General features: G+C 39.3%; 3 protein-coding genes, 1 long non-coding RNA gene, 1 other non-coding gene and 4 pseudogenes across 14 annotated transcripts in view; 6 read left to right on the forward strand and 3 right to left on the reverse strand.

Annotated features, from left to right (window-relative positions):
• Window positions 1-4,269: 4,269 nt before the first annotated feature.
• Window positions 4,270-5,044, forward strand: LOC108588741 (large ribosomal subunit protein uL30 pseudogene; annotated as a pseudogene).
• A 737-nt stretch (window positions 5,045-5,781) lies between these two features.
• Window positions 5,782-14,332, reverse strand: LOC144579790 (uncharacterized). Of its 2 annotated transcripts, none has more exons than XR_013528199.1 (4): window positions 13,891-14,332; window positions 8,305-8,454; window positions 7,890-8,011; window positions 5,782-6,365 (listed from the first exon to the last, which is right to left on the reverse strand). It is a non-coding gene; the product is annotated as an uncharacterized LOC144579790 (long non-coding RNA). The 2 variants fall into 2 exon arrangements; XR_013528200.1 differs by lacking the exon at window positions 13,891-14,332 and adding an exon at window positions 13,179-13,775.
• On the forward strand, window positions 10,046-11,754 carry LOC108588740 (large ribosomal subunit protein uL30 pseudogene; annotated as a pseudogene).
• On the forward strand, window positions 13,997-366,802 carry STK3 (serine/threonine kinase 3). Of its 7 annotated transcripts, none has more exons than XR_013528197.1 (13): window positions 13,997-14,159; window positions 65,219-65,299; window positions 72,249-72,377; window positions 85,557-85,671; window positions 114,909-115,073; window positions 115,581-115,748; window positions 214,826-214,963; window positions 229,878-230,003; window positions 268,029-268,221; window positions 286,396-286,478; window positions 288,901-289,076; window positions 335,552-335,777; window positions 365,439-366,802. XR_013528197.1 is itself a non-coding variant. In XM_035277381.3 (12 exons), the coding sequence occupies exons 1-12, from the start codon at window positions 14,134-14,136 to the stop codon at window positions 365,440-365,442; spliced, it is 1,404 nt and encodes a 467-aa protein (XP_035133272.1). In that variant the 5' UTR covers window positions 13,997-14,133; the 3' UTR covers window positions 365,443-366,802. The 7 variants fall into 7 exon arrangements, 4 of the variants coding, with proteins under 4 accessions (XP_035133272.1, XP_078209602.1, XP_002759408.1 ...); XR_013528198.1 differs by lacking the exon at window positions 335,552-335,777 and adding an exon at window positions 359,421-359,497; XR_008477026.2 differs by lacking the exon at window positions 286,396-286,478.
• LOC103788694 (ATP synthase peripheral stalk subunit F6, mitochondrial pseudogene) lies at window positions 190,539-190,897 on the reverse strand (annotated as a pseudogene).
• LOC118148668 (U6 spliceosomal RNA) lies at window positions 355,331-355,437 on the forward strand. Its single transcript, XR_004735588.1, has one exon. It is a non-coding gene; the product is annotated as a U6 spliceosomal RNA (small nuclear RNA).
• A 32,161-nt stretch (window positions 366,803-398,963) lies between the features above and the next one.
• KCNS2 (potassium voltage-gated channel modifier subfamily S member 2) lies at window positions 398,964-403,031 on the reverse strand. The gene is made up of 2 exons (XM_002759363.6): window positions 402,544-403,031; window positions 398,964-401,930 (listed from the first exon to the last, which is right to left on the reverse strand). The coding sequence occupies exon 2, from the start codon at window positions 401,886-401,888 to the stop codon at window positions 400,455-400,457; it is 1,434 nt and encodes a 477-aa protein (XP_002759409.1). The 5' UTR covers window positions 401,889-401,930; window positions 402,544-403,031; the 3' UTR covers window positions 398,964-400,454.
• Window positions 403,032-416,307: 13,276 nt separating this feature from the next.
• Window positions 416,308-418,263, forward strand: LOC100407034 (WASH complex subunit 3-like; annotated as a pseudogene).
• A 112,242-nt stretch (window positions 418,264-530,505) lies between these two features.
• NIPAL2 (NIPA like domain containing 2) overlaps window positions 530,506-576,716 on the forward strand; it is a 101,461-nt gene continuing 55,250 nt past the window's right edge. For all 3 annotated transcript variants that reach the window (XM_035277617.3, XM_035277619.3, XM_035277618.3), the window contains exons 1-3: window positions 530,506-530,710; window positions 567,607-567,675; window positions 569,332-569,503. In XM_035277617.3, the coding sequence (XP_035133508.2) occupies window positions 530,576-530,710; window positions 567,607-567,675; window positions 569,332-569,503 (376 nt within the window). In that variant the 5' untranslated portion in view covers window positions 530,506-530,575. The remainder of the gene's footprint in view (window positions 530,711-567,606; window positions 567,676-569,331; window positions 569,504-576,716) is intronic.

A 576,716-nucleotide genomic window follows, 5' to 3' on the forward strand; every position in this document is an offset into this window, starting at 1 on the left:
CCTTTTTTTTTCTTTTTTTTTTTTTTTGTACTTTTATTAGAGACATGGTTTCACCATGTAGACCAGGCTGGTCTCAAACTCTTGACCTCAAGTGATCCACCCACCTTAGCCTCCCAAAGTGCTGGGATTATAGATGTGAGCCACCACTCTCAGACTAATTGATTTATTTTTAGAGGCAGGGTCTTGCTCTGTTACCCAGGCTGGAGTGCAGTGGTACGATCATAGCTCACTGAAGCCTCAAACTCGTGGGCTCAAGTGATCCTTCTACATCAGCTTCCCAAGTAGGACTACAGGTGTGTGCCACTATGCCCAGTTGACTTTTACATTTTTTGGTAGAGATGGGGGTCCACACTACGTTGCCCAGGCTAGTCTTGAACTCCTGGCCTCAAGGGATCCTCCTGTCTGGGCCTCCCAAAGCTCTAGGATTATAGGTGTGAGTCACCGCACCTGGACAAGTTTCCTTATATTAATATAACTAAAGACTCATCATGATAGGGCTTCATCTCACAGTTATCAAATTCTTAGTGTTGATTCCTTTCTCTTTGTTAGCTCTGTGCCTGTGTTTAGTGTCTTAACCAATCATTGCTGTGCTTTGAGAGATCTTCAGCTTGTTCTGGAACTTAGGTTTGTACGTAAAGGAAATGTCTTTTCTCCTTACAACCGATGTATAAGGAGAGTGAATTTTATAAAATGGAAGTCATTTTGTTTTACTGAGCTCCAGCCTGTTATCAGCCTGAACTGTCATTATCAGCCTGAACTGTCAAAAGTGTCATTTAGTACTTTTCTGAATGACAGAACTTACTGATAGTTTATTCCTTACAGAATTGACTTTTTTTTTACTCTTTCTTGAATATATATTCTATATTTTCAACTAAGCAGTTCTGAGAGGGCAAGGACCATATTTTTTATATTTTTTCCTTCATAGGTCTTAGTTATTATGTTTATATAAAGTTAGTGTAGATACATGGTTCTTGAAGTGTGATCCAGGTATCTCTAGGGGTCCGCAAGATCAAAACTATTTAAAAACAATGTTTAGATAATATTTGCCGTTTTCAGTCTCACTGTTTCATGAGTGTATGATGGAGTTTTCTGGATGCTACATGGATGTGTAGTGATGTCATTGATCTGATGCCTAATGAAATGTATGCTCATGTATCTTGTATTAAAAATTTCTCCATTTTAATTTCTTAATATTGATAGATATAATCCACGTAAACAAAAGCTCTTTAAGGTTCTTCATAGTTTGAGTGTAAAATGGTACTGAGACAAAAAAGTTTGAGACGTGGTGGTGTAGATCATTGTGTGTTGAATTGAAGGTGAAATCAATCTGATCTTATCTAAATCATTTTTTTGAGTTTATAGTGGGGCCTGGGATTCTTTGCTGCTACTCTCTGTATCAGTCAAGGTCCAGTCTGATATGGAAACCACAAGAGATAGAGAACACAGTTATCTGAACAGGAAAAGTTTAATATAAAGAATTATTAACTATAACTGAGGACTGGAGTACCAAGGTATTGGCTAGTAAGAAGCAAAGCCACCTCTAAAGAATATAGGTGCTATTGTTTGAATGTCTGTTTTCCTCCAAAATTCGTATGTTGAAATCTTAACCCTGAAGGTGATGGCATTTGGAGGTGGGGAGTTTGGAAGTGATTAAGTCATGAAGTTTACCCTCATGAATGCAATTAGCACTCTTACAAAAGAGGTCTGAGGAAGATGTTTACCTCTTTTACTATGTGAAGACATGGGGGAAAATGGCTGTCTGTGAATCTGCCCTCACCAGACACTGAATCTGCCAGACCTTTGATCTTGGATGTCTTTGCCTCCAGAACTGTGAGAAATAAATTTCTCGTTTTTTTTTTTCTGAGATGGAGTCTTGCTCTGTTGCCCAGGCTGGAGTGTGGTGGCGCAATCTTGGCTCACTGCAACCTCCACTTCCTGGGTTCAAGTGATTCTCCTGACTCAGCCTCCCCAGTAGCTGGAATTACAGGCGCCCACCACTGTGCCCAGCTAATTTTTGTACCTTCGGTAGAGACTGAGTTTCACCATGTTGGCCAGGCTGATCTTGAACTCCTGACCTCAGGTGATCCGCCTGCCTCAGCCTTCCAAAGTGCTGGGATTTCAGATGTGAGTCACCGTGCCTGACAAATTTCTCTTGTTTATAAGACAACAGTTTATGGCATTTTGTTATAGCAGCCTGAATTAACCAAGACAACAGGAATAACAGCTACTCCCCACCGGGGCTGAGCTAGAGCACCCAAGGAAGAGGCCCCCCATGACTGAGATCCAGACCTTACAGAGAGGGCACAACTGTGTCTCACTGAATGGCAGAGAAGTTACTGCGGTGCCATGCTGGCAGAACTTGCTGGAATTCTTCCCTCTGGAACTTTCCAGAAATCTTTCTCTTAGGTTTCTGGGAAAGCTGTTCATGGTATAGTGTCTCACTGGGGGCACTCCGTAGCAAAACTGCCTGGGAGAGGGGTGGAGTGTGGTGGGAAGGAAACTGTTGGCCACTGGGTGCTGTTGCTGCTCTGCGCTACAGGAACCAAGTGCTGAAGAAGGTGCACGTGTTGCAGAAGCTAGACACTGTTGAAGTCGCCCATTTAGCAGGACCCAGAGAAGCAGCCCTGGTTGCCAACCAGGAAGGAAAACTTTATCTTTTGCAGTCTCTCCAGTGCTGTCTACCAACAAAGTTTAACATCTTGCCATCTTAAGTAAAGAAAAATTACTTAAAGGATCTAGCTCTATTTTAACAGAGCAAGCAATGATGAATCTAGAGTGGAGAAGGAACAAAATCACAGATTTAGCAAACTTACTTTCTCTTACAAGAGAAGAAAAAGAGCTCAGAGTAGTATCAGCTATGTGAGGTATGCAAAATATATCAGGCCCAGAGAATCAAAAGTATGGAACTTCAGTCATACCTCTTCCAACCCATGGCCAGGGGCAACTGTGTAAAAGCATTTTGTTCCTAATGCCTCACCCACTATCTTCACTATCTCCTTTGAGATGGAGACTTTGTTCCTGGACTTAGTGATTCAAAGAAAAATGAATAGCCAAGAAATAACATAAGCTATTGAGTGGGTGAGGCAGTGGATCACCTGAGGTCAGGAGTTCGAGACTAGCCTAGTCAACATGGTGAAACCGTGTCTCTACTAAAAATATAAAAATAATTAGCCAGCCATGGTGGTGCACGGCTGTAATCCCAGCTACTGAGGAGGCTGAGGCAGGAGAATAGCTCGAACCTGGGAGGCAGAGTTTGCAGTGAGCCGAGATCACGACATTGCACTCCAGCCTGGGCAACAAGAATTAAACTCCATGTCAAAAAAATATAGCTTATGTTATTTCAATGTAAATTTCTGGTAACAATTTAGGAATTGCCTCTTCTTTTTTCCTTATCCCCAACTTGTAACTGCTGTTTATCAGAAGGTCATTGGAAAGCTTTGGGTTGGAATAAACTCTATACTTAATTGTATTTTCTGAATCTCATCATTTAAGGTTGACACAATACATACTTTATGAATTACTGTGTCTCCTTAAATTCCTTATATCCTAACCATGAAGGTGATGGCATTTGGAGTTGGGGACTTTGGAGGTGATTAAGTCATGAGGGCTAACCTCATGAATGGAATTAGTATCCTTACAAAAGAGGTCTGAGGAAGTTGTTTACCTTTTCCACCACGTGAAGACACAAGGCTGGAAATGGCTGTCTATGAATCAGGGAGTGGGCCCTCACCAGACACTGAATCTGCCAGGCCCTTGATCTTGGACCTCCTAGCCTCTTTATGTTTTCTTCGTGTGGAAATCCATTCATTCATCCAGCAAACATTTATCCATTGATTATAATGTTCTGGGTACTTATGTGTAGCAGACATTGTAGGCTGTTGTCTAATTACAATTCCCCCATTTTTTCTTAATAATAGAATTCCAGTTTTGTTCTGTTGATGGAAAGGAAGAAGCTGAGACAAAATTAATATAAGTAGAGAGTTTATTTGGAAGATGGCAACCTGGGAGCACAGATTCAAGTTGCCATGAATATGCACTCCAGTTAGCAGCAGTTACAAGTGCAATTTTAAAGGGAAAGAAAAGGCAGATCCATTGCCAAGAATGTATACTAAAATAACATAAGCTATTGATCTGCAATACATTGTTCAACTGTAAAGTGTGGGTTATGGTGTCTGGTGCTACATTATTAGGTACACTTGTAGCGACTTGTGCCACTAGCAAGCAGTTTTAAGAGATGGATATGGACGTCCTCTTTTTCCGGCTGGAACCATGGAGGGTGTAGAAGAAAAGAAGAAGAAGGTTCCTGCTGTGCCAGAAACCCTTAAGAAAAAAGCGAAGGAATTTCATAGAGCTGAAGATCAAGCACCTGAGAAAGAAGTTTGCCCAAAAGATGCTTCGAAAGGCAAGGAGGAAGCTTATCTATGAAAAAGCGAAGCATTATCACAAGGAATATAGGCGGATGTACAGAACTGAAATTCGAATGGCAAGGATGGCAAGGAAAGCTGGCAACTTCCGTGTACCTGCAGAACCCAAACTGGCATTTGTCATCAGGATCAGAGGTATCAATGGTGTGAGCCCAAAGGTCTGAAAGGTGTTGCAGCTTCTCTGCCTTCCTCGAATCTTCAATGGAACCTCTGTGAAGCTCAACAAGGCTTCAATTAACATGCTGAGGATCGTAGAGCCATATATTGCATGGGGGTACCCAAATCTGAAGTCAGTAAATGAACTAATCTACAAACGTGGTTATGGCAAAATCAAAAAGAAGTGAATTGCTTTGACAGATAACGCTCTGATTGCTCGATCTCTTGGAAAATATGTCATCGTCTGCATGGAGGATCTGATTCATGAGATCTATACTGTTGGAAAAAGCTTCAAAGAAGCAAATAACTTCCCGTGGCCCTTTAAATGATCTTCTCCAGGAGGTGAAATGAAGAAAAAGACCACCCATTTTGTAGAAGGTGGAGATGCTGGCAACAGGGAGGATCAGATCAACAGGCTTATTAGAAGAATGAACTAAGGTGTCTCCCATGATTATTTTTCTAAGCTGGTCGTTAATAAAGAGTACCTGTTCTCAATTGGAAAAAAAAAAAAGAGATGGATACATAGCTCAACAGGTGGTTGCGGGGGAGTAGAACGTGATTGCTGTCTCACTGGGCCTGATAACTTTTAGACTCACATCCCTCTGATAAAGCTTTTTTCTTTTCTTAGTTCTTCTCTGCATGCTTCTTTTTGCCATAAGCTTCAGGGAAATCTGGTCCTAGCCTCAGCTCTAAGCCCACCTCCATGGGGTGAATCACAAATAGTCTTAACAGGTTTTGTGGTTAACCCCTTTTCTTTGTCAGAGATAACAAAACTAAAATCTAAGCCCCCCAACTGACTCATTGGACCCTTTGGCCAAGGGATTCCAAAGAAACCTGAAAAACTCGTTCAGGTCCTGACGGAAGTAGAGTTTAGACACAACCAGTGTTAACATTACAATAGTGATCCTCAGACTGATAGAACAGACTCTTTGTAGCAATGAGATACCAACTCCAAACTGCCTCTGGTCACATCGAATGACAAATAACAGACCCTAAAGGAAATCCAAGTGTTTTTACCCGCAAATATATTTCTTTGACATATTTCAGAATGGCCCTGCAAAGCTGTCGCTTGTGGGAAAAATTTACTTACTCTAGAGAATCCTCTTCCCTTTCCATATGTTTTCCTGATCCAGGAGAGATTTAACTGAGTCTGACACCTTTTCAGGTCTGCTAAGAGACATTTACCATCTATTCTCTTTGAAGTCAGCTACCTGGAGGCTCCACCTATGTAACAAGAACATTGGCTCCCATAAGCCTCCTTATCTTAACCACAAGACTTTCTTTCTGCTGACTTGAACTCTTTAGGCAAAGCTGAACCCTTTCAATCAACTGTCAATCAGGAAATCTTTGGATCCTCCTATGACCTGGAACTCTTCCCCCTCCCAACTTTGAGATGCCTTGTTTTTCCAGGCCAAAACAATATAAACCTTACATAAATTGATTTATGTTTTTGCCTGCAGTTTTTCTCTCTCTAAAGTGTGTAAAATCAAGCTGTAACCCAACCACCTCAGGCACATGTTCTCAAGACCTCCTGAGGTCATTGTCCTTACATTTGGCTCAGAATAAATCTCTTCAAATATTTTACACAGTTTGGCATTTTTTATTAACATGTCTGTGACACATTTCTAGCCAATAGGAAATGTAGGGAAGTCTGCAGAGGGGCTTCTGGAATAGACCTTTCCTACCATCTTATAAAAATTGTATTCAGAAATAAATAATTCTCTTCTGGTGCTGGCATTGTCATGTCTCCATGGAAGGTCTGGAACACTGGTGTCCATCTTGGCCCTGGGAAGGGTAGGAGATAGTTTGAGGAGACAACTAGGTCTGCTGTGCACAGCAGAGCAGTGAGAAATAAAAACGAAATCCTAGGCTCCGCAGTCAACTGAATGGATCGCCGTTGGCCGAGGGGACCACAGAGAAACCTTAAAAACTAGATTCCCAGCCATGACAGGATAGGAGGTCAGACATATCTCATTATACCTCTTCTCTTGCTAATTGTCATTAGACTTTCCTTCCTAAGAGTTAAACAGGAACTAGCCCTTTTGAAAGACTTGCTGGACTCTTTTTTTTGTGGTTTTGACAGTACAATTGACCAGCATTCCTTTCTGGTAAGTGACTACCATGGAGTGGTTCTGGCTGATTTACAGAGGACGTGTCTTCTGTTTCATATTTTAAAGTATACAGCTTAATTTTAAAGCATTAAAATGTCAAGTCTCCACCCCAAAGTGAACATGGGACATATGTAACATGCATGTTTGCATATTGTGCATGTGAGTGCCTCTCCTTTGTGAATATTCATAGCTCCTTCTATAACCTGTTGAATATGTATACTTAGCCAATTCATTCAGCCTAATTCCTCTCTCCTTCTTCCTTCTTTAAAGTGCCTACTTCCAGTTTCTGACAGAGGCTACGCTTCCCAGATCTCAGGATGGCCAGCCTGCGGGCTGCAGACTTTTACGAGAAATAAATGCTCCACTCCAAATCTGTGAACCTTGTGATTCTTAAGTTGACAACAAGAAATGGAAGTAAATTGAAGAATTATTCAAACCTAGAAACACCTCCTTCTAGGCTTCTTGTTTTAAAAATCATTTTGAGTTGTTACTTGTAGTTAATAGTTATGCTAGACTCCTGAGATGACAAATAGAAGAAGATACTGTCCTTATTCCCAAGAGGCTCACAGCATGGTCAGAGGAACAAGTTAAATAATAGTTTGAGATTGTTGATATGGCTCATGCCTGTAAGCCCAGTGCTTTGGGAGGCCAAGGTGGGCGAATCACCTGAGGTCAGGAGTTCGAGACCATCCTGGCCCACATGATGAAACTCCCGTCTCTCCTAAAAATACAAAAATTAGCTGGGCATGGTGGCACAGACCTGTAGTCCCAGCTACTGGGGAGGCTGAGGCAGGAGAATCGCTTGAACCCAGAAGATAGAGGTTGCAGTGAGCCGAGAACATGCCACTGCACTCCAGCCTGGCAACAGAGCCAAAAAAAAAAAAAAATTGTTATGACAAAGGAGGACAGAGGAAAACATTTCCAAATTTTCCTGCAAATAAAAACCTACAAAATATATTTGATTAGAGATTTCTCTCTCCTCCAAACTCTTCTTATTATAGCAGAAAAGATTAATTAACATTTGTTAATTAATATTATTTTACAAACAAATATAAAAATGAGACTCGGCATGGTGGCTCATGCCTATAATTCCAGCACTTTGGCAGGGTAAGGTGGGAGGATTGCTTGAGACCAGGAGTTCAAGACCAGCCTGGGTAACACAGTGAGATCCCTGTCACTACAAAACTAAAAAATTAACTTAGCTGGGCATGGTGGTGGATGCCTGTAGTCCTGGCTACTTGGGAGGCTAAGGCAGGAGGAATCCTTGAGCCTAGGAGTTCAAGATTGTAGTGGGCTTCGATTCTGCCAGTGTACTCCAGCCTAGGAGAGATACAAAGTTATAGTTTCAAAGAATAACTGCAACTAGTACAAGGAAAATTTTTTTTACCTTAATATTTTCCTATCTTAATATTTTAAACATGGTGGTGTATGTATTCAGTTACAAAGAATGTGCTTTTCGTTATTCAAAGGAACTGGATCTCGAGTTGCAGATTTCTCTCCCGTTTCTCTTAAAGCACTCAACTGAGAATTGTAATCAGTTGTTTGCTAGTATAATTAAAGTGTATATTTAATCTCGATTCCAAATGGAGCTATTGGAAGCAGAAACAGATTACCTTAATTTCACAGTTAAGTGAAGCTGGGTGACCCTTATCTGTATCTCAAATGTTCCTGCAGCTTTCATTGTTCATGAATGCTGCTGCCCCTAATTTGCAGTTTGAATGATGACTTCTATGCTTTCTTCTTGGAACCTTCAAGTTGGCTTTCTACAGACAAAGTAAAACAGAAGCTTGAGGCACTTTTTCTCTTCTTCTAATTCAGGAGAAAAAAAAATTCCTTTTATTCAATAACACACAACACACCAGGCACACTCCTGCTTCTGGATCTTAGCACTTATTGTTCCCTTGGCCTCACATTCTCACGTTCCCTTGACCTCACATTCATGCTATCTGCATGGCCCTGCCTCTACTTCCTTACTCTCTCATTGAGGCCTTCCTTTGCTCTCCTACCTGAATTCCAACCCTTCCCTCCACTTTATTTTTATTTATTTTTCTGAGATGAAGTTTGGCACTTGTTGCCCAGGCGGGCGTGCAATGGCACGATCTCGACTCACTGCAACCTCCGCCTCCCAGGTTCAAGTGATTCTCCTGCCTCAGCCTCCCAAGTAGCTGGGATTACAGGCATGCACTAGCATGCTCGGCTAATTTTTTGAATTTTTAATAGAGACGGGGCTTTTCCATGTTGGTCAGGCTGGTCTTGAACTCCCAACCTCGGGATATCTGCCCACCTCAGCCTCCCAAAGTGCTGGGAGGCGCCTGGCCTTTTTTTGTTTTTGAGGCAGTGTTTTGCTCTGTTGCCCAAGGCTGGGGTTCAGTGGCATGATCTTTGCTCACTACAACCTCTGACTCCTGGGTTCACACAATTCTCCTGCCTCAAACTCCTGAGTAGCTGGGATTATAGGCGATCACCACCACACCCAGATAATTTTTGTATTTTTTTAGTAGAGACAGGGTTTCACTATGTTGGTCAAGCTGGTCTCAAACTCCTGACCTCAAGTGATCCGCTCACCTCAGTCTCCCAAAGTGCTGGGATTACAGGCTTGAGCCACTGCATCTGGCCTCTTCCCCTTCACTTTATATTCCCTTTTCTCCATGTCACCGTTTTTCCTTATCAGTTTTCAATATCTAACATGCTCTATTAGGTACTTTTTAATCTTATTATGTTTTCTCATCCAGAATGTAAGCCCCACCCACTGAAGGCAGGGATTTTTGTTTATTTGTTTCTTTTCTTCACTGATGAATCTCCAGCACCTAGAACAGTGCCTGGCATATTTAGGTGATCAAGAAATATTGGTTGACTGATTTACAGTGGAATGAGGCCCAGCTTTGGAGTCATAAAGGCCTGGATCAGAATACAGACATTCTGCTTGTCCTAGGGTAACTTCTTTCACACCTTTGAACCTCAGTTTTCTCACCTATAAAATGGATATAACTACTTCACAAGGTAGTTTTAAGGGTTTAATGAGAAAATGGAGGAGTCATATGATATTTATTAGCCTTCTCCCTTTTCAAGTTGAAGAAAGACCTTAGAAATTTATTTTCTGATATTATCCCTCCTCCTTCCACACTTCTTTATGGGCATATCAGTCAGGATTCTAAGCCCTTTAGAAGGTACAATCAAATTAGGGTCAGTTGAAGAGAGTTTAATTTACAAAGCATCAGTTGAGGATTGAGGTTAGGGGAACATAGGACATAGAGAAGAACCCCAGGGAATACCAGAGCAGTCATGACACCTAGGCGCAAAGGGTCAAGGGGAAGAAGGGATAATTGGGTAGAGTAGTTTGCTTTGCAAAGAGCCATGATTCTCTGGAACACATCTAGCCCTAGGTGACATCACAGGAAGGGAACCAGGGCATCAAATAGTCTCACCCTCCTTTCTCTCTCAGATGATCTCTTGCTGGGCCTATCATCAGACCCAACCAAAAGCCAAGAGGCTTCTGCTCTCAGAGCCGAGACAGATGGAAAAGAATGGAGAATGATTCTGCAGGACTAAAGGGAAGCTATCCAACCCAATGCCCTTAGTATGTATCAGGCACTTGCTATGCAAGGTATCGAGAATAAAGATATGGCTCAACTTTCAATCAACTCATAGTTGAGTTGGGATGACAGTCTAATAAACACAACTTCAATACAGTGTGATAAGTTTCATACAAAAGCCAACACAGGGTGCTACGGACATATATAAGACAGGCATCTCTTTCACAACTTAAATGTGACAGGAAGTGGGTGATGGCACTGGTGGTTTGACCTGGGAAGTCTCCTTGGAAATTATGGTTGGTAAAAGAGATCATTTTATTTATTTATTTATCTTTTTTTTTTGAAACAGGGTCTTACTCTATTGCTCCAGCTGGAGTGCAGTGGCTTGATCATGGCTCACTGAAGTCTTGGCATCCTGGGCTCAGGCAATCCTCCTACCTTGGCCTTTCTAGTAGGTAGCACTAGTAGGGTGCATGCCACCATGCCCAGCTATTTTTTTTTTTTTTAGAGATGGGGTTTCACCATGTTTCTCAGGCTGATCTCGAACTCCTGGGCTCAAGCTATCTGCTTGCCTCGGATTTCCAGTGTTAGAGTTGAAGGTGTGAGCCACCTCGCCCAGCCTTCCTTAAAAGGTTTCTCTTATGAAATACAAAAATGGGAGTGAGCGGGCACAGTGGCTCATGTCTGTAATCCCAGCTTTGGGAGGTTGAATCAGGTGGATAGCCTGAGGTCAGGAGTTTGAGACCATGGAGGGTGTAGAAGAAAAGAAGAAGAAGGTTCCTGCTGTGCCAGAAACCCTTAAGAAAAAGTGAAGGAATTTTGCAGAGCTGAAGATCAAGCACCTGAGAAAGAAGTCTGCCCAAAAGATGGCTTCGAAAGGCAAGGAGGAAGCTTATCTATGAAAAAGCGAAGCATTATCACAAGGAATATAGGCGGACGTACAGAACTGAAATTCGAATGGCAAGGATGGCAAGGAAAGCTGGCAACTTCCATGTACCTGCAGAACCCAAACTGGCATTTGTCATCAGGATCAGAGGTATCAATGGTGTGAGCCCAAAGGTCTGAAAGGTGTTGCAGCTTCTCTGCCTTCCTCAAATCTTCAATGGAACCTCTGTGAAGCTCAACAAGGCTTCAATTAACATGCTGAGGATCGTAGAGCCATATATTGCATGGGGGTACCCAAATCTGAAGTCAGTAAATGAACTAATCTACAAACGTGGTTATGGCAAAATCAAAAAGAAGTGAATTGCTTTGACAGATAACGCTCTGATTGCTCGATCTCTTGGAAAATATGTCATCATCTGCATGGAGGATCTGATTCATGAGATCTATACTGTTGAAAAAGCTTCAAAGAAGCAAATAACTTCCCGTGGCCCTCTAAATGATCTTCTCTAGGAGGTGAAATGAAGAAAAAGACCACGCATTTTGTAGAAGGTGGAGATGCTGGCAACAGGGAGGATCAGATCAACAGGCTTATTAGAAGAATGAACTAAGGTGTCTCCCATGATTATTTTTCTAAGCTGGTCAGTTAATAAAGAGTACCTGCCGAGGCAGGTGGATCACAAGGTCAAGAGATCGAGACAATCCTGGTCAACATGGTGAAACCCCATCTCTACTAAAAAAAAAAAAAAAATACAAAAAATTAGCTGGGCGTGGTGGTGGGCACCTGTAATCCCAGCTACTAGGGAGGCTAAGGTGGAAGAATTGCTTGAACCATGGAGGCGGAGGTTGCAGTGAGCCGAGATTATGCCATTGGACTCCAGCCTGGGCAACAAGAACAAAACTCCATCTAAAAAAAAAGGGAGTATGGCATGGAAGTGAAGAAGTGAAGATGAGAGTAGGGGGTAGTGTGGGGTAATTTCAAAGCTTCTTCTCAGCTTTAACATTTTAAATATTTAGGTTTTTAAATTGTTATTGTCCTGTTACTTCTGAACAGTCAGACTGTGGATCTTTAATAAATGCAAACAAGTATAAAATTTTATAGCCAGGCATGGTAGTGCCAGTTTGGGAGGCAAAGGTGGGAAGATGGCTTCAGCCCAGGAGGCTGAGGCTGCAGTGAGGCATGATCACACCGCTGCATTCCGGCCTGGGTGACAGTGAGACCCTGTCTCAAAACAAAAACAAAAACAAAAACAACCTTTTCCTTGTTCTTAAAATTTGAGTTTCAAAATGGTCATAAAATAACTGGAATATAATGGTTTGAAAATAAATAGTGTAAGTTTATTACATAGTGAAACTTAATGCAAAAAGAGGACTAAACTAAATTTGTATTAGCTGCTAATAGACAAGCTTAATTTTGGCAAATATTCACATTATTCAACATTCCCTTCAAATTTGTTTCCTTTAACATTCTCTTCATATTTATTGTTCTAACTTCCAAGAAAACTCTATGACTCTACATCTTGACAATTCCTTCCGTTCCTTCCTTCCCTCCCTCCCTCCTTTCCTTTCTTTCTCATTCTCTTTCATTCCTTCCCTTCCTTCTTTCCTTCCTTCCTTCCTTCCTTCCTTCCTTCCTTCCTTCCTTTTCTCTTTCTTTCTTTTTCTTCCTTTCCCTCCTTTCTTCCCTTTCTTGACAGAATCTGCTCTGTCACCCAGGCTGGAGTGCAGGGGTGCCATCTCAGCTCACTGCAACCTCTGCCTCCAGGTTCAAGTGATTCTCTTGCCTCAGCCTCCCAAATAGCTGGGAGTACAGGTGCATCACCACACTCCGCTAATTTTTTTATTTTTAGTAGAGACAGGGTTTCACCATGTTGGCCAGGCTGGCCTTGAATTCCTGAGCTCAAGTAGTCCGCCCGACTCGGCTTCCCAAAGTGCTGGGATTACAGGCATGAGCCACGGCGCTGGGCCCATCTTGACAATTTCCGACAAAAACAAGCAAATTCATGTAGCAGCTATATATTGTTATATGAAAGGTATCTACATATGAAATTTAAAGTTAAAAGTATACTCACAGTATGGATGCATGCAGTGGTCAAATTACAATGGGATGAGGGCTACGGGGACCAGGTTGTGGGAGAGGACCAAAAATGGAAGGAAACATGCTTTTCTGGGCTATTCTTGGCACCATAATCTGTGACAGGCTTGCCACGTTACCCAGTTGGACAGCTGCAAGAATCCAGTGAACTGAGTTTGGTGCACCGAGAGCTCTCACTGCACTAATTATTTTCTCTGTAATTAGAGGTAATTATTGTGAAACTTAGCGAGGAGCTTGCCAAAATAAAAATGGAACAAGAATTTCCGGAAGTATCCCTAGTACTGTGGCCCACGCATGTCAAATGGCTGTCAATAATTAATAAACAGAACTAGAGAGGGAAGCGTGGGCAGTTAGAAAGTAATGCTTCAAACGGATTCACACGATGTTTGGATGTATCCTTGGGAAAGCCGAAGAAAGGAGTCAAATCTGATCAGGGCAAACCCTAGCGAGGGCAAGCCAGGGGCGGAGCCCTGGGCTAGCTCGGAGGGACTTGCCCTTCTCCGGCCTAGAGCGGCTCCGGCCTCGCCCCCTCGCTGTAGCAGAACCTCCTCCTTTTCCCGGTCTACGGGCTCTCGGGCCAGCCCCGCCTTCGTCCCCGGCCCCGCCCACCAGCCGCGGCTCCGGCCCCGCCCTCCACCCCAGACCGCGGCAGGCTCCGCCCCCCCGTTGCGGCTCCCGGCTCCGCCCACCTTCTCTGGGCAGCTGCCTGAGGCAGGCAGGCAGGCGGGCGGGCGGCCGGCTGCCGGGGGCGGGGCGGGAGGAGTCGTGCTCAGGAGCGGGAGGGAGATCCGCCGCGGAGTTACGGGAAAGTTGGTCCGAGTTCCCAGAGTTTCCCTCTGTGGTTCCCTAGGCTCGGCTGGCTGGTGCTCCGGCTCCTTTCCTCCTTTCGGCCTTCGCGGTCCACCGGGTCCCTCTCTCTGCCCCCGGCCGTCATGGAGCAGCCGCCGGCGCCTAAGAGGTAACGAATCGGGGAGCGGAAAGAAGGAGGGAAGCTGCGCCGGCGGCCGCGGGGCGGGGGCGGCTAGGCCAGGCCCTGCTGCGACCCTCTCCCCGCCAGCCTGGCCCGAGCCGGGCGCGCCGAGGTCGGGAGGCGGGTCTGAGTGCCCCTCCACGTCTGTCCACGGGGCGACTGGGGGCCTGAGGGGAGCGGGAATCGGAGCCTCCCCCGCGGCCTGGCGCGTGGAAAGTCGGGTGGGCAGCGCCGGGGTCCCGGCGGCCTGACCTCCCGGGCGGGTGGAGTGATGCCTCGTGGCAAGTTCACGAAGTCTGGGAGACCTAAAACCGGGGAATTATTGGTCTTCTTACAACCGCGTAGACTTTCTTGTCAAGTACTTCATATTGCTGCCTTTTTTGTTTTTTTGAGAAGGTGGTTTGCTTATGGCTAAGGAATTAAATATTAATAGCTACACAGTCTGTAAAACATTGTGGATGTGCTGCTCTGACAGGTGTTCCTCCTTCTACCCTCTCAAGTTCAAAAGTATTTATGGATGCAAGACAGTGGGAGGTTTAAATTAGACCCCCTCCCCCCAATATAGTTTTGTGTGTAAAAATAGTGCTGCTTTGGTATGGTATTTACTATTATTAATAGTTTATATTTAATCTTTGATACATATGTTGGAAATGTATGCATACAAGAGTGTATGTGTTCGAACTAATATTTGCAATGATCTTATGAAGCCAAATCTAGGTTGTCCATTGACAGAAGTTGGTAATATTCATTCCTCTCTCCCCAGGAATGACTTAACGAATTGTTTGATATTGCTAAAACATTTAACCTCAGTCTTTCATTTTTAACTTATAAAATAAGGATAGTAATCCCTCAGTGCTGTGGTGAAGATTAAAGAGTTCATATGCTTTGACAGCTAGAGGTCCTTAGATGAAACGTGTTGTGTTCAAGAACATGGGATAATTGGAAAGGTAGGAACTTTGGGAGCTACTGTGAATTGTGTGACTAGACATGTGAGCCTTGAGGCCTGGAAGCCAGCTGCTCAGGTGAAAAGACGGGATTTGTGAAGGGGTTTCCAAAAGCGAACTGCTGTCAGATATCTTGAGCAAGTCAATTGATAGATTCTTTTCTAGCATTTTGTAAGTTACCTACAGTCTACTCACTGGGCACCCTTTTAATAAAAGAGAAGAAAATTGGGCACTTTTTTCTTTTCTGGAAGAACTGGAAGGAGCACCTCTGAGAAAACACAATAGGCCAGTTTGAAAAACTCTTAATTGAAATGAAGGTCTCTATTGATTAGCTGTACTGTAAGTTATCAGAATTTCACTAAAAGGTGTAAGGGAATCCCTGCCCTTGTAGAGAGACATTAGAGAACCTGGAGGAGTCAGTGGCAGGTGTAGGTGGTAATTCCATGTTGATTTATACTTTTCAAAATGGTGGTTTTACATTTAACAGACTTATTTTTAGCTTATTCAGAGACTTATTTCGGAGTATTTTGAAGGCAAAAGGTGTGTGACATCAATCCCTCATATCTGCATGCCTATTAAGATTTTTTTCATAGCGTTTTCATATTCATAATATGTAATCTTCATGGCAACCCTATGGAGTAGGTTGGGTTATAGGCATTAATCCTAGTGTATAGATGAGGATGTTGAGAGAGGTTGCCACATGGAAGGCTGTAACAGGAATTACTGGCAGTTTTGCCCTTATTGGTCATTATCTCTTAATAATGAAATATAGCTACTCATTTTGAGGTCATCCTGTTTACCAGGAAAATTATATATACATTGTTTAAATCCTAAGAAATAGTAATCCTGGCTCTGCTGCTTATTATGCTACCTCTAAGTTCAATTTTTTCATCTGTAAAATGTATTGTGGGGATTAAATGAGGTGATATGTAAAGCACCTGGGACAGAGCAAAACCCTGTCTCAAAATAACAAAAACAAAACAAAAACAACGGAAGATAATGGGGTCTGATTTAATAAACATTTATGTATCACAGCTGAGTTTAAGAAATAAAATATGGGCCAGGTGCGGCGGCTCACACCTGTAATCCCAGCACTTCGGAAGGCCAAAGTGGGTGGATCACCTGGCGTTGTGAGTTTGAGACCAGCCTGACCAACATGGAGAAACCCTGTCTCTACTAAAAATACAAAATTAGCTGGGCGTGGTGGCACATGCCTGTAATCCCAGCTACTTAGGAGGCTAAGGCAGGAGAATCGCTTGAACCCAGGAGGCAGGGATTGCAGTGAGCCGAGATGATGCCATTGCACTCCAGCCTGGGCAACAAGCACCAAACTCTGTCTCAAAAAAGAAAAAAGAAATAAAATATGACCAATATATTTGAAGCCCCTACGTGTTCAAATATATTGGTCAGATTTTATGTTTTCCTTATTAAGTGAGGCTCAAAGTGGTTAAATAATGTGGGCAAGTGGAGAAGCTGCCAGAATTCTGCATCTGATGGGCTACAAAGGCTGTGCAGTCCCTCATTGTACACAGTGATGCCTCTTTTTGAAACTCTATTTCTTATCATTCCAGGATGTAGTGGTTATCTTTTTCTGTAATTTCCTGGTCGCTGTTGCTTGTTCTGTTCTTAATCCCTGTAAACGTGCCATTTTGCTTTTCTGCCTTGAATAACCCTTCCTTAGTGCTGACTTTTACATGGCCTTATCGATGTCGTTGATGTCCAGGTATGACCAGAAGAAGCTGCTGCTCAGTTGGCATTTTTAATTTTTTCAGGTAGGTCTTACTCTTTCTTTCATTTTTTTTTTTTTCTTTCTGGGATAAGAGTCTTGTTCGGTTGCCAGGCTGGAGTTCAGTGGCGTGATCTCAGCTCACTGTAACCTCCGCCTCCTGGGTTCAAGTTTTCCTGCCTCTGCCTCCTGAGGACTACAGGCATGTGCCACCACACCCAGCTAATTTTTGTATTTTTAGTTAAGAGGAGGTTTCACCATGTTGGCCAGGATGGTCTTGGTCTCTTGACCTCGTGATCCGCCTGCCTTGGCCTCTAAAAGTGCTGGGGTTACAGGTGTGAGCCACCGCACCCAGCGAGGTCTTACTCTTTGATTATCCCATCTAGTTTGTCAGCAAAGCCTATCAGATACTCTATTAAAAAGTTGGTGGATTCATTTTTTCTCTTTTCTTTCCCAAGAGTACTACCCCATAAAACCCATTCCATGGTTTTATGACCCTCACTTTTGAATTGCAGCAGTACCTTCTAGCTGGACACTTCAGTCCAGCATTTTTCAAAAATATTTTTGTGGGTAACCCCCAACATGGGCACTGAGGAAGAAGAGCTGTGCAGACCCCAGGCACAATTAGTGCTTGAAGTATAACTTACTGTTTACTTATATCTAGCTTATATATATAATCATATTTAGTTCCATATAATCTTATATCTAGCTTATATATATATATAACTTAGTTTTATATAACCTTTCTGTATAATGGATTGTAATCAGAGCTGTACCGACACATTTAGTGCTGATTTATATAATCTTTCTATATAATCACATAGTAGTTTGTAGTAGGAGGAATGCCTAGAGCAGTCACAGAGCGGAAGCAAGTAGATGGGAAAAACACAAGAACCAATGACCCAGGTGGTAGCGCCCCTGCCGGAAAGGGCATAGGCTACATGGTAGGTCAGGGCTTAGACGGCAGCACTCAATACCCGCTGCATGGCTGGCTTGGAGCAAGAGTTATTCTTCCTGAAAAGGAGTGCCAGTACCTTGCTTCCAGTTCTTGTGGAAGTAGGCCTCAGGCCTGAGATCCTGTGAACAACTGAGGAAGAAGAACCCCTCTGGTGTAATCGTGCCACGGCGGCTGTATACCCTGTCAGCTTTTTCTTGCTACTAGGCTGGCTCGCATCATCCACCTATAAATTATCTTAGAGAAGAGCACACTCTGTCAGCTCCGACTGCATTGGTTTACAGCACCCTTCTATAGGAATCCTTTGAAGTCTCCAGCCCCCAGATAAGAAGTGTTGCACACGGCACTTGTTGCATACCGCTCACCTCCTTGCCCCGTGACCTAATGGGGGTGGACCTTCTTTTTGTATATGACCCTCAACAGCTGCGCACGGCACAGCCCCCTACTGTGCACGGCCCACCTCTCTAACTCGGTGACCTAATGGGGTGGCCCCCTCGCTTGCTACTCACGTGATTATATATGCCCTATCATTAAGCCTATAGATGACCTCATGACCCTTCCCCCTGCCTTGTACCTAGTAAATGCAGATGCTTCTGGACGTTCCAGGCCTCGCCTGTCTCTGCTCACAGGTGGCTGGCTAGCCCCTGAGCCCAGCTGCTCTTTTCCAGTCCTGTGTCCTGTCTCTTTATTTCTTGGATCCAGCACCTCAGCACAGCAATAGGGGACACACCACAACCCTGTTTTGTTTTGTTTTGAGATGGTGTGGCTCAGTCTTGGCTCACTGCAACCCCCGCCTCCTGGGTTCAAGCGATTCTCGTACCTCAGGCTCTTGAGTAGCTGGGATTACAGGCGGGCGCCATCATGCCCAGCTCATTTTTGTTTTAGTAGAGACAGGGTTTCACCATGTTGGCTGGGTTGGTCTCCAACTTCTCACCTCAGGTGATCCACCTGCCTCAGCCACCCAGAATGCTGGGGTTACAGGTGTGAGCCACCGTGGTTGGCACCCACTGTTCTTTATTTAGGTTATAGGCTGCGGGTACTCCCAGCTTTGCCTTTGTTCACACTTTTCTTTTAGAAAAGTTTGTGTTACTTTTTGCCTAAAGAATAATCTATGTTTTAGTCTTCCTTCAAAGCCTGCCTCATAAAGTATAATATCTTTTCTGAGTACTTTCTAGTCTGAGATATTTCACTAAATTCCTAACATGATATCCATTTGATTATATACCATCTTTTTTTTTTTTTAATTACAAAATTTTAGACATCCAAAAGATGATAAGGGCCTGCTGCAGTGGTGCATGCCTTATAGTCTCAGCACTTCGTGTGGCTGAAGTGGGAGGATTGCTGAAGCCCAGCAGTGGGAGGTTTCAGCGAGCTATGATTGTGCCACTGTACTCCAGCCTGGGTGACAAAGTGAGACCCTGTCCCAAAGAAACAAAAATAAAAACAAAACCAAAAGAAAAAAAGGTGACAGGGCTAATTTGATAAATACTTAGGTATTACCACCCAGTTTAAGAAATGTTGATAAAAATATTACCAATACATTTGAAGCTACCATGTGTATTTCTTCTCAGTTACACTCCCTTCTCATCCCCTAAAGGGTAATCACTGCCATAAATTGGATATTTGTCCTTCCCATACATGTCTTTATACTTTTAGTATGATACATTTATATACATATGTGTGTATATGTATGTATATATGTATGTACACATATCAACACATAATGTTAGGCCTGGGTATTTGGCCTGGCTTTGTCACTGACTTTGAAATATGCTGCTTTGGATATCTGCTTCTCCTCTGGGAGTTGGAGATTCCAGTGTGTGGCCAGGTTCAAGAATCACGACTCAGAGACCTAGATGATTTTTAAGGCACCTCTCACCCTTCCACTCGTTGATTTGATCTCCTTGATGAGCTTTGTGTTAGACATGGGCAACAGATGTGGTCACCTATGTCACTGACTTGAGGAACCAGAGTAGCTTTTAGATTCCTTAGATTTTCTTATCTGTCACTGAGGTCTTCAGAAGTCCTTTTTTTTTTGAAATTGGGTATCACTTTGTTGCCCTGGCTGGAGTGCAGTGGCACAATCATGGCTCACTGCAGCCTTGACATCTCTGGGCTCAGGTGATCCTCCCACCTCAGCCTTCTGAGTAGCTGGGACCACAGGCATCCACTACCTCACCTAATTTTTTTTTTTTGATTTGTAGAGATGAGGTCTTGCCATGTTGTCCAAGCTGGCCAAAGTCATTACTAAAAGGATTTCCCTCTGGACAGGGAAATCCATTAAATCATAGATCCCCAACCTTTTTGGCACCAGGGACCAGTCTTGTGGGAAAAAATTTTTGCACAGATGGTTTAGTTGAGGGGGGAAATGGTTTCAGGATGAAACTTCTACCTCAGATTATCAGGCGTTACTTAGATTCTCATAAGGAGCATGCACAGAACAATAGGGTTTGTGCTCCTTTGAGAATCTAATGCTGCTACTGATCTGATGGAGGGCGGGGCCCAGAGCAAGAGCAGTAATGCTGGCCCCCCCACTGCTCACCTCCTGCTGTGCTGCCTGGTTCCTAACAGGCCACAGACCAGTACTGGTCCACTGTCCAGGGGTTGGAGACTCCTGTATTAAATGATTATTAATTATTAGCATTTTGGTTAGATTGAATTTATCAGATTTTTTGTATGGGAATTGCTAGCTGAGAGAAAAATGACCACAGAATAGTCCAGCTTTGATAGGTAGAAAGGGAAATGATAGAAGACATGGGCTCTTCACCAGGTGGAACCTTCATAGAAGGGAGGTCTCTATGATAGACAGCTGGGCAGCATGAGAACGCTGGTGTTTGAAGGGTAGGTAGTTAAATTTAAAGCACACGGTATCCCTGCTGGAGAGAGATACTTTACTAGGTAGGCTTGTTCCTCAAATAGGTTATAGTGTCAGTAGTTATTTAAAATGTGTAATTTGTTGATCTTGTTATAGTTGGAGGACAGGTCAGCATTGAACAATGAAAATACTAGAAGGATAGTAAGAGAGTAAGCTATTAAAGCATATTTACTCTCAAGACAGGTGAGGAGAGTTCTTTAAGCTATGGTTGGATTCTGTGGCAATTTTTTTTGTTAATGTGTGAAAGGGTAGTTTGGTGGAAATGAAGTTTAAGGTTGAGGTCAGACATCTGTTTGTGTGCCTTCACACAAACAGAAAGCAAGAAAACATTCATTTCATAAGGGCAAATGAGTGTTTGGATGAATTACCCATCAGAAGATAGATTATTATGGAATGAAAAAGCAAAGGTAAAGGGATGAGGCTATAGAGGAGTTAATTAGAAAGTATTCATGAATTCTTCAGCATGAAGAGCCCACATCATCTTGTAGCCATGTGTAGCCCTGATATTAGGCCAGGAGTTAGGAATGGAGAGAGACAGCAGGTAACTCTCAGTGCTCATGAATGGAATTGGGTGAGACAACGCAACACACCAGTTAAGTAGATAGGAATATCACGAAGATATTGCAGAGAAAAGAGGGGTGGACATTATGTTATATCTGTATTCCTAATTTATGTATTCTTGGAATGTTGGAAAATAAAATTCTTGTGTGTATATCATCTTGTGTGTATATCATAAAAGTAAAATTCTTGTACGTATATCATAATACACACATACATCTTCTGTGTATGTCGTCAGAGAGATTGACTAAGTAGAGAGCTGGAGTTGTCTTGGAGAAGATGAACTCGAAGAACTCTTAAAAAAACCCAGCAGCCTCAGGAGACAGGCCCTAGAGAAAATTTCCAATTTTAGAGGTAGGCAGGTGGGCAAAATGTTCCAAGTAGTTAGTCCAAGGGGAAAAGAACCAAGCAAACAGGAGCGTCACTGAATTAACAACTTGGTTCCTAAAGCATCTGCTGTCTTCCCTTTGGCTTTTCTTGGTTAGTTTAGGGTGTGATTAACTTCATTAGGATTGGTTTAGGCCCTGCTGCTGGCAACAGTCAGTTGGCTCTTCGTTTTTGGAGAGAGGGAATGTGACGTAAAATTTGCAATAGTTCCTGGTAAACAGACTTTCATTGCACATCAACTAGAGAAACTTAGTCTTTAGTTGACTCCAGGAAATGATTAATTTATAGGGATGAATAATTTAAAGGGCTGAATATGCTATACTATAGAATATACTAGTGCTAAAGAATTTGTTAGAAATGTAAAGGAAAGGGTAGCTATACATGAAACACAAGCTAGGTTGAAATATGCTTTTCTCAAGTAATTTATTAATTCCAGAAATACATATCAGTAAAGTTTTAATAACAAAATGTTTAAATTGAACATTTCTTTTTGAATTGTAAGGAAAAAAATAAGTGCTTAAAATTTATGAAGAATTTCAGTTTTTTTGGTTTCAAAGAAGTCTGTGTTGAACTAGAAGTACTAACACTTCAGGCCATCATATATTACTGGTTTTCAAAAGTAAAAAAAAAAATCATTGATAATGAGACTCAGTACAGACCTACACATTTAACATAAACGGGAGGTAGAGGTGGGAGGATTGCATGAGCCCAGGAGCTTGAGGCTGCAGTGAGCCGTGGTCTTGTGGTTGCATTCCATCCTGGGCAACAGAGCAAGACTGTCTCAAAATAAAAAAGTTCATTGTTTGCATATCATACTATGAATATCAACATGAAGTACATCATGGGAGTATATCTTGAAAAATGACTCAAAGCAAAATGAGAATTACAAAGTGTTGACATTAATGATAGTTAGTATTGGTAGTATTATTTTGAATTCTGAATTAGTTTATTGATTTATATAATACCAAGGCTCACGCCTGTAATCCCAGCACTTTGGGAGGCTGTGGCGGGCGGATCATGAGGTCAGGAATTCAAGACCAGCCTGGACAATATGGTGAAACCTCGCCTCTACGAAAAATGCAAAAATTAGGTGGGTGTGGTGGCGTGCACCTGTAGTCCCAGCTACTCAGGAGGCTGAGGCAGAAGAATCGCTTGAATCTGGGAGGTAGAGGTTGCAGTGGGCTGAGATCATGCCACTGAACTCCATTCCTGAGTGAGAGAGCAAGACTGTCTCAAAAAAAAAAAAGATTTATATAATACCAGACATCTTAGTAAAGAGGTGAATTTTTCAGATGTTTCAGCTATCTTGATACACACACATATACATTTATAATTCACAGCTAATTTTCTTGATCTTTCTTTATGGAAGCAAGCCACATAATCTCCTGTTCTCTGTGGTGTTGCTCTATTCTGTTTTTTTCTGAAAACTGATCACTACTCATGGCAAAATTGGCATTTGGCTTTGACTTCATTCATTTTCTCATTTATTCATACATTCAGTAATTAATTGACTGTTTTCCACATTCCAGATGCTCATTGGTGAATGAAACAAATGGGATCTTTGCCCTCATATAACATAGACTCTTGCTGGAGCTTGAGCTGTGAAAGATAGAAGTAGTTTGTAGAGAAAAACGGTGGAACTTGCTTAATAGGGCAGTTGGCAGAGTCTTCTCTGAGAAGGTGTTATTTAAGTTGTGACCTAACGTTGAGAAATTATCCACGTGAGTAGCTGGGGAAAAGTATTCCAGGCAGAGGAGAAAGCGACGAGAAGGCCTGGAGGTGGGAAAGAGCTTAGTGTGTGGAGGAATTGAAATGGATTGGAGAAGAGGACAGTGGCTAGAGATGAGGTCAGAGAGATGGGCACGGATTCAATGATGCAGGCCCTGGAAAGGAATTTGGATTGAAGTCAGCACTGTGTGTTGTCTTTGAAAGGTTTTAAGCAGTTTATGTTTTTAAAAGATCCTTTTGGTTGCTTTCGGTAGAGAAGATTGTAGAGGGTTAAGAATAAAAGCAGGGAAACAAGTTAGGAAGCTATTTGAATAGTTTGTGCTTTGCGATGGTGGAGTCAGTGAAGATAGAAGTAGACAGATTTGTGATATTTTGAAGTTGTAAATGAAGGACTTACTGATAGAGTAGATATGGGGAATGAGACCAAAAAAAAAAAAGAATCAATCCTGGCTCCTATGTTTTGGGTTGAAACAACTTGGGGAATGAAGAAAGACTGGGAGAAAAACAGGTTTGGATATCTGTAATCTCTTTCTTGGAATTTCGCAATCCCAAGAAAGTCAATCTGATTGGCCTAAAATGTGATGTTAAGAGGAAGTGGATAGGAGGAAATGATGGGCGCTGATTTCTGTGTGTTTTTTTTTTTTTTTTTGAGACAGAGTCTCACACTGTCGTCCAGGCTGGAGTGCAGTGGTGCAATCTCAGCTGTCACCTCCGTCTTCCAGGTTCAAGCAAGTCTCCTGTCTCAGCCTCTAGAGCAGCTGGGACTACAGGTGCATGCTACCATGCCCACCTAATTATTGTATTTGTTAGTACAGACAGGCTTTCACCATATTGACCAGGCTTGTCTTGAACTCCTGACCTCGTGATCCACCTGTCATGGCCTCCCGAAGTGCTGGGATTACAAGCGTGAGCTGCTATGCCTCACCTGATTTTTATTTATAACCCATTGTTTTCACTCGTTTAGAGTAGATAATAGAAAACATCTAGCCTTTTTTAGATGTTGAAATATGCAGGTGTGCTGGTAACCTATTTCTTTAAAAAAATCTTTTTATTGCAATCTGAAACATTTGTGCAAAACACATGTATGGTTTGGTGAATTATTATAAGGCAGACACCTTTGTAATCATCCATTGGTTTTTTTCTATACGTAATCACTATCCTGACTTGTACGGTAATAACGCAAGTGTGCACTGCTAGATACTCTAGGTTAGTCTTCATGATTAAGAAGTAGTAGGTTTTGGCTGGATGCGGTGGTTCATGCCTGTAATCCCAGCACTTTGGCAGGCCGAGGTGGGTGGGTCGCCTGAGTTCAGGACCAGCCTGACCAACATGGTGAGACCCCATCTCTACTAAAAATACAAAAATTATCTGGGTGTGATTGTCACCCAGATAATTGAAGCCCAAATTGTTTCATCTTTGGTTAGTGGGAGTCTCTTCAGGAGATAACATAACCCTAGTGGGTTTTGATCGTTTCCTTGTCTGCTGTGATATTTGGGCACCTGTAATCCCAGCTACTCGGGAGGCTGAGGCAGGAGAATCCCTTGAACCTAGGAGATGGAGGTTGCAGTGAGATGAGATCATGCCATCGCACTCCAGCCTGAGCAACAAGAGCAAAACTGTCTCAGAAAAAAAAGAAGTAGTAGGTTTTTTTTTTGGGAGACAGGTTCTTACTCTGTCACGTAGGCTGAAGTGCCATAGTGCAGTCTCAGTCGACTACAGCCTCACCCCCCCGGGCTCAAGGGATCCTCCTGCCTCAGCCTCCTGAGGAGCTGGGACTAAGGCACTGGGCGCCATGCCCAGCTAATTTGTGTATTTTTTGTAGAGATGGGGTCTTGCCATGTTCCCTAGGCTGGACTTGAACTCCTGGTCTTAAATGATCCTGCCTTGGCCTCCCAAAATGTTGGGATTATAGGCATGAGCCACAGCACCCGGCCCTAAAAGTAGTTTTTATATGTGTTGCCACTTTTAATCTTTAGGTTAGTCCTTCATCCTTTTCCTTTTCCTGTTGAAGAACCCACATTGTTTGAACAAGTTTCCTGGAGTCTGGATTTTGCTGATTGCTTAATCTAGGTCAGCTCAACATGTTCCTTTGTCCTCTGTATTTCCTGGATCCAGAGATGGAGCAGACTCAAATTCAATCCCTTAGGCATTGTTTTATATATACCTATGTGAGGTTTGGCAACACCATGGGAATATCTTAGTGTCTAATTGTCTTTCTTTTTTTGTGATGTTAGCAGCTGTTGATGGTTAGTGGGTATTATAAAATAATGAAATTCTAAATGCAGTATTTTGTTTTCATTTACTAATTGGAATTTTTTTTTTTTTTTTGAGACGGAGTCTTGCTCTATCTCCCAGGCTGGAGTGCAGTGGCACAATCTGGGCTCACTGCAACCTCTGCCATTCTTGCAATTCTCCTGTCTCTGCCTCCCGAGTAGCTGGGATTACAGGCACATGCTGCCACACCCGGCTAAGTTTTTATATTTTAGTAGAGACGGGGATTCACCATGTTATCCAGGTTGGTCTTGAACTTCTGATCTCAGGCAATTTGCCCGCCTTGGCCTTCCAAAGTACTGGGATTACAGGCGTGAGCCACCGTGCCTGGCCTGCAGTGTTTTTATAAAAAGTAACTTCCCCTCATCTTCTGTTTAGTTACCCAGTGGTATGGTTGATAAAGGAAAGACAGGATAAATGTTTGATTCTTTCATTTACCAGTTTTCAAGATAATGAATTAGTTCCCTGTTTTCCTCCAAAGGTGACCATTTTTTTTTCTTTCTTTTAAATACCATTATGAGAAGATGGATTTAAATGTATTTGATGGATTTAATCCATTGCAATTACTGTCATTGAAGCCCAAATTGTTTCATCTTTGGTTAGTGGGAGTCTCTTCAGGAGATAACATAACCCTAGTGGGTTTTGATCGTTTCCTTGTTGTCTGCTGTGATATTTGGGGCCTATCTTGTATATTTCTTCTCTCAGATCTGGAATCATCCATTTTTCCAAGAATTCTTGGTTTCTCTTACTGAGAAATGATGTTTTAAGATCTGAACCTGGACACTAATATCCTAATAATTAGTGTCCCGTTATTTTTAATAGCATTTTATTCATACATAGGATAACTGATTTTTTTTCTTTCAGACGGTGGGATATTCTGTCAAAAAATGTGATGGCACTGGTAGTTTTGAGCTCCCTTTCTGGATAGTATCTCCACTACACATTTATTTTCTAAGTTTGAGTCCAAAATTGGGCATATATAGATTAAAATTATGTGATATAGACTATTTAGAGCAGACTTTTATCTTTATGTTTTTCCTGTTTGCTCTGGTTCCTCTTTGACCCATTATAATCAGAATACCCAGTCTCACTTTTTTCTCACCACCAAATGTTTCAGATGACTTAGTGTCATTTTAAATGAAAAGGCTAGAAAATAAAATAATCCAAGACAAATAACACCACTGTTGATAAGAACAGATTTTAGGCTGAGTGCAGTGGCTCATGCACTAATCCCAGCACTTGGGAGGCCAAGGCAGGCAGATTGCTTGAGCCCAGGAGTTCGAGACCAGCCTGGGCAACATAGCAAAACCTAGTCTCTACAAAAAAATACAGAAATTAGCTAGGCATGGTGTTGCACACCTGTGGTCCCAGCCAGGAGGCTGAGGTGGAAGCATCACCTAAGCCCAGGACATGGAGGCTCCAGTGAGCCATGATCATGCCACCACACCCCAGCCTGGGCTACAGAGTGAGACCCTGTCTCAAACTAAACTAAACTTAAACTAAACTAAACTACAGATAAAAGAATTAGCCAGGTGTAGTGGTTCATACTTGTAGTCCCAGCTACATAGGAGGTTGAGGTAGAAGGATTGCCTGAGCCTGGGAGGTGTGGCTGCAGCATGCTGTGACTGTACTACTGCACTCCAGCTTGGGGGACCTGGTGAGACCCTGACTCTACAACAAACAAAAAATTAACTGGGTGTGCTGGCATATGCCTTTAGTCCCAGCGACTCGGGCGGTTGCGCTGCAATGAGCTGTAATTATACCACTGCATTCCAGCTTGGACTCCAGTTTGGGTGACAAAAAAAAAAAAGGCCAGGCTTGTGGCTCACTTTGGGAGGCTGAGGCAGGCGGATCACGTGAGGTTGGGAGTTTGAGACCAGCCTGACCAACATGGAGAAACCCTGTCTTACTAAAAATGCAAAAAAAATTTGCTGGGCTTGGTGGTGGGCGCCTATAGTCCTAGCTACTTGGGAGGCTGAGGTAGGAGAATTGCTTGAACACAGGAGGCAGAGGTTGCAGTGAGCCGAGATTGCGCCAGTGCACTCCAGCCTGGGCGACAGAGCAAGACACCATCTCAAAGAAAAAAAGAAAGAGAAATCAAATATTCTGTTGCATCTGTATGGTTAAGTATTTTGGAATATTTATAATGAACTGGATTAAAATTGTGTCAGCCTTATAGGTGTCCATATTTCTTATAAAATTGTTTTTAATTTTTATTTTAATAGGACATGAATATGTTAGAGCATTTTCAAATTTGTCTACATTTTCTGAATTTGTGATTTTTGAAGAATTAGTAGTTAAGAAAGTGAATGTAGTAACACATCTTAGGAGGGAGCATGTTGCAGTGTTTGTTAACTTTGTGCAGATTTGTTACAAGAAATGGAAAGGAATCATATCACTTTCTAGTTTATGGTAAGTGGAGAAAATTCTTCGATAATAAAAGTTAGAGTCCAAGGGTGAAGGAAGAAGAGAAAATTTCAGCTTCTTTTCTTTTAAAACTTCTTGCCAGAAAATTATAATTTTAGAGTACTTTTGGGCAGAGAGCCCAACTTAAGAGGAAATGGTATGATAGAGTTGAAAAACAAGACTTTCATTTAATTAAAAAAGCTCTTCTGTCTATTGTAGAGATTTATTTTCTTAGGTGGTTTCAGCTCTTTATGGTGCCAATAATTAATTAAACCCCTGTAAATTTAATACTGTTTTATAAAAGTAAATATACTATGAGATCATCAGATTACATCTATTTTGCTCTTAAAACAATGATACAAAGTGAAGCAATTAAGAGCTGGTGCTTTAGAGTCTGATAGATGTTGGTTCTAATGTCAGCTCTGCCATTTACTGAAATGCAGTGGTGGGTTAGTTACTTAGCTTTCTGTCTGAATATACTCGTAAAAGGGAAGTTATATACTACCTTCTCCTTGGGTTTTGTGAAGATTAAATGAAATATTGATTGTAAAGCATTTGTCTCTGCAGACAGTTTCCAAATTGTTTATAAAATGTGCCTGACATTGTCAGCATCTTTTGAAGAAACATAACTTTCTAAGTATAAAAAGACAATGTTCACTTCTGGTTCTAGTTGAATATTTAAAAAAAAAAATCAATTTTATGACTTCAGAGCTAAACATCTGCTAAATATTTATAAAATGTTGAGCTTTTAAAAGGCAAAAGGGAGCAGGATGGAAAAAAAAAAAACCAAAAACAACCAAATGGCCAGGCACGGTGGCTCATGCCTGTAACCAGCATCTTGTGAGGCAGAGGTGGGCGGATCACTTGAGGTCAGAAGTTCAAGACCAGCCTGGCCAACATGGTGAAACCCCGTCTCTACTAAAAATACAAAAATTAGCTGGGCGTGGTATCCTACGCCTGTAATCCCAACTACTTGGGAGGCTGAGAAAGGAGAATTGCTTGAACCTGGGAGGTGGAGGCTGCAGTGCCACTGCACTCCAGCCTGGGTGACAAACCAAAACTTCATCTCAAAAAAAAAAAAAACCACCTTTAATTTTACTAGTTTGAGGTAAAAATATATTTCCTGTGGTTGATGTAGAAAAGATATTTTGTTTTGTAGATTCAAGATCAGATTCCTCAATGTGTAATTTAGAAAATGCTCGTTCTTTCAGGCTAACTTTGAGACTTTCTGACATTGCTTAATAATGTTATGTTGAAGGGCCAAAGCGTGAGAACCTTTCATTTGTTTTAAAGATGTATGACTTTTTTTAAACAATATTTAAGATGAGACTGTTAGGGTAGAATAGTTTTCCTTAAATGGAACACTTAATTAATTTGCCTGTCATCCTTGTGTAAGAGCCATGCTAATATTGTCGGCACCATTAGTGTGACTTAATTTTAAATGAGATGTCGCATATGAGATGAAGGATTATGCCAGCACATAACAGTAACACTTCTGACTCATTAAATATATGCTATTAGTAGCGATACAGCTACCAGCAATGTGGTCATTAAAACTTATGCTTTAGTAATAGGGAAACCTGCCCGAAGAGAAAAAGAGACTGACAGTTACCGAGCTGAAATCATGTAGAAGACGCTTTATGAAGAAGGAATCTCTGTTCTCAGGATTGGAAGTTTTTTTCTCTTCTGTTGGATTAGCAATCTTGACAGTGCCTCTTCTCCATGATTAGTTTCTTAAGAGATCTAGAGGGTAGATACCAATTGTATTAGTCTGTTTTGTGTTGCTAGTATAAAGGAATGCCTGAGACTGGGTAATTTATAAAGAAAGGTTAACTTGGCTCATGGTTCTGCAGGTTGTACAGGCATGGCTCCAGCATCGGCTTAGTTTCTCTTGACACTTCAGGAGCTTTTACTCATTGCAGAAGGTATGGGGGACCAGGTGTAGCACATGGGAGGAGAGAGGGACCAAGAGAGAAGAGGAGATGCCAGACTCTTTAAACAGCCAGCTCTCTTGGGAACTAATAGAGCGAGACCTCAGTTACCACCAAGGGAACAACACCAAGCCATTCATGTAGGATCTGCCCCCATGACCCAGACACCTCCTACTAGGCTCCAACATTGGGAATCACATTTCAACATGAGATTCGGAGGGGACAAACAACCAAACTATATCACCAATTATTTTTGACTAGAGAGCTAGGATTGTATAGAAAGCCTTCCTTTGGGTTTCTCTTTAAAAGCTTTTAGCCAAAACAACCCAAATAAAAAGTGGGCAAGGAACTTGAATAAATATAAATTGGCCAATAAGCACATGAAAAGATACTTGGCATCACTAGTAATCAGGGAAATGCAAATCAAAACTACAATGAGATGCCACTTCATAGTCTTTAGGATGCCTATTACTAAAAAAAAAAACAACCTCAGAAACTTACAGGTGTTGGTGAGGATATGGAGCAATTGGAGCCCTTGTGCATTGCTGGTGGGAGAGTGAAATAGTGTACCCACTGTGGGAAACAGTATAGCAATTCCTCAAAAAATTATGAACATGGAATTACCATGTGATTCTGTAATTCCACTCTGGGTATATACCTGATAGGCTTTGGATCTGTGTCCTCACCCAAATCTTATGTCAAATTGTAATCTCCAGTGTAGGAGGTGGGACCTAGTGGGAGGTGATTAGATTATGAGGGCAGTTTCTCATGAATGGTTTAGCACCATTCCCCCAGTGCTGGTCTTGTGACAGAGTTCTCATGAAATCTGGTTGTTTATAAGTGTGTGGCACCACCCCATCTCTTTCTGTCTTCTTCCTGCTCCAGCCATGTGAAGTGCAGGTCCCCCTTTGCCTTCCACCATGATTGGAAGCTTCCCAAGGCTTCCCCAGAAGCAGAACAGAAGCTGCTATGCTTCCTGTGTAGCAGAACCATGAGCCAATTAAGCCTCTTTTCTTTGTGCATTACTCAGTCTTAGGTATTTCTTTAAAGCAGTGCCAGTATGGATGAATACAATTCCCAAAAGAATTGAAGCAGAGTCTGGAGATATTTGTGCACCTGTATTCATAGCAGCATTATTTACAACAGCCCAAAGGTCCATCAGCAGATAAATGGATAAACAAAACATGTTATATGCACACAATGGAATATTATTCAGCCTTAAAAAGGAATAAAATTCTGATGCATGTTACAACATGGATGAACCTTGAAAACATGCTAAGTGAAATAAAGTACACAAAAAGGACAAATTTATATAGTTCCACTAGAATAATCAAAGTCATAGAAACAGATAGAATGATGGTTACCAGGGACTATGGGAGAGTGGAGAATGGAAAGTTATTTAATGAGTTTATAGAGTTTTGGTTGGAGATGATAAAAAACTTTTTCTACACTTATAAGACTTCTGACACTCCACAGCTCCTAGTGCTCTGTCCTAGCATTTAATTCAATTTCGATACTAACTCCCTGGAGTTAGTGTCGGACACCACAGGTTAAGAACTGAGTTGTATAAGACTGCTACCACTTCAGATCTCAGTTGCAGGTCCCAGGCCTCTGGTACTTCTGACTTGGCTGCAAATCAGGTTTAATCATTGGCGACAGTGGTTCATAGAATGCAGGGAAACACTTTACTTACTATTACCAGTTTACTATAAAGGATATACAAATGAAAAGGCGCATAGGGTGAGGTCTGGAAGGGTCTCCAGTCTGCTGATGTCGCCCTGGAGTTGGGGTGTTATCACCCTCAGCATGTGGATGTGTTCACTGACCCAGAAGAAGTTCTCTGAGTCCCATCATACAGGGTTTTTATGGAGGCTTTACCCAGTAGGCACAATCGATTTAATTATTGGCTATTGGTGATTAGGTCAATCTCCAGTCCTTCTCTCCTCCCTGGAGGTGGGGCTGAAAGTTCTGATCATGTAGTCACATGATTGGTTTTTTGGGTGACCAGCTTCCCTACCCGCTGCTCCCCTGCAGTTTTGTAGGGACCTACCAAGAGTCATCTCATTAGCAGAAGCTCAAGTATGTTTGAAAGGGACTTACTATGAATAGCAAAAACAATCCTTTCACCTTTTTTTTTTTTTTTTTTTTTTTGAGACGGAGTTTCGCTCTTGTTACCCAGGCTGGAGTGCAATGGCGCGATCTCGGCTCTCACCGCAACCTCCGCCTCCTGGGTTCAGGCAATTCTCCTGCCTCAGCCTCCTGAGTAGCTGGGATTACAGGCACACGCCACCGTGCCCAGCTAATTTTTTGTAATTTTAAGTAGAGACGGGGTTTCACCATGTTGACCAGGTTGGTCTCGATCTGCCGACCTCGTGATCCACCCGCCTCGGCCTCCCAAAGTGCTGGGATTACAGGCTTGAGCCACCGCGCCCGGCCCACCTTTCACCTTATCATTCAGGAAATTCCAAGGGTTTTAGGGGCAGTGTTCCAGGAATTTATATTTCTTATTAGATCACCGTATTATAGATGATGAAAAAGTTTGGGAAATGGATAACAGTGATGGTTGCATAATAGTGTGAATGTACTTAAACACTGAATTGTATACGTGTTAAAATAGTAAATTTTATGTTGTGTATATTTTGTTACAATTAAAAAAAAGCCTTTAGCCAATCATAAACAGCTCTCTCCTTCCTTCTGAGCTTTTCCTGAGTCTCTTCAAAGGTGAAGAGACATCCTTACCAGAAGTTAGAACCTGTCCACAAACTTGCAAACTGTTGTTCCAAGGTTGGAAACAAAGAGGAGAAAAAGAGGACCAAATATAGTCCCTTTGTTTTTTTCTACTCTAAGGTCTTTGACTGACTAAGCGGTTTCTTGTGTTTTGGTGTTTGCAGACTTTTCAGAAACAGCTATAATTCTTGACTAGCTTCAGAGTTCCAGTCCTCTCACTTTACCCTTTCTTTCCTGTTCTACCCTCATGTTTTCATGTAATTTCACACAGATGTTTTCCTTTGCTTTGTAGAGAAGATTGAAATACACTGGCTGGTAGGAAGAGGTGCTACGTTATGTACTTTTATCTTAATTTCATTTGATTATTGTTCTACATAATTTTTGCTTCTGTCACAGAAGGACAATTTCTTGTCTTCTTCCTGTCATCTGATCTTTGAACATTTCCCTGGTCATAGCTCTTAGGACTTTATTCCTGTAATCACACTTTTCCCCCCCAGTTCAAAAATCTGTTTCTACAAGTATATTCTGTTTCAGCATTCCAACATGCTCAGACCTTGTTTATTAATGAAACTGCTTTTAGGTTGCAAATTAATCAGTCATTGTTTTGGCTAGACCAGAAACTTTTTCTCTGTTCTTAACATTTCTCCTATCTGCTTCTTGAAGCTTTCTCTTTTTCTGGCTTCTTGATTCTCCTGTTGGCCTCTGTTTCTCTGCCTGCTTTATGTTCAATTATGAACTGATCTTTGCAATTCATAAGCACTCAGTCTTATTCACTATTTCCAGTCTCCTAAATAACGTTTGATTACTGGCAGTGTACCGTGGCTCATGCCTGTAATCCCAGTACTTTGGGAGCCCGTGGCGGCTGGATCTCTTGAGGCCAGGAGTTTGAGACCAGCCTGGCCAACATGGTGAAACCCCCTCTCTACTAAAAAACACACAAAAAATTAGCCGGGTGTGATGGTGTGTGCCTATAATCCCAGCTACTTGGGAGGCTGAGGTATAAGAATTGTTTGAATCCAGGAGGCAGAGGTTGCAGTGAGCCGAGATCACACAACTGCACTCCAGCCTGGGCAACAGAGTGAGACTCTGTCTCCAAAAAAACAAAAAACAAAAATCCCAAATATTTGATTACTGTCTCCTTAAAGGCATTATGTTGAGAACTGAATCCTTACCTTCCACCTAGCCTTTACTAATTGGCATAATCACTTTTTCTAGTTCACATTTGGTGTGCAATTCTTTCTTCTGCTTGGTTTCCTATATTATTTGCTCTGTTACTTAGATCTTTTAAGACTCAAAGTAGAGAAGTACATAGATTATCCTCAGTAATATAAATTTATTGTGGGGATACTTGGGAAATGTGCATGGGGTGGCATGCTCCCTCTGAGCTCCAGTGTTTTCTAATACTGGGTTGTGTAACAGGCTCCATTAACACAGGGACTAACAGCTTAGAGTCATTTGGAATAATGACTTGAAGTCTCATGACCTTTGTCTTTGTTCGGTTATCATGTACACTTTACTGAAATCTAAGATTAATTGGGTCATTTTGCAACCATGAAATCTGGAGTATCCCCATTGGCCATTTCAGCTCTTGTAGGGATGCTTTTGGCCTTTGCATCAACTTCTAGCCTTATATGTGTATTTTTTATTGCTGTGATAGCAGAACTGATTTAAGTTGAAGCAGGTCATGGTTAGCCATAAGCGTTTATATAGGAAGATATTTTTCTTTTCTCCTAAAGACGCTGTTTAAGTTACAGGCATTTTGAGGTTCTGTTAGCTCTCTAGGAGTTAGCAAATTTTATATTAAATGTAAGTTATTTAAACGGTAGTGTGTGAGGTTCTGTGTTAGGTGTTTAATGGAAATAGGCTAATAAGACATGATCCATACCTTTGTGGAACCTGTATTCTAGCTCTAGTGATATTTTCATATAGTACATAATAATGAAAGGAATATTGACTCACTGTACTCAGTACTATAATAGAAGAAGGTGCCAAGTGCTGTGGGACTATAGTAGACAGTGGGACTAGTTCTTTGTGTATGTGTGTATGCTCGTGTGGATGGGCGGGAACCGTGGTAGAGGCTAGAAGGTTATTTCTGTAAACTTCCTACAGAAGGATAAGATTTTTTATTTTGTCTTTAAGGAAGTGGTTAATTTTGACAGGCAGAGAGAAGGGGAAGATCATGTTGTAAGAGAAAATGGTGATACAGAGGTAGGGCCTGTATTATCTCATCACAAAGAGATAGCTGCTAGTCCCTTCTCAAATCAGGTATGAAGGTCTTCTGCATTATCTTCATTCATTTTCCAACACAAAATTTGAGTGCCTTTCCCATTCCTGTGTTATACTGTTTATTTCTTTTGTAACATACAAGTGACTGCACAGTATCTGCTTTTTACATTACAGTTATTATGGGAGTTTTAAAATGTTATGTGAGTATTCAGGACCTTTAAGGAGTAGTTCACTCTGGCTAGGCTGTAGGAAACAGAAATGAGATGACTGAGAAGGTCTTAGGTTCTATAGTTAGTTATGATTTTTGTCTTGCATGTAGTGAGAAATGGTTTTTCTTTTGAAATATCTCTTAAATTCTTTCCTGTCATTCTCACTATTTTTTAGCTCAGATCTTTATCACCAGATTTTTGCAAGAAACAAAACTACCTCCTAGTTTTGCAGATTTCCAGTTTGCATATGTATTGTGAAATTTGGCCTATAGGACATTTAGAAGCTTAGGAAGAAGTCCCTGGAGGAAGAATATGTTGGTTTATCTTATATGGTCAGTAGTGTTCTGCCATTACCATAACCACCATATTTTAGCACTTCAGAGTTTTATTCCTCTGGTTCTCCCATACCACATTTTCCTAATAACATAAATGAAATTGTTATTGACTTAGACCAACTATTATGTAATATGGGACAGTGATTTGGAATTTAGGAAGCATAAAACAAGCTAAAAGTTCATCTGTTTAATATCTCTTAAGTGCATATATGGTATAGCACTGGGAGAAGAGAAACGACAGAATTCTATGCTCTAGAGGCTCCTAGTTTAGTGATTCTAATAGTGCCTTTCAAAGTAGAGATAAACTAGTTGAGTTGAAGATAAGAAATTCCTGGTAACACTTACAAAAGAATATCTACCTTAAAGGTGACTGTTGTGTTATACTTGATAGTAACTCATGGAAACGATAGCATCCACTTTGGTGTTTACTAGCATCCTAACAATGAGAGACACCAAATCATCTGGGACAGGTTGTATTTGGTTTGATTCTGTTTTGTCATTTATTATCTAAGTAACTGAGGAAGTCTTTTAAGTCTTAACATTTTCTTATCTAAAAACTGAAAATATAGTAACTACCATTGTAGAGATTAAATAAGAAAATGCTTGTTTGGCCAGGTGTGGTGGCTCACGCCTGTAATCCCAGCACTTTGGGAGGCTGAGGTGGGAGGATCACTTGAGGTCAGGAGTTTGAGACCAGCCTGACCAACATGTTGAAACCTCATCTCCATTAAAAATACAAAAATTAATCAGAGGTGGTGGCACACACCTGTAATCCCACTATCTGGGAGGCTGAGGCAGGAGGATTGCTTGAACCTGGAGGCAGATGTTGCAATGAGTTGAGATTGTGCCACTGCACGCCAGCCTGGGCAACAGAATAAGACTCTGTCTCAAAAAAAAAAAGCTTGTTAAGTGTCAGCACAATGCCAAAAAAGAACCTAATAAATGTCAGCTACCTTTATTATTATGTTTCATTTAGCTTTTATTCATCGATCTTTCCCACTGGATTGGGACCCTCTTGGTTATCAAGGGCTATAACTTAATTTTTTTTATTACCCTAGCAGATAACTTATTGTTTACAAATTCAATAAGTCTATATTGAATGAATATAGTGGACTAATTTTTTAAAACTGATTTTATAATTTTTATACCCATTTAAAGATTCATTTTAGAAGTATTACTTTCCTAAAGATAGTAAGGCTATGTTGTTGCTAAGCAGTTGCAGAATTCACTCACAAGGATAAGACTGATTAACATGTGATTGTTTTCACTATTTCTGATTGCTGTGGCTAATTTATTCATTTAAGTATAGAAGAGGTCTTTTCTTTTTTCAGTGTGTAAAATGATTTTATTGAATGCATTTCATGAAATAATTATTGAATCATGCAAATCAATTTTAATTTTGTTATGTGAGATACAATTTTTAAAGGTTTTCTCCCAATTACAGAAAAAAATGAATGTTTATTTGAGAAACCTTATGAAACAAAAGCATAGAGGAGAATCATACCCCAAGTGAAACCCTGTTGTCTGGAATTCTAAAACCTTTACACGGAACATTTGTTGTTCCTATTATGTCTCAGGTACCGTTTTTTTTTTTTTTTGTGCTGGGGATAAAGCAGTGAATGAAACAGTCTGTCATATTTTGACAGAAGTACACACATATGCACGCACGCGCGCGCGCGCACACACACACACACACACACACACTCCCACAATTAAAAAATGAAAACAGTTCAATTCTGTACATATTATTTTGTAACCTGCCTTTTGTTCTCTTAGAAATATATCATGAACTCTTTTTATATCAATGAGTTTTCTACAACATGATTCTTAGTGGCTACTTGGTATCTTATGGAATGAATCTTCCATAGTAATATTTTATGTTTAGACATTTAATTTCCTTCTAAATTTTGTTTTAAGTAATTTACGATGAATACCATTTTTTGTCTCTATTTCTAAGAACACTTTAATTAGATTTAATTCTTATTGTTTACTCTTTAAAAATCTTATTATGGAGAACTTTAAACATAGTTTAGCAAAGTAGAGAAAGTGAACCTCTATGTATTCATCAGCCAGTTTCAACAATTCCTGGCTAATCTTACATAATATATTCCCCTACATATACTGTACCCTTTATTATTTTGAAGTAATCTCAGATATATTCTTAACTTTTAGCATGCATCTCTAAATGATAAGAATATTAAAGAATTTATTACCGTATTAGCATTATCTGTGGTATAATTTGAAATGTAACTTATTTTTGAAATTATAAAATATTAGGAAGAATTTGGAGAAAATGGATATTAGTCTATACAGAATCTCCTCCTCCCTTCAAGATTTAGAAAACTTTGTATTGAGAACCAGGAAAAATTATTGACAAAGTTATTTTTTTCTTTTTTATTTATTTTAGAGACAGGGTCTTGCTGTGTAGTCCAGGCTGGAGTGCAGTGGCACAGTCATAGCTCACTTGCAACCTCATACTCCTGGGCTCAAGGGATTCTCCTGCCTCAGCCTCCACAGTAGCTAGGACTACAGGCACCCATTACTATGCCTGGCTAATTCTAAAATGTTTTGTAGAGATAGGATCTTGCTATGTTGTCCAGGCTAGTTTTGAATTCCTGGCCTCAATCAGTCCTTTCACCTTGGTGTCCTAAAGTGCTGGAATTGCAGGTATGAACCATTGTGACTGGCTGGAAATTCTTACATTGAATTGGAAACAACAAAAATGAGATAAAACAAGCTTACTGTTTCGAAGTGCTAGAGAATTTGGATGTCACTGAAAAAAATAATAATAAAAGACCTATCCTAATGTTTAAAAAGATTGCTTTTTGTCTTTTATTCAGTATATTTCCATTGTCAGTATAATAGGAGATTATGCTCTTCCCTACTTAATGAGATAGGCAAATGATTGATGTCTTAAGTCTGTGCTGCTATAACAAAATATCATAGACTGGGTAATTTATAAAGAAGAGAAATTTGGCCAGGCGCGGTGGTTCATGCCTGTAATCCCAGCACTTTGGGAGGCCCGGATGGGGGGATCACCTGAGGTAAGGAGATTGAGACCAGCCTGGCCAACATGGTGAAATCCCTTCTCTATTAAAATACAAAAATTAGCTGAATGTGGTGGTGGGCACCTGTAATTGCAGTTACAGGTGGCTGAGGCAGGAGGATTGCTTGAACCTGGGAGGCGGAGGTTGTAGTGAGCTGAGATTGCGCCATTGCACTCTAGCCTGGGAGACAAGAGCAAAACTCTGTCTCAAAAAAAAAAAAAAAAAGAAATTTATTTTCTCACATTTCTAGGGGCTGGGAAGTCCAAGATTAAGCTGCCAGCAGGCTTGGTTGTCCAATAACAGCTGCTCTGTGCCTCCGAGATAGTGCCTTGTTGGTATATCCTCTGGTAGAGAGGAATGATGTGTCTTTACATTGTAAAAGGACAAGGGTGAAATCTCTTTTATTAGGGCCTCAGGCTGGGTACGGTGGCTCACGTCTGTAATCCCAGCACTTTGGGAGGCCGAAGTGGGTGGATCATGAGGGTAGTTCAAGACCAGCCTGGCCAACATGATGAAACTCCATCTCTACTAAAAAAAATAAATAAATGAAAAATTAGCCAGACGTGGTGGCAGGTGCCTGTAGTCCCAGCTACTGGGGAGGCTGAGGCAGAGAACTGCTTGAACCTAGGAGGTGGAGGTTGCAGTGAGCTGAGATCAATGCCACTTCACTCCAGGCTGGGTGACAGAACACACAATCAACCAACCAATCAATCAGTCAATAGAACATTAAATAAATAAATAAACAAACAAAAAATATTAGGGCCTTAATCCCATTTCTGAGGTGAGGAGCCCTCATGATCTAATAATTACCTCTTAAAGGATGGACTTTTTTTTTTTTTTTTTTTTTAAGGGGTCTTGCTCTGTTGCCTAGGTTGGAGTGTGGTGGTGTGATCATAGCTCACTATAACCTCAACTTCTGAAAGTACCCCACATTTTAATACATGGCATTGACCATTTAGATTCAGCACCTGAATTCTGGAGGGGACATATCCAAAACATAGCAATAGGAAAACCAGATTGCATTTGCTACTTGCTTATTTTATTTTAATTTTTTTACTTAAAAAAATTTTTTTTATGTATGAGCATCACAAGGAGATACTTGGTTATTTTAAAAAGGTAATTGTAGAATATGTCTGCCTAAGAACATAAGAAATCCTTCCTCTCAAGTTCCAGGAGAGGTACTTTGTGGGTAACTTTTTCTCCGCAAAGTTCCCAAGCAATTAGAAGAGTGTATGCTCTAAAGGCACTCAGTCAAGAGTAACATTTTTGGGGGGCCTTTTATTAAAAACATTACCTTTATGATGAGATTCTGAGGTGTTAAGATTCACAATATGTTAAAGAGAGATGACACTGTGTACATTATGTTGTGTTTACTAAGTCAAGAAAATAGAAAATTGTGTTGTATGTGTATTTTATATTGACTTTTAATTATGAGATTTTTTTAACTGTAAGGATTTTAAAAGTAGACAGTATAAAAATTATTTAAAATTAATTGATAACTGAAAAGATCAGTTTTCATTTAAAACACCAGAAAGAGAGGAAATAAAGACAGAGTGACATAAAACATGAATTGTTTATCAAAATAAATCATGTGTTTTTACTTGACAAATGCTTCACTGATGGTGTTTTTGCCTAAGTTAAATTAGTAACATTCCAATTGTTCCACATATTGAGAAAATGAGATGTGTGGACTCATACAAAAATCTCATGTTTACTGGATTCATTTGGGGGATCTTTGACTTATTTATTTAAAGTGAGCCAGATTATGAGCTACTTTGAAGCAAACTTTTAACTCCTGGAGAATCATGTAGCCATTAGATTCCTTTGTTGGTTTAATGTCAATGAGATTTGTTAATGTAGTGCTGCTTCTATCACTATATCATGTGGATGGGTTTATCTTGAGTTACTTGTGCTTGCTTAGCCATGAAGGTGAAGTATCTTTGATTTCTAAGGCACAATTGTCAGTGTTTTAAAAAGATGGCTTCACTTTCTCTAGGAATATGCTCTTTAATGGTTTGCAGAATCTTTCTACTTTATTCCTATTCCCTACTCATCATTCCCCTCCCTCTTTTAAAATTTCTTTCTCTGCTTGGTGTATTTCATCAACTATTCTTTTTCTGATATCTTTAACTCCCTTATATCATTGTTCTGTGGCATCTGCCTGGAAAATGCTAACTCTGGACAAATTCTGCTGTTAAGAGTTCTGAGCAGCATTGAAGAAAATACACAAACTCTAAGATTGCCAGCTTGTCAATTTCTGTTAGAAAAACCGGCTGAAGTTTTAAAAGATAGGATCATAATATTTTTACATAATAAAATTCATATTCTCTAAGTGTGCAGTTTGATGGTTTCGACAAAATGTCTATAAGCCTGTAACTGCCACCCAAAAATCAAGATTTAGAACATTTCTACCACCTCAAAAAGTTGTGTTGTGTTCTTACACAGTCAGTTATCTCACTTTCTCTCAATTTTGGTGTTTACCTTTCCAAATGATACATAATGACATACCAGAAAGGCTTCTGGGATTTGATTCTGATTGCCTTGATCTAAGCTCAAGTTTGGGAGGATTGAGTTTAAAAATATTGTCTTCCAATCCTTGCACATGATATACTTGTCCTAAGGGAGAGAAGGAAGGAAAAGCCATCTGCTGATGGGGGAAGGATAGGAATATTTTTCATTCTGTCCCCAGGCAAAAGATCACTGTTTCTGATGGGCAAGTAGAAGTAAAAGCTGTCTGCCCTTCAGGAGGGCCAGGAAACCATCCCTTTGCAGCAACTGCTGATACAGAAGCTGCAGTAAGTTATCAGGAGATCTAGCTAAGATAACTGATGAGTGTAGCTTCTGTAAACAACAGATTTTCAATGTAGACAAAATAGCTTTCTAGTGGAAGATGATGTCACCTAGGACTGTCATAGCTAGGGAAAAGATGTCAATGGCTGGCTTCACAGCTTCAAAGTACAGGCTTTCTCATTTGGGACTAATGAGGATGGTGACTTTAAGTTGAAGCCAGTGCTCATTATTGTAAGGGTTATTGCCGACTTTAAAATGAGGCAACTGAGGCCAGTATGAGAAAATTAAATGCCAATCTATTCAGCTCCCCGGCGAGGTTCTATGGTCCGGGGAAAGGGGGCCAGAGAAGTCTCTCTGACTTCCTGGGGCAGGGGGGGTTTTATGGCTATGAGGAACGAGCAACAGCTGGGTGCTCTGATTGGTTCCACGGGAGAGGGATTGGGATGGGGCGGGCCGCCATTGGTTGGCAGGTTGTTGGGCAGGTTTTCCAGTGCAAGAGCCGGCCAGGGTCGCATTAGCTGGAGCCTTCCAGGGGAGCCATGCAGCAGAGCTAGGTGCCCAGTGCAGAGCCTGGTGCCGGGTGCAGAGTCAGGTGCTGAGTGCAGAGGTGGGTGTGTCCGGCTTCCTGGCGGGGCAACTGGCCTTACAATTATGAGTTCAGAAATCCTAGGGCTCTTAAGAAAGATGCCAAATCTACTTCATGCTCTGTAGTGGAATAACAAAGCCTGGATGACAGCACATCTGTTTATAGCATGTTTTACTGAATATTTAAAACCCACTGTTGAGACCTAATGCTCAGAAAAAAGTTTTCTTTGAAAATATTACTGCTGGCCAGGTGTGGTGGTGCACGCCTGTAATCCCAGCACTTTGGGAGGCTGAGGCAAGTGAATCACTTGAGCTTGGGAATTCACGACCAGCCTAGGAAATGTGGTGAAACCCTGTCTCTACAAAATAATACAAAAATTAACTATGCATGGTAGTACATGCCTGTGGTCTCAGCTACTTGAGAGGCTGAGGTAGGAGGATAGCTTGAGCCCATGAGATTGAGGCTACATTGAGCCAAGATAATGCCACTGCACTCCAGCCTGGGTGACAGAGGGAGCCTCTGTCTCAAAAGAAAGAAAAAAAGAAAATATTACTGCTCATTGATAGCAGTACACCTGGGTGCACCCAAGAGCTCGATGGAGATGTACGAGGAGATTAATAATGCTTTCATGCCTGCTAAACACAACGTCCATTCTGCAAACCCTGAATCAAGGAATAATTTCAACTTTTCAGTCTTCTTATTTATGAAAACCATTTAGTAAGCCTATAGGTACTAAAGATAATGACTCTTCTGATGGTTCTGAGCAAAGTAAATTGGAAACTTTTTGGAAGGGATTCACCATTCTTGATGTTAATGAACATTCATGATTCATGAGAGGAGGTCAAAATACCAACATTAATAGAAGTTTGGATGAAGTTGATTTCAGTTCTCAAGAATGGCTTTGATTCAGTGGAGAAAGTAACTGCAGATGTGGTGAAAATAGCAAGGGAATTAGAAGCAGAGCCTGAGGATGTGACAGTTTGATCTCACGATCAAACTTGAATGGATGAGGAGTTGCTTCTTATGAATGAATGAAGAAAGTAGTTTCTTGACATGGAATCTACTCCTGATAAAGATACTGTGGACAGTGTTGAAATTACAAGAAAGGATTTATTTTATTTTTATTTACTTTCATTTTATTTTTGGGATGGAGTCTCACTCTGTTACCTAGGCTGGAATGCAGTGGTGTGATCTTGGCTCACTGCAACCTCCACCTCCTGAGTGCAAGTGATTCTTGTGGCTCAGCTTCCCAAGTAGCTCAGATTATAGGTGCCCACCACCACACCTGGCTAATTTTTATACTTTTAGTAGAGATGGGATTTCACCGTGTTGGCCAGGCTGGTCTCAAACTCCCAACCTCAAGTGATCTGCCCGCCGTGGCCTCCCAAAAGTGCTGGAATTACAGGTGTGAGCCACTGCACCTGTCCTTATTTTTGTTTTTAAATAATTTCAACTTTTATTTTAGATTCAAGAGGTACATGTGTAGGTTTGTTACCTATATTGTATAATGCTGAGGTTTGGGGTATGGTTGATCCTGTGACTCAGGTACTGAGCATAGCACCCAATAGTTTTTCAGTCCTCTCCCTTGCCCCACACTTTTCTAGTAGTCCTCAGTTGTTATCTTTATGTCCACAAGCACCACTGTTTAGCTCCCACTTATAAGTGAGAACATGGGATATTTAGTTTTCTGTTCTTGGATTCATTCACTTAGGATAATGGCCTCCAGATATATCCAGGTTGCTTCACAGGACTTGAGTTCATCCTTTTCTAAGGCTATGTGGTATTCCATTGTGTATATTTACTACAATTTCTTTATCCAGTCCATTGTTGATGGGCACCTAAGTTGATTCCGTGTCTTTGCTATTGTGTATAGTGCTATGATGAACATATGAGTGCATGTGTCTTTTTGGTAGAAGTATTTATTTTCTTTTGCATGTATACCCAGTAGTGGGATTGCTGGGTTGGATGGTAGTTCTGTTTTTAGTTCTTTGAGAAATCTCAACTACTTTCCACATGGCTGAACTAATTTATATTCCCATGAACAGTGTGTAAGCATTCTCTTTTATCTGCAACTTTGTCCCAGTGTCTGTTGTTTTTTTGGCCCTTTTTTTTTTGAGACATGGTCTCATTTTCAGCGCCCAGGCAGGAGTGCAGTAGCAAGATTACAACTCACTGTATCCTTGACTTCCTGGGCTCAGGTGGTTCTCCTGCCTCAGCCTCTGGAGCAGCTGGAAGTATAGGTGCACTCCACCAAGCCTGGCTAATTTTTGTATTTTTAATAGAGATGGGGTTTCACCATGTTGCCCAGGCTGGTCTCGAACTTCTGGGCTCAAATGAGTCACCTCTCTTGGCTTCCCAAAGTCCTGGGGTTACAGGTGTGAGCCACCATACCTGGCCTACTTTTTGATAATTGTAATTCTGACTGGTACAAATGGTATATTATTGTGGTTTTGATTTGCATTTCTCTGATGATTAGTGATATTGAGCATTTTTCATATGTTTGGCCACTGGTATGTCTTCTCTTGATAAAAGTTTGTTCATACCTTTTGCCTGTTTTTTAAATGGGGTTATTTGGTTTTTACTTTTTGAATTAAGTTTCTTATAGATTCTAGCTATTAGACCTTTGTCAGCTGCATACTTTGCAAATATTTTCTCCTATTCTGTAGGTTGCCTGTTTACTCTGTTGATAGTTTCTTTTGCTGTGCAAAAGCAGCTCTTTAGGTTAATTAGGTCCCACTTGTCAGTTTTTTGGTTGCAGTTGCTTTGGAGGAGTTAGTAATAAATTCTTTTCCAAGGCCGATGTCCAGAATGGTGTTTCCTATGTTTTCTTCTGGGATTCCTACAGTTTGAGATCTTCTGTTTAAATCTTTAATCCATCTTGAGTTAATTTTGAAAGGTAGGGGTCCAGTTTCATTCTTTTGCATATGGCTAGCCAGCTATCCCAGCAGCATTTATTGAATTAAGGAGTCCTTTCCCTATTGCTTTTGTCAATTTTGTTGAAGATCAGATGGCTGTAGGTGTGCAGCTTTATTTCTGGATTCTCTATTGGTCTATGTGTTCCATTGGTCTATGTGTCTGTTTCGGTACCAGGACTATGATTTTTTTGGTTACAGTAGCCTTTCAGTATAGTTAGAAGTTGGGTAATGTGCTGTCTCTGACTTTGTTCCTTTGACTTAGGATTGCCTTGGCTATCCAGGCCCTTTTTTTTTTTTCATATAAATTTTGGAATAGTTTTTTCTAGTTTTGTCAAAAATGATATCGGTAGGAATAGTGTTGAATCTGTAGATTGCTTTGGGCAGTACGGCCATTTTAATGATATTGATTTTTCCACTTCATTAATGTGAAATGTTTTTCTATATGTTTGGGTCATCTCTGGTTTCTTTCAGCAGTGTTTTGTAATTCTGCTTGTAGAGATACTTCACCTCCTTGGTTAGATGTATTCCGAGGTATTTTATTTTATTTTTTTGTGGTCATTGTAAATGGGATTATGTTTTTGACTTGGCTCTCAGCCGGAACGTTATTGGTATATAGAAATGCTACCGATTTTTGTCCATTGATTTTATATCCTGAAACTTTACTGAAATGGTTTATCAGTTCCAGAAGCCTTTAGTGGCGTCTTTAAGGTTTTCTAGGTATAGAACTATATTGTCCCGAAGAGATATTGTTTGCTTTCTTTTTTTTCTATTTGGATGCCTTTTATTTCTTTCTGTTGCCTTATTGTTCTGGATAGGACTTTCAGTATTGTGTTGAATAGGAGTGGGCATCCTTTTCTTATTCCAGTTCTCAAGGGGAATGCTTCCATTTTTTGCCCATTTAGTATGATGTTGGCTGTGGGGTTGTCATAGATGGCTCTTATTGTTTTGAGGTATGTTCCTTTGATGTGTAGTTTGTTCAGAGCTTTTATCATGAAAGGATGTTGGATTTTATTGAAGGCTTTTTCCATGTCTATTCAGATGATCATATGATTTTTATTTTAAATTCTGTTTATGTGGTGAATCACATTTATTGATTTGTGTATGTTGAACCAACCTCCCATCCCAGGAGTGAAACTTACTTGACCATGTTGAATTAAGTTTTTGATGTGCTGCTGGATTTGATTTACTAGTATTTTATTGAGGATTTTTGTGTCCATGTTCATCAGGGATATTGGTTGTATAGTTTTCTTTTTTCTTTGTGTCTTTGCCAGGTTTTGGTATCAGGGTGATGCATCCTTCGAATGAATTGCCCGGAGTATCTCCTCGATTTCTGGAGGAGTTTCAGAAGGATTGATACCAGCCTTTCTTTGTACATCTGATAGAATTCAGCTGTAAATCTATGTGGTTCAGGGATTTTTTTGGTTGACAGGTTTTTTATTATTGATTCAATTTCAGAATTCAACATTGATGTCTGCTCAGGGTTTCTATTTCTTCCTGATTCAATCTTGGGAGATTGTAGGTTTCCAGGAATTTATCCATTTACTCTACGTTTTCCAGTTTGTGTAAATAGGAGTGTTCATAATTGTCCCTAAAGAACTATTATATTTCTTTGATATTTGTTGCTTGTCACCTTTGTCATTTCTGATTGTGCTTATTTGGATCTTTTCTCTTTTTCTTTTTTTTTTCTGTTATATCATTATTTAATATGCAAAGCAAATACGGTTACACAATACAGTTGCCATATACGCATTCCAATTCTGTGAGTAAACATAGTTCATTTGTCATTACAATAACAGAAAAATGACTAGGCTTAAAAACGCAAAATTCCTAGTGATTGAAATCCAACATATGAGAGGCAACAATATAAACAAAACCTGTTCTGTCATTTGTGTTAGTTCTAATACCTCAACTATGGAATTGAGCATTTTTTAAATAAAATTGGAACACTGCTCACTTCTCTCTGAAGATATAAGTACATTATTAACAAATGAGGTTACCACATGACAAACGTAGCTTTATATGCCGCAGGTTATTAATAAACTTTTGAAAATCTAATTTCATTCATGAGCACTCAAATTTTATTAGTATTCCTCAGTTGGATAAGAAATTGTACAAATCTATAAATTATAAACCCTGATTAAAATTTTCTCATGAGAGTTTCCATGGTTAACCATGCATTTCTTCTAACACTTGTTTTCTTGTTTTTTGTGTGTGTGTGTTAAGAAAATTATTTTATTGCATTTTAGGTTTTGGGGTACATGTGCAGAACATGCAAGATAGTTGCATGGGTACACACGTGGCAGTGTGATTTGCTGCCTTCCTCCCCTTCACCCTCATTTGGCATTTCTCCCCATGCTATCCCTTCCCAGCTCCCCACCCCCTGCTGTCCCTCCCCTATTCCCCCCAATAGACCCCAGTGTGTAGTGCTCCCCTCCCTGTGTCCATGTGTTCTCATTGTTCATCACCCACCTATGAGTGAGAACATGCGGTATTTCATTTTCTGTTCTTGTGTCAGTTTGCTGAGAATGATGTTCTCCAGATTCATCCATGTCCCTACAAAGGACACGAACTCATCGTTTTTGATTGCTGCATAATATTCCATGGCATATATGTGCCACATTTTCCCAGTCAAGTCTATCATCGATGGGCATTTGGGTTGGTTCCAGGTCTTTGCTATTGTAAACAGTGCTGCAATGAACATTCGTGTGTATGTGTCCTTATAGTAGAACGATTTATAGCCCTTTGGATATATACCCATAATGGGATTGCTGGGTCAAATGGAATTTCTATTTCTAGATTCTTGAGGAATTGCCACACTGTCTTCCACAATGGTTGAACTAATTAACACTCCCACCAGCAGTGTAAAAGTGTTCCTATTTCTCCACATCCTCTCCAGCATCTGTTGTCTCCAGATTTTTTAATGATCACCATTCTAACTGGCGTGAGATGGTATCTCAATGTGGTTTTGATTAGCATCTCTCTAATGACCAGTGATGATGAGCATTTTTTCATATGATTGTTGGCCTCATGTATGTCTTCTTTTGTAAAGTGTCTGTTCATATCCTTTGCCCATTTTTGAATGGGCTTGTTTGTTTTTTTCTTGTAAATCTGTTTAAGTTCTTTGTAAATTCTGGATATCAGCCCTTTGTCAGATGGGTAAACTGCAAATTTTTTCCCCATTCTGTTAGTTGCTGATCACTCTAATGACTCTTTCTTTTGCCGTGCAGAAGCTGTGGAGTTCGATTAGGTCCCATTTGTCCATTTTGGCTTTTGTTGCCGGAGTTCGATTAGGTCGCATTTGTCCATTTTGGCTTTTGTTGCCAATGCTTTTGGTGTTTTGGTCATGAAGTCCTTGCCTACTCCTATGTCCTGAATGGTTTTGCCTAGATTTTCTTCTAAGGTTTTCATGGTGCCAGGTCTTATGTTTAAGTCTTTAATCCATCTGGAGTTAATTTTAGTGTAAGGTGTCATGAAGGGGTCCAGTTTCTGCTTTCTGCACATGGCTAGCCAGTTTTCCCAACACCATTGATTAAACAGTTCCCTGTTTTATAACAAGGAACAATCAATCAATTGTTCCTTGTTAATTGATATGTAAAATCAATCCTTTCCCCATTGCTTGTTTTTGTCAGGTTTATCAAAGACTGTATGGTAGTAGATATGTTGTGTTGCCTCCGATGCCTCTGTACTGTTCCATTGGTCTATATCTCTGTTTTGGTATCAATACCATGCTGTTTTGATTACTGTAGCCTTGTAGTATAGTTTGAAGTCCAGTAGTGTGATGCCTCCTGCTGTGTTCTTTTTGCTTAGAATTGACTTGGTTATGTGGCTCTCTTTTGGTTCCATATGAAGTTTAAGGTGTTTTTTTTCCAGTTCTGTGAACAAGGTCATTGGTAGCTTGATGGGGATTGCGTTGTCTGTAAATTACTTTGGGCAGTATGGCCATTTTCATGATATTGATTCTTCCTAACCATGAACATGGAATGTTTCTTTATCTGTTTGTTGAGCAGTGGTTTGTAGTTCTCCTTGAAGAGGTCCTTTACGTTCCTTGTTTGTTGTATTCCTAGGTATTTTATTCTCTTCGTAGCAATTGTGAATGGCAGTTCATTCTTGATTTGGCTCTCTTTAAGTCTGTTATTGGTGTATAGGAATGCTTGTGATTTTTGCACATGGATTTTGTATTCTGAGACTGCTGAAGTTGCTTACCAGTTTCAGGAGTTTTTGGGCTGAGACGATGGGGTCTTCTAGATATACTATCATATCGTCTGCAAATAGAGACACTTTGGCTTCCTCCTTTCCTATTTTAATACCCTTTATTTCTTTGTCTTGCCTGATTGCTCTGGCTAGAACTTCCAGTGCTATATTGAATAGGAGTGGTGAAAGAGGGCATCCTTGTCTAGTGCCAGATTTCAAAGGGAATGCTTCCAGTTTTTGCCCATTCAGTATGATATTAGCTGTTGGTTTGTTGTAAATAGCTTTTATTATTTTGTGATACGTTCCTTCAATACCGAGTTTATTGAGGGTTTTTAGCATAAAGGGCTGTTGAATTTTGTCAAAGGTCTTCTCTGCATCAATTGAGATAATCATGTGGTTTTTGTTTTTGGTTCTGTTTATGTGGTGAATTACGTTTACAGACTTGCATATGTTGAATCAGCCTTGCATCCCCAGAATGAAGCCTACTTGATTATGGTGGATAAGCTTTTCGATGTGCTGCTGCAATCGGTTTGCCAGTATTTTATTGAAGATTTTTGCATCTATGTTCGTCATGGATATTGGCCTGAAGTTTTCTTTTCTTGTTGAGTCTCTGCCGGGTTTTGGTATCAGGATGATGTTGGTCTCATAAAATGATTTGGGAAGGATTCCCTCTTTTTGGATTATTTGGAATAGTTTCAGAAGGAATGGGACCAGCTCCTCTTTGTGTGTCTGATAGAATTCGGCTGTGAACCCATCTGGACCTGGGCTTTTTTTGTGTGGTAGGCTCTTAATTGCTGCCTCAACTTCAGACCTTGTTATTGGTCTATTCATAGTTTCAGCTTCCTCCTGGTTTAGGCATTGGAGGACACAAGTGTCCAGGAATTTATCCATTTCTTCCAGGTTTACTAGTTTATGTGCATAGAGTTGTTTGTAATATTCTCTGATGATGGTTTGAATTTCTGTGGAATCTGTGGTGATTTCCCCTTTATCATTTTTTATTGCATCTATTTGGTTGTTCTCTCTTTTCTTTTTTATCAGTCTGGCTAGTGGTCTATTTTGTTGATCTTTTCAAAAAACCAGCTCTTGGATTTATTGATTTTTTTGAAGGGTTTTTTGTGTCTCTAGCTCCTTTAGTTCTGCTCTGATCTTAGTTATTTCTTGTCTTCTGCTAGGTTTTGAGTTTTTTTGATCTTGCTCCTCTAGCTCTTTCAATTTTGACGATAGGGTGTCAATTTTGGATCTCTCCACTCTTCTCATGTGGGCACTTATTGCTATATATTTTCCTCTAGAGACTGCTTTAAATGTGTCCCAGAGATTCTGGTATGTTGTGTCTTCGTTCTCGTTGGTTTCGAAGAACTTCTTTATTTCTGCCTTCATTTCATTGTTTATCCAGTCAACATTCAAGAGCCAGTTGTTCAGTTTCCATGAAGCTGTGCGGTTCTGGGTTGGTTTCTGAATTCTGAGTTCTAACTTGATTGCACTGTGGTCTGAGAGACGGTTTGTTATGATTTCAGTTGTTTTGCATTTGCTGAGGAGTGATTTACTTCCAATTATGTGGTCAGTTTTAGAGTAGGTGTGATGTGGTGCTGAGAAGAATGTGTATTCTGTGGATTTGGGGTGGAGAGTTCTGTAAATGTCTATCAGGTTTGCTTGTTCCAGGTCTGAGTTCAAGTCCTGGATATCCTTGTTAATTTTCTGTCTGGTTGATTTGTCTAATATTGACAGTGGAGTGTTAAAGTCTCCCACTATTATTGTGTGGAAATCTAAGTCTCTTTGTAAGTCATTAAGAACTTTTCTTATATATCTGGGTGCTCCTGTATTGGGTCCATACATATTTAGGATTGTTAGCTCTTCTTGTTGCATCGATCATTTTACCATTATGTAATGTCCTTCTTTGTCTCTTTTGATGTTTGCTGCTTTAAAGTCTATTTTATCAGAGACGAGAATTGCAACTCCTGCTTTTTTTTACTTTCCATTTGCTTGGTAAATCTTCCTCCATCCCTTTATTTTGAGCCTTTGTGTATCCTTGCATGTGAGATGGGTTTCCTGGATACAGCACACCGATGGGTTTTGGCTTTTTATCCAATTTGCCAGTCTGTGTCTTTTGATTGGTGCATTTAGCCCATTTACATTTAGGGTTGATATTGTTATGTGTGAATTTGATACTGCCATTTTGATGCTAGCTGGTTGCTTTGCCTGTTAGTTGATGCAGAGTCTTCATTTTGTTGATGCTCTTTAGCATTTGGTATGTTTTTGGAATGGCTGGTACTGGTTGTTCCTTTCTATGTGTAGTGCCTCTTTCAGGAGCTCTTGTAAAGCAGGCCTGTTGTTGACAAACTCTCTGAGTACTTGCTTGTTCGCAAAGGATTTTATTTTTCCTTCACTTATGAAGCTCAGTTTGGCTGGATATGAAATTCTGGGTTGAAAGTTCTTTTCTTTAAGGATGTTGAATATTGGCCCCCACTCTCTTCTGGCTTGTAGGGTTTCTGCTGAGAGATCTGCTGTGAGTCTGATGAGCTTCCCTTTGTGGGTGACCCGACCTTTCTCTCTGGCTGCCCTTAGTATTTTCTCCTTCATTTCAACCCTGGTGAATCTAACGATTATGTGCCTTGGGGTTGCTCTTCTTGCGGAATATGTTTGTGGTGTTCTCTGTATTTCCTGGACTTGAATATTGGCCTGCCTTGCTAGGTTGGGGAAATTTTCCTGGATAATATTCTGAAGAGTGTTTTCCAGCTTGGATTTATTCTCTTAGTCACATTCAGGTACACCTATCAAACGTAGATTAGGTCTCTTCACATACTCCCACTTTTCTTGGAAACTTTGTTCATTCCTTTTTGCGCTTTTTTCTCTAATCTTGCCTTCTCATTTTATTTTATTGAGTTAATCTTCGACCTCTGATATCCTTTCTCCTGCTTGGTCAATTCGGCTGTTGAGACGTGCATGCTTCGTGAAGTTCTTGTGTTGTGTTTTTCAGTTCCATCAATTTACTCATATTCCTCTCTAAGTTGTCCATTCTTGTTATTTCCTCAAATCTTTTTTCAAGGTTCTTAGTTTCTTTGCATTGAGTTAGAATGTGTTCTTTTAGCTCACGGAAATTTCTCATTACCCACCTTCTGAAGTCTGATTCTGTCATTTTATCACACTCATTCTCCATCCAGCTTTTTTCCCTTTCTGGTGAGGGGTTGTGGCCCCTTGTAGGAGGCGAGGTGTTCTGGTTTCAGGTGTTTTCCTCCTTTTTGCGTTGGTTTCTTCTTATCTTTGTGGATTTATCCACCTGTCATCTGAGTAGTTGCTGACTTTACGATTGGGTGTCTGAGTGGACGTCCAGATTGTTGATGATGAAGTATTTATGTTTCTTAGTTTTCCTTATAACAGTCTAGGCCCTCGGCTGTAGGACTGCTGAGGTCCACTCCAGGCCCTGCTTGCCTGGGGAATACCTTTAGCAGCTGCGGGACAGTGAGGGTTGCTACCAGTTTCTTCTTCTGCTATCTTTGTCCCAGAATGATGCCTGCCAAATGTCAGTTTGATCAGTCCTTTGTGAGGTGACTCTTTGGATATACGGGGGTCAGGGAGCTGCTTGAGGAGATAGTCTGTACTTTATAGGAGCTCAAGTGCTGAGCTGTGAGCTCTGTTGTTCATTCAGGGCTGCTAGGCAGATACGTTTAAGTCTGCTGCAGCAGAACTCATAAAGCCCCTGTTTTTCCTCAGGTGCTCTGTCCCAGTGAGTTAGGGCTTTATTTATGAGTATCCGTTGCACTGTCCTGCCCAGCAAGGAGGCAGTCTAGTTACTGCCTGCTTGCATAGGCTATGCTGAGCTGCTCTGGGCTCTGCTCTGCTGTCGTGTGCTCTGCCCTGCTGCCATGTGTAATTTCCTGTAGTCCTTTTTATATGGGTATGGTTAGAACTGCTGTGGTGATGGTGGCCCGCCTCTGTAATGGCAGACTGTCTCTTTTATGGCGGGTTGCCTCGGCAACAGCAGGCTGCGTCAGCAATGGCAGAGTACCTCCATAGGGGTGGTGTGCGTTGGTAATGGTGGATGCCTCTCCCCCACCGAGCTGCACCGTCCTGGGTTCAGCTGTGATTGCCATGAAACTCTCAACCCTGAGCATTTCCAATTGCTGTTTTGTTTGTTTTTGTGGGGGTGGGACCCTCCGAGCCTGATCATCTGGCTCCCTGCCTCAGAGCCCTTTTTTTTTCTTAAGTTGAAGGGTTGACTCTCCCCCGGTGTTCCAGTTGCCTGCTGAAAGGGCGCTGGGATCTGTGTGATTTCCTGTGCAGCAACCCACTGCGCCGGCTGCAACAACGTCGCTGCCTGGGACTCTCCTGGCCTGGCTTTACTGTTTAAGTCCCGTTTAATCAGATAAATGTGCTAATCTGCCTTCCCAAATCTCAAATTGCCGGTTTAACAGGGCAACCAGACCAGTGTATTTTGTATGGAGTGCCGCTGTGCTGCGGTGCCAGCCGAAACAGCGGCTCCGGCCCAAACAGTGCGCCAGCCCAAATAGCTGCATGGTGGCCCGTGGGGCTCCTACACCTGTGATCTCCTGGTCTGTGGGCAATAAAGATCCATCTGGAAATGCGGCATCCACTCACCCTCTGTGCTTTCACTGGGAACTGCAATTCTGAGTTGCTCCTATAGCGCCATCTTCTCCTCTCCTCCTCTCTTTTTTCTTTTGTTAATCTAGGCTGCAATTTATCAGTCTTGTTTTTCCTCTTAGAAAACCAACTTTTTTTCATTGATCCTTTGTATGGTTTTTTTGGTCTTAATTTGATTTAGTTTTTCTTTGTTTTTAATTTCTTTTCTTCTGCTATCTTTGTGGTTAGTTTGTTCTTTGTTTCTAGTTCCTGTAGATGTAGTGATAGATTGATTTGAGATCTTTCTGATTTTTTGAGGTAGGTGTTTAGTGCTGTAAACTTGCCTCTTTATACTTATTTGCTGCTTCCCAGAGATTTTGTTACTCTGTTTTCATTTATTTCAAAGAATTTTTTTGATTTCTGCCTTAATTTCATTGTTTACCCAAAAGCCATTCATGAGTAAGCTGTTTAATTTCCATGTAATTGTGTGGTTTTGAGAGATCTTCATGGTATTGATTTTCATTTTTATGCCACTGTGGTCTGAGAGTATGGTTGGTATGATTTTGATTTTTTTGAATTCATTGAGATATGTTTTGTGGCTGAGCATATGGTTGATCTTGTAGTATCTTCCATGTGTAGATGAGAAGAGTATATGTTCAGTGGTTGATGGATGGAGTGGTCTGCAGATGTCTATTAGGTCCAATTCATCATGTGTCGAATTTAAGTCCAGGATTTCTTTGTTAGTTTTCTGCCTCAGTGATCAGGCTAATGCTGTCAATGGGCTGTTGAAGTTTCCCACTATTATGTATAGTTGTTTAAATCTTTTTCTAGGTCTAGAAGTATTTGTTTGTTTGTTTGTTTTGATACAAGGTCTCACTAGGATTGCCCAAACAGGAGTGCGTGGTGCAGTTTTGGCTGTGACCTCCTGGGTTCAGGTGATTCTCCCACCTTTCTGAGTAGCTAGGACTACAGGCTCATGCCACCACGCCTGGGTAATTTTTTGTATTTTTAGTAGACCTGGGTTTTCTCCATGTTGCCCAGGCTGATATCAAACTCCTGGACTCAAGTAGTTGGCTTGCAGCCTTCTGCAGGGTCTTATTTTTATTTTTAAAAAAAATTTTATTGGGAAACAGGTGGTGTTTGGTTATATAAATCAGTTCTTCAGCAGTGATTTGTGAGATTTTGGTGCACCCATTACCCAAGCAGTATACACTGTACCCAATTTGTGGTCCTTTATCTCTTACGCCTTTCCCACCCTTTCCCCCTGAGTCCCCAAAGTCCATTGTGGCATTCTTATGCCTTTACATCCCCATAGCTTAGTTCCCACATTTCAGTGAGAACATGTTTGTTTTTCTGAGTTATTTCACATACAATAATAGTCTCCAGTCTCCTCCAAGTTGCTGCAAATGCCATTAATTAATTCCTTTTTATGGCTTAATATTTCATTGTGTGCATATATACATACATATATATAATAAACACATATACAGTTTCTTTATCCAGTTGTTGATTGATGGGCATCTGGGTTGGTTCCACATTTTTGCAATTGTGAAGTGTGCTACTATAAACGTGTGTGCAGTTATCTTTTTCATATAATGACTTCTTTTTCTTCTGAGTAGATACCCAGGAGTAGGATTGCTAGATCAAATGGTAGCTCTACTTTTAATTCCTTTAAGGAATCTCCACACTGTTTTTCATAGTGGTTGTACTAATTATATTCCCACCAGCAGTGTAGAAGTGTTCCCTCCTCATCCATGCCAGCATCTGTTATTTTTTGATTATGGCCATTCTGCAGAAGTAAGGTGGTGTTGATGTTCGGTTTTGATTTGCATTTCTTGATCATTAGTGATGTTGAGCATTTTTTCATGTTTGTTGACCATTTGTGTGTATTGTTTCGAGAATTGTCTATTCATGTCCTTAGCCCATTTTTTGATGAGATTGTTTTTGTTCCTTGCTAATTTGTTTGTGTTGTTTATAGATTCTGAATATTAGTTCTTTGTCAGATGTATAGATTGTGAAGATTTTCTCCCACTCTGTGGGTTTTCTGTTCACTCTGCTAACTATTCCTTTTGTCTTACAAAATCTCTTTAATTAAGTCCCAGCTGTTTATCTTTGTTTTTACTGCATTTGCTTTTGGGCTCTTTGTCATGAAATCCTTGCCTCAGCCAATGTCTATAAGGGTTTTTCTAATGTTATCTTCCAGAATTTTTTAGTTTCAGGTCTTAGATTGCTAATAATTTATAGGTTTGGTTGCTTTACATAATCCTGTATTTCTTAAAGACTTTGTTTAATTTTAAAAGTTCTTTTTCTTCTATTTTTGTGTGATTGGGTTAGTTCAAAAGATCAGTCTTCATCTCTTTCTTCCTTTTTTCCTTTTGTTCATCTGTTTTGCAGTGATGTGATCACGGCTCATTGCAGCCTTGAATTTCCAGGCTCATGTGATTGATCCTTTCTCTCCAACCTCCCAAGTAGCTAGAACTACAGGTGCAAGCCACCATGCCCAGCTAATTTTTAGATTTCTTTGTAAAGACATAGTCTTTGTATGTTTCCCAGGATGGTCTCAAGTTCCTTGGCTCAAATAGTCTTCCTGCCTTAGCCTCCTAAAGCATTAGGATTACAGGCCATGCCTGGCCTGAAATTCTTTCTTTTGCTTGATCCAGTCTGTTGATAAAGCTTTCAGTTATATTTTGAAATTCCTTAAGTGACCCTTTCTTAATTCCAGAAGCTCTGATTGATTTCTTTTAAAGATGTTTACCTCTTCTTTTATTTCCTGGATTTCCTTTGAAGTTTCTTAGTATTGATTTCCAAACTTGTCTTGGATCTCTTTGAGCTTCCTTGCAACCCATGCTTTGAATTCTTTATCTGTCATTTCTGAGTTTCCTTTTTGGTTGGGAACCAAACCAAACCAGAGCTAGTGTGATCCTTTTGTGGTAGCACTACATTCAGATTTTTCATGGTACCAGAATTCTTGCACTGATATCTTCCCATTTGGAGACACTGGCACTGCTAATTTGTGTGATTATTTTCATAACGGTAGGATTTTTTCTGTCTTTCCTTATAATGTGTTTTCTTCTTCTCTTTTCCCCTATTCCTTAGGGGGCATGAATGGAAAGAATGCTGTGTAGAGTCTTTTGGCTTGTTTTTATAGTCCTATGCACTTCAGTTGGCAGGTTTTACATTGGGCTGTGTAGTTTGGCCTATAAGCCAGTAGAAGGCACTTATGGGTAAGAGCCAGATGTTGCTAATGTGACTGGGTATATATTTGATCCTTGTTTACTGACACCAGCTTTCTGTTCCCTCAGGCAGTGGGCTGATTTTTGGAGTGTACAGTGGTCTGAAGGGGCAGAGGGCAAGATGTGCAGGGCTGGACTGGGCAGGTTCACCTCCTGGTCCTCCAGTGGCAAGCACAAGTATCAATGCATAGGGAGAATCCAGTGGGTAGTCCTCAAGCACCCAGAGATGTGCCTGGGTATGGAGCTGGGAGACCTCCTTGGCTCTAAGTTCTCTGTACAGGGATGGGAAGCAATTTAAACTCCTAATCCAGAAGAGTAGATGCTTTTGATGACTGGACCTCTACCTGGGCATGAAGCAGGGAGGGCCTCCCTATAGCTGGATCTCTTCATAGGAAGAGTGGCGTGGCCCAAGATGTCAATTTGGGCAAATAGGTACTTTGAATATCTCGAGATCTTCTTGGGCAATGGAGTGGAAGGGCCCTGCTGTACCATAATTTATGTACAGAAGGATAGAGCAGTTTAGGCTGCTGATCCAGGTGAGGGGGTGCCCTGAATGTCTGGAGATCTAAGTGTGAAGCAGAGAGGGCCTCCCTACACTAGGATCTCTGCACAGGAAGGATGAGGCAGGTCAGGCTGCTGATGCTCTGAATGCCTGGAGATTTGCCTGGGCATGGAGCAGACACGGCCCCCCTGCATAGAATCTGCATAGAAAAAGTGGGCAACTCAATCTGCTAGTCCATGTGAGCAGGTGCATTAGATACCTGGATATCTGTCTCCATGTGGAGTGGATAGGGCCCCAATGTACCACAACCTATGCACAGGAAGGGTAAGGCAGCTCAGACTACAGATGCAGGTGAGGGGGTGCTCTGAATATCTCTAGATCTGCCTACATGTGGAGCAGAGAGGCTTCCACTGTGCCATGATCTATATCCATGAAGGGTGAGGTGGTTAAGCCTGCTTCTCCAGGCAAGCAGGTGCTCCAAATGCCTGGATTTTTGCCAGGGAGTAGAGCAGAGAGGGCCCTGCTGCACTATATTCTCAGGGGAACAGGCTGTGGCAACCAGCCGTGACATACACAGACCAGTTCCAGGTTGCCAAGCTTGTTCTGGCTCCAAGTCTGGTTGTCCAGGAGAAACTACAGGTTTAGCAACTCTCCTCTCCTCCTAGACCTGCAGTGGAGGAGAGCACAATCCCAGCACCTTCTGCAGAGGCACTAACTGCAGTCTGGCTGTGGAGACCCCTGTCCTGCTCCAGAGCCAGATACCTATGTGGCTATGCTGCTGGGTTTCCAAAGAATGGTTGATTTGTATGCACCCACATTTAAAATGGCGTCCTGCTCTCTTTCCTGGGTCTGGGAAAATGCCTGTAGCTTTTCCCAGTGTCTGTCCCTCACAGCATCTCTCCAAACCAGCTTGTCCCCAAGTTAGATCCAGGGCTTGGAAGAAACAAAATGCTGTTTATTGACCCAGGTTGCTCAGATCCCCAGTGGAAAAGTGAGTCACAGAAGGAGGCTTTCTGACTGTCTTGTATACGTGGGCTTCCCTCACTTTCATCAACTGGATGCCATCATAGTGACTGTTTGTGTGTCTGGGAAGGAAGAATTAATTGATGTGGCAAACTTCATTATTATTTTAAGAAATTTCTACAGCTACTCCAACCTTTTGCTACCACCACCCTGTTCAGGCAGCAGCTATTAACATAGAGGCAAGACTCTCCACCAGCAAAAAGATTTTGACTCATTGTAGGCTCAGATGATCATTAGCATTTTTAGCAATAAAGTGTTTAAAATTTTTATTTTTAATTTTTATGGGTATATAGTAGATGTATATATTGGGTGCATGAGATATTTTGGTACAGGCATATAATGCATAATAATCATCAGGGCATAGTGGATATCCTTCACCTCAAACATTATTTTTAAATTAAGTTATGTTCATTGTTTTTTCAGACATGCAATTGTGCACTTAATAGACTACAGTATAGTGTAAACCTTTATATGCCATGGGGGAAACAAACTTTTTGTGTTATTTGCTTTTTTGTGATATGTGGTTTATTGTTGTGGTCTGTAACTGAACCTGCAATATCTCTGAGATATGCGTATATGTCTTTCCTGTGACTACTTTTAGTATTCTTTCTCACAGATGTTCAGCAATTTGATGATAATATAATTTGGTGTTCTCTCTCTCTCTTTTCAAATTTGTTCAATTTGATGCATCTGTGTGGGTTTATGGTTTACATAAAATTTGGAAAATGTTTCTCCTTATTTCCCTCCTTCCTTTCCTTACTTTTTTCTTTACTTTCCATCCCATTTCTTTCTTTTTCCTATGGGACTCAGGCTTTTTGTTTCTTCTTTTATTTAAATAACATTTTTTCCTTTCCAAATGATTCATCTTTTATGTTACACTGTCTAATCTGCTTTTAATGTTATTAAACAAAAATCTTATTTCAGATGTTTTATTTTAGTTTTTGGCAGATGAAGACTTGTTTTATTTTAATGATTGATCTGTGTAATCACCAAGACGACTATGTACAGACAAGAAAAGGTGAGCTTTATTTCCTCGTCTCTTCCTCCTTGGACAGTCTTGATGTTCTTTTCTTCTTGGCCTGGCGGTGCTCTTCATGGTGATTGCATGCTTCCTTGATCTTAGACCAGCAGCCTTCTGCCTGGTCAGCCAGGAGCATCTTGTGGGCCTCATGTGCCTTCAGCAGGTAGATGTGTTCCATGAGAATCTGCCTGATTTGAACACACTCCCCTTCACCGTCAGGTACAGGCTGTGAGACATACGGTGATAAGTCTTTTTAGATTCACAGTATCTTTGAGCAGCTGGCACAGAATTCCTATTCTCCTCATCCAGCTTATCTTCTCTGGCATTTGAGCATTGGCTGTACCCTTTTTGCTTACCTATGCACATGTATCTGCCTTTCTGGCAGGCCAAGGTGTTTTTCTGGCAGTGAGCCCAGGAATGGACAGTCACAGGCTTATGGATAATCAGCCCATCTTTGATCAGCTTCTGGATCTGTTGACAGAAGTTGGCATGGCTGATTTCATTGGTTTCATTGGTGTCCAGCCAGACCTTCTTTTTGCTACAGGAGAGGACACTAGAGACAAGCCTCTTCTGAAGCCTTGAGCCTTGAAGTCTTCTGTTGCAATGAAAGCAAGTATTTTATTTTTTTACCTCTTAAATTTCCATTTATCTTTCCCCCATCTTCCATTTTCTTTAATATCTGTGAGTATGTGAAAGTATATTCATAAGAGCTTTTTTATAGGCTGCTTATCAATTTCACCACCTCTGTTGTTTCTGGGTCTGTTTTATTGACTAATTTTTCTCTTTATGAGTTATAGTTCCTGATTACTCATATGTCTAATAATTTTTGATGGATTTTTTTTGACATCGTTAATTTTACATTTGTGAGTATTGAATTTTGTTTCAGAAGTTAGAAACTCATTCTGGTAGGCAGTTAAGTAAGTTGTCTTGTGGTTTGGCTTGATGATTTTGAGGCTAGTTTTTAATCTTCTTTAGGGAGAATCTGGAATATCCTTTATCTTTTGGTAATATAATCTCCTTTCTAAAATAAGACTGTTCTGGGTTCTTTTCTGAATGACCTTTATATTTAGTGTGTTCTTTCAATTCTGGGCAGTGGGAAAGATTCCCTGCATTGTGATACCTCTGGGAATTTTGCTTTTTATTGCTCCCTGGTCATTTTTTTTTTCCCCCTCAGGAAACGTTTTGCTGGGTTTTCAAGAATGTTTAGTAAGCATTCACAGGTTGGCATTTCATGAAACCCTCTAGATAGATTGCTGAACCTTTTCTCTGCATAGCTCCCTTCTCTAGGTACTCTGTAATGCAATTTCCATTTACCTTGATTCTTCACCAAACTCTAATCTCTATTTCTTCAACTCAGCAAAATTGCTTGGTTCTTTGTGAGTTCTTCTTTTCTTGTGTTACAGTCTGTCATAGTCTCTAGATCTAAAGTCTGGGTGATGGCAGGGCCTATCTTGTTTCTTCTCCTTCTCTCAGGGACCTCAGTATATCTAGTTCTGGAATGCCTGATAGCCACCATCTGAAAATAGTTTGTTACATTTTGTTGAGTTTTGTAGCTATTTATAGCTGACAGATAATTCTGCACCCTGTCACCCCTGGTGGCTAAAAGCAGAAGTTCTGCAATGTATACTTAAACTTGAAGTTGCTTGAACTTTGGATATCTTTCAATGTAGCCAAATAGTACCTTCTTGTGCTTCATGACCTCATTTCTTAAATATTGGTGTTTCCTTGGTATGGGTTTTGTGTTTGGCTCTTGTTTTTTTCTTAGACATTTTCTTGATGGTTTTGTCTCTTCTGAAGGTTGTAAGCTATGTGCTGATGACACCAAAAATTATATTTGTAGTTCAGATCTCTTCTGAGTTTTGTCAATCCAGTTGCTTACCGGAAATCTACTTTTAGATGACTGAAATTGAGCCCATCTTGTTCCCCTTCAAACTGCTTTTTCCTGTGTTTCCTATCTTAGTAAATGGCATTAGCATCCACTCATTTGCAAAAACAAAATATTGACTTTTTTTTTGTATGGCGAACAGTCACATGGACGGCAAAATTAAAAACTTATAAGTGAAGTCAAAATACAAATGAAAATGTTTATAATCTTATAAAAAGGGCTAGTTTCTTTTGTATACAGATAAGAAAAAGACCAAAAACCCAGTGGAAAAATGAGCAAAGAACAAGGAGGTGATTTAGTTTCTTAATCATATGAAAAGATGCTCAACTTCACTCATAGTAATACAAGTTAAGTCTAAACTGTGCTAGTAAGTTTTCATCACAGATTGGCTAAAATCCAAATAATTCGATTAAATATCCGATTGGTGGAACTGTGGGAAAGAAGGGCTCTAATACATTACTTGTTGGAGAATAAATTGCTACAAACTCTATGGAGGACAACTTGCTGAAATCAGTATATGTGTATATATATTTATATAACATACGATTATAGTAGGTAAAATATACCATAATGTAACTAACAATTTTAATAATTACCATTATGGTTATTACAATAGTGATCTTATGTTAGTTATACTACATTATTAAAGTTATATTGATGTTTACATGATTACATATATACTTATTTGTCAGTATATGTATTTTTATATTTATGTATGTATGAATGTATCTGTATTCTCTTGATGTCAGTTTCATTTCTGGGAATTTATTCCACATATATATTAGCACATGTATTAATTGACTTATAAATAAGGTTACTCATTGCAGCCTTGTTTATTGTGTCAAAAGAGAAGGCGGATGTCCATAAGCAAAGGACTGGGCAAGTAAGATATGCTGTATTTCTGCAACCGAACAGGATTTAGCTGTAGAAAAGAATGATGATGCTTTGTACAGGTTGAGAATCCCTTATCTTAATTGCTTGGGACCAGAAGTTTTTCAGATTTCTGATACTTTTTTTTTTTTTTGTATTTTGGAATATTTGCATGTACATAATGAGATACCTTATTTCTTGGGTCTGGTACCCAAGGCCAAACATGAAATTTATTTTATATATACCTTACACACATAGCCTCTAGGTAATGTTACACAGTATTTTAAGTAATTTTCTGTATGAAACAAAGTTTGCGTACATTCAAACATCAGAAAGGTGTCACTATCTCAGCCACCCATGTGGACAGTCTGTGGGGTTGTTTGGAATCACCATCATTTCTGTCTCTGAATACCTGCTACTGATTAGCAATCATTTTCTTATACTTATTCATGCATAAGTACAGTTAAACTGTAAAAAATATGGCGTAACATTAACACAGTGGAAAAAAATACGTTCAGGGTAATTAAGCAGCACAGTAGCATTATCACAATACCTGTATCAGCTTTTAAACAGCAGCAGCAACAAACAGTGGCAAGTTTTTAGTTTTCACTTGTGATGCTGATTTTTGATTGAAAGGAACCATTTCTGCTATTTCTTTTTTCTTTTTTTGAGATACGGTCTAACTCTGCCACCTAGGCTGGAGTGTAGTGGCATGATTTCGGCTCACTACAACCTCCACCTCCTGGGTTCAAGTGGTTCTCCTGCCTCGGCCTCCCGAGTAGCTGAGACTATAGGCGCCTGCCACCACACCCAGCTAATTTTTGTATTTTTACTAGAGACAGGGGTTCACCATCTTGGCCAGGCTGGTCTCGAACACCTGACCTTGTGATCCGCCTGCCCCGAAAGTGCTGGGATTACAGGCGTGAGCCACTGGCTTTTTTTGTGTTTAACGGGGACAAGGTTTCGCTCTTTGCCCAGGCTGGTCTCGATCTCCTGAGCTCAAGTGATCTGCCTACCTCCACCTCCCAAAGAGCTGGAAATACAGGCGTGAGCCACCACGCCCAGCCCATTTCTGCTATTTTACCATTGGTCAATGAATGAACAACTGGAGACTCATTATCAATGTTAAAAACTTATTTGACATCCATTTTTTCCAACTTACTGACAGACTCTGAAGGCTTTTTTTTTTTTTGTATGTGTATGGAAGTCAAACATCTTTTTGTTTTTTATCTGACATACAGAATCCTTCAAAGTCACTGCCTTGTTCATCATCATTACTGAACATAGTTGAGCTAGAGGTTGTGCCAGGTGTGCACAACTGTATGTTTAGATACTGTGTTCCAGTCATTGACAGTAGCATATGCAGCATTCTAAATGCTAACCTGCTTTTGGGAAAACCTTCCGTGCTCATACCTCTGTTCACTGCTGCAAGAAGGCTGCTCAAGAAGATGTTTTTATATTTACTCTGTATTGTTCTAAGGATACCCTGGTCACATGGTTGAATTAATGAAGTCAAATTTGGGGGAAAGTATATGGAATAAACATTATTTTTAATGAGATTTTTCAGCTAGAGGATAAGCAGAACAGGTGTCAAGGAATAACAGAATCTTTCAGTCATCATCCAATCCAGCTTCCCTGCAGCATACCTAAGCCACTGGTATAAAATGTTTGTGAAACCAATCAGAAAAGATGTCCCTGGTGACCCATGCCTTTTTGTTAGTATAATGATGAACCCAGTCTTTCCCACAGAGCAGCTTTACATGTAGTTTGCCTTCTGCATTAGCACCTCCCAGCACAGTTACTCTGTCCCTGGCATTCTCATCTTGTAGGGGCTGTAGTCAGCATCTTTCTTGGGCACTAACACCAAAACTGTGATGTTTCATCAGCATTAGAGATGTGTTCTGGTGTCAGATTTTTGTCAGTGATGGCCTTGGCAAACTTATCAATGAATTTCTCTGCTTCTTCATGATCAGCAGTTGCTTTATCACCACAAATCTTTAAGGATTTAATGTTATGTCTTAAATTTCTGCAATTGGTCTGTTGAATATTCACAGTCCCTTCAATTGTCAGTTCATCATGATATATCTTTGCTTGTTCCACACTCATCATGCTATTAAGTAGTATGTTTTTTCTATGATGCTGACAGATTTACTCTTTCTGTACACATTTGAGTCTTCATTATAGTTTTCTGCAGTTTAAAAAAATTTTTTCATTAACTTCTGTTCATTGACACTTCTGCATAGAACTTCAACAATTTATCTTGTTTCTTCAGGTTGTTTATTCCAACACCATGGTCTTTTTAAGACATTTCCCCCACACTGCTGTCCAGTTTCTCCAGCAGCTTGACTTTTTGTGCTGGAGATAAGCATAAATGCTTCCTCTTTTTCTGTCACTTACTCAGATTTTCAACATTATCTTTATGCCACAAAACAGAGAATAAGCAAAAAAACCCACAGCAAGTAATGCACAGTCTTGGCTCTGTGTGGGACATCGTGGGAAACCTGCTGTCAGTGTATCTGGCCTGTACTTGTGCGGTTTTATTACTTCTGTGGATGTTTAGGTGGGAGAATCTGTGCATGCACGGAAAAGATATGTCAGAGCTGAAGGGGGCTGGGGAGGATCTTTTTTCCTTAAATTGTGTTATGTAATTACAGTTTGACTGTGACTCATTATATGAGGTCAGGTGTGGAATTTTCCATTGTGAGTATCATGTTGGTGCTCAAAAAGTTTCAGGTCTTGAAGGATTTTGGATTTCAGGTTTTCAGATTAGGGATGATTAACTTGTATGTAAACATCACTAACATAGTTTTGTCAAGTGAAAACAGTAGACAACATAACAATATTTATAAAGAAGGGTGTGTGTAAAATTCTTCTCATCTATTCAAAGGAGAGGAATTAAGAATATGTGTTCATATTTATTTGTATGAAGGTTTCACAAGAAACTAATAAAAGTGTTTATTTTTGGAGGTGTTGCTGGCACATGTTCCTTTCAAGCAGGAACAGGGCTTGAAAGGAGACTGTTTACTGTTTATGTTTTTATATCAGTTGAATCTTCTGAATATATTTTAAAAAATTAAAAATTTTGTAATAGGTCTTAAAGAAAATGTTTTCTTTCTTCTTTTTTAAATCAGTAAACTAAAAAAGCTGAGTGAAGACAGTTTGACTAAGCAGCCTGAAGAAGTTTTTGATGTATTAGAGAAGCTTGGAGAAGGGTAAGTATAAAAAATACGAAAGCATGTAAATATTTTTAGAACAATTTAAAAAATGTGTTAATCTTTCAACTAGAGTATATTTGTATGACTTGAATAGTATTTAATAGTAATTAAATCTGGCAGGTGATATTGAATTTTAAAGACTAATTTGTACTAAATCTGGTAATAATGTCTTTTTAGAGACGTAGGCCATATATGTAAAGGAAAAGCAAGAAATGTGCTGTGAAATGATTTTCAAGAGGCTTGTTCGTTCATCCCTTATGGCATTCTCATTAATAGGCTTTAAAGTTTTGACTTTGTTAGACAAGTGACCATAAGGCCATCCTTTTAGACCCTGGGGCTCATTTATTTTGGAAAAGGTAACTATGATATGACAAGAATAGTGAGGAAATCAGTATGCATAGACAGAAGAATAGCTGACATGGTTTCAAAATAATAGTAGAGAAACATGTCTCGGTTTGAGTGGAGAGAAAGATAGGGAACATTTAATGGAATGGCAAAATATAGGAGAATTTTCAAAATAATAGAAGTTACAAAACAGAATTAAAAGCAGCTTAGATCAGCAAGAACAAGGAAAAGGAAATAGAGAAAATAAAAAGGTAAAATAATAAGCTAAACATATGATGGAAGGAATAGACTCAAGTGTATTTTTCAGTAAATGGTAAATCTCTCATTAAAAGACAAACTGTTAGAGTAAATGAACATGCAAAACCTAGCAATATCCTGTTTATAGGAGATGCATGTAAAATAAATAATGGAAATCTAAGGCTATTTATTATTAATAGAGATGGGATCTTACTATGTTACCCAGGCTAGTCTCCAACTCCTGGCCTCAAGTGATCCTCCTTCCTCTGCCTTCCAAATTGTTAGAATTGTAGCTGTGGGCCACTGTGCATGGCCTATAAGGATATTTCTTTTAAAAAATATTATGTGAGAGATAAATATATAAATAAAACCAAAAGAAAGTAATATTGGCAATATTTATATTAAATACATTAAGGTTTAAAAGATTTCAACTAAATAAAGAGATATATTAGGTAGCGATATCAAAGACAATTTATAACAAAACATGTCAGACAACATAGGAGCTAAATTTATGACAGATGACCTATTAGTGATGTCAGGGGATCTAATAAAAGTATAATTGTATGGGAGATTTCAATGTATCTCTTTTAGAATTGGACAGATATAACAGAGAAAAGAGAAAGGACATAAAGGGATTCAATGTTATGGTGAATAAACTTGATTTTATAGAAACGTAAATATATGTGAAGTAAAAATATATCAAGTACCTATATGTCTGTATAACAATGCATATATATGGTCTTGCAGACCTTTTTTGGTGGATGTTCATGGACCATTGATAAAAGTTACAAATTCTAAAAAATAGAGATTTTTACATGTCACATTTTCTGATTGTATTAAGCTGTTCTTGTACTGTTATTAAAAAAATACCTGAGGCTGGTAATTTATAAAAAAAAATGTAATTGGTTCATGGTTCTGCAGACACTCCAAAAAGCACGGTGCCAGCATCTGCTTCTGGAAGGGCTTCAGGAAGGTTATAGTCATGGAAGAAGGCAAAGAGGGAGCAGATGTCTCACATGGTGAGAGCAAGAGCAAGATAGGGCAGAGGTGGCACACACTTTTATTTTTGTTATTTTTAATGATTTTGTTTTATTTTATTTTTTGAGGCGGAGTTTTGCTCTTGTTGCCCAGGCTGGAATGCAATGTTACGATCTCAGTTCACCGCAACCTCTGCTTCCTGGGTTCGAGTGATTCTTCTGCCTCAACCTCTTGAGTAGCTGGGATCACAGGTGCCTGCTGCCACGCCTAACTAATTTTCATATTTTTAGTAGAGATGAAGTTCCACAATGTTGGCCAGGCTGGTCTTGATTGCCTTACCTCAGGTGATGTGCCCACCTTGGCCTCCCAAAGTGTTGGGATTGCAGGCATGAGACACTGCACCTGGCCTGCCACACAGTTTTAAACAATCACATCTTGTGAGAACTGACTCTCAAGAATAGCACCAAGCCATGAGGGAACTACCCCATGACCCAGACATCTGCTAACAGGTTCCACCTCCAACATTGGGGATTACATTTCAACATGAGGTTGGAGAGGACAAATATACAAACCGTCTGACTGGTTAGACTCACTAAATTAGAAATAAGTAATTATAATATGACAAAATCCACACCAACTGGAGATTAGGAAGCATAATTTAAGGTAACCCGATGATTGAAGAGGATATTATCAATTATCTACAAAACAAGAAAAAGGAGAAAACATTGTGCCTATATCTATGGAATACAGCAGAACTAATTAAGAGAAAAGGTTTAAATTCTTTCATTACTAAAGAAGAAATGCAAAAAATAAACTTAGTGCTTATTTAAATAACTTAGAAAAATTATAAAACATACCAAAAGAAACTGAAGATTGAATTAAAGAAAAAACTGAAATTAATGAGATAGAAGAAATCAGAAGTGATAAATATGGGCCGGCACAGTGGCTTATGCCTGTAAATCCCAGCACTTTGGGAGGCTGGGGTGGGTGGACCACCTGAGGTCAGGAGTTTGAAACCAGCCTGATCAATATGGTGAAACCCAGTCTCTGCTAAAAACACAAAATTAGCTGGGCTTGGTGGCATGTGCCTGTGATTCCAGATACTCAGAAGGCTGAGACAGGGGAATTGCTTGAATCCGGGAGGTAGAGGTTCAGTGAGCTGAGATCGTGCCATTGCACTCCAGCTAGGTGACAGAGCAACACTCCATCTAAAAGAAAAAAAAAGAAATGATAAAAAAAAATATATATTTATATGCTTTTGAACAGATCAATAAAATAGTTAAACCTCTTAAAGAGCAAAAATATAGAAGATTTGGAATAAAAAGGAAGATTTGCCAGTGATAGAGAAATGATTAAATATTTTTTAATTATAAAGGTACCAACTCGTAGCATATTATTTACAGTAGCCAAAATGTGGAAACCAGCAAATGTCCATCTGCTATCCCAGATGAATAAACAAAATGTGATATGTCTGTACAGTGACCTTTTAGCTGTAAAAGGGAGTAAAGTATTGATGCATGTTACAGTGTAGTTGGACCTACAAAATATTATGCTAAGTGAAGGAAGCCAGATACAAAAGGTCACATATTGTATGATTTCATTTACATGAAGTATCTAGAATGGATAAATCTATAGAGGCAGAAAGCAGGTTCTATATGTTTTGGAACTAAATACAGGTAATTGTTACACAGCATCGTGAATGCACTAAATGCCACTGAATTGTATGCTTTAAAATGTTTAAAATAGTAAATTTTATGTTGTGTATATTTTACCTCCTCCCTTTTAGAAGGGTGCCAAGTATGTTTTATATAGTGTTTAAATGACATTTAATAGGTTTTTTTTTTTAAATGAAGACAGTGTAACTTTAATATCAAGACCTACATGTATAATACAATAAAACTGTAATTTAGCCTTTCTTTGTTACTCATTATGGTAACTGTTCCCACCTTGTGAGACAAGGTGGGACTCACCTGAGGGTGAATAGATGTTGCCACTTCTCTTGTCTTGGGATCCCATTATCTATTAAACTCAAGGAGCCAGTTTCACTGTTGGCAAATTTGTCATCTTTCTCCTGCACTAATAGAGCTTTCATCAGTGCTGATATCCTCTGGACCCTTTTCTTAAACATAGGGAGTGTGTAAGCATGACACATGTAATATGTATCCTTTCTAGTATCCCATTTCCTTGAGCCTTTGATCTTCTTCCTTCAGTGTATACTGAGGCTCACTTAGCATTTCACTTACTGTGGGCCACTTTCGAGTCCAGGTTTCAGTTAACTGCTGAGCAGCTGTTAGGGACTCCCCCAGCTGTTTGAGCTAACACACTGAGTCTGGAATTTCTGGTTTTGCATCCATATCAATAAATTTTTTCTCTCTAGAAATCTTAGAATTTGTTCTCACATGTATTCTTTAGGGTTCTGATAAAAATTGGCAAAGTCTTACAACTTTTTTAGTGTGAATAGTAGCTGCTGGGGTTACATTTTATACTTGTCTCCCTGGTGTCTGTGGGAGTTGAGTATAACTTTGGGTCTGGAAGCAATGAGAAGTGGTGGTGGAGCGGTTTGGAGGACCATTCCATTTTCCTGAAAAATGACTGCCTCAGGAGGTAGATAGAGTCTTTAGGTATTGTAAGGTTAATTTTCTCAGACAGGAGGGCAGAGTTGCTTTTGATAGCAAGGGAGGCTTGATAGGATTTGGGGGTTCAAGGTACTCAGATTAGTGAGACTCCGTCTAAATGTCCTAATACCAGTTCTCTAGGTACCTGTCTTTACTGTTATATGCCTTAACTTTAACATGATAGACTTGGTGGTGATGTGAATTCAACTTGCAGTGTACTTCAGCTTCCAGTAAGACTCTAGCTAGAGTTTGTTTTACAGAAATCTCAACTCTGTTTCTGTGAAAAATTAAGACATTCAGAAGTTTTCTGATTCTCTCAGTCTTGAGCAGGACATTTAAACCTTTAGCTTGTTATGTTTGTTCTGTAACTTTTCAAGTGCAGAGGCAGCAGCCCATTCTATAGTCCTTGTACTTTATTTTCACCAAGCATTGTATTGATACTGCTACTTGGTCTTTCAAAGCTTTGCTAAGTCTCCAGGCAACTAAGCGTGGTAATTTAAATAACTGTTTTGCCACTGAATGCCATAGACCAACGTACTCTATTTGTTACTTGTATTGAAGTCATTACTGTCTGCACATCTGTATTAGTCTGTTTTCACGCTGCTGATAAATACATACCTGAGACTGGGCAATTTTCAAAAGAGGTTTAATCAACTTACAGTTCCACATGGCTAGGGTGGCCTCATAATTATGGCAGAAGGCAAAGAAGAGCAGGTCACATTTTACATGGCTGGCAGCAGGCAAAGAGCTTGTGCTGGGAAACTCCCATTTTGACAACCATCAGATCTTGTGAGACCCATTCACTATCATGAGAACAGCATGAGACTCAGTCATTTTCACTGAGTCCTTACCACAACACATGGGAATTATGGTAGCTACAAGGTGAGATTTGGGTGGGGACACAGAGCCAGACCATATCAACATCTAAGAAAGAACGAATTCAAGATTCCCATCTTTAAGATTCTTTCCCTTGGAACCACTTCTACCAAAAACAGTACTGCTATCAGGATATAGTCAGGAAAAGAGAAGCTACTCTATATACTCTATCTGATATAAAGAGTTTAGTAAAAAAGGTTGGAGCTCAAATGAATTGTGGAGGGGCCAGGGATGCAAAGCTCATGAAAACTGTTGCTACAGATTGAAGGTTGAAGTCAGCATTGAAGATCTCAGCCTGAAGCAGTGAAGTGGGTGTTTCTCAAAAGCTCTCTGGAAATCTGCTGGAATCCTGTAGTCTTGAGAAAATCCCACCACGTACGTCAGTCTGTTACTGTGGTGGCTGTCAGAAGTGCAGCCGGAGGCCTCTGAGCACATTGTATCTGTCAGTGCGTCTGCTACAACTATATCTGGAGAAAAATAGTTTCTCCTTAACTTTTTGTATTCACACATGCATGTTCTTCTCACCGGCAGATTTTTATGAGGATCCATTGAGGGAAGCAGATTCTGGGAAATGGGGATTGCAGTTTCTCTTTCGTAGTGCTGAGGAGTCCTTAGAAAGGAGTGATGGTGTTGCCTACTTGACATGAGATGATTTAGCACTGAATTCTATGTTAGCTTTTGAAGGAAATGCACATGTACACATATCGCTTTTAACGGGAGTTACACACACATACACTCTCCAACACCCAGCCCAATTTGACTTTGGGTACCAAACCAAAGTAAGTTACTTCAGAGAGCCCAAAGAAACAGAGGAGAGGATAAAATGTAGTTTATTGAAGTAGCTGCTTTATCACTTATTTGTCTCTTTTTCACTTATTCTAAAAGATTATAAATTTGAAAGGGATTCTGCATAGATTCCTAATATTAGGAAACATTCCATGTCTTCCATTGGCTTGTTCTTCTTTCTCTTCTGTAGAAAAATATGGTGAGAAAAACATGATTTTTCAGGTCAGGATGTGTTTGAATTCTGGCCCTTCTGGTCTATTTCTCATCTTTTAATGACAATAATAGTGTTTTTCCTTATGATTGTGAGGGTTAAATTTCATCATGCAACTAGCATAGGACCTGGTTTATAGTAAGAACTCAGTACATAGTAGTGTTTAAGCTCGTTTCAGAGTTCATACTAAGATACAAATGGCTTCTCCCTTCTTTGTTTTTGCTTTTAAAAACACACGAATATTCAGGCGTCTAAGTTTCAGGAGACAGGTTTTAGGCAAGTGACTATCAGACCCTGTTCCTCATTTTATTTACCCGTGAGTGTGTAGTTTTTCCCTTGAAGAAAAGGTAGTGAAAAGAACATTTTTTAAGAGAGACCTTGGATCTGTAAATCAGGTACAAGCAGATGGCTGCAGATTGCCTGCTTCTCTAACTTTGTTTTAATGTGGTCCCCAGCTGGAGGCTTTAACTCGTAAGTACTCTGAACAGCTGTGATTTTTTGATATTCTGGGGGTCATTTTGCTTGAGATCAGCCTTTTCTCCTAATTTGAGGCTTTGGCTATTTTTAATATACATTTCATTCTTTTAATTTCCATTTATATCTTCTTAATGCTGCATTTGTTTGAGTTGACAAAACGTTAGTCTATTTGTTTTATTCATGAGAAAAATAGCAACTCATTATATATTAACTTAATGATTTTTAAGTCTGTAGTTGAAGCAATAAAGCTAAGATATAATTCATTAACTTTTAAAATTTTTACTTGTTTACTTTGATTTTTAAAAACCATTTAAGTAGTGTTTTAAATTAGAGAAGACTATCCACAGGAAACTCATAGTAGACTTGTAATCTTATAGTTATGACATTTGATAGGAAAAAATAATGTTTTGTTTTCTTTTAGGTCTTATGGAAGTGTATTTAAAGCAATACACAAGGAATCTGGTCAAGTTGTCGCAATTAAACAAGTACCTGTTGAATCAGATCTTCAGGAAATAATTAAAGAAATTTCCATAATGCAGCAATGTGACAGGTATGAAGAGATTTTATTTCTTTGTTTACCCTTGTTTTGATAAGTTTTGCTAATAACATTTAACAAAATTTATTCTTTGATCATTTGTTTAGTTTTCATTTCATTTCTTTTCTTTTTTTGAAATGTAATTTTGCTCTGGATCTCACTATGTTGCCCAGGCTGGAGGGCAGTGGTGCGATCTTGGCTTACCGCAACCTCCACCTCCCGGGTTCAAGCAATTCTCCTGCTTCAGCCTCTTGAGTAGCTGGAATTACAAGCATATGCCACCACACCTGCATAATTTTGTATTTTTAATAGAGGTGGGGTTTCTTCATGTTGGTGAGGCTGGTCTCCAACTTCTGACCTCAGTTGATTCATCTGCTTCAGCCTCCCAAAGTGCAGGGATTATAGGCATGAGCCACCACGCCAGGCTTAGTTTTCATTTCTGACTTCCCATTGGAAGTGAGATTAATCCTTTAAGGAAGGTGAGGATGGCTTTGTCAAGTGTCTTTAGGGGTTACAGCTCTTTGCAGCTTTTCTGCTTAAAATCAGGAATGAGGCTGGATGTGGTGGCTCATGCCAGTAATTTCAACCCTTAGGGAGGCCAGAGCATCGAGGGTAAAGGAGACCAGGAGTTCAAGGCCAACCTGGGCAACATAGTGAGATCCTTTCTCTACCGAAAAAGAAAAAATTAGGCAAGTGTGGTAGCTTGGACTTGTAGTCCTAGCTACCTGGGAAGCTGAGGTGGGGTGATTCAGGCCAGGAGTTCAAGGCTATGATTCCACCACCGCACTACATCTTGGGCATTTTTAGGACAAATTTATGAGTCAAAAGAAGTTTTTGATGTTAAAAGGGTCATTTAACAGTCTGTATTATATAATCACTTTTACTAATTAAGAAGTTATATTTTATGTAAATCTAATTTATTCTACAAACATTCACTGAGCACCCTCAGTTGACTGGGTACTGTGCTAAGATCTAGGAATGCCAAAAGAACTAAGATACTTTCTTCTTTTTGAGAGGCTGGTAGTGAGGTTGGGAAGACAAATGTATACATAAAAAGCTGTAATATAGCACACTAATTGTACAGACTCTTACATGGGTGATGTGAGAAGAAATCAGGGCATCTTCTTCAGCCTGTAGAGCCAGGAAATTTGGAATGCTGACAAAGAATTAATTTGGTAAAGAAATGGAGTGATAAGGGACAGTCAAGGGAATGAATAGGTAGAAAGGTAAAAACAGCTCATTGGGGTGTGCTCTTCTGACAAGATTTAGAATTATTGGAGTGGAAAGTATGGGACAGAGAATAGAATGAAATGAGGTTGGATAGTTAAATGGAGCTGATGGTGGGAAGAGTCTCATGCAATTTTTTTTTTTGAGACGGAGTTTCGCTCTTGTTATCCAGGCTGGAGTGCAATGGCGTGATCTCGGCTCACTGCAACCTCCGCCTCCTGGGTTCAGGCAATTCTCCTGCCTCAGCCTCCTGAGTAGCTGGGATTACAGGCACGCGCCACCGTGCCCAGCTAATTTTTTGTATTTTTAGTAGAGATGGGGTTTTACCATGTTGACCAGGATGGTCTTGATCTCTTGACCTCGTGATCCACCCGCCTCGGCCTCCCAAAGTGCTGGGATTACAGGCTTGAGCCACGGAGCTGGGCCGTGTCTCATGCAATGTTAAGTAGCCTAGGCTTTATTCTATCAGGGATGCAGAGTGTATAAGTAACGACTATGTTTAACCTAAAGTTACTTAACCACAGAGGGATTTCTTTTTCTCCCTTAACAAAAGGTCTGCAGCAACAAAGTAACAGCCATGTCTCAGACTTCTTTTCTTATACTTCCCCATCCTTAGCATATGGTTTGTCCTTATGCTTATTATCTCATGGCTATAACAGGGCTGTGTAGTCCCAGCTTTATGTCTGCATTCCAGGCAGGAGGAAGAATGGAAGAAGCAGAGAAGGGGATTTCCCAGAAACCTTCAGCTTCAGTCTTATTTGTCAGAATTTTCTCATGTGTTACTTAGAGGTGGTGACATAGGGTAGTCTGGATACATTGTTACCCCTCATCAATTCAGGGCCTTGTAATTAAGACATTTATGGAAAGCTTTCTCTCTCCTAACAGTACATAGGATCTATAGATTATAAGCTTTTTGGCTAACGAAGTGACTGAATAATCCTAGAGGAACTTTGCTGCTTTAATCTGTTCAATTTTGCTTTTCTTTAGAGTATGCTGTATATTTAAATTACATTACGTATTTTCCATAGCATGGGAAATTCAAGTGATTATAGAAAACAAAGGTACATTCCTCAGCTGTGGTTCCCACAATTTGATATAGAATAGGAGATGAGATAGCATAGTGCTTGGCTTTATACTTGCCTGATGCTTTATACTTGCCTGATGCTAGTATTATTTTGTTATTATGGTTAAAAATAGTTCAGGGAATAGCATTGTACTTTGAATATTGTCTAGGAAAGTCAGGGTCTCAAATATTACTATTACGTATCTCTTCCCTTAATCATTGTACATCTTGGAACCTGTCAACTCTTGCTCAGATTTCTGCACCAGTTTCTTATTTGTTCACTTCGTCTTTCATTTTTTTGCCTCCTTCAACCCATTATCTTTGTTGAAGCTAGAATGTTCTTTCTAAAATGCAAATCTAATCAAGCATTCCCCATTTAAAACCTGTGGCTCACCATTGCCTCCTTAGATCCAGTCTCTGAAAGTGGCGTACAGGGTCCTTCATGTTCCAGCTAGTGCTTACACCTCCAGTCTCTTACCTGAGTTTCTCTTTCAAGTGCCTGTTTACTTGTATTCTCTGTCATCTGAGTCTTAATTCCTTGAGTTTGGGGATTGTATTTCATTCATTGTCCTTGGATCCTGCCACATAATGGTTACTCAGATACTAATGAGTGCTTCTATTTAATAATTTCTGTTTGGGCAACTCAACTAGAATATCCAGAGGGAATTACACATTTAACATTCTAAAACCAGTTTTAAACATTCCAGACAAGCCTTTCAAATTCCTGCGTGTCAAAGGCATCATCATCATCTACTTAGTCTTTTAACAAGACTTAGAGTCATTTTTTATTCCTTTTTGTGATACTTCTGATGATACTGAGTCTTGTAGATTTTCCTTCTGAAATGTCATCACTATCTCTATTCTTCTCTTCATTCCTTAAGAAAAACAATCATCTATATTTTTTTATTAGCACCCGTTCAGTGCCTAGCACTATGCATTTTGATGAATGAATGAGTGGGTATGGTACGTATGAGGAGTATGAGGAAGAGCATTACAGATTGAAGAAACCCCAGGGAAATTAGGTACTTATTCTTGTTATGTACTTTAAGCTTTGAAAGGGAAAGAAAAGTAAAGAATACAGTGGGAAGGTAATGGGAATAGAATTCAAGAACTTTTGTAACCACTTTATAGCAGAAGGCCTTGCACATTCTGCTACAAAGTGGTATAAAAGTTCTAGAATTCTTTATTTGAGGTACTTCTCAAATATTTGTTGAACAAAATAAATGGCAAAGCAAATATTAGTGAAAAATGGTTTCTGCCTTTTAGATTTTGCTGTCAAATTTATATTGTAAGTATGAGTTGCAAAGGATCAAAAAATTAGTTGGTTAAAAGACCCTAAAATGCTAAAAGATAGGGCAAGTGAAAAATAAATTAGGGCTGTACATGGTGGCCCATGCCTGTAATCTTAGCACTTTAGGAGGCCGAGGCGGGCGCATCATCTGAGGTCAGGAGTTCGAGACCATCCTGGCCAACATGGTGAAACTCCGTCTCTACTAAAAATACAAAAATTAGCTGGACATGGTGGTGGGTGCTTGTAATTCCAGCTACTTGGGAGGCTGAGGGAGAAGAATCACTTGAACCTGGGAGGCAGAAGTTGCAGTGAGCTGACATCGTGCCACTGCTCTCCAGCCCAGGTGACAGAGTAAGACTTCGTCTTAAAAAAAAAAGGAAATAACAGGGACAAACTTGGGTTTTAGCTACCAATTGCTAGTATTAATGTAAACATGTTATTAAGAAATTAGCATAAAAATGATTGGAAGAAAACAGTATGAATTGAAAAATTCCCACATAATACACTGACATGTTGGTTAGGGAAAATGAGATGTGCAGTTCTGAAATTTAACTTTGTTCGTAATACATTCAGATATTTGGGAATTTGGTAAATTGTCTTGCTTTCTACACTCAATAAAAAGACCAAAGGGGGTGTTTTAATGTTTTATTTTGTTCATTTTAAGTGAATATTTAATAATGGACTGAATACTGCATGTTGGCATAAATGTTGAAGGGAGCCCATCTGCTTTGTTTATTGCTGAATGTTCAGTGCCCATTCAGTACCAGGTACAGAGTAGACATTTAATAAATAAATATTTATTTTTATTATACTTTAAGTTCTGAGATACATGTGCAGATCATGCAGGTTTGTTACATAGGTATACATGTGCCATGGTGGTTTGCGGAATTCATCCCCCCATCGTCTTCATTAGGTATTTCTCCTAATGTTATCCCTACCCAGTCCCCCAAACCTCTGCTATCCCTCCTCTAGCCCCCTCCCACCCCTGGACAGACCCTGGTGTGTGATGTTCCCCTCCCTGTGTCCCTGTGTTCTCATTGATCAGCACGCACTTATGAGTGAGAACATGCGATGTTTGGTTTTCTGTTCTTGTGTCAGTTTGCTGAGAATGATGGTTTCCAGCTTCATTCATGTCCCTGCAATGGACACGAACTCATCCTTTTTTATGACTGCATAGTATTCCATGGTGTATGTGTGCCACATTTTCTTTATCCAGGCTATCATTGATGGGCGTTTGGGTTGATTCCAAGTCTTTGCTATTGTAAATAGTGCTGCAGTAAACATATGTGTGCATGTGTCTTTATAATGGAATGATTTATAATCCTTTGGATATGTACCCAGTAATGGGATTGTTGGGTCAAGTGGTATTTCTGGTTCTAGATCTTTGAGGAATTGCCACACTGTCTTCCACAATGGTTGAACGAATTTACACCAACAGTGTAAAAGTGTTCCTATTTTTACACATCCTCTCCAGCATCTGTTGTCTCCTGATTTTTTTAATGTTCGCCATTCTAACTGGTGTGAGATTATCTCAGTGTATTTTTGATTTGCATTTCTCTAATGACCAGTGATGATGAGCTTTTTTTCATATGTTTGTTGGCTGTATGTCTTATTTTGAGAAGTGTCTGTTCATATCCTTTGCCCACTTTTTGATTTTTTTTCCTTGTAAATTTGTTTAAGTTCTTTGTAGATTCTGATTATTAGCCTTTTGTCAGATGGGTAGATTGCAAAATTTTTTTCCCATTCTGTTGGTTGCTGGCTCACTCTAATGATTAGTTTCTTTTGCTGTGCAGAAGCTCTTAAGTTTAATTAGATCCCATTTGTCTATTGTGGCTTTTGTTGGCATTGCTTTTGGTGTTTTAGTCATGAAGTCCTTGCCTGTGCCTTTGTCCTGAATGGTTTTGCCTAGGTTTTCTTCTAGGGTTTTTATGGTGTTAGGTCTTATGTTTAAATCTTTAATCCATCTGGAGTTAATTGTATAAGGTGTAAGGAAGGAATCCAGTTTCAGCTTTCTGCATATGGCTAGCCAGTTTTCTCAACACTACTTATTAAATAGGGAATCCTTTCCCCATTGCTTGTTTTTGACAGGTTTGTCAAAGATCAGAGGGTTGTAGATGTGTGGATAAATTGTAGACTATTAGTTCTAGGCTACACTTTTGTGGTCAGCTAGCTTAGTGTTTTTCCAACCATACTCTGCTCTAAGGAGGTACTTTTAGGGTTGTTTCCTTGCTGAAGAATGGTGTAGAATCAGAACCTCATTATTGCTTTTTTTTTTTTTTTAATATAGTGGACTCTTTTGAACTTTTTATTTGAGGAAAAGTCTTATAATGCTAAAGCATATTTAAAAACAATTTTGCAGGTATAGAAAATGACACCTAGAGCTTTTACGTGAATTGCCCAAGATCACAGTGCTAGTTAGTAACTGAGATGCAATAAGAACCAACATTTACCCTATTCCAGGGCCAGTGTTGAAGAAAGCAATGCCTGTAAAAAGATTCCAACAGTTCAAAGTGAAGCACTCTCAAGGCATGAGGCAACAGCTGGTTAGCAATACTATGTGCCAGGTAATATGGATACAAGGGAACCACAATTGACATAGCCCCTACCCTCCTGGTGCTTATATGCTGGAGAAAGAATTTTTCAAATCTAAATAAAGAGAAATACATTTTTATGACTCAGCACACATTTATCCTCTTTTTACTCATTTAACTAATATGTATTGAGTACCACCTACTCCTAAGTCTAGCCCTGTTATGTTCTCAGAAGAGATATAATAAAGAATGGGTCTCAGGCTTTAGAGAGATTTTCACTGAGCTGGAAGAGACAGTTGAATGGGTAGGCTGTTTTAATACACAGTGTGGTTAAGACCTGTGATGGGATAGATATGGGTAACTGTGTGGGTTGGAAGAGATACCTAACACCTCATGTTTGGGGATTCAGAGAAAGCTTTCCCAGGGAGGTCATACCTAAGCTGAGTCCTGATTAATGAGTTAGGTTTGCTGAGCAAAGGGAAGAGACAACTCTTATGGCAGAATAGAGCATTTCCTCCTGGCCTGTTCAGCGTGTCCCTGAGCACCCCCCGGCTTTCTTACCTGCAATTTGAACACTATTTCTGAGGAAGATTCCACATATGAGTAGAACATAATGGCATTGCATATGTCGGCAGAAGCCTGACCATGAAGGGCCTCAAAACAAATGTAATGATAATGGGCTTTGTTTGATATACAAGAAAAAAAAATCAGTGAAGAATTTTAAGTAGAGGAATAACATGATGTAATTTATACTTTTAAGGTTTCTGTGGCTGCTGAATGAAAGCTAGATTGTAGGGAAGCAAATGTAAATATAGGGAGACCAATTAAAAAGTGATGTTAGTCCATGCAGGAGATTGTATTAAGCATATCTTTTTATTTTCTGTATCCTTAATGCTTTGATATCTGGGACCTTGCTAAAACCGAGGCGACTGCCCTTCTCAGGGTTAGCTAATTCCTAGAGACAGCAAACTGCCTCCCGTGTGAGGATGTCTTTCATATGCACATCGACCTATCTAGACCCCAAACACCCCACCACCTCCATGGTCACACTCTAGGGTCAACTTTTTCCCTGCCCAGATTGCCTCAGGGCTAGGTACCAGACAACCAGAGAAAACCCTGCGCCCCAGAACCCACTTGAAATACTCAAAGTAGCCAATCCTAAACCTGTTTTACCCTGTCTGAACTGTTCTCTCCCACAGAAACCACATAAAGATTCTTGCCCACTTTCCCTCTCCTCACTTTCTCTGCCTCCTAACTAACCCTCCTAACTGTCCCTGTGGAGCCGCCTGTGACACAGCACACCTCCACCTCTTGGGAGCTGTATATATAGCAGTATATCTTTTCAATTGCAATAGTTTCCTGATCTGTTGGCCTCATGATATGTGAGTAATAATAAAATATACATTTTAAAAGATGTTGGTGCCTTGGATTAAAGTGAGTATAGTAGAAATACAAAACATTAGCCAGGTGTGGTGGCACACACCTGTAATCCCAGCTACACAGGAGGCTGAGGCAGGAGAATCGCTTGAACCCAGGAAGCAGAGGTTGTGGTGAACCAACTTGGTGAAACCCTATCTCTACTGAAATTACCAAAATTAGCTGAGTGTGGTGACACAGGCTTGTAATCCCAGCTACTTGACGGGTGAGGGACGAGAATTGTTTGAACTCAGGCAGACACTGCAGTGAGCCGAGATGGTGCCACTGAATTCTATCCTAGGTGGCAGAGTGAGACTCTATCTCCAAAAAAAAAAAAAAAAAAAAAAAAAAAAAAAAAAAAAATTTTTTTTCTGAAGGATATGCAGTCTATCCACTGGTGGAGTGAAGCTTAACTCTGAGTCTATATCAGAGTCACTGATAGAGCCTTCAAAAACCTACCAAATTAGAACCTCAAAGGAGTATGTGCTTGGGTCACAGGTGGCTCTGATGCACAGCCAGGTGTTAGAAACACTACTCCCTATAAAAGTTTCCACATAGGCTCAGTACCTCAAAGAAGTACATGTAAAGAAAGTATGTTATTGAAGTTCAACGTCTGTATTTAATTTCATTTGTTTGTAAACAAGCACTTTTCTTAAATGGTTCATTTATGAACTCCTAATACATACTTTCCATTCCCAAGACCTAGCAAAGCTAAATATACCTGGAAATTTAAGGTATGAGATAGAAAGTGATCAGAGATACGGGTACAAGGTAGACTTTGAAAGAACTTACATGTGATATGAAGCAGGTAGGACCTTTTCCTTTGGGTAATGGAGAGCTATTGGAGTATTTTTGTTTAACTAGAGGAGCAGAATGATCAGCTTATTTTACATCTGATTTAAAGTAAGGTACCTTGTCAACTGTATGTAGCACAGATTCGAAGTGGGGAGAAAACTGTGACAAAGAGACCAGTGGGAAGCAAGTCTGTGTAAGAGGTAATGGAGGGATAAAACAGGACTGAATTTAGGCCCTTTAGCTCTAACCACTCTGTTCTACCTTAGACTTCAAGACATAATCAATTTTTTTGTATTTTGTATTTCTTGCCTTTGTTTTTAATATAAAATTTAATTATAACAGAAAAATATTTTTTAAATGACTGCTATTTTTATTTATTTTTAACTTTTATTTTAAGTTCAGGGGTACATGTGCAGGTTTGTTACATAGGTAAACTTGTGTCATGGGGGTTTGTTGTGCAGATTATTTTATCACCCAGGTATTAAGTCTAGTACCCATTAGTTATTCTTCTGGATCCTCTCCCTCTTTCCACCCTCCACCTTCTGATATTCCCCAGTGTGTGTTGTTCGCTCTGTGTGTCCATGTGTTCTCATTGTTTAGCTCCCACTTATAAGTGAGAACATGTGGTATTTGGTTTTCTGTTCCTGTGTTAGTTTCCTAAGGACAGTGGCCTCCAGCTCCATCCATGTCTCTGCAAAGGACATGACTTTGTTCTATTTTATGGCTGCATGGTATTCCATGGTGTGTATGTACCACATTTTCATTATCCAGTCCATCATTCATGGGCATTTTGGTTGATTCCATGTCTTTGCTATTGTGAAGAGTGCTAGTTGCAGTGAATATAAGCATGCATGTGTCTTTATAATAGAACAATTTATATTCCTTTGGGTATATATCTAGTAATGGGATTGCTAGGTTGAATGGCATTTCTGTCTCTTGGTCTTTGAGGAACTGCCACACCGTCTTCCACAATGGTTGAACTAATTTACATTCTCACCAACAGTGTATAAGCATTTCTTTTTCTCCACAACCTCACCAGCATCTGTTATTTTTTTTTTTTTGACTTTTTAATAATATTCATTCTGACTGGTGTAACATGGTATTTCATTGTGATTTTGATTTGCATTTCTCTAATGACCAGTGATGTTGAGCTTTTCTTCATCCAGGGCTTGTTGGCCACATGTAGGTCTTCTTTTGAAAAGTGTCTGTTTATATCCTTTACCTACTTTTTAATGGGGTTGTTTTGTTTTTCTTGTAGATCTGTTTAAGTTCCTTATAGCTGCTGGATATTAGACCTTTGTTGGATGCATAGTTTATTCAAAAATTTTCTCTCATTCTGTAGGTTGTCTGTTTACTCTCTTGGTAGTCCCTCTCTCCCTCCCTCCCTCCCTCCCTCCCTTCCTTTCTTCCTTCCGAGTTTTGTTCTGTCACCAGGCCCCAGGCTGGAGTGCAGTGGAACAATCTTGGTTCACTGCAATCTCTGCCTCCTGGGTTCAAGCAATTCTCTTGCCTCAGCTCCCCAAGTAGCTGGGACTACAGGCGCATGCCACCATGCCCAGCTAATTTTTGTATTTTTAGTAGAGACGGAGTTTCGCCATGTTGGACAGGATGGTCTCGATCTCTTGACCTTATGATCCGCCCGCCTCAGCCTCCCAGAGTGCTGGGATTACAGGCGTGAGCCACTGTGTTCGGCCTCTCTTGATAGTTTCTTTTGCTGTACAGAAGCTCTTCAATTTTATTAGATCCCATTTGCCAATTTTTGCTTTTGTTGTTGCTTTTGGTATCTTTGTCATAAAATCTTTGCCCATGTGTATGTCCTGAATGGTATTGCCTAGGTTATCTTCCAGGGTTTTTATAGTTTGGGGTTTTACATTTAAGCCTTTAATCCATCTTGAGTTTAATTTTTATATGTGATATAAGGAAGGAGTCTAGTTTCAGTCTTCTGCATATGGCTAGCCAGTTATCACAGCATGATTTATTGAATAGGTAATCCTTTTTCCACTGTCTGTCATTGTCACAGATCACATATTTGTAGTATTGTGGTCTTATTTCTGGGTTCTTTATTCTGTTTCCTTAATATATGTGTCATTTTTTTTGGTATCATTTCCATGCTGTTTTGGTTACTGTGGCCCTGTAGTATAGTTTGAAGTCACGTAGTATGATGCCTACAGCTTTGTTCTTTTGCTTAGGATTGCCTTGGCTATTTGGGCTCTTTTTTTGGTTTCATGTGAATTTCAAAATAGTTTTTTCTAGTTCTGTGCAGAATCTCAAATGATAGTTTTAATAAGAATAGATAATTGAATCTATAAATTGCTTTGGGCGGTATGGCTATTTTAATGATATATGTGTGTATATGTGTAAATAGATACATATTTTTGAGATGGAGTCTTGCTCTGTTGCCCAGTGGCGCTATCTTGGCTCATTGCAACCTCTGCCTCCCAAGTTCAAGTGATTCTCCTGCCTCAGCCTCCCAAGTAACGGAGATTGCAGGTATGTGCCACCATGCCCAGCTAATTTTTGTAGTTAGTAGAGAAAGGGGTTTCACCATGTTTGCCAGGCTGGTCTCGAACTCCTGACTTCAAGTGATCCACCCGCCTCAGCCTCCCAAAGTGCTGGGTTTACAGACGTGAGCCACTGTGCCTGACCTCATTTTAATGATACTAATTCTTCCTATCACTGAGCATGGAATGTCTTCCCATTTCTTTATGTCATCTCTTATTTCTTTGAGCGGTATTTTATAGTTCTCTTTGTAGAGATCTTTTCCTCCCTAGTTTGCTGTCATCCATTGTTTTTTATTCTTTTGCAGCAGTTGTGAATGGGAGTTAGTTCCCGATTTGGCTCTTGGCTTTACTCTTGCTGGTGTATAGGAATGCTAGTGATTTTTGCACATTGCTTTTGTATTCTGAGACTTTACTGAAGTTGTTTATCAGCTTAAGAAGCTTTGGGGCTGAGGCTATGGGGTTTTCTAGATATAGGATCGTGTCATCTGCAAACAGGGATAGTTTGACTTCCTCTCTTCCTATTTGGGTGACCTTTATTTCCTTCTCTTGTCTGATTGCCCTTGCCAGGCCTTGCATTACTATGTTGAATAGGAGAGGTGAGAGAATGCATCTTTGTCTTGTGCTGGTTTTCAAGGGGAATGCTTCCAACTTATGCCCATTCAGTATGATGTTGGCTGTGGGGTTTTCATATATGGCTCTTACTATTTGAGGTATGTTCCTTCAATACCTAGTTCATTGAGAGTTTTTAACATGAATGGACATTTAATTTTATTGGAAGCCTTTTCTGGGTCTATTGAGATAATCATGTGGTTTTCATCTTTAGTTCTGTTTATGTGATGAATCACATTTATTGATTTGTGTATGTTTAACCAACCTTGCATCCCAAAGACAAAGCCTACTTGATTATGGTGGGTAAGGTTTTTTATATGCTGCTGGATTTGGTTTGCTAATGTTTTGTTAAGGACTTTTGCATTGGTGTTCATCAAGGATATTGGCCTAAAGTTTTCTTTTTTTGTTGTATCTCTGCCGGGTTTTGGTACCAGAATGATGCTGGCTTCATAGGATGAGTTAGGGAGCATTCCCTTTTCCTCAGTTTTTTGGGGTAGTTTCAGCAGGAATGGTATCAGCTCTTCTTTGTACATCTGCTAGAATTCAGCTGTGGATCCATCTGGTCCTGTTTTTTTTTTGTTGTTTTGTTTTGGATGGTAGGATATTTATTACTGCCTCAATGTCAGAGCATGGCTAAAATTTTAAAGGCTGTACTAAGAAGTCTTCCCTGGAAGTCTTCTCTTAACTTCCACAATTGGTAGAGTCTCTACATGTTCTTTTATCATACTTTCAATTTTTTTTTCCTATTTGTTTCTATGTCTTATTTGTCTTACATTAGTGCCCAGCAAAATAACTACTGTTTTTGATTGTAGCTACTACTAGATAGAAGTAGTTATTTGAACAAGTTGTCCTCTTACATGTCATACTTGGTTTTTTCCTATTTGTGTACCTTTGTTCATGGTCTTTCTCTTTTCTAGAATATTCTTACCCCCTTCTCTATCTACACTTTGGAGTTTAAACTTTTCTTTCATAATCTCATTCAAATCTCACTTCTTCCACAAAGTTCCCTTTGGATGACTCTAACGTTATTTCCTCATTTGAGCTCTTGTAGCATTTAAGTTGTGTTCTGTTTAGTTTCTGCTGTCTTATATTTTCTATCTTTATGTATTTTGTGAATATGGTATTCTGCCTTTTTGAGATAGGTAAGATTTCTCATATATCAATATATGTGGTTTATTCATAAGAAATATTACTGCTGATGGTCATTTACTCGTTTTTAAATATTCCTGAAGACAACTTGACTATAAACATAGTTTATTCTCCTCTGGAAGACATAAGACCTGAGTTTAGAAATTAAATTGCTAATATTTTAATTCTATAAATTAAAGCAGAAAAATTTATATTTTTTTCCTCTAGAATTTTCAAAAGCCAGAATGAAAGAAAATTTAAAATAATTCTTTTATGTAAAATCCTTTAGAAGACTTATATTTAAAATGCTTTAGTTAAAGGGAAAATTTTTCATTTATTCCTCATGTTAAGTAGTAGTAAGTTCTTTGCCAGAATGAAGTCTTATTTTCTTCAGAATCACTCAAAACATTTGGGCCTCTTCTGTTTTGTAATCCTATTAAATTTATCCATGAATTAAAGCCTAATTATGCATAGTTCGTGAACTCTAGATATTGAGTATTTGATGTACAACAGAAATTTACTTATTTAACTTATTGGAACATTATGAAATGTTGAAAATAGTTTGTGTTGGGATTAAGAAAAAAATTCTGTTGGGAATTAACTAAATTTAATTGTTTATGTATTTTCCTTTAGCCCATATGTTGTAAAGTACTATGGCAGTTATTTTAAGAATACAGACCTCTGGATTGTTATGGAGTACTGTGGTGCTGGCTCTGTCTCAGACATAATTAGATTACGAAACAAGACAGTAAGTATTTTAAAATTGTTTTGCTAATCTCATTTCTAAAGATCATATTTTAGCATCTGACTAGTTGATATTTTGTTAGAAAGAAAATAATAGCGAAAAAAGAAAAGATTTTAAGTGGTGTAAAGATATCTAGTAGGAGGTGTGAGAACCAGCCACATATCTTTCTGTGACAGATTTAGGAACTACATGATTATTTAATTTATTTATTAGAATAATTTCTGGTGTGTCACAGAGTACTTCTCTTCTTCATTTGGAACAGTGTATATGTGTTGTTTAACAATGTGAGTTTTATAAATTATGGCTAGAATTTTATTTAAAGTTTATGATATTCATAGTATTTACTTAAATTTTCTGTATTATAATTTATGGCTGGTAATATTTGAAGAAATTACTTGTTTTTGAATTTTTAAAAATAATCGAAAACATTTTTGTATTTTCGCAAATATTGGCAGGATGTGTGAAAGTGATAAATATATAAACATTTCTATAAATTCAGCTTAGTGAAATGTATTATTTCATGTAAGCCCTTTATGATTGTTTTAACTCTACAAGTAGAAGTGCTATTTACAGAATTGTTTACTTTAGGCTAGTAATGCCTCTAGTTTATTTGGACAGTTTGTATGGACCAAAGTGACCTTTTTTTCTTGAATCAGTGAAATAATTTGTAATTCTGTATTAGTAACACTATTATATATTGTCAGCCACGTTTCAGTAAAATACGTTCAGAAAAAATTGTTAACTGCTTCAGTCAATTTGTGGTTAACCAGAATCATTTTAAAGTTTGATTTCGGAAGTACATTGTAAGTTTAATTTACTATTTTCTCTAAATAGGATTTCTTTTAAGGGAAGTGAAACAGAAATTGAAATAATCCCTGTTTTGACAGACTAGATTAAGTGATCTGTGACATTCTAATTATATGTTTTAGAATTTCTATGATGCTCCACTAGCGTTTATGTAAATCAGATGACTCTTGAGTGGCGGAACAGTGCTTCTGTGGAAAATAATTGTATTCCATTTTGTGAAGTGTTTTAAAATTATTTCAGGGCTAAACTCAGTGCATTTGGTATTTAAAGTTATCAAGTAGGAATACGAAGTAAAAGCCTGTGAAGCCGAAAATTTTAAACCTCTCTGTTTTCTTGGTTTTAAGTGTTAATGTTACGGTTTTGAGTAGATGCGAAGTGTTTGATCCAAGTAGTTTAATTCTCGTTGCCAATAATTACAACTGTGAAGATATACTATGGTTTTTAAAGATAGGTATAGATGAGATCATTATCTTCAGGTATAGGTATAGATGAGATCAAACTCTTCATCAGTTGTCAAAGAGAAGATTTTACCCATTCATATTCTTTCTTATAAGACATAGTCCACTGAGCATGCCGGGGAGTTGTACACTTGGAATAGTGTAGTTGTTACTCTTACACAACAGGTACCCTGGGTTCAGGGGTGGCATGGTAAGAGTCTAATATCCAGATATGAAAAGGAACCCAGAACTGCACAAGAGATTGATCAGGAGCTGCAGGTTATCGTTTCTGAGTGTTGCCTTGATGACACTTCCTATTAAATCACAGGAATATTTGTATCTTTCTTTTCAAATGCAAGGACGTTTTTTCTTCATTTATTTATTATCTGTAAAGAGTACCATTATTGTTAAGGTTAGTAATACAAGGATATGTATTATCTCATTTAAAAAAATATCTTCACATTGTAAGCATTTGTTCACTGGAGAGATACTCTTGATTATCTGAATTTCAGACGCCTGACTATTTCTGATTGACTTGCTTTCAAAAATGTGACCAGTGTAACAGTGGTCTTTGATTAAACAGGGTAAAACTCACTCCAGTAATTGTTTTCATGGTCATAAAACAATCTTTTCCTAAGAATATGGCAATTTGTTTTTAAGAACTTGTATGGTCTTTTGTTTCTTGTGATACACTTTGTTTCTTTAAATTCTGTATACATTTTAAATAGCACAAGGAATTCTTGTGATTTTATATTGTTATTTTATATCACAGATGTTTATATTTACTCATCTATATATGCTTTTTATTGTTCTTTATTTCTTTCTGGATTTCTCGATTGCCTAAAGAATGTCCTTTAGTATTTCCTTATGTGTGGGCATGATGATGACAAGATCTGTTCTTTTTTTATTTTTTATTGGTGAAAATGTTATTTTACTTCTTGTTTTCCTTTTTCCTTTCTTGAAACAGGTTCTCACTCTTTTGCCCAGGCTGGAATGCAATGGTGTGATCACAATTCACTGCAACTTTGAACTCCTGGGCTCAAGGGATCTTCTAGTCTTAGCCTCCTGAGTAACTAGGACTTCAGGAGCATGTCCCCCTGGCTTGCTAATTAAAACGAATTTTTTTTTTTTGTAGAGATGGGGTCTAGCTATGTTGCCCAGGCTGGTCTTCAATTCCTGGTCCTAAGCAATTCTCCTGACTTGGCTTTCCATAGTGCTAGGAATACTGGTGTAAGCTACCATGCCTGACCCCTCACTTCATTTCTGAACAGTATATTTTTGGCTAAAGAATTCTAGGTTAGTGATTCCTTTTAGCCTTTTAAAGATCTTATTCCAGAAATCTTGTAGTATTTTATATCCCAGAACATAATTTATTTTTGTTTTTGAGGCAGGTTCTTGCTCTGTCACTCAGGTGTGAGTGCAGTGGTATGATCATGGCTCACTGTAGCTTTGACCTCCTGGGGTCAAGTGATTATCCACTTCAGCTTCCTGAGTAGCTGGGACCACAGTCATGCACTAACATGCCTGGCTAATTTTTAAAATTTTTTTGAAGAGACAGAGTCTCACTTTGTTGTCTAGGCTTATATCCTAGAACATATTAATTATAGTCTAATTTTGTCTGCTAACTTTTTAAATGTTACTCTCCTGTGGGTCTCTTTCTATTTTATATTGTTTCTCTTGTTTTTTATTGTTTTCGTCTATGCCTGGTTATCTTTGATAGTGTGCTAGACATTGCATAATATGTGATAGAGTTTATTTGAATTTCTGAATGATGATGTCTTTTACATAAGGTTTTTGTTTGTTTCTAACTGGTGGCTAGAACTAGCAATCCTGGATTATTTTAATTAGGGTTAGAGATCATTTGAATCTGGGCTTTAGTTCAGTTATGTGCTCTATAATGATGTTTCCATCAATGATGGACTGCATATAGAATGGTGGTCCCATAAGGTTATAGTATCGGAATTTCACTGTATCTTTTCTATGCTTGAACGTGTTTTGGTACACAAATATGTGTCATTGTGTTACTGCTGCCTACAGCATTCTGTACAGTAACATGCTACACAGGTTTGTAGCCTAGGAGCAAAAGGCTATGCCATCTAGGATTATGTAAATACATTCTGTGAAATTGCCTAATGATGTCTTTTTTGGAATATATCCATGTTGTCAAGTGACACATGACTGTACTTTTGACAGTTGATTCTCCTTTACATCTAGGATATGGTCCATTGATATTCTAGGGCTTCTCAGTTTCTTGGTAGGTTTTGATTTCCAGTGTTTAACCTTCTCGTCTTGTAAGTCAGTCAGAAGATCTGCTTTGCTTCTTAGCCTCTTGACTTCTGTTCCATAATTGATAGATGCCTCTTGAGGAAAAGCAGCCCTTATTCCTAGGCTCACCTCTTTCTTTTTTTCTTATATTTTGTTTTCAGACAAAAGGCACTGCTATTCTGTCTTCATTAGCTATCAGATAGACTTTTAAATGTATTTTTCCAGACATTTTAGTTCTTTCAATGGGAGAGTAGTCTGAATTATCTAGTTTATCATGACCAGAAATGGAACTCTTTCTAATAGCATAAGTTTTGTTATTAGCAGTTCTGTTCTGCTATGAGTAAACATATACAGAGCTGCCCCCAAAGGCCAAGCGAGCCGAGAGGCTGAAGAAAGAGGCTGACAAATCCAGTTTCCCATAAAGAAACATTTATTAGAGACTTACTAAGAGAAATAATGTTTTGGGTGGCCAAGAGGTGGTATATTCCCACATCCACCCTACCCTAAATATCCTTTATATAGCAAGCTCCTTTGGTAAAACATGTGCAGCTGGTTACACCTCAGACTTTCTTGCTACTGGTGACTACTGGAGAGGTTAGATAAACACCTTTATGAGGGGTTATCTATGCTCCAGGCGTTGTTTAAAGACCTTGCTCTGCTGGAGCCAAACTCCTGTCATTGTGGTGGTTTTACTTTGGAATGGTGTCACTCTTGACTTGCAACAGGCTGGTTTTTTTTATCTACCTCTTTAATCTAGCTGGAGTTTATTTCTGTATATGATATGAGACAGGGATATACAGCACTTTTATTTTTTTTTTCTGGTGTGAAAATCTAATTGTCCTAACACAATTTTCTATTCCTTTTTAACTGGCTTATACGCCTGTCCTACTAAGGTTTTATATATATTTGGTCTCTCTGTTCTAGCAGAGATTTATTTGTCTGCTTCTGCAACAGAAATATGTTTTTGATTGTATGGTGGCATGTTTGATATTTGGGATGCAATTCCCTTGTCTTTGTTTTCCTTGATCTCTCATATAAGTTTTATTTTTTAATTTATTTTATATTATATTTTATTTCTTTGAGACTGAATTTCGCTCTTGTTGCCCAGGCTGGAGTGCAATGGCATGATCTTGGCTCACTTCAACCTCCGCCGCCCAGGTTCAAGTGATTCTTCTGCCTCAGCCTCCTGAGTAGCTGGGATTACAAGTGTCTGCCACCACACCCAGCTAATTTTTATATTTTTAGTAGAGATGGGGTTTTGCCACCTTGGCCAGGCTGGTCTCGAACTCCTGACCTTCAGTTATTCTCCTGCCTCGGCCTCCCAAAGTGTTGAGATTACAGGCATGAGCCACCATGCCTGGCCTGATACACGTTTAGAATAAGTTGTCAAGCTCCACAAAAAGTTTTGCTGGGTTTGTGATTGGATTTAACTCATAAATTGTGTTGACTGATATTGTCTAGTCCATGATCATAGAATATCTTTGTGTTCAGTTCTTCTTTTATGTGTTTAAATGCATTTTTAAATCTCCTTGAAAATTGTACAGCCAGGCATGGTGGCTCACGCCAGTAATCCTGGCACTTTGGAAGGCTGAGGCAGGTGGATCACCTGAGGTCAGGAGTTTGAGACCAGCCTGACCAACATGATGAAACCTCATCTCTACTAAAAATAATAAACGATTAGCCGGGTGTGGTGGTGGGCGCCTATAATCCCAGCTACTTTGGAGGCTGAGGCAGGAGAATCACTTGAACCTGGGGGGCAGAGGTTGCAAAGAGCCAAGATTATAGCACTGCACTGCAGCCTGGGCGACAGACCAAAACTCCTTCTCAAAAAAAAAAAAAAAGGAAATTGTATACATTTTAAATTTGATTTGCTTCTAGGAGCTTTGTCATTTTTACTGCTAATATGAATGACCTTTTTTTGTTGTTATATTTTCTAGTCGGCTAATGGTAATATGAAGAATGCTATGTCTTATATATTTTTGTTATTCACCATAGCAGCTTTTGCCATTGGTATTCCTCTGACCCTGTTCCTTGATTTTACTAGTCATTTGCTTATTTATTTTCTAAACACGTACCTTTTTTTGTAATCCAGTTAATAAGATCCGGTTTGACATTTTGTATCATTCTTGCCTCGTGCCCCAGTTCTTTCTCTTAATCTCTTTTTCGGAGTTTTATCTTGTCTCTGAAACTCATGCTTTGTGTTTGGGGTCTGTTCCTTGGACTGAGTATTGTAGACACTGGTTTACTCATTTGCTTCCATGTCTTTTTACTCCTAGTCATTTGGGTATGTCTAGTAAAGCCCTTGAATTTGACTTTTTCTTATTACATTCACTTAAATGAATTCATGTATGATCTGTGCATGTAGAAATGTATTGACAACTTTAACCTTTATAAATCTAAAAACAGATGTAAAAACACGATCACTGAAAGTCTTGTTTTTGTGCTTATCTTTAAATTGTTAATAAAAACTATAAAATAGAGGTTGAGAACAAGGTTGGATTGGTGCTCAAGTGGACTCGGATGGATGTTGCTCTGACAGCATAATCTTGTTCTGAAGTGAGCTTAATTTATAGTTAATTTGATTATATATGTACTGCATATCTCAACCATATTAATAGCTTTCTCAGAGTAATGGATAGTTTAGATAACATTATTAGAAACTTTTGGATCTCGTCTGACTATGTATAATTTGCATATTCTATTTCTACATATTTATATATAGTGAGCTTCATTTATTCTAGAGAAGAAACAAAATTATGTGATGATCTACAGACTTAACAATGGATTCTAGACTTTTTATTTGTTTCAAGAGTAATAAGACTTGGAGAACCACCCATTTTATGTGTGTGTGTAATTATGCTTGTCTTTGAAAAGAAATCTTACTAGGGATAAAGTGTTTTTCGTTCTGAATTATTGACTGCTGTCTGTTTTTGATCAAATGTTTCCTTGAAAATCGAAAATTAAAGGCACAGGAAAGAGCACATCCAATTAAGTTATAGGACTTTTAGACAAAACATTTAAGTTCAGATTTTTTAGGCTGATATATAAACAAGAGTTTATATATTACCTCCTTCCTACCTGTACAGTTTCATAACTTGTCACTGTTTTATCAGGTACTTTCCGCTTCAGGGTTACAATAAGAACTGGCTCCTAGAATAGGAACTAGCTTCATATTTTGGTAATTGTATGTATGCCCTTGCCTCGTCCTCTGCCCTTCTTTTAGTGTTACCCCTACTGCCAGTCTTTGCCTAGCGAATTTGCATCCGTGAAGGCCCAGCTGAAAATGTTGCTGCTTATTTGAAAATGTGCTTATTTTGTCAGGTAGTTTGTTGTCTGTTTAGTAATTCATTGATTAATTGGGCCTTTATTGCATATTCATTCTTATATAAAGAAAGAGCGCATATTCCTTGTGGTTGTAACTGAGTCTGAGTAGTAAAGGGTAGAGATTTTGTTTATTTAAGTGCTGATGCTTACTTAACATGGGCCAGATCACAGAATTGGCACTTGAGCTGGTAATGAATTATGGTAATTAATGGTAGTGCTGCTAAAATTAGGAAAAAGGTCAAATTCTCCTGTATCACTAGTAGGTGATAAAAGGTTTCTCTGATTCCTCAGGTTACATTATGAGTAAAAATCACTATTAGGTTAGTATTCATTGAATCCTTTTGGTTTTTAAGTATTTGGGACTCTATAAAGTAGTATAATGTGATTTAAATTTCTCATTTCTGTGATCAGACTCACAAACACAGCTGAAATCCTGGTCTCATATACATTTAGTAACTGATTTTTTCACAGTATTTTAAACTATCTTTTAAGTTTGATGAAACTTCTTTGTAGATAGCCATGGTATCCTGTGCTTGGGAATTGCATTTAATTAGTCAGCTTTTAGTATTTGGGAGAAGAGGAGTTGTAGTTGCCTTTCCCCTGCTATAAACTGCTCAAGGGCAGCAGTTTTAACATATTTATTTTGAAATATTCCAAGTGCCTAGAATAGCTACTGGCACCTACAAGCCTTTGATAAATGTTGAGCTGAAACAGCCAATTTCTTGGCTTCTTATCCTGTGAATATAAAGTGACCCTACCTCTCTATTCAGTGTTATATTTTTGTGGATAAGTTATAATTTGCATGGCTACTATTTGGTATTAATAATGTGGATTGCTGAACAAATACGGTCATATATCAAAGACAAGCCATAAAAAGTATGCTTACTAGTAACCTTGGCATATGTGAAATACCAGGATATGTCTCATTAGTTTCCTGATTTTTACAAAAGTTATATATGTGTCTATGTTTAATTTTTTGCTTAACTTTAGAAATATGTATCTTAATAATTTTAACCATAGGCCTTCTGTGTCTCATGAAAAGGCTTATATTGTTGTTTGTGTAAGGTAATATAAGAATTATTTTTTTGAGGAGTTAAGTGTTTTCAAGTTTAAAAAGAATGAAAAGTTAAGTATATTTGTGGTAATAAATTTTGCAGGTTTCCTTCTGAGGAAATTTTTAGAAAACCAATTTATATTAAATGCCATTAAACATCTCAAAACATTTACTGCAGAGTAGAAATGCATAACTCTGTGAAATTGAAGCTCTTAAAAGACAGGTTAGATTTTTTGATTAGAGGCTTTCCAATGATCTTTATATAATTGTAAAGCTATGTCTTGACATATGGAAGAAATAGAGTCTGTGTCTTAGATGTTTATTGTATACTTAAAAACATTCTAAGAAAATGCCTGAGGTTATTCTCTCCCATTTAGGCCCATTTTTTTATTTGACTACTTGTTTTCATTCATCCTAATATAGTAGAAATGGCATAATCCAGGCTTTCAGCAATATGGGTTTTAGTTTTGGTTCTTCTACTAACTAGTTTTGTGGTCTGGAGCAAATCACTTAACTGACAAGGACTTCAGTGTCCTCTTCTGTTAAATAATAGGTAATAACTGCATAGTGCTTTACATTTTATTTGGCAGTTGATATGGTTTAGCTCTGTCCCCACCCAAATCTCATGTTGAATTGTAATCCCCAGAGTTTGGGGAGGGACCTGGAGGGAGGTGATTGGATCATGTGAGCGGATTTCCCCCTTGCTGTTCTTGTGATAGTGAGTTCTCATGAGAGTGTGCAGCACTTCCTCTTTCATCTTCTCTCACTCTCCACCATGTGAATTCAGTGCTTGCTTCTCTTTTGTCCTTCTGTCATCGTTGTAAATCTACTGAGACCTACCTGCCAGTGCTTCCTGTACAGCCTATGGAACTGGGAGTCAATTAAATCTCTTTTCTTTTAAATTACCCAATCTCAGGTAGTTCTTTATAGCAGTGTGAGAATGGATGGATACAGCAGTTTTATTTACCTTTTAGTTGAATGGAAAGGTTCAAAACACATTTATTGACTTAGGCCCAGTGCTCTTCCCTAGAGTTACAAATAACTAATAAATATTGCTGTTTGCATTCTTCACACACTAGATGAGGTAAAAGATACGTAAAAATCGAAATTCTGTTTTGGAAAGAGTTCGAGTTCTTTAGGAGGAAGAAGAAGATACACATAACCTAACAATTTAGAAAAAGTTGCATTGATGAGAGAATCCATTAGCACAGCGGTACCTTTTTGGCACCAAGGACTGGTTTTATGGAAGACAGTTTTTCCACGGATGGGGTGATGGTTTCAGGATGAAACTGTTATACCTCAGATCATCAGGCATTAGATTCTCATAAAGAGTGCACAGTCTAGATTCCTCGCGTGTGCATTTCACAATAGGGTTTATGCTCCTATGAGAATCTAATGCTGCTGCTGAGCGGACAGGAGGTGGAGCTTAGGCAGTAATGCTCATCCACCTGTCATTCACCTCTTGCTGTGCGGCCCAGTTCCTAACAGGCCATGGACCAGTACCCAGGGGTTGGGGACCCCTGCATTAGCAGATTATTGAAAGAGTAGGAATTATCGAATATAAGCTTCAAAAGGGCAGGGATTTTTCTTATTTTGTTCATTGTTTTATCTTCAGTTTCTAGGACAGGTGCTCAGTAAATATGTATTGAAAGAATGAATGAATAAACAAATGAGTCAGAGTAGAGAGGGCAAAGAACATCTTGGAAGAGGAAACAATGATATGCTCAAATTTTATTTCTATCTCTAAATATCTAAAGTTGTACCCCTAGGTTACCCAAAGGAGAATGTTTCCAGCATGTAGTCTAAATGAATTTACTTTTCTCGCCCTTAATCAATTGCTCAAAATCACTGCCACATTTTAGGCTGATGGATCTATGTTAGGATCATGTTATATAATTTTCTGTTTCCTGGAGTTTTTTCCATTTTTTTTTTTTTGTTACTTTGAGAGAAGCAGTATATGCATCTTTTATTGTTTTGCTATTATCTTTGAGCTTCTTACTCAGTATATCTGTTTCCTGGAATGTATGTGATTCTTCTTTGAGATTCTCCTGGTGCTTCCTGATTTCTTGTTGTAATGTGGACTCATTGCTTTGAGGTCTGCTTTATAGCTGTATCCTTGGAATTTTTTTTCACTTGACTCTTGGTTAGTGCCACCATTTAAGAAAAGTATATTTCCTGTTTTTACCTTTGTTTTATATTCTTCCTAAACTGTCTTCTTCAAGAAACAAAAATAAGAGGTCAATTATTATTTGAGCCTTTGCATATCTGAAAATGTCTTTATTTTGCTTTTATTCTTGGTCGATAGCCTCTGGAGAATTTTACAGTGAAAATAATTTTCTCAGAGCTTTGAGACTTTCCTCCATTTATCTTTTAACATCTAGTGTTGCTAATGGCTGTCAGAGTCTTAATTATTTTTAGTTTCCTTCCCCTTCTGGAAATTTTTGGACTTTTCTTTTTATCTTGACGTTTCTGATCTTTCACAAGAAAGTGCCTAGATGCAAGTCCTTTTTATTATAGTTATGCCCACCATTCAGTAGTTCCTGTTAATATATAAACACTTGTCTGTCTTCAGCTTTGGAAAATTTCTGTTTTCTTTATTGAAAGGTTGAATATCCTGAATTTGAATTTGTTTTTTTTTAAATGTTCTGTCTCTTTTTGTCTTTTGGAGGAGGCGGGGTGCTTTATTTTCTGACTCTTCTAACTGAACTTTTTATTTCAGCAGTTATATTTTAATTACAAGAACCCTTTTGATTATTCCTTTTCCATAACATATTGATGCTGACATGAATAGAAAAGCTTTTGAAATTGTTTTAAGAATAACAAGTTTTTTTTTTTAATGCTATTGTCTGTTTCCTGAATCATTTCTATTTCTTCTAGGGTTATTGATTTCCTTGTTTTATTTATTCTGGCCTTGCCCTTGGGGTTCAAAGCCTGATTAGGTCTCACTGTAAGCATCTGGACAATGCCTTTTGACTGACAGGCATAATATTAGGGTGAATAGGTTGGGAGCTGGCTTTTAAGGGAAAGGGTCTACAGTAAGTTTTTTATCGAATTTCTTTAGAGAGGAACTCTTTCCCTCTTTTTTTTGATCTGGGGATAAATGCCAGAATTCACGTAATCTGTGTGTACATGGGAGTAGGGGCAGACTGGGGACAAGGAGCTGATTTCTTGTTTCATTTTTTTCTTTCCAGCTTCCGTAAAAAGTTAACTCCTTTTCACTCTTGTTCTCCCTACCCAATGGTTCTAAGCTTGGAGTCCTTCTGGGGTTTACTTGGTAGATCACTTCTTTGTCAGATCTTGGCTGTGACCATCTCTATAGAAATGCTCCGAAATTTATTATACTCACCTGTGCCTTATATATACTTTATATCCTATCATACTCTTAGGAGTTTAAATTAGTACAACTGCTTTGAAGGGTCATTTGATAATCTCTTATTGTTGAATGTATGTACTCCAGGATCTATCCAGTAGTTTTCCTCCTCCTTCTGTACTTTTGAGACATCTCAGCACAATTTTATAGTGTGCCTGTGCAAGAATGTTGTCACAACAGAAAACTATTGATAGAAGCATATTTAAATGTCGATCAGCGTTAGTCCCTGGGTTAGAAGATGGCTATAGTTCTTTCAGTCTTCATACTTTGTAGCTCTTTGGTGAGGCCAATCTCTGAGAGTAGTATTCTGATTCAAGAGTATCCAGCATCCAGCTGTATAGATGAGAATTACATGAAAATACCACACAGGTGTTTTTTTTTGAGATGGAGTCTTGCTCTGTTGCTCAGGCTGGAGTGCAGTGGCACTATCTTGGCTGACTGAAATCTCCGCTTCCCAGGTTAAGCAGTTCTTACGCCTCAGCCTCCTGAGTAGCTGGGATTACAGGTGTGCACCACCATGCCTCGTCAATTTTTATATTTTTAGTAGAGATGGGGTTTCACCATGTTGGCTAGGCTGGTCTTCAACTCTTGACCTCAGGTGATCCATCCGCCTGCCTTGGCCTCCCAAAGTACTGGGATTACAGGCATAAGCCACCATACCCAGCCTGAAATACCACTTAGATTTTGTGTCTTAAAAGTTATATGAACATTAAGTTTAGTATATAAGTGACATTTTCACTATATATTTTTAGCCACAGTGAGATCTATTTCTGTAATATTGGGTGGGTGTGGGAACACAAACTAATGGAGAAGAAATTCCCGACTGAAGAGAGCAACTCTTAAATGATTTATATATTTTCTTGAAGGCTGGTGGTAGACTTATTTTTTAATGAAAATAATTCAGGAAGTCCAGTTTTCCTTTAGTTACTGGTGTAAAGGGCACATTAAGACTGTTCTTGGCAAATTCTCACTGATTGTTACAGTTTTAGAACAATGATTCTCAACTCCAGTGACAGACATTTGGTAGATATAATAACAGATGTATTTATTACTTTTATGTGCCAGTTACTTTTCTAAATATATTATGTATATTATGGCATTTAATCCTCATGAGGATTGAAGAACTCTATGAGGTAAGAACTATTATTGACCCATTTTCCGGATGAGAAATGGAACCATACAGAGGTTAAATAGATTATATGGAAAGAAAGGTTGGAATTATAGCTGACGGCTACAATTGAGCTGAGAACATAAAATCTGGAGCCATACTGCATGGGTTTGAATCCTGGCTCTGCTACATACTACCTCTGTGAACTTGGGCAAGTTTTTAAACTTCTCTTTGACTTAATTTCTTCATCTGATAAATGGGATAAGACCACCCTACTTCCTTGAGTTGTTCTGAAGATTACATGTATTTTAAATGCCAGAATAACACCTGACACATAAAAGGCCCTTATATATACATTTGCTTTTGACATTGTCATCCTCATCCTATCATCTTACTTACGTAGATAATAGTGTCTTTGCATTTTGAACATTATCTATCAGATGTATTTGGGTAGAATAATGCAGAGGACTATAGAACCAAGGATAGAATCTTAGTATTCACCATTGGTACTTTGAATTATTGTTGTTAATGAAGAAATTTTATAACATAGATCTCACATTTTTAGGTACAGTGTTAGTGTCTTTAATAAAATCAGGTGGTGGTGGCTGGGCTCAGGGGCTCACACCTGTAATCCCAGCACTTTGGGAGGCCGATGCGGGCAAATCACCTGGGATCAGGAGTTTGAGACCAGCCTGGCCAACGTGGAGAAACCCCCTCTCTACTAAAAATACAAAAATTAGCCTGGTGTGGTGGCATCCATCTGTAATCCCAGGTACTCGGGAGGCTGATGGATGAAAATCACTTGAAAGTAGGGGGCAGAGGTTGTGCTGAGCCTCGATCGTGTCACTGCACTCCAGCATGGACAACAGAGTGTGAGACTTCATCTCAATAAACAAATAAATAAATAAAATAACAAAATAAATAGAAGAATCAAGCAGTGGCTATTCAAAATATACTAGCATATTTTATCCAAGTGCCCCTAGAATCAGTACCTTGCATGTAATAGCTTTTATGGTAAACATTTGGTTTGTTATATTTTAAAAATATGTATATGTTCTGCCTTGATGTTAAGTGCTTCTTCAAACATTTTTTTTCTTGGCAAAGATATATCAAGTTCTCATTATTGATTATTAAGATTTATTTGGAGCTTAAAAGCTTGATATATTATTGTCAATAATAGACATCTTTTTGCTATGTGTGGATTTCTGTTCAATAAAGTGCTCTTTCGGGTTTCTGTTTGCCTTTTTGTTACTAGACTATTTCATCTTTGACTTTCCTAATCACTTTGTTGCATGTCCCTTCTTTGTGTAATAGATACGCTTCATACTGGATTTACAGCTCCATATATATTGAGTGCTTTTCTGTTGTGTTCTGATCTCTTTTTCAGGAATCTTTTCATGTGGGAAAGGATTTTAAAATGTGTATCCACTGACCATTTTCACTTTTGGTAGAGTATCAGTTCTCTTTCTCTGCAGATCAAGAGATTATAAGCAGCGTGTATATATATATATATATATATATTTACATATGGTGTAAGTAGTGAAAGCTTTCATTTTGAATCACTAGTTGTGCGGCTTTGTGATATATTATTAATCTTTTTTTTTCTTGCCAGACATATGCAATCCAGATTTCATGAAAGACAACCTCTGTCTGCCCTCTTGTATATAATAATGGTTAAAATATTCTAGTTATTTTTTCTAATGTATGTACTTTGTGTTGAACAGAGATTTGTGTTTTTCTGGACACATCCCATAACTTGTATTATTTATAACCTTGGATATTTTATATTTTCAACTCTTTTTTTTTTAGGTGGAATGAGATAGATTTGTGAGGGTAGAAGGGAGTTACTGAGTTGCTATGCTATTTTCCCCAGAGTATTTTCCTCATCCAGGATACCTGAGAGTCCCATGGAATGTATGTATTCTTTTTCCTAAGAGAGGAGAGTGGGTGGGAGAGCTTTTGGTTGTAAAGAAGTTGGAATATGAAGTTTGATGAATGATCAGATAAAATCTTAAGTCGGCTTAAGTATTACTTTTGAGATTTAAGTATTTCAGAGATTACTGCATATTCACCAAGTTTCTCTAAACCACTGATTTTTCTGTAAGGGGTTTTTGTAACTATTGTATGAGATGATAAGATGTATGTCATAAAAATGAATGGAAACTGAAATGGCTGAGAGTTTTGTAAAATGAGAAATCCAAATGCAAATTAATGCAATGACAAACATTTATTAGCTAGGGGAGGTGATAGTAGGAAATCAAAGGAGGCAGGAGACTTAAAAAAAAAAAACAGACCGTGCATGTTCCTTTTAAAAGACATGTTTATTCTACTTTTCTTGCCGCCAATTATTGTATCCCTTTTTGAGGTGGCAGAAAATAGAAAATAGATCAGACATCTAATGCTGTTACACATCTGGAATAACTCTAGCATTTCTGTAATTAGTTAGTGCTTTGTGCTTTATACAAACCTCTGTTCCAAGAACTTCTCCTGTTTGGTATTTACTTCAAGTTTACTGCATCAGTTTCAACTTCTGGTTATAAGTTACAGAAAACCCAGCCTAAGCCACCTTAAGCCAAACAGGGAATTTATTTGTTCACTTAACTCTCACTCATTGCAAAATTAGTTTTGTGCATGGCTTGATTCAGGGTGAAAGGAATCACTTGAATTCATGTTTTTGTTGTGTTACCTTTTTATTGGTCTCAAACTCACACAAGCTCTTCCCTCAGTTACAAGATGTCTGCCAGCAGTTCCCTGGGTTATACCTTTCTAGTTGAAACCCAGCAGAAAAGAGTGATAATCTTGTGCTTCTGAGTGGGTCATGTGCTTTTCTCTGAGCAAATCATTGTGGCCATTACAATGTGATTTAGTAACTGACTTAGATCTAGGTCATATGTTCAACCCAGATCTAGAGTAGACTTGACTACTAGAAATACATGGTCTGAGAATGAGGAAGTAGTGATTTCCTAAAGGGAAATCAGAATATTTTTTAGCAGGAGGAGGGTGAATGGGTGCTAGACTGGCAAAAAATAATGGATGTTTCTATATATTTACTAAACTTAAAAACAAAACACACAAGGAATAAAAGACAGTAATTTAAAAACTCCTCTAAAATAGCTCACAAAATGAATCTTAAATTGTGGAAGATATATCTGGTGACATTGAGTCAGAGCTTTTGGGTCCTCTTCTCTTTGTTCCTTCTGTCACAGTAAGGGACAGTAAGGTTGATGTTTCTCAAGGATCCTGTTCCTGCTAGGTCAGCAGTAAATGTTTGCTATGAGGATTTTCCTGGAAAGTACTCAGTGGAAAGACCCACGGTTCCCTTTAGACCACGATGGCTTGACCCTGGCATTATTTCTGGTCCCTGGCCCCTTCTTACAAGGATTTTCTCACTCTGAGCGGGTACTAATTATCAGTGCTATACTAGAATCTTAAGAGAATGAGTCCTTTTGTGTAGAAAGTGATACTTTTTGCTCCTTATTTGGGGTGTCACATGGAGTGAGAATGAGTTCCGAGTGTACTTTATACTTCCCTCTTAAAGTTCCAAGCCACAGCATTAACAGGATCATGAGTTGTGAGGTTAGACCGTTGAAATTTTCATAGCAATCATGTGCTGCCACATCTTAATCTCTGATTAAATACAACATACACATCATGCTCCATTACATCTTTTCTAAATCTTTTGATTGAATTATAAACACTTTATGATTTCTCCACATTATAATATAGTCTCCCAAATAGACTATCCCGTCTACCTTAACTAAGTAAATTAAGTTCACAAAGATATTTCCTTGGCTTCCCTTATTGGTAAGTTGCCCAGTTTTCACCTTTGTTGCCAGTCTTCTTGGCATTTCTTCCAGTTCTATTTCCCTTTCATCAGGCCCAGCTTCATACACTTTATTTTTATATTGTATATTTCTCTGCAGACAGACTGCTTGTTACTGCCAGATCTGCAGTGAGCCTTTCTTCCCTGTCAGAAGCCTGACCCCATAGCATGCTGTAACAGTGGTTATTTGGAGTGATGTGGTTTAATGGAAAGACCTTTGGATGTGGAGCAGGCAGACCAAGCTTCAGTGCTTGGGTTGTTACTTATTATCTCTGTAACCCTGGGTACGTTGTGTAACTCCTCTCAGCTTCAGTTTCCTAATCCTAAAATTGATCTAATATCATATTACTTGCCTTACCTACATCAGTGTTTTCTTGTGGGAGAAAAACATGGTAAGTGTCAGAGGATTCTGTAACCTGTAAAGTTCTGTACAAATGTAAATTGCTACTTTTTATTGTGAAGGAAAAACTTTAAAAAGTATCATTTAGTTTTTCTTTTTTTTCCCCTAGTATTTAGTTTTAAATTACAAGTGATTTAAGAATTGTATGATATTTCTTGAAATAGTGGATATTCTTCATCATTAGAAAAAATATTAAAAGATCATTGTGTCTTGTCTTAGTTTTGTTTAATCTTAGGAAATCAAGAAATATATATGTTAATTTTCCAGGAAACGGAAATTTAGTTCCTTGGATGGCACATTTCTAATTTTAACAATTTTATATGGAGATCTTTTAAAATTGCATTGCATAACTATCTGTATTTTTAACTAGAGTGTGTAAACTGCTCCTTTCCTTTTAGTTACATAAATTATAGAAAAAATATAACACGAGCACATTGTAAAAATTTCAGATAGTACAAAAGGGTACAAAAGGGGAAGTTAATGTCTTCACATCCACCCTTAATTTTACTTTCTTGAGGTTATGTCAGTTCATTTCTTGTGGATTGTTTTACACCAGGGATTCATACCATATGTGATGTTTTGTACCTTACCTTTTTTCTTTTTCAACTTCTGATATGTCTTAGATACCTTCCTATTCCAGTACATATAGGTCTTATGTGTGTGTAGCAGAATGTTATTTTTTTCAGTCTGCTGGATGAAAGGGACTTCTAACTTTTTAGTGTTTTACTGCTACAGGGATGTTTTACCCTACAAGGATGCAGACCCGTTACTGCTGTCCCTACTACTATCCCTAAACCCTCGTAGTGTTTTACCCTACAAGGGTGCAGGGAACTTCTGTACATATGTATTGGCATTTTTGTGTTGTGGTCATTGGATGCATTACATGAAATGGAATTACTGAGTCAAAGGACATGTTTATTTTTTATAGCCTGTTTTTTGGAGAACTGAGAGGATGCTAACTAAGCAATATATGATTCTTTAATGCGAAGGCACTTTCAGTTGTGGGAAAAGACTGTAGATAGTCTTTAAGACCTACCTAAATTAGGAAAGATGGATATTGCCGTTGGCACATTTTGGTTTCTCTGCATGCTCTGACCCTCTTCATCTTCTGAATAATTTTGCTTAAGGTGTTCACCATTAATTCCACCATGCAAGTCTCCCTTACAATTCTAAGCTAGGATATAGACCAGTTACTGCTATCCCTACTACTACTCCTATTATTTTTACAAATTATTTTATTATTAAATTCTCCACTTTTGTTTTGCTCCTTTTAGTCTCTGGCTGAGAGCCTACTGTTGGAGTTTTCTTCCTAAAAGTTCAGATGTGATCATGTCATCTTTCTACTTAAAAATATGTAGGTATATAAAACATTTTGGCACTAACCTGACTTCCCATTTTGCACTATTTTCCCATACACATTATGTTCAAACACAAATAACTATTCACTGGTAATGTACTTTTTGTATTTTTACGCTCAGTACCTTTACACATGCCTTATCTATCCTTCTCACTTTGGTCACCTGATATATTTTGTTCAGTCTTCTAGAGTCAGCTCAAAAGTCATCTCCTCTGTGAAGCCTTTCCTGAGTGGTAGAATGGTGAGGTAGATGGTTGAGGCTGGCAGCAACTGTATCATTCAAGGCCTTAAATGTTGTATTAGCCGGTTTGGATTTTAAGAGTACTGGTTCTGATGCATAATAAACTTTAAGAACTGCTGTCCTGGAGTGCTCCTATTGCTAATCCTGTTGTTGCAGACATCGATTAATATTGTAATTAATTGTTCTTGTTCCCTTCCCACAAAATTCTGAGTGTCATGAAGCAGGGATCATGCAACAGACTTTTAGTAAATTCCTGTTAGTGCCTACTTTCTACAGTTCTGTTTGGGTATTAAATGAAATGAAACCTGTGGAGTGGCTGACATAGTAAGACCTCAATAAATGCAAGTTATTGTTATCACCATTGTTAACACTGGAATAGATTAATCCTGACTTGAGGAATATAGGGTGATTTCTTGAAAGAGGCAAAGTTTGATCCAAGCCTTAAAAGCCTATATGAGGATAATATTGGTGAGTTTTGATCAATTTTTAAGACCTTATGCAACGTGCCTATGGAAGTAAAACTTAAAATATTTTTAAAAAGTATATATACTTACCTACCTGTTTATCGCATTTGAAAGAGGGAACTTTGTCTGATGTTTTGTATTCTTATATGTAATAGGTATTTAATGTAGAATTAATGTATCACTTTTTATATGTAAATAATCATTAGGTAGAGTTTAGCTAATATTGTGAAAGACTTATTATTAGAAAATTAAAATTTTTAATTTTTTATGACCTTAAAACCTTACTAGAATTCATTTTTACTGACATAAAAACATTAAGGCAGTATATGTATTTTAAAACCATTTGTGCATGTGCCCTTGAGACAAGTTGGTGGGTGCATTTTTATCAAAACCATATACATAGTGACATATTAAATGTATCATTTTATTATACTAATCATGTGACTATAGAAACAAAAGTAACCAAAGGGCTAAAGCCTATCAAAACCATCTTTTTGTTTTTGTATAATGAAATTCTTCTTAAATTTGCCAGTGAATTCATACCAATTGAAACCAGATGTAGACTTCCGTCTTTTAATGTATTAACTCAGCTATAAATGTCTTATTTCATCCCTGATTGCTGAATATTTCATTCACAGTTTATTATCTCTCTACCACCCTTCTTTAGAAAAATACAACAAAACAGACTATAAAATATGATTCAAAGGATTTAAAAATGACATTGCACCAATTGTGTAGTGACATAAATGAAATTAAATCTGTAATGTATTGAGGATAACTTAATTAAATCCATGAATGAAGTACTCTGTTGATAAAATTTTTTTTGTTCCCATTAATGGTGTCCACAAATTTTTTTTGTTTGCTTTAAGGGATTCTTAACGGATACCACTGAAGGAAGTGTTAGCTGTGATTTGAGAATGGATCTAAGGCTTTGCCGTCTTGGAACTGAATTCTTATATTACCTTCTTCCATATGAAGCAGATAGATCCTCTCTCTCATGTGTTTTATCCCCTTGGTGTTTTCAGTATAAATCTGACCATTTTGAAATGGTTGAGTTTGGACCTATCCAGTCTCTTGAAAAGTCTTACAGATATGAGAAAGGTGCTGCTTTAAATTTTATGTCATCATAGGAAGCAGTAGTTTTCTTTGTTGCCAGTAAAAATCGAGCTACTTTTGGTAATTGGCTCTGTTTATATGTAAATGAAATTTGTTAAAACAGCTAGAGTTTACATGAAAACAAAACTCCATCTGCCTAGGAAAATGACTGTCAACTTCTTTATTTTTTATTAACAAAATCATTAACATACGTCCAAATGACATGAAATAAGCATGATATAAACATACAGATCAGAACCTGCTATATGGTGTCTTCTAAATATACCTTCTTATTTCCTTCCACTCTCCTCCTTTTCCATTAGTGACATATAATACTTGTAGAGTGGCTTAAATCTTGATACAGATATTGCTCTTGTCCAAAGTTCATTTGGTACCATTGATATTTCAAAGAGACCAAGTAAACATTTATATTCCAAATTTGCTAAGATTTATCTGCGTTTTGGCACAGCAAGGCTAAAATTTGGCCTATCACTTTTTGTCATTTTTCTTATTGCAGTGGAAGGAAGAAAACTGGGCCTTACTTGGTTTCTGAGTGCCATTTTGTAACTGTTATATTTCTCTTCTTTAGTTCATTATTTGGGTTACTGTATTAGTAGTTTTTCCTTTCTATGGATAGTGAACTACCTTTTTTTATTTAGAGCTTGCTTTTAATGCACTTCCTCTATCTGTCCCTAATTAATTGCACTCCCTTTTGGTTATGTTTCACTTTGAAAGAGCTTTATATGATCATTTGTAAGTTTCTAAGTGTGTATTTCCTGCTATATTGGAGCCGCGTGATGTTAGGTTAGAGATATTTTAAAAAAATGAAATCTAGAGTAGGTGCTCAATAAATGATTTTCAGGGATGAATGTTATCTAGTGCTTCTTGGAAAATACTTCTGAATTCTTATGTTACTTTTACACAGTGACTTATACTCTGATTATATATGCTGTTATTCTCAGCAACGTTGTAACCCGTGGGGCAATTTTATATTTGATACTTTATTGTTTTAATTTGCTTTCTCTGAATTAGTGCAGTGTAATAGTTTCCATGTATGTTAATTAGATATCTCTCTCTTTTTAGTTTTGTGAATTGTATATTCATTTCTTTGGCCTATTTATTTATTGAGATTTTATTGTTTTTCTTCAGGTTTTATATGAGCTCTTTATAGTCTAAATAAATCTATACATTAATGTCTTGTTATGACTATTTTTTTCTTTTTAAAAATTTATTTAGTTTTTTTTAGAGACGAGACCTCGCTATGTTGCCCAAGCTGTAACTGAACCAACTCCTGGGCTATGTGATCCTCCCACCTCAGTCTCCTGAGTAGATGGGACTATAGGACTGTGCTACCATGCCTGGCTATTTTTCTGAGTTTTCTAAGGTTACTGTTTTTATGTAGACAAAACTAATATTCTCATAATTATTTCTTTGCTTTTTTGGATTAGAAATGATTCTTCCTGCTTAGTGATTTGAAACTTACTTTGATTTTCTTAGTATTTTTAAAATGTTGATCAGTGATTTTAAAGTCATTGATTTATATATTTGTTTTAGCAGAATTAAGCATCTGTTTTCAATAAAATGCTCATAAAGCCACCCATAATGTTCTCAGAGTTACTTTTCAGGCCAGGTGAGTGTGTTTACTTCCACCATTCATTAATAGGTATATTTGTTTTGTTTGGCTGGCATACCATTTAAAATAATTTGAATTTGAATGCTGAGCTGGGACGGGTACTCTGCCTGATAGTCAGGGATGATGGTTTTACTGCTTATTTATGCCTGGTATCTGTTCTTCCTGTTGTTGACCACGGTAGCTGTTCTGATTGGTTTTTATTGTGGTTGACAGCTGTTCTGATTAGACATTTGCTTTACTGACTGTCAGATATTTTGAATATCACCCTTGAAACAAGCCTCAACCCCCCCACCCCCCAATTTTTCTTATATTGAGAACAATTCATACATTTATGTTTGTGACATCTGGCAGTGGTGGGATGGAAGTACTGTTGACTGTAGAAGAAGTACGGGCTTTACCACTTAGTAGTTGTATGACATTCAGTAGTCCATTTAATTTCTCTGAATTTGTTTCCTCATCTGTTAAAAGGAATAATAATAAGTGTTTCTGCTTACTTACTTGAGTAGAGAAATTACAAAATGCTTTTTATAAACTGTAAAGAAATATAAAAATTTAAGACAACAGTATGCCTTTATGTTCTAGAAAATATTTCTCCACCTGTTTATTGTTGTTTAAAATGATTTTATTGAGGGATAGAAACCTTTCATTTCATAATTGAATTTAAAGTACAGATATTGCTGTTAAGCCTTAATACTAAATTGGATTGTTAAAATAAATTAAGTTCTATTCATCTACTAGTATGAATGACTGGACATGCACCATTTGTTCGTTGAGGAGGATGTGAAGTGGATGAGAAGACACTAACTCTCTGAAGTAGTGGGAAGGATTTATTACCAAAGGGAGGAAAGCATAATGAAAGAGAGGCTGTATAAACTCAGATCTACACTCTCCACCTTTAGCAGTTCAGAGCTAAATTCAGGTTATGCCCTCAGATATTCTTGTCTGCTTCATTAGGACTGGGATTATCAGTTTCCTAGTCAGTGTATACCCAGCACCTTGAACAGTATCAGCACAGTAGTAGAGCCAGCCAAGTAGATATTTGCTGAATGAGCACGTAGATTGATGCCCAAACGAGTGAGACTTTTATTTAGTTAAAATTGCATCTACGTGAAGATACTTTGATAACATAGAATCATAGAGTTGGAATGACCCTTTCAAGTCATCAAGTGAAGCCGAACAGTTCACAAATTAGTATGATACCTCTGGAAAACCCTCTTTTAGTCTTGCTTTGGATTTGTTCAGTGGCTTTATAGTACTGAAATTAGACAGATCCTAAGACCCTGAAGTATAGTCAGTCTCTTTCATTCTGAACATTCTTTAGTAGAGCAGTGAAATATAGGGTACAGGAGCAGAGATAACAAATCAGACTTAATAGAAAATGAGTGACTTATTGGTTGGAAATAGTGGAATGTTAAGAGATAAAAATTGAAGTCTAGGCAACTAAAAAGATCGGTACTGAAGTAACTAAACAAGACATAATTTTATGGGCTGATGCTGCTTTTGTTAACACCCCAAGCTCTTTAATCTTTTTTAATCTTTATTACAAAGAGTGGTGGATAAGGACAGAGGAGAAAACCTGGGTACACATGACAGCACCACCACCTTGCATACCATCCGTAGTGGTCCATTGTGGTGGTCCTAAACAACACTGCTACCTCCCACTCCCTCACATTTGGCTGCACACCACTAATTTAGAAAGATTGGGAACATCAGATGCTGGTATCTCCTTTCTTTTTGTATCGGCAAGTCTGTACCCATTCATTAATTATTTATCAAGTGCTATCTGTATGCCAGGCATAGTTCCAAGCATTGTGGATACATCAGTGAACAGTTCACAAAGTGTTCCTGTGGACCCTTTCTAGTGTAGTACTGTCCAAAAGAAACACAAGCTACATACAATTTTAAATTTTTGAATAGCCACATTAAAAAAAGTATAATTAACTTTCATAATGTATCAAACATTAATATATAGCATTAATAGTATATAATATGAAATACTGTATCTAATACCTATTATATTAAATACTTTTTATATGTTTGATATTAATATATTAATATTATAACATAATATGTAATAATTTAGTGGGTAATGTGCAAATTTTAACATGATAGCTTACATTCTCTCTTTTTACACTAAGCCTCGATCTATGATGTATATTTCACATTTTTGAGACTTGCTCTGTTGCCCAGGCTGGAGTGCAATGGCACACTCTCAGCTCACTACAACCTCCACCTGCCAGGTTCAAGGGATTGTCCTGCCTCAGCCTCTCGAGTAGCTGGGATTACAGGCACATGGTACCATGCCTGGCTAATTTTTGTGTGTTTTTAGTAGAGATGGGGTTTCACTATGTTGGTCAAGCTAGTCTTGAACTCCTGACCTCTGTGATCTGCCCTCCTTGGCCTCCCAAAGTGCTGGGATTACAGACGTGAGCCACGGTGCCCAACTGGTGTATATTTCACTTTTACGGCATATCTGAAATTATAATATTCACATTTCAAATGTTTAGGAACCATGCATGGTTAGTGGTTACTGTATTGGATGGTGTGGCTTTAGAGTATGGTGCTTGCTTTCCCTGCACTCTCAAGTCAGACCATCTAGTTTGAGTTAGAGAATAAATTCCTGTAAGTACCAGAATTTTCATATAATCCAGACTCCTTACTTGTGGCCAGTAAAGCCTTACATGATCTAGTCCTTGCCTGTCTCTCTCAGATCTCATCTAAAGCTGGTCTTCTCCTGGTGCATTAAACTTCAGACTTCTTTCTTCAACTCAGATATGGTGAGCTTTTTCTTGAATCAAGGCATTTTGCTCCCTCAGTTTTATTTTTATTGTGCCAGGATGCACATAAACAAAATTTCCCATCTTAGCCATTTTTAAATGTGCAGTTCAGTGGCATTAAATACATTTACAAGGTTGTATAAACATCCCCATTATCCATAAGTCTTTTCATCTTGTAAGACTGAAACTCTGTACCAATTAAGCACTAACTTTCCATTCCCTGCTACCTCAGTCTCTGACAGCCACTGTTCTATTGTCTATCTCTATGATTTTGGTTACTCTAAGTATTTCATATAAGCAGAATCATACATTAGTTGTCTTTTTTGTGACTGGCTTACTTCATTTAGCATAATGTACTCAAGGTTCAGCCATGTAGTAGCATATTTCAGAACTGCTTTCCTTTTTAAGGCTGAATGAAATTCCATTGTATGTTTCTACCACATTTTACTTACTCGTTTGTCTGTCAGTTGACATTTGGGTTCTTTCTACTTTTTAGCCATTGTGAATAATGCTGCTATGAACATGGTTATAAACCCGTGATGAGGTGAAACTTGTTTAAGAATACCTCTTTGAGACCCTGCATTTAGTTCTTTTGAGTATTTACCCAAAAGTAGAATTACTGGGTCAAAAGGTAATTCTGTGTTTAACTTTTAAAGGAATCTTAATACTGTTTTCCAAAAAGGCTGTACCATTTTCCATTCCCATTAGCAGTACACAAATGTTCCAATTTCTTTACTTCTTCGCCAACATTTGTTCTTTTCTGTCTTTTGATAATAGCCATCACAGTGGGTGTTTTGTAGTATCTCATTGTGTTTTTGATTTACATTTCTGTTATGATTAATGATGTTGAGAATCTTTTCATGTGCCTCTTGGCCATTTGTATATCTTTGGAAAAATGTCTGTACAATCCTTTACCCATTTTTTGAATTGGATTTTTTTATTGTTAAGTTTTAGGAGTTCTTTATATATTCTGTATATTAATATCTTAGGAGATACGTGATTTGTAAATATTTTCTCTCATTCTATGGGTTGTCTTTTTACTCTATTAATATTGTGTTTGGATGTGCAATTTTAAAAATTTTTTTATCAAGTCCAATTTGTTTTTTTTTTCTTGTGTTCTTTGTGCCTCTTTGGTCATATCTGAGAAATCATTGACAAATCCTATATCATGAGACCTTGGTCTTGTTTTATTTTTTTCCCAGGAATGGTATAGTTTTAGGTCTTATGTTTAGATGTTTGATCCCTTTTGAATTAATTTTTATATATGGTGTTAGGTAAGGGTTCAACTTAATCTTTAGCACATGAATATCCAGTTGTGCCAGCACCATTTGGTGAAAATACTACTTCCTATTGAATGTTCTTGATGCTCTTGTTGAAAATAATTTGATTATATATACAAGGGTTATTTCTGGGTTTTCTACTCTGTTCCATCCATCTGTATGTCTGTGTTTATGGCAGTACCACATTGTTTTGATTATTATAGCTTTGTAATAAGTTTTGAAATCAGGAACTATGAGACCTATAGCTTTGTTCTTCTATTTTCAATATTGTTTTGGCTGTTTGGGGCCCCTTGAGATTTCATATAAATTTTAGGATACGTTTTTCTATTTCTGCAATACCATCATTGGGATTTTGATAAGGATTGCATTGAATCTGTAGGTTGCTTTTGGTAGCATGGACATCTTAAACACATCAAATTTTCTTATCTATGAAGATATGATAGGTTTTTATTTATTAATATCTTAACTTTTTTTCAACAATGTTTTGTAGTTTTCATTGCACAGATATTTCACATCCTTGGTTAATTCCTATTTTATTCTTTTGATTCTATTGTAAATAGAATTTTTTTTTTGTAGTTTCCTTTTCAGATTGCTCATTGGTAATGTATAAAAATGTAACTGATTTTCTTGGGTTGATTTTGTATACTGCTACTTGTTGAATTTATTTATTAATTCTAATAGGTTTTTTTTGTGGAATCTTTAGAGTTTCTACATGTATTATCATATCATCTGTGAACAGAGATAATTTTACTTCTTTTTTTTCCAGTTTTGATGCCTTTATTTATTTTTCTTGCCTAATTGCACTGGTAGAACCTCCAGTACTATGTGGAACAGAAGTATTAGATTGGTGCAAAAGTAATTGTAGTTTTTGCCATTTTTTTAAAGTAATGACAAAAATTGCAATTACTTTTGCACCAACCTAATAGCATCCTTACATTATTTATTCCTGATCTTTGAGGAAAATTCAGTCATACATTTTGAGTATGACATTTACATTAGGTTTTTTGTGTGTGGCTTTTACTATGGTGAGATAGTTTTCTTCTATTCCTATTAGTTGTGTGTTTTTATTATGAAAAGATGTTAAATTTAGTCAAATGCTTTTTCTGTTATCATTTGAAATGATCATGTGGTTTCTTCTCCATTCTGTTAAGGTGGTGTATTACATTGTTTGATTTTGTATGGCAAATCATTCTTGCATTCCAGGAATACATTCCAGTTGGTCATGGTGTAACAACCTTTTAAGATCCTGTTGAAGTGGCGTGCTGTATTTGTTGAGGATTTTCATATCAATATTCATAAGGGATTTTGGTCTGTAATTGTTTTGTAGTGACTTTGTGTGGCTTTGGTATCAGATAATGCCTCTTAAAATGAGTTTGGAAGTGTTCTCTTTTCTTCAGTGTTTTAGAAAACTTGAGAAGTTGAATCAAGATATTTTAATCTTTTTTTTTTTAATAAAGATTTTTGTGGAATGTATGTTCCCAGATAGCCATTCACATGATTGGCTTCCTTATATCATTTAGACTTCAGTAAAATGTCTTTTGGGCCTTCTTGAATGTCAGTCTAAATTAGCTTCTCAGTCATTCTCTATCAGTAGTGCTCTATTATTGTCCTCATAGCAATTTTCACTGACATTTTCCTGTGTTATCCTGTTTTCTCCCAAATTATCCCTTTGCTTATAGATAGAATATAAGCATAATGAGGGCAATCCCTATCTTTTAGAGTTTTTATGGTTTGTTCTATTATATAAGCATGATTGATTAAGTTTTTGGACACTTGTACTTAGCTAAAGCTCTACCCACTGTCTCCCCACGGCCCTCCCATAATTCAGGGGTTGAGGTGAAATTTCCAAACTTCTAATCACTTGGTTGGTTTTTTTGGCAATCAGCTCCCATTCTGAAGCTACGCAGGCTCCTACCAAGAGTCACCTGCTCAGTATAAATTCTGGTATGGTTGAAAGGAGCTTATTATAAATGACAAAAGACTGTCCCTCTCACTCTTGTGAGAATGGTGAGAAAACAAAGATAAAATGTCTTGATTCAGCTTCTTACTCACTCAATCAATTCACAGGGTCTTAGGAGTTTTTGTGCCAAGAAACTGCAAAGACCAAATATTTCCTATTATTTCATAATATCACACTGCCTTACAAGATTGTTATAAGAATAAATGAGAGTGCATGTGAAACTCTTAGCACATTTTCTGGTACGGTTAGCAGTGGCTCTATTGCTCAATTGTTAAGAATATTTCCTTTCCCATCCCTTTCTTCCTTGGCCTTCTTTTTTTTTTTTTTTTTTTTTTTTGAGACGGAGTTTCGCTCTTGTTACCCAGGCCAGAGTGCAATGGCGTGACCTCGGCTCACCACAACCTCCGCCTCCTGGGTTCAGGCAATTCTCCTGCCTCAGCCTCCTGAGTAGCTGGGATTACAGGCGCCCGCCACCATGCCCAGCTAATTTTTTGGATTTTTAGTAGAGATGGGGTTTCACCATGTTGACCAGGATGGTCTGATCTCTTGACCTCGTGATCCACCCGCCTTGGCCTCCCAAAGTGCTGGGATTACAGGCGTGAGCCACCGCGCCCGGCCCGGCCTTCTCTACTCTCCCCCTTTTTCTCTTCTGATAGCCTTTGCTTGTGTTTCCACTTTCCTAATCTTTCTCTGACGTTTTTACTTTTGAGTTCTTAGTATTAGATCAGAAGTCCAGGACTTGGAAGGGTTAGGAGTGGCACTGGTATAGGAGCTTTTTGCAGAAGATTCATTGCAAGCCACCCTCCCTCATTTACTTTTCTTTATATAAAGCTGTTGGTTTCGTTTTCATGAAGAATCTGAAATATCTCAGGGGAAGTATGTGAATTTACTTTTTCAGAACAGAAATTAGCTGTGATAATGCCCCCTCCCGCCAGTGTTAGAAGATGTGAGAAATAGTGATTCCTTATATCAGTCTGATTCTTCGGATATGTCCTTTGCTTTAGGATTGATACTGATAATTCTTTTTTTTTTTTTTTTTTTTTTAGATGGAGTCTCACTCTGTCATCCAGGCTGGAGTTGTAGTGGTGCAATCTTGGCTCACCACAACCTCTGCCTTTCATGTTCAAGTGACTGTCCTGCCTCAGCCTCCTGAGTAGATGGGATTACAGATGCACATCATCATCCTGGCTGATTTTTGTATTTTTAGTTGAGATGAGGTTTCACCATGTTGTCCAGGCTGGTTTCGAACTCCTGACCTTAAGTGATCTGCCCGCCTTGGCCTCCTACACCCTGCCAATACTGACAATCTTAAAGAGAGAAATTTAATCATCCTTTAATGAGTAAAATGTTTAATAAGAGTAAGAAAGCATATTGTGGAAAGAAGAAGTTCTAGATTATTTATCCCTTTAGCGGTTTCCTGGAGGTTTAATGGTCATTAGAAAGAAGTACTTGTGGCTAGGCGTGGTGGGTCACACCTATTATCCCAGCACTTTGGGAGGCTGAGAAAGGAGAATTATTTGAAGCCAGGAGTTCAAGACCAGCCTAGGCAACATAACGAAGCCCACGTCTCTACAGAAATAAAAATAACTTAGCCTATTTGGGTGGCGTGTGCCTGTAGTTCTAGCTACTCGGGAAGCTGAGGTGGGAGTATGGCTTGAGCCCAGGAATATGAGGCTGTAGTGAGCTGTCATCACGCCAACTGTGCTGTAGCCTGGGCAACAGAGTGGGGTGTCTTACACACACACACACACACACACACACACGACATACTTGTTACTAGTGCTTTTTTGTAAGAGTTTATCTAACATGGCATTTTAATATGGTTTTAAAAATATTTCTTTCCAGTTAACAGAAGATGAAATTGCAACCATTCTTAAATCTACATTGAAAGGACTAGAATATCTGCACTTTATGAGAAAAATACACAGAGATATAAAAGCTGGAAATATTCTCCTCAATACAGAAGGACATGCAAAATTGGCAGATTTTGGAGTGGCTGGACAGCTAACAGTAAGTTAAATTTAATAATTTTCTAAACACTTGGCTAATTTGTTCAGCTTTGATTGTAACTAAACTTTGATAACTTTTTGAGGGGGAATGGAAAGAAATGTGTAACTTTTTTGTTTTTGTGGAGAAGGAACCCTAATCGAGCCAAATTCGAGTATTATTTAATTTATAATTTAGGATAATTGAATATGAAAATTTGTAATCAAAATGCTTTACTGTTCTAAAAGGGAAGCTAGTCAGCTCATTTGTGTAGCTTTCAGCATTATAGTATCTTTAAGGATTGTATTTAAGTGATGGTAGTAGAGATAAGTTACCTGTGGATTCTTGGTTGTTTTCAGAATTCAGAATTCCTAAGTATGTCATAACTGGTTGAAATTTTAGCAAAATATAGTCAATTTCTGATACAATATGTGGCATTGGAGGTTTTGACTTTTTCTTAAAGAATGTTTGGCATACAGATTTCCTTTGTGTTTTTGTAGTAGCATTTATGGCTACGTAACATTATTGCAGGATACGATGGCCAAACGCAATACTGTAATAGGAACTCCATTTTGGATGGCTCCTGAGGTGATTCAAGAAATAGGCTATAACTGTGTTGCTGACATCTGGTCCCTCGGCATTACTTCTATAGAAATGGCTGAAGGAAAACCTCCTTATGCTGATATACATCCAATGAGGGTAAGAAAATTATGATTTGCTAAAAATGTTAGCCTTATATAAGTGTTGCAGTTTTGTAATGTCAGTGTAAGTAAATATAAACTAAATACGTTTATTTAAATTTGTTCTTTTTAAAAATGCTAAAATTATCTCTTAAAGATTAGTAACTGATAATTTCTCTTCCTTCTGCATTCTAAATTGTGGGAAAAGAAGTGAAGGCTCTGTATATGTCTACAGTCACTGTTCTACCCCCAAAAATATACCTGTAAAGTTTTTGCTTGCTTTTCAGTAGAAGAAAGGGTTGGTAAATCCTCTTTGCTCTTCAGTTTATTGCTTCTCGATGTGATAGTGGAAGAGTTTGAAGTAATCTGTTCTTACCCACTCCGTAATGTATACCTGTCTCTCTCTCTCTCTATCTCTCTCTCTCTCTCTCTCTCTCTCTCTCTCTCTCTCTCTCTCTCTCTCAGTGTGTGTGTGTGTGTGTGTGTGTGTGTGTGTGTGTGTGTGTGGTTTTTTTTTTCTACCCTTTCTCTTTGGTCTGAGGATGATATTAAGCAATCCTAATTTCTAATATTGCTATGCACCTGTAAAGGAATTAGGCTTTTTTTTTTTTAATGAATCCTTATTCAGAAAATGGAATTCCTTTGTTGAACATCATTATATGTTTCTGTGATCGCTGCAGGAAAATTTTTGAGTTTGAAATATATATCTTACATATTCAAGTCCAATTGCCTATGTTTCAAGATTTGTGATGATATACTTTTTAGGTTTATTACTCTGTGAATCATATAGATAAGTTCATCATCATAGATAAGTACATTTATCTTTGTATACTTATTGCCCTCTAGTGGCTGCAGTTACCTCAATAAGGATATAGAAATGAAGGGAAGAGTGTATGTATGTGTAGAAAAGAGAAGATAGTGTCATGGTGGCTGGAGGAATTTGAAGTAAGTAGGAAGAAGAAGAATGCATTATTTTAGGCTATCTGAAGATGAATAAATTGGAATCACATCTGATATTATAATGCTATTGTGGGTTAAATTTTGATAATATAGGTAATAGTGTATTATATGGAAAACATTTAAAAATCTGTCTGTTGTATTGAAACATTTTTATTTTTTTATTTTATTTATTTTTATTTTTTTGCCAATCAGTTTGAGCTTATGAGGTTGCTCAGGTTAGCCTTGAACTGATGACCTCGCCTTCGCGAGCATTTTTAAAGAGAGTTTTTGTTTTCTCATTCTTTTGAGACAGGGTCTTACTCTGTCACCCTGCCTGTAGTGCAGTAGTGCGATCATGGCTCACTCTAGCCTCAACTTCCTGGGCTCAGGTGATCTTCCCACCTCAGCCTGCAGAGTAGCTGGGGATATAGGTATGCACTATCATGCCCAACTAATTTTCTGTTAGTAGAGACAAGTTGTCGCTACATTGCCCAGGCTATTTTCTGTTAGTAGAGACAAGTTGTCGCTACATTGCCCAGGCTAGTCTCCAACTCCTGGGCTCAAGCGATCCTCCCACTGTGGCTTCCCAAAGTGCTGGGATTACAGGAGTGTGCCCAGCATAGAATTCTTTGAGTAATATAATCGTATACAATATGTACCATCTTCCTTGTGTATGTAAATTCCTTTTGGTAAATGAAAGATAAAAATAGCATCAATTGTTTTAAAATAAAATGAAAAATAACAAGGTCAGCAAGAACAAAAACAGGAACACAGAGTCTTACTTCTTCTCTGATCATTAGTTATCTGTGGTTATTTTAGTTAGGATGTTTGTAGAGTGATCCTCAAAGTAGACAAGTTTGTGTTTCAGTCCGTGAGGGTTACTAAATTACCCAAGGCAACTTAGGTAGGTTCCAGAGCTGGGATTTAACCTAGGACTTCCATTATTACCATTCTGCTTCTTCCCTGTGTAAATCTTATTTTTCTATCCAAATAGTTCAATATGTTAAATTTGACCCTGTGCTACTTTCTCTAGCAGAGAGGAGAGAATTGTAATATGTGACCCCTTCCTTTAAGGATCTGATAATATTACCTGAGAGTTTGAATGAATACATAATACATTGTTAAAAATATACCTGATGATAGTGTTTCTCTTAGGAAAAAAAATATATATATATTGCAAATTTCCTCGGATGCCTTGCTTACTGTTTTTTTTTTTTTCAAACCAGTCTAAATCCTACCATTTTTTAAAGTCTCAACTCAGATTTTATTTCTGGATAGACCCATTCTTGACAGCTGTCGCCCAAGTAAATTTCTCTTTTTCCTCATAATTTGTATATAGGCAATTTTTGACAGTCCAGTTCTTTGGATAGTTAATCAAGTGTTGCCTTGTACATTTCCAAACATAATATAGTTTATCTCCTATTTGAATGATGGCATTATTTAACTTTTTTTGTGTTTGTGAGCTGCCTCACAAATTAGAGTATTGAACTGCAAGTATTGGGGGTTGTTAAGATCATGTAACAGATACAGTTCTATCATGGGCAACAAATACTGCCTTTTATTTGTCTTGAAATGACGGGTTCACTTGGTTCATTTTTGAGAAAATGTCTGTCAAATACCCATCTGTGTAACCTTAGTTTTCTGTCAGTTATTCTTCAAGTAAAATCGGTGTTCTTGAAAAGAGCCTTGTAGTTTATTTAGCTTGCAGCTCAGTCATGCAACTACTTTTTTTCAGATTATTATTGTTCTTTGGTATGTGGGGAAGTGCATTATGCATATTTTCCATTTTGTCATGTAGAATACTACAAAATATATATTCACGTGTGGAAATTTAATAAAGTTAATAACTTTTACTGTTTCTTCAAGGTTTACAGTAGTTTGGTGGGGGGCATAGTACGGGCGTGAAAAGAGCTGTTCAAGAGAGAAAAAAAATGTAGTGGGTCCAGCTAAAATTGGTAATTGAGAAATTGTAATGTAATTAATACTGGTTTATGGGCCTTCCTGTGGTAGCATACTCTGCTGCGCAGTAGAGTGCATTATGGCCTTGATATGCAGGGTTTGGGTTTTAATGAATTAGTGTTTTTAAAGGATGGGGCTACAGGGAATTTAAGGATGCTGCTGAGATACACTTCAGGTGGTTACTAACAGGGCACAGTCTGGAAAGAGAGAGAAATTCTGGAAAGAAAAGAGAATATAAGGAAATGGAGCAATCATGGAATAGTGTTCTCTCCATGCTTGCTGCATAGCAGTCATCTGGGGAGCCCTACCCTAAACAGATGACATCTGAATCTCAAGAGGTTAGAGAGGAGATAAAGTGGTTGTTAAGATATGAGAAAGCTGGTAGGATATCACAGTATGATAAGTAAGTGGAATGATTTTCTTTTTTAACCAATATTTTTTTTTGTACTGTAGTAACTTTGTGAAATTAATATTTTATTCTCCATTGGGTAGATTGGATGAAATGGATAAGATTATTTGTTAAGATGACATAACTTATCAGCGGCAGAACTGAGATATGAATTCAGTTTGATCTGTATTTTTGCCTAGACACCAAAGAAATATCCTCTGTGTTAATATGCCAACTCTATGCAAGTGGAGGAGTGGCTAAAAAATTAGACATTTTTAAACCATCTAATCACAATATTTACTAATTTAAAATCTGAACCCTCTAAGTTTTCCAGAGTAGCAGGAAATATGGACAGATTTTAATTTTTTATGTTTTGTTTTCCAGCCATTTTTTGGTAGCCATATAGATTAATGAGATAACCAATAATCTATAGAGTTGCCACAATGAGACGAAGATGTGATTGACAAGAAGACTCCACAGCTGATGAGGCAAAAAAACTGATGGTTCTTTTAATATAAGTAAATGATACAATTTACTACACATAGATGGCTATCTAGAACAAAGTTAGAGACAAAGTTAGGATGTGGTGGGTGATTTTTCTCAGCCTCCATATATCGGAGAGTACCTAGCCACTGGTGATATTGCCTGATTGGAGTGAGGATTCTATCCAGTCTTTCTGAAATGACTTGCAGCCATCCTCACAGAGTTCAAGCCCTTTCCAATATGCCTGCCCACTAGAGGTGTATAAGAGGAACACCCCAGAACAGTGGCGCTGCCTTCTAGGCTGAATGAACTGGGATTTGGTTTCCCAGTCATTTTCTCAGCCTTTTACTGTGTTCAGGCACCAGGCCTGCTTGTAAACTAGTCTTGCTTAGGCCAGCAAAAATTAAGGGCAAAAAGAGGTGCCTTGAGCTTGGATAATTTAGAATGGAGTTGCTTCTCTTTAATTGGCCACAAGTTAATATTGTGCTTTTTACTATAGGACATATATTTAGTGTCATAGCATGAGGGATATGAAGAACTTAAAAGATGGCACTAAATTAGGAAATGAAAGTGGTTAAATGGGAAATCTGCAGTTATTTGAGAATGGGTCCTTCAAAGGTGTTAAGTCTGAGGTCATTTGGTTTATATGTTTTGGTTTTTTAGTTTTCCAAGGATTGATATTTCTTTTATCATTCCTTGGCAGAATAAGGAATATTTGGAATATAACTGTTCAAGGAGGAATTTTCTAATAAAAAGATCTATTGAAAACATTGGATTTGTTTGATGGCAAGGAGTTAACCAAATTGTTAGTTTGATACAACTTTTCCCTCTACCCCAAGGAAACTTTCAGTATATGTAAACTGAGTCCTCACTGTGGCAGACAGTAATGATTATCTAGTACAGGGAAATGATGTACACATTTAAACATACAAAGCTTTTTAAATAGGAGAGGGATGAACATGTGCTTATAGATTTATATTTAGCTATTAGATTAAAATTAGTAAAGGCAAATGGGAGTAAGTCTGATCAGAATGTTAAGTGAAACAAATTTTTTAAAGTTAAAACTCAGTTTATTTTATAAAGTTTAATATGAAACAAACAAATTAATTTTGGTCAGTTAGATAAATAGAATAGTTCAAAAAATTTAGTTTTGAATTCCGTTAACCACATACTTTTGAGAAAATCAGTCTTCTTTCTCAGGCCTTTAGGAAGTTGTGTGTGTGTGTGTGTGTGTGTGTGTGTGTGTGTCTGTGTCTGTGTGTATTTTTTTTTTTTTGAGACGAAGTCACTTACCTGGGCTGGAGTGCAAATGGCACAGTCTTGGCTCAATACAACCTCTGCCTCCTGGTTTCAAGCGAGTCTCCTGTCTCAGCCTCCCAAGTAGCTGGGATTACAAGCCTGTGCCACCACACCCAGCTAATTTTTTGTATTCTTAGTAGAGATGGGGTTTCACCATGTTGGCCAGGCTGGTCTTGAATTTCTGACCTCAAGTGATCCTCCAGCCCTGGCCTCCCAAAGTGCTGGGATTACAAGCATGAGCCAGTGTGCTTGGCTTCAGCCCCCATCTCCGCTAAGTAGCTGGGAGTACAGGCACAAGCTACCATGCCTGGCCAAATTACATATATATATGTATATATTTGTTGTTGTTGTTGTTATTGTTGTTGTTTGTTTGTTTGTAGAGATGGGGTTTTGCCATGTTGTCCAGTCTGGTCTCGAACTCCTGAGTTTAAGCAATCTGTCTGCCTTGACCTCCCAAAGTGCTGGGATTACCATGTGTCCTCTTTTTTCTACCTCAAATTTCTCTCTGCCTTTCTCCTATAAGGGCACTTGCCATTGGATTTAGGCCCCTCTAAGATGATCCAGGATGATCTTTTGCTTTCAAGATTTTAACTTAATTATATCTGGATAAATTGTGTTTATTTCCTTCCAAATTATGTAACATTTAGAGGTTCCAGAGATTAGGATGTGGACATATCTTCTGAAGGTGGCCATTTTTCAACTCACTACACTCCCCATAATATATTCTCTTCTTTCAAATAGAGAAAGAAAATTTAAGGTTAATAATTGTGTATAATTTAAGATGAACAATTAGATGCTACAATTATAATTATATAATTTAAGATTAACAATTAAGATTAATGAGTAATATATAACATAAAATTTACCATTTTAACCATTTTAAAAGTACTCTATACAAGTCATTGCCATTAAGTACATTTACATTATTGTGCAATCATTACCACAGTTTCTAGAAATTTTTTTATCTCTAACTGAAACCCCGCACCCATGAAACAATAATTTCCCATATCCTCTTACCCCAGCACCTCGTAACCAGTATTTTACTTCCTGTCTCTGTGAGTTTGACTATTCTAAATACCTTATATAAGTAGAATCATCAATATTTGTTCTTTTGTGTGTGTTTATGTGTGTGTTTTATGTAGCCTAATGTTTTCAGTAATTTATACATGTTGTAGCATGTATCAGAATTTGCTTCCTTTTAAAGCCTGAATAATATTTCTGTGTATGTATATGCCACATTTTGTTTATTTATTCATTGCTGATAGACATTTGGGTTTCTTCCACCTTTTGGCTTTTGTGAATAATGCTACCCTGAACTGGATGCACAGTCATCAATTCAAGACTGTTTAATTTTTTTGAGGAGCCTCCATACTGTTTTCCATAGCTGCTGTACCATTTTACATTCCTAACACCAGTGTACAAGAATCCTAGCTAGCACTTGTTATTTTCTGTTGTTTTTCTTGGATAATGGCCATCAGAATGGGTATGAAGTGGCATCTCATTGTGGTTTTGATCTGCAGTTCTCTGATGACTAGTGATATTGAACATCTTTTCATATGCTTATTGTCCATTTGTGTATCTTTCGAGAACTGTCTATTCAATTCCTTTGCCCATTTTTAAGTTGGGTTTTTTGTTTAATCTGTCTCTAATAGTGAGTGACCTGCTTGTTTTTCATTGCTGGTAAAGGTCTTCTGCTCTTTTGACTTTTTACTGCCTGTTTATTGTCTTTCCAGTTGTCCCCATATCACTTTTTGTACCCCAATTATAAGATGCAGTCTATTATCTTCTTTTTAATCACTATCTCAAGAGATATTTGAATCAGAATGCTTTTCACTGTTTATATGCAAATGACTTGGTTGTCTACCAAGTACAGGATTATTTTTATTTAATCATATATATGTAATTTGCATTATGCAATAGATATGTTCTGAAGAAGTTGCATAAATATTTAATAATTGTAAATCAGCATTTCAAATTCTTTGGAAATTATTTTTAAAAAATATATTTTCACAGTTTATTTAAATTTCCATTTTTATTTTAGGTTTAGTGGGATACATGTGCAGGTATATTGCATGGTGCTGAGGTTTGGGCTTCCACTGATTCTGTCACCCAGGTAATGAACATAGTATCCAATAGGAAGTTTTTCAGCCCTTGTCCTCTCCACTCCTTCCTTCCTTTTAGGGTTCCTGGTGTCTGTTGTTTCCATCTTTATATCCATGTGAATTCAATATTTAGTTCCCACTTATAAGTGAAAACATGCAGTGTTTGGTTTTCTGTTTCTGTATAGTTTGCTTAGGATGATGGCCTCCAGCTGTATCCACATTGCTGCAAAGGACATGATCTCATTATTTTTTATGGCTGTGTCATATTCCATGGTATATATGTACCACATTTTCTTTATCCTGTTTACCGTGAATGGGCATTCTGTTTTGCGCCATCGGTCTATGTGTCTGTTTTTGTACCAGTACCTTGCTGTTTTGGTTACAGTAGCCATATAGTATAGTTTGAAGTCAGGTAAATTGATGCCTCTGGCTTTGTTCTTTTTGCTTAGAATTTCCTTGACTATTTTGGCTCTTTTTGGGTTCTGTATAAATTTTAGAATAGTTTTTTTCTAATTCTATCAAAAATGATGATGGTAATTTGATAGGAATAGCATTGAATCTGCAGATTGCTTTGGGCATTATGACCATTTTAACAATATTGATTCTTCTAACTTGGGAACGTGGAATGCTTTTCTATTTGTAAATGTCGTCTCTGATTTCTTTTAGTCATCTTTTGTAGTTCTCCTTGTGGAGAACTACTCCTCCTTGGTTAGATGTATTCCTAGGTGTTTTTGTTGTTGTTGTTTTTTTTTTTTTTTTTTTTTGTAGGTATTATAAATGTCACGCATTCTTGACTTGGCTCTCAGCTTGAATATTATTAGTATATAGAAATGCTACTGATTTTTGTACATTGACTTTTTATCCTGAGACTGCTGAAATCATTTATTAAGCCTAGGAGTCTTTTGACAGAATCTTTAGGATTGTCTAGTATACAAGTATATTGTCAGTGAAGAGAGATACTTTGACTTCTTTTTTTCCTATTTTAGTGTCTTTTATTTCTTTCTCTTGCCTTATTGCTCTGGCTAGGACTTCCAGTAACATATTGGATAGGAATGGTGAGAGTGGACATCTTTGTCTTGTTCCAGTTCTTAAGGGAATGCTTCTAGCTTTTGCCCATTCAGTATGATGTTGGCTGTGACTTTGTTATACATACTTCTTTTGTGTTATGTTCCTTTGATGCCAAGTTTGTTGTGGATTTTTATAATGAAGGGGTATAGCGTTTTATCAAAAGTCTTTTCTGTGTCTATTGAGATGATTATATGGTTTTTGTTTTTAATTCTCCTTATGTGGTAAATCATATTTACTGACTTGCATATGTTGAATCATCCTTGCATCCCAGGAATAAAGCCCACTTAATTGTGGTGAATTAATTTTTTGATGTGCTGCTAGATTTGGTTTGCTTGTGTGTTTTTTTTTTTTCTTGAGACGAGCTTACTTTGTCCCCCAGGCTGGGGTGCAGTGGTGCAGTCATGGCTCACTGCACCCTTGACCTCACAGGGTCAAATGATCTTTTCATCTCAGCCTCCTGAGTAGCTATGACTACAAACATGTGCCACTGTGCCTGGCTAATTAAAAAACTGTTTTTGTAGAGATGGGATCTCAATATATTGCTCAGGCTGGTGTTAAACTCCTGGACTCCAGTGATCCTTCTGCCTTGGCCTCCCAAAGTGCTGGGATTATGGACGTGAATGATTGCACCTAGCTCAGTGTGCTGGTATTTTGTTGAGGAATTTTGTGTCTATTTTCATCAGGGATATTGGTTTGTAATTTTCTTTTTTTGTTATGTCTTTGCCAAATTTAATATCAAGATGATACTGGTTTTGTGGAATGAGTTAGGGAGGGGCCTTCCTCTTTGATTTTTTGGTAATAGTTTCATTAGGATTGGTACTAGCTCTTCTTTGTATGACCGGTAGAATTCGGCTGTGATCCCTCTCGTCTGGGGCTTGTTTTAGTTGGTAGGTGTTTAATTTCTGATTCAATTTTTTTACTTATTGTTGGTCTGTTGAGGATTTCTGTTTCTTCCTGGTTCAATCTTGGAGGTAGTGTGTTTTCAGGAATTAATCCATTTTCTCTAGATTTTCTACTTTGTATGCACAGAAATGTTCATAGCAGTCTCTGAGCATCTGCTGTATTTCTGTGGGCTTGGTTGTGATGTTACCTTTGCTATTTCTGATTGTGCCTATTTGGATCGTCTTTCTCTTCTTTTTTAATCTTGCTAGCAGTCTATCAGTTTTATTTATCCTTTCAAAAAACCAACTTTTTGTTTCATTGCTCTTTTGTATGGTTATTGGGTCCCAATTTCATTTAGTTTTACTCTGACTTTACTATTTCTTTTCTTCTCATAGTTTTGGGTTTAATTTTTTCCTGTTTTTTAGTTCCTTTAGGTGTGAGGTAAGATTGTTAATTTGAGATTCATTTTCTTGACATAGGCATTTAATACTCTAAACTTTACTGTTAACATTGCTTTTGCTGTATCCCAGAGGTTTTGGTATATTGTGTCTGTTTTCATTTTTTTCAAAGAACTTTTGGATTTCTGCCTTAATTTTATTGTTTACCTGAAAGTCATTCAGGAGTACATTGTTTAGTTTTCATGTATTTATGTGGTTTTGAGAGTTCCTCTTGGTGTTGGTTTCTATTTTTATTCCATTGTGGTCTGAGAAGGTGCTTGGTATGATTTTGATTTTTTTTAAATTTATTGAGACTTGCTTTATGACTAAGCATGTGGTCAGTCTTTGCATATGTTCTATGTACATATGAGAAGAATGTGTATTCTGTGGTTGTTTGGTAGAGTATTCTGTAGATGTCTATCAGGTTCATAATATTGGTATGTGAGGTTTGGTCAGGTGTTAAATTTAAGTCCAGAAGTTCTTTGTTAGTTTGCTGCCTTGATGATCAGTCTAATGCTGTCAGTGGTGTGTTGAAGTCTTCCACTATTATTGTGTGTCTGTCAACATCTTTTTTTAGGTCTAAAAAGACCTAAAAATTGTTTTCATAAATCTCAGTGCTCCAATGTTGACTGCATATATATATTTAGGGTAGCTTGGTCTTCTTGTATAATTGAACCCTTTTAAAAAAATTATGTAATGCTCTGGTTTGTCCATTTTTAACTGTTGTTTGTTTAAAGTCTGTTTTATCTAATATAAGAGCTCTGCTCTTCTTTGTTTTCCATTTACCTGATCTTTCTCCATTCATTTACTATGAGTCTATGCTATGGGTATTGTTACTTGTGAGATGGTTCTCTCGCAGATAAAACAAAAATGGATTTTGTTTGTTTTTTTCAATTTGCCACTCTAAGTCTTTTAAGTGGGCCATTTAGGCCCTTTATGTTCAAGGTTAATATTGGTATGTGAAGTTTTGTCACAGTGTTGTTAGCTAGTTGCTTTGTAGTCTGTTTTGCATAGTTGCTTTATAGAGTCTAGGATTATGTGCTTATGTGTGCTTTTGTATTAGCAATTGTCATTCTTTTGTTTGCACGTTTAGAACTCCCTTAAGCATCTCTTGTAGGGCTGGTCTGCAGGTGATGAATTTGCTTAGCAATTGCTTGTCTGGGAAGTACGTTATTTTTCCTTCATTTATGACGCTTAGTTTGGCAAGACATGAAATTCTTGGCTGGCATTTCTTTAAGTCTGCTCAAAATTGGCCCCTAATCTTGTCTGGTTTGTAGGATTTCTGCTGAGAAGTCTACTGTTAGTCTAATGGGTTTTCCTCTAGAGCTGCAGACTGGTATCCTTCCATGGACTGCTAGAAATGGGGTCACACAGCAGGAGGTGAGCTGTGGGCGATTCAGCATTACAGCCTAAGCTCCACCTCCTGTCAGATCAACAGTGACGTTAGATTCTCTTAGGAACATCAACTCTATTGTGAACTGCATGTGCCAGGAATCCAGGTTGTGCACTCCTGATGAGAATCTCACTGATGCCTACTGAGGTGGAACAGTTTCATCCCAAACCACCCCAACAACCCTATCTGTGGAAAACTTGTCATCCCTGAAACTGGTCCCTGGTGCCAAAAAGTTTGGAGACTGTTGCTTCACAGGTCATATAATCCTTTTCTCTAGCGGTCTTTAATATTTTTTATTTTGGGTGACCTTGGATGGTCTGATGACTATGTGCCCTGGAAATAGTCATTTTGTGTAATATCTTGTAGGTGTTATCTGGATTTCTTGTATCTGCATGTTGTCCATCTAGCAAGATTGGGGTAAATTTTCTGAATTATATCCTCAACTAATTTTCCAAGTTGCTCACTTTCTCTTCTCTCTCAGGAATGCTAATAAGTCATATATTTAGTCATTTTATATAATCTCATATTTTTTGAAGGCTTTGTTCACTTTAAAAAATTATTATCTTTTTTTATCTAACTGGGTTGACTTGAAGGACTGGTCTTCAGTCTCTGAAATTCTTTCTTTTTCTTGGTTTAGTTCGTTTTTAAGGCTTCCAACTATATTTTGAAATTCCTGTAGTGAATTTTTCAATTCCAGAAATTCTGTTTGGTTCTTTCGTAATATCACTAGGCGGTCTTTAAATCTTAGATTGTTTTTCTGTTTCCTTTGTGTTGGATTTCAACTTTCTCTTGGATCTTGTTGAGTTTCTTTGCCATGCGTATTCTGAATTCTGTGTCTCTCATTTCATACATTTCATTCTGGTTAGGATTCACTGCTTGGGAGCTAGTGGAATCCTTTAGAGTAAAAATAATTTTTAATGAATCTTTTAGTAATGAGAATAACACTCTTCAAACTTTTCTGCCATGTAAATGTGCATATTCTCATGATGTGACATTCTCATGTTATTGTCAATACTAAATTTAATCATTAATGTTAAATTATTTTTGGTTTAATATTAATGGTAAAATGGTTGAAATGCATATTCTAACGTAAAGGCAATAAATTTGGCCTTGGGACCAGTTGGACAGTATATCTACTCTCCCAAATTGCTTGTTTTGTGTTGGAGAAATTAAATGTCATCTAGAGTGGCTTCCTGTATTCTTTTACTCCCTTTGCCTATCCCTTTCCTTTATTTCCTTCCACAGATATTTGGTGCACACTTATCAGGCACCAGTGGAGCTTTGGGGAAGTAGTAGTAAGCACAGCAGACATGTTCTGTGTTTTATAGTTCACTGATAAATTAGCATTTTAATGTTAGAATCTTTTAGATTTCTGTTTTATTTAGTAGGAAGGGGTAGATATGAGTTTTTTTTTCCTTAGAATAGAAAGCTATACAATGTAACAACTTTTGTTTAGCTATATGTATATATCACCACAATATGCATAAGATCACATGGTTATAGATAAAAATTTTATTATTTTACCATTACGTACTTTACCTGCATTTCTCCCTTGAACTTATCCTTATCTGCCTTTTTTTCTCTTCTTCCTACTGTTGTCTTTTTGTTTTTTTTTGTCTCCTGACAGGGTACTTAGGCAAATACTCTCACCTCACCCTCTCTCCCTATCTTTGGCTTTCTTTCCTTTCTCTTCTCTATTTTTGTGTGTGTGCCTATTTTAGGTGGTGTGGCACCTTGATTCTATTAACCATACTTTCAGATCATCCAAGGATCCAGAGGATTGGGAGAAATGGGATCATTAGAGAATTTCAGTCCTGCTTCATTACAGACATGAATTTTTATTCCATTTGAAAGTTAGAGTTCTTGGCTGAGTGTGGTGGCTCACACCTGTTATCCTAGCCCTTTGGGAGGCCGAGGTGGGTGGATCACAAGGTCAGGAGTTTCAGAGCAGCCTAGCCAACACAGTGAAATCTCCGTCTTTACTGAAAATACAAAAAATTAGCTGAGCATGGTGGCACGTGCCTGTAGTACCAGCTGCTTGGGAGGCTGAGGCAGGAGAATCGCTTGAACTGGGGAGGCAGAGGTTGTAGTGAGCTGAGATGGCACCACTGCCCTCTAGCCTGGGCAACAAAGTAAGACTCTGTCTCAAAAAAAAGAAAGTTCTTCTGCTGTGTAGTCCTGATATACATTGAAGGGTGGTGGTGGTACAAGGCATTCTAATCCCTAAATTGGAGATTAAGGTTTATTATAGTGACAGTTTCAATATACTTTTGTCTTATTAGAGTTATTATTCTTTAAGAGATGAACAAGCAAAGAAAATAGAATAAAGAGGTCTCAGCTTCTCTTGGTTAATTCTGCCGGGATCACCCCTAAGGCTTACACAGGAAAGAGGCATTCCTATTCTTAATCTGTATTCTAACCTTGCTGTTGGTATTGCCAAGTGCTCTGTACACATGATTGGTTTGGTAACTACTGAGGAAGCAATTATTTTCATACTGACATACAAATTATATAAATATGAATTATAGTTTTGGAGACATATTTCTATTAAGTATTGCTTAAAGTAATACTTATTGAGAAAGAATTATACTACATTTCATCTTTTTAAGATTTTAATGTGAAATACTGACAAATATAGTATTTCTCTGTATTTGTGTGGGAGAATTTAAAGGAGATGTGTTAAATTGGTTTATTAATGATTGAAAGATGACATTTACATTTCAGAATTTTAAAATTGTGGTTCATAGTAGAAATATTTCCACATTGTGACCCATTATGCACATGTGTGCAGACACATGCACACATAAGTGAAACAATATATACATGAAACCATACTTATTTTCTTTGTGACTCACTCTGACTTCTGTTCTATCACAGTATTCTCTTCTGTTTCATCTTTTCATTAAAAAAATGTGTGGTCCAAATCCATTACATTGATTTTATGACCCAGTCATGGTTTGTAACTTGAATCTGTAGAGCAATAATCACTGAACCATGCGTTTGGAAATCCAAATTCTAACGAAGTCAGAATGCTTCCTTTGTTGCTACATAATAATGGTGTGACCTGATGTTTGAGACTTGTGAGGCTTGAATCAATTTTGTTTTCTGTGAATTAGTTATAATGGATCCTCATCCATCTACTTCAGAGTTCTTTTTGAAGATCAAAAGGCATAGTGTATATGAACAATACATGTAAAATACTAAGTACTGTAGAAATACGAGGTAGCTTTATGAAATTACTTTTGAAGTCACATATTGAGACTATAAATTAGTTCAGGTTCTTACAGAGGATGCCTGTTTAATAATATTTACCATTGTTACTTAAGGAACTTTTGGCTGTGGAAGGATCAAGCAGTTGTTTTTCATCACCTGATTTTGTTGTAGGACATTCAGTAGGGTGGGAGGTATTGGGACCTTACACAGTACCCAAAGGAATTACTGTTTCTGTGCCTGAACCTGCTTATTAACAGTTTATTGCTAGCCAGAGGAGGTTGCTGAAAACTTTTAAGCTCTTGCTTATGGCTACTCAGATGTCTTTTGCAGCCTCTGCTGGAAACAGTATGAAAATAATGAACCTATTGGGACAGTGATGCCTTTTCTATTTTCTAATGGTGAAAAACAATTATTTTTTACTTCTTCATTTTCACCTATGCTTATACTAGCCCAGTGATGGAAACCATGATTCACCAAAGGGTAGAATGTGCTTTTTCTGGGGCAGAGAATTCAGAGTCAGGGTATCTTATGAAATTTTACTTAAATATTGATGTTTGTGCTGGTATATATTTTTCTGGTAAGATAATTCATAGTTTTCCATCAAATGAAAATAATGACTCCTTGAAACAAGGATTCTTTGACCCAAAATAACTGAGAACTGTGGCTCTTAATAATATCAGTGACCCTAAAGAGGGTTTCTTGTTACATTGTGTGTTTAGGATAGTGTTTTGTTTACTGTTTTCTTTATCATAGCATATTACAGTTCTGCATTTTAATCTGGAACCAGATTAAAAAATCTCATCATAGATTATGAAGTCTTCCTCCCCTAATCTTTCTATTTCTGGAAAGCTTACTTTAAATAAGTCTAATTGTTGTCAGAAGTTCCTCATCCACTGATTTAAAAAATCTTTTCTTTCTTTGAATTCTCATATCACCTTATTTATAATTTTCTTATGACACTTTTAAACTTACTGTGTATTATTATAGTTATTATGATATAAGTTGTCTTATTTTCCTTACTAGATATGTTTTAAATTCAAATATGTTTCATCTTTGTATGTCTAAATGAATCTAGCAGATTCTAACATAAGAACATCCAATAAAAATTTTTGTTGAATATGTGCTTGATTTCCTTTCCTACCTTAAAGATACTTCTGTGGTGTTAATACTGAAATCTGGTAAGCTCAAATTTTTCTTTCTTAAAATAATAAATGTTGTACTTACAACTTAGAATAAGAATCAATGAAATAAACTAAAAAATGAAAGTAGTTAAATGCTAATCAAATACAGCTTGAAAGAGCTGTCATCCCTCACAGCTTGCCTTTCAAATTTTATTTAGCACAATTTATTTATTTAACATTTAAATTTTAAATTGATATAATTTATTTTCTTTTTCTGGTACTTTAGTTCCTGTTCCTTATTGGAGATCAGAAACATCACTAGTGGCCACCCTTAATATTGGCCTCTGGATATAGTAGCCCTTATAGGTTTGCTAACTGGGGATGAAAAGTGTGTTAAGAGAAAACGGTTAAGTCTTATTGAAGATTTATATCTTAAAAGCAATTGTGTGGACTTACTCAGTTTTTCATAGTAAGTTTTAATTTTGTTCTAAGCCAGTAGTAGTAACTGTTTGGGCTGGAGCTTTAACCTAGCATTTATTTCAGGAGACATAAATAGCTAGGCGTATGTAGGGTGGGAAGGTGGAAGGAGGTATACTGAGGGCAGGTATTTACTCTAATTTCATGTGTATAACACTTAAAAATTTACATTTCTGGAAGAAATGGTGTCTCTATCAGGTTTGAATTTTGAAATTATGAGTGGATGGACATTTTTAAAAAGAAAGTAAGACATACCTGACTTATAAAATAAATGTGCGTTTAGTTAAATTGCTGTAAAATAGAATTATTCAGCTGTCTTAGAAAACTGTATTAATTAGAGAGTAATTATTTAATTCTGTTAAGTTGGTTTTAAGTATAACTTTTATATGAATAGAACCATCTTTATTACATCTGGGATCGTTTAATTGGCATAATTAAATATAGTCGTGCTATGCAATAGAAGGTAAGAAATAAATGGTCAGAAGTGACTTTGTAAGCATTTCAGCAAGTGACTTATAAACTGAAGGTCACTGTTTTAATTGGAAGGCTTGTGAATCTCTTAAATTCTGTAATCAAATGAATGATATCAAAGGAAGAAGTAAGTTAACATAACAATTGTGGCTTACACCGAACATATGTTCCTGTTAACAAGTTGCATCAGGATCTTTAAGGACTTGTATGTAGTTAGTACATTTTGGTTCATTTGATACCCAGGGTTTTTCTTCATTTTTATTAGTGAGTTGTTACAGTGGTTAACAAGAAATACACAGATTTAAGTTGCAATAGTTTTCTCAGGGTTATATGATCTAACTTCACAAGCTTCTTGAACATATGTAGATGCTTTTCTATTTTGCTTTAGTTATGACATACAATTGATACAGGCAAGCATGAAAGCTTGGGCAGATTTTCATTGCTTTTTCTGGATCTTGCTTAGGTTCTGTGGTATTTGTGTAAAGCACAATTTTGTTACTTGGGAATGCATGTTGAAATTATCATGTGCATTATTTTTGCTGTAGGCCCATTGGCACTGCCACAAAGGTAATACACTGCTAGTAGGCCATTTCCTTGTCGACTGCATTTACAATTTAATAGAAATATTACATGACTTTTTAAACAAGTGTTTTGGCAGGGAGGAAATGGCAGATTCCATACAAACAAGCATAACTTCCTTTCCTAAACCACACTCCAGCTACTCAAGAAATTGTAGTTGGTTTCAAGTTTGGGAGTTTAGGGGTAGAATGGGAAGTCAGGTTGAAACAGAAATGACATTGGTATTTACTGTAAAATAGTTATATATTTTTAGCTGCTGAATTTCATTACTATATAGTTTGAGTGACACCAGTATATTTCTGAATAAGTGCTGGGATTATTTTAAATTATTTTTAATTATTATGAATATGTAACAATTATAAATATTATTTTGATACAGTTCTTCTGGATGGCCTAGTTTTGATTGAAAAGGTCAGGACCACCAGATAGGCTTTAAGATTTAAAAATTTTGAAAAAATGTATATTAAAAATTTTTTTTTACAGTTTTGGCTTTGCTGTGTAAATTGGTCCTTCACGACACTTGCCTAAGTTAAGCCCTACTTCTTTTATGTCAACTATGATTGTATCTTGAAGATGACTCACTTTGGGAGTTTGAGAGTATAGAAAGGTGGGGGTTAGAGACTGAGTGTGGTGGCTCATGCCTGTAATCTGAGCACTTTGAGGGGCCAATGCTGGCAGATCACGAGGTCAGGAGTTCGAGACCAACAAGGTGAAACCCTGTCTCTACTAAAAATTAGCCGGGTGTGGTGGCACATGTTCATAATCCCAGCTACTGAGGAGAGTCACTTGAACCTGGGAGGCGGAGATTGGAGTGAGCTGAGATCACGCCACTGCACTCCAGCCTGGGTGACAGAGTGACTCCATCTCGAAAGAAGAAAACAAAGGTGGGGGCTAGAAAGTATAGAAGGAAAATTTGGTAGAGTTAGTAAAACTGATGTAAAATGTAATGGATTCCCACCACATCTTTTGGTCAGTTTCTTTTTATACTCTATTATATATTTCAAAACTTGAAAGGTCATATTTATAATTTTTTATTTGGAAGTTATTCCATCTTATTCCTTCATTGTTTTTTATTTAGTTCTCTGGGTCTTAAATCTTTTGTAGTTTGGAGTAAAATGCTGTCTTCTCTAATTCCAAAGTAGTTTATACTTTTAGAAAGTGTCTACAGAGAAAGAAAATTGTGCTTTACTTTTCAGTCTTTATTGTGGCTACACATTTTACTTTCTAGTATAGATCCCAACTTTGTTTCTGTAGGGAAAGAGAACAGTTTATAGTTAGTTCTTTCTCCTTTTTTTCTAATTGCTTCTGACTTCTTAGGCAACTTACCTGGCAGCTGTAGTAAGTTATGCTGCTGTGGTGTGGTAGAGACGGGCATTGGGTGTGTTCTTATAGCCATCATAGCATTGGCTTTTGTTATTTTCCATGTTTCAGTTTGTTGGTAATGGACATATGGACATCATATGTTCCACAGAGTAGTGTATGAAGCCAATTTGAACTGTTTCCATTTGCCTCAAGTTCAATCATGATATTTATTTTTCCATGGCACTTACCCAGATTATCCATACCTCCTGCTTAGCTCTGTCACTGCCACCATGGACTGTATTTCTTCTGATTGTCTCCATTTTTTCACAGTATCTAATTGCCTTTCCCCTTAGCTCTTTCTACACAGCATTGATTGATGTTTATAAAAGATCCAAAGATCTTTCAGATAACAGATACTCAGGTGCATAGTAGTATGATATTCAGCTAGTTTTTTGTTTACATAAGGAAAGTTATATATCTAGTTTCACAGACTGGAATTGAATATTCTAGTGCAAAAGTTAGAGTAGCAATATGATTTTAGACAGTTTTGCTTTTAAAACCAACAGTAACAGCAGTATGATCTCAGAGTACCTTTGTTATACCAAATCAAGTCATAATTTTATTCTTAAATTTTGAAGTAAAGATTCTAGATGCTCTCTTTTTAGGCTCAAGAAAATATGGCCGCATTATTGTTCACTATAGCTGTTCTTCAGCTCTCTCACCCTGTGCAAAGTCACTTAGTCATTGATTCTCAGAATAGGAATAAATGTGTCGCTATTATTTCATGACATTCATTGAGTCAACTATTACTGTAACTGGGAAGCTGTGGGTTAAGCTTGTGGATTCACTGGAATGCATTTATCCATTTGGTCAGCAGATACATATTGAGTACGTACTCTGTGCTTGGGACTGTTCTAGATGCTAGGGATACAGGAGCAGGAAAAACAGGTAAAAATTTCTCTTTATTGAGTTTATATTCTACTGAGAGAGGGAGATAATATCAAAAAGAAATAAATATATCGTGTATCTTAGATAGTAATAAGTGCTAGAGTAGAAGAAATAAAACAGGGAAATGAGATAGGAAATTTCAAGGGCGGGTTCGGGTGGTTGATGTGTTGTATTGGATTGAGATTGGAGGCCTTACTGAGAAGGCCTTGACACTTGAATAAAAAGCTGGAGGAAATGAGGGTATCTGGGTGTAGAATGTCTAGGCAGAGCCAACTAACTCCAAGTTAAGTGATGCTGATGTGGAAGTTTGCCTGGTGATTCCTGGTCCAGATCATAGAACCTTGAAGGTTACAATCAGTGCTTAGACATTTATTCTAAATGAGAAGTCACAGGATTTCTAAGTAGAGGAGTGACATGAGAGCCGGAAAGGTGGTAAGGGTGGAATTACATAGACTAGTTAGGAGACTTTTTCATAAAGCATCTTTTACATAAAGATGACGGTGACGTCATCTCTTGATGAAGCAGTGAAAATAGTGAGTAGTTGAATTCTGGTATGTTTTGTAAGTGGATTAACAGGACTTGTTGATGGACTAGGTACATGAGAACACTCAATGCTAAAAGGTTACTCTGCACAGCTTTGGAAGATGGTCCTTTTCTATCAAAATATAAGCAGGAGGGCAGAAATGGAATGAAATACAGTTTATTCTTCAAGGAAACTCAACTATAAATGTGATCATGTTTGCTGTAGAAAGGAATAAAGGTGTAAATGAAGTAAACAAGGTATAACGAAGAAAATAAAACTCACTTGTACTACCTCGAGATTTATAGTTAACATTTTGATACATGGGCCTCTGTGTACTTTGTGTGTCTACTGTGCCCATGAGAACATACTGGTTTTTAACCAGAATTGGAATCATGAGGTTACATTGTTTTATAACTTTTTTTCTTTTATTACCACATCTTGATCAGTTTTCCATATCCTTAAGTTTTTGAACCTTAAAATATTTTTAAAATTGCTAAAGTGAAATAATTTCACATACATTCTACTTTTATGATAAAAATTTAAAATGTATGGTTTTTTTGTTTAAAGCAAAAGGAAGCAACTTAGGCAAAGAAGTCATTACTAGTCATTAATCCTAAAGTTTAAAAAAAGTCCTTGATTTTAATTTTTCATACTTATAATTTATTAAATATGATAAATTATACTTTTTAAGAATTTAAGTATTCTGGTGTTAATGTTTAAATTAAGGTATAGCATATCAATTCTCTATGGATTTCATTTTTCTGTTTCTTTTCTACAAATATTGTTTCCACATACAATGTTATGAACTCTCTATTGGAAGAAATCATCTTTTTTTAGCCTTAAGAAATTGATATTTACATTGCAATTTATACATCCTGTCTTTAACTTTGTATCAGTAAGCAGTCTTAACCAGCTGAATGATTGCATCAAGCCTAAATAATTAACCATATCAGAAAACATGCAATTAATAATGAACAGATTGTTAGATATTTCCTTCTAGCAGTATGATCATTTTAAAAAGAAAACATTCTAAATGTTTTTTTCATTTAAAATGTATTGCACCTGCCAAAAAATACAAAGGTGGTTTTCTTAACCTTGGACACTGATATATACATGTGCAGTAGGGAAGCATACCTCTGTTGCCAGCTATTTAGTTACTAGGGTAGGCGGAATTGTTCTCCAACTACCTGACTCCTTCTGCAACCTCTTGGGCTGATGGTAACCATGTAAAATGTAAAGCATTTCATATGTTTTACAAAGTTTCAAGAAGAAAAGCTCTGAAAAATTCCTAGGAGAGGGAAGTAAAAGGGTGAAGGCAAAATGACAGGTACCCATATCTGGAGATTTGGTGGAAGGAGATTTATAAGAGAGGCCAGAGAGTAAGAGACAAATTAGGAGCATTTCAGCCAAGAGAGAAAATAAGTTTTAAGGAGGTTGTGATTGCTGACTTTGTGCAAATGTTTCCTCCTCCTCCTCCTCCCCTCGTCCTCTTCTCCTCGTTCTCTTTCTCCTCTTCCTCCTCCCTCTGCCCCTTCTTCTTCTTTCTTGTTCTTCTTCTTTCTCCTTCTTTTTTCTTCTTCCTTTTTTGCCTTTAGTTGGGGCAGTATGAATAACAGGTTATCAGATTGGAGGTCATGGTTAACTTTCAGGATTGTAATTCAGTCAGGTAGTGGGCAGAAGTAAATTCCTGGGGGATCCAGGAATGAATGGCAGGTAGAGGCGTTTGGTAGCCAACAAGAGGGAGTAAGTTGGGGCGCAGAAATTTGAGAGTTTCAGAATCCAGGGAAGATTTTAATAGCATGAATAGATTTAGTCTGATTTTAGAATGAGATGTAGTAGAACCCAGAGGAGAGGATTAAAGATATAAGGAGTAGGGCCAAGAGTGACAGATAATGCAATAAGGCCCAGTCACTTAGCAGGGAATGCGATTGAGGATTTAAGTCTAGTCATCAGCCATGGGGAAAATAGATTTAAGCATACACTGTTTATAATCTGCTCCTGCCCTGGACATCAAGTGTTATATTTGAAGAGCTCACTACTTATTACTGCAGAAGTGGTATCAAGCATTTTATATGGTTGCCAGACTTAGGCAGGGCAATTGGGTTGAAGGGCAGTAATACTTTGCTAGGTAATAATTGGTTTAGGGGTGCTGGTTAGCTGTAGTGGTGGTTCAGTTGCTTACAAAGTATTTAGAAGCCTCTGAGCAACTATATTCTGATATGCCTTAAAAATAATTTAGAGTGAAGCTAATTACTAAAAGACCTTAACCAACTTTTAAAAATATTGTCGAAATAAACATAAATTCACCATTTTAACCTTTTTTTATTTTTTTGAGATAGAATCTCTCTCTGTAGCCCAGGCTGGAGTGCAGTGGTGCGATCTTGGCTCACTGCAACCTCTGCCTCCTGGGTACCGGTTCAAGCAGTTCTCCTACCTCAGCCTCCCAAGTAACTGGGATTACAGGCACGAGCTACTATGCCCAGCTAATTTTTGGATTTTTTAGTAGAGACGGGGTTTCGCCACCTAGGCCAGGCTAGTCTTAAACTCCTGACCTCGTGATCCACCCGCCTTGGCCTCCCAAAGTGCTGGGATTACAGGCGGAGCCACCACGCCTGGTCCATTTTAACCATTTTTGAGTATACAATTTAGTGATGTCATATACACATTTACACTGTTACACAGCCATCACTACCATCCATACACAGAACTTATTTTTTTTTCATTTTTTATTGCGGCAAAATACACTTAACAAAACTTACCGTTTAACTGATTTTTTTTTTTTTTTAAAAGACAGAGCTTTACTCTTGTTGCCCAGGATGGAGTGCAATGGTGCAATCTTGGCTTACTGTAAACTGCCTTACAGGTTCAAGCGATTCTCCTGCCTCAGCCTCCCAGTTAGCTGGGATTATAGGCATATGTCATCATGCCTGGCTTATTTTTGTATTTTTAGTAGAGACAGGGTTTCACTATGTCGATCAGGCTGGATGGTCTCCAACTCTTGACCTTGGGTGATCTATCCACCTTGGCCTCCCAGAGTGCTGGGATTACAGGCATGAGTCAGTGCGCCTGGCCCCGTTTAACTGTTTTAAAGTGGCATTAAATACTTTCATATTACTCTGCAACCATCACCACTGTTCACTTCTAGAACTTTTCATCATCCCAAACTGAAACTCCATGCCTGTTAAACAGTTACTTCCTACTACTTTCTCCTATAGCTTCAAGTTACAACCATTCTATTTTCTATTTCTATAAATTTGACTATTTTAGGTACCTCATATAAGTGGAATCAAAAAATATTTGTCCTTTTGTGTCTGGCTGCTTTTATATAGCACAGTGTATTCAAGGTTCATTCATCTTGTATCTTTCAGAATTTCATTTACTTTTTATGGCTGAATAATACTTTATTTTATGCACACATGTCATTTTATCTGTTCATCTGTTGATGGACACTTGAATTGTTTTCACCTTTTGGCTCTTGTGAATTGTACTTTGTATGAATGTGGGCATACAAATTGAGTCCCTGCTTCTAATTCTGAGTCCCTGCTTGTTTGACTCCCTGTTTTTAATTCTTTTAGGTATATACCCAGAAGTGGAATTGCTGGATCACATGATAATTTCATGCTTACATTTTTGAGGAACCACCATACTGTTTTCCATAGCTCAGCCAATCCCTTTTTTTAATAGACGTACAGATAAGTTGGCATATAGAATGCATTCTCTTTTTATTCAAAGATTATGGAACTCATGATGTGCAAGAAAATCACATCTTTATGTTTAGGTTGAATCACATTTATGTCATTTCAGGAAGCTAGCTGACATTTGTTTAAAGATCTTCACAGAAAAAGGTAACATGCTTATTTTTCTTTTTTTTGATTTTTTTTCTTCTGTATGCCTATTTTAAATATAACAATTATTGTAGTTGGAGAGTTCTTTCTCATATATAGTGTAGTGTAATTAACAGTCTTGGCATATGTGATATAAAATCTGTACAATGCTTTATTTTCCACAAGCCTTGCTCATTTGAACTACTTTTATTCATAAGGCACTTGGTGTATATTTTTCTTCACTTCTTGAAACATTTGGCTGTTTTAAGAAGCTTGACCTAAACTCTGTGCTTTTGAACCAGTGAAGGTTACATGTGTCATGCCCCAGTTCTTTGACTGCTGTCAACATATATTTGAAAGTTTATTCCAATAATTTAATTTCATATTAAAATTAATGACAGTTTTCTCTTTTGTTCTTTATAAATGTGATTTGAAATGTAGTTACCATTCCCAACAGGAACTTTTGGTAACACATTTAGTGGAAATTTATAAGATAAACATTAGGCATGACAAAGAAAACCAAAAGACAGCCTTCTAATAGTAACACAAAAAAATATGTGAGGTGAAGAAATGGAAAATATGAATAATTCTCTTGCTTTTGAATATTTCATGGTTTTTCTTTTGAGATAGTCGAAAGTGCCTCATAGTCTCTTCTAATAGCTTTTAATTTGAAGTGAAGTGTTTTTAGACTCAATCTTTTGGCTGCTATAATTACTTGGGAAGTATGATCTCTTCATTTGTTGACATATTCTTTAAATTATAGTATAAATGTGTTGTTTGATACATAGAATACTTTTTTTTACTTTTACCTTTTTTAAAATTTTATTGTTTTGAGACAGAGTCTTGCTTTGTCACCAGGCTGGAGTCCAGTGGTGCGATCTCAGCTCACTGCAACTTCCGCCTCCCAGGTTCAAGCGATTCTCCTGCCTCAGCCTCCCTAATAGCTGGGACTACAGGCATGTGCCACCACGCCCAGCTAATTTTTGTATTTTTAGTAGAGACGGGATTTCACCATTTGGCTGGGATGATCTCGATATCTTGACCTTGTGATCCACCTGCCTCGGCCTCCCAAAGTGCTAGGATTACAGGCATGTGCCACTGCTCCTGGCCTTATTTTTACCTTTTTCTTTGGCCTCAAAAAAGGAACATGAATTCATTGATTTCTGATATCCACAAATCCAGCCTTATGATTTTTGTCCTTTTAAAATTTGCTTTCTCCAGGCTGATCTGGCTCTAAATTCCGTTTTTGTATTCCATTATGAAGATGTTTTCTCATTTTCTCTGATTCATCACAAATTGAGCCCTTTATTGAGTTTGTAAATTTGTGTATGAGTCTTTTAGTGGTATTTTAATATTATATTATTTAAACAACGAAATGTAACATATAATATTTACAATTTGTGGGGTTATATTTACAAAATAATTCTTTGGTTGTCATTTTGTGTGTATATTCTTCATGATTCATCTCTATTTCCCAGATAGTTTAACACGTAAGCACTGTATATTAAAATAACATATCTTGGATGATACACGTAGCAGTAAATATACAAAATAAATTTTTAGTTGCCATTTTTCATATGTATTTTCTCTCTGAGTGTCTCTTTTGGAGGAAATGAGAGTTCCTTGTAGATGAACTACATAATTTCATGCTGAATTTAAAATAAATAAATTGTTAAAATAACAGAAACTCTAAACCTACATATATTATTTGAATCTTTGGAATGTAACATAGTATTCTACATATTTACCAGTTTATGTAGCATTGATAATTATTATAGTGTACATTTACTGAACTCATTTTGTATCACTAGTATTGTTCTGAGTATTTTTTTGGATGGTGTCTATAAATTGTTTTTTTAAATTTCTTTTTTTAAAATGTGAAATTATTGAGATGAATTTCATATAACATAAAATTAACCATTCTAAAGTGAACAGTTCAGTGGCATTCAGAACTCTTATCTAGTTCTAAAACATTTCTCTCACTCCAAAATACAGCCTGGTACTTCTTAAGCATTTTATCCCCATTCTTTACTCCCTACCCCACCCCACCCCCAATCCTGGCAACCTCCAGTTTGCATTCTGTCTTTATGGATTTATCTATTTTATATATTTTATCTAAATGGAATCATGCAATATGTGACCCTTGTGTCTGGCTTCTTTTACTTAGCATAATGTTTTCGAGGTTCATTTATGTTGTAGCATGCATCAGCATTTTATTCCTTTTTATGGTTGTGTTCTAAGTATTTTGTGAATACTAACTTACTTAATTCTCACATCAAACCCTATTTTGTAGGTATGATTATTATTATCTACAGCTTACAGATGATAAAAGTAAGGTATAGAGAGAATAAAGAACTAGTAATTGGTAGAAACAGGATTAGAACCCAGACACTGTACTTTATATCCTGATCTCATAACCTAGATGTGAAATAGTGTTTTATTCATCCTTGTATAAAGTAGGTCCTAAGTATGACTGAACAAAATTGAAAAGGAAATTAATTACGTAACATCAAGGCAACTGGAAAAATTTAGGTTGAATAGTTGAGTGTCTGGGCTATGAGAAAGTTTAGAAGCCATAACCAAAATATATAATGCTAAACATTAAGTATAAACATGTTCTTTCTGTTATTTTTGATATTTTTGGCACTAAATACCACCCAAAGTCAGTAAATGTGCATTTTGTTGTTGTTATTGTTGTTTTGTTGTTGTTATTTTTGTTTAAAGAAACGTGTAGCTGAGAAAAGTGAGTAAAAGAAAAAAAAATAGCTTTTTCTTGGATCCCTTTAAGTATTTCACAATAATTATATGTCTTCTCTGTATGTAAAATTTAAACCTGCACAAAAAGTTCTTCATGAGTGCCCCCCATCTCCACGAAATAGTAATAACTTGATGATTGGAATGTGCCAGAATTTGGCAGTTTTCCAGAATTCTGGTCATTAACCGTATTACCACCTAACTTTTCACTTTTTTCTTAGAGAAAAGTTAAATCATCTTAAATTATATGGTTTAGCTAATAGGAAAGCATTCTTTTGATTTACTGAGGCAATTGCTTTGAAACCTTTGCAAAAATAATTGTTTCTTTATTTAGCTAAACTTTTGAGCACAGGAAAGAAAACAAAACAAAACCCCAAACCTCTTTCTTTTCTAAATGTGCTAGAGCCTGTGGAAGAGATGGTGATATTGTTTAAGTAAGTAGCTTGATGACATGTAGATGAGAGATTTTATGTAAAACATATTTCTGAGTAATTATATTGCAATATCAGATACATGATTCTATAGAAAAGATCTTTCCCAAAGCTGTAAAACAAAACAAAAAGAAATTCTTTCTTTCCCACACAAGGTTTCTCTCTGTTGCCCAGGCTGGGGTGCAGTGGTGTGATCATAGCTCATTATGACCTCAAATCCCTTGGTACAATCCCCTCCGCTACCCCACATCCCTCTGTCTCACCCTCCAGAGTGCTAGGACTATGTGTTTGGGAGCCTGAGGTTGGGGATCGCTTGAGTTCAAAACCAGCCTGGGCAAGTTTGAGAGACCCTGTCTGTATTAGTTCGTTCTCACACTGCTGTGAAGAAATACCTGAGAGTGGGTAATATGTAAAGAAAAGAGGTTTAATTGACTCACAGTTCCACATTGCTGGGAAGGCCTGAGGAAAGTTACAATTATGGTGAAAGGCACCTCTTCACAGGGTGGCAGGAGAGAGAATGAGTGGCGAGCAAAGAGGGAAGCCCTTTATAAAGCCACCAGATCTCATGAGAACTCACTCACTGTCATGAGAACAGCAGGGGGGAACTATCCCCATGTTTCAATTATCTCTACCTGGTCCCACCCTTGACACATGAGGATTATTACAATTCAAGGTAAGATTTAGGTGGGGATACAGAGCCAAACCATATCACTGTTATCTACAAAAGATTTTTAAAAAGTAGCCAGGTGTGGTGATGTGTGTCTGTGGTCTCAGCTACTCTGGAGGCTGAGGTGGGAAGATCTTTTGAGCTCAGGAGGTTGAGGCGGCAGTGAGCCATGATTGCACCATTGCCCTCTAGCCTCGATGACAGAGTGAGATGAGACCCTGTCTCAAACAAAAACAAAAAACCCAAAACCCAAAAATTTTATATAAAAACCTCAACATTTATCTCAGAGAACTTTATCAGTGAGTTCTTAAACATGTTGTTTTCATATAGTATAAAGTATTTTATTTCTTGCTATCTTTGTATGCATACAAATAACCACATTGCTAATTTCTTCTATGTATGAGCTTTCATGTAATTTGTGGCATTTCCATTTGTATCTAAATGTAATGAACTTTGTCTCTGCTTTACTCCTCCCCATGGAAGTGGGTTTTTTCCTGCTCAGATGGATTCAGACAATAGTTCTGGGTGCTAAGTATCCATGTAAGGAATTAGCCCTTCTGTTTACAAAGGCTATCCTTAATTTCATAGATGTTTCTGGAAGTTTAGCCATTGACAAAAATGCTAGAAGTTTCTTATCCCAGAGAGCTTTACTGTACATTCTCTAATTTCATTTTGCCTTATCAGTAATATATTTTTAGCATGTTATACATGTAATTTATATTGACTTTTCCTTTAACATTTAAATAGTGTTGATGCAGGATTTTTGGCCCCTTTGTGGGGCTTGCAGGAGGAGGTGCCCCATCTATTCAATCCTGCTGGGCCAAGTCTGGCTTGCACTCCAGTGCGGATCCCACAGCCACCCGAGTGCACACTCAGTCCCCGCATTCAGTGAGTCCAGAGTTCTTGTCCCACATCCAAGGAGAATGAGGTCACGATGACAGTTGAAGGATGATGAGGGTGGAGAATTTTATTGGATGATGAAGCAGCTCTGAGTCTAGACAGGGGAGAGGCAGGTGATCTCTCTAAGTTGGGTCATCTCTCTCAGTGCGGCTGGATCTGGGGTTTTTATAGGCATAGGATCGGCGGCTGTGGGCCATAGGTAGTATTGGAAAAGGCAACATTTGAATAGTTAAAAAGCATTATTCAGAAAGAATCAATCGGAAAAGAGCAGGCAAACAGTTCTCTCTCTAGGTCACGGGTTTCAGGCTGTTTTGGGCTTGAAGGTGGGGTTTCACCCTGTCTGCCTAGAATTTGCTTCCTTCCTCTGTCAATGTTGATTGACTTTATATTTAGTGAGCTTCCATTTGAGCCTAAAGATGTTATATTAAATCTAATGATTTTTATTTGCATCTAGATTATTGCTTCTCATCACAAGTTAGTATTTTCTGATCAGCACTTCTTTCCTTTCCTTTTCTTTTTTTTTGGAGACTGGGCCTCACTCTGTAACCCAGGCTGGAGAGCAGGGGTGCGATCACAGTTCACTGCAACCCCTTCAGCCTAGGCACCTGCCTGCCTCAGTCTCTGGAGTAGCTGGGACTATAGGTACACACCACTACACCTGGCTAATATTTGTATATTTTTGTGCTGGGCGCGGTGGCTCATGCCTATAATCCCAGCAATTTGGGAGGCCGAGGTGGGTAGCTCATGAGGTCAAGAGATTGAGACCATCCTGGTCAACAAGGTGAAACCCCATCTCTACTAAAAATACAAAAATTAGCTGGGCATGGTGGTGCGTGCCTGTAGTCCCAGCTACTCGGGAGGCTGAGGCAGGAGAATTGCTTGAACCCAGGAGGCGGAGGTTGCGGTGAGCCGGAATCATGCCATTGCCCTCCAGTTTGGGTAACAACAGCAAAACTCTGTCTCAAAAAAAAAAAAAAAAAAAAAAAAGAAATATTTGTATATTTTTGTAGAGTTGGGGTTTCACCATGTTGACCAGGCTGGTCTCAAATCCCTGGACTCAAGTAATTCACTTACTTTGGCCTTCCAAAGTACTGGGATTTACAGGCATGAGCCACCGCGCCTGACCTCTATTCATTTTTATAATACAGTGTAGTGAATACTAATTTTCAAATATTTGTTAACCTGAAACCCTTCAAAAGGGTTGAAAAGGTGTCTAAAAGTACAGTTATCTACTACAGATACAGGTGGAGAAGCTTATGGTTGAAGAATACTAGCAGCTACAGCCTTCTGAATATCTCTTCATTTTATCAGTGAATTATTTCTTCTCTTGTGTGAAAGGCATCTTTAATCTTTCTTTTGTCTAGATATCTTCAAAGGGCTAGGGCTAGGCCATAAGTAGAAGGAGGTAGGAGAAAGGAGGCAAGTAAGGTGAAAGGAGAAACAGATTTGACAAAAGTGTTGTAGGGTTTGATACTTTGTTACTTTCAGTTGTGTAACATGTTGCTTGATTCTGTTGAAGACCCTGTATTCACGGTGTTCATTGATTTTTTTGTGGATACTTCCTTGACGATCTGTGTGAAGCACCCTAAGAGAACATGTTAGAAGAAGTAGTGTCTCTAAAAATTCCACTTTCAATTTTTGGAAGACTGCTGTGTATTAGTAAAAAAATATTTTATATATATTTCTTTCCCCTGCCTTTCTTATTCTTTGATTAATTAGTCAAATTTATACAAAGGATGTCTTCCTGTATTTTAACCAACAAAAAACACACATCTGAACTGTCAGCTAAGGATAGGCTTGGTGTTATGATCAAGTAGAGGAGTCTTGCCTCTAGAACAATACGCACTAGAACAATAAAAAAATCCAGGTATTTTGTTTTTATAACTGTTTATATGATTCAGAAGAAAGATTAATTTGGCACGTGTAATCAAGTAGCAGAGGCAGTTTGAAAGCTGAACACAATTAAAATATAATTGGAATTCAATAGAAAACATTTATTTCATATTCTTAAATGAGGTTTTAATTAAAGTAAAATTGACTCATCTTTTTTTGATGTGCCTCTGAGAAGGAAATTTGAAACACACTTCAGTTGATGGTTGGCTTTCTCTGACTTTGATTAATCACTTTCAAAGTAAGCAGTAATGAGTATAGTAATTTTATAATTACACACAAGTGAGATTACTTGAAACTAACTGTAAAGGAAATTTTACATTGCTCAACATTATATAATAATGTATATTTTTCTTTTGTGATTCAAATACATGAACTAATCTGAAAAAATACTTTATTCATATTATTTTTATAAATACAGTTTAAGTGGGAAAACGAAGCTAGAAATATTAGTTTCAAAGACATTTATCTATTAATACTGAAATTTTAAGCTTTTTTGAAAACTAGTTGATGAAACTAGTAAGTGTTGGAAAGAAACCAACTAGTAAGTTATGATTTCACACTAGTGAACCAACTTCTTGTGCTTCTGTAAAGCACTGCTAAAAACAAATCTTTGAGCTGTCCGAAAGATCTGAAATGACAGTGGAATTTGATTATTCACAATCAATATAAAAGGACGCTCCTTAGTGCAAGATTAAATGACCCTAAAAGCTTAAAAAGTTTTCATGTGTCAAAACTGATACAAAGAGAAATCACTTCTGTTTAAATTAATACTGAAGAATATGCAACTCATCTTAATTGTATGTAGAATCCTCACTGTGAACAAAGTGTTTAATCCATTCTGAAAGAATCTCAGTTTTATTAAGAACATTAACCTATATGCAATATTACCATTAAAAAATTTCTTATATGGTAATTTAACAAAATCAAGTGTATTTTGTCCCTGTAACTGTATTAAACAACTGAGAAAATGTCTCATACTGTAATATATTTTTAAACAACTTTTTTTATTAACTTTTTTATAGTGAGTCACTTGCTACATTATCTCTTTTAAGAGCAAAAATAAGTGCAACTTAATGGTAGAAACCAAGTATTTATACTCTTTCCATTACCAAACTAAGAAACAAAAAATGGATTTTTTTAAACATTAAAGATTATAGTTACGTTAATGAGGAAAAGTTACGATTTTCATGTTACTAACTGTATAACATTTTCCGTATATGTTGTGAATTTACATTTGTTTTGTACTTCATTTTTTATGTTTAAAACAGCTTAGGCTCAAAACAAAGTAAAATCTTTTAGAAAAGACTGTCAGTCTATATTTGCTCTCTTCTATTTTGACTTGCCTTTGATTCATTCAGATTTTAAAATGATGCTGCATATTTAATGAAAAAGTTTTTTTAAAAGGAAGTGTTGCCAATCAGTCAAAATTTGTTACAGTTAAAATTTGATGGTCTACAGACAATTTATAATCCTTTTCTTGTTATAAAATATTGTCAAATTTATAGTAGTATCAGAAAGTTTATGGAAACATTGTTTAAGGTGGTTTAAAATAGAACTAAATCTTTAATTTGAATTTGATGACACCTGTTTTCATTTTGTTCCCCCGGCAACACCACTAGTACTAAAATTGCCCATAGACCACCCTGGTTTTTGAGAAGAATGAAATCATTCTGTTTTTTAAAAATTTCATCCTTTTACTGACTGAGTATTTAAACAGAGTTATAAAACATCTGTCAGAGTTTGTGAACTCATGTTGGAATAAAAGAGTTTAGGACACACAATTGGAAGTTTTGCATAAAAATCCCTGAGTAGTTTTAGTTTGTCTTTCTCAGTTATGCTAAAGTTTTTATTAGAATTAAAATGAGAAATTAGAAAAGTGAATGACAGCAACAATAGGAAAAATATCTGGACTCAGTTTTTTTGGAAAGCTCTGCTTGCTTTCCTTCAGTTATTTACAACTGAGATTTTTAAAAAAGAGAATATGCTTATTTTTTCTGGAAGGTTCTGGGTAGCGAAGATATAAGAATTAAGGTTTATACTGTTGAGACTCCTGTGAGAGAGAGGTAAAGCTAGCACAGATGTTGCCTCTTCTGGCATTTTTTCCACCTGCTCTATGATCGATTTATATGTTTGGGACATTGTAAAATTTCATTATTCTATCTTTTTTTAGTTGTGGATAATTGAGACTTAGATGTAATAAAACAAGTGGCTGAAAATTATTAGTTTTTCACGCCCAGAGACCAGAATTGTTTATAATAGAGAAACTGAGCCAGACATATTAGATCAACATGTATTCTTTTGACAATTTTCTTAATCAGATGGGATTTATTCCTGTGTTCTCCAAAGGAAAATTTGTATAGGAAAATTTTGGTTTACTCTGAAAGAATTGGGAATATCCAGCAGCAAATCTTTGTTTTATTTACATTTGCCTTGTGTGTTAAGAAATGTAGGTTATATCCTGTTCGTTATAGAAATATTTATGAGGCTAAATCTTTAAACTTAACTTGATTAGGTATAACTTTATATAGAACTAACAAAGACACTGAATATTTAACAACTATTACAAGTAATATTCTGCTGCTTTTTTTAGTGTAAGATTACTTTTTCTTATAGTAGATAAATCATTTTTCTTATTGAGAAGCATGTGGCTGAATAATTACCTGTCTATCCCAGGTTTTCTTGTATATTACTTTATTCTATATATTACTAGGCTAATAGAGAAAATGTCCTTGGATGAATCAGAGTACCTCAGTCTGACTTTTTTTTTTTTTTTTTTTTTTGCATTTACAAAAACCATTGTGTCAAGATTAAGGAGATTATTCTAGTTTAATAGAATGCCATTTGAATAAGGAGTCAGTTTTCTACCTGGATAAGCCAGTTATTAGGAAAATTTTCTTTCTTGACAGTGTCCATCATTTAAAAAGGACTAGAAGAACTCATGTTGAAGTTTCCTTAAAAATCATGATGGGTACTGGGTGTGGTGGCTCATGTCTATATTACAGCACTTTGGGAGGCTGACGTGGGAGGATCACTTGAGCCTAGGAGTTTGAGACCAGTTTGGGCAACACAGTGAGACCCTGACTCTACAAAAAATAAAATTAGTTGCACATGCCTGTTGTCACAGGTACTTCAGAGGCTGAGGTGGGAGGATTGCTTGAGCCTGGGAGGGTTGAGGCTGCAGTGAGCTGTGATTGTGCCACTGCACTCCAGCCAAGGCAGCAGAGCAAGACCCCATCTCAAAAAACAAACAAACAAAAAGAAACCTTGATAGTTTATGTAACCAGCTACTTCACTGGGGATACAACCCTCTGGTGACATTTTAAAATTTTGGCTTCTGCCTCACGGGATCAATAGTGTGGTGAAATAGAAAGAACTGGCCTTGAAGTCAGACCTTTAGTTTTAGCATTTGTTCTCTCTAATACTATCTCTGTGAAATAAGTAACTCAGTCATCTGTAAAATAGATGTAATACCTTTCAAGTTGGTTCTGAGAGTTAAATTAGAAAGTAGGTAAAGATGGTGTCTGGCACACATTAGGAATTTAAAGTTAGTTCACATATATCCTTACAATCTTCATTGTTTCTGGGAGCTGGCCTTCGTAGTAATGAGTGCCTTGGCAAGAAAGCAGAGTACATATAATTATAAGAATGTTGTGTCCTAAAGGGATTTAGGGTAGGAATTAGGATCCATGTTTCTAAGATTATTTTTAGTTAAACTACTTACTATAACTAGATACTTGACCCAGCAATCCCATTACTGGGTATATACCGAAAGGATTGTACCTTTCTCTTATAAAGACACATGCACACGTATGTTCATTGTGGCACTGTTTACATAGCAAAGACTTTGAATCAACCCAAATGCCCATCAATGTTAGATTGGATAAAGAATATGCGACACATACACACTATGGAATACTGTGCAACCATAAAAAGGATAAGTTCATATCCTTTGCAGGGACATGGATGAAGCTGGAAACCACCATTCTCAACAAACTGACACAAAAACAGAAAACCAAACACCATCATGTTCTCACTCATAAGTGGGTGTTGAACAATGAGAACACATGGACATAGGGAGGAGAACATCACACACTGGGGCCTGTTAGAGGTTGGAGGCCTAGGGGAGGGATAGCAGGGGTGGGGGGTTGGGGAGGGATAACATTAGGAGAAATACCTAATGTAGATGATGGGGGATGGAGGCAGTAAACCACCATGGCAAGTGTATACCTATGTAACAGACCTGCACAGTCTGTATGTGTACCCTAGAACTTAAAGTATAATTAAAAAAAAAGAAAGGAAAAAAAGAGAATCCTCAAAGCCAGAGATCATTCTCTCTCCTCTTAGTCATTTATGCTTTAGGGAAACTTATTAGTTCATTTCATCTCTTTTCAGTTAATATGGAAAGCGTTTCTTATGCATGCTAATATAAGGTATCCTTGGAGGGAACACCTTATAAGATGTCTGTGTACATATCCAAACCAAATAAAGTTGGGCTAAAGAGTAAAGACCTGGTTCTGAAGGAAGCAAGGACAACCTACTTAAAATGTGGAATATATATTATTTGGCATCTTATAGCAATTGTAGTATTAACCTGTATTTATGAAATATTTTCAAACTTAGCAAACAATTCTACACAAATTATAATTTTTAAATTCTCATAGTTAACGCTATGAGATCAGATAGGTACTGTGATTGCCTTTGGACAGATGAAGAAATGAAGACCCAGATCGGGGTAGTATCTGATCATTCATATTGTAATCCAGGATTGTGATTAAGTGCTGATTCCACATTTTTTGGTGATGGTTAAATTTTCGTAGGACTTTATTAGAGAATTGATTTAAGAGCCAATCTATGGTAGAATACTTCTCAAATCTTTCTTCAATTAGATAGGAATCAGTAGAAAGAAAGGGGGACAGGTTTGGTGTGTAGATATATTCATTAATGAATGTAGACTTACCTGAATGGTGTGCTCTTTTTTCCTCTGAAAAGCATACTACTGGTAATGTTTTGGGACTTGGACATATCATAATAATTATAGTAATAATAATACCTAAACATATACAAAGTTTTTGTTGTATGAGGCAAAAGTGTGTTACGTGAATTCTAGTCTTCTCAACAATCTTTTGAGCAAGAGGTACTATTTTTGTTCTATTATATGTATAAGGAAACATTTAATCTAAAGGAGAAAGTATTAAAGACATGTAACTTTTCTTCTACCTTAGAAATACAGCTTGACGTATAGCACATTATACATGTTTAGGTCTGCTGGAAAGTTTGCAGTTTCAAAGGCTTCATAACACAATTGCAAAAGCACTGATAAGCGTGTTATTTAAGCTTTACTTTCCCACCTTAAAAATCTTATTTTCACTTTTTAATCCATGGTGTTAAAAAATCCCTCCAATACTGTTAATAAGATAAAATAAGTTTAATAGTCAAGGCCTACATATGGATCATAGATCACATTGTAAAATTTGCTGTAAGGTTACTTTGGAATTCTGCATCAAAATTTGAAAGAAGCTCATTTCCTGGTTGTAATGAGCTTGAAGAATGAGCTACAAAAATTAAGAACTACAATAGTATATTGATTATTTACTAATTTTTCTGATTACCAAGTTAGTAAAGATTAATTTTGGCATTTCAGTTTTACCAGATTATTAATTTTGATGTTTGTTTTTGTTATAGATAGTAAAAATTGAATAGCTTCTTCATAGGTCTCTTAGTGTACAACCTGCTTCATCCTTTCATTCATTTTTTCAAACATTGATTAACCACTAACATCATGGCAGGGATTTTGTGCATATACTAGGGATAAAAAAAATAGGAGTAAGAAAACAGTTCCTATGCTCTAGTAGCTTATAGTCTGTGAGATAAATACATAGCAAGCAGGTGTTTGTAGTACATTTTGGTAAGTACTATGGTAATTATGACTAGAATCTATGAGACTATATAACTCAGCATCATTGGGAGTTAGGGTGGGTGTAGGTATAGGCACCAAGTCCTGAAGAGTAAAGAAGAAGAGATGGGGCTGTGGTACCAGGTCAGGTTTTTCAAATCAGAGAAGGTAGCATGTATAAAAGTAGATGTGTGGGATTCTGGGGTCCTATTTTAAATAGCTGTTAAGGGTTGCAGCAGAGAAGGTGGGTGTAGATTATTTATGTATGTGGTGATTCTAATGCTAGAGACCGAGGTAGTGATCATGTCCTGATCTGCATATTATTTGGGAATTTAAATTTTTCCCCTGAAGATGATGGAAAGCCACTTGAAAATTTTGAGTAGAATGATGGTATCTGATTTTTGTTGTTGCTGTTACAACAGGCAGTTATGAGTTCTGCTGCAGCAGACTTAAATGTACCTGCCCAGCAGCTCTGAACGGAACAATGGAGCTCACATCTCAGTACTTGAGCTCTCATAAAGGACAGACTATCTCCTCAAGCAGCTCCTCGACTCCTATATATCCAAAGAGACACCTCATAAAGGAGAGCTTGGGTTGATATCTGGAGGGTATCCTTCTGGGACAAAGATAACAGAAGAAGAAATTGGCAATAACCCTTACTGTTCTGCAGCCCCCATGGGTGATTCCCAGGAAAGCAGGGTCTGGAGTGGACCTCCAGGGGGTCTACAGCAGAGGGGCCTGACTATTAGAAGAAAAACTAAAAAACAGAAAGAAGTAATTTCAACATCAACAAAAAGGACATCCACTCAGAGACCCCATCTGAAAGTCACCAACTACAAAGACCCCAGGTAGATAAATCCACAAAGATGGGAAGAACCCAGTGCAAAAAGGATGAAGACACCAAAAACCAGAATGCCTTACTTCCTCCAATGGATCACAACTCCACACTAGGAAGGGAACAAAGCTGAATGGAGACTGAGTCTGATGAATTGACAGAAACAGGCTTTAGAAGGTGAGTAATAACAAACTTCTCTGAGCTAAAAGAACATGTTCTCACCCAATGCAAAGTAACTAAGAACCTTGAAAAAAGGTTCGATGAAATGCTAATGAGAATAAACAGCTTAGAGAAGAATATAAATGACTTAATGGAGCTGAAAAGCACAACATCAGAACTTCGCGACGCATATGCAAGTTTCAATAGCCGAATTGACCAGTCAGAAGAAACGATATCAGAGATTAAAGGTCAACGCAATGAAATAAAATGAGAAGGCAAGATTAGAGAAAAAAGAGTGAAAGAAATGAGAAAATCTTCCAAGAAATATGGGATTATGTGAAAAGACCTAGTCTACGTTTGATAGGTGTAACTGAATGTGACAGAATGAATCTAAGCTGGAAAACAGTCTTCAGGATATTATCCAAGAGAACTTCCCCAAACTAGCAAGGCAGGCCAATCTTCAAGAGAAGTACAGAGAACACCACAAAGATATTCCTCAAGAAGAACAATCGAAGGCCCATAATCACCAGATTCACCAGGGTTAAAATGAAGGAAAAAATGCTAAGGGCAGCCAGAGAGAAAGGTAAGGTTACCTACAAAGGAAAGACCATCAGATTCCTATTCAATAAACAATTGGAAGTTCTAACCAGCACAATCAGGCAAAAAAAGAAATAAGGTGTATTCAGTTAGGAAAGGAGGAAGTCAAATTGTCTTTATTTGCAGACAACATGATTGTATGTTTAGGAGATCCCATCGTCTCAGCCCAAAATCTCCTTAAACTGATAAGCAACTTCAGCAGAGTTGCAGGATACAAAATCAATGTGCAGAAATCACAAGCATTCATAGATGCCAATAATAGACTAAAGGAGAGCCAAATCAAGAGTGAACTCCCATTCACAATTGTTGCAAAGAGAATAAAATACCTAGGAATGCAACTAACAAAGGATGTAAAGGACCTCGTCAAGGAGAGCTATGAACCACTGTTCAAGAAAATAAGAGAGGACACAAACAGCTGGAAAAACATTCCATGCTCATGGTTAGGAAGAATCAATTCTGTGAAAATGGCCATACTGCCCAAAGTAATTTACAGACACAATGCTATACCCATCAAGCTACCGATGACCCTCTTCACAGCACTAGATAAAAGCACCTTAAACTTCATATGGAACCAAAAGAGAGCCCACATAGCCAAGTCAATCCTAAGCAAAAAGAACAAAGCTGGAGGCATGACGCTACCTGACTTCAGACTATACTACAAGGCTACAGTAATCAAAACAGCATTGTATTGGTAACAAAACAGAAATATAGACCAATGGAACAGAACAGAGGTCTCGGGGACAATGCCATACATCTACAACCATCTGACCTTTGACAAACCAGACAAAAGCAAGCAATGGGGAAAGGATTCCCTATTTAATAAATGTTGTAGGGATAACTGGCTAGCGCCATGTGCAGAAAGTAGAAACTGGACCCCTGAAAAGAGACTCAGAATGGCACGGTGAGAACAACCCAGGATTGAAGCTCTCGGTGAACGCGCGGAGGGTGAGACAGGGCCACATTTCCAGACGGATCTTTGTTGCCCACAGAACGGGGAAATTCCCAGGTATAAAAGAGATGTGGGATGCCAGCGAAGCGGTTTTGGCTGGTGCAGCTGGTGGCCGGTGCAGCCGCGCAGCGGCACTCCACAGCACTCCGCACAAAGCGCACTGGTTCGGGTGCCCTTTTGAACCGGCAATCTGATACTTGAGAGGGCAGACTGGCATATCCATCTGATTGAAGAGGAGTTGGACAGTGAGCCAGGCCAGGAGATTCCAGGGAAGCGGTGTTTGGGCCAGGGCAGTGGGACAAACAAAACAGCGATTCCAAATGCTCCGGGTGGAGAGTTTCACTGTGGGCACGGCTGAACCCAGGACGATGCAGCTCGGTGGGGGAGAGGCATTTGCCATTACCGAGGCAACCCGCCCCTACTGAGGTACACTCCCATTGCGGACTCAGCCTGCCATTGTCGAGGCAACCCGCCACAACAGAGAGACTCCACCACAGGGTGTAGCCCGTGGCAGCAGGGCGGAGACCGCAGCAGCAGGGCAGAGCCTGCAGCAACAGGGCGGACCTCACACCAGCAGGGCGGAGCCTCAGCAGGCAAATAGTGACTACACTGCCTCCTAGCTGGGCAGGACAGCACAACGGACACATAAAGAAAACCCCAACCCCCCGAGACAGAGCATCTGAAAAAAAAGGGTTTTTTTAATGAGTTCTGCTGCAGCAGAATTAAATGTAGCAGCCTAACAGCCCTGAATGAACAACAGAGCTCACAGATCAGCACTTGAGCTCCTATAAAGTACAGACTGTCTCCTCAAGCAGCTCCCTGACCCCTCTATATCCAGAAGATTGACATTTGGCAGGCATCATTCTGGGACAAAGATAGCAGAAAAAGGAACTGTTAGCATCCCTCACTGTTCCGCAGCCGCTATAGGTGCACCCCAGACAAGCAGGGCCTGGAGTGGACCTCAGCAGTCGTACAGTGGAGGGGCTAGACTGGTAGAAGGAAAACCAAGTAACAGAAATACTTCATCATCAACAATCTGGGCATCCACTCAGAGACCCAATGGAAAAGTCAGCGACTACTCAGACGACAGGTGGATAAATCCACAAAGATGGGAAGAAACCAGCGCAAAAAGGAGGAAAACACCCGAAACCAGAACACCGCGACTCCTACAAAGGACCAAAACTCCTCACCAGCAAGGGAACAAAGCTGGACAGAGAATGACTGTGATGAAATGACGGAATTAGACTTCAGAAGGTGGATAATGAGAAACTTTTGTGAGCTAAAAGAACATGTTTTAAATCAATGCAAAGAAACTAAGAACCTTGAAAAAAGATTTGAAAAAAGGATCAAGGAAATTATAACAAGAATGGATAACTTAGAGAGGAATATGAATGAATTGAAGGAGCTGAAAAACACAATACGAGAACTTCGCGAAGCATGCACAAGTTTCAACAGCCGAATCGACCAAGCAGAAGAAAGAATATCAGAAGTCGAAGATCAACTCAATGAAATGAAACGAGAAACCAATATCAGAGAAAAAAAGCGCAAAAAGGAATGAACAAAGTCTCCAAGATATGTGGGACTATGTGAAGAGACCTACCCTACGTTTGATAGGCATACCAGAATGTGATGAAGAGAATGAATCCAAGCTGGAAAATACTCTTCAGGATATTATCCAGGAAAATTTCCCCCACCAAGCAAGGCAGGCCAACACTCAATTGCAGGAAATACAGAGAACACCACAAAGATATTCCACAAGAAGAGCAACGCCAAGGCACATAATCGTCAGATTCAACAGGGTTGAAATAAAGGAGAGAATACTAAGGGCAGCCAGAGAGAAAGGTCGGGTCACCCACAAAGGGAAGCCCATCAGACTCACAGCAGATCTCTCGGCAGAAACTCTACAAGCCAGAAGAGAGTGGGGGCCAATATTCAACATCCTTAAAGAAAAGAACTTTCAACCCAGAATTTCATATCCAGCCAAACTGAGCTTTATAAGTAAAGGAAAAATAAAATCCTTTGGGAACAAGCAGATACTCAGAGATTTTGTCACCACCAGGCCTGTTTTACAAGAGCTCCTGAAAGAGGAACTACACATAGAAAGGAACAACCAGTACCAGCCATTCCCAAATCACACTAAATGCTAAAGAGCATCAACATAATGAAGAATCTACATCAACTAATGGGCAAAACAGCCAGCTAGCATCAAAAAGGCAGTATCAAATTCACACATAACAATATTAACCCTAAATGTAAATGGACTAAATGCACCAATCAAAAGACACAGACTGGCAATAAAAAAACCAAAACCCATCAGTGTGCTGTATCCAGGAAACCCATCTCACATGCAAGGATACACAAAGGCTCAAAGTAAAAAGATGGAGGAAGATTTACCAAGCAAATGGAGAGCAAAAAAGAGCTAGAGTTGCAATTCTCATCTCTGATAAAATAGACCTTAAAGCAACAAAGATCAAAAGAGACAAGGCCATTACATAATGGTAAAAGGGTCGATACAACAAGAAGAGCTAACGATCCTAAACAGATATGGACCCAATACAGGAGCACCCAATTACGTAAGGCAAGTTCTTAATGACTTACAAAGAGACTTAGACTCCCATACAATAATAGTCGGAGACTTTAACACTCCACTGTCAATAATAGACAGATCAACCAGACAGAAAATCAACAAGGATATCCAGGGCTTGAACTCAGACCTGAAACAAGCAAACCTGATAGACATTTACAGAACTCTCCACCCGAAATCCACAGAATATACATTCTTCTCAGCACCACATCACACCTACTCTAAAATTGACCACATGATTGGAAGTAAAGCACTGCTCAACAAATGCAAAACAACTGAAATCATAACAAACAGTCTCTCAGACCATAGTGCAATCAAGTTAGAACTCAGAATTCGGAAACCGACCCAGAACCGCACAGCCTCATGGAAACTGAACAACTGGCTCTTGAATGTTGACTGGATAAACAACGAAATGAAGGCAGAAATAAAGAAGTTCTTCGAAACCAATGAGAACGAAGACACAACGTGCCAGAATCTCTGGGGCACATTTAAAGCAGTCTCTAGAGGAAAATATATAGCAATAAGTGCCCATATGAGAAGAATGGAGAGATCCAAAATTGACACCCTATCATCAAAATTGAAAGAGCTCGAGGAGCAAGATCAAAACTCAAAACCTAGCAGAAGACAAGAAATAACTAAGATCAGAGCTGAACTGAAGGAGATAGAGACACGAAAAACCCTTCAAAAAAATCGATAAATCCAAGAGCTGGTTTTTTGAAAAGATCAACAAAATAGACCACTAGCCAGACTGATAAAAAAGAAAAGAGAGAACAGCCAAATAGATGCAATAAAAAATGATAAAGGGGAAATCACCACAGATTCCACAGAAATTCAAATCATCATCAGAGAATATTACAAACAACTCTATGCACATAAACTAGTAAACCTGGAAGAAATGGATAAATTCCTGGACTCCTGTGTTCTCCCAAGCCTAAACCAGGAGGAAGCTGAAACTATGAATAGACTAATAACAAGGTCAGAAGTCGAAGCAGCAATTAAGAGCCTACCACACAAAAAAAAGCCCAGGTCCAGATGGGTTCACAGCCGAATACTACCAGACACACAAAGAGGAGCTGGTCCCATTCCTTCTGAAACTATTCCAAATGATCCAAAAAGAGGGAATCCTTCCCAGATCATTTTATGAGACCAACATCATCCTGATACCGAAACCCGGCAGAGACTCAACAAGAAAAGAAAACTTCAGGCCAATATCCATGATGAACACAGATGCAAAAATCTTCAATAAAATATTGGCAAGCCGATTGCAACAGCAAATCAAAAAACTTATCCATCATGATCAAGGAGGATTCATTCCGGGGACGCAAGGCTGGTTCAAGATACGCAAGTCTATAAACGTAATTAACCACATAAACAGAACCAAAAACAAAAACCACGTGTTTATCTTAAGTGACGCAGAGAAGGCATTTGACAAAATTCAACAGCCCTTTATGCTAAAAACCCTCAATAAACTCGGTATCGATGGAACGTATCTCAAAGTAATAAAAGCTATTTACGACAAACCAACAGCAAATATCATACTGAATGGGCAAAAACTGGAAGCATTCCCTTTGAAATCCAGCACTAGACAAGGATGCCCTCTGTCTCCACTCCTATTCAATATAGTACTGGAAGGTCTAGCCAGAGCAATCAGGCAAGAAAAAGAAATAAAGTGTATTCGAATAGGAAAGGTGGAAGCCAAATTGTCACTATTTGCAGACGACATGATAGTATACCTAGAAGACCCCATCGTCTCAGCCCAAAAACTCCTGAAACTGATAAGCAACTTCAGAAAAGTCTCAGGATATAAAATCAATGTGCAAAAATCACAAGCCTTCCTCTACACCAATAACAGACTTGAAGAGAGCCAAATCAAGAACAAAGTGCCATTCACAATTGCTACAAAAAGAATAAAATACCTTGGAATACAACTCACAAGGAACGTAAGGGACCTCTTCAGGGAAAACTACAAACCACTGCTCAACGAAATAAGAGAGGACACAAACAGATGGAGAAACATTCCATGTTCATGGTTAGGAAGAATTAATATCATGAAAATGGCTATACTGCCCAAAGTAATTTACAGAATCAACGCTATCCCCATCAAGCTACCATTGACTTTCTTCACAGAACTGGAAAAAGCTACCATGAACTTCATATGGAACCAAAAGAGAGCCCGCATAGCCAAGTCAATTCTAAGCAAAAAGAACACAGCGGGGGGCATCACACTACCGGATTTCAAACTATACTACAAGGCTACAGTAGTCAAAACAGCATGGCACTGGTACCAAAACAGAGACATAGACCAATGGAACAAAACAGAGGCCTCAGAAGCAACACCACACATCTACAGTCATCTGATCTTTGACAAACCTGAGAGAAACAAGCAATGGGGAAAGGATTCCCTGTTTAATAAATGGTGTTGGGAAAACTGGCTAGCCTTGTGCAGAAAGCAGAAACTGGACCCCTTCGTGACACCTTACACTAAAATTAACTCCAGATGGATTAAAGACTTAAACATAAAACCTAGCACCATAAAAACCCTAAAAGATAATCTAGGCAAAAGCATCCAGGACATAGGAATAGGCAAGGAATTTTTGAACAAAACACCAAAAGCATTGGCAACAAAAGCCAAAATAGACAAATGGGACCTAATGAAACTCCACAGCTTCTGCATGGCAAAAGAAACAGTCACTAGAGTGAATCGGCAACCAACAGAATGGGAAAAAATTTTTGCTGTTTACCCATCTGACAAAGGGCTGATATCCAGAATTTACAAAGAACCGAAACAGATTTACAGGAGAAAAACAAGCCCATTCAAAAATGGGCAAAGGATATGAACAGACACTTTACGAAAGAAGACATATATGAGGCCAATAATCATATGAAAAATGCTCATCATCACTGGTCATTAGAGAGATGCAAATCAAAACCACATTGAGATACCATCTTATGCCAGTTAGAATGGCAATCATTAAAAAATCTGGAGACAACAGATGCTGGAGAGGATGTGGAGAAAAAGGAACACTTTTACACTGTTGATGGGAGTGTAAATTAGTTCAACCATTGTGGAAGACGGTGTGGAAATTACTGAAGGCCTTAGAAATAGAAATTCTATTTGACTCAGCAATCCCATTACTGGGTATATATCCAAAGGACTATAAATCGTTCTACTATAAGGACACATGCACACAAATGTTCATTGCAGCACTGTTTACAATAGCAAAGACCTGGAACCAACCAAAATGCCCATCGATGATAGACTGGATTGGGAAAATGTGGCACATATGCACCATGGAATATTATGCAGCAATCAGAAATGATGAGTTCGTGTCATTTGTAGGGACCTGGACGAATCTGGAGAACATCATTTTCAGTAAACTGACACAAGAACAGAAAATGAAATACCACATATTCTCACTCATAGGCGGGTGATGAAAAATGAGAACACATGGACACAGGGAGGGGAGTACTAAACACTGGGGTCTATTGGGCTGAAAAGGGGTGGCCAGCGGGGGTGGTGGAGCTGGGGATGGCTAGCCTGGGGAGAAATGCCAAATGTGGGTGAAGGGGAGAAAGGAAGCAAAACACACTGCCATGTATGTACCTTTGCAACCGTCTTGCATGTTCTGCACGTGTACCCCAAAACCTAAAATGCAATAAAAAAAGAAAAAAAAAAAAGAAGACAAAGAAATGGCAAACAGGCATGTGATGCTGGGCTGCGGTGGCTCTTGCCTGTCATCTTAGCACTTTGGCGGGATGAGGCAGATGGATCATCTGAGGTCTGGAGTTCAAGACCAGCCTTGCCAGCATAGTAAAACACCATCTCTACTAAAAAATACAAAAAAATTATCTGGGTATGGTGGCAGGCACCTGTAATCCCAGCTATTTTCAAGGCTGAGGCAGGAGAATGGCTTCAACCCAGGGGCTGGAGGTTGTAGTGAGCCAAAATGACATCATTGCTCTCCAGTCTGGGCAACGAGGAAAACTCCATCAGAAAAAAGAAATCAAAACTACAGTGAGATATAATCTCTCCACAATTAAAGCCCAGTTGGCTTGCCTCCAGGAGACAGGCAGCAACAAATGCTAGCAAAGATTTCGAGAAAAGAGAACCCTCATACACTCTTGGTAGGAGTATAAATTAGTACACTTTGGAGAACAGTTTGGATGTTCCTCAAAAAACTAAAAATAGATATACCATATGGCAGAGCAATCCCAATGCTGGGTATATATATCCAAAGGAAGATAAATTAATATATTGAAGAGATGTCTGCACACCATTTGTTACAGCACTCTTCACCCAGCCAAGATTTGGAAGCAACCTAAAGGCCCATCATCAGATGAATGGATAAAGAAAATGTAGTACTTATACACAGTGGAGTACTAGTCAGCCATAAAAAGAATGATAGTCTGTCATATGCAACAACATGAATGGAACTGAACAGCATTACACTAAGTGAAATGAGCTAGTCACAGAAAGACAAACATTGCACATTCTCACGTATTTGTGGGATCTAAAAATCAGAACAATTGAACTCAAGGAACCAGAGAATAGAAGCGTGGTTACCAGAGGCTGGAACAGGTAGTCGGGGGAGTAGGTGGGGGTGGTTAATGTGTACAAAAAATAGAAAGAATGAATAAGACCTACTATTTGACAGCAGAACAGGGTGTCTATAGTCAATAACTTAATTGTACACTTTATAAGAACTAAAAGAGTATAATTGGATTGTTTGTACCACAAAGGATAAGTGCTTGAGAGGATGAGTACCCCATTCTCCATGATGTGATTATTACACATTGAATGCCTGTATCAAAACATCTCATGTTCTCTATAAATACATACATCTGCTATGTACCCATAAAAAGTAAAAATAAATTTTAAAATAATGAAAAAAAAAAAAAAAAAAAGAAACTGGACCCCTTCCTGACACTTTACACTAAAATTAACTCCAGAGGTATTAAATACTCAGGACATAGGCATGGGCAAGGACTTCATGACTAAAACACCAAAAGCATTGGCAACAAAAGCCAAAATAGACAAATGGGATCTAATTAAACTCCACAGCTTCTGTACAGCAAAAGAAACAATCATTAGAGTGACCCTGCAACCAACAGAATGGGAAAAAATTTTTGAAATCTACCCAACTGACAAAGGGCTAATATCCAGAATCTACAAAGAACTAAAACAGATTTACAAGAAAAAACGAAGCCCATTCAAAAGTGGGCGAAGGACATGAACAGACACTTTTCAAAAGAAGACATATATGAGGACAACAAGCATATGAAAAATGCTCATCATCACTGGTCATTAGAGAAATGCAAATCAAAACCACACTGAGATACCATCTCACACCAGTCAGAATGGCGATCATTAAAAAATCTGGAGACAACAGATGCTGGAGAGGATGTGGAGAAATAGGAACACTTTTACACTGTGGGTGGCAGTGTAAATTAGTTCAACCATTGTGGAAGACAGTGTGGCAATTCCTCAAGGACCTAGAAATAGAAATTCCATTTGACACAGCAATCCCATTACTGGGTATATATCCAAAGAATTATAAATCATTCTGTTATAAAGACACATGCACACGTATGTTCACTGTGGCACTGTTTACGATAGCAAGGACCTGGAACCAACCCAAATGCCCATCAATGACAGACTGGACAAGGACAATATGGCACATATACACCATGGAATACTATGCAGTCTATAAAAAACCATGAGTTCATGGCCTTTGTAGGGACATGGATGAATCTGGAAACCATCATTCACAGGAAACTGACACAAGAACAGAAAATCAATCACTGCATGTTCTCACTCATAGGCAGGTGTTGAACAATGAGAACTCATGGACACAGGGAAGGGAGCATCACACACTGGGGTGTGTTGGGTGGGGGAAGAGACGGACAGCATGGGGTTGGGGAGGTTGGGGAGGGATAACATGGGGAGAAATGCCAGATGTAGGTGACAGGGGGATGGAGGCAGCAATCTGCATTGACATGTTTGTACCTTTGCAACAGTCCTGCACGTTCTGCCCATTGTACCCCAGAACCTAAAGTGCAATTACATATCTATCTATCTATCTATCTATCTATCTATCTATCTATCTATCTATCTATCTAATCTAATCTGTCTATCTATATATATATATATGTGTATGTAACTGTTTGTTTTTAATTGTGGATAAAATAATAAATTTACTATCTTAACCACTTTTCAGTGCTCAGTTTAGTAGTGTTAAGTATATTCAAATTGTTGTACAGCAGATCTGCAGATTATTTTTCATCTAGCAAAACTTAAACTTTTACTCATTAAGTTACCATTCCCCATTGCTTCCTCCCTCCAGCCCTTCGTAACTACCGTTCTGCTTTCTCTCTCTATGATAATTTAACTACTTTAGGCACTTCCTGAAAGTGTAATTATAGAGTATTTTTCTTTTCGTGATGGGCTTATTTCACTTAGCATAATGTCCTTAAGCTTCATCTGTATTTAGCATGTGATTTTCTTCCTTTTTAAGGCTAAATACTATTCAGTTGTATGGTTATACCACATTTTGTTTATCCATTCATCATCTTCATTCATTGTTTAGTGTTGTTTTTAGTATAGATTATCTTTTATTTTTATCCACCAAATTTCTTTATCTCTAGGGTTTAGCTTATTTAGAGACATAAACCATATGCCTGGTTTGTTCTTTTTAAGTCATTTTATTTTTTGTTTTTATTTAATGTATTTTGTTTTTTTAAGCTACTTTCTACTGAAAGGATGGAAGTCATTTGAATGATTATATTTTCCACCTGTTTTGCAGCTATGTTACTAACTTATTTTTTCTGTGTTAATAATACATCTAGAAAACTTTGAGTTATTTTATTAGTTTTCTTAAATATTTAGTTGATTGTGTTTTTTAAAAAAACTTGGAGTTTGCCAGTTAAATAATTATCAAGAATGTTGCTAATAAGTTTTTTCTACTAGCCTGCCAACTCTACACTGCATTGGTTTAAATTTTAGCACCTCAAGGCCTGTGACAGTATAACTTCAACTGAGCAATGCTTAATTTATTATGAAAGTAAAAAAAAAAAAAAAAAAGGAATTCCATCAAAATTGTGTTGCTGACATCTGTTTCTGATAAAATTTAGTAATATGATAAGAATTAAAAGTGTTGTGTGATTACTTGTTTCTGATTCTTATGATAGTAAACTATAGAGGACTTGTCTTTCCTTTGTAAATCATTTATATATGTGAGATGTGATTAAGTCCAAATGAAACAGAAATGTAGTGCTGAGAGACATGGAAGCAATAACTGAGTTTCTTTTTGACAACAGTCTTCTGAAATATCCTGTTAAAATTTGTTAAATAAGTGATATCTTACTTTTTGAATTTTGCAAAAATAATGAAAAATTGTATGAAATAATTTTTAATACAGTCATGCATCGCTTAATGATGGAAATACATTCTGAGAAATCTGTGAAGAATATCATAGCATGAACTTATACAAAGCTGGATGATATAGCCTTCTGTACACCTAGGGTATATGATATAGCCTATTGCTCCTAGATTACAAACCTTACAGCATGTTATTATACTGAATACTGTAGGCAATTGTAACACAATAAGTATTCGAGTATCTAAAGGACTAAAAATGTCATTAATGCAGTTGTTGATGCAGCACATGGTGTATTTAGGGCATTTGTTTTTTCTAAAGCCACAGTATATGTTAACATAAACAGGTCAATATGTTTGACCGATTTTTAAACTCTGTAACATGTGGAATCATCTCATGTTAACGTGTGGATTTGTCTTATTAATAATTCTTAAATTTCTAATATTGGAAGAAGAGCTATGCCCTTTGAGATCAAAATGTATTTGGAGGTAATGAAGTTATTTTATGAATGCTCTTGAAACCAGACTGGTGGTGAGAGGGAAGAAAGCAGTTCAACAGTGGGTGATTGATTAAGGCAGAGGGAAAAAGAGACCTAGTAGGGAGGTGTCAGAGTCAAAGAGTCAGGGAAGAAAGAGGAGTGAGGTAGTTAACAGAAGGTAAAAGTAGTATTTATTGAGAAGAAGAGAATGAGGGCTTAAAGGGAGTAGGGTTTTTAGCTTTTTTCATAGTTTGAGTCGGTTGCCTTTTGATCTCTCAGTACAAGGAACAGATATGTTTGCTTTAATTTGCTGTTGTTGCTGAGCAACTTTGTCATTGGTGCATCCTAAGGTTATTGCAAGAGTGACCCTGCAGATACTAATCTCAGCAGCACTCCCTTTTCAGTTAACTCCCTAGGCTCCTCTGCTTGACTTGAATCAAGCATATTTTGCTCCAAAGCGCGTATTTTTTTTTCCTGTTGCATAGTCCAGCTTCAATAGGAAATTACTTTTTTGGATTTACTCTATATCCTATAATTTTGCTGAACTTATTTACTGTAGAAAATTAATTTTCTTGGATCTAATAGTCTGTGCTCACGGCATCCATACAAACCTATATTTTCACCAACTTTGTTAAGATATATTGACATATAAAGATTATATATCTTTAAGGTATACAACGATGTTTTACAAATTTGTATTTTATTTCTTCCCCTTTTTCCTCTTATGTGACTTTAAGGCAATATACTGATTCTCCTAAAGTTTACTTTCTTTACATATGAAATGGCACAATAGATTTATTGGAATCACAGGCTTATTGTAAGGACTAAATGAGAAATTGTTTGTAAAGGATCCATTACAGTATTGGTACATAGTAGTGGTAGACAGTTATTCTAGTTTTTTTTCTATTTTTATTGAGAATATGTCTGTTTCTTCACTTTATATAATTCTAGCATTTAGTTTTAGAAAGCAATTTTTTGAAATAACTTTAAGATACTCTTGATACCTTTTTTTTTTTGCTTTTTAGCATTTTAATCCTGATTACTGTATCTGATCAATTCTTGACTGTTAAGATAAAACTTACATATTTTTCTATACATGTGAGGAATTGTTTCAGCCACATATTTTAAGTTTGAGCCTCAGATTATAATACAAATATTTAAATGTATTTATATCAATTTTTCTTTGAGTTTATAAGGTTTTTGTGGTGGCTCTTCTTTTTGCTAGGAATTCTATTCTTCCATATAACCTTATTGCTGTCTCTCCTGCCTTCATTTCCTTTCATTGTCTACTGAAATGCCATATTATCAGAGAAGCAAGAGAACATAATGGTTAAGAGCTAGACAGATTGGTTCTACTACTTACTTGCTGTTTTATCTTTGGTAAAGCAACCTGTTTGTGTCTCAGTTACAGCATTTTTATTTTAATAGTAACTACCTCAAAGGGTTGTTTATGATTGAATGATTTGGTATGTGTCCAGTAAGTATCACAGAACCCGGCACTTAGAAAGCACTGGATATGGCCATTATTTTCATCATCAGAGGTCAGTCTTGACTGTTACGTATGTCTTATAAAAGGTTCCACTTTCCTAGCCTTATTCTTTTCTTAGCTCTTATAACCAGTTTATATTTAATTAATTTATTGATTTATGTGCTTATTATCTTTGTCAGCTGGAATGGAATATATGTGTTCTTTAAAGGCAGGGACTCTTTTTTTGTCATGTTGTATTCATCTGTATTACATGGTGTAAATTCTTATTAAATCATAACTGAGTAAGGGACTTAACCAGAATTTCCTCCACCTTTCAGAGGTGGATATTTTTAGATAAAACTAAATTTAATTAATTAAAACTACAAATATTTTTAGATATTTGAAGATTGACAGAATATTTTTAGATATTTGAAGATTGAGAGAATATAATGCTCATTTGCTTTATTTGAGGAAAATACTTGAACTAATTCTAACCAAACAGTAAACTTATGAGAATTGAAAGATTATGAAGAAGAAACAGTTATAAGCAAAAAACCTTTTAATATATATTACCAAATCCAAATGGCTAATGATAGAGTGACTGGAAGCATGCTAAATAAGAATTCTTGAAATACAAAGGACATACTAATTAATAGTCTTTAACTGAAAATAATTAATTCTACATGAATGAAAGGATATAATGTAGGGTTTATCAAATTGAAAGATGAAAATTAGATGATGATAATAGATGCTGAAAAAATTGAATAAAATCCAACAGCCTTTTTAAACTACATAAATATAATAAAATATATTTTTAAAAGCAAATATTTTAACAGCTAATGTTATTTCTAATAACAGTTATGTCCTCCATTATCTTTATTATCATTATTCAGTTTTGTTCTAGCATGTTAAATGATGTTAAAAAATGTAATAATCTACAATAGCAAAGACCTGGAACCAACCCAAATGCCCATCAATGATAGATAGGACAAGGAAAATGTGGCACATATACACCATAGAATACTATACAGCCATAAAAAACGATGAGTTCATGTCCTTTGTAGAGACATGGATGAATCTGGAAACTGTCATTCTCAGCAAATTGACACAAGAACAGAAAACCAAACACCATATGCTCTCACTGCTAGGTGGGTGTTGAACAATGAGAACGCTTGGGTACAGGGAGGGGAACATCACACACTGGAGGGTGGGGGGCTAGGGTAAGGACAGTGGGGGGCAGGGAGGTTGGGGGGGTTGACACTGTGAGAAATACCTATTGTAGGTGATGGGGATGGAGACAGCAAACAACCACAGCATGCGTGTATCTATGCGACAATCCTGCAAGATCTGCACATGAACCCCAGAACTTAAAGTATGGGAAAAACAAGGAGTAATCTGTATGAACATTAGAAAAAAATACATTTTATTTTGCTGATATGATTGTATGCTTATGCTATCCAAAAGGTACCAGTAAAATATGATCAGACTTTGAATAAGATAATTTGATGAATAGTTGTACATAAAATACACAGAAATTGGTGGCCTTTCTCAGTGCTGATAATAACATTATTGAAGAAAAATTGGAAAAAATAACCCATTAAAAGTGGTTTCAGAAACAAGAAAATCCTTAGGAATAAATTTAACGAAGTGTACTCTGTAGGAAGAAATTTATAAAAATCTAATTGCAAGACATTACACAGGAATTGAAATGAAATAAAGAGTATGCTGGCTTTATGTAATATGTTCTGAATTTTTCTTTTTACTGTTTCTTTCTTTAAATATGTATATATATTTTTATTGTACTTCAGATTCTGGGGTACATGTGCAGATCATGCAGAATTGTTGCATAGGTACACACATGGCAATGCGGTTTGCTGCCTCCATCCCCCTGTCACCTATATCTGGCATTTCTCCCCATGTTATCCCTCTCCAACCTCCCTACACCCCACTGTCTCTTCCCTAATCCCTGCAACCAACCCCAATGTGTGATGCTTCCCTCCATGTGTCCATGTGTTCTCATTGTTCAACACCTGCCTATGAGTGAGAACATGCAGTGTTTGATTTTCTATTCTTGTGTCAGTTTGCTGAGAATGATGGTTTCCAGATTCATTCATGTCCCTACAAAGCACATGAACTCATCATTTTTATAGGCTGCATACTATTCCATGGTGTATATGTGCCACATTGTCCTTGTCCAGTCTGTCATCGATGGACATTTGGGTTGGTTCTAGGTCTTTGCTGTCATAAACAGTGCTGCAATGAACACACGTGTGCATGTGTCTTTATAATAGAATGATTTATAATCCTTTGGATATATACCCAGTAATGGGATTGCTGTGTCAAATGGAATTTCTATTTCTAGGTCCTTGAGGAATTGCCGCACTGTCTTCCACAATGGTTGAACTAATTTACACTGCCACCCACAGTGTAAAAGTGTTCCTATTTCTCCACATCCTCTCCAGCATCTGTTGTCTCCAGATTTTTTAATGATCGCCATTCTGACTGGTGTGAGATGGTATCTCAGTGTGGTTTTGATTTGCATTTCTCTAATGACCAGTGATGATGAGCATTTTCATATGCTTGTTGTCCTCATATATGTCTTCTTTTGAAAAGTGTCTGTTCATGTCCTTTGCCCACTTTTGAATGGGTTTGTTTGTTTGTTTTTCTCGTAAACCTGTTTTAGTTCTTTGTAGATTCTGGATATTAGCCCTTTGTCAGTTGGGTAGATGGCAAAATTTTTTTCCCATTCTGTTGGCTGCAGGTTCACTCTAATGATTGTTTCTTTTGCTGTACAGAAGCTGTGGAGTTTAATTAGATCCCATTTGTCTATTTTGGCTTTTGTTGCCAGTGCTTTTGGTGTTTTAGTCATGAAGTCCTTGCCTATGCCTTGTCCTGAATGGTTTTGCCTAGGTATTCTTCTATGGTTTTTATGGTGTTAGGTCTTATGTTTAAGTCTTTAATCCCTCTGGAGTTAATTTTAGTGTAAGGTGTCAGGAAGGGGTCCAGTTTCTGCTTTCTGCATATGGGTAGCCAGTTATCCCTACACCATTTATTAAATAGGGAATCCTTTTCTCATTGCTTGTTTTTATCAAATTTGTCAAAGATCAGATGGTTGTAGATGTATGGTGTTACCTCTGAGGCCTCTGTTCTGTTCCATTGGTCTATATTTCTGTTTTGTACCAATACCAAGCTGTTTTGATTACTGTAGCCTTGTAGTGTAGTTTGAAGTCAGATAGTGTGATGCCTCCAGCTTTGTTCTTTTTGCTTAGGATTGTCTTGGCTATGTGGGCTCTCTTTTGGTTCCGTATGAAATTTAAGGTGTTTTTTTTTCAGTGCTGTGAAGAGGGTCATAGGTAGCTTGATGGGTATAGCATTGTATCTGTAAATTACTTTAGGCAGTATGGCCATTTTCACAATATTGATTCTTCCTAACCATGAGCATGGAATGTTTTTCCATCTGTTTGTGTCCTCTCTTATTTTCTTGAACAGTGGTTCATAGCTCTTCTTGAAGAGGTCCTTTACATCCTTTGTTAGTTGCATTCCTAGTATTTTATTCTTTTTGTAGCAATTGTGAATGGGAGTTCACTCTTGATTTGGCTCTCATTTAGTCTATTATTGGCATCTATGAATGCATGTGATTTCTGCACATTGATTTTGTATCCTGCAACTCTGCTGAAGTTGCTTATCAGTTTAAGGAGATTTTGGGCTGAGACGATGGAGTCTTCTAAATATACAATCATATTGTCTGCACATAGAGACAATTTGACTTCCTCTTTTCCTAATTAAATACTCTTTATTTCTTTTTCTTTCCTGATTGCTCTGGCTAGAACTTCCAAAACTGTGTTGAATAGGAGTGGTGAGAGAGGGTATTTTTGTGTAGTGCCAGTTTTCAAAGGGAATGCTTCCAGTTTTTGCCCATTCAATATGATATTGGCTGTGGGTTTGTCATAAATAGCTGTTATTTTTTTGAGATCATCTATACCTAGTTTATTTAGAGTTTTTAGCATAAAGGGCCGAAGGTGTTATCTGCATCTATTGAGATGATCATGTGGTTTTTATCTTTGATTCTGTTTATGTGGTGGATTACATTTATAGACTTGTGTATGTTGAACCAGGCTTGCATCCCCGGGCTGAAGCCTACTTGATTGTAATGGGTAAGCTTTTTGATATCCTTTTGCAATCAGTTTGCCAGTATTATATTGAAGAGTTTTGCATCTATGTTTATCATGGATATTGGCCTGAAGTTTTGTTTTTTTGTTTGGTCTCTGCTGGGTTTTGCTCTCAGGATGATGTTGGTCTCCTAAAATGATTTGGGAAGGATTCCCTCTTTTTGTGTTGTTTGGAATATTTTCAGAGAGAATGGTATCAGATCCTCTTTGTATGTCTGGTAGAATTTGGCTGTGAACCCATCTGGACCTGGACTCTTTTTGGTTAGTAGGCTATTAATTGCTGCCTCAACTTCAGCCCTTGTTATTGGTCTGTTCACGGTTTCAACTTCTTCTTGCTTTCATTTGGAAGGGTTCAGGTATGCAGGAATTTATCCATTTCTTCCAGGTTTACTGGTTTATGTGCATAGGGTTGTTTGTAGTAATCTCTGATTGTAGTTTGTATTTCTGTGGAATCAGTGGTGATATCCCCTTTATCGTTTTTTATTGCGTCTATTTGATTCTTCTCTTTTTTCTCTTTTATTAATCTTGCTAGTGGCCTATTTTGTTGATCTTTTCCAAAAGCTACCTCCTGGATTTACTGATTTTTTTGAAGGGTTTTTGTGTGTCTGTCTCCTTCTGTTGTGCTCTGATCTTAGTTATTTCTTGTCTTCTGCTAGCTTTTGAGTTTTTTTTATCTTGCTCCTCTAGCTCTTTCAATTCTGATGATAGGGTATTGATGTTAGATCTTTTCTTGCTTCTCATATGGGCATTTATTGCTGTAGATTTTCCTCTAGATACTGCTTTAAATGTGTCCCAGAGATTCCGGTATGTTGTGTCTCTGTTCCCCTTGGTTTCAAAGAACAACTTTATTTCTGCCTTCATTTCATTATTTATCCACTGAGCATTCAAGATCCAGTTGTTCAGTTTCCATCAAATTGTGCAGTTCTGAGTTGGTTTCTGAATCCTGAGTTCTAATTTGATTGCACTGTGGTCTGAGAGACTGTTACGGTTTTCGTTCTTTTGCATTTGCTGAGGAGTGATTTACTTCCAATTATGTGGTCAGTTTTGAGTAGGTGTGATGTGGTGGTGAGAAGAATGTATATTTTGTGGATGTGGGATGGAGAGTTCTGTGCATGTCTATTAGGTTTCCTTGGTCCAGATCTGAGTTCAGGTCCTGTATATTCTTGGTAATTTTCTGTCTCATTGATCTGTCTAGTATTGAGAGTAGAGTGTTAAAGTCTCCCACTGTTATTGTGTGGGAGTCTAAGTGTCTTTGTAGGTCATTAAGAACTTGCTATATGTATCTAGGTGCTCCTGTACTGGGTGCATATTTATTTAGGGTCATTAGCTCTTCTTGTTGCATTAATTCTTTTACCATTGTGTAATGCCCTTCTCTTTTTTGATCTTTGTTGGTTTAAAGTCTATTTTATCAGAGGCTAGGATTGCAACTCCTGCTTTTTTTTTGCTCTCCATTTGCTTGGTAAATCTTCCTCCATCCCTTTATTTTGAGGCTGTATGTGTCCTTTCACGTGAGATGCTTCGTCTGTTTGGGTCTTGAATCTTGTGTATGACTTACAAAGTTCTCTTGTGTTTTTCAGCTCCATCAGGTCATTTATATTCTTCTCTAAGCTGTTTATTCTCATTAACGTTTTGTCTAACCCTTTTTCAAGATTCTTAGTTACTTTGCATTGGGTTAGAACATGTTCTTTTAGCTCAGAGAAGTTTGATATTACTCACCTTCTAAAGCCTGTTTCTGTCAATTCATCAGACTCTGTCTCTTTCCAGCTTTGTTCCCTTTCTATGTGGAGTTGTGATCCCTTGGTGGAGGTAAGGCATTCTGGTTTTTGGTGCTTTCATCCTTCTTGTGCTGGTTTCTTCCCATCTTTGTGGATTTATCTACTTGGGGTCTTTGTAGTTGGTGACTTTTGGATAAGGTCTCTGAGTGGACGTCCTTTTTGTTGATGTGGAAGTTATTTCTTTCTGTTTTTTAGTTTTTCTTCTAATAGGGCCCTCTGCCATAGGCCCCCTGGAGGTCCACTCCAGACCCTGCTTTCCTGGGAATCACCCATGGGGGCTGCAGAACAGTAAGGGTTATTGCCAGTTTCTTCTTCTGTTATCTTTGTCCCAGACGGGTACCTGCTAGATGTCAGCCTGAACTCTCCTTGACAAGGTGTCTCTTTGGATATACAGGGTTAGGGAGCTGCTTGAGGAGACAGTCTGTCCCTTGTAGGAGCTCAAGTGCTGAGCTGTGAGCTCCTTTGTTCTGTTCAGAGCTGCTGGGCACGTACATTTAAGTCTGCTGCAGCGGAACTCATAACCGCCTTTTTTCCCCAGATACTCTGTCCCGGGAAGGTGGGGTTTTATTGATAAGTTCCTGACGTGCTGCTGCCTTTTTTCAGAGACGCCCTGCCCAGCAAGGAGGAGGTCTAGCCACAGTCTGCCAGCAGAGATGGTACTGAGCTGCTGTGGGCTCTGCTCAGCTGCTGTGTGAACTTCTTGTTCAAACTGCCTCAGTAACGGTGGTCTGCCTTAGTAATGGCAGAGTGCCTCAGTAATAGCTGACTGCCTTAGTACAAGTGGATTTCCTCAGTAATGGCAGACTGCCTTGGTAATTGAGAACTGCCTCAGTAATTGCAGACTGCCTCGGTAATGGTGGATTGCCTCAGTAGTGGTGGAGTGCCTTGGTAATGGCCAAAGCCCTTACCCCCCCATCAAGCTGGTCTTTCCTGGGTTCAGCTGCGCTTGCTGCAAAACTCTCAGTCCTGAGTGTTTTAGATTGCTTGTCTTTGTGGGGGTGGGACCCGCTGAGCCAGATTACCTGGCTCCCTGTTTCAGCCCCCTCTTTTTCAGTTGAATGGGTGGCTCTGTATCCCAGGCATTCCAGGTGCCTGTTGAAACGGCTGCCTGGATTTGTGCAACTTTTTATGAGCAGACCCACAGTGCCGGCTGAAACAGCTGTACTGGAAACTCATGGCACATTTTAGCCTGGGGATCTTCTGGTCTGAGGGCAGTAAAAACTCATATGGAAATGTTCTTCTTGGTGGGAACTGCTCTCCAGAGCTGTTCCTATTCAGCCATCTTGGATCTCTCAATTCTTATGATATTGTCTTGCCATGAAAAAGCTATATCATAATTCTCTTTTATCAAAAATTACTTGTAGTTTTAATTAAAATTCCTTTTTGGTTTAGATTGGAATTGGGTAAAATAATGTTTATATTAGTTGACTAAGAAAATTAAGGAGAAAAAAAGTAAAAAACGTATAGCTTTACTAGATAATAAACTCTAAAGCTACTGTAATTAAAATAGTATGGTAGGAATTTAATATGATAAAGATGAAAATTTGAACTCAGTGGGAAAATGATAATCATACTGTCAGAATTTTATCTTTCATCTGAAAGAAAATTGAATTTTTGGTCTCTTACAATACCTAAATAACTTCTAAGTGTACTAGAAACTTAAAGAATATGTGTTCTAGACTATGTGCATGAATTTGAAATTGGAGAGAAATTTCTAACTGACATAGGAAACCCAGGAGCTATGAAAGAAAGAGAAATCTAATCATACAATGATTTTCTGTAACTTGTGTCTGGAATCTCATTAGCAGCAAACTCAATAGATAAGCAATAGGTTGGGAAAAATATTCGTAGTTCAAAATGGTTGATATAGAAGATATAAAAAGAACTACAAATTAGTACCAAAACAGAATCAGACAATCCAGTATATAAAAAGAGAGAGAGATGAATAGTTGACAGATGTGCAAATCCTAATAGACTAATAAAACATAGGAAGATGATAAGTGTACTTTGGAAAGTGTAGATTAAGGTAACATTTAGTTTTTTGTTTTGTTGTTTGAGATAGGAGTCTTGCTTTTGTTGCCCAGGCTAGAGTGTGTAATGTGTGATCTTGGCTCACTGCAACATCCATCTCCTGGGTTCAAGTGAAGTGATTCTCCTTCCTCAGCCTCCTGAGCTAGCTGGGATTACAGGTACCTGCCACTATTGTGGGCTTTTATTTTTGAGATGGAGTCTAGCTCTGTCACCCATGCTGGAGTGCAGTGGGGCAGTCTCGGTTCTGCAGCCTCCGCCTCTCAGGTTCAAGTGATTCTACTGCCTCAACCTCCTGAGTAGATAGGACTACAGGTGCGTACCACAACAGCTGGCTAATTTTTGTATATTTAGTAGATACTGGTTTTCTCTATGTTGGCCAGGCTGGTCTCGAACTCCTGACCTCAGGTGATCCCCCCTCCTCAGCCTCCGAAAGTGCTGTGATTACAGCCATGGGCCATGGCACCCAGCCCGAGATAATTTTTTTTTTTTTTTAATTTTTAGTAGAGATGGGTTTCACTATGTTGGCCAGGCTGGTCTCGAACTCCTGACTACAAGTGGTCCACCCATGTCGGCCTCCCAAAGTGCTGGGATTATAGGCTTGAGTCACCATGCCTGGCTGAGGCATCATCTTATATCCAAAGTTAAAAGTATTGTGGCTCCACTCAGTATTGGTGGGTAATTAGAGCAAAAGGCATTAGTGGTAGAAATGTCACATTTACTTCTTTTTTTGGAAAACAGTTTTGGCAGTTTCACTTCTGAGAATTTATCTCATAAAAATAAAAGCATAAATATGTAAAGATATTTGCATTTTTTACAACAAGGATCTTTCTTCAGTATTTGTATTAGTGATTACAAAACTGGAAACAAGGTAGGGAAAAATTTGAATACCTATACATTTGGTCTTGTAACATTATACAGCCATTGAAAAGAGTGGAGTTCTGTGTATATCAACTAAGTCATTGTATTCCACTGTTTGCTATGAGATGAGAAAAATAAGATGTGAAGAAGTATGTATGGGGACAATCTTCATTCCCCAAGAAATGAAACAGAGTCTGAAATCTCTACATATGTTTGTACATGGTTATTTAAGGATGGAGAAGAAGTTATGGAGTGATACATATCAGGTTGTCATTGTTGGTCACTTGAAGTTGTAGAGAAAGGTAGGGGAAAAATCAAGAATGGGAAAGTAGGAGGGAGGGAAAAGATTCAATAGTTATAGCTTGTATTTAAATGAAGCCCAAGTAGAATACTAACAGTGCATTATTAATAAAAGACATTGAGGCAAAAAAGGTATTTCCTGATGCACACAGGATTTATGGGACACATTAAAGGTCTAGAGTTGTATTGTAAAAAGGTATGTTAGCCACCATTTATTAAGGGCTGTTAACAAGTTATTAAGCAGGAGACATTAGAAAATGACACTGAGGCTGGATGCAGTGGCTTATGCCTGAAATCCCAGCTACTCAGGTGGCCTAAGTGGTGGGAGGATTGCTTGTTTTGAGGAATTCAACACCAACCTTGACAACATGGTGAAACTGTGTCTCTACAAGGAAATACAAAAATTATCTGGGCATGGTGGCACTTGCCTATAGTCCCAGCTACTTGGGAGGCTGAGGCAGGATAACTGCTTGAGCCTGGGAGGCTGAGGTTGCAGTGAGCTGAGCGAGATTATGCCAGTGCACTCCAGCCTGAGTAACAGAGTGAGACCCTGTCTCAAAAACAAGCAAACAAACAAAAATAGAACGTAGTATATATTTATTATATTTAAATATAGTCTAGTATATTTTCATGTATTCAAATTTTTATTCAGTGCCTTCTCTCCCAGATACTTTTCTAGGCATTTGGAATATATCAGAGATTACATCCTAGAAGAAGGCAATAGATAAAAAAGCAAAACAAAGTATAATAAGTAATGTACATAGAATATTATAAAGCTGTGTTTTGGAAATGATTTAAAAAAAACTAGAGTGCTCAGTAAGAAGGATAGAGGGAGTTTTGGTGGACAAATTTGTGATTTTAAACATGGTGGTTAGGGACTCTTGGCGAAGGTGCTGTTTTCAGTAGAGGCTTGCAGGTATTGTCAGAGTAAACCACACATATACCTTGGGAGATCATTTCGGGCAGATGGAATGGCCAGTGGAAATTCCTTGTGTGTTTGGAGAGGCAGGAGGGAGCAGAGTGCTCTAGGGGCGGAGAAGTAGGAGACAATGTCAAAGAAAGACAGGAAGTTAGGGAGGTGTTTGGGGCAGGTGAGATTAGGAGTAGTGCCTTGTAGACAGACCCCTGCCAGGCATTGGGCAGCCAAGCAATAAGATCTGATTTACATTTTTAAAGGATTACTTAGGTTTTGTTGAGAATCGATTGTGGTGGTGGCGGGATGGGCAAAGGTAGAAGCAAAGAGGTCACTGCAGTAATCCAGGTGAGAGATGATGGTGGCATGTGCTAGGTTGCTAGCAGTGGAGGTGGTAAGACCTAGTCAGATTTCGGATATATTTTGAAACTAAAACCCACAGAATTTTTTTGACAGGGTGGATGTTGGGTGTAGAAGAAAGAAGAGTTAAGTTAGCTGGAGAGAATTATCATAAAACAGAAAACAGATAAGGAAGTAAGAGTGAGAGAACAAATGAGAGGGAGAGAAGAGTAAGAACCTCAAGAAGCAGGAGTTTAACGCAAAGAAATGTATCTCTAATTTGGTCTGTAACAGGTGTGTGTGTTTGTTTGTGTATGTATTTGTATATATTAGGGTTGGGATCTTTCTGCACTAAATCAGTCACATCTGAAGCCTGCTGTCTCCTCTTTTGTGTAGGCTAGCTCTGAATAGAAAATTGGATTACTGCAATTAAATAGAATTAAACAATTAAATAGATAATAGATAAAATGCAGTTAAACAATTCAATAGATAAATGGATTATTAATATTACAAATACTAAGATACTAGGTGAGAAAAGGAAAACTGGGTGTTTTGTGGGAGCTACTAGGTCAAATACACATCGAAACCAGTGTGGAAAGTGCAGTCAAGAAGGGGATGAGATAACAGCAGGAATTCTGGAAAGGGTAAGACTAAGGAAAGGAGTTTAACCTTAGCAATGAAATAGTTCATTACAATGATAGCATTTGAGAAGTTATAACCTTGAAGAGTTTAGTCATAGCAGTCTGAGAAAAGACTGATGTCCTGCTGGCTGGCTGACTTTTTATTTTACTACAGATTATGCCATCTGCTCTTAGTGGTGATTATTAGTTTAGGCTCGATTTAAAGTTTGTTCAGAAAGGTGCAATTTTCATTTTCTTGAAGTTGACATTGAAAAGTAGTGACACATGGCTGGGCACGGTAGCTCATGCCTGTAATCCCAGCACTTTGGGAGGCTGAGGTGGGCAGATTGCTTGAGCTCAGAAATTCTAGACCAGCAACATGGCTAATCCCTGTCTCTACTATCTTCATCAGTATCTATATCTCTATCTGTATACATATAATTAGAAAAGTACTGAAAGGGTTTTGTAAATCAGAATCCCATTACATAATTATTCTTCATGTTCTATTTACTCATTTATCTATTCAATCATTATTTACTGAATATCAACTCTGTATTTAAGCACTGGGAATTAAAAGATGAATGAATCAGACACCGTCATAAAGTACTTCACAGTTTAGAGGTATTGACATGTGAGTACTTGAAAATTTATTTCAGTTTTCCTCATAGATTCATTCAGTGTTTGACAAGAAAGGGTGTCTGAAATGTGCCATTTAGCCTACAGCAACTTTATACACTTTAAAACCTTATTAACTCCACAGTATTTGAGATAGCAATTATTTCTTAGGCCTTATACGTTCCCTTAAGTCAGAGGTCCATGTTTGACATATTTTTGCTAGATATTTATTCTGAAAATGTTTTGAAGCTAATATTGGAGTCCCTCTTTGTTTAAGGACTCTACTGAGCAGGAGGCTGACCACCCTGCTAAGACATACTGCTGATTTTTGATTACAAGTTGATATGGGTAAGTCCCTGCTTCTGGTTCTGTTGTTTAAATGAGTCTGATTCAGCCGAGCAAAACAAAAACTGAAATGTTTTAAATCATTTTGGTACCTGTAATTGTCCATAAACAATCAGTCTCAATTTCATGAACTCCCAAATCTTTGGTACACCGAGGGTTGTACTAATAACTGTTGTAATTGGTCTTTGTGGCTGCATATTTAAATGTTGGAAATGAGACTTGAATATGAACATGCAGTAAATCTTAACCAGAGAGCACTCACAGGTCCTAGTGTAGTGTGGAGCGGGAAAGAGACACATGTAAACAGACATATTCCTCATCTGAATATGTGGAGCCATACTTCCATAGAATTGCATTCAATGTTTATATGGAGAGAGATGGCAATGAAAAACTTCTGTTTTTACGGTCTTACTGTGTATTTTGATCTCTAGGTTATTTACTTCTTCTAAATGTGTAGGGATGATATTAAAACATGGTGGTATCAGTTAATTATTTAATTCAAATAAAAAGTTATATAATCGGGAGGAGTCATATGCTTTTATTTACCTTAGGAGAAAAAGATTGTTGTTGAGAAAAAATATTTTAATATAATAAATAGTTTTGGATAATAGATTTTTTTGTTAATCATAAAAGATATAGATAATTTAAAGCTTAAGTTATGATGTAGCGTTTTGATTTGTATTACATTTGGGACCCTTTATTCATGAGAATGTCCTAAAAAATATTTGGTCACAGACTGTTAACAACGTAAGAAACTCAGTTTTCTCAGAAGCTTTTCTAAAGATTTAGAAATATTAAATGTCTTCAATATAATGGATGCCATGAAGCATCAGAGAAAATCTTAATTTTAATATTTCATCTATAAATTACTCTCTCAAAAGATTATGGGTTTAATAATAACAGTTTATTGAAATGAGAGCTAATAGATATGTCTGCACAAGTTTGGTTTCATTCATATTTTGACTTTTAAAGTCAAACACTGATTTTTATCATGTTAAACTTCTAATGAGCAATGAAAAGAAGGTTGTTGGCCAGAATAAGGAGGCAAACATTTTATAAGAAGGGAGAGTTTAATATGTGCCAAATAATATAAAACTATGCTTTAAAAGAAATCTTTAATGAATTATTTAGCAGTGATGAAATTTAACTTATATAATGCCTTTTTAGGTTCCATATAATGAAGTTCATTTATTATTGTTGTTATATTTTTTGAGTTGGGTTCTTGCTCTGTTGCCTATGCTGAAGCACAGTGACACGATTATAGTAACTGCAGCCTCAAATACCTGGGCTGGAGAGATTTTTCCACTTCAGCCCAAGTAGACCTGAGTAGCTGGGACTACAGGTGCATGCCACCACACCCAGCCAAGTTTTAACTTTTTTTGTAGAGATGAAGTCTCACTATGTTGCCCAGGCTGGTCTTGTACTCCTAGGCACAAGGAATCCTCCCTTTGGCCTGCCAAAGTGCTGGGATTATAGGCATGAGCCACTGTGCCTGGCCACAAAGTTCATTTATTCAGCCAACAGATGTTTGTTGTGCATCACCCACTTTTCTAAGGGCAGAATATATAGCCTTGAATAAAACAAAAATTACTGCCTTTATTGTGTTTATATTCTGGTTGGGTCAGACATAATAAATGTAACAAGTACGTAATATATATCATTGGATGGTGATCAGTACTTTGAATAATATATAGGGAGTATGAAGTTCTGATTGTCCTTTTAAATGGTAGTCAGGGATGCCTTGTTAAGAAGGAGATATTTAAGCTAAATACTGAAGAACACAAAGTAGTGAGCCATCTGTGGGAAGACTGCCTTGGTTGGAAGGAACAGACAGTGCAAAGTCTGTATGAGATGGGAATGTGCATGGCTCTTTGAATCTTAACCAGGAGGCCAGTGTGGCTGGAGTGAGCCAGAAGGACATTAACAGAAGATTAATATAGGGATAATAAAGGTGTTACAAAATCTCAAGGTAAGTTTATTTTTTGTTTAATTGTGCTTTTATTATTTATTATTTTTTGAGCTCTCTGTTGTCCATGATGCAAGGGAGTGGAGAGCAATCATGGCTCACTGCAGCCTTGATCTCCCAGGCTTAAGGGATCCTCCCACCTCAGCCTCCAGAGTAGCTGAGACTACAGGCGTGTGCTAGCACACCCAGCTAATTTTTAAACTTTTTTGTAGAGACGAGGGTCTCCCTATATTGCTCAGGCTGGTCCCAAACTCCTGGGCTCAAGTGATCTCCCACCTTGCCCTCCCGGAAGCTGAGATTATACATGTGAGCACTGTACCAACCTAATTGTTCTTTTAGAAATAATGTCAGTAAATGGACTTACCATTGAATATTTGTAAGAACACTGCAGTAAACAGTTTTGGATATCAGTATACTTGAGATTTTGTTCATTCTTCCATCTGCCTGTCTGTCCGTCTGCCTGTCTAGGTTAGGAGGCTAGGTAATCATATGTGATTATGTTTTCAACAAGGATATAAACTGTTTTAGGTCAGTTTACATATGTATCTACATATAGGATGGTTAAACATAAACATAGAAGAGGAATTAATATTCTTCAATATTAGATTCTTTATGGGAGCGGGCAGCTATGAGGTAGAGTGAAAAGATCCCTGACTTTATGTTCATATGGATTTTTTAAATATTCCGGGCCAAATGGTGTACAGCCTTGGGCAAATTATACAATCTTGTCCACCCTCAGTCTTCATACATGAAAAACTGGATAATAAAACACTAATCTTCTGAAGGTTTAAGCCTTAGAAATAATGTTATATAAAGGGTGTACACAGTGCCTTTCCTGCTGGAGGCACTTAGTAAATGATAGCTAATGTCTTCATATAAGAGATAAGGATGGTAAGGATAATTATTATTATTATTGAAAATATATTTAAAATTTACCATCTTTACCACTTTTAAGTGTACAGCTCATTGGCAAAAAATACATTTATATCCTTTTTAAAATCCATTTTACCCCCCCCCCCCCACTCCCCTTCCTGGCCTCTGGTGAGATGGCAAGGTTACTCCATATGTCATGAGATCCACTGGTTTGAGCTCCCACATAAAACTGAGAACTTAGGCCGGGTGCGGTGGCTCACGCCTATAATCCCAGCACTTTGGGAGGCCGAGGCGGGTGGATCACGAGGTCAAGAGATCGAGACCATCCTGGTCAACATGGTGAAACCCCGTCTCTACTAAAAATACAAAAAATTAGCTGGGCATGGTGGTGCACGCCTGTAGTCCCAGCTACTCGGGAGGCTGAGGCAGAAGAATTGCTTGAACCCAGAAGGCGGAGGTTGCGGTGAGCCGAGATCATGCCATTGCACTCCAGTCTGGGTAACAACAGCGAAACTCCGTCTCAAAAAAACCTAGAACTTGTGATATTTGTCTTTCTGTATTGGAATGGTAGGGATTATTAAGGCCCATCGTTAACCTAGAAATTGTATACAAGTTAATTTTTTAAATTGTCGTTCTTTGAGAACTTTTCTTGGCTACTAACAGGTAGTATGGAGTGATTAGAATTTTTCCTCTCCATTAACTCTTGAAGATGCTAAGAGGACATAAATTATGAAGGTTTGTAAAGCAGCACTTTGATTTACCCCTGAGAAACATAACATAGAGTTGGATATGAAGCTGTATTGCTGTCTTATGCATATCTATTCTCAAGTTGAAATGCCTGATTGTTATAGGCAAAGAGAATTATAGTCTTTGTGATACTCAGTAACATCTGCACAGAAGCTTCTTCCTCTCTACTCTCATGTCACTTTATATATACTTTTGCTACTATTTACATATGCATATTTTAGCATTATATGATAAATTGCATTGTGGAATTTTTTGTTGTCTTAATTAGATTAAATCTTTAAGGAAGGTGTAGTATCTTCATTTTTGTATTCTTGGTGTGGAGCACAACACAGGGTTTGTAAATTGGCAACACTAGTGTACGCTCCATGAGGGCAGGAATTTTTTATTCTTTGGTTCACTAATGTATGTTAAGCACTATAACAGTGTTTGGCCCATAGTGGTTACTCAATACATATTTGTTGGATGAATGAATCTTATATGCCAGAGATTAAAGTCTTAATATTTAAGGATTTTTTTTGGCACTAGATTGGGTCAGATTTGTCAAAGTGGTATAGAACTGATGAATAGGTAAATTTCACCAGAACTTCAAGTCGCTAACACCTTTGCTTTAGACTACCTCCTGGTTGAGAGGGCAAGAATTCAGCTAATTTGGATCTTTAGCTTAATAAACAGTAACATGGTCAAAAATTAGCAGGAGAGAACCATGGAAATAAAAAATCTAAATATTTTTCAGATTCAATAACCAACCTATGATTAATTAATCCTTAAACATTCTATGTTAGTAGCCATTAGAAAGGGAAATCTTCTTGTGGGGAAGATATAGTGCTAAGAAATTTGTAAAGTATAAACTACAAACTTAAAGTAGTAAATAAAGGAAATTAGGAAATGTATTTGGAAAGCCAGTATTATATATAGTGTTATATTTTTATAGTATGTAAATACATATTACTATAGTGTATAAATATATTAATATATAGGCTATATTTATAGTATAAATAAGCATAGTATTTTACTCTTAAATGTTTAAGACTGGTATAGTTTAATCATCCCTTTTTTATGTTTTTTCAATGAACTAGAAAATAGTTTTTATAATTAAATTCCATTATTTGAGCATGTTTTCCTTATTAGAATAAAAATTATAAAACTTGATATTTATAATTATGCTTATATAGAAATTTGTTAGGTATACTATATTTATAAAGAAGGAAATACGAGCAGATGACCAAGAATAATTAAATTATACTGGAATGTTCCTTTCAAGTAGGTGCTTTAAGTTTTAAATTTAATACTTTAGTAATGAATGCAGATTGCTGATTATTGTATTGTTTATTGGTACAATGAAAATGTTGAAGCTATTTTCATAAGAAGAATGGTAGTATAAAATAGATTGAGAATAAAATCAAAGTTAACTGAATATTAGGAACCCTTCACTAGTGTGTATCATTAACATTTGTTTTTTATATCATATTTTCTACTAGATCATAGAACTACAAAAGAATATATTCTTCCTTGAAATTTTGCCACAATTTTGTATATAAAAATTTTTTGAATGAAATAAATATGAGGCCAGGCATAGTTGCTCAAGCCTGTATGTACTCCCAGCACTTTGGGAGACAAGGTAGGTGGATTACTTGAGCTCAGGGGTTCTAGATGAGCCTGGACAACATGGTGAAACCCCATGTCTTCAATACAAAAATTAGCCCGGTGTAGTTGCTTCTGCCTGTAGTTCCAGCTACTTAGGAGGCTGAGGTGGGAGAATCACTTGAGCCCAGAAGGTTGAGTCTTCAGTGAGCTGTGATTGTGCCACTGCGTTCCAGCCTGGGTGACGTGTGAGATTCTGTCTCCGAATGAGTAGAATAGAGTAAAACAGGGAATATGGAATAATGTATAACAAATAACTCCTGCCTCAGCCTCCCAAGCAGCTTGGATTACAGGCATGCACCACCACTCCTTGCTAGTTTTTATATTTTTGGTAAAGACAGGTTTTGACAATGTTGGCCAGACTGGTCCTGACCTCAGGTGATCCACCTGCCTCAGCCTCTCAAAGTGCTGGGATTGCAGGTGTAAGCCACCACACCTGGCCAGGAGCCAAAATACTTAAACTGAACAAAGGTGTATCTTTGTTTCTTGCTATGTAAAGTTAATAAGCAAACCTGCACATTAACATCGAAAAACACTTAAAAAGATATGAAAGATATCATTGACATCAGATCAAATGTGGTTGTAAAAGCATAATGAACTATTATTATATGCCTATGGTTTTGAAAAGCAAATGAAGAAACAAAAAGTAAATTTTCCCCAAAGCTTTAATAGTCATGAAGCTTACTGAAAGTAGTAAACATTATGAAAATTTGTTGTATGAAGGTCTAAAAACTCCTGTGTCAGAAGAAAGCTTTCACAGTGCCATGTCATTTTCAATAAAAGAAGAGCACATTTCAACATTGAAACTGAGTAGTGCATTTTAAAATCCTGTCTATTTCAGGAGGATTAATATCCATACTGGACCGGGAATGGTGCCTTATTCCTGTAATCCCAGCACTTTGGGAAGCTGAGGCAGGTGGATCGCTTGAGCTCAGGAATTTCAGGCCAGTCTGGGCAATATGGAGAAACCCTGTCTGTACAAACAATACAAAAATAATTAGCTGGGTGTGGTGGCATGCACCTGTAGTCTCAGCTACTCGGGAACCTGAGATAAAAGTATCAATTGAGCCCGGGAGGTTTAGACAGCAGTGAGCCGTGCTCATGCCACCACACTCCAGTGTGGGTGACAGAGTAAGACCTTGCTTCAAAAAAAAAAATTTTTTTTCTCCATATTTTAATTTTTAGAGTACTATTTTGACAGACTCATATAACCGTTGCCTTTTCACAGCTTTATGCATAGATGTTAGACCAGTAGTCCTTTCCCATAATATGTACTATTATATTTTAGACCATAAGCCCATTTTAATTATTGTTAATTTTTACTTAATATTTACTATATTTGCTCTTTTCTAAATAGTAATTACTGTATTAAATAAGGTTTCTACATAATAAACATTTTGTTGTAATGTTATTTCCAGGTTTTTGGGAATAATGCTTATTGATTGAATGATATGTGAGAACTCTCCTATAAATAGTTGAGTGAAATTGACATTTTAAACCATTTCTTCTGTGCTCCGTGTTTGACTCTTAATATTGTTCTTGTGCTCTGACCCCACTGCTGCGTGTCTCTTTGCTGGTCGTGGTGTACTCTGTCCTTTGCCTCTTGATGGTCTCAGTTTTCTCTTAATATGAACAAGCAATGGAGGAATGGTGCTGCTGTTTTTTCCACCTCGGTCACAAGCTAACCTCTACATTTTTGTCTAAAGAAGTCACTTTTATTCACTAAGTGCTTTCTATTCCCATTCTGTTTCAGTAATGCCTTGATTGGTTGTGTCACCTGTGCAGTAGTTGAAAATGGATATAAGTATACAATTTCGGGACCTCCCTGCTTCCTTGTAGATCATTTGGCCGTATGTAAGTGATTTAACAGTCATGCAGTCAGAATTGTTAGAGTAAATAATTCCATCTTCATTACTGTTTCTTTGTATTCACAAACACTTGCAGGAACATAATATTCTTCAGTTAAATTTAGGGAAGTTTAAAAAATAGGCTAAATAAGTAACATTTAAAAATCAGGCTAATTTACGTATTTAGAAACTTCCATTTTTGTAATAATGGTGAATAAATAGTTTCTTTTGAGTACTTTTTAATTTAAAATACCAACAATTGATAAAGTATAAATTTATCTGAGGAATTAATTAATGTAGATTTTTTTGTATGAATGCAGTCTGATATCAGATTACAATTCTATGTATATTTTAACTTAGTTACATTACAACTTTTAAAAAATTTCTTAGCAAAAAAAAAATTAGCAAGTAGAGTTTATTATTTATTTCTAGAAACACAACTAATGTAGCATGAGTAGAGGGTTTAAAAGGAATAATAAAACAGATTTCTTTACATGATAGATGATAAGGAAATGTTGGGTGCCAACACCTGATAAAATATTTAAAAATAGTATTGCTTTTAGTTATGAATATTTCTGTTACCTCGTTTATCATATGCCTAATTGTATGGTAGTTCAGGTTGATTTGACATTACAAACATTAATGTTGAAACTTCATAGCCTTTGACATAGAATTGTAATTTGATATCAGACTGCATTCATACAAAAAATCTACATTAATTAATTCCTCAGATAAATTTATACTTTATCAATTGTTGGTATTTTAAATTAAAAAGTACTCAAAAGAAACTATTTATTCACCATTATTACAAAAATGGAAGTTTCTAAATACGTAAATTAGCCTGATTTTTAAATGTTACTTATTTAGCCTATTTTTTTTTGTGGGTTTGTGTCAGCTAAATCATCAGTTTCATTTGCTCATGTATAACTGTAATAAGTAAAAAAAAAACCCAGTTTTAAAAGGATTATTATACTTTTTTAGACATTGTGCAGATTCCATTTTAGTAGCTCCAAAATAAGACATTAGAGTTGAAGTAGGGGACAACTGATATTATGCAGGAGTGCTGTCCTCACTTTCACCAGAAAATGTATTTAAATTGGAATTTCCAAATGTGAGAAATCTGAAATGAATAAAAAATGCTAGTCCTTAATGTTAGCCGTATGGTTGGTGTTAGCCAAAATGAAGTTCAGGCTGTGATGCTCTGTAGCCACTGTATGACCTACCCAAAGGCAATCAGAACGCACTCCTTTCTTCCTTTTTTCTTTTCTTCTCTTCCCCCTTTTTTTTTTAAACTAATTGGCTCATGTTTAGTTTATTGAATGTCATCTGGACTCAGTAAAAAGCAAGTGACCTGCATTGAATTAGTGTAATTGTAATACAAACAGAATATTGCATAGTTTTGGTCTTATACAGGAAAGGAGAAAGTTGGAAAGATTTTTCTGTTTGATAAATAGAAACCGAAGATACAGGGATCCAGGCCTGGTTCATACTTGATTTTACCTTTCATGTCTCTTTGTAAGATCAGTATTTGGACTTTTAGGCATTTTTCCTCTGTAAAAAAATATTGGTTTTCATTTTGAAATTTACTATGAAAGAAGTCTGCTTTTTGGAAAATAAAAGAAAATCTTACAAATGATTTATATTAAGTCATGGATCTAATTCAATCATAAGAAAGTTAGCATTGTTCAAAATGGAAGTACTTTATGCACTACTAGGATTGTCAGGAACTTGGCACATTATTTTACCTTTATCATGACCGATATTGCAAGGACATTTTAAAATGCCATTTTATTAGTTTTGGATAGTTTATATTTATTACATTCTGTGTCAGGTACTTAATAGTTACATTTGCTAAGGGGGAAAAAAGGCTGACAAATTTAAATTTCATTTTAAATAATATGTCTTAAATTTTAACTATGTGACTTTGTTCTTATAAAATTACTTAATTTGATTTTCAAAGTGTCATTTTGAAACAGAATTATTTGGCACCCTGAAATTAATATTCTGTGTAACTTACACTCTTGTAATAGGACACTGAAGGTAAAGTACAATAACTATTAACAGGTTAGATCTTCCAATTATGATCCTGGAGTACCTTGTACTTTTTGTCTTTACCACGTATTTATTGAAATATTTCTGTCTTCTTCACTGGATTCCATGTCTCAGGATAGCAGGTACTACTCGGTCTTCCCTTGTTTTTTAACCTGATAGTCTTTAATGCCTAACACACTGCTTGGCATATAATAGGCAGTCAGTAAATGTTAGTTAAATAAGTATAGAGATGAATAAAGAAATTATTTTTATTAGTACTTAGATAGATCTAGTATCTAAACAGTATCCAAGTACTGAACAATCTAGTAATTGCTTGTATAGTATAATTACAGTGGTAGAATCCTAGCTTTTCTACTTGCTAGTTGTATTACCTTGCCCGGTTTAACTTCTCCATATCTCACTTTTTTCTCATGTATACAATGAGAATAATTATAATCTTTATCCTGAGGAGTTGTTATGAGGATTAAATGAGGTAATTCATGTTTTGTTGGGGAATGCCTCACAGAAGTTAATTGATATTATTATCATTGTTGTTCTGCTTTTTATTATTTTAGAGGTGCTTTGGAATCATAGAAGGAATGTATGGCTTTATTAGGAATGGTTGTATTAGGGAAAGCATAAAAAATAGGTAATATACAAAAAGAATATTGAAAGATGAATAATTAGACAATGCCTCCTGGCCAAAGGTAAACCATGCTGAGAACAAGTTATACTTTATTTTGTAAGTAATGGGAGAGAGATTGGCATTTGAAGTAGGGGGTTCAGCAATCTGCATTTGAACTAGCCCACCGAGAAATTCTGATGCATGGTAAAACGTAAGAACCATTGTTACATGTACATCTTTATATAGATGAGAGCTATTGTTATATGTATATATTTATACAGATTAAAATGTACAGATGTTTTAAATAATATTACTTTAAATTCTGTATTTTTTTTTTTACTTTATAATGTAGTCTAGCAAGTTTCTGATCAGTAAACTCAATTTTCTCTTACATCTATTGTTAAATTAGAAATATTTCCTGCTAGAAAATAGTTGTCCTCAGATTAAAGTAACTAAAAGTATTCTTTAACCAAAAGTGTTCTTTATCTACCTGTAAAGAAGTAGCATAACTTGATGGTTAAGATTATGGGCTTTGGAGCTAGACTGTCTGGGTTCCATTTTCAACTCTGTCCTATATTTTCTGAGTATTTGAGGGCAAGTTATTTAACCTTTCTATGCCTCAGTTTTTTTGTATATGAAATGGAGAAATACTTCTTCACAGGGTTTTGGTGAGGGTTAAAATAAATAATTTTTGTAAAGCTACTTCTCTATATAGCACTTACCTTGTACACAGTAAGTACTATATAGAGAAAATGTAATCGTAACAACAATAATTATTACTACACATGGTAACATGAATGTATCAAATTTACATAATTAAAGCATTTAACAACAGTGCTGAGATAGCCTAAACACAGCATGCTTTTCTTTCTTTCTCTCTTTCTTTCTCTTTCTTTCTTTCTTTCTTTCTTTCTTTCTTTCTTTCTTTCTTTCTTTCTTTCTTTTCTTCTTCCTTTCTTCCTTTCCTAAACACAGAATGCTTCTTTCTTTCTTTCCCTTCCTTCCCTCCTTCCCTCCTTCCCTCCTTCCTTCCTTCCTTCCTTCCTTCCTTTCCTTTCCTTTCCTTTCCTTTCTTTTTTTTTTTTTTTGAGACGGAGTTTCGCTCTTGTTATCCAGGCTGGAGTGCAATGGCGTGATCTCGGCTCACTGTTCCTCCGCCTTCTGGGTTCAGGCAATTCTCCTCCCTCAGCCTCCTGAGTAGCTGGGATTACAGGCACACGCCACTGTGCCCAGCTAATTTTTTGTATTTTTAGTAGAGACAGGGTTTCACCACGTTGACCAGGATGGTCTCGATCTCTTGACCTCATGATCCACCCGCCTCGGCCTCTCAAAGTGCTGGGATTACAGGCGTGAGCCACCGCGCCTGGCCCAGCATGCTTATTTCTTAAAATGTACTAGTTAAATGGCCATATACATGTACCTGAACATTGCGGCCTCATTTTACCCTTTTCTGGCTGTAGTATTATAGAAGGGTATGCCTCTTCCTTCTTGTTTTTTTTTTTTGTTGTTGTTGTTGCTGTTTGTTGTTTTTCCTACTCATCACTTGTTTCCTCTCTGCTATTACAGGCTCATGTGCTTTTTGACTTAAAAGTCCAACAATTCTCCTTTGGGCTCATACTTTTCTCTACTGCTCTCTTATACCTTTCTTTCATAGCCACATATAAAAAGACTAATGGATACTTGCTGTTTTCCTTTGCCCAGTTGTCTCTCATTTACCCCTGAACTGACTTTGGCTGTGTCTTCCCTACCACTCTATGGAAATTATTGACACCTTTACTCCTATTTGGCATTGGTAACCATTCTCTCTTCCTTAAATCTCTTACCTTTTTTGACTTCTAGGATATCACCATTCCTTGGTTTTCCTCTAGCTTTTATCTCTGTCTTGAGTTCTAAACTTATTTCTAATAATCTGCTTATATAATTTTCTTTTCTGTACTATTTTGAGATAATTCAAATCCAGTATCTCTAAGTTGTTTTCACTATTTTTTCATCAGACTTGTTTCTCCCTTTATATTTGAACCAACTATATAATTGAAGCAACTGGTTGGATAGCGGTGCCATTAACGGAGAGTATCCTCCCTCTATCCAGTCTTCCACCTTTTTAATTTTATTTTGAGACAGGGTCTCACCTCTGTCACCCAGGCTGGAGTGCAGTAGCATGATCTCTGCTCACTGCAACCTCCGTTTCCTAGGTCCAGGTAATCCTCCCATCTTAGCCTCCTGTGTATCGAGGACTACAGGCATGTATAACCCTTAGCCCCCTGGTAAATTTTTTTTTTTCTTTTAGAGAAAGGGTTTCACCGTGTTGCCAAAGCTGGTCTCAAACTCCTGGACTCAAGTGATCTGCCTGCCTTGGCCTCCTAAAGTGCTGGCATTACAGGTGTGAGCCACTGAGCCTGGGCTCATCTTCCACCTTTAATCAGTCACCAGTTCCTGTTGATGTTTCCTTCCCACCTTCCTGTCCAGCTCCACTACCACTGAGCTGATTCAAGTTTTCATTATTCACCAGTTCCCATCTCTATAACTTTCTTAATGATATCCCCTTCTCTCAAATAATATCCCCTTCTTTTCATCCACCTGTTTATTTTTCCTTCCAGTTTTTTTTAATACTCCACATAACCAAATAATTTATTTGGAATACAAATTAAAAGAACATTTGACATTTGTGAATGTATGTTTATTCTCAAACTTCTAGCTAGTTGTACAGCTAACCCTTGACAACTTACTAGATTAATTTTACTTTATTTCTTCAGGCCTGGGGTTTTTCAATGACTTCAAATTTGGGATCTTCAACTTTGAAGTTAGGGAATGTATTCATCTCTGCTTTACCATACACTTGCTTGAGCTTAAAAAGCTTCCTCTCCAGCTCTTGCTGGTACTCTGAGTCATTATCAACAAATCCTCCAGATGTCTGTCACTTAGATTTGTGTTGTCTAACCTTGTTCATGAAGAGTTTCTGTAAAGATCAAGTCCTTTATTAAACACCATTGCTGTAACACCAATGTTCTTCCGCAAATGGACTGAGACTGCTGACCGAAAGACACAGGAGAACCCGAAGAGCCTCTGAAGAATTGTGTTGATTTTATGTTACTTGCACTCAGTCCCGAGCTGCCAAAGTAACCACTGCCGCCACCATCCTACCTTCTTCTGGATCAGTACTAACTGATCTAACAATCTTCCGTCTCAATCTCCTTTCTGAAGTAACCTTCATGATACTGCTAGATTGATCATTCTAAAATGAATCACAGCTCATATTACTTCCTTACTTAAGATCCTCCCCATTAACAGCCAAATTCTTAAGGGTGTCGTATACGGCCTTGGGCTCTGCGTACATCTTTATTTGTGTGATACTTCCTTTGCTTTAGTCATACTATCATTTGTAGGTAGCATTAGATTTACCTCTGCCCTCTTCTCAGTGATACTTTGTGCCTGCATTTTCTCCCATCTTTCTTATACACATTCTGTTTTGGGAACTTTTCCTCTGGGCTTCCTTTGCATCCTGTGTACACCAAGATCATAGAAGTTATCATTTTCTATTATAGTTTGTGTGATTTCTCTACATTATGAATTTGTTGATAGCAGCATGTGCGATTTTTATTTTGTGTCTTTAGTATCTAATACTATGCTTTATGATATACTAATTATTAAATGAGTAATACATTTATATACAAATTTGGAGTACGTAATTTTCATTTGCATTTTTTAATAACTGAGAAGGTTGAAGTGGACATGTCTATATTGAATAAACCTTGAAGGAACGAATATTATCTCTCTCTTATCAGTGAACAGCTTGAGTGCTACCATGTGTTCAGCCCTGGGTGAGGCACTACATGAATGAAATCAAAATATGAGGGAAGGACTGGTGTTATAAATTGCTTTTTCTTTGATAAAATATTCTTTAAAATAATTCATTTTATACTCATAATTCATATTTTTTAGTACAGTCTAGTTTAGGGAAACAAAACAAATCATTTAGGTTAACATCTAAAATGTTAATTTTGAACTCTACTGACTATAGTATGGCACTTGTCCAATAGAATCTGTTAAAAATTTTCTTCTGGGTCAGATCTAAGTTGAGAAGAATGAGGTAACTTTAATGTGAACCCAGATTGTAATGCAGTCTTTCTCTCCAGTGAGTTGCCAAATTCACAATTCCATTTGTATCTGGAATTGGGGAAGCTGAGTATAATATGGATGTTTGCCAAGTTAGCAAATCTTAGCAAGATAGTTTTATTCTCTGTGCTTAATTATGTAGTTTTATTATAAAATTTTTCACATGTTCATTTGTAGGTATTATTCATTTGAAGTGAGTTCACATGGTTGCCAGTCTCTTATTTATACTTTATTCTTTTGGTAGTTAATCATTTACTGTCAAGTCTTCCATCTTTCTTAGAAGGCTACATTTTTATTTTTACATGTTACCACTAGTGATTCAGTTTTGTCTCTTTGCTAGATTAATGGATTTTTAAGCAGTATTAGTGTAAATCCCTCAGAAAGCCTGAGTTCTCGGTATATTAATTTATTTCATATTTATATTGAGTGCCTGCTCAGACACTGTTTTAGGCACTCATTGATATATAGCAGTGAATGAAACAACGTTCTAGTCTCTTAGGTGCCTATTTGTAGTTTGGAAAGACAATAAATTACACAAAAAACCCTGGATGCAGTGACCCAGGCCTGTAATCCCAGCACTTTGAGAGGCTGAGGCAGGCAGACCATGTGAGGTCAGGAGTTTGAGACCATCCTGGCCAACATAGTGAAACCCTGTCACTACTAAACATACAAAAATTAGCCGGGCATGGTGGTACACACCTATAGGCCCAGCTACTTGGGAGGCTGAGGCAGGAGAATCACTTGAACCTGGGAGGCCGAGGTTGCAGTGAGCTGAGATTGTATCATTGTCCTCCAGCCTGGGCAACAGACTGAGACTCCATTTCAAAAAACAAAACAAAACAAAAAACAAAACTGTAACGTATCAGGTACTGATAACTGCTATGAAGAAAAAGCAGGATAAGAGGGATACAGAATGACAGGTATGTCTGTGATATTACATATAGGGTGGTCAAGAAAGGCCTGTCTAATAAGGTGATTTATAGTAGCGATGTAAAGGAGCTAAGTAAATGAGCTGTGCAGCTTTCTGGGGAAAGAATGTTCTAGTCAGAGGAAACTGATGTGAGAGTGTGTTTGATGTTTTAGAAACAGTAAGGAAGTGTGAGTGGCTGGAGCTGGGTAAGATGGTAAGGGAAGTGGGAATGAGGTCAGGGATGGAAGGGGACCGGATCACTTAAAGCCTTCATATGTTATGGCAGGACCTTTAACTTTTACTCTGAGTGAAACAGGAAACCGTTGCAAGTTTTCGAGCAGAGGAGTGGTATGGTCTGATGGGTGATTTAAAGGGCTCATTCTTCACTGAGAAGAAGTCATGGCAGGATGAGAATGGCAGCTAGGTGAATAGTGAGGAGGTTACTTCTTCAGTAGTCCAGGAAAGAGATGATGGTGGCTTGGGGTAGGGTAGTAAAGGTAAAGGTGTTGAGATGTGGCCAGATTCTGGATATTTGTACTTTCTGATTGTCTAAATGTGAAATGTAAATGAGAGTCAAGGATTTTTGGCCTAGGTTTTTGGCCCAGATATCTGGATGATGAAGATAAGAAATGGTGTTAAATATATTTATAGTCAATGTGTTGTAATTTAAAAAAAAAAAAAAAAAGAAATACTATGTGTCAGGTTTATCTCTTAAAACATTCTGCTTTAGTGGCTGGGCGACTTGGCTCACGGCTGTAATCCCAACACTTTGGGAGGCCAAGGCGGGCCAATCACGAAGTCAGGAGATCGAGACCATCCTGGCTAACACAGTGAAACCCCGTCTTTACTATAAATACAAAAAAATTAGCTGGGCATGGTGGCACATGCTTGTAGTCCCAGCTACTTGGGAGATTGAGGCAGGAAAATCGCTTGAACCTGGGAGGTGGAGGTTGCAATGAGCCAACATTGCACCACTGCACTCCAGCCTGGGCGACAGAGTGAGACTGTCTGTCTCAAAAACAAAACAAAACAAAAATTCTGCTTTAGCATCTCTCATTAACTAGAAAATCTCATCTTCATGCTGTTTCCTTCTTTTTTTATTTATTTTTATTTTTGTGAGACAGTTTTTTCCCTGTCACCCAGGCTGGAGTACAGTGGTGCCAAGATAGCTCACTGTAGACCCAACATCCCAGGGTTAAGCAATTCTCCCACCTTGGCCTACCAAGTAGCTACAACTACCGGCATGTGCTACCATGCCTGCTATTTTTAAAAATTTTTTGTGGAATGGTGTCTCATTGTTTTACCCAGGCTGGTCTTCAGCTGGGCTCAAGTAGTCCTCCCCCCTTTAGCCTCCCAAAGAGCTGGGATTACAGGCATAAGCCACCATGCCTGGCTGTTTCTTAATACTTCACATTTTATTCTCTCAGTACATGCTGTGTGTTTGGTACTTGGTTCTGAACTCTTTTTAAAATGTGGTTTCTATTATTATTCAAATATAGTGAAACAAACAGGTCAGGAGACAACTGCCATTGAAAAGACTGATACAGTTTCTAAGTGGAGAGGGCATGGCACACCACACAGGGCTGTGCTCCACACAGTGCTCATAAGGAAGGACCGGGGTTGGTTAAGAGACAGAAATAGCTAGGGAAATCATGGGGAAGAGCCTTTATCATGATTTTAGTGAGAAGGAACAGGCAAGGCAGGTTAAGGAGGCTTAGAATTGGCTGGTTTTAATAATTTCAGTGTACTCATGTGTAAGAGCAGCCCCCAAGTTGTTTGATACGTGGCCCTGGAATGATTATTAAAACAGGGGACTATCCTAATAGTCCCAGAATATAAGAGTTCTGTGAGAGCTGAAGTAGCTAGCCTTGGGAAGGGCAGTCTTTCCTGGATTGGCATGGTTCCCCTCAGGAATAGAGAAAATAAAGTGAAAATAGTTTCTGTATATCAGAGTTGCTTGGCTTCTGTCTTTTTAATACTGCCATCCTAGTTTATGCCTTCCATTGGTCTGGTCAGGAAAATTACAGTAGGACCTTCCTTTCCATCTTTTGTTCTTATCTTTATGTTTCCCCCCCCAGCATTTATTTTTATATAGTTGCCACAAAGGGGAGTCTTGATTGTATCACTTTACCTAGATCCCTCTAGATTGGTAAACTTGACCGTGTTCTAATGTGGTGCCTTAGGGTTCCCCGTATTTGATTTGAAGTTCACTTGATGTGTGTGAGAGGAAGGAAGGTGCGTATGTGGGGTCTCCAGTTTTTTTCATGCCCCTTTCAATTATTGTGGGTTTAAAAGAGGATTCTATCCTAGGGTTCTGTGTATGAGTTTATTTGGAAAATAGATTTTACTGCTCAAAAGTTGGTAAACAACTATTATAAATGACTGTGAAGCTTCCTTATTATAGTATGATTATTTTATTTTTTTCTTCTACGTCTAGGGTGATGGGCCTATCAACTGAGCCTGTCATACTAAAGGGATTAGTCTAATTTTGTGTATGAAGTACTTGAATCTTTTCTAAGTCAAATAATATAGCCAAAGTCACAAATCTATTATTGGAGGAAAAGGGAATTGGCATAATCTGTATCTAAAAATCCATCAAGTCACACTAAAAAACTATCACTGTACAAATTCCTCACTTGGCCTTTACTCTTGCTGTCCCATCCAGGTTTCCAGCCTTCTCTCAACATCCCCCTATGTAGACATCCCCCTATGTAGATTTTTCCTGCCAAGGAAGATGATTTAACATTTTCCAAACCAGTCGCCTTGGTCTCTTTTATTCCTTTACCTTCATTACTGCCTTCCATTTATAGGCACATTCCCCCTGTTTTTGGAGGGGGCAGGGGAGTAGAGACAGAATCTTCCTTTATTGTCTGGGCTAAAGTACAGTTGTGTGATCATAGCTCACTGCTATCTTGAACTCCTGGCCTCAAGCTATTCTTCCCCAGCCTCCTGAGTAGCTAGGAGCATAGGCACATACCACCAAGACTCGCTAATTTAAAAATTTTTTACTTTTGTAGAGATAGGGTTGTGCTATTTTGCCCAGGCTAGTTTCTAACTGTTGGCCTCAAGTGATCCTCCCATCTCTGCCTCCCAAAGTGCTGGGATTACAAGTATGAGCGACTGTGCCTGTTTGTATTGGGCAGTCTGCTGGACTCTTGAATGTAGGAATAAATAAAATTCTTTGTGCTTCAGGGAACTCCTAGGGTAAGAAAACCAAGTCTAATATGAGTAATCTACAGAATCCTTCAAGAGGACCATCATATCGGATGTGTCTAATAACATTGTGTGGCCAGACCAAGTGGTTGGGAACAATGATGAGATATGAGCCTGGAAAATTGAAAAGAGAGGAAGGAGGCCATGAACCAAGGATTGTGGATAGCTTGTATAAACTGGAAAAGTCGGGAGCAAGTTCTGTCTTAGAATTTCCAGAAATTCTAATTCTGTCAGCAGTAGGTATCTTTAGTTTTATACAGAGATGTTGCATTACTGCCTACATTTTAAACAGATATAAAACAGGTATTGAAGGAGAAACTAGAGACAGGAGACTTAGTTACATGTTCATTGTAGTATTCTACTGAGCTGTTTGCTTTGTACCTGAATTTCAACAACCACAAATATTTGTAGTATCAAATTATCTTATATATTTTCTCATTTGATGCTAAAACAACATAGTGTGCTGGGACAATTGGATGCCCACATGCACAAGAATGAAATTAGACTCCTACCTCATATTATATCAAAATGTTAATTCAAAATGCACTAAACACCTAAATTTAACAGCTAAATCTATCAGATTTTTAGTAGGAAACATCACCTAAATTTAACAGCTAAATCTATCAAATTTTTAATAGGAAACATAGATGTAAATCTTAGGCTTTGATGTGTATGTGTTAGCTTATTTTTGCATTGCTATAAAGCGATACCTGAAGCTGCGTAATTTAAAAAGAAAAGAGGTGTAATTGGCCCACAGTTCTGCAGGTCATACAAGCATGGTCCGTCATCTGTTTGGCTTCTGGCGAGGCCTCTGAAAGCTTTTACTTGTGGATGAAGGGAGTGGGGGTATGAGCATGTCACCTGGTGATAGCAGGAGCAAGAGAGGGGAGTCATCTCAGGCTTTCTTAAATAACCAGATTTTTTTTTTTTTTTTTTAAACTCTGTCACCTAGGCTGGAGTGCAGTGGCATGATCTCCGTTCACTGCAATCTCCGTCTCCTGGGTTTAAGTGATTTTCCTGCCTTGGCCTCCTAAGTAGCTGGGGTTACAGGCACATGCCACCATGCCTGGCTAATTTTTATATTTTTAGAGAGACAGGGTCTCACCATGTTGACCAGGCTGGTCTTGAACTTCTGACCTCAAGTGATCCACCTGACTCGTCCTCCCAAAGTACTGGGTTTATAAGTATGTGCCACTGCGCCCGGGTAATTTTCGTGTTTTTAGTAGAGATGGAGTTTTACCATATTGGCCAAGCTGGTCTCGAACTCCTGAGCTCAAGTGATCTGCCGGCCTCGGCCTTTCAAAGTGCTGGGATCATAGGCGTGAGCCACTGCGATGAGTTTTAAGACTTGAGTCCAAGCCACATAGCCATTAGAAGTGGCATGGAATGTTTTTCCAGGTACGAAGCGGGGACAGAATTTTTTTCTCTCTACATTCTGTACCCTTAAATTGTTTTATTCCACAAACTATCTTTTGTATGTGAATCATTGCACCTGGAACTGAGGATACAAAAGGCAGCCTGGAGCTAAAATCGCTTACCAAAATTATGAAGTTTCTAGTTTGGGAGGCTGTTGGGTTGGTGATTCAAGAGAGAGAGACTCCAAGAGGAACAGGATTGGTGCGATCAAGAACATTTCTTATTTTCTCATGCAGGCTTGCATGTAGTCTTTCTTTGTTCCTAGTTGTTTAAATGAATACCTTATCCTCATTGTCTCTACTTTATTCAAATACATATACTTTCTTTAAACTTTAAAAAAATTGTTTCTTCATATTTGCCAGAGATCACTTATTGTCAAATCTGATGGCTTCATCTCAGTTCCCTTCTTACCGCTGACCTCCTAAAGCAGGGCCTTTTTTTTTGTAAAGGGGCGGATAATAAATATTTTAGTCTTTACAAGTCATATGGTCTCTGTTGCAGTCGTTCAGCTCTTCCATTATAATGTGAAAGCAACCATATAAACAACACATAAATGAATGAGCGTGGCTGTCTTCCCATAAAACCGGCAGCTGCCAAAACCGGCAGCTGGTTAGATTTGGCATGTAGGCTGAAGTTTTCCTGATCCCTGCTCTGAAACATGTGATTGTATTTCTACCTTTTTTGGGAAGGGAGGGAAGAGTGTTTCTTTCCTTCCATGATACTTTTCCCCTTTTTCTCATTTATTGGCACCTTTTCCTGTATAGTCACTTTTTCATGTGGTTCTATCTACTGCTATTTTCTTGCTTTTATACTAAGGCTTCTGTTAAGGCTTTTAGGCTGCAGATCCTCTTTCTCCACTTCTAACAGGAAATAACTAAGGTGGAGAGTTCACTCCTGCTGCCGCCTTTATGGCTGCCTCCTCTTTCCGCACCTGCTTTTATCAGGGGGACTTCTAGGGGGTGGGGTGAGGGGCAGCTGCTGTGATAAAGGAAAAAGAGAGTCATTACCATGACCTGGTAGATGGGTCTGAACCACTGTTTTCAGGGTTATAGTTGGGGAGATTGCTTCCTCATGTTTGCTTTCATAAGTCCCCCACTTCAGCATCCTGTGCAGGCCTGTACTCCTAAAAAGAACCCTTAAACATAGCATTCTGAGCTTCTGTGATGTTTTTTCTTTGTTGACAAACACTTCTTTTTTTTCCTCACAACTTTAAAATAGGGAAAAAAGAAAATTTCATTGCCCCAAATTATCCCTTTTCCATTCTGCCTGAAATTTTGCCAGATAGATTCATTTCAATTTATAAGCCAAACTCACTTGGGAGGTTTAAGCATGGATAAGAGAGTTAAGGTTCATCCTGGCATCATTCTGGAAAGGCTTAATCAATTCGTCTTTTCTCTCCTTGAACTGAGATGCACTCAACAATTCAGGTTTTAAAAGGTGAGAGGGAGGGAAGAAAGGTTAGAGAGAAACATGGCACTTTGGGCTTTTTCTAGGAGCATAGCCAGCAGTGACATCTGGGGTTTGGGGACTTGCAGAGGTGAGTCTGGGAGAGGGAAAAAGGAAGTGGGAGAATGCACAAGACAAATGTCAGTTTTGAAAATGTGCTTTCCAGATCTTTGCTCCTCTTTGCTGCCTTTCTTGATTTTTACTATGGTGAGTGTATGTGTGTGTGTGTGTGTGTGTGTGTGTGTGTATGTATGTGTTGTGGGAGAGATGGTACAGAGGAAGTGAAATGAAGGAGAAACCAGAGGTAACTTCTCAATAATCCTCAAATAGCAGTAAGGCCCAAACAGTTTAAGCATCTTCTTTCAGACACACTGCTAGCTAATGACAAAGCTAAGATCATTTAAATTCCTGGACTCAAGTGATCCTCCCACCTCAGCCTCTCAAGCAGCTGGGACTACAGGTGCACACCATCATGCCAGGCTAATTTTTTGATTATTTGTAGAGACTGAGTCTTGTTGTGTTGCCCAGGCTGGTCTTGAACTCCTGGTTTCAAGCAGTCCTCCCCACTCAGCTTTTCAAATGGCTGGGATTATAGGCATGAGCCACTGTGCCCAGCCCAGATCTTCATATGCTTGGGTATTCATAATGCTCATGGTTTTTGGTTGTACCTAATGAGAGGAGGAAAACGTACATCTATTCTGTCTTCCTAGAAGCAGAATTTACACACAGTTTTTAAACAGCAATGATTTTCTAATTTATGGAATTTTAGATGAAATATAAAATATAATATACACACATATATAAATATGTAAATGTCTATTATATGTACATTTATATATATTTTATATACTACATATGTATTTATGTATATAGCAAGGGAAACAGTTTGATTGTTGTTGCCTAGAGTTGGCCCCTGAATTAGTTTTCATAGTTTTCTCCCATTTTTCCCTTTATGAACTCTCAGTCTCTAAAAATGGTAAGTTTTTATTCCCCAAACTTGTGCTAAATGTAGTGGGAGTTTGGATCCATACTGTTTGATTCATACAGTGATTTTTGACCCTCGATACACCTTAGACTCATATAGGAAATTTTTTTAAAAAACAACCAACCTATGCCTAGACAACACCAGATTCTTTGGGCTGGGTCTAGGGAATAAGAAATTTTAGAATTCTTCCCAGGTGATTATAATATGTAGCCAGTGTAAAGAACCGCTGGCATAGGGTTTGGAATTGGGTGGTTGCTTGTGAATCATAAGAAATATGGAGTTAGAAACTAATACATGAATTTTTAAAATCATTTTAATTAGCTTATGGTAGAATCTGATGATTTATTTATTTATCTGGCAGTTGTATTTGGCTAAGGCTGTAGATTAAGCCTTTCCCGAGGCAAGAAAATGAGGGGTCATGTTGACAGATTTCTTTTCTTTCTAAAACTTAACTATTTACTCTTAAGTTTCACACTAAATTTCCAAGATCTATTTTTTTTGTTTGTCAACTTTGATATGTATATATGTCTGTGTGTCTTTTTTTATTATGAACTTTTCATATTTTCATTTGTTTCTTTTTTATTCTTCATGTTTTTTGTTATTAATTTTGATTTCCTTCATCCTGATTTACATTGACTTCTATTATAGATTTTTGTGAAATTGATTTGTGCTGGGCATTATACTGTTTTTGTACCAGAGCCTCATTTATTGCATCATGTTCTTGCTATCTTAGGGCTAGTTTACTGTTTTATCGTAATTTAGTCATAGGAGCTCTGTGCTGACCTCTGCTTGTTTAGCTTTAACCCAGTTCTTTGTGTCAACTTGAGTTTATAGGCCTTTGTGTAAACATCTGCTTAAGTTTTGTAGTTTCTCTTAGATACGACTGGAGGTTGAGAGATGTGTTCTTTATAATAAGTATTTTTATATTTTGCTGTGTTTTGATTACTTGATTAACATTCACAGATTCTATAACAACTTAGTCTCTGCACTTTTGTTGTAAAATGCGACATAATTTTTTAACTTTAAGCAAGACGATTTTATGTTGAATGATAATTTTAAGGATAGTATGCCAATTATAGGCACTAGGCCTGGGTAACTGGAGCCTTTGCTCAAAATTTATGCTTTAGAGGGCTCCCATTCAGGCCCTGCATGGGTCATGCTACATCCCTGTGCTAGAGGCCATAGCTTTCCCTCATAGATCATGCTCTGCATACCCAGGATCCCAGGATTCCCCATTTAAATGGTCCTGAGCTTATGCAGGCACCTTCCCTGCTTTTCCTCATTAGGACAGACTGTACCAGGCTAGTGGTAGATAAGACACAGCTATTGCAAGGGTGGCATATGGTGGTGGGGAGATTGGGAGGGAGCTATGACATGTGTGTTGCACTGTTTTAGGAGTCAAAGGTGGGAATATAAAGTAGTTAAGCCATCGACCTTGGGTCTGTTTTCTTGCCGTGGGCCCTGCAGATAGTAACAGTGAGCTTGATAGTAGGTATGGATGCTATTGATTTACTTTGGATTGACTTGAATTATTGTTGCACTTTGGTAAAATGAAACTAGGCAATACTGCATATAATATTCTGATCTTTTAATAGTACTTCATGGTCTTGAACTTCTTGTCCTGAGAACTCTTTTTACCAGATGATACAAAAGCTGCTAATGACTAGCATTAATTTATTTCCCTTATCCTATTGTCGAATTATAGTAATATACATTTCATGAATCTTTTATTCATTATTTCATTTTTTTCCACTTTGCAATCATATGTTTTTTCTGTTTCGAAATATTTTGATACATTCCACATAGTTCCTTTGGATGGGGGTATTGGTTCTTCTTTCTGGGTTTTAAAGCTCTGATTCGTTTGCTATTTTATTCCTAAGATATTATGAAAGTTTTCTAACAGATTTTAATTTTATCATGCTTCTGAAATTGTTTTGATAATACTTGCACTAGTTTATCTAACATATGTCAGTTATTTCTGACATTTGTCTTCCCTTAAGTTTTCTGATACATGCAAGGCAATTAGTTAATCAGTTTTATTTTTCAATCTGTTTTATTGATGTTTTTGTACTAAGTCTTATTTTTCTGAAACATTTAGTAGTTCTATTATTTTTACACATAGTCTTACCTTTCATTTTGTACATTTTATAATATGTAAATGTTTATGATCTATTATTTGTTGCTATAGCTAATGCAGTGTAAAGTATACATTGTACCATATTTCAGATGAGATACTTTATTTAAATAGCTGAGATAAAAGTTTCATGGCTTAAGTGGCATCCAAACCATACTCCTTTTTTTGAGGAGTTGTTATGCTGTTAAAATGCCTAGTATTATTCTAAAATTAAACATTAAAAGGCCTTATCTCCAAACTTATTTAACATTTAAAAGATGATTTTATTCACTGTTCTTAGAAAAGTTTCACTCTTATTCTATTATTCTGAGATAAATAACTTAATATGCTTTGTTATTGGCAGAGCCCTCTTTGTCAGGGTAGAAATTTAGGTCGTCGGTCATGGAGTATGAGCATAATGCTTGCAGAAGGGTTGTGTGTTTTCTAAGGAGGGTCAGTTGGCTACCTAGACAACGTCACAGAGAGCAGCATGTATTATCCAAGACTGATCACCAATATAATAAATATGGAACTGTATCTTAGCATGGACTTAAATTAACTAAGTTCACTGGTATACAAATTGAAATTCCAATTTATTGCTTTAAAAATAGCTATTTAACCCTCAAGCAAACAGGTGTTCATCACCATATTCTCGTCTAGAGTCAGTTTTACATAGGAATCCAAATTTTGATCAGAAGGCTACCAGGTGAAATTGGTTACTGGAATAAGGTGAATGGTTAGATGATCTTATTGATTACTCTTCAAGCTATACTCATCTGTGTTTACCACATGAATTTGTCTATTGCAAGGGCCAGGTATGTGTTTTAATGGTCCAGGGCATCCTCTTCTTGTTGCCCAGGCTGGATTTGGATTGCAGTGGGGAGATCCTGGCTCACCGCAACCTCCGGCTCACTGCAACCTCCACCTTCCAGGTTCAAGTAATTTTCCTGCATCAGCCTCCCAAGTAGCTGGGATTATAGGCATTCATCACCGCTGGGCTAATTTTGTATTTTTAGTAGAGATGGGGTTTTTCCATGTTTGTCAGACTGGTCTTGAATTCCTGATCTCAAGTGATCTGCCCACCTTGGCCTCCTGAAGTGCTGGGATTACAGGCATGTGCCACTGTGCCTGGCCCTCCGCCCACGTTTTTTTTTTTTTTTTTTTAATTTTGGACTGAGTGTGTGGCAATTCAAGCCAGCAATTCAAGGTAAGCTAGAAGGTGGAGACCACATCCTGATGGTACTACAGCACTATCATTCTAGCCTGATGCTGCCTTTTTATGGTGATAACAACTTCTTCCTCTCTTACTTCCTCCCTCTCTTTCTCTCTTCCCCTGCCCCCAACTATCTGTCTTATTAGTTTTCTATTTCTGCTGTAGTAAGTTAACACAAACATAGTGGCTTATAAAATATAAGTTTGTTATCTTATAGCTCTTTAGGTTAGAACTATATTGTTTGACTTCTGTCCCATCTAAATCTCATGTCAAATTGTAATCCCCAGTGTTAGAAGTAGGGCCTGATGGGAGGGATTGAATCATGGGCATGGAATTCTCATGAATGGTTTAATACCATCCCCTTGGTGCTGTTCTCGTTATAGTGAGTTCTCATAAGAGCTGGTTGTTTTAAAAGTATGTAGCACCTTTCCCCTTTTTCTCTTCCTCTTCTTGTGGATGGAAGATATGCTTGTGGCTGAACACAGTGGCTCACTCCTATAATTCCAGCACTTTGGGAGGTTGAGGGAGGCAGATCGCCTGAGGTCAGGAATTTGAGACCAGCCTGGCTAACATGGCAAAACCCTGTCTCTGCTAAAAATACAAAAATTAGCTGTGTGGTGGGTGCCTGTAATCCCATCTACTCAGAAGACTGAGGCTGGAGAATTGCTTGAGCCCAGGAGGCAGAGGTTGCAGTGAGCCGATATCACACCACTACACTCCAGCCTGGGCCACAAGAGTGAAACTCCATCTTTTAAAAAAAAAAAATGTGTTTGCTTCCCCTTCACCTTCCACCATGATTGTCAGTTTCCTGAGGTCTCCCCAGAACAGAAGCTGCTTCCTGTACAGCCTGCAGAACCATGAGCCAATTAAACTTCTTTTCTTTATAAATTACCCAGTCTCAGATATTTCTTTATAGCAATGTGAGAATAGACCAATACAGAAAACCAGTGCCAAGGAGTGGGACTTTGCTGTAAAGATACCTGAAAATGTGGAAGAAGCTTTGGAAGTGTGTAACAAGCAGAGGCTGGAATAGTCTGGAGGGCTTCTAAGAAGACAAGAAGATGAGGGAAAGTTTGGAACTTCCCAAAAACTTGTTAAATTGTGACCAAAATATTAATAGTGATATAGACAGTGAAATCCAGGCTGATGAGGTCTCAGATGGAGATGAGGAACTGGAGCAAAGGTCACTTTTGTTATGCATTAGCAAAGAACCTAGTGGCATTGTGCCCCTACCCAGGGGATCTGTGGATCTTTGAACTTGAGACTGATGATTTAGAATATCTGGCAGAAGAAATTTCTAAGCAGTGAAGTGTTCGAGAGGTCAGCTGGCTGCGTGTAACAACCTATGCCCATATGCATGAGGAAAGAAATGATGTAAAACTTGACCTTCTATTTAAAGGGGAGACAGAACATAAAAAGTTTAAAAAATTTGCAGCCCAGCCATGTGGTAGAAAAGAAGAGCTCATTTTCATGGGAGTAATTCAAGCCAGCTACAGATATTTCATAAAGGAAGGCAACAGTTGAGACTTGGGAACCCCAGCCTAGATTCCAGAGGAGATACGGAGAAGCCTGAATGTCCAGGCAAAAGTCTGCTGCACGGCTGGAGCTTTCATGGGGAACCTCTATAGGACAGTGAAGGGGGAACATATGGGGTTAGAGGCTTCACTGGAGTACTGCTTGGTGGAGCTGTTAGAAGAGGGCCGCCATTCTCCAGACCCTAGAATGATAGAGGTACCAACAGTGTGCACTATGAACCTGGAAAAGCCCATAGATACCCAACACCAGCCCATGAGAGCAGGCTTGGGGGCTGAACCTTGCAGGGCTACAGGGATGGAGTTGATGAAGAGTTTGGTAGCCCACACCTTGTATCACTGTGAACTGGATGTGGGACATGGAGTAAAAGGAGATTATATTGGAGCTTTCCAAAATACAAAGTCTAACACAGATCTCACTAGGCTACATCTGAAGTGGTGGCAGGGCTGCTTTTTATCATGAAGTGTCTCAAGGAGAATTTGTTTCCTTTCTTTTTCAAGCTTTTAAAGGGTGCCCACATTCTTTGACTCATGGCCTTTTCTTTATCTTAAAAGCAACATTCAGACTGCTTCAAAGCAGACCATTCCTCCTCATTCACATCTCTGTCTGACTCTCCTGCTTCCCTCTTCTATTTTTTTAGGACCCTTCTGATTACATTTGGCCTAGCTAGGTAATTGAGGATAATCTCTCCATTTCAATACCTTTAACTTAATCTTACCTTCAAAATCCTTTTTGCCATGTAAAGCAACATATGCACAAGTCTAGGGATTAGAATGTGGACATCTTGGTGGTGGTGGGAGGGGGATGTTATTCATTCTATCTCTCTATATCATCTTTTTCTTTCTCTCTCTCTCTCTCACCTGTCTGCCTGGCTGCCTGCCCGCCCCATCTTCCCTCCCTCCCTCCCTCTCTCCTTCCCTCCTTCCTTCCCTCCCTCCCTCTTTTCTTTTTCTTTCCCTGTTCTTCTTGTATCTTTCTGTTTTCATGTATTGAAGTATCTGTTACTTAATCCCTGAACACTACTTTTGTATGTATCCTGGAAAAATGTAAGAACATACTAACATCTAATAAAAGTAACAGTGATTTTCTCATGTCACCTCCATTTTGTTCATATTTATAGTTCTTTGGTTGACACACATTGTATTTGGCCTCTCGTAATCTAATTCAGCCATCATCCCCTCTGCCCCTGTAGCATGCACATTTTTTGTTTTTTTCTTTTTCTTTTTTTTCTTTTCTGTGACATTGACTTTTCGAAGGAATGGGACCAGTTTTTGTTTTGGGTAGAATCTCTTATAATCTGGATTCGCCTTAATGTTTCCCTTTTAACTTTTCCTCTATTCTCTTTTTTTTCCCTCTATAAATCTATAAGTTAGATCTAGAGCAGGGCTGTCCAGTAGAACTTTGTGTAATGGTGGGAATGTTCTATATCTGCCCTGTTTAATATGATAGCTAGTATCCATATGTAGCAATTTAAGTAAAATGTGGCCGGGGACAGTGGCTCATGCCTAGAATCCTAGCACTTTGGAAGGCCTAGGTGGGTGGATCACTTGAGGTCAGGTGAAGCCAGCCTGGCCAACACAGTGAAACCCTGTCTCTACTAAAAATACAAAAAAATTAGCTGGGTGTGGTAGTGGGCATCTGTAATCCCAGCTACTCAGGAGGCTAAGGTAGGAGAATCGCTTGAACCCAGTAAGTGAAGGTTGCATTGAACCTAGATTGTGTCACTGCACTCCAGCCTGGGCGACAGAGTGAGACTCCGTCAAAATAAACAAACAAGGTAAAATCAAATAAAATTAAAAAGTCATTTCCTTAGCCAAACTAGCCACATTTTTAATCAGTAGATTAGTTTCAGGTTATATATTTTAGAAATGAATTTTATAGTTGGTGATGTGTACTTCATATTGAATCACATCAAAAGTCACATATTGTCAGGTTATCTTACTCTTAGTGCTGTTAAGTTTGATCATGTAATTAAGGTAATGAATAGATAGCTAAAGTTAAGGTACATTTTCTTCTTTCTAATTATTAAGTAACATAATCTGCGGGGTAATGCTTTCGTGTCCTGCAAGTATCCTTTTCCCCCATAACCTTTCACGTGGTGGTTGTATTGTGGTAGTCCATTTTGCATTACTATAAAGGAGTACCAGAGACTGGGTAATTTATAAAGAAAACTGGTTTATTTTGACCCACAGTTCTGCCGGCTGTACAGGAAATACAGTGCCAGCTTCTGCACCTAGTGAGGGTCTCGGGATGCATCTGATCATGGCAGCATGCTAAGGAGGAACAGGCACATCACATGGTGAGAGAGAGCAAGAGAACTGTTAGACTCTTTTTTTTTTTTTGAGATGGAGTTTTGCTCTTGTTGCCCAGGCTTGAGTGCAATGGCATGATCTCAGCTCACTGCAACCTCCGCCTCCTGGGTTCAAGCAATTCTCCTGCCTTAGCCTCCTGAGTAGTTGGGATTACAGGCATGTGCCACCATGCCCAGTTAATTTTGTGTTTTTAGTAATGAGACAGGGTTTCTTTATGTTGGTCAGGTTGGTCTTGAGCTCTTGACCTCAGGTGATCTGACTGCCTGGGCCTTCCAAAGTGCTGGGATTACAGGTGTTAGCCACTGCACCCGGCTGCTGTAATTTTTCTATTCTGACCTTTGAAATAAGTCATTTCCTTAAGGAGGTTTCTTTTACTGGTGATTGGCATTTTAGAAGCCAAGATCCGGATGCCAATTGTACTCATTGTTACAGGTATCCACTATCTTTAGATATATTTGGTACTTCCAATTTCTTTTCTTTTCTTTTTTTTCTTTTTCTTTTTTCTTTTTTTTTTGAGACGGAGTCTTGCCCTGTCACCAGGCTGGAGTACAGTGGAGCAATCTCAGTTCACTGTAACCTCTGCCTCCTGGGTTCAAGCGATTCTTCCGCCTCAGCCTCCCGAGTAGCTGGAACTACAGGCGCACGCCACCGCGCCCAGCTAATTTTTGTATTTTTAGTAGAGACGGGGTTTTAACATGTTGGCCAGGATGGCCTCGATTTCTTGACCTCGTGATCCACCCACCCTCAGCCTCCCAAAGTGCTGGGATTACAGTCGTGAGCCACCGCACCCAGCCGGTACTTCCAATTTCTTAGGCTTTTTTTTTTTTCTTCAGTTATTTGTCAGGAATTGACATGCTTCTTACTGTTTTCTCAAATCTTTTGAGTCAGTTTTGACTCTCTCATCTATTGCTCTTATTTTCTATTGCCCTTCTCTCTCTGGAGGTTAAGCCTTTTAAGAATTCTTACTGTACTTCAGCAGGATGTTTGGGAAGGAGTTGAGGTAAATTGGTATGTTCAAGTCACCGTACTTAACTGGATATCTTTATATCAACATTCTCAATATAAATTTAGATTTTACTATGGAGAAGTACTATGCCTAATGCAGTTGAGATACAACACTTAAGAGATTGTATACTCTGAGTTGCTATAACAAAATACCATAGACTGGGTAATTTATGTACAAAAGATAGCATTGCTCACAGTTCTGGAGGGTTTGAAGTTCAAGATATAGATGCTAGCAGATTTCGTGTGTAGTTAGGGCTTGTTCCTCATAGATGGTACCTTTGATGTGTCCTTATTTGGCAGAAGGGATTAGATGGTTCTATGGGGACTTGCTTATGAGGACATTAATTCCATTCACAAAGGTGGAGCCCTCATGACCTAATCACCTCCCAAAAGCCCCACCTTCTAACACCATCATGTTGGTGATTTGCTTTCAACTTAAGAATTTTGCAAGAGACACAAACATTCAGACAATAGAAGACGCTATCTTGCCTTCAAGTAGTTTCCATGTTATCCAGGGCATTTAGAATGAGATTATCACTAATCAGAGTATACAGGATTAAAATATGGAAAGTTTTGAAGTTGAGATATTAAAGAGTGAAAACACTTGTCTTATATTTTGTATTTTAGAATGGTGGTTCTCGATGTTACTCACCCATTAGAATTGCTTGGGAGACATAAGAAAATGTTGTGCCTTGTCCTCACCCCAATTCAGTTAAATCAGACTCTTATGGCTGATACTAAGTTCTGCAAGTGCTGAACTTCTGATATGACCCAACTAGAATTTGAGTGATTTCTTTCTTTATGGGTAACAAGATGCCCTTGGCTCACCTTGTAATTTCCCTGCCCTATGTCTGAAATGAGTCAGTTTCTCTCACAGCTCCATGAGGTTTCAGACTGCACAACTTAGAAGATGCTGGTCTCCTTTCTGTGCTTCACTGACTCACTCATTCTTTTTGACTCAGCTGAAATCTCATCTTCCTATACCCATTTAGCCCAAATGCGCATTTGAGCTAAGTCATCCCTTGTAATGCCCATTGCTCACATGTATTTGAGCATTTACACTATCTTATTAAAATCTGATATGCATTTTTGTATTCCATTAGATAAATTTCTTGAATAAATTATTATATTTCTGGTATGGATATATTTATCTGCTTACAAAAGTCAGTTGAACTCATCATAGGACTTCTATCTGAGAGATTGAAATTTATGATAAAGTTCTTTAAGCGTTGGTGTTTGTTCACTTTTGCTTTTCTCTACAGCCGTATTTTATGATATTGTTAAGTTGTATTAAAGGGATATTATATTTCAGTCTTGAAAGATGATAAGATTTAAGTGGAAGCAATTGAGGGTATCGGGATTTAAATAGCACATGAGTAAGAGGTGGTTGTGGGGCAGACTGGAATAGGAGACAGCTAAAGGGTTGGTATCAAATGAAGCCTTTGCAATTGCGAGCATAAGTTTTAAATGCTTTTACATATGTATATATATGTATGTATTTAAATAGTCACATATATATTTCTAAATAGAGTCAGGATCTCACTGTGTTGCCTAGGCTTACCTTGAGCTCCTGGGCTCGAGTGATCGTCCTCCCTCAGCTTCTTAAAATGCTGGGACTACAGGCATGAACCACCATGCCTAGCTGCAAATACAATTTTTAAAAGTTAAAAAAAATTAAAAAGCCATCATAGTAAAAATAAATTTTAAAGAAACTTATGCAGTCTTGTACATAATTGCTGCTATGAATTAATAGTTTAAATCTGTAAGATTCTATACCATTTTTTAGTTTTTATTGCTGCATACTAGTCATTTTTATGTGAAAGTAGTCTTTACTGTTTTACTCCCTCATTTTCACTTTTTAAGAAGTTTTCTTTGTGGTTTTGTAGTTCACAAGTTTGTCACATTTTATGGCAATATATTACTTTATGATATTCATATGTAGTTTACTTAGCACCTTCAATTGTTTGGCCTTTTTTTTTTTTTTTTTTTTTTTTACTTTTCCACAGTTAGAGATGGTAAAACTATAATCATCTTTGTTACAAATACTTTTCCACTTTTTTTTTTCTAGAGACTGAATGTGTATAACAGAGCTTTTATCTTTTTTTTTTTGAGACAGAGTCTTGTTTCGTCGCCAGGCGCCAGGTTGGAGTGCAATGGCGTCTCGGCTCACTGCAACCTCTGCCTTCCGAGTTTAAGCAGTTCTCCCGCCTCAGCCTCCTGCGTAGCTGGGACTACCGGCACGTGCCACCATGCCCAGCTAATTTTCGTATTTTTAGTAGAGATGGGGTTTCACCATGTTGGCCAGGATGGTCTTGATGTCTTGACCTCGTGATCTGCCTACCTCAGCCTCCCAAAGTGCTAGGATTACAGGCGTGAGCCACCGCGCCTGGCCAGCTTTTATCTTAAAATAGTTATGTGCCACAGAAATTTAATGGAAACATAGAGGTAATGTGAAGTAGCATATACTAAGGAGTCAAACTTGAGTTCTAATTTGACATTCACCTTCTTAGCTGTGTGTTCTTGATTAAGCTAGCTTACTCTTGAGAGCCACAGTGGTAAACTTAGGTTAATAAAAGCTTACCTTACAATTGTGGTTGGCACTATTTGAAGTGTTTTGCATATGTTAATCTATTTAAAATTCAGAACAGCCTTAATATTCCCATATTAAGATGTGGGAACAGAGGTATAGAGTAGTTAAATGGCTCAGATAGTTATAATAATGGTGCTGTTATGTACCCAGTACTGTCTAGAACTGGTTCTCTTATTTGCTTTGAACTGCCAGAACACCAGCTGTACCCTCTCCCTTAATCTGGTTTCCAGGCCGGTACATTGGCCTTTCTTGGCCACATTAATGATTGCTACTGGAGCCAGAGTGAAGTGTGAGTTCGTGTTCCCAATACCTTAACTTGTGCTTACTGTGGAAACTATATTATAGGAGCAAGGCTCACTTTAGATTTATTATTCTCTTCAAAATTTCTGTATAGTTTATATTTGCTTTTGAGGGAGTAGTGATAATAATTTAGATTCACATTTTTTTTTTTAAACAGAGTTTTGCTTTTGTTGCCCAAGCTGGAGTGCAGTGGCGCGATCTTGGCTCACTGCAACCTCCGTCTCCTGGATTCAACCAATTCTCCTGCCTCAGTCTCCTGAATAGCTAGCATTACAGGTGCATGCTACCACACCATGCTAATTTTTGTATTTTTAGTAGAGACAGGGTTTCACCATGTTGGCCAGGCTGATCTTGAACCCCAGGCCTCAGGTGATCTGCCTGCCTCGGCCTCTCAAAGTGCTGGGATTACAGACATGAGCCACCTCACCGGGCCTAGATTTGCATTTTTATATTTACATCGAAGAGACCTTTCCCTATCCTTCCCTTTTTCCTCTTTTCCATCCCTTTTCTAACTAGCAATTTTATATTTGTTTAGTATAATTTTACCCTTTGATTACTAGGCAGAGTGCCAGGATTTTTTTATACCCAGCGAGGGACCTGATAAACATCCAGTTCAACCTCCTCACTTAGAAAAACAAAAACAAAAGCAAAATAATACTAAAGCCACACAATCAGGTAGTGATTTACATACTGACTCATGGCCAGTATTGGTGTCATCACATTGTACTGTTTGCTTTTATTTGTAATGTCTTTTATAAATTAGTGTAATTTCTTTTATTTCCTTTTCAGAAATTATTTTAAAATTTTATTTAGCTTGTTACCTGTGTACTATGTTTGCTATCAGGAAACGGCTATATTTGTTTACTTCTTTGTAGTTTTATAGTGTTTTCTCATTTGTCTCATTTATTTATTGTGAAGATAACCTTTTTGCTCATGTATCTGAGGTTCTTAACTAACGGCATGAATTTCCTTGTTATTCTTGCACTCAGCTGCTGTAGATTCAGACATGTGTTGACTCATTTGATTCAGATTATAAAGTTCAGGCATTGTAGCTTCTTATTTCCAGCCCTTTCCACATCTCCTGTGTACTCCTGCAGTCTAAGGCATGACATTTCAGGCATGAAGATAATTAGTTGTTTTGAAGCACCTAGATTTCTTGGCTTCTTAAACTACTTGTGATCAGAGTAGTTCTTTTAGAAACATAATCAGAGGTTTGGTATGTAGTTAAGCAACACATTGTGTAGAAACAAACACAGGATAGTCATGTCATTTATTTTACTAACATTCTTCAATCAAAATGGTGTTAGAGATAAGATAAATTATATGGCTGTAATGTGTGTCCCTCTGATTTGGTTGGTGTCAAGGGAATGAATTGTTAGTCTAAAGCGAGCCACTGATTGCCAAAACTTTTTGTAGTAGGGGCCTATTACTTAATCAACTCATACAAAACCTCGAGATTCTTAAGAGGATCCTCTGTGGTTCCTTCTTAGGTTAAATTAGTTGAATACAGTAAGGCCGACAAGAAAATTTGTTGTTGATTATCTAACCTTAAAAAGTAGAAATAAATGGCACAGTGGTTTTCCTGTAGACATTTTGTTATAGATTATACATTAAGACTTATTTGTTTGGACTGTATACTTGGTGTTCATGCTTGTTGAATGCATATTTGCGGGTAGAATGTGACATTTTAGATTCACTTTATGAGAGTATTGGGTAAATAAGAGTTAGAGTTAAGCTTTTTATCCTTGAGTTTCTAATTGCTACTGCTAAGGTGAGCCTTATATGTTAAGATTATCTGAAGATAAGACTGCAACTCATTGCCTCAAAGTTCAAAGGAGAGTATTGACTTCAAGGACATAAATCACTGTGTTATCCACCAGTTTACAACAGAAGTGCAGATGAACAATATTTATCTAGACAATCTAGTATAATATACCTGCAGTTTGAGGTCAGTCTATATAGAGGTGTATGTAAGTCCTTTGAACTGTTTTGCAGAGATGAGAGTTCAAATTTATTTTTATTCTCTAGTTGGAAATAGCAGGTGGTTTTGTATGCCTTTTCCAGCAGCTGCGTTTAACCCCATTTTGCTTATTTTTAAAGCCTTATTAGGTTCTACCTCAACTGTTGAGCTGTCTGAGATTAATTATGTTATCTGCAGGCAGAATTTCATTTTCTGGCACTCCGTTGTTTGCTATTTGTTGCATATGTTTGTTTTTTTTCTCCACAAGTTCACTGTGAGTTCTGTGGGTCTGAGATATGTATCCTATTTTAAAATCTGTGATTGCTAGGTTTACAATATCTGATATTTAAAGGGACCATCATATAAAGTAGATAACTGAGCCAGGCTAGATAGGGCTCATGAAAAATGAAGAACATACATCCTAGTTTAAATTAGCCTAATTACTGGAGATTCATACCTTTTGGGAATGTGAGATTGATGTCTGAATGAAATAGGTCCACTGGCACTATTTGGCCTGTGGCCCTTTGGTTTGGTACCTCTAAATTATAGCAGTGTTCTAAACACACAAAAATGCTTTATAAATATTTGATTGAAAGATGTTTATTGTTTTGTAATACTGGCTACACTGCTTTTGAAAGATTATCATAGATGTAATATGTATAACATGATATGAGATATACAAAAATGTTCTATTAAAGAATTTATCTTTTTTGAAGGAAGATGCATATACCAGTAAAGAGATTAACTCTTAACCTAGAATCAACAGACCCAGATATTGAGTCTTTCCTGCTGTGTCCACAGAAAGTCCTTTGGATCACTTTCCAAGTTAGAAACCAATGATGACCCATTGTAGTAAATGGCTGCATATTCTGAGGGCATTCAAAAGAACGATAATAGGGAATTATTAAAATACCTGAGTGCCTTGCAATTTAAGGTACCTATTTTTTATTTCTTGAATTCTGGAGTAATTTTTCATGCTTTCTTTTTTTTAACCTCTCCAAAGCAATGTTGTTATCGTGTACTCTTGGTTCCTCCTTTGAAGTATTTCATGCTTCATTTCTTCCATTTCATTCCTGTAGTTTGAACATTTTATTACTCATGTTGGGACATGTACATTATCCCTGTAACTGGATTTTGTATTTCATATTTAGAATGTCTCCAGGTTTTTGTTTTTTAAATCTACTTCTTGGGTCATAAACATACTCAGATTAAAAGCGAAAACAGGCCAGGGTGACTGTCTAGGAGGTAATAGATGAGATGGAGTCTTTTTATGGCTTTTGAATTTTGAACTATCTGAATGTATGTCATTATCACTAAGTTATTAATACTGAATCATTAGTAATAAATAAAAGTGGTATATTACCTTTGAAATTTTTTATTTGAAATTTTGATTCATATATTTAAAAAGAGAAATCCAAGTCTTGGCTTTATCAAGTATTATTTCAAATTATAGCAGTAATTTTACTTATACTTAAATATTCTGGATTGCAAAAGCAAATTGGACTCCTGCTAGCCATTTTAAGCGGCAGTACTTGTGTAAAACTGAAATGAGAAGTAAATCTGGCACATAGTAGCAGAATTTGGGAATATATCTGTTTAGGGAATGTCCTTAGTGTGTCAGAAATGTAGTCTTCTTTGGAAATTGAGAAAAAAGTAATCAGTAAAATAAAGAATGGTGTGCTCAGTGAGCTACAATTCAAATAGAGGAAATTTCATGGGAAATGATTACATTAGTAGCAGATGGATTGGCTTCCTGAATTGCAGTCTTACTGGAAATCCTAGAATGGCTTAAATTTGTTTTTCAAATTTAGAGTCTGATGAAAAGATAGATAAAGAGATTTGTTTATTTGGCTGTGCTAGTGTGATTCTTACTGTCTTTTGGATATTTCATTTGTACTAGGCTATTTTTATGATTCCCACAAATCCACCACCAACATTCAGAAAGCCAGAACTTTGGTCCGATGATTTCACCGATTTTGTTAAAAAGTGTTTGGTGAAGAATCCTGAGCAGAGAGCTACTGCAACACAACTTTTACAGGTCAGTGCTTGTGCCTCGAAGGGAAGGATATTTTCTTCATATCTTTCAGCTCTCTGACATTGGCCAGAATTGCTGTGTGTTTCATAACTGATTTCTAAAGATGTAAACCTCCCATCCCCTCCTCTTACCTCTCCTCTTTGCTCTCTTCTTTACTTTCCTCTCCTCCCCTCCCATCCCCTGATTCCCCTCAGTGTTGTTTTAAAACAAAATTTCCAAAGCATTCTCCTTTCAGAAAGGAATCTTTGTCTTCATAGTTCCTGTTTCTCATGTTTTTTTTTCTTATGTTCCTTGACTTAGCATTTATACTTTGACTTTTTACTCCAGTATAAAATATGTAAGTACAAGATCTCTGGACTCCTTGAAAAGATTATCGTGCTGTAAATATCAGTTACAGGATTATCTAAATGAAGAGTTTCAGAGTTTCAGTGTTTTTAGATAGAATAATTATAAATAGACTTTGTATCTAGAATGTCAGTAGATTTTTAAATATACCTTAAAGTTTAATACAAATAGAGACAATTTAATATTTATAATAGTTGTTTGTGAATCGTAATTTTCCCAACAGAATAGCCTTAGAATTTTCAGCTAATAATAAGCACATTGCAAAATGATTCCTACTGTTAAGTGACAAAAGGATGAAAAATATGGTTCTCATAAAAAGTGACTTCCCTGTCTTTAAAAGAACCATTGGATGTAAAGGACAAAAAAAGAAATGTGACTGTCCAAGGTTTCATTTTTCCAAAAGGATGTGTTAAGGGGTATGGGAAATAGGCTCTTAAGTATAATGTTTATTGTTATGAAAGCTTAACTTAGAACTCAGTCTCCATAGATGCCAGTACAGCAATATTGCTTTAAAATAAAAATCCATATATTCTTTGACACAACAATTGCACTTGTAGAAATTTATTCTACAGAAATATTTATGTGTGAAAAAACATATGTGTAAAAATATTCATAGGACATTGAAATTGTAAAAGATTGGAAAGATCCTAAATATCTGTCAACAAGTTGAAAACAATTTAAAGCCCATGAAAAAGAGTGATTGAAAAAATACTGCATACACACAACAGATTTACATATCTTAATGCTTATAATGGAGCATTTCTGGAAAAATAAGGGAGAAACTGGCCTCCAGAGAAGGTAACTAACTATGGATGGGGCAGGACTGGAATGGAGACTTGCTTTTTGATGAATATTGTTAATGATACTTTTGAAATTTGGGTTATGTGCAAGTATTACCTTTTAAAAATTAATGGTTAAGATGCTAAAATTTTATTTTTTCCACAAAAAATTGATTAATTAAAACATTTTGTTTGAAATATTATCAATATTCCTTTGAAATATATATGTATGTGTGTATTATGTATGCATATATTTTTTTATTTTATTTTTGAGATGGAGTCTCACTCTGTCACCCAGGCTAGAGTGCAATGGCACCCAGCTCACTGCAACCTCTGCCTCCAGATTTGATGCCTCAACCTTCCAAGTAGCTGGGATCATAGGTGTGCGCCACCATGCCTGGCTAATTTTTGTATTATTAGTAGAGACAGGGTTTCACCATGTTGATCAGGCTGGTATCAAACTCCTGACTGCAAGTGGTTCTCCTGCCTTGGCTTCCCAAAGTGCTGGGATTACAGACACGAGCCACCATGCCAGCCTATATATATATTTTGAGATTGGGTCTCATGCTGTTGTCCTGGCTGGAGTGCAGTGGTACGATCTCGGCTCACTGAAACCTCTACCTCCTGGGCTCAACCTTTCCTCCCACGCCAGCCTCCTGGGTAGCTGGGACTAGTGGGGCATGCTGCCATGCCCAGCTAATTTTTGTCTATTTCATAGAGACAGGATTCGCCATGTTGCCCTGGCTAGTCTTGAACTCTTGGGCTCAAGGAATCTGCCCACCTCAGCCTCCCAAATTCCTGGGATTATAGGCATGAGCCATCTTTCCTTTGCGCTCCTAGTATCCAGTACTTAATACATACATATTAACGTTAATATGTGTTTATTTAACATAACAAACTTCTGATTTAAAATTTTTTGGGGGGGCTAGGATAATTATCTTTGGCCTCTTTAGAGTCTCATTAGGTCTTATTTCGCCAGAAGTCTAAAAGCCATTCTGTCTCTTTAAGGACTTTCATATATGTCTTACCTGTTAAAATTTTAATCAGCTTTCCCCAGTGTTTTGGCACCACAGACTGGTTTCATGGAAGACAGTTTTTCCATGGATGGTGAGTAAGGGTGGGATGGTTTCAGGAGTAAACTGTCCTGCCTCACATCATCAGGCATTAGTTTGACTCTCATAAGGAGCATGCAACATGTGCAGGTCATAATAGGGTTTGTGCTCCTATGAGAATCGAAAGCCACTGTTGATCTGACAGGAGGCAGAGCTCAGGCAGTAATGCTCACTCACCTCCTGCTGTGCAACTCTGTTCCTAACAGGCCACAGCGATACCAGTCCACAGCTGGAGGTTGGGGACCCCTGATTTAAATCATAGTTTAACTCTCACCGGACAATCGTATTGCCAGATTTTAGTTGACACCTATCTATAGCTTATGTGTATGGATTATACCATATTGATTTCTGGATCCCAGTAAACAAAGAATAATATTTAGAAGGAAATTCGTGATGGATTTTAAAAATAGTGTTTGATTTTCTGTGATGCAGAGAGATTATGATATAAATTTTAAAAAATCATAGATGGGAAGGATCCTTTGAGATTATTAAGTTGAAATTTTAATAGTTTTTAAAATAAAGAAATTAAAAGCTGAGAGATGTTAAAAGACACAGTTTAATTTCAGTCTAGTTAGCAGCAGAGTTTCTGATCAGAAGATGATCCTTAAACCTGCTGAGGGGCAGCCTAGAATCTAAAGTCAGTGAGTGGCCAGGCGCGGTGGTTCACACTTGTAATTCCAGGACTGTAGAAGGCTAAGGCAGGTCGACACTTGAGATCAGGAGTTCAAGACCAGCCTGACTAACATGGTGAAACCCCATCTCTACTAAAAATACAAATATTAACCAGGCATGGTGGTGCACACCTGTAGCCCCAGCTATTTGGAAGGCTGAGGCAGGAGAATCACTTGAACATGGGAGATGGGGTTACATTGAGCTGAGATCACACCACTGCACTCTAGCCTGGGCAATAGTGTGAGACTCTGTCTCAAAAAAAAAAAGAAATAAAATCAGTGAGCAGTCTTCCATGATCTCTTCATTTGTGCCAAGTTGGAAAACAGAGCTACTTACAATGCAACTTCAAACAACTGTGAAGACAAAGACTGTGCCCTAGAGGAGTGTAGAGCAATAAGAAAGAAAGGACTCCTGTCCTACTCTAAAACTTTTTAACAAACTAACGGAAAGGCCACCCTCCTTCCAAGAAACACAAAAAGCTGAAGTTATATTCTTTGAGAAATATAAGACAAAAATGTTAAAAAAATTACAATAGATATAGAAGTTACATTCATGATGCACAGCATATATGATTAAGAAATGTAAAAGTAGAAGAATGGATACAGTAATCACAGATGCCTGTTAGAGAAGAAATAAATCATTTTAGGGAGGAGAAATGGTATGGATAATATGAACAAAGATGCAGAAATGGGAATTGTGTTTTAGAACACAGTAAGATCTGCTTAGCTAGAGCAGAAACACCAGTTGGAGAAACAGTGTCTGAGTTTAGATACAGACAACAGTGAAGCAAGAAGGGTATACTGATGCCTAGGATGAGATGCCTGAATTTTGTCTGAGAGCCACTGTAATAATACAAGTGTGAATTGTTAAGAACCTGAGTTTAAAAAAATAGTTGCCAAAATAGAAAATAGTAAATCTGATGAAAGTATGAGAAGGATTTAGTGACTGATTATATATTAACAGAAGTGGGAGAAGACCAACACTACAAAGACTAGAAACCAGTAGAATTACATTTCTTTTCTTTTTCTTTTTTTTTTTGAGATGGAGTTTTCGCTCTTGTTACCCAGGCTGGAGTGCAACAGCATGATCTTGGCTCACCGCAACCTCCGCCTCCTGGGTTCAAACTATTCTCCTGCCTCAGCCTCCCAAGTAGCTGGGACTACAGGCACGTGCCACCATGCCCAGCTAATTTTTGTATTTTTAGTAGAGACGGGGTTTCACCATGTTGACCAGGATGGTCTCGATCTCTTGACCTTGTGATCCACCTGCCTCGGCCTCCCAAAGTGCTGGGATTATAGGCGTGAGCCACCGCACCTGGCCCAGAGTTACATTTCTTTAACAAGGTATAGAAATTTCAAATTACATTATACATTGTCTTCTCAGGGGAAAGTATAAATCACCCTTCCAAGCTCCAGTTATTTTTAAGAAAAGCCAATATACATGTCTGGTTCATCCAGTTTACCACAACCCTACTTTTAGGCAATTCATTGTGAATTCACTACAGTGTTATACTATAGTTAGTCTACAGAGCTTAAAGTTCTTAATCTCAAAATCTCGGTATGTCCAATTTTATTTATACTCATGCTTTCTCTACATAATTATTGCAAACATGGTTTTGATCAACAAAGAGGGACTGGCTAATAAAATTAAAAGGGTACTTGAAGAGCAAGACTGTATTAATTGAGCATTCTTGATATTCAGAAGAGAAGTTTTATCAGACATATTGCCAAGTTTTTAAGTAAAGATGCTCCTTAACTTATGATAGAGTTAGGTCCTGTAAACCCCAATGAAGGTTTAAAATGTTGTAAGTCAAAAATGTATTAAAATACACCTATCCTAGCTTAGCCTAGCGTACCAAAAATGTGCTCAGAACACTTACATTGGTGTAGTTGGTGTTTTGTAGACATGACTGAATGTGAAAACACAAAACACAATATCCAAAATGGTGACAACAGTACACTATGTAATATTGGTTAATTACCCTCATGATCACATAGCTCACTGGAAGCTAGAACTTATTAATACCTCCATGCTCAGCATCATAAGGGAATATCATAGCACATATTACTAGCCTGGGAAAACATCAAAATATCAAATATCAAACTTCCAGGTATGGTACCTACTGAATACATATCACATCTATAGCATTTTAAAGTTAAAAAGTCCTAAATTGAACCATTGTAAGTCAGGGACTATCTGTATATTTTTAAAGGCATTTTAAGATTAGCAGGTGGTAAAATTAAAACTGCAAAGCAACATAAAACAGAATGCAGAAAAGACAATATGACAAATATAAAACATTTATGATAGAATATTATGAGAAAACATTTATGTTTTACATAATATGAAACAATTATAAAAATGGCATTAGCATATAATTATATCCTAATATAAATAAATGGTTTAATTTTTTAAAATTTATTTATTTTACTTTAGATGCATACTATATCTGGCATTTCTCCCCATGTTATCCCTCCCCACCCTGCCCTCCCTCCCCTACCCCCGCAACAGACCCCAGTGAGTGATGCTTCTCTCCCTGAGTCCACGTGTTCTCATTGTTCAACACCCACCTATGACTGAGAACATACGGTGCATGGCTTTCTGTTCTTGGGTCAGTTTGCTGAGAATGGTGGTTTCCAGATTCATCCAAGTCCCTACAAAGGACACAAACTCATCATTTTTTATGGCTGCACAGTATTCCATGGTGTGTATGTACCACATTTGCTTTGTCCAGTCTATCATTGATGGACAGCTGGGTTGGTTCCAGGTCTTTGTTATTGTACACAGGGCTGCAATGAACATACATGTGCATGTGTCTTTATAGTAGAATGATTTATAGTTCTTTGGGTATATACCCAATAGTGGGATTGCTGGGTCAAATGGAATTTCTATTTCTAGATCCTTGAGAAATTGCCACACTGTCTTCCACAATGGTTGAACTAACTTACACTCCTACTAACTGTGTAAAAGTGTTCCTATTTCTCCACATCCTTTCCAGCATCTGTTGTCTCCAGATTTTTTAATGATCACCATTCTAACTGGTGTGAAATGATATCTTAGTGTGGTTTTGATTTGCATTTCTCTAATGACCAGTGATGATGAGCATTTTTTCATATGTTTGTTGGCCTAATATATGTCCTCTTTTGAAAAGTGTCTGTTCATATCCTTCACCCACTTTTGAATGGGGTTGTTTTTTTCTTGTAAATCTGTTTTAGTTCTTTGTAGATTCTGGATATAGCCCTTTGTCAGATGGGTAGATTGCAAAAATTTTTCCCCATTCTGTTGGTTGGAGATTCACTCTAATGATTTTTTGTTTTGCTGTACAGAAGCTCTGGAGTTTAATTGGATCCCATTTGTCTATTCTTGCTTTTATTGTCATTGCTTTTGGTCTTTTGGTCATGAAGTCCTCGCCTATGCCTATGTCCTGGATGGTTTTGTTTACATTTTCTTCTAGTGTTTTTATGGTGTTAGGTTTTATGTTTAAATTTTTGATCCATCTGGAGTTAATTTTAGTGTAAGGTGACAGGTAGGGGTCCAGTTTCTGCTTTCTGCACATGGCTAGCCAGTTTTCCCAACACCATTTATTAAACATGGAGTCATTTCCCCATTGCTTGTTTTTGCTGGGTTTGTCAAAGATCAGATGGTTGTAGATGTATGTTGTTTCTTCTGGGGTCTCTGTTCTGTTCCATTAGTCTATGTCTCTGTTTTGGTACCAATACCATGCTGTTTTGATTACTGTAGCCTTGTAGTATAGTTTGAAGTCTGGCAGTGTGATGCCTCCGGCTTTGTTCTTTTTGCTTAGGATTGTCTTGGCTATGCGGGCTCTCCTTTGGTTCCATATAAAGTTTGAAGTGTTTTTTCCCAGTTCTGTGAAGAAGGTCATTGATAGCTTGATGGGGATAGCATTGAATCTGTAGATTACTTTTGGCTATGCGGACTCTCCTTTGGCTCCATATAAAGTTTGAAGTGTTTTTTCCCAGTTCTGTGAAGAAGGTCATTGATAGCTTGATGGGGATAGCATTGAATCTGTAGATTACCTTGGGCATTTTCACAATATTGATTCTTCCTAACCACGAGCATGGAATGTTTTTCCATCTGTTTGTGTCCTCCCTTATTTCACTGAGCAGTTGTTTGTAGTTCTCCTTGAAGAGGTCCTTTACATCCTTTGTTAGTTGTATTCCTAGGTATTTTATTCTCTTTATAGCAATTGTGAATGGGAGTTTGCTCTTGATTTGGCTCTCTGTTTGTTTGTTATTGGTATATAGGAATGCTTGTGATTTTTGCACATTGATTTTGTATCCTGAGGCTTTGCTGAAGTTGCTTATCAGTTTGAGAAGATTTTGGGCTGAGACGATGGGGTCTTGTAGGTATACAATCATGTCATCTGCAAATAGAGACAGTTTGACTTCCTCCTTTCCTATTTGAATACGCTTTATTTCTTTTTCTTGCCTGATTGCTCTGGCTAGAACTTCCAGTACTATATTGAATAGTAGTGGTGAGAGAGGGCATCCTTGTCTAGTGCGTGATTTCAAAGGGAATTCTTCCAGCCTTTGCCTGTTCAGTATGATACTGGCTGTAGGTTTGTCATATATAGCTTTTATCATTTTATGATATGTTCCATCAATACCTAGTTTATTGAGAGTTTTTAGCATGAAGGGCTGTCGAATTTTATCAAAGGCCTTCTCTGCATCTATTGAGATAATCATGTGGTTTTTGTCTTTGGTTCCATTTATGTGATGGATTACGTTTATGGATTTGCATATGTTGAACCAGCCTTGCATCCCTGGGATGAAGCCTACTTGGTCATGATGGATAAGCTTCTTGATGTGCTGTTGCAATCTGTTTGCCAGTATTTTATTGAAGATTTTTGCGTCAATGTTCATCATGGATATTGGCCTGAAGTTTTCTTTTTTAGTTGAGTCTCTGCCTGGTTTTGGTATCAGGATGATGTTGGTCTCATAAAATGAGTTAGGGAAGATTCCTTCTTTTTGTATTGTTTGATACAGTTTCAGGAGGAATGGAACCAGCTTCTTTTTGTATATCTGGTAGAATTCGGTTGTGAACCTGTCTGGACCTGGACTTTTTTTGGTTGGTAGGCTATTGATTGCTGCCTCTACTTCATCCCTTGTTATTGGTCTGTTCAGGGTTTTAGCACCCTCCTGGTTTAGTTTTGGTAGAGTACAAGTGTCTAGGAATTTATCCACTTCTTCCTGGTTTACTGGTTTATGTGAGTAGAGCTCTTGGTAGTAATCTCTGATGGTAGTTTGTATTTCTGTGGGATCAGTGGTGATATCCCCTTTATCGTTTTTTATTGCATCTATTTGATTCTTCTTCCTTTTCTTTTTTATTAATCTGGCTAGCGGTCTATTTTGTTGATCTTTTCAAAAAGCAGGTCCTGGATTTATTGATTTTTTTGAAGGGTTTTTTGTGTCTCTATCTCCTTCAGTTCTACTCTGATCTTAGTTATCTCTTGTCTTCTGCTGGCTTCTGAGTTTTTTTTATCTTGCTCCTCTAGTTCTTTCAATTTTGATGATAAGGTGTTGATTTTAGATCTTTTCTCTCTTCTCTGATGGGCATTTATTGCTATAACTTTCCCTCTCAATATAGCTTGAAAGGTGTCCCAGAGATTCTGGTAAGTTGTGTGTTCATTCTGGTTGGTTTCAAAGAACATCTTTATTTCTGCCTTCATTTCATTGTTTATCCAGTCAACATTCAGAAGCAAGTTGTTCAGTGTCCAAGTGGTTGTGCTGGTTTGAGTGTGTTTCTTGATCCTGAGTCCTAGTCTGATTGTGCTGTGGTATGATAGACTGTTTGTTATGATTTCTGTTCTTTTGCATTTGCTGATGAGTGATTTGCTTCCAATGGTGTGGTCAGTTTTAGAGTAAGTGCAATGTGGTGCTGAGAAAAATGCATATTCTGTGGATTTGGGGTGGAGCGTTCTGTATATGTCGATTAGATTCGCTTAGTCCAGCTCTGCATTTTTAGTCCTGGATATCCTTGTTAATTTTCTGTCTTGTTGATCTGTCTAATATTGACAGTGGAGTATTGAAGTCTCCCACTATTATTGTGTGGGAGTCTAAATCTCATTTTAGGTTGTTAAGAACTTACTTTATGTATCTGGGTGCTCCTGTGTTGGGGGTGTATATATTTAGGATAGTTAGCTCTTCCTCTTGGATTGATCCTTTTACTATTATGTAATGTCCTTCCTTGTCTCTTTTGATCTTTGTCTCTTTTGATTCTTGAATACAGCACACTGATCGGTTCTGACTTTTTATCCAGTGTCTTTTGATTGGGGTGTTTAGGCCATTTACATTCAATGTTAATATTGTTATGTGTGAATTTGATCCTGCCGTTTTGTTACTGGCTGCTTTTCTTTCTCATCAGTTGACTCATTTTCTTCATTGTATTTTTGGTCTTTGCCAACTGGTTTGCTTTTGCAGTAACTGGTACTTGTTCCTTTCCATGCTTAGTGTTTCTTTCAGGATCTCTTGTAGGGCAGGTCTGGTGGTGACAAAATCTCTCAATAATTGCTTGTCTGTAAAGGATTTTGTTTCTCCTTCACTTGTGAAATTTAGTTTGGATGGATATGAGATTCTGGGTTGAAAGTTCTTTTCTTTAAGGATGTTGAACATTGGCCCCCACTCTATTCTGGCTTGTAGGGTTTCTGCTGAGAGATCTGCTGTGAGTTTGATTGGCTTCCCTCTGTGGGTGTCCTGACCTTTCTCTCTAGCTGCCCTTAGCATTTTTTACTTCATTTCGACCCTGGTGAATCTGACGATTATGTGCCTTGGGGTTGCTCTTCTTGAGGAATATCTTTGTGGAGTTCTGTGTATTTCTCGAATTTGAAATTTGGACTGCCTTGCTAGGCTTGGGAAGTTCTCCTGGATAATATCCTGGAGTATGTTTTCCAGCTTGGGTTCATTCTCCCCATCATATTCAATTACATTGACCAAGCATATATTAGGTTTTTTCACATAATCCCATGTTTCTTGGAGGCTTTGTTCATTTCTTTTTACTCTTTTTTCTCTTGTATTGCCTGCTCTTTTTATTTCATTGAGTTGATTTTCAATCTCTGATATCCTTTCTTCTACTTGATCGATACAGCCATTAAAACTTGTGTTTGCTTCATGTAGTTCACGTGCTGTGTTTTTCAACTCCATCAAGTCATTTATGTTCTTCTCTAAGCTGGTTATTCTAGTTAGCATTTCGTCTAACCTTTTTTCAAGGTTTTTAGTTTCTTTGCATTGAGTTAGAACGTGTTCCTTTAGCTCTGAAAAGTTTGTTATTATCCACCTTCTGAATCCTGTTTCCGTCAATTCTTCGCACTTCTCAGTCAAGCTGTGATCGTGTTGTTGAGGAGTTGTGATCCCTGTAAGGAAAAGAGGTGTTCTGGTCTTTGATGGTTTCACCTTTTTTGCACTGGTTTTTCCCCATCTTTGTGGATTTACCTGGCTGTGGTGTCAGAGAGCTGCCTGATGAGGTGGCTTGTCTGCCTGTGGGGGTGCTCCTGGGTTCCTAGGGACTCCTTCAGGTTACTAGGGAAGCTTCCTTTGTCTTTTTATGCTGGGAGATTAGGCCCACCTCTTCTGCTGACCTGTAGGCCTGCTGGGTTGTCAAGAACACTGTCCCATTGCTATGTAGGCTTCCTGTGTTTTTTGTTAAAACATGTAGCCCTGTCCCACCCCTCTAGTGGTGGGTTGTGCCCTTCTTCCACTGGGCTGGATCATTCAGGGTTCATCCCAGACTGTGGCACTGGCTATGCAACCCTCTAGAGTCAGAGCTTCAGTCTTCTAGGATTTGTAGGGGAGCGTAGGGACCTGCCCAGCTGCACCTGGCCGTCTCCCCCTTCCAGCCTCCGCTTCTCTGGTCATGGGGTAGGAGCCGCCCAGCTGCTCCAGCGTACAGATCCCTCTCTCTACGGGCAGCGGGGAGGGGGCGATAGCACAGTCTGCAGACTCTTATTCAACTCTGCACTTGTAATTCCTGGAGCTTGACTGGCAAAGATACCCTCTTCTGTGTATTGCTGAGGCTTTGGGGGAAGCGCTATATCTGGACCGGAGTGCCAGAGGTGGAGCCTCTGACTCGCTGGTCAGATGCACTTTCTGGATGAAGCAGCACCCCTCCCCACCTTGGTTTGCCCTGAGTGGGCTTTGGTCACCCTCGGACCAGACCCGTTGAAATGCACCTGGTACCTCAGTTGGAGCTAGGAGATCTCTGGGTTTCTGCATCTCTCTCTCTGGGTGTTGTGCACTGGAGTTGTGTCTAATCTGCCATCTTGGGTTAATTTTTAAATTAAGTAATATTTAGTTAGGTACTAAGAGACAGTGGTTCACTTAGTTAATAAGATAAATGCAACTCCATGCTTTCTACATGAGATAAACTTACAAACTTATGTAAAATCCATCTCATGTTTCTATATGAGGCATACTTAAAAGAATTTGGGTTAAAAGTTAAAGACGGGCAGTGAAATTTTTATAAAACATAAAAAGATATTATGAATGACATCAAAAAAAGCAAAATTGACAGAAAACAGTAAATGAGGGGTCATTTAATATTGATAAAAACAATATAAAAGATATAGTTATAAAATTGATATATTAACATAGCATTATATATAACAAATTATAAAGACATTAGAAGAGGTTGCTCTAAATAAATAAATTGGGATATTTTGATATTCCTGTTTCACTGAGAAACAATATAGGCAATAAATAAAGGTAAACATCATATGAATAATATAGTGATTGATTTAATAGAAAAATCAAACTTTATATTTAATAAGTAGAAATTACATCTTTTTGTTAATTGGTTAGGAAAGCGTATGACACCAGCATGAGATAGAAACAGAAACAATGAGACGGAATCAAATGCCCAGAAGTGGTATATAGTATACATAGGAAACTAGCATATTATGAAGATAGCATTTCTAATCAGTGAGGGAAAAGCAAGTTAAAGTAAAACTGCTGCTGCGATAACTGCCTGCCTTTAGTGGGTGCTGAGATTACCTTAGTTCTTCACCACAGAAATAACAAAGTAATTTCCACATAGATTAAGGTCTTAAATGTTAAAAAAAAAACAAATGATAAGGGAAAGAACTAGGGGTTAATATAGGAGAATATTTATATATTCAATCCAGTGCAGTAAAACAAAAGAAAAATGGATGATTTGAATACATATAACTTAAAAAATGCATGAATGGCAAAAAATGAGAACAAACTATATATATATATGTGTGTGTGTGTGTGTGTGTGTATATGTGTGTGAGATATATATATATATATATATATATAACATTTATGTCAGGCAAGGGGCTGAGTATATGAAGGGTTTTGCAAAGTATTTCAGCAAGAAAAAGATGAATGTGCCAGATTCTAAAAGGCAATAAAGTTTTCCTATTTCTAAATATATCTAAAACAAAAATTAAAGAGGGTGAGGATTCTTAAGCCATCTAAAGTAATGAGAAGACAGAAATTATCTTAAATCAACCTATCACATTCTTCATGATGTATTTTAAAAATTAAATTGCTTGAAAGGTTTATGCTTTAAAAATCTGAAATATTTCCTCTCAAATTTTGTTTATGTTCTCAGTTATCAATTTCTAAACTGCTAGATTTCAAAATTAATGATTTATACAGAAACACTTCAGATAAAACAAGTGCTTAAAGTGTGTTGAAGAAGGGATTTCTGCTTCTGGACAGATTGAATAATCATGTTTTTCTCTATATTTCCTCATTAAAGTACAGCTAAAACCCTGGACATTATAAATTTATAAAACAAGCATAAAAAGACTGTGAAAGGTGGAAAGAAGGCAGTAGACTTGCTAGAGATGGTGGGACCAGAGGAAAGATGTATCTGTGAGTTCCCTGGGCTTTCTTTTTCCCTCATTTATCACACACTAGGTAGTGGAGAAGCCTACAACCCAGAAACAACATTGGGCACAAACTAAAAATAAAAACCTGCCCTCTCAAGCAGAAGGATGGAGAAATGGACAGCCTAGCAAGACAGAAAACTTTCAGACAACCATTTGACTCTAGGCAAACACCACCAAGAACACTATGGCCTACCCCCACCAAAAAAGGCTAAATGGAGAATGTACACTTCCACCCTTTTGATGCTGTCCAGTCCTTCTACTGAGGCGGTGTTAGAGAGACTGAGTGTCAAGCTAAGGCATTCATCTCCACAAGGCAGTATAGAAAGTACCTCCTCCCTAAGTGTGGAGTGTCAGTGAAGACCATGTGGGAGCCTAGACTTATACTCCTACCAGGCAGTAATAAGAACCCAGTAACCTTTCTGTTGGAGTGGGGTCAGAGGTAGTCTAGTGAAGGGTCAGAACTTTGACCACCAATCAGCTAAAATGAGACTACCTCCACAATACCAGTACAGGACTCTGGGAGAACCTGAGCTCTCACCCTTATCCATTAGTAATAAGGAGCCCTCCATAGCCTAGGCCAGGAAGTGGAACACAGTATTTGCACTCACATTCACTTAGTCGCATATAACCACCTGAATGGGTTAAGCTGAGAAATGTAGGAGCCAGTTGGGCAATTGTAGGTCCAACCACGACCCTGTTTTAGTGTATGAATAGAAGTCTCTACCATAGATATGTTAATTGGACTTAATTTATCTGGTAAGATTAATCTATAACTGTTTTAAAATAATTTATTGGTTCTTTACAATTGATTTTGTATTTCTATGCCCTGAAAAAGTTATTTATAGTTTTCCCAAATGATATGTTTGCCATTTTAAAGACTCTTTCAAATATCTGTTTCTTCTTCAGCACAAATTTTTTTGTCTTTAAATATATTTTTGTGTTCTGTTGATGTTTATTAAAATAACTCAGGTTTGGGTACAGTGATCCATGCCTGTATTCTGAGCACTTTGGGAGGCTGAGGCAGGAGGATCACTTGAGCCCAGGAAGTGTGCTCACAACAGAGCAAGACCCTGTCTCAAACAAACAAATCACTCACCCACTCACTCACTCACTCACTCAGGTCACTTTTACCTGACTTGATGCTGTCTACTGACATGTAATTATGAAAATTACTGAAACTGATTGCTGCCCCAAATTTAGGTTATCTGTCCCAAATTATAAACTTTCATTGTACTTTCTCTCATGTCCCTCCTTCTCAATAAAAGAAATTAAAACCTAGATCTATTCTGATAGTTTTCCTTCTCTTTGTCAGAATTGTAGAGCTAACTAAATTTAGCTTAACTAGACCAGGGCGATATTTTTTAAAAGGTAACAAGTTATTTTATATATAGTAAAGAAATTGGGTAATATTAATTTTCTGAAAAAATATTTTTGTCTTCATTGGAAAAGATTAAATTACTTAAGATACAGTAGAACAGAAAATATGTTACAGAAGTAGCAAAATAGTTGCTTTCCTTTTGGCCACTGATTTTGGCTGCCAGCTTATTAAGATTAATTAAATTCTGTAACTCAGTACCAAAATAAGTTTATGTGTAATCATATTTTTAACTTTATCTTTTTTATTCCTAATGTGTGCTTCTGGCCGGGCGCGGTGGCTCGCGCCTATAATCCCAGCACTTTGGGAGGCCAAGGAGGGTGGATCACGAGGTCAACAGATCGAGACCATCCTGGTCAACAAGGTGAACACCATCTCTACTAAAAATACAAAAATTAGCTGGGCATGGTGGCGCGCGCCTGTAGTCCCAGCTACTCGGGAGGCTGAGGCGGGAGAATTGCTTGAATCCTAATATATACTTCCTTTGGATAATTAGATCTTTAAGGATAATGTAGTTTTATTAACAGGGTTGCATTTTTGTATGTGTGCTTTAAGTTTTTTTTGAAAACAAGCCCAAAAGCAAATTCTTTATTTCTAGGCAGTTGCCATATTCTCTTTTCTTAATCTATACATTTAATTCTGCATGGAAAAACAATCACTGAAGCCTGTGATTCTGGTTAACATTTACATGTTGTCTTAACATTTGTTAGCTATAATTCAGAAAACTCTTTTGAATTTACACCATTGAATTTTACTTTTCTAGCATCCTTTTATCAAGAATGCAAAACCTGTATCAATATTAAGAGACCTGATCACAGAAGCTATGGAGATCAAAGCTAAAAGACATGAGGAACAGCAGCGAGAATTGGAAGAGGAGGAAGAAAATTCGGTTTGTAATTATCTTCAAAAGTTGATTTTTTTTGCTTCTGAGTTACTTTTCTATAATTTTGTTACTTTAAATATATTAATAGCACTTACTGTTTTATTATACAAGTAAGGTATGTTTCTTCACTGAATCTCACAATATATGTTTGCTATCTTTTTCTGATGCCTCACGCCTGTAATCCTATGACTTTGGGAGGCCGAGGTGGGTGGATCACCTGAGGTCAGGAGTTTGAGACCAGCCTGGCCATCATGGTGAAACCCCATCTTTAAAAAAAAAAAAAAAAAAAAAGAATTAGTGATTAGTGGAATGTAATGTTGATAGGATGGACTTGCACAATACCTAGTATCTAGTTGATATAAACTCAGAGTTTATTGAATAAATATTGTCTTGAATTTGGACAATTTTGTGTCATATCTCCTGGACTTTCTTGTAACTGGTCACCAGCTGTACTGTAGACAAAGAGTACCATAGCAGAACAGGAGTTACAGAGAAAGCAGGAGGGACATAAAAGGGCCTAGCATATTAAACTAGCCATTTATTCCTTTACTTTTGATGTTACTATATTTAAATAACAAAATAATTGTATTTATTTACCACATTTTGTAGTGTCTAATGCTTCTTCTTTTTTTTTGAAACAAAATCTCACTCTGTCACCTGGACTGGAGTGCAGTGGCACAGTATTGGTTCACTGCAACCTCCACCTCCCAGGTTCAAGTGATTTTCCTGCCTCAGCCTCCTGTGTATCTGGGACTACAGTCACATGGCACCATGCCTGACTATTTTTTGTATTTTTAGTAGAGATGGGGTTTCACAGTTTTGGCCAGGCTGGTCTCAAACTCCTGACCTCAAGTAATCTACCCACCTCAGCCTCCCAAAGTGCTGGGATTACAGGCATAAGCCACTGCACCTGGCTTGTAGCATCTAATGCTTCTGTTCCTTGCGAGTTATTTTTTGCCTTGTGTTTGAAATTATATATATTTTTCTGGATAACGATATAGAGGTGAATAGCCCTTGGTATTCAAATAGTCATAAAATCTGAAAACACATGTATTATTTTATTTTTTACTGATTGAAAATGTATTTTATAACAGTATGTTCTCCCATAAAAATTAATTTAAAAAAATCTTATAGTTTCTGTATACAAATAGTATTATTTTGCTAAATTTAATTTAGTTTTAATTTCAGAGGCCGGTTATCCAATTAGGAATTCTTTTGAAATTCTTTTACTCTTTTTACCAATTATTAAACCTTGTATCATTTGGTAGCCCAGGACAAGGAGAAATGTGCATCTTTGTTGAGCTGGTTTATAGTCATGTTCTTTAGATATGCAGCTACATGAATTATTTATTTGGCCATCATCATGGACTGCCTAGTGAGAGAGATGCTTTAAACTTGTATTCTAGATGTAAAAATCTTTCACCAATGAATTCACTACTTACAATTTTAAATAGTGTCTTCAAAAGGTATTATCTTCATATTTGTCATTGTGCGTTAATTCTACAAAGATAAGTAGGTGATATGGCAGATTTAAAGACCCTTAGTTCTTGCTCTCAGGGGGTTTCATGTTTCCTACCCTGGATTCTTGTGTGATGGTAGATACATTTAGTTTCAGATTTTTCTCCAGTTAATGTTTTTAAATATTTAATTTTGGTAGTTGTTTCTTATGGTTTCAAAAGCACTTTATCATATATTATCAGTTTTTACTACTTTTTAAGAGCTTATTACAGTCACTTTGGTTTCTTTCTGACCCTTTAGTGATCTCTTTCTTCACTATTTTTCTTTCCTTCACTAAGCTTGAGTTACACTAGTCTTTCAGAATTTTAATTTTTTTTTAACATGCTCAAGATGTTTCCTTACTCGGGGCCTTTTCATGTGCTATACCCTGTACTTGAAACTCTCTTCTTCCTTAGAACTCTTGGAGTGGCTAGGTTCTTTTCTTTTGAGTCTCAGTTTTAAATATCATGTATCCCTAAAACACAGAACCTTAAAACACACATTTATTATCATGGTATTTGTAGATTGCTATTTCAAGAGGGTGATATAGCAATAGTTGGGTGATTTATTCTCAGGGTTTCGCAACACTTAGAGATGACAGTCTAAGTGTTCGTCAGAGCTGCAGTCATCTGAAGGCTTGAAGGGGGCTGGAGGGTTCACTTCCAAGATGGAAGTGGCTCTCAGAGTGAGTGATCCAAGAGAGAAAGCAAAAAGTACCTTACTTTCTTTTATGATGTAGTCTCAGGAGTTAAATGCTGTCACTTCTGCCACATTCTATTTGTTTATTTTTTATTACTTTATTTTGTTTTATTTTATTTTATTTTTGAGATGGAGTCTCACTCTGGTGCCCAGACTGGATTGCAGTAACATGATCTCAGCTCACTGCAAACTCTGTCTCCTAGGTTCAAGCAATTCTCCTGCCTCAGCCTCCCAGGTAGCTGGGACTATAGACACATGCCACCACACCCAGCTAATTTTTGTATTTTTAATAGAGATGGGGTTTCATCATATTGGTCAAGTTGGTCTAGAACTCCTGATCTTCAGTTGATCCACCCACCTTGGCCTCCCAAAGTGCTGGGTTTACAGGCATGAGCCACTGCGCCCAGTCCATTCTATTTTTTTAAAAGCAAGTCGGTGGTGGAACAGGGAGCTCCAGAAATCAGTACCTCCACAGAAGTAATTGTTAAGCTGTCAAAAATCAACAAATCAACTTTTACATGACTCTGGAATCTGATAGAAAACGTACAGCATCCAAGGGAGTGCCAGATTTTGATAAGAAAGCATGACACTTTTGCTTATGTACCAACTGTCCTTTATTTTCTAGCCCAGTGGCAGCTATGGGGCCAGCAACCCATATTCCCGGTGTAGCTTGCTGGTGCTAGGAAGGGGACAATAAGAACTTTGTTCTGAAAAAAAAATTGTAGTTTTCATTTTGACCTGTCTGGTGGTTCTCTGCAGGACTGGTGCAGGACCTTTGTTTCAGCCCCCCCACGAGCTAGAGCAGCTTCCTAGCAATCTAAATCTGCTAGAGCTAGTAAACAAATTTGGCAAAGTTTCAGGGTACAACATCAACCACAAAACTCAGTTGTATTTCTATGCACCAGCAATGAAAAATGTAAAAAGGAAATTAAACAATGCCATTTACAATAGCATCCAAAAGAATGAAATACCTAAGGAATAAATTTAACCAAGGAGGTGAAAAACTTGTACAGTGAAAAGTACAAAACATGGCTAAAATAAAAGACCTAAATCAACAGAAAGACATCTTGTATTCAGAGACTAGAAGACGTAATACTGTGAAGATGGCAGTACTCCTCAAAGCAATTCACAGATTTTTAAAATCCATTTCCAAATTCCAGATCATTTTTTGTAGAAGAGGAAAAGCCAGTTCTTAAATTCATATGGAATTAAAAGGGGTGCCAAATAGCCAAAACATATTGAAAAAGGAGAACCACATTAGAGGACTCATACTTCCTGTTTACAAAACTTAAAATGAAACTGCAATGATCAAATCAGTGTGGTAATAGCATAAGGATAGGTGTATAGACCAAAGGAATAGAATTGAAAGTCTGGAAATACACCGGTAAATCTATGGCCAACTGATTTTTAACAGGCTTGCTAAGACCGTTTAATGGGAAAAGAACAATCTCTTCAACAAATGGTACATTGACAGCTGGATAGCCACATGTAAAAGGAAGGAGTAAGACCCCTATAACTTGTCAAATACAGCAGCCTTTTAGTGTAAGATTTGATAGGCTGTATCAACAACCTAAATGTAAGAGCTAAAACTTAAAGCTCTTAGAAGAAAACATAGAGTTAATCTTAATGACTTTGGATTTGGCAGTGAATTCTCAGATAATATCACTAAAGCACAAGTAACAAAAAAGAAACTGAACTTCATCAAAATTAAACATTTTTGTGCATAAACAAATAAATTATCAAGAAGTGAAAAGACAGCCTGTAGAATGAGAAAAAATATTTACAAATTATACTTCTGATAAGGTTCTAGTATCCAAAATGTATAGAGGGTGGGTGTGATGGCTCACGCCTGTAAGACCAGCACTTTGGGAGGCCAAGACCGGTGGATTACTTGAGTCCAGATATTCAAGACCAGCCTGGGCAACATAACGAGACCACCATCTGTTTAAAGGAAAAAAAAAAAAAAAGCAAACTGTATTGAGACTCTTACAACTTACAGTTGAATGATAGGGAAATTGGTGGTTACCAGAGACCAGGATGGGGCCTGGTTGTGGTGGGCACGGGATTAGAAGAAGGGAAGGATGGAGAGTGACTCCTTAATGGGTACAGTATGTTCTTTTGAGGTAATAAATATGTTGTGATACTAGATAGAGGGGATGATTGCACATTGTGAATGCACTAAATGCCACTGAATTGTATACTTGAAAATGGTTAATTTTTTTTGTATATAAAGTGCACCTCAATATATTAAAAAAACAGGTCACTAAGTCTGGCCTGCACTCAAGGAGATAGGAATGAAGCTCTCCCTTTTCAGGGAACAATTGCCAAAGAATTTATGGATATGTTTTAAAACTAGCTCAGACTATCCTCTGACTGCACATTATTTACTTTCCTTGCCCATGCAAAATACACTCACTGTCTCTTAAGAGCTTTACCCCCATATACACCAAGTATTATTTCTTTACAATATCAGGTCAAAATCTAGAATGTCATCTTGTAAATTACATTCAGATAGAGATAATGTTCCTCGAGTCCAGTTGCTCTCAATCCGAAGACCTATGAACAAAAGAGAGAAAAGTTTCTTACCACCCCATTGCTGAATAGGCAAATGTACAATGGTGGGTCAGGCATAAAATTATATCACTATGGGTAGTTCTGTTTAAAAAAAGGGAAGGCAGGAAGTGTACATGAGTCACTATTCCATAGCAGTTTTGGAATCTAGCCAAGCAAATGCTAGAAGTTTCTTTATTAAAACTAAGTTCTGTTCCTACCTCAGGATAGTTCTTCATGGCTCCTTTCTATCACCTCTGAGAGTTTTTGGCTCTTCCCCGTGAGTTCTTCCTTTTTCATGGAAAGTAGCCTGTGTGTTGAGCCTAGATAGTTTTCTCAGCCTCCTTCCTGTTGTTAGAAATTTTGGAGTCCAAAGCCCTCTTTTCATTTTATGCATCTCTGCACTATGCAGTCAATGTTGGTAGTGTTTCTACCAAAAACACTTTGTGGGTCTCCTATAAATCTCATTGCAGCTCACTCCATTAGAATAATCTATACCCATAAATTTTGTTGAGATAATTGTTTTTCTAATTTTGGACTCTGTGCAGAGACAATGCCTTTAAGCTTCTTAGAAGCCCTGTTATTTGAGGAACTGCATGGATCTTTCAGAAATCTTAAAGGATTTTACAGTCACCTTTTTTAGCTTGATATTTAGACAATGCTTTGCTGACTATTTCCTGGCTTTGAGGTTTGCTTGAAACCTGTCTCATAACTGTAGCATGGTTTGCTGTCTGTAGAGGCTGGAGATTTACAAAATCAACAAGTCTTGATCCCTCTTTTGTTTAATTGTCTTTTCTTAACTTGTCTCTCTCCTTTTGTGTTTGATTACAAGCAGCAAGAAGAAACCAGGCAACACCTTAAATTCTTTGCTAGACCACCCAATTCATTAGGTGCATTTTTTACTTTTCCTGTTACTTTTCTGGTTCCTATAGTCAACAGTTGATATGGTTTGGCTGTGGCCCCACCCAAATTTCATCTTGAATTAGTTCCCATAATCCTCATGTGTCATGGTAGGGACCCAGTGGGGGGTAATTAAATCATGGGGGCAGTTACTCACATGCTGTTCTCGTGATAATTAGTGAGTTCTCATGAGATCTGACGTTTTTATAAGGGGCTTTTCTCTCTTTGATGGGTGATTCTCTCTCCTGCTGCTCTTTGAAGAGGCGCCTTTTGCCCTGATTCTAAGTTTCTGAAGCCTCCTCAGCCATGTGGAATTGTGAGTGAATTAAACCTCTTTTCTTTATAAATTACCCAGTCTTGGGCATTCATAGCAGCATGAGAATGGACTAACAGCAACCTGGATAGTGGGGTGCTGCTCTAAAGAAAGGACTTGCCTTGTCTCAGATGAGACTTTGGACTTGGACTTTTAGGTTAATGCTGGAATGAGCTAAGATTTTGGGGGACTGTTAGAAAGGCATGATTGTATTTTGAAATGTGAGGACATGAGATTTGGGAGGGGATGGGGCAGAATGATATGATTTGGCTGTGTTCCTACCCACATCTCATCTTGAATTATAGTCCCCATACTCCTCACGTGTCATGAGAGGGACCCAGTGGGAGGTAACTGAATCATGGGAGTAACCACCCAGTTCTTGTGATAGTGAGAGAGTTCTCAGGAGATCTGACAGTTTTATAAGGGACTTTCCTGACTTTGCTCAGCAGTTCTCTTTCTTGCTACCCTGTGAAGAGGTGCCTCTGCCATGATTGTAAGTTTCCTGAGGCCTCCCCAACCATGTGGAACTGTGAATCAATTAAATCTCTTTTCTTTATAAATTCCCCAGTCTCAGGTATTCCTTCATAGCAGTGTTAGAATGGACTAATACAACAGTTTTTCTAAATTTTCTGACACCACATAAGAATCTCCTTTTCTCCAGCTTTCTAACATTTACCTTAACTTCCTGAAATTTCTTAAAGGCGATCAGGGTCCTAACAGTTTTTTCATGACTCTTCGGGCTCTTACTAAAACTGTCTTCAAAGTACTTCTAGCTTCTGCCCACTGCCTAGTTTCAAATCCAATGATACCAAATCGTTTTAGGTATATGCTACTTAGTCTTGTCCCTATTCAAGGTAAGGGGAATTAGTTTTTGCTTTCTGAGGAAGAACTGAAAATATTACGAGCACTTGAAAATTATGTCAGGTTTTTATGATTTTTTTTTTTACCGAATAAGCGTTTATTATCTGGGGCAAAGCTTAGTGTTTCTGAGTAAAACTGTTATGTTCCTTGTTGTTCTTTTTAACTGAAATTAAAAGAAAAAAGTGAAAAGTTTGGAGAGTCACTTATTGAGCAATCTTCACATGCTTTGCTTCAGATTGTTTTTCAGGCAGTAGCTTCCATTTTGAGGTCATCTCATCAGTTGTTGCCTTGCATAGAAAATATACATATGTACACACACACTCAAAAGCACTTAAAAGAACAAGATAGGCAGAATGAATCTGAAGTCTTTCTACAGTAAATGTATATCCTACATCGCCATTTATTTTTAGCAACTTTTATAATTAGTAGATATAATTCCTTAGGAAAGTTTATCCATATTGAAGGCTCAGAATCTTAGTTTATATTGTTTATTCCTTTGGTATTCTTTTTCAAATTGGCTTAAATTGGATCACATATACAGTTTTAAAACTAAAACTGTAATTTATCATAGACTACACATATCTTGATATTCAGTAGGCCAATTTATTTCATTGAAATGATAACTTTTTCATGAAAGTAAAATATTTTTACAAAATTTACATTCATTTTTACTAAATGAACACAAAGTTTAATCTAGGTTGTATATATAAACAGCAGGCTTATAGGACTTGTTCAGATAATACTAATTTATCTCTAGTATTTAAAGTTTAAGAGTGTAGTTTGGTAATTTGTTAGTCACTACAACAAGCAGTATTCATTCTTATGTGTTTCTTGAACTAACTAGTTGATTTTTAAAATACTAATTTGTAAGTTTGCTGGTATGGCTTATTGAAATATTATGCAGGTACTTGAATGAGTTTTTAAATATTTATACAGTAAAAGAATACTTGTTTTTAAGTAAAACAGCAAAGCAAATATTCTACATATGGTATACTGGATGATGATTTTCAAAGCAGAATGATGTTAATTGAATTTGTAAGATAAGGCACAGAATGTAGGATTGATAAGCTATTTTTAAAGTACTTTAAAAGATTGATAAGGAGTTCAGAAGAATTGCTTTGTCAATGCGATTCAGATTTTTCTTAGGGATCACAGTGTTAAGTAAAATACAAGGAGTTAAATAGATATAGAAGAATTTTAAGTGAAATGTTGAGCAAAAAATGGGAACCTTTTTGATATTAAGCACGAATTAAATCTTTTCACTTTTATGCATATATCAGGCCATTTACTTTTATCCAAAGAAAGGTGTTACTTGACTTCATATTAACTTACTAATGGCTCAAAGAAAAGAAGTCTAACTGGTCTTAGACTGTCTTAGAGCTTCCATCCTTGGAAAAGAAATGAAGACTTTTTGGTGACCTCTTATGATCTGTACTCAGAGCTTTTCAGGCTGTGGTCCTTAATGTCTGAATAATGGCATATTCCCTTTAAACATTCTTCACTAAAGCAGTTAATTCTCAGTGTGGGTGTGGTGAGAAATGCCAGGGTGTTTGAATAACCCATTCCCCTCAGGTGGTGATACAGTTTAAGGTGAGCATTTCTTAAACAACCTCCCCCGCTTCCCATCTTTCCCCTTTCCCCTGTTGAATAGGGAGCTTCAAAAGTCTTTTTTTTTTTTCTTTGAGATGAAGCCTCACTCTGTCACCCAGGCTGGAGCGCAGTGGCGTGATCTTGGCTCATTGCAACCTTTGCCTCCCGGGTTCAAGCTTTTCTGCTGCCTCAGCCTCCCAAGTAGCTAGGATGGCAGGCCTGTGCCACCATGCCCAGCTACTTTTTGTATTTTTAGTAGAGGCAAGGTTTTGCCATGTTGGCCAGGCTGGTCTCAGACTCCTGACCTCAAGTGATCTGCCTGCCTCGGCCTCCCAAAGTGCTGGGATTACAGGCATGAGCCACTGTGTCTGGCCAAAAGTCTATCTTTTGAGAACTTTTTGAATTAGGTAAAGAATAGAACAGCAGCAGAATTAGCCCAAGCGAGTCCAAAAGCCTGTAATGTACTTAGTTGGTAAAAGGGAGACTGAATTACCTAAGAATAGATCAGACTATTTGGATGTGAGTTCTAGTTCTGATCCCAAATAACTTTATGTATTTGGGCAAGTTACTTAACCTCTCTACTTCAGTTTCACCATCTGCAAATAGAGTTGTTAGGAGGATATAATTATATACATGTATGCACTTAGAACAATATTTTGCACATAGCATGCTCAATAAAGTTTAGCTTTTGTTTTTATAATGCTACAACCATCACTACTGCTGTTGTAATTTTTGGCCAGTTTTGTTTTTGTTATTGTTTTGATTCGTTTTTTGGTTTTTTTTTGGTAGTTACCCCTACTGGTTTGCCCTACCTTGTGGCCACCAAAATAACATTACTGATCTGGTGTGAACCAATATAGATTCAATTTAAAATAAAAAACATTTTAAAACAAATTTTAACTGGCCAAATATATTTGGAAGAGTTGGTAGAGATTTTAGTAAATCTAATGTTAAAATTAAAAAAATATATATATTTGGGCCAGGCACAGTGGCTCACGCCTACAATCCCAGCACTTTGGGAGGCCAAGACAGGCCAATTGCTTGAGCCCAAGAGTTCAAGACCAGACTGAGCAACATGGTGAAACCCTCTCTCTACAAAAAAAAATTCAAAAAACACAAAATTAGCCAGGTTAGGTGGTGCTTGCCTATAGTTCCAGTTATTTGGGAGGGTGAGATGGGAGGATGGTTTGAGCCTGGCAGGTTGAGGTTGCAGTGAGCCATGATCATGCCACTGCACTCCAGCCTGGATGACAAAGTAAGACTCTCTCAAAACAGAGAGAAAGAGAGAAAGAGAGAGAGAGAGAAAGAGAGAAAGAGAGAGAAAGAAAGAAGGAAAGAAAGAAGAGAGAGAGAGAAATGTACATATTTGTTTTATATTTTTATAATACATATTTTTGTACTATTTACTATTTTTATTTTTATTATATATTTTTTGTTTCTTACTGGTTTTTCTCAAATATACATATTTGTGTATATATATACATATATATTTGTATATATGTATATTTATACACATGTATATTTGAAAATAGGTAAATACACACACACACACACACACACACACACACACACACACACACACACTTTTTGAGAAAAACCAGTAAAGAACATTTATTTATTCTCATTCCTTTACCTGGTGAAAGTAAATTTTATTTAATAAGAAATATTTTAGATTAAATTATTGACCACAAATTGAAATCTTGTAAAAGAATTGATTACTTGTCATTTCTAATTTTTCCTATATAATCACAAAAGCAATTCTTACATAGTTACAACTGTGTCAATACTATTCACTAATATCCTATTATGATTACATGTTATTTCTTTTTGTGATTTCAGAACCAATAATTGTCTCGATTTTTGTTACTGTTGTTATAGTTTTCTAATCATTAGATTGTTCCCAAATTTTCCAGTTTAGATTGCTCCAAACTCTCTCCTGGAGCTCTGAAATCCTGTGTATGTTCAAACACAATTTATTAGTGCTGTGCTTTTTCTTGATTCATCCCTTCTCTAGTCTTCTGTCCTTTTCTAATCTGAACTAATTGCTCTTTACAAGTGTGGAGCAGCTGTCATCCTAGGACTTTCTTTCAACATCAACCTGTGGAATGTCTTCTTTATTTTCTTCTGTTATCTCCTTATTTGAAGATCTTGTCTTCTGTCTTTCTTGTTTTACTTCCTTATTTTGATGTACCCCTATCTCCCAGTAGCTTCCTGACATCAGCAGTTTTTTTCAGTCCTTGCATGTCTGACCATATCTTTATTGTACTTTTACCCTTGATTGATTGATTGGATGTAAAATTCAGGATTGAAAATAACTTCATCTTATACTTTTAAAGGCCTTGCTCTGTTTCCTTGGCCAGCAATAATGCTAATGAGAAGATAGATGTCATTCTGATACCTGATTCTTTGCATGTTTGAATGTGGGAGTTTTTTGGATCTTTGCATTTTTCCTGTTACTTAAAACTTTCTTAATAATGTGCCTCGGTATACATCTTTTCCCATTCATCATACAGAGTATCTTTTGGCTTTTTAAATCTGGAAACACCCTTCAGTTCTATGTGATTTCATGTTTGCTGTTTCTTTATAGTTTCACTCTCTTTCTTTCTCTGGATCTCCTTTTATTTGGTTGTTGACCTCTTAAGTTAGTCTTTCAATTACCTTTTCTATTTCCTTTTCCTGTTTTTCTCTTTTTGTTCTTCTGAGATTGTCTCAAGTTTATCTTCCAAACTTGCTATTTTTTCATATCAAATATTTAATTTCTAAGATAGCTTTCTCTTTTACATTATTATTTCATTATTATTATTCTGAGTTTTCTTTTGCTCCCTGCCTTGTGTCTATTTCCTTTGTCTTTGTTTTGATGTCTGACATTTCACTTTATAGGCTTTTTTTAAATGTACAGGGATTATATTTGAGAGAACCACTAAAATTACCTCTGGCAGCTCTGTTTTTAAGAGTGGAACTAGTTGACCAACAAATCTTGCTGTAAAAGATGTTAGGGTTCACTACTCTGAATTCACTTGCTTCTTGTGATGGTTCTCTTTGCAAGCTTAAGTTTTGTTTTGGTTTGCGGAGTTAGCGACTTACATACTTATCTGTTTTCTAGCTTCCAGATTTTTGACATATCCTATATTTTATTGTCTCTTCCCTGTGCTGTTTGTCTTTTGGGGTTTATCCTTTTCTGTGGCTTTATTGTAGTTTTGAGAGGGTTTTGAGAGGGATGGGCATAAGCTTGTGTGTTCTATTCTCTGTTTTAATGGGAGCTCCTGCCATTTGTAAGTTTTTGAGGTGTTCTAAAATTATGTTTTATTTTATTTATTTGAGACAGTCTCACTCTCTAAAACTATGATTTTTATTTTATTTTCTTTATGTATTTATTTATTTGAGACAGTCTCACTCTCTCATCCAGGCTGGAGTGTAACGGTGCAATCTCAACTCACTGCAACCTCCACCTCCTGAGTTCAAGGGATTCTCCTCCCTCAGTCTCCTGAGTAGATGGGATTATAGGTGCATGCCACCATGCCTAGCTAATTTTTGTACTCTTAGTAGAGATGGGGTTTCACCATGTTGTCCAGACTGGTCTTAAACTCCTGACCTCAAGTGATCCACCTGCCTCAGCCTCCCAGAATGCTGGGATTATAAGTGTGACCCATCGTGCCTGGCCTAAAATTACAATTTTTGATATTGAGTTTGTAATATGATCTCTTTATAAATCTGTAAAACCCTTAATGTATTTTAATGATTAACAAACTCCTTGAGGGGCCCATAAATTAGAACAATTCAAAGAAAAATTATAGTTTGTTCAATTCTGGTTTGTTTTAGACAAATTGTCAATTAAAGTGACAAGCAGGGAAGGGAAAACATCTGTAAGGTAGCATTATAAGGAATCAGGACAACTAAAGCAAATCATACCCAAATTTATAGTTAATTAGAATAGAAGTAAATGGTCCAGGCACGGTGGCTCATGTCTGTAATCCTACAACTTTCAGAGGCCAAAGCAGGTGGATCTCTTAAGCTCAGGAATTCAAGACCAGCCTGGGCAACATGGTGAGACACCATCTCTACAAAAAATACAAAAATTAACTGCGCATGGTGGTGCACACCTGTAGTCCCAGCTACTCAGGAGGCTGAGGTGGAAGGATTGCTTGAGCCTAGGAGGCAAAGGTTGCAGTGAGTCGAGATTGCACCAGAGATTGTACCACTGCACTCCAGCCTGGCAACAGAGCCAGACCCTGTCTCAACAACACAACAAAATGAATAGAAGTAAATGATATATTTTTTTTTCTTAACCACTGGGTCTTTTGCAGTAATTTTGTCTATGTGGTGGAACAAAAGTACAATCTTGGAGCCCTCCTTATCTAATTGATTCTGTGCTTGACTTAACTGTATCTGTTAAGTCAAGGTTGTTGCTTTGCAAACTCTTATTGTTTGTGTTCACAGCTTAGCTTGGACACCTTTGGCCCATGAAACTTTCTAATTCTTTTCTTTTTTTCTTAATTTGCTTTAGTTTGGGGGATTCAGTTGTCCATTACCTACTTAGTTATGGTCCTGGGGAGTTGACTTTCTTTTAGGATATGGCAGAAAGTTTTAGATGGATATTTTGGTGTCCCTGTTGTTTTCAGTGAGATTTTTCTCCTTTCTTTTTTCCCCTTTTTGATTATTTCATGGGTGAAAGGTCTTTTCTGCATGGTGATAGATCTGTATTGCCAACTTTTGCTTCTGCATTATTTTTACCCCAGAGGACCTGTATTCTCTGACAGCTTTTACTGAAGCTGTTTCCATTCCACACTCTGGATTGGTCCTTAAGCAGTGACTTAGCTAATATGACACAGAGCCAGTTTAGTATTGGACCACTGAAAAATTTCATAAAGTTAACTTTTTAGATAATGTAGATCAAATTCTTTCTCTGATTTCAAAATTTCAGAACTGAAATTCACTGCTACATCAACAGAGATTTATATTTTATATCAAGTATTGATACCTGGTTCTATTGTGGATCCTGCATTTTTAGCATAATTTTCAGAGAATTTTTGGGTTATAACAACATAAACAAAAAGTTTCCAAATTTGATTTACTTGTATCTAGTTCAGCTTACTGCAGTTGTGGAAAAATTAGGGGCCTAAAATTAAATTGCCATTTTCACCAATTTACAGTATGGCTTTTAAAAAGGAAATGGTATACAATAACCATTACAAGGTATGTTGGTTTTTAAGATTTTAGGGCGTACACTTGTGCCCTGATTAACTATTATAAACAAATCTTTTAAAATATTTTTTATTCAAGAAAAGTATGAAGCATGATTGGAAATAGTACCTTATGAATTTGATTTTTTATACCTATTATAGAAAAAGCTTGTCTGATGAGAATGTATCTTGACAAATTGACATGTTTTGATAGGTGCTGAGATAATTGTACAGATTTCTAAAATTAAACAAATAGCAAACAGAGATTTCTGTAGAAGGTTAATCCAATATCAAAGTTTTTGTGTTAGTTTAAGCATTGCTAAATATGACAAAGATCTTCTTTTAGCATTTCTGAGCATGTGATATAAGTTAGGTGCTGAGATGGGTCAACTGTATTACATAGTAAGAATTTGTTTTCTGGATATTAGTGGAAGTTATTCCCAAATCTTTAGTATGAGGTGATCAAATAAAATATGTTTGTTCAGATTTACTGTAAACACTTGAATTGCTTATGGCAAGTCCACCTTTAAAGAGTATGCATTAACAAAGTTGCTCTTTCTATGCAATACAGCTTCAAAATGCAACATTTTGTTGTTACCAAAATGTTGTTCTTGGTAACAACACACATACAGTAGCATTGTGTATGGTATAAAGCAAGTCTATGGGAATTGTCTCTGCCATAGGAAAGTTTAAAATACGTTATTAGGCTGGGCGCAGTGGCTCAAGCCTGTAATCCTAGCACTTTGGGGGGCCGAGACGGGTGGATCACGAGGTCGAGAGATCGAGACCATCCTGGTCAACCTGGTGAGGTGAAACCCCGTCTCTACTAAAAATACAACAAATTAGCTGGGCATGGTGACGCGTGCCTGTAATCCCAGCTACTCGGGAGGCTGAGGCAGGAGAATTGCCTGAACCCAGGAGGCAGAGGTTGCGGTGAAACGAGATCGCGCCATTGCTCTCCAGCCTGGGTAACAAGAGCAAAACTCTGTCTCCCAAAAAAAAAAAAAAAAAAAAAAAAAAAAAAAAAAAAAATACGTTATTGAATTAAAGATGCTATTTTGAAAATAGAATAGAAATAAAAGATGCTAGTTTGGAAAAAAATACACTTACGTAAAACAGTGTATACATGTTGAAATTTGTGAAATATTTTTAAAATATTTTGAAAAGAGACAGCAAAAAAATTTTTGGTTAAGTCATGGAGTTCTTGTCAGTATAAAAATTATTGACATTAATCACTTAAAGTTTACGTTTTATTACCTCTAATGGAAAAATGATTATTTGGGATTTGTGATACTCAATATAATATGTAAAATATTTAATGAATTGCTAGATCATTTGAGTTTTCTCTTTGTGGTGGTGGTGGCTTTTGGAAAAAAAAAACAAGTAAAAAAACAATGCTTGATTTTTATTCTGGGAAATGTCTCATTTAATTGTTATAGGCTAGGGTTTAGGCATCAGGATTTTTTTTAAAAAACCTTCCTAACTGATTCTAATGTGTGGCCTGGATGAGAACCATTGACCTTTGGGTTGTAGTATTGGGCCTCATGATAAAACAGATAATAAATATTAGTTCAAATTAAAAAGCAAAGGATTTTCTCAATTTTTAAAGTTAACTTTTTATTTTTGAATAGCTTCAGGCTTAAAGAAGAAATACAAAAATAGTTTATAGAGTGTTTCCATATGCCCCCCACATTCAGCCTCCCCTGTTATTAACATCTTATGTATGATACATTTGTCTAAATAATGAACCAATATTAATATAGATTTGAAACTAAAGTTCCTGTTCTTTTCAGATTTACTTAATTTTTACTTCACTTTTTACCTAATGTCCTTTATGTGTTTTAGGATCCATCCAGATAACATATTACATTTAGTCATCATGTCTCCTTAGGGTTCTCTTTTTTAAAAAAGTTGTTAGAGAAGAAAAGTAAAAAAGAAAAAAACAATTGGTACATAACAATCATACATATTTACAGGGTAAAGTGTGATGTTTTGATACATGTATACAAATCAAATCAGAGTATTTAGCATATCCATCACCTCATGTGTTTATCATTTCTTTGTGGTGAGAACATTCAAAATCTTCCACCATTTTGAAATATACAATATTGTTGACCATAGTCACTGTACTATGCAATAGAACACCAGAACTTAGTCCTCCTAACTGTAACTTTGTATCCATTGACCAGTCCTTCCCTACCACCCCCAGGCTCCACATGCCTCCTTCACCTCTGGAAACCACCATTTCTGCTCTCTACTTCCATGAGATCAGCTTCTTTAGGTCTTTCCCTGCTTGGTTAATTTCAACTGCTATATATTCACACAATGGAATAGCCATAAAAATGAATGAAATTTTGTCATTTGTGGCAAGTATGTGTTTACCTGGAGGACATTAAATGATATAAGCCAGGTGCAGAAAGGGTTTGTGATGTCACAGTTTCTCAGAATTTTCTTGTTTTTGATGACCTTGAGAGTTTCAGGCAATGGTTAGATACTTTATAGAGTGGCCTTCAATTGGGAGTTTTTTTTTTTTCTCTAATGATACTAGGCTTACGGTTTTTGAGAAGACCCAGAGATCAATACAAGTCTCATCACATCAAGATTAAATTCTGTCAACATGACTTACCACTGTTAATGTTAACCACGATCACCTGACTGAGGTAGCATGTCGGGTTTCTTTACAGTAAATGTATTCTTTCTTCCTTTTCATACTGTACTCTTTGGACGGAAGTCACAGTACACAGCTCACACTTAAGAAGTAGGAGGTTATTCTTCACCTTTTGAGGGCAGAGTATTTGGAATTTTTTCTACACAGGAGATTTGTCTGTTCTCCCCATTTATTTATTCAGTCATTTGTATCAATACTGGCTCAAGGTTGTTAGTTTATATTTTTGGATCCTAATCCAATTTATTTATTTATTTTGCTTAAGGTGTTCCAGCTTTGACCATTGGGAACCTTTTCTTTTGACTCCTTTGTCCCTATGACATATACCCATCACTGTGGGGTGTATTTTGTTTTTAGCACTTCCTTACTCTCTGACACTATAGACCATTCTAGACTCATCTTGTATATTTCCTGTTCTAGTACTAGAATAAGGAGCCTACTTTCTTTTACTGGAGAACTATAGGAAACCAAGATTGGATTCCAGGGGGACTTTTTCTACTGTGGGACGTTGTTGCTTCTGTGCCCTCTCAGCTCAGGCAGGGATATATATGTGTGTATACTAACCTGTGTTTATACACATTTGTAACTATGTGGCATGTATATATAGGCATATGTATGTGTGTATACATATGTATTATGTGTATATATCTGTATCTGTATTAAACTAAACATTAATTTATACTGATGTGCCTGACTCTAATCCATTATTATTCTAGGTAGGTCTTGCTTGTTTATAACCTACAACTCCAATGAGGAGACATCATCCATTTACTAAGTTTTTAACTCCAGTAAACACGTATAGTGGTTTCAGAATTCTTAACCCATTTCCTCATGGAAAACAACATTGTCAGCTGCAGTGCTTATGTGTCATTCCTTTTGTCTCTAGTCTAACAGAATTTATAGTTCACTCACTCCAAAGTTACCTAGGTTAGTACCTTTTCTTCTTACCTCCTTCAATGAAGTTGTTTCAATACATTTTTAATATAGTTCCCTTTTTTTTTTGCCACATTCTCCATTTCATCCTGAGATCTCCTGATCTCCTAAATTATTTAGTAAAATTTTGCATACATTAGGTTTACTCTTTTTGTTGTTGTTCCTTTGGAGACTGGGTCTCTCTCTCTCTCACCCAAGCTAGAGTTCAGTGGCACAAACATAGCTCACTCTCTTAAACTCTTGGGGTGAAGGGATCCTCCTACCTCAGCCTTCTGAGTAGCTGGGACTATAGGCATGTACCACCAGGCCTTTATTTTTTGTAGAGGTGAAAGTCTTACTATGTTGATTGGGCTGGTCCAGAACTCCTGGTCTCAAGGGATCCTCCTGCCTCAGTAGGTTCACTCTTTATGATGTAAACTTTTGACAAATACATGGTATTAGGCATCAAAATGATACATATGATACACTGCAGTGTCAAACAGAATAGTTTCATAACCCTTAAAAATAATCCATTGTGCTTCACATAATCACCTCCCCCCAACCCCCTTTCAACCACTGATCTACCATTTATAGTTTCCCTTTTCCAGAATATCATATAATTGGAATCATGTTACGTAGCTTTTTTAGACTGGTTTCTTTCACTTAACAGTATGCTTTTAATAGTCATCCATGAATTTTTGTTGCTTAATAAATCATTTTATCATTGAATAGTATTACCTTGCATAGATACACCACAGTTCATTTATCCATTAACTTATTGAAGGACATCATTAATAGTTACTGACTAGTTTGGGGAAGTTATCAATAAATAAATCTGCTATATACATTCATATGCTGGCTTTTGTGCGGATATACATTTTCAGGTACATTGAGTAAATACCTAGGATCATAGTTGCTGGATCTTATGGTATGTTCAGCTTAGTAAGAAACTGCGAAACCCTTTCCCAAAGTTGTATCATTTTATATTCCTATTAACCAAGGAATGAGAGTTTCTGTTGCTGTGCATACAGTTCGTATGGTCAAGATTTTTCTTTGTTTCTTTTTGCATTTTGACCACTCTAATAGATGTTCAATGCTATCTCATTTTACTTTGCAATTCTTTAGTGATGAAGATGTTGTGTATCTTTTTACATGCTTATTTGCCATTTATCTTTGGCAAAGTATGTTCAGTAGTTTTACCCATTTTTAAATTGTGTTTGTTTCCTTATAGTTAATTTTAAAGAATGCTTTGTGTATTTTGGATACAAGTCCTTTATAAAGTATGTATTTAACAAATATTTTCTCCCATTTTGGTTTGTCTTTTCATTTTTGTAACAATGTCTTTCACAGAGCAGAAATTTCTAGTTTTTAGTTTTTGCTTTGTTTATGTTAGAGACAGGGTCTTACTCTGTTTTCCAAGCTAAAGTGCAGTAGATGATCATATTGAAAATGCACACTTTGAATGAAGAGATTCCCCCGAACAGGCTTTGTGTGAGCAATATGGCTGTTTATTCACCTGGGTGCAGGTGGGCTAAGGCCGTAAAGGGCATTAGCAAAGGGCAGTGGGATAGGAGTTGGTTTTATAGGTTTGGGGTGGGCAGTGGAAAGCTACAGAGTAAGATCAGTTACAGTGGTGGGGGTAGGGGCAAGGAGTATACATTACTATAAGTTTAGTTGGGATTAGAGTAGTTAAGATGGTAGGGTGGGGTGAGGAGTAGTCACATTATCACAATAACAGTTAAGATGGCAGGGTGGGGTGAAGGGTTTGTCTGGGGAAGCTTCCTTGGCGATTAGGGTTGAGGGAGATGATCAGTTGAGGCAAGCAGGACTTCGGACTTTCAGGCTCCAGGCTTGCATATGGAGACCTAACCGATGATAGCTCACTGCAGCCTCAAACTCCTGGGCTCTAGCAATCCTCCTGAAGTGCTGGGATTATCAGCAAGCCCAGCTAAAGTTTTTAGTTTTATTGACTGTATCAGCTTTTTCATGGATCATGAAAATTATACACACCTTGGGTGTGTATAATCCTTACCCCCCCTCCCCTTTTTGAGGCAGCGTCTTGATTTGTCAACCAGGTTGGAGTGCAGTGGCAGCAATCATGGCTCACTGCAGCCTTCACCTCCTGGGCTCAAGTGATTTTCCCACATCAACCTCCTGAGTAGCTGGGACTATAGGGGCATGCTACCACATCTGGATACTTTTTGTAAATTTTTGTAGAGATGGTGTTTTGCAGTGTTGCCCAGGCTGGTCTCGAACTCCTGGGCTCAAGCAGTCCACCCACCTTGGCCTCCTAAAGTGCTGGGATTATCGGTGTGAGTCAGGGCTCCTGGCCAGATTTTATTTTTCTGATTTAGTACTGCCTTGGCTGTTTTAGGCCTTTTGCAATTCCATAGAAAGGATCATTTTGTCAACATTTCTAAATTAGCTTGCTGGAATTCTTACTGGGATTGAATAAAATCTGTATATCAAGTTAGGAAGAAATGACATTTTAACAGTACCAAATCTTCAAATTCACAAACATGGGATGGTTCTCAATTTATTTAGATCATCTTTTATTTTTTGCAGCAGTGTATAGAGATCCTATACATGTTTTAATATGTTAGATCTAAGTGTTTCTTTTTTTTTCTGTTGAATTTTTTTTAAATTTCAAATTTCAGTTGTTTATTGCTGATATGTAAGAAAGCAATTGGCTTTTGTATATTGCCCTTGTATCCTGTGACCTTGCCATACACACTAATTTGTATTCGTTCTAGGAGTTTTTATAGATTCTGTGAAATTTTCTACACAGTTAATGATGTCATCTGCAAATATAGTTTATTTCTTTCCAATCTTTATAACTTTTTTCATATCGTACTAACTGAACCTCAGCTTTCTTTTAACTTTAATACGTTACTGTATCCTCACTATGTTTCTCTATCTCCCTGGTTCAGAGGTTATGTATTTTTCCGATTTATGCATATTGGTATGGAAGAAAAATAAGACATCGTGTTTTTCTACAAGAAGATTGCAGTCTAATGAGTGAGACAAATAAACCTGTAACGATCATAATGCAATATAAGAAGTACTGTGACAGAGTTACAAAAACAGTAATTGTTGTTTTATTGCTCTTGGTTTTCTGACTTTGTACTTCCCTCAAAAGGCCCCTTCTCTGCTTGCCTATTTAGTCAGCTACATTATCCTTTTCTTCTAGGCCCTTTCTCCTCATTCAAAAATATAGTTATCCTTTGACAATTAAAAAACTAAGGGAAAAAACAACAAATTATTTACAACTAAACTTCTCGGTAGAATAGTCAGAGCCTTTGTTTCTTCACTTTGCCCATACCCCCTCCTCCTCTTACACTGTGGCTGAACTATTCTCCAGCGGTATTCTCTCCAAGGCATATTTCTGTATGAGATGAGATCACTTTAGCACTTACTATATTTGAGGTGTCCATAGGTCATTTAAGTCATTTTGTGTAGCAGGCAGTTGGATATGCAGATCTGAATACCGAGGGTGAACTCAGGCAATTAGGAAATCAGTGCTTTCTGCAGTTGGTAGTTAAACCATGAGCATAGATTGGATTGCTCAAAAAGTGTTTAAAGGAAAGTGTAGGTTGCTGCTTTTTTCCCTCACATCCTAGCCATTGCTTCCTCTGGTAAAAGGAAGCCTTTCATGGGGCTCCTCCAAGGCTTCAGTTAGGCAAGTGCTCCTGTATGTTCACCACAGTATACTGCATTTAGCTCTGGGAATATTTCTCTTACTGCATTTGTCTATTTTCTAACTCTCCGTTAAACTATACATTTCTCAAGGAAAAGATATCTTAGCACACTTGCCTGGCACACAGTAAACATTTATTACATAAATATTTAATTGGTAAATATTTATCAAATCAAGAAACACATGTATAAAACTGTTTCAAACAGGTTTTGCCCCACATTTATTCATCATTAAGGATAGTGCCAGCCACAAAATCATCAACACAGAATGTATTTGCAGTTAACAATTAATGAGGGTGCATACTAGCACATGAAGTATTTCTTCAGCATCGCTTAAGTCAAATGTGTGAAAAATATTTGGGTTGTGGGCGAGATTTTTTTTGTTGCCCTGACATTTTTCTGCCCTGGAATTTCATTTTTGTCAGGAAGTTGAATGATGTAAACTGTATGTTAAAATCAATATTGTTTCTCTAGCATGTTTCATATAGTCTTCTTCTGAATTGTATGTTTTGGAAATTAAGTTTCTAAAATTATTTTACAAAATTATTTCTAAGTTTATTTAGGTGATATTTCTGTCGTTAAAATTTAAACAATAGAAATACAGTTTATGTATTAAAATTTCTGTTTAATCCCAACTAACTGAAAAAGAACAACAAAATTTCTACTTACTTTTAAATATTATCATAATGGAAGAGAAAAGGAATAAGAGAAAGAATGAAGTAAAGAAAAAAAATTTTTAAAGACCCTTTAGCTCTTAGTTGTATTTGTCCTAGAAACAAAAGATATATGCAATCATAAGTCTTTTCATATAAAGGCAATTTAGAATGAAATTTTGATGAAGTAATGTGAATATTCATTATTTCCTTTTCTATACTTCTAACAGTTTTGTGGACTCAATATCTGTTCATTGAGTTCCTGCTATTATATGCAAGTGGAGATTACTGAATATAAAAGACATTTGTATTTGAGGAACATAAACATTGCTTATATAAAAGTATCAACATGACAGTGGTTATAGTATTTTTAAATATCTCAAGGAATATCCTTGATAAAATTTATCAAGGATCCTATTTCCTGATAGCCTATTTCTGAAATATATTGATGGTATGTTAGTAAATGTAATAACCTATTTTATAAACCTGTTTGTGTAAATCTCCAAATCATGGAATTTAGGTCTTTTGTCTTTGGTTCCCTCTTGTGGATGTTTTATAAACTGCTTCTAAGAATACAACAGTTTTTTTTTAAAGTAAGTTATTTATTTTATTTTTTAATTGCATTTTAGGTTCTGGGATACATGTGAAAAACATGCAGGATTTTTGCATAGGTACATACATGGCAATATGGTTTGCTGCCTCCATCCCCCCCGTCACCTATATGTGGCATTTCTCCCCCGTTATCCCTCCCCAACCTTATTAACCCCCACTTTCCATCCCCTATTCCCACCTAACAGATCCCAGCAGGTGATGCTTCCCTCCCTGTGTCCATGTGTTCTCATTTTTCAACACCGGCCTATGAGTGAGAACATGCGGCATTTGTTTTTCTGTTCTTGTGTCAGATTGCTGAGAATGATGGTTTCCAGATTCATTCATGTCCCTACAAAGAACACGAACACATCATTTTTTATGGCCACATAGTATTCCATGCTGTATATGTGCCACATTTTCCTTGTCCAGTCTATCGTCAATGGGCATTTGGGTTGGTTTCAAGTCTTTGCTATTGTAAACAGTGCCACTATGAACATACATATGCATGTGTCTTTATAACAGAATGATTTATAATCCTTTGGATATATACCCAGTAATGAGATTGCTGTGTCAAATGGAATTTCTATCTAGGTCCTTGAGGAATCGCCACACTGTCTTCCACAATGGTTGAACTAATTTACACTCCCACCAACAGTGTAAAAGTGTTCCTATTTCTCCACATCCTCTCCAGCATCTGTTGTCTCCAGATTTTTTAATGATCACCATTCTAACTGGTGTGAGATGGTATCTCACTGTGGTTTTGATTTGCATTTTCTAATGACCAGTGATGATGAGCATTTTTTCATGTTTGTTGTCCTCATAAATGTCTTCTTTTGAAAAGTGTCTGTTCATGTCCTTCGCCCACTTTTGCATGGGTTTGTTTGTTTTTTTCTTGTAAATCTGTTTTAGTTCTTTGTAGATTCTGGATATTAGCCCTTTGTCAGATGGGTAAATTGCAAAAATTTTTTCCCATTCTGTTGGTTGTCGGTTGACTCTAATGATTGTTTCTTTTGCTGTACAGAAGCTGTGGAGTTTAATTAGATCCTATTTGTTTCTTTGGCTTTTGTTGCCAATGCTTTTGGTGTTTTAGTCATAAAGTCCTTGCCTATGCCTATGTCCTGAGTCTTTAATCCATTTGGAGTTAATTGTAGTGTAAGGTGTCAGAAAGGGGTCCAGTTTCTGCTTTCTACATATGGCTAGCCAGTTTTCCCAACATCATTTATTAAACAGGGAATCCTTTCACCATTGCTTGTTTTTGTCAGGTTTGTCAAAGAGTCAGATGGTTGTAGATGTGTGGTGTTGCCTCTGACACCTCTGTTCTGTTCCATTGGTCTATATCTCTGTTTTGGTACCAGTACCATGCTGTTTTGATTACTGTAACCTTATAGTATAGTTTGAAGTCAGGTAGCATGATGGCTCTGGCTTTGTTCTTTTTGCTTAGACTTGTCTTGGCTATGTGGGCTCTCCTTTGGTTCCATATGAAATTTAAGGTGGTTTTTTTTCCAGTTCTGTGAAGAGGGTCATTGGTAGCTTGATGGCGGTAGATTTGAATCTGTAAATTACTTTGGGCAGTAAGGCCATTTTCACAATATTGATTCTTCCTAACCATGAGCATGGAATGTTTTTCTCTCTGTTTGGAACACAACAGTTTTTAAAGGTGTTACTCTTATTTTGAAATACTTGATTTTATAAGTTTCTTTATATTTTGTGAATCCTTTGACATGCTTTTGGCTGTGAAAGAAAAAAGAAAAGTCACAGTTAAGGTTGCTTTTACTTTTAATTTACTGTGTTGTATATTAGTATTATGCACAGGAGATGTAAGGTAATCTTTTGTTTGGAAACTTTTCCTATAATGCCAAAAACTTGTACAGTCTTGCATCATGGAGCCTCTGAAGTCCTGCCCACATGCCTTTTCACCATTTAAGCTTGTTATACTGATGAATAAGTCTTTTATGACATTTGGAGATCCCAAAAGCTTTGATGTAACTTTAAAACATGCCTGTGAATGTGCAAAAAGTTAGGATCCATGAAGTTTCTGTTTGCTAAAGACAGGTATGTCAAAGACAGCAGCTGTATAAGCTATTAAGCTGATTTGTAGTGAAAGAGAAAGACCACCTACTTATAGCAATGAGAAGAAAATTAATTCTTTTTATAGATTTTCAGATACCATAAATCTTAGTTTGTAATGGGTGAATACCAATTTGTTACTTTTTCAGCCTGTCAGACATTGAAGTGGCACTTAAGGGCAACTATTTGAAGGAGAATATTTTTTATATTTTCTCAGTAATTTTTAGCTCAATTGGACCAGCGTTAACCAGTTGACCTACTGTGGGCCATTTCACTTTTAACCCAGAAATAACAAACAGGTACAACCTTGTGTATTGATAACAAGGACAATGGGATAACTGCTATCTTTTACCAGAGTTGGAAGCACAATTTAAAGGTAATACTGTGTTGGTCACATCAGTAGTTTCACCTTGCTGTAGGAAAGAGTATTTTTAGTTTAGTAAGAATCTTCTATGATTCAAAACATACAAGCAAATGTACACTAGTACCCCTTGACTTTTGCCTTTTCTAACTCAATGATTAAAATATATTTATTGACATATGTTAGCATGAAGTAATCACCAGCCCCCAAATTCACTTATGCATGGGGAGAGATGTGAAAGATTGCTACCCTAGTTTTCCCCAGTTTTGTGCTCATCTTCTTGCAGTTGCATAGTACATGCCTTGTTGATTTCTTACTTGATGGGAAAATGAGTAATTAGGTGTCATTTCCTTAATCGTGTGGTCAAGTGACAAAGTCTAGTAAGTCACTTTTTAGTGACAAATAACTGGTGTTATCTATGTTATTCAAATTAAAATCTCGGCTTTCCCTTTAGAGTCAGTTTGATCTCTTTAGGTTCAGAATATTGGAGTTATTGTTGATCCATTATCTTTGACTGCCTTAAAAACTTTCTAGAAAATGTGAATTCCTCTTTGGTGATTTCTTTCAGATTCGGCTTGTCATTTCTGTTACTAATGACCCTTTTTAGTATAGGCTCTAATTAATTATTCTCAAATCTAGATTCTAGTAATAACCTTCTGATTCTAGTCTTCCTCCAGTCTTTCCCTTCTCCAGATCATCTTTTAGTTTCCAAGGTTCCTATCACTCCTTTGCCAAGCAACTAATGCTGGGCTCCCAGTGTTCAAAGCATTCCATAAGCTGTAGGACATCCCCTAATGCAATCAAACTTACTCATTGCTTTCCATTCTAGCCAGAATATTTCTACTTTTGTGTTTGATTTTTTTCAAGTTTCGAATACCACTGTTTATTCTTCCCTAATTTTACCCCAAGATCTAGCTTTCTAAGGGAACTAAATTCTAAGGAGCAAGGGCATCTTAATTCTGTTATTTGTTCTTTCTGCCCATTCTCAGTGGCTTGTTTACTCAAGTGTCTATCTTTGGGATTGTGAGTTCATGTTTGGCTAGATTTCATCTCTGAGAATGATGTCAGTTGAGGGTTCAGTATGAGTCCCTGTAACCTGGATTTGTATTTGTTTCTATCAGCCACCTGGGGTGCTACCACACTGGGACTATATTTGGTTAATCTCTCAGTATGAGGTTCCCTCAGAACATGTGGGTGATGTAAAATTGAAGGCCTAAACCATGGTTATAAATTCTAAAGGGAGGCTTCCCAATTCCTCTCCCCTACTCTACCTGTCTCAGGTGAGACTTGTCATCTCCTTTGCCACTGGGTAAATTATTTCTTATCTACTCTTTCGCTGAGGATGTAGTCTTCAAGATTCCCAATTTTATGCAAACGTGTCACTTCTTCTTTGAAGAGAATCCAAAGCCTTCCCTTTACCCCTTTACTGCTAAAATATAAACCTTATTTAACCACTAATCCCCACCCCCATCATCACATACCTCTAAAGAAACCTTCAAATTAGATTTCGGTTATTATTGTAGTTCTGTTTTGACTCTTTACTATCTTGAAAACTCAGCTATGTATTTGTAATATGTTTGTTACATTTATTGTTTGCTGTTTAATTAGCACCGTTAAGAGGTTTTGAAAATATTTAGATCACTATACCACAACTTTTTGTATAATTGGTTCAAGTATATATTTTACACATTAATTTTTTTCCTGAAGAATATTTTTTTCATGCTATAGCAGAATGTGTACTCATTAGTAAGAATTATCCAGTTCAATGAAAGCCATTAAGATCACTGCTCTTATACTGATACTGTACTGTTATGTGATTGCTTATACAATAAAGAAGTGTTTAATGTCATTTTAAGAAGAAAAATTAGAATATTTCCCCATTAGGACACCTGTTTAAGGAGTAGTCTATCTCATTAGTTAAACAGGTGTGCTAACTGAGAAATATTCTAATTTTATATTCTAAACATTTTTAGACTATAGAAATGATTTCATATACTAAAGTATTTGTCATTTGTGATACTAATTTGTCATTAGTATCACAAGTGACAAATACTTTCTAAAATGTTTCTATAGATAGCTTTAATTCTGTCAATAACTGAGTATTTAGAAAATTCTTTAAGGTAGTAGATATTACAAATATCTACTAGTAGATAATGCAAAATCTGATTATTTCTCAGACTGTTTGAGCATAAGCCTGTCTTAGCAGTGGAGTAGGATTTCCTAATAATGTTTTCAAATATTTGTATTCCATGCGGATTTTATGATTCATAAACTGGATTATCATCAGTACTCTGTTTTGCATTCCTGGCACATGATGACCACTGATTGAAAATGCTATTGTATTCCTTACTGGAATTGGCTGCTTTCTACAGTGGGGAAGCATCTGTTCTGCAGACCTTTTTCTATAAAGTATCAACATGTTTTTCTTTTGTGAAAAATAACAGAGTATATATAAGTGAAATATAACTTTGAAATAACATATGTTTCATTATAAAAATATAAAAAGTATCAAAGGAATTGTAATACTAATCTAAAATATCAAGAAGTTAAGAATTTTAAAAAGTAGTTTTAAGTGAGTTTTCTAATTTTGTATAACTACTTATTATTCCATCTGTACTTTATTAATTTCTGTTTTTGTGTCACCCTCTCATTAGTGAATTGAGTGTTCATGCTATTTTTATTGCTTTTTTTTACTGTCAATTTGTAAATTAGATTAGCATTCTTTAGCAAATTGACTACTAAGTAAAAATAATATGCAGTAAGATCAATCCCTTCCAAACTTAATTCAGTGTTTTTATAATTTTATCTAGCTAATTGTGTGAATTCAGAGGTGCAGGCTTTATTGTCTCCTTGTAGATTTAACTATAATATAGAATATAGGGAGGCTAAGGACTATTTTATACCAATCGGATGTTATGTTCCTTGTTAATTTAATGGTCACCTACTCTAAAATTGACCACATAATTGGAAGTAAATCACTCCTCAGCAAATGCAAAAGAACAGAAATCATAACGAACAGTCTCTCAGACCATAGAGCAATCAAATTAAAACTCAGAATTAAGAAACTAACTCAGAACCGCACAACTTCATGGACAATGAACAGCTGGCTCCTGAATGTTGACTATATAAACAATGGAATGAAGGCAGATGTAAAGATGTTCTTTGAAACCAATGAGAACGAAGACACAACGTACCAGAATCTCTGGGACACATTTAAAGCAGTGTCTAGAGGGAAATTTATAGCAATAAATGCCCACCAGAGAAGTGAGGAAAGATCTAAAATTGACATCCTATTGTCAAAAGTGAGACAGCTAGAGGAGCAAGATCAAAAACTCAAAACCTAACAGAAGACAAGAAATAACTAAGATCAGAGCAGAAGTGAAGGAGATTGACACACAAAAATATCCTTCAAAAAAATCAATAAATCCAGGTTTATTGAGCTGGTTTTTGGAAAAGATCAACAAAATAGACCACTAGTCAGATTAAAAAAAAAAGAAAAGGGGGAAGAATCAAATAGATGCAATAAAAAACGATAAAGGGGATATCACCACTGACTCTACAGAAATACAAACTACCATCAGAGAATATTACAAACAACTCTATGCACATAAACCAGTAAACCTGGGAGAAGTGGTTAAATTCCTGGACACTTGCACCCTCCCAACCCTAAACCAGAAAGAAGTTGAAACCTTGATGAACATAGATGCACAAATCTTCAGTAAAATACTGGCAGACCAACTGCAACAGCACATCAAAAAGCTTATCCGTCATGATCAAGTAGGATTCATCCCGGGGATGCAAGGCTGGTTCAACATATGAAAATCTATAAACGTAATTCACCACATAAACAGAACCAAAGAAAAAAACCACATGATTATCTCAATTGATGCAGAGAAGGCCTTTGACAAAATACAACAGCCCTTTTTGCTAACATCTCTCAATAAACTAGGTATTGAAGGAACATATCTCAAAATAATAAAAGCTATTTACGACAAACCCACAGCCAGTATCATACTGAAAGGGCAAAAACTAGAAGCATTTGCTTTGAAATCTGGCACTAGAGAAGGATGCCCTCTCTCACCACTCCTATTCAATATAGTATTGGAAGTTCTAGCCAGAGGAATTAGGCAAGAAAATAAATAAAGGAAAAAAGGAAGTCAAATTGTCTCTATTTGCAGATGACATGATTGACTATTTAGAAGACCCTATTATCTCAGCCCCAAATCTTCTTAAAGTGATAGGCAACTTCAGCAAAGTCTCAGGATACAAAATCAATGTGCAGAAATCACAAGCATTTCTGCACACCAGTAACAGACTAACAGAGAGCCAAATCATGAGTGAACTCCCATTCACAATTGCTACAAAGAGAATAAAATACCTGGAAATACAACTAACAAAGGATGTTAAGGACCTCTTCAAGGAGAACTACAAACCACTGCTCAGCGAAATAAGAGAGAACACAAATGAATGGAGAAACATTCCAAACTCATGGTTAGGAAGAATCAGTATCATGAAAATGGCCATACTGCCCAAAGTAGTTTATAGATTCACCACTATCCCCATCAAGCTACCATTGACCTTCTTCACAGAACTGGAAAAAAACAGCTTAAACTTCATATAGAACCAAAAGAGAGCCCACATAGCCAAGACAATCCTAAGCAAAAAAGAACAAAGCTGGAGGCATCATGCTACCTGATTTCAAACTATACTACGAAGCTACAGTAATTAAAACAGCACGGTACTGGTACGAAAACAGAGATAGAGACAAATGGATTAGAACAGAGGCCTTGGAGGCAACGCCACACATCTACAACCATCTGACTCTTTGACAAACCTGACAAAAACAAGCAATGGTGAAAGGATTTCCTGCTTAATAAATTATGTTGGGAAAACTGGCTAGCAGTGTGCAGAAAGCAGAAACTGGACCCTTTCCTGTCACCTTACACTAAAATTAACTCCAGATAGATTACAGACTTAAACATAAGACCTAACACCATAAAAACCCTAGAAGAAAACCTAGGCAAAACCATTCAGGACATAGGCATAGGCAAAGACTTCATGACTAAAACACCAAAAGCATTGGCAACAAAAGCCAAAATAGACAAATGGGATCTAATTAAACTCCACAGCTTCTGTACAGCAAAAGAAACAATCATTAGAGTGAACCTGCAGCCAACAGAATGGGAAAAAAATTTTGCAATCTACCCATCTGACAAAGGGCTAATATCCAGAATCTACAAAGAAGTAAAACAGATTTTCAAGAAAAAAAAAAAAAACCCATATAGAAATGGGCAAAGGATATGAACAGACACTTTTTCAAAAGAAGACATCTATGAGGACAACAAACATGAAAAAATGTTCATCATCACTGGTCTTTAGAGAAATGTAAATCATAACCACATTGAGCTACCATCTCACGCCAGTTAAAATGGCAGTCATTAAAAAATCTGGAGACAACAGATGCTGGATAGGATGTGGAGAAATAGGAATACTTTTACACTGTTGGTGGCAGTGTAAATTAGTTCAACCATTGTTGAAGACAGTGTGGCACTTCCTCAAGGATCTAGAAATTGAAATTCCATTTGACCCAGCAATCCCATTACTGGATATATATCCAAAGGATTACAATTCTTTCTGTTATAAAGACACATGCACACGTATGTTCATAGTGGCACTGTTTACAATAGCAAAGACTTGAAACCAACCCAAATGCCCATCGATGATTGGCAAATATACAACATGGAATACTATGCAGCCATAAAAAAAGTTGAGTTCCTGTCCTTTGTAGGGACATGGATGAATCTGGAAACCATCATTCTCAGCAAACTGACACAAGAGCAGAGAAACAAACATTGCATGTTCTCACTCATAGGCAGGTGTTGAACAATGAGAACACATGGACACAGGGAGGGGAGCATCATTCACTGGGGTTTGTTGGGTGGGGGCAAGAGATGGACAGCATGGGGTTGGGGAGGTTAGGGAGGGATAACATGGGGAGAAATGCCAGATACAGGTGATGGGGGTGGAGGCAGCAAACCACATTGCCGTGTGTGTACCTGTGCAACAGTTCTGCATGATTTGCACATGTTTCCCAGAACCTAAAGTACAATTTAAAAAAAAAGTTTAATGGTCACAGCGTTAATTCTTACAAAAGTTTAATGGTCACAGCATTAATTCTTACAAGGATAAGAGACAAATGACTCACACATATAAAAATAGATTTAGTGTTTGGGGAATATAAGCTGGTTGCAACCATGATAAAATAAGATATTCAACCAGCAGATTTGAAAAAGGAGCTGATAGAAAATCAGCTTTTTCCTCATCCTTAGTGGGGCCCACCAGAAAGAATAAATCCCAACTGTCTTTTAAAATTAGCTTTTTGATCAAGTGAAAATCAGTCAGTTTATGATTATGTCATTTTCTTCATCTCTTTACTTTGCAAAATGAAACGTGCTCTGGCAAACCTGTAGTATAAGTTAAATGGGGCTTGAGAAATGCTGTAGGTAGTTTAAAAGCCTTACATAATTAGAAGGTAGGACTTAGGCTTTAGAATCAGATAGACCTGGCTAGAATTCTTGCTTCTGCACTTATTTATTTTATGACATTGGGCAAGTATGAAACCTATTTGAGCCACAGCTTCCTTTGCCTAAGAGGGATAATAGCACCTCTGAGAGTTAATAAGATAGTTTTTTTTTTTTTTTTTTTTTTTTTTTAATTTTTGAGATGGAGTCTCACTCCATTGCCCAGGCTGGAGTGCAGTGGTGCAATCTTTGTTCACTGCAACCTCCGCCTTGCAGGTTCAAGTGATTCTCCTGCCTCAGCCTTCCAAATAGCTGGGATTATAGGCAAGTGCCACCATGCCCGGCTAATTTTTTGTATTTTTAATAGAGACCGGGTTTCACTATGTTGGCCAGGCTGATCTTGAACTCCTGACCTCAGGTGATGCACCCACTTTGGCCTTCCAAAGTGTTGAGATTAAAGGCATGAGCCACCATTCATGCCTAGCCAATAAGAGAATTAAGACCTTAGCATAGTGCTTCGAACTCATTGATAAGTGCTTTATCATTATTAAATGATCAACTGAATAACTCTAGTTAATAGCATTATTTCCTGTCCCAAAGTATAATATCTTCAGTAGCCATTAAGTGTTTTATAATAATGTTATGTTACTAGAACCTCATAACATTGTCCTTCGTCTGTATTTTTGCATTACCTCATAATGAGGGATTTAACATTCATTCAATAAATTGAATAATAATACAACACTTTGTACCAGACATCAGGAATATAACTGTAAACAAGATCTGGTTACTGCCCTTACAGATTTGAGAATCTAATGAGGGATTTAGACAAGGGAAGTGGATAGACGATTACACTACTGTAAAATCAGCATATGCACAGAGTGCTATGGGATTACAGAGGCATGACACCTAATTCAATCTTAGGGCGTTTGAGCTGAGAAGGAATATGTCTGAGTGTAGTTCTAATGTAAAAAATTGTTGTAAAACCGTCCACCCAAATGTATATATCTGTGTTAACTATGTAGTCTACTCATCCTTTAAGAGCTAACTCAAGTTCAGCCTCCCCTGTGAGACCTTCTTCACTTTTTAAAGGCAGAGTTAGAGGCTGTACTCTTGGTATTCCCATTTTATTGTCAACATTTTTCTTATAGCAGTTAATAGATTGTCTTGTATCTTATTGTTCACATGTTAGTAGATTTCCCCTAGATCTCAAACTCCCTAAAAACCAAAATGGAATGAAACTATCTTAATTTATCTTTGTATCTCCAATGTCTTATCTACTACTTGATGTACAATAAATGCTTGTTGGATGATTAATAAGTGAAAATGTAAATTGGTTTATTCATTAAATAAGTATCAAGTAGTACTATATGCTAGGTGTTTTAATAATGAGGATTCAGAAGTTAAAAAAATAAAGTCTCTTGCCTTCATCACATTTACATTCTAGTGGCAGAGAAGACCAGGTATAGACTGTGAAGAATACAGAAGAATAGAAAGTGATGGAGGGTTTAGTTTAGATTGGTGGTCAGAAAAAGCTTCACTGAGGAGTTCACAGCTAAGTAGAGACCTGAGTTAGATAAATGATCAAGCTGGTTTATGGATGAGCATTCCAGTCCAAGAGATCAGCCAGTTTAAAGGCTCAAAAGGAAGAACATGCTTAGAATGCTCAAGAAACAGCAAAGGAGGTCAGCCTGGCTAGAGCTTGGGAGCAAGAAGGAATGTGATGGGAGATGGGTTTGGCAGATATTACTAGGCCAGATCACATTTGGCCATGATAAAGGTTTTGGATCTTATCCTAAGTGTGATAAAAGGCCAAATGCAGAGTTCTTAGCAAGAGAGTAACATGATGTGATTTGTCTTCTTAAGGGATCAATCTGTCTATGTGAGTGAGACTAAAAGGGGCAGAAATGGAAACAATGAGAACAGTCAGTAGGCTCTTTCCATGCACCAAGTGGGAGAAGATGGTGGCTTGGACTGGAATGGACTGAATAATTTGCATGGGACTCTTTGGTAATAGGAGGTGGTGATACAAGCTTTTAAAACTGTAAGCTTGCACCTCAAACTTAAGCATTCAAGTAGATAAAAATGTAAATGTAATTAAGATACATGTATGTAGTAGAATAATGGGCTAAGAAATAAACGAACTTGTTTCTTAGTCCCAGCTTTACTTTTAAGTAGGTATGTGACCTTAGGGAAGTGTTGGAAATAGATGCTCAGTGCTGCAAAGAAAAATCAGCACTGAGACAAAGGATCTTTCAGCAGTGCAATTTTTAATTCCTGGACTGAAGAAAGGGTACTGTCACTAGCCATCTTGCCATGAGAGTACAAAGAACAAAGGGAATACATACAAATTTATTCCTTACGCATTTAGGGTTATCCTTACTGCTGTGTCTGATCTCCATTGGCTGGAGCCAGACTTTGCAATCTGAACTAAAACCCAATTGGCTAACAACTTAAAACTTTTCTAAACAGGTAAAAGCAATGGAGACCTGGGACATGCCTGTGAGCATGTGCAGCACAGATATCTTGGTTAAAGTACAAGGACACAGAATGTACAGCATGCCTGTAAGCACAGCATATCGAACAGGTACATAGGATAGGGCTTAACAAAGTTATTAGCAGACTTAGGATTTAACAAGAAAGGAAACTTTAAAAAGGAACTTTTCTACTTCCTACATTTTCTACTTCTTTGCTACGTCTCTTATTTTCTATGGACCTCAGTGTTTTCAGATAGAAAATGAAGGTTTGAATTCATTTCTCTCTAACTGTAAAGGTCCCTGATTTTATAATTCCATGAAAAAGTGAATATGTCTTGAACCTGTCAACCTAAATAACAAAGACTCTCTAAAAGAAAGTAACATTTATTTTATAATAGGGCATTGCAGTGGGAGTATAGGTGCTATAGTAAATGGTATGCCCTATAGTAAATGGTGTGCATATTCAGGGGGGTAAGGGAAGACAAAGGTTTTTAAATGAAAAAGGGGGAGAATTGCATAATTGTTTTGAAATATTTATCCTTGGCTACAAGGGTCAGTAACAAGGGTGTGCCAGTCTGTGGTTGGATAGGCGGTTACTAGGTAGACGTCCTCACAGTATTTTTCATGTAAGATTGCAATGGCCTTTGTGCAATATTGTGGTTTTTGTCAGAGCCTTTTGTGATAGCTTTTGCATGAGGACCATCTCTTTATGGCCTTCCCTTGCTCCGTTTGTCAGGGTTGGTTTTTGTTTTTCTGTTGTTTTAAGCAGAAATGACTTCATTTTGATTCTGACAACTTTCACAAATGCTTACTGTATTTTGAGTAGCGAATGAAACACTTTTGTGGATTCAGAGGTACTCTAACATTCTCATCCATAAGGTACTTACGTTATAAAATACGTTACAAAACAGTTGCTCAAAATATGAGGTCATAAATTGAATACAAAAGTGTATAATGCAGATTATGAATTCTGTGGAAGCTTAGAGAATAATTAACAAAGACTGATTTCACCACAGAAGTGGTAGATTCTTGATCTGAAACTAGGTAGGATTTAGTTAAATGGATAGAGGGGAAGGGTGTTCTGGATAGAGAATAAGACATGTACAGAAAGGAAGTCTTTAATGAGCATAACATCATATGGAGTTGTGGCAAAGAGAGATTCAGTTAAAGTCAGCCTGCCTGTATTGGAGATTATATGAACAATGGGAAAATAGGATTGGCCCATAGAGGACATAGAAATCTAGGCAGAAATGTTTACTTTAATGAAGGCGAGAACTGGGAGCCATTGTAGATTCTTCAGTAGAGTATTATGTTAGAAGTAGTATTTAAGAAAGGTTAGTATAATGCCATGTACTTTGAGGAAGGTGTGAAACTACCACGTTTTAGGTAGCATGCAGGCATTTTGCATACCTTTTTATTTAATCATTCACCTTTGGAGAGTTTAAATAGCTTGCCAAGGATCCTATGCCTCGTAAGTGCTTTGAGCCAGGATTTGAACTAATGTCTGTCTGACTCTAGAAAGTTAGATGGGAGAGTCCTCAATCAGGAAGCATTAGCTACGGTAACCCACCTATGAGGTAGTGAGGATCATATATACCCAGTAGCAGTGGGAATGGAAAAGAAGAGATGGAGCTAAGAGAGAAATTTTTAAAGAATTAGTTGACTGATATATATATAGGGAATGAAAGAGAGAGTAAATGTAAGAAGATACTGAAGTTTCATGTAGCAAGTGAAGATTAGGATTTGTGGTGGTTGTCGGGGATGGAGACAGATGGGAGGGACTGGAGAGATAAATGAAATATCTGATTTGGGAGTGTCAAATTTTAGACATCATTAAGCATTTATGTAATAAATAAAGACAGGAAGATTTCAGGATTTGAGTCTCCTCAACTTACTAGATATTTGAAGTCATGAGAATGAAGAGGCTTCTAAAAGAGAAAGGATCGTGAAAGAAGTACAGAGGACTTTGAGACATAATGCTAAGCTTAACCTATAGGTTTAGGAAGAGGAAATATATTCAACAGCTGTCCAACTATTGTTATATCATACTACCTAAGTTGCTGAGACCCAACATTGATGTTCTTAGATTTGCATTTTGACCTCTGTCAGAACTAGATTTTGCTTATATGTTTTCACTAAAAATGGAATAAGTATAAATGATCAAGTACATGATCAAGTTTTTCTAAACAGCAGAACCTTTGGTTCTTTCTTTCTCCCTCTCCTCCCTCTACCCCTCTCCCCTGCCCCTCCCTCTCCCCTCCCCTTTTGAAATGGGGTCTTGCTCTGTCACCCAAGCTGGAGGGCAGTGGAGCCGTCATAGCTCACTGCAGCGTCAAACTCTTGAGCTCAAACAATCCTCCAGCCTCAGCCTGTCAAGCAGCTGGGACTACAGGCACATGCCACCATGTTCAACTAATTTTAAAATTTTTTGTAGAGACAGGGTCTCGCTGTATTGCCTAGGCTGGTCTCAAACTCCTGGCCTCAAGAGATCCTTCTGCCCTGACCTACCAAAGCACTGGGATTATCAGCCGGTCTTTCAAGCAGGATTTGTTAATTTATTTTTATGACCCTATTCCGGTATATCTTTTGGTGAATGTTCTAAAGAGCACTTTTAATTTGTACTTATATTACTGACTTGGTTCTTCTGTGAAACATTTAAAAGCTGGTATTGACAATAGAAGCACAGGCAACAAAAGAAAAAATGGATAAATCAGACTTCATCAAAATTTAAATCTTACACCAAAAGATGCTATTAACAAAGTAAAAAGCATACAGGATGGGAGAAAATATTTGCAAATTATACATCTGATAAGGAATTAATATCCAGAATGCATAATAACTCAACAACAACAGAAAAATGAAACAACCCATTTTAAAATGGGTAAATGGATATTTTTCCAAAGAAGATATTCAAATGGCCGATAAGCATGAGAAACAATTGCTCAACGTCCCTAGTCATTAGGGAAATGCAAATCAATCTACAGTGTGATAACACTTCATGTTCATTAGGATGGCTATTATTTTTTTTAAATGGAAAATAATTGTTGCCAAGGATGTGGAGAAATTGGAATCCTGTGTATTGCTGGTGAGAATGTAAAATTACATAGCCACTGTGGAAAACAGTTTGGGCACTCAAAAAATTAAATATGAAGTTACCATGTGATCCAGCAATTGCTGGATATATGCCCAACCAAACTGAAAGCAGGAATTCAAACAGATACTTGTAGGTAAATGTTCACATTAGCACTATTCACAGTAGCCAAAGGTGTCAACAGGGAGACAAAAATGTGTGTACATACAATGGAATATCATTCAGCCTTAAAAGGAGTGAAATTTCACCACATACCACAATATGGATGAACCTTGCATACATTATGCTCAGTGAAGTATATTGTATGATTTCACTTACATGAAGTATGAAGAATAGGCAAATTCCTAACTATAATAGTAAAATCACATTTCTCTTTCTCTTCTTATCCTGCTCCTACCCTAGTCCTGTGTGGTTAGTGTCAAAGTCTATGCAAGTAAGTACGTACTATTGTATTTATGAATTTGCCTATGCTAGATACCTCATGTAAGTACAATATAAGTTGCCAGGGCTGGGGAAAGGGGGAATGAAGAGTTCTGTAATGTATAATGGCAGTGGTTGCACAGCATTGTGAATGTACTTAATGCTACAGAACTGTACACTTAAAAATTGTAAAAATGGTAAATATTATGTATATGCATATATGTATATGTATTTGTATATTTTGCGATAATTTAAAAGAAAAAGGTAATGGCCGTTGTACAAGGTTATAGACATCATTATGCCCATTATAATACAAAGTGTCAATGTGTTGTCTTAAAGATGCTCTCTTTTATATATTTAGTTATTTTGTTACCATATTCTTTGTCACGCATTTGTTGATAGTTTACCTATCTTGATCCTTATTTTAAGAGCAACTAGCAGCTTTCTACTTCATCAGTTTCTGTTGCTTGATCTTTAATTACCTAAAGCTTTAGGTTATTTCAGGTAATTTTGGCTTTTAAATAACATTCGTATGTATGTACTCATATTAAAATCAGTGGTAATCATAGTATTTTTATAAGTATTAAAACTATAATATATTCATTTTCTTGTTAAGAATTAAAAAATCCTTGGCCGGGCGCGGTGGCTCAAGCCTGTAATCCCAGCACTTGGGGAGGCTGAGGCGGGTGGATTACAAGGTCAAGAGATCGAGACCATCCTGGTCAACATGGTGAAACCCTGTCTCTACTAAAAATACAAAAAATTAGCTGGGCATGGTGGCACGTGCCTGTAATCCCAGCTACTCAGGAGGCTGAGGCAGGAGAATTGCCTGAACCCAGGAGGCGGAGGTTGTGGTGAGCCGAGATCGCGCCATTGCACTCCAGCCTGGGTAACAAGAGCGAAACTCCGTCTCAAAAAAAAAGAAAAGAATTAAAAAATCCATCTGCCATAGAAAAGTCTTCCCTCATTGCAGTATTTTGCTTGCAGGATGAAGATGAGCTGGATTCCCACACCATGGTAAAGACTAGTGTGGAGAGTGTGGGCACCATGCGGGCCACAAGCACAATGAGTGAAGGGGCCCAGACCATGATTGAACATAATAGCACCATGCTGGAATCCGACTTGGGGACCATGGTGATAAACAGTGAGGATGAGGAAGAAGAAGATGGAACTATGAAACGTATGTGGCTTTTTTACATCGAATATTAGTTTTCTAATTTGAAAAGATACTTCTATAGAAACCAGTCTAGTTCTGTTTTACTTTTTATAGCCAATTGTGGAAAATTTTGTTTCTTAGATTTATGTAACAGTAAAAAGGAGTATGGCACAAGTCACCTTTTTAAAATTTTATTTTAATGTAGCAGAAAGCAACACATCTTCCACTTAGAGTTATGGAACTTTTTTCTGTTGAAGATTGCTAACCCACAACTTAATCTGCAAAGTATTTTAGAGAGAAAAAGATAGGGTTCCTAACATTTACTTTCCCAATTAAAAAAAGTAAACCTAAAATTATCTTCCAATAAATTCAGCAGACTATTATTTTATGTTGTCCAAAGTATTAGTTAAGCTGCAAAGAGCAGTGTGAGCTATGGGAAGAAATAAGGTGGGAAAATAAGAAACACTAGAAAGAAGGATTACGAGACAGGTATGCTCATACAGAATATTCAGTTCCACAAATATTCACTGCTGCCTGTCATATGCAAGGCACAGTGCTGGGATGCTGCAGTGGCTGAAATGATGATCAAACACTCTCTCTGACTTCTTGCTTACAGAGTGATGGTGGTAAGTATACTTTCACAGACTAGCATTTCTCTTTTTTAAAACCAGTTTTTAAAGATTCTGCAGTTAACAATGTAGGACATTGTGATTTCACAGTGATAGGCAAAAGAAAACAAATTTTCTCTTAGCACCAGCTGACCTTTGTCTTCCCATCCTGCTCCTACCCTAGTCCTGTGTGGTTAGTGTTAAAATCTAAGCAAGTACTAGGCTGCTTTCCACCAAACAGTATTGCCTCTTAATGGCAGAAAAGCAGAATTAAATGACTTCTAGCATTGTAGAATCTAGAAAGTTGTAAATATTCAAGTGATTTGCTGGTACTGCAAAATGGATACCAGAACTTTCTCTCAGATATTTCCATTTCTTTTTGCCCACCTTTTCTTTTTGCTAGTCCCCCTGTGAGATCTGACCCCTTAGCTTCAAGTCACATGGCTCAGTACTGCTGCTTTCTTCTTATTTCCTAGTACTGTGTAGCCCACATGGTTGCATATGTACTTTGGATAGAGAAGGTCACGAAGCACAAAATGCAAATAGATTGCTATGCTGCCACAATCCTGTGGGTGGAGTATGAATTTTCTATCTCCTGCCACTGGTGGGTCTTCTGAGTCTTTTTCCTGGAAAGCAGCCTAAATCTTGGAATTCCTGCAATTTCTACTGGCCATCTGATTAGAGTAGGTGTTCCGCATCCATAACATGCCTCACTCCACTGCAGAGGATGGCCTTGTGGCCTCCAGAACCAGCTAGTGTCAGGGTACAAGTAGATCACAAAGACTCTGTGGTAAAACAGTTAACACATTTTTCATCCACATGCAATATCAATTTTCCATAAACTGTGATATAACTTTTTAACTCAAATTTTATGATTCTTAAAAGATCTATTAGATCATTGAGTGTTTTGTTGTATCTTTAGGAAGTTACTGAGCATTAATAATTATATAAACAACTTTTCATGCAGTCATATAGTTGAACATCAGCATATATATAGTAGTTAAGAAAAATGAGTCTTTATAGAATCTAATTCATTTAGATTGCCGTGTATTATATTCCAAGGAAGAGAGAGCAGTGATGTTTCAGATATGAAACTTTAAAATTACATCACAGATTTCTACACATTTTGTGTAGTGACTTTTATGTTTGACATCCACAAAAATTAATATATGTTACAATTTTGTTATAACAAATTATATAGGTATGACTTTCTGTTACAGAGAGCTCATTTTGAAGTTAAGCAGATAGTGTTTTATATAGCTGCAGTTGTTTTCTGGGCCTCCAGAAGTTTTAAATCCCATGAGCCAACTTTCTGTGTATTTCGTTTCTGCCAGTTAGACATCATTCTGTAATGTGGGGCTTCAGTGTTTCCAAAATCTAATCAAGTGATGTTAGTGTAACCCCTAGGGATTGTCTTATTGTAGAATAGCAGTAGTAAAGAATGTGAAAAAGTTATTGAAGGAAGACTTACTTTTCCTGAAACCACATACGTATTGTAGTTTTGTTTTTCTCATGATCTAAATCTTTAAAACTTCTTAAATTAGTTGGTATGAGGTCTCAGCTTACGTTACATCAGTCAAAGCCACATTTGCTAATATGTCTTTAGCATTTTTGTTCCCAATAAGATCATAGCAGTATATTATTTTTGGTTTTCTAAAATCTCTACAATATTTACTGAAGATTTTGATTTTCATTGCCATTTCCATTGGAGTTTCAGATGAGTTGCCTGATTTAACATCCTTGTCAGTTTAAATTATGTTTACACTTTCATTTTTTATAACTTTCACCATGAAGCTAGAAATTATGGGCCTATTTTCCTTATCTCTAGGAAGTAAAATTACCCACAGACCTTTTGAAGGGAAGTGGAGAAAAATGACAAAAAATATTTTAAAGTTGGATCTGCTTTTTAAAAAATGGATGTGGATCCTATGGGCATGTCCCAAGAAGCAATGATGATATTACTTTTACCTTCTTGCTCTCAGTCTTCCTATTCAGATATCTCTAAGGCCTCCTCATGGGGAGTGTCCAGGCTTCAGCTGTGTAACCAAGATCCTTCAGTCTGGCACTAGCCAGTATTTACATGTGGACCTCTACTTCTTCCTTATGGATTATGCTTTATCCATACTTATCTGTGCCAGTTGGAATTCTGAATGGTTGACACTGGGTATACGTAGGTTGGTTGTCATTTAAGAAAGTCAGCTTTTAGGACTTTTTATCCTGGCTTAGATTAGGACCAGGTCAAGAATCTATTGTCATCAAATTTATGGGGTAGGAGAGATTATTTCATAATAGATGACCCGGGGAGAATAGTAGCTTCAGCAAAGACAAGACAAGCTGTTCAGTTTGTTCAGCTCAGATCTACTCAGTTAGCTCTGTCTTTATGGAAGAACGTTCCGGTCTTACAGAGCTGTGGTTAGATTGGTAGCACTAGTTGCCCTGAAAAGAAACTATATCTTATGGGTATCTGAGGAAGAGCCATACTTTCCAGCCAGGTTTTTATTTTTCATGTGTGTATCTGTTGTTTCCCCAGATAAGTTATGAGGTTTGTCCTAGTAAGAATGCTATATAAATCTCTGCCACATAATAGTAGATGTTCTTGGAATATTGGTTCCATGAATGAATACTAATTACAGTAGAGTCAGAGTCAAGCTGTGTGTGTGTGTGTGTGTGTGTGTGTGTGTGTGTGTTATAGTAGAATTAAAGATACTTAGCTACATAATTCTGGGAGCTAAGTGAACTTTCAGGTAAGCCTACTGCCTTTGAAAGCTATTTTCTTTTCAAGTGTTCTACCATCACTACTTCTCTTTTCACAGACCCTCTGATAATGTGTTTCTTAAGATACCCATTCAGTGAAATTCTCAGATAAATATAGATAATATATAATAATCAGATGTATTTGGGAAATGCATATTTATCCTAGAGATAAATTATTAGAAAACTACAGTATATATTATTAACTTACTAATACAAAGAGTACAGGAAGTAAGCAGTTTAAAAATTACATTATCTAAGCTTTCCTTAACTTATTTGACCATGAAAAGCTTTTAACGAGAAACATATCAGTGATTAACATCCTGTGTAATAAGTGTCTGAGAAACACGTTTTGGGAAATGCTGTCACGAGAGCCCTCTAGTTCCCTGACCCTAGTTCCTAGGCTGCTTTCTTTTTATTAGCACACCTTCCCTTCACTCTTCTACACAGCTTAGAGGTTGTATTTCATTGCTTCTGTCACTCTCTTATATTCTTAAGTCATCTGCCCTAATGTCTTGTCCTTCTTCCTCTTCTGGAAAACTTTGATATGGATTAGTCTATGTGTTCATCTTCTCTGCATCCTTACCCTGGCTGTTGAGTGTTGCTGGAGATAGTCTTCCTGCACAGATGAGGGTTGCCAGATCAAGACCTTCTGCCCCACTTGGGCCCTCAGAACTTTCCCGGAGGCCTGTGTTTCTCTGTTCAGTGATTTCTCATTCTACAGAGTGGCTAGTTTAGATCTTCACTAAATCTCTTCTTACTACCTCTCATCTCAGTTTTAGTAGATGATCTTGCTCCCGACTTTATGGAAAAAATGAAATGTTATCCTGCGAGGACCTAGAAAAACTGTATAGGTGTTTTAAATGTGGACTTTGGAATAAGGTTGAAAAATTGAGTCATTCTTAATTTCCATTTCTTCCTTCACCTTTCATGGAGTAACATTCATCTCATTAGTTCTGTCCCCTAAATATATCTGTCCTCTTCTCGTGATCTCCACTTGTATTTCTTTAGTTTAAGTCCTCATAGTTTCTCACTTGTAAGGATTCTAAACAGCCTCTGCCTCCAATCTTAGAGGCTGTATTTCATTGCTTCTACCACTCTCTTATGTTCTTAACTCCTCTGCCCTAATGTTTTGTCTTTTCTGCTTCTCCTGGAAAACTTTGATATAGTTCCCTACCCACCATTCAGATTTCAGTACATCTTTCTTCTGCTTATGGCCTGCCAGTGACTACCAATTGCTCATAGGCTAAAGCTCAATGCTAGTTAAGAGGCAGTATGTGCTCTGATTCCTACTTACCTTTCAATTCGTCTTCATCCTTCTTCCAGCTTATTAGCTCTTATAGACCTTTTTTCTTTTTCTTTTTCTTTTCTTTTTTTTTTTTTTTACCCTTGGGCATTTGCAATGCCCAAATCCTTCTGTAGGATTTCCTTTTCTTTCATTAAATCACATTCATCCACTCAGGCTCCATTAAGAGGTTGCTTCCTCTATCAACTCTAGTTTAGGAATAAGTACCCCTCTAATAGGCTCCCATCTTGCCCTAAGCTTTCACTCTTACAGTGCTTGCTTATTTAAAGTGTCTGCTTTTGTTTATTCCCCACTGTGTTTCTGATACCTAACACAATACCTAGCACTTAGTAAGAGTTCATGAAATATTTTCTGAACAAATGATGTGATACAGTGAAAAGAGCATGGGATGTAAAGCCAAATCATTTACTAATTGTGTTACTTAATTCTGTCTGAATGTTTGTCTCTCTGTTATGTGTATGTGTGCAGGTGTATATATTAGATAAACTCAAAACGCACCTGGCAGTATTTTAAATATAGTTGATCATCAATAAAAGATAATATCCATCTGTCTACCCTATTAATTTGTCCTTCCAAAAACTTGATAAGATGGAGCATCTGGGAAGCCCCAGGCATTGTCAGCTCTGCTTCCCATGCAGTGATAAAGGCCTTATCTTCCTGGGACTGGAGATGCTGAGCTGTCAGGCAGCTCTGTTCTTCCCATGGCAAATTCTTGCCTCTACTTTTCCCTGACTCCTCCAAGACCTTGCTCCATCTCTCTTTTTTCAGTAAGCTAGCCAAGAGGCTTCTATAGAGAATGATGATCTCCAAAATGAACTGAGTAGCATCAACATGAATAAAAGGGGTTTGAATGGCAAGATGAGCAAATGCTAGAGAAGTACCCAGCGGACAGAGGACTTGGCATCTCCTGACCAAGAGTATGTTTGATAATATCTATTGATATAATTTGAGATGAGAGAACTGTTTTCCACTATTTATGAAATTTGACATCTCTAAGAAAATGAGGAGAGTGTCATGGATGTATAACAGAATCCATTTATATTTTATTTTATTTTTTGAAAGGCAGAAAAGGTGAATTTCTCAGGTTATAGCTGTTATTAATGGAGCTCCTACTGTGGGCCAAACCCTGTGCTCAGGACTTTGTATATGTTATCTTATTTACTCCTCACAAGGATCCTATAAAATAGCATTTCACTACCATTTACCACTAAGGAAACTGAGACTTGGGAATGTTGCCCAAGATTTTGTAGCAAGCAAGTGATAGAACCAGTATATAGATACAGGTTTGACATCAGAATCACGTCACTACTCTGGTGTGGGTGAGATCAATGTCTCTCTTGGGCAGGATTCTAGAACATCTAAGAGTAATTTAGGAAAGGTCAGGATCCTTATAAGTCAGCATAGATTACTAAGAACAAATCATATCATAATGATATAATTTCCTTTTTTGACAGCATTGCTAAACTTCTAGGCCAGAGAAAATGCAGAGTTTGAATATTGTATCTTAGGATATTAGAAAAGTATTTGACAAAGTCTTTCATGATATCCTTGTAGACACTATGTATTGTGATCTAGCTGGTGGTCCTTTTATGAGAGTGAAACAGTTATACTCAAATGTGCTTATATCAGTGAGAGTTTATTGAAGGAAACAGAAATTAAGTACTTCAAACACAAAGAAATTTAAGTCAGAGATTGTATTAGTGTCTTCTTACATTGCTATGAAGAACGACCTGAGACCGGGTAATATATAAAGAAAAGAGGTGTAATTTGCTCATGGTTCCACAGGCTGTACAGGAAGCATGGCTGGGGAGACCTCGGGAAACCAGCAATCGGGGTGGAAGGGGAAGGGGAAGCTGGCATGTGCTGCGTGGCTGGAACAGGAGAAAGAGCAGAGCGGGTGGTACCATACACTTTTAAACAACCAGATCTTGTGAGAACTCATCTCGAGACAGCACTAGGGGGATGGTGCTAAACCGTAAGAAACCACCCCTATGATCTCATCGTCTCCCTCCAGGCCCCCCTCCAACATTAAATTAAAATTCAACATGTGATTTAGGTGGAGACATAGAGCCAAGCCATATTAGAGATGTAGATGTTAACAAAATCGATGGAAAGCCTAGAGGAGAAGGCTGTGTAATGTAAGCCTTCAGAAGTGACTTCCACAACACCACAAAAGTGAGCACATAGGGAACAACTGTTACTGCCACAACTAGGAATAGCATTCCAGAGGCTGCCTCTGGCACTGGTGGATTCAGTAACACAGATTGAAATCAACCCATATTGCTACTTAGGGATCAGAAAGCTACCCAATATTACTGCAACCGTTACTCAGTACCTGTGAAGCTGGTGACTAGATGCTACAATGCTGCTGTAAATAATCAAGTCTCCATGACAGTCTTGCTAGAGGGAAATCGCTAAACTAGCAGGCACATAGCTTCTGTTTGTTGCCCCCCACCCCCAGCTGTGAAAGGGTATATGCATCCAGAACTCTAGTTGCAAGGAATTCTGAGAAATGGGGTGTTCAGCTCTCCTGCCTCTATGATACAAAGGCTCCCCAGGGGCACGTGGCAGTGGTTGCTATATTTCAGTTGACCACAGTGTTTTAAATAATAAGCTGTTTACCAGAAGATTTCTCATTTTGTGATACAGGACCTCAGCCTCAAGCCCTCACTAGCTCAACATTTTTCATAGAAACTTGGATGAAGCTATAGGGTGAAAGTCCATTAGAATTACAAATAACATGAAGAGGAACAAAATTAAAATATGTTATAAGATAGAATGAGGATCCGAAAAGATCACCAGAGGCTGGAGCAGTGGACTTGATTTACAGGATAAACCCTGCTCTTGGGTCCAAATAACCAACCTTACAAGTACGTACTGTAACAGTTGCTCTTCGGGATGCTGGTTCTGCAGACTGGAGCAGGGCTTGGGCATCTCTGTTTTTAAAATATGTATTTGTTTAATTTTAAAACTCTGCAAGTGCCTCTGAGGTGCAGCTAGGGCGCATAACCACTTTTTAGAACAGTGCGGCTTCACTCTGCTCTCCGGAGCCACAACACATCTGGAGTGTTGTGTTTAGAACTTACCCGGAGTATATAAGAAGGCTGAAGACACACTGGAGCACGTTGAGCAGAAAGGCAGCTGGATGGTGATGTAGGTGAAAACCATGTCGTATTAAGAATGGGTGGAGAGGCTGGGTGCAGTGGCTCATGCCTGTAATCCCAGCACGTTGGGAGGCCGAGGCAGGTGGATCACCTGAGGTCAGGAGTTCAAGACCAGCCTGGCCAACATGGTGAAACCCCACCTCTACTTAAAATACAAAAATAGCCAGGCTTGGTGGCATCCACCTGTAATCCCAGCTACCCAGGAGGCTGAGGCACGAGAATCACTGGAACCTGGGAGGCAGAGGCTACAATGAACCGAGATTGTGCCACTGTACACCAGCCTAAGCAACAGAGCAAGACTGTGTCTCTGAAAAATACAAAAAATGGGTAGAGAAATAACTAGTTATGTTTAGGTTGTATATTATTTATTTATATTAACCTTTCATAAATGTTTATCATTTCTTAAATACTGGGTTAAATAATATTTATTAAATATACATTTAAAAATGTCTTAGTCGTTTATGCCTAAAGTATTTAATGATTTTGAACATTTCAGAGTTTATTTTGGACAGCACATGTATGAAGTTTTACTTAATTAGCAAGAGAAAGTAAATGAAGTTCTGCCTTAGTTTTTTAGGAGTTACTCTGGAAACACATACTAGATATTTATTGCGGAGTTAGGAGAGTGGCGAAGGGAAGACTGACTATATTCCCTGGTTCATCCATTGTTCCTAGACAAAATCATTAAGTAAGAAGCAATTTGTTCTGAGCATCTACTTCCGTGTCATATTCTTTGCTTAGTAATATCTCTCAGTTCTCATATTCTTTCCTTCCTTCCTTTTTTCTCCCAAAATCTGTTTCGGAAAAGGACCAGATACACAGGAATAAAATGCCTAGTAATGTTTAACGTTCATGAAATACATTTTCCTGCAGAATCATACAGCCTTGAGCTAAAGGAGTAAATCACTAAGGATGGAATTTTAGATGGCAAGAAATAATTGGCAAGCGTAGGAGAGTGTGTAGGGGAATTACTTTCCCACTTCCCATTCTTTTATGAAAACCGTTGTATTACTCTTTAACTGAAGAGGTTAATGTTGCCCAGGATATGACAATAAAGGTGACAACAGTAAACTACAGGTCCCTCTTGCAGCTGGATGCAAATACCCATAGTATTTCTGGGCAACTAGAAGTCATTCATTTTTCTCTATAAAAGTACTAGGAATCCAGGCAAGGTGTGGCAGCAGTGGTTTGAGTTCCCTGTGGCACTGAACGTAGTCTACTCTTCTGTGTGCTCTTGGTTGGTGGCATGTTTAATGAGGTGTAACCCAGCTTAAACCTGTGAGTGTATGCACTTTGGTTGTAGGATACCTCTTTTATTAGCACAAAGCACACGCAAGCATGCAAATATTAGTCGTTCTTGTACAAATGAAAATCTCTTTCCTGGACAGGCCTTTGAAGAAAGTGTTTTCATAAATACACACAGTGACCATTACAGTATTCATTACTTGCACAAGAAATCCTTCCTTTTATTTAACTAAAATCTTTGGGCTTCAATTTTTCCATTTCATTCTATTCTGCCTTCATTGGAGATTGAAAACAGCTGGTCACTTTTTCTGTGCAAGAGCCCTTCATAAATACTTGGATACTTATTAAGTTCTTCCTCAGACTTTTCTTTTCTTGACTGAATAATTTCAGTCTCTGTAACTTTTGTGCAGGTATTGTTTTCTAAGCTTTTTAATCTCTTATGAATAGTCCATGGACCTTCTCCATGTTGTGTTTATCCCACTTTGTTTTACAATACAGTATGATGAACTTAAGAAAAAACTGATACCAGTATTGTCTGTGTTAACATCCGGGTTTTTTATATGTATTCACTATACTCTTGGCAACAAATTAAAGGACACATTTTCAAGGTCATTAATGAGGTGGAACCACCCACATCTTAAAATATTTTTAGAAGAACAAGTTAGGTAATCTTCATAAATCTCTTTGATGTTGACACATACGCTGCTTAAGTTATGATTAATTGTTATTTTATTCTCTATACTTGAGTATCTTTGTTGTAATCATGCTAAGAACTTAAAAATTAAATGAATTATTTTGTTAAAGTATTTTTTAAAATTATTTAAATTTGTATGAGGATTTTTTACTTGTTTAGAAATGTGCAAATTAGGAAAGTTAATGAATAGTTGTGGTGGACTGGCATATTCTCTAAGGTATTATATTTCTCACAATTTAGTTTACTTGTAAATATTTTGCGGATGCATGGAGATGAAAAGCGACCTTTTTCTTTAAAATTTCTTATCCACAAAGAGAATGATTGATAGTTACTTTATTCTTTGTTGCTAATAAGTTTTTAGTTCCACAAGCAACTAGTTGAAGGACTTAGGACCAAAATTGAGGCACAAGGTAATTCTGAACATTAAAATTATTGTTAAAATAAAATGTTTTTGTAAGCTGGGGTCAGAATTCAGCTGCAGCTGGAGAAATTGATGTCAGTTTTATGTGATTATTCTTTCTGTGCTTAAAAAAGTATTTGCCATAGCAACTACATCGCATGTGACAGTGGTTACTATCTTGAGGTTTCCTGCTTTATTTTCTCATTGAAGAGCCTAGTATTTTTTTAAATAAATTGTAAGTCAGAAACATCATCTCCTCTGTCCCACTTCCGTGAACATGTGTCTCCCTGGAGACTTCATTGCACATTGTGGCATGTGTTTCATATTGTGTAGTTAAACATTACTGGGTAATTGCAGCTGCCCCCTCCCATTAACTTTTAAAACAAATCTAACCTGTTTTCCTCTTTAAAATTTTTTAAAATTGTTTTTTAATCTTTTTTTATTTATGACAAAGATATACTCTAAATGTTAATACTGGTTTTAAATTAAACAATGGAAAATATTTAGAAGTATAAGCACATACATTTGAATAAAAAATTAAGTGTAAACATATCTTGGTTAATAGTATCTTGATGTAAAATCATCCAAAAAGAAAAATCTAACAGAATAGACTTCTTCTTTTATTTAAAATGCTTTTTAAACTTTTGTTAACTTTCTGTAAATGTGTTTATTTTTATCTTAGGAATGGGTTATTTTTAAAATTTTTGAGTAAGGAAGCCAAAAGGCATTTTGCCATAGGTTTTTTCAGGTCAGCCTGTGAAAAAATCCTTAAAATTATGATGTATCTGAAATGTAGTGATAGTTAAACTAGTCTATGTAATAGTGGATTTCAAGTTTGAAATTGGGTTGTTTCTGCAGTAAAACTGAAGATTGCTGCTCCTTCTGCTTCTCCCTGCATCCTCCATTTGGGAATAGAAATGTATTTGTTAAGGATGGAATTTAACTGTGTGTACCAATAATCCCAAATAACAGTGGTTTAAACAAAGTAAGATTAATTTCTTTTCTCATTTTACAAGAAACCCAGAAGCAGAGTATCTGGCACTGGTGGAGCAAGTTCATGATATTATTCGAAATTCTTTCTGTGACACCATCTTTAGGGTATTATGCTTGTTCTCCTGCCTGCAGAATAAATGCAGGATCTCTAGCCATCAAGTCTTCATTCCAGGCAGTGGAAAAGAACAAAAAACAGAAAGGTTGGTGCCTATTTTAAGAAAACAGAGCTTACCTAGAAACCCTGATTTTTTTTTAAGAGACAGGGTATCATTCTGTCATTTAGGCTGGAGTACAGTGGTGTGATCATAGCTCATAGCTTATTGCAGCTTCAAACTCCTGGCCTCAAGCAGTCCTCCTGCCTCAGCCTCCCAAAGTGCTGGGATTAGAAGAGTGAGCCACCACCATACCTGTCCTAAACCCTTATTTTTATGTGTCATTAGCCAGAATTGTATTACATGGCCACTTTTTCCCACAAGAGAGATACTTTCTTACCCCTAATAAGGAAGCTAGGGATTATAGATATTAGGGAGGCAAATTTTCCCTTTGAGACACTATGACATTAGTGGTGGCTCATATGACTTGAGTTAGAAGCTCCTGACTGGGATGTTGTCAGGAGCACGCACAAGACTTCTGGGGTTGGAAGAGCAGATTCCTGCAATGAAATTTTCTTTGTTTGTTTAATCAACACCAAGGAGTAGTCTGCTTCTTGCTTTTCTGTTGCCACCACTTCTCCCTCATCAAACTGTTGCTTCTCTGACTCATTGCAGAAAAGAACAGTCTTTCCTTCAGCCTTTTTCTTATTCTCCTCATCTCTAAAGGAAATGCCTGCTCAGCCCATCTTTTTGTTGTGAAGGTTTTTATAGAAGATTAAAATTTCCCCCACTTTATTCTTTGTAGTGAAAAAAGTAACTTCAGAGATTTTATTTTTCTCCTTCTCCTTCCCAGTGTATGCTGCTGCTCTTAATATGTAGGTCATATTAGAATAGGCATTCTATAAATGTTAGTTTCTGGTAGGAAAAGGTTAGTTTTTAATTTACTCCAATAACACTTTGGGTGAATTTTCTCAGCTACAGAGGTCTGAAGTAAGAGTCAGTGATATACCAAGAGAACTGTGACTGTTTATTACAGAGTTTGTAAAGATTCTAGGATGAAGAGTTCCTTACCTCCTAGTTAAGAAGAAAACCATAACTAGAGCCTCAGCAGTGAAGCCAGTGCTGGATGAAAAACAGATAATGAAAGCAATGTGGTCCTGGCTTGGTGTGGAGAGAGGAAGATGATTTGGGAAGGAACATAGGTCTCAGAGTGCTGTTGTCTTCAGTGGATTAGTAGTGCTATAATGTGTGCTTTTTGTAGTTTCTGTTGTTTTTGTTTTGTTCTTACCAGAATACCTACAAATACTAAATTTAGTTTTTAAAGAATGCTAGTTAAAAATATGCTTCAGTGAAACCTTTCTATTCATTATCAGATGCAGTTGATGATGGTGGTTCTTTTTTTTACTTATATAGCAGTTAGTTTCTAAAGAAACCATTTTCCTCTCCTGCCTGATTCTGACTTTCCCTGACAAACATTGATAACCCTTATTATACTAAATGTTAAAGTTTTCAGATGTATTTGTGTGTGACACATTTGCAACTTCTTGATGAAAACAGAACAATTAAATCTATAATTAAATACAATTATTAAACATATAATTGTATTACAGAATTAATCTTCCCTTTAAAAAGAAAAAGAAACAAAAAGAATATTGAGCAAAGGATTTCTTTGAGAGATTATCCCCCTTCTCCCAGCTTTATGGTTTGAGTTACTCAATTAGTTTATAAAAAATATATGTAAGTTGAGCTATACTTGCAATTTTTTTAAACTTATAAAATAGGACAGAAATGGAGAATTACAAGTTAAATTTCTAGACTCTATTTTGGTATAAGAGGTTACCATAGGAACCAATTTTCAATTCTGAATATAGAGAAATGTCTCGTAATGATGAAGCCTAGAGACAAATCAAAGGTACTAAAAATCTGCTGAAAATATTAATGGAATGTATGTGTCCTATCTAAATGTCAGTAATGTAACCCATCAAATTAACCAATTTCTATTTTTGTTGTTGATTTCAGGGAACAGAGTTGAAATTGAACACTATAAGCACCAAACCTTATTTTTTTAGCATAATTGATCATTGAAATATTATACCTTCTCTTCTATATATTTTGTTGATTTTTAACATACCTGTAAAATGTATTATGACAGGAAATCTAAAGACAGCCTTGGCCATGATCTTGATGAACTGTCCCTAAGGAGTTTCTTTTTCATGAGCTTTGAATGTGGGATGTGAGAGTGTTCTAAGTTCTAAAAGTTTACCACAAATATTGGTGTTTTATACTATCTGAAACTTGATAGAACGTCTTAATATCTTTTCAGTGGGTTCCATTTGGGTTCCAGATGTCTTGTCACATTTATTTTCTAGCCATCTAAATCTGGAACAGCTGTAATTAGAGCCCTGGTCTTTAGATAAACAGTTGTGTTGAGAGTCTCTTTCTATTTTTCCACTAATACATGCATATTCTGAAAATCAGATTCTTTCTGACTCTACTGGGATAGATCATTCTGTTATTACTTTTGCACCAACCTAATAATAATTGTAGTGGTCACAATACTTTCTCAAATTCGTTATCAGCAGTGCACCAATGCCAGTAATGAAATACGTATAGCTTCTACTAATTCAAAAGTAATGACAAAAAACCATGTAACATAGGTCCTCCTGTTGTTATTTATAGATGTTGAACATCTGTGTAGACAGTCAAAAACACATATTGATAGATTTGTCTGTGAAATTATTTAGGTAAAGAATTTGGAATTCTGCATTACGGAACCTATAATTTAATGAAAAGTAAAGATAGAAACATATTTTCAATTCTGTGGTCAAAGTGGGAGGCCAAAGTGAGAGGGACAAGTGGGAGGATCACTTGAGTCCAAAAATTCAGAACCATCCTAGGTAGCATCTAGGTAGTAAGACCTCATCTCTACAAGAATTAAACAAAAATGGGAGTGTGGTGGTGCATGCCTATAGTCCTAGCTACTTGGGAGGCTGAGGTGGGAGGCTGGTTTGAGCTGGGAGGTCAAGCCTTCAGTGGGCTCAGATCATGCCAGTGCATTCCAGCCTGGGCAACAGAGGGAGAGACCCTGTCAATCAGTCAAATCAGTCAGTCCATCCACACATCCATCCACCCATCCATCTATCCATCAACCCATCTGTACATACTTACATACTCATTGGGTAAAAATAAAAATTACTTTTACCAATAATTACATTATTCATGTTTACATTGTATCATAATCATTTATTTAATCAGAGATTAGGCTCAATCATCAAAACACCCATTAGAAAATGAAAAAGGCCTCTGGATAGATATTAAAAACTAAGATTACTTGCAAATAAAGATCCGCACACAGAGAAAAACTTAGTCATTTTTGAAAGAATAAATAACACAAAACCACATAATTAGCAGGATTGCTAAGAGATAGTTCTGTACTCATGTTCATAGGAGCATTATTCAACAAAAGTGGAAAAAACCCAAGTGTTCATTGACAGACGAGTGGATAAGCAAAATGTAATATATATATAGAATTGAATGTTATTTATCCTTGAAAAGGAAGGACATTCTGATACATGCCAGAACATGAATGAACCTTGAGGTCATTATCTTAAGTGAAATAAGCCAGTCATAAAAAACAAACACTTTAATGGATTCCACTTATATGAAGTATCTAGAGTAGTAAGACTCATAACAACAGAAAGTAAAATGGTGGTTGCTAGAAGTGGGAGAAATGGCAGGTTATTTAATGGGTATAAGAGTCTCCACTTTGCAAGAGGAAAGTTCTGGAGATTGGTCATACAGTACTTTATGCTACTGAACTGCACATTCAAAAATGGTTAAGATGATAATTTAAAAATTTTTATTGTAGTAAAATACATATAACTTAAAATTCATGTTAACCATTTTTAAACATAAGCATACTTCATTATTGTGATTTGCTTTTTTGTGCTTCACAAACATTGTGTTTTTTACAGATTGAAAATTTATAGTAACTTGTATCAAGCAAGTCTATTGGAGCTATTTTTCCAATGTTATGTGCTCACTTTGTGTTTCTGTGCCACAGTTTGGTACCAGTTTGGTACTTTTCACAATATTTCAAACCTTTTCATCATTCTTATATCTGTTACAGTGATCTATAATCAGTGGTCTTTGGTGTTACTATTGTAAGTGTTTTGGGGCACCACAGACTGTGCCCATATAAGATGGCCAATTTAATTGATAAATGCAGTAAGTATGTGTTCTGACTGCCCTACCAGCAGTCATTACCCTGTCTCTCTCCCTCTCCTCAGGCCTCCCTGTTCTCTGAGACATCACAATATTGAAATTAGGCCCATTGGTAACCCTACAATGGCCTCTAAGTGTTAAAGTGAAAGGAAGAGTCACACATCTTTTACTTTAAATCAATAGCTAGAAATGATTAAACTTAGTGAGGAAGGCATATTGAAAGCTGAAACTGGGTGAAAGCTAGGCCTCTTGCACTGAACAGCCAAGTTGTGAATATAAAGAAAAAGTTTTTAAAGGAAATTAAAAGTTACGCTCCAGTGAACACGTAAATGATAAAAAAGTGAAACAGCCTTTCCCTTTCTGATGTGGAGAAAGTTTGTGTGGTATGGGTAGAAGATTAAATCAGCCACAGTATTTCCTTAAGCCAAAGTCTAATCCAGAGCACGGCTCTGACTCTCTTCAATTCTGTAAAGGCTGAAAGAGGTGAGGAAGCTGCAGAAGAAAAGTTTGAAGCTAGCATAGGTTGGTTCATGATGTTTGAGGAAAGAAGCTCTCTCCATACCATAAAAGTACAAGGTGAAGCAGCAAGTACTGATGGAGAAGCTGCAGCAAGTTGTCCAGAAGATGTAGCTAAGATAATTGATGACAGTGGCTGCACTAAACAGAATTTCAATACAGAAGAAACCGTTTTCTATTGGAAGATGTCATCTAAGGCTTTCCTAGCTACAGAGGAGAAGTCAATGCTTGGCTTCAGAGTTTTAAAGGACAGGCTGGTGGTGGTGACTAAGTTGAAGCCAGTGCTCATTTACCATTTTGAAAATCCTAGGGCCCTTAAAATTATGCTAATTCTACTCTGCCTGTGCTCTATAAGTGGAACAATGAAACCTGGATGGCAGCACATTTGTTTACACCATGGTTTGCTGAATATTTTAAGTCCACTGTTGAGACCTGCTGCTGAGAAAAAAAGATTCTCTTTAGACTGTTATTGTGCATTGACAGTGCACCTGGTCACCCAAGGGCTCTGATGGAAATGTACAAGGAGATTAATGTTGTTTTCATGCCTGCTAACACAGCATCCATTTTGTAGCCCATAGATCCAGGAGTATTTTAGACTTTCAAGTCTTATTATTAAGAAATACATTTTATAAGGCAATATCTGCCATAAATAGTGATTGCTCTGATGGATGTGGGCCAAGTAAATTGAAAACCTTCTGGAAAGGATTCACCATTCTTAATGTTATTAATAACATTGGTGATTCATAGGAAGAGGTTAAAAAAAAGTCAGCATTAACAGGAGTTTGGAAGTCCATTCCAACCCTCATGGATGACTTTGAGGGATTAAAGACTTCAGTGGAGGCAGTAACTGCAAGTATGGTGGAAATAGTAAAAGAATTAGACTTGGAAGTGCAGCCAGAAGATGTGACTGAATTGCTGCAATCTCATGATTAAACTCGAACAGAAGAAGAGTTGCTTCTTATGGATGAGCAAAGAAAATGGTTTCTTGAGACGGAATCTATTCCTTTTGAAGATGCTGTGAACATTGTTGAAATAGAATTTTCCATAAACTTAGTTGATAAAGCAGTGGCAGAGTTTGAGAGGATTGACTCCAATTTTGAGAGACACTGCTGCAGGTAAAATGTTATGAAACAGCATCCTATGCTACAGAGAAATCTTTCATGAAAGGAAGAGTTAACTGATACAGCAGACTTCACCGGGGTGTTGAGAAATCATCCCAACCTGGACTTCTAAGCAGCACACGTGCCTCTCTGCACACTCAGTATTCTCCAGCATTTTCCTGCTGACACTCCAGTCAAATCTTAGCTCTTTATCTGTTGCCTTGGTCCTTTTTTTGTTGAGGGTGTACCAGTGCCAGGCTTCTCTAGTCAGCCATCTTTCTGATGTCAGTCCTTAAAATAACTTTTAGAAAACCAAATACTGCATGTTCTCACTTATAAGTGGGAGCTAAATGATGAGAACACATGGACATACAAAGGGGAACACACACTTGGGCTTTTCAGAGAGTGGAGAGTGGGAGGAGGGAGAGGATCAGGAAAAACAAATGGGCACCAGGCTTAATACCTGGGTGATAAAATAATCTGTACAACAGACCCCCCACGACACAAGTTTACTTATGTAACAAACCTGCACATGTACCCCTGAACTAAAAAGTTAAAATTTTTTTTAAGACAATTGACATTGTGAAAGAAAAAAGAAAAAAAAAAAACCCATAACTTTTATGTGTACTGGGAAACCAAAATAGTTATGTGGCTTACATTATTGTGATATTCCTGTTATTGCAGTGGTCTGGAACCAAACCTGTAATAACTGCAAAATATGCCTGTATCCAGTTTAGTGGTCTTAATCTTAAACACTTTCAAAGTGTTGTGCAGCCGTAACTCTTTTCAATAACTCAATTTCCATAACTCTTTTCATCTTGTAAAACTCAATCACTGTACCCATTAAACAGTGACTCCCCATTTTTTCACTCCCCTTAGTCTCTAGCAACCACCATTCTGTTTTCTGTGTCTGTGATTTTGACTTCTCTAAGTGCCTGACATAAGTGGAATCATGCTGTATTTTGTTCTTTTGTTACTAGGTTATTTCATATAGCATAATGTCCTCAAGGTTCATCCATGTTGTAGCATGTGTCAGAATTTCCTTCCTCACATTTTGCTTATCTATTCATCTGCTAATGGAACTTTGTTTACTTCCATGTTTTAGCTTTTATGAATGATGCTCCAATAGACATGGGTGTACAGATATCTTTTCAAGACCCTGCTTTCAATTCGGGTATATATCCAGAAGTAAGATGGTAAATTTTATCTTATAAAAAACTCTTTTAAAACACATAATCAAGGTGAAGTCAATAAAACCTTTGTTTTGATGTGGAAAATCATTTTATCTTAAGGCAATGAGACAGATTTTTTTGAAATGAATGAGTAATAATACCATTACCACTCTCTCATATTCTTACCTAAGGGATCTCACCTAGGCTTCCAGTCTGTCAAATAATACACATAGAGATCCAAAAGTAGGAAGAAAGGAAAAAGAGATAGGATGCTTACCTGACAGTTCTCTCTCCTTCACCCCACTATTTTGGTTTTTGAAGTTTGTTTAAAATTCCAGACTCTCTGGTTTGCCACATAAAGTAGGCAAGCAAAGTTAGATATGGAAGTTAGATTTACCTCATGTTTCCAAGGAGTAAAACTAAGTCTTAGCATGCATTCTTTTGACCACAATGACCTTACAGCTCATCTCAGGTAACAGTGTTACTTAGTTGTCATAGTAGTAACTGTAGTTTTAAACTGCAACCTCCATTTATTACAAATTTAATCTAGATTGGCCAGATGACTGTTATGAATATTATCTCTCTTTTTAGAGGAACAGTGAGACTAGAATGTCTCCATGGGCAAGTAAACAAGTTGGTGATGAGTCTGAAACATATATTCTATGAAAGGAACTGGGGATATTTCATATTAAAAACAGCCAAGACAGGAGCCATTATCTCTGTCTTCAGATATTTGAGGGACACTTATATGAAAGAAGAATTTATTTAGAACATGAGTATACAATTACAGAGGGAAAGATTTCAATTTCACATTTAAAAAATACTTTTTGTAACTTGCAGTTGCCCTGCAGGCTCCCTTGTGGGGAGGTATACTCCCCCAAAAGAATTTTTTTAAGAAAGTAGCTTACTGACTGACCAACAAGGAGAAACCCTTTCTCTACCAAAAATACAAAATTAGCCAAGCGTGGTGGTACATGCCTGTAATCCAAGCTGCTCGGGAGGCTGAGGCAGGAGAATCGTTTGAACCCGGAAGGTAGAAGTTGCAGTGAGCCAAGATCGTGCCATTGCACTCCAGCCTAAGCAACCAAGAGCAAAACTCTGTCTCAGAAGAAAGGAAAAAAAGTAGCTTACTTTCTATCTGGAGAATTATACAGGAAATGCCTTCTTGGTGGTCTCTGGGACATTTATTTGGAGCTCTAGGACTTTTACTCAATCCCCAAAGTAATAAAGTTGAGAATTAACTCGGACTCCTCCCTTCTCGCCACAGCAAACTGATTATTAGTTCTTTTTAATTCTACTTCTCAATACAGTTGTTTAACTATAACCCCGTTTCTCTGTTTATCATTGCAACTGTCTTAGTTTAGCTTCTAATCATTTCTTGCTTAGGCCATTGAAGTAGCCTCCAAATTAGTCTCCTTGCTTCTACTCTCATGGTTTTGATTTTAATTTCCATATGGTCAACATAGTGACCTTTCTCAATACAAACCAAAACATGTCATTCTGCTCAGAATCTTTCAGTGGCTCCTCATTTTTGATACTGAATGACTAAAGTGGGGAATAAATATTTGGAATAACTACATTTTTAATCTGGCTGTTAAGAGGAAGCAGTCAGATAGATGTAAGAGGAAGCTAGGTAAGTCCTTATTTATTTTTTAATCTTGAAAAATTTTATATATTTCATATATATATATGATATACATTTCATATATATATTTAAAATTGTATATATATAGTTTAAATTTGGACAGGGTCTTGCTCTGTTGCTCAGGCTGGAGTTCAGTGGCACAATCATGGCTCACTGCAGCCTTCACCTCCCGGGCTCAAGTGATCCTCCCACCTCAGCCTCTGAAGTAGCTAGGACTACAGATGTGTGCCACCACACCTGGCTAATTTTTTGTATTTTTATAGAGAGAGTCTCACTGTGTTGCTCAGGCTGGTTTTGAACTCCTGGCCTCAAGCACCCCTTCCACTTTAGCCTCCTAAAGTTCTGAGGTTACAGGCTCTGAGCCACCATGCCTAGCCAAGTCCTCAATTTCTTACAGCTGAAAATGTATGACAACAATAACAACACGGGCTTAAATGTAAAGAAAAAAACCCACCAAAAACACTTGGGTGTTTAAAATTAACTTTGAGAAATTTGAAATACAGCTGAAATGATTTTTAATGAAATTATGATAATGATTCAACTAATATTCTAAATTTTTCTACAATCTGAACATTCCAGACCTTTGCCTAATCATCTGCTTAATTTTTATTTGGTCTGGATATTTTTAAAATCTTATTTTATTTCGCTTTGTTCTTTATGAAATTAATTATGTTGGCCTTGAATCTGACCAGTGCAAATTTCTTATATGGCTTTATAAAAAAATCGTACTTCAGTGAAAATAATTCCATAAATGTAAGAACTTATACCTTCCTGTGCTCTTTGTTTACCTAAGGAAATGCAACCTCACCACAGGTACAAAGACCATCTTTCATGGACTACTTTGATAAGCAAGACTTCAAGAATAAGAGTCACGAAAACTGTAACCAGAACATGCACGAACCCTTCCCGATGTCCAAAAACGTTTTTCCTGATAACTGGAAAGTCCCTCAAGATGGAGACTTTGACTTTGTAAGTACATTTTAATTCTTCCATTTATGTTTTCCCCTTCTGTATTTTATCATCAAATTGAGAAGCATAGTTCATATGTGTAGGAACCATGTGTATGTGTATACAATTGTAGGCCATATATTAATATTCTTTATACAGCCATATACGTGGATAGAGGAATTGTGAAATTGGAGCTTGCTTATAGAAATGTACTTGCAAAGAAACAATTTTTCATAGTTAAATCATAGCTCAAATTTCAACAAATATTCAAGACTCTTTAAAATGACAACTTTTCAAAAGATGTTTTCATTAATGCAAGTATGAGATACTTCTGAGAGTCAGTAAACCAAAATTACCAAAATTATTGATGCTAAGGTATTTATGATATATAGCTTGAGAATTTGCTTCAACTTTGAAAGTATGTGAGTTAGTTGCTATTTGAGTAATTGTTAATTCCACTTGGTTTTTCAGAAATAATAGTCATATTCTGTACCTAGGTAGCATATAAACCTCAGCATAAAACTGCCTTATCACTTATTTTGTTACATCTTCTCTTTATTTCTTCTACCCTGGTTCTTCTTACTTGTTTGAAAGAATGCATAAAATACAGATAAGCTGTTATAAAGTAGCTATTTCCAGAGCTTGAGGGAATAAATTCTCAAAACGAGTTATTTAATGGAGTGAAAATATTAAGGAGTTATTTTTTACTTTAGCACATTTTAAATAATAGTGTTACTTTTGTATATTGTTCTGGAAGATTTTTTTCCTCAAACGAAATAACTTCATTATCTTTTATAGTTTTATTTATTGATAAATATATGTATAAGTAAATATAATTTTAGATATATGCAAATATATACTTTTTAATTTAGGAATGTTTAAGTAATGTTAAGCCATTTTGCTTGAACAACATGACTCTAAATTCTTTGAGATGATAAATATTTAAAGTACCTTTTCCCTCAGTATTATGATTTTTAAAATAATCAGATTATTATCTATCCCCAATAAATTTAGTACTAATTGCCAGCAAATATTAGCAGTGTAATTCACAGGTTAGCCTGCAAACATCATTGTAATCTCTACTTTATATTTTTTCAATATCATAGTAATCAATTAGAAAAATAAAATCAATTTCTCTTTAGTTCTAATAAGATTTTATTTTAAGCTATCTACTTTTTAAAAAATTATAAATTATTTAGAATGCTGACATTTAAGCTTTAAATTATTCATGAATGTAATGAATAATGTAGAGTGTAGCCTCAAAGAGTTCTATCTTGTCAGTTGGAATAAATCTTTTTTTTGGCATAAATTTAAGGGTACAAGTGCAGTTTTTAAAATTTACATGGATATATTGCATCATGGTGAAGTCTGGGCTTTTAGTGTAACCATTACCCAAATAATCTGCATTGTACCCGTTAGGTAATTTCTCATCCCTCACTCCCTTCTTTCCTTTTCACTCTTTCAAGTTTCTGTTGTCTATTATTCCACACTCTGCATCCATGCATACACATTATTTAGCTCCTATTTATAAATGAGAACATTCAGTGTTTGACTTTGCTGTTTCTGAGTTGTTTCACTTAAGATAATGGCCTCCAGTTCCATCCATGTTGTTATGGCTGAATAGCATGGAATACATCTTAATGGGCTCTGAGAAGCTGTTTGAAATGAGCTACAAAGTAATGAATAAATTATCATGGTTATGAAATGGCAAAAGAAAATAATTTAATTTTGCTTCAGTTAATCTTTCTACACCCCAAAACTTAATGGATTAAAATAACAACAATTTTGTGGGTTGATAGTTTGTCTAGGTTCATCTAAGTGGTTCTGCTGCTGGGCTCACCTGGGGATTCTTAAGTGACTGAAGTCATCTGCTAGCTGGGGCTGAACAGTTTCTCTAAAATTACAACAAATGTGTTGGCAATTGTGCTGACTATTGGCTAGGTCATATGATCTCATCAGGCAAGCCGGGGGTTTTATATGGCGGTAGTAGCCTTTGAAGAGGAAGAGAACAAGGTTGTAAGGCCTCTTGATGTCACCTTAGAATCTGCACAGTGTCCATTGACAATAGCATCCAAAAGAATGATATACTTAGGAATACTCAGGATACTTTACCTACTTTTAATCAAGTAGGTAAAAGACTTCTACACAGAAAACTGCAAAAATGTGGGTGAAAGAAATTAGACATTGATACATGAAAAGACTTTTCATATTTATAGATTATAAGATTTTTTTATTGTACGTTAGGTTCTGGGGTACATGTCCCCATCAAGCAGAATTGTTGCATAGGTACATAGATGACAAGGTGGTTTGCTGCCTTCATCCCCGCATAACCTATATCTGGTATTTCTCCCCACATTATCCCTCCCCACCCCGCCCTGAACTGACCACAGTGTGGTGATGCTCCCCACCCTGTGTCCACGTGTTCTAATTGTTCAACACTCACCTATAAGTGAGAACATGCAGTGTTTGGTTTTCTGTTCTTGTGTCAGTTTGCTGAGAATGATGGTTTCCAGATTCATCCATATCCCTATGAAGGACACGAACTCATCGTTTTTGATGGCTGCGTAGTTTTCCATGCTGTATATGTGCCACATTTTCTTTATCCAGTCTATCAATGATGGACATTTCGGTCGGTTCCAAGTCTTTGCTATTGAAAACAGTGCTGCAGTGAAGATACGTGTGCATGTGTCTTTATAATAGAACAATTTATAATTCTTTGGGTAATGGGATTGCTGTGTCAAATGGTATTTCTGTTTCTAGGTCTTTGAGGAATTGCCACACTGTCTTCCACAATGGTTGAACTAATTTACACTCCCACCAACAGTGTAAAAGCTTTCCTATTTCTCCACATCCTCTCCAGTATCTGTTGTCTCCAGATTTTTTAATGATCACCATTCTAACTGGCGTGAGATGGTATCTCAATGTGGTTTTGATTTGCGAGCATTTTTTCATATGCTTGTTGGCCTCATAGATGTCTTCTTTTGTAAAGTGTCTGTTCATATCCTTTGCCCACTTCTGAATGGGTTTGTTTTTTTCTTGTAAATCTGTTTTAGTTATTTGTAGATTCTGGATATTAGCCCTTTGTCAGATGGGTAGATTGTAAAAATTTTCTCTTGGTTGCCAGTTCACTCTAATATTGTTTCTTTTGCTGTGCAGAAGCTCTGGAGTTTAATTACATCCCATTTGTCTATTTTGGCTTTTGTTGTCATTGCTTTTGGTGTTTTAACCATGAAGTCCTTGCCTATGTCTATGTCCTGAATGGTTTTGCCTAGGTTTTCTTCTAGGGTTTTTATGGTGTTAGGCCTTATGTTTTTAGATCTTTAATCCATCTGGAGTTAATTTTAGTGTAAGGTGTCAGGAAGGGGTCCAGTTTCTGCTTTCTGCACATGGCTAGCCAGTTTTCCCAACACCATTTATTAAACAGGAAATCCTTTCCCCATTGCTTGTTTTTCTCAGGTTTGTCAAAGATCAGATGACTGTAGATGTGTGGTGTTGCTTCTGAGACCTCTGTTTTGTTCCATTGGTCTATGTCTCTGTTTTGGTACCAGTGCCATGCTGTTTTGATTACTGTGGCCTTGTAGTATAGTTTGAAGTCAGGCAGCATGATGCCTCCAGCTTTGTTCTTTTTGCTTAGGATTGTTTTGGCTATGCGGGCTTTCTTTTGGTTCCATATGAAGTTTGAAGTGGTTTTTTCCAGTTTTTTGAAGAAGGTCATTGTTAGCTTGTTGGGGATAGCATTGAATCTATAAATTACTTTGGGCAGTATGGCCATTTTCATGATGTTGATTCTTCCCAACCATGAGCATGGAATATTTTTCCATCTGTTTGCGTCCTCTCTTAGTTCATGGAGCAGTGGTTTGTAGTTCTCCTTGAAGAGGTCCTTTACATCCTTTGTTAGTTGTATTCCCGGGTATTTTATTCTCTTTGTAGTAATTGTGAATGGCAGTTCATTCTTGATTTGGCTTCCTTTAAGTCTGTTATTGGTGTATAGAAATGCTTATGATTTCTGCACATCGATTTTGTATCCTGAGACTTTGCTGAAGTTGGTTATCAGTTTCAGGAGATTTGGGGCTGAGACGATGGGGTCTTCTAAATATACAATCATGTCATCTGCGAATAGAGACAGTTTGACTTCCTCTTTTCCTAATTGAATACCCTTTTTTCTTTTTCTTGCCTGATTGCTCTGACTAGAACTTCCAATACTACGTTGAATAGGAGTGGTGAGAGAGGGCATCCTTGTCTAGTGCCAGATTTTAAAGGGAATGCTTCCAGTTTTTGCCCATTCAATATGATATTGGCTGTTGGTTTGTCGTAAATAGCTTTTATTATTTTGTGAAACATTTCATCGATACCTAGTTTATTGAGGGTTTTTAGCATAAAGTGCTGTTGAATTTTGTCGAAGGCCTTTTCTGCATCTGTTGAGATAATCATGTGGTTTTTGTCTTTGGTTTTGTTTATGTGATGGATTACATTTATAGATTGCTTATGTTGAACCAGCCTTGCATCCCCAGATGAAACCTACTTGATCATGATGAATAAGCATTTTACTTTGCTGTTGCATTCGGTTTGCTGAATGCATTTTATTGATTTTTGCATCTGTGTTCATCATGGATATTGGCCTGAAGTTTTCTTTTTTATTTGTATATCTGCCGGTTTTGGTGTTAGGATGATGTTGGTCTCATAAAATAAGCTGGGGAGGATTCCCTCTTTTTGTATTGTTTGGAATCATTTCAGAAGGAAAAACCAGCTCGTCTTTGTACGTCTGGTAGAATTTGGCTGTAAATCTGTCTGGACCTAGGCTTTCTTTAGTTGGTAGGCTCTTAATTGCTGCCTCAATGTCAGCACTTGTTATTGGTCTATTCAGGGTTTCAACTTCTTCCTGGTGTAGTCCTGGGAAAGTGCAAGTGTCCAGGAATTTATCCATTTCTTCCAGATTTACTGGTTTGTGTGGATAGAGTTGTTTGTAATAATCTCTCATGGTAGTTTTTTTTTTTCCTGTGGAATCGGTGGTGATATCCCCTTTATCATTTTTATTGCATCTATTTGCTTTTTCTCTCTTTTCTTTTTTATTAATTTAGCTAGCAGTCTATCTATTTTGTTGATCTTTTCAAAAAACCAGCTCCTTTGATTTTTGAAGGGTTTTTTTTGAGTCTCTATCTCTTTCAGTTCTGCTCTGATCTTAGCTATTTATTGTCTTCTGCTAGCTTTTGAGTTTTTTTATCTTGCTCTTCTAACTCTTTCAATTTTGATGATAGGGTGTCGATTTTAGACCTTTCCTTGCTCCTCATGTGGGCATTTATTGCTATGAATTTCCCTCTAGACACTGCTTTAAATGTGTCCCAGATATTCTCGTATGTTGTGTCTTCGTTCTTGTTGGTATCAAAGAACATCTTTATTTCTACCTTCATTTCATTGTTTATCCAGTTGACATTCAGGAGCCAGTTGTTCATTGTCCATGAAGTTGTGTGGTTTTGAGTTAGTTTCTTAGTCCTGAGTTCTAATTTGATTGCACTGAGGTCTGAGAGACTGTTTATGATTTCTGTTCTTTTGCATTTGCTGAGGAGTGATTTACTTCCAATTATATGGTCAGTTTTAGAGTAGGTATGATGTGGTGCTGAGAAAAACGTATATTCTATGGATTTGGGGTTGAGAGTTCTGTAAATGTCTGTTAAGTTTGCTTGGTCCAGATCTGCTTTCAAGTTCTGGATTTCCTTGTTTATTTTCTGTCTCGTTGATCTGTCTAATATTGACAGTGGAGTGGTAAAGTCTCCCACTATTATTGTGTGGGAGTCTAAGTCTCTTTGTAGGTCATTAAGCACTTGCTTTATGTATTTGGGTGCTCCTGTATTGGTTGCATATATATTTAGAATAGTTAGCTCTTCTTGTTGTATTGATCCTTTTACCATTATATTATGCCCTTCTTTGTCTCTTTTGATTTTTGTTGGTTTAAAGTCTGTTTTATCAGAGACTAGGATTGCCACCGCTGCTTTCTTTTTTTGCTCTTCATTTGCTTGGTAAATCTTCTTCCATCCCTTTATTTTTGTCTGTGTGTGTCTTTGCACGTGAGATGGGTCTCCCAAATACAACACACTGATGGTTCTTGGGTTTTTATCCAATTTGCCAGTCTGTGTCTTTTGATTGGGACATTTAGTCCATTTACATTTAATGTTAATATTGTTATGTGTGAATTTGATTCTGCCATTGTGTTACTGGTTGTTGTTTTGCCCTTTGGTTGGCATAATTTCTTCATTGAGTCATTGGTCTTTACCATTTGGAAAAGAAGAGGGAAGGTAAGGGAAGGCAAGGGAAGGGAGGGAAGGGAGGGGAGGGGAGGGAGGGAAGGGAGGGGAAGGGAGGAGGAAGGAGAAAGAGAAAGAAGGAAAGAAAGAAGAAAGCAGCAAAGAACTTAAATAGATATTCCTCCAAAGAAGATAAACATGGCTAACAAGCACATGTAAACATTCAATACTTATCACTAATCATTAGAGAAATGCATATCAAAATCATAAGGTAATACACACATTCAAATGACTATTGTCAAAAAACAAACACAGAAAATGACAAGTGTTGGTGAATATGTAGAGAAATTGGAACCTTTCCTTGTGTACCTGCTGGTGAGAGTATGATACAGTCACTATGGAAAGCAGTATGGTGGTTCCTCAAAAAAATTAATATAGGATTATTATATAATCCAGCAATTCTGCCTCTGGGTGTATACCAAAAAAGGGAAAGCAGGGCCTCAAAGAGATAATAGTACACCCATGTTCATGGCACCATTATTCACAATGATAAAAAGATAGAAGCAACCTAAGTGTCCACTGATGGATTAATGGATAAACAAAATACTGTAATATGTAAAATAGAATATTATTCAGCCTTAGGAAAGAAATTGTGCAATATGCTACAACACGGATGAGCATCAAAGACATTATACTAAGTACAATAAGCCAGGTCACAAAAGGACAAATGCTATATGATTCTACTTATATGAGTTACCTATAATAGTCAAATTCATGGAGGTGGAAAGTAAAATGTTGGTTCTCATGGGTGGGAAATAGGGAGTTACTGTTTGATGGGTACAGAGTTTTCCACTTTGCAAGGTGAAAAATGTTCCAGAAATGGATGGTAGTGATGCTTGTATGAGAGTGTGAATGTACATAATGCCCCTTAACTAAACACTTGAAAATGGTTAATTTTGTGTTAGGCATTTTTTTCATAAAAACATAAATGTATAAGAGAAGATGGGAAAGAATTTGCACAGTGTCACTATTGCCATAGTCTGTTGTCAAAATATGTCACAAGTCTAGTCCTAATTCAAGGGGTATGGAAACAAATGTCACCTCATGATGGAAGGAGCAGCGAAGTCACATGACAAAGGGTGCTATCAGATGGAAGGAATTACTACAATCCATTTTACAAATAATCTAGTAGAAAGAATGGTAATTAAAGTTCAACAGAAATTAGAATATTGAGTTTAGGAATTTACAGTTCATTAATGATTTTGATAATGACCATTGCACTACTCTACTTTTAAATTTTTCACATACACACAATTTTTGACATGTAGCCTTCTATTCTTTGTCTTAGACTCATTCTAGTTTTATGAATCTATTTTTCCAGTGGCTAACTCCTGAAAGTAAACTTGCGGAAACATTTTTAGCCCCTCATAGATTTTGTAGTCATTTCATATGGAAATTACAAAATTTGTTAGAAAACATTAAGAGCTAATTCAACAAATATTCTACTTTCTGCTTTGGATTGTGCTAGGCACTTTGGGTAAAAATAAATTATACTGGTTTATTAAGACAAGGTATGAATTAATGAAATGATAAATTATAACAGAACAATAATTCAGACATTGACATGTAATTTTGAATAAGAGGGAGATTTGGTGAAGGCTGGAGTTGTAAATGAAATTATAATGTGGAAGAGGACTTTGTCTAAGCATTGATAGATGGATAGCAGAAAGAGAGAAGGCAGGCACTACAAGGAATGATGTGTAGTAAAAAGCTTAGAGGTAGGAAAGTACAATGTATATTGAGTGGCAATGAGGTAGAGACCTTCAAGTCTATGGTAGTTCATTTGGAAAAATACGGGAGATAAAATGGAAAAGTAGATCCAGGTCAGAGGGTGGAAGGTGTGTAAGATTACAGAATCTGATTGTTTATTTAATAGACAGTGGAAAGCCACTGAAGGTTTTAAGTTGGCGAATGACATGATGAAAAGTGTTTTAAGAATATTAATCTTGAAGATAGCTTGTAGGATTGATAGAAGACTCAAGGGAGGGCAAATCGGTTATGTGGCACAGGCTTAAAATAATACAGAAATAAAATTGAAAAGAAACAAAAATAAGAATGAGGAGGAAAGATTAATTAACAGAAATAGCCGACATACTAGATTGAAGAGTACTATTTTGATTAGTTAAAGTGAGAAATGAATTGATAAATGGTGATAGTAACAACAAAAAAAGGGAAAATGTTCTCACAGGAGGAAAGAGACATCAAGGGATTATATGACTGGATCCAATTTTTGCAGAGTTATTTATTTATTTTTTTTTACTTATATAGGGCAGATAGGCTTAAGAAGGGAATTGTGGGAGAGATGGAGTGACTAGAACAGTTCTTTCTTTTCCTGCATTTATTACACCTGTCAACTGGAACTGCTCAACCCTCTCATCACATTGAGGAAAGTGGAAAATGTTTGTAATCGCCACTGAGGGGAATGGAAATGGAAATAAATAAGAGATGAATAAAGGAAGCAGAATTGCCAAGAGTGGTAGTGAGTGTGGCAAAAAAACAAGGAAAAGTGTGTAAGAAGGGCAAAAAGAGAGTAGTTAAAAGAGGAAGCATAGGTGGAGCGCAGCAGAAATGATTGGGTGGACTGCTTTGCTCACAAAATGGGGAAATGGACTAAAAGCAAATACCAGCTGTTAATGAGGGAAATCTGGTCTTACTCATTTTCTCATCTATTAGATGCAGAATGTTAAAAAATGTGCCTCATTAAAGTGTAAAGCGTACTAAGGTTTATGTGTTTATCTTCCCTTTTCATGATGCATCTCGAGGCCATCTTCTAGAAGAGAACTATATTTTGTGTAATTTCCAAGTCTATTTTATAGGAGTTGCTTAAAATAAGCCAAAGTTGTTTTGACCATATTTTCAGGACAGAGAAGCCTTCATCTTTCTGCCTTGAGGAAAATGGATTTCAAGAAAAAAAAAATGAAAGAGAACACTTTATTGTCTTTTGAGGTACTCAGAGCAGATTCCTAAAGGACAAAACTTATTCAGAAAGGCACCTGCTAGACAGATGTGCAGGGTAGGAAGCATTTCTTATCTTAAAGGCCGTATGCAATAGAATTTGTGTACTTTCTTTTAAATCATTAGCATTTGTCTTTTGGGTTTTCTCTGGATCGTTCAATGTTATGTTCCTGAATGTAAGGAGATAATAAAAGAATTTATGATGTCACCAAATTGGGGATTATTGTAGAAAGACAGGAGATAAAATGTATTTGGACTAATTGAACCAATTATTTTTAACCCTACCAGACAAAAAGTTCTGTTTAGGATGTGCCTATGAAGATTTCGAAAACAAATGTAAAAGGCAAATCTGTTTATTATAGCACGAGTCTCATGTTTCAGTTTTTGTTAGAATTATTTCCAAACAGCCTTAGCATCCAGATTGTTTAGTGTTAAATAGAGAGCATGTAGATAATGTTTTGCAGAAATTACAGTATCATATTTAAATAGATATATTTTGAGTAATGTAAAGATTTTGGAGTAAGAACAAAAACTTTAAAAGCCATCTGTTAACCCACTACATTGGTTCCAAATTTAAAAAAAGAAAAATTGGATTGACAATAATTACTAGTATAAAAGAAATTAGGTAAATCAACCATTTTTGGTTGTGACTCATACTGAATTGTAAGTTAACATTTCTTAATTACTCTGATTCTTAAATATTTATTCAATTGGTGGTGTTCTTTTGAGCTAAGTGACACAAGAACCCTCCAGGGTCACACTGAAGAAAAAGTCTCAAAAATTGTGGCAGAGAAGGGAAGAAAACTAACCTTGTTCTCCAAGTATAAACTTGCCTGGGGCTTTCGTAGTTTTTCCACAGTCCTACCTTTGATGCCTGCATTAGCAAGTGAGTATGGTTACAGGGAAACAAAACAAAAGTCACTGTTGCAAAATCAGAAAACAGGAAAGGGTTGGCAGAGAAAGTACCAACCCTGCTGCTGGAGCTGCCCATGGGCATTTTAGGACTCTTCACTTGTTCTGGAGAAATGTTTCTTTCTCAGGGTCTTTTCACCCTTCTCTAGCCAGCAGTGGTGAAGGAGTAATAAAGAAACTGGAGTAGCCTACGAAAGCCCCCAGCATCTACCGGTTTTTTGTTTGTTTCACCAGTATAACAGTATGTTATAATCTGCTTTGTCTGTTTAAATGCAGGTAATGTTTCTGCTTTTAAAAGAGATACTGGCTATAGTTTTATTTGTAGTGTACTCCTTAGTCAAAGAACTGCTTGTTCTCTTCAGTCCTCAGTTCTGTGGACTGAGGAAACCACTTCAGCTGAGTGAAGTATTTAAGCATATTGTCATCGATTAGCTTTGCATTAATTAAATGATTATTGTCAAGTATTTCCAGATGTTTGCAAGAGTATTAACAACGTATGAAAAGATAACTATAGATATTTCAGATTTATTTCTTCTAGGGTAAAGAAGAAATAAACACACAAAATTCCAAATGTTGCAGTGGATAGCTTTGGATAAGAGTTTATGATTACAGGTGTACATATGGCATGAACTCAAGTGTATGTGGCACATTGTGCTTTCACTACTCAGTCATTCCTTGTAGAGCCAACAGGAAATTAAAATTAATGAGAAGCCTGCACTTTGAAATACTTGCAGAATTCTTGACTATTTCGGTCCTTTGCCAGCTCACGAAATCTGTGCTGGCAGTCACATCCAACAGATGGTGTGGCGTGTGCACGGTTGTGTCATGTGATTGTCTAGGTCCATGTAGAATTTTTATAAGGTTTTGACCATCAGTCTACTGAGGCATTTAAGACAGTCATAACCTTTGTTTTGAAAGGAAAGTGACCTGTTTCAAATCTAAGTGTTTATGTACAAGTAGAAAATGGTTGATGTAGTCACCGAGCAACTAAACTAGATTTAATTGATTCTGTGGTAAAGGCCACAAAGATTTTAGTGTCTGAACTGCTGCACTGGTTTCTTTAAATTTTTTCTTTAGTAGAATTTAATCCACTTGGCCACCTCAGGTAGAATGAGTGTTTTACTTTGTTATTCCTAAATGTGCTGTTTAAGGCTTCCATAATTTCTGAAATTTTTATTTGGTGGTTGTATCTAGGCAAAGTCTATTGAAACATTAAGCTAATTCTGCTTATTTAGGTAATTAGTACCTTACGTTAAAACTCATATCATCATTTCCTTTACAAATTAAAGTGAGCAGGTCTGTACTTATTGGATTAATTAAGATAGAAAGCACAGGTGCAGTGTGTGGTTTCTTGTCAACATGTTATAATTTATTAAGATGTTTAAAGCACATGGCCAAAGAAAAATGGCTTACAAAAAGAATTCCAAGAAGCACACACTCTCCTCATAGCAGTTTGCTCTTTTTAAGATGTCATTTATTTAGAAGTTTATGCTGAAAAATTGATTAATCTACATTTTAAAATAAGATATTGTACTTCAAGCATATGTTATGTATGGCTCATGTTGATGTCTAAGGAAGTTATTTTGACTGTGCGGGCTTTCTATTCATAACCTAATTTTGGATGTTTAGTCAGTAAGCACTGGGGACTGTTGGGGTGATTATATCAAAAGAGATGTTAATAGTGAAATTTAGGATCAAAGAGTGGACCATGTAATTTATGATCTTTTCATTTAAGACTGATATCCCAACAGTGTTTACCTCTTGAAATAAATAAAGCGTTAGATTTCAAATAAGTTGTTAAAATTGATTAAGGTAACTAGTAATGCATATATCCGGTTGTCTTTTGATGATGTAAAAGTTGTTTTGTACTTGAACAGTAGTGAAATTTCTTTACATCAAAAATCATTTTTGTAATTTTATACTTAATTCAGGTTTTCTGAGTATGCATAGTAGTTCACTATCAGAAATCTTTCTATAGCTGACTTCCATCATACTTCTCATGTATATCTTTCACAGTTAGAAGTATGTGCGTCATTGTTTTGGGGCCTATTATATTTGTTGGCCTGCTTGAATTAATGCTGACACCTTTTCCTCCTTCCTGCCATTAGGTTGGCAGCCTTTTCCATCTTAGCTTTCATTCATAAAAATAGAAAGCCTTCATTAGGTTGGATTCTTCATGTTGGAAGACTTTTCAGTAAATAATAGCCTTTTTTAAAAAATCCAGAATCTAGTTGTCTTGATTCAAAGCCAAAGTAGTCTTGTTTCATAGTTTTGTTCATCAGTTGAAATACATTCCCAGAATTATAGACAGATCTTAAGGAGAGAAGTGAGTGAGAGGGGCATTTAAACTAATGTTAATTATCATAGCAGTTAAAAGTATTTTGGAAAAAAGATAATTTACTGATTTATTTTGAAGACACATTTTCATGGTTCTTAACAAACCTTTTTTCTTCCTGAATTAAGCAGTGGTACATGTTGGAATTTGCTGTGCAGTATACTATTATTAATATTAAGGCATTTTATAAAAGGCTCAGTAACCTGGGTTAGAGCATCAAGTGTCAGTCCCACAGACCTTCAGTTTAGTTTTTAACTCTGTTAGTGTGAGAATGCAAATGAAACTACGTAATAGCCAGGGCTACAAATATATAAATATATAAAAAGCTGATTATCAGCCATGTTCTTGTACTGACTAGTCCAGTGGAATGAGTAGTGAGTTCTGGATTATCTTTGCTAACGAAAGATCTAAGAGTCATTTTAATGCCTATATTCTTTGATGAAAAGAGTTATGCTGTCTAATTCACTAGACCTTCAGTGATTGTACAGAATTCCTGAAATTTATTTTTTTTTGTTTTAAATGGACATTAAAAGACTTTCCCTTTAGCATATCTATATAAGGCACGATGGAATTAAAATGCAGATAATTCCCCCTTGCATTGCAGAAGTCAGTAAATTACAGCTCATGTCTGCAAATAAATTCTATTTTCCATCTTTTATTATAAAATTATAGGTATATTCTTCTAGAAAAAATATTATTTAAATAACTGAGTGAAGAAAATTATTAAGTTATATATAACCCTTGGCTATCTAGTAGTCAATATTTAGTAGCAGCTTTTTCAATATGCAGGAAATTCACCTTTTGTTGTTGTCATTTTTTTAAAGAATTTTCCAGCACTTAGTCAGCCTGTGAGTGTCTTTCTATATTTTATGTCAGTTACTCTTCACCTATAAGAATTTCCCCCTTGTCTATAGTCATTTATACTTTTTTTTCCGCTTCACTCCATATTTAAACTATTAGGCTTATATTACTTTGGGCAACTATGCCACATTTTGCTGTGACTCATAATAGGAAGCTGTTTTGTTGGAAACTTCAGCATCTGAAATTGTTTTTTTAAGTAGCCTGTCTTTATATTGAAAATGGTGTGTGATGTTTTGTCTACATGTATAATTGTGTGGCTCAGAGGGTGTCCTATCCTTTTGGTTTGGCTAATAAGCTAATAAGTATTGGTAAAAACAACAGCTAATAATATGGAGATCTTACTATGTGGTGAGTACTTTTTAAAGCACCCTCCTGACAATGTAGGAGATCCTTTATTGAAGGTACTATTATCCTTCTTCTTCTTTTTTAACAACTGAAGAAACTCAGGCACAGAGAGATTAAATTCAGTGGTCAAAATTTCATAGTTTTTAGGTAGTAGAGCAAAAATTGGAACCCAGAAAATCTGACTTTAGAGTACTATTTAACAATGATACTATTACTAAGCCTTTAGTGAAGAGGATACCTTGAGCCAGAAGTGAAGCCATCAGTCAAATAGAAGAGGAGATGCATAAATTGTAGCACTGAACCCCAACTCTGGATAGGAGCAAAACTGAAGACCAGTCAACTAGAGTAGGAGTACAGACATGGGGCAGGCAGAGGTGCAGGGTGCAGATTGAGTTGGCTTAGCTAGCAACACAGAATGCTTTTCTGCACATTTTAGCAGCAATGTCTGCTGAACAGACTATTGGATGTGATGCAGTAGTGACCTAGGTGGTAAAGGCTTTAACTGCCAAGCTGAGGCTTCTAGGTTTAGCCCTAATTCTAGGAGTAATGCATAGCTAATAAGCAATTTTTATGAGGGGAAAACTCTTATCAAATTTTTTTCTCAGTGTCAAAGTGAAGCAGAGAGGAATCAGAGACCTATGATAACTGGATTAAAGACTGTTGAAATTGTTAAAGTGGATTAAGGCAAAGATAGCAGAATTAGAGAAGAGAGGCTACATTCAAGAAATCATCTAGATTAGATCATTTAGAATCATCTGGATCTGATAATCAGTTTTGTATAGAGGATTAGGGTGAAGAAGAAGGTTTCTGGTTTAGAGAATTAGATAGATGGTGTTGCTATTGTTTGAGATAAAGAATAGAAAAATAAAGAAGAACAGATTTTAGAGATTGCGTGTGGTGTGGAGGATAAGCTATGTTGTGGATGTATTAAGTTTTCAGTGTCTGGAGGACATATAAATCTATGAGATAGTTGAAACTACAGAATGGAACCATGAATTTGGGAATATTTGGCATGGAAAGAGTACATGAGATCAACCAGAGAGACCCTTGAAGAGAGATGATTGCCAAAAATGGATTTCTAGGGTATCCCAAATGTAAGGTAAGTGGGGCAAGAACAGCGAGCAGAGGCTGGCTTTATCTACCCATGGATATATTGAACCAAACTTAAATGCAGGCAGATTACAACTGTCACCTGAGAATTTACCATGAGTAGGGTTCTAGGGAGTATAGGAGTAGTGTGGGGTGGGTATCAGCCTATGCTTGAACTTAAAAAATAGTTTTAGCTATCACATTTTTTGTTAGTGGTTTTTTGAGGATTCATCCTACCACGGGGTGTATATAGTTACAACTCATTGGGGATCTATCTGAAATGAAATGGCTTTTTTTTTTAAACCTGCTTTGAAGCATGTTCTTTCTATTCTCCCTATTCTGTCTCTTAGCTATGCCTTTGGATAAATCCTACAACTCTTTGGTCACTTTCAGTTAGTAAAAGTCTGGCTAGTTTAAAATTTTAATCTCAAATTTGATTTAAATCTCACTTGTTCCTTCCGCACCCTACATCAGAGTAGGCCACCTAAGGTGGCCTAAGACAGTTTACATGCTTTCTCCCCTCCTAGGTCTCATTCTTGGAGAGAGAGGGGAGGGAGGCAGCATGGAGGAAGGACAAGAGAGGCAGAGGTCACCATCTGAAGGAACCTGGAGGATAGTGGGTCTCACCCCCGCATAATCTGGTTCTAACTGCTGCAGAATGTCTCTGACAATGTCATTTTCATGTGGATGGAATATGAGGTTTTCTTGGGATGATAGCTTTATCTTGGCTCCCTTTATCAGTGAGCTCTTCCTCCAAAATGGGTAGCTATATATCCTTTCTGTTCCATAAGTTCAAACTCCTCCCCTTCTCTAGGTGGGGCATTGATGTGTTTGACCAGCGGCCCTTGCTGCTTCCCCAGTCTCTGCCTGTCTCACATGAGCCATGAGAGTCAGTATTGTTCTTTTTCTTGGGTCTCAGGCGCTTAGTGGGAAGATAGGGGAAATATGACAGGTAGTCCCCACTTCTCCCCTTCCCAGCTATGCTATTTCTGTGGCCTTGTATGGTCTGCTGCTGCAGGCTACACTACCAAGCCTCCCATCTTCAGAAATCTCTAGATAAGAAGTAGACGATTTCTAGGCCAATATATTTTCCCCTACTCCTAGGGGAAAATATATCAGGTCATCTAACACTTCACCAGGCTAAATTCTACTCCAGTGGCAGCACAAGGGCAAGGTTGCAGGTTCTCTATTCAGTATTCAGTCAAGCTAGAAAGTGAGATGCCAGTCTCCTCTCCTTGCAGGAAACCACAGTGTGTCTGTGATGGAATATCTCAGTGCTGTGCAACTTTGCTTGAGTGAGGAAGCGCTTGTGAGAAAAACTGCACCCCAGTGCTTCTGATGTACCCTTGCCCTCTTATTTAGGCTGGGTGATGATTTGGGAGTGGTGGGGCTAATTCAACCTCTGAGTAAACTCAAGGTCAGTGGTTTGGCCCCATTTGGTTGGTGGCTGTCTTCAAGATAGATGCTGCTTGTACATTATTTTTGTCTTTGTTGTGAGCCTTAGTCTCACAATTCAGGGGGCAGCTAAAAACTTCACTCAGCATTCTTTTGTAAAAATAAACATTACTGACATGACTGATGTTTTAGAGCATTTCATGCTTCTTTCTCTACAGAAATACTTTAGTTTATTTGTTTCTTCATTTATCCAGTAAACTTTTTTTTTGTGACAGCCTTGCTGCATGCCAAGCACTAGGCACTGCTAACTTAAGCAAATTGCTGCTCTAAAGGAGCATTTGGATGTAGATATATGAATAATTAATTATTTTACACATAGATAAATTGACCAGACACCATTAATCTGGAAAATCAGGTTGTGGTAAAAATAACCAGGCTTAGAAATAAAACCATGAAAGTGAAAATATGATATTTTAATAGAAGTTATTTTTCATTGAACAGCAATGTCTAGCTAACATTCAGATTTCATACTATCTAAGATTATAAAATTTCTGGTGGCCCTGGGTACATAGGACCATGTAATCACATAGAACAGACTTAGAATTCTTATAGATCATTTACTTAAAGATTTAGTTTTAAGTTTCTTCAAGGAAGAAGTTTAAGACAATAATGTCTATTTTTACCAACTTTTTGGTAAGAAATTTTTAGCTTCATACTAATATTTTATTAAGTGTGTACTGCTCACATGTGGCACATATTATTTACATATTTAGTACTTGTTTCTGTCATCTAAAATTCTGAACTGATACTTCTTCAAAAATTATACTTATCTTGTATCTCCAAAGTAATATTTTATATTTTGTCTATTTACCTTATAAAAGTTGAGTTTAAGGCTTAACTATGAAACAGAATTCATGCTAAGGAACTTAGAAAAATTCAGACTAATCAAATACTATAATCTCTATTGTTTTATTTTTCTGAAAGTTAAATTACATCTAGATTATTTTAAAACATAATCCAAATGGGATTTTTTTTTTCATGTCAGTTTCTATTTCATAACTAAAACATTGAAACAGTATCACTGGCAAAAATTTAATGCATAAATTCCAACTTAAATGAATATTTCTTTAAGTTACCTTTATTTTGTAATTTAGGGAAAACCTGTTTTATATTAGTATTTAAAACAAGCATTGAAAATAAAGCCAGCTTCTGAGGATGGGGGAATTATTTTAAAAATATTTAAGCTTCTCTCTTCAGGTTCTATGTCCTGTGTTCAGATTGATAATATATTTTCAGGGGAAAGTGGATGGTATTTATACACTCATATATTTCCATGAGTCATTTTTAGGAAACTACTAATTTAATTCATAATAAGTTCTGAAATGAATTGGCAACAATATAAGAGAAGGCATTAAGGAAACGTACCAGTTTATACTCAAATTTCATAGTGATGTACTTAATATATTTAGCTTCTTATATTTAGGGTAGCATCAATTAGCTCTCCTTTAAGTGAAAAACGTTCTAAAATACCTAAGTATGACTATGCATTTAAAACATAGTCTTTTTTTGAATTTTAGAGTAAAAAGAAATTTGATTTAATATTTTTACATCCTTAATAAATACAAATTATAGGGGTACAAAATATGTAGCAGCTACTCCTGTGTTTAAGATTCAGTACCTTACACTGTTATATTTTAAAAGTTATGGGATATGTAAATACTGAATTATTAGGTATTCCATTTGAAGTGATTCAAGTTAAAAAAATATGTATAAGGATTTGTCTCTTTAGATTTTACTCACTTATTTAATAGGAACCACTTTTGTTTTAATTAATTTTCTAGAACATGAGAAAATATTCATAAGATACACATTGAGGTTAGAATATGTTATTCTTAATATTTCTTGAGACTGATTTAGGATTACTTGGTTTAAGTATAAATTAATATTTAGTGTTCCAATTGTATTTTTTTGTAGAGTAACACACTAACAAAACTCCTTTTTAGTTTTTAATGTTTCATTTATTCAACAAAAGTATTTTAAGTGCCCTCTATATGTCTTTCCCCTCCTGTTAGAAAGTAACGCAGTCAAGGGAGCCACTTGCAAAGTATCCTGTATTATCAATTGCTTCACCCACCTTATTCAAAGGGCATCCTGTTTTACCTATTTTGTGTTGCTGTTAGGCTTTAAGGTCTAACATAATCAAGCTGGTTTTGCCATCCACTCAAATCAGATGCTTGCAAAATTGAAGCAAACATCATTTTTCCCACTCCCAGCTGCTAGCTACTTTATTAAACTTAAAAAATACTTATTTATTTATAAGAGAAATTTTTAAATTGATGTATTTACCTTCAGTCTGACATTTTCTTGTTTTTTCAAATGAGAATTCTAGCTGTAAAGAAAACTGGATTTAAATATTTTATATAAATTAATAGTGCAAAAGGATACTTGTTCATAATATCATTGAGAGCAGCTGTGAATAAATCATAATCAGGATTTATTTACAGTTAAAAAAAACCCTCTGATGTTACAGGGGCTGAAAATGAATGCAAATCTGTGGGTGAGAGTAGGGAGCCAGGGGGCTCTTTGACCTGATAAGAATTTTTTAACTATTTGCAAAACTGATTAGGAAATTGGAAAGAGAAAAAGAACACACATAACTGTCTTCAGACATAGACACACATAGAACTTGCATATTTGTGGCATGCCTCTGCATTAAGCATTAAATTAAATTTGACTGTTAAATAATACCTAAAAGCAGCGTAAGAAAAGGGGCATCTAAGGTCTCTAGTAGTTCTTTTGTATAGAAATCCATATGTGTTAGAAAGTTGTGTATCAACACCATCCTTTTACTTTGCCAGTTTCTGCTTTAATTTGTATTTGTGTCTAACCTGGACACCAACATTGACAGGATCATTTAAAAGCTTATTGCTTTTCTTTTTTAAACCTTTATTTTGAATTTATTGCAAGTTACCGTTTACTAAAATACTTTGATATTGAGCCCTACAAAATAGGGAACTTGTTTTTATTTTTAAAAAAGTGATTTGAATAAATGTCAATGACGATTTGAGATATTATATTTTAAATAAAATCTTAGCAAGTTTTAGAAAAATATTAGATTAATTTTCACATACATCTTTATTATTGAGGCAATTTATGAGTAGAAAAATAGAATTTTTAATAGAATATGGAATACTAATTTTAATATTTAGGTTAATCATTTAATATTGGTAAAATAAGGTTGACTTTACAGTCTTGTTAAAAGGCTATTGGTCATTAGTACTTCTTTCTGTTTATGTTTTGTTCCTCAGTGTATACTTTAATTTATGGTTAGTTTAAAATTTGAAAGTTTCAATCTGTGATGAACTCTAGGCTTAGTTTTGTGATATAGTTTATTTTATACCTTGTTCTTAAAAAACTATTTGATTACTAGGTAGGATTCTTTCAAATCAAAATTTCAATGTCAAAATAATTCTCCTAAATAATTCCATTAGGATGTTTTAATTAAACTTAACAATCTCTTAATAATCTGCACAATAGTCATCTAAGTAAAACTTGTATTTTTATTCATAAAGTAGTTTATATAAAACAGCCTAAGTATTTAATGCTATGATTTAAATGAGTACACTGTACATTTTACATAGACACATCTATTTATAATTATGAGCATAAATTATATGTGTAATTTCTGAGATGCTTAAAGGTATAATAAAATTTATATTGTTATACCAATCTTAAGAGTGCTTAGGAAAACCTTGGAACCACCCAAGAAATTGCCATTTAATTCTGTCTAAATATATTTTGTCCAAGTTAAGAGAAGAAAAGTTATTTTGTTCCTATAATTACTTTGCCTTCTGCAAGCTCCCTTTCATCATATGCTGAATCTCTAGCAGGTTCGATCATTAAACTTTTCAGGTTAAAAAAAAAGATGATTAGGGAAAGACTAGTTACCTGATTGGGCAAATTTGGGTCAAGTTTTGAAAACCTTTTTATTTTTTTACATCAGTTTCCCTGAGTTTTTGTTTAATCAGTTTATAAGGTATGTAAGATTACATCATTAGTTCTTATCTTGACCTTTCCTAAATCTTTTGAGTCATTAAACAGAGCAAGGCTATGTAGGTTATGGGTTATAATCTTGAACAAGGCTAAAATATTTAAAATATCAAGGCTCTAACCTTGAACAATGTTAAGATATGTATTTGAAAGCTTTTTAGAATCCCAATAATTTTGCTTACTTTAATTAATTTCTGTCAAATTGTGATAGTAACTGTTAGTCCTAAAATGTTAAGAACTTTATTTTAAATGTTTTCTTATGTTTCCCAAAATTGTTTTATGTTTAACCAGTCTAAAACATAATAGCCAAAGCCACATAAAAATTTTAATAAAAACTTTATTGAGATATAATTTACACACCATGTAAGTCACTCGTTTAAACTGTGTAATTCAGTGATTGTTTAGTACATATACAGTTTCATAGCTGGCACCATAATCCATTTCAGAATATTTGCATCATTACCCCAAAAAGAAACCCTATACCCATTAGTAGTCACTTCCCATTTCCTCCTAACACCCTTTTCTTTCTGTAGTCCTAGGCAGCCACTGGTCTACTTCTTGTCTCTATGGATTTGCCTATCTTGACATTTCATATAAGTAGAATCATACAGTATGAGCCACAGCTGTTCCTTCTACCTTTCCAGTAGATAGGTGACTATTATAGCAGGATGACTGTAATATTGCTATAACTTAGGAATTGGCCAATTATAATAATAGATAACATAAAGTGTTTCTTGAAGCAGTATAGATAAAAACTGGAAGTCTGAAATAAAGTATTTATAATGGATTCGTCAATGCCTTAAATGCTAGAGTAGTGCAGTCTACTTCCTATGTGTGCTAGAAATCTGTTATACGTAATATATTTCTGGAACTGTTCTGTATTTGTGATATAGCAACAAATAAACCAGACGAAAATCTCTACCTTCACAGAGCATATACTGTAATGGAGAAAACAGTCAATAACCATAATAAATTAGTAAATTATACAGTTTGCTAAAAGATGATAAGTACTTTGGAGAGAAGAAAAGAACCACATAAGGTAATGAGATCAGTGTTGGGGGAAAGGGCTTGCAATATTGAGTAGAGTGGTTGGAAGAGGCTTCATTGACAAAGTAACAATTGAATTAACACTTGAAGGAGGTAAAGGACCAAGCAAGGAGTGAGCCATCTGGATATCTGAAGGAAGAACATTCCAAGTAGAGGGATCAGCAAAGACTCTGAAGTAGAAGCTTCCTTTAGTATGTTGGGGGAACCCACTAAAGTGATACATTGATTTGGTGGGGGGCCAAATGAGTGAGGGCCATAGCATAAGACGATGAAGTTGGAGAGCAGAATAGGGAAGTGGTGGGGTGCACAAGATGGTAGGCTCCTGAAGGCACTGTAAAGATTTGGGCATTTGTTCTAAAAGAATTATGTAGACATAGAGAAATAACTTAATCTGTAACTGACTTCAAAAAGTTTACTCTGGCCACATTTGAGAATTGACTGAGTATTTGAGCAGAAGGCAGGAGAGACAGTAAGAATTGGTCAGGTTCTTGATAACTTTTGAATATATAACAACAAGATTTTATAACTGATTGAATATGAGAATGAAAGATCTGGGACAATTCCAAGGTTTTTTGTTTGAACAACCAGGATGAAGTTGCCTGTAACCGAATTGGGGAAGATTAGGTGGAACTTTTTGGCTGGGAAGGATCTCTTCTACATCCAAGTGGGCCTACTGACTATACAGTTGTATGTCCAAATTGGGAGTTCAAGGGAGAATTCTAGGCTGGAATTTGGGGGTAATCAGTGTATAGATGGTATTTATTTATTTATGAGACAGAGTCTGGCTCTGTTGCCCAGGCTGAAGTGCAGTGGTGCCATCTCAGCTCACTGCAAACTCCGCCCCCCGGGGTTCAAGCGATTCTCCTGCCTTAGCCTCCAGAGTAGCTGGGATTACAGGAGTGCGCCACCATGCCTGGCTAATTTTTGTATTTTTAGTAGAGATGGGGTTTCACCACATTGGCAGGGCCACACTTCCTCTGGGGAAATCTGAACTAAGTGCTATGAGGCTAAGGCTGCACTTCCTCCAAATACTCTAGCAGACAATCTGTTTAATTTTTCAGTATCTGGAGCTGCATTCCTTGAGTCTTTGGTTCATAGCCCATTTCTCCATTTTCTCTCTTTCTTTTTTCTCCCTTGAGATGAAGTCTCGCTCTGTCACCCAGGCTAGAGTGCAGTGTGGCGCAATGTCAGCTCACTGCAACTTCCGCCTCCTAAGTTCAAGCAAGTCTCCTGCCTCAGCCTCCCAAGTAGCTGGGATTACAGGCAACCACACCCGGCTAATTTTTTATTATTAGTAGAGACAGGATTACACCAAGTTGGCCAGGCTGGTCTCAAACCTCTGACCTCAGGTGATCCACCTGTCTTGGCCTCCCAAAGTTCTGGGATTACAGATGTGAGCCCCTGGGCCCAGCCTCCTTTTTCCATTTTCAAAGCCAGTGGTGTAGCATCTTTTCTCTCCTATTTTTCTTTCTTTTCTTTATTTTTCTTTCTTTGGTCACATAACCTTTTTCTTCTGTGTAAAACCTCTGTGACTCCCTCTTCAAAGGACATTTGTGACGGCATTGAGGGCCCACTCAAATAATCTAGGATAATCTCCATATCTCAAGATGCTTAAGTTAATCACATTTGCAAAGTCTTTGCCATATGAGGTAACATTTTCAGGTTCCAGGCATTAGGGTATGAATATCTTGGGGAGCTTACCACAGTCTGTCCTTTTGTCTCCAAGGATTTACATACAACATGCAAAATATTAACCCCATCCCATTATCTCCAGAAGTCTCAACCCATTTCAGTTTCAACCCAAAATCTCACCTAAATATCATCGGCTCAGAAGTCCAAGATCTCATCATCCGAATCATCTAAATCGGTTCATCATTGTATATAATTGTAGGACATACATCAGCTAAGCTTTTTGCCACTATGTAGCAAATCCCTTTTCTCCAGTTTGTAATAAAATGTTGCTCATCTCCTTCTGAGCCCTCATTAGCACCATCTTTATGGTGTTTATATTTCTACCAACATTCTGCTTATGATGATGTATGTGTTCTCCAAGATGAATTAGGATATCTCTACCATGCTCCTCACTTTCTTCTGAGCTATTACCAGCAGTGCCTTTAATGTTCATATTTCTGCCAAAAATCCATTTAAGGCATCTGAGTATTTTCTGTCATGCATCTAATACTTCTAGCTTCTGTCCATTGTCAATTCCAAAGCCACTTTCATATTTTTAGGCTTTTGTTATAGCACCACCCCTCTTCCAGGCACCAAAATCCATATTAGTTTCCTGTGGCAGCTATAACAAATTATCATAGACTTACTTGGTGGCTTAAAACAATAGAAATTTATTCTTTTTAAAAAAATGTATTTCTTATACTTTAAGTTCTGAGGCACATGTGCAGATCATGCAGATTTGTTACATAGGTATACATATGACATGGTGGTGGTTTGCTGCATCTATCGCCCCATCATCTACATTAGATATTTCTCCTAATGCTATCCCTTCCCAATCCCCCCACCCCCTACTATTCCTCTCCTAGCCCCCTCCCCCTAGGCCCCAGTGTGTGATGTTCCCTTCCCTGTGTCTGTGTGTTCTCATTGTTCAGTACCCGCTTATGAGTGAGAACATGCGGTATTTGGTTTTCTGTTCTTGTGTCAGTTTGCTGAGAATGATGGTTTCCAGTTTCATCCATGTCCCTGCAAAGGACATGAACTTAGCCATTTTTATGGATGCATAGTATTCCATGGTGTATATGTGCCACATTTTCTTTATCCAATCTATCATTGATGGGCATTTGGGTTGGTTTCAAGTCTTTGCTATTATGATTGAACCATGCCACAGTAAACATGTTTGCATGTGTCTTTATAACAGAATGATTTACAATCCTTTGGTATATACCCACTAATGGGATTGCTGGGTCAAATGGTATTTCTGTTTCTAGGTCCTTGAGGAATCGCCACACTGTCTTCTACAATGGTTGAACTAATTTACACTCCCACCAACAGTGTAAAAGTGTTCCTCTTTCTCCATATCCTCTTCAGCATCTGTTGTCTCCTGATTTTTTAATGGTCACCATTCTAACTGGAGTGAGGTGGTATTGCAATGTGGTTTTAATTTGCATTTCTCTGATGACCAGTGATGAACTTTTTTTTTATATGTTTGTTGGCTGCATAAATGTCTTCTTTTCAAAAGTGTCTGTTCATATCCTTTTGCCCACTTTCTAATGGGGTTGTTTTTTTCTTGGACATTTATTCTGGATATTAGCCCTTTGTCAGATGGGTAGATTGCAAAAATTTTTTCCCATTCTGTTGGTTGCCGGTTCACTCAATTGGTAGTTTCGTTTGCTGTGCAGAAACTCTTAAGTTTAATTAGATCCCATTTGTCTATTTGGCTTTGTTGGCAATTCTTTTGGTGTTTTAGTCATGAAGCCCTTGCCCATGCTTATGTCCTGAATGGTATTGCCTAGGTTTTCTTTTAGAGTTTTTATGGTGTTAGGACTCATGTTTAAATCTCTAATCCATCTAGAGTTAATTTTTGTATATGGTGTAAGGAAGGGATCCATTTCAGCTTTCTGCATATGGCTAGCCAGTTTTCCCAACACCATTTATTAAGTAGGGAATCCTTTCCCCCATTGCTTGTTTTTGCCAGGTTTGTCAAAGATTAGATGGTTGTAGGTATGTGGCATTCTTTCTGAGGCCTCTGTTCTGTTCCATTGGTTTATATCTCTGTTTTGGTACCTGTACCATGCTGTTTTGAGTACAGCAGCTTTGTAATATAGTTTGAAGTCAGGTGGCATGATGCCCCCAGCTTTGTTTGTTTTTGTTTGTTTGTTTGTTTGTTTTTTGCTTAGGATTGTCCTGGCTATGTGGGCTCTTTTTTGGTTCCATGTGAAGTTTAAGGTGGTTGTTTTTTCCAATTCTGTGAAGAAAGTCAGTGGTAGCTTCATGAGGATAGCGTCGAATCTATAGATTACTTTGGGCAGTATGGCTATTTTCACAATATTGATTCTTCCTAACCATGAGCACGGAACATTTTTCCATCTGTTTCCTCTCTTATTTCCTTGAGCAGTGGTTTCTCCTTGAAGAGGTCCTTCACATCCCTTGTTACTTGTATTCCTAGGTATTTTGTTCTCTTTGTAGCGATTGTGAATGGGAGTCACTCATGATTTGGCTCTCTGTTTTGTGTGCTTATGGTCCATTTGCATGTCGTCTTTGGAGAAATGTCTATTCAGACTCTTTGCTCGTTTTTAAATTGGTTATGTCTTTTTATTATTTCGTTGTAAGATCTCTTATCAGATATTCTATTTGCAACTATTTTCGCTTATTCTATGGGTTGTATTTTCAGTGTCTTGATGGTGTCATTTGAAGCACATTTTTTTTTAATTTTGATAAAGTCCAGTTTCCTTTTTTCTTTCTTTTTTTTTTTTAACTAGGACTTTTGGTATCATAGCTAAGAAATTATGGTGTAGTTCTAGGTCACAAAGAACACTTACATGTTCTTCTAAGAGTCTTACAATTTTAGCTGTTACAGGTAGATCTTTGATCCATTTTGAGTTAATATTTATATATGATGTGAGATAAGAGTAACTTTGTTCTATTGCATATCAATATTCAGTTGTTATAGCACCATTTGTTGAAGACTATTCTTCCCCTTATTGAATTATCTTGGCACCCTGCTAGAAAATCAATTGACTATAAATGTGAATATTTATTTTTGGACCCTCAATTGTGTTCCAGTGATCTATATGTCTATCTTCATGGCACTTGCCACACTGTCTTGATTGCTGTAGCTCTGCATTAACTTTTGAAATTCAAGAGTGTGTGTCCACTAACTTTGTCCTTTTTCAAGACTGTTTTGGCTATTTAATTTTTTTTATTTTGGTTAAAAAAAACACATAAAATTTACCATTTTAATCATTTTTAAGTGTATAATTAAGTAGTAAGTATATTCACATTGTTATGAGACAGATCTCCAGAACTTTTTTATCTTACAAATGTGAAACTTTAAACCCACTAAATAACGACTCCCCTTTCCCACCAGTCCCTGGCAACTACCATTATACTTTGTTTCTATGAATTTCACCACTTTAGATAACTCATATGAATGAGGTATTTGCTTTTTGCTTCACAAAATACAGTATTGTTTTTTGTGACTGCTTTATTCTACTTAGCATAATATCCTCAAGGTTCATCAGTATTGTAGTGTGACAAATTTTGTTCCTTTTTTAAGGCTGAAGAATATTCCATTATATGCTTTTACTATTTTAAGTTCCTTTAATTTCCATATGAATTTTAGGTTTGGCTTGTCAGTTTCTGCAAAGTAGTCCACTGGGATTCCATAGGGATTGCATTGTATCTCTAGATTCTGTAGATCAATTGGAGGAGTATTGCCATCTTAAGAATATTTTTTTCTAAGCCATGAACATGAGATTATAGTTTTCAGAGTATAAGTTGTATACTTCTTTTGTTAAATTTATTACAGAGTATTTTAACGGTTTTGATTGTAAATGGAATTGGTTTTCTTAATTTCATTTTTTGTTTGCTTATTGCTGCTGTGTAGAAACACAGTATTCGTATATTGATCTTGTATCTTGCAACCTTTTGGAACTTGTTTATTAATTCTAATAGTGTTTTGGTGAATTCCTTACTGTTTTCTATATATACGATCATATTCACAAATTGAGATAGTTTTATGACATTGTATTTAAATACATTAATTCAGCAAATATTGAGGACCTGCTCTGTGCCAGCCACTGTGCTCCATGTTGGGAAATAGAGATAAAAAGCATAAACTCTGCTTTCATGAAGTTTGCAGTTTATTTGGGCATCAGGTCTTGAAACTAGTAATAACTATTCAGCATATAAACACTGTGATTTAAACTGTATAGGTGCTATGATAGCACAGAGAAGGGCTACTAATTTACACTGTAAAGAATTAGGAAAAGTTCCAAACATGAGTTTTTACAAAGTTCTGGACCATTTTGTAAATAAGTAGCCGTGGTTATGATAACTTGTCATTTCAAGGCCAAAATGACTATGGATATTTAAAAATCACTGTGTAGTATGAACTTCAGCTTTAAGATTTTTAAGTCTATCAAAATCTAAGCACATTTGCATTAATAGTGAGACAAAAGTATATACAGATGTTAGATTATATAGTAAATCTTTTGCTATAAAAGCATATGATCACATTTGGAAAATTGCTATTGCATGTCTTGGCAGTTTGTTAAGAACTAAAAACTTTAAAAACTAACTGGTGTTTTGATAGATTAAGTTCAAGGCCACCTTTTGTTTAAACGATGTTTTGTTTTCTGTAATTAGACCATGCTAGGTGAATTAAGTATGTAATTAAAAACAGAAGGTTTCGCTAATTCAGAGTAAATGAGTACAAAATACAAGGTCATTATCCATCCCTAGTGAGACTCCAGATGAACAGTGCACATGGAACTATTTATAAAACATTTTTTCATGGTCAGAACTCCTCTAGGTTGCTGTCCATGGCTTTTAAATTAAGCATTCACAGACTTTCAGAAAAAATACCTGTAATATAGAAATATGATCCCACTTAAGGTGCTCATCGGAATGGAAAACCAAACAAGATTAGAATCTAATCTTTTCTCCCAGATAGAAAAGGTAAAATGTATTCCTTCTGTTTCAAACATGAACATTTAGTATGTTGCTTGGCACACTGAGTTCATGGTTAGAACTGTGAAAACTTTTGAGAATCCTGACTCTCATTTGTTCTCATTTAATGCAGCCTGGAGATGTGCAGGCAAAATGTCCCTAATTTAATCTGTTTCCTCCATGCTTAGTCAAAGTGGGTGACACAGGATGGATTTTTTTTCTTCTGGAAAGCCTGGGAAGTGTTTTATTTGGAATATATTTTCTTTTATAGCATGAGAATGGGCAGTGTTTAGAAAGCAGGTGTTTAATTTAGTGGTTGGATTCATGAAGAAAGTTTGAATCAGTGACTAGAAGCATGAAGCCAAACCTTCTCTTAGCAATCCCTTCACAGTTGGGCTCCTGGTGCCTCTCTGTTTTTTTCTGCTGTTCTCCCTTCCACAGTAGCTGTACCTCAGTTTGCCTGGGCTTCTCTAGCATCACCACCACTGTCTTCATCCACTGTCTTCTGCTTGCCTTTCATGGCACTGTTAAGATTGGTTTCCTCAAGGAAAAAAATAGGTCCCCCAATAAATGTTTTCATAATCTCTTATCTAGCTTTTATTGTATACTTTAAGAATTACTTTTTTTTTTGAGACAGGTTCTCACTTTGTTACCTAGACTAGAGTGCAGTGGCACCATTGTAGCTCACTGCAGCCTCTAACTTCTGGCCTCAAGTGATCCACCCACCCCAGCCTCCCAAAGTGCTGGGATTACAGGTCTGATCCCTTGTGCCCAGCCAATGTCTATTTTAATTCCTTAATCTAAGCCAGTTAAGATGCTCACACAAACAATTATAATGCAATAAAATTATTGCTTAATGGAAGAGTCTTCAAAACTACAATTAGGAATATATAAGGAACACCAAAGTTCACCTTAGAGAAATGGGATGCTGTTGGGTTAGCATTTAAACAGATATCTAAGAATGAGTAAGAATGTACCAGACAGACAAGTGGAAAAAACGGTGCTCCAGTATTTACAGAAGAACTAGGCATAAGAAAGCATGTTCAGTGTTGCTAAAGCATGAAATTGAGTTGGAAAGTAGTAGAAATGAGGCTAGAGAGTAGGCAGGTGCATTTATACCTTACAGGGAGGTTGGGAGTTGAGCTTATGGGTAACTGAAAGTCATTGAAAAATACAAGCTGACCTCTTGAAACAGAATTGCAAGAAATTGAGATTTCAAGTAGAGAAATCATTAAGGAGATTGTTGCAGTATGACATAGTCCAAATGAGAAATGACAAAAAGCAATGAAATTTTTATTAGGGGACAGTTTTGAGAGAATCTGCAGTACTTAGTGATTAGATCTGGGAAGTAAGAGAAAAGGAAGATCTCAGATAAGTCTCAGATGTTTTACTTGAGTAACTAGGTGAAGGAGAAGAGAGCAGCTGGTGGATCCTTTCAATTTAAGGAATAGTGACTTTCTAAGGTGGAATATGATGAATCCATGATGGATATATGAGTACCATCAGACATTAAGAAGGAGCTGCTTCTTAGACATAACCAGAATTGGAGTTCCACAAATATATGGGCTAAAGATTTCTGAAGTGTGAGTCATTTTTTAATTGATACAGTTAAAATCATGACTATAGAGGGAGAGTAATATTAGACTGAGATGGGTCCCTGTGGAGCAACAACAGAGAAAGGAATGTGACATCTTAGATATTAAGGGAGGAGAACATTCCAAGAAAGAGGAGATGAATGTATAAAAAGCTTCAGCAAGATAGAATCGTCTAAGAGCTAAAACCTGAAGGTTGGATATGGTGTTCAGGAAGTCAGTGTTGCTTTGAAGTGAAGCAGCATCCATGAGATGGTGATGCCTAAAGCCAGACTGCTTCCGAGTGAGAAATGAATCAAGGAAGGAAGGAAGTAGACCTCTTCCTAGAAGTTGCTTGTGAAAAGAAGAGATATATAATAGTTAAAAGAGAATATAAGATTAAAGAAGCTTTTTATTTTATTTTGTATTACTTTTAGATGTGAAACACTTGAGTTTTGTTTTGTTTTGTTTTTTTGAGATAGGGTCTTGCTCTGTTGCCCGGGATGGAAATGCAGTGGCACAGACACAGTTCACAGCAGCCTTAACCTCCTTGGCTCAAGCAATCCTGCTGTCTCATCCTCCTAAGTAACTGGGACTATAGGTGCATACCACCATGACTGGCAAATTTTAAAAAAAAAGAAATTGTAGAGGTAGGGTCTCACTATGTTGCCCAGGCTGGTCTCACACTCCTGGGCTCAGGCAGTCTTCTCACCTTGGCTTCCCAAAGTACTGGGATTACAGGTGTGAGCCACCATGCCTGGAATACTTGATGATTTTTATATGCTGAAAGAAAAGAGCTAATGGTCAGAGTTGGAGGATTGACTGAAGATAGTCAATGGAATGAAGTTCCTAAGGAAAGAGGAGTGGGTGGGACCTAGAGCACTAATAGAGAAACCACATCTGGACAGGAAGAGGGTGAAGTGTTACTCTGGGTCAAAGGAATTAGGGGATAAGAGTGGGTGCAGCCTTCAGGGTGTGGATGACACCTGACAATTACTCCCCTCTCTTTTTATCAGTTCTCTTGCCAAATATCTAGCACTTTCAAATCTTAACTGCCATTGTAGGTCTCCTTGATTTCTCTACCCATAAAATTCATTCCATTCCTGCCAAAAATAATACAAAACACTGTTGTTAAGATCACTTCTTTAACCACCACACTGAATGTTTTTCCCTTTCTTTAAATTATTTCCTTTTTTAAATTATTACTCTCCAGCATATTTGCATTTGATTTTTAGGCCTTTCTCCAATTTCATACCTCTTCTAGATTAACTTAGTTCTCTCCCATTTTCTCTTGCCCATTCCAACTTTGCAGAATTAAATATCCTTCTAACACACTCCTGACAGGCAAAAAGACATCATTTCTCTCTTTAAATCTCACCTCCCCAGAAAGATCCTTATGGAGTGAATCAGAAATTGCAACTTAATTCATTTTTCTGGAGGAAGATATTGTATTTTGCTTCTTGTTTTTGTTTTTACTTCTCTCATTGTTCTCTGCAACTCCCACACTATCTTCTAATTTTCAGTACTAGAGACTTTAGAAATATTCATTTGCACTATTTAACAATTATTAGTGTGTGTTATTGAGCTTTTTGGAGATGCTTTATGAAAAGTTAATAATAACAAATGATTAATCCGTACTCAAATAATGAGTACGGATTTAAAAATGAATAATGTACCAAAATCATGGCTTAGTCTTTTAGAATATGATGTTTTTATCTTAGCCAGTAATTTACATTCCTTTTATTAGTAGTTCTATTTTAGAATTTTTATTTCTGGAGTACATTTGAGTGCTGCCTTTTACGTTTTGTTAAAGCATGTAAGTGGAAATCAGTTGTGCCTTAGTTTTGCTTTTGTATTAAAAATAGCTTTTATCTAAAAAATGAGTAATAGCTAAACATAAGTAACATCTATAAAAGGATTTCTTTTTAAGGCTTTTAATTACTTTATTATAAGTATAGAAAAGAAAGCTTTATATGCCATTTTTAGCCTTCCTATGTTAATACTGTCCTCCTGGTTTTTAAGACACTGTTCGATCTATGAACTCATATCCTTTGGTATATTAACTGCTAGTTTTAGAATTTCATAGGTGAATCTTCCCAGATTGTTCCTATACTTGCTATAGAATTAAAAATGAAATGAAAATGTTTTTATACTCATTGCTAAATTTTAGTTCGTATAGACAAGAAAACGTGGTCCTAAGACCATTCATCATCATTTATTTGAAATAACATTTTTAAAAAATATTACCAAATTACAAAATTAGTGATTATTTTGTTTTGATAAAAACAGAAATAATACTTCCCCCCCTCCCCCTCCCTCTCTTTCCTCTGTCTCTCTCTCTCTCTTCTCTCTATCTTCTCTCTCATGTTTATTTTGTGTAAGCAAGAAAAGAGGAAAGAGGGATAGAAGGATACCACTAGGTAGTTATCCATGGCTACTTTTAGAAGATAGAGGTGGGAGAGATTAGCCTTTTCTTTATATATCTTGCTATTTTTTCCACTTTTGTATTTGGAAAAAAGTGGAAAAAATAGCAAGATATATATAAAATATAGACAACATAAAGGAAAAAAATAAAACTCTAGTCCCTTCTTTGAATTACTGTCTAACCCAGTAGTTTCCAAACGTGCCTCTATCTGAATCATCTCAGGAATATTTACTGGAAATCAGGCTTCTGACTGTGAAACGGAATCTCCAGTAGTGATAAAAATATGAGACTAGTGGTTCTCAAACCTGTGAGTCATCAGAATCACCTAAGAAGCTTTTAACCACACCTAGATTCACACCCTCACGAACAGGGAATTTGTGGTTCGTAAATGGTTTGTGAAACTTACAGTTGTTTTTTTTTTTTTAAAGCTCCCGTGTAATTCCAGTGACTCGCCAGTTTTGAGAACCACCCATTTAATGATTTATTTTCTTTTCTCTGTGCTCTTGCACTGTGCTGGATGCTACAGTGATTTAAAAAATCAGCCAAACACAGTTTTTGCCTTCAAGGAATTTACAATATAATTAGGGATTGGAGGTTGAGACCAGTGTAAAAACGGATGGAAAACTGATACAAAGCAGCTGCTTTATGGTTTAAAATAGGAAAATGCCCTAAAAAGTAAAGTGAGGGGGTAAAAAGAGTGTCAGCTGTTACCTCTATTATTTAATATTGTTTTGAAAGTTTCGTCTAATGCAATAAGACAAGAAAATGAAGTTTAAATATTGCAAAGGATGTAAGAAATATCATTATTTGAAACTGAAAGTACAATTATCTAGAAAACCCAAGATAATCAGCTAACACTTATGAGCGTTGTTAAAAGCATACCAGTAAGATGGTAGTCAGTTACAAAATAAATTCAGAAATTAGTGTTTCCTCTCTAACAGCACAGACAAGTATGTGTATTAAAATCCTACTTATAATAGCACAAATATAAATAAAAGATCTATAACTAAAGAAAATTGCTTCAAATTTAAACAAGTAAACTCTACAACTAACTGAGAAATAAACTATAGAACATAAGGGACATAAGAACTGTTTAAGAAATGGAGAAAAGCTCATATTTTTTTGATATGGGAATAATTGGAAGAGTTATTGTTTTAAACAATAACTGGAATAATTGGAAGAGTTAATGTTTTAAAGTTACGCATTTCCCACTCCAGTTGCTCTCTATTCATTGTTAATACAATTTCAGTTAAAATTTCAGGGTTTTTTCCTTTTTGCCAAACCTGACAAAGAGTTTCTAAAGTTCACTTGGAGGTGTTAACCAAACACAGTTTTGGAAGAAAAAGCAATAATATGAATTGCATAAGTAAGTATAAAATTTTTTTCTGAAGCCACAATAATTAAGTCTAATAATACTAATTCAAGATATCAGAATAAATAAAAGTGGAATTTTTAATTATTAGGCATAGTTATATTCAATCGTATCTGTTATTGAATGTGTTGAATCTGGTGTTCGTACAATCAGCTAAATGTGTGGAAAAATACATTTCATGTGGAGTAAAGGTTAAGTGAAAGCAAAAAGCTAGTAGAAAAAATATCGATGGATATGTACATAATCTTGATATGTGGGAAGACCTTTTAGTATATGATAGTAAAGGCAGAAACCACTTTTTTTAAAGGCTTGATTCGATTACACAAATATTTTTAAGTTCCTGTACAACAATAAAAATAGCTAAATTAAGAGGCAAATTAATTGGGAAGAAGTATTTATAATGTGGTATTCATATCCCTAATATAAGAAGAGCTCTTACCAATTAATGATAAAATCATCTCCTGATATTGGGCTGGGAAGGTATGGAGAACATATAAATTTAAACTTTCAGAAGAACAATTTGGCCACATGTATTGAAAGCTTTAGAATGTTTTCATATTTTGTTTTTTTTTTAACTCTAGTTCCATGACAGATTATGTTTTCATATCCTTTCACTCACTTCTAGGAATGTAATCTAAGGAAATGGAGACGTGCAAAAGATAGTTTTTAGGGCATTTTTGACAGCATTGTTTAACAAAAATGGAAAAATCATTTTCTGCATCTGGAGCCCCATTTCTTCCAGCTCACCACTCACCATGCCTAGGGTGATGCTCTCAGTTTCATGGTCAAAGGTGGAGGCATCTCCATTCCAGGCAGCAGGTTGCAGAAAGGGGTGAAAATGGCCATGCCCCAGCCATCTTTTGAGGAAGGTGCCCAGAAACTGCTATATAATTGCAGGCCAGTACTTTGGCGCATGGCTTCACCTGGTTGCAATAGAGACTGAAAGTGTTGTCTTTATTATGGATGACTGTATGCCTGGCTAAAAGGATATATTTCTCTAGAAGAAAGACAGAATAGATATTAGGGGATAGCTACCAATGCACCATCCCACTTCTCTGCATTTTCATCATAGTTTGCTGTTATTTTGAGGACAGTGTCTCTACTTTCTCATACCCTGCAGCTACATATCTAACTATAGTATCAGTCACTAAATTTCTGTCAGTATGTCATTCTTTGAGACATGATGCTTTTTTTTCTACCCAAATAAGGGAAATTAGTTGCAGTGCCTAGCAGATGAGGTTATGACTACTAAACATTACGAGTTGGCTTTTAACATTTAGAAGTAGGAAAAAAATAAACTGTATTTTCTCTTCTTCCTTTCACTCTCTCTCCACTCTACCCTAATAACAGGAAACGGTTTTGTTACCACATTATTTGGGAGAACTTAACATAGGGAGAATAGTCTTTGTACCATTTTCTATCTTTTGATGCATTTAAGGCACTGTACAAGTTATAAAACTGCATCTGAATCCCACCCTCAAGGACATTTTTTTCTAATTAAAAAAAAAAAAGCGTTTGTGCCTGGTTTTAGGAAAATTATTTTCAATATTTTATCTCAATAAAATGACTGTACTTTTGCCAGTAGCTGTATCAGCACAGGTCATTTGATGAAGCCATTCTGCACAGGTTATCTGGGAAAGCCACGTTACCCAGTCTTTAGTATTTCACAGCTGTCACTTACTGACCAGTCTATCCCAGAGGGGAAGAGAAGTGGGAGAGAGAGAGAGAGAAAGACAGGTGCTGCCCTCTTTTTCAGTTTTGCAACTTTTCCCCTTATGATTCAGTGCCAACTTCATGTGTATAGAGAAACTCTAGCGTTCTGACAGTTATACCAAACGTTGTACTGATTCTTGAACATAGTTATTAACCATTACATTGAATAGGAGGCATGAAGGACATTAACATTCTCATTGTCTAAATAAGCACACAGATTATCTAAAGTAAGTAACTTGCCTCATGATCACATACCAAGTGAATGTTGAAGCTGAGATTCAAATCCAGGCTTGTCTAATTCCAGAGCTTATTCCCAACTATGGTGATACACGGAGTCCCTACCAGAGTGGGGGACATGAGGATTATCTTCATATAAATGTGAAGGATGGTCACATGGCCACAGGATTATATTTCTTCTATATAGCTCCAGAGGGAGCCACTGGAGCCACTTCATTTTTAGTTAAAAATGAAGTCCACTTTTAACTAAATGTTGGAGGAGACATTTTATAACAAATTAATTCATAAGTGGAATGGAATGCCTTTTGAAATAGTGATTGTACATGACAAAAAATTCAGACTGAGGGTTTTGGAGTAGACAGGGTAAGTAGTAGAAATTATTACTGGATTTGCAGACTGAAGATATCAATTCAAATTGCATCTTGGCCTTGAATTAGCTATTTAAGTTTGCGGGTTTTCATTTTCTAGTGAATTAAGTGAAGGAATGGGACTAAATCACCTCAAAGTCTCATTGCATTAGGTAAGTGTATGCATATTGTATGTGCTCAGTAAATGTTTGTCAACATGAGTAACACAACATAGTCCCCTCTTTCCTAATGCCAGTGCCACATCCTTATCCTCCCAGCTTTTGTTTAGACTGTTTTTTTGCTCAAAGTAATCTTCCTTGATACTGGGTGACATTTTATCTGTATACTTCTCAATTGAATTTCTTACTTTCTACTTTATAATGAACTTATTTATGAGACTCAGACCTTCTTGGTGGCCAGATCTGTATTATATTATATTCTCTCATATTCCCCACTGGGCCTTATGCAGAGTAAGTATTCAATAAATATTTGTTGACTAAATTAGATAAAATTACTTGATCTGTTAAAGGATTTTAAAATAAACATTTTTGCAATCATAGTTTTCTCTCACTTTGTCGAGAAAGGTTATTTTAGCTCTTATCAGCGGTAGACAAATATATGCAAACAGTCTAAACAAAAGCCTTTGTATTTGTTGCTTGAAGTTAAATTAAAACTTGTTCAAGCAGGGCATTGGCACTGATAGTAGCCACCTCAACTCAGCTTCACCTACTAAAAAAATCACTAGACAACTGAAACTCATTACATTCTTTGAGTTTTGCTGCCTTAACATTGTATCACACTGAGTATCTAAGTATTATCAGGCTTTCTTTCAAGTATTGTTTCCTGAGTAGGTATTTGCCTGAAATTCATTCATACTTCTCTGATCTTTCTTCCTCTGCCCCACCTCCCCTCACCTCCCCTTTTTTTCCTCCACCATTTCCTTTGGACTTTCACACTCTAGAATCCAAATGATACACCATGTCCTAGGGGGTTGTGTGCTATAATTTATGTGGTGGAGGAACTGGCAATTTGATGTGAAAATAAGAAACCTTGAAGTTGTGAGTAGCGTGGTTCACACATCACCTCTATGGGACTTCATTGAACCCTTTCACCACCTTCACACAGTCTTGAGTGGCTTTACACACACCCTGTCTTCTGTGTTCCTATTAGATCTTACTCCTAGTATAGGTCCGATTACATCAGATCATTGTCACTTTAGTTGTTTGTAAATCTGTTTCCTCAACCAGATGGAGGCTATATTTTATTCTTTTTATCATTATGTGGTGTTGAATAAATAAGTGTCTGGACATGAATTATCTAGACGACTTTCTATATTTTTCAAACAGTTTTTTTTTCCCACACCGGCAAGTGCATTATCCCTATTTTATAGATAAGGAAACTGTATGTTAAAGGAGCTAAGAATGTACCCAATGCAAGAAAGCAAATAGTTGGAGGAGCCAGAATTCAAATCTAGGGCTTCCTGGACCCTAAGATCTTTTCCTTATGTCTGTCTGTCTTCAGAATGTGTCTTTCGCTCTGTTTCCTTTGTCCAGTTTTCTCTGCTACTGTCCTTAATCTGTGCAACATTACCCTTCCTTGGAGATTTGTCAGGGCCATATTCTGCCTAACTGTTCTTCTTTTCCATTCCAATTCATGCATCGTGATTTTGATGATGTCATTCATTTTGAGAAACCTTCAATGGCCTGACACTTCTATAGTATAAATGCTAAACTTTTTTGTTTATAGCTGGTAGGCTCCAAAATCTGCCCAGTCTATTTCTCCAGCCTCATCTTCTACTCCTACCTTCTCTGTGCCCCCAAACTCTAGTCTCACCCTGCCACTTCATTGTCCTTCAAGTGAACATGGCAGCCTCCTACTTCTTTGTCTTCACTTGTACAATTGTCTGTACTGTTCCCTTGTACCTTTCCATGCTATTTTCAAGCACCCTTCATTCCTGTGGTGCTAGTTGAAATCTTACCTAGCTTAAACCTATCTCTTCTATTAAAGAGTCTCCAGTCCCACCAGTGGTAATTAATTTCTTTATCTGTGTGCTGTTTTCAAATTGTAATTGTGACTACATATGTTCTTGATAATGCATTGGAAAACTTTTGAGAAGGACTGTGTCATCTGCTATTTTCTAGAGCTTCATACAGTACTTTGTTCATAAGACATACTCCATAAAATTTAGTTGACTGAAATGTATCTGGCTTTTAGGGCAACAGTAATGGTTCTAGGTAAAATTCAAATTGACTCCTTGTATATGGGTTGTCTCGTGACCTGCCATTAGATTTATAAATAAAATTCTTTTTTTTTTTTTTTTTCTGACACAAAGTTTCACTCTTTTTGCCCGGGATGGAGTGTACTGGCATGATCTTGGCTCACTGCAACCTCCACCTTCTGGGTTCAAGTGATTCTCCTGGCTCAGCCTCACAAGTAGCTAGGATTACAGGGGTGTGCCACCATGCCTGGCTAATTTTTTTGTATCTTTAGTAGAGTTGGAGTTTCATCATGTTGGCCAGGCTGGTCTCAAACTCCTGACCTCAGGTGATCTGCCCACCTCGGCCTCCTAAAGTGCTGGGATTACAGGTGTGAGCCACTGCACCTGGCCAATAAAATTCTTCTGGATAAATCAAATGATGAAGTTTACTTTTTTCAAGAATACCCAAAAAGATCAGATTCATTGTGTTACTCAGTATTTTATATGCTATAATACATAGTTTGTGTATATGTATTTATACTTACATATATATGTGTGTATTATACATATGAATATGATTTAAATCATAAAAAGAGGATCTTAAAATTTTTAAACTTGCTTTCCATTATAGTATTTTCTAATCCTTATTAACTGCACTATTGAAAATCTAGTTCCAGTGTTATTTTCTTTATATTTACTTTTTTCTTTTTTCTTCCCCAAAGGTACCTATCTTTATATTTACATTGAAAAAGAAAAACCATAATAAATGGTGAAATAGTTTACTCATATTGAAAGTGTATATATGGTGTAAAAAGTCCATAAACTTGTACTGTTATATTCTAATTTAATGTAGACTCTTCACTCTCTTCAACAAATCAGTTTTCCCCGGTGAGTTTGGTAGCTGGAAGTGTGGAGTCAAAAGTGAACTTACATTATTTAGTACATTGTTATATTGGTATTGTTTGAATTTTTTCATTTAATGTGAGACCTTTATCCTTTGTAACTTTTAAGTGAACAACTTTGAAGTGTTAATAAGGATATTTTGGTATCAGACTAAAACTATTTTTAATGACCATGGTTAGCATTTATCCCCGATTTTTGGAGGAAGGAAATTATTTTCTTTGTTTAAATGGCTTTCTGGTCTTTTTGAAAAATTGTGGGACCCAGAATAAAGTGAACTAGATTAAGTCGTTAAGCCATGGTGGCACATATGTTGGAAAACTAAATCTTCTCATTCAGTCTGTATTCAAGGCCAAATCAGTGGAGGCAGCTCTTAAAGGGTAGTAAAAAAACTGACTTAATTTTCACTGAACAGAGGTGGCACTCAGAGCTTTTTGGAGATTGTCCTACCCCTCTGCGTTCAAACACACTACTGTGTTCTGTTGTATAATTTAAATCCATGACACCTAGCAGCTGATCTTAATCACCATGGTAAACCATTTCTTCTGAGCCCAGGCCAAATTAAGTACCAATTTAAGATACCCAAGATAATTCACCACATCCTAAGTTAAATTGGTTATCCCACCTTGTATGTCCTTATCTTTTTTATGGACCAGGAAAATTGTCTTACTAAAGCAAAGTTTGTTAAACCTTTAGACTCTTGGTTATTTTAAGGTCTTTTCTAAAATTTTTTCACATGGTCCAGCTGCCAGACAGATTGTACATCAATTTCCTGCAGCATTTGGCAGGCCTGTGTATTTACTGCCTTAAAAACAATTTGAATTTATTGATTTTGAAATTTGTGATTGCTTTCTAAAGTTTTCCCTCCCCACCCCCATCTAAATTTACTTTGGGGAAAAATTAGGCACAACAGAACACATCAGCCCATTTTTATGCCAAGACTTTTGGGGAAACATTTTATGTGATTAATATTGTGTGGCTAATCTGGTGTAAAAAATCAATTTTCTCCATTTTAACTTATGAGAGCATGACCATCCTGTGTGAACTACTTAAAGATCCTGTGGCTTCACTAATCCAAAATTAAGTATTTGTTACTGCCTTTTTTATGTGTGTTTTATTAATCATGTAAGCTAATATTGGGCCCCATTCTTTATAAGAATTGAATCACATTTCATCAGCAGATCCATATCTCTTCTACCATGGCAGCATCCTAACCTTGACTTGGGCAAGCTGAAATTAGTGGACTCTGGACTTGGCCCAGCTCAATGAAATACATAGCTCATGGTACCTGGTGGCCATTTTAATAGGTCTGGATTCAATTAGAGAGCTGCTCCCTTATTTGTCTATTCCTTTAAACCCATTTGTCTTAAAAGATTGATGTTCTCTCTCTAATAATCAGAAAAGAAACAACATTATAAAACCTGTATGCTTTCATTATGTCAAATTCAAACTGTTTTATAAAATATTAGACAATTTGTTCCTAGATGAGTATATTATTCTGAAAGATTTTATGTCAACACTTTGGGGAATAGAGAAGTACCTATTTTTAATGCTTGTACAATACTCTATTATCCTTAGAATTACGGCACCTCGCAAATAACATAACTTCTACCCAGGGAATAATTGACTCACCGTGGAGGTCTGGCTCCCTGCCTCATTAAATCTTCTAGAATTGCTGGGAGGTAGCTAGCAATTATTCTTCTCTCTGTTTGACATATGTGGAGAGTTAGGCACCAAGCAGTCAGAGGTCATGAGTAGAGTCTCTAAGGGAGTGCTGTTTGAATATTGGTTATTGAATCAAGTCACTGCTGAGCAAATGTTAAGACAAATTCTGAGGGTCATCTCGTATGGGGCAGACTTACCTAAATGCCAGAAAACATGTTTTTATCCATTCTGGCATTGGTAATCCCTGCCCTCATTTACAAATTATATTTTATATGTATATGTATTTTTTACCTTTACATTATTCACAAGATCCATAAAAACATTCTCTTATCATTCTTATTTAAAAGTTAGTAAGAAACATTTAGAATGAGCTATGTAAAATTGTTTTGAGAACATTTAGCTTTAACTTTAATTGCTCTTAGGAATCACAACCTTCTGATTCATTTTTATTCGGGAGAAATAATGTTTTTAAGGCATATAACTGACCTGGAGGAATGCTATATTATTTTATCTGCAAGACTTGCATGTCAAAAATTCACCTGCAGGTTATTTTCTTTTAGAGCTCCTTGGGAAGGTGACTGTTGTAGATGAAGTGACATTAGGATATGTTTACATTTATTTCAAAGTGTCAAGATGGGCATGCTGGAAATTTGAATTCCTTCATGACCTTTTAGGTTAATCTTTAATGCTAGCTCAAGGGGAGTGTGAGAAATGTGAGAATTCAACTTATTCAACACTTCAGTTGAATGTTACACCTAAATGACTAAAGTATTTTTTAGTATGGAAAAGGAAAAGTCTGATTATCAAAAAGTCATTCTATCCTTGGAAGAATGCTAGACAAATGTATTCTGACCAACAATTTTTCCAGATAATGTTCAGAATTTATGTTAAAAAGTCCTGTCTTGAGATTATAAAGTCTGGGAGTGTTACCACGTGTTTTTTTTTTCTTTCAAATTTCAATCGCTTCAGGGATACCACTGGGTTTTGGTTACATGGGCAAGTTGTATAATGGTGAAGCTGCGCTGTTAGTGTAACCATCACCCAAATAGTGTACAGTGTACCCAGTGGGTGATTTTTTAAATCCCACATCTCCATTCTGAGTCTCCAATGTCCATTATACCACTCTGCATGCCTTTGCATATCCATAGCTTAGCTCCCACTTACAAGTAAGAGCATGCAGTATTTGGTTTTCCATTCCTGAGTTACTTCACTTAAGATAATGGCCTCCAGTTCCATCCAAGTTGCTACAAAAGATGTTCCTGTTACTTTTTATGGCTGGGTAGTATTCCGTAGTATAGATATACCACATTTTCTTTATCCACTCATCTGTAGATGAGCACTTAGGTTGATTCCATATCTTAGCTGTTGTGAATTGTGCTGCAGTAAACATGCAAGCGCAGATGTGTACTTTTATTAAACATCTAGGGGAGCTGTTTATTCATCGAACATTTATTCCTTGAAAACATAGTAGATGCAGTAATGGACAAACTAGAAAAAGTCCTAGCCCTCATTCTAGCATTTATCCATGTGGATTTTCTAGCAGTGGTTGATATATATCAGAATCACGTGAAGTTCTTTTCATATTTAAAGATACAGTGAGTATCCTGATATACCTCCCCAACAAGAATATATCAAAATATGGAGGAAAGAGAGGGGAAGGTATTTTAAATAAAGCTCTTCTGGCTAATTTTTCTTTTTCAGTTTGAAAAATTATAATATATTCAGAAAGCTGAAAAACAGTACAATAAACACTCAACATTTTCTACTTAGATTCAACAATTTTGAACATTCTGCTATATTTGCTTTTTGTATATGTATATATGTATGTGTTTTCCCTGCCAATTTTGAGGCAAGAGCATAGCCTGAAATGTTCCCCCAAATAGAATCCCTCTGATGTGGTAGGCTGTTATTAATTTTGTTTGATTTCACTGGGAGGGTGGGAGTACAGTCATGAAGAGCATACCAAGGTCGGATTTCTTGTCAGTAGTCTCTGTAGTAATTTTGATATATGCTGGTCAAGATTGTTACAGAGAGATATTGTCATTGTTGTTATCAGAAACAGTTTGAATTCAGTGCCACGGTCTATTTGAAGAAGTTTTTTGTTTGATTGTTTCTTCTTGGTGAATGTTCTTGTTTCTTTGAAATCGTACTGTGACAGCTAGGCAGGTGATATGCTCCCACCTCTCATTTTGTACTATAGTCATTCACCGTTTGCATGCTCTTTTTACAGCCGTTTACTTTAACCTCTCTGTGCCTTTTTATTTAAAGTGAAGTGTGCTTCCGCTATCTCAGAGAGTTTGAAATATTGTTCCATGTGTCTTCTGGACTTCATATTTTCTAAAGAGAAGTCTGATGATTCTAATTGTTGCCCTGTATTTGTTTTTTACTCTCTGTCTCCTTTCACAACTTTTTTATTTTTGTTCTTTATCAAACCTAGGCGTTCATTTTGTGATTGATGTTGTTTTTAATCTTCTTTACAGTTCACAAGCTTCTTGAATTTACTAAATTGTCTTTTACCAAATTTAGGACTGTTTGTTGCTATAATTTACTCTGATGTTTTTTCCTGCCACATTTGCGCATTCCCCACCTTATGGGACTTTAGAGAGTCCTGAAACACTTTCTTTTTTAAATTTTTTTCTCTCTCCTCTTCAGATTGAAAAACTTTGATTGACATTTTTCCAATCAATGTTTTGTCATCTCCAATCTGCTATTAAGCCTATTCAGTAAACTTTTTATTTCAGATATTGAATTTTTCAAGTTTTAAAGCTATTTCTTTTTGTTATTGTTGTATTTCCAGTTTCTCTGCTGAGATTTTCCATTTTCTTCATCCATAATAAGTATATCCTCTCTTACCTCAGCAGTAATTATAGCTGCTTTAAAGTCCTGTTATTTCTGATATCTGGGTCATATCAAGGTTGGTTTCCGTTGATTGTCTTTTCCATTGGGGGTGGATTGCATTTTCCAGATTCTTTATATGTCGACTAATTTTGGATTACATCCCTGACATTGTAAATGTTTTCTTGTGGAGGGTGAAAAACGTGTTTTTGTTGATTCTCCAGAGACTTCAGTAGTTGGTTCTTGTATTTTGTCCACAGTTCATTATCTGCAAAAGATTTAGTCTGTTAAGAACTTTCTCTGACCTAGCAAAAGCTGAACTCCTAATGCTTTTTTTATTTTTTATTTTTTTAAAATTTTTAATTGCATTTTAGGTTTTGGGGTACATGAGCAGAACATGCAAGACAGTTGCGTAGGTACACACATGGCAGTGTGTTTTGCTTCCTTTCTCCCCTTCACCCACATTTGGCATTTCTCCCCAGGCTATCCGTCCCCACCTCCCCTCCCACTGGCCCTCCCCTTTTCCCCCCTAATAGACCCCAGTGTTTAGTACTCCCTCCCTGTGTCCATGTGTTCTCATTTTGCATCACCCGCCTATGAGTGAGAATATGCGGTGTTTCATTTTCTGTTCTTGTGTCAGTTTGCTGAGGATGATGTTCTCCAGATTCATCCATGTCCCTACAAACGACACAAACTCATCATTTCTGATTGCTGCATAATATTCCATGGTGTATATGTGCCACATTTTTCCAATCCAGTCTATTATCAATGCGCATTTGGGTTGATTCCAGGTCTTTGCTATTGTAAACAGTGCTGCAGTGAACATTCGTGTACATGTGTCCTTAATAGTAGAACGATTTATAGTCCTTTGGATATATACCCAGTAATGGGATGGCTGGGTCAAATGGAATTTCTATTTCTAAGGCCTTGAGGAATCGCCACACCGTCTTCCACAATGGTTGAACTAATTTACACTCCCACCAACAGTGTAAAAGTGTTCCTTTTTCTCCACATCCTCTCCAGCATCTGTTGTCTCCAGATTTTTTAATGATCGCCATTCTAACTGGCGTGAGATGGTATCTCAATGTGGTTTTGATTTGCATCTCTCTAATGACCAGTGACAATGAGCATTTTTTCATATGATTGTTGGCCTCATATATGTCTTCTTTCGTAAAGTGTCTGTTCATATCCTTTGCCCACTTTTGAATGGGCTTGCTTGATTTTTTCCTGTAAATCTGTTTGAGTTCTTTGTAAATTCTGGATATCAGCCCTTTGTCAGATGGGTAAACTGCAAACATTTTTTCCCATTCTGTTGGTTGCCGATTCACTCTAGTGACTGTTTCCTTTGCCGTGCAGAAGCTGTGGAGTTTCATTAGGCCCCATTTGTCTATTTTGGCTTTTGTTGCCAGTGCTTTTGGTGTTTTGTTCATGAAGTCCTTGCCTACTCCTATGTCCTGGATAGTTTTGCCTAGATTTCCTTCTAGGGTTTTTATCGTGCCAGGTCTTATGTTTAAGTCTTTAATCCATCTGGAGTTAATTTTAGTGTAAGGTGTCAGGAAGGGGTCCAGTTTCTGCTTTCTGCACATGGCTAACCAGTTTTCCCAACACCATTTGTTGAACAGGGAATCCTTTCCCCATTGCTTGTTTTTGTCAGGTTTATCAAAGATTGTATAGTTGTAGATATGTTGTGTTGCCTCCACTGCCTCTGTTTTGTTCCATTGGTCTATATCTCTGTTTTGGTACCAGTACCATGCTGTTTTGATTACTGTAGCCTTGTAGTATAGTTTGAAATCCGGTAGTGTGATGCCCCCCGCTGTGTTCTTTTTGCTTAGAATTGACTTGGCTATGCGGGCTCTCTTTTGGTTCCGTATGAAGTTCATGGTGGTTTTCTCCAGTTCTGTGAAGAAAGTCAATGGTAGCTTGATGGGGATAGCATTGATTCTGTAAATTACTTTGGGCAGTATAGCCATTTTCACGATATTAATTCTTCCTAACCATGAACATGGAATGTTTCTTCATCTGTTTGTGTCCTCTCTGATTTCGTTGAGCAGTGGTTTGTAGTTCTCCTTGAAGAGGTCCCTTATGTTCCTTGTGAGTTGTATTCCAAGGTATTTTATTCTTTTTGTAGCAATTGTGAATGGCAGTTCGTTCTTGATTTGGCTTTCTTTAAGTCTGTTGTTGGTGTAGACGAATGCTTGTGATTTTTGCACATTGATTTTATATCCTGAGACTTTGCTGAAGTTGCTTATCAGTTTCAGGAGTTTTTGGGCTGAGGCGATGGGGTCTTCTAGGTATACTATCATGTCGTCTGCAAATAGAGACAATTGGGCTTCCACCTTTCCTATTTGAATACCCTTTATTTCTTTTTCTTGCCTGATTGCTCTGGCTAGGACTTCCAGTACTATATTGAATAGGAGTGGTGAAAGAGGGCATCCTTGTCTAGTGCCGGATTTCAAAGGGAATGCTTCCAGTTTTTGCCCATTCAGTATGATATTGGCTGTTGGTTTGTCATAAATAGCTTTTATTACTTTGAGATACGTTCCATCGATACCGAGTTTATTGAGGGTTTTTAGCATAAAGGGCTGTTGAATTTTGTCAAATGCCTTCTCTGCGTCAATTGAGATAATCATGTGGTTTTTGTTTTTGGTTCTGTTTATGTGGTGAATTACGTTGATAGACTTGCGTATGTTGAACCAGCCTTGCATCCCCGGGATGAATCCTACTTGATCATGGTGAATAAGTTTTTTGATTTGCTCTTGCAATCGGCTTGCCAATATTTTATTGAAGATTTTTGCATCTATGTTCATCATGGATATTGGCCTGAAGTTTTCTTTTCTTGTTGGGTCTCTGCCGGATTTTGGTATCAGGATGATGTTGGTCTCATAAAATGATTTGGGAAGGATTCCCTCTTTTTGGATTATCCTAATGCTTTTTTATATCCTCACCCCCCAGAGGACAGAATCTTGCTCTGTCACCCAGGCTGGAGTTCAGTGGCATGATCTGGGCTCCCTGCAACCTCTGCCTCCCAGGTTGAAGCAATTCTCATGCCTCAGCCTCCCTAGTCACTGGGATCACAGGCACCTGCCACTGCGCCCAGCTAATTTTTGTATTTTTAGTAGAGACAGGGTTTCACCATGTTGACCAGGCTGGTCTTGAACTCCAGACCTCATGATCTGCCCACCTCAGACTCCCAAAGTGCTAGGATTACAGGTGTGAGCCACTGCACCTGGCCACTTCTTCATCTTTTAACTGCCTCTCAAGTTTCCTGCTAAACTACAGGCCTGTGCTATCACACAGAAAGAAATTTTCTCATGTCTTTATGCAGGTGGAGTCAGTCAGAGCTGCCAAGGATAAAACAGTGATAAAGCTGAAGTGTGTCATCCACACTATGGCATTCTCTTTCCTGCATCTTCTCCACTGCTACCTCTGACAGACACTCTTGTCACCAGTGATGAAAGGACTTAGATGTATTTAGCAGCAAGCACCACTGCCATCTCATCAGGAACACAGGGAGAGAGGAAAATCCCAGAACAAGATAACAAGAGAAACTGGTAAATATAATGTATAAGAGCAGATGTAGAAAATTAAAAATGAAGGAGAGACAGAGGGTAGGGAGCCAGCAGTGCTACCTTTGTGCTGGGCTTTTTAACAACTGTGGTCTCGTGCAATCTTCAGAACAACTCTGTGACATGAGTTTATAGTATATCCATTTTATTTGAGAGGCTCAGAAATGGAAAGAACTCTGATGATTTTCTGCAAGTTGCAAAACTTTGTACATGGCTAGGCAGAAAAGAAAATGTCCCTTTTCTTTCCTGCAGCTAGTTTTAGTCACGTGAAGTCCCTCTGCAAACTTGGGGACTTCAAACTAGTAAGGATTTTTCTAGGTTCTGCCAGCTTCCTCAGTGAGAACTCCAGGCATCTGGCTTGGAAAAGTTGGCTAAAACGCTGCACTGCAACCCTCTCATGTGTTTCAGTTCTTTGCTCTGCTCAGGAGACAAACTTGGTCAATCTTATGCCCAAGCTTGTTTTAGGTGGGAGAAACCCTTCTCTACCTCCCAACTCCCCTTCCCTTCTTCGACCCTACCCCCAAATCTCAATCTCACTCTGCTTCCTGATGGGCTTTATAAACTAGCTTCTTAAGCTTATAAGAGTTCTTTTATCTACTGAGTACTCTTCAGTACATACATAGGGATCACCTTGTCAGTGAGGAGCAGATTATTTGGATTGGAATTCTTCCTTACAGATTTTTCTCACTTCCTGAATTCCGTTCCTCTTGTCCTTGTGCTCACTTTCAAATTTCTGCTACATTGAGTCATATTCACAGAGAGAAGCATGTGACCAAGAGCCACTTGCTTCTTCCACACACGGCCCAAGGTTCTGTCTGAATTCAGGTTCTCCCTGCTGTTAATTTTCTTCCTGCACCTCCCTAGGCCCAAGACCCTAGAGTTGACTGCTGGTTCTCAACCAGGGGTCATTTGGCCCTCCAGGGACAATTTGATAATGTCTGGAGACATTTGTGTTGTCCAAACTTGGGGAAAGCTACTGGCATCTAGTGTGTAGACGCTGGGGATGCTGCTAAACATCCTACAAAGCACAGGACAGCCTCTCACAACCAAGAATCACCCTGACCCCACCAAATGGTTCATTAGTGCCAGGGCTGAGAAGCCCTGAGACAGACTCCTAGAGCCTTTTCTCTGTGTCCTTTCCCTTACCTCTCCCTCACCTTCATTAGGGCCACCACCAAGTATGATTATGCTAGGCTAGCCATTGCAACCTTATACCACAGAATTTCAGCTTCCCAAGCCATCGAGCATTTCAGAACTTGTGGAGAGTGAGACAGGAAATGGCTGAATGACTTGCTAATGGACATTGGTGAAGGATCCGTGAGTGGGATTTGTAGAGGAGAGCTCAGGAACCCTTAGCTCTCAGCCACGGACACTGAGGGTACACCGTGGCTGCTAGGGAGTTGGGATTGAGAAAGATGTTTTTAAAGGATATGAGGATATGTATGTATCGTAGGTGAGGTGAAATTGACCTTTACCTATTTTTAGGGTATTTCGGCTGGGCCTAAGAATTAGATTGACATGGATAGATCAACAGGAGATAAACATACAAATTTATTTAGTACGAATTTCACATGGCAAGGAGCCTTTATATGGAAATGAAGACCCACAGATGCAGTTAGAATTGAAAACTTATATACTGAATTTACTACTCTTTTGGAGAAAGAGTGGTAAATTGTGAAACTATGACAAGGCAGAGGGGCTTGGGCAGAGTAGTTAATTGGGCAGAGAAGTAACTAGGAAGATAAGGGTTAGCTTAACAAGGTTTGTTTGTACAGATTTCCCTCGGTCTCAGCTTTCCGTCCTTGCTGATAAGAATGATGTTTTCCTGCTGGTAGAGGGAGGCCATCTTTCACATGGGAATTTCTTCTCCTGCTGTTATGAAGAAGAAAGATCAGAGTGTTCTTGCAGTTTATGTTTTTCAAGTACCTTTTACTCAAAATTAGTCAGAATGCCAGAGTAATGTATTTTGGGGTGGAACTCCTTTGTTGTAAAAGTATTAAACCTTGCATGGTTGTAGTGGAAATCATCAAGAGTGATTTAATTTATAGATGTTAGAGAATTTGGAAACATTTTGGGTTGACTATAAAAATAATTTTGGCTGTGGCTATTTTTGAAATGAAATTAATTATGAATAATTTTCATTCGCTCAGAATCTATTATTCATATCATTAAAAAGCCACATAGGTTTTGTGGTAAGTTTTGTTTTATGGCAACACGAAAATCTGTTTATGCATTCACCTTTTTCATTTCATAACATGATTGTCAGCTCTCAACTGATAAAAGGGTGGGGAGGCAACATTGGTTCCACCTGGAATCAGTTTTTTCCCTTTTTCTGCTGGAATGGAAATCCTGCTTACAAGGGGGCCGGCCACACAGCCAGAACATTTACCCACAGCCCTTTAAGACTGCTGGTAAATATAAAGTATAGCTTTATTTCAGTGACCTCATGTCAGTGCCCTTTGCAATTCTAATTAGTCCTGATAATTACCTTGGACTTTTCATCACCTAACCAGTAAAAACCCAAGTCTGCCCAATATTAGAGTTTGTGGGGCAATAAAAGTCTCTGCATTGGACTGAGTTGCTCCCAAGCTTTCACATCTATAAGGAAATCACTGCCTGATTCTCCCCTTCCCTCCATACTATAAGGAAATCACTGCCTGATTCTCCCCTTCCCTCCATACCTCTGGTTTTAATGAATTATCTGAATAAAACAGAGGAAACTGTCACGTTGAATACACATGTTACATTAAACTTTTCTTCTCTAATGTTTTGAATATAAACTTTCAGTTTACACTTAAGTTCATGTTGGAGTAAAAGTCAAATCTTGATGTTTTCTCTGCCCAGTATATCTACCTTTGCCTCAAAGTGTATCTAAGGCCCAGATAGAATTTATAGTGCTACATAGTTTGCTTTAAAGTGAACTAGAACATCGTGGTACTGTTTACCATATTTAATTATGACAAACTGTCCAGTAAGAGTTCAGTCAATGAATGGTGCTGCTTGTAGATGAGCTGAGAAGGTCATAGGCAGAAAAAGCAAGAAATGCTGGAGGAGGAACTAGCATAATTTGTTTTGCGTTTGGCAAAAATGGAAAGGTTGTCATTGTTAAATCTGCTGTTTATAATTCTCAGAGTTTGAGCTCATAGGGACATGGTGACAGTGTTTTGTTTCACTTCTTTAAACCTGATGCTGACTTTTATCATAGTGTAGATGTGAGACGATGCTTTAAAAGACCTCCTTCAGAGAATAGTCTTTTTATTTTTAAATATTTCAAATGCATCGTGTTTCAGCTCAGACCTCAATTTTGTAATATTACATGGAGTCTATTCTTTAACAGTTTGTATTCAATCTTATTATGGATTAATGTTCTGCTAATACGGTTTTACCTTCTAAAAAATTACCCTTTAGAACAGTCTAGCAAAAGATCTATTGTAGTCAGCTCTAAAATTGTTTTCCTGGTTCTTGAGAATGAAAGGCTTTTGAAGTAAGCTAAATAGGCCATCTCTTTTATCTTCTATACAATGGAAGTTCTACAATCTCCTCTTCTTACCCCTGTTCTTGGTACTTCTGACGAAGATCAAACACGGGCCTTTCAGGTGCATGAACCTGAGAGTCCATAAGGCTTCTGGCTCCTCCTCAGCATTAAGATGTCAATCATAGGAATTTTGGCTCCTAATGAGGCTTGAGAATTGTGCTAACCAGTAAATTGAGACATTCAAGTCTTTGGATTTGGTTTAACAGGTGACCTCAGATTTCAGGAAACTTCATCACAGTAACATCTTTAATGAATAATATTGAGTTGTTATTTCTCAGCGTCTGTGTGCCACAGTGATGATAAACACAAGTTGATAAGTACAATCTTCACTAGTGGTTGTTGCCATGCAAGATGGCTCTTATTCTTAAAGGAATAATAATGAGTCACAGATTGGATGATGTTAGGCATCTGCTAAATTTGGGAATCTAAAGAAAAAGACCCAGCCCTACATTCAGGTGTCTCACATTGCACAGTTCTAATGTGGCAGAAATTTTAAAAGTAATTGCAGTATGGTGATAAATGTTATAACAGAGACATATGCAAAATTGTCTTTAGATATATGGAGAAAAAAGTAACTGAGTCTGCTTATAGGGAAAATTTGACAGGAAGACTTGATGAAGATGACATTTAAGCTCAGTCCTAAAGATGAGTAGAACTTCATCAGGCAGAGATGAGGGAAAGGACATTCTCAGTAGAAGGAACTGTATTAAAAAAAAGTCCTGAGGTCAAAGTGGGGAGGGCGGAACAACATTCTAAGCAAGGGAAAGGCATGTAATCATTTAATCCTAACCTCTATTTTTGGATCATTTTACTACTAATTCAGTATGCAAAGAGCTTGGTAAACATGCGAAACTGAAAGAGAATCAGTCATGATGGAAACAGAAGTAATGGCTAGAGTGGCACAAGCTGAAGCTGCAGAGCTAGGCAGGACTAGATTCATTCAAGGCCACACTCAGATTTTATGTGCAAAAAAAAAAAAAAAAGAGCCATGTATGTATCTTAGAGGCAGGACATGGCCCAGTATATATTTTCAAACAATGATTCTGGCTGCTGTATGGAGAGTGAATTGGAGGGGAGCAAAGATAGAAGGAAACTAGTTAGGAAGCTATTGAAACAGGCTGCTCAAGATGAGAGGGCTTTGCCTGGGGAGATGACAGCAGATGAAAAGGAGGACATCGATTTAATACATATTGGTAGGTAGTATGAACACAAGGCATGGTAACATTTGAATATGGTAGGTTCTTAGCATTTGCAACTAGATGGATGGTAGAAGAGCCATTTAGTGAAATAGGAAAGGTTAAAAGATAAACAGATTAGAGGGTCTCTATTACATATGGACATATTGAGTATTGCAATATCCATGAGACATCTAATTAGAATTGCCAAGTTCTGGAACTCAGAACACAGAACTGTATTAGAGATACCATCAGATAGATGGTATTTAAAGCCCAGAGCATGTATGAAACTGCCTAGGAAACGGGTATATAGTGAAAATTCCAGAGTCCTGAGTACTTCTAACACTTAGGAGTTGAGAAGAAGCCAATAAAGGAGACTGAAAACTGACCATAAAGTTAGGAGAAAAGAGAGCATGGTGTTGTATGAGTCAAGAGAAGGAGGTTTCAAGAAGGAAAGGTGTGGACAAAGTATCAGGTACAGCTGGAGGGGCCAAATAACATAGAAACTAAAAAGAATTCATTTAACTTTGGCGACCTAACAAGAGGAGTTCAGAGAGCGTTAGGGGAGCAGAAGCGTTTGGAGCAAGTTGAAATTTGATTGCCAGTTTAAAAGATGGAATTGTGACAACTGGAGGGGTGAGTGTGAGTCAAGGCAGAGTTTCCTTAAGAAAGAGTAGTAAAAGTTTAAAATGAGAAATATCAAAAAGTATATCATGTTGATGCTAAAGACGAAGAGAGTTTGAAGATGCACAAGAGAAAGAAGCTAACTGTGTAGACAGGTTTCTGAGAGACTACTTGAGGGTGATCCAGTCTGTAAGTGGAGGCAGTTCATTACAACAGGGGGTGCAGTAGGAATGTTTGTAAATGCCATTGCTTATATTCAGAAAGAATATGGGGCTTTGTATTATGATTAGAATAACAAAATTTTTTCTTTTAAACAAAAATAATTTTATAGTACTTTCAAAATGTTCTTCTTCATCTGCCATGTAAAGGCTGTTACTGTCTCCCAGTGAACTCTTAGGGATTATAAAAGAGTAAGAAATTGGTGAAGGCACTTTACAAGTGAATTACAAAAATGCAGAGTAATCATTGATCACATAAAGCACTTATAATTTCTGGACCATTTTGCTGCTAACTCTGGATTTTATGATCCATACTTGTTCCCATTCTCCTTCCTATAGCTTATCATGTTCAGATTTTTGTTTTCTTATGTGGGTTTTTGCTAGTTCAACAATAGTAATTACTGTTGAATTATAATATTTATTGTAGACAAAGCAGAAATAAAATGAAGTAAAATTTTCTTTTGGTTTATTGTGAGAAATTTTTTAATTTTATGTGACATGATAAAGACTATAGACTATAGATTATAAAGATTGATAAGCTGATTTGTAATGCATTCGATCATTAATTCATAATGTATTCAATCTTTTGGAACATGTGAGATTTTGAGAGAATTGTGTTATTTAAGGAAATGACTTACCATTCTAAGCCTCATTAATCATCTGTAAAGTTAAGAATAATGCCTGTTTACAGAGTTATCTGCCCCATTTCATAACGTTATTGTGAGGTTAATGTAATGCAATATATGTAAACATGCTTTGTAAATTGTGAAGTACTGTAAAATATATTATGATTTGGAAAATATTAGGTCTCAGCTCTGTGGCCAATTATAAACTCCTCTCTCCACCATAAGGTATACGTAAGTAGACATTCTAGGAAATGAACACTCAGCTGGCACAGGGTTTTTGTTTTCAAGCATCATTGACTTGCAAGTCTCTATACTAATCTGAACTTAATTTAAAATTTTTAGGAAACTATTATTTGGAAAATTTTATTATGGCTGGTAAACTTACATCTTTAACCACATTGTATAGTGTTTAAGAGTGCCAGCTCCGAAATTCGGTTCCCTTGGATTCAAATCCTGGCCACATTTTTTATTAGCTAAATGTCTTAAAGTTCAAACTCTTGGTGCCTCTGAAAACTTAAACGCTGAAAAATGGTGATACTAATAATACTAATTTGTAGATTTATTGCCTATTAAATAACAGCATAGTGTCTGCCAGTTGTAAGCACTCAGTCCATGTTAGCTATTATGTGCATATTTATAGCAATGTGAATATATATATAAGAATACTTCTTGTAAAGTAAGTGCCTACAAATAATTAAATTTTAAATAGTTAAGTACTCACCAGATTGTTTAATTTAAGTAGCTGGACCCCTGGGATTCTAAACACATTCAGAGGAACATTTTCTATATTTACACCTAGTAGGTAGTTGACCACCTACCCATAGCCTAGCAGTGCAATTGGTGATTCCTTCTTTGTCTAGAAAGGTTTAGAATTACAGACAGAGCATATGATGGTTCCACTTAGTTTTTAGCAATATGAATGTGATACACATTCAGTATAAACGGTACTTGGAGTAATCGTATAGCCATTCTTTTTCACTTTCAGTACAGTATTCAATAAATTACATGAGATACTCAGCACTTTATTATAAAATAGGCTTTGTATTAGATGATTTTGTCCAAATAAAGGCTAATGTATATTGTTCTGAGCATGTTTAAGTTAGGCTAGGCTAAGCTATGATGTTTGGTAGGTTAGCTGTATTACATGCATTTTAGACTTAACAATATTTTTAGTTTATGATGGCTTTATCAAGACATAACCCGATGATATGTCTTTGCATTTTTAGAAAAAGAAGCCAGCCTCTTTTCTTAAAAGGCAGAAAATCTGCGGTGCCAATTCTGGCCACCAGAGGGTACTGTATAGCCAGCGACCTAGCCTTACCTTAGAGGTTGAAATCTTGCCCTTGTGAGAGGAGTTCAGTAGATGCCATTGTTCATATCCGTGGAGCTCAATGGCTTCATGTTTCTTGGTTTCAGATACCGTTGATCTGATAGTGGCCCAACTTCCTGACTTTTCAGGAGCCAGTGATTGAGCTGTAAGCCACTCATTCTCTACAAACTTGTAAACTCTCTGAGCCAGTCAAGCTGTTTAACTTCATTAATCCCTACTCTTTTCAGAAGCCCCCTGCCTATTCAGAAGGCTTCAGTTACATTTCAGTTGATTTAGGATCATTTAATTTTATTCTGTTTTACTGAGTCTACTTTCACTGCTGTCCCTTTGGTATTCTATCAGTTAATTTCTTAAAGGGATGTAAAAGATTTTACAAAATTGTTACCAAATATTCAACACTTGGTCACCCTGCAAGGTTAAAAACCCACTACCTCTTAAGCGTCAATAAACAATTTTTTTTTTAATGCTTAGAGCAGAGATTTGCCAAGAGTTGGGGAAACTTCTGTTGTCACCCTAGCAAAAGTGTCTAGGAAAAATGTCTTATTTGTTGAGATAATTAAGGATGACACTAAAGACCAATGAAAGACAGTTTCTGGTTATTGAAAATGAAAAGAGAGCTAACAGAATCGGCAACTTCCTCAATATTTAAGAGTCATCTCTCCCTTCTTTTGACAGCATGGTCCAGCACAGCTGGCTGTTCTGACTATAGAAACGACTGTGAGAGTGAGGGTGGCCTATTTAAAAGGCCTCCTTGTACTCAGTATGAGTGAGATGAGGCAGTGAGCACACCTGAGAGAAGAAAATGATTAGGACTATGCCTGTCTCTCACAACTGGAGGTAATTAGAAGAGATGTGTGGGTTGGCAGTGGCAAGGCTAGGGAGTCACAAGATCGCACTGTAGTTAAGAGAACTATAGCAGGAAGAGTTTTATTCAAACGGACATTCCCAACTGAAAATAGGTTAGAAGAACTTAGGTAAATCATAGGTATCCAGAAATGGGCATTGTTGTGTGGACCAACTTGCAGTATTTGAGTCAGTTTGAAGGTAATTTTTTTGCACGCAGTATTTTTCAAAATTAGTTGATCATTTTGGGTATTGCACCTCTAATCTGAATCTAGTAAGGGAAAGGAAATTTCACTCACAGTGTTCTTGTCTAAGAATGCTTTGGAGACTTCTAGGATCTATTAGTATCAGGTATTAGCTGCTCATCACTAGGTCTGCTGAGTCATTTATTTCAGATTGAGAGTTACATATAAGTGAACATAAACCAATTTCAGAATAATTATGCAGTGGATAAGCTCTTCCTTGAATAATAGTGTATGTCGAGTCACTTACTAACATTTTATGGAAAGTTGCTCAAGAGCATATTGAATTCAGCAGCCATGTAGCTATTTTATTACTTTTTCCACAGGAGGTAAACCAACAGTATGTGTTTCATTTGGTCATAATTAAAGATGCATTTTCCCTTTATCCTTATTAAAACTGACTTTTTAAGACTGAGTTGAAATTTCATCTTGTAAAATAAAAATGTGAAGATTTACTAGCAAAACTACTCTATATTAATGTATATCATTCATCCCAGAGCTGAAATTCTGATCCCCAAATTTCTACTCACAACAACAGTCTCCCAGCTTCCTAGTAAGATCAGCCATTCTTTGTGAAGTCCCCCAACCTCAGTACTCGGCCTCTGCTTCCATATCCACCTGAGTAGTGAGGCCGCTCAGAAGGCAGATGACTGGCTCAAGGGAGGATAAAGCTGAAGCCTTGCTGCCTTTACAAGGTGCAGCTTGGTCCAGCCCCAGTGCTGAAGACTTACAGGAAAATTTGAGAACATACTCATTTTGCAAGATAATATTAGAGATAAAATTTTGATGCCATGTTCTCTGTTAAATTAGTTGATCCCAAAAAACAGTGTTTAAAAATCGAATGTGCTGCCATTCTCAGACACCCCCACCCACACCCCCACCAAAGAAAAAGCCTCTTTGGACCATTCAATTATAACCATCCAAGTGTGCAAAGTTTAGTTTGTAATAAATATTTACTCTAAGCCGTTTGCGAATAATGGTGGCATATTACTTTCTCATCTTTATTTTCTTTCCTTTTTTTTCTTTTTCTTTCTTTCTTTCTTTTTTGTTTTTTTGAGGTAGACTCTCACTCTGTCACCAGGCTAGAGTCCAGTGGTAGACTGTGGCCTCCGCCTCCCGGATTCTAAGTGATTCTCCTGCTTTAATCTTTCGAGTAGCTGGGATTACAGGCACATGCCACCACGCCCAGCTAATTTTTGTATTTTGAGTAGAGATAGACTTTCACCATGTTGGCCAGGATGGTCTTGATCTCTTGACCTCCCAAAGTGCTGGGATTACAGTACCCAGCCCTCGTCTTTATTTTCTATGATTTCTGCCTATTAGTCACCCAGTCTAAGATGATGACATAACCCATGAACACTGTCGTCCTCCCCTCACTTCAGAAAGTTGAAGATTTGAAACATTTACATTTGAAAGTTGATTATTCTCCTATAAGACACATCTAGGTTAATACTCAGCTAGACTTACATTCATTTATTCTCATTCTCTTCCTTGTTTAACCTTAAATTCATATCATTTTTGAACATATTTTAAAACAAATATTAATGGAAAGAAAATAGCATCTGTCAGCTTCAGTTTCATTCAGGTGATGGTTTTGCTTTTAAGTTTACTCAGACTGCTTATTAAGGTAGACATCAATTTTGTTTTTTACACGTTTTCGTAAGAGCCTCCTATCCTTTTTTCTTGTATCCTTTTTTCTTGTGTCCTTTCACATATCTGAATCCTTCATGGGTGTTTTAATTGAATGTGTACATTTTTCTGTCAGTAGCTGAGAAAATTAAATATGGTTTGAGCCACAAATCATGCCATTCTAAAATTGAGAATGCTAAAATGTTTCCTTTTTGGTAAATTTTATCTTCTAAGGCTTATGTGGCAAGTGAGAATGCAGAATTTTGATCAAATTTATTTTGGCTTTCTAAGTGTTTTAGAAACATTTTGCCATATTTCGAGTTTTATTGTTTTAAAAATAGTTAATAGATCATGATTCTTCTTCTGAGCTGTTTTAAATGAACTGTGGATTTAGATGCTTCAAAACTAAAATATTAGAATCCTGTTTATTTCTAGGTGCTGCTTCACTGTTAAATTATGTTACCCTCTGAATTGCATGATTTGTGGGTTTTAGCTAACCTCTTTTATTTTAAAACTATAGATTTTTAGCAAACAAATGTTTACATTTTTATGATATGAAGATAGTATAAATTGTCAGACTAATTATTGTGATGTCAGTGAAGCAGAAAATTGTGACATTAGTAAGAACGATGCCCTTACAGCATACTTCATTTCATGCATATTTCCCGAAAGAGTCAGCTATGGCATTTATTCTCGTTATAGAGAATTTTTTGACAGAAGCCATTTTTCTAAGAAAAGGATGAGCCCGTTATTATTGAAATAAATGTATCATCAGACACGCAGAATAAACATGTAGTGGACCATGGAATTATCATGTAGTAATATTAATTAAACATGCTGAAAAATACACATACCCTGATTTTCCCAGATATTCTTTTTGCTTTATTTCAACAGCAAATTTACCATCTTCATCACACACACACATACACACTTTTTAAAATAGTTGATAGATGTGTACTATGATGTTGAAAGGGACTTCCTGTTGCCACAGAATTGTTAATAGAGTCCATAGCTGAAAACAGCAAGTGGTAAGTACGCGATATTCTAAACATGCCTCCAACAACTGAAGCCAGCCACCTCCCTCCAGGGATTACTAAGAGACCCACCGTTTTTCATTCATTCAATAAATATTGATTAAGCACCTGCTATGTTCCAGGCAGTGTTCTAGGCACTAGAGATGTAGCTGTTTACCAGACAAAGGCCCTATCCAAATGGAATTTATATCTAGTGGAAGGGGAAGAAAATAGCCCTCTCCTTAACTAAAGTCAAATAAGGAGCCTTCCAGAAATCCTTTCACAGAGAATGGTGGTGCCTGAAGGAAAGGGATCCTGTCACCTGGTACCCCAGCAGGGTGCTTACTGAGCTAGCTGAATCTGTAGATCCACTGGTGTGCCACTAAAGGCAGAGCCTTCAAGTTCCTGCAAGTTTGGAAGGTGTGTTAGCACAGACACTGATGTCTGCTTCTCTCCCAAAGATTTTTGTAGGTTGAAGACTTCTATAGGTAGAGCCAAAGCCTGCAGGATAACTAAGGACCATTGGGGTAGTGAGTTAGAAGAGATTAGAGAACCCCTCACCTTCCTTGGGTCCCACTAGTCCCTGAAGAGTGTAGAGAACTTCCATGATCTCTTTACTCCAAAAGTGGAGGTCAGAAGTCAGAATGCTGCCCAGGTGGCTTTCAGGCCAGAGGAGACAATATCTAACTGAGAAAAGACGTTGGGCAGCCACTCTGTAAGAGGATGGGTACTAGGATAATATTAACCACAACATCAGGAAATAGACACGCTTTCTGTGCACAAACCACCAGTAACCAAACAAACCAGAGCAAGACCAGGGAAACACACCCCACTGACAAGTCACCACTTACATAATATCCTGTCTTCTTCCTGCTCCCAGCACTAGAGGAGCTAGACCTTAGAAAGACATGGTGAGAAGGTTCTAGATTTAGACATCATCCTTCACCACTGTAAATTGGTGCAAGCACATGCTAAGGGAAGGGCAAAATTTGCACTTAATATGAGATTGAAGTTTATAATTGGTCTTGACTTCTGATAAATAAAAGAGACCAGAAATCAGTGAAATTATCCCAAGATTTCTTGTGGGATAGGTCAAGGAAATTTGGCTTTGCATAGCCAAAAGAGTGTAATTGGAGAAAAATTAAAAAGTTTATAAAATTGCTCCATAGAGCTTTGACAATCCAGTAATCTGGTTACAGATATACTTTAACCACTGTTACTTTTGTAATGTTTGTGATTTTCCGTAACAAATACTTGTCATATAATACATTTTTCTTAAATTGAAATAGAAAAAAAAAGTTAATCACTTAATTTTTTAACCTCTTATTTATTGCTTCATTGGTTTTTTAAACTATACAGTGTGCTAATTAGAATTCCTCGGATAAGAAGTCAGTCAAAGCTAATAAAATTTTTCATCTGCCCTTAATATATCCAGAAAGGTTTAATTACTGGTTGGTTTGGAGTTACTCTGATTTTGTTGTCCTGGGCCTAGAATGTTAGAGCAACTTACAGTATAGCAGAAGTGTGCCCGAATTAAGTTTTTCCTGATATTTTTAATAAGCAAAGTTACTTACTAGAAACCGAAAACGCATAAAAGGAGTGGGTGCTCAGCTGCCATAGAGGAATGCAATGAAAATTTCATCATTCCTTTTTTAAATGGGTAGCCGAGATTTCTCCAGGACAAGACAATTGTAGTAATGCTCATCAGTTTGTAACTCCTACACTAGATTCAAGCTAAACACAGCACCAAACTCACTATGGAACAGTCTGAACAGACATAGGCAATGTCTCACTGGAATGTGAAGGACACATTTTATTATTGGCTTTGTCCAAGTATCTCTCTTTTTATTGATAAAATTATGAAATATATGCCAAAGGGCTATGTAAACGTGTTTCTTTGGCTAAAGAGCTGGTTAAATAGAAAAATGCTTAATTAACATGTGTGTACTTATTTTATATGGCCAGTGATGGCTAAAATACATGGATAGCTTATAAATAAAATGCTTCACCAGGTACAATCTGATAAGAAAGCTGGGATTTTTAAGTAATTTTTTCTATTATTAATCTATAAACAATTTGTTTGAAAACTGATTCACAGCATGATCATTGGATTTTGAAGTGCCTTTGTAGTTCTTGGGAGACCTATGAAAACAGCTATTTGTAGACTCCAGTTCAAATTTAAGTGGGTTGGATGTTGCTTTTGAGTGCCTACATAAGCACCTCTAGTTGAGAGACCTAGGGTGGGTCATTTGATCTCTCTGAGCATCCTCACCTGTCAAAGAGGGTTCGTAATATCTGCCCCCTAAGGTGATTGCTAGGCTTCAATGACGTAGTGTACAGGACCTTAGGATAGTATTCAACATTGCAAATAATCAGTAATTGGCACTTTCTCCTTCTCCTTCACTGGTAGTCACAAGAAACCATATTCTTCCTTTTCTTTGGGAATGAAAATCTAGAATCCTAAGTTTCTTCTAGATGCTCTGAAGTTAAACAGCCAAAACAAAATGATTCATGGTAGTTTCCAGTTGTAATCCCAGAATATTTTTAGTTATTCAGTCAGCTGAAGACCTGGGCCACTCAGCTCAGAACAGGAAAAATAATGTCTGTTTGGGGAAGGGGAGTCTGCCAATAGATTTGATGTTAAATGCAGCTTTTAAGATCACATTTTTACTGTGAGGAATTCAGCTTTTCTTCTATAGTGTAAGTTTCAAGTGCCTGAAATTATCACTATCTTATTTTTGTAAATGCATATTTTAAATGTATATGTAGGGTTTTCTTTAAACAGGCTCTCTAGTAGTTTGGATTGACCAGAATGCTCCCTTTTTGTGTGCTTCTCAGTGCCAGAAATTAAATCAGTAAATGCCTTAATATATTGTTTTCTTTTTTTAACTTTAAGTACTACCTGTTATCCTGTGGCTCAGGCTTATGGGCAAAAGGTTCCTTACCTGTTTATGTATTTCTAAACCAATCAGTGGACTTGACTGGATTTTTACTAGTGCTTTGGTGTGTTTTCTGTTCTCATTGTTAGTAAAATGTGTGGCAGCCTCCATGAACAGTGTTTTCTAAAACCAAACAAGGTTCTGCTCAACGCAGTAAAAATTTCAGCTAAAATGGAGTATTAAGGGAAAAAGGCCACAAACAACTCAAAACAGTCTGAGACATGCACTGGTAAATCTCAAAAATGCTATAGGCAATTCAGCACCAAAATTGCCATAGAAAATTGTTAGCCATTCTGTTGATAGTTCATATTGTTAGAATTGCTAGCAGATGGGAAAATAGATGAGTCAGGATACAGCATTAGCAACCCATATTTTTTTAATCACAGGCCACTAATAAGGTCTGTAGCATCTGCAACATTTATTTAAACAGTTGCTAGGAAGAGTTTGTTTTCCCAGTAAACACAGCAAACCTTAGGATTCTCTTGATTGACTGTTTGACTAAATGTGTTAACATTAGCATGTAAGACCATTTGCTTCACTGTTGTGATGTCTCGTTTATTTTGACAGACTGATTGTTCCAGCAACTCTTAGAACCATTAGGTCTTGAAATGTTTATCACATTGATAATATTTAAAACCTCCATACTCCTGTTTCTGCTATTTGAGATTAAGACTTCTTAAAAATTGCTCATGTAATTAGGACTATTTTTGATGAAACAGAAAATTATATAGAAATCTAAGTGTTTTCCCCAGAGATTTTTAAGATGAAATTATTTTATGAAGTAAGTTTTATCACTTGACTGTGATATTTTAGGTTTTTATATTTGACTAGATATGTAAGGAAGTTCTAATTTTACTGACAACTCTTCTTGATCAGTATAAGCAGCCTTTCAATACTTCTCAGAGTTCGGAAAGAATTCTAATTATCAAAGGTTTGAAATGTCAGAATTATCAGTGAATTGATTATTTTCCACCCTAACTTCTCATATCGCTGAGTAATTTGTGCTCCTCTTTTATGCAAGAGCTAGTAACTGAGTTATTAATTTGCATATCTTTTACTTGGATTTTGTTTTGGAGATACTGAGAAATGTCAGGGTTTTGGATATTTATTTTTTATCTCCTGAATGAAATGTAATCCAGGGCTGCCATTAACAAAATGAGTTTCCTATTCAAGCTTTCACTCATGCACCAAACTATATCATTTTACAAACAAAATGTTGACTCCTACTAAAAAGTAGTCCCAGCACTTTCGGAGGCCGAGAAGGGCAGATCACCTGAGGTCAGAAGTTTGAGACCAGCCTGGCCAATATGGTGAAACCCTGTCTCTATTAAAAATACAAAAAATTAGCCAGGTGTGGTGGCGAGCACCTGTAATCCCAGCTACACGAGGCTGAAGTAAGATAACTGCTTGAGCCTGGGAGACAGAGGTTGCAGTGAACCAAGATTGCTCCATTGTACTCCAGCCTGAGCAACAAGAGCAGAACTCTGTCTCAAAAAAAAAAAAAAAGTAGTTTTGAGTTTTTAATTTAACTTAAAACAATATATATTCATCCATCCATCTAATTATTAGTGTTAAGAGGTTTACAGTTTTTCTTTAGTCTTTTGTGTGTAAACAAATATCTTGTAAAATCTGAGAGGTCCTAGTCTACTAACAGATCTGAAGCTTAAAGAAGATGGCATTGAACTTTTACTGAGCTTCTGTTCTTTATTCCATTTGAAAAGACTGCTCTATACAAATGTCATATGCAGGGTTTCTATTCACATTAGCCTTCATAGCTGAATATTTTAAAGAAACAATTTTCCTTTTGGCTCAGGTCGATGACTCTGGATATTTCTCAGCAGCACCCCTCATTTTTGGTGACTTAACATTTTGAAATCTCTGACTGTGCTAGATTAAGAATATCAGACTTGATCACTTTGGACTTTTTTTTTTTTTCTTTTGAGACAGCGTCTTGCTCTATCACACAGGCTGGAATGCAGTGGCACAATCTTGGCTCACTGCAACCTCTGCCTCCTGGGTTCAGCCTCCTGCCTCAGCCTCCGGAATAGCTGGGAATACAGGCGTGTGCCACCACACCCAGCTATTTTTTTGTATTTTTAGTAGAGACAGGGTTTCATTGTGTTAACCAGGATGGTCTCAATCTCCTGACCTCATGATCTGCCTGCCTCGGCCTTAAAAGTGCTGGGATTACAGGCGTGGGCCACTGCACCCGACCTAGACCTCTACGTAAATAACTTTTGCTACTTGAAACATGACCAAGCTTCCAGTGAGATTTCATATTAGACAATTACTTGTTTTGAACTTGCAGAATTTAAAAGTATATTTGTCCTCTGATAGAAGGCAGTTAGCATGTTTCCACACTGTTCTACCTGATTTCCTCTTCTCTCTCCTACTTTAAAATCACCTAAGAAACTCTGTTAGGTTTTAATGAAGGAAGCACTAAACATTTTCATTTTAAATTAATGAGGTCTAGTGAGTCAGAAATGGATACTTTGAAACTATTGTATATTGCCCTCCCCAAGATTATGAGTCAAAAATGGGTTATGGCTTTTATTTCCTTCTGAACAAGGCAAGAGAAGGGTCTTGTGCCTGAGCTAAGTGCATCGCTTTATAACACTTACTGCTGTCTCATGGATTTGATTTTATTGATGGTGCAGTCAATACACACACACACACACACACACAGAGAGAGAGAGAGAAGAAATTGGAATTGAAAAGATAAATTTGGGATTTTCTCCCACAAACTTTTATATAAAATAGTAATTGAGCAGCACCAACATGGTATAATTAATAGGGAAAAAAGCAGAGGTCAAGTCCTGTCTCTGCCATAAACCAAGAGTGTACTTGAGCAAGCTGACTCTTGTTTCCTCACCCAAAATAAGGAAGTTAGTTATCTCTGAGATTCTATTTTGCAGTGAGATTCTGTAAATGTTTAACTCATAACTCAACTTTATGCTTCCATTAAACAAATGACTTAGTCACAAACAATGACTTTTAATAATCCCAGATCTCAAAATATGTTTCTCTTAGGCCCATACAATTTAATTTACCTGATCTCAGCTTAAACCCTTTTATGGAAATTGATTTTTTTTTCCTTTGCCCTTACTAGTATGTCTTGCCCCCTATGTTTGTCCTTTTAAAATGTCCAGGAAAAGCAAAATTTTCTGGGAGTAGGAAAAAAGCTTCAGGTAATGAAACAATATCATTCTGAAATTCATCTTATTCTTTAACTGTGTGTTTTTTCAGAGATTATAGGTTCTGCTTCCACTCTGTGTTCCACTTCTTCCTCTTACTGCGTGTCAGTTCATGTATTTCTTTAACCAAGTATGTATCCTTAATGCATGTAAAGATGGTCAAACTACAATATACTTCCACCGTGCTAAGGCGTAAATATTTGAGACGTACTCGTGGTTGTGCAGGTTCCCTTTTATTATTAACTTAAAAACTGAACTTTACTAAATAGAACTAGCCCAAAACACACTAAAGCCATTTCGAGATCCGTTATTCCTTTTTACACATTTGTTCACGTACAGTAAAACTTAAAATGTATGCATATTTTAAAATTATTCTGTTTACTGAGTTAACTTACCTTATAAACTCTGAGAAATGTAAATCAGATTTGTTACTACAACAATGCATTGATTTTGGAATTAGTAAACCAGCCTAGAGCTATGGTAATACAGCTACTCTGTGTTTTAAGTATTGTAGAAAGATGGCAAGTGACATTTCTTTCATATATATATATATATATATAATTTATGTAGTTTACCACAAGCTCTATTGATCCATAAGCATAATTCTGAAGTGATATTCCTTCCTTTTCGTAAAGATTTCCAGGAAACTGGATTGTAATGAAGTTTTTGTCAAAATAATACTCGTATTAATTTAGGAAGTTCAGCTTTTTCATATCCTTATTAGTTCAAAAAACTTTTAACTTAGATTAGCATTTTAAAAGGATGATAGTAAACTGTGATATTACATGGTCATTTAAATCATTGTGAGTCTCTTTATCTTGTTTGTGAATCTTTATTACTAAGGCTTTGAGCAGTTGCCATACTGTTTTTTGAGAGATGAAAAGGCCACCTGTGTCACATTTTCCTTCCAAAAGCATTTTCATGCCTGTGGGAGGCTTGATAGCTAGTGAAACACCAAGTATTAAATACATGTTATTAGGGCTTAATCAAAGCCAGAAGTTTATGTCTATTAAATCATACCCACTGTCTAAAAAGCGAAAATTTTTGCCAGCCAACCTCACTTTTTTTTTGGTCTATATGACACCATAATGTAGGGCTACTTAGAAACCTAGTGATATTCTGTTCTATTAACAAAATGAGAAGAGTCTCTGACCACCAATGCTAAGTGTGAGTATTATTTTCTGTTGGACACTGTCTGACAGATTGTAAGGCCAGGGAGAAAACTGTCTACTGGAGATATATTTCTAAAGTTCATATGTAATCACTTCACCATTTATGCTCAAAATGACTTAGCATTTCTTTCTTGTCACAGAAGTTTGCACCAGCACACATAAGGCCCACAGCGACCTGGCTTTGCCCTCTTTTTCCTGCCTCATCTCCTATCCATCTTCCTGCATGGATTCTTCTCAACTCCCAGCAGTCTCTACATACCTCTTAAGATGCCAGGCATTTGTGTGCCATACATGTTTCTACTCATACGGTTTTCCTTCTGTATCCTAGTTCCCATTTATCATCTTACTCATCCTTCAGTGAGTTAGCGGTACATGGGCCTATCTTGCCAGCTAGATTGCAGTCTCTTTGTGGGAGATACAGTGTTTTACTCATCTCCAAACCTACTGTGCTTGGTCCGTAGAAAAATCTCAATAAATATGTCAGTGAGTCCTTTGAAGTTCTCTGACAGCCCACCTGAAGACCTGGCTATATATATATATCTGATGCAGAAGTCAGATTTCCTGTCAACTCAACCTTACACAACCACAAAACTGAAAACATAGTTTTAAAATAAAAACAAACACTAGAAACAGATATAATGAGCTTAAGCACTAAGGCTATGCTCTCTTTCCTCAGGCAGTTTCAGGATTTCACTCACAACCTATTCTTATTTAGAGTAATGCCTTACAAGGTTGTTTAATTGCTTTTCTGGTTCCAATAGATGAACCTACTTGCTGTAGAGATAGGAAGAGTATATGTTCAGTGATGGCCATGAAGAGGAGCTGACGGAAAATCCAAAAAAGAAGTAGAAATTTAATATGTAATGCAGATTATTAATAAATATTAGTAACTTATCAAGGAAAGGCTGTTTGTTTTAGGTTCTGTGTCCTCTGCTTAGAAGGCAGTATATTCTGTAGAACACTTTATAAAAGATTTTCTGTTCAAAACAATTGAGTCAGTGCTCACTTCAGCAGCATATATACTAATATTGGAAAGATACAGTAAAGATTAGCATGGCCCCTGCACAAGGCTTACGTGCAAATCTGAAGCATTCTACATATTTCTACCCAAATGAGAAGTAAACAGAAAACTAATTCTCACAAAATGACAAAACAGGGTTCTATAGACAGGTTCTGTCTAGTGATGGATCTAAACCAAGATAAAATACCTTTTAAATACCTTTTTATAAAAAATGCAGAAGACTGATTGTTAAACTACTAGAGGAAATACAAGAGAGAGGTGAAAAACAACATAAAGAAGTTTGAAAACTATTCAAGATGTGAATGAAATTTTCTCTAAAGTGATAGATATTTTAAAGAAAAACCAATCAGAACTTCCAGAGTTGAAAGACACATTCAAAGAATTACAAAATTCAGTGGAAAGTGTTAACAATAGGCTTTCTTCTACAGAGTGGAAGAAAGACTTTCAGAGCTCAAAGACAAGGCTTTCAAATTAACCCAATCATACAAAAATAAAGAAAAAAGAGTTCAAAGAAATGAACAAAGTCTCCAAGAAATATGGGATTATAATGGCCAAACCTAAGAATCACTGGTGTTCCTGAGGGATAAGAGACAGCAAAAAGTTTGGGAAGCTTATTTGAGGGGATAATTGAGGAACATTTCCCTGGTCTTGCTAGAGATATAGATACTCAAATACAAGAAGCTCAAAGAACTCCTAGGAACCATATGATCCAGCAATTCCACTGCTGGGTATGTATCCAAAAGAAAAGAAATCAGTATATCAAAGAGATAACCGCACTCTTGTGTTTGTTGCAGCCCTATTTATAATAGCTAAGATTTGGGAAGCAACTTAAGTGCCCATCAAAATATGAGTGGATAAAGAAAATGTAGTACATATACATGGAATACTATTCAGTCATAATAAAGAATGAGATCCAATCATTTGCAACAACATAGGTGGAAGTGGAGATCACTATGTCAAGTGAATTAAACCAGGCACAGAAAGACAAACATCACATATTCTTATTTATTTGTAGGATCTAAAAACCAAAACAATTGAACTCATGGACACAGAGAGTGGAAGAATGGTTACCAGAGGCTGGGAAGGGTAGTTGGGTGTTGGGGGTGGGGCAGGCAGGGAAGGCAGTGATGGGGAAGTAGGGTTGGTTAATGAGTACAAAAAAAAAAAGGCTGAGGCAGGTGGATCACTTGATCAGGAGTTTGAGACCAGCCTGGCCAATATGGTGAAACCCTCTCTCTACTAAAAAGTGTAAAATTAGCCAGGTGCGATGGCACATGCTCGTAGTCCCAGCTACTTGGGAGGCTGAGGCACAAGAACTGCTTGAACCCAGGAGGCAGAGGTTGCAGTGAACTGAGATCACACCACTGCACTCCAGCCCGGGTGACAGTCTCTGACAGAGCAAGACTGTCAAAAAAGAATGAATGAATGGATGAATAAGACCTACTATTTGATAGCACAACAAGGATACTATAGTTAATAATAACTTAAGTGTACATTTTAAAATAACTTGAGGAGCATTATTGGATTGTAATTCAAAGGATAAATGCTTGAGGGAATGGATACCCCATTCTCCATGATGTGCTTATTTTACATTGCATGCCACTATCGAAACATTTCAGGTACCCCATATGTACCTACTATGCACCCACAAAGAAAATGGTTCTTTAATTTTAAAAAAGAGCTTTTAAGAGATTCATTGCAAAAAGGATATCACCAGGGCATATAGTTATCAGGCTATCCAAAGTCAACATGGAGGAAAGAATTCTAAGAGCAGTAAAAAAATCATTAGGTAACTTGTAAGGGAAAACCTATCAGACTAACAGAATTCTGAGCACAAACCTTGCAAGCCAGAAGGGAGTAGGGTCTTATCTTTAACATCCTTAAACAGAATAACTGTTAGCCAAGAATTTTGTATTCAGCAAAACTGTTTCATAAATGAAGGAGAAATAAATTCTTTTTCAGACAAGCAAATGCTTAGGGAATTTGTCACTACCAGACCATCCCTACAAGAAATGCTAAAAGGAATTCTAAATCATAAAACAAAAGGTAGATATGTACCAGAATAGAACCTCTTGAAAGCATAAAACTCACAGGGCCTGTACAACAATAACACAATTAAGAAAACAGAGTATCTGGAAAACAACCAACATGATGACTGGAACGGTACCTCACATTTCAATATTAATGTTGAGTGGTCTGTACACTCCATGTAAAAGATACAGATTGGCAGAATGGATAAAAAATTGCAAACCACATTATCTGCTGTCTTTAAGAGACTTACCTAACATGTAAGGATTTATATATAGACTCAAAGTAATGGGGTGGAAAAAGATATTCCATGCAAATGGAAACTAAAAGTGAGCAGGAGTAGCTATTCTTAGATAAAACAGACTTTAAAGCAACAGTTAAAAAAAAAAAAAAAATAAGACAAAGAAGGGCATTATATAATGATAAAAGGATCAATCCAACAAGAAGGTATTATAGTCCTAAATAAATATGAACCTAACTCTTGAGCTCTGAGATTCCTAAAACAATTGCTCTTAAATCTAAGTAAAGAGATATGTGCACACAGTAACAGTGGGGGACTTCCAACACTCCACTGACAGCACTAGACAGATCAAGGCAGAAAGTCAACAAAGACAGGACTTTTGCTGCACTCTAGAACAAATGGACATAACAAATATTTACAAAACAGTCTACCCAAGAATTATAGAATATACATTCTTCTCATCCAACCTGAATATTCTCCAAGATAAACCATATGATAGGCCTAAAACAAGTCTCAATAACTTTTTAAAAATCAAGTTGACTCATAGTTCTGCATGGCTGGGGAGGCCTAAGGAAACTTATAATCATGGCAGATGGTGAAGGTGAAGCAAGCTTAGACCTTCTCACAAGGTGGCAGGAGAGAGCAGAGAGTGAAGGGGAAAGAGCCCCTTATAAAAACATCAGATCTTATGAGAACTCACTATTATGTTCTCCTAATAGTTCCCTACATAGAGGAAACTGCCCCCATGATGCAGTTACCTCCCCAGGTCTCTATCTAGACACATGGAGATTACAAACCAAGATTATGGGGATTACACTTCAAGGTAAGATTTGGGTGGGGACAGAGCCAAAACATATCATTCTGCCCCTGGCCCCTCCCAAATCTCATGTCCTCACATTTCAAAACACAGTCATGCCTTTTCAACAGTCCCCCAAAGTGTTAACTCATTCCAGCATTAACCCAAAAGTCCAAGTCCAAAGTCTCATCTGAGACAAGGCAAGTCTCTTCTACCTAAGGAGGCTGTAAAACCAAAAGCAAGTTAATTCTGAGATACAAGGGAGGAACAGGCATTGGGTAAATGCTCCTGTTCCAAATAGGAGAAATTGACCAAAACAAAGGGGCTGCAGGCTCCATGCAAATCTGAAACCCAGCAGGGTAGTCATTAAATTTTAAAACTCCTAAATGATCTCCTTTGACTCCATGTCTCACATCCGGGTCACACTGATTCAAGAGATGGGCTCCCATGGTCTTGGGCAGCACTGTCCTGTGGCTTTGCAGATTATGGCCCTCCTCTCAGCTGCTTTCACAGGCAGATGTTGACTGTCTGTGGCTTTTCCAGGTGCATGGTACAAGCTATCAATGGATCTACCATTCTTTGGTCTGGAGGAGAGTGGCCCTCTTGTAACAGCTCCACTAGGCAGTGCTCCAGTGGGGACTCTATAGGGGCTCCAACCGCACATTTCCCTACCGCATTGCCCTAGCAGAGGTTCTCCATGAGGGCTCTGCTCCTGCAGCAGACTTCTGCCTGGACATTTAGGCATTTCCGTTACATCCTCTGAAGTCTGGGCAGAGATTCCCAAACCTCAATTCTTGACCTCTGTACACCGAGGTCCAACACCACGTAGAAGCCACCAAGGCTTGGAGTTTGCACCCTCTGAAGCCATGGCCCAAGCTGTACCTTGGCCCCTTTTAGCCACAACTAGAGCTGAAATGGCTGGGATTCAGACTGCCATGTCTCAAGGCTGCATAGAGTAGTGGGGCCCCTGGGCCTGGCCCATGAAACCATTTTTCCTCCTAGGCCTTCACACCTGTGATGAAAGGGGCTGCTGGCAAGAACTCTGACATGCCCTGGAGACAATTTGACATGGCCTGGAGGTAATTTCTCCATTGTTTTGGCTCCTCATTACCTATGCAGATTTCTGCTGCAGGCTTGATTTTCTCCCCCAGAAAATGAGTTTTTCTTTTCTATCACATCATCAGGCTGCAAATTTTCCAAACTTTTATGCTCTGCTTCCCTTTTAAACATAAGTTCCAATTTCAAACCATCTCTTTGTGAATGCATAAAACTGAATGCTTTTAAGAGCACGCATGTCATGTCTTGAACACTTTGCTGCTTAGAAATTTATTCCACCAGATACCCTATCATCTCTCTCAAGTTCAAAGTTTTACAGATCTCTAGGGCAGGGGAAAATGCCACCAGTCCCTTTGCTAAAGCATAGCAAGAGGGACCTTTGCTCCAGTTCCCAATAAGTTTCTCATGTTCATCTGAGACCACTTCGGCTTGAGCTTCATTGTTCATATCACTATCAGCATTTTAGCCAAAACCATTCAACAAGTCTTTAGGAAGTCCAAACTTTCCCACATATTCTTATCTTTTTCTGAGCCATCTAAACTATTCCAACCTCTGCCCATTACCTAGTTCCAAAGTTGCTTCCACATTTTTAAGTATCTTTATAGCAGTGCTCTACTACCTCAGTACCAATTAACTGTGTTAGTACATTTTTACACTGCCATAAAGAAATACCCAAGACTGGTTAATTTATTAAGGAAAGAGATTTATTGACTCACAGTTCCTTGTGGCTGGGGAGGCCTCAGGAAATTTATAATCATGGTGGAAGGCAAAGATGAAGCAAGCTTGGACCTTATCACATGGTGGCAAGAAAGAGCAGAGTGAGATCAAAGAAGAAGAAAGACCCCCTTATAAAACCATCAGATCTTGTGAGAACTCACTTGTTATCACCAGAACAGCATGGGGAAACTGCCCCCATGATCCAATCACCTCCCACCAGGTCTCTCCCTAGATAGGATTCTGAGGATTACAATTCAAGATGAGATTTGGGTGGGGACACAGCCAAACCATATCAGTAAAGTCTTGGGTGACAAAATCAGTGTGCACAAATCAGTAGCACTGCTATACACCAACAGTGACCAAGCTGAGAATCAAATCAAGAACTCTACCGTTTTTACAATACCTGCAAAATAATAATAACAATAAAATACCTAGGAATGTACTTAACCAAGAAGGTAAAAGATCCCTACAGGGAGAACTACAAAACACTGTTGAAAGAAATCATACATGACACAAATGGAAACACATCCCATGCTCATGGATTGGAAGATTCAATATCATGGAAAAGACCTTACTGCTCAAAGTACCAAAGCAGTCTACAGACTCACTGCATTTCCTATCAAAATACTAACATCATTTTTTACTAAATTAGAAAAAAAAAATCCTAAAAGTCATATAGAACCAATAAAGAGCATATGTAAATGTGTGTGTGTGTGTGTGTGTGTGTGACAAAGTTATTGCATAAAGGACTAAGATTTACGTACTTTATTAATTTACTTACATGAACACCTTATTCCTTAATAATGCTAGATAATGGTTCACTAATATCATAGACCTGTTTTTCACAAATTTTACATAATGAAAATATAAAAGTCTGTTAAAGGAAGAAAAGTTTTCTTCTAAGTAGCTTCTTTCCCTGAATCCAATCTATTACTGCCACATAATATTTATAAACTTATTAGCAGTTTGCCCCAGTAATAGCTTAATTCAGAATTAAAGTAATGATAACTGTTTGCTTTATATGTTAGTTCTTCTAATCTTAGAGTAACCCACTCCTTTGTGCCATATATTCTTATTCGGATTTATCCATCTACCTTTATTTCATATTATTTGCAGTACAGTAGGATAGTTTCTTGGTATATGTACAGTCTCTAAAGTCTAAATATTTTTGGAATATCTAGAGTAGGAACATGAAACTCATGCATTAAAAATGAACTATAAAATAGTACATGATTTAGAATCAAATAATAAATTGTGTTGTTTAGATAATGAATGTTACATGAGAAATTTAGAAATGGGAAAGATTAACAGGCTGAAATAGAGACAGTGTTGAAGAACAGAGAAGTGGAATTGGATCCTATGTAGACATGGCTGGGCATGTCTTTCTTGGGAAGTGTGGTTGCGTGGTCTACATTGGGCTTTCAGCTTGGCCATTACCGATGTGTACAGCTCAAAGTTTGGAGTTTCCCTGTTCTTATTCTTTATCCTCACAGTGGTTTTAACAGCACTGAGCATTTCACAGATGCATGGTTACTACTTGGATTAAAAATCAATGAAGAAAGTATATAATACTACATATTATATATAAATGGTGTCTTTTATACCATAATATTAAAAGCTAGATTCTTTCGTGACATATGACTAAAAAATAACAGGGCTGATTGTTAATACACACACCAGAACTTCTTATGCACCAAAGTGAGTGGCATTTGCCTTCAAAGTCATCGCCATGGAAGCCTGCCTGCATACTCTTCCCCATGACACTGTCATTTTTCAAAATATTTTCGGAACTACTTTTTTGAATTTCCTTCAGAGAGTCTGTGACTCATTCTTTTCAGTATCCTCAGAGTCTTTTTCAGCTAAGAGTGAATTTGGTTTTTGGAAACAGAAGTCACGATAGGGCCAGGTATGGTGAGGAAAGTGGATGATCCACTGAGAAATGGTACTTTGGATGACTGTAAGTAATGAGTATTTTTCCTAGCTTGACTAATAAAATAAACAAAGATAGTTAGCTTCTTAAAAAGTAAGTTGCAAGTTTTATCATTTAAAACTTTAAGCCTAAACTGGGTGCAGTGGCACATCCCAACAACTGAGGAGGCCAAGGCAGGAGGATCTCTTGAGCCTAGAAGTTTGAGGCCATCCTGGACAACATAGTGGGACCCTCTCTCTCTCAAAAAAAAAAAAAGACGACAAAGAAAAGCAAACCTGGATTACTCTTACATAACTGTCCTACTCCAGAATTGATCATGGCTTCCTGCTTTTGGGGCCCCACCAGGCCTAATCAGCCTTACTTCTTGCCCCTACCACTGTCATCTTCTTTATTAAGCATTTGGTAAAATAGAGAATAGAATGGTTAATTTAACCTTGATACAATTTTGTCTCGTTCTTGGGTGATCTCTGCAAGTATTCATGATTATTGGAGCACTGAGCAGCTGGCAAAGATGTTGTAAGAAGTCAGAGTGAATACACCTGGAACATATTCTGAAAATCTGTTTGTTGGCAGTGGTGGATTTGTCTTTGTACCTTTTAAAAAATTCCATCAGAGGGGAACGATCCAAGATGGCCAATCGCTAACATCTCGGGATTGCAGCTCTCAGTGGAAGCACAGAGAACTAGAGGACACCACACTTTCAGACAAATTTGGGTCACTCACGGAGCAGAAGAACCCCAGTGGAGGAGTCACACGGGTCGCCAGCGCAACTCTTGTGGCCGGCGCAGCGGTTTCGCCAGCACCTCCGTGCGGCAGCTCTCGGAGCAGAGTAAACAGAGCTGGCTCCCCTTCCAACCAAGGTTTGGAGGACCCACACGGGTCCCTGGCATGACTCCTGAGGCCGGCGCATCGGCTGTGATGGCACCTCGGTGCGGCACAGCAGCTCTCAGCACAGAGTAAACGAGACTGGTTCCCCTTCTGACCAAGGTTTGGAGCCCTGGGAAGGCAGAGTTGCCTATTACGGACACAAGAAGGAAGCCAGACAGGAGAATCCTGGGCAGAAAAGCACCATCAGTCTTAAAGCCGCTGTTCTGGCCCTGGGAACTAACAACTTGGACGTCCACTCAAGAGACATAATCTGAAAGTTGGTAATTTCAAAGACGACAGGAGGATAAATTTACAATGATGGGAAGAAACCAGCGTAAAAAGGCTGAGAATACTCAAAATCAGAACGCCTTTCCCTCTAAAGATGATCACAGTTCCACATCAACAATGGAACAAGGCTTGATGGAGAATGAGCGCATCCCAATAACAGAATCACACTTCAGGGAATGGATAATAAGAAATTTCTGTGAGTTAAAAGAACATGTTGTAGCCCAACATAAAGAAACTAAGAACTTTGAAAAAAGGTTTGATGAAATCCTATTGAGAATAGACAACTTAGAGAGGAGTATGAGTGAATTAATGGAACTGAAGAATACAATACAGGAATTCCCAAGAAGTATGCGCAGGTTTAAACACTCAAATTGTTCAAGCAGAAGAAAGGATATCAGAGGTCAAAGTCCAACTTAATGAAATAAAACAAGAAGACAAGATTAGAGAACAAAGGATAAAAAGGAATGAGCAAAGACTCCAAGAAATGTGGGACTATGTGAAAAGACCAAATTTACGTTTGATAGGTGTACCTGAATGCGACGGAGAGAATGAATCCAAGCTGGAAAATACCCTTCAGGATATTATTCAGGAAAATTTTCCTAAACTAGCAAAGCAGGTCAATATTCAACCCCAGGTAATACAGAGAACACCACAAAGATATTCCTCAAGAAGAGCAACCCCAAGGCACATAATCGTTAGATTCACCAGGGTTGAAACGAAGGAGAAAATACTAAGGGCAGCCAGAGAGAAAGGTCAGGTTACCCACAAAGGGAAGCCTATCAGACTTACAGCAGATCTCTCGGCAGAAACTCTACAGGCCAGAAGAGAGTGGGGGCCAATATTCAACATCCTCAAAGAACAGAACCTTCAGCCCAGAATTTCATATCCAGCCGAACTAAGCTTCACAACTGAAGGAAAAATAAAATCTTTTATGAACAAGCAAGTACTCAGAGATTTTATTACCACCAGGCCTGCTTTACAAGAGCTTCTGAAAGAGGCATTACACACAGAAACAAACAACCAGTATTAGCCTTTCTAAAAATATACCAAAAAGTAAAGAGCACCAACATAAAGAAGAATACATCAACGAATGGCTAAAACAGCCAGTTAACATCAAATGGCAGTAATCCTAAATTTAAATCGACTAAATCCCCCAATCAAAAGATACAGCCAAAACCCAACAGCATGTTACATCCAGACCTGTTTCACATGCAAGGATACACAAAGACTCAAAACCAAGGGATGGAGAAAGATTTACCAACTAAATGGAGAGCAAAAATAAATAAATAAAAAAATAAAAAGCAGGAGTTGCAATTCTCGTATCTGATAAAATAGATCTTAAAGCAACAAAGAGATAGTGGTAAAAGGATCAATGCAACAACAAGAGCTAACGATCCTAACACCCAGATACATAGAGACTTAGATTCAATGAGACAGAAAATTAATAAGGATATCAAGGACTCGAACTCAGATCTGGAACAAGTAAACTTAATAAATATTTATAGAGCTCCCCACTTCAAATACACAAAATATACATTCTTGTCAATACCACATCACACCTACTCATAGGTTTAAATGAAACATTGGCCATTATTAATACCCATTTTTTTTTTCAGAATAAAGCAATATTTCCGTTCACCCTCCCTCTTTCTCTTCCTTTCTTCCTCTCCTTTACTCATTTTTTTTTCTTTCCTTCTCTCAAAAAAAAGAAAAAAAAAAAAAAAGAAATCAACTTGTAAACCTCTAGATCCAGGTCGGCAGTGTCTCTCTCGTTGTTTGATTTCCTTCCTTCCCTTCCCACCCTCCCTCCCTCCCCCCCTTCCTCCCTCCCTTCCTTCCTTCCTCCCTCCCTTCCTTCCTCCCTCCCTTCCTTCCTCCCTCCCTTCCTCCCAAAAAAAAAAAAAAAAAAATTCCATCAGCTTATTTTTCTCATTTGCTCTTTTCTAAAAACAGAGGATTGGATTGTTTCACTGGAGATTACTCGAGGTTCTTGCAAGATATGGCCTCTGGGTTCTTCAAGGAGGAAACTTCTGTTGTAATATTTTAACCATACTTCAAAGATGATGTAAATAATGTACTGAAATATTCATGTTAAAACTCATTAGACATTAATGAGACATTACTTTCACTGTATTAATATCTTTGTTTGTTTCTATATCTAGTTGAAAAATCTAAGTTTAGAAGAACTACAGATGCGGTTAAAAGCACTGGACCCTATGATGGAACGAGAGATAGAAGAACTTCGTCAGAGATACACTGCAAAAAGACAGCCCATTCTGGATGCGATGGATGCCAAGAAAAGAAGGCAGCAAAACTTTTGAGTTTAATTTCCTCTCTGTTTTCAACTATTCTGGAGACTAAGAAACCACTAAGAATTGAAGGAATATTATTTGGATATTTTTAATCCTAAGATTTTGCCCTACAGTTAGGCAGAGGTCAAAAACTGACAATGGTACATGCCCAAGTAAATTCCCAAAAGGCAGAATTGATGGTTTTATCTGCTGTGCATTCACTCTCATGTGAGGAGAACAACAGAAATATATATTGTCTTGTTCTGTCAGTTGCATACCAGCGGTAAAACTGTGTTATGAAATGGAGGCTGCATTTAGAGACCTTGAAAATCCAAAGCGATTGTTGAAGTGTACAGCACTGAAGGGCTTTGTGTCACAGTATTCTTTATTCCTATCTAGGAGGCTATTTATTGTATCCCCTTAGGTAAACTTATTTATTTGTGCTATTTTGCTTTGTTTTATTTTTTAAGGACAAGATCAGGATCGCTTTGGTGAAGGTGGGGTCATGTTAATATGATGATAATGTGATGTTCAACCAAATTATACTTTCTGCAGGGAGCTATGGGGTACATTCCTTGATTTCCAGGATAATTTTCCAATAGAAAAGCAATAATGGCAATAGTTCTGAAATGGACTAGGCCTTTTTTTTAATATCAAAGCAATAATTCCATTTTTACCTTTTGAAATTTTGTTTAATTTTTTGATTTTTGATGTTTGGTACAAATAGAAGTATATATATTTAGGTAAAATAGATCTATAGTGTTTAAAACCAAAGATATCAATGAAACCCTTGCACAAAAAAAGTGTGATAAATATTTTTAAATAAAAACAATACAAATATAATTTGTTAATAATGTTTTCTGTGTAGATCTAATAGCTGAACTGATTCAAACTGTAATAAGCTCATCAATTTCATTTCTATGAAAATGTGCTCTATTGTCACAGGATGTTTCTGTTGATTTTTTTCATTTCCTGGGAATTGGTAAACATGTGCCTAATAACCCAATAGCAAAAACATTTGTACGGAATGGTACAAGCCTTGGGGACTGAAAAAAAAAAGCAAGATTAAAACCATTAAAAAGAAACTCATTTTTACACCGAATGAACATTTGTATGATTGCACTGGGACCACTCATTTCCTAGCCACATTTGGCCATCTTGCCAGTGTTTATTCTTTTGTGTGTTTAATTATTATGTGTAAATCATAAAGACAAATAAATTTCACTGTGCCACCAGCACATTTCATTTCTGTATCTTTTTTAAAACTCATGACCTGGACTCTTTGCATTTGCCAAGCAAGGGAGGTATATTAGTTAGGACAGGCTAGATTATGCAGTGCTGACAACCCTCACCCTTCAGCCACTTCACATAATACAGGTTATTCCTCACTCTTGCTCCAGACCCAACCCATGTTGACAGGGTGCCCTGCTCTTGTCTTTCACACCCAGGGACCCGCTGACAGGGCCTCAACCATCTGAGACATTTGTGGTCACCGCAATAAGGAGAAGGGGAGCTGGAAAGTTTCACACTAGTCCCAGCCAGCAGTGACACATGTCAGGTTGGCCACAACCCAGTATTCAGAATTAGTCACGTGGCCACTCCTAACTTTGAGGGAGTCAGGAAGAGAAGCATCACCACATAGCTGGGGGGGAGAGAAAGGAAAAGCTATAAATTCACTAATGTCTGTCACAGAAGGTATATTGTCTGTGGAAACCTTCCATTCCTTTTTTAAAACGGTATTTGTACCCTAGGTAATGCCTTGAAGTATCGTTTGTCTCTATCCTGTGGAGTCCTTACAAATAATAAATTGTATAATTGGATACAAATTATAAGATTATAAAGAGTGATAAGTATGAAACATAAATACATTTAAAATGAAGACTGAATTTACAATACATGCTTCAGCGAAGCTATGCTAGAGTCTATTGGGGACGGTTGTGTGAGTTGATCAACTTCTTTTCCTAATTGTTTTTCTTTTTACTAACCTGTTTGATACCCTGCCTGACTTGATGGAATCAAAGGACTGATTTGCTGTCATCCAAGCAAAACCACCTACATGACATGGACAAGAAACCTATGAAGATGATTTCTCTTCGGTTTGCTAAATAAGAAAATGTATGCAAATTAATTCAATGAGACCTGTTAACCACTCTTAATTGAATCTCAGCAAGAGTCCTCCTTTTACTATGTCAAGTGTTCTCATGACATTGTAATTTTTCTGCAGTTAGACTTTACACACTATTTATCTATATCTATTTAAGTATACGCACACAGATACACATATATTTAAGAGAATTAAAAGCAATGGACATTGTTTTATTTTAGAGCCCTAGGAAACTCCAAAACATCTTAGGATAATATACTTTTAAATTTTTCCTATCTCCTTACTCTTTTCCCCTACCAGTCAAAACAGGGAATTTAAGGTAAGTTTCGAAGAACTATAAGTCATGAAAGAAATCTTCAAGTCTAGCTGGGTGCAGTGGCTCACGTCTGTAATCCCAGCACTTTGGGAGGCTGAGGTCAGTGGATCACTTGGGGTCAGGAGTTCAAGACCAGCCTGGCCAACATGGTGAAACACTGTCACTACTAAAAATACAAAAATTTAGCCCAGCATGGTAGCAGGCACCTGTAATCCCAGCTACTTGGGAGGCTGAGGCAGGAGAGTTGCTTGAATCCAGAAGGCAGAGGTTACAGTGAGCCAAGATCACACCACTGCACTCCAGCCCAGGTGACAGAGTATGACTCTCTCTCAAAAAAAAAAAAAAAAAAAAAAAAAATCTTCAAGTCTAGTTAAGCCCTGATTAGTCATGATGCTTACGAAAGAGAGTTTTCTAGTTATTTTAATGAGTTTAAGAAGAAGTCTCTTATTTTAACCCTGGTTGCTGGGAACTTTCCAAAAATAGGTACGTGTACTTTTCTGCACACCCCCATCCTTTAATACATACATTCTCATGAATGTAACTGAAGCTAGTGAGTCAGGGTTTCATCTTGCTGAAAAGCTAGCATCATTGTATATATTGTCCTGCAGATGAGAACGTTTTTTCTTTGGTGTAATGAACTTAGATGACTCATTTCTACAGACTTACAATACACTTAGCTTATTTTTGCAGAAATAGTTTTACGTTCAAAGTATGAGCTAATTTGGCAAATACAAATTGGAGATGAAAGTGTATTCAAATGGATTTCTAAATAATAACACCTGTTATTTGGGGTACTTAGTATATGTCAGACACTTTGATAAACAACCTTAAATACATTACTTGCCTGCTGTTAAGTCTTCATCTGCTTATCTACTGAATCACTGCCCAGTGTTCAGAATCATGCTCTACTCACGGAAGGATATAGTTCTTTAACAGAAATTATATAATGCATTAATAAGATGTTTTTAACTTAGTCACAGGAAATCTTTTCAAATTACTGATTCACATTCAAAAGGATTGCTATTTTCATTTCCTATCCTGTATGTTAAAGATTAATGATTAAAATAAATCCTGAAAATACTAATGACATTCTAAGTAGAATATCATTTAATAAAAATAATTGGGAGTTATATTGCATTACTAAACCATTATTAGGCATAGGCATTTAATTACATATTTCATCAAAATGCTATTTTAGAGTACTGGGTATTTTTTTGTTGTTGTTTTTCTCGACTAGGAGCCTAGAATCAAAGAGAACTATTTTTCTTTGCTGTCTGGGCAACATGATGAGACCTGGACCCAAGAAGTTTTACAGATTCTGGTTGGAAAGTCGGATGCCACTGAGTGGTGACTTCCCCTCCAGGGAGTTGGTCAGTTTTGCCCTGTTCCATACAAACCACCTTCAAACTCAGCTAACTACTTTCTACTTCCTTTTGGGGTCCCAGAAAGACCCCAAGAGGGAAAGCAGAGAACCAGCTCATTTCTTCCACCAACCTTGGAAAAACAACTCCCAACTTCATGCTTTTCTCACACTGGACCACATCGTTAGCCAGACCCCTTTCTACCACTTTCTTCACTTGATGAAGCTATCTAAATAAAAAGTAGGATTTTTTTTTTCCATTGCTTTTCTGCTCACAGAATCTTGCCAAGCTGAGAATGAATTCTGTCTGCTGGCATTCAAGACCTGCGACAGGCCTCAACTGACGTTTATGACCTTACCTCCCATTATTGTTTTATTTGAGCCCTTTCTACCAACAAAGTGAACTGCTTCCAAACTCTATAAATTATTTTATTTATGGGTTACGAAGTTCCTGACGGCAGAGAGTTGGTGTTTCATCCATCTTGTTTCCCCACAATGCATGCCAGTATATTAGATATAATTTGGTATTAAAGTTTCACTGAACACAGTGAGCTCAAAAAACAAAATTGTCATTAATCATACAGGCTGTCTTTCTCCTTGGCATCCACAAACTCACCATAACAACAATAATAACCATTTTTTGAGCATCTACTAAGCCATGAAGTTTTGATACAGCATCTCAAACCTCCACAACAAGACGCATATTCCTTTTAGTGAAAAAGAAAGGGAGGACTGAAAAGAGAATTGGAGAGATTAAATGAGGTCACATAGCTAGTTAATGCTGGTAGCAGCCTTAAACCTCCATCTGTTTCTGAAATCTTTGCGTTTCCACTAGACCGCATAGCCTAATAAACAGGAGGTCTGGCTTTAGAATGTTAGACAGGGTTGCTGAGCCTGCTTGCTGATGGCTTTTCAGTTACAACTTAGGACAAGACCCCTGTTGGCTGACTTGACCTCTTTCACATTTCAATGGAATCTACATTTTTGGAAATGACATCCTTCCCACATGTAGCAAAAAGATGCAGGGTACATGTATTCAAGCTTCTAAGATGAGCTGTACAAGAAGATTGTTTTCTTGTATTATTTTAGGATGTATGTGGAGCTCTTGTGCCTTGCGATCTATGTTTTGTCATAAATGATAATGTATTCTCTCCCTTATCAGTCTTTCATTGATAATGATTACTTTAGAGAGAACATTAATCAGCATGGTGGAAGAAGCCTGGCATGGATCTTAAGAAGGACATTAATCAGCCTGGTGGAAGAACCCAGAAATGATCTGGGTTCAAATCTCAGTTCTTCTTTTGCACCATTGTTGTCCTGGGCAAAAATAACCATTTAATCATTCTGTGTTTCAATATCTTCATCTACAATAATGCGGCAACTGAGAAGATCAAATGTTCTAGGACCTAGCAAAGCTCTTGACATATGATGCAAATATTAACTTAAAAAATGAACTTTTAACCCTTTTCAATTTAGTGCCATGTTTTCGCAAGAATGGAGAAAGGGGCTCTGTTCCTTGGTAAGCAAGCTGATTGTTACTTCTAAAGTGAATTCGAGTCACTTAGAACCCAGTTAGGCCTTCTCTTACAGGCCTGATCTACTCTCTGGTGGTGATTTGCACTGAGGAAAATCTATCAGGCTCAATTTTTTAAAGTATTTTATTTATACACAGAGCAAAGAAAGTTTTATGTCTTAGTCCATTTTGTGTTGCTATAATGGAGTACTTGAGACTGGGTAATTGATTGAATAGCTGAGACTGGGTAATTTAAAGAAAAGAGTTTTATTTGGCTTATGACTCTAGAGGCTGGGAACCTCAAGAACCATGATGTTGGCAACCGGTTGGCTTCTGGTGAGAGCCTCATACTGTGTCACAATGGACACAGAGAAACAAAAGGGAAAGCGGGCGTGTTTGAAAAGGGGTAAACGTGAGAAGAGGTATTTCTTTAGAACAGCCCATTCACACAGAGACTCATCCATTCCTAGGAGAACTAACACAGTCTCAAGAGAAAGGCATTTATCTATTTTAACATCCTAATCACCTCCTAAAGCCACCTCCTCCCACCACTGTACAATGGCAACTGAATTTCAACATGAGTTTTGGCAGGACCAAATACATCCAAATCATAACATCATGTTATACTAAACTTTCCTCCTTCTCTTTAAGATGATTATTGTAAGGATATTGTTAAGGTGAGCATCGGTTGCCCCATTTGTGATGACCCATCAGGAAATACCAAATTTATGTCCCTAAAGTTTTGTTTTGCTAAAGTTTCATCATTCTTGGTCCTTACAAATATGAACCATGCCATTGACTTAGTCCAAATTTGCTTTGGTCCCAGGAAGTTCAAAATTAAGTTAATATTTTAATAGTGTGTAGGATTCTATAATATATATCTACATTTCCCTGATCCTATATTTATAACAACTGAAAATGTCTGTTAAAGGGAAATATCTGGAGGCACGGGTTCTTCCACTTAAAAACATCTGATCGATTGCGTGTAATCTTTGTATCCTCTCATAGGTTTTTGTGAGTATCAAATACAGCAATATGTATCAAGGTGAGTTGTAGTTCAGTTGCCGAAATCTTCTATATGGGCGTATTACCATGTAGGAGGAAGAGGAACTGTAGAATATAAGGTTCCCAGAGACTGAGATAACTTCTGTTCTTCCTCTTCTGGAAGGAGCCAAGACAGAGAACATCACAGTGCCCTTGGCCCTAGCACTCCTTTCCTCACAACCTGTTTTCAAATCACACTAACACAAAAACGGATTCAGGCTTACCAGGCAAGCACCTTTCAGTCCCAGGTCAGCCAGCAGGTCAGAAAGAATTTCTTATAGGGATTTCTGCCAAGATGGCCAAATAGGAACAGCTCAGTTCACAGTTCCTAGCAAAAGTGACTCAGAAGGCCAGTGGTCTCCGCATTTCCACCTGAGGTACCAGGTTCATCTCACTGGGACTGGTTAGACAATGGTGCAGCCCAAGGAGGGAGAGCCAAAGCAGGGTGGGGGTCACCTCACCCGGGAAGTCCAAGGAGCTGGAGAACTCCCTCTCTTAGCCAAGGGAAGCCATTAGGGACTTTTCCCGACACTCCAGCTCAGATACCGCGCTTTCCCCACGGTCTTCTCACCCCGCAGACCAGGAGATTCCCTCCAGTGCCTACAGCAGCGCCCTGGATTTCCAGCACAGAACTGGGCAGCTGTTTTAGCCACAGCAGTTTTTTTTTTTCCTCATACCCCAGTGGCACCTGGAACACCAGCGAGACAGAACCACTCATTCCTCTAAAAAAGGGGGCTGAAGCCAGGGAGCCAAGTGATCTGGTCCTACTCCCATGAAGACAAGCAAGCTAAGATCCACTGGCTTGAAATTTTCACAGCCAGCACAGCAGTCTGAGCTCAACCTGGGACATTCGAGCTCGTGGGGGGAGGGGTGTCCACCATTGCTGAGGCTTAGGTAGGCAGTTTTTAACCTCGCCTGTGTAAACAAAGTTGCCAGGAAGTTTACAGAGCAACTGAGCCAAGCCCACGGCAGCTCAACAAGGCCTCTGCAGGCAGCCCGTTACTAGACTCCCTTCTTCCTGGATGGCACATCTCTGAAAGGCAGCAGCCCATCAGGGACTTAAAAATAAAGCCCCCACCTTTCTAAGACAGAGCATGTGGGCAAAGGGACAGTTGTGGGTTCAGCTTCAGCTGACTTAAACGTCCCTACCCAGCAGCACTGACGGGAGCAATGAATCTCCCAGCACAGCAGTCGAGCAATGATGGACAGACTGCCCCCTCAAGTGGCTCCCTGATCCCCTTGTATCCTGATTGGGAGACACCTCAGACAGGAGAGCCCTGGCTGACATCTGGCATTTACTCTTTTGGGACAAAGCTACCAGAGGAAGAAATAGACAGCAATCTTTCCTGTTCTGCAGCCCCCATGGGTGATTCCCAGGCAAGCAGGGTCTGCAGTGGACCTCCGGCAAACTCCAGCAGACCTGCGGCAGAGGAGCCTGTTAGAAGGAAAACTAACAAACAGAAAGAAATAGTTTCAACATCAACAGAAAGAACGTCCACTCAGAGACCCCATCCAAAATCACCTACTTCAAAGGCCAAAGGTAGATAAATCCACAAAGATGGGAAGAAACCAGCACAAAAAGGCTGAAATCACCAAACACCAGAACACACCTCCTCCTCCAAGGGATCACAATCACTCACCAGCAAGGGAACAAAACTGGATGGAGAATGAGTTTGACGAACTGACAGAAGCAGGCTTCAGAAGGTAGGTAATAACAAATTTCTCTGAGCTAAAGGAACATGTTCTAACCCAATGCAAGGAAACTAAGAACCTTGAAAAAAAGGTTAGGTGAAATACTAACTATAATAACCAGTGTAGAAGAGAAAAGCATAAACGACTTGATGGAGCTGAAAAACACAACACGAGAACTTTGTGAAGGATACACGTTTCAAGAGCTGAATCAATCAAGCAGAAGAAAGGATATCAGAGATTGAAGATCAACTCAATGAAATAAAGTGAGAAGGCAAGAATAGAGAAAAAAGAGTGAAAAGAAATGAACAAAACCTCCAAGAAACATGAGATTATGTGAAAAGACCAAATCCACATTTGATTGGTGTACCTGAAAGTGACAGAGAATGAAACCAAGTGGGAAAACACTCTTCAGGATGTTATCCAGGAGAATTTCCCAACCTAGCAAGGCAGGCGAACATTCAAATTCAGGAAACACAGAGATACTCCTTGAGAAGAGCAAACCCAAGGCACATAACCATCAGATTCACCAGGGTTGAAAAGAAGGAAAAAATGCTAAGGGCATCCAGAGAGGAAAGTCGGGTAACCCACAAAGGGAAGCCCATCAGACTCACAGCTGATCTCTCAACAGAAACCCTACAAGCCAGAAGAGAGTAGGGGCCAATATTCAAATCCTTAAAGAAAAAAAATTTCAACCTAGAGTTTCATATCCAGCCAAACTAAGCTTCAAAAGTGAAGGAGAAATAAATTAATTTACAGACAAGCAACCCATAAGAGATTTTGTTACCACCAGGCCTGCCTTGCAAGAGCTCCTGAAGGAAGCACTAAACATGGAAAGGAATAACCAGTACCAGTCACTGCAAAACATACCAAATTGTAAAGACCAGCAACACTATGAAGAAACTACATCAACTAATGGGCAAAACAACCAGCTAGCATCAAAATGGCAGGATTAAATTCACACATAACAGTATTAACCTTCAATGTAAATGGGCTAAAGACACAGACTGGCAAATTGGATAGAGTCAAGACCCATCGATGTGCTGTATTCAGGAGACCCATCTCATGTGCAAAGACACACACACTCAAAATAAAGGGATGGAGGAAGATTTACCAAACAAATGGAGAGGAAAAAAAAAAAAAAAAAAAGCAGGGGTTGCAATCCTAGTCTCTGATAAAACAGACTTCAAACCAACAAAGATCAAAAGAGACAAAGAGCATTACATAACAGCAAAGGGATCAATGCAACAAGAAGAGCTAAATATATCCTAAATATATATGCACTCAATACAGGAGCACCCAAATACATAAGGCAAGTTCTTAATGACCTACAAAAAGACTTAGACTCCCACACAATAATAGTGGAAGACTTTAACACTCCACTGTCAATATTAGACAGATCAATGAGACAGAAAATTAACAAGGATATCCAGGACTTGAACTCAGATTTGGACCAAGCAGACCTAATAGACATTTACAGAATGCTCCACCCCAAATTCACAGAATACATATTCTCCTCAGCACCACATTACACTTACTCTAAAATTAACCACATAATTGGAAGTAAATCACTCCTCAGCAAATGCAAAAGAATGGAAATCCTAATGAACAGTCTTTCAGACCACAGTGCAATCAAATTAGAACTCAGGATTAAGAAACTCATCCAAAACCACATGACTATATGGAAACTGAACAACCTGCTATTGAATGACTACTGGATAAACAATGAAATGAAGGCAGAAATAAAGATGTTCTTTGAAACCAATGAGAACAAAGACACAACATACCAGAATCTCTGGGACACATTTAAGCAGTCTCTAGAGGGAAATTTATAGCACTAAATGCCCACATAAGAAGCAAGGAAAGATCTAAAATCGACACCCTAACGTCACAATGAAAAGAACTAGAGGAGCAAGATCAAAGAAATTCAGAAGTCATTAGAGGACAAGAAATAACTAAGATCAGAGCAGAACTAAAGGAGATAGAGGCACAAAAAATCCCTTCAAAAAAATCAATAAATCCAGGAGCTGGTTTTTTGAAAAGATTAACAAAATAGATAGACCACTAGCCATACTAATAAAGAAGAAAAGAGAGAAGAATCAAATAGATACAATAAAAATGAAAAAGAGGATATCATAACTGATCCCACAGAAATATGAACTACTATCAGAGATTACTACAAACAATTTGATGCACATAAACCAGTAAATCTAGAAGAAATGGATAAATTTCTGGAGACTTACACTATCCCAGGACTAAACCAGGAATAAGTTGACTCCCTGAAAGACTAATAACAAGGTCTGAAGTGAGGCAGCAATCAATAGCCTATGAACCAAAAAAAGTTCAGGACCAGACAGGTTCACAGCCAAATTCTACCAGAGGTACAAAGAGGACCTGGTACAATTCCTTCTGAAACTATTCCAAACAATACAAAAAGAGGGACTTGTCCCTAACTCATTTTATGAGACCAACATCATCCTAATACCAAAACCGGAAGGGACTCAACTAAAAAAGAAAATTTCAGGCCAATATCCATGATGAACACTGAGGTGAAAATCCTCAATAAAATACTGGCAAACTGAATCCAACTGCACATCAAAAAGCTTATCCATCATGGTCAAGTCAGCTTCATCCGTGGGATGCAAGGCTGGTGCAACATATGCAAATTCATAAATGTAATCCATCACATTAACAGAACCAAAGACAAAAACCACATGATTATCTCAATAGATGCAGAGAAGCCCTCTGACAAAATTCAACAGCGCTTTATGCTAAAAACTCTCAATAATCTAGGTAATGATGGAATGTATCTCAAAATAATAAAAAGCTATTTATGACAAACCCACAGCCAATGTTACACTGAATGGGCAAAAACTGGAAGCGTTCCCTTTGAAAACAGGCACAAGACAAGTGTGCCCTCTGTCAACACTCCTATTCAATATAGTATTGGAAGTTCTGGCCAGCTCAATCAGGCAAGTAAAAGAAATAAAGGATATTAAATTAGGAAAAGAGGAAGTCAAATTGTCTCTATTTGCAGACCACATGATTATATATTTAGAAGACCCCATCGTCTCAGCCCAAAATCTCCTTAAGCTGATAAGCAACTTCAGCAAAGTCTCAGGATACAAAAATCAATGTGCAAAAATCACAAGCACTTCTATACACGAATAACAGACAAACAGAGAGCCAAAACATGAGTGAACTCCCATTCACAATTGCTACAAAGAGAATAAAATACCTAGAAATACAACTAACAAGGAATGTGAAGGATATCTTCAAGGAGAACTACAAACCACTGCTCAAGGAAGTGAGAGAGGACACAAATAGATGGAAAACATTCCATGCTCATAATTAGGAAGAATCAATATCATGAAAATGGCCATACTGCTCAAAGTAATCTATAGATTCAATGCTGTTCCCATCAAGCTACCGTTGACTTTCTTCACAGAATTGTTAAAAAAAAACACCTTACACTTCATATGGAACCAAAAAAAAAAAGAGTCCGCATAGCCAAGAAAATCCCAAGCAAAAAAAAAAAAAAAAAAAAAGACCCAAAAACAAAACCCCAAACTGGAGGCATCATGCTACCTGACTTCAAACTATACTACAAGGCTACAGTAATAAAAACAGCATGGTACTGGTACCAAAACAGATACAGATCAATGGAACAGAACAGATGTCTCAGAAGTAATGCCACACATCTACAACCATCTGATCTTTGACAAACCTGACAAAAACAAGCAATGGGGAAAGAATTACCTATTTAATAAATGGTGGTGGGAAAACTGGCTAGCCATATGCAGAAAGCTAAGACTGAATCCCTTCCTTACACCTTATACAAAAATTAACTTCAGTGGATTAAGATTTAAACATAAGACCTAACACCATAAAAACCCTAGAAGAAAACCTAGGCAATACCATTCAAGGCGCAGGCATGGGCAATGACTTCATGGCTAAAACACCAAAAGCAATGGCAACAAAAGCCAAAATAGACAAATGGGATCTAATTAAACTTAAGAGCTTCTGCACAGCAAAAGAAACAAGCATTAGAGTGAACTGGCAACCAACAGAATGGGAAAAAAATTTTTCAGTCTTTCCATCTGACAAAGGGCTAATATCCAAAATCTACAAAAACTTAAATAAATTTACAAGAAAAAACAAACAACAGCATCAAAAAGTGGGGGAAGGATATGAAAAGACGCTTTTCAAAAGAAGACATTTATGCCAACAAACATATGAAAAAATGCTCATCATCACTGGTCATTAGAGAAATGCAAATCAAAACCACACTGAAATACCATCTCACACCAGTTAGAATGGTTATCATTAAAAAATCAGGAGACAACAGATGCTGGAGAGGATATGAAGTAATAGGAATGCTTTTAAACTCTTGGCGGGAGTGTAAATTTGTTCAACCATTGTGGAAGACAATGTGGCAATTCCTCAAGGATCTAGAAATAGAAATATCATTTGACCCAGCAATCCCATTACTTGGTACATACCCAAAGGATTATAAATCATTCTATTATAAAGACATAGGCACATGTATGTTTATTGCAGCACTGCTCACAATAGCAAAGACTTGAAACCAACCCAAATGCCCATCAATGATAGACTGAATAAAGAAAATGTGGCACACAGACACCGCGGATACTGCAGCCATAAAAATGGATGAGTTCATGTTCTTTACGGGGACATGGATAAAGCTGGAAGCCATCATTCTCAGCAAGAACAGAAAACCAAACACCACATGTTCTCACTCATAAGTGGGTGTTGAACAATGAGAACACATGGACACAGGGAGGGGAACATCACACATCGGGGCATGTCAGGCGGTTGGGGGCTAGGATAGGGAGAGCAAGAAGTGGGGGACTGGGGAGGGATAGCATTAGGAGAAATACCTAATGTAGATGATGGAGTGATGGATACAGCAAACCACCATGGCATGTGTATACCTATGCAACAAACCTGCATGTTCTGCACATGTACCCCAGAACTTAAAGTATAATTTAAAAAATAATTTTAAAATTTCTTATTAAAATATCTACCTCTCTGTATTTTTCCATTTTTACTATTCTATTTATAAGTTATTTAATGTTTTCAATAGAAAGAGAAAGATATGAAGGAAAAAAAGATGAGAGCAAAAAAAAAAATAGTTTTTAGCATGATACAAATGACATTTTAACCAAAAATTACAAAGCTGTCATACCCCACGTTTCCTCAACAGAAAAGTGAGTCTATGCCATTTTATGAGACAGCACTAAGAATAAATGAGTTCAAAATTTTTCTGCTAGAAAATCCAATGCCTGCCTACATTTAAACCAAGAAACTAGTGGTCTTTTAAATTTTTATAGAATTTTCAAGATGAACTGTAATTAGTTGAGTGGAAGCTAAATACAACCTGATACTGAAGTGCTGAGACTTTAAATATTCCCTGATGTTCAGTGTATACTGAGCATGTTAGATAGGGTACTCCTGTACCTGTGCACTTTTCAGCTTTTCTACTTATTCTATGACATCTTTCTTTCCTGTTTAAAAAAATATTCTTGACAAAAACATTTGAATGAAAAGACATAATAGCACTTGGAACAGAAGTCTTTGATGTCAAGGAAAGACAAGGCACATGAAGGAATCAGAAATGTGGAATTGTTTCATAACCAATCAATGTGCAAATTCATGAATTTCTTCTCTACTGTCCTGCCATAAAATATATAGGAATTTATTTTAAAAGCACACCAGCTGATGCCATAAATCAGTTTGCATGCTTAGAATGTCATCTTTGAAAATCATAGGTGGTATTAGACCCTGATAGTGATGAACAAATGAACTGGCCCATTAAAAGCTTTGGCAGTGCAAAAATCACAAGCATTCCTATACACCAATAACAGAGAGCCAAATCTTGAGTGAATTTCCATTCACAATTGCTTCTTAGAGAATAAAATACCTAGGAATACAACTTACAAGGGATGTGAAGGACCTCTTCAAGGAGAACTACAAACCACTGCTCAAGGAAATAAGAGAGGAAACAAGCAGATGGAAAAATACTCCATGCTCATGGTTAGGAAGAATCAATATCGTGAAAATGGCCATACTGCCCAAAGTAATCTACAGATTCAATGCTATCTCTATCAAGCTACCATTGACTTTTTTCACAGAATTGGAAAAAATCATCTTAAATTTCATGTGGAACCAAAAAAGAGCCCACATAGCCAAGACAATGCTAAGCAAAAAATAATAAATAAATAAATAAAGCTGGAGGTATCCCATTGCCTGACTTTAAACTATACTACAAGGCTAAAGTAATTAAAACAGCATGGTACTGGTACCAAAACAGATACAGACCAATGGAACAGAACAGAGGCCTCAGATATAACACCACACATCTACAACCATCTGATCTTTGACAAACCTGACAAAAACAAGCAATGGGGAAAGGATTCCCTATTTAATAAATGGTGGTAGAAAAACTGGCTAGCCATATGCAGAAAGCTAAAACTGGATCCCCTCCTTAAACCTTATACAAAAGTTAACTTCAGCTGGATTAAGATTTAAACATAAGACCTAACATCATAAAAACCCCTAGAAGAAAATCTAGGCAATTCCATTCAGGACACAGACATGGGCAAGGACTTCATGACTAAAACACCAAAAGCAATGGCAACAAAAGCCAAAATAGACAAATGGGATCTAATTAAACTTAAGAGCTTCTGCACAGCAAAAGAAACTGTCATCAGAGTGAACAGGCAACCACCAGAATGAGAAAAAATGTTTGCAATCTACCCATCTGACAAAGGGCTAATATCCAGAATCTACAAAGAACTTAAATTTACCAAAAAAACAACCCCATCAAAAAGTGGGCAAAGGATATGAACAGACACTTCTCAAAAGAAGACATTTATGCAGCCAACAAACATGAAAAATAGCTCATCACCACTGGTCATTAGAGAAATGCAAATTAAAATCACATTAGGATACCATCTCATGTCAGTTAGAATGGCCATCATTAAAAAATCAGGAGGCAACAGATGCTAGAGAGGATGTGGAGAAATAGGAACACTTTTACACTGTTGGTGGGAGTGTAAATTAGTTCAACTATTTTGGAAGACAGTGTGGTGATTCCTCAAGAATCTAGAAATAGAAATTCCATTTCACTCAGCAATCCCATTACTGGGTATATACTGAAAGAATTACAAATCATTCTATTATAAAGACACATGCACATGTATGTTTATTGCAACACTTTCACAATAGCAAAGACCTGGAACCAACCCAAATACCTATCAATAATATATTGGATAAAGAAAATGTGGCACATATACACCATGGAATACTATGCAGCCATAAAAAAGGATGAGTTCATGTCCTTTGCAGGGACATGGATGAAGCTGGAAACCATCATTCTCAGCAAACTTATACAAGAAGAGAAAATCACACACCTCATGTTCTCATTCATAAGTGGGAGTTGAATAATGAGAACACATGGATACAGGGAGGGGACCATCATGCACTGGGGACTGTTGGGGTTGAGGGGCTAGGAAAGGGATAGCATTAGGAGAAATACTTAATACAGATGACAGGGTGATGGATGCAGCCCACCACCATGGCACATGTATACCTATGTAACAAACCTGCATATTCTGCACATGTACCCCAGGACTTGAAGTACAATTGGAAAAAAAAAAAAAGAAAAAAAAAGTTCGTCAAAGCTTTTCAATTCTGAGTGTAAATTAATTTCTTTAACAAGTAAGTAGTGATTTGGAGTATGATTTGAATTTAAATGTGTCAGGCAGTCATAAAAGTCCAAGCGGATGTTTTTTAAAGTTCTTAATGTAAAATTATTTCAATTTCACAGTAATCTAATGTCCTTTAATCTTTTTCAATGAATCCTGGTGCCTTGCTCAGTTCCCTGACATTCATCCACAGCAATGATAGCAAACCTATATGTAATATTATACACATTTGTAAAATATATACAAACACATGCAACATAATATATTGTATTGCAATATATATATATACACACTATATAGTATACGTGCAATACAGTATATACAAATACATGCAACATTTGTCTGTGATCCCCATTTCTAACTTGCCTGAGAGAAAGCAACTGGCAGAAAAGGCCTATCATTACTCTGTTCAATTAGAAGCCAATTAATTCCTTAGTTCTTGAGGTTGTTATAAAAATATAAGAAAGTTTATATCCTTTACAGATTGGAACTCCTCAAAGGTAGGTGTCTTTGAAGCTCTGCTGCCTAACTCACTGCATGGCCATGGGTAAGTTATTTAACCCTTTCTATAAGTCTCACCCGTTTGGGGGTACATGTGAAGGCTTGTTATATAGGTAAATTCATATATCATGGGGGTTTGTTGTACAGATTATTTCCTTATTCAGGTACTAAGCCTAGTACCTAATAGTTACTTTTCCTGCTCCTCTCCCTCTTCCCACCCTCCACCCTCAAGTAGGCCCCAGTGTGTATTGTTCCCCTCTATTTGTCCATGTGTTCTCATCATTCAGCTCCCTGTTATAAGCGAGAACTTGTGGTATTTGGTTTTCTGTTCCTGCATTAGTTTACTAAGGATAATGGCTTTCAACTCCATCCATGACCCCACAAAGACATGATCTTATTCTTTTTTATGGCTGCATAGTATTCCATGATGTATACGTACCCCGTTTTCTTTACCCAACCTGTCATTGGTGGGCATTTAGGTTGAATCCATGTCTTTGCTATTGTGAATGATGCAGCAATGAACATTTGTGTGCATGTATCTTTATGGGAGAATGATGTATATTCCTCTGCATATGTACCCAGTGATGGGATTGCTGGGTCGAATGGTAGTTCTCTTTTTAGCTCTTTCCACAATGGTTGAACTAATTTACACTCACGCCAACAGTATACAAGCATTCCCTTTTCTCCTCAACCTCACCAGCACCTGTTATTTTTCAACATTTTAGTAACAGCCATTCTGCTTGATGTAAGACGGTGTCTCACAGTGGTTTGGATTTGCATTTCTCTAATGATCAGAAGTCTTACCTTCTTCACCAAGCAGAGAAGACAACCTCAGAGGGTTGTGAAAAGTAAGACTTGCTTGGAAAGCCCTTCAAACATCACCCGGCACCCGTGAGTTCCTGTGACTTGTACTTTCTTTACTCATCAACAAGCATCTATTAAGCACCAACTATGTGCCAGTGTCTATGCTAAGTGTGAAATATAGAAATAAAGGGAGCTTTGTTCCTACCCAAGAGCTGGTGCTTATAGCCTGGTTCAGGGCATGGACACCCACGTGTGGTCACTGCAATAAGAAAGATGTAAACAAAGCCCTACAGTCATAGGAAGACAGGAAGTCTTCGCTAAGAAGTTATTTGAACTGAGTCCTGAGGCTTGTAAGTCAGGAAAGGAAGAAAGGCCCTTTGAGGAGGGCAAAGCATATACAAAGGCAGAGAGATGAGAAAGAATGTCTAGCATACATTTTGGTGTCTGAGAAAGTTCGTTACACAGTGGAAGCACTGAGGCTAGTTTGTCTCGCTTACTCTGTTCTGTAGTTTAGGAGAGGTCACAGAATCACGTGGTCTGTTTTTGTTTCTGTTTTCCCAAATCACTTAATGCTTTCCAGATACATTAACACCAGTTGGAGCTGGCCTATTTTCTGGTGCCTTGAGATACTGGTCACACTCAGCTGTACTCATTTCTACAATTTAATGAATATCTAGAAACAGTGATGTCTGCAGAGGCTTGCTGAGGTTAGGTGTTGGGGCAAAAGAGAAGTAGGTAGAGGGTTGGCAACAGCTTCTAAGAAGACAGGCTTAAATTCAGTTCCTCAACTCTGTTCACGAGCTGCGTGCTCTGAGTGAAAAGCTTATCTACTTTTTGTCAGCAGTTTTCTTCTCCAGGCTATCAGCATTTTCCATTTTAATTAAGGTAATTTGCAAAGAAGGATGCAAAAACCTTAAAGTAGCCTAAACTAAGAACAAGTGAGAACAGATACAACAATGAGAAAACAAAAGTAGAGAAGCCGTCTGCAGCCATGAATCATACTGACAAAAACTTGCTCACTGTGAATTTGGTGTGCAGCTCACTAGAAGCCAAAGTGAAGATGGAAACTAGGCACTGTTTACACTGTCTGGCTATGCTGTCCAGTACAGTAGCCACTAACGCTTGAAATGTGGCTAGGCCAAACTGAGATGTGCTGTGGTATAAAAGACACATTGTATTTCATGGACTTAGCCAAAAAAGAGTAAAATATCTCAATAATCTTTTAAATTTATTATATGTTGAAATAATATTTTGGATATGTTTGGTGGAAAGATCTTACTAAAATTAATTTCATCTGTTTTACTTTTAAAAATGTGGCTACTAGAAAATGTAGATTTATATATGTAGCTGACATTTGTAATTTGCATGACATTTCTATTTGACAGTGACAGTCTATTACCTAAACACATCCATCTGGCGATGAATAGATACATTAAATGTGGCATATCTATTCTGGAGAATATGATTCAGCAATAAAAGGAATATAGGGGACAGGATTTTGGGAGGACGTGATAAAATTGTTCTAAAATGGATTGTGATGGTTGCAGAACTCTGAATATACTAAAAACCTTAGAACTGTAGGCTTTAAAAAAAAAAATGAGGCCAGGCATGGTGGCTCACGCCCGTAATCCTAGCACTTTGGGAGGCCAAAGTGGGTGGATCACGAGGTCAGGAGTTCGAGACCAGCCTGGCCAAGATGGTGAAACCTGTCTCTACTAAAAGTACAAAAATTAGCTGGACGCGGTGCCAGGCGCCTTTAATCCCAGCTACAAAAGAGACTGAGGCAAGAGAATTGCTTGAACCTGGGAGGCAGAGGTTGCAGTGAGCTGAGATTGCACGCTGCATTCCAGCCTGGTGACAGAGCACGACTCCATCTCAAAAAAAAAAAAAAAAAGGAATACATTATATTTAGCTATATTACAATCATATAAACAAAAGTTTTTGAACTCTAGAAAACAAAAGATGAGTATTCTCTGTTGCTTAGAAGAAACCCAACTATTCTTAGTACCAAGATAAGAAGTGTCTCTAATGGCCCCCATGGGGAAGCATGCCATCGAACTTCAGCAGCAATACTCAGTGATCCCCATTCTCAGAGTAAACACGGGGTAACTCCTGCAGGCCTGTCCTTTGTGATGTTTTTAATACTCAGCAGCTCACGCTTAATTCAGTAACTCATACATGCAAACGGTTCCCAAATTCCTGCCTTCGACCCAAACTTCTCCTAAAACTCCGTATCCTGATGTCCCACACGTACCTCAAGTTCAACACGACCAAACGCGATTCCCTTGTATTTTCTGTGCAGTTGGTGCCACCATCTTCCATCCAATAACCAAATGCTAGAAACCTGCGATTCCTCTTGGACTCTTCATTGTCTTTCACCCCCTGCCATTCTACCTCGGCCAGTTCAGTCTTCCAAGCCGTTCCCGAATCTGTGTCCTCTATTCTCTCTCCGCCATCCTTCAGGCCTCTCGGCTCCTGCTGGAACAACCCAGCGTGTTCTGCGCGTGTTCCTCCTCGATCGATCTCACCCTGCGCCATCTGCCAGCACGTGAATCCAGGATGCAATGAATTTCCATCACCTGCAGGATAAGGGTTGTTAAAGCACCTCTGATCAGAGGGCCCCACCTCTCTCTCCTCATCTCTTCACATTCCTTTAAATGACCTCCATCTGCCTAGCTCCTGCTCACCCTCCCGAAATTGAGGTGACCAAGTCTTACTCATCCTTTCTGCTTAGCTCAGGGACACCTCCTTTCTATACCCAGATCTAGATCACGGTCCCCGCACTTTCCGTATTGCATAATGGCATCTACTTATTCTTCCGTCTTCTCTGCTGACTGTAAGCTGCCCAAGGGCCAGGACATGCCCACGTTTTCCTCATCTCTGTAGCAGCAGCACAGGCCCTGACAAAGTAATGCTTAATAAATGTTCGTTGAAAGATGGATGGAGGAATCACAGGTAAAATAAGTGTGATTTACATTTTGGATCTAAGCAAATGGTTAAGAAATTGTATTTATTTATTAATTTAGAGACAGAGTCTCACTCTGTTGCCCAGGCTGGAGTGCAGTGGTCTGATCTTGGCTCACTGCAACCTCCGCCTCCCAGGTTCAAGCGATTCTCCTTCTTCAGCCACCCGAGTAGCTGGGATTACAGGCTCATGCCACCACACCCAGCTGATTTTTGCATTTTTAGTAAAACAGTGTTTCACCATATTGCCCAGGCTGGTCTCAAACTCCTGACCTCAAGTGATCCGCCCACCTCGGCCTCCCAAAGTGTCGGGATTACAGGTGTGAGCCACCACACTCAGCCTATGGTTAAGAAGCCTTAGAAACCCCATTTTTAACTGCTAAATGCCTTTGCGTGCCTCCATGGGGACACAGATTGTGTCTATTTTGCTCATCACTGTGCTGCCGCTGTCATTCGGTATCTTCTGGAAGGGTGGATGGGAAGACAAGCAAACACGTGAACATAGATACAGGCAGAGAAATGCATTGGAAACAAAGGGTTACTCAATAGCCAGTACCCTGAAACCTTAGGATGCATTTATTTCGGCCTTGAACAAATAAATCATCCAATTGAAAACGAAAATTTGAGACAAATACTGCTGTATTTCCTGAATCCAACTACTTTGTCAGGCCTGAAAGAATATACCCCAGTTTCTGAAGAGAGAGACATGAGTTTCTTTATTGTTCTTATGAAGTGAAAATAGTCACATCTCTGGAGTTCTTTAGAAAGCACGTGTAGACTGTTTAATTCACACAAAACAGACGGATGCATCACATCTGCTTTACAAAATGGAAAAACAGAGTCTGGGTTTTTTGTTTGTTGTTTCCTTTTTTTGCTTTAGCTAAGAGCCAGTTTAATTTTTATTTCTATAATTCTGTGGTCGTTGGTACAGAAATCTGTGTGAACATTAAGGGATTTCTATGTTTTTCAGAATAGTCTCAGGGCTTCCTGCACTGAGGACCCAACCACAGTCCTAAAACATGCTTTAAAATACAATACTCGGCTGGGTGTGGTGGCTGATGCCTGTAATCCCAGCACTTTGGGAGGCCGAGGGGGGCAGATCACCTGAGGTCGGGAGTTCGAGACCAGCTTGGCCAAGATGAAACCCCCGTCTCTACTAAATACAAAAATTAGTCAGGCGTGATGGTACACACCTGTCGTTCCAGCTACTTGGGAGGCTGAGGCAGGGAAATCACTTGAACCTGGGAGGTGGAGATTGTGGTGAGCCACGATCACGCCACTGCACTCCAGCCTGGGTGACAGCGAGACTCAGTCTCAAAAAAAAAAGCAATACTCAGTTGATGTGTTGAGAAAATAAAAACATACTTGCATCCTGCCCAGCTAATGCAATAATATCTTTTTTGCTACCAGTTCTGGTTCTTTCTTTTATACATTTGTTATATGTGCAATTACTATCCAGAATTCAAGTATTAATGACAGACCAACAATCACCACACGGAGATAGAAGAAATGATATTATTTGTAATGCTCCTAAGCTGCAACATTGAGGAATGAGTTTAATAGTAAGAAATGCTCAGTCGACATACGCACACATGCTGATGTAGGAGCAGACATCCTGCTCTGTCCTTATTCCCACACTTTGCCTAAAACCACAATGTAAAAGGTGAGGACCTGAAATAAAGCACCTTGGTGGTTTTATCTAGCATTTCTGGAAGTGTCATCAGTGCTAACGTTTCTTCAACAAATATTCAGGGAAACTGTGTTCTAAACACTTATGTGCCAGAGATAATATGATGATTAGAATGTGGCTCGTGCCTCGACCAGACATAGACCTACAAGTTCCGAGTGCTGAGATGATGACTCACAGGAATGGATGGGGTGCTTTGGGACCTTGGAGAATTGGAGAGTGGAAGGCTTTTGTCCCAGTTCAAGGCTAGGGGCTGGGGGCTTGAATTATGACAGGACAGTGGCATTGGAGAAGAGAGGGCAGATCCAAGAACTATTTAGGAAACTGAGCCAGTGGAGTTGTTTCACTAAATGGGTATGTGGGACAAAGAAGAGTGAGAGGATGAAGTTAGCCCTGCAGACCCAACTAGGGCCACCCCAAAGCAGTGACACAGTTTATTGGAATAGGAGTGCATTTCAGGGGTGCGAGAATGAGTCCAGAATTGAACGTGTTGAATTTTAGATGGCTATGAGATACCCAGGAGCAGGTACCCTCGGGGCAGCTGAAAACATGAGTCTGGAGCTGGATGAGAGGGGGAGACCTGGAAATGAAGACTTAGTAATCAGGCAGAGGTAGGGGTGGGAAATGTACCAGGGAACTGTGCCAAGCAAGGGAACAAAAGGGAACAAAGATACCATTTGGGGGGACAGTGGAGCAAGAGGGATGGCCTGCAAGTTGGACAAGCCAGGAGGCATGAGGTAGAGCTGGAAGCCAAGAGGGGAGACGCTTCAAGGTAGTGATTCTCCAACACTGGTTATGGTACATAGTAGATGCTCAGTAAATAAGTGAGCATTGAATAAATAACGTAGGCAGTGATTACTGAGTTTCCATCCGACTTGAAAACAGACTTTATGTTTGTGCTAATTTATACTGTAGTGGTTCTGGCTGTTGGCTTTGGAGCCAGAAATGAGGGGGCTAGAACCCAGCTCTGTCACTTGCCTGTCAGATGGCCTTGGACGAGGTACTTAGGCCCAAATGAAGATATTACCCATCTCAGTAATGGATCTTCAGAGGGAGTTGGCTAAATAAACTTTGATGTGACCGTACTGTACAGTTAAAAAGAATGAGGTTGACTTTTAAGAACTGATATGAAAAAAATATCTTTGAGTGATATTGAGAGGTTTCCAGAACAGAGCAAGCTGCAAAAGCATTTTTTAATTCTCCAGGTATAAAGATGTGTCTATTAATTCATAGAAAGGTCTGGAAGACATATGGTACATCAATACAGTAAGAGCAGTTACTCTCGGGCAGGGACTGAGGTTAGAGGGCGGCGTCACGTGAGTTTTGAGTTCTCCCTATTAGGTTTGATTTGTTATGATGCATGTATTCAACTATTGTGGAACTGCAAATTAACACGCTTTAAAACTACATTTAAAACATCTGCCTTCTAGTGTTGTGGTGAGGACTCAAATGCAATGACTCTAGACTCATTGCTGCACAAAGGATGCCTCGTCCATAGACTGTAGAAACCGCACCTGGTAAAGACTCCTGAAAAAGGCAATGGGAACCCTTATTCGTGAGCCTGGGCTCTCGGCCTCGCACTTTCTTCACAGTGATCTTCTCTCTAAGGTAGAGGTTAAATGTGGCCTTGGGATTCATCTCTGTGCTTCCAATTCCTCATCTACCAATGGAAATTATATTAGCACCTATTTTATGGGGTTTTTGAGGAGAGAAAATGCATGGACATGTGCCTGGTGAATGTTAGCTATTAACGTCATCCTCCTCCTCCTTAGATTTTAGCTGAGAAGACAAATGTTCAGAAAGATGATGTTACTTAACCAAGTCTCACAGTAGTAAATGTCTGACCTAGAATTTTAATGAAGATTTATGTAAGTTTTTTGCACTGTACCACTGGGTGATGGCACACACACATACACATATGCACACACATGCACACACATGTGTATGCAAATGCACACGCACACACACATGTACATGCACACACACACGGGCACACACACGTGCACGCACACACAGGCACACACACACATGCACGCACATGCCCATAGTTTAATGGGCACAGAGTTTTCATTTTGCAAGATGAAAAGGGTTCTGGAGTTAGATGGTGATGGTTGCATAATAACGTGAATGTACTTAATGCCACCAAACTAGACGCTTAAAATATTAATCAATTTTCTGCTATTTTATCACAATTAAAATTTAGAAAAACAGGCCAGGTGCGGTGGCTCACACCAGTAAGCACTTTGGCTGGCCGAGGTGGGCAGATCACAAGGTCAAGAGATCGAGACCAGCCTGGCCAACATGGTGAAACCTCATCTCCACTAAAAATACAAAAATTAGCTGGGTGTGGTGATGCCCATCTTTAATCCCAGCTACTCGGGAGGTGAGGCAGGAGAATCACTTGGACCTGGGAGGCAGAGGTTGCTGTGAACCAAGATCTCACCGCTGCACTCCAGTGTGGTAACAGAGCCAGATTCTGTCTCAAAAAAAAAAAAAAAAAATTTAGAAAAATACATTTAAAAGAATGGAAATGAGAGAAATTTGCCTTTAGACTGCCAGCCTAGGAGCTGGAGCTGGAGCCGAAAGGCCCTGCCTGTGTGTGGGGCTCTCAAGGCCTCTGACCACTCTCGGTCTGGATTCCTGCCACTTCCCAGCCCCCAACCTTTTGTCCATCTGTGCCTCTCAGGAGGGCCCAAGAGCAACCTCCCACCAACTCCTTTATCCTTCTGTTGCTAGCCTGGACCGCTGGAGCAGGTTTGATGCTGGCAGCAGCTGTTCTTGGTCCTGCCCCAGGAATCAGGGTGCACATCCTCCCTCTGATGTCCCTCCTCCCCCTGCAAGTCCTAGCTCAGGTGTCACTTCTTCCCTGAAGGCCAGAGAGATGCCATGTTATGCCCAATATCTCACTGCTAGTGCATGGCAGATGACAAATGCACACTGCAAGCTCTTCTTCCTACACCAGCCCGTGTGCTGCCAGCTTCATTTGAGATCCAGCCAGTGAACTGCGGGGCTGAATCGGTATGCAGACTTCATTGTGCTGAGCTGGCCACAGAGGATACATTTAAATGAAGGGCTCAGGTTTGGGTTTGGGGTTTGGGTTTTTGCTAGAGGATCAGCAATGAAACATTAATTAATGTTAAATCCTGTCTCTCTAAGAAGTCTAAAGTAACCCCTGCCCTCCCAGCTGTGTGCGCATTTAGTGATCTCTGCTATAATGCCTAATAGTGCGGGGCCTTTCCACTGAGCCCTGCCCCAGAGGGGTTGGGGCCTATATTGTGATTCTTTTTGACATCATTCACCTGCAAACTGGTTCATGCATTAGTCATTACCTAATGGGAATATCTGGCAAGCTTTCCTCCGTTCTGGAGCTCATTCAGAAATGTGCCTCTCAGGGAAGCTGCCTCTTCCAATCTCATGGTTGGTAGCATTGCCCAGCCAGCATGTCACAGGTCTCCAGCCTGGGAGGCTTTGCTAAAGATGTTGGTGCCCTGAAACTCCTGACCCTTGCTGCAGCTATGTAGCAGGTCAAATCGACTCCGCAGGGACCCACAGTTTATCCAGAAGGGCAATGACAGGGCCCTTCTGCCCTCGTTTCATTTATTATTTGTCAGCATTTTTTCTGTGCCAGGCACTGTGTTGGGCACTGGAGATAAAATATTCTTGTATCCATGTGCTCCTAGATGAGTGGGGGTGACAGACATCACCCAGTAAATAAAAATGACAAATTACAACAGCTAAGAAGGAAAAGCATTGGATGCAGAGAGACAACACCAGGGAGAGACATTGGCTGGCAGGAAGCAGAATTTAAATTGGAAGGAGTGCAGAGAAAGCCTCTCTGTGGAAGTGATGTCTACCAGGAGCCCTGGAGAGCAGCTGTTTGCATCCCCTTGTCCCCAGGGGTAAGGCTGTCCCCTTCCACTCCACCCCCACATTCAGACACACACACAGAGGCACAGACACACCCACATGCATACACTCAGTCACATGGACACACACAGATTCACACGCAGACACACACATGCACGCACAGATACAAGGTTCCTAGGCATGCATATGGCCACACAGAAACACACAGACAAACATCTAGGCACACAGACATGATGGACACACACACACACACACACACACACAGACACAGAGACCCATGTACACACACACAGACACACACATAGACACACACATGCACACACACACACACAGACACAGAGACCCATGTACACACACATAGACACACACATAGACACACATGCACACACACACACACACACAGAGACCCATGTACACACACATAGACACACACATGCACACACACACACACACAGAGACCCATGTACACACACATAGACACACACATAGACACACACATGCACACACACACAGACACAGAGACCCATGTACACACACATAGACACACACATGCACACACACACACAGACACAGAGACCCATGTACACACACATAGACACACATATGTACACACACACAGACACAGAGACCCATGTACACACACATGTACACACACATAGACACACACATGCACACACACACATATGCATCTCTCAGGGATATGTCAGACCTGCTCCTGAGGGGCTGTCTGAGGGGCCATTTCACCTGAGGGCACCCAAAGGCCCACAGGAAAGTATAGGAGTGGCGCTGAGGGCCAGGGCAGCCAGCACAGGGCGTGGCAAATGGCTTTGCCCTCAGAGAAACAATGGCTCCTGGTTGATGAGGTTCCACTCTCGGTTCCTCTCCCAGCATTGTTTGCTGAGGCCAGCACTCCAGTCTCTGAATATGTAACATCTGCACACTGCAGTTTCCAGGCTTCAAGCTCTTCCCTGAAATATCACCACGAGTGAGTGAGTCCTCAGCCTCAGGAGGCTCTAAAGCTCTGACATGCATCTACACATTCTCACGGGGGGCTCAAGTGCAACGGGAAGGTCAGGAGTATATCTCAGTTTTACTGAAAAGGCTTTAAACACACACACAGGCGGGCTTTGTAAAAAATGGGGAAGCTACTGAATAATCAGTGATCTCATGTTTTAAAATTGGAAAATTACATAGCAATATATTTAAACTGTGCATAAAACCTCACCATCCTCCTTCTGAGTCTCAAATCGCGGGCTACCCGGATCCCAGTGTAGAGGAAAGGCCAGAGCGGGTTTGTCTCTGGGCCTCTGTCAGCTCCACCAGCCCCTCTTTCCAAAAGCAGCCCTCGGTCTCCAGCCCAGGAGGGGCATGAAGAGAGCAGCCTGGCTCCTCTCCAGCAGGCTGCGGGGAAGCCCAGGGACACCCTTGGTTTTGGTCACTGTGGTTTCCCTCCTCTCCTCCCACGTTTCCCACAAAGAGAAATCCAGAATCCGATCCTGGGACGATGGCCTTTGTAATGACTGATCCTCCGCGCAGCAGGTTACCATTCAGCTGCCCCCAGTGGAGTCAGCCCCGGGGCAGACCTACGAAGTTTGCCAGAAAAATTGATACGAAGCTGACAGATCAAAAGTGAGTCATGCCAGTTCTCCTCTTAGGAAACAGTTCGATGGGTGTCTGACTGCTAGCACCTCAGTTCTTTTCATAGTAGGTCTGAAAATAGCTCAGAAGTCTTTAAATGTCTGGAGACGTAGGCGACAAAAAGAGTTTTAAGTGGAAAAAACCTCCCCAAGAACCCCAATTCTGTTCCTGCCACATACCCCCAGTCCACCCACTCATACCGTGTAGGCTGCATTCCTGGGTGCCCAGGGACTGCCGGGCAGATGTGCCGGCTACTGTGGGAGGCTAATAGTCTTGAGCACAGGCTGGGTCATCCCTGGAGAGATGATGAACCTGGTCCCCCAACCTTCAGAGCCCTAGGCCTTTGTCCTGCCAACTCTGTGTGTCCCTTGTTACAAAGCTCTAATGTCTCTTCTGCCTGTGCCTGGTTGCCTATTGAAAAGCATCTCCTTCCTAAATGGTCCCTCTTCTGTGTTTTCGATAGAGCCTTACCAGGCCCATGCAGATTTTCTGCTTCCTCAGCTGTGGCCCTTGGCATCTGCAGTTGTATTCAACAGAAGCACCAATGGTGGCCGAGAAATCACCAGTAGGTCTAAGACACTGGAAGGAGAAAGATGAGCATGCTGCGTGTGTGAGGGGAGTGGAGGGATTGCAGAAAAGGATGGGTTGTTGGGGGAGAGCCTGGGCTTGGGTCTGCTGGGAATGAACACGAGTTAATATGGGCGGAAGTGGGGTGAGAGCCTTAGAATGGATACAAGGGGGCCTATGTGCATGATACCAAGCAAAGTGTGGGTGATGCCTGGTGGGGTGGGTGCAGGCAAGGAGACGGAGTGGGCCGCATGGGGTGCCCCTGAAGTAGTGTTTCCCTGTGAGTGGTCTGAAAGCCACCTGCACCCAAGTCACCTGGGAGCCTTTAAGGGCAGATTCCTCATTTCACCTTAAGAGGCTGAATTTGTAGATGGGATGATGCCCAGAAATCTACAATGTGAAGAGCTCCCTCGAGGATTCTGCTGCACGGTAAAGTGTCTCTCAAGTCTGCACTGCTTATGACTGTGCGCAGTGCCCTTTGGATTTATTTCTCTTGCATCTAACATGGTACTTGGCAACTACTCAGCTGCCAGTAAATAATCACTATGGTGAGTAAAGGGATACATAAATTGGGAGGATTCAAAGATGACCAAAATTTCAACCTGAGGGGCCGGGAGCACTGCAGTTCCATTGAGAGAAATGAGGAAGAGTCAGGAGGAAGAGCAAGTTTGGAATAAAGTGGGAAGTTCCATTTTGGAGAGGGTGAGTATGAACGCACAGGGGTGACGTGGGTGTGGGGCTCGGGAGTGAGGGCATCCGGCAGGAGACACGGGGATTCTTTGCATGTGGGTTGAGGCTGCAGGTGGATAAAGGGTGTAGCAGGCTCCTAGGGACAGTGAAGCTGTGAACAGAACTGTGGGGGAAACAGAAGAGGGAGGGGTCCGAGGAGAAGGAAGAACCGTGGGGTGATGGGAGGGAGGCCAGAGCCCAAAGCCCACAGGGTCCCAAAATCACAAAGGAGGGAGTGCATGAACTTAGAGGCTGATCTGTGTAGCCAAGAATTCAGAAGAGCTTAAGAATGGAGGGCAAGCCACTGAATTTGGCTGTCAGGAGAGCACTGGTGACCATCAAGACAGTTTCAAAAGGGTGGTGGGAACAGGCCAGTCGCAGAGAAAACAAAGAAGTGGCTGGAGAGGAAAGTTGAGGTCGCCAGTAGAGGTCACCCCCAGAATTTCTCAGGGGAAAGGAGAGAAATAGGTTGGCGAATAAGGGGTCAGCTGAGAAAAGCAAGGCCATGGCCTCACTCATCCTCAAGGGCTGCTTCCCATGCCAGTCTCCTTCGGGGAGGCCACCTGGCCTCTCCATGGTCTCCACTTCCACCTCTAAGCTGAGGACTCCAACCCCAGTCCTCCCTCTGCCCACCGCGCACCCCCTCTGTGTGTCCAGGCACTCGGGAAATATGGCTCTGAGTATTCCCTGTCTCTCCAGGTGACATCACCATCCACCCAGCCACCAACCCAGCCAGAAACCCAGAAGCCATCCTCTTGCTCACCCCACATCCAGTCACCGTTGGAGTCCTGCAGAGCCACCTCCCCGCTGTCCTGCACTGCCCCTCCTCCCCACCCTGCTCCTTTTGGTCTATACTGTGACTGTGACCTCAAATCAGCCACCTGTCCACTCTCACACTTCCAAACTGCTGCTAGAGTCATATTCTAACAACATTCATCTGGTCAGAAAATGACAAAAGAATGTGACAAAAGAGTGAAGTTCAGGCTCTTCAGACGGCCCAGCTCTGCCCACATCTGCACTGCTTCTCTCTAGACACACTGACTTCCACGTTCTGCACACATGCTGGGGCTTTGGCCTCCTTCTGCAGGTCCCTGCTCCTAGAGGAAGAGGTTTCTTCCCTTTCCCTTCCCTCCGCCTGTCCAGCCCAGACTCCCAGCACCACGCCCTGTCTGGCTGGTTCCTGGAGTCCGCTTTCTCTTTGTAGCCCAGAAGTCCTGTCTTCACAGAGGAAACATTTATTCCTTCTTTCTTGTGTCCTCACTGCCCTCTTCATCCCAAAATGCTTCCAGTGGGTTCCTGAGTTCTCTATCCTACCAGATTGTGGAGCCCTCTGGCAAGTGGGGATGGGGGACCAGTCCAGGTGGAGCTCAGTGGGAGCAGCCCCAGTGATGGTTCCCTCCAAGAGGCCCTGCTGGGCTAGGAGCACCCTATGCTGACTGGAAATAAACTCAATGGAAGGCCTAAAATAATGCCAATAGGCATAGCCTCTCTTTTTACTCTCTGCCTTTCCCTTTATTCACTCTCTCCTGCTCCCTCTTTTTTTCCTCTATCTTTCCCTCTGTTTTCCGGTTTCTTCCTATCCCCTGTTCCTTCTGTAGGACCTCACACAACTCCAAGGCATGGCTGCCTTCCTCTCCCCCTCTCTTGTATCTCTTTCCCCTTCCTCTCTTTCTCCTCCGCAGGTCTCTAAGGCCTTGTTTGCGTCTCTTCTTCTGAATGCATCAGCTGCCAGCTGCAGACGCAGTCATTTGCTTGGGAGAATTTATCCAGAAGGATGGTGCTATTGACAAGTGAGGTCCCATGAAGGAGGAAAATGTTGCAGAGTTTCAGACCTGCAGTGTCAACCAGATGGTGCACCCATGTAAGGTCCTCGGGTGGAAAAGTGGGTTAAACATTCTCCTAAAGAGGAGATGATGACCGTGTACTTGCAGCATCTAAGTTCTCCCCTCAAGAGGAGGTGTTTGTTTTTCCTTTTAATATGTAAGGCATCTTGCCCTAAAACACCCCTAAACATCCATTTATATATATCCCTTGCTGCAGGGATGGTGGGTAAAGGGGAGGAGCTGAGCTACACACCACCTGATGGGACGCAAATACCATGGCAAGGTTGGAGAGCGGTGCTGTGCGTCCTTCCTCAGCCTCAATGAGTGTGGGGCAAGGTTAGCACAGATTTCTACACCCTTCTGCCGTGTACACAAACAAGGCCACCTGCAGATGCCACCACTGCTCAGTGTGAGTTGAGTGCTGGATGGGAGAGCCATCTGCTCCATACACATCAGAGCTCCTTGTGAGCAATCACGGGGCTGAAGGCAAAACCCAGTAGAACCAAGTCACCAACTGGCCTTCCTACTGATTCACTATGGCCTTTGGGTTGGCTCATACTCTCAGTCTAGGTTAAGTAGTGCCAAGAAGTGTCTCCATGTATCCCCCAGAAGTATTCATGTCCAACCAGACAGGACACTCAGGGTTACCCAGAACCCAGTTTACAATTAGGGAGCTACTTTGGTGTCAGGAAGAGTGGCACTTTAGGACAGGGTGGGGCTGTCAGGGTAGGCTGATAGAGGTGCTGAGCAGGAAAGGTTGTGGGAAGAAAATCCTGCAGGGGTGTCAGTTTCACAAGGGTTCCAAGAATACATGACCATACCTTCTACAAAGGAGGCTAGTGGTTCGAGACCCTGGAACACCAGGACCCCACCTTTACAAAGAATAAACAACAGCTTCTCCTTCCCCAAAATTGCTAAAAATAAAAACAAAAATAAAAAACAGCCTTCTCAAGGAAATCCGGACCCCAACTTTGAATGCCCTCTTTGTGTGCTCTTATAAGAGGTACAAATCATTTTTGTCTATATTTAATCTGCACACTTTTTGAGGCTGGAATCCTGAGTGCATTAGTGTTACTGCCCATTCCCAAATCAAGGCCTGGAGATGAGAGTGCAGCAATCAGACATCATGGTTCAGCGCAGCCTGCATCAATGCTTGCACAGTAGTGTGTTAATGAGTGTTAAAACTGACATCTCAAATACAGTGTTCTCAATTTTAAAAATCACAACTCTGTAACAAGTCATGCTGTTAAGACATACAAGAAATACCAGATAAGCCTTCAAGTAGCTAACACACAGCCTAGCCTGTACAGATCACCACTATCCCAAAGTGCATAACAACGTTTTTCCTTTGAAATGAGGCAAGAATTGGCAGGTAGTTCAATTATTTGAGTGCTAAGACAAGTAGAAATAATAAATCCAGATGTTAAATACCAATTACTACCTTATGAGCTACAAACCAACTTGGCATTACAACATGCCCTTCCTCACTTGCAAACCCAAGAAATGTGGGGGTTTGGCAGAAAACACAAACCTATAACCCATATGCATTTGTGCAACAGACACGAGCCACTTCCCAACCCAGCAATTCCAAAATGCACATCACAGATATTAAAGCCCGGCCCATGTATTTGTCCCAATGGCATTGAAAGCAACAACCTTCAAATGTTTGCAGTGATGCTTCTCTCAAGCTCACAGCTAGAAACAGGTCATCTCCAGTTTCTACTCTGTCCTCCTAAAGGAGGTGTACAGGTCAGTCTGACAGCCTGGTTGCCAACGATGTCACCGCATACTTTTAGCCTTTGCTCCAAGAGCAATGCAGAAAGTTAACCTGACCCTCCCTCCTTAGCTTCAGGGACTAAAAGAAAGTGTTGGTTAGATGTTATTTAGCAAGGCCAATCAAAGACCCAGTGGAGAGCACTTGTAAACTTCACACCTTGGTGGGACTTTAGGGGAAAGGAAGATTATTTCTCCCCGGGTCACCCTTCAGTCTACATCCCTTGTGGGAATTAGCTCCAGGGTTCAAGCCAGCCGGGTTGTTCTCTTGCCCACTTATCTGAAACCACCACTTGAAAAACTCAATGCTATTGGGACATTCCCATGCTCAGAAGTGACTAATGGTCCAGGTGGGCAAGAAATTATTTTATACAAGTATATTTATATATATGTGCAAGAGATATCAAAAAGATAGTCTCTAAAGCACTTTGGGATTCCTCCAATGAAAGGCACCAGATAAATGCAAGTCATTACCGAAAAGAAAAGTCAAGTTTTCCAGTTTTCACATCTGCAAAGGGTAACCACTAGGGTACCTCTTTAGTTAGACTGAGTTACTCTGCCCCTTTCCTTGTTTCCACTATGCACAAGCTTCCTGGTCAGCAACCATGGAAACTAGGCTCAGTGACCCAATACCATCAGCCTTGGCAAGCTGAACGGTCCTCACAAGTCTGTACCACCACCTGCCTTCGGTGCAGCTGGGGATGGTTCTGTAAATGTTATGCTTTCCAGGGCTGGAAGTATCAGCCAAAGCTAAGTGTTCCATGTGCAAATTCTGAAAAATAACGCTGCTCCTCTGATTCAGTGCCCTGTTGCCTCTAAGACATCTGTTTTTTCCAGATGCTTCAGAGACACAGATGTAGACACTAGGAGACGGCCCCCTCCCGCCCTCCCACGAGCCTCCAGTCTGATGGAAAGATTTAAACTGGGGGCTCCAGGGTGTAAGTGGCTAGTGAATTCATTCAATAAATCACTCACACTGTAGTAGCCATGGCAACCACAAGTACACAAAGCCTTCTGAGAAGATCCTTGCCACACCTCCATGAGGTATGTATCATCTTCAATCAACTGAAACACAAAAAGATCTGTTAAGCAGAGGCCCAACTTTTGGATGAAAAGCCTGGATAGCTCCATGCTCAGATCCCTGGGTTCTACTGCCTTTTCAAAGATGAAAGCAACCTGGAAAACCATCGGATTACCTTGAAGATGACGGAGAATTATATTACAGAGCAACACAGGTTCCCATCACGATGTTATGTGACGATTAACCAAAGAAGAGGGGCAGGAGCATTTTGGAGGAGGAAACAGTCATCTCCCTTCAATACAAGTTTATAAGCTCAAAGGTCTTGAATAACATGGAATAAAGCTTTTCAAGTTTACAATTTTTTATGATATTTTATGAAGTAGCAGTGTTTTGTTTTACAACTCTTTCCTTTCTCCTGGTCTCTACCCACTCTCTCCCAATAAAAGGCAGTTGCAATGCACATAAGAACTGCGCATTTCCATTCTGGGTAAGCCACACCGCCTTCATGCACGTCTGTATTTTGAGTACATGCTTCTATACCACTAGGTTTCCATGCCATGGCAGGAACTCCAGGGCAATCACAGCATCATCCACAACATACTATATATCCTAGAAGCAAAATGATCTGAGTAAATTCTGCTTGGAAATAAAAGGGCTCTCATTTGATGAGCTTTCAGAGCAGGCAACAAAAGTATTTAAGCTACTGCCCTTGCTAGCAACCCAACCATGTTCACCTCAGGGAGACGATACAACAGGGAACTTCTTTTTAGTTGAGGAAGACAACATGACCTTACTCCTAAACATCTTAAAAAATAAATATTTCAAAAACATGCTAATATCTTAGACACAGAAAAGTGTGGTCAAATGGCCTAGTTCAGCAACCTTGACCAGAAATACATGTCTCTGCAGTCACCCTAGGAAACACGGAGGCTTGACCATCAACCAAGGGGCTCAGCCTGCACTGACTGGGCCTTACCCACACTGGGGTTTGGACTATTTAGCTGAAGCCCTTCTCCCTAACGTATCTGTTCTTGGGAAAAAATTTCCATCTTCACTACATGTCTAACTAAGTAACATTCTCTAAAGAGTGACATTTATGAGATGAACATCAGTGTACATTGTTCTAAAGATGATGGGTGCACCCATGCAAGTCATGGAACCACAGATCATTTATAAAAACGACTTACAGACTTGCATTGGTCAAGTGTGCTTAATTTTGCATTCTCTTTGTTTTGGTATTAAAACTAAATGAAAGCAATGGATACAGAGCTGAGATTTTGTTTTCACGTGACTGTGAGCAAAATCTCATGATATCCTTGCTGATCTCATAGATGCATTTCCACTGGACAGACTTGTGGGCGCTTTTTGTACAGAACTCACAACGACAACCTCAGAAACAGGATCATGACAACTCACAGACAGTACTGGGCCACAAGCACTAGAATAGTGTACACGATGAACAGAAAAATTAGCATTCTGGGTGTACTCATCTGGCAAAAAGGTGAACATTTTATGTCCACAATGCAAAGACCAGTGAGTATCATTTCATGGAAAGGTGCAAAGGCATGGTGTCAGACACACCACCCTCTAAAAACGATTCTAAATACTGTAAAAGAAATCTGGGTGCATATCCCATGCATCTCTCCCCTCTGGGGCTGGGCATACTCCTTACACCATAACCACAAGGTGCCTGGGCTGTGCCAGCGGCACAAGAGGCATCTCAGCAATGTGGGGTGGAGGGCGACAAGTTCCCCTGGCTAATGTAGGGAATCATTTAAACTGAGTTCACTTGGTGAGCTCCCGCTCATGTTCGTCAGGCTTGCCATGAGGGATTTAACTTTATGGGCATAATAGTCCCTTAAATTGATCGAAGGGACCTCCTTCATTCCATCTCCAAAGTCACAGCTACGCATGGCACTCTCAAGTTGCTTTTGGCGCCGGTAAAAGTGGGAGAACTTATTGAAGATCAAGGTGATGGGCAGGACCACCACCAGGATGCCTGCCAAGATGCAGGCAGAGGCAGTCAGCTTCCCTGCCGTGGTCCCGGGGACCACATCACCATACCCCACTGTGGTCATACTGACAGTAGCCCACCACCAGCAGGCAGGGATGGTGGCCAGGCCCTCGTTCTCCTCCTTTTCAATGGTGTAGGCCACAACAGAGAAGATGGAAATCCCCACGGAGAGGTAGAGCAAGAGCAGCCCTACTTCTTTGTAGCTGTATTTCAAAGTGGCCCCCAGGGAGCGTAGGCCGGTGGAGTGTCTGGCCAGCTTTAAGATGCGAAAGATCCGCATCAGTCTCAGGACCTGGGCCACCCTGCCCAAGTTGGCTAAGGTAGGTGTGCTCTCCACCACCAGGTTCACCACCAGAGTGATGTAAAAGGGGACAATGGACATGAGGTCAATAAGGTTTAGGGCATTCCTGAAGAACTTGAGGAAATCAGGGGCCACAGCGAACCTGGCCACCAGCTCAAACGTGAACCAGGCAATGCCAAAGTGCTCCACAATTTCGAACCTAGGGTCTTCGCCAGGGTTACCCTGGCTGTCAGGGATTTGGAAGTCGGGCAGGCTATTGAGGCACATGGTGATGATGGACCCCATCACCACCAGAATGGACAGGATGCTGAAGACCCTGCTCAGCACTGAGTAGCCGGGGTTGTCCAGCGCCAGCCACAGCTGCCTGCGGAAGTTACCGAGGGGCTGCCCATCGAACTTGGAGGCGTCATTGTAGAAGGCAAGGATCTCATCGAAGGAAGAGGTGGTGCTCTCCTGGTCACTCTGCTCGTCCCACTTCTCCTGCTCGGGCTCCACTTTGCGGCCATGGTAGCTGTAGCTGCAGCAAGAGTCAATGAAGAACTCATTGATGCCCCAGTACTCGATCTCCTGGCTGAAGGAGAAGACGCACAGCTCGGCCATGACGTGAAGCTTGCCGGTGTGATAGAAATGGAGCACGTAGGGGAAGAGCTCGGGGTTGCGGTCGAAGTAGAACTCCCGCTGGACATCGTCGTAGTCATCGCAGAGCTCCAGAATGGCCTCGCGCGAGTGGCAAAGCAGCAGGCGGCCCAGGCGCGTCTCGGGGAAGCGCAGCAGTGTGTGCGAGCGCAGCCTCCTCTTGAAGCCGCCCACGTTGATGCGGATCTCCCCGTCCTCGACGTTGGCCTCAGACACGTCCCACAGGCTCTGGCCGGTCATGCTTGAGGCGCCGGCCGCCTGCGCCGCGCGGGGGCGCTACACCTGGAAGCGGAGGGAACAGCGTCGGCGAGAGCGCCGTGCGCCCTGGCCCAGCGCCCCCTCTCCCCACCAATTTCTGGCAGGCCCAGGCCTCCTAGGTGGGTCTTGGGTTCTGAAGGGCACCGTGCTGGGGCAAGAGTTTGAGGGGTCTGGCCCCCTTTCAGGAAAGGCTGGGGGTGGGTATGTTTCTATTAGCACGGTTCCACCCCGGGGTCTCAGTGGGTGCTTTGCGCGTGCGGGGTCGCGTCTCCACAGCTCCGAGCGCCCAGGGGCTGCATGCTGACCTTGCCCCTGGGCAGGCTCGGGAGACGCCCCCGCCCGCTCGCCGCAAACAGGCGGGACCGGAGCTGAGATACGCACGGGCAGGGCCGGGCCAACACTGGGGGCGAGTGGCTTTGGGGAGGGGGCGGGGGAGATACGGAGTCTGGAAACCAGGGCCGGGAGAATGGGGGTCGTCCCTGCTTCCGCTGCGCCCAGCTCCCATCCTTGCAGCCCCCGCGTCCCCGGCCCGGGTCTCCCCGCCCGCCCGCCTGGCGCTGTGCCCCCGGGCCGCGTGTGCTGCGCCTCACCCAGCCGGGCAGCCCGGGCTCGCCCTGCACGTTCTGGAAGCGCTTACCTGGGAGCACGGGCGCCCGCGGCCGTGGCCGGCGGGAAACTTCCCCGACCTACGGGCGAGCATCGCGGCGGTGGCCGCTGCCTGCTAGCGGTGCATGCGCGGGTGCGAGTGTGTGCGCCCCTGTGTGCGCCCGGCGGGCTGGCAGGCGAGGGCCGCCGAGCGTCTCCTCCTGTCTCGGGCCGGGCACGCCGTGGCCGCCGCCCGCAGCTGCGGAAGGCTCACAGGTGGCCGCGTGGTCCCCCCGCTCGCGGATCCCCCTCTCCGGATCCGCGCGCCCCTCACCCGCCGAGAGAGGCCGGAGACCGTGCCGCAGGCGCCGGGGGAGCCGGGGCGGGAGCAGAGCGGGTGTGCCCTGGCTCTCGCCCTGCGCTGGGCGCCGCGCGGTGGTGCTGAACGGACAGCTCCGCGCTCCACGGCCGCCGCCCCGGGCTCGGAAGACGCAGCCGCTGCCGCCGCTGCTTCTCTGCGCTTCCCTGGCGCGTCACTGCGACCACCTTGCGCCCCCGGCTCGGCGCGGGGCCGACACCTCTCTCTACCCCCCGCCCATACCTCGGTGACAGCTGTTATTATCACCACCCCCAGGGCGCAGGCAGTGGGCTGCCTACGGTGACCTTTCCCCGCTGGGTCTGGCGGGATCAGGGCTGGGAAATAAAGAGCTGCTTGTGCGTGTCCGGGGACAGGGCGGGACCGGAGGAACTCCAGGTTTCCCCTTTTAGGGACCTGAAGAAAAGTTTACCGAAGCCCGGGGATGGGGTTGTTGGGGAACAGGAGCTGGAGGGGAAAAGAGGGGGCCGGGAAGCCCGAGATGGAGCTCCGCTTAGTACCACCGGGGGCGGGAGCGCAGGCCGCACGGCGGGGGCAGGAGTCGCTGAGTTCTGGTCGCGAGCTCAGTGTGGGCACCCTGTGTGTCCAGGCCGGTGTGATGTGCGGGCTGCGCGGGACTGCAGGGCGCTGTGTGTGTGTGTGTGTGTGTGTGTAGGCTGAGGACAGCAGGACTTTCCAGTGTCTGTGTGTACAGCGTTCATTAAAATGGGTCTTCTGTCGGATGGGAAGATGTGTGCGGTGCGTCTGCACAGGGGGACCCCGGGATGTGTCTCAGCATAGTGTGCTGCATGGGGACCTGTGTGCTGTGTGTACAGTGTGCTGTGTACAGTGTAGTATTCTTTGGGACTGTGACGGGCTCATGTGTGTGGAATATGTTGAGAGCGATGTGCGTGCCGGCAGTGGGGACTGGGAATGTGAGCTGGGGTGGGGTGCCCAGGATCTGTGTCCCCATTCGCAAGAAGATTGGTAGCCCAGATCTGAGCTCTTGGTCTCCTTGGATTGTCCTTAAGGCCCTGCCTACTGGACTGAGCTGAGAAATGGACCCAGTCCCTGAGGCGCACCCTCCCTTTGGTCTTTCTCTGTGGTGTCCATTTGCAAAGACTGTCACCGTGGGTGTGTGAGCTTAGCAGGGAGCTATCACCTACATGTCTCAGCCCGAAGTCCTGGGAAAGCCCTTGCAGGTGGCTCTGGACTCATGGTGCAGCCACCACAACCACAGTGGGAAGCATATTCTTTCTTTCCACAATCCTGGCAGTGCCATCCTTGCTGGAGAGGTGCTCTTTGTAGCTCTGGAAGGCTTGAGGGTTCTTTGGAGGACCTGGAGAGGACCCTTAATCTGGCTTTGTATGGGGATTCCTGCATCCAAGCCTGACCATTCCTGTCCCAGGCACTGGCCTCTGGACATGTGTGTGTGCATGTGTGTGTGTGTGTGTGCGCGCAGGTGTGTTGTCTGCTAAGAGGGCTTCACACCCATGCCTCTGCAGGCCCCTGCAAGTGTGGGGGATTCCAGGGAGGCAGCCACATGGGGGAGAGACAGTAGGGTAGTGAGGGCCACACACGCTTCCTCTTGTCTGTGTTTGACCTTTCCCCCGGCTTTGGGAAGCTTTTCTTCAGGTCCCTAAAAGAAGAAACCAGTCCTCTGTTATGCCCTACCCCAGACACATACAAGCGACCCTTTATTTCCGTGTGTGTGTGTGTGTGTGTGTGTGTGTGTGTGTGTGTGTGTGTCTGAGGGAGAGAGTGAGAAAAATCCGATCTTGGTTATCCCTGTCTTCATCTCCCTTTCTTTCAGGGTCTGTGTGTGGAGAGTAGCCTCTATCTAGGTCTGCTGGGTCCATCACTGGAGGTCTGTGGCTCCGGGGAACCTGGCTGCAGTCTGGGGACCCCTGGATCTCCTTCCTCTCCGTGGGAGAGCTGTGGAGAGAGTGCCATGCTTGCTGAGGGGTGTGTGCTTCAGTGCGTGTATAATTCCCATGTTGCTGCCTCTTTCACCCTTTTCCCATCCCACCTCCCACATCTTGGCGGTGATGGTGGCTGCAAGGTGTCCCTGCTGCAGGGGTCTGGGCAGCAGCACCTGGGAGACAGCCTTCATGGGCCCTGTGGCTCTCTCTAGCTCTTACCCCCATCCTTGCACTACAAGCTGCCTGTGCTGGCTCCTCCAGAGCTCACAGCTCCCTTCTGCTTCACCACCACATGTCTGTGTGTGGCTTCTGCAGTATGCCACCATTCCCAGCCACTCCCATTCCCTTGTCCTTGGCTCCTGGCTCATCTGGTTTAGCTCAGTGCATAAATCACCTTTTCCTGCTGTATTTGGAGGGTCCTTCCTTCTACACATACTTGAGTTTGAGTCTTCCAGGGCTTTCCTCCCTCCCCTGCTTCATTTATCTGCCAGCCTCCTTCTGTTCCTGTCTGTTGTTTTTCTTGCTCCTTTATCCTCTGTGGTCATAGGAGATTTCACCCATAGAGAGAGAGAGAGCCCTCTGCCTTCTGTTTCTCTTTATTTCTTCCACACCCGTGGCCACCCCAACTGCAGACCAGGCTCTGCCCAGGCCCCTGGGGCTCTCATCCTCTCATCTCTCTCATAGGGGCCAGTCCTTGCCCCTCTCAGCTCTGCCCCTGTTCCTGCCAACCACCCAAACTCCTACCTTCCTCCCCTTTTCCCTCCCCCTCATCCCATTCCCCAGCTGAGAGAGCTGTGCCAACATGCTTCCAGCTACACTGGGGCCCTTTGTCTAAACCTGCCTTTTGATAGCTCTTCCTATGAGGCTGGGGTCAGGGACAAGTGCCTTTCCTCGAATGGCAAAGTGAACTTGGAGCCTTCAGGGAGAAGCCCGATGTGGGGCACATCAGTTATTTCTTGGAAAGGCTGAGGCAGAAGCTCTGTGGGTCTGACAGATGCCTTTGCAGAGGGTAAATGTATGTGACAGGCAGAGCCACTTGTTTATTTCCCAGTCACTGTGCTGAAAAGAAATGGAGCCATCTCCCTCCTTCTATACCGGGGAAGCTGGCTTTGTTTATGGTTTATTTAGAGGTCTGAGCCCTGATCTTAAAACACAGCCACCTGCTCCAGGCGCAGGTTGAAGCCTGCCTCTGGGTTGGCCTGGCCTGCTGGGAAGATGGTGGGGGGGGGGGGTGCAGGGGTGCAGGGAGAGGCACCCTGGGAAAAGGGATGAAGGGACCTTAGGCGGTGGCCCAGATCCTTGCACCTGGTGGGCTGTTATCTCTGCCTTCACTGCCAATGCTGAGCACACACATTTCAGACTCAGCTTTTCTTCCCCTGACAGGCGAGGGGGTTGCACTGGCAGCTTGGCTGAGGGAGCTGCCTGACCTACATTCCCCAGTTGCAAGGAAGAGCTGGGTCCTTGACCTTTCCCCTGGGGCCTCAGCACAGGAGTGCCTTCTGCCCTGATGGACTAGACAGTTCACCTGTGTCCATCCTGCTCCCTGCCAGCCCCCCCGCCCCCCACTGCAGCCAGAATATCTTTTAAAAACACAAACCAGATCCTTTCATTCCCTCCTGAAAACCTTCCAGGGACTTCCCATTGCACTGAGAATGAAAACTACCTCCTAACCACAGCTCCAAGACCCTCTGCTATACACCCTGCCCATCACCCAGACTTCAGCTCACTGCTCTCTTCTCCACCAGCTGTGCCCCCTTTGCTCCCTGTGCAGGGCCTCTGCACTACCATGCTCCCTGCTTGGCACGGCAGTTTACAGGGTAGGCTCCTTCTTGCCACTCAGGTGATTTAAATATCACCTCTTCAGAGAGGCCTGACTCTAAACTGGAACCCTTGGTCAGTTTCTCTCATTGCCTTCACAACACGTATATTAAGTAGTTATTGAATACATGATTAGATGATGAATGAATGAGGCCCCAACTGCTCTCTTAAGTTATTCTGTGCCAGCCAGAGTCTGGGCCCCAACGCTTTCCTCCTGATGGATCAAGAAGGGAACAGGATGGGGAGGGGGTCGCTGTGCCTGGAGCTGTGGTCTGGAGCCCCAGGCTCTGGGGTGCTCTCCTGAGCAACTGATCAGCTTGGTAGATCTCAGCCCTAGCTGCACATTTGAATCAATTAGGGAGCTTTTAAATTAGCCAATGCTCCTAGATGCCTTGGGCATCACATCAGGCCAATTAGATCAGAGTCCCTGGTGCAGAGAAAATCAGTGTTTGTTAAGCTCCCTATGTAATTCCGGTGTGGAGCCAAGGCTGAGCCCCTGAGCAGCCTGACTTCGGGGGTGTGGACTGAGAGCTGTGTGTCCATGAGTCTGCAGTCCGACGGTTGGCCTCAGGGGCCGGGGGCTGCGTCTCACTCAGTTTGCAGACACTGCCCCAGCTCTTAGGGCAGGGCCTGCCTTCAGTGGGAGCACTGTGAGGGCTGAGTGCCTTTGTCTTCACCTCCCTCCATGCCAGGCTCCTAGAGGGTTCCCTGTGCCTGCTCCTCCCAGAATTCCTTGCCTTGGAGACAATTTGTGATTAGGAACAGTCACAGTTTCTTCTCCTCCCTGGAAGGGGATCCCCTCCTGAACCGTTTCGATGTTGATGGTGGAAACGGGGACAGAAGACGAGGGAGCTAGCCGTCCTGTCTGGATGGCTTGCACAGAGGCGCCGCTAGGGATGGAGGCAGGCCTGGAGATTAGGAGGCTGGAGAGGGAAACTGGAATGGGGGAAGCCGGATCTGGGCCCCAGGGAAGTTAGAGAGGTGGAGCGGAGGAACTCCCTTTGTAAGAGGAAAGTTGGAGAACAAAGGATTTTAGAAGTTTTGCTGCACATTACAAATGCAATTCCTCATGAAGTGTTTTTTCAGGAGGCAACAGATGGCTTTTGCATTGTGTCTGATGCTGGACTGACTTTATTTTACAGGCGAGTCCTTGCCTGGAACATTTGGCTTTATCCCCAGAGGCCACTTCCCTATTTGACTACAGCCCCTCCATCCCTATGAGCTCCCTGGAGGTTGACAATGAGGGAGAGAAGGGAGATGTTGTGTCTCAAGGGCTCCTCTAGGAGTCCTTCAATGAAAGAGGGCCCAGATCCTCCTTGTCTGGCCTGCATAGGGCCTGCACCTGAGGGGTTCGAAACCTCAAGTTCCCTCGTCTGGCTTCCCCTGCTCCAAGTCCCTTCTCCTAGTAGGGCTCTTCACTGGCCCCACTAGGCACTGCTCCCTTGGGGGCCCTTCACTGAATTCCTCAGAACATCCTAGGAAAAGACTGGAATTTTTTTTGTTTTGTTTTATTTTTGAGACAAAGTCTCACTCTGTCACCCAGTCTGGAGTGTAGTGGCACAATTTCAGCTCACTGCAACCTCTGCCTCTGGGTTCAAGCAATTCTCCCATCTCAGCCTCCCAAGTAGCTGTAACTATAGGCACCTGTCATTGCACCCGGCTACTTTTGTTATTTTTCATAGAGACGGAGTTTTACCATGTTAGCTAGGCTGGTCTTGAACTCCTGACCGTAAAAGTGATCCACCTACCTCAGCCTCCCAAAGTTCTGGGATTATACGCATGAGCCACTGCACCTGGCCCAAAGCTGGAATAATTAAGAGAAGTTTGATTAAATTTAAGCTTAGAATCACCACAAGGGAAATGAACAAGAGGACAACATGGCTGGAAAGGTGGAGCAACCACCTCCCTCCACTGCCCCTTGCAGCCTCAGGGGTCTGGCTGTATTTCCCCTCTACCTCAGGTCCTCCTGAAGCCCACCATACAGAGTTTGAAGCCCAGTGACCAGAAGTTCCCTCTCCCTCTGCCTCAGGCACGCCCTCTGCCGTCCGCTGTCTCTCCTCTCCTGAACATTCCCCGGGAGGCTGAAAGGGGAACTGAAGACTTCAGCACCTCCCATTGGCCCTACCCTCTAGGCCCAGTGGAATGCCTGGATCAGAACGATTCACCCTGAGGCCCTCCACTGCATTCAGGGAGTGGAGGAACCTCAACCACCACCCACCACAGCAGGTGACTGAGGAAGATGAAGATGGCACAGAAAATGAAGAGCCAACCGCATACCCGGAAGCCAGCTGTCCCAGTCCTGCCCTTAGCCATGAATCCCTGGGTGAAACATTTACTCTCTCTATGCCTCATTTTCCTTATCTTTTTAAATCTATGAGAGTCCCTTACTCATAAGATTACTGTGAGAATAAAAAGAGGCATTAAAGAGCTTATACCAAGGCCTGACACATAGCAAGCCCTTAAAATGTTAGCATGGCAAGTGCCAGTTACTTATGACGTGTCAGCCCTGTGCTAAGCTCGCTGCTGGCCTCTTGCCCTCACTTGGGTACTATTATTACCTCATTTAATGATGCCCATTAAGTGGGGTGTTTGGACTCAAACATGTCTCTCTGGTATCCAAATCAGCCCTCTTAACTATCTCAAGTAGGTTCAGGACCAGTTAGGGTAGGCTAATTGCTGTAACAACCCCCAAATCCCAAGGAGTTAACATAATACAGCAGTCCCCCTTATCTGCAGGGATACATCCCAAGTCCCCTGATGGGTGCCTGAAACTGCAGGTGGTACCAATCCTAGACATTGTTTTCTATACATACATACCTATGGTAAAGTTTAATTTATTAATTGGCACAGTAAGAGGTGAACAACAACTAATAGAACAATCGTAACAATATGTCAGTGTCACCACTCTTGTGCTTTAGGGCCATTATTACAATACAGGTGACTTGGACATCAGTGTGACCCTGAGACAGTTGATCTGATAACCAGTGCGGCAGCTAAGTGACTGAGGGGTGGGGAGCACCTGCAGTGTGGATCCGCCGGCAAAGGGGGGACGGCTGTCCTGGATGGGACAGCTAGAGATGTCATCATGCTACTCAGAAAAACACACACCTTAAAACTTATGAATTACTGCCATAAATTTCAACAAATACTTTCAGACTTCAGGTAAATGAGACCAAAGAAAGTGGAACCTTGGCTAAGCGGGGACGACTAGAAAACAGTGATTTCTTGCTTGTGTTACTGTCCAGTTGGGTGGTTGGAAACTGTCTTCCCCACATGGTAATTTCAGGATTGGGATCCCTCCATCTAGAGCTCTGCCAGCTTCCAGGGCCTCAGAATCCTTTCCCAGCATCCCCTGTATTAAGTTGAGAGATGAGGGAAGACACAGCTTGGACAATGACACAAAGACGCTTTTGAGGCCAGGTCTGAAAGTGGCAGACATCACCTCTGCACATTGCCTGGCCAGAACACGATCATACGGCTCCATAAAACCACAGGGTGTTGAGGTTTTATGGAAGAAGCAGATCACAGAAACTGGGGTCCCTAGCATTCTCTGCTGCTGATGGATGAGCAGAAGCTGGTAGATATCTGGCATCCATTTCTCCCAAGGTGGGGACAGGGGGCACAGGAAAGTCCCCGTTGCTATCCTTGGCTGGAAGGACCTCACTCCAAATCCAGGATGCAGCCCAGGGTGCCCAGGCTCCCTAGGAAAGAGGAAAGTTGGAGCACTCCCTAGGAGTGCTGGCTGACACTGAGAAAAGGTCTCTCAGCCTGCAATAGGATGCGGTTTTCCATTTCTCAGAACAATGTCTTCCACTCCTGACTTACCCGCACTGCACGTTAGAAGAAGGATGTCATTCCAGGTTCCAACTGAAGCTAGAGGGATTTGGGCAGAAGAATGTAGTGAGGAATATTAGATAGATCATAGACTCTTTTTCTTTTGAGACAGAGTCTCACTTTGTTGTCCAGGCTGGAGTCCAATGGCATGATCTTGGCTCACTGCAACCTCTACCTCCTGGGTTAAGGTGATCCTCCTGCCTCAGCCTCCTGAGTACCTGGGATTACAGGTCCCCACCACCACACCGGCTAATGTTTGTATTTTTAGTAGAGATGGGGTTTCACCTTGTTGGCCAGGCTGGCCTTGAACTCCTGACCTCAAGTGATCCACCTCAGCCTTCCAAAGTGCTGGGATTTCAGGCGTGAGCTGCTACGCCTGATCACAGACTCTTGAGTCCAGAAGCCAGACTTGGAAGCCACGAAGCCAGAACATACATGCAATTGGTGGAAAGATGATGCCATAGTCCCAGCACAGTGCAGGGGAACAACACCACGCAGACACCAAGGTAGTGGGAGGTGCTTGGCAGCTCCTGCTCTAAATGCACTGACTTCATATCTGTGTCTGCAGGTTCAGGCAGAGTGGAGCACAGAGGGCTTGGAAAAGCCTGGCTGGTGTAGATGGGAGGGAGAGGGTGGGGGGAGCCATAATAATTAAGAGTCTAGGTGGGACAGAATTCACCTAGACGTGGAGTGGAAGCTCAAGGACCCTGCTCCAAACCCACCCCACTCCTCCTCCCTTGACCTCTTCTTCTTCCCTAGGCTGGTAAGTTGGGAGAAATCTCTCAGGGTAAGATCCCTTTCTCTCCTGGTCTGTTTGTCCTTTATCATACCCAGCTGTCCACCCTAGGACACATTCCAAGCTCCCAAACATCCCTCAGCTCAGAGGTGCTCACAGCTGCTGCCCCAGCCCTCACCCTTCTGCTGTGAAAGTGACACCTCTCCACCCACCTACCCATCCACCGCCCATCGATCCATCCATCCATCCATCCATCCATCCACCCACATACCTATCCCACACCCTGGATGCCTCTGTGGGCTCCTGTTTCCATGGTTACTTCCAGGGCCTGAGTCGGCTCTGGGTTTGCTGAATGATTCTCCAGCTCTAGGCTGTTCCCCATGACAGCTTTGTTGCTGGACCCAAACCCTGGATAGCTTCTGGGATGCCACACTGCTTGTAGTTCTTGCTACCCACAGATCAGGCATTGCCTGCAGATTGGCCCATCAGAGTGATCAGCTCTCTGGATAAAAATAAAATCAAGGCTGGATGTGGTGGCTCATGCCTGTAATCCCAGCACTTTGGAAGGCCAAGGTGGGAAAATCACTTGAGACCAGGAGTTTAAGACCAGCCTGAGCAATATAATGAGACCCCATCTTTACAAAAAAGGTTTTTTTTAATTACCTGGGCATGGTGGCGTACACCTGTAGTCCCAGCTATTGGAGAGGCTGAGGCAGGAGGATTGCTTAAGCCCAGAAGTTCAAGGCTGCAGTGAGTTACAGTCACACCACTGCATTCCAGCCTGGGGAAAAGAGTGAGACCCTGTCTCTAAAAGAATTAATTAAATTCAATTAAAAGCTCTCCACTACTTTGAACAGTGAGTCATTCTGGGGGACTGCCACGGGAAAGCAAGTGGAAGTTTCCAGAGAGAGGGAGGTGTTTAGCTGGGAGGGCCTTTTTGTAATGATAGCAAAAGCTAGCATTTATTGGGCACTTACTATAAGCCAGGCACTGTTATAAGGCTTAATGTCTAGTAACAAGGTAATAATCACAACACCACGGTGGGGCACATGCTAGGATGATCTGTAGGGAAATAGGCACAGAAAGGTTGAGTACCATGTTCAAAGTTACAGAACTCACCAGTGACAGAGCCAGGATTCAAGGCAAAATAGAGTGGCTCCAGAAACTCTTTTCTTTGAGAGGGAGTCTCACTCTGTCTCCCAGGCTGGAGTACAGTGGCGTGATCTCAGCTCACTGCAACCTCCACCTCCCAGGTTCAAGCAATTCTCCTGCCTTAGCCTCCCAAGTCACTGGGATTACAGGCACCTGCCACAGCACCTGGCTAATTTTTGTATTTTTAGTAGAGATGGGGTTTCACTATGCTGGCCAGGCTGGTTTCAAACTCCTGATCTCGTGATCTGCCAGCCTCGGCTTCCCAAAGTGCTGGGATTAGAGGCGTGAGCCACTGCGCCTGACCGAAACTGCGTTCTTAAACACGCATTCACTGCTTCCCTACAGCCATCCACTCCCCACCCCTGGGATTCTGGAAGTTTCCCTGAGTCATTTGTTCAAGACAGGAGGTTCCTGAACACCTCCCCAGCACTCAGCTCTGCTCTGAGCCCACATGTGAGAAGCCCCCTTTCTATTCTAGGCTTACTTGGGAGCAGCTGTCAGTTGCTCAGAAGCCTGGAAGGGTCACAGCTGTCCTCAGCAGGAGTCCCCTGGTGCCTGCCATCTGGCTCGTCTGTCTGTGGGCTCTGGAGGATTCCCCAGGTCAGAGCCAAGCTGCAGCTTGTCCTTAGAGACCTTCAGGAGGGTGGGAAGAAGCAATCCCATCAGAGAAACCCAGCTGAGGGAAGACACAAGATGTTCCCCATGAGTGACAAAAAGCCAATTCACACTCTTCCCTGCAGCCAAAAAATTAAGCTAATTTTTCATTTCTCTGCTTACGTGTGACTCAACTAAACATAGGCATCTAGGAATGCAAACAATGACTAGATGTTCTAATTTAGGGCAGTTTAATTAAATCTTGCTAAAATGACGGAGGCTCTAGGTATTTTTATCCTGTAGAAAGCTATGTGATTTGGGAAGAGTAGAGGTGGGGAACACAATGCTAGAAGCACCTCCTCTCCCGGCCCTCTCCCACCTGTGCTGGCCTCCCAGGCCTGCCTGGCTGAGTGTGTCTCCCGAGAGAAGGAGTGGTCCTCTCTTAGGACTCTAATTTCCCTTGCACTTGTTTATATTAAGGGAATTTGTTTCCTTACATTGCATTCTAATTAGCTGGGGCTAGAAAGAAAAAGTCCAAATCGTTTAGCAAAAAAAAAAAAGTCTCAGACACAGGATTGTTTTTGAGAATATTTGTACTTCCCAGCAGTTCAAGGTATAAATATTAAGAAACCAAAATAAAAGATGTCAAAGGTAGAGTCTTCTAGTGCATCTTGGTTGCTTGGATCCAGTTCTCAGCCTGCTCTGGGCGTATGGAAGGGTGACATTTCCCTGGACCCTCTAAGTTTGGAGGGACCATGTGACTTGCTCTGGGCAGTGAGTTGTGACCCTAGGTGACAAGTTTCCTATGGGCCAGAGCGTTTAGTGGCTCAGCTCGTGTGAAAGCCTCCAATGTTTTCTCCCTCTGCTGTGGAATTACTTGTTGACATGATGGTGCCCCATATTTGAAGCAGCCTGGATCTCTGAGTTACCCGATGGAGTCTCTGGGACCTGAAGCAGTCTTGTGCATTTGGCTGGGTCACATCACCGAGATTTGAGGGACTGGCTGTCTCCTATGGCAGAGCCTCTCTTACCCTGATGAACAAATAATGCCTTTGTAATAATCATTGTATAAATAATACCACATTATTTTAATTAGATTAGATTACTTTGGAATTTCAAAACTCATCTGTTCAGTTTAGTCTGGAATAGGACGAAGTTTACTTTTACTGGGTCTAGAGAAAATTGTTGGAGAACACGTTTAACCTACTAAAGCAAATCTTATGTGTTCAAAGGAAGGCTTTAAAATTTACCTAGATTTCAGGGTAAGGATAACGGCCGCCTCTCAGAAGAAGAGGGGTCAGAATGAGTGTGGGATTACATTTCTCAGAGAATTGCAGTTACGGGCGCATCCATGAGTGGAAAGCAGACTTTTAGGAGGGGATAGTGATGGAGTAACTGGGAGAGGGATGAGAAGACATATGAAGAATTTTAGAAGGTCTTCTGTGTGATGTGCTGCCGCATCAGGAAAGCATTCATTATGAGGTCTTAGATAAAGTCATGCTGACTACTATTATAAACAAAAGTATCATGGCTCAGATGTGATAGAATTTCACTTCTTACTCACATAGTGTCTGTCTTAGTTGATTTGTGCTGCTATAACAAGATACCTGATACTGGGTAATTTATAAAGATCAGAAATTCCTCACCATTCTGGAAGCTGGGAGGTCCCAGATAAAGGTTCTGGCAGGACTGGTGTCTGGTGAGGCTGCTGTCTGTTTCCAAGATGGTGCCTTGTCGCTGCATCCTCCAGAAGCGGGGGACGCTGTGTCCTTACATGGTGAGAGAGCGGAAGAGAGCGAGCCCACTCTATCAAGCCCTTTTATAAGAGCCTAATCCCATTCACGCAGGTTCAACCCTCATGATTTAGTTACCTCCTAAAGGCCTCACCTCTTAATACTATCACATTGGTCATTAAGTTTCAACATTGAATTTTGGGGGACACATTCAGACCATAATAGAGTACAAAATATTTGTTCTAAATTAGTGGGCATCTCTCCTACAAGTGATGATTCAGGGACTGGGCTCCTCGCCATCTTGAACACATCCTTCCGATAGAGCAGAGCTCACCTACATCATGCCAGGGGAAGGAGAAAGCAAGCGGAGAGGTATACAGGATGCTTTTACAGTCTAGGCTCCGAAGTGACCCACATCATACCCACGGGCACGTCATTGGTCCGAGCACAGTCACACAAGCACTCCTAGTTGCAAGGGAGGCTGGGAAATGTTATCCAGCTGTGTGGCCAGGAGGAGGAGGAGGAATCAGGTCAGGTGAAGAGCTAGCCAGTTGTTTATGTCACAAAAGGTCCCCACTGTTTCAAAGATGGATTTGAGTATGCTTTATCAGGCAACCCCTTGTGGAAAGAGCTACAAATGGACCCAGCTTGTGTGGGTTCTATTTGGGGGGGGGGGGGGCGGAAGGATGAATGGGATTTTGCCTAGGGCACAACCTTCTCTTTCTTAGATTAAAATAATAATCATGACCTGACTGGTAGAGACACCTCCTGGGAATGCCGACTTGTTGGAATTGTGATACAAACAAGTGTAGTAGGTCAGTCAGTTACAAGACCGAATAGCATGGAAAGCCTGAGAGGAAATGGTAGGCCCTACTCTGATGTCAAAATTACTCTTCTATTTTATTTTATTATTATTTTGAGATGGAGTCTTGCTCTGTCGCCCAGCCTGGAGTGCAGAGGTGCAATTTTGGTTTACTGCAATCTCTGCCTCCCAGGTCCAAGCAATTCTTCTGCCTCAGCCTCCTGAGTAGCTGGGACTACAGGCATGTGCCGCCACACCTAGCTAATTTTTTGTATTTTTAGTAGAGATGGGGTTTCACCATGTTATCAGGTTAGTCTTAAACTTCTGACCTCATGATCCACCCAACTTGGCCTCCCAAAATGCTGGGCTTACAGGCGTGAGCCACTGCACCCAGCCTATTATTAATTTTTCTGAGATAGAATCTCTCTCTGTCACCCAGGCTGGAGTGCAGTAGTGAGATCTTGGCTCACTGCAAACTCCACCCCCCAGGTTCAAGCAATGCTCCCACCTCAGCCTCCTGAGTAGTTAAGAATACAGGCATGCACCACCATGCCTGGCTAATTTTATATTTTTTGGTAGAGAAGAGGTTTCACTATGTTGGCCAGGCTGGTCTGGAACTCCTGGCCTCAAGTGATCCACCTGCCTGGGCCTCCCAAAGTGTGGGGATTACAGGCATGAGCCACCATGCTCAGCTTTTAGAGAAGAATATGGTTTTCAGGTCTCGGAGAATCAAATAAATCTAGGGCCCTGTGAAACAGGTAAATAGAGGGTGCGTACCAAACTCCCTCTTGACACACCATTACTGGCTTGGGCGGGCCCCATCTGGGACGGGTTTGTGGGTGAACCCTGGGGCCCCCCCCCACTGAGAAGATGGATGAGGATGGGCTTCCTCTCATGGAGTAAGGTATAGACCTGACCAAGGCGCCAACTATTGAACAGAAAAGAATGGTGGCTTCTCTAAACCCATATGTGGTGCACATGGTACAGTTTCTCATCTGCTTATCTACGGCTTGTGAGCAGAAACTGGGGGACCTTTCTCTTTGTATCCTACAAATTGAAACAACTCTCAACATTTTAAACACAAAGTCGTCATCTACCCCAGACCTAGATGATGTCACAGTTGAGGTATCTCCTTTAAGTGTCACCACTGCCACAAATGGACTTTGGCACATTCTGAAGCCACTTCAGAGCAGTTACGGAACAGTACACAAGACTCAGGACCCCAGGAAAGTGAGGGATCAGCAGTAAACAGCTTAACTGTAGCCAGAGATCTCAAAATGGTTCAAGTGGGCAGTGGTGGCCATCAAAAGCAAAATTAGGCCAGGCATTGTGGCTCATGCCTGTAATCCCAGTACTTTGGGAAGCTGAGGATGGATCACTTGAGTTCGAGTCCGACACCAGCCTGGCCAACATGGTGAAAACCGTCTCTATCAAAAAATAAGTGGGCATGGTGGCATGAACCATTACATGGTGGTGTAATCCCAGGTACTCGGGAGGCTGAGGCAGGAGAGTCACTTGAACATGGGATGTGGAGGGGTTGCAGTGGGCTGAAATCACGCCACTGCACTCCAGCCTGGGCAACAGAGGGAGAACCTGTCTCAAAACAAAAAACAAAATTATATCAGAGGGACTAGACCCAGATCTCCCTGAGAGAGGGAGCATTAGATGCTCTAATGCCTGATGGTGAAAGTGAAAAATTGTAGAGGAAAGTTCAAATAGCGGATCTTTGTTAAGTGACTAAGCTCAATTTTGATAAGAATTACATATGCAGGTGTAGAGATACATTTATATTCTTTCAGAGAGAGGGCCTGAACTCTTAGTCCTAAACACATCAAATGGCCACATACATGTCCACCACCGAGCTTCTTCTATGTTAAAAAAGCAAAGCATTTATAACCTGAAAAACAAAACCCCTCTCTCTTGAGATTGCAAATTGAACATGAGCACATCCAGTCCTGATAGAAATGCAAATTATTTAAGAAACAGGAGCTTTGTGCAAGGAATCAGGAGGTCAGTGATAAGGATATTTGGACTCATTCACATTGCTGCCCTGCTCTAGCTGGGACCAGCTCCCTGGAAGCACAACGGCTACTGTAAGGTTGGCAATCAAATTGGCTTTGAAACTGTTTATACAAGCTGATTGCTACTAGAAACATAAGGAATTCATGGGAAGTTCCATGCAAGGAACCAGAGAAAAGGGCTTTGAGTTGTGTTACGGCTCCATTTGAAGGTTTCAGGAATGTTTTCAGCAAAGGCAGAGCAAAGATGTTGTTAGATGAGGACCTGGGGGGTCCTCGTCAGTGGGGACTATTTGCTACTACTTGCTACTAGATCAGATGTCTAGTGGCCAGCCACCTCACTGCCTAGAGACCGTGGTAAAGAGGAAGTTAGCTAGGATCTGTGAATTCAATTCATAAGGAGGAATGTGTTACTGGCACAAATGTTTTCCTGTGTTGTGGTAGGAGGAGCTACTATCGCAGACAACACGCCGGGAGTAATCGAAGCTAGATTGGATAATGAGAAGCACTTGGATCAATCCTTGCGGGAGACAGATCAGCAACTTTTGGCAAAGAGTGGCCGTGCAATCTGAGAGCTGATTTTAAGCTGGAAGGGCCTTTTGAATTCCCTCTGTTGATGTGGTTAATCAAGACTGAGGAACAAAAAGAGGCAAAATGGCAGCTTCTGCAAGCGAGATGGAATAATCGAGTTTAAACTAGGGCTGCAGGGTGGTTTGGGGGGCTGCTGTGTCTTAAGCTGAGAAACAAGCTGAATGGGAGAGCAGCTCCCCTGATCTCACTGAGGGGACACCTCAGATCGAGCCCAGGATGTAGTACCCCCTGATTTGTCCCTTGAGGAGTGATGTTGGTCACATATAAGGCATTTATCCGGCCTCAGCATAAGTGAGACAGTGTCCCCTGACCCCTGGCTACATTGAATTTTCGAGTAAGTAACTTGTGTCTTATTTGTGGCAAGAAACAACATTTTAGCTTGTAACCTGAAGGAAATGTGGTCTGCGGATATCACCAAGGGGCAGAGTCTTCAGTTGGAGTCTGGATGTTGGGCTCAGATGTCAGTGGTGTGGCAGGGGCACGGCAGGCTACAGAGGCACCGGGCTTTACTGCCTTAAGTCTCCAAGGCTCCGTGCTCTATAGGGGAAGAACAAAGGAGAAGCTGGGTTGAATGAGATGTGTCGAGCGTTGGGAGGGGACCCACTGGCCTTAAGTGAACATGTTTTGCTGCTCCTGCGTACTTCTGAAAGGGACTTGTGCAGCCTAGTTGTTGGCTCTGGAAGAGTTGTAAGGTGACAGAATTTGTTGCACTGAATTCAAAGCAAAGGCCAGTGGCTTCTCATGAGGAGAGCAGTTAGAGCAATGCAAAATCCTTGTGCCACATAATCCGAAAAGCCACCTCCAAATCCTCATTTTTCCTCAAGGATTTAGGAGGTGAATGTTTATTTCTTTTGACTATACAAGAGCTGAAAGAAAGGGCCATGAGGACACTCAAATTTATGTGGGTTATACTTAATAGGTGCATACAAATGGGCATGGCTGGTTGAAAATACGCCTCATCTAAGTCTTGAAACCAATTGGTCAGACTTTCTAGGGAGTGGTGATGGATGCCTTGCTAGTACATAATTCATTGCAATAAGGACATGTTGTCAAGTATACGCTGCTAGAAATTATCTTCCCAGTCTTAGGACCTCGAGGTGTACCAAAACTCCTATTGATCTGAAGGTAAACTGTTAAGCGAAAGGGAGCACTTAGAATCCACTCTTCCTCTTTCTTCTCTCTTAGCACCTGTACCATCTGTAGATGATTTTAGTAGACACACAAATGTCTGTGTGTTTGTGGAGGGGACACTTTCTGGAGGTTAGGAAAGATGTAAATGTGTATTCAATCACACATTGTCAACGAGAGCGATGGTGTCGGTGTTCTATCAACCATATCACTCAATGAGTGCCAATTTCATTATTCATCTATTTCTTTATATATCCACCCATTCGAACACATATATCTAACTCTCCAAAAGAGCATTTGAGTCGGCTGAAATGTATTCTATCCCATTCCTAATTCCTTCATTTATTCAACAAATATCCATTAAGGCCTTACCATGTGCTCATGAAAACATAGCTTTGAGCAAGGCAGATAGATAAAGGGTCACAGATAGGGCCACAGGTTAGGGATGCCTGGGGGTCCCCAATCCAAAGAGCAGTTCCCATCGCTCTATTTCATTATTTCCAGGAGCAGATGGAGGCGAGAGGATGCCGTTCACATGAGTCCACATGTGTTTTCACTAGGGAGGGAGTGCATTTAGTGTTTCAGCTGCTCCTTGGCCTGTGGACTCTCCCAGTTTTGATTTGCACAGTGTTTGAGTCAGAGATTGCCTTCTAAGATCTTCCAAACCTACTTTAGCCAGCTGGTTTTTAATGCAGTAACCACCAAGATATTCCATTATCAGTGGTTTTTAATTTTTCCCCTAACAGCCCAAATTAGAAATAATGTGGAAAAACTTAGGAAACACAAGTGCAGAGAAAATAAATAAGCCCAATTCAACGGCTTTATATCCTAAACAAAACTTGATTGTTGGGCCTCGGACTGGGGTCAACTTTTTCCTCCTGGGCACATAGCGCTCTCTGGCTGAGAAAGAGAGCAACGAGGGTGTTTGAGAGACACAGGTCTTCCCTCCAGCACCCAACTTGGCCAGAAGGCATCTGGCAGGGAAGGTGTAGGAGCCTGCCCTGTGCTCTAAGACAGCTGGGCATGACTCAGAAGGGACTTAAGGGCAGTGCAAGCCCCCAGAGCCACGCTGACCATATTTTTCAAGCCTTAAAATGGAAACACATGGTTTGACACATACGTTACAACAGGACAGAGAATCTGGAATTAGAAAATTCACATTGCAAGGTGCAGTAGCTGCTTCCAAAGTGGGATTCAGAGAGATGTGAGGTTTGCTTTTGATTGGACAGATAGCTCATCTGTGGAACTCTGAGCTCCTGTCTACAGGCAGTGACATGCACTGGGCCTTTGCTGGCCAGAGAGTATGGAAGGTGTCGATGGTGGGGTTGCCTAGGAAGGAAGAGAAGCTGAGACTGAAGGATGGAGGGTATGGCAGAGGGTCAGTCCCTCATGGGTTCCTCATGCAGACAGAGGACTTAGAAGGAAAGCCAGAGGGGCCGCTGTTATGAGGAGGTTGAGGACACTGGTATAAGCAGAGCTGCTCTGAGGCTCATGGGCTAAACGTGGGAGACACCCTTCTTCTATCTCTTCTTCAGCACTGCTCTTGCATCTCATGGGCTGGTGACTTTAGATGCTTCCAGATGTGGTGCCTCTCCTCACCCCAAATCATCAGAATTCTCCAAGGGGCATCATCAGCAATGGATTCCGAGAAAGCTCCAACTGAGTGGACTGGGCATGGGGCTGAGGAGACAATTTCAGGATGAGAGATCCTGTGTGAGAAGAGAGAGGAGAGTGGAGGAGTGTGAGCTCAGGGCGTTCATGAGGTTTAAACAAGGCAAGCTGAATTACAGAAACAGTAGGAGACTGCATAGCAACAGGGGATTCTTCCTTTCCAACTTAGAATTGGGTGACGTGGTAGGAGACACAGCTGGATAACAGGATAGAGTATCTGAATTCAGGACTGCTCCAGAAAAATGGCCAAAGCTGTGTCAGATTAATTTAATGGAAGGTTTCATTTGATTAGTTTCCCAAGCCCTGGCTATGCATGCTCATTTATCTAGCCTATTGTCTAGGCAGAACGGGAACCCACAGTCAACTTGATAGAACAGCAGGAGCACTGCCAGCGAGCCTCTGGCTTTGAACTCTTTTTCTGATCTAACATTTTAAGGAGAATGTGTCAGGAAGGCCTATTCAGAATACAAACGATTGCTTAAACTCTCTTAAAGGCTTTAAGAGTATATTTTAATCATTGACTCTTCCCTTTAAGCCCAGCAGAGTATTCGAGAATAAATTGTTGTGCCTTTGAGTCAACCAAAACTTGGTAGACTTGCTGAATTGATGAGCCTTTCTCTTCTCCTGGTCTTTCTCATGGCTGTGGCAATGTGCACTTCCACTGGCTTGTGAAATGCAGATGAAGTATAATCTTCCCCAAATTGATTCATTCTACATCACTGAATCTTAGCTATTGCATGTTTCTGCCAGAATCACATTTAGCTTGTTATTATTGTTGTTGTTGTGGAAAATAATTATAATCCTTTCATTGTCATGACACTTAACAATTTTTTTTAAGAATTCACAAATGCAATTTAATTCTATCCTCACTATAACACTTGTGGACCAAGAAGAAGCCTGCAACTCCAAACTGCCTCCTTTTTTCAGATGGCAAATTGAGGTTCTTAAAAGCTGAGTGACTTACACACAGCCACACAGATCTGAGTTGTGCAAGCAGGAAATGGGAAAGCTCAGGGGAGCGGCCCTGCCAGTGGTGAGTTCTGCTCTCAGCAGGTGCTCTCTGCAAAGTCAATGAAGTGGGTTTGGTCATCTACCTTGCAGACTCACTGTGAGTGCAACGAACATGCAGGTGCCAGCACAATGTCTGACCCATGGCAAGGGCTTAGTTGTTCCCTTTCTTTCCCCATATTCAAGTGATTGCAGATTCCATTTAGAGATTCTGAAGGCCGCGGGTGCTGAGATATGACAGCATAAATCTTTCCCCTCAACCAGCGTGGAGGCTAAGGGGCCAGTAGTTATACCATGCACACACACACACACCCACACACACATGCACATGCACACATCTGAGTAGCCTAGCTCCTCCTAGAATTTCAAGTCTACAGGAGGTTAAGAAGAAGACAGGTCTTCCCCATCAGTTACTGTTCTGGTCTCTAGAATCAGCTTCATAAATATCCCCACCCTCTCTCCACCACACTCACATCATGGCAGTCGACTCTTCAGCTCTAAACTTTACAGCTCTCTAAGTCTTTCGCTTTCAGGTAGAGCTGGTTCTTACCTGTCTGCTGACAGCTCATGGCGTTTGGCCTCCTCCAGTCACAGTGACTCTGCTGGGTGTGTCCTCACTCCCTCCCTCTCCAGTGTTCCCTTTGCTCACAGGTTGGTGAAGAACATAGGAATAGCCTGGAACACTCTGTATTTGGACCTTGCACTCTCTTAGCAAGTTCAGCTAGAGTCAGGAAGGGTGGGGATCACAGGGTGTCACTACCATGGCTGCCTCTTCCAGGCTGGACTCCAGGGTGAGAATCTTTGCCGTCACCGGGTCCAACTTCCTTTTTTTACAGAAGGGAAATTCCATGCTTAATTCTAAACTTAAACTACCTGAGCAAGATGTTTTCATTCATTTGTGGCAGGATAAGTGGATAAACATCTCTTATTTACCCCTCCTCAGGCTCCTCTGGAAAGAGAGGTACCCCACCTGGTTTCAGTGAGGAATTAAGGAGCCCTTTTAACCAATAGCCTGCAGGCAGACGTCTGGAGGCACTGGTTCATGACTTAGGGACACCAAGGCTGGCTCAGGGGTGACTGTCTCAGTCTTTTCCTCACACTGTCACCTCATGTTTTCAAGGGGGCTGTTGTACCCCCAGGCATGTGTCTGTATATCACACAGGAAGAAGGAAAGAGTGAGGACATTGCCAGCAAATGTCTTATATCTCATCAGCAGCCTATATGGTGCCTCCTGACCACTCCTAACTACAAGGGACGCTGGGAAAAAAAGAGCACTGTAGCTTCTTCAGCCTCAATAATAGATGCAGATAAGGGATTAGAATTGGGTGTTAGTGAATCAATGTATCAGACAGTTCTCAGTCAGGCATGTGAGGGCTAGAGCCAGATTTAACTAGGTTTAGAAGGAAAAAAGTACATTTCTTTCACCTGGAAGGAAATCTATGCCCTTCATACACTTAGTATACCTGTAAGTCTCTACCATGGGCAGGTACTGTACTAGCTAGACATTACAATGTGTCGGGGCAGACACAAAGATGAGAACAGTAGACCCTGGAGACTTCTAGAGTGGGGAGGTTGGGAGTGGGAGAAGGGTTGAAAAACTATTGGGTACTATGCTCACTGCCTGTGTGATGGGATCATTTGTACACAAACACCAGCAATACACAATTTACCCATGTAACACACCAGCATATGTACCCCCGAACCTAAAATAAAGGTGGAAGTAAATGAAAGAAAATGCTTGGGGGGACGATAAGTAGGCCAATATTCAGTTAGCAAACACTTACTGGATACTTACTGTGTGTCAGGCACTGGGGGTATGGAGGATGAAGATGCATCCTTGGTTGCCCATAGCACCCAGTCTACTTTGGAACAAGAGTAGTGTGCAATGGGAACAAAAAGGAGGGTGCCAAATTCAGATGGAAAAGGAGGCCTCCTGGTGGAGGTGACACTGACCTGGGTCACCTTATGATATGGTTTGGCTTTATCCCCACCAAAATCTCACATTGAATTCCCACATGTTGTGGAAGGGACCCGGTGAGAGGTAATTGAGTCCTGGGGCCAAGTCTTTTCCATGCTGTTCCCGAGATAGTGAATAAGTCCCATGAGATCTGTTGGTTTTAAAAAGAGGAATTCCCCCCCACAATCTCTCTCTCTGCCTGCTGCCATCCACGTAAGACGTGACTTGCTCCTCCTTGCCTTCTGCCATGATTGTGAGGCCTCCCCAGCCATGTGGAAATGTAAGTCCATTAACACTCTTTCTTTTGTAAATTGCCCAGTCTTGGGTATGTCTTTATCAGCAGCATGAACGTGGACTAATACACCTTAGTATCACCATTCCAGGGGAGGCATCTCTATTTCCTGACCCACTGCTAATTAGGCTCTGATTCTAGGCCATGACAGAGGGCACCTTTCAAATTTAGTTACATTCCATGCACAGTGATTGAGTTCCTACAGTATGCTTATGACATTTACAACTAAGAAGAGAAGAGAATAATAACAATATTACCACCACCACCATTTATTAAGGACTTACTATGTGCCTATATGTAAGACAAGTCCTAAGCACATTCTATGTATTAACTGATTTAATCCTCAGAACAATCTGGAAATGTGGCATCTCCCCACTCATCCAAAATTGTTACCCTTCTCCTAGGGGCACCATCAGAAGTGGATTCTCAGAAAATTTTAGCTGAGTGAGAGAGGGTGGGATAAGGTTATGGGGATGAGTAGACTTTCTGGGGGTGAGGTCCTGTATAAGAACACTGGGGCAGGAATAGGAACTGTTGGAATATTGATATCTCTGGGGTCAAATAGGCAGGATGCATTACAGAAATAATAAAAGGCCACATAGCTGCAAGGGCATTTTCTCCCCCCAAACTGAAAGTTGAGTCGTGTGGTTGGAGACATGATTGGACAATGAGGCAGGTTACCTTTATTCAGGACTGGTCCTTAACTGGATTGTGGGTTTTATTTGATTGACTGTCTCAACCCTAGTTATTGTGTGCTGATTCATTCAGCTTATTGTTAAGCAGAATGGGAATCTATAGTCACCTTTTATTTTATTGATTTATTTTTGAGACAGGGTCTCACTCTTGCCCAGGCTGGAGTTCAGCGGTGCAATCATGGCTCATTGCAGCCTTGACCTCCCAGACTCAAGCAATCCTCCCACCTCAGCTTCCCAAGTATGGTTAAGCGCCACCACACCCAGCCAATTTTTTATTGTTTGTAGAGATAAAGTCTTGCTTTGTTGTCCAAGCTAGTCTTAAACTCACAGCCTCAAGCTATTCTCCCGCCTCAGCCTCCCAAAGTGCTGAGATTACAGGCATGAAGCACTGCACCTGCCCCACCGTCAACTTTTAAAAAGCCAGCAGGTGCATGTGCCATGGAGAGAAGCTAAAAACTCTTAGAAATACCATACAGATTTTCCAGCAAAAGGGCAGAGTTTGAGGAAACTATATTCACTGTAAATGGAGACGATATAGTTGAAAGCACTAAAATCCATGCACAAATTCTGCCCCAATCTTGGGCTGACCTCTGAATGATGCATTTGTGAGGATTTGAGCTGCCACCCAGCAGACAGAACATGCAGTGTGAGTTCAACCAAGTCAGCCGCCTGCTGAAAGAAATCAAATAAAACAAAATCTGCGTATGTCCCCACAGCCATCCTAAGCAGCCGGTGCCATTCCTCTTGTTTTAGAGGTGATGATGGCAGAGGCTGAGGGTGCCCCACCATATTCCCTTGGCGGTCAACATAGCACTGGAGGTTTGAGAATGAAGATGTGTCCTCGGTTGCCCATAGCACCCAGTCTACTTTGTAACAAGGGTTGTGTGCAAGAGTAGTGTGTGATTCTGCCTGAGGCTGTCTCTGGTGGTTGGAGCCTGCTCTATCTGTGCATAGGGCAGACCAGAGGGACACAGGTATGATCCCTGACCGCCTTCCTGGGAACAGCCCCCAAACAGTGACCAGTGGGAATTGGTGGCTCAATATGCCTGCTCCTTTGCCCTGGGGTTAGGGAGATGGCGGATAATTCCAGGACATGTGCTCTACACTGCCTCAAAGAGTTCCCCAGCAGGATTAAGCTTTCGTTTTGTCACTGGCTTGACAATGCTCTTTCATTGTCTTACTTCCCTTCCTTACCTGCTCCCCTGCTGGGGCTTCCTGGGACCACCTCCCAATTAAAACACCAGCACCAGAACCCCTAGCTTAGGGGCTACTTCTATGGGGAAAACAAAACTAAGATGATGGGGAAGCCCAGGCTCAGAAGAGTTAAGCAAATTATCCTGGGTTCAAGCCAAAAAGCGGCAGCCAGAACTCAAGTCTGCGGCTTACGGACTCACAGCCTAACTTTTGAACACCCACCCTGAGCTGGGGCTGTCCGAGCCTCTGGAGTCAAAGGGAACCTACTGCAAGGCAGGCCCACCTTCAAGTGGATGGCTACGAGTGTGGTTGTGTGGTGGGGAGGAACCACTGCCCTTGGCCTCCCTCAAATGTCAGCAGCTGTGGAAACAGCTGGGGACAGATTGATAACTCAGTTTTTACTTCTTCACAATGAGCTCAAGGCCCAAGGAAGTCATCAAAGGAAAGGTCAGGCCCTCCCTGGAGGCTGCTCTTCCTCTTCTGGGGCTGCAGTGCCCCCAGCGTGGGGTCTCCTCCCTCAGCGTCTCACCCGGAGTTTCTCTGGAAGAGGTCAGAGCAGATGCTAGTCCCCTGGGGCTCTGCTTGGAAAAATGTGCTCATCAGAAAAGGTTGACAGAGAACATACTGCATGCTCCTCCCAGGGAAGGGCAAGTACCACCTGGCAGAGTCTCTTCTGGGGCTAACGGAACAAGCACAGACTGTTCCCAAGGCATGTCCTCCTCGCCTGGCTGGCCCTGCACAGATGAGGCCCTAGGACTCGGGACAAACACTCCCTGGGAGAAGGAGGCAGATGGCTCATGCCAAACTCACCGCAGACCACCCCAGACTCCCAGGACAGCAGGGCCCCCTCCATCCCACAGACACAGAGGCAAAGGAGGGCTCCTAACTGGATTTGCTCTGCTATACTGAGGACACAGAACCCTTTCTGTTTCTCCTGTGGGGGGCTCAGACTTTCCATTCCTTTCAGAAACTCAGCCTCACCAAGAATGAGCCAACCACAGACTCCAGGGAGCTCTGATCCCCTGGACTCTCTGACAGAACAAGAATGTGTTCGGATGCTAGACCTGGTTGTGGTCTAGCAAGACATGCAGGCCAGAATGGTCTCTCCCCAGTGGTATGCAGGTCTGGGGGAAAGAATCAGCTATGGCTGAATGGTTTAGTGGCAAGCATGCCAGCCTCATGGTTGGGTGAGTCTGGGTTCAGGTCCCTGCGCTGACTCTCCCCAAGATCCCTTAGGAAAAAGAAGATAATAATGCATTGTGGTAGGATTAGAGGATGCTACCTTTATACAATTGCTAAGTACTTAGGTGGTGCTAAATAAATGGTAAAGCTATTACTAATACTAACGATACCTGGGGAAGTATAGAACAGCAAGGATAGTATCATCTTATGTATGTAAAATTGTATACTGATAGGATGTTTATCAAACATTGTGGTTATCTCTGGGTAGTGGGATTTGGGGGTACTTTTTACTTTCTTCTTTTATTTTTCTGGGCATTCCTTGAATTTTTTTATACTACATGCACACAAGAATAATTATCTATAACCTCAGTTGGCTCCAGTAAAGCTGGATTCTTGACGTGCTTGAATGTGGACGTTTGGAATTAGGCGCTTGGAGGAGCCTGAATTACTCTTCATAGCAGAGGGAGAATAATGTGGGTTCCCAGAGCAACCCGAGAGGATAGGAGACTGGGATGAGGTGGGGAGAAGAGCAGCAAGTTGACAAAGTCCCATGTGGTCAGCAACACAACCTTAAATTTCCCACATGGTCTACTACCTACTCAGATGCTTGATGTGAGTAATCGTTGTTGTGGGACATGAAATTGGGGCCAAATTTCATATGTTGTATGGGGTAGGACAGAGACAGCATCTGAACACATATAACCCACAAATGAACAATTCATCTGTTCCTTCAGGAATCAGCAGAAGCCTTGGAAAGCCTTATGAGTTTCACAGGACACAGAACTGTTTGCGCTTGAGCCAAATTGTCCCTGTTACCCATTGCTACATTAAAGAAAAAAATTCAAACTTGTTGGCATCAAACAACAATAACCATTCATTATATCTCGCCGGGTTCTGGGGGTTGGCTGGGCTGTGCTGGGTGGCTCTTGTGTGGGGTCTCTCCTGTGGTTGCAGCTGGAGTTCCAGCAAAGCCTTCCCGATCCACATGGCTGGTGTCTGGGCTAGAGAGGCTCAGGCAGGTGGAGCTGGAGCAGCTGGGGCTTCTTGCAATTCTCTCCATCTCTATGGGGTCTCTGCATGGTGCTGGCAGCTGGGCATCTTCTGAGGGCTGGACTTCTTACGTGGCTGTCCGTGGCTCCTAAGCTGTGTGTCCTGAGAGAGAGACCCAGGTGGAAGCTGTGTGGCCTTCTTGACTCAGCTTTTTGGAAGTCACACAGAGTCACTTACATGCACTCTATCAGTTGAAGCCATCAAAAGGCCCACCCAGATTCAAGGGGTGATGACACAGCACCCATCTCTCAATGGAGGAGTTGCAAAGTTCTGGAATGAGCATATGGGATTGAAAATAATGTTGTGGCATTATTTGGAAAATACAGTCTGCCACAAGACATTTCACAGATGTTGAGGGGCAGGGCGGTCCCCAGCTGATATCTGAGTTACAATCAGGAAAAAACAACAAAACTATTTTTTTTAAAAAAAGGCAAAATGTTAACTGAAGTAGACTTCAAATCAAATCTAAGATTATTTAGAAGAACATAGATGATGAATAGGGACTTTTATTGTAGCAGATTTACTGGAATTGGCTGTGAAAATCATAATGAAAATGAACAAGCCAGAAAGAAAAATGTTACTCTTTTGTTCAAAACTTTCTGGATGTAGCTAGCAGTGCTGGAAATGGAACAGAGAGAGCCTGGAAGGGGGCCCGAGAGTCAGAAGGTCAGACCTTGGCTGTTGGCAGGGAAGGCAGGGATCCACATGAGAGAGATTGCTGAGATGAAATGTTCAGGGCAGAGCCTGGGATGGGTGCAGGGAGAGACGAACCTCAGCATGGCAGGTACCTGCTGTGTCTACATGTCACCTGCCTCTGCCACACATGTGTTCCCTCGTGGTGACACCGGGGGGCATAGCCTTGGGGCCTGGGACTCTCTTGCCTTGCTGTGGGCTTCAATAAATGAGTCAAGGGCTCACAGGCTTGGTCTTCCTTTCATTATGGAATCCCTAGACTTGGCCTTCAGCAACCATCTCCTGTAAACAATGGCCCTTCACTTCCGGGAGCTGGCTCCCTCTCTTGGGGATCTGGCTTGTCACTGACTCTGCATTCTGGAGTCTCTATGGTCAGACCTGGAATCCCTAAGCCTGGGCCTGGAGGGACCCTGAGCATCTTTTGGGTTGGAGAGCAGCTCTCGCTCACCACCAGGATCTGATGGGTGGGTAGTAGCTTCTTTCAAGAAGGACCATCAGTTGCATTTGGACTCAGAGGGGAAAAGAGTGTCTATCAATGGGCAATGAAAGATGCATTAGCGATACAGGTTTGCAAACACTTCTGAACACTGTTTTAGCTCTGGGCAGCAATTGAGGGTGACCCTCTCGAAGCCTGCGGCCATCTCTCATCTCCTCCCAGACCTCAGGGCTGGCATTCCATGGCCTCCTGCAAGCCACATCCCATCTCTACCGTTCTCTGTTGGTGACATCATGACCAGTTCTTGCTCTGGCTTCCTTTTGGAGATGGAGCGAAGTATATCAGCAATTCATGATTTCTCTTTAAATGAATCACCCCCTTGATCTTCTTGAAAAGACCTGAGATGGTCTAATTTTACCCCTTATTTTGCAAATGAGGAAACTGAGGCTAAGAGAGATTTAAAAAGATTTGCCTGCCAGTCTTCTCTTCAGCATCTCAAAGAGAGCTTGCCAAGGGGCCCGCTTGGGGCACGGCACAAAACCACCTTCCCACTGCCAATATCCCCCCTCCAGCCTCCTTTGCTGCCATGTCCAGGCCACGTGAAAGCTCAGACCAAAGAGTGTCAACCAGGAACGTGTCTTTTTTCTTGAAATGCGCTATGGATCAGCAGGCAGCCCCCTCAAGACCCCAGCAATGAAGCTTGCTCGAAATCCAGCACACAGTAACCCAGAAACATATGTGGTGAGCAATAACAGTCATAAATTTTATGAGATTATGTGTTCCTAATGTGAGATTTCAGGCTGATCTGTTTGTTGAGTTATGCCAAACTTCAGCATGATTCAATCAAGTTGTGCTTAATCTTCCCTTATTTACTCTGGGTGGGGGTGAGTCACGGAGTGTGTCTCTAGTCCAGTCTGCTGAACTAATTTACCCCAAGGATTTTGATGGACTGGTGATTTGTTTTCTCTGAATGTTCAGAGTTTATTTACTTATAGCATTAGATGAGGTCTGGATGACATGCAGTGAACGTCTGTAGCCATGCTGGGGACTAGGACCTCTTTGGAGAGTCTGTTAGGGACAGAGAGCACCTTGAAGGTTTCACAGTCAAGAAAAAGATTTCTTTTTCAGAAAGAAAAGAATCTTTCTTTTCAGTCAAGGCCAAATCCTATTTTGTTACCTGTTGATGAAATCATGGGATTTAATGCTATGGCCTCTTTATCACAGAGAAAGGCATTTTGGCCAGCTCCCGGCATCTCTGACTGTAGGCACTGCGGAGCTGGAAGAAAGAGGGAATATTGCCATCTCATCCAAAGATGTAAAAGCCTGGAAAATTTGCCCGAGGCTGGGAGTGACTCCAGCTGCCAAGCATCTCCATCTCCCAGTGTCCAATTTTTGGCAGCCTCTGGAAAGATGGGAGCATGCAGATGGAATGCGAGGTCCATGTCCTCAATGCCTCATCTCAGGGCCCTAAGGAGATGTCAAGTCCCCTAGGACTAAAAGTGGCGTGGCGCAGTCTGTCATCTGATGGTGAGGGTTTGGGATCTCCTGGCTTCCATGGGATGGGAGAATTGGAGGATTTGGCTTTCAGATTTGAGGCTAGAGTGGAAAAGGTTTTCCTTGATTTCTTCTTTAATCATGATGCCCACTGTTCTAGTTTTCCTGGGATTGAAGGGGGAGCCCCAGGATGTGAGGCTTTCACAGCTAAAAAGGGGTAAGTTGTGGGAAACTAAGTGAAGTTGGTCACCATAACTGTGATGTTCCATGACTTTAGCAAATCATGCCCTAAGATGTAGCCAGAGCTTTGGGTAGGAATGGGGGGTCACTCTTTCCTTTCCCAAGCAGCTGCTGCATGGCCTCTGGCCTGGGAACAAAGATTCCTCCTCCACCCCAATCATTGTAAGAGTGAAAGTTTTCCTGCTCCATTTCCCAGGCACGCGATGCCCTTCTCTTTCTGCTGAGGGGTGGCAGCAGGCTTTCCTGCCAGTGTGGGGCACTGACACACTCTTAGCCCACGCTGAGATAGGGAAGCCCACAACCTGCTTAGTAGACTGTATTAGTCCATTCCCTCACAGCTATAAAGAACTACCTGAGACTGGGTCATTTATAAAGAAAAGAGGTTCAATTGACTCACAGTTCCACAGGCTGTGCAGGAAGCATGGTTAGGAGGCCTCAGGAAATTTACAATTGTGGCAGAAGGTGGAGGGGAAGCTGGCACGTCTTACCATGGTGGAGCAGGAGAGAGAGTATGAGGGGTCACTGCTACACAAGTTTAAACCATCAGATCTTGTGAGAACTCACTATCATGAGAACAGCATGGGGGAACCGCCCCCATGATCCAATCACCTTCCTCCAGGTCCCTCCTTCAACACGTGGGGATTACAATTCAACATGAGATTTAGGTGGGGACACAGAGCCAAACCGTATCAGAGACAAATGAGCAAAGGCAGATTCTGAGGTTGGACATCAGCATTTCTGAAACCTTGATAGTCTGAAGCAGTTCTGCCTTTCCCTTCCCTTCTCTTCTTTTCTCTTCCCTTCCCTTCCCTTCTTTTCCCTCCCCTCCCCTTCCTTCCCCTTCTCTTTTTACTCTGAGATAGGGTCTCACTCTGTTGTCCAGGCTGGAGTGCAGTGTTGAGATCATGGCTCACTGCAGCCTTGACCTTCTGGGCTCAAGTGATCCTCCCATCTCAGCCTTTCAATTAGCTGGGAGCACAAGCAAGTGTCCACCACCACCACCCACTCCCCCCATCCAGCTAATTTTTGTATTTTTTGTAGAGACAGTGTTTCACCATGTAGTCCAGGCTGGTTTTGAACCCCTAGACTCAAGCGATCCTCCCACCTCAGCCTCCCAGAGTGCTGGAATTACAAACATGAGCCACCACCCTTGGTCCAGAAGCAGTTTCAAGCTAATTGTAAGCTGGTAGCAGGTTTTGAATTTATCTGGGGAACTGTGCGTGTGTGTGTGTGTGTGTGTGTGTGTGTGTGTGTGTGTGTGTGTGTGTGTTCTTTCTAGGAGTGAAACTCAGGCCACTATCATGAACCATTTGGTTATAAGGGTAACGTTTAGGTTCTGTCGCACTCTGGTTAAGAGTGTGAACTCTGGAGCCAGACTCTGTAATTAATTTGACCTTAGGTAATTAGCGTAATCTCTTTGAGCCTTAGTTTCCTAATCTATAAAATGGGCACAATAGTGAGGTGGCTTCAAGGATTAAATTAATTAATATTCACAAAGAACTTAGAATAGAGTCTGGTACATAGTAACTACTCAAAAAATCTTATCCATGGCACTAGAATGAAATAGCAGGTGAAACATGTTAAATTAACGTTGTGCCGTCATGTAGGAAGTTGCCTTAGTTGTCATCAGAACTGCACACGAGCAGGCAGCATGGCTGCTTGTCATTTCAGCCAGATGTACTCTCTGCATCTCTCATTCTGTCTTGCTGCCCTGCCGCTGCCTCCCAGGTGGTGGGAGTTTGAGTCTGGACCTACGTAGAGGCTGTGGAGTTTGACAAAGTTTTATTGAAGGCCTGGGTTGACGGAATGTCCATTTAGAAAAGATCACTGGCCACTGGCCATGAGACATGAAACTTCGGGGATCTCAGTGGCAGAGGCCCTTCACCAGGGACCACTCCTGGTTGGTCTCCTGCCTACCATGCCACAAGGCAGGCTGACTCCTCCCAAGCCATGGCTTCAACCACCCCACTTTGTCACCCAGGCTGGAATGCAGTGGCGCAATCTCAACACACTGCAACCTCCGCCTCGAGGGTTCAAGCAATTCTCCTGCCTCAGCCTCCCAAGAAGCTGGGATTAGAGGCACCTGCCAACATGCCTAATTTTTTTATTTTTAGTAGAGACGAGGTTTCACCATGTTGGCCAGGTTGGTCTTGAACTCCTGACCTCAGGTGATCCACCAACCTTGGCCTCCCAAAGTACTGGCATTACAGGCGTGAGCCACTGCACCCAGCCCACCCCTCTTACGATGAGTCTAGACACCAACAACCTTCTTCCTTCTTTCAACAAAAGAAAAGCCTGCACTCTCACCCCATCTCCCAGTCGACACAATAAGCCTCTGCAGATACACAATTTCTTTGGATGCTTCTTAGGGCAATATGTTGAATTTCAGCTCCCATATTATTTTGGGTATACATAGCATTAATTTTACTTAAAACATCTTCCCAAATGAGTCCTGAGCAAATAAACTTAACAGTGGATGTTTTTGAAAGCTTACCTTTGGCTTGAATTTTATAATCCTTGTCTTTATTAATATACCAAAATTTTCTAAAGAAGAATTGGACAGAGACTCTGAGTTTTTAATGCCATAATGGCATAAACTCAATTCTCCCATCATGCATTTCAGTTTTTCAAATTTATGTTTGGTAAATGTGTTTTTAATATACAACTTTTCACTGAAGCTGAAAGGCAGTTGTACAGATCTGGATGGTACAAAAAAATTCAATGGCATCAGAAGAGATTTTTCCTACTCAGATTAAAATATCTGGTCAAGGAAGAGAAAATGCCCTAGAATCATTTCTTAAAGTCATGTGTTTCATTCTGTCCTGTGTTCCATGCATATTTGCAATATTGTGATATTCAAGGTGCTTCAAATTATTTTATTCTTGATTGGTTTTGTAAGTGGTTTACTAACACTGCTTATAATCCTTCTCCAGTTGTGACATTTGCTAGAGAAAAAATCTCCAATACGTTTATATATAGAAATATTTGCATTTTGAGAATCCAACAACAACAACAAATGTTATTTGTTCTGTATCTGTCAGGGGTTATGTCTCAAACACATCAAGATTGTAGCCAAAATCATGAGTAATACTTCGCTCTTTTGACCTTATTCAGACTATTTCACTCGCTGCATCTGCTACACTTTTAATTAGTTTGTATTTCATTCTCTAAATAGGTGTAATATTATTTAGTGTCAACATTTATATTATACAGGAACATTCTGCCATAATATTATCAAATTTGGCTGTGGCTTCTGCCAAATGGATACAATTTCCATTATCATGTGCACGCTCACAAAGTTTTTTGGATGCTCCTCTGAACACTAGATCTTGCTTGCCAAAAATTAAACCACGTAAAATCTGCATTGAACAGCAGCACAACATTTTTTCCTCATTTTTCTAATGTATTTGCAAAATTGATGGGTTTTAAAAATCACATTATCAGCTTTTCAGTACTGTATTAGTCAGACCAGGTCAGGGAATGCTTCAGTAACAAGCAATGCCAACACCTCAGTGGTCTGACACAATTGAAGTTGATTTCATATTTGTGCAATGCCTGCTGCAGCCCCGGGTAACCTCTAAGGCAGCATCACTTCATTGCCTAGCTCAGGGATCCAGGCAGACAGAGACACCACCACCCTGTGGCTTTGCCATCTGGAACACACAGCCTCTTCAGTCCATGTGGCAGGCGAGAATGGCAGAGGGTTCTACACAAACATTGAAATGCTTCAGCTCAGAAATGACAGGATCCCTGCTGTTCACTGCCACACTGGCTGCACTAGTTATGTGTCTTCTCCCTATGGGAAGGGGAGTGAGCAGAGATGTGTAATCTTCACACTTGCCTGGAAGGAGAAAAGAACCCAATGTAAGTGAGCACCAGACTTCTTTCTTTGCCACAATAACAGTATTTGTTGATGTGCTCTTCGCTTTCTTCATGTGTACAATGAATATGTGATAAATGCTGTTAGTCTTTACATTTCTCAGTTTTTATTCGTCTTATCCCCAAAGAATTGGCAATAAAGAATCCTTTGAGGATGAATAAACACAACCTACTGATTTTTTTCACTATTTGGAAGAATTTATATGTAACAAATTTGCTAAAACTTTATATTTCTATTTTATTTTATTCTAGATATGGGGTCTTGCTATGTTGCTCAAGCTGATCTCAAATTCCTGGACTTAAGCAATCCTCCTGCCTTGGCCTCCAAAAGTGCAGGGATGACAGGTGTGAGCCACTGTGCCTGGCTGAAAACTTCCTATTTCTAAAGTCTTCTGGAAAGTTGCAATCTCTCATTTGAAGTTAAAAAAAAAAAAAAAAGGAATTCAATCAGAGTATCCTCAGATGTAATATTAAAATTACATAGTCTTTCTGGCTCCAGCCACATTGTCTCCATAAGACCTCTAGCCCTTGGTCTTTCTCCTAAAGTTTTTTGGAAGTCCCTGTGATGGTTTTAAGAGCATCTCTAGCTGCTCCCTGGGCTCCTGTTTTCTACATTCTCTTCCATCTTTGGCTCCTCCTGCTACTTGAGAGTACCGAGACAGCAGCAACGTCTCCCAAGACACAACCTTAACTGGCTGCTCACTCCACTCCCACCCCTTCCTGTCTCCACCCATCAACTGACTGGTACCACTAAAGCCTTGTACTCCAATATCCCAAGAAATGATAGACAAATAGCTGTCTTAGTGTTCAGCCTCCGCAGTGGGTAGTTAGTGCTACATACTAACTCCAAAATTCAGTGGCTTAAATCAATAAGCATTTAATTTGCTTATGATTCTGTAGGTTGACAATTCAGGCTGAAATTAGATGGGCTTCCTCTTGTATCTGTGGCCAGATATGGGTCAAATTTGCTGACCTTGATTGGATTCTTTCACCTGCCTGGGGTCTCTGTTGGGAGGTACCTGGGCTAACCAGCTCTGGCTGCCCAATCTACTGGAGGATAAGAGGATATAGAGGTCTCTTATCCTCCAGTAGCCTGGGGAACCAGAGCTGGTAGTAAGAGTCCTCTTTTTGTCTAGGAGACTAGCTCGGGCTTGCTCAGGTGGGTGGGGCAGGAATCCCAATCGAATGGCAGAAGTGCGTGAGCCTCTGAAGGCATGGGCTCAGAACTGTCAAATATCACTTGTATTAGATTCTATTGGCCTTATTACACTGAAAGTTACAGGATCAGCCTAAAATCAAGGAGGTGGGAAGGAGTCCATCTCTTGATTGGAGGAGCTATAAAATCACATTGCAAAGGGCATGGACATAAGGAGGAGTGAAGGACTATTGCCATATCTGTACCCCTCCACAGCCTCTCCTTCGAATTGGGGTGGTGGTCTGTGGGGATTGGGCTGAGGATATTGGAATGACAGGCCCAGGCTCACTCAGAGTCGTCCCTGCCTCTGGTACTGGTCTGTAGACCTTGACCATGTTCAGACATGCCAGTACCATGGCAGTGAGCTTAGTACAGGTTCAACTGAGTCCCAGGAATGTGCAACTGCTAAAGTTGACCTTGGAAATGGGGAAGGAACCTTTTAAGAAGCCTCCTGAGTGCTCTCTAGTTCCTAGCCTCCTGTGTATTAGTGTGACTTCCTAGAACTGTCAGAGGCAAGTAAGTTGCCCCTGGGTGGGCTCCCCCTCAGAGGAAAATGGTCGCAATCTTTGTCTTCTGAGTGTCACTAAGTGAGGGAGAGAGGGAAGAATAGAGGCCTACCTGAGTGCTAGGTTCTGCTTCCCGTCTGAACTGAAGGGGAAATCCAGGATACTGCTGAATAACAGGCAAGGGTCATAGTGATGTTCTTTCATGTGCCAGCTGAAGTGGTTTCTGTGCCTACCTCTCAGTGCCAACCCATGAAGAGGTACTTGGCTTCATGGACAGGAGTAGGAGTGGAGAGTGCCACTCGAGTGGACAAGATGACCCTGCAGGAGATGAGTCCAAATTCCAAGTCAGATTGGAAGGAGTAGACACCAGTATCATGTTCCCTCACGTGGCATCAAGCCTCCAGTTTCTCTAGGGATCCCTGGATACCAAGGACATGCATAAGCCACTGATGGGGCTGTCTGAGAAAAGAGGGCTTGCTGGAAATGTCCTAGGCTTGGATTTCCTAGGGCATGGGGCCCCAGAGGACACTGAAACTCACAAAACTTCTTTTGGTCTTAGTATAACATTCAAGAGAAGATAAAAATGTAGAATAATTTATCTCCGTTTTGGTGGGAGGGGTGTCCAGAGGATACCCAAGCCAGCACTGCCTGGGCTGGGCTTTTCTGAAGAGGAGCCTTATGCTACCTTTCTCTCTCACTCACACAGGGTATTGTTCAGGATGAAATACAGGCACAGGAGTAGAAGCAGTTTTAGAAATATGAAGCATTCCATGAATACAATATTTATGCCTTGACTACTTCCAAAGAGAATTTGAGGCAGCATAAAATATTAATAGGATGAAAATAAGTCCCCAGACGACTATCATAACTGCAAGGGAAGTCAAGTAATAAAAGACACGGGGAAGAGTCAAATTATACATTTTTAAAAAACAGACTCAGAAAGGTTTCTTTGATTGAGTATAACATTTAGCTCTTGGGGAATAAGAGGATATATAGACAGGTATAGAGATGACTAATGTTTACTAAGCATTTGCACTTCCTATGTGCCAGACACTGCAATTAGATTGTGTGAACTAAATTATGTTTTCTGAGTTTTTCAGTAACCAGGGTAAAGAAGGGGAACTATCAGTTCCAAAAAATAAATCTGTAAACTACCTTTGCCTGACATTGAGGTCTAAGATGAGGCACATCCTCAGAAGCACATATTGAAGAGGCACATGTTGAAGAATGTCCTCTAAAGCCATTCTATTGTGTTCAGGTTCTAGTTTAGCTGGAGTAAGCACACTTTACCCTGTCTCTCGCAGTGAAATGCAGCTATAAAACCTGGAGAGACTGCATGAAATGCTATGCAAGGACTCTGAAAAGCAAATAGTAATTGGCAGGTTGGGGAAAAAGACACAAATACTGTGTATCATTAAACTGGTGGTGAGTTTATACTTTTTCCCTCTAGCTTGGACTTGAAGGTGGGTATAGTTGTGGGAGGTGCACAGCAGAGTAGGGTAACCAAAGCTCAGCTTTCCGACCAGGGAACTGCAAACGGAAGCCCCAAGGAGTGGACAAGTAACAGAGAGATCATAGAGAAGGAGATTCATGGGAAGTGACCACATAAAGGTGTTTATAAACTGCAGGTCTCATCCCTGAGCTGCACATGTGTGGATCTGATCCTCAACAGCAGCCGAAAACGAAGATAGACCATTGCCCAGGTCCCAGACTAGCCACTAGGGGAAGCACAGAGATGCAGAGCTGAAAAGACTTTTGAATTTGAAAGTTGAATTGACACTGGAACCTCAGCCCACAGAAAGTAGGGTGGAAAGCGAGGCCTGAGCTTAACCAGGTTCATTGTCTGCTAAGACAGAAACAGCAACATTCTTCATAGAATTTAACCAACAGTCAAAGTCTCATCATGTAATAATCAAAATGTCCAGGACACAATTCAAAATTACTTGTCACATTAAAAAAAACAGACAAACCTCAACTTGCATGGGAAAAGGCAGGCAACAGATGCTAATGCTTAGATGACACAGAGTTAGAATTATCTGACAAAGAGTTCAGAGCAGCGATAATAAAAATGATCCAAAAGTAAGGGCAAATTTCTTCACATGAATGGAAAGATAGAAGGCCCTAGAAAGGAAATAAAAAATATAAATAAAACAAAATGGAAATATTAGGATGTAGAAATGTAATCTAAATAAAAACACCTGGGATGGACTCACTAGCAAAACTGAGTGACAGAGCAAAGAATCAATGAACTTAAGGATAGATAAATAACCATGACCTAATCTAAAAAACAGAGAAAAAAATAGTAAATAGAGATTTAGAGACCTATCACACGGCACCAAAAAGTCTGACATTTAAGTCATTGGAGACCTAGAAGGAAAGGAGACAAAGTGCATTGCTGGAAAAAAAAAAAAAAAAAAAACTTGAAGAAATAGTGCCTGAAAAATTATCAAATTTGGTGAAAGACATAAACCCACAGATTCAAAAAGTTGAATGAATCCCAAACAGAATCAACCCAAAGAAATCCATATCTGGCTACTTCATAATCAAATTGCTTAAAAACTAAAGACAGAGAACATCTTGAAGGCAATAAGAGAAAAACAACATATTGCTTATAGTGGTACGATTCAAATGCTTGAGTGCTGCTCATCAGAAACCCTGGGGGTGAAAAGAAAGTGGCACAACATTTTTCAAGTGCTGAAAGAAAAGAACTGTCAATCCAGAATTCCATATCCAATGAAAATATGCTTCGGGAATGAAGGTGAAAATAAAAACATTCTGTGAATCAGAATAAAGAAAACTAAGAGAATTTGTTGCTAGTGGACTTGCTCTAAAAGAATTGCTAACGAAGTTCTTCAGACAGATGAAAAATGATACTAGATAAAAACTTGGAACATCAAGAATGGGGGAAAAGCAACAGAAATGGTAAATGACAGGAAACAGTTTATTGAAAATGCAAAGGTATTCCGATTTTGGCTAATTTTAAATCAGCCCTGAGGGTACTCCAAAGGCATATGTTAAACGCAGTTCTAAAACTCAATGCTGTGGGGAAAAGGGGATCATGCAGAATGTGAGATCATGTCAAATCCTGTCCCTCCTCCGCTCAGTGGTATCCCATCTCATGGACACTTCATAGTTTAGCTGTCCAGCTCTTCTTCCTCCTTCTGGTGGCATTTGGCTCATTTGGGGAGGCAACCATTTCTCTTCCCATCTCTAACATATGATCCAAATAGGAGCTTCATCTCACTTCCTGGCTTTGATGCTTGGTCTGAGAGTGGGCACTAGATCAAGCCAGACCAATCAAAGTTCTCTGGGACTCTTGAACTGGAACTAAGCAGGCAGGAAGCTGTCCACAGGTATGCTTGCTGTCACATGGAAAGGGTTGTGTGCATGCAGTCATAAAGAATGAGATGACAGCAAGTCCTGCACCCCAATCCCTGGTAGCAGTCATCCTTCAGGACTAGCACCACCCATGCCCTTCCTGTAATTTGACTATGTGAACCAGTTAATTTATCTTCATTCAAGTTACACTGAGTTGTGTTTTCGGAACTGTTAAAAGAGTTCTGAATAATTTTTATTTGAAGCTTTAGCTATCACCACCAACAAACACATTCTTGTAATTAAACATTGTGCTAGACTCTGGTGGAGGGGAGAATAGATAAAGAACAGAGAATCCCTGTTGTCAAGAGTCCTTCAGAGAGCCAAGTGAACATTACAGAACATATGGGCTATGAAAAAAGGAAAAACATTGCTGGGGGCTGAAGTGATTCAAAATATTTTCATGGAGGTTAAACAGGTTGGAGGTAGAAGGAAAGGTGAGACATCCATAAGATGACAAGAGAGAGGATTATATTTTGGGTAAGGGAAATTACTTGAACAAAGGCAGACAATCGGCCATGCTTGAGAGAATCTTGGAGATCAGTCATGGGAGATGGCTTAGAAGTTTATAAAGCGCTCTCATATTCATCGTCTCATATTTTCACAATGACTGAAAAAGATGTTATATTATGATGTTCTCACTTCATAGATGTTCTGAGCCATTCAGTGACTTTCTCAGGAACGCTGGCAAGTGGCGGATCTAGGACTTAAAGAAAATCTTTTGTTCAAGTGAAAGATATTCAATATCAGGTCAGTAAGTAAATTTTTCATTATAATGGCAAAAGACATCAGCTAATATTTGCCAACAAGTTTTTAATATTATCAACTAGTCAATCAGCAAATTAGTCTTTTAAAATTTTTTGACATGTTTGAATCAAGATCCAAACAAGGTTCCCAAACTGAATTTAGTTGGTAAATCCTGCAAGTTTCTTTTAAAATCTCTAGATTCTCTTCCCTTTTTTTCTTGCAATTTATTTGAAATACCTGGATTTTACAGACTTCATCCCAATAGTGTCAATTAACATATTCTTTTATGTGTATTTCCTGGAAACCATGGTTTGATCTTGGGGCTTGATTAGATTCAGGTTCATTTTTAGGAGAATGCTTCATAATTGGTGGTGTGTGCTGCCAAATGCATCACATCAGAAGACATGCAATGTTTGGTCTTCTCTCTTTTTGTCATCTTAACATTGATCATTAGGTTCAAGTATTGTCAGCTTGATCCATTCATTATGAAGTCTCCCATCAGTTCTTCACCTAAGGGTTTTAGCAGCCATTGATGCCATTATACCAGTGGAGGCTACAATATGATGACAGTCTAATTCTATCATTCTTTCTTCATTTATAGACTAGAATTCTCCCATAAAGACCCATGTGAACATCAACTATTTGGATACCTGAAAAGGTAAAATAGATGCTTAATTCTTTCTCTTTATTTCTAAGTTTTCAGAATAATGAAGTAGTTATCTAGCATATGTCAAAAGTGACTGATTAGTTTGTTTATTACTATTATGGACTCATGCATTTTAATATTTTTGATATTCTTCAATGCATTGCAATTACTGTTCATTTCAGTGCTCAGATTGTCCCACTGTGGTCAAGTTGGCTCCTGGGTCCTTTTGGTATGATTGCCATAGTCTTTGCTATCTTTCTTGATGTCCAGGCTTATCTTGAATATTCCTGTTCCATATCTGACCCAAAAAAAAAAAAAGGCAATTTTTCAAAGATCTCTGATTCCTTTTTCTGGGAAGTGGTATTTAGAGACAACAATTGGACCTGGGGTGCTCACTGTTACTAGGTAGTCGTTGTGTCCAGGTCTTTTCATCAGAGAAGGGCAATAAATACTTTGGACTCATGTTTAGGTTTCCAAATCAAATTTAAAATGATGTGGCTTTTACTTAATTAACTTCTGTGACTTTATATTTGTATGTATTTTCTCTTATTCTGAAAATCCTGGGTCTTAAAGTGAATTACTTATTTGCTTTATTCTACTATATATATATATATATTTTAGAATAACAATCAACATTATTATTAACAACATAACTGAAAAATCAGTTTTATGTGTCTATGAAATTTTTTTTAATCCTTATATCTTACTCGGGTCATATAATCAAATTACTGTGTTTTAAAGTCATTTGAAATAACCATTCCCTATGTAAGTAAGTCACCAAATTGATACACAGTTAGGCTTAGTTGTTTTATTTACTTTCAATTTTTAATAATTTCATTTTTCTAATTAATTTTTGTTTTATAATTATGTAAAGCATTTACATGAGTTTTGTTTGTTTTTGAGACAGAGTCTCACCCTGCTCCCCAGGCTGGAGTGCAGTGGTACAATCTAGGCTCACAGCAACCTCCTCTCCCGGGTTCAACCAATTCTTCTGTCTCAGCCTCCCATGTTGCCACACCTGGTTAATTTTTGTGTTTTTAATAGAGATGGGGTTTTGCCATGCTTGCCAGGCTGGTTTCAAACTCCTGACCTCAGGTGATCCACCCACTGCAGCCTCCCAAAGTGCTGGGATTACAGACGAGAGCCGCCATGCCTGCCTGCGTTTACATAGTTTTAAGGTAAAAGTCTATAAAACAAGGTATATTGGGAGAGATCTTTCTTGCATCTCTGGCTTTTCTGTTTTATTTCTTCCTTCCTTTCTACGTAACCACTATTAGCTTTTGTTATCCTGCATTTAAAAAATACATAACCGATATGTATATATAATCTAATAATCTCCCCTTTCTCAGGTAAAAAACTTTTCTATAAACAGTGTCCTGTGCCTTTCCCCCATTTAATAGTATGTTCTTAAAAATCACTCTATAGTAGTATATAGAAATATTTCTCATTCCTTTTTATAGCTGCATGGAAATTTAATACGTATTTTAATAATAATAAACTCCACAATTTACTCAACCAGTTTCCTACTGATAGGCTTTGAGTTGCTTTCAAATCTTTGCTATTATAACTAGGGCTACAATTAATAGTCTTGTGCACATATCCCTTCATACTTTTGCCAATATTTCTGTGGTGTAGATTCTTGCGAGTAAGATGGACTTATTCAAATGGCAAATACATGTCGTTTTAGTAGATATCAATAAATTTCTTTCCATAGGAGTTGTACTATTTTCCATTTCCAATTGCAATATATTAAGTGCCTGTTTCCCTGCTGCCTACCTAACAGAATATATTGTCAAACTTTCAGAGCTTTGCTTGAAAAATGGCATTGCGGTGTAATGCTATTTTGCGCCTTTCTAATTATTCTCAATTTAAAGTTTTAATCCCCTAACACAGCTCTTGGCTTATTGGAACTGTTCGATAATTATTCTTTGAACCCATGAAAGCATGAAGTGGCATTTGAGAAAGATTAATCCAGCCACAAAAGACAGAATCATTTGGAATACGGAGAGAACAGAAGCCAGGAGTACTGGTAAATTTCAGGACCTAAACTCAGGCCATAAAAACAGTGACTTGATTTTTCTACAATTCCTAAGTATTTTTTCTTTTTGGGGGTGGGTGGGGCACAAATTTCATCTCTGTCTGTTCAGATTTTCCCGCATCTCTACCACCCCCTCACCCACCAAAGTTGTGTCTAAATTCCACGCTCTTGGAGCAGGGCTACAATGATGGACCCGGACAGTGAGAAGGTGAGTCAGGTTCCTGGTTATCATTTGCCCATCCAGACACCAGCTGAGACAGCCTCCTTCCTGGAGGTCCTCAGTCATTGAGGCAAGGAGGTTGCAGCTGTATGTGGCCTCTACTTTATCTGTGGTCTTTCTTCAGTTGGCCCTTCGTTCTTTCAGGCCTTTCTTGAGAACCTAAATGCCGAGAACCAGCTCAGCCGGGAAACTCTCACCCAGGCAGGCTGAAGGTATTGAGAGGCAGACACCCGGAAAATATAACAGAGAGGATCTATCTGGGAACCAACAGACCGAAAGCCTACGGGGCTGACAGCTCTCCAGGACTGAAGGCCCCGAGCAGAGATTCATCCACGCATTTATTTGCTCTTTGACAGGTGATTCTTAATACACAGGTGTTCTACATATACCCCTAACTCAGGACCCTGCCAGGCAGGCAGCTGTTACCCGCTTATGACTAATTACAAACTAAAGGTAACTTCCACAAGGGAGCCATGGGGTCAGGGTAAACTTAATGTTTCTCAACGCCTAAGGACATCTGGCTGTTCTGTCACCACTTAGGGATCACAGGGGAGTCTGGGAGGACATTTATAGTCTTATTTTCTGGACACCCCATGTAGCCATTTCTACTCCTCAGCTCTTGGGTTGTGCTGAGTTCCTTCACAGAAAATGAGACATGTTCCCTTTGCTTTGAAATGCGTGACCTCCCCACCCTCACTCAAACCCCTCTGCCACCCACCTGCCAAATCTATTTAGGGCTCAGCCCAGGTGTGGGAAGAAGGCACAATAGGATTTCTTCTAGGGGACCCATCAAACTTTTTACACCTTCCCCAATACCCAACTTGGGAAATATTTCTCTCCTGGAGAAAGGGGTAAGAGAGGAAACTGATGACTGGCTTTTGAAATTCAAAAACCAAGAACTTGACTGTCTTTAACAATCCTCCTTTAAGGCCTGCTTGGGGGTGGCGGGGGCGGGGTGCACAAGGTGAAAGAAAGAAATGTGGAGGAGGGACTCAGCTAATATTTCCCAATATTATCCCAGTTACATCAGTTAAGAGCATATAGCAATGCCCCAGCTATGGCATGAGAGGTGGAATGAGATATTGGCTAGGGTTTGGGGCTGTTGAATGAAGAAGGAAAGGAGAAAAGATTCAAATATGCTGCTGGGATCTGGAGCTGCCCGAGCAGAAGAATGATAGTGCAAGTGACAGAGATGAGGCCAATTGGAGGGTGGGCACCCTGATTCTGGGAGGAAGATCGAGAACTTGGCTTTAGGCTTGCGTGAGGTGTAGAGGTGACTGTCAAATCCATGAAAGGGCCTGAGATCCCTTCTTTCTGGAAGAAAAGACAGAATTGCTGAAGTTCCAGGGCTGAGTCTTGGGATGCTTCCCCTTGTAAGAGGTGGGAAGACAGAGGATGGTTCACAAAGGCCAAGTCTATTACTGGAGGGACGGTCTTGACTGTCAGTTGTCCAGGTTCTTCGTTTGTTAGAGTGGAACAAATAATTGACTAAAATGCAGAAACAAATCAACAAAAGAACAAAGCAGTGAAAGACAAAGCAACAAAAGAATGGAGTAAGAAAGCACATCCCACAAAGCAAGAGCAGGCTCAAGAGCCCCTTTCGCAATGGTCTTTAGCGTTTTTATTAGGCTAAAAGAATTTGGGAACACCCCTAAGTGCCCTTTAGAAGCCTCCAATTGGTTACCTCTTATGAAGGATTGGCTTGTTACCAATCAGAGGCTGCAGTGGACACTTGGCCCACAGCCAATCAGAGGCTGAAGAGGACACATCTTGTTATCAAAGGAGTGTGTTGCCTGGATGCTGCCTAATCTTGCCTAGAACTGACTGCACCTGCTGTTTTGCTTATGCCTTAACCCTTGGTTACCCTAACTCACTATTCTCCTGCCTCATTTGCTGGGCCAAGCAATGTGTGAAAGTGTCTTTCTTCTAAGGATGTGGTCTCCCCTGGATATGTGGGAGGAGAATTCATTTTATAGCTTCTAATACATACACTAGCCTTGTCTATGTGGACATTTGATAACGATCTACTGCCCTGGAAGGCAACACCTGCACGAATCACTCAGAATTGTGCATCTTTGGGAATATCTGAGATTCTACTTTTCTTCCTCCTATAGATACAGATGCTCCTAGAAGTGGGGTTGGTTTTATTTTAAAGGAAAAAACATTCACTATGCACCTAATATGCGCAGAGCACATAGTACACAGAGTACAACTACATGGTACAGAATTTTTAAACTGCTAGCTTCTGGGCTATGTATGATCCAATGACTTCTGTTGTTTAGCCCACGTGGTGTTTGTTAGTTTTGCTTTGCTTTGCTTTTATTTTTAACTAGTTATCCAAATTTTAAAATCAGGACGTTTCGCCTAAAAATATGGATCTCAAGCTATTCTTGAAAAATCCGTTTGACCATGGTGAGCCAATATTGCCAAGTGGCAAAATCAGCTCTAAGGCTGGAGCAGCTGCTTCCTCAGACAGGCATACACCTGCTATTCTATAATAGATCCTGCCTGTGCTGCGTCTCTCATTTATACTTCTAGTCTGACACCTGTGGGTCCTGATGTCCGAAACGCCTGGCTTGGGGATTCAATGCATGGGCTTTCATAAAACACAGGCTCAGATCTCGACTTGGCCACCTACTGGCATCTTTGGGCAAGTTATTTGACCCCTTGAAGCTTGTCTCCCTATCTGTAGAATGGTAATGAAAAGAGTTGCCTATATTCCAGGGCAAGGAGTGCAGAAGACAGGTAGAAATTACTCAGCAAATGGCAGTTATTGCTGTTAAGGATGAAGGAGACAAACTCCCTGCTGACAAGATTCTAATCCTTCGAAGCAAGTAAGAGCACAGGCACCTGTGAGCCAAGGCAGAGAGCCCTCACACTATGGCACAGAGAAGGTTCCCAGAGCAAGGAGGGGACCTTGAGGCCTGGATTCCTTTCCTCTTCTGTGGGAGGCAGGCGTCCCAGCTGGGGCCTGCTTGGACTTTGAAACCCTGCCATGCAGGACGGAGCCCAAGCCCTGGGAAGGCTGGTCTCCACCCCTGCCGGCCGCCTCTCAGCTGGGATTCCAGGAACCGGGCCCTATCAGTTGGGCCCAGTTTCAGGAATCGGGTTTCTTGCAGTTTCCCCTCAGTCATGTGGCCGCTGGAGCGGACGATGCAGGCGGGAATGTGATGAGCTGTCAGGCCACTTTCCAGGCAGGGGAGTGGGAGTATCTCAGATGGGGAATCTGGTTAGAATGCGGGGAGACCAGGCACACTTCACCTCATGGAGCACTCTGGGCAGGTCTCTCGGGTCTGAGAGCTGAAAAGCGGCTCCCTGCCTGCGATCTTAGAACACAGACCACCCCTGGCAAGACTCGTTTCTGGGCCGGAAGAGACAGTCTGAGAGAACAAGGAAGGCTTTTTCTCTCGCCACTCTGGGGCTGGGAATGTCTCCTCTGACCTCCTCTGCCTTCTGGGACCCTGGACTGGGAAGGAAGTGTGCCTTTTAAACAAAATGTTATGTACACTGCGATAAGAATGCTGCTTATTAGCAAGCGTCAAAATCACGTGCATTTGTGTGAAGACCTTTCTTCTAAAGAACTCCAAAAATGGGCAAATGGAGCACCAGGTTCACTTTCCAGGCCTGCTTCTCAGGCAGGGAGAAGAATCTCTGCTGCTGATAAACCAAGAGGCGCAGAAGGCCCAGCCTGCTGCACAGAACCACACAGGGTCACTGTGGCAGCACGTCTCCGCCCAGGGCTCCTGCCCCCATCTGCACTCAGCTCCCCATCCTCACCACCTCCTAGGTCCCCAACTATTTTTCTTTGAAAAGGATGGAGGTCCTTCCCCATTAGAGGTAAATGAAACACTCTTTTGGGCACAAAATTTGGGGGGGGTGAGTGGGTGACAAAAACTCAACACTCAATAATATTTTAATGCAATATAATTTTAAAAATCAAAATGAATGCAAAAATCCATGATGTACAAAATAGCAAACTGAAATAAAGGCAGGATCCAGCCGTGCATCTACGTGAGTCACCTCCTTCACCTCCATTGGCCCTAGGTCTGCTGTGAGCACCCTCCCTAGAGCCTGTGTAGAGTTCAGGGAGCACTGGCTTCCATTCTGCTGCTTACCAGCTGGTTGACTTTAAGTTAAGTGAAACTTTTTGAGCCTCCACGTTCTCATTGGTAAAATGGGGACAGTAACACCTACCTTAAAAGGTGTAAGAATTAAGTGACGGGCAGTAGACAAAAAGCCTGGTACGGACCTGTAGCCATTCCCTAAGTATTGACTCCCAACCCTGCGGTTTCACACTGGGCTTTTTCTCCCAAACCTCCCAGGAGACGTTGTGGACTAGATTAATCTGATCTAGCTCCTAACCCAAGTGCTTGCACCTGGCAAATGAGTCGCATATGTTTGTTGAATGCCCAGATTAAAAGGAAATTGATCCAGAGCTATCAATTAAATTATTGGTGAAGTGAATCTACAGTTAAGAGTGAAAAAAGTGGTAGGAGCCCCATCACAGGCTGGAAATGCAGATCTCAGGGACCCTGGAGTAAAATGTGGGTCAACAAAATGGTAAAATTAAAAAACACACAACAAACTAGGTGTGGTGGCTTACTCCTATAATCCCAGGACTTTGGGAGGCTGAGGCGGGTGGATCACCTGTGATCAGGAGTTTGAGACCAGCTTAGCCAACATGGTGAAACTCCGTCTCTACTAAAAATACAAAAATTAGCTGGGTGTGGTGGTAGGTGCCTATAGTCCCAGCTATTCGGGAGGCTGAGGCAGGAGAATCACTTGAACCTGGTAGGGGGAGGTTGCAGTGAGCCGAGATTGCATCATTGCACTCCAGCCTGGGAAACAGGAATGTAACTCCGTCTCAAAAAAAAAAAAAAGCTAATAATTAGTTAAAATAAAATACAACAATCTGAGGGAAGTATTTGGAACTTATATGATAGGAAAAAAATTGATTTTCTTGTTGTGTTATACCTTCATAATCTACAAGAAAAAGATAAATACCCATTGAGAATGTGAACAACATACATAGATAGGTAATTTACAAGGAAATGCAAAAGACCCCAAATCCCATGAAAACATGCTCAACTTTACGAATAATCAAAGAAATGCACATTTTTCATGGATCAAACTACCACCTTTTAAAAAAGTTACAATTCCCAGTACTAGTGAGGGTCTGAGGAAACAGGTAACCCTATACTTGAAAGAAGAGTAAACAGGATTTTCCTGGAGGCCAACTTGAATAAAAAGAAAATGTGCAGATTCTGACTCAGAAATGGCATTCCTCGAAATAACATCTTTCTATTCTAAGGTAATAATAGATGTGAGCAAAAATGTTAATTTCAACAAAGAATCGCTTAACAGGACATTGAATATCACTTGAGTGTCCTACAATAGAGCATTTTTTAAAAGTTTATAGAATGATAAATAGATGACATCAAAGTAGTATTGGTGGTTATCTCTGGGTAACAAGATTGTGAGTTGTATTTTCTATTTTCTGCCTTTTAAAAAAATTTATTTGATCCTGGTAAGAACACTTAACATGATATCTACCCTCTTAATAAATTTTTAAGTGTTTAAAATATTATTGTTGACTGTGGGTACAGAGGATCTTAGAATTTATTCACCTTGCTTAACTAAAAATTTACACCTGTTGATTAGTAACACCCCATCTGCACCACCCCCCAACCTTACCCAGCTTCCATTTTTTGACTCTATGAATTTGACTATTTTAGATACCTCATATAAGTGGAATCACGCAGTGTTTGTCATTCTGTGACTGGTTTGTTTCTCTTAGCTTAATATCCTCAAGATTCATCCTTGTCCCATATTATGAAATTTCCTTTTTTATTAAGGCTGAACAATAGTCCATTGTATGGAATTACCACATTGTCTTTATCTACTCCTCTGTTAATGGACATCTGGGTTGTTTCCATATCTTGGCTATTGTGGATAGTGCTGCAAAGAACATGGGAGTTCTAGCATGTCTTGGAGATCCTGATTTCAATTCTTTTTGGACAAATACCCAGAAGCGGGATTGCTGGATCATATGGGAGTTCTATTTCTATTTAGCTTTTCTTTGTATTTCCAATTTTCTACAATGAACACATGTTGCCTTTTATAATAATTTTGTTTTAAGAATGAAAGATCTCCCAGGGTCTGATTATCCTGAAGAGCCGGAGAGTGTGCTGTGGGTGACCCTGCACCTGTGACTTCTGGAGATGCTGTGTCCGGTCCTCCAGTCCCTGAGCACTTGAAGGAGGAGTAAGGTTCGGGAGGATTCCCAGCTGCACCACAGGTCATTGCAAAACAAGATGGCCAGCGCGGTGTGGGAGCAATTTGTGAGCCTTGTGTAGGCTTCTGCAACATTTGGCTGATTTGAAGTCACGATAAAGAAGAAAGTTTTCCAGTGGAGTGATTGCATTATCTAATACTACAAATCCTGAAAAGAAACCTGCTAATAATTATTTTAAGCTAATTCTTCTGTAAAGGTCAAACAGTGCTTGTGTGCTTAGCCACTATCCTTAGGACACTCATGCAAACATCAGTCCATTGTTGGGGGAATACCAAATCAAATTCTGAGTTTAATGTATTTTCACAAAGGTTCTTTTTCCTTGTAGGAGCTTTTTAAACACTGAGAATTCAGAGCCTTTACTGATTCTGGAGACCTCTTAGATATTAACCCTTGAATTGCTTGGCTTACCCAAACCGTGATTCCCTGAATCCCCTATCTGAGCAAGGTGAGAAGCAGATCATCTGAGACCAACACCAAGCGAACCCACAGACCTGGGATCCTTGATGCCTCCAGCCCCCAAGGCTTGGAGCTTCCTGGGATGCTGGCTCTGACCTAGATTTCTCCCCACCCTGAACACCACAGAGTTCTCAGTGGGGTGTTCATGCTGTTAATTTCTGAGCTTTGAAAGGATTGCAGAAGGCCAATGGGGATCAAGGAGGCCAAAGCCCATCTGGTGAAGAGATGCCTCATGATGAGAGAGGGGCGGTGTGGAGAGCTGTGGTTTGTAGGCAGGACAGATATTTGCAGGTGATGCCGGATCAGTGGTTTTTGCATCCTGGGCCCTTCCAATATGAAACAAGCCAGAGAAGGGAGTGGAGCCTGGAATTAATAATAGTCATGACGATGATAAGGAAGGGGGAGGAAGGGAAGGAGGAGAGGAGGTTGATAGAAACAGCTACCATTTATTTACACGTATTCACACTGAGTCAGGCAGTATGTCAAGTGCTTTGCACACACTCCTCATATTTTCACAATTCAAATACTATTCTTGTATGTGTCCTAGAGATGAGGAAACCAAGGCTTAGAAAGTGTACGTAACTTGCCCAAGTCACACAGCGAGTAAGCAGCACAGTTACAATATGAGCCCCAATCTTTGTGACTCTGAGAGTTAACTTCTTAACCACCTAATGATACTGATCCTGAAACATATAGGAGAAAGCTAGTAGAGAGGCAGGTAGAGTGTTCTGAAGAGCATTTTAAAAGGTAACAAAGTAACTCTTCAAGAAGCCAAGTGCTCCAGGTCTTTCTTTGTTCAGCTCTTGACTGTAGAGAGAAAGGTGGATGCTTGCAAAGGAACAGACTGTTCAGGGCATTGTCTTGGCTGGATGTGACTGGGTTGTGGGGTTGGCTTCTCGGTCCTCCCGAATCCTCTTGCCCTCTAAATCCATTGCTTCCTTTCCTAAACAAGTTCAGTGAAGCACAACTCATTCTTAAACCCGTGGTCTCTCTGGAACTGTTTTGCTTCTTCTCCTCACCTCTCCTCTGGATCTAAAGGAGATATGATTGTATGTGGCACTGCTAGAGACATGTCTTGAAGTCACCTGGGCACCTGGCAGGTGTGGGCACTGGCTCTACTCTAATGCCCCTGCGTTCACGGCTTCCCCACAAGAGGCAGGCGAGAGCAGTGGAGCTTCAACCTTACTAGCTGCTAAAGAAACACATTTCCCTCCCTGAGGCCTGCAGTGTCCACGTTCTGCAAAGTCTCGACTGTGGGGGAGTGGCCGAGGCTGGAAGTCACTGAGGCCTGCACCTAGTCCATGTCCCTACTGATTACCACCAAGAGGCTGGGACTGCCCCAACCTGGGATAGCAAGAAGGAGCTCTCGCGATGAAAGAGTTGGGTGTGGGCCTTTAAACCTCTTGGCCTATAAGAGGGAAGTGCCTCCGATTACTTTTTTCAGTGCTCACAATGCTGGATGTTTTAACAATGTACAGAAACTGTGCATGAGGCTTTTTTTCCTTATGTTTTCCATAAATTTGTTTTTTAGTATAATTATGAAAATGTATAATTATGTCTTTAATGAGATCTTTACTATTAAAATTATAAGAATAATTCAATAATTCAGAAAAAAGCATTTGACATTTGGAACCTTATGATTCCTAAAAATAATGCATTGAAATTTCTGTTTGGCTGCAAATAAATATTACAGAGTTAACAGAAAAATTGCATGCATAAAATAAATTACATTAAGTTTAAATTCTTCTGAAGAAGTGAAATTTATATATAAAATCAAGGGGGAAAAGAATTAATATGAGTCTCTGACTCCTAAAAAACAGCACTGCTGATGCATTGTTTTAAGTGGGTGCTGGTATCATCTCATCATATTGGAAGATAGGTGCTGGCAGGGGGAAGGTAGGTAAGGTTAAGGGAAATTGGTTGCCGTGCTGATTAACATGGCCAGGCTAGGCCTCACTGAGAAGTTGATGTCTAAAATGAGAGCATTAGCAGATAACGGGGAGAAGAGTCTTCCAGGTAATGCAAGGCCCTGAAAGAGGGAAGGAACATGCCCAGCATGTTCAAGGCACACCAAAGAGCCCAGTGTGGTGAGACTGGCAAAAGAAAGAAGGAAAAGATGTCAATGGTAAACGTTTATTTTTCAAAATTAAGGAATTGACAAGCAAAATAGTTTGAAGATCATTGTGTCATATTTTAGAAGACATGGTGTTATGAGACATTTAACCCATGTTCCTGGCTACCAGTTACATCCATTCCTCACAAGTCATACCCTCTCACCCAAGTTAATTGCAAGCAATTGGATGTTGAATGTTTCTTAAGAGAGATTTCACTCTTAAGTTATAGACATGTGTTTCCCATTGAACTCTAAATTTAATCTTTGTACTGGGAGGGAAGTTAAGCAAGGTACATTCTCTTCCCTTCAGAGTTGACGGAACAATTGGATATCTATATGCAAAAGCTGAATCTCCATCTAAACATCAGACCTTAAGCAAAAATTAACTCAAAATGGACCATAAATCTAAATGCAATACATAAAACTATAAATTTTTTAGAAGGAAACATAGGAGAAAATCTATGTGACCTTGAGTTTGGCAATGAGTCCTTAGAATGGTATTAATAAAATATAATCTTTTTTAAAAAGGATGAGTTGGACTTCGTCAAAATTGAAAACGTGTGCTCTGAGACAGACATGGCTAAGAGAATGAAAGGACAAACTACAGACTAGGAGAAAATATTTGCAAATCATGTATCTAACAAAGGACTTGTTTACAGAATATAGAAGGAATTCTCCAAACTCAACAGTAAGACGACAAATAACTCAGTTTTAAAATGGGCAAAAGACGTTAACAGACATTTCACTTAAGTGGAAATAAAAATAACAAATATGCACATGGAAAGATGCTTAATAAAATTAGCCATTAGGGAAACACAAATTAAAACTACTATGAGATACTACTATAACCCCTGTTCGACTGTCTCCAGAAATATATAATGATAGCACCAAGTGCTGGCAAGGATATGGAACAACTCATACATTGATGGTGGGAGAGCAAAATGGGACAGCCCCTATGAAAAGTTTCTTCAATTTTTCATTAAGTTAAACATATACTTATGTCCAAATAACCCCACCCCTGTATATCTACTCTAGAGAAAGAAAAATGCATGCATACACAAAAACCTATACATGAATATTTATAATCATATAATAAGTACCTTTATTTCTAATCATCCCAATCTGAAACAAACCAAATGTCCTCCAAAAGATAAAAGGGAGGGCATCTGTGTTCCAGCCATATTCTATACAATGGAAGAGTCTTCAGTAATGAAAAGGAATGGGTTTTTGATACACACGACTACTTGGATGAATGCAAAGATACTATGTTGAGTAAAAAAAAAGTTGCAAAAGCCTACCTAGCACATGATTCCATTGGCACGACATTCTCGAAAAGACAAAACGATTAGAATGGAGACTAGATCTGTGGTTTCCAGGGATTAAGGCCTGAGGAAGCAGTGACTATGAAGGAGAGGCATAGCAGGGCTCTTAGGGGTGAGGAGACAGTTTAGCATCTTCATTACAGTAGTACTGAGTGAATCTGCAGAAGGGTCTCCAAGAAAGGATCAATTTTTAAATAATTTGGAATTTTCTAGGTAGATATTCATGTCATCTCTAAAAAGGGAGAGTTTTTTCTATTCCTTGCCAACCTGTATGCCTTTCATTTTTTTTCTTGTCTTATTGAACTAGCTAAGTATAATCAGGTGTTTGTTTGTTTGTTTGTTGGTGAGGTTTTTTGGGTTTTTTTTGAGACAGCTTCTTGCTCGCTCACTCAGGCTGGAGTACAACGGCATAATGGCTCACTGCAGCCTCAACCTCCTGGGCTCAAGAAATCCTGCCTGAGTCTCCCAAGTAGCAGGAACTACAGGGATGTGTCACCATGCCCGGCTAATAGTTTATTTTTATTTTTTGTAGACAAAGGGTCTCACTATGTTGCCCAGGCTATTTTTGAACTCCTGGGCTCCAGTGATCCTCCCACCTTGGCCTCCCAAAGTGCTGGGATTACAGGGGTGAGCCACTGTGCCCAGCCTAATAATTTTGAAAATAAAAAAATTAAAGTATGTAATAAAGTCTTCCTGCCACCCCACCTCCATTCACCCCATTCTTACCATCATTCACTATCCCCTCTAGCTTCTCATGTATCCTTTCAGAGTAACTTGATGCATATACAAGCAAATCTAGATATTATTTCCATTTTCCCCTGCATTTTCATGAAATACAGTTTACACAGTACTCGTTTTACTAAATATATCCTGAGTCTTTCCACATCTGTGGTAGAGAGCTAAATTCTGGGAGGTTTAGTTGCAGCCCTTGGGTCTGATTAAGCTGGTGTTTTTCACATACTGCATGCAAATTTCTTGAGGAAGAAGCATTTGCTCTCCAAGACTTATTGCACCCAAGGGCAGGAAGGATGTATTTTCTAAAGTGTTTAGCCAGGTACACGGTGAACATAGTCCACTGCCATGTGCAGGGCTAAGCTACTGCCAGAAATCAATGTTCTGAACTATTGTTTCAGACTGCCTGGCTTGTCTGGTGACTGTTTGTAGAATAAATGGGTTGGAAGGAATTTGGGCACTCCTGGGCCTTGGCTGTTCATTCTGTAAAGCCACCAGCTATGAGTGGTCGGCACACCTGGACTGTTGGATTAGATGAATGGCCTCTTTCCATGGCCAGATCAGCTCAGCTCACCTGCACCCACCCCTCAGTTGGTCAGACCAGACGGCATGCATCTCTGACACACTTCTCCCAGGATGTTTTTTCATCCAGTGCTTGCTCTTCCCTGATCCTCAATCTCTGCACTTCCTAAAACATGTAAAATGTTCCCCTCATCACACTTCTAAAATATAATACAAATGTTTGCTTCACATAAACTCTTGATCGAGCCTTGACATGATTGCTACTGCTTTCCTACTTCTCCAATGTGGATGGGTATCTAGAATTTAGATTCTAGACTGTTCATTCCATTTCAGATCTAGAAAAACAGAGGCCTCCATAAATTAGCCATATGCAGTGGGAGGAGACAGTGTGGTACAGTGGAAGGATGGAAAGAATATAGGTCTTCGAATCCAATATTCAAAGTCTGGGATCAAATCCCAGCTCTGCTACTTCTAGCTGTGTGACTTTGGCAAGCCACTTAGATTTTTTGAGCCTGTTTCATCATTTATAAAACCCCTCTGTGGTTATAAGGATGACAGGATGAGGTATATAAGACATTCACCAAAAAAAAAAAAAAAAAAAAAGGAAAGAAAAGAAGCAGATATTATCTTTTGTGTCCTTGGACAGGAGGAATTTCTACCACCTTCTCCAGCTATGAGGCAGCATGGTGAAGCGACATGGTCAGGCAAGCTGGCTGCCTGGGTTCAGTCCTGGGTCCCGTAAGTGTGACTTTGGGCAAGTTAATTATCTCTCTAGGCCTCAGTTTTTTGTTTTGTTTTGTTTTTTATCTGTAGCAACTGGCATGAAAATAGTACCTGCCTTACATGGTTGTGATAGTCCAATAAGAACGTTTAGCTCAGTGCCCAGCACACACGGTGTTCAATAGACATTATCAGGAATATGAGAGAACAAAGCAGACCATAGCCTCTATCAAGGTGATGACTGCCGACATTTCATTGGCCAAACAAGTCATGTAGAAAGCACATTCTGCCCACAGTGGAAGAAAATGTGCTTTACAAGGAAAAGAGTATGTATTTAGAATCCTGTTACAGGAGGTAGAGATTGGGGGAAAAATTCAATCATCTGTGTGGGACAAAGAAGGAGATGTGAAGGGTATTGATATGGCTCAGAAAGAGAAACTTATAAACAGCAATCACAAAAAAGCAAGGAAAATAACTGCCGTTTATGGAACACTAACTGTGGTAGGAGGGTCTGTTTTCAAATAATCACAATATAGGCTGGGCAGACCCAAAGAATTTCCTTCCCCTCATCTCACTCTCTCTGTCTTTCCCCGCCTACAGAGCTTTAATTCATGGTGAAATTCCATTTCAGGAATGTTCATGATAAAGAAGGAATAATAGCAACAATTACGACCAGAGGGACAGGAACAATATTTATTGGTTACTTCATGCACATTATCTCATTCAATTCTCATCATAACCCCAGAGCATGGTGTTATTTTTCTCACATTGTAAATGAGGACACCAGGCTTAGAGACCAAGCGTGTTCCCACAGCCACGCAGCTGGAAGGGAGCAGCGCTAGACTGTGAACCCTGTGAGTTCACAACCCATGCTCTTCTCATTATCCTGCTCTGCCTCCTCCTGGTGCACGGCACAAAGTCCCGAGAGCCCCCATTCCCCAGGCTGAAGTGGAGCCAATGTTCTGGACCCTCTGTCTACAACCGGGAAGTGGATAAATAGTAGCGAGTATGTTTGTGCTTATGTTAACAGAAAGTTGTTGTATTAGCTCTCACATCAGTGAAGGATGTTCAGAGCCAAGAGTTAAGGAATTAAAAAAAAACACCCCCTGGGTGGTCAGGTAGAAGAGCCTAGGAAGAGTAACAACAAAAAACCCCACTGGGCAGAGCTGTGTTGGGAGCTGAAGTCGGCCTGATCTCACAGGAGTGGGTGGAGGTCCGGGAGCTGTGGCATCCTGGCTGATGGAGTCTGCGGGCCTCCCCAGCTGATGGCTGAGGCATGAGGCTCTGGAACTTGGAGGGTGCCTGAAGAGCCCTCTGCATTACTTTACTAGGGTTCCTTAACAAAGTACTGCAAACTGGGTGGCTTAAAGCAGCAGAAATGGATTCTCCCACAGTTCTGGAGGCTAAAAGTCTGAAATAAAGGTGTCAGCAGGCCATGCTACCTCTAAGACCCAGAGTCTTAGAGAGACTCTTCTTGCTTCTGCCCAGCTTCTGATGGCAGCTGGCAGTCCTTAATATTCATTGCCCTGCAACTGCAATACTCCGGCCTCTGCCTCTGTCTTCACATGGTGCTGCTCTCCCTGTGTGGGTGTCTGTGTCCACATTTCCCTCATCTAAAAAGGACACTAGTCATATTCGATTTAAAGACCACCCCCACCCCACCCCACTCAGTATGACTTCATCTTAACCTGATTAGATCTGCAAAGACTGTATTTCCAAATAAGGTCACTTTCCACCGGTACCGGGGGTTCAGACTTCAACACGCATTTTGGGGAGACACAATTCAAGCCCCAACACCGCCATGTCCTAGGACTTGGTATAGGGTAAAAGTGCTGTCTCACGTGGGCTTAGAACCCCCAACGCAACTGAGACAAAGGTTCCAGCAGTGGCTCTTGGACAAGTTAAAAAGCATTAATCTTCAGAGGTCAGCCTCTAAAGTTCTGTTCGCCTGCAGGTGTGGGGACTAACCCTAGCTTTGTGACTGAAGACTTGCCAGATCCTGGAAGCATCTGGGAAGTGTTTTTGTTGAGGAGAGCCGAATGTTTGAAGAAGAAAATACCAGAGTGACATTCCTGCTGCTGGCTCCCCTCTGATGTGCTGCCCCTGTGCTGTCTCCTACCGCACTTGCGATCCCCAGCCTAGAGAGAAGGTGTGCTTTTGAATGAAAGCCCTGCTCCAGCACTCACAGGCTAGTTAACCTTAGGGGTATTATTTCAAGGCTCTTGGAGCCTCAGTTTTCCTCACCTGTCAAAATGGTACCATAAATACTTAACTCAGTGTTGTGAGAGTGAAATGATATCATGTACTGGGAAGTACATGTAGCAAGTGCTTGATATGTGTTAATTTCTCTTTCTCATCCTTACTAGATGGGATCAGAGGGATGAATATACCAGTTGCCACTTCGCCAGTTCAACAAATGTTTATTGAACACCTACTACACACCTGACTTTGTGCTTGGCCCTGGGGATACAATGAATAATAAGATCAAGTCTTGTTCTGCAGGCGCAAACAACCATGTAAAAATCTAGTAAGCTTTGTTTCTTTTCTGCCTTGGGCGCTCTTCTGAGACCTTCAAGGTCCTGAGAACATTTTAGATCCAGTGGTCTGAGATCTCACCAGAGCTCCCAACTTCTTTCCTTTCCTAAAATATAGTAAGTATTAAGTGCCTGCTCTATGCAAGGTCTTTCGCATAGAGTACCCCTAAATTTTACAATATTTTCTATAGTCCTAGCATCTGCATTTTTCAGGTGAGGAAACTGAGACTCAGATGTAAAGAAAACAATCAAAGATTATCCAGATGAGATTAAACTTGGTTTGTTTGGATCCCAAGACCTCATCTCCTCAATACCATCTATAGTTTCAAAGCTGTGACTCTAAGTGGGCAAGCTTACTTTCATCTGGCTCTGAAGTCTTACCCAAAGGGGAGCTGCTTCCAAGAACAAGAGAGGTAATGTTAGCATTCCCAGATGATGTATATCCCCTGAGGCCAGCTCAGAACACTGGCACACATTTATGCTCACATCCCACTGTATCTTCTTGGTGTTATTTCTAGTCATCCTTGGGTTTATGTGCACTTGCTGAGTAGCTGGGAGATGACGGTCATTACCTGTGAAACTGCCATCCTAGTCCTTTCTAGAATATTTCAGCTTCTCGGGCACAAGGTGAGTCTGTTCCGATAAAGATGATGCCTGGTCATTTCCTTATACAAGACTCTGTAGCTTGGGGTCAGTGTTAAAGCCAGTGTTCTCTAAGGACACACACACACACACACACACACACACACACACACACAGAGCAGAGGTCAGGGTGTCTGTGGAGTCAGGATATATTTTAACAGGCTTCTCTAGTTCTTAAAAGAATGAAAGTTCCTGGTCTACTGGCCTGAGAATGCTGAAGGCACTGCAGCCACCACCCAACAAGCACTAAAGACCTGGGACGCCCGGGGTTCCTGGGGGCTACTGGTGTCAGGGAGAGGCTTGATGGGCCTTGGAGACAAACTGGATCTGTTGCTCCTTCCCAGCCTGTAAAAAAAATTATCAATACCCCATTTTTGATGTCTGGCTGTGAAGCCCCACCTGTCCCATCCCTTCTGCCCCACCTCTGGGCAGGAGGGTGAGAACGCCTGGGCTTACCTTCCTTTAGTGCTAGCAGGAATTCAAGCCACACAACACATAAGCCTTTGCCCACATGCAGGAACCATCATCCCATCCCCACCCCCAGGCACCATGAAAGCCCAAGCCACATTTCAGATGTGCTTGGGAGCTTGCCCTGCTCTCCCTAGAAAACCTCATTATGTGAGCAATAAACCTGTTAATAATACCCTCTTGGTGCCTGGGGGGTGTCATCAGTCGTAACATTTGAACTGAATTTTGGGTGGGGGTACATCCCGTCTCCATGGAGTTACTCAGCACAGCCTCTTGTTTTATCACTGAGGCCTGCACTGCCCTAACACATCTAGAATTCCTTCGGATTCCTTTACTGGGCCCCTCCTCCTCCCTACAAGGGAGTTCCCATGCAAGGCAGGCCCTCATCACAATTGAAGGGCACATGAAACTTATTTTCTGGAGTCCCAAGCCTGTGCTTTGCTTTTTTCCCCTTGAGGACATTTATCTCACATCCTGCAGCTACTAAACTGCCTAGCCTTCTGCCCAACTTTCACTCACCTCTCCCCAACCCCCGCATTAAAAAGACACAAAAAAGGGATCCGAAAAACTCCTTCCTACCAAGGCTTTAAATGACTGCTCAGTCTTAATACATTGCTTTTGTGGGCAGAAGATCCTTAATAGTTTTAGCAAAAGGACTTAGTTGCTAGCCGTGGGGTTTTAGGCTTCAGCAATAGGACAGGCATCTATGTAGTTAGGGCCCTAACTCCCAAGTATCTTCCCCTTCAACTCGCCAGCTGCGATTATACAATTAAGGCTTCACTCCTTTGGTTCAAAGCTTCATTCCATGAAAAGGCAATTCTTCCTCCCACTTTAGATCAATACTTGGTGGGCACACAATTACCACATCCTTTTCTGAGGACAGAATTTTAGGGGGGAGAAATGGAGATGAGGAGGATATTTGGTAATCAAGGGAGTAGGAAACTTCCATCGGGGGATGGTTGCAGGACCCAGCAGGAATAGTGAGAGAGTTGGAAATTCTAGTTCATCCCCGTTTCCAGGGACCTCAGACATGTCCAGTGACACAAAGTGCAATAGGAGCTTGACCCAGAGAATGTGAATGATGTCAGTGCCCTTGAGGCCATCAGCCCCAACCTCACTGTTTCACAGATGAAGACCTCAATGTTCTGAGAAGCCCTACCTAAGGTCACCAAGTTATGGCCAGGACACAGGCTGGAAATCAGATCTGCTGCCTCCAATATGGCACCAACAGATGTGATGGCACCATCATAATTTATCTGTGACAAACACGCATGATCGTTGAGTTCCTTTGCTGATATATTACTGGAACTTACCTTTGTTCTGACATGCTTCTGTGAATGCAGGAGACACAGGTATGTTTGTAGTTGCCATTCCTTAGATTTAACCTAACCCTGGATGTGTCCATGAAGGTGTGGGTGCATATGAATGTCACCTGCCATGTGCTAGGGTTTGTGGGGGAACCTGTGTGCTCCCGTGTTAGCATGTTAAGGAATGGGGGCCCCTTTATACTCCTATAATGAACAGCCTCTCCTTCAAATCTCTGCAATCTTAAACATGTGTTGGATGTCCCTCATTCCTTATAACCATGTAGATGCGTTTTGGGGCCCCAGGGTGGCGGTTTTGAGAAACTGTAGAGACTGTTTCAGTGAGAAGTTCTGCCCTTTTCAAGTAAGAGGACTCCCATGGCAGTGAACACCTGCCTCCACACCCCAGGCCAGAGCCCAGCAAAGGAAGATAGGCTACAGCTCTTTCAGATTTCTCCCTCAGTAACTGATGTAGTTTTCACCTCTTTTAAAATTCAACATATTGCTTCTTGCAAGACTCAGGCAGGAGTTCCAAGTCAAACAAGGGAGAGAGTGTGCTGTCCTCCCCACTGCTGTTTTTCTCTGTTATTCTGACCCCTGCAGAATGCCCTGGGGCCATGGCCAGAGCTGTCAATGACACAGCGCAGATGTGAATGGTGGAGTCAAAGAAAGCCAGCAACCAAAGCATGCAGCCCAGTGCTTCTGAAATAGAATCAGTGTGCAAGTCTACACATACGTGTGTAGATGTGTTTGCTTTTCCTACAAAAACTTTAATTAGCAAGAAAATTGCAAATGGCCATAATCCTCCAGCCTTAAAGACAGCCTGCATGCCAATGCTGGATTTTTCAAGTCAGTCAGCTTCCTTCATCAATGTGCTTCCCATTAGCCAGAGAGTTGCCCGGAAAAGCTGTCTTCTTTCACCTGCCTCCTCTGAGGGAGGTCTACAGTTGCCTTCGTGACATGGCAGTCAGTAAAGAGAACGAAACTCTGGCTATAGCCTTAGTCCAGGCAGCCCAAACAGGGAGGAAGAAACCCCCCCTCCACCCCTGAATGCCTGGAGATGTGAAATCTGGGTCATGATGGCCATTCAATAGTCAGGCTTGCTGTGCACGTCCAGAGCTTCAGGACAGCTATTGGCCTGCAGCCCCTGAGTTTCAGCAGGGACGCAGTATGATTTCTAAGCATTTCCCATATTCTGGTCTTCCTGTTGCTCTTGGGAGCCTCTAAGCAGAAGAGTGGAAGGGGGAGCGATCCAAAGATGACTTCTATCCCTAGTCACTTACCCCTACTGACTCACTCATCTCCTGCTGGGATTCTAAAGCCAGGATAAGTGGGTTGCGTTAAGATTTGACTTTTTAAGAAAATTTTTAGCAACTGCTGCCTGCTTCTTATTCAAATGTGGCTGATGATTATTATGGGCTAGGCATTGTGCTAAATGCTTTCACATACATAATCTCACAATTCTTATAACAACCCTGAGAGGGAGGGATGAATATCCCCACTTTACAGATGGAAGGATTGCAGAGGTAGCGAATGCTGGAAAATGGAAACGGAGAGCCACCAGCACTTTGGAGACAAATAGACCTGGGTTCCAGCCTCTACTTTGTCTTTTACTAGCTGTTTGACATGGGCAAGTTACTCAGTTTCCGAGCCTTGGTGTCCTGATTGGCAAAATAGGCATTGACTGACAGGGTAGTGACAAACACATGAATAATGCAGGTGTAGCTGGCACTTTGCCTAGTACACAGTGGGCATGCAACAAATTAGGTGATGAAGACTCTCAGAAAGATAGGTCTAGTGGATGTGTGTGGGGCAAAACTGGGGAGGCTGATGTTGGAGATGGGAGTCAGGATAGGAAGCCACAGGTTTTATGTGACATTCTCAGCTAAAGCCAGGTGGGGGTGGTGGAGCAGGAATAGACAGATAGATCAGTAAAACAGAATGGAAAGCCCAGAAACAGATCCACTATAAAATGTAGCTTAGTTTATGATAAAGGAGGAATTACAAATTAGTGGAAAAACTGAACCATTCAATAAGCATGTTGGCTTCCTGTGTGGAAAATGAAAACAAAAACATTAGATCTCTACCTCACACCACACCCAAAAATAAACTTCAGTTGGCTTAAGGACCTAAATGCTCAAGAGGATGTTTTATGGTACGGAGATAAGACATTAATGTCAAAACTCATAAAGGAAAATGTTGAAATTTCAAACTTCTGGAAAAGTAAAAAGCAAGTTAAAAAGGATTAATATTCAAAACACATAAAGAACTTCTTTAAGTCAGTTTTTTAAAGGACAAAGATTCCAATAGAAAAATGAAGACTATAATCCAACAATTCACAGAAGAACCCTGAATGTCCAATATACGTATTAAAACATGTCTGGGCCTCAACAGCCAATGAGAGTATTCACTTCCAACAAGGAAATTCAATCGCACATTATTAGCTTGGTAAAAATAGAAAATCATGACGATACAAAATATAGGTGAAAATGTAGGGAAACAGGAATTCAGCAGGTAGGAAAAACCATTTTAAAGAACAATTTTGGCAACATCTAATAAAATTGCAAATACTCATACCCAATGACTGAACTCTCCTCTTCTAGGTTATATTTTAAGGAAATTCCTGGACATGTTTTATAAACATTGCTTATAGAAACAAAAAAATTTGAAAACCACAAAATGCCCACAATTGAGGATATGGGTAAAATGAGTAAGTCTGTATAATGTCTTACTGTACAGCAACTAGAAGGCATGGAGCCAATCTACACGTATCAGTATAGCTAGATCTAGAAGACACACTTTTCAGTGATAAAAACAAGTTGTAGAATATTATGTATAGGAAGATACATTTTTGAAAGAAATTTAAAAACATGGGACAATGTTATATATTGTTTATCAATACATGCATGTGTGGTGAAAATATAAAGATGTGAACTGGGCCACATGGAATACATCATAGGGGTTGCTCTGGGGAGAAAGGGGGGGAACAGGACTGGTGTGAGGACAGGAGGTATTTTAATTCTGTAATGTTTTGTTTCTTTTTAAAAATATCTGAAGTAAAAATTTACAAGTAAGCATTTGTTTATTTGTGGTGGCAGGCACATGGCTCCTTCCAGGGTGTTTTTTCCTTTTAAAAACAAGCATACCTGGGGTCACTCCGTCCACTCTTTTTCCAGAGCCTGGATTTCCCCCGCTTCTTTTCATCAAGGAGTTAGAATCAGGAATGTCATCAATCATGGGAACAACTTCTCGCTGTTCTTGTAGGATCTTTTTATCTTGTCTCTGAGAGAGTGTCTTTTCCTCCCCTGGCTTTATCAAGGAATTCAACCTTTCTAGAGTTCATCTAGAAATTATAGTAAGCATGATATTAAAAGCAAATCACCCACTCCAGAAATATTGGTGGAAAAAAATCATGTAATTTCTAGAGTGCTATGAGTCAAACTCTGAAATGAAAGCTAGATTATTGCATCAGTATAGTCACATTCACCCCAGAGGGCTCAGACACGTGCATGAAAAGACTATTTACAGCGGTGTGGGCAGGGTTACGGGAAAGCACCAGGATGGTGAGGCACTGGGGACTAGCAACAGCAGGAAGTCATTACCACCCTAAGGCTAACGGGAGGAGGAGAAGAACAGTGTAACTCTGGCCCAGTAAAAATGGAAACTCCGGAGGAGAGGATGCCTGGTAGCAACTGGAGTCATGGAGGGCAGTCGCTAAGACCAGTACATGACACCAAAGCAGGGAGAGGGTGGAAAATTGTGAGAAGAAATACCCTGACCTACCTTTCCTCCCAGCTGCTAACCTCTTCTGGGTGCTTCCAATTGGCTAAGTCCAACTGGAAGCCAAATACAAGGCATTCTGGGAGATGTGGTTCAAAAGAGTCACCCCATATCTCCAACTTCTCCCTAGGAAGGCAGAGAATGAAACTGGCATGGAGGTGGGGAAAGATGGAGAGCAGCCTAAGAGCTAAAGGAATACAAGTCCTGGCATTAAGCTGCTGATAGCCACATAGTTGCGTTTGGATGAGCAGAGGTAGAGACCTGGGCCACGCCACCCTTAGAGAGAGGTCACTGTTAAGGAAACAGAAGCCAGAGAAGAGAAGTATGGCTTGAAATTGGGGTGCTTATTGAGTCTCTGGGGAAAGAGACTGGCAGGCCTCCTGAGACCCAGTGTGAAGGGCAGAAGGAGAGGGACAGGGGCTTCAAGATGGGCCCAGAGGGAGTTGGCAGCCAGTGGCTATAAAGCACCATCTGCTTCTTCCAGGTGGGAATTCATAGGTAGCCTTGGCTGCTGAGTGCACAGATGTGGAAGGAAGCAGGCAGCTGATAGAAAGCAGGTGAGTGGGAGGGAGAGGTGCTGTGTGTAAGGCCCAGCATCTACTGGATCCTACTGCCAAGACCACCCTTCAACCTTTTAAGGGGGATCTATTTGCAAGCATGTGTAGGTTTTGAGAATTTTACAGTGGCTTGTGAGGAGGGCGGAGTATACATTCAGAATGCATGTTGTATCAGTATGTGTGTGAGATAGAGACTGGTAATGATTGTGTCAAAGCTTTCTAGAAACAGATCGCTAACTCCTGTCAGATCTGAAATGATTTTCTGCAAATAGGAATTTGCTGACCCAAATTAGACCTGCAGAATACCCATCCTTCTTGGTTGCTGAGGTGTGCCCAGCTGTGGGAGCAGACCCAGGGAAGAGGTGAGGTTAAGAAATCGAAGTGAGCAGCCTCTCCCCCGCAGACCTGGGCTTAGCTGTCACTGTGTGATAGGAATTCAGGTGGAAGCATCACACTTTTGCCCCACTTCACCCCAACTTCTCAGCCTGTGCTGCAGGAATGTGTGTGAGGTGGAAGAAATGGATGCTCTCCTCCTGTAAGCAGCCTTCGCCTTAGATCTGGGGAAGGATGGACATTCCCAGCAACCCACCTGGGGAATCACCTGAATGCTGGGTGGATGCAGATTTGACTTCAGGGAAAGGTGTCCCTGCACAGTGTCCTCTATCACCCTGGATTTTCTAAAGGACAATGGGTTTGCCTTGACCTTGAGGAGGGGAGCTTTAATCAATAGAATAATAGAAGCAGGACCAGGACCAGCAGGGTATTCACAGACCCCCAGCTCAGCCTGGAAAGGGAGCGTGTAGACAGTGGCATGCTAGCACCCAGTATCTCCAGAAAGAAAAAAGGGTTGGAGCCATTCTTGAGCCCACTCTGTCTTCTGTAATGAAGCATCACATCCAAGCCAGCAATAAGTCCCGTCTGTGCTTGCTCCAGCAAAGATCCAGATCGGGCATTTCCCTTCTCCCCACTCAGCAAGCTTCACCCAAGGTCATCTCTGTATTCTCTCAAAGGGGTCTCTTGACTATTAAAAGGAGCCTAACTCCCCCTCTTCCAGCCTCCTTTGCTGTCTTCTAGGTACACTTCTTCATGGGTTAACTGACCTTCCTTCTGGGAGGAAGGAACACTTTTGCACAATCCTCCCCAGAGGGACATTTGCCACCTGGAATCCAATCTAATGGACTCTGCCAGGAGCTTGTGCAGCATCTGCAAAGCCAGTTCCAGTTTACAGAGGACTCAGGCTGGCAGCGAGGACTCAGCTGAGATCACCAAACCCTTGGGACTGGCTTGAGTTCAAAATGCTAGGTGGCCTGAGCCAAGAAGCAACAGAACTCACCTGTGGCTCCCTCGTCCTGAAACCACAGGGCCACATGCTGAAGGCCTGTCCTCGCAGCTCTCTCCAACCTCATCAGACCAGCAACACTACCTTGTTCCTAGGTCCTTTCTAGAAGCCAACGTGCCTGGGTCGAACACATCTAGTGTCCCAATGAAATATATGCCATGTATACAAGTTATGCTGCTTTGCCATTGTCAACACAGCAAGGGAACTGGAGTTAAGCATTTGGAACTCTTATGACTTCAAGGCAACCCGAACAGATGTGAAAGCCTGACCATCCTTTTTGTTAAGAACATAAATATAGCTCAATTTCTTGAATGCTCAGAGTTGTCAGGCACTGTTCTAAGTACTTCATTAACCCTCTCAACAACCATGAAATGTAGGTATTATTATTACCTCCATGCCACAGATGAGGAAACTGAGGCACAGAGAGTTTAGGTAACTCAGAAGGTTTACAAAACTATCAAGTACCAGACAGCCCAGCACCAGAGCCTGTGCACACTATTGTATACACACACATACACACACACACACACACACACACACATGCAGGGGTTCATGCTAGCTTTAAAAAGCAGCACTGTATTTTTTTCACTGCAGCTACCACCTCTGGCACAGTGGGCAGGTGGCAAAGTCTGGTGTGCAGAGTGTGTGGGCCTTGAACTCCCAGTACTCAGCTCTTCTGCCTCTGAGGGCACTGGCCACCTCTGAGCACTCATTAAAGTCAGATGTAATTTCTGTTGTCCACTCTGGTTGGGAAGGGGGATACTCAGTGTAATCTAATACCTTAGTTTACACATTCCATACAGGAGTATGGAAATAGCGGATTATGAGACTACCACGATCCAATTTGGACCTTGTGATTTTGTGTCCTCTAGATCTTGGGTGCTATAGATGTGGCAGGTAGAAAACAGGAAACTGAACATTTAGACGCCCTCTGACACCCCTGGAAAATGTTTTTGCAATCTCTGATCTCTATTTGTTTATGCATAAAAAGTAGTTGAGAGTGTATAATCACACAGTCTTAGCCCAGCTCGCCTGTTTACAAAGCTATCTAATCACCGTCTTGCCACATGAACCACGAGCCTTGACTGCTTTACTCTGACATTTAGTTAAACAGAGATGGTGCCCTTATGCCTTCCAAAATGGCTGCATCATAAAATATTAAAGTAATGGAAGTCTCTGTGAATGAGAGCTCTCAAGGAAGGAGGAACATTCCTTACAAGTACAAATAATAGCCAAATGTATCTGACAATGAATGCATCATTTACGGGCCAGATTGTGGCATCATTAAAAACAGATCTTACTGTTTGTTGGGGGCTTGGGGAAATTAATGATATTTTAAAAATTGGCCCAAAAAGACATGGTAGTCCCGACAGTCTAGGAGAAAGGAATATGATCATTCAGGAAATATTATTGAACTCCCACGATGTGACAGGCACTGGATGAGGCATGGGGACACAGAGGGAAGCAGGTCCCATCTTAGGAAAGCTCATAGTTTAGAGGGTGGATGGGATGGCCAGGCTGGAGGGAGTTACACACAGTTTGCAAACGGTGCAAGAGAGATAAGCACAGGGTGACGTGGGAGAGAGATACCAGGGGTGTCCCTCCCAGTTTGGGGGAGTCAGAATTCTTTCTGATGATATAATTTCTAATTCGACATTTGAAGGACAAAATAGAGGGCGAGAAAAAGGATGAAAGGGAACCCCCAGGTATTTGCAAAGACCCCAAGGGTAAGTAAAAACCACATAGGGATAGAGCAAAGAGGGGACAGAAGAGGCCATATGTCCCAGTTTATGGCGGCCCCTCAAAGATGTGAGTCTTGGCAACTTTCAGCCAAGGCAAAGAGAAAGGACATAAGGTCATTACAACATCCCCAGCACTGCTTACCCTTCCCATGCCACTGAAAACATGGCACATTCAGGAAGCTACAAGGTTTCAGAATGATTAGAGCAGAAAGGGCAAGACCAAGAATTGGCAAGAGATGAGCCTCTGAGATATCCTCAGAGATGAGAGTCTGGAGGGCCTCATGACTTAGATCAATGCTTTGGGGCATGGGAGCCACTGAAGGATTCTAAGCAGATCAGATTAGAACGATCCTCTATGGAGGCTGAATGGGAGCAGGGAGTCAAGACCAGAGGTGAGCAAACCCATTAGGAGACTATTGCAGTGAGGGGGACCACAGTGGCCGGGTTCTGGTAGAAAGTATTCAAGAAAGCACGCATTTCTCCTTTTCATCACTTTCTCTTGGGTGCCTCTGTCTTTTGGAGCTCTCTGAAGTCAAGATGTTTGCTTTTGCTATTAATATTCAGCAGGAATAGAGGGATGGTGCCCAGTTCTTGTCCCTGGGAGCTCACGTCTCTTCCCCAGAATGTCGTGACTCTGTTCCTCAGCACAGGATCCAGCTCAGGAAGGAAATACCATTTCCCTAGCTCTTTCTTCAGAAAAGTCACTCTTAATTTGCTTCTGGGAGATGTTTGTCTCTGGACAGAGCTTGGATTCCATGGTGTGCGTGAGTGCGCTGCAGTCCAGCTCAGGGGTGGCTCTGCTTGTCTTGGTTTCCTGGATGCTGGAGAACTTAAAACAGTGTTGTTTCCTCCTGATGCTTATCTCCACAATCCTTTCTCAGGATGTCTTGCCCATTAACTTTCTAACAGCACCATTTTTGGTGCCAAGCTTCTTGTTTGAAGGCTTGGCACTTCACTGGAGCAAAAAAAAAAAAAAAAAAAATAGCATTTCTGCCTGTCACCTCCCTCCCGTTCCTCCAAACCATGCCTGTCTTTCCCTGAGCCTCCAACACACAAAGCTATGCACTACTTGAGAAACACCCCTAAGCTTGAACCTGCCCTGGGCCCCTGGAAAGTGGCTCATGGATCATCACTGTAACGCATTTTAAAAAGAGCAGATGAAAATGCAGAGGGCACCATCCCTGGAAATGGATTCCTCAAAGAAGTCACAGGCAGTGGGAAAAAAACGACTGGAAGCCCTAGTACAGCTCCACACATCTCAGAATCTTTCGTGGCTCCCCATTGCCCTCAGGACAAAGCACAAGCCTACTGGGCATCCGTGGGGTCTTTTTTGGACAGCAGGGTTGAGTCCTGTCTCCTGCCTCTTGAAGCCCCAGCACGTTTTTATTGGGTAACGGGTGTGTGTGATTGGATTTGCCATGGCTGCCTGGCCCGGGGGAAGAGCTCCCCCTGCTGGTGGGAAGTTCTGCTGCACCTTGGCCCCAATTTGTCGTGTAGCTCACTATGCGTTGTGTTCCAGGGGATTTGCACATTAAACTGAATCATCTGCTGAGTGTTTTGGGGTGTGCACTTTTAAAAGAAAATCCATGGCAAATGCGTTTTGTGAGGTGAGAAATTCTTTTTGGAACAAAACGCAATAGCATTTCTGCCCTTGGAATAATCACTGCCCTTCCCTATCCCCTCGCTTACCGATGTTCTGAAGGTTGGGGGTTATTGAAAGGGGTTTGTTGATACAGCGGTGCAGGCTGAGGACCCTGGGCGCAGGTCCTGGGGAAAGGCCACAGTAGCTGAAGCTGAGCCCCAGAGGTTTGCACATCTGACATTTCCATGCTTTGCCGAAGCTCCTTATAACCTGAAGCTTGTCTCTTAAGGGGCTGATGCTTCTCGAAGTCTGACTATGGGGTGTTGTCCACAGCTTCAAGGGCCCCTCACTGGCAGATTCAGCGGGACCCACGCACACATCTGGAAATGGGTCAACTCCTGTGAGCCTTGGCTAAATAATCAGAAGGAAACAGAAAGGAGAAGGCAAAGAGAAACATGCCCTCCCTTAGAAGGGTATCAACTATGTAACCCAAAGGGGTTGTGCCTATCATATTTAGAATTGTTTCTCCTCCCTCCAGATGTTGTGTGTTACAGAGTCCTTTGTTAGTAAGCACACACATGGCAGCCTCAGCCATGGCCGCTCCAACCATGGTGGCTGCAGTGAAGCATAAGGTACAGTGTGCTGTGTACCGAGGTATGAATGCTGTGCTTCTGGGATCACCATTCTGTGACAATGAGACTTCCATTAGAGCCTGGGCACTTGGCCCAAGAGAATGGGATTAAGATTCAAGGCTTGATCTCTTTTGCAATTTGAATCCTTGCTAGGAGAACCCATCTTCAAGGAGAGCATCATGGTTTTGCCTGGAGATCCAGGCAGATGAACTCTGGGTAGTTTCCAGACTGGGCACCTTAGGAGTCAAAGTCTGGAGGCCCAATTTGCATCTCTATTGTTCACTGGAGTGCTGGATCCCTGCTAGCCTAGTCATCTAATAAGGCCAGAACCCACTGGACTTGAAAATTATGTTCACGGCATCTTAAGCTCAGGGCATGAAGAAAACCCCAGAATAAAAAGCACAAAGACTCTTTCCTTCTTCAATTGAGAGGGCAGACAGGCTACGTGCACTTGAAAATGGTTATAAACACCAGACCCACCAATTACAATTTAGGAGGTCTTATATGTAATCTGCCCAGTTCCAGATACTTTAATTCTATGTTGCAGGGAAGTAAGTGCCAGCTGGCCACAGACCGACCACGCTCAGGGTTCAGTTCTAAACATCACTGTTTGGGAAAAGCTCAATCTAAAACAGACAGCTCTGGATGTGTTTAGGTTTTGCTTTCTTTCCACTTTTAAATATTAAAAATTGACTCCAGCTGTGGGGTAAAAAGTAACGCCTAACCTATAAAAACATTGACAAATAAATCACAATGCAATTTGCCGCGCATTTTTGTGAGGCCTAAACACCAGTTCTTGAAAGGAATTTTCCATTATTGCATCTTGGGAAGACAACTTCTTCATGAAAAATTCATTTGACTTTTATATTTCATAAAATCATCACATAGCTTTCCCACATTTGGGATCTGCGTGCACTGGAGCACCCGCAGCCTTCGGCTTGCTCTCCAGACTTCTCCACCTCTCTTCCATGACTTTGGCAGGAAGGTGGAAGAGCCTTCGAATCCTTACCTGGTAGTTTAGAGCTAAGCTGTACCCCCTACCCTGGGCTCTGTCCTTTTGCAAACTAAGCCGAGCCTCAGCTAAGGGACAGCTCTCTCTGAGTCTGCTGTGAGCACCAAACTCCCTCAACCAAACCCTATCCATGTGTCCAGCACGACTCTGGGCACCACCCCTGTCCAAGCAAGAAAGAAACCCCCAACTTTATTGCTTCTTGATGGTTTCACCACTAGGAAATAGCACTTTCCTTTCTGAAGTAGGGACAAGGGATTCAAGGGGACCCAGAACAGAGGAAGGAAAAAGAATATTATCTTCATTGAAAAAATTCAAATGAATTCTTCATGAAGAATTTATCTTCCCAGATGCAATAATGGAAGGAAAAAGAGTTGGTGTGATAGGCTTGGTGGGTGTGAATTAGAATCTTCAAGTGTCCTGTTCCAGTAATGCTGCTAACCCCAGCCCAGTCTGCATGGTGTCATCCATGATAGGAAAGGCTTGCTGCAGTAACAAACACCCCCAAATCTCAGTGACATCTTTCTGCTTATATTCGGTCCCTCATAAGCCCATTGCACTGTAATATTCACACTAGGATCCAGCTGATGGAGCAACCGCCATCTGAAACGTTGCCAGTGATCACAGAAGAAGGAAAGGACCATCTTAGAAGGCCCTTCACTAGTAATCAAATGCCATAGTGACCAGAACTGGTTGCACAGTGCCATCCAACCTCAGGGGACCAGGAAATAAAATTCTACCCACCCAGAAAGCAGAGCGCTGGAAAGATTTGGTGATTGGCATTGATGGGTATTACATCCCTCTTATTTACCTAAAATATCTGGTGGTCCTTCTGGGTCCTAGCCTCAGTAAGATCACAGACCAGGAAGCTGGTATGCCTCAACTACAGACAGGCTTACAGCAGAGGCCCTCTTGGGGTGTCTGCCCAGTTTCTGCACTTCTTCTCTGAGTGCTACTCCCAAACTTCTCACAGAGGTGCCCTCAGAAGTTGCTATCATGTAGGTACTACACAGCCCTCCTCGAACCAGTTGATTGGATTAGTGGAAGGTACTTAACTAAAGCAGAGCCAATATCACTCTCTCAGCAATTTAGAATTGTGGTTCAGAAACGAGTCTGTATGGGGCATGTCACTTGGAGAGCTTGAGCAGAGCCATTTTCTGCCACATGCGTGGAGAAGCAAAGAAAGTTGAACAACAGAGCAAGAAGAATGAGCCAGACATGCAGAGAGTAGTAGATATAAGAAACCATGTGGAGAGAGAGAGAAAATTCCACCCTCACCTTAGCACACAGACACGTCATCCTAGAACAAAATTAGCACTGTGTTGGGAGAATAAAAGTTGAACAGGATCATTACCACAGAGGGTAATTATCTAGGCCAAGGGCATTGAGTATCTGGAAGATTCCTACTGAAATACTGACACTCCTGGAGGGGCACAGTGGCTCACATCTGTAATCCCAGCACTTTGGGAGGCTGAGGCGGGCAGATCACCTGAGGTCAGGAGTTCGAGACCAGTCTGGCCAACATGGTAAAACAGGTCTGTATAAAGTACAACAATCAACTGGGCATGGTGGCAGGCACCTGTAATCCTAGCTACTTGGGAGGTTAAGGCAGGAGAATTGCTTGAACCCAGGAGGCAGAGGTTACAGTGAGGCAAGATTGCACCACTACACTCTAGCCTGAGTGACAGAGCCGGACTCTGTCTCAAAAAAAAAAAAAAGAAAAGAAATACTGACACTCCTGCAAAAGCTAACACCTGCTGCCATTACTTGCCATGGCGGTCTGTGTTTACCAGTTTAGGCAACCATTTGGTGATGTCTTTAGGGGAAAGAGCCCAGGATTCACCTATTTTGCTATGTGTGAATGTATGGGGGTTATAATAATGAGGAAAATAGTCAACTGCATATAAAGAAAACCTCCAAATAACTGGATTCTTTCTGTTTCACACAAATCTAAAGGTAGGTGGCCTGAGACCAGCACAGCAAGTCAATGAAATCACTGCTGACACAGTTTGTTCCCCTAGTTCTCTGCTCTGCCTTCCCTTTAAATGTCTCATCCTCGTGTTCTAAGATGGCTGTAGGAATCCACCATATTCTTGTTTCTGGAAGCTGGGGAGGAAAGAAGAAAAGGGTGTGTGCTTTTAAGACTTCTCAGAAGTCTCATTGGCCAGAGCTTAGTCCTTAGATGAGGAAGATAGAAAAATCCACCTGAGAAGCCCTTCTTAAATGGTGCTTCCAGTAAAATTAGCTCCATTACCCTGGCTCCAACTACTTGGACTAGGACTTAAGGCCCAAATCAAGACAATCATGGGCAGACCAGACTTAAGGCAAGTTAATCTTAAAAGTAAGTTGATTTCACATTCCACCTGGTTGAGCTTTTATTTCCAGTGGGGGCTCTCCATAAATGAATGGTGACATAAAGACCAGATCAGATCCTTCCTTCAGGACACCCACACAGGGAAGGGAGTCACACAGGCTCCGAACCTGCCCTGGGTGGTGCCGAGCTATCACTCCATAGCTGTATGAGTTCTTTTTAAAAATATTTATATTTTTAGAGTTGAGTCTTGCTATGTTGCCCAGGCTGGAGTGCAGTGGCAGTGGTCACTATCACTTCTGTCTGCCTAGAGAAGAAAAGCATATTTTTCCCATACCTCTCCTCCTGGTTCCTTTGGTCTCTATACCTATATCTATTCTATCTACCTATGCCTGTATCTACTATAGCTACCTCTAGTCATTCATTCATTAGAAATTATAAGTCGGTGATATCCTAATTTTCATTTACCACTTGAAAGGCTTTTATAAAGAGACTCTTACCTTCATCTGCTACATGTTGAATATCCCTCATGACTAATTCTTTCAAAAATTTTAAAGACCATTATGAATTGTGGATTTAAACATATGTACTGACTTTCAGTTCCTTGAAATTATTATTGTTGAGGTTAAAATTTTCCTATCTTTTGTTTCCTATCTTTTGTTACCAGTTGGCTCCTGAGTCCTTTGTGAGAACCCTAGTAGTCTTTGACAGCTTCCTTGCTGATTGATATGACGAATTGTTCCTCCTAGAAACTTCCTGAATTGGATTTGGAATTAGCCATTTCTCTAAGGATATCCACATCTTTTGAGTAAAAATGGCATCTCAAATCAGTCTGAATGCTAGGGATGTCCATTGCTACTAGATTGTTTCTGGACATTTTCAGTGAACAGAGCTGGGGGTTGCAGAGGGATTATATGTATAGATAGGGGAGATAAAGCACATTTGATGACAGAGCTTCTATTAACCACTTTAATTGTATATCTTTTCTTCCATGCCAAGAATCCTGTTCTCAAGGGCACAGGGGATAATAGAATTAGAATATCCCACAATTATTCATTTATTTTATCCCATATTGCATACATGGCAGACTCAGAATAAAATACTAATCCCAGCATCATTATTCTGACTGAAAACACTTTAAAAGTGTTTTACATATGCTCTCTCATTCCACCCCATTTAAAAAAAATAGTTATACTATATCTCCATTGTCAGGTCATGGAGCCATTACGTATGTTACTCTATCATTAGCACTCATTTATTTAGCTTTAGTTTCACAAGTAACTGTATATATTTTTTTATTTTTATTTTGTTGTTGTTGTTAGGGAACTGTATATTTAATGCTCCCCACAAACATCTCTCTAGTTATTTTGGTGCCCAAGGTTTGTGCTCTAGAAGACTTCTAAGGGGAGACTTATAAAACCAGTTTCCCTAAGTTGTTGATCACAGTATGTCCATACCCTTTATACTTGAAAGTCACTTTTGCTGAATACACAATTTTGGGCTCACATTTTCTGTCTTGAATACCTTAAATATGTTATTTCATTTTCTGCTGGCAAAAAGTGTGATAATAATCTAATTTTCTTGCTCTTCATGCTATGTACTTTTTTTTCTAGACGGTCAATGTATTTTTCTTTTTCTGTAAAGTCCTTCAATTTTATTAGAGTGTATCTTAGAGTTGGTCATTGATTCGGTTTGGCTGTGTCCCCACTCAAATCTCATTTTGAGTTGTAGCTCCCATAATCCCACATGTTGTGGGAGGGACCTGGTGGGGCATTGAAGCGTGGGGGCAGTTTCCCACATACTGTTCTTGTAGTAGTGAGTAAGTCTCAAGAGATCTGATGGTTTTATGAGGGGAAACCCCTTTCACTTGGCTCTCTTTCTTTTCTCTTGTTTACCGTCACATCAGATGTGCCTTTCACCTTCTGCCATGATTGTGAGACTGCCTCATCCACATGGAACTGTGAGTCTATTAAACCTCTTTCTTTTGTAAATTGCCCAGTCTTGGGTATGTCTTTATCAGCAATGCAAAAATGGACTAGTATAGTAAATTGGTACCAGTAGAGTGGGGGCACTACTGAAAAGATATCTGAAAATGTGGAAATGACTTTGGAACTGTGTTACAGGCAGAGTTTGGAACAGTTTGGAGGGCTCAGGAGAAGAGAGGAAAATGTGAGACAATTTGGAACTTCCTAGAGACTTGTTGAATGGCTTTGACCAAAATTCTGATAATGATATGGACAATGAAATCCAAGCTGAGGTGGTCTCAGATGGAGATGAGAAGCTTGTTGGGAACTGGAGCAATGGTGACCCTTGTTATGTTTTAGCAAAAAGACTGGTGGCATTTTGACCCTGCCCTAAAGATTTGTGGAACTTTGAACTTGAGAGAGATGATTTAGGGTATCCGGCAGAATAAATTTCTAAGCAGCAAAGCATTCAAGAGGTGACTTGGGTGCTGTTAAAGGCATTCAGTTTTATAAGCAAAGCAGCGCATAAAAGTTCAGAAAAATTGCAGCCTGACAATGTAATAGAAAAGAAAATCCTGTTTTCTGAGGAGAAATTCTAGCTGGCTGCATAAATCTGCATAAGTATCTAAGAGTCAAATGTCAATCACCAAGACAGTGGGGAAAATGTCTCCAGGGTATGTCAGAGATCTTTGTGGTAGTCTCTCCCATCACAGACCTGGAGGCCCAGAAGGGAAAATGGTTTCATGGGCCAGGCCCAGGGTCTCATTGCTGTTGCAACTTGCAATTTCCTAATGACATATAATGTTGAACATCTTTTCGTACACTTATTTGCCATCTGATATTTTTGGTGAGATGCTTGTTCAGATCTGTAGCCCATTTTTAACTCAGGTTGTTTGTTTTCCTAATCTTCAGTTTTAAAGTTCTTGGTGTATTTTGGATAACTGCCTTTATCAAATATGTCTTTTGCCAATATTTTCTCCCCATCTTTGGTTTGTCTTTTCATTCTCTTACCAATGTCTTTTGCAAAGCAGAAGACTTTAATGTTAGTTAAGAACAACTTATCAGTTCTTACTTTCATGGATTATGGTTCTAATGTTGTATCTAAAAGATTTTTCCAAATCTCAGGTCATCTAAATTTTCTTTCTCTTTGTTTTTTAAACTCTTCTACTTATATAGCTTTGGATTTTACATTTAAGCCTACGGTCCATTTTGAGTTGATATTTGTGAAGAGTGTAAAGTCTGTGTCTAGATCTATCTTTTTACATGTGGATATCCAGTTATTCCAGTATCACTTGTTGAAAAGACTGTTTTTTGCTCATTGCATTGCCCTTTCTCATTTGTCAAAGATTAGTCAAATAGATTCACACGGGTCCATTTAAAGCTCTCTATTCAATTACGTTGTTCTATTTGTCTGTGGTTTTACCAATATCTTGATTATTGTAGATTTACAGTAAGTCTTGGAGTTGAGCAGTACTAGGTTTACTTTTTACTTGTCCCTCAATATTGTATTGGCTATTCTGGATTTTTTGCTTCTCCAGATAAACTTTAGAATCTTTGTTGATATTACAAAATACCTTGCAGGGACTTTTAATTTTTTTTTAATTATGGTGAATCTTTAGAACAAGTTGGAAAGAACCAGTATCTTGGCAAGACTTTGTCTTTCTATCATTCTTTTACTTTGTCTTTCATCTTTTAAATAAGTTAAATATTTGTATCTTTACATTTAGTGTGTGTTTCCTATAGGGAATATATACATCAATTTGCTTTTTTTTTTTTTTTTTTTTTTTTGAGATGGAGTTTCACTCTTGTTACCCAGGCTGGAGTGCAATGGCGCGATCTCAGCTCACCGCAACCTCCGCCTCTTGGGTTCAGGCAATTCTCCTGCCTCAGCCTCCTGAGTAGCTAGGATTACAGGCACGCGCCATCATGCCCAGCTAATTTTTTTTTTTTTGTATTTTTAGTAGAGACGGGGTTTCACCATGTTGACCAGGATGGTCTCAATCTGTTGGCCTCGTGATCCACCCACCTTGGCCTCCTAAAGTGCTGGGATTACAGGCTTGAGCCACCGTGCCTGGCCTGCTTTTTTTTTTAATCTACTCTGACAATCTCTTTTAACTGGGATTGTTTCAACATTTATATTTAATGTGACTGTTGATATGGGTAGACTTCAATTCATTATTGCATTTGTTTTCTATTTGTCCCAGCTGTCCTTTGTTCCATTTTCCTCTATTCTGCCTTTTTTGGATTAATACACTGTTTTTTTTTTTAAATAACTTTATCTCTTTCCTTGGTTTATTAGCTATAACTCTTTGCTTCGTTATTTAGTGGCTACTACAGTGTTTATAATACAGATCTCTAACATTTTACATTCTACCTTCAAGTGATATTATAGCATTTTTATGCATAGTATAAAATCCTTTCTTTCATTTCTCCCTTTATGGTATTGTTGGCATACATTTTGTTTTTATATATATTATAAACCCTATAATACATTATTATTTTTGCTTAAAAATAATTATATTTTAAAGAGATTTAAATGATAAGAAAACTTTATACACATATATATTTTGTTACCATTTCCAATGTTCTTTATTCTGTTGTGTAAACCCGTATCTCTATCTGGTATCTTTTTTTTTCCTGCCTGAAACTTTCCCATAATGTAGGCCTGCCGGGGATAAATTATTTCAGATTTTTATGTCTGAAGAAGTTTTTATTTCACTTTTGTTTTCGACAGATAGCTTTGCTGAGCGTAGTATTCTAGATTGATACGACTATCTCACTTGCATTGCTTCCAAGGAGAAATCTGCTGTTATCCCTGTCTTTGTCCCATTGAGTGTCGTGGTCTTTTATCTCTGAATGATTTTATGATTTTTCTCTTTCTAAATGGTTTTTAAATTTTTATTTTGATGTGCCTTCATGTGCTTTTCTTCATGTTTCATTTACTCGATATTTATTGAGCTTCTTGGATATGTGAGTTTATAGTTCTCATTAAATTTGAAAAAAACTTGGACATCATTTCTTTACATATTTTTTCAGGCCTCATACTCCCCCTCCTCTCCTTTGGAGCACCATTGACAGGAATATTCGGCAGTTGGAGTTGTCCCAACACTGATGCTTTCTTAACATTTTTCTTTTTCTTTGAGACAGAGTGTTACTCTGTCACCCAGGCTGGAGTGCAATGCTCCACTCCTGAAGCTCTCAGCTCACTGCAACCTCTGCCTCCCAGGTTCAAGCGATTCTCCCTCCTCAGCCTTCTGAGTAGCTGGGATTACAGGCACCTGCCATCATGCCTGGCTAATTTTTGTATTTTTATAGAGACAGGAATTCACCAAATTGGCCAGGCTGGTCTTGAACTCCTGACCTCAAGTGATCCACCCACCTTGGCCTCCCAAAGTGCTGGGATTACAGATGTGAGCCACCATGCCCAGCCAGCTCTGTTAACTTTTAAAACTATTTGTTGTTCTCTCTGCATTTCATTTTAGGTAGTTTCTACACCTCGATCTTCAAGTTCAACTAATCTTTTCTCTCCTGCAGTGTCTAATCTGCCATTAGTTTCATCCAGTGTATTTTAATCTCAGGCATTGTAGTTTTCATCTCTAGAAATTCAATTTGGATCTTTTATATTTTCCACATTTCTATTTAACTTTTTGAAATATGAAAGAACTCTTTTATTTTTATGTCTTACTTTGCTAATTCCAACATCTGTGTCAGTTTGGGGATGGTTTCTACTGGTTAATTATTTTCCTCATTATAGGTTGTGTTTTCCTGCCTCTTTCCATGCCTGGTCAGAACAGACACTATTTCCAGCCCTATGTGAGCACCAGATACTGTTCCCACTAATATTTTCAGATGATTCTTTCTCTAGCTTTCAGGTGGCTCTTCTTTGGATAGCCTTTCCCTAGCTGACACCCCCATTTCCTCCAAATCCTGTATCTGGTGTCCAATATTTTGAAAGCGTCTCTTCCTCACTGGCAAAACCCTAGGCTTAGCAAAAGTAGGAAAGGGGAGTGAAAAGTGTGATTCCTACTAAGATGAAATGGAGAAAAGCACTCGATAGTTGCCTGATGCCTTCAGTGTTACGTGCAAAGGAGTGGTTTTGGTATTTGGGAAAGGCAGGTTAAAGAGCGCTGCTTTACTTATTTCTTCTTAACGAATATGGGATCATTTTTTCATGATTAAGGTCAAGAGGACCTGCAGTACTTGGGATATACCTTGCTAGATTAAGCATATATAGATCTCAAACCACTCCAGGCTCAGTAAATTGCAATCTTTTGTTTTGTTTTAAACTAAAATGGCCTATTTCCACATTGTCAGAGACACCTAGGATTTTCGGCTGTAACATTCTCTGCTTCTAAGGATCTCAAAACATTTGATAGATGTTTTATTTTATACCTTCTTTATAATCTTGGAGACAGAATTCAAGCTTTCAACTGCCTTGCAACATGACTATAGGAGCTGGGATTAGCCCACGAGGTGAGAGGTTGGAGAGTCCCATCTTTTCTACTCACGCTTCTGTGCTCTAGGCATGTACTGCCTTTTCCAACTGAGTTTGCCCAGCCCACTCTTAAAAATAAACCCAGGTTGTTTGCCAAGGGGATGAAAAGACACTGGGAAGCAAGGATGCCTGAACCATGCAGAATATATTGTCCCTTCTTTCTCTTTCCCGGGCTCTTAGGCTTTCCTGGCAGCCTGACTTTGTGGGGATTCTCAGAGTTTTGCTATAGGTAAATGTCTGTGTTTCTGTTGCATTGCAGATACAGGGAGCTAAGGAAGGAAGGATTCCAGGTGAGGAGGACTGAAGGTGAGGAAAATGTGGAAGAATCTGGATAAACTTTATCTTCAGACAAAGGACTCCTAAGGACTTGTCAGATGATGGTGTGCAGAACAATTCAGTTTTCTTCAGTGGCCTGAGGCAGTGTCCACATGGGGATTTGATGGTTCTGGAGTTCCACATGGCCCAGTCGCTTTTCAAAATCACATTACATTCGAATAAATGCACTTCAGAAACTAAAAGTAATTTTTAAAGCACGCCATTCTTTCATTGTATCTCTTAAATATGGGGAATCCCATGTATCATCCTAGGCAACGTGTTGTATAAATTTTGACTCCTCTCAAATTCTCTCATACTCCAAAGCTGCCTTCTGGCATCTACACCTCTCAAACTGCTCTAAAACTTTCCCTGACATTCAGCGTGAGGGTCTTTCCTCATGCATGATTCTTTCCACTCTCACTATTTTCTACCATGCTACCTCAGCAGAGAATGCCACAGGAGTTACCACACCTCCCAGACTGCACTGGGAAAGCTGAGAGACCTCGAGGCTCCATACTGCCTTTGCTCCCCACAGAGGGAAGCTGGAAGGACCTCTGGGAATTGTATTTTTCCCTTGCTCTGAGTGCTTTTCTTACAAGTCAGTGCAAGGGAGAATTACTAATAATTAAAGCTTTTCTCCCTTATATATTTGATCAAATAATGGAAAATGTATTTGAGAAAGCTTCTAAATGAACCCCTGGGGTCAACAATAGTGATAAGAAGCGACCTAAGAGGCTGGGTGGGATCATTAAATTGCCAGCCCAGTGGGTGGCCAGAGCTTCCAAAAGGCAAACCTCTAAGGGAAGAGTTGGGGGATGTCTCTGGTCAAGGCAGAAGCATCATTGTGTGGTCCAGACTCCCTGGCATCCATTTAGGAAAATTCAGGTTTGCTTGTAGGTCTTTTACAAATGTTTCAGTGGCACCTGGAGTGGTTCAGACCTAGGGGACAGACGGGACACGTTGATGAGGCATTACCCAGTGGCTAGAAATGGCCAAATGCTTACAGGTGGGCGGAGGATAGGAGCTTGGAGATCAGAGAGAGGCAGTGTGAATCACGGAAGCAGACTGTCGGCAACAGGGGCAAGTAGAAAGTGGTCATTGTCTATAAATCTAGAAGAAGACACTGGGGGACCAGATTCCCAGTAGCTGAGACCCATGGGCAGTAGAGGAAAGATCAGGGTGAATTTTTTGTCCTAGAGGAATGGAGATCCTGGTTGTGAGAGGCACTTGATGCAGAGGAATTAGATAAGGATGCAGTTATCAGAAATGAGACCCAAACCAAAGTGACTGGCCACAGGGAACAAGACAGAACCTCATTGTTAGACTCGAGAGATAAGATTAGTCCTGGACTAACAGAAAACTCAGTGCAAATGAGCCCTCAAAGCACTAAGTATAAGCACCCAAGGTGCCTTTGAGGAAAGGTTGTCTGGCACTGTTTAGAGCATGGGCTAAATGAGAATCCTAGCTCCTTGACTTCCCATCCACCTAGGAAACGCTGCCGAATCTCTCCTAGTCAGTTTCCTTATCTCTAAAAGGGTGTCAGTAATTCCTGTCTACGGAATACTTATAGACATTCTGATACTTGGTAATGCAGAGTGAATTTGGAAAACAGTCAGCTCTTAATACTACGCTTGATACTACCAAGTGGGATTTGATCCTACAGAGCTCTTGATGCTTCAGAGTGGGTTGTAAAACATGCTGGCTCCTCTCCTCCTCTCCACTAACCAGTCATCATCACGTCTCATCCACCCAGTCAGATCAGGACTGGCCCCAGAGCCTGGGTGCCAATTCTGCAGATGAGTGTCGGGGACATGATGGCATGACCCACACACGTACAAACATGATAACTCCAGATTACTCGAATTTGTTTGTCAGCCAGTCGTTTGTCACTGGAAACCCCGTTCATAAAATCGATTATTACAAACAATGGTTCAGTTGCCAGGATGGTCCACAGTGCCCTTTCTTGCTCAGGGTAAAGAGAGTAAGCATAGCACCACCATGAGGTGAGGACCCCATCTGCATTCTTACTTTTAGGGTCAACCTTCAGAGGAGAGGACTAGATATAGGGAATTAGTGGGAATCCACCTGGGGCTAAAGGGAGCTCAAAAGTCACACAAAGGCTCTCCCAGGCTGACACTTCCCTTGGTTCCATGCTGCAATCTGGCTCCTGGTGAGCTGCAATAAGACCCCAAAGTGGAAGCCCAGATATTCCAGGACTGAGAGTGGGGGATAAGGGAGTGTCTGAACCTTCCTTGCTGGTATCCATTATCCTCTCTCTCCTCCACTGCTCCTGCAGAAGCCACTCCAGTGAGTGAGAGCATCTGTTCCTGCCATTTGCCAGCTGTTGTAAGAGAATTAAAAGTCTCATCTGAGGCTATGATAACAATTTAATGATGAGCCTGTGAATTAGGGCATAACAGCAGAATTGCCGCTTCATTTTTGGGCTTAGATTAGTGGAGCTGACTTTATCCTGCCTGACCACACAATGAGCCATGCAATGCTCCTTCATGGATAAGGCAGGTGAAATTCTCCAGGAGGGAGGCAGGAGGAGGAAGAGCAACATCAAAACTTGATCAGGTGATACTGAGCCAGAGGAGAAGTAACAGAATCTGGTGCTCAGATGAAACGGGATCCAACTCATCCCGAGTTGTTGGAGAGAGAGGTTTAAATTAATGCATTTTTTAGACAACTGAAAGCAAATGCTTTTTCCCAAAAATGGAAACTTCTAAAAGCACATTCATCATTGTTCCATGCTGTAATGGAGTTGTGTCCTGAGGAGCCTTTGAGGCATGTAAGGCTATTTGCCCTGGCACTAAATGACCCCCTCCTAATGTGCTTTTCTATTTGGGGACTCTTCTCTCTCGCTTGCTCTCTCTTTTGCTGCCAGCTACCACTTCTCAGTGTGTCATCTCCCAGCATTTCCTCACTCTGTTTGCTTGTCTTTTTAACTCTGCAGGAACTGAAGGCTACCAGAGAAAACCAGAAAATCAACCTGCTACACCATAACCTCGTATCTCGCTGGACTCTAAGGCAACTGAGTTGGATCGAAATAAACCTTTATTTCCCTTATATTTATTTATATTTATTTATTTCCCCTTTATTTGCCATCACTGCCACCCATCTTCTCAAAACACACACACACACACACACACACACACACACACGTGCACATTCATTGAAGACCAAGGCCCTGACTCATATCCTTTTTCTCCATCTCTAAATCTGCCATTACTGCCCTTAGATCTAATCTACCAGGGTTCCCACCTGGGCCCCATTTTTTAGAGGACCCTGCTCTTTAAGAGACAAGGAATCTAAGGGGCCAAGGGAAGAATCCCACAGAGAGCCCATGCCCCTCTTTCAAGACTATGTTTTGGGTATCTGGGACCTTAAAAATTTCCTGCCCACGTGGTCCTGAGCCCACTGCCAGGGCCTCCTCCACAGGTCTGTCCTCTAGAGGGTAGACAGCGCTACTGGTGTGTGCACTCCTAGGGGCATCCAAGTAGCTACTTGTTGAAGAGGCGTAAGTGGAGCTTAGATGTGCAAGCCCATCCTGCCCTCCTTGTTCCACATCTCAGAATTGATCAGGTGTAGATGTGGGAAAAGAAGGTAGACACCTCCATTTGTATTCTTTCAGAGGCTACACAAATCTTAGGGGTGAACTGAATCTCCATTTTATTCTAGGACATGTCAATGCCTCTGTGGACGGTGCATTCAACACACTACCAGCCTTATGAATGCTTGACTTGCTCAATTCTAAGCACCTTCACCATAGACTGAACTTCGCAAGTCGTCCTGAATTCACTGGTATTAAGAACATCAAATATAATTTTCTCACTCAGACCATTCCCCTCCCAGAATCTGTCATCTTAGAGACCTGAGCCTAGGAATCTCTCTCTTCTTTTCAAAATCTGGACCCTTCTTCCTTTTCCCTCTCATCCCTGTAGCTCTACACTTTGAGGACACCAGCCGCTTCTTCTGTGATATCCAACTTCACCTCTTTGATGAGCTTAGAGACCTTAAAATCACAAAGGTCTCTATGAGGAACATATGTAAGATAGCTTCTCTTCTCTACCTAAAATAACACAAAAATCAGAGGGAGAAGCACAAAGGTAAGGGAGAAAACTTTTCAGATCTCCACAGATCTTTCAAAGGCCACCCACCCATCTGTGGGCTCTCCCTTGTTCAGAGGGTTTCCACTGAACCCTCATGAGGCACTGTCATGACACGTAAGAGGAGAGGTGGCGGAGGCTTGCTCTAAGTAATGACCTTTGCTCTGACCTTTGCTCTTTAAGCCCATGCTTCATGCTGCACAAGACACAAATCAGGTTGCCTCACCCTCTCACTTAAACCCTTTCAGTGCCCTCCCCATGCAGAAGAGGGCCCCCACTCCCTGGAAGGGGCATCAGGTCATCCATGACCCAGCCTCTCCATGTCTCCAGCTTCAGCTCCCATCATTCCCAGCCCCTGCAACATCAAATCATACGTGATGGTCCTCCCACACCAATCATGACAATACATGCTTTCATAGCTTTGTTCATGCTATTCCTCTGCCTGGACTGTGCTCACCACCAACCCACCTCTCAGTTCCCACCACCTTCGCATCTCTACTGTCCCTAGACACAGCTCAGGCAGGTATCATACCTTCCAACCCTGCTCTTACCTCCTTGCAAAGGCTATGTTGATGCCCCTCTACTGGACTCCCACAGAACTGGTTAAGCCCCTGTGTCTTAGAATGTACCACATTGCACTGAAATTATCCACTGAAGTGCCTTTAAGTGCCTCGAGAGTCCCCACTGCACCAAGCACTCAATATAAGTCTGCTGAACCAATCTGAACTGAGAAAAGCAGGTGTATTTCTGTGATACTTATTTCCTCACTAACGACTCAAGTAAAGATACTCACCTAAAATTCTACTTGCTTGTTTCTGGGTTTTCTACGACTGCTACTTCTGTGGCTGAAATCTAACTGCTAGTTGATCCATCTCGATCAGTCATAACTCATTTAGTGAGTGTCTACTATGTTCTGAGCGTTGTGAACAATTAGAATCAGAAGTACAAAAGGAGATTCGTACTTCTGAGGAGATTAGAACTTTGATAATTTTCCTGGAAATTAAAAACAATATCATTTGCAACAGAGCATTTTTAATAGAAAGAACATGAAAACAATTCTTTTCCTTCTTACTGTCTAAAAATGTTTGATTATCAGCTCACCCAAGGTTCCCAACCACAGGGGTCTAGTTTTTGTTCAGCAGCCAAGGTCTGCTGAAAAAAAAATCAAATAAAGCATCGTAGGGCAATGTATATTTTTGGGCAATAAAAAGGCTCTAGAAGTCAGAAAGCAACTACAGACCAAAGCAGGAAAAGGTGAGGACCCGTTTTCTTTTTTTTTTTTTTTTAATTTGGAAACAAAAATTAGAGTGACCGATTGGATTTTGTGAAACAAGTTTGCTTCCATAGCAGTGAGTTTTGTAGCCCTATGTCATTTGTTCTTAAACAGGGGTGATTTTGTCCCTCAGGGGATATTTGGCAGTGCCTGGAGATGTTTTTGGCTGCCACAGTCTAGGAGGGGGTGGTCTACTGGCATCTGTCCAGTGGATGGAGGCCAGGGATGCTGCTAAACATCCTACAATGACCAGGACAGCCCCCATGACAAAGAGCCCTTCAGCCCTGAATGTTAATAGGGCCAACGTTGAGAAACCTTGCCCCGTGTCACAGGATGGGATTGACACTAGCTGCATTCCAGCATCCCACAAAAATAACCAAATGCAATAATGGCTCTTAACAGTTGCAAGCTTAACCCCTGGGTGCCTCTGAGTCATGCATAAGGACAAAGCTGGGACTTTGACAGAGGCTGGAACAGAGCACTCTTCGATGATTTTTATGCTATAATTAGTTTTAAAATACTCTTACCTTTCTTTCCCTTCCTTGCTCCCAGCTGCGTTTCTTTATTTCAAAAGAAAGAAGTTAAATAAACAAGAACAGCTCCCCAAAGAGCCTTCATTTTTATCATTGGCATTTTCCTCCTTTTTTCTTTGCCCATGTGAAAGACAAAATAATGGAGAAAGAAAATCATCACAGGCTGCTGCTAAGGTTAGTGGTAACTCCTGGAGCCTTGCTTGGGTGACCTACTCAGAAAGTCAGACACCTCATGCCCAGATGCAGTGCACAGTGGGAATATGGTCATCATAATTCGTTCACTGTGCTTTCCCCCAGGGGTATTTCTGGGTTATTTATTTATTTAAACACAGTGGTATATGTTTGAAGTAAGAATATCCCAGTCCATATTGTTCTCTTTTCCCCTGTGAGGGTCATGTTTCTTCTGTCAATAACACAGTCTCTGTTTTCCTTGAGCCCCAAATTACACTTCCTCATAAGAGATGAAAATGCCACAATTTCCTTCAGGTTTTTATTCCACATGATTCTGCTAATGACTAGGGTAAAATTGAGAAGTTCAGGAAAAGGAAATCTCCCCTTCCATCAAAGTGGGTAAACAAACTAAGGGAAAACAAGAAGCTAAATTATGTAGAGGGTTTAAACTATGTCCCATAAATCTGGAGGCTAGCCTAGACCCACAGTGGGACCTCCTTGCCTATCCACCCAAATAGACCCACAAGCTACAAGCACCTGTTACATGGACCCAGAAATGCATGTGTGTGTGTGTGTGTGTGTGTGTGTGTGTGTGCATGTGTGTGTGGTGGAGGGATGCTGCAGATCAGAAAAACAGTGAAAGGGTTTTGTCAGCAGTGCCATGCTGAAAAAACCTTGTATTCTGGCCACAGCTGCCAAAACCCTTTCACCAGTTTGCTGTGGGTTTTGTCTCCCAGCATTGGAAAGATGTAGTGCAAATGCTATTAAGCCTCAGTACTCTCATCTCACCTCGTGTCTCCTTCTTCCCCTTTGGGCTTATCTGTACCCATCTATTTGGGATATTTCACCTCAGCACACTAGTTCACATCTCCAAGCCCTTGTGCATAATATCGCATCAGTCTGAAACATTTTCTATATCTGTCCGTCTGGGAGAATGCCTACTGACCTTCAAAACCTTGCTAAGACAACCCTTCTACAAACATTTTTCTAATCTATAATATCCTCCCCTCCCCTACACACATTTCTGTGTCCATTTAAAAGGTGTTGTTGGTGCCTCACTTATATTCCCTAGGACTACCCTGAAACCATCTGGAGACCAAGTGGGCAATTCCTGTCCATGTCTATAGTTTCATTTCTCAAGCATCTCTGTCTTGACTTGAGGCCTTTCTCTGACCACAGCAGCATGTCATCTCTATATGGGGTAGGAAAAACTGCCAGGGAATTAATACCTCAGAAGCAACTTTTAACCAGTGAGGGACAGGAATTCATTGATAAACACCCCAGCTTCCTTACTCCACCATGGGACAATTCCGAAGGCTGCCCTCCACGCCCCTCAGTGGGCTCTCAGCAGGACTGAGCCCCAGTGGCCCACAGCGTTCACTCTCTGATCAATACACTCCTGATTGGCCCACAGTGTTTACTCTCTGATCAGTACACTCCTGATTGGCCCACAGTGTTCACCCACCAATCAATATACTCCCGATTGGCCCACAATGTTCACTCACTGATCAATATACTCCCGATTGGCCCACAATGTTCACTCACTGATCAATATACTCCCGATTGGCCCACAATGTTCACTCACTGATCAATATACTCCCGATTGGCCCACAGTGTTCACTCACTGATCAATATACTCCCGATTGGCCCACAATGTTCACTCACTGATCAATATACTCCCAACTGGCCCACAGTGTTCACCCACCAATCAGAACATTCCCAACTGGCTTTTCCTTCCTCTCTGCTTCACTTTCTTACTCCCTTATTGTGCTTCCTTGGATCACCTCCCAAATAAATGAATGGCATCCACATCCCTATTTCAGGGTCTACTTCTGAGGGAAATCTGTACAAACTTCCATGATCCTGTCATTGCTCCCTGTGTCTAGGATAGCTCCTTTGAGGGTAGGCACTATTTGTTGCTCATTTTTACTTATCCCCAGTGCCTAAAACACAGTGAATCCTCCATAAATGCTTACTGAAGCAAACCGAAGGGGATATAGAGAAACTTAGGGGACCATCTGCAGAAGACCTGTAGGGGTGAACCAGTGAGTATAGGAATGACGACAACAAGGAAGTTATTTAGAGAAACTGGGTTGGAAGGGAAAACTGGATTAATTAATGGGGATTGAAGAACTCTTAGAAACAGCAATTAGAAAATGCATCTGCAGAGGGGAATTTGCCAAAGCAGGCAACAGTGTGCTAAAGGAGTGAAAGGTAGACTGTTGGGTGAGACAGTGTCTACACTGGCATTTCAGTGGCCAGGGAGAGGGGATTTCTAGCTGAACCAAAGATGTGGACTGGACTAAGCAGTCAAGGTGAAGGAGTAACTTGGCTCCTTCTGAGGACGAAACTCCTTAGGTTGGTTGAGCCCTAGACTGATGTAGCAAATGACAGCAAGGGTTAGCCACTGAAGGCTTGCCACCTACTTGCATATACTTATCGCTTAGCACTGAGTGTTAACATGGTGGGGGGAAAACTGCTATTATTTGCTCTCTAAATGGCTAAGCATGTGCTGGGCTGCAGACCCATTATGAAGGAGTCAGGGGAGACAAGATAGGGGAGGAAAGCTATGCTCTGGAGACAATGTGCTCCAGGCTCCCCTGGGGGAGGAAGCATACAGCCCCACAAGCAGAAGGCTGGGTGTCTTTCTGGATGTCGCACAATGCACCATCTTCCCTAATTTTTTCAGAGCTTGCCCTCTACAGGTCAATGAGACATAAAACTGGCTTATTTTTTTCCCTTTACCTGCACACAGAAGTGTGTTTACCCTAAAAATAAAACAAAGCAGAAGATGAGCAGTATTTGAAATCTCTGGCTCCACCCAGGGGGAGCGGCTGATGGCAGCTCTGCAGCCGATGTAGGAATTGCCACCGTGCTATGGAAGTGCACTTACAGAGTGACGCAAGGACTGTGACCCAGGCTTTGGGACATTCCGAATCAAAGACCATGTTAGAGGAACGAGCCAGGGTAAATCCTCATCTCCTGCACAAAATATGCTAACGCACAAGAATGAGAGCTTCTCTTGCATTGTGTCAGAACAGCAGGAATTTTTACGAGACAATTTTTAAGGCTATAGCTGGGTGCAGTGTTGAAAACCCCCCACAGGACTGATTGCAGAGTGAACACCCTGATCAAGATGGTGTCTTAAACTCAATGAACTTCCCCAGTGGGTAACAAAGCAATAAGTAATACATGTGCAACCTGAAATTATTTTCCTTCCACATTCCCTGGTTACTCATGTGCTCCGTACACTCGAGAATAAAATGGTGACCGTGAGGCTGTGTTTACACAGTAAGTTCTGATGCCTTTGGAGCCTTTCTCACCCAAGAGTCGATGATCTTTTGAGAGCTGGCTCAAAACTGACCCCAGGAAGGATCTTATTACTTTTCCAAAACACTGGGAATCATCATTTAGACACAAAAGTTAGAAGCTGCCTCAATCATACAATTAAAAGCAAACAGAACTATGTGGTTAGAAAAGAGGCTGATTTCCTATTGGTCCCTCTGTATTACAGTATGCACGAGAACCTGGAACCACCTAAATCTATTGAGATCCATGCTGAATAAATAAGATGACTTTTTAAATATGTCAACTTTTTGACCCTAGACTTGTCAATGCAATACGAACTTCACATAACTTGATGCTAAGATCATCTGGGGGCCGGCTGTGGTGGCTCATGCCTGTAATCCCAGCACTTCAGGAAGCTGAGGCAGAAGGATCTCTTGAGCCCAGTAGACCAGACTGGGCAACAGAGTGAGACCCTATCTCAATAAATAAATAGATAGATAGATGATAGATGATTGATAGATAGATAGATAGATAGATAGATAGATAGATAGATAGACAGATAGAGATTCTGGGTATATGCACTCTTGTTTGTTTTTTTTCCTTCCTCTTTCTCTTCTGTTTTGGAAATGATGGTTTTGAATTTAAATGAGATGGAGCAAAGACAAGTAAGTACAAGACATTTGGAGCACCCAGAGCCAACATAAAGTTTCTGAGTCCAGGTTCCCTCTTCATGCCCCATTCAGATTGATTCATGAGCACACAGAAGCCTGCTGACCATATCCACAGTGCATCTAAAACCACATTTGAATTGCATTTCCTGCTGTGGCATTGTTTGTTTGTTTGATACAGGGTCTTGCTCTGCCATTTAAGTTGGAGTACAATGGCATGATCACAGCTCACTGCAACCTCGAACTCGTGGACTCAATAGATCCTCCTGCCCCAACCTCCCAAAGGAGTAGCTAGGACTGTGGGTACATGCGTCACCATGCCCAGCTAATTTCTGTAGTTTTTGTAGAGATGGGTCTCACCATGTTGCCCAGGCTGATCTTGAACTCCTGGCCTCAAGTAATCCTCCTGCTTAAGCCTCGCAAAGTACTGGGATTACAGGGTGAGCCATTGCATCTGGCCTGCTCCAATTTCTTTATATTTTGTTTCCTCAGTGATTTATGGACTGAGCCTCTCAGGGTGGCTAACAGACTTCAAGAAAAAGCAAACCTGTGATTTAGTTAAGATATTGAGTCCGTGGAGTAAATCAGACTGGCAATAAAAGAGAGAAAAAAAATGACGGACGTTGTTGGGTGGTGAGGAGGAGTTGTGCTGTTGGACTTCATTGTGAGGATTCCATTCAAACATACTCCAGTGTGCTGGCAGTGAGTTTTGTGTCAATTCTATTATCTTTCATTGTGTAATTGTGGATAAGTAATTTAAATGGAAACATCTTGGGCTGAACAGAGAATGGTTTTTGGAGTCAGACAGATCTGAGTTTAAATCCTGGCTCTGCTACTTAGTGATTTGGGGCAGGTGAATTAAGTTTCCTCAACAGTCAAATGGAGAGGGTAATCTTACCACATACGTTTTATGAAGAATAAAAAAGATGGTGTGTGTAAAATGCCTTTCACTTCCTCCTGTCTTTTTTCCGGCTTTGAAAAATCAATTATACCTGCCGTCTGTTTGTCCAACAGCCCCTTGGGAAGCTTAGTTACTGCATGGAAACCAGTTTTAGTGAGTAAAATAAATCAGTTCACAAAACTATGGTTATTAAAAATTAAGTAGTGCAAGTGCCCCGTGGTCTGAGTGGGTCAGTCCCTGTATTTTGTGAAATGCATTTTATAGGGAAGTTTCGAGGACAAGCAAAATGCGTTCAGATTCACTTCTGTAGCACTTGCTTTCGAGTACTACGTTAAATTCTCTGGTTTCTAAGGTTTCATGCTGATACGTGAGAGCAAATATTCAAATACAATGACTTTGGGGAACTGTGTCATAAAACACATATGTTACCAAGTTAAAATTCTTTATTTGACATTATTCCATAGAGATCCTTAATTATCTGGTTCAGTGATTTCTATGTACCAAAAAAATAATATGTGGGCACGTGCATTTAGGGAGAGAGAGGGCTCTGTAGTGAATTTCACAAATGCCTTAAAATGAGATACACTTTAAAAATATCTAAGTCACCTTTTCACAGATACCTTACAGGTGTATAAATGTTTTAGTAGAGTCCAAAAAATTCTGCAGAAATTTCCTTTCTCTTGTCATCAAGGACCAAGACTATAACAATTTTTCTTCTACTGAAGATTAATATTTCAAAGGATTTCTCTTCAAGGGTAAAGCTCACAGAAATATCAACTTCTAGGATAAAAGAGGACTCTTTTATTCCAAGGATGAAATGTGCATTCTTCATTATGCAGCAGGAAGCCTGGCTGCCTTGCAGTGCTGTCCCCAGGGCCATGCCCAGGATAATTCCCACAGTGAGACTCTAGAATGTGAAGTACCAACATGGATCTTGTTTATGCAAAATTTGTTTTTCCTGAAAACTAGCAAAGTGCCAGGGACTTTGAAGATTTGTAGAGTTTATGGTTCTCAAAATGCACATATACTTCACAATTAAAGGCATACTATGAAATAATGTTTTAGAGCTTATCCTTACTACTTCTTAGAAAGCACCCTAATTTATCCTTTCAAAGAACGGATCAGTTGCATAAAATGGGACACTTTGCATAAAACGAACTAAAAGTGCAAAATTTTTCCAAGTTTACTAAGACCCTTAATTTTTAAGACCACTACATCACTTTGTTAACCAAAATGAAAATTCCAGAAGGCTTGAGAACTCAGGGCTAGTAAGCAAGTTTAAATTCTTCCTGTTGTCAAAAAGTGGCATACACTAGGCTTTTAAACTTTAAACACCTTAAACATTTTTTTTGTCTCAACTTCTTATTGTTTCAATAAGATAATACAGGTAAACATCCTAGCCCATATCCAGCAAAAGTTATCTTCGTTAATAAAAATTCCACTTATCTAGCTGAAGAGTCCCTTGGGTGAAAGGCCAAACCCAATAAAATTTTCCTTAATGAAAAAGCAAGGTCAATCACATCAACAACTCACAGAATTAGAGGTCTAGACTTGACCTGCTGAAGCTCCACTCAAGTTAGTGCTCCTCAACATGCCTGAACTCCACCACCAAGCATCTTTTTCAGAGTATGACATTCTTGCTTTCAAAACCTCAATGCTGAGATTTACTGGGGAGTTGGGAGTTTGCATCTCAACGAAGGGGCCTCTATCATAACATAACAGTGTTTGGGAATGGGATTTATCATCCCCTAGAGAGCCTTAATTATTTGGCTACAACTATCATTTTTATTAACTGGAATGAAAACTCTGGATGTTTTTGAGAACTCAGTAGTAATCATGTAGGATATACTGACATCTGGTGGCATTGATTAAGCAAATCTTATAAATTAATAAGCAGCTTTATAATTAAAATCATTGATCGAGTTGTTTTTAAATATTCATAACTCTTCTGGAGTTTTTCTAAACTCTATTTTAAAAGACTTTCATTTCCCCCCATAATACTTAACAGCTAGCCTAGTCCATTCATTTAAGCATTCAGTAAAAAGTTCTATTTTAACTTAAGAGTAATTAATCCTAGATTAATAACAATAGGTAAAAACCGTTGTCTAACTTAGGACTCCAGTTTTAATAACATGGTCTAAATGATAATAAATTCTTCTGATTTTTAAAAAATTTGTTTTCAAGGAACACTTTAACATGGAATAAATCTGGTTCTTCTAGTTTCCTGCTTAAAAGCCAAGAGTGGAGAGCTGCCTACAATAAAAATGGGGTGTGGTGTGTACAGTTTCATGCTACTAAATCACTTGACTTTTCAAAAATACGTCTAATCAAATCTAGGAGAGAATTACCACTGTCTCTTTATTAGCATGGCTCCAGAGTTGTCCATCAAGAGAAGTAAAACAATAGTTTCCACTCTGCTTTTCAGAGTGAAAAATGAGGACAGATTTTTTACTTGTCCATAGTCAATGTCAAGTCTATGAATAGAATGCGGGAGTTGCTAAATCCTGGTTCTTCTGGTTCTTGCCACCTTTTGATGTGTGTTTCCATTTAAGATGAGTGACATGTAGTCAGCTGTCATAGTTTCAAATAGATCTCTGTAAGGTCTGGCTTTTGCATAAAATTCTGGACTAAAATCATGTTTAAATTTTGTTTCCTCTCATCTTGTCCTGGTTTTGATTATTTTTTAAGAGTAGTTGATGGTCTCATGACACGAGCCTTCTATTTTGTGTTTTGTGTTTCATGCTTTGAATTTTATGTGAAATTGTGGGTTTGATCTTTGACCTCTGTTTACTATAATACTGATTTGCCACTAATTTGATAGCAAGCCATAGGGATCTACTGTAAACACGCTGCTCACTTTACATAGCTCTGTTTGACTCTTAAGTGAAGAAATATGTGTGTGGAATATAATTGAGAGGCTCTTGCAGAAGTAATAAAAACCACGTAAGTTTTCGACTTCCCAGGTAGCACTCAGATTAATATAATCACTTTCTGTGATGGAAGGACCTAGTAAATTGAGAGGAAGTCATCAATGTAAATAGGTATAACCTAGCATTTAGTTTTAGTTTGGTCAATAAACTTATCCAGAAACACAGGAAAAAAAAAAAAAAAAGGTATAGACCATGTAGCCCTGCCTAAGCTGCCTGGGGCTCTGAACTCAGAACTCTGATTACAGGTGTGGCCAGCATGGAAGGCAAGATCAGCCCTGAATCATTTCATGCCCTGATCCTCGAGAGTCAGGGCAACTGGGAAGGAAATACACAATACACAGACATGGTGGGGAGGAAGGGGGAAAGCATTGGCCGAGTGAGAGTGCAAAAAGAGGGCCTCAGGTGGCCTTAGTCAAACCTGCACTGCAAGAGGCACCCAACCTGTGAGGTGATAAGTCCGTGAATTTATTTCCCATTGACCAGACTTTCCAAAGGCAACTGTGTTTACTTCTTTTCTTTTCTTTTTTGAGATGAGTTTCATTCTTGTTGCCCAGGCTGGAGTGTAATGGCACAATCTCAGCTCATTGCAACCGCTGCCTCCCAAGTTCAAGCAATTCTCCTGTCTCAGCCTCCCAAGTAGCTGAGATTACGGGCACCCACCATTATACCTGGCTAATTTTTGCATTTTTTCATAGAGACAGGGCTTCACCAGTTTGGCCAGGCTGGTCTTGAACTCCTGACCTCAGGTGATACACCCCCCTCAGCCTCCCAAACTGCTGGGATACAGGCATGAGCCACCACGCCCGGGGCAACTGTGTTTAGTTCTTAATCCCACAGCTGAAGAAATGAGAAGATCTTGGAGACTGCAAGGCAGGGTTTGCCTTGTAGCAGATACACCTTTGGGCATAGGCCAGGGAAGTACAGAGCAGCACTGGCCTCAGGAAGGAAGGATATGGCAAGACCCATGTTTTGAGAGGAAAACACTGTCTTTCTCTTTCTCCCCATTAGGCCAAATGCCTGTGATTTGCTGGCCTGAGAAAAAAAAGGTACCAAAGGATTGTCTTGTCAATGTATATTCCAAGTCTTAATTTCTTGTGGTTGGGTTTATGTTATGCCCAGTTTAAGATCGGTCAGCCCTTATGATTCTGGGCTTCAGCTAAACATGGAGCATCAGTTGTTGCCCTTGGAATACTTCGACTCAATAGAAAAGAATGTGCTATTAAAAACACATTTGTGATATTCAACCTGGTCTCTCTTTTTCAGTTTCATCTCATTTCTCTTAATCATATTCAGAGATTGCATGAGAATGAAATCATTTGTTTGTCCAACAAATATGTACTGAGGTCCCACCTTCTTTATGCACTATGCAAGGCATGGAAGGAGAAAAGACACAGAGTACTTAGGTACTCCGTCAAAGAGCATGCATTTCTACTGGAGACATGGAACATATACACGTGCAAAGTTAAAAAGCAATTCAGGAGTCTCACTGTGCAATACATATATCCAGCAGACAAGAGATGCTGCAAAGGGTGGTAGGACTCTGAGGAAAAGGAGCAGCGTCAATAAAAAAGACTTCAGAAGAGAAGACAAGCACTAAAGATTGGAGTTCAGGAAAGGTTTGCTGGTAGAGATGGCAATTGAACTAGAAAGGTGGCATTCCATGTAGAGAAGGGGAGATATATTTTGAGAACAAATCTAACTCAGAGGAAAAAGACTCAGGGACATGTGGTATGGTGCAGGAGACACGAATTCTAGCCCTGAGTCCGTGGCTTGTGGCTGCAGAACCTTTAACCAGTCTATTCCATTAGCTGTAACCGAGCTTGTGTGTCTATAAAATGGGAACACTGATGCCTCCCTTGACTTGCATGAGCAGTACTATAAAGATCAGATGAGGTAATAGGCATGAAAATGCTTTGTGATACCAGCATAAGAGACAGATTAGAGAATGCCTGAAATGCCAGTCTGGGTTTGACTTTAATCCTTTAAGTAATAAGAAGTCGCTGAAGATTTTTTGAAGGAGGGAGTGAATGACATGATGAACAAGGTGTAAGGAACCTAATTCCCCTCTCCAACTCCCTCCTGTAGCCTGGCAATCAGTCTCTCTTTTCTGCTGACAACTCTTTGTGATGTCAATTCAACATCTCCTGCAGACACTGGGAAGAAAATCCAGCCCAGCTCTGAAGAAGAGCCGTGCATGCCTTGAAGTAATCGTGCTATGTAAATCAAAGACCTTGCTACAGCTCAGTTCTCCCATTCACTTAAGCATATCGATTGTTTCTGGACCTTCTTCCAATTTATTCACATTTCAAGATGTCTCATACTGTGTACAGAGCATTCTTGTACTGTATCACCAGAAAGCATCCGTGTTTTATGATGTGCTGTCTTTGGCTAGGCAGCTTTAAAAATCATTAGCCCCCACCCATTTTGCTGCTTTGCTGAATTCAAACACACTTCTAAGCCCCAATAATCTTTTCAATATTAGCCTAACCTTTTGAGGGAGTATGTTTCTGAATATGTTTACTTTTTCTTATATTTTAATTTTGCCAAACTGAGCTACTAAATTTATGATATTCCAGACCCTACAGAGCTTTGCTTAGTGATGAGTCATTTTGCTGCAACAAGTTGGAAAACCATTAAATGTCCCAAACCTTCATCGAATACAGTTATTAAAAAAAAAAAACCCATATCCAGCTTTTTCTTTTCTTTGTTTGAAGCAATTGAAAGGTTTAAAGAAAATTTAAAGGCAGTATCTGCAGTTCTTTTTAACCCACGAGTGTTTTCTAAGATTTTTTGTTCCAATCTTACTAGGCCAATGAATGGATGAATGAATTGAAACAACTGGATCTGGAAAAATGTATTTATATTATTCATCTAGTTCCAGAGTCAGCAAACTTTTCCATAAAGGGTGAGATAGTATATACTCTCAGTATACACTATCTTTGTAAAATGTGATCTTTGTCCCAACGATTGACTCTGCCATTGTAGAGTGAAGGCAGCCGTAGACAATACACACGTGATGGGTGATGATATTCCAGTCAAATGTTATTTAGAAAAATAAGCAGTGCCGTGAGAGAGTTTGGCTCTTGGATTGGTCTAGTTACTTGTTCTCAAATGTTGATGTGCCTGAGAATTACCTGGGCAACTTGTGACCAAAAAAAAGATACCCAAACCCCAGATTCTGATGCCATGAATTTGAATTGCGGCTGCAGCTCCCCAGATGATTCTGATGGAACAAAATTTGAGAATCTTTGCCCTTTTTTTCTCAAGAATTGCAGCTCTGAAGTCTTATTTTAGCTGTCAAATTTTGATAAGGCAGGTTCAGACAAGAGAATCTAAGTTGAACCAGTGAAGATGAGCATATTTTAAATGGAAAAATAAAGTAATGCTTGCATTTATACGAATTTCAGGGCCCAGTAATTTTACTCTATTATTCGAGCTAGCATCAATTTTTGTAAATTGTCTAATGGTGATTTTTAAATAAATCATAGAACTCTAGCAATAGCCAAATAATCATTTGAATTTAGTCCTTAATGTGTAAATTGAATTTAAATAATCTCAATAGATTTTTAAGGGTTTATTAGACTCCAACCTGTAAAATAGTTTACTACCATTATTAAAATTATCATAACTCAAAAAATTACTTAATAATAAGAGCTTCACAGCCCATAAAATCCCGCCATTGTTTTAGCATCCCATCAGTTGATACTTTATAAATCTGGAATGAGATTTTTTTCCAAAAGCTTGTTGAAAGCTACTCAGCAAAGCAATGAAAAGATAGAAAATATTTTTTTCCATATAGAAATTGAGAGGAGCATGGGTCCCGCCCTGTACAAAAGCATTTCTCATACAAAGAAAAGACACTCAAATTATAAACAGATGGACAATCACATGGCGATCAATTAAAATATATCAGGTGAGGTCTGGTTCCAAATCCGAATTCCAGTTTTGTTGGCTAACCCCACAGTTTCCTTAACAGTGAGATGAGCTGCTACGTGGAACTGTAAGCTACGGTCCTGTCTCTGTCCTCCCCTTCCTGGATAGCAGGGACAAAGACTCCTGCATAAGCAGAGAACTTGGCATCTAAGGAAACTTACATTAGTCCTGAGCCCATCTGCCAGCTGGTGGTGATAGATGGAAGAATGAACTACCGCCCTTCTCGGCTAAAGGATAAGTTTCCATTTGTTCCTCCTTTGTGATTCAACTCAAAGCTAATAATTTTTTTATTATTTTCCTTCTTGTCTTTTAGTAGTATCCTGCCTGCCTGGCATACTGTACAAATACAGACTAGGTTAAAAAAAATCAGAGCTCAATTCTTGAATTTTAACAGTGGATAGACGACTATATATGTGCCTCATATAAACTGCCTCATTTCTCTAAACTTCAAATTTTTATAAATGGGAAATAACATTTTTTTAATTTACATAATTATAGGACAACAAACAGGTTAATCTTGGCTGGAAGGCATTTGGTCATTAGAACAGAGGAAATTCAATAATCTGATATTTTGAATTGTTTTTGTAACTGATACAAAGCGGTTTTAAATATGTGGTTAATGATGCAAGACTTTAATGCCTGTATAATTAAGAAATGATTTTTATATTTGCATTTGGCAAATACAAACTAACTCATGAATACATACGTAATAACTTAATAACAGAGTAATGATCCTTGTATGTGTCCAAATCCACTTAAGACCCAGAGCCCCACCTCCCAATGAAGACACATTTAGTACTCCCTGGTTTTTATTTTGAAACGTTGCTAATCCTCAGCTTGTCCTCACTGATGTGAGTACTGGTGATCTTACTGCTTTCATTTGAAGCAGAGTGACCACGCCAGGGCCATTTCTGAAGCCACTGATAATGGCTAACAAAAAACTCTCGGCAACGAATGAGTCTCTGCCCACCAAAGCTACTGATCCTGCTCCAGCGTATGGTCAATAAAGCCCATTGTGTTCTGGAACTGATTCTTGGAGGTAAAACTTGTAACTGTATTTTCCCGAAAGAGTGGAATAAAATGCCTTTAATGTTTGCTTGATTTAATTTTTTTCCCAAAAGAACCAGCATCATGACCCAAGAATGTTGGTTTACTACCAAACTGATATTTTATCTTGAAAATCCTGATACTCTAAAGCAGTTATAGTCTTCCAGATTGTGTTCCCTCAGTGTCTCGTTTCATTTTGAAATCAATCCATCCCTGTACTTCTCTCCTGCTGCAATCCAGGAAGATACACATTCAATCACATCTAATATATACCTCCCAAACCTCCATGTATGACTTTCACTTCTGTTCTCAAGTTAAATAACGAATTGCTTATTTTTATTCAATACCTCCTACTTATAAAGTGAGTGGATTTTAACATGGTTGCTTAACTGTCTACATAAAGTGCTACTAACCTCCATAAGAATAACCCAAGGAGCATCTTGTTGAAAACTTTCAGAGTACATTTCTTTTTTTTTTTTTGAGAGGAAGCTTCCACTCTTGTTACCCAGGCTGGAGTGCAATGGCGCGATCTCGGCTCACTGCAACCTCTGCCTCCTGGGTTCAGGCAGTTCTCCTGCCTCAGCCTCCTGAGTAGCTGGGATTACAGGCACACGCCACCATGCCCGGCTAATTTTTTGTATTTTTAGTAGAGACGGGGTTTCACCATGTTGACCAGGATGGTCTCGATCTCTTGACCTCGTGATCCACCTGCCTCGGCCTCCCAAAGTGCTGGGATTACAGGAGTGAGCCACCACGCCCAGCCCAGAGTACATTTCTAAAATGAAAGTGAATAGAGTAAAATAAAGAACAACATATTCATCCTAAAGGAAGACGTTTTATTTAAAAGTATGCTTTTTTCCCTTCTTTTTCTTCTGACACCAAACATCACACCATATATGTACCATAGTATATTAATATCTCAAATAAACAAGAAAACAGTTCAAAAACAAGAAAAAGGGGAAGAAAGATTCTTTTGCAGGGTAATTTATGTCTTTGATTCTCTTTTCCCTGGATGAGAAATCTTCGGTTTTTAAGTCATGTATGTACCCTCCACTATTGTACCTGTCGAAATCCTATTAATCCTTCTACACCTACTTGACTTCTACCCACTTGATAGTATTCTCTAATTTCCTCAAAACAGACAGTTATGCTCTTTCTGACCTGATACAATTCTTGCAGTATTCTTGCAGGTCTTTCTGACCTGATACAAATCTTGCAGATTAGACTTCCAGTGTGCTTTAATTGTTTCACATGTGTATTTTGTGACTTGCTTAAAGTCATACAGCTTGTAAGCACTTAGGAGAAAATGAAAATCCATGATTGCTGGCTCCAAATTCTATGATGTTTCTTTTCCCATCATGCATCCCTGAGCACTGCTGTCTGTTACTCTTTGGTCAGAAGATACGAGTTGTCCTTTTCCTAAAGGACTGCAACTTATGTAATATTTCATGTGCTGCCAAATTACTTGGCCTCTGCAAGTTATATTCTTCTAACTAGTTCTCCTGCTTCTTGGATTTCTCCTCCTGTCTCCTTCATGGGCTCTTCCTCTCACTGCTCTTTGAGCTTTGAAGTCCCCCTAAATGTATCCTCAGTTACCTTTTTCTTTCATGTTCTCTGCATCGGTGGCTTCATTTATATCCAAGAGTTTAATTCATGCCCTGCATGCTCTCAGCTTCCACCGCAATATATTCTGGTGCCTGTTGAACATCTCCAATATGTTTCAAAAAATGAACTCACTATTTTTCCTGTATGACCTCCTCCTCCTCCTAGCTTATCAAGTTCAGCCACTATAGATTCTCAGTAATCTTTTTAAACTTTGGCATTCCCAGTCCAACCACTAGCTACATCTTATGGACCTGTCCCCTCTTTCACATTCCCAGTGGCTTCTCCCTAATTAGGGACTCTTCAGCTCTTTTCTGAACAACTCCCATAGATAGCGAACTTCTTCTCACTTTCAACTGAATCCCTCTGCCCAGTCCTTCCTACACATCTCTTGAAGCCAGGGCAGTAAGTGATGCCAAATCAAAGGAGACAGGACCTGGCAGGTACCTTGACCTTAAACACAGGGGTGATGTGATTTGGCTGTGTCCCCACCCAAATCTCATCTTGAATTGTAGTTTCTACAATGCCCACATGTTATGGGAGATAATTGAATCATGGGGGCAGGGTTTTCCCATGCTTTTCTCGTGATAGTGAATAAGTCTCATGAGATCTGTTGGTTTTTTTTTAAAGGGAAGTTTTCCTGTACAAGCTCTTTTCTTGTCTGCCACCATGTGAGACATGCTTTGCACCTTCTGCCATGATGGTGAGACCTCCCAAGCCACAAGGAACTGTAAGTTCATTAAACCTCTCTTTCTTTTATAAATTGCACGATCTTGAGTATGTCTTTATCAGCAGCATGAAAATGAAATAATACAGTAAGTTGGTACTAGGAGTGGGGCACTGCTAAAAAGATACCCAAAAATGTGGAAGCAATTTGGGAACTAATTGGGTAACAGGCAGAGGTTAGAACAGTATGGGGGGCTCAGAAGAAGACAGGAAAATGTGGGAAAGTTTGGAACTTTCTAGAGAGTTGTTGAATGGCTTTGCCCAAAATGCTGATAGTGATATGGACAATAAAGTCCAGGCTGAGGTGGTCTCAGACAGAAGTGAGGAATTTGTTGGGAACTGGAGCAAAGGTGACTCTTCTTATGTTTTAGCAAAGGGACTGGTGGCATTTTGCTTCTGCCCTAGAGATTTGTGAAATTTTGAACTTGAAAGAAGTTTTTAGGGTATCTTGAGGAAGAAATTTCTAAGCAGCAAGGCAGTCAAGAGGTGGCTTGGGTTCTGTTAAAAGCATTCAGTTTTATAAGGGAAGCAGAACATAAAAGTTCAAAAAAACCTGTAGCCTGATAATGCAATAGAAAGGAAAATCCCATTTTTCTGAGGAGAAGTTCAAGCTGGCTGCAGAAATTTGCATAAGGAACAAGGAGCCAAATGTTAATCCCCAAGACAATGGGGAAAATGTCTACAGGGCATGTCTGAGGTCTTCAAGGCAGCCCCTCCCATCACAGGCCTGGAGGCCCAGAAGGAAAAAATGGTTTCATAAACCAGGCCCAGGGTCCTCATGCTGTGTGGAGCTAGGAACTTGGTGTTCTGCGTCCCAGCTGCTCCAGCTATGGCTGAAAGGGGTCAAAAGAGAGCTCAGGCTGTGACTTCAGAGGGTAGAAGCCCCCAAGCCTTGGCAGCTTCCATGTGGTTTTGAGCCTGTGAGTGCACAGAAGTCAAAAATTGAGGTTTGGGAACCTCCATCTAGATTTCAGAGGATGCATGGAAATGCCTGAATCCCAAGGCAGAAGTTTGCTGCAGGGGTGGGGCCCTCATGCAGAACATCTGCTAGGGCAGTGCAGAAGGGAAATGTGGGATCTGAGCCCCAACACAGAGTTTCCACTGGGGCACTGCCTAGTGGAGCTGTGAGAAGAGGTCCACCATCCTCCATACCCCATAAAAGTAGATCCACTGACAGCTTGTACTGCACCTGGAAAAGCCACAGACACTCAATGCCAGCCCATGAAAGCAGCTTGGAGGGAGGCTGTATCCTGCAAAGCCACAGGGGTGGAGCTGCCCAAGACCACGGAAACCCACCTTTTGCATCAGCATGACCTCGATGTGAAACATGGAGTCAAATGAGATCATTTTGGAGCTTTAAGATTTGACTGGATTTTGGACTTGCCTGGGGCCTCTAGCCCCTTTGTTTTGGCCAATTTCTTCTACTTGGAATGGCTTTGTTTACCCAATACTTGTGCACCTATTGTACCTAAGAAGTAACAACTTACTTTTGATTTTACAGGTTAATAGGCAGAAAGGACTTGCCTTGTCCCAGATGAGACTTTGGACTGTGGACTTTTGAGTTAATGCTGAAATGAATTAAGATCTTGGGGGACTGTTGGAAAGGCATGATTGGTTTTGAAATGTGAGGAAGTGAGATTTGGGAGGGGCTGTGATGAAATGATATGATTTGGCTGTGTCCCCACCTAAATCTCATCTTGAATTGTAGCTCCCACAATTCCCATGTGTTGTGGGAGAGACCTGGTAGAAAGTAATTGAATCATGGGAGCGGGTCTTTCCCATGCTATTCTTGTGATAGTAAGTAAGTCTCATGAGATCTGATGGTTTTATAAAAGGGAAGTTTCCCTGCACAAGCTCTTCTCTTGTCTGCCACCATGTGAGATGCGCCTTTCACCTTCTGCCATGATGGTGAGGCCTCCCCAGTAACATGGACCTGTTAAGTCCATTAAACCTTGCCCAGTCTCAGGTATGTCTTTATCAGTAGTGTGAAAATGAACTAATACAAGGGAGTGCAAGGATCAAGGCTTTTTAAAAAAGAAATTGAAAAAAATAGCAGGAGAGATGGGGGGCTTGGGGGGGCAGAGAGAGAGAGAAAGGAAGGGAGAGAGAGAGTGATCCTGAAAGCCAACTAGGAGAAGCAGGGAGGGATCAAACACTCAAGAGGAAAAAGTAGACATGTCTTTATCTCAGATATTCTACTTTCTCACCACCAATCTGCTTATATTAACAACAACAAAAAATAATATTTAACTTTAAAGCAGAAAAGCAGAATATACCCATTTTATTCTGAGTTTTACAATTATTTGGATCTGAGTAATGATTCTCAAAGGACTGGCAGAGTAGGAAATCAGAGAAGTATCAAATAGAACCCATGGTTGGAGCTGGAGGCCATTACCCTCAGCAAACTAACACAGGAACAGAAAACCAAATACTGCATGTTCTTATTTATAAGGGCGAGGTGAACAACGAGACAACATGGACACAGGGAGAGAAACAACACACACTGGAGCCTGGGAGAGAGGGATTAAAAAATTTTAAAAAATAAGAGAAAAAACAAATAATATATAAACCTAGATCCTGAAAAAGTACTAAGGTGGTTTTGTTTGTTTGTTTGGAGAACAATAATTACTATGGTACCAGCCTCAACACAGCCTCCTCAGTAAGGGTTGATTGTGTATATTTATCCACCAATGCTGAAGAAAAAGTGTCAGTTTCATAAACCCCAGGTAAACATTTTTACTTTCTAGAGAAAATAAAATTAAAGGCATAGTTCATGTAATAATATACACATTGCATTCTTGAAACAAAGTGTTTCTCATTTAACCCACACCCTAAAATCATTTGCAACTGAATCAAGAAATGGCAGAATGAGCAGCCGTTTAAGAGTCCTGTGTATCTCTGGTTTTAAACCAAAGATAATCAGCCCTTAGGAGGATTTATACCAAGCTTGTCCAAACTGTGGCCTGCTGACCACATGCAGCCCAGGGCGGCTTTGAATGCAGCCCAACACAAATTCATAAACTTTCTTAAAAAATTATGAGATTCTTTTTTCAAAGCTCATCATCTATAGTTAGTGTTAGTATATTTTATGTGTGGCCCAAGACAAATGATTGTGGCCGGGGAAGTCAAAAGATTGGACATCCATGATTTGTACATTACAAAATGAAAGCATCTTTATTTACAGCTAGTTTTTTTGTTGTTTTTTGTTTTGTTTGTTTATTTGAACCAACTGTGGTTTCCAACTGATTTGTGAAATCAATTTAGTGGGTAACAACAAATTTTTGTTAAATAAATAAAATAAAATAACTTTTTAAAAATGTTAGAGTATATTACAAATGTTAAGGGTATTACTTCATGAAACTTTTATTTCAGTAAGTATATCTGTATGTATGTGTATACTGCCTTAATATAAGAAATATTTCTTCTTGTGTATTACGGTTAAAACAAATGAGAAACTGATTTAAGGCAGTATAACAGGCTACCTACTGTTTAAAATAAAAAAGCCAAATATTTCATCAAATTAGACTGTCTTACATTGTTCTACCTATAGCTGAAATCACTTCGTTAAAAAAGATACTCTGTGCATTTGTCTATTTTCACACTGCTATAAAGAACTGCCTGAGACTGGGCAATTTATAAAGGAAAGAGGATTAATTGACTCACAGTTCAGCATGACTGAGGAGACCTCAGGAAACTTACAATCATGGTAGTAGGAAAAGGGGAAGCGAAGCTGCTACTGCACAAGGCAGCAGGAAGGAGAATGAATGCAGGAAGAACTACAACGCACTTATAAAGCCATCGGATCTCATGAGAACCCACTCCCTATCACAAGAGCAGCATTGGGGAAACTGCCATCATGATTGAATTACCTCTACCTAGTCTCTCCCTTGACAAGTAGAAATTATGGGAATTACAGGAATTACAATTCAAGATGAGATTTTGGATGGGGACACAGCCAAACCATTTCACCCTGCCTCCCTTCTCTGCCCTACCTTCAGGGAGTTTCTTAGGCCAGTGATTCTCAAAGTACCCATGGATCCTTGGACATCCCAAAGATCCTTTCAAGGGAGTCAACAGGTTCAATAGTACTTTTATTATAAGGCTGGGCTATTACTTGCTTTTTCACTTTGCTGACATTAGTATTGGTAGAGCAAAGGCAAAATGAGTAAAACTGCTGGTAAAATGGGTAGAACTCATTACTCCTGAGGCAGTGGCACCAAATTGTACCAAGAGTCCATGAATTGTCACTGCCGCATGCCTATGGATTTTTCTTAAAGCAGTGATTCATTTAACAATGACCTTGATAAATCGATGGAAAGTATTCATTTTATTAAACGTTGGCCCTTATGCACATACTGTTTTAGTACTCTGTGAGGAAATGAGAAGCTCTCCTAAATGCTTTGATACATACCAATTACGATGGTTGACTCAAGAAAAGTCATGTGTGTGATTGTTTGAGTTGTGAGCTGAACTAGTAGCTTTTTAATGGAATTCGATTTTTACTTGAAAACAAACTATGGTAATTCAGATGTGAGAATTTGGCAGCCATTTCCCCCAAAATGCACAAAGTGAGACTATCACTTCAAGCAAAACAACTGAAAGTACTTATTGCCAATAATAAAATTCCAGCTTTCAAGCAAAAATGAAAATTTCTAAAAAGCTGACAGCATACCAATACTTAAAGGATTTAAGATAAAATCAGTGGTGGTATTAATGAAAATGATTATTTGATTCTGTATAATGAAATGTGTCAACATGAGGAAGATCTGCATAACTCAGGCAATCAATGTTTTCCAAATGACCAATGCATCATGCCAATACATGAGAGACCCGTGGATTTTAATGCAATGAAGGACAAAAAGTCATTGATAATGGTTTCAGAATCTACCAACGTTTAGGAGATCATCCTTGAAGAAACTATCACTTGTTGAGTGTTGATGTCAAATCTGAAAGAAATATCCACAATTACCTAAAAAGGGTGTTAAAATACTCTTCTCTGTTTTTAGTTACAGATTTGTGTGAGGCCCAACTTTCTTCATCTACTTCAACCAAAACAATGTATCACATCAGGTTGGGTGCAGAAGCAGCTATGAAACTGCTGGTGTTTTCTATTAAGTCAGCCATTAAAGCAACTTATAAAAATGTGAAATGATGCCACTCTTCTCATTAATATTGTCATTAAAAGTATCTTTTTATATTATTATATAATGGGCTTATTATTTTAATGAAGAAATAAATTTTAAAAATCCTTTAACTTTAATTTTTAATACAATAAACATATATGCAATGTTTCATTATGTTTATATAATATATGTTATATATATTATATATAACCATGACATACATATAAATAAATTTATATGTATAAAATAATATAACCCATGTAAACAAAAGCTCTTTGGAGTCCTCAATAATTTTTAAAGAGTATTCATGGGTCCTGAGACCAAAATGTTTGAAAATAACTTTCCTTGACCTTGGTTTGACTCCTTTCTAAAAAATTAGCAAATTTAAAGATATGAACTACATAGTTGAAGCTGTAAGCAACAATCAATTGTACTGTTTAAGAAAACCTTACTAACAGGTATGGATTGGGGATTTTGAAGCCATTTCTGGGTTAAAAAAATGAATTTCCTAACTAAAGACTATTTAATGTATACATCATATGGTGAGCAAGAATGACCTAGGGCCAAAAAGGATCCTCAATGTTTTCTCCCCTGCTGATCTTGATTTTAAAATGTTCACTTCTAGTTACTATGCTGTCGAGATGGATATAATGTGCAAACATAACGTTTATACATCAATACAGAATACAATTCTAATCTGACACTTTAAATACCTCATCCAGCTTGAGAAGTGTATCATACATGATGCAAAATGCCTACCATCAAGGGCGCTTCTTGAATTGTCAGTGTGAAAGCCCATATACCCATGGTACCCATGCCCCCTGAACACTCCAGAGCAGACATCACCCTGCAGTGAAGGCTGTACAAAAGCAACATGACTTAATTACATTCATCACACTGAAAATCAAATTCTATGCCAATGATACATGGCACTTGGAGCTTATTTTACAAACATTAACTAATTAATCTGCAAAACATCCCTGAGAGGCAAGACATAACGATATATGAGCTGACAACCTAATTATATCTAATTATTCCTATTTCCCCTTTCCAAGTGTTTGTTATTGCTAGTTCAGAGAGGTGGGACTGTTATGGTCTTAAATCAGATATGGAAATCAATTATCTCTAATTCCATCCAGAATTCCTTTGCTTCAAGAGAATTCTCTAGCATTCACCTTTCTTTGTGGAACAGATCAACCTGTACCATTTTTCACTGGAATAGTTTACAGAAACTTTAAATCACCCAAACATTAATTTAAACTACATTCTTTGCTCCTTTTTTTACCTCCAAGTAGTTTTGATTATCACCCTCAATTGCTTTGACCAATTTTGCTCTGCTGTCTTCTTTTCTTTCTACGGTGTATTTCTGCTGGAAAGATAATCATAGGCGCAAGCCCTGTTATCCATGCAGTTCCTTTTCCCCAAATTTTGTAATCAGAAGGTCAAAGTTGCCTTCTCTGTGCTTTCTTCCCTATTGTCTCCCTCTTTTGAGACCTTCTTAGGTTTCCTCAAGCTCTCTGCAGTACCTCATTTCTCATTCCAATTAAAATTCAGACAATTTTGTTTCATCTGAGACTTCCACTTTGGCTTCTAAATTTTCTCCTCGGCATCAAGGCGTGCCGTGAAAGTGAATGCTCCCTATGTTTAAAAACAATGCCTGTAATCACAGCTACTCAGGAGGCTGAGGCAGGAGAATTGCCTGAACCCAAGAGGCGGAGGTTGCGGTGAGCCGAGATCACGCCATTGCACTCCAACCTGGGTAACAAGCGCGAAACTCCGTCTCAAAAAAAAAAAATAAATAAAAAACAATGCTACAAGATGTATTGTTAAAAGTGATGTCACCATTTGTGGGAAAAAAAAAGATATAATATGATTATGTTTTAAAATGTATCAATTATCTCAGGAATTGAAAATAGGTGACAACTCTTATAAGAATTATATTAGAATTCTCCAAAGAAACAGAACCAATAGGATGTATGTATACACACACACACACACACACACACACGCACACACACACACATATACAGAGAGAGAGAGAGATTTTAGGGAACTGGATCATGTAACTGTGGGCCTGTAAGTCCAGAATTTGCAGGGCAAGCTGAAAGTGTAGGCAGAGTTGAGTCTAGCAGTCTTGAGTTTGAAGGCAGTATGCAGCAGAATGCCTCTTACTGGGGGAAACGTCAATCTTTGCTCTTAAGGCCTTCGACTGATTGGACACGGCCTACCCACAATATGGAGGATAATTTGCTTCACTCACTGATTGAAATGTTAATCGAATCTAAAAAAAAAAAAAAATGCCTTCACAGCAACATCTAGACTGGTGTTTGACAAACAACTGGGCACCGTAGCCTAGACAAGTGGACACATAAAATTGGCCGTCACAAGAGCTTACCTTGTTCGAGAAAGCATTTAAAGCGGCTACTTCCTCATTGCTGAAATCCTGCCAGCTAATAAAGTGCCTCCTTTGCTAGGTGTTCACTTACTCTTCATTCAGTGGTGAAGTTAATGAAAGTGTGTTATGCTTATGTTTGCAATAAGTTGTAAGCTTGAGGGACAATATTTCTCTTGCATTTCCTGTAGCAATCGCAATTATATAACTCACATTTTCTGGGGTAGGACTGATTTCAAGTGCTCTGTTTCACTGTTCATCATGTGTCCTGAGTTTTAATTTTAGGAAACATGGTCACTATACCTCTAACAGGTAATTGCATGCTGGACATGGTCAGTAAATTTCAATAAATACTTACTGTTTGAAATGGAATTTCCAGCCAGTGGACATTTTGTTTAAAATACGACAAAATACAACTGGAGGAAATTATCATTTTTCATCTCATTTATTCCTGAGACATATAATGCAATCTGGTTCTTGTGTTTTAAATTTTCCATGTCCAGTTTTCAGGGTGTGGTTATAATGAATTGCCAAGCCAATATGAAGTAAGATATTCAGTAATCAAGGACAAGTTCAAACAATGCTGAACATTTTTTTAGGGTGAGTGAATATGCAGGTAATATATCCAGGGAAGGGCTTGTATACAAAGGGAGGGACACAATTAGACAAATAAAAATCCCTGTTTACGGTTTCTCTGTGCAGATTAAAAAACCTTATGACTCCAGAAGGAAGGTGAATGAACTTTACTGTACATGAGAAGATGGCAGAATCTAAGAATAAATACAACATAAAGAATATTTTTCCAATAAAAATTACTTGGGGCTTTCTGGACTGCTGAAATTATTTTTCTACTTTATAATCTGGAGTACAAATTATACCACTTGGAATTTAGATAGGCCTGGTGAAAATTTAAAGCTATTATGGAAAACTGAATGATGAATTATCTTCAGGGAAGCCAGAAAGTGCCTGAACCAAAAGCTTTCAGATACTCAGTAAAAAAATTAGCAAGATTTAGTGACAACTTAGGTTCATGGAATGAAGATATGAGAGAGATGAAAGATGTTTTAGTTGAAGTAGGAGACTGGGACCATGCTGACCTCATTGCTAGAGACAGAGAGATTAGGACAGAGAACCAGTCTGGAATATTTAGTAGTGGAGCGAAGGTGCTGAGTCATTTTGAACATGTTGCGTTGAAGTGATATGCGGAGATGCCCCATACACAGCTGGAAGTGCAGAATAAGAATGCAGGTGAGAAATCAGAACCAGAGCTGTGTTTCCAGAACCTTTATTATAGAATTTAAGTGAAGCCTAAACTATTGACTGTGGTTATCCCTTCCAGCCCCACTTCTCCCCCGAACCACACATTTCCTCTTCCTGGACTCCAGCTAGATGGAGTGATTGGCAGGCCCCTTACTTGATCTGTGCCTCTTCTGGGACATGTGCATACTTTCTTTTCACTTGCAAAACTCTCTCTTTTCCCATCCCACACCTCACAACCCCACTGCCCAACTTCCACTCAATCTTCAGGTCTCACTTTACATGTGGCTTCTCTGAGTGCCCCTTATACACACACATACATGCATGTGCACATGCACACACACACACTCCTCCGTGTTAAGTTAGTTGCCTTCCTGTGAGGTTCCAGAGCCCCTACGATTTATTTCCCCCATTATACTATATTATAAAATCCTGCTTACTTTCTCCCATCCAACTTGAGTTCGAGGTTCCCCAGGGCAGGGATTGTATCCTTCCTGCTTGTTATTGTATGTTTAACTCCATAACACAGTAAGGCAGTCAACAAATTGAACGAATAAATAAATTATCAGAGAGGATTGAATACAGGCAAGATTACAGTGGATACAGCTCTACAAAGGCATGTGGGGCAGGGTAATAGTTGCCTACCTCAAATGACAAGCCTGGAAATGCTTGGACATGTTAATTACTTGTTGTGTATATGACCTTGTGGAACTAATGTGAGGTTATGGTGTTGCATTCTGATGTGGTTTTTCTGGTGAGGTGTGCAAGGTAAGGCACGTGTACCCATGTGTGTGGGTAGTGGCATGTCTTCCAAGAAGCTGGAAGCCATTCTCCAGAGCAGCCACTTGGGAAAGAAGGGTGTTCTCGGACAGGAAGTGAGCTGAAGGGTGGCATGGGTGGGGGAAAGGACAGGTTTGATCTTGTTCTCTTGGTCTGGAGGTGTGCTTTCCAACAGAGCAGCCATAGACACACCTGTGGCTACTGAGCACTTGAAATGTGCTCATCTAGATTGAGATGTGCTCCAAGTATGAAATACACAAAAAATGTAAGATATTTCATTAATAGTTTTTATATTGATTCCATGTTAAAATGATATTTTGGGTATGGTGGGTTAAATAAAATCCAGTATTGAAATTAATCTCACCTGTTTCTTTTTGCCTTTTTAATGTAGCTACTAAAACATTTAAAATTGTATATATGGCTTGAGTTACATTTCTATTGGACAACGCTGGTCTAGACTTAAGAGAAGATTTGCCCTGAATGTCTTCCTGGGTGTGAGACAGAGCAGGGACTCTTCTTAGGGGCCCGCCACCCCACCCCAAGCACGGAAATAAAGGAAAATGTGGAGTTCCTTCAAGGAAAATTCCAAACACCTAGCCAGACCCGAGAAGTAAATAAGCAGTCTGATAAGCAAGAGGGTAATAGTTGCTTAAAACAATAGCAAAGGTGACTGGGTGTGGTGGCTCAAGCCTGTAATCCCAACACTTTGGGAGGCTGAAGCAGGTGGATCACAAGGTCAGGAGTTTGAGACCAGCTTGGTCAACATGGTAAAACCCTGTCTCTACTAAAAATACAAAAATTACAAGGGTGTGGCGGCATGTGTCTGTAATCCCAGCTACTTGGGAGGCTGAGGCAGGAGAATCGCTTGAACCCAGGAAGCGGAGGTTGCAGTGAGCCAAGATCCAACCATTGCACTCCAGCCTGGGTGACAGAGCAAGGCTCCATCTCAAAAAGACAAAAAAAAAAAGGCAAAGGAAGTTAGAGTCACAAGATGTTTGGTTTCCTATAGAAACTAAAGATAGGTTGGGCGCCTATAATCCTAACACTTTGGGAGGCTGAGACAGGAGGATCCCTTGAGATCAAGAGTTCAAGACCAGCCTGGGCAATGTAGGAAAACTGTCTGTAAATAGAAGAAAAAAAGAAAGAAAAGCTAAAGATAACATTTTAACATATGTCCCTGAGCTGTTTTCAGAAACCTACACCCCCCTTCCGCCAACCAAATGGAAAATGTCGTTTACTGGCATGTAGACCTCAGGTAAGGGAGAAGCAAGAACTGAACGCCATTCTTTGTTCTAAATTTCTTCTTGAGGGGCACTGAAGAGTCACAGGCACAGGCCAGGCCTCGACATTCCTTTCTGCTGACTGCAAGTTTTTAGACAAAGCTTTCCTTCCTTAACTAGTTGTTTATCAGAGAATCTTTGAACCCTCCAGTGACTGATAAGCCCCTGCTTCAAAATATCCCACCTTTTTAGGCCAAACCCATCTCTACCCTCCATGTGTTGATTTCTGATTTTTACCTGTAACTTCTGCTCTCCCGAAGTGTACTCCCACCTTTAAAACTCTGTGCCTGTCAACCAGCAGGGAGGCCAGTCTTAAGCACAAGCTGCATGATTCTTATTGCTCGGTGCCCTGTAAATAAATGCCCTCCTTTCCCTCACTGCAAAACCTGGGTGTGGGTGTTTGTCTTAAGTGCGCTGGGTGAGTGGACCCAGGTGTGGCTCAGGAACAGGTGGATCTATTAAGGCAGCAATGGAACAAGCCTGAAAGCCTGAACACTAAGCATATCTTGTAAAAATAGAGTATGAGCATCTCTGTCTTGTTGGCATCATTGTAAAGGATTTCTTCCTGGTGCTCTATGTGTTGAGCATTGTGCTAGATGTTGGGCTGCAGGATAAACCAGGGGGAGGTGGTCCTGCCCTCATCAAGCTTGCTCTGTAGCTACATGATTTGTCTCTCCCTTCATCAGGAGAGTTTCTGCTACTGCTGTCCTTGCAGGAGAATGGATAGGGAAGCATGACATTTGATATGTGTTTTTCCTCATGATTAAATGTATTGAATGTTGACTCTGTGTCAGGCACTTTTAATTCCTTGTCTCTTGGAATCCTCATTAATCAATCACCCTACAAAGCGGAAACTATTATTATTCCTGTAAAGAGGAATAAACCGAGGATTGGGAAGTAAAACAACTTGCCCAAGGCCAAACAGCTGGTCAGAAACAGAGCCCGAATTGAAACCCATATCTGCCTGAACGCAGCGTTCCACAGCTAACCACTATACATATACTCACTGGCTAACTACCTTAAGAACCAGATAGGCCACAGCACAGAGCAGGGCCCTGCAAAGAGAACTGCAGAGTGGTCCCTGCATTCTTTATCATCTAAGACACACACATTTAGAGAGACGGTGGGGGCGGGAGTTTGGGGGAACAGCACGAGTCTCTCACTTGGTTGTCCAGTTGGTCTTTAACTCCCGGCTTCAAGAGATCCTCCTGTCTCGGCCTCCTAAAGTGCTGGGATTGTAGCTTTGAGCCACCACACCTGGCCTATTGCTATTTTACAAATGAGGCAATTGAATCCCAGAAAAGTGAAATAACCTGGCCAAGATCACGCAGCTACTAACCTGTGGCACCATTATTTGAATCTTAGTCCTCTTACATTTAAAGTGCTTTAAATATTCCATTTCTCTGAAGTTTCCATAAAATATATATTTTAGTGGCTCACACCTGTAATCCCAGCACTGTAGGAAGCCAAAGTGAGAAGATCACTTGAGGCCAGGAATTTGAGATCAGCTTGGCCAACATGGTGAAACTCGGTCTCCATAAAAATACACACACACAAAAATAGCCAGATGTGGTGGCGTGCTTATAATCCTAGCTACTCGGGAGGCTGGGGCACGAGAATCATTTGAACCTGGGAGGCGGAGGCTGCATGCAGTGAGCAGAGATTGCACCACTGCACTCCAGCCTGGGCAACAGAGCAAGACGTTATCTCAAAAAAAAAATAAATAAATGAAAGGAAAAGAGAGAAAGAAAGATTTTAAACATGTGTGGAAGATAAAAACTAACCTTAGTTTGGTGTGTTGGTGCACACCTGTAGTCCCCTGTAGTTCCAGCTACTGGAGAGACTGAGGCAGGAGAGTATCATGTGCGCTCAGAAGGCCGAGATTGCAGTGAGCCATAATTGTGCTACTGCAATCCAGCCTGGGCCACAGAGCAAGCCTTGTCTCAAAGGAAAGGAGAGGAGAGGAGAAGGAAAAGAGGGGAGAGGAGAGGGAAAAGAGGGGAGAGGAGAGGGAAAAGAGAAGCGGGGAGAGGGAAAAGAGGAGAGGGGGGAGGGGAAAGAGGGGAGAGGAGAGGGGAAGAGAAGAAGGGAGAGGGAAAAGAGAGGGGAGGGGGAAAGAGGGGAGAGGAGAGGAGAAAGAGGGGAGAGGAGAGGAAAGGAAGAAAGGAAAGGAGGAGGAAGGAGGAGAAAGGAAAGGAGAGGAAAGGAAGAAAAGAGTGGAAGGAAGGGAAGAGAGGAGAGAGAGAGAAAGGGAAGGAGGAAAGGAGGGAGGGAGGGAAGGAGGGGAGAAAGGAAGGAAGGAAGAAAAAAAGCAGGAAAAATTGGGGGAATAACAGGCTAACCCTCTTCGACTAGAAACTAACAGATATCCCAAGATGTAGGAAGACGGATTAGTACCTTCTAGAGCCATTCTCTCTTCCCCTAAGTAGCTGTGGGGGAAAAAAATAACTGCTATAATGTGAAGAAGATAAAAGTCCTCCTAGACTCATACTTCAGAGTTGGAAACATTTGGAAAGCTGTAGTCCACGCCTCTCATTTCACAGATGAGGCCCAGGGAGATACAGGAAGTTGCCCAAGGTCACTCAGCTGGTTGGTGGCAGAGCCAGACCTGGAGCACATGCTGATTTGCACAGCTCATGCCTCTCTTCATAACCCTCCAGCCCCCAGAGCACCCAAACGAGGGCCTTGGGGAGTTTTAGGACGGTGTGTGTTTTTGCAGGGGAATTGCTGGGGGATGCCCTATCGGCTGACAGGCGACAAAGCTTACTCTGCCTCATCACACATGTAGTTTTTGTCGCATCCCCAAGGCACTTGTGAAGAGCCCAGACAGGCCCCAGCACAGAGCAGGGCCCTGCAGAGAGAACTGCTGGAGTAGGCCCTGCGTTCTTTATCATCTAAGACACACCAGGGCTGCGGATCCAGATAACAGGACAAAGAGCAGAAAAACAAGGTTCGCTCAGTACCTGGAAACAAGTGGAGGGTTTCACTTTCCTTGCTTTCGTTCCTCCAAGCACATGCAAGTCCAGAACAGCTTTTCAGAGGAAGCCTGTATAACTTGGCAGAGCAGCTGTGGGACTTGACTGGCAAGACAGGTTTAGGAAGCCGTGTTTGGGAGGAGATGCCTGCAGGAGACGCAGATGACATTCCATGCTGATCCTGGAAATTTCACACACAGTGAAAAAATTCTAATTAGCAATCTGGGCTGAAAGCTGTTTCTGGGTGCTGCTCTCCAGGCATCAAGCTGTTCCATGGCATGGGTGCCCACCCAGCCGTGACTCGCTGTCCCTGCACACACATTTGTACTTCCCACTTCCCTCCGGGTGTTCTATATTCCTGCCATCCTCTCTCCTTCCCACGCTTGCATCAGCCACGATCTTCTCTCAGGCCCTGCTCAAAAACCTCAACTTCCCTGAAGCTTTTCTAGACCCTGTCCAGCTTGATAATCACTCCTTTTTTTGGAATCCAACATTCATACTCCTGTATTTAGCACTTAGGTATCGAGTTCCTACTTGATTTATACTTATTTATCTTTGTATGTATATGTTCTGTCTCTTAAACTGGAATTAAGCCACACACAGCAAGAGACAGATCCAGTTTTCACCGTGAATTCCCAATCCCTTCTTGGCACAGAGCCACATGAGTGCAGGCACTCCATACACCTTTGGATGTTGATGATGACAGTGACAATGATGAGAAATGAACATGATGACGGAGGAGAATGAGAACGAGAGAAGAAAGAGAGAAAATAAATTTGTCCTAAGGGACAAATTGGATGACTATTGAGATCAAACTCCCGGCCAAAGAAAAAGTGAGAAATGTTCAAATTTATGTCCCTGAAACTTCTACATGCCACGTTTGTCACATCTGGTTTCATGCATCAGGCTGATGCATCAGTGTTAAATGCAAAGCTAAACTGTCTCTTTCCTTCCTTTCCTTGAGGACCACACTGTGATGGCTACTTTCATGTGTCTACGTGACTGGGCCACAGGGTGTCCAGACATTTAGCCGAAAATTATCCTGGGTGTGGCTGTGTGGGAGTTTCTAGGGGAGTTTCACAGTTGAATTGGTATGGTGGGACTGTGCTCCCTAATGCGGGGGACTCATCAGTTGACTGAAGACCTGAGTAGAACAAAAAGGCTGAGTCAGAGGGAACCCCTGCTGCCTGACGGCTTGAGCTGGAACATGGGTCATGTCCTGCCTTTGAAATCTGACTGAAAAATCAGCTCTGTTTGGGACTCAGACCTGCCCACTTTTGGCCTGGAACCTACCCCACTGGCTCTCCTGGCTCTCAGGCCTTCAGACATGGACTGAAACTGTCTCCCATTGGCTCTGTTTCTCTGAAGAACCCGGATTAGTATACCCTCCTACTGGACATCTTCACTGAGTGGCAGAAGTCTCGGTTCAACCACAAACCAGCAGTGAAAATTAAATAAGCAATTTATCTTCTCTAAACTGAGGTTTTTGCATTTGCTTTTTAAAAATGCAAATTTTTGCTAGGCACGGTGGCTCATGCCTATAATCCCAGCACTTTGGAAGGCTGAGGCAGGCAGATCACTTGAGGCCTGGAGTTCAAGACCAACCTGGCCAACAGAGCAAACCCCGTCTTTACTAAAAATAAAAAATAACTGAGCATGGTAGTGCCTGCAATCCCAGCTACTTGGGAGGCTAAAGCATGAGAATCCTTTGAACCTGGGAGGTATAGGTCACAGTGAGCTGAGATTTCACCACTGCACTTCCACCTGGACAACACAGTGAGACTCTGAAAAAAATTTTTTTAATTCAAATTTGAATGAAGAGAGGCTGGTTAACAGGTACAAACATGCAATTAGATAGAAGAAATTAGTTCTAACATTGGATAGCAGAGTAGGGTGACTATGGTTAACAACAATGTATTGTATATTTCAAAATAGAAGAGTTTAAATGTTCCCATACATAGAAATGATAAAAACTCAGGGGGATAGACACCCTGAATACCCTGACTTGATCATTTCACATTCCATGCATGAAACGAAATATCACACATACCCCATAAACATGTACAAATATTATGTATCAATTAAAAATAAATAAAAATACTAAGTATAAAAATGCTTTTTGGCCGGCGCGGTGGCTCATGCCTGTAATCCCAGCACTTTGGGAGGCCGAGGCGGGTGGATCACGAGGGCAAGAGTTTGAGACCCGCCTGGCCAACATGGTGAAAACCCGTCTCTACTAAAAATACAAAAAAAATTAGCTGGGCATGGTGGCGTGCGCCTGCAGTCCCAGACACTTGGGAGGCTGAGGCAAGAGAATTGCTTGAACCTGGGAGGCGGAGGTTGCAGTGAGCCAAGATCGTGTCACCGCACTCCAGCCTGGCACCTGGCGACGAAGCGAGACTGTCTCAAAGAAAGAAAATGCTTTTTAAAAACATACATGTTCTTCCTACTTTACAGAGCTTTTGAAAGAATCAAATGAAATAATAGAGGTGACAGTGTCTGTGAACTATAAACTGGAAGGAAAGATGATGTGGCTATTTCTTTCTTTTTTTTTTGAGACAGGGTCTGGCTGTGTTGCCCAGGCTGGAGTACAGTGGCATGATCACGGCTCACTGCAGCCTCAACCTCCCAGGCTCAAGTCATCCTCCTATCACCCTCCCAGGTAGCTAGGACCTCAGGCACATGCCATCACCCCCAGCTAAGTTTTCTACCGATAACCAGATTGGTTGGGAGACTCCCACCCAGGCAGATTGAAGGTAATGAGAGGCAGACACCCAGATGACACAACAGAGTGGATCTGTCCTGGGGACCAACAGCCTGAGAGCCTGTGGGGCTGACAGCTCTCCAGGACTGAAGGCCCCGAGCAGAGATTCGTCCACACATTTATTTGCTCTTTGACAGGTGATTCTTATTAATACACAGGTGTTCTACATATACACATAACTTCAGAATATACCAAGTAGGCAGCTGTTATCCACCTACCACTAATTACAAACTAGAAGTATCTTCCACAAAGGAGCCATGGGGGCAGGATAAACTTAATGTTTCTCAACAGTTTTCTATTTTTTTGTAGAGATGGGGTCTCACTATGTTACCCAGGCTGGTCTCCAAACTCCTGGGCTCAAGCAATCCTCTGACCTTGGCCTCCCAAAGTGCTGGAATTACAAGCATGAGCCACCAGCCTAGTTAGTAACTACCTCTTGACCTCCAACCTCAGGCCATTTATCTAGCGCTATATTTTTCACTCCAGGGGATTTTTATTTACCAATTACATCTAAGATCTATTGTGTCATCACCTCAAAGCAAATATTTTATTTCTAAAATTAAGGTTTTTATATCATTTCCCTCAATATTTCTCCACTCCACATACAGCCTTACTAGTAACAAACCTATGATGTAGTAAGATTTGAGGGGCAATTTTGCCCTTCCCACCTCCATCCGCCCAAATTCTTACCATGACTGAAATACTTCTTTGGGTTAAGACCTTGTGTTGCCAGGAGAGTCCATTTAGAAAGTAAATAGACACAGAAGATCTATTATGTCCATACCTTGGCATGGATTCATTCTTGGACTCCTCTTTGAAAGTAGAGAGCAGCCAGGCACAGTGGCTCATGCCTGTAATCCCAGCACTTTGGGAGGCCAAGGTGGGTGGATCACCTGAGGTCAGGAGTTCGAAACTAGCCTGACCAACATGGAGAAACCCTGTCTCTACTAAAAATACAAAAATTAGCCAAATGTGGTGGTACATGCCTGTAATCCCAGCTACTCAGGAGGCTGAGGCAGGAGAATCGCTTGAACCTGGGAGGCGGAGGTTGTGGTGAGCCAAGATTGTACCTTTGCACTCCAGCCTGTGTGACAAGAGCGAAAACTGTCTCAAAAAAGAAAAAAAGAAAAGAAAGTAGAGAGCAAAGGAATGAGAAGTGAGATGGTTTGATTTTAAACAAAGCAGGGGAAGAGATGCTCGCTGTCTGTGGAGGACTGGCCTGGATGGGACACAGCCGTGGGAAGCCCCGCATAGCCAGAAATCAGTAAAGGCAGGTGGGTTGGAGTATAGAGGGAGGACAAGAGTTGGGGACAGTTATGGAAAAAGGCTTTCCAAGAAGTCAAAGAAAGGTCAGTCTTAAAGCAGGGTGGGCACTAGATTAACATGTTGTCCATTGAATACTTTTGTTTAGGGCTGGCTCTGTTCTTGTTTCTCCAGGCCTGAGACCAGATATTCTTATCAGCTCTCCCCTCCCTTGGCCTATTCTACCTCCCTCAAGTCATCTCTCACTAAATCCTGCTGTTTTCAAATTCCACATTGCTTGGATCCTGCCTTTGTGTCTGGTTCCCAAAGATTCAATTCTGCCTCAGGCCCTGAGGGTCACACCAGGACTGTGCTTGGCCTCTCAGCTTGGTTCTCTCCTTGATGGGCTCTCCCCGCTCTGAGCACTGTCTCCCTCGAGTATGGACGGATCCCAACATTCCTTTCTCAGAAGCCTCCTATGGCTTCAAAGTAATAAAACTCCTGGCTCTCCCTGATTCCTAAGCTCTTCCTTATCTAAGGTTCTTTATAGTAATAACTGACATTCCAGTAGTGAATTCGAGTTTTGTGAAATGTTATAGTTAACTGCAGTCTGGCTGTCACCCCAACACTCTACTGAAACTCAGGAAAAGATCCCCAGCGACCACCTATTATTGCCAAAGCCAGTAAACACCTTTCACTTACTGTCTTGGTATCCTTTCTGCAGCGGATGGCTTTATTCAACACACCTTCACTTTTGTAATTCTCTCCTGTCCAGGTTTCTACAGCACTGCTCTATGCTGGTTTTCCACAATATTGACAATTGCTTTTGTCTGCTCAGCACCCCTTTCCCTCACCTTGGTAAGGCCCCATCACCTTGAATATAGTGGGCACATGATCCAGGTGGGCCAATCATAGTACTAAATCCTTCTGTTATCAGCAATTGGTCCAGGGATGGGTCACATGTCCCAAAGGAGGCCAATCAGAGTTTTTTCCCCAACTTTCTAACTGAAGCTGGTTGGGAATACCCTTAATCAATTGGTTTTGCTGCTTAATACATACCCTCAAAATCTCAGTGGTTTTTCAATAATCTACATTAATTTTCTTGCCCAAGAGGTCAAATACGGCTCCATTCAAGACAGCCAGGATTGGCTTGAGGTCCACTTCACAGGCTTCTTTCTCCTCCCTGGACCAGTGGCTACTTGGAATAGAGAGAAGCACAGGAATACTTCTAAAAAGCTTGGCCTGGAGCTTTCACCCTCACTCCATCCACATTTCTTTTGGCCAAAGCAAGTCATGTGCCCAAGCCCACCATCAATGGGAAGATGACTCTGGGAGATACTGCAAACACTGAGCAATGGGTGGGGACGTACAAGCCAAATATTCCTGTGCGGGGTTGGGGAAGCATGAAGAACTGTGTAGTCCAATCTGCCACACTCCCCCTTTTCCTTTGCCTCTCTAAAGAAGGCATCAGGAGCCCCTGTGGCCATAATTGCACCATGTGAAGCTGATCTGAGGATGAAGCCCACGTGGCACAATCAGGCTCCCAGATCCAGTAGTCCAGCTCCACCCCTGTCTTCCCAGGTTTTAGTTAGGAGTTAATGAATTTCCCTTTGAACTGAGATCCTGTCTTAAATATTGAGAATCCTACAAATCCATGCTTTTACCTCTTAAGCAGTTTTTATTGGCCTTGTGTTCTGTGCTGTCTCTAGAATAGGGGTCAGCAAATTGTGGCCTTTGGGCCAAATCCAGTGGGCATGCTGTTTTTGTAAATAAAGTTTTATTGGAACACAGTCACATCCATTTATTCACATGTTGTCTGTGGCTGCTTTCACGCTGCAACAGCAGAGTTGAGTAGTTGTGACAGAGACCATATGGTCCACAAAACCTAAAATATTTATCTGGCCATTTACAGAAAAAGTGTGCTGAGCACTGCTCTGAAAGATATTGGCTACTTGCTAATCCTGGCCAGTCTCATCCACCTGCATGCTGGTAAGTCCCAGATCTATTTTCCTGGCCCTGAGCTCACCAGTGCACCTTAGAATAAATTCTGTACACCCTTTTCTGCTTGAATATTCGACAAGTTCCTCAAATTCAATGTCTCAAAACCAAACTCTGATTCCCCCTACGCTGGTTCCTCTTTTCTCCTCCCCACATCAGTGAATGATGCTGCCTTGGTACCTAGTACCCCCAACTATAACAACCTTAGACTCTCCCTTCTCCCACCCTCCCCTGCCCCATAAGCAGGTCATGCCAATTTTACTTCTCAACATTTCCTAAATCCCTCTCCTTCTCCCCAGCCTTTCTCATATACCCTCACTTAAGCGTAGCAGTCTCTAACTTGTCTCCTATCTCGAGATTCTCCCCTTAAACCACACCCAACCACACCTGCGCCTCCAACAAAGGAGCTTTTACAGCAGTAGGCTTGCCCTGCTGCCCCTTATCTTAAGCTACTTAGGGGCTCCCCATTAAGAGTCAAGTCCAGGCTGTGTGGTGGCTCACATCTGTAATCCCAGAACTTTGGGAGACCGAGGTGGGCAGATCACGACATCAGGAGTTTGAGACCATCCTGGCCAACAGAGTGAAACCCCGTCTCTACTAAAAATGCAAAAATTAGCCATGTGTGGTGGTGCGTACCTGTAGTCCCACCTACTCAGGAGGCTGAGGCAAGAGAATCACTTGAACCTAGGAGATGGAGGTTGCAGTGAGCCAAGACCACACCATTGCACTCCAGCCTGGGTGACAGAGTGAGACTTCATCTAAAAAAAAAAAAGCAGTCTGACCTTGATCATCCAACACACAAAGCCCTCAATATGGATACATACATACTCTGCTGTCTTTGCCTGTGCTCTGCCCGCTGCAAGACCTGCTCACTCCCGACCTCCCTTCCTCATGTGGTGAACTCATCTCAGCTTTCTCAGTGGTCATCACCCTTCCTAGGTAGCCATCCCAGGCTGCACCTGCCCACCCAACCTGAGCTGGCTGCTGCTGCTTTGTTTCCTCCCACTCTTGTGCTGAAGTTAAGTCCTAAGGCTGAGCCTACCTATTTGCATGTCTGCCTGCTCACAGCCGGGTTAAGCTCCTCATGCCTTGTCCAATTTCATGTCCTGGGCTCTTGGCACAAAGTTAAGTATTTGGTGAACGGAGCTGACATACAGCTCACATTACCTATTACTTAATGTTCAAAAAAGCCTTTAAGATAAATATTATCATTCCCATCTTATGAATTAGGAAACTGAATCTAAGAGAATTTGCCCAAAGTCATGCAGCTGGCAAAGGTCAGAAGACCACACTTTAACCCAGGTCTACCCATCTTGAACTTTTCAAACCTCTGAGCACAAAATCTTGTTTTTTTTTCTAGATGGGTTTTTTGTATTCATTATAAAATATATTATAGTTATAAAAAAGCACACTTGACTTTCATGCTATGGGTAAAGACATACAAAAAAAAAAGCACACTTGACAGAACTGTATACCTTTAAGAATAATAGTACAAATGCCCATGTAACACATCACCCAATTTAGAAAATAGAACGTTGCCAAACCGTTGAACCACTATCAGAATTTTTGTTTTTCATTTTCTGCTTCCCTCCCACCCTCCCTCCCTTCCTTGCTTCCTTCCTTCTTTGCTTTTAGACAGGGTCTCACTCTGTCACCCAGGATGAAGTGCAATGGAGCCATCATCACTGTACCTATATAGATCCCCCATGTTGCCCAGGCTCATTTTGAAATCCTAAGCTCAAATGATCTGCTCGCCTCTGCTTCCCAAACTACTGGGATTATAGACATGAGCCACAGCACCTGGTCCATCCTTGGCTTTTCATTAGGTCTTCCCACATATAGATAGATATACTTCTAAATAATATATTATCTAATTTCGCATTTTGCATGCTTTTGAATAATACTGAATAAAATCTCCCATGGATTTGGCTTTTTAATCCAATATTATGTTTGTGGGATTCATCCATGTTTCTGTGGCTACTAGGTGGTTGTCATTCAGGGAATTTCATTGCTGCATTTCATTTATAAGTGTGTCAGAATTCATTTGCCCACTATTCCTGCTGATGGATATTTGAGCTGCTTCCAGTTTTGTTTTGTTTTTTATTTTTTTTGCTGTTACAAAGAGTGCTGTTATTCTTGTACATCTCTTCTGCTGTCCAGGTACAGAAGTTTCTCTGGGGTATGTACATAAGAGTGAAATTCACATGTACATCTTCATTTTTACCACATACTGTCAAACTCTTTCCAATGTCAATAGCATCAGCACTAGATAAGAGTTTCTTTTGCTCCACATCCTTATCAACACTTGGTATACAAATTATTATTATTATTTTTTGCCAAGAAGCAGGTGTAAAATGGTTCTCATTGGAGATATTATTTTGCATTTTTCTCATTATTGGTGAAATTGAAGTATTTTTATATGTTTATTGGCTATATATATGTTTTCTTATGAAAAATACTTGTTGTTTTTGTCCATTTTTCTACCAGGTTGTCTGACTTTTTCTTATTGGCCTGAAGGAGTTATTTATATATTCTGGATGTGAATCCTTGGTCAGTCATATGTGTGAGAAATAAAAGTTGAGTTTGATTTTTGTTTTTTTGAGACAGGGTCACACTCTACTGTCCAGGCTGGAGTACAGCAGCATGATCACAGCTCAGGGCAGCCTTGACCTCCTGGGCTCAGATGATCCTCCTGCCTCAGCCTCCCCAAGTAGGTGAGACTACAGGCATGCACCACCAAGCCTGGCTAATTTTTTTGTAGTAAGGTTCTCAGTTTCTGACTAATCTTTTACACTTTATGGTGCCTACTGATGTATAAAAGTTCTTAGTTTGTCTGGGCATGGTGGCTCATGCCTGTAAACCCAGCACTTTGGGAGGCCAAGGCAGGCAGATTTCTTGAGCCCAGGAGTTTGAGACCAGCCTGGGCAACATGGTGAAACCCCATTTCTGCAAAACAAAACAAAACAAAAAACCCCACAAAAATTAGCTGGGCGTGGTGGCGTGAGCCTGTAGTCCCAGCTACTCATGAGGCTGAGGTGGGAGGATGGATTGAGCCTGGGAGATCAAAGGCTTCATTGTGCTGAGATTACACCACTGTACTCCAGGCTGGGCAACAGAGCAAGACCCTGTCTCAAAAAGAAAAAAGTTCTTAGTTATATTGTAATTGCATTTATGAATCTTTGTCTATGTGGACTGTAATTTTGAATTTGTTTAAGGGACCTTTCCCTATGGTGAGATTATAAATTGTAAGAGCCGGCACTCACTGAGTACTTTCTGTGTTTCAGGTACTCCTTTCATCTCCCTTTTACAGACGATGAAGACAAGGCTCAGAGAAACGGAGCAGCTAGATGAGGTCACACAGCAAATAAGCGGTGGAGTCAGGATTTGAATCCAGACAGCCTGCCTTGTGTTTGTACTTTAACAATTGCCAAACTGCTGTTTATAGAGATGGTCTCACATGTTATTCTACAAGTTTAAAGTTTTGCCTCTCTCATTAAAGTCTCTAATCTGGACTCTGTTTATGATGTGAGATACTTTAATTAATCCTACTCTCCTTTAGCCCGTGAAAAGCTCCTAATTTGAGTAGCGCTTGTTATAACACAACTAGTATTGACTGAACTGTGCTAGAGATGAATTTAAAAAAATTATTCATGGAAGCAATCAATACCGTGGATTACTAGAGAGGGAAGGAAAGGAGGAGGGCACAGGTGGAAAAACTACCTATTGATACTGTGCTCAGTACCTGGATGTAATAAACCCATGTAACAAACCTGCACATGCACCCCTATATCTAAAAAGTAGTTGGAAAAAAAAAAGCTGTTTTGTTGGAAAAAAAAAATGCTGCAGTGACTGACCCCAGGCAATTAGGCAAAAATCTAACCACGCTCTCTAAGTAAATGATTTGGCACCAGAGTAGAGTTCTTCAAATTAACTGAGGAAGACAGATCTCCACGTTTCAGCCTTTTTTTTTTTTAGTTTTTGGCATCCCATAAAGTGAACAGGATATCCCCTGAAGAAATCCCACGAGAGGTAGAGGCCGTCACAAAGTACGGAACAATCTCCACAGCTCTGCCTACACTGCTGGGACCGAAATAGTTCGCATGGCATTCCTGCCGCCTCCTTGTGAACTGTGTGGGAAGGAACGCTGGTCACGAATTCTTCGTTTCAACCACCCCCACACACTAGGACAGCAACAGCAACAGCAGTGACATCTTGGAATCTGAGAACAGCACGTGGTAGGCTGTGCATCAAATCTCTGCATCATGTACCATCTTCCTCCAAAATTAGAGGTTTTAAACAAATGTAAAGAAATTGAAAATGATTTCTTTAAATTAAGAAATAAAATAGGAACAAGTTGAGAATAGTAGAGTATCAACTAAAGAAAAAAACATCAAGCTTTTAAAGAATTAAACATAGTTTTATTCAGAAGTCTCACTGAATCGTTTGAGGCCAGAAGTCATAGACCAGTCTAGGAAACATACTGAGACCCCATCTCTATAAAACAATTATTTAAAAAAAAAATTGGTCGTGTGGGGTAGGAGGCCGAGATGCATGGATCATGAGGTCAGGAGTTTGAGACCGGCCTGGCCAATGTGGTGAAACCCCATCTCTGCTAAAAATACAAAAATTAGTCAGGTGTGGTGGCATGTGCCTGTAATCCCAGACTCAGGAGGCTGAGGCAAGAGATTGCTTGAACCCAGGAGGCAGAAGTTGCAGTGAGCTGAGATCCCGCCATTGCACTCCAGCCTGGGCAACAGAGCAAGACTCCGTCCCTCAAAAAAAAAAAAAAAAAATTAGCTGAGCATGGTGGTGCACACCTTCTTTCTTTCCTTCTCTTTCTTGAGTAGTCCCAGCTACTCAAGAGGCTGAGGTGGGAGGATCACTTGAGCCTAGGAGGCTACAGTGAGCTGAGACTGTGCCACTGCACTTGAGATCATGCCACTGCACTCCAGCCTAGGTATAGAGCAAGACTCTGGAAAGAGGAAAGAACAAAAGAAAGAAAGAGAGAGAGGGAGAGAGGGAGGGAAGGGAAGGGGAGGGGAGGGGAAGGGAAGGGAAGGGAGGGGAAGGGAGGGGAAGGGAGGGGAGGGGAAGGGAAGGGAAGGGAAGGGAAGGGAAGGGAAGGGAAGGGAAGGGAAGGGAAGGGAAGGGAAGGGAAGGGAAGGGAAGGGAAGGGAAGGGAAGGGAAGGGAAGGGAAGAAGGGAAGGGAAGGGAAGAAGGAAAGGAAATGAAGGAGGGAGGGAAAGAAAGAGAGAGAGAAGGAAAGAAAGAAAGAAAGAAAGAAAGAAAGAAAGAAAGAAAGAAAGAAAGAAGGAAGGAAGGAAAGATCTCCCTAGGGAAACTAGAATTGTTTCTGAGTCTGTGAAGGAAACTCTCAAAACAAAGATCAAGAAGACAGGAAAATAAGCACAAGAAAGGAGAAAAAAATTAAAGATGTCATGTGCCAAAGACAAAGAAATGTGGTTTGTTTCTCTTTCCCTCTTTAGATGGCAATGAGGAGATTCTAAAATAACTTAGGTAACTCTGCATATAGCTGAGGACACGCTCTGGATAACAGAGTTGTCTATGGGCTCTGAGAAGCCTGAAGATCAATGGCCTTCCCTGAGGTCCCTGGTGGGGTGTGGTGACTCCTGCTTGTAATCCCAGCACTTTGGGCGGCCGAGGCAGGAGAAATGCTTGAGCCCAGGAGTTGGAGACCAGCCTGGGCAACACAGCAGACCTCATCTCTACAAAAAAACTTAAAAATTAGCCAGGCAGAGTGACGTGTACCTGTGGTCCCAGCTACTCCGTAGGCTGACATTTGGATCACTTCAGCCCAGGAGTTCCAGGCTGTAGTGCCATAATCACGCCACTGCACTCCAGCCTGGGTGACAGAGCAAGACTGAGGCCTATGGCCCAGGAGCAGTTAGACTGCTCCAAAGCAACATTTCAGTCACAGTCCACATGCAGGTGGTGAAGATTCAGTATGTGCAAAATCACACCCAACTTGCTCCTAAGTTACATTAAAGCAGAATCACCTCAAGGTTTGGGTGTAAGAGACACATCTGATTATAGACTGTAGACATATCATCATTAACCCCATTAGATGTTATCTTATATGCAATTAAAGGTAAGGACTAGGGTCATTTATCATTTAAGAAACACAGTGACTGCAGCAAGAGATGTGGGGGGCTGTGCTTTGTTCTGCCTCGTCTTCAGCATTTCCCTCCAGAGAGCTACTTCACCACAGAATCAAGGGTTCACGCAGAAATTAGCAAACGTGGCTTCTTAGGTTTGCTGCTTTGGCTCACTAGAGTATGGGGGCCAGATCCCATGGGCCAGGTTTTAAAAGTGTGGACTTCATTGTGGTAATGGAGAGGCTTTGAGGCATTTTAAACCAGAAAGTAACACAATCTATTTAGTATTTTGCTTTTTAGCAACTGTACAACTACTTACAATCTGGCTGATAGAAAAATACTTAAGAGTGGTTGTACCAGGCTTGGCTGGTTCCCCTCCCCGACACCCCATGGCATTCCCACTCACTCCAGTTGGTAGAGCTCAACTGTCACTCTCCAGGTTGAAAATACACAAGAATCACTTTCCCAGCCTCCCTTGCTGGTAGAACCCAGTCCCAGCCAATGGTATCTGAGATGAAAGGATGGGGGCAGGGCAGGGGGGGATTCCGAAAAAGGCTTTCCTCCCTCAATGGACAAGACCAGTACCTCAGGATGGTAGAGCAGAAAGATGGAAGTGACAGCATAATAGAACCACATAGAGATGCATTCCTCTGGAGACAGCAGATACTTATCATTTAAGCCACTTCTATTTGGATATTGTTACTTGCATCGTAAAGTATGTGAAGAGAAAGAAACATTAATAAAGTCATCAATATATTAATGTGATGTTATAGAAAACTTATCAGTCCAGGCATGGAGGCTCACACCTATAATCCCACCACTTTGGAAAGCTGAGGTGGGACAACTGTTTGAGGCCAGGAGTTCTGGACCAGCCTAGGAAAAATAGCAAGACCCTGTCCTACAAAAAATAGAAAAATATTAGCTGGGGCTGGGTGTGGTGGCTCACACCTATAATCCTAGCACTTTGGGAAGCCAAGACAGGAGGATTTCTGGAGGTCAGGAGCTTGAGGCCCACCTGGTCAACATGATGAAACTCTGTCTCTACCAAAAATAGAAAAATTAGCTGGGCATGGTGGTGTGCATGTGTAGGCCCAGCTACTCAGGTGGGAGAATCGGTTGAACCCAGGAGGCGCAAGTTGCTGTGAGCTGAGATTGTGCCACTGCACTCCAGCCTGGGCAACGGAGCGAGACTCTATCTCAAAAAAAAAAAAAATTAGCTGGGGCATGGTACCTATAGTCCCAACTACTCAGGAGGCTGAGATGGGAGGATTCCTTGGGCCCAAGAATATGAGGCTGCAGTGAGCCAAGATCACACCACTGCACTCCAGCCTGGAAAACAGAGTGAGACTCTGTCTCAAAAAATAAAATAAAATGCAATATAACAAATAGAGACCTTTTTCCTTCAGATATTTATTTGAAGTAAATCAGCCTCTTACAATTGGGAATAATTGGCTGGGTGTGGTGGCTCACACCTGTAATCCCAGCACTTTGGGAGGCCAAGGCAGTTGGATCATGAGGTCAAGAGATTGAGACCATCCTGGTCAACATGGTGAAATCCCGTCTCTACTAAAAAAAAAAAAATATACAAAAATTAGCTGGGCATGGTGGCACGTGCCTGTAGTCCCAGCTACTTGGGAGGCTGAGGCAGGAGAATTGCCTGAACCCAGGAGGCGGAGGTTGCGCTGAGTGGAGATCACGCCATTGCACTCCAGCCTGGGTAACAAGAGTGAAACTCTGTCTCAAAAAAAAAAGGGAATAATTAACTACAATTGTTAGGTGTTCACTGAACATCTTGAGGGCTTAAGCCAGAAACTACTCACTTTCTGAGACATGTCTTGTTTTTTCTGTATCAGAAATGACTTTTTCTCATTTTCTTCTCTCATTTGCAAATTTCCCCTAAGAAACACTGTAAACTCTCCCTGTCCCCTTCTAGGCAGTATTTCTCTTTCCTTGAAGGTCCCTCTTTCACGAAGTCATGGAAGTCAAAGCACATTATCTAAGAAAAACCTCAGCATTGTGTAAACAAAAGAAGGCAAATATCAGACTTAGGGCAACGGTACAGAAACCTCATCTTCTTAAAGTGACAAATACCTTACAGATCATTTGTGGTCATACATTAGAATTTGAATACAGGTAAAACTAGAACATCTGGTTAGAGTTCTTAAGATTAATAACAATATTTATCTCTCATCCTAAATGCACAGATATCCAGTAGCTGGCAGCTTCCCAGGAATTCTGCTGGGTCCCATCTAGCAGAAAACTCAATCCAGTCATCACACATTGGGGTCCTGCAGCTCCCACGGTGGATTCCTTCCTCATTCAAGGATATTTATTAAGGATCTATCAAGCACTGGCGCTGAAATTTAATTGCTCGCATTTGATTCTCCTATTGCTGACACTGTTTGGGGGAACTTATGACCTTTTCATATGCAATCGATTTTTAAAATATCGGTAAGAAACACTACATATGTGATAGAGAACTGGAATTGCCACGGAGAGATGGGAGATGGTAGCTGCTTTGGGTTAGTCAGTGTCTCCTTTCTCTTCCATTGACTTGGACATACGTTTACATCGGAGACGATGTGATTCTGGCCCCGATAGGCGCGGGCACCCGTTGCAGGCTGCCGTGGGGATTGCCCCCTGGACAGTGCGGTCCGGAAAATGCAGACACAGGCCCGGCGGGAGGAGGGTGCTACGCGACCTCCGGGATCCCCGCGGACACCCGGCGCGGGAGGAGGAGACGAGGCCGCGCCGGGCCGGGTCACAAGCACCTGCGGCCGCGCGGGGGCGGGAGCCAGGTGGCCTCGTCGCGCCCGCCTCACCCGGCCACCGAGCAGGAAGTCGCTGCGGCGCGGCCCTGGCTCAGCCTCGGGGCGGTGCAGCGGGGAGGGGAGGCGGCCGCAGCCCGAGCCGGAGCCCGAGCGCAGGGAAGGAGACCTCATGGCAGCGTTGGCTCCCGCGGGCCCCGGGGACGCCGCCTCGTCAGCCCTGGACGAGCTGTCCCTGAACTTCACGTACGGGGCGCCGGGCCCCGGCAACGGCTCCCTGTCGGGCGCCTGGTACGGCAGGAACCAGGTAAGGGCCGCCCCGTGCGGACACGGCCAGGGCGGCTGGCTCCGGGAGCCTCTGCGCCTCGGCGGCTCTCCGGCCAACTCTCAGGAAGACACCCGGGCTCTCCGCGTGGGAAGAGCTGACAGACGGTGTCTCCTGCGTTGCCCTAAGTCCCCTTCATCTGGGGGTCCGGGGGTCCCAGTCTTCCCCTCCCCGGCAGCCGGCACTGGGAGTGCGCGCCAGGTCCCCAGCCTTGACCTCAGCCACCCGTTCCCGGGCCTCCAGATCCCGATCCCGCCTCCCCAGCCTGCGTCCGCCCTCTTCTCCCGGAAGAAATCCAGGAATGTGGGGGCGATTCTCCACTCATTTCACCCCAGGATCCTGTTACAGATTTTTCTGGTTTGTTTTTGTTGTTGTTGTTGTTTTTAAGCGACACCCCCGTCGTCAGAAGCAGAAAACGCATTAAGGGCAACCTAATGTCACCTCGCTCAGATGCCCTGCGTGTGTCCCTGGGTGTCTCAGCACAGCTCTTCCATTTCCGTGCGAGGAACACATTTTCTCAGGTTGCATTTGCAGGACTCTCATTCTTTCCCACTGCCCTTCGGGAAAACATTGTTAACCTAAACAATGCCAGTTTACGCTAGAAATATACATTTAACAAAATCAAAGGGACTTGGAGCCGCCCATTTATTTCTGGCTTGGTTTGAGATGAGGGAAAGCTCTGGCCAGCCCTTCCTCTAGCAGCATTCATATTGCAACTGAGTTTTATCACGGTGGATTCCAGGCTTCCTCCTGTTTTTATTAAATGTGTTTTGTTCTTGTTCTGTAACAAAACCATGGATACTTTTATTTTTGCAACAATATAATCAGAAAATATTTGTTGCTGTTGTTATAAATCGGAGACTTTAACCAATTATCAAAGATCTAGATTCCTTTTATGCCTGAAGTGTTTTAAATGTTAATTTCTGAATGCAGAAGACAATATATTTGTATAAAGAATAAATAAGATAAATAAGTATGTCCACTTTATTAGTTTTCAAGAGGAGAGAGTATTGCTTTAAGTCTATTTCATCATAAAAAATATAAAAATAGGAAAAAAAAAATGAGGGGACCCAGAGCCTCTTGATCAGTGTTTGTAATCCATCCCCATTACTCCTTTCTTCTACCCATAGGAATTACAAAGAAAAGCATCATTTTTATGGGAACTTCTTTGAGTGTATTATATTATTCTTATATTAGAAGCATTCCCAATACAAGTTTAAGAATGAGTTATCTATCCCCTCTTGGTAGAAAAAAATGAGAGGGTTAGTAGATGTGATCATCCTAAAACAGAACAACATTGTTTTCACAGTGGAAACCTCTGTAGTCATTAGTTTTCTTTGACATTTCCTGGAATTCTTGATTGTCTTGGCTCTCTGATATCCAAACACAGATTATCATGTGACATAAATGGAAGGCAAGTAAATATTGTTTGCAAGGCTTAATTTGCCTTTGACAGTGTGTATTTGCACAGGTTAGAGGGGATGTATCCAGAATGTGCTAATTGAAATTACTGAGCTGACATCTAAACTTTGCTGGTTTGAGATAAGACTGTATCAAGTTTTCCCATTATTATGTAAATTTAGGCACCCTTATAAGATGGTGGTATTTTGTCTTTTTGGTAATGCATTTGTAGTTAAGCAAAAGTAAAAGTTAATTTGTTAAAGGTTCACTTGAAAAGCATTTTATTGAGTGCTTCTAGTATTAATTGAGTCAAATTTTTCTTGTCTTTTTTGACACTGAATAGAAATGGCTCAAAATGGGTGTGGCTCCGGAAAAACACAGTGTGAGATATAAATGTGTCACTCTCACAATCAAAATTAATGTTGGTTGCTAGCTAGCCACAGTTTAACACGATGCTTATCGCTTGCTTCCATTGGTTTTATCACAACTAAAATATTTGCACAGCGTTGGCTGATAGCCTAGTTCTCTGTCCCTTTCAAAGTGATTATCATCAAATCTGATCAAGTAACCTTACTACGTAGAAAAAGACACACTTCCCTGGAATGCTTTCATGTAATAGATGAATGTTTAACAGTGGCCACTTAGAGTCAAAGGTGTGAGTGCTTTTGGAGGAAGAAATCTCAAAAGTGGGGACGATGTCTTAGGAGCAGGGAGGTGAGGTCTTTGCCCTTGCGCCGTTCAGATGCTGCATGCTTGGTGAAAAGCCTGGAATACAAAAGTATAGAAGTGGGAGTTCTGCCTGGTAAAGAAAGGGTACTTTATGTTGGAGCCACAAGTTTTCAGTAGAGAAGGATAATGTTCCCAAGATGTTTATTGAGCTCCATGCTATGCACAAAGCACTGTGGGGATATTCAATACAGTGCAAGACCCAAACTCTTCCTTCCATGAATATTATTAGGTGTTTGGGAAAATGAGCTATGTAGGCAATGCCAAAACAAGGCAGTATGTTGTAAGTGTCATGTGAGTGATACAAAGTCCTATGGAAATTCAGAGCAAGGGGGTATTTGGCTGGGCCATCAGGGATGTTTTGTGGAGAGGTGGTATTTGAACTGGACAGTTAGGGATAGACAGGGTTTCAGTGATAGGCATGCACAGTGTAGGGTGCTACAGGAAAGGAAAAAGCTCAGGGACCCAGGAGCAGCCCTCATGGCCTGGACGGGTGCCTTTCTGAATATTTTCCTTCCTAGAATACAATTCAGCCATCATTCTGGTCGCGGTGGAAGATGGAGACTGACTATAAGGCGGAAATATGGTTTGGGGTCTTGAATATAGTCATGGGTTGCCTTGAAGGACTGGTGACAATGTTCGGACTTTATCTTGTAGATGGTGGGGAGCCATTAAAGATTTTTTTGAGCAGGAGTTCAGGAATCAAAAGGAATGAAGTAAAAGAAATTTAAATTAAGGCTAGCAGGATTCAGAGCTTTGAAACTGGCCAGGTGTGGACTAAATCTAGCCTATAGATATGTCTTGTTTGACCACCAGAGAGGCTTTAAAGTGTTCAGTACATTGCCAACATTTAAAAATGAGAAGATTAAATATAAAACTTCAAGTTTCCATAATCTCTTTAAATATAGGAGTTCTAGCAACGCTGGGCCTTTTCCCCCATGTGATTGCTGAGCTGGAGCTCATGTTTAAAGCAAGCTGGCTCCCTGCTGTGGCTCCCTTGGTTCTCTTTTCTTTTACCTACTGACCCCCAAATGCATTAAAAAAATTTTTTTAATGTTTATGGATACATAATAGTCATACATGCTTATGGGGTCCATGTGAAGTTTCAAAACATAAGCATTTAATTTGTGCTAGAGGCTGTCACCTGTGCTGCTAACTAGCATACTTGGGCAAGTCACTTAAGTTCTCTGGATGTCAGTTTCCTTATTGGTAAAATTAGAGTTGGAGCAAAAAAAAGATCTCCAGCCTCCCTCATGCTATGCAGTTGGATAAATAAGGGCCAAACCAGCAAGGTTGCAGAGGGAATGGACAGAAGAGGGAAAATGTGGGAACTAATTGAGAAGGAGGATTTTGTTGTTGGTCCTTATTGTTAAATGTCTAAATTCACAAGGACATGGTCAGAAAGATTGATTCTGCATAGGGTGAGATAAAACTTCAGGATTTTTTTATGCCCTTTCTTTGAACTTTAGATTTTCAATTGCTCAGATTTTAAAGTCAACATATTTAAGGGAAAATTGATACAACTTGGCAGGGAGGAGGACAGAGAAGAGACTGACATTTGTTATGCATTTACTATGGGACACTTTATAGCTGTTATCTCATTTGAGCCCCCTCAGCCGCGTAAGGTATGTATTATCCTCACTGCTCATGTAAGGAAACGTGTGTTAAATAACTTGCCCCAAGATCTTACAGCAAGTGGGTTTAACTGCAAAGCTATTTTGATTCCATGCCTGAAGGCCACTGCTCGAAACTAAGGCTTGAAAACAATGTGGTAAGAGTCCACGCGAGGGGAAAATGAATAAGGCTTCTCTTTCTGTACTTGAGAAAAATCGTGCTGAGTTTTTATATTGCCCTTTTATTAATTTTGCTTTGGTATGGTCTCTTTTCTGCTGGTAGCTGCATATGACTATCTCGTAAAGAACAGAGCAAAACTTCCAAATAATCAAAGGGCTGAGTAGAGGTTGCTTTCTGGTCCTTTCTATTTCCTTCCTAAGAAAAATTCTTTTTCTATTTTGTTTTGTTTATACCTGATGTTGTTTCCTTCCTTATGAATCCAATGTGACATTTTTCCTTTATCAGATTTTCTAGGAGATGTATGTATAAGGCAGAAAAAAGCCAGATGTGGTAGCTCGTGCCTATAGACCCAGCTTCTCAGGAGGCTGAGACAGGAGGATCTCTTGAGCCCAGGATTCAAGACCAGCCTGGGCAACATAGCACATGATGCTGTCTCAAAAACAACAACAAAAAACCAGAAGAAGGAAGAGGGAGGAAGAAACAGATTACCTCAAAGCAACTGTTCAAAACTTTTGTAAATCAATAAATAAGTCCCCTGGCCCTTTTTAGAGGAACCGAGTTTTAATAAACTTGCATATGCGGCAGACCAGATATTTGCATTTAAATCTACCTGATATCCTCCTTATGGCTTGTGAGTCATACTACGTAGTTACAATATTCACATTGATGCAATCAACTGAATCCAGGCTATGGGAAACTTTGCCAGTTTATAGCATACATGACCTGGTTTCTTAAAAAATCATTTTTATGAGGAAAAAAGGGGGAAAATGGATGGATAGATGGACGACCTGTAGATTAAAATAGACCTAAAAAAGACAGCAGAAAAAGACACCATTTCCTATAATGTTTAGGGGCACACGCTTGGGTGATAAAGCTATAAGAAAAAGCAAGAAAGTGATGCCACAAAGTCAGGCCAGTGATTCCTCTGGGAAAGGGAGATGTTGTGATGGAAGGAGGAAAAAGGAGGGCTTGGGTGGGAACCCAATTTCTATTCTTGATCCGGATATTTTCCTTGTGATAATTTATTCATCAAAATAATTATCTTCACAGTCATCTATATAATTTTTAAAACCTTAAAAAACATTACTTGCATTGCTATGACTATTCAACTTGCATGCTTCACCTAGGTAGCATGGGAAATGGTATGTCATATTCATTTTGTTAGCTTATGAGAATTATTTAAACAATTTCTTTTTCCAATGTCGATGATGGTTCACACTGACATTTGAGAATTTACCCTGGAAAAGCTGACATCCCAAAGCTATCCTTTTTGTTCCTATATTGTGCTATTTTAAAAGCTCAGCCTCTTTACTAGATGTGTTGCCAAGTTTCTCAATTTTTCTATTTCTTGGCTTCTCTATATAAATGGAAATAATAACGATACATATGTACCTTATAGAGTTGTTACAGGCACAAAATAAGATAATGCACATCAAATGGTTAGCAAAATGCCAGACACATAGCAAGTACCCAATAAACACTAGTTATTATTATGTTGCAATCAACCTATATTATAGGAAATGTCATAAAAATATATATCTAATGATCAGTAATTTTTGGACTTAGCTCATTGCAAATGGAAATAAGAAAAATCATGTCAGTTATTTGATGTAGCTTTGCTTTCTTTAAACCATAACCACTATTTCTCTGCATCTGGTGCCTTCCTCACTTTCTTTGATGTCTGCCTCCCTTTCAGTCACATTTTGGAACACTTCCTAATGAGAGTCATTTACTATTTGGAGCACTTGATATCTCGAAGTACTAAGGCAGAGATTCTTCCCAAGTCTTCAGCCACTTTCCAGACTTCCCGGTTGGAAATGTGGGATGTGTAGCATTGGGAACAGCTGATAGAGGTGTTTGATGGCAGTAGTGTCCTCATATTTCATAGACCCTGACTGTAGTTCAACCAACAGGACCACCACCCCAACCTAGGAAAGCTCATTTAGTGTTAACATGACTTTGGGCCATTTATTTTAGCTTATTTTTTCCTGAAAGACCAGTATTCCTCTATTCCATTTATACCTTCTTCCCCATCCCATGTTCCAATAGACTTACATTTTACATAAAGTCAAATCTCTTTGCCCAGTCTGTCATGGCCCACCAAAGTGTCCTAACTGCATGAAGCCTGGCAGATAGCATCTACTTCACTTTCCCAGCCCTTGGTCACTCTCAACATGTTGTTTTGTTTTGGTTTGGTTTTGGCTTTGGTTTTTGAGACAGAGTCTTACTCTGTCACACAGGCTGGGGTGCAGTTGTATGATCTCAGCTTACTGCAACCTCTGTCTCCTGGGTTCAAGTGATTCTCACACCTCAGCCTCCTAAGTAGCTGGGTCTACAGGCGTGCACCACAACACACAGCTACTTTTTATATTTTTAGTAGAGATGGGGTTTCACCATGGCCAGGCTGGTCTCAAACTCCTGACCTCAGGTGATCCGCCCACCTCAGACTCCCAAAGTACTGGGATTACAGGTGGGATTACAGGGCTGTGCCTGGCCCCAACATGGTATCTTGCCATCTTTGGCACATATCAGGAGGTGCTGACTGATCCCTAAGGTAAATATAGGCTGATACATATTTAATTATGAGCTCCATGCCTCACTGAAGATTGTGTTTGCCCCAACATGACTTCTTCAGAGACCCACCCTGAGCTTGGCAGGTCATACCAGGTCTGCATAAAATGAATGTCTGGCTGCTTGCCTGTGGCCTCAGCACTGGTTCCCTCAATCACCTTAGTCTTTTTGGTGCTGTTATAACAATATACCACAGACTGGGTAATTTATAAACAATAGAAGTTTAATTGGCTCATGGTTCTGGACCTGAGAAGTCAAACGTCTAGGGGCTGCATCTGGTGAGGGCCTTCTTGCTGTGTCATAGCATGAGGGAAGGCATCACATGGTGAAGGAATGTGCAAAAGAAAGCAAGAGGGGGCCAAACTTCTTTTATAAGAAACCTACCCCAGAAACAAAGACATTAATCCGATCATGAAGGCAGAGCCCTCATGACCTAATCACCTCATAAAGGTCACACCCTTCAATACTGTTACATTGGGGATTAGGTTTCCAACACATAAACTTTGGGGGACACATTTAAACTATTTCATCACCCAACCCCACTTCACCTTCTTTACAGCTCTCAAATTGTTTCCTCCTCTAGGAACTTGGACCATTGGGCTGATTTCTTTGGCTTGCAAGAGGAGTCAGTCTCTCTTCTGGTCTTTGAACTTGGCTTCCCTACCATGAATGTTTTGTAAGTTAAGAGGCTTTAGGTTGTAAGTTACAAAAAAACAAACAAACAAACAACAAAAAAAAACGAAAAGCTAACTAACTTTAGCTGACTTACATAAGAAAAGAAAGTAATCCATTTGGATGATATAAAAGGCGAGAAGAACTCTGGGTTCAGGCAAGCCTTCACCCTAGGGCTTTAATGATACGCGAATGCTCAGTTTCTCACTGTCATTTCCATTTTTGTTCTTCAGGGCTGTTGGTTCCACTTGTAGCAGGCTCGTCCCTCTAGGGTACATACTTCCTTTCACACCGGGGAAGAAGGAGTGTGACTTTCTCAACCACTAATGAAAAAACATGGGCTTTAGTCTGATTGGATGAGGTTAAGGCCATGTCCTGTCTCATACCAGTCACCAAGGCTGGAGTTACTGGGCTTCATGTTCCCAAAGCACGTGGGCATCCTTGGGAAGGACTGGACACCCACCTGAAATAGGGCTCCTGTAACCAAGAGAAAAGGGCCCGACAGCAATTGCCCCCCAGGTGGATTCAGGTCCTTCCCCTACGGATTTTTGTCTTCATGGGACACTCTTGGGCTAACACCATTCCCAGCTCACAGAGGACCTTTCATTTCTGTGTTCTGGCTCACACAAGAAGCCCCCTAGAATAACTCACTCTGCCATGTCATTGCTGATGGGACCTGAACAATAATCTCCTTAGAAGCTTAGATTATAGGTTTAGTTTCTGAAACGTTTTCAAAAGCATCAACCCTAAGCAGTGACTATTTCCAAGTTCTAAATGTATCTCCCCCTACCCCCAAGGAATTCTAGAAAGGCCTCTATTCATTCCTATTGATAGAAAAATTAAAGGAAATAAATGGCAAAGCAGTGTCCTCTGCTGGGTCTCTATCTTTCTTCTATTTGCTTGGCAAGTTCTTATGAACAAAGGCCTCTTTAGCAGATGAGAATCTCCTACAAGTTTAGTTTACTTAGGTGACCTAGATGATGGTGTACAAATACAATGCTGTAGAATCCTGGGGTCGTGTTAGCATTGTGAACATCTCATTCAAGTCTGAGTGAAATCCTGTGAATTCTGGGGGTCTTTATTTCCTCTTCAGCTCTGGACTTTCAGGGCTCTGATTGTTCCAGGCCTGTTTGGGGGGTGTCTGCACTGCGTTCCCTCTTATCATAGCCCACATTAGGCTGGGTCAGTGAATCAATGAGGGCCAAAAATGCAACCAACATTCCATTCAAGAAAAACCATAAGCAGAGAATCCTTCTCTATAAGGCAGTGTTAACAAAGAAGTCAGAAAACATGCACTAAGACCTCAAAAAGTAGCTGTATTTTTTGTGATATACATTGTGTGTGTGTGTGTGTGTGTGTGTGTGTGTGTGTGTGTGTGTGAGAGAGAGAGAGAGAGAGAGAGAGAGAGAGAGAGAGAGAGAATGCCTTAGAAATATTTGAAAAGGCTGGGCGTAGTGGCTCATGCCTGTAATCCTAGCACTTTGGGAAGCCAAGGCAGGTGGATTACGAGGTCAAGAGATCGAGACCATCCTGACCAACATGGCGAAACCCCGTCCCTACTAAAAATACAAAAATTATCTGAGTGTGGTGGTGCATGTCTGTACTCCCAGCAACTTGGGAAGCTGAGGCAGGAGAATCTCTTGAACCTGGGAGATGGAGGTTGCAGTGAGCTGAGGTAGTGGTACTATACTCCAGCCTGGCAACAGAGTGAGACTCTTTCTCAAAAAAAAAAAAAAAAAAGGAAGAGAAAAAAACGAAAAGATACTTGAAAAATATTTGAAAGAGTAGTTAGAAGTCACTCTCCTTATATAACCTGATGAGTTACTTACATTAAACTTCCAGTACTAACATGGTACTGTTTCGGGATTGTAAATAAGAGAGCCAAAGCAGAAGAGGAAACATTGTGACATACATTTGAATATGGCTCCTGGAGTTACAGTGGTAGCAGGGGTAGTTCTTTGTGAGCGAGATTCGACACAAATAACAATTGTGATCGGTGAATCCTGTGGGTGTCATATGAGCATTGATCACGAGGTATGTTGGGACCCGGCTGCTGTGCTAGTGGGATGTGAGGCTTTTGCCAGGAATAGGGGGCTTGGGCATGAGGAAATAAGACTGGCTGTGAGCTTTGGCCCCTGAGAGGTTGTGAAGAGCCTAAGTCATAATGTCTAAGGGTTATAGCAAACTTGAACTTGATTCTTGCCTTGATTTCAGAAAGGTCTAATCTGTTGGGTGGCGAGGGCCTCAGGAGTGTCTGTCAGAGATCAGTCAGTGAGTGGCAACGTCATGACAGTCCCTCCCCATATCAAGATAGAAACTCACCCAGTGGCTGATGCCTGATATAGGCTATAGCGTTTAGTCTTTGGGGAAAGCTGTTGGAGTTCAAGGTAGGCATTGCTCCCAAATAGAGTGTGCACTCCGGAAACCCAGGCAGGGGTGGGGTAGAGTGTTGCAGCTGACAGCTCACAGCATCCAGCTTTTGCAGAGGAAGCCTTGTTCCAAACCTGGGCTGGGCCTGAAAAAGGTGGCCTGCAATCCTGCCTCTTTGGAAACAAAGGATTATGGGTTGTTAGAACTATTATAAGAAACGTGCTTGTAAAATATGAAAGTTGTAAGGCCCTATATTGACCTGGACACAGACAATAGAATTCTTTGTGTTCAGCATGTCTGTCTTTGTTTCAAAAATTTCCTCCCCCGTATTATACAGGATTAAGCTGTTTTGTACTAGAACCAAGTTTAAGACTTCCCTAACTGGAATCTCACCTTTTCTTGACTATTGTTGCTCTCCATTTACCAAACTGTTAAAAGCTCTCAAAGGGCGTGCTATTAAATGTATTGCTTTTTCCATAAATTTGCTCTGCTGAGACTTAAATTTCTCAGAAATGAAAAATCCTCATGGCTTTTTAGTAAAACTTAGGTTTATTTTTAATGTAATTTTGTTTTTAAAAATAAAGCATGTACAATGATATAAATAAATGTGTTCCCTAGTAAAAGACAAATGTAATAGTTCTTAATTGCATGGAAAGGCAATATGTTGGGGTTTTCTGCCTAGGCTTTAAGGTTGATTAAAAATTGGCATGGAACAGCTTGTAGAATAGCAACGATATACTGTGTTATGTAACTCTGAGCTTATATGTTGGCTTTTAAATAACCCGATTTGGCCTTGGTGTCGTAGACGTTCTCAGAATTGGAACACAATAACCCAATAGCATGCAATAACCAAGATAACAAATTAAAAATCTGTTCCTGACTGAAAATTTCACTTTCTTCTTTTTCACTTATGGGATTATAGTTTTAACTCGGGTTGTGTTAGTATTGCAGACAACTCAATTATCTACAAGAATGAAGGAGATTAGTGGTAAAAATAGCACAACCCACCCAGTAATCTAAAAAGCATTACCGTATTTCAGGTTGTCTCCAATGTTTGCTGGTATGAATACTGTTTCTTTTTTCTTTTCTTTTTTGTTTTTGTTTTTAGAGATAGTCTCGCTCTGTTGCCCAGGCCAGAGTGCAGTGGTGCAATCATAGCTCACTGCAGCCTCAAACTCCTGGGCTGAAATGATCTTCCCACCTCAGCCTCCCAAGTAGCCAGGACTACAGGTGCATGCCAGCACGCCCGGCTAGTATTATTTCTTTAGGGCCCTGTTATAATTATCCTCATTGCCACTACTTCCTGCATGAACTCCTAGATCTATCTCCTGCTTGGTCTTCCTGTTCTCTGGTCTCCTTGCCACTCCATCCTTCACACTGCAGCTAGGATGAGTCTTCCAAAAGCCAAATCTGGACTTAGCCTTCTCTAGTTTATGTCTTTGTGTGCTTTGAAGTCTTGGTGTCTTGGCACCGCCTACAGATCCATGGCACAAATGTCTCCTGTTTGCCTTTCCAGTCCTTTGCTTTCAGGCCCTCAGGGTGCCTTGTTTGCTGCAGCTTGGGCCCCTGCACCTTCCCTGCTCTTTGCCAGAATGCCCTAACCTGGTGAGATATCACCCTGAGAGGCTTCTCTAACTCCCTCCCTGGGGTAAGCCGAACGAAGACTCTCCCCTCCCAAAAAAAAAGACATCTGCATCTAGATCCCAAAGGCTTCTTCGAAGTTACCTTGCATGGCAAAAAGAGGACTTTGCAGATGTGATTCAAGTAAGGATCTTGAGATGGGGAGAGTATCCTGGCTTTCCCGGCGGGTCCTAAATGCCATCACATGTATCTTTACAAAAGTGAAGCATAAGGAGATCTGAGGCAGATGAGTAGAGGCAATGTGATCACAGAAGCAGAGCCTGGGGTGATGCAGCCACGAGCCAAGGAAGCCAGCAGCCACCAAGGCTGCACGAGGCAAAGCATGGGTTCTCCTCTGGAGCCTCCAGAGGAAGCTCGGCTCTCCTGACTCCTTGATTGCAGCCCAGCAAAGCTGATTTTGGACTGCCAGCCTCCAGAACTGTGAGAGAAGAGATTGTGTTATGTTAAGCCACAATGTTTTGTGGTAATGTGGTACAACAGTCACAGCAAACAAGTATAGTCCCTACCCACAAGGCAGATTTGTACTCTGTCTTCTCTGTTCCCTGGGGTTCTAATAGAGCAGAGCACACCTCTATTAGAGACTGAACAGGCTGTGCTCTGCTTGTTAGTGGCTGCTTTCTCTGCTTCTCAGATTCCCTTTTTACATTTTTTTTTTTTTCATTTTTGTGGGTGCCTAGTAGGTATGTATATTTATGGGGGACGTGAGATGTTTTGATACAGGCATGCAATGTATAATAATCACATCATGGAGAATGGGGTATCCATCCCCTCAAGCATATATCCTTTGTGTTACAAACAATCCAATTATACTCTTTTAGTTATTTTAAGATGTACATTTATTACTGGCTGTAGTCACCCTGTTGTGCTATCAACTAGTTGGTCTTACTCATTCTATCTGTTTTTTTGTACCCATTAACCATCCCCACCTCACCACCCGCTACCCCAGTACCCTTCCCAGCCTCTGGTAACCATCCTTCTACTCCTTCTGAGCTTCTTAGGGGTACTTTGCATCCTTGATTCCCAACATCAGGCCTAACATTTAGCAGTTGCTGAATGAATACTAAATGGATGAACGACTGAATGGACAACATCTAATGTGAGCTTGTCTGTCCCCTACATCTCTCCTCTTTCTCTCTGATCACTTTCATTTCATGTCCTTTCCCTCTACATAGTGTGTTTTTCTCAAGCAGTGCCTACATGTGGTTTTCAATTGCACAATGGTTTTATTTTTCTCCTTAACATCTTTTCTGGGTTCTGCCAGCTTCCTTTTCATTTCTTCTCTTGTTATCATCTCTTCTTAACTATATATTTTTAATAAATTCCTCTTCTCCTTAATTTCACTGAGCCTGCAAAGGAAGGTTGTATTTAAAATTTTTTAGCTTGGAAAAATTTTAAACCTATAGAAAAGTAAAAAAGAGAAGTACAATAAACACCATATGTCCCTCACCTGGAGATTCACCAAACATTGTGAAATATTTGGGTTTTTTTTCTCTCTCTCAATACATATATAAAGGGTAATGGACTATTTGAAAGTCAGTGGCACATGTTATAAATCTTTACCCCTAAATATTTAAAGATGTATCTCTAAGAGTATGGATGTCTTCCTGGACTGTCCTAACTGTCCTGGAGGCTTAGCATGTGCCTATCTGTCTGCTGGGTACAAATGCAAAACAACCCCAGCTCATTCCTAAGAGTTTACTGTGAGATGGTGTGAGCTGAACACCCATGTCTCAGATGTGTCCCCTGATGAGTGCAGGTTCTTATGGTCATTTCTGCAGTGATTAGTTGATCTAAGTCACTCAACCTGTACTATTGCTGATACAAGACACCAGTGTGTATCATTTCCAGTCATGCATGTTTTATTGCCAGGAACAAGATGTAGCATTCCAGTTGTGAGGTGCATACAACCATTACTGTGTTCAAAATGAGCTCAGAATCTATGGTGCTTTCGTGCACTGTACTAGCTTCCACTGGGATCTGATTTTGAATTTATATTTTGAAGACAGAGCCAGGTTGAGTTCAAAGCCAGAGCTGGGACAGATGACCAATTCCACACACCCCTGTATTGCCATATCCCGTCTCCATACAGACAAATCACTGCTCTCAGTCCGCAGTGGATTACAGGTCAATAACACAATACTACAGGTCAATTTGAAATGTATAAAGAACATTCTGGCACAAAAACGTAGGACAAAAAATTGTTGTTCCAAATAAAATTAAAATATCTTAACACTTATCAGTGCTGTTATTTTGAGCTTCATTCTATATAAGTTGTATGCTGTGGCTGCCCCCATCTATTTGCCAAGACATGCTGGAAAAGCCAGAAATTATGCTACAGTGGTGACAACAGCGGGCACTACAGACCTTAATTAAGGGCATCTTCCTGTGTCTCTGGCTTCTACTTGTAACTACATTATTAAGATGTAGAACACTCTTTCCTCCTATCTATTGTCATTGCTTTCTTTCATTTGTACTGAGCAACAGAAACAAATTCTGCTAATTAAAAACTTCTGGTGCATTGACATCGACTAGCCAGAGGGTTACCTATTGCATTCTACAGACAAACAGTGATTCAGACTTGACCTGGGTGCCTTGGGCTCACAATTTGGCTGCTATCTAGCTGTGTGATTTTGTATAAGTCATCTTCCTTCTCTGGCCCTGTTCTCTTCCCTGACTAGTCTCCAGATCAGTAAAAGGACTGGGAAGTGGGGGGAACAGAAGAAAGAGAAAACAAGAAAAAGAGATTTAAGCTTCCATAGATTCTAAAATGTTGGAAAAAGACATAATGTGCTGATAAGTAATGATGTAAACTAGACATTTTTAATCTAATGTAATGGAAAGTTTCTAAGGGCCTGCTCAATGTATGCAAATGATACTTCTGATTGCAGGAGTTTGTAGTCATTAAAGCACATTTGCCAGAGCCTCTAATTGGAAGCAATATTTAGTAATGGTTACCTCTAGTTACTGTATGTCTTTAAAGGGAATCAAACCACCTTCTTTTAAAAGCACTGCAAATTTGAAGCTTTCCTCCCCAATAATTAGGGCAATTAATGAGGATTTACTATGTTACTACCATTCACAGGAATGTTTTAAATAAATTTAATAAGCATGCAATCAACCTTGAATAATTGGACAAAATTTCGGAAAAAAATATAGAATAAGATGTATCGGTTTATACAGAGTATTATCAGGAAACTATTTCTGACAGTTGCTTTATACCTACATATTTCTTGTTTTTTTAGCATCATACAAATCTACTAGATTTTAAAAGTCAGCAAGCAGCTTTTGCCTACACTCTTAATTGTCGAAATCTGAACTCTGGGACAGTTTGCTCTTACGGAAACTGGAGGTTTGGTATATTCAAATCTCGGTTATTATAAAATAGTTACTCACTGTGATCCTTCTAGGGCCAAAGGTCAAAATTTCCTATTTCTAGACAATTATATTTGATCTGATAGTTCAGTTCAAATGATATTTAATAAACAATGTCTCTGTGCTAGGTCTATACTAGTCATTACGATTTAAAAGATGAGTCGATGTGTAAGTCACAGCTCTGCCTTCAGGGAGCTTATAGTCTAGAGAAGAAATGGGCTTATAAAAATTAATTGCATTACTGTATATGTCCTGATAGAAATATATAAGACTCAGTTCAGAAGAGAGAAGTCAGGAAAAGTAAACCAGAAGATAGTTCCAAGAAAGTTACCCAGAATTCAGTACAAAGAGATAAAGAGTTGGAAAATATAGGAGCGATCTTAGGAAACAAGGGGTTAGAAAGAAAAGACCTCGTGTATGAGTAAGAGGAATTCCATATGGAGAAGAGAGAGAGAACAAAGGATAGATAACATTTAAAGGGGTAATGGTGGAGAGCTTAACACAACTAATGAAGACGTGAATCCTCAAACAGAGAAAGCATGAGTCCCAAACAAAACATAATTCACATATACAGAATTGTATATGCAAAAAAAAAACCGTGACAAAGAAAATCTTAAAAGCATTCTGAGAAAAATGACAAATTAGACTAACAGCCTACTTCCCAACAACGAGAGCCTGAAGTCAATAGAATGATATCATCAAAGTGCTGAGTGAAATTACCGTCAGCCTATACTCTATACTCAAGTGGAAAAATGGAGATATTTACAGAGTGACAGAGCATTTGTAATTCAAAGAATTTTATTGAAAGAGCTACTAAAATTTTCTTTAGAAAGAAGGACACTGAAGCCAGAAGAAAAAATAAGATGCAAGAACATAATATCCAAAACATGAAAACAACCCAAATATCTATCAACTGATGAATGGATAAATGAAATGTAGTGTGTTCATGCAATGGAATATTATATAGACATAAAAAGAAATAATACATGCTATATAGGTGATCCATACTGATACATGCTACAATGTGATGAGCCTTGAAAACATTATGCTAAGTAAAAAAAAAAGACGTAAAAGGCCACGTACTATATGAGTCCATTAATATAAAATGTCCAGAATAGGCAACTTCATACAGTCAGAATGTAGGTTGATGGCTGCCATGGACTGTGGGGAGGAGGGAATGGGAAATGACTGCTAATGGCTATGCATTTTCTTTTTGGGATGATGAAAATATTCTTTTTTGTTTTTTGAGATGGAGTCTCACTATGTTGCCCAGGCTGGAGTGCAGTGGTGCGACCTCGGCTCACTGCAACCTCTGCCTCCTGGGTTCAAGCGACTCTCCCATCTCAACCTCCCGAGTAGCTGGGACTACAGATATGTGCCACCATGCCCAGCTGATTTTGTACTTTTTGTTAATAGTAGAGATGGAGTTTTATCATGTTGGCCAGGGTGGTCTGGAACTCCTGACCTCAAATGATCTGCACACCACAGCCTCCCAAAGTGCTGCAATTACAGTCATGAGCCACTGTGTCCGGCCAGGTGATGAAAATATTCTGAAATTAGATAGTGGTGATGGCTGCACAACTATGTGAGTATATTAAAAACTATTGAACTGTACACTTTAAAAGGCTGAACATTATGGAATGTAAATTATATCTCAGTAAAGCTGTTATTTAAAATAAGAACAGTGGTGAACCAGAAATGGATAAACATGGGCTGGGTATAGTGGCTCACGCCTGTAATCCCAGCACTTTGGGAGGCCAAAGCGGGCAGATCACTTCAGGTCAGGAGTTTGAGATCAGCCTGGCTAACATGCTGAACCCCCCATCTCTACTAAAAATACAGAAATTAGCCGGGCATGGTGGCTTGCACCAGTTAGTTCCAGCTATTCAGGAGGCTGAGGTAGGAGAATCACTTGAGCCTGGGAGATGGAGGTTGCAGTGAGCCGAGATCGTACTACTGCACTCCAGCCTGGGCAACAGAGTGAGACTCTCTTTCAAAAAAAAAGAAAAGGAAGAAAGGAAGAAAAAGGAAGGAAGGAAGGAAGGAAGGAAGGAAGGAAGGAAGGAAGGAAGGAAGGAAGGAAGGAAGGAAGGAAGGAGGGAGGGAGGGAAGGAAGGAAGGAAAGAGAAAGAGAAATGGATAAATATGGACAAATAAGGCAAGTATTGACTATATAGAACAATAATGATGACTAGGAACTCTTATTTATTCCTAGTGGAAATGCATGGTATAGCCCCTTTGGAAGACAGTTTGGCAGTTTCTTACAAAACTAAACATTCTCTTACCAGGCAATTCAGCAACCTTAGTACTTACCCACAGGTGTTCAAAACTTATGTCTGCACAAAACCCTGCACATAGATGTTTATAGCAGCTTTATACATAATTGCTGAAATTTGGAAGCAACCAAGGTGTCCTTTAGTAGCTGAACAGATAAACAAACTGTGGTACATGCAGATAATGAAATATTACGAAGCCATACTAAGACATAGAGGAAGCTTAAATGCATATTACTAAGTGAAAGAAGTGAATCTGAAAAGGCTAAATACTATATGATTCCAATTGTATAACATTTTAGAAAAGGCAAAACTATGAGACAGTAAGAAGATCAGTAGTTGCTATGGTTTGTGAGTAGAAAGGGATGAATAGGCGAGCACAGAGGATTTTTAGTGCCGTGAAACTATTCTGTATAAGATAATGGTGGATTCTTGTCATTGTACATTTACCAAAAGCCATAGAGTATAAAAAACTAACAGTGAACCCTACTGTAAACTATGAACTTTGGGTGGTGATGATGTTTCAGTGTAGACTCATGAAATGTAACAAATGCATCACTCTCCATTGGTGAGGGGTGAGGTTAATATGGGGAGGGCTGTGCATGTGTGGAAGCAGGAAGGAAATGGGAAATCTGTATCTTCCTCTCAATTTAGCTGTGAACTTAAAACTGATCTAAAAAATAATACTGGTTAACAGTAATAGCAATCATGACCATTTTGAGGATATAAATAAATACAGGGTAGAGTTGATACACTAGTCAACCACATGTAAGATCGGACAGAAGAAAGATTGTAGTTAAAACAAATGGAAGCTTTATAATGCTCAGGAGGTTGGGGATATTGATTAGCTGTAGAATTTATGCCAAGAATGCAGATAAATTAGTGGAGCAACTGGATCACTCATGTATTGCTTGTGGGAAAGTAAAATTGTACAACTCTGAAAAATAGTTTGGCAGTTCCTTTCAGAACTAAAAATGGACTTACCACACACCCAGCAATTACACTTTTGGGCATTTATCCCAGAAAATGAAGACTTATTTTCATGTAGAATTTGTACACGAATGTTCTTAGAAGCTTTATTCAAAACAGCCCCAAACTGGAAACTACTCAAAAGTCATTCGATGAGTGAATAATTAAACAAACTGTGGCATATCCATATCATGGAATACTACTCAGCAATTAGAAGGAATGACCCAACAACTTAGATGAGCCTCAGGGAAATTATGCTTAGTGAAAAAAAGCAATTTCAAAAGTACACATACTTCTAGATTCCATGTACATAACATTATTTTTTAAATAACATAGAGATGGAAAATGAATTGGATTGTGGTGGCTGGGGGTTAGGAATGAGGAAGAAAGGAGGATGTATCTATAAAGGGCTAATACAAGGGAGTCTTATGGTGATGGTACAGATGAGTATTGTGATTGTGGTGGTGGTTACACACACACACACACACACACACACAAATGGGTGCATATGTAATTAGTGAAATCTAAATAAGGTATTTACCAATGTCAACTTCTTGTTTTTGATATTTTACTGTAGTTGTGTAAGACATAAACATTTGGGAAGGGCAGTTAGAGGAAATGTGCATAGGAACCCCTATACATTTATTTGCAACCTACTATGAATCCATAATTATTTCAAAATTAAAGGTTTTAAAAAATAGCAGTACTATTTTTATTATTAGAGCTCTAACTAAAATGAAACGACAGAAATGTTGAAAGTAAAGTGATGGAGGAAGAGGAAATATCAAAAGAAAGTGATTATATTAATATCAGATAAAATAGACTTTAAAACAAACACATTATTGAGATTAAAAGAGACATAATGATAAAAGGAACAATTAACTGAGAAGATAAAATAATCCTGAACTTGTATACACCTAATAGTATAGCCTTAAAATATATAATAAGAAATGCAGCAGATTTAAAAGGAAAAAATGTCTATATTTGTGGTAGAATTTTAATATATCTCACTTGGCAATTGATAGACAAAGTGGTGCAAAATTTAGTAATATTATTGAAGATTTGAGCAATGTATTAATGGAGATGGATGGACGGATAGGTGGTTGGGTGGATGGATGGATGGATGGATGGATAGATGGATGGATGGATAGATGGATGGATAGATATGGATGGATAGGTGGTTGGGTGGTTGGGTGGATGGATGGATGGATGGATGGATAGATGGATGGATGGATGGATGGATAGATATGGACGGATAGGTGGTTGGGTGGTTGGGTGGGTGGATGGATGGATGGATGGATAGATGGATGGATAGATATGGACGGATAGGTGGTTGGGTGGTTGGGTGGATGGATGGATGGATGGATGGGTAGATGGATGGATAGATATGGATGGATAGGTGGTTGGGTGGTTGGGTGGATGGATGGATGGATGGATGGGTAGATGGATGGATGGATGGATGGATAGATATGGACGGATAGGTGGTTGGGTGGTTGGGTGGGTGGATGGATGGATGGATGGATAGATGGATGGATGGATAGATGGATGGATGGATAGATGGATGGATAGATATGGACGGATAGGTGGTTGGGTGGTTGGGTGGATGGATGGATGGATGGATGGGTAGATGGATGGATAGATGGATGGATGGATAGATAGAATATGTAGAATATATATACAATGTTAACGACTAAATACTTTCTTTTCAAGCATACATGGAACACTTATAAAACTTGACCATATATTACCTAGTCACAAGACAAATTTTGATTTATACCATGTATTAGGTCATAAAGCAAATGTTGATTCACATGCAGCACATTTCTGACTCTAACTTAACAAAATTAGAAATTATTAAAGTGATAACCAACTACCATCCTTATTTAGAAATTTTTTCAGAAAACACACTTCTGAATAATATTGAGGCTCAGATGAAAATCATGAGATAATGAGAAACTATTTAGAACCAAATGACAATGACTATCTATGTCAAAAATATACATAAAGCTGAAATAGACAGTGTACTTAGAGGGAAATGTATAGGGGTACTTTCATATATTAATAGATAAGAAGAAAGAGAAAAAGCTAATAAGTTAAGAGTCCAAATGAACAAGATGAAAAAGGAAAAATTGAGTTAACAAAATAAAGATAATAAAAATCTAAGAAAGAAATATATTTATTAAATATATCAACCAAAGAAAATTGCTTATCTCTGGGAGGAAGAAGAGACTGAGATAATAATAGCCACATTTATAGTATTTTGTTTCTTTAGACAATATCTACATTACATATGGTGTTTTTAAAAGTATTTTACTTTCAATGTTATCGAAATGTCATTCACATACCATATCATTCACTCATTTAAAGTGTGCAGTTTGTTGGCTTTTAGCATATCACAAAGTTAGACAACTATCACCACAATTAATTTTAGAATATTTTATCACCTCTAAAAGAAACCCCCTCTTTCAAGATAGTGCTGCTTGAGAAAAAAAAAAAGAAACTCACTCACCCTTTAGCTGTCCTCCCCAAGCCCCTCATTCATCCCAGCCCTAAGAAAACCCCCGATTTATTTTCTGTCTCTACAGATTTCTTATTCTGGACATTGAATATTCATAGAATCATATTTTGTGATCTTTTGTTACTGTATTCTTCCACTTTGCATAAACTTTTCAAAGTTCATCTAGGTTGTAGCATGTATCAGTACTTCACTCCCTTTTATGGCTGAATAATCTTCCATTATATAAAATACATCACCTTTGTTTATTCATCCATCGGCCAATAGTCATTTGGTCATTTCCATTTGGAGGCACTAGGAATAATGGTGCTGTGGACATTTGCGTACACGTTTTTATGTGGACATAGGTTTTATTTCTCTTGGATCATTTCTCCTCTGTAATGATAGCCTTTTCCTTTTTTTTTTTTTTTTTTTTTTGAGACGGAGTTTCGCTCTTGTTACCCAGGCTGGAGTGCAATGGCGCGATCTCGGCTCACCGCAACCTCCGCCTCCTGGGTTCAGGCAATTCTCCTGCCTCAGCCTCCTGAGTAGCTGGGATTACAGGCACGCGCCACCATGCCCAGCTGATTTTTTGTATTTTTAGTAGAGACGGGGTTTCACCATGTTGACCAGGATGGTCTCGATCACTTGACCTCGTGATCCACCCGCCTCGGCCTCCCAAAGAATGATAGCCTTTTCATGGACACTTTCAATCCTTAGTTTATCCCAGATATCACTGTGGAGTTTTGTAGTAAGAGTCAATATCACAATGATATTGAGAATTATTGAAATATTCCTGGAAAAAGTCAGCGTTTCCTTGGTTTTCAGACATCATAAGTTTATGACTCAATTTCAAGTGTTTTTTTGATTCTATAGAATTGTATAGTGTGTGGGATAAGATGGCACACACTATGATGCTTTTTCTAAATTTAAGAACAAATGGATTAATTGTATTGAAACTGTTTCTTAATATACTACATTAACTGGTAATAATATTTTAAATAGGCCATTTCTAATAGTCTAAAATATTTATGCATAATCAAGTGAAATAAACAAGTTAACTGGTGTTCAATAAATCTCCCTTCCTTTTTCCACACCTCAGTCCATGATTATACATTTAACTGCTATTTTTTTGCAGCACAGTCTTATCCAATTCCATTATTGGGGATGCAAAGATGAAGAAGGAATAAAAAGAGGACAAAACTTCTGCTCTTGATGATCTTCATTTAGCCAGAGGGAAGTAAGAAGAGAGTTAACATCAATCATGAGGTCCTAGAAGGAAGATAAGCTCTGAAGTCAAATAGACCTGGGATCTAGCACTAAGGGTGGAAATTTAGAAGGTAACTTAAACCTCTCAGGTTCAGCTTGCTCATCTACAGCAAGTGAATACAAATCACTGCTTCTCACTGAGAGAGGACAACATAGGAGCAGAATTATTGTCTAAGAGCAGCTGAAAGGTTGTGAAGAGAAAGCTAACTTAGGTCTGTAACTCTAGAGACAGGAAGAGCTCGTGAATGCAATCTGCGGCAAAAGGATGAAAGCTCCCTAGAGAAACTTCCTGAGGTCTTCAGCAGCAAAATGACTAGAGGCCCACTTAGTTGGTAATGATTTCTCCATCACTGCAGGGATTCAGGCAAAAACCAATCTCTAAATACCAAAAAGAACATTGGGAAAAAATCACATATCAGATATAAGGGTTCTTAATTGTTCTTCCCAGATACATTTCAGGGAACTGTGAATATTAACAACAACAACAAAAAAAAACCCTACATCTTTATTTGCACTAACCTCTGACTGAAATTTGCCAGTTCCTTCTATAATGAATGTCGACAAGAAACTAAAGTGGTATTAACAGCAGTTGTAGCTGTGTCACTAATAGAAGTCATGCTCCTTTTACTTCATATCACAGTTGTTGCAGATGTCTTGAATACAGGCACACCTCACTCATTTTGTTGAACTTTGCTTTATTACACTTCACAGATATTGTGTTTTTCACAAATTAAAGGTTCATGGCAACCTTGCATTGAGTAAGTCTATTGGCGACATTTTACCAACAGCATGTGCTTACTCTGTGTCTCTAAGTCACATTTTGGTAATTCTCACATTATTTCAAATTTGTCATTATCATCATTATTTTGAGACAGGGGCGCACACTGTTGCCCAAGCTGGAGTGTAGTGGTGCCATCATGACTCACTGCAGCCTCAAACTCTGGGGCTCAATTGATCCTCCTGCCTCAGCCTCCCGAGTAGCCGGGACCACAGATGTGTGCCACCATGCCTGGCAAATTTTAGTATTTTTCTGTAGAGAAAGGCTTTTACTTTGTTGCCCAGGCTGGTCTCCACCTCCAGAGCTCAAGCAATTCTCCTGTCTACACCTCCCAAAGTTCTGGGATTATAGGCATGAGCCACCATGCTGGGCTCAAATTTGTCATATTATTATATTTGAGATGGTGATCTGTAATTAGTGATCTTTGATGTTACTATGATAGTTATCTTGGGGTACCATGAACCACACCCATATAAGACAGTGAACTTAATTGATAAATGTATATGTTCTGACTGCTCTACGCACTGGCGGTTCCCTCATCTCTCTCCCTTTGCTTGGGCCTCCCTATTCCCTCAGACACAACCATTTTGAAATTAGGCCACTAAGTAACCCTACAATGGTTTCTAACTGTTCAAGTGAAAGAAAGAGCTAGAAATGATTAAGCTTAGTGAGGAAAGCCCTCATTGTCAAAAGCCAAGACAGGCTGAAAGCTAGATCTTCTGCACCAAACAGCCAAGTTGTCAATGCAAAATAAAAGTTTTTAAAGGAAATTTAAAGTGCTACTCCAGTGAACACATGAATGATAAGAAAGGAAAACAATCTTATTACTGATATGCAGAAAGTTTGAATAGTTTCAGTGGTATGGATAGATCAAACCAGACATAGCATTCCCGTAAGCCAAAGCTTAATCCAGAGCAAGGCTGTAACTCTCTTCAGTTCTATGAAGGCTGAGAGAGGTGAGGAAATGACAGAAGAAAAGTTTGAAGCTATCAGAGGTTGGTTCGTTAGATGTAAGTATAGAAGGCATCTCTGTAAAATAAAAAGTACAAGATTAAATAGCAAGTCCTCATATAGAGCCTGGAGCAAGTTATCCAGAAGATCTAGCTAAGATCATCGACGATAGCTACACAGAACAACAGATTTTCAATGAAGACACAATCAGCTTCTTTTGGAAAATGTCATCGAGGATTTTTACACCTAGGGAGACATCAATGCCCAGCTTCAACACTTCAAAGAACAGACTGACTTGTATGAGGGGCTAATGCAGTTGGTGACTTTAAGTTGAAGATATTGCTCATTTACCATTCTGAAAATCCTAGGACCCTTAAGAATTGTGTTAAGTCTTATTCTCAGGCCATAGTGGAATAAAAATAGAAATCAATACTAAGAGGAATTCTCAAAACCAAACAGTTACATGGAAACTAAACAACTTGCTCCTGAATGACCTTTGGGTAAACAAGGAAATTAAGGCAGAAATTTTAAAAATTATTTGAAACAAATGAAAACAACATACCAAAATCTCTGGGGTGTGGCAAAAGCAATATGATGGGGAAAGTTAAGAAGTTAAGAAGTCCTCAAATTAACAATCTAACATTGCACCAAAAGGAACTAGAAAAAGAAGAACAAACAAATCCCAAAGCTAGCAGAAGAAAAGAAATAATTAAACGAGTGGAATAAATGAAATTAAGACGTTGCTTCTTCGAAAGGATAAATAGACCATTAGCTACATTAACAAAGAAAAACAGAAGATCCAATAAACACAATCAGATTACAAAGGTGACATTACAACCAATCCCAGAGAAATACAAAAGATCCTCAGAGACTACTGTGAACACCTATACGCATACAACACGGAAATCTAGAGAAAACTGATACATTCCTAGAAGCACACAGCCTCCCAAGACTGAATCAGGAAGAAACTGAAACCCTGAACAGATTAACAATGAGTTCTGTAACTGAATCAGTAAAAAAATCAAAAACACGAAAACAATAAAACCCAACAACCAAAAAGCCTTGGACTGGATGGATTCACAGCAAAATTCTAGCAGACATTAAAAAAAAAGAGCTGATACCAATCCTACCAAAATGATCCCAAAGAATCAAGGAGGAGGGATTCCTTCCTAATTCATTCTACAAAATCAGTATTATCTTGATATCAAAATCTGGCAAAGATACAACAACAACAAAAAATAAAACTACTGGCCAATATCCATAATGAACATAGATGCAAAAATCCTCAAGAAAATACTAGCAAACTGAATCTAGCAGCACATTATAAAATTAATTCACCATGATCAAATGGGCTTTATTCCTGTGTTGCATTGAACTTAGCACAGAAAGTCAACACCAGAACAAAAGTATGCCAAATTGCAGGGTTTATTGCCGGCGACCACGGAGGACTCACGTCTCTCCAACCCGTGGCCCCGTAAAAGAGGGTGACAAGACCTTTTATACCCGTAAAATCACCTCGGGGGTGAGGGGAGAGGATGGGGTGAGGGGCTTCAGACATTCCGAGGGCCAGTGGATTCAAATCAGCTTCTGGGCGGAGATGAGGGTGAGGGGGTTCCGGACATTTCCAGGGCCAGAGGACTATTCTGATTGTCATTTAAGGAGTTCACAGATGCTAAGATTAGCATTCGTTTACACATCGTCTGGGTAGGGGTGGGATCCATAGATTTTCAGTTGCTTGGCGCCAGGATGGAATGATCTTGGGGTGCCTACTCTGGGAAACAAAGGCCAGCAATTCTGATAGATAAAAGGAGGTATGCAGCTTTACCTCTCTTTGCATCCTGCAAATGATCTAGCAATTTACAAAAGCCAAGGTTAGCAGTCATTGTGAGAATGGAAACAGCACTGTTCTTTAAAAAATGGCATTATACAGGTTCTAATTCTAGGCCAGCTATATCACACCTGGGATACAAGTTTGGTTCAACATACTCAGATCAATAAATGTGATTCACCACATAAACACCATTAAAAACAAAATATACATAATCATCTCAATAGATGCAGAATAAGCTTTTGATAAAATTCAACATCATTTTATGATACAAACCCTCACAAACTAGGCATCAAAGAAACATACCTCAAAATAATAAGAGCCATCTATGACAAATCCACAGGCAACATCATACTAAATGGGCAAAAACTGGAAGAATTCCCCTTAAGAACTGGAACAAGACAAAAATGCGTGCTCTAACCACTCTTATCCAACATAGAAGTCCTATCCAGAGCAATCGGGCAAGAGAAAAAAATAAAAGGCATCCAATAGGAAAAGAGGAAGTCAAATTATCTCTCTTCACTGATGATATGATTCTATACCTAGAAAACCCTGAACACTCTGCCAAAGGGTTCCTAGACCTGATAAATGACTTCAGTAGAGTTTCAGGATACAAAAAACATAAAAAAATCAGTAGCATTTCTATGCACCAACAATGTTCAAGCTAAGAGCCAAGTCAAGAACACAATCTCATTTACAAAGCCACACACAAAAATAAAATACCTAGGAATACATCCAACTAAAAAGATGAAAGATCTCTAAAAGAAGAATTACAAAATACTGCTGAAAGAAATCAGAAGTGACCCAAATAAATGGAAAAATATTCCATGTTCATGGATTGGAAGAATCAACATTGTTGAAATGTCTATACTGCCCAAAACAATCTATAGATTCTATACTTTTCCTATCAAATTACCAATCTCATTTTTCACAGAATTAGAAAAAAAAATCTAAAATTTATATAGAACCAAAAAAGAACCTGAATAGCCAAAGCAATCCTAAGCAAAAAGAACAAACCAGAAGCATCACCTTACCCAACTTGAAACTATACTACAAGGCTATAGTAACGAAAACATCATGGTACTGGTACAAAAATAGATGTATGGACCAATGGAACAGAATAGAGAGCCCAGAAATAAAGCAGCATACCTACAACCAACTGATCTTTGACAAAGTCAACAAAAACAAGCAAGGACTTTCTATTCAATAAATGATACTGGAAAAATTGGCTAACCAAATGCAGAAGAACAAAACTGTACCCCTCCTTCTCACCATATACAAAAATTAACTCAAGATGTATTAAATATTTAAGTGTAAGACCTCTCAAACTATAAAAATCACCTAGAAGAAAACCTAGGAAATACCCTTCTGGAAATTAGCGTTGGCAAAGAATTTTGACTGAGTCCTCAACAGCAATTGCAACAAAAACAAAAATTGACTGGTGGGACCTAAGCTAAAGAGCTTCTGCACATCAAAAGAAAATATCAACAGAGTAAAAAAAAACTATAGAAAGGAAAAACTATATGCAAACTATGCATCTGACAAAGAGTGTGAGTCCAGATTTTTAACTATTACCCAAAATCTATAAGGAACTTAAGCAAATCAACAAGCGAAAATAAAATAACCCCATTAAAAAGTGTGCAAAGAATATAACAAACACTGCTTAAAAGAAGACATACAAGTGGCTAACAAACGTACAGAAAAAATGCTGAACATCACTAATCATCAGGGAAATGCAAATCAAAACCACAATGAGATACTATCTCATACTAGAACAACAAATGCTGGTGAGACTGGAGAAAAGGGAACACTTATACATGGTTAGTGGGGATGTGCATTGTTCAGCCCCTGTGAAAAGCAGTTTGGAGATTTCTTAAAAAACTAAAAATTGAACTACCATTTGATCCAGCAAATCCCATTACTGGGTACATACCCAAAATAAAATAAATTGTCCTACCAAAAAGACACATGCACTCACATGTTCACTGCAACACTATTCACAATAGCAAAGACATGGAATCAACCTAGGTGCCCATCAACAGTGGACTGGATAAAGAAAATATGGTATATACACCACAGAATATTATGCAGGCATAAAAAAGAATGAAACCAGGTCCTTTGCACCAGAATGGATGCAGCTGGAGGCTGTTATCCTATGCATATTAACACAGAAACAGAAAACCAAATATTGCACATTCTCACTTTTAAGTGGGAGCTAAAATCTTGGATACGCATGGACATATAGGTGGGAGTTACAGACACTGGGGACTCTGGAGGAGGGAGAGGGGGCGACGGTTAAAAAAAACTGTCTATTGAGTACTATATTCACTATCTAGGTGACAGGATAAATACAAGCCCAAACCTCAGAATCTTGCAAACATACCCTTGTAACAAATCTGCACATGTACCCGCTGAATCTAAAAGAAAAATGGAAATAAATAAGTAAACCTATAGTAACCTACAAGAGCAACAAAAACAATAACCAAAAATAACAATAATCTACTTTGCCTATGCTCTAGAAATGGAACAACTGAGGCTGGATGACAGTGCATCTGTTTATGGCATGGTTTACTGAATATTTCAAACCCAGCAATGAGACCTACTGCTCAGAAGATATTCCTCTGAAAATATTACCGTTCATTGACAATGCATCTGTTCACCCAAGAGCTCTTATGGAGATACACAAGGAGATAAATGTTGTTTTCACGCGTACTAACACAACATTCGTTCTGCAGCCTACGAATCAATGAGTAGTTTTGACTTTCAAGTCATATTATTTAAAAAATACATTTTGTAACACTATAGCTGCCATAAATGGTGATTCCTCTCATGGATCTAGCCAAAGTAAATTAAAAACTTTCTGGAAAGGATTCACCATTCCATATGCCATTAAGAACATTTGTAATTTGTGGGAGGAAGTCAAAATATCCACCTTCACAGGAGTTTGGAAGAAGTTGATTTCAACCCTCGTGGTTGACTTTGAAGGGTTCAAGACTTCAGTGGAGGAAGTAACAGCAGATGTAGTGGAAATAGCAAGAGAACTAGAAGTGGAGCCTGAAGATGTCATTGAATTGCTGTCATCTCATGATCAAACTTGAATGGAGGAGGAGTTGCTTTTTACGGATGAGCAAAGAAAGTGGTTTCTTGAGATGAAATCTCCTTGTGAAGATTCTGGGAATATTTTTTAAATGACAACAAAGGATTTGGAATATTCCAGATACTTAAACAGCAGCTGGGTTTGAGAGGATTGACTCTTATTTGAAAGAAGCTCTACTGTAGGTAAAATGGTATCAAACAGCACCACATGCTACAGAGAAATTTTTCATAAAAGATAAAGTCAGTCAAAGCAGCAGACTTTATTATTGTTTTATCTTAAGAAGTTGCCACAGCCACCCCAACCTTCATCAACCACCACGCTGATCAGTGAGCAACCATCAACATCGAGGACAGGCCCTTCACCAGCACAAATGACTCACTGCAGCCTCAGGTGATCATTAGCTTTTTTGGTAATAAAGTATTTTTTAATTAAAGTATCTCTAACTTTTTAAAACATAATGCTATTGCAGTATGTTTATTGTATTAAATATAGGTTGCGCTATACGTAGTGTAGTGTAAACACAGCTTTTGTATGCACTGGGAAACCAAAGTTTGTGTGACTCACTTTATTGTGGTAGTCTGGAACCAAACCTGCAATATCTCTGAAGTATGCCTGTATAATTTTGCTCATTCTTACTTTATTTTATGGGGTTTTTGTTTTTTGGTTTTTTTTGTTCTTGAGACAGTCTTGCTCTGTCACCCAGGCTGGAGCGCAGTGGTGAGATTTCGGCTCACTGCAACCTCCACCTCCCAGGTTCAAGCAACTCTCTCCTACCTCAGCCTCCCAAGTAGCTGGGATTAAAGACGTGCACCACCATGCCCAGCTAATTTTTGTATATTTAATAGACAGGGTATTTCACCATGTTGGCCAGCCTTGTCTCGAACCCCTGACCTCAAATGATCTGCCCACCTCAGCCTCCCAAAGTGCTGGGATTATAGGCATGAGCCACCTCACCTGGCCATATCCCTACTTTGAACTCATGGTAATTATTGCACCTGCCACCGGACATTGTTTTTATTGTGTTAGTAAAGACACACATATATTACCCAAAGAAATGCATCGTAAGTATTCAAGGAGAAATAGTATAGGTTATCCTTTGATAGATGAGAAAGGCTAGAAAAGACTCAACTAAGGTGATATCTACCTTGAACATTCTTTATGAAAAGAAATTGTGTTTATTCAATTATCTCTTTGCCCACTTGTTTCTGCTCAGTAATTTTAAAACATCTGATTTGCTCAGGTAGTTTATGGTCATTCCTACCTCTGTTAATTATTTTATAACATTCAGAACTAGACTTAGACTGAGGAAAGAACAATCTTTTCGTAGTTTCTTAGGATGTGCAGTGGAACTCCCACATGATTTTGACAACTATTATTTAATTGTGGGGAATGTGTATATGTCTAATTTTAAATCTCTAAATTTTTGCCTTATGTAGATTCCAGGGGGTGGGGAACAAACTTCAAAGTTAATTCTAACTTCAGAAACTATAAAGTAAGTTTTATATTTGGGACATCTTGAAATATGATTAAGTTTTGTAATAACCCATAAGCTTATAGGGAAGTGGAAAGAAAGGAAATATTATAATGTGAGCTCTTTTGACCTTATAATTATGGTTTTAAATGTTAAAATAATAAAATAGTATGATTGGCATTACCAATTAGATAAATACAGAATATTGGCCAGGTGCAGTGGCTCATGCCTGTAATCCTAACACTTTAGGAGGCTGGGGCAGGATGATTGCTGGAGCCCAGGTGTTTGAGACCAGTCTGGGAAACGTAATGAGACCCTATCTCAACAAAAATACAAAAATTAGGTGGGTGTGGTGGCATTCCTGTAGTCCCAGCTACTTGGGAAGATGAGGTGAAACGATTGCTTGAACCCGGGAGGTCAAAGCTGCAGTGGGCTGTCATCATGCCACTGAACCCCAGCTTGGGCAACAACAAAGTGAGACTCTGTTTCAAAAAAAAAAAAGGGAAATAGAATATCCCTCTAGTTGTACCTATATCTGTAAGTCAAGTAATTTTCTGAGAAAAACAAATAAAATGCTATATATTTTTATCAGGGGTTCTACAGCATTAAAAGTTGTAATTGGTAGTTTCTACCATCCCTCTATTCAGAAAATCAGAATATCACCTGTATCTTATAAATATTTTTATATTCATTAGATTTGGAAGACATTATTGAAAACAAAATGAATGATGCAATAAGTATCATAAAGGTGTGGCACACACCCTGAGGCAAAAACCCAGGGAATAGAGAAACAGCAAAACCTTTATTTACTATGTCTGCCAAGGAACAGGTTGGCAGTTTTTTTTCTTTAAAGGGACAATTTATATGATTGCTTGGTCATTTTAGATAAAGAAAATAAAGCTTTATTATTACCCCTTAGTATCACCTTAGCCCATCACTTTGGATGACGAGGGTGTTGTGTCATACTTTCATTAAGCACAATCTCCTTCGTTTATGTCTCCAAACTGCTTATGGTATTGTTTCCATCTTACAGTTGAGAAAACCAAGAGCCAAAGAGGATAACGGCTTTGCAGGGGTCACGCATAGTGAATACCTGGCGGGGACAGGTCTCCTGACTTTTGGAACAGTGCCTTTTGGTCTGACTTTTAAAATAGCTTGTTTCCTCTGTGCCATGGTAACCCTCAGCAAAATGTCCCACCTTCTTTTTTTTATACCCCCTTCCTCTCACTGTAAGTGGTCCACAATATCCCCACTCCATTCTCTCATCTTCTTAGCCTTAGTCTATTATTTCTTGTTGTGTAATATCATCCTAAAGTTTAGTGGTTTAAAATTACAACCATCAATGAGTGCTTTGGGATCAATTGGTCAGCTAGGTGTTCATTAATGTGGGTCAGACTTGGCTGAGTCCACCTGGGCTCACTCGTGTCTCTGCAGCCAGCTGGTATGTCAGCTGGGGGCTGACTGCTCTAGGGATGGCTCCCCTCTGGGGTTGGACATTGCCTGACTATTGGTTAGGGCCATAGACACTAATGCAGCCAGGTTGCGTGTGTCATCATCTGTCATCACTCAACAGGCTAGCCTGAGCTTGTTCTGAAAATATTTCATAAGAGAACCATGCAATAAGTTTTGAGGCCTAGTCCTGGAACTAGCATATTTTCGCTGCTTTTGTAGCCTGAATTAATAGATAGGGAATTAGACTGTTCTTTCTAAGAAGAGGAGGTACAAGACTCCCTAGCCAAGGGCACAGTTACAGGGAGGAGTAAGGAATTGTTTCCATTTTTGCAAACTGCCATACTCCAATTACTTTCAAATAACTTGTCTGAATCATTCATATTAAGATATTAATAATTTAGTAGTTTATACCTTTTCAGGAATATCTTCTTTGGGCAAAAATAAACCTGTAAGAATATTTAAAGGATCGGCAGCATAATGCTGTCTTCATGAAGAATTACCTATTTTATTATTTTGTTTTCTGTGGATTTGGTGTCATAGCCAAGAAATTATTGCCAAATCCTGCCACCAATTTTTTAATATCCAGACTGTTGTTAAAAGGACAACTTCAGCCCAATTGAATTTAAAGGACCTTAACTGAGCAATGAATAATTCATGAATCAGGCAGCACCCAGAATCACAGCAGATTTAGAGAACCTCCAGGGATGCCTCATGGTCAGAACAAATGCATAGAGAAGAAAGGGAAGTGGTATATAGAAATTGGAGGTGAGATACAGAAACAGCTGAATTGGTTACAGGTTGGCATTTTCCTTATTTGAACACAGTTTGAACACTCAGAAGTGTATGACTGGTTGGAGTATGGCTGCTGGCATTGGCCAAGACTCAGCTATTGTTACAGGCACATACTCCTAAGTTTGGGTTTCAGTCTTGTCTACCCACTAAGTTAGGTTGCAATTCATCCACAAGGACTCAAATATAGAATTATGGAGTCCTTCTCAGGCCATATTTAGTTTGCTTTAACACTGTTAACCTTGGGCCAGGGAACTATTCTGTAGCAGGTGAGCTTTCCTTACTTCTTCAAGTCGAAGCACATTCTTACTTCACCACCAATTTTTTATTATTATAAAATATAAGTAGTATAAAATTTTACCATTTTAGCCATTTGCAAGTGTACACTTCTGTGGCACTAAGAACATTGTCACTGATGTGCATGCAACTGCATTCATATCCATCTCCAGAATTTTTTCATCTATCCCAACTGTGTACTCATTAAACACTAACTCCCCATTCTTCCTTCCCCTGAACCACCATTCCATTTTCCATCTTCATGAATTTGACTACCTTAGATACCTCATGTAAGTGGAATCAAACAACATTTGTTCTTTTGTGACTGTCTGATTTTATTTAGCATAATGTCCTCAAGGTTATAGACAAAAACTGTCAAACTGTAAAATAGTTGAAGAGATTTATTCTGAGACAAATATGAGTGACCAGTGGCCTGTGGCACAGCCCCAGGAGATCCTGAGAACATGTGCCCAAGGTGGTCAGGCTACAGCTTTGTTTTATGCATTTAGAGATATGTCAATCAATACATGTAAGGTGTGCATTGGTTTGGACTGGAAAGGCGGAAAAACTGGATGTGAGGGCTTCCAGGTTATGGTGAATTCAAAGCTTTTCTGATTGGCAATTGGTTGAAAGAGTTATTATCTAAAGACCTGGAGTAAATAGAAAGGAACATCTGGATTAAGATAAGGGGTTCTATCATGCAGATGAAGCCTCTGGGTAGCAGACTTCGGAGCTCTCATCAGACCTAAAAAGGAGCCAGAGTCTTGGTAAATTCTCTACTGGACCAGGGAAAAGACCTGGAAAGGAATGGAAATGCTCTACAGAATGTAGATTTTTCCCTATAAGAGACAGCTTTGCAGGGCCATTTCAAAATATGTCAAAGAAATTTATTTTGGGGGTAAAATACTTTGATTTCTCTCAGGGCCTGTTATCTGTCATGTGATGCTATACTAGAGTCAGGCTGGAATTTGGTCTTATTGCTATAAAAAGTCTGTTTTGTCAGTCTTAAGATCTTTGTTTTCATGTTAATGCTGGTCAGCTGTGCCCTAATTCCAAAGGGAGGAGGGTATAATGAGGCATGTCCCAACCCCCTCTTCCCATCATAGCCTAAATTACTTTTTCAAGTTAACTTTGGAAAGCCTTTGGCCTAGGGGAGGGTCCATCAGTCAGTTGAAGGGCTCAGAATTTTATTTTTGGTTTATAAGGTTCATCCATGTGGTAGTGTATATTCAAATTTCCTTCATTTTTAAGGCTGGATAATGTTCCATTATATGCATATATACTCTATGTTGTTTATGCATTCATCCATTGAGGGACACAGGTTTTTTCCACCTTTTGGCTATTATGAATAATGCTGCTATTATTGAATGTAAGTGTCCAAATATCTGTTCAAATCCTTGTTTTGAGTTCTTTTGGATATATATCCAAAAGCAGAATTGCTAGACCATATGATAATCCTGTGTTTAATTTTTTGAGGAATCTCTATGCCATTTTTCACAGTGGCTGCACCATTTTACTCAGCAACGTATAAGTGTTCTAATAACTCCCCATCTTCGCCCACACTTATTTCCTTTTCTTTTTAATCACAGCCATCCTAATGGATGTGAAGTAGTGACTCAACGTGGTTTTGATTTGCATTTCCCTAATGATTAGTGATGCTGAGCATCTTTTCATGTCTTTATTGGCCATTTGTGTATCTTCTTGGAGAAACAGCTATTCAAGTCCTTTGCATATTTTTTAATCAGGATGTTTATTTTTTGTTGTTGAGTTGTAGGCATCCTTTAAATATTCTGGATCTCAATCCAGATATACGATTCGCAAATATTTTCTCCCATTCCATGGGTTGCCTTTCATTCTGTTGATAGTGTGTGTTGATGCAAAAAGTTTTTAATTTCAGCCAGGTGTGGTGGCTCACGCCTGTAATCCCAGCACTTTGGGAGGCCAAAGTGGACAGATCAATTGAAGTAAGGAATTCAAGACCAACCTGGCCAACACGGCAAAACCCCATCTTTACTAAAAATACAAAAATTAGCTGAGTGTGGTAGCGCATGCTGTAGTTCCAACTACTTGGGAGGCTGAGGCATGAGAATTGCTTGAACCTGGTGGGCAGAGATGGCAGTGAGCCGAGATCATGCCACTGCACTCCAGCCTGGGTAACAGAGTAAGATTCAAGTTTTTAATCTTGATGAAGTACAATTTATCTATTTTTTTCAATGCCTATGATTTGGTGTCATACCCAAGAAATTATTGCCAAATCCTGCCACCAATTTTTAAATACCCAGCCTGAAGCCATTTAAACTGCTCAGTGAATGACTTAAAGAATTTTAAAGTGAGTTGTTTCTATTCAACAATTTACTTTTATAATTATAGGAGATGTTAACAAATATCCATTCAATGCCAATTTTTTTTCTCAGTCTTTATTTTCCCGATTACTGCCAAGTCCACTAGATGTAAATAGAAAGCATGGAAATAGCACATTGTATTGTGCCCCAATTGTTTCCCCACGAGAGAAAGTGATCAAAATTATTACCAAGTGCCTCTATTAGGAAAAGAAAATTCTTAACTGATTAAAGACCATAGATATTATATATCAACTATAAAATGAATTTTCAACTTTTTACTTCATTGAAAAAAATACTAAATTTCATTTCTAAATACTAAATACTAAATTTCATGCTATGCTTGAGTCAGGCTGGAATTTGGTGTCTTATTGCTACAAAAATCACATATAATAAAGCTCTAAAACTTCAAAGACATTTTGCATTCTGAAAAGGGTTCTTTGTGGTTGCAGTCTTCATTTGAAATTCAAATAACTCCTTGGAATTTGAAGCTGGCTAGAAGTTATGTAGTGTAGAATAAGAAGGCGATGATCCTTTGTATCATTGCAAATTTATACTAATAGAAAATATTATACTTTTGTACCTAAATAGGAGCAACAAACGCATCTTTTGAAATCATTAAATAATACATGAGCTATCTATGATAAACATCCTGGGCAATGTGTAAGAACTTACCTTTTAACCTCTATAGCTCTTGGGTTAGACCATTACATATTTTTAAAGCAAGTGTTTATTACATCTTCAATTTTATATAGCAATAGATAACACAGAAGACTCAATAGAAAGAAGAATAAGCCTTGGTTCTCTTCCTTCAGAGAGTAAATAAGGGAGGCTTAACATTTAGGATCTGAGAAAGTTAAGGTGGGATGAGGTGGTCTGAGGAGATGGACCTCTGCAGGCCAGGAGGACAAGGTTTGGTTGGAGTGAGAGGCGCACCTGCATGACCTGGGGAGCAGTGGCACAAGCAAGTGTCACATCTGGTTGGAGGATGGCGTTGCCAGATACCTGAGATAGAGGAAGCACTTTAAAAGTAAGTCATGGACAGAGGCCTGGGTGAGGACTCATTGTGGCGAGCTGGTATAGCAGTTCATTGTTTGATGTAGTAGACTGTAGAGAATCACTGTAGGTTTTTGACCAGGGGAGAAGAAGGAAAATTTAGCCCATCTCCAGTGGAGATCATAGAACCTTAGAAGTAAAGGAATTTCTGGAAATGTCTTCTCCAATATCCCATTTTTACTTAGGCCAGAGAAGTGAAATAACTTGCTCAAAAGGTTACCCAGTTAGAAAATAGCAAATCTGGCCAGGCACGGTGGTGCACACCTGTAATCCCAGCACTTTGGGAGGCCAAGGTGGGCAAATCACAAGGTCAGGAGATGGAGACCCTCATAGTCAATATGGTGAAACCCTGTCTCTACTAAAAATACAAAAAAACTAGCTGGGAGGGGTAGCATGCGCCTGTAGTATCAGCTACTCAGGAGGCTGAGGCAGGAGAATCACTTGAACCCGGGAGGCGGAGGTTGCAGTGAGTTGAGATAGCACCACTGCACTCCAGTCTTGTGACAGAGTGAGACTCTGCCTCAAAAAAAATAAATAAATAAAATAAGAAAGAAAGAAAAGAAAAGAAAAAATAGCAAATCTGTGTCTCATATTTATCCTTTAACTTGTAGTCTGATGATCTTTCTTTCATATCACAGCCCTCCAAAAGATATTTGAGAAAAGAAAACAAAAAGAAAGGATACTTAAGAAGCAGTATCTTGATAGGGGAAAGTCAAAGAACTATTTTATTTATTTTAGTAAACGAGGCAGACAAATATCTAGAGAATTCACAAAGGACAAAGTGATTTCTTAAAAATAGTATTTGAGGCTGGGCATGGTGGCTCACACCTGTAATCCCAGCACTTTGGGAGGCCGAAGCTGGCAAATCAGAGTTTCGAGACCAGCCTGGACAACATGGTGAAACCCCGTCTCTATTAATTAAAAATACAAAAATTAGCTGGGTATGGTAGTGGGCACCTGTAATCCCAGCTACTAGGAGACTGAGGCAAGAAAATCACTTGAACCCAGGAGGCGGGGGTTGCAGTGAGGTCACATTGTGCCACTGCACTCCAACCTGCGCAACTGAGCAAGACTCCATCTCAAAAAAAGAAAAAAAAATATATATATATAGTATTTGAAAAAAGTGAAAAACTAATTCTAATTAAATCAATATTAATATTCCAAATCGACACTGGCAAATGGGTGCTAAGCTAAAACTGAATTACTGAACAAATGAATACCTAAATATGTCTTTTTCTTTCAGTAAATACCTTACAAGTATTATTTAAGGAAAACATTTTCTTTTACAGATTCACCTTTTTGGGGTTTTGCTGGCCATTTTAGGAAACTTGGTGATCAGCATTTCTCTAAATATTCAGGTAAGAAAAAAGCTTATTTTTCTAAAACTGTAGATTGATTCAGGGACACATGATGACTCTCATGGGCTTTGGGAACTTTTGCCTTTGTAGATCTTTTCTCTGTAAAAATTATAAAAAAATATATTTTGTGACTTCATTCGTATATAGACAAATACATATAATCCAGGCTGAAGTGCATTCATTTTTCTTCTTCTTCTTCTTCTGATTTTGAAAGAAATTAATTCTGGGGTGTAGAGAGGACTCCAATAGTATTATAGACCCCAGGTAAGGGGCCTACTAGGTCTAATGGATAAACAGCACTGGTTTGATTTGTAGTACTTAGATTTCTTTCATAGCCTTCACCCCAGATGGGATATGGATATTTTTTAGAAGCAGGTCATCTGGCCGTGGTGGCTCATGCCTATAATCCCAGCACTTTGGGAGGCTGAGGTGGATGGATCACGAGGTCAAGAGATCGAGACCATCCTGGTCAACATAGTGAAACCCCATCTCTATGAAAAATACAAAAATTAGCTGGGCATGGTGGTATATGCCTGTAGTCCCAGCTGCTTAGGAGGCTGAGGCAGGAGAATTGCTTGAACCCAGGAGACGGAGGTTGCAGTGAGCCGAGATCGTGCCATTGCACTCCAGCCTGGGTAACAAGAGCGAAACTCTGTCTCAAAAAAACAAAAAGAGTACAGATTATAGGATTTTTATCCCCTTTCTTTAAAATTCTGTTAAATATGCCAGTATAGATTAATGGTCTTGAGAAAAGAATGTAGAGTACAAAATAGGAACTATAACAGAACTTGAATCAGAAACCTGAATAAATTGCTGATTTGCTAAACTAAAAACTGAATGAAATATGAATTGTTAACCAAATAATAAAAAATCTTAAATCATTTAATGAATCACTTTGAAATAGAATCAAATCACTGCAGTTTCTAAAACGATTTGAATCAAAATAAACCTAAACATCAGAATATCTCCCAGATTGTTATATGGTAGTTCCCTCTTATCCTCAGGGGATACCTTCCAAGACTCCCAGTGGATGTCTGAAACTAGAGCTAATACTGAACCCTATTCAGTATACACTGTGTTTTTCCTAGACATACATACCTACGATCACATTTAATTTACAACGTAGGCACAGTAAAAGATTAACAATAACTAATAATAAAATAGAACAAGTAAGTAAAATAAGAGTTACTTGAACATAAGCTGTGCTGTTGCAACAGCTGATCTGGTAACCGAGAAGGCCACTGAATGACTAAAGGACAGGGGGTGTCTGCAGCGTGGATACATTGGACAAAGGGAGAATTCACACGCCAGGGGGGACAGCCTGAGATTTCATCCTGCTACTCAGAAGAGCATGTAATTTAAAATGTATGAAATGTTTATTTCTGGAATTTTCCATCTAATATTTTCTAACCATGGGTAGCTGAAACCACAGAAAATGAATCTGTGGATCGGGGGTGACTACTATATTTATTTGTATAAATCTTTGCTAGCAAATGACCTAGTATAATTTTCAATAATTCCCCCAAAATGCATTTATTTAAAAAAAAAATCAGTGTTCTTATGAAAGGAATTAAAGGAATACCAAAAAAAAAAAAAAAAAAGTGACATTCCCCTCATAGCTCAGAATGTTTTATTTATCTTCTGATTTACTTTCAGAAATATTCTCACCTTCATTTGGCACAACAAGAGCACCCAAGGCCATACTTCAAGAGCGTGCTGTGGTGGGGTGGTGTCCTGCTGATGGCCGTGGGAGAGATGGGGAACTTCGCAGCCTATGGATTTGCTCCCATTACTCTGATCGCTCCATTAGGCTGTGTGTCTGTTACAGGTAAGCCATTCTGTATTTTGACAAACAGAAACTTAAAGAGCAGAATCACTGGAGAAAAACACACAACTGAAATGACAAATGCACCAAGGAAGAAAGGCTATTCCCTGGTTTTTTAGCACGTTTACGTGGAACAATTATTCTGCTAATTTCAGTTATCCATTGTCATGCTGTCACATTAACCATGAAGAAACTTGCATTTTGTGACTATAACACTTATGTGTGAAAGCCTGACGCCTGAGTCTTAATAAATTAACAGTGACAGAAAATGTTATACTGTGCTTGTAATCATTAAGGAGTTACCTAAAAGCATTTGTAATGCAATGTTTTACTCATATGTTAAACTGATAGTACCTGTAGTTAGAGTCTTAGATGCCTGGTCTTGACTCCATAATTTAGTGTCTTTTTGACGGTAAGAATTAAATATTGGTTATTCTACATTACTATAAGAATGTGTAATTTCACAGTAATGACACAAATATCTACTTGGAAATTTTATGTGATTTATTAAGTACATTTAGAAAAGAAAAAATGAGGTGTTGTGAAAGACTAAAAAAAAGAGCAAAAATCATTGCTAAAAAGGAGAACAAATTCTCTAAGCCCTGTTAAAATCAATAAAATCTTTTTGGCTTTACTCTTTATCTGCTGCTATGGAAACAGGACATTTCTGAATTTCTATGAATTTAGAAACTTCATTGAAATAGAAACAAGTTGATAGTTATTATCTATTAACACCTAGATCAAGCATATCACATGTTTACATATCCCAATTTGAATTTTTCTCCTAAACAACTATATAATATTCTTAAAGAAAACATCATTTATACTGAAACAATATAGATTCAAAGAGCACTATTTTATTTTGTAAGCTGTTTCTCTAAATCACTTAAAATATTTTATTTAAAATACTTTCATGAGGTATAATAGAATATTTAGCAAAAAACACTAATTTTGCTTTCTAGAAATTGCCTACTTAAAAGAGCCATCCTGTTACCACTCTGAAAAGGCACACAATTTATGTAACCATTTACTTTTTTTAACATTCCAATAGAACGAGCAAATTGGGTAAACCTCATTTTCTCTTTAGTAAAGTCCATAACATGTACATAGACAATTTAGACATTTTATGTTTTCAAAATCTGAGACATAACAGATAAAAGGTCTAGTTATACGATCAACTTGGGATTCCTCCAGACTCTTGCTATCTTGAATATGTTGTTCTATTCTCCGTAATGACTGTGTATGTCATTCTGATCTTTAGTTTTGTTCCTTACTTTATTCTCAGTTTCCATGAAATAGCCAGAGAAAAATGTGTCCAGGCATATTAGATAGATACCTGGGGAAGGGAGGCAATAAGCGTACCCTATCGTATTGAAATTCTCCATTTGTCTCATGTCTCCTCTTCCTGGGAAACCTTTTGGGGTAATGGGGTTATAAGAAAAAGGGTGCTGCCCCAGATGGTTCAAAGAAAGAGGAAATATTGTTGTAAAGATCAAAGATTTCACAGAAATGAGATATAGCCAGACCTCATGGGGCCTAAGGTAAGAATGGGGCAGTTTTCAGGACTTCAGGGTCAGCCACGGTACCTCTCCGAGAACTTCAGGGAAGCTAGCTGCCTGTGAGTCTGCTCATCTTGGCAAGACTTGATCCAAGCTCTCATTAAAAACTGGAAGCTGAAGCTTTCTAACCTTCCACTCAGAAACAGTGTCCTATTCTCCCCAAGTCCCCTGCAAACCGATCCACCCACTTTCAAACTCTGAGCCCACTGCCTTGACAGATGGGCTTTTGCTTCCTGCTACAGATTATTTTTCTTTGTGTGCTGTTAGCCCCAATTAAAGTTTCAGCTTCAGAACATTTTTAGCTACCTCCCTCTCTGTCCATCTAAAATGACTCAAAGAAGTGAACTTACAGCCTCGAACACACTCTATTCCTACTTTACAATCTTTGCAAACAGTAATGTATGCTCATAAATAGTATTCCCACAGCAGTCCTAAGCTGAATTTAAATCATTGTAAAGCTTTGTGGGTGGCTGAGGGACTGCTGGTGATGGAGAATTTTCCCTAGAATAAACCTCTGCTACCCTGAGATTCTTGATAAAGGTTCTAGAAACTCTAGAGAATTTGAAGGGAAAGGAAAAGTATAAACCAGATGTGTCTTATGTTGGTGTCTACAGATGAAGCAGAAAATCCACATTTTTCTATGTTAAAACTTTTTTTCTGTATCATTTTTTGGGAGCTTTAAGAAATCAAATCTCCCTTTGAATTTTAACAACAAATAAAATTATTTCAGTGTTGCATGGGAAATTGCATATTCTTTTCTGATTTTTCTTCTATCTTTTGTTGCTTTTCTAAGAGAAGGAGACAGAGAGAGAGAGAGAGACTATTAAAATCCAGAACACTTACAATAGTTTCAGTCCTTAAGTCCAAGTGTGTTAAGTTCCTTAAGTCTTTCATCTTCCTCCCCATCCTTAGACGGTCTGGTTCACACCAACACATTGCGCTCCTTTCTTCCTTTCCAGAAGTAGGGAGAGACTGTGCAGGTAAACATGTGAACTAGTCTTACTACACTGACGATAGCTAATATACCAGAACTGCTATGTTGTTTCAAATAATCAAAATTCCTGCTTCTCTTGTATACTTTAATTAGTATGGTATATATTTATATAATTTAATTGAGTATAATATACTCAATTATGTATTAATGTAGTTATATTAAATATACATTAATATATTCATGTTTAATAATATAAATACAATTATATTGGTTATATTTAATATATAATAGTTAACATAGTATATTGACTATATTAATATGTAATAGTTAACATAATTATATTAATTATATTGGTTATATTTAATAATATTGATTATATTAATATACGATATTTAATATAATTATATTGGTTCTATTTAATATATTTTATTTGTATATATTTAATATAGTTATACATTAACAGACAATATATTAATTAAATGCATATTTAATATATAGTTATATATTAACAGATATATTAATTGAATCTGTTAATATATAAATAATATATATTAAATATGCATTTAATATATAATTAATTTTTATACAATTAATTGAATGCATATTCAATTAATATATTATTTCATATGCATTCGGTTAATATATACATGTCATATAATGTACATGCATATGGCATATGTCTGACATACATACTAGTCATATATAGGGCTCATTTGTAAGAAGCACCATAGTTAGTAATATGGGCATTTCAAATTGCCCTCTGCCCATGTTTTCCTGCCCTGAAGCATCTTTCTTCTGTCCTTTCTTTCCCTTTCTCTGTGTGTCCTGCTGTTCCTCACTGACATGCTCAGCTTCAGACAGCATTTGCCCAACATTTCTCTTACAGGTAGATTCACAGGTGTTCTAAGAAACAAAGAATTCCATAATCAAACAGGATTCTGCAATTTGGGGTTTTAAAGGCGACGCAGTTTTCATTAGTGTAGGGCTTCTTGGGGTCCTAAAATAGGCCCATGCACACTGTGAGTCTTTGAGAGGCAGATGCAGGTTTCCAAAACCTGATGAGTGCATCTGGGATTCTCTTGAGCTTATCTCAATGGACAGCAGTTCTGCAGAAAACCCTTTAGAGAATTCTTAAGGCAAAGCTCACAGGCAGTCACATCAGGCTAGAGATTCAGCCTAAATAACCCGTCCATGCCTTACCATGAAGACAGCACAATGGAGAATGATCTCAGTACACAGAGAAGCCCAGGCCTGGGTCCAGGTTTTTGAGATAATCAGAACCTTCGTAAACTTGTGTCATCTTTTAATTTTACTTTATTTTTCTCACTTGGAAGTCTTTCTCAATGAATAATAGGTCCAAAATCTATTCGGACTAAAATACTAGTTATACTGGCAGTGTGGTTAATTCTAGATGTGGATTTGTGTTTCCATTTATTCAGAAAGCTTAATTAGTGATTTTCAATTTTACCTAGAGGCTAGGTTCAATACTCGCCCTAATAAACCAGGGCAGCAGGAAGGTCAAGAGCTCTAGGGCCACACTGCCAGGTTTAAATCACAGTTCTGCCATTGGCAAGCTCTGTGACCTTGGCAAATTATTAAAACCAATTTATACCTCAGATTCCTAGCCTGCAAAATGGGAATGAAAGTAGTTTCTGTATTAGAGGTCGTCATGGGAAAGAACTGAGTAAACTCAAACTCCCAAGGACCGTGTTAGATATATAGTATTTGACATAATGACAACACTGGCTATTGTCACTATGATTTGTAATTATTACTGTATAGAAAAACAAAATACCTTATTCTTTATAATGGAGTATACTTCCATGCCTCCAAAGATGGTTGATGGTTGCATTCTCTAAAATGGAGAAACCATTTCAAGAAAGGCTTTTTATTACTCTTACTCATGCATTGGTTAAATTTATGGACAGCAGAAAAGTAGGATCCTCACAGCTCGTTTTTCATCCAGTTAAGTAGCAATTACCCTTCAACTCCTTCACATATTCTCTACCAAAAAACAGTGGAAAACACAAGAATTTCCAAATAATGTACCAAGATGAAATGCATTTTAAAAACAAATATAGGAGTTTGTCAGAGGAAATGCATAGCAAGTTAGATGTGTGTACAGTTTTCCATCTTCTTGCTCTGGCTTCAAAGCACATTGTTCACTTGTTTATTAATTAGACAGAGGCCAAATGGCAGATTCCTTTCAGATCAACTGTGATTTGAGGATATGCTTAATATACCAGAAATCCAGTACAAAGAAATAGGTTGGATATTCTGTGGAGTTTGCAATATAATTTCAAACTACTGATAATCCTTCTTGTCTCAGGTAAACCCTTGCTCAGGAGATCTTTCCTGGCTTTCAGACTAAGGTCATTAAACAGGCTTATTCTCTGCTCCCTGCACATCCTATGCAGGCCCTCTCTCATCTGTGTGGTGTTGTTTTATGAATTAGAAAAAGGCAGCCCTTTCTCAAAATACCTTATTTCTGTCTGTCTGCAAATGATTGTAATACATTAATTTTGTTAGAGCAGGACACTGGCACCATCTATCAGAGAACTGTGCTGAGAAATACGCAAATCAACAACGTATTAGATGCTGGTGTGCCGCCTCAGATGTGGAGACTTCCCGCACTGCAAAACCTACCCCACCTGCCCAACCACACACAGCGACCCTGCCCTACACTTCCCCTTTGGTATCTCTCAACATACTCACAATGACCTGTTTCATGTCCCTCCTCACCATTTAACTGTGACCCAGGGGACGGGCAACTGACTGCGTGTCTCATTGCTTGACATTTGCCCTTCCTGGGAGAGCATGGCACCTGGAAATCACACAGTGCAGCCTGTAGAAATGGTTCGAGTTTGAATTTTGATAAAACAAGGATAGGATGTTCTGTTCTAGGGTGTTGGAAGAGATAAACACTTGCTTAAGAAATTTCAATTCCTAATGAAGCATGGTGGTTAAAGAGTTCATTGCAAGAGACTCATGAATATTCACGCTTGTGAACACTCACAGGCCTATAATCCTGTCCGTTGGGGGTTGAGTTCAATTATTTGTGCATCTCCAAAGCGTGGGCTTCCATTTAATGTTTTCCTTTTTCTGTTTATCCCCATGACTGTGATCTATGCTATGCCTAAACATTTAGAGATGATTAAAAACAATGAAGTTATCAACAATCCAAAGAATTGAAGCCACATGGAATTAAATAGCTTCATGGCAGACCTCATTCAGTATAAAATTAATTAGTCTATGGGGTGGCAAGGAAGTGGGATATGGAGGGAGATCGTTGCAGGGGCAAGGAGGGAGAGAAGGAGAAGTAGAACGTGATGGAAGCACTAGTGACATTTTTCGGTTCTATGCCTCTGAATATATTGATTAAAAGAAACCAGAAAAGAGTTCAAGAACATATCACCTTCTTCCAAGTTAAATTCAGGGAACACTTTAGACAAAATTATAAAGGTAAGAAACTAATATTGAATGAGCATCCACTATGCCAGGTATGAGACACATAAACTCGTTAGCTCACTTCATCATTGCCCAGCTGAATGGAAATGAGTAATAAATAGATTGATTTTAGGATAAATTATATTAAATTAACATTTGAAATTTTGGATGGAAAGATAATAGCAGCAAGATCTCCATGGCCCTAGAATAATTTCCTAAGTGAAGTAGTCCTCTGTTACTGAGCTAATTTGGGTTAAGGTTGGAGAGCTAACTGCATTGAGAGAATGAGGAGAGCATGAGTCTGATAAGTCTTTTCCATCTCTAATTTTCCCCAATATGCTGGGTTTTGCTCAAATCAAAATTCATGATGTGGAATACATGTTGTTTTGTGTATTTCTGTGGTGCTGTTATGAAGCCCTAAACTGAAATGTATCTGTAATCCATTAGACAATGGTCATAGCAGAGCCAGGAAGCCCTGGTGAGGCCTTTTGGAATTCCAAAGAAATCATGTCAAGCAGAAACTTTGGTCTCCAAGATTTTTATTAGAAACAAATGAAAGGAAACATAAACAGACCAATGAGCAAGTGACGCGTAGCGTTACAGAAACCTAGATGCTGTGAATTCTCTTTGTCCCTTAGAGCAATGTGCTTAGTGCCAGCCTGGATGAGGTCACCGGAACTCTAAACCTCACAGGATGCCTGTGATAGTGTCGCTTCACATGGACATCGATTTTAATGTTGAAGATATGCAGAAAATTTCGCTCTTCTCAGTGGTTTGCTGAGTTATCTGCTTTTGCATGTTTGTCCAAAAACCAGCCTACATAAAATGTGTGAAATAAAACTCTGAAGTTTTAATTTTATGTCTGCTCATACATTCTCAGCAGAAAGCATTCCTGAAGCCTAAACACTCTATTTGAAACATCTTTTCCACTCATCCTTATTTTTTCAGCATGCCACAAAGTATTTCTAGAGAGATTGCTAATGATTAAGTAACACACAATTAAATTTGTAATACAGAATTAACATAGTCAGTGGTAGTATTTTTACTTTTTTTGGAGTCTTTTCAACTTTAATCATTAATGCATGCCAAGAAAAATGTAGAAAAGAAAGGATTATTGTTCTTAATCCAGGTAAGTTTTCTCATTTGAAATTGTGCAAATTGTCTCTGAATGACAGTTCTTTCTTCATTATCTTTAATAAATGACAATAGCAATTTTTTTAATCAACATGAATTACTTGACGCTTTTTCCTGCCAACATGAATTGTAGAACTTTTCT

Source organism: Callithrix jacchus, chromosome 16 (genome assembly GCF_049354715.1).
Source record: "Callithrix jacchus isolate 240 chromosome 16, calJac240_pri, whole genome shotgun sequence".
NCBI classification, from domain to species: domain Eukaryota; kingdom Metazoa; phylum Chordata; class Mammalia; order Primates; family Cebidae; genus Callithrix; species Callithrix jacchus.

Excerpts from the sequence above, each read along its gene's own strand:
- STK3 (XM_002759362.7), top strand. The coding sequence starts at position 14,134 with ATGGAGCAGCCGCCGGCGCCTAAGAG. Across the intron at positions 65,300-72,248 it reads TTAGAGAAGCTTGGAGAAGG|GTCTTATGGAAGTGTATTTA; the intron begins GTAAGTATAAAA and ends GTTTTCTTTTAG. Across the intron at positions 72,378-85,556 it reads ATAATGCAGCAATGTGACAG|CCCATATGTTGTAAAGTACT; the intron begins GTATGAAGAGAT and ends ATTTTCCTTTAG.
- KCNS2 (XM_002759363.6), bottom strand. The coding sequence starts at position 401,888 with ATGACCGGCCAGAGCCTGTGGGACGTGTCTGAGGCCAACGTCGAGGAC.